Source organism: Oryctolagus cuniculus, chromosome 6 (assembly GCF_964237555.1).
Source record: "Oryctolagus cuniculus chromosome 6, mOryCun1.1, whole genome shotgun sequence".
NCBI lineage: Eukaryota > Metazoa > Chordata > Mammalia > Lagomorpha > Leporidae > Oryctolagus > Oryctolagus cuniculus.
In genome coordinates, this window is record NC_091437.1 from 16,828,920 (window position 1) to 17,405,635 (window position 576,716).

Genomic DNA, 576,716 nt, shown 5'->3' on the forward strand with positions numbered 1-576,716 from the left:
TGATCGGAGGAGAGCAGCGTGCTTGGCGTGTGGGCAGCAGAGCATGGATTAGTGGAAGAGGACTATAAAGGAGGAGAGAGACAACATGCACCAGGAACATCTGAGGGAAACATCTGAGGAACCCCTGAGAGCCGGCCGGCGGTGTGCCGCTCCTCTGCGGAAGCGGGGAAAGCGGCGGGGGGGGGGGGGGGGGGGGGGGGGGCCCTCCCGGGGGGGCCCGCCCCTCCACGGAGGTGGAGGGGCCGGCAGCTAACCCAGAAAGAGCGGGCAGAAAGAACAGCGCAGGGTCTAGTGTTGTTCCTCTGCGAATGGGGGAGAGACAGTGGGGTCTGCTGTCGGACAGTGCAAGGGAACAAAGGAAAAGTGAAATTATGTCCCTGTGATTTGTGATCAGGGCTTGCGGAGTTCCCAGCCATGCTCTCTGGGACGGCTTCAGCGGGGAGGTTCTTGGATTGGTTCTCGTTAAGCTGTGAGAGCAGGCGCAGTGTGTTTCTAGCTGCTGCACCAGCATAGAGTAGACTCTCAGAAATAAGGGTATGAAGAGTAAACGATGAGTGAGTGATTACATCTGACAGCTGAAGATTTATTTTCTTATTTAAGTCATCAACATCTTCACTGCTGATCCCTCAGTGAGCTGTTCCTCCAGAATGGCCAGGTTAAGAGAAACCTGACAGTTAATTTCCAGTTCCCCTTTGATTAATGGTATTTGTGTGTTTATGGAATACTGGAGGGTGTTTTTTCTTGAAGTGAGTATAATTTGCCAAGAAGACTTGAACATATCATTTATCAGTAGAAGCAGCTAATACATTTAGCGTGAAGGATCTTCTAATGTTATATTTTTCCCATTAATAGATATTATGATGAAAGCCTAAAGCATTCCTACATAAGGGTGTAGGAGGAAATTGTTTTAAAGATTATTTTGGAAATAGCTTTATTGGTTTTTAATATTATAAAATGTGAATATGCTCTCGGTAAAACAAAACTGAAAAATCCAGAAGCGTGTGAAGAAGAAAATAAAGATCCTTCTCTATCCCACAACTCAGAGGTCATCAGTGCCACATTCTACTGGAAATCCTTTCACACGTTCCCCTCTGCAGTCACGGGCAGCAACACACAGCACACAAACACAGGCAGTTCCACGTGAATGATACTATGCAGTTTTTACAGTTTGCCCTTTTCATTTAAAAAATCTGATAGGGAGGTAGGTTCCGCCTAGCCATGAGAGCAGCCGTTAAGACACCTGTATCCCACATCAGAGTACCTGGGTTTGCTTCCTCACTCCAGCTCCTGCCTCCAGCTCCCCAGTAATGCGGACACCCCTACGAGGTGTGGTGATGGCTCAAGGAACTGGGCTTCTGCCACCCATGTGGAAGACCTGGATTGAGTTAGATGCTCCCTGCTTTAGCTGTGTTCCATTCCTGACTGCTCTGGGCATTTAGGAAGTGAACCAGTAGATGGAAGCACTCTCTCTCACTCATTCTCTGTCTCTTTCTCTATCCTGATCTGATTCCTTTACTATGATCCAGGATGTCTGATCCTGTACTCCATGGTACTCCATATCTCTGGAGTTTCCAGTATGCAGAACTGTGACTTTAGCATCTATCCAGCAGCATAGAGATTAAGTATTCATTTTGAAGTCTCTTATAATGAATATCACATTCTGGATAGCAGTTTGGTGATTTTAGTGCAGCCAAAGGGAAATTTGGTCTCATGTTTGTTTACTTTTGACAAAGAAAGGTGATAAAAGTTCTCATAGATGACCTAAAAGTTTTTTAGTCTGGCAGATGGTTCTTGGACAAGAATGAATTATTAAATTTACTTAGCATCTTCTGTAATGAGATTTTGTTTGCCTTATCATTTGTCTGATGTATTAGTGTCTTATTTTAGTTAAAGGACTTCTATGTTCCCAGTCAACATTTTACTCTTCAAATAGCACAGGAAATATGGACTCACCTCCGTGGTGTTTTTTTTTTTAATTAAAGTTTTATTTCTTATTCATTTGAAAGGAAGGAGGGAGCAGAGAGAATGAGAGGTCTTTCATCTGCTTGCTCACTCCCCAGATGCTCACAACAGCCAGGCTGGGGCAGGCAGAAGCCAGCAGCCCCAAACTCAGTCGCCAGCTCCCTCATGGTAGCAGAGATCCAGGGACTTGAGCCATCACCCGCTGCCTCCCAGTGTGACCTTAGCAGGAAGCTGAACAGAAAGCAGAGCTGGGGCTCAACCCCACGCACTCCAATACAGGATGTGGGCGTCTTAACCCTGTGCTAAATCCCTGCCTCCGTCTGTTTAGACTTCATCAAATAAACTGGAAATTGTATAACAATTTATTTGGACATAGTTGTATTTATATATAGTTGGGCATCTTTTTATATGTCCAGACTTATCTAAAGTCTGTTAAAAATATAAAATGTCTTACTTCTGAACCTTGGTATGCATAATTCCTCCAGGCAATGATTTTTTTTAAGATTTATTTATGAAAAGGCAGAGTTACAGACAGGCAGAGGCAGAGAGAGAAAGAGAAGTCTTCCATCCACTGGTTCACTCTCCAAATGGCTGCAACAGCTGGAGCTGGGCCAGTCTGAAGCCAGGAGCCTGGAGCTTCTTCTGGGTCTCCCATGCGGGTGCAGGGGCCCAAGCACTTAGGCCTTCTTCTACTGCTTTCCCAGACCATAGCAGAGAGCTGGACTGGAAGTGGAGCAGCTGGGACTCGAACCGGCGCCCATATGGGATGCCGGCACTGCAGGTGAAGGCTTTATCACATACGTGCCACAATGCTGGCCCCAGGCAATGATTCTTGAGGGGAGTCCTGGACACTGTAGAAAGGTGCTTTCATTCTGTCTTTAGGGGGTTGGAGCTTACTTCTATTTCCTCCCTTAGAGTCACAATAATTGTCTGTTAGCAATTCTGTGTTAATGTGGGTGAATGCATGTAAAGACTTAAATCGCTTTTCTAGCGAAAGGAATTTACCTGTGAGATCTCATTTGACCCGCTGCTTGCGAGGCAGGGTTGGAGATCCAGAGGCTGTCATTTATGGAGAAAAGACAAAGCCCCCCTTTCCTTCCCACACTCCCTCTGCCTCCTGCACCCTTGACCTCTGTCTCGGCCGTGTTAGGTAACACCTGAGAGACCGCTTTGGCGAGGTGATGGCAGTGTTTTCTTCTACTCATTCAGATGTCTATCCTTCTGGGAGTTAGAGGTAAAGTGGGAGAACAGCTTGCTGCAATTACATTCATGCATTCATCAAGTGCAAGGCGTCGTGTTTTCACAGAATGATGAACTCAGCAATGAAAAACCAGGTTCGTGGTTTTATCCACTAAGTATTTGCTTCTCATACAACGGAGATTGACAGCAGAATTTGAAAGGTGAGAGTTAGCTGGAGAGTAGATGAGTGATGAGGAGGTGAGTGTAGAGGACGCTCACTGGTCACTTCATTTGCAATTGTGTCGTGGTCAAGCCTCTTTTGATTGACAGTGGTACATTCCGCCTGAGCCATAACAGAGTAGCTGCTTCTCCGCCTGTCAAATGTCAGATTCTTCTTCCTGCTATAGGCTTTTACCACCTCACTGTGATTAGTTACAAAGAGGTCAGAAATCCACACTAAAGGCCGAGCATCCCCTGCCTCTGCAAATCCAAAGTAGAACTCCTGATAGTGGCACTGAGGAGCCGAGAGATGAGTTTACCTTCAGACTAAACGGATCAGCCTGCTTCCGCAAGTATAGACTGGAAAATTCTCAGTGCAGCCTTCGGCAGGCTCCACCTCTCGGTGAGCTGTGCACTAACCTGTTTTGAACAAAGCCAGTGCTGAGTCTCAGAGCCCTGAAACAGCAGGGTGATAACTTCACACAAGCGATTCATAATTACGCATGGACAACTGAGCACCTTGCTTCTGCTTTCTCTATGTGGTGGCTTTCAGAGCGCAGGCCTTGTGGCCTGCAGGAGAGAGAGGCCACCGTTAGGCATCGGAGTGCTTGGAATCCACCCAGCGCTCAGTGCTTTGAACTTCCAGGTCCAGCATTCAGTGTCTTTGAACTTCCGTGTCCTCACTCACAACAGTCTTACCAGGTAGTTCTGAATCCACTGAGATCTAAAAAATGTGAAATATGTTGTTCTGCACATCACACCCCCGGTTTTATTACTGCAAGTGTTTGTAAGTTCCGGAACCTTCCAAATAAACCAACATGCCTGAGGTGTCCAAACAAATACAGTGACAAAAATGTAACTGTGCCATAGGATTCTCATCTTCATTACTTTCTTTAAAGATACATGCAAAGATATGCTGCACAAGGCTTTTTTTTTAAAAAAAATGGAATGTAAGCATTTTAAAAAGACTTTGAAGGTCATTATATAAATTTTTAAAAAATCATTAGAATTCAACTAAAACAATTTTTTCTAAAAATTCATTTTCTTCCGTTCTGCAGCAAAAATATAAATCTGGCTAGTTTTGCTCCATAAATGATAATTTTTTTAATAACACAAGTTTTGAGAGAAACCAACCCTTGAATGTCACCATCCAATTAAGTGCCCATGCCTTGGCAATCATCAGAAAGTGAATCCAAGAAAAACTGAAGTCCAAGATGACACTGCTGCCATTTTTTCTTTAGATGCTGGGGTGGGAAGGAAGGAGAAAGAAAGTCACTTCTCCAGTTTCTGGAGGAATGATTGTGACCTTGAGACTTCGGTGGATGACCTTGAGTCCTCTACCTCATGACCTTCAGTAGCCAGGGTATTATCTGAGCTGTGGGAAATAGATTACAGCACAATGGTAAAGAGTAGGGGTGTTAGTTTCAGAAAGATGTTTAAATCTCAGTCCCTCTAGCCACCAGCTATGGAATCTTGGGAAAACTCTTGAACCCCTGTAAGAAGGAGTAAGAATTCCTGCAATTTTTCACTATATTTATAAAAGTTAAATGAAATAATATCAATAGAATCTTACATCGGGCACTATGTAAGAGCTCAATAAGTGGGAGTTCTGCTTATTATTGTATTGTGCCCTTAAATTATGCATAAGATGGAGATGGGGTAGTATACTGTCAATATAGTCCTAAGGCCCCACTCCATTCAGTCTCACAGTCAACAAACAGCTCTCTCTCGCAGCATCATTTTCTTTTCATTTCTTTTGGAAAGCAGTGCTTTCCTGACAAGCCACATCAAAATTCTTTACATCAAATAATATTTGACAATGAGGGGTGAGTGAGTGTTATGTTAGATGTATTCCTTTAATAATTTTTAAGCATTTACTAACATTTAAAGTTTATGTATAACTTTTAAACTTTATTGAAAATATTCCTTTGAAAAATCTAATGAGAGCTAAGTATCTATTTTCTGTCCCAATGTATAAATCCTTACATATATAACACTTGGTTTATAATTAAAGGGGCACATGGACTTCCCTTAAAATGTTGGAAACTTTTTAATTAAGTGAATAAACATTTGACTTTGCAAATACCCCAATTAATAATTTATGATTCAAATTTACATATAGTGAGTCTTGAGGAAACACCTTAGGTAGACTTTGATGTTTAATACCATCTGAAACATAGTCTGTGCCAGGACGTATGTTAATAAAATTAACTTGATTTATCAGCCAACCATGCATAACAGTTTTGTATACAGTGAACAAACTGTCTCCAGGAGTACCATGAATATTAGTGTCAAGCAGTCACATTGAATTACACAATCTGATCATTTTCCTTTTATGCTTCTCCTGTAACAAATAAACAGCAAAATAATGACTAATTTTTAAAAAACAAATCCTTTAAAATTCTATATATTTTAATCCATTAAATATAAACAATTCAACATCAAAAAGCAAAATGATCATCATTCAGCAGCAAAATAGGCAAAGGCTGTAAACAATAATGAAATCAAAATGTCAATTTCACTCCTACATAATAAATTTTAAAATAGTCACAGATCATTAAAACTATAGTAGTATATAGTTCTTAACAATTTGATAAAGATTTAAAATAAAGTGACAAAACACTATATTTGCGGCAAAATTCATACACACAGGCATTTCTTTTTAATAAGCATCTTTTAAGCATTTCTATAAAATACTTATTTCCACAGCATGGCAAGATCTTATGGGAATAAATGGGCATTTGAATCAAAATGAATCCGTAAGCTAGAAAACACACCACTAAATACTTAGCTTCACTTCTGTACTCAATCTAGTTTTCATGTAATGTAGTGTTTTCATATTTAAAAATAACACATGGTTAGAAGCCATCCCTCCCAGAGAAATCTGATATTTGATAATTCATGACACTTTCTAAATATATACTTAAAGCTCAGTTTCAAGAAAAATCTTGGGGCAGTGTATTTGGCTATTAAACATTTAAAATTTGATTTTGAAAGTTGTTCATGACCCATGGAAATTACTGACATCAAAGAGTTCATGTTGTCAGCCTTGGACAACGCAGTTTGCTTCTGCATTAGTGGCTTTGATCTCCTGTCTCCAAAATTCAACTAACGGAGCCTGGTATTTGCTTCATTTTCCTGAAGATATGAGGTGCTGAGCTTGAAAACCCTACCTCCATGTGAGGTCTATGCTTGTTTGTTTTCATGCCATTAGGTAAATCAAGAGGCAAATCGGAGCAGTCTCTGGTGGTTTTCTTTGGTTGCTCTTTGGTGCATCTGCAGTGTGGAAACTGACAGCGGGATCAGTCAGGAAATTCAATCTCCCCGCAGAGAGGCCAAACACGGAGCTTATTTTGGGAACCCTTCTGTCCTGGGGTTGCAATTGCTCTTGGACTTCTGGAAGCCTCCCTTTATCAAATCATCTGTGGATTAAATGGGCAGCTGATGTCAGCTGCACAGACTATGATTTTCTTTGGACAAAGTTGTATTATTGCTGATATTTTTCTTACAGCAAAGAAGATATTTTATTGTTGCTTATTGCCTGTCTGTGGTAGCAAAGCTTGCAAGGTGATTTCTAGAAGGCTGTGCACAGTCGTTTGGTGAATTACATGCAATTAGTAATATTGCATATTGATAATAATGTGTATGGTGTTTTTAGGGTGTGAACAATATGCTTCATTTTTGAGATTGATTTATTTGTTTGAAAAGCAGAGTGACAGAGAGAGAGAGGGAGAGACAGAGAGAGACTCTTCATTCTCTGGATGACTCCCCAATTGTCCACAGCAGCCAGCCCTGGGCCTGCAACTCCATCCTGACCTCCCACATGGGTGACAAACACCCATTTTCTGCTGCTTTCCCAGGAACATTATCAGGGAGCTGGATGGGAAGTGGAGCAGCCGGGACTCGAACCACTGCTCATCTGGGATGCTGACGTCGCAGGAGGCGCCACCACGGCAGCCCCTGAGCAAGCTTTTAAGAAGGAGGCAGCAAATGTATTTTAGAATTTCTGATCTTTCAGAAACATTTTTTAAGGGTCCTGCATTGTGCGATAGCAGGGAAGGCTGCTCCCTGTGATGTCAGTATTTCATATTGGCGCCAGTTCGAGTCCCATTTACTCCACTTCCACTCCAGCTCCCTGATAGTGGCTCAGGAAAAGTAGTGGAAGATGCTCCAAGTGCTTGGGCCTCTGCTACCCATGTGGGAGACTCTGAGGAAGATCCTGGCTCCTGGCTTTGCTGGCCCAGCCCTGGCCATTTTGGTCACCTGGGGAGTGAACCAGTAGATGGAAGATCTGTCTCTCTCACCCTCTCTTTCTGTAACTGACTTTCAAATAAATAAATAAATCTTTAAATTTTTTTTTTTCATTTTTGTTTAACAGGCAAAGAGACACAGCTCTCCTGTCCACTGGTTCACTCCCGAAATAAACACAACAGTCAGGGCTGGACCAGGCCGAGGCCAGGAGTCCAGAATGTAGTCTGAGCCTCCCAAGTGGGTGACAGGAACCCAGGTACTTAAGCCATCAGTTGCTGCCTCCAGGGGTGTGCATTACCAGGAAGCTGGATCAGGACTGAAACCCAGTACTCTCACATGGGATGCAGGAGTACCAGGGGGCAACTCAACAGCTGTCTCACATGCTCACCCTATATTTGTAATCTTTTTATTTATAGTGTAGTTCACAAAAATTATTTAGTAACTAAAATTTAAAAATTAATTTAAATGTGGTTTTATATTTACAGAAAGGAAATAATGGTATATTAATTATGATTAAAAATTGAGAATGACATTTGGTAGGGTGCTTATGAAAGTCATCTTTCATTCTTTTGCATTACCTTTTTTTTTCCTTTACTTATAATCTTCCTTTACCTATGCAATCTTCGAATTTGCTGTTTATGCAGTTTCTGTTGCTAATGCAAGTCACGATGACCAAAATAATCCTTGGTGAATGATGAATGCCAAGTGTGACACGTTGGGAGTAGGTAGGTAACGCTATCTTGCTACTTGCTAGGACTTCACGCTAACTGAGTTGCTTTTAGATTCAGCAAGCATCTCCCACACCCTCTCATAGAATAATAAAATAATAATCAACATCTTGCAAGGACAAGCAATGACTCACTGGTTGAGATGTGTCAGGTAGCTTCTGAGCATTTTTCGCTGTGTGGTGCAGGCTAGATGTTTCTAATTCACAGCAAGAACTCAGACAAAACTCTTTGCCTTCTCATTGGATCTGTTCAAAAATATTATTTTCTTCTTGCTAACACATTAAACCTCTCCAACATCAAATTTCTTCCCTTTGGCTCAGATTGCAGATAGTAATTCATTTCCTCCTCAAATTAAAACTGCAAACACGGCATTTCTCCATCTTCGTGGCTGTGTAAGATGAACTTATTTTTGAATGATTTCCAAATGCCGCCTATGAGGGAAATCTTGTCGGCGCTGAAATGGGCAGGTTCTGAGAGGGCTCGTTTCTCTTGCTGTGTGGCATTGTCCACGGTGGTCGCTCACTTGACGACTGGTCACAGAGCGGCCAGACGTGCCCTGAGCTTCCTGCAAACAGATGGTGCTGTCTTTTCTACTTGTCATTTATATTTTACTCACATTCACTTCCAGACCTTAGTGTTGTCTTCTGGGTGAGGGATGATGATGAAGACGTGACCTCCAGGTTAAAGATGGGACTTGTCAGCCGTGGTTAGGCTCTGGTGCTCAGAGAACAGAGCTCTTCTGCTGCTCCGTGGCCTGGTATTAGCAGTTTGCTATGGAAACACGTGGACCTTTATCACATCTCTGTTCTCTCTCGCATTGTCCCCAAACAGAGTAACTTCTTTGTTCTGTGTGCTTTAGGAAGGTTTGCAAAAACCTCCCAAATTCCTTGTCATTTTTGCAAGCATCATAGGCATGCACACAAACACACACGAACAACTGTGAACACACACACACACACACACACACACATGCACATGTACCCACCCAGGGCTAAGCAGAGTGTCTGGCAGAAAAGAGGCAATCATTTGAATGAATTCCTGGAAACAAATGAGTGAATAGTCAATCAAATCAACCACATTGTGATATTAAGGAATGCTTCAGTTAATTGTGGAGTGAGAAAGGTGCTTTGTTTTGTTGCTGGCTCTATCAATGTACGGATGAAGACTCGTTATTGTAGGAGATAGATTAATGTGCATAGCTTTTCCAAGTTCACAAACATCAATAGACATAAAAATTTCAAAGTAATTCCTGCAGTGACTGGTAATTTTATGGTATAATGAGATAAGAGCATCAAATATTGTAAATGTGTTACATTGTGAAAATTTAACACTCTGGCCAGCGCAGCAGCTCACTTGGCTAATCTTCCACCTGCGGTGCTGGCACCCCAGGTTCTAGTCCCAGTTGGGGTGCTGGTTCTGTCCCGGTTGCTCCTCTTCCAGGCCAGCTCTCTGCTGTGGCCAGGGAAGGCAGTGGAGGATGGCCCAAGTGCTTGGGCCCTGCAACCGCGTGGGAGACCAGGAGGAAGCACCAGGCTCCTGGCTTTGGATCGGAGCAGCGTGCCGGCCATAGCGGCCATTTGGGGGTGAACCAACAGAAAGCAAGACCTTTCTCTCTCTTTCTCTCTCACTGTCTAGCTCTGCCTGTCAAAAAAAAAAAAAAAAAAAAAAAAAAAGAAAGAAAAAAAAACACACTGCAATTTTACTAACTTCCTAGTCTTCTCTAAGACAGTGTTGCTCAAATTCTATTTCGGATCAAGACTGTAAGAGTTCTCCTCACTGTTCCTTTAACCTTGGTTGCCTTACTGGTGTATGATTCTTCATTAAGAAGGAATGGAATACGGACAGAAGAAATAGCAGCTCTCAGAGTGAATTGATATTATTGAACATTTTCTTAGTTTTGATAATACAAAAATATGTTAAAGCATTTATATGTGCAAGACTTTATAACAATAAGATATGGTCATTATCATCTCTATTACTAAATAATCAAGTAAGTGATATATGTGAATTTTGTACAACTGTATACCCACACTGAATAGAGTTAGAGCCTTCCAGATTTACTTCCCCTTCCCCACTGTGTGGTCACTACAGTTTCAATGGCATTGCTTACCATGGCAATTCTAAGGGTGCATTCTGATGGACTCTCTCTGTGCCGCCATGATAAGCTTAAGAAGGCCAAGCATTTCAGATTAAATCCAACCAACACTTTCTCCGTCATCGCTGTCGGTTACTTCAGATGGTCTAGTTAGAGAAAAGCATTGGACTTTTGTTCTAAGATTGTGGAAGGAACATTCTCTCTCTTTCTCAGGCCATAAACAGAGTCACTTGTATTCCTACTTACTGCAGGCAGCCATTCTGTGCCTATGAGGACAGCCAGGCTTCACTGTTTATGGGTGAACGACGAGAAGGTGAGGTGTTGTGCACTGATACCTGATTAAGCTGGAAACACATTTGGTTTCTGGGTCTTCTGGTCATGTGAGCAAGCGCACTTCCTTATGAGGTAATACTATGGGTTGTGTTTTCTGTTATGTGCACATGAAGATATCCTTCACCGTACATTGTCCATTGAAGCATCTTCTTCCATTTGGCTCTGAGCTGTGAGCAAATTCCAAAAGGAAAAATGGCTTTCCCAAGAAATGGCCTCTTAGGATTTCCCCTGATCACCTTATTTGTTTTTACTTACTCAACACAAGCCTCCTAATGAAAAGCATTAAAGAAATGAAAATCTAATAGTTGGATAAATTATATTTAATTCTACAGCTCATGACTCTATAAGAAATTTAATGGAGATGTGATTAGGGACATGAAGAACAGGGGTTCCACAGACCATGGAGTAGCAAAACAGTAGAAAAGACGTGAAGAGTATTTGCGAATATTTTAACAGCAGACAAAAACTAAAGGAGAAATGTCTCAGTAAGCGTCTCAGTCTAAAAAAAGTGTCTTGGAACTGGGAATGTTTTGAACCACACTTGTGTCTAATACACATTGTAACAGGCACACAGATAATAATAAAAGTTTCCAACTGAATGATCTATTTGCAGAAATGAATTATATAAAAGAAAATACATCAATCACAGGAGAATCATAAATACATACTCACGAGTAGGGTAGTGACATTCTAAGGAAAACAGCAAATACTAGCAGGAGAATGAATGGAGAACGTGCTGTAAGTTCAACAATTATTTTCTGGGTAAAATCAACACTAATATGAAAAATATGAGTGTGAATTAGGCATTTGTTGGCTGGAAGCAACTGAAAATCTTTCTGGCTAAGCAAAAGGGTAGCAGCAGGCAGCATCTGGGGGCTCCTGGAATCAGCAGAAGGCTGGATTGGAAACCAGGACCAAGAAGCAGGACTTGCAACAGGGCACGCGAAGTCCCAACGCAGCTGTTGAAGGGAGGGGACCTGAAGAACTCGGTTTCCGCGGGGTCCATGGGTATTTGATGGGGGACTGGGGGACCACCGAGGAGAGAACGCGCCAGCAAGCTGCCCTTTGGAAGAGTTTCTCTGTGAAGGGTACACAGGAAGACGCAAAGTCCGGTGTGTTTTCTTTCTTTTACATACATATATATATATATAATATTATATATTATAATATATATTATATATGATATTATATGAATTATATAAATATATATTATATATATAATCTCAGCCCTGTAGACTTATTTATTTAGTTATTTTTAAGATTTATTTATTTGAAAGTCAGAGTTACACAGATAGAGAAGGAGAGGCAGAGAGAGAGAGAGAGAGAGGTCCTCCATCCACCAGTTCATTCCCCAGCTGGCTGCAACCGCCAGAGCTGAACCAATCTGAAGCCAGGAGCCAGGAGCCTCCTCCAGGTCTCCCACATGGATGCAGGGGCCCAAGGACCCGGGCCATTCTCCACTGCCCTCCCAGGCCACAGCAGGTGGATTGAAAGTGGAGCAGCCGGAACAAGAACTGGTGCCCAGAATGGAATGCCAGCACTGCAGGCGTCGGCCCCACCCGCCACGCCACAGCTCCGGCCCAAGATGTGTTTTTCAACAGCATGTTTCCATGACGATGGGAACAGGTCCCTGAACACTTTCCTGAAAGTGTCCCGAGGCAGGCCGCTTCTCACCCCTCACATCTCTGCTCTGTCACCGCCTGACCCAGGCCTCTTGCTTTGCTTTCTCTGTGTCCTTTCTCTAAGTGCCTTCTGTACTTGTTTGAATGCCTCCACCACCTTGAATGTGAACTTCCTGTGAGCAGCACCTGTGTCGTGGAATCCTAGCACCCAGAAAAGCTCCTGGCCCACGGCAGGGCCTTCATCAATGTTTGTGGGCTCAGCAGATGACTAGAACTTCAGCTGCTACTTTTATTCCTGTCTCATCTGCTTAAGACTCAGCGTCATAGGATCCAGTTAATGAAGATCCCAATTCAATACTGTGTCATTTGTCTAGACAGGGTCTGTGACCCCTTAAGTTATCGGGGGAGGGGACTAGGGACACAAATTGACTGCCCCCCTCCCCAAGCCACATATGAGGGGAGAGAGGCAGTTCTCACAGGACAATCTAATACTGCCAGGAATTCCAAGTGACAAATACTGGAATAAGGAACAGTAAGGAAGGCACAGGGTTTGTTTCCTGCTGTAAACAAGGCACCAATGGGAGGCTTACTTTCCTGCTCGGCAATCCCATCCCTGCGTTTCCCAAGGAAAGACTGCAGGAGCAAGGGGTTAGACCACACAGAGAAACAGGGCTCCCCAGGAGAGCAGGCTGGAAGCCTGCAGATGATGAGCCCCACTGTGTCCAGCAATCAGCAACCTGGGGCAGAGGTCACAACACAATGACAAGCGAGCTCTCTAATCCTCACTAGAACAGACGAGAAGCCTTGCAGTCAGCTCTGACAGGTGTTCTGCTGGTTTGCTTCTTGGCTGATCTGCGCCTGTTTGCACACTGATGCTGAGCTTTCTCTGTCCCCTGGACCCTTCCCTATGGTCCTTCCCTAACACAAACACACTCACTCATACGCTCAGACTCAAACACGGTCACCCTGTGTTGTCCCTAATGAGAGAACATGGAAAACGTCTCTAGGTCACTCTGTGAAAGGTGGCCATTTTTCCACACAAAATTCTGTCTCGGGAGGAATACTTAGAAGGCACCCCTGTTTGTTTTTACTTATATTTTCCTTTTTAGAAAAGATTTTTAATCCACTCATTATGTGTTTGAAGGGCAGGGTGAGAGAGAGAGAGAGAGAGAGAGAGAGAGAGAGAGAGAGAGATTCTTCCATCCACTAGTTCACTCTCCAAATGCCTGCAATGACAGGGACTGGGCCAGGCCAAAGACAAGAACCAAAAACTCCATCCGGGTCCTCTGCATGGGTGGCAATCATCCAAGTTCTTGAGCCATCACTTATTGTCTCCCAGGCTGCACATTAGCAGAAAGCTGGATTGGACTTGTTCCAAGATACTCTAAGCTAGGATGTGTTGGCTTAGCCGCCACGCTGCGACGCTTGTCCCTATTTATTTTTTCAGAGCTTGGAATCTGTTAATCTGTTCATCTTTAATCTTGTTTATCTGTTAAGCTACAAGAACCTTTTAGAAATCCACAATCTGCTCATTTATCTTTTTTTTTCTCCAGCAGGATTTGATTCCGCTGCAATGATAGCCCAGACAGAATGATCAGTTATGTGAACACAGGGACAATAACATTTTGGTGCGTGCCTAGTGCCATGCCTAGCACACACTGGGCTTTCAACAAATCCCTGAGAACAAATGAGCAAATAAACCAGTGAAAGGGAGCCTGAAAAGATGAGGCCTAAGGGCTCTTTTGCAGGCTGATTGCAAAGACCCTGCTGCAGATTTCTTTCCTGTCTTCTCCTCTCCTCCACCACCCCTTGGTTGCAAAGGGTTATCAGTTTGTCTGGCTCTTTTCTCGTGGTTATGTTCTTCCTTCCACCTTCTCCCTGATCCTGTTGATATTTGCTCATCGAAGTCTCCTAAGGCACCCTAATCACCATTAGCAGCACAGCATGCAAAGTATGTATGCTCCTCCTTGCTATCTGCACCTCCCTGATTGCTGATTCTAAGATGCCTTTTTGACAGGCTATTAGGTAAGTTTTCAAACCCTACATAACAGTCTACAAGAGCCCCAGGGAGATGGCTGTGTTTTTTTTGGTTGAAAATAATGTTAATGGTGATGCCAATAACTACATATATTTCCAGAAGTTTTGTTGTACTGCCTATTTTTCTCCTTTTGACATAGAGGAGAAAGTTGTTATTTTCTTAAAATTCCGTTCTACTTTTAAAAGTAAGGTCATTTGGGTGATTGAGTGATTGGTGGTTTAACTTAATCGTATGAAGATAAACACCGTCAGTTTCATTAGCCTGTGGATAGAATTCCATAGGCCAGCGTGTGCTCAAGAAGCCGGCTCATGCCTTTGCTTCCTCACAAGACCCTTGCCATGCAGTGTTCCTTTAAGGAAGGGTAAGAATGGAAAAGTCACTTTGTTTTTCCAGGACGTTCACAGTCTGCTTTGCACCAACCCTATCTCTCTGCCTTTTTTTTTTTTTTTGATCAACGAGATGTATGATAAGATTAATAACTGTAATAAATAATTAGTGCCCACAGCGCCTCTCCGCAGCCATTATTGAGATGACCTTCCTTTCATAAAATATTACAAACCAGCTTTGATGAAGCCCTGTGCATTTCTTCTAAGATGTACTGAAGTGTAATCTACTCTGTGGGTTTTTGAAATTGCTTGGACTAAGGCAACAGAACAGAATGTTACAGCTGGAAGGGATGACAGGAACAGTTCAAGTGGTTCTTTGCAAAATAGGAGAATGAAAGCCGAGAGGGGTAAAACGACTTTGTGATTCCGTGCAGGCTGCTGGCTGGATGTGAGGCTGAGGGCTCCAACCTTGTCTTTCCACACCTGCTCAGCAGCTAGTCTTGGCTTGTGCAGCCCGTTGCTCATAGCTCCTAATTTCACACACAGGGTTGTGTAGCACAGGACTTTGGGACTTAAAGTCTTATCGGAGAAGCAAATGCTAACTGCAGTGTTTAATTTGGTGGATTCTAACTATTCATTTATTCTAATACCACACTTCTTTGGCCAGTGTGCACCAACCCTGGAAACAAACTCCACACTTGGGAACACTGCTGTCACACCTCTGATGCGTTTTGAGATGCGCTGTTTGATTAGGTGGGGTGAGTCCAGCACCCAGTGATCAGAACCCAGCAGGGATTCTGATCCGTAGACTGCAGAGCTGCCACCTGGACGTCCTGCCAGAGCAGGAAGTGGAACGGACTGAGACTCCCCTGGGTTCGCAAGGGCTTCCAGGGATGCACGCAGCAATGGCTTGGAGAAATTAGCCAGTGACCTCAGAGAAGCCGCAGGAAAGGAGGACTATTTATAGATGGATTGTGACAATGAGCAGAATACCAGCCAATCAACAAGGCATGACATATCACCCGGGCGATCCTGTGTTTGATACTCGGATTAGGCCATGGCCACATAGGGTATTTTCCCTGGGGGTCCCAGGAAAGCGGATGGTTACAAGGAGGGAGAAACCACTGTGTGCATGTAAACCAGTGTATTCCTGGGTGTGTGGCCCTCTCAGACAGCCCAGGGACTATTGCTGTAGCACTGGCTCTGGATGGAAACACAGCCTGACTTGGCACTAAAACCGCTGTCACTATTGCACTTTGCATGGGTTTTTCAGAAATGATGACTCTGTGATGACTCTTCTGCTGTTCTTGGGTCTGAGTCTGGCTTGTAAGGTGACGTGGAGGGTTTGATGTGGCTTTGTAACTAAGATTTTTTTGTGTGGGGGGAGGTTTAACTGTCCCTTCCACAGCCATTGTGGTTACCCAGCAACAAGGGACCGCCGAGCAGCAGCAGGGATTCTAAAACTCTCAGGAATGGAGACACTTGGTGTCTGTCCCGGGCAGCAGATTCTGGCGGGTCCGCATTGAGATGGGAGAATGCTACAGCAAGAGATCTGTGGCCCCAGGGTCTGTAACCCCAGAGAGAAGCAGGTGAGTTCCAGCTCCTCCTGTCCCCAAATAATTCATGGAAATTGTTGGACAAGTAGGCATCACTCAGAACTTCAAAGAAAATCTTTCTTTAAGAAGTGTGGGAAAAAACATCTGAGAGACTTTTCTTTCCTCTCCAGAAGAGCAATCTTTTTCTTTTAAAAAAAAAAAAGATTTATTTTATTTATTTGAAAGACAGAGTTACAGAGAGAGGTAGAGACAGAGAGAGAGAAAGGTCTTCCATCCGCAGGTTCACTCCCCAGATGGCCGCAATGGCTGGAGCTGGTGGATCCGAATCCAGGCCAGGAGCTTCTTCTGGGTCTCCCATGCGGGTGCAGGGGCCCAAGCACTTGGGCCATCTTCCACTGCTTTTCCGGCCCATAGCAGAGAGCTGGATCGGAAGACGAGCAGCTGGGTCTTGAACTGGCACCCATATGGGATGCTGGCGCTTCAGGTCAGGGCATTAACCCACTGCACCACAGCACTGGCCTGTGGCCTGTGATCTTTTTCTTTGAATGCCACTGTCTTCCCTGATCATAGAGGCAAATATGGCACACAGTAGGTGTTGAATAAATATTTGTTGAATGAATAAGGTGTCCCTCACTTGCTCATCTCAAAATGACACACTCATGCAGCCTAACCTTGGGACTAGTTGGCTAGAGGAGGGTGTTTGGTCCATTCTCCTCAGACTCCGGAGGTGAAATGTCTCCTTGGCCACTGTACTGCTGGGATGTAAGAACAGAAAGAAGTGTGTCATTCCTTCTCTCCAAGCTCCCCCCGCACCCCCCCCCCAAAAAAACAAAACCTGAACCAGCTCTGGCTGCGAATTTGGAAGTAGAGTTCTCTGTCACTGCCTGCTGGCACAGCACTCATTTCCCCTGGAAGTGTGGCATTATCGTCCCTATAGGATTTTCTCTTAAGCCTTGAATGGGAAGTGACTGTGCCCCCTCTGTAGAAGGAGCTTAATCCTGGAGGGCAGTGTCTCTTGGGCAAAGCATTCAGGGGCAACCACGCTTCTGCTTTGCTAAGTTAGGAAGTTCTTCGTGAAGTTACTGTATTTCCTTACGTGAATGTGAGAGCCTTGTTTTTATTTGCTTTTAACCTTCAGATGCTGGTCCATGGGCCATGTGATCAATTCACAATTCCCCAGGGTTTTATGGAAAATGTTTTTGTATGCAGAGGAGTCCCTATCTGTGAAAAGATGAACAGCTTTAGGAGGGAGAATTCTCTGTCCGTGAAATCAAAAGAAATTTAGCAAACTCTCATTTTCTTTTAAATTTCCTTAACAAAGCCCTTTAAGGAATAGCATGTAACATGTAGACGACGGGGCAGGTGAACATAGTGCTACCAAATGCGCTGAGTATCACAGCTGCGAAAGCGACAGGCCAGGGTACTCCTCTTAAGGAAGCCGGGGGAGATGGGACTTTGCTGTCTGTCAAGGACCGCTTGTGTCCCTGTGCTCCTGGCGGAAGGAGCTGAGTGCTCTGTGAAGGTGGAGACGGCTCTCGTGGGGAGGATCATGCTGTTCTCGCTGATCTCAGCTGGGGTTCACCTCAGCCCCTTCCCTTCCAAGCAGGGACAAGCTGGTCCCTGTGTCTGCCTGCCCTCTCCCCTCCCCCCTCTTCTTCTCCTGCCTCTAAGACAGACTCTTCCGCAGTTTATGTGAACTCGATGGGAACTCGCTCCTAAGTGTCTAAGCAAGGGAAGGTTAGACTAGCTGGGGACTGTTACTCCAATTCAACGTTAAAAGCATGGAGTAAAAAGTAGAGAAAGCAGGTAGAAAGACATTTAAAGGAGGGAAATCACTACTTCTTAAATAGTTCTGGGAAGTGAGGGGAGGCTACTGTGAGACTTATATGTAATTATCACTCCTGGCCAATAGAAATGTTAAGCAGATTTTCCAGTGTCTCCGTGAACCCTCAAGTAAGAAAATGCTGCAATAAAAACAAGCTTCCTAAATACATTTGTGAATTCGAATTTTCGTTATCTCCAGGCTAATAGGCTTTCCAAGGCTTCCTTTTTTTCCCCTCCTCAATTACTGTGCAACATGACTTCTATTGTGTATGCCGGTTGCTATGGTTACTCTCCGCCATGACTCACGACCTTTTAAATATTATTGTCAGGCAGCCAGAGCGCCCTCATTTTTAAAATCAGTAGTTTTGTCTCAGCCTTATTAAAAGAAAGTGGTTTCAAATAGCTCTTTGTGTGGAGAATGGCGGCCCACCTGAATGAGAGTATTGTACTCATAGTGTTTTGTTTTCACTGGCCTTGTTCAGTGACTGAGTATTAATTCCTTGGTCAGCATGTCATTGGGCAAATAAAATGTGGACAAGGTATAGTCTCTGTCCTCTCTCAGACTGTCGCTGTGAAAGGCAAAACCCCAGTATACCCTGGGACACCGACACATCGTCAGGCTTAAGAGACATCCAAAACCCACCTGTGGCACAGAGAGACAAGAAAGACTTCTGACCAGTGGCATCCAAGGGGTTTTGGGAGAGGCAGCCTTCAGGTGATGGTGTGAAGACAGGGCACGGTTTCCCCAGGCAGAGAAGAGAGCATGAGTGTTGTAGGTAGAGGAGACGACCCCAGAACAAGAGAAACTTCTCTGAACGATTAGCAAGTACGGTTTGTTGAAAACACCGCTTTTGTGAGCCACGCTGGCAGAAGGTAAAATCAGTTAGAAGGTCAGAGGAGCCAGTTTCCTAAGGTCCTTTAAGGCCATTTGTTGGTTGGTCCAGCAACTCCGATGGCCAGGAGCTGGTTTTCCATTTCATGATAAAGAGCTTCTGTCAAGTAAGAAGCACTGAAACGCTGGGTTTTGATTATTCAGGTTTGATGTGAGAAAAGGAATTGCATCTCTGAGAACCCCAGTGTCCCCTTCCACTAAGTGAAAATTTAATTAATTTCATTCAGTAGTCACTGATTACTTTGTGGATATTTTTAAATGGGCTCTAAATCTTTGGAAAAGTGAAAAACATGCACATAAATATGGAAATAAACTTAAATGTTAGGGAGACAGAAAATAGTAAAAAGTTCCTTATCAATTGGTAATAACAGGATGGAATCTGTTACAGCCATGATGTTTGGGAATCACTCATGTAATCATTCATTCATTCAACAAATCTTTATTGAGCAACCTCTTTAAGAAGTTATAGAGAACTAAAATTAGAAAAACATTGCAAGTCTTCAAAGAGCTTAACGTTTGCAGTTGGAAAGATACATAATAAAAACAATAAACAAACATGACTTGGCAGGTTAGCAAGTGGTAAGAGTATGGTGTTGAGATGAGGGATTGGAAGTTTAAATTAGATGCCTTTGATAAGTCTCTCTGCGAAGATGATACTTGAGTAATGACAAGAAGGAAGTCAGAATGACCCGACTGGACCAATGTGGAGAAAGTGCTCCAGGGACCTTGGAATGTCCTGTGTAGGTGTTTCAAAGAGGGAGTGACGACTCATGTCACAACCGTTAAGTGAGACGTGCAGTGCCCAGTGACCCCTGGATGTGGTAATGTGGAGCTCTGTGGTGACTGTGCCAAGTGCAGTGTCAGTGGAGTGGTACCAGGGAGAGCCTGGAGTGGCTTTACCAAAAAAAGAAAGAAAAAAAAAGGAGGAAAGGCGGTGAGAATAGTGTTGCTATAACCTTCATAACAAAATAGGTCAGTGCAATGGAGCAGAAAGTAAAAGGGTGAGGGGCTCGGTGCATTAAGTAGCAACAGGTCCGTAAGGCAGTGGCGATGACCCAGAAGCAATAGAGAGTGATGGAGGGAGGGGAGAGAGAGAGAACAGAATTCCCCAAGCCTGCTGTTTCATAGCAAGATATGCTCCCTCCCTTTCCTTTTTTTTGGTTGAAGTAAGAGATTTTGCAGGTTTTCAGAACAGATTGTACTGTTCAGACTGCTTATTCTCAAGAGAACCTTTAAGGCTATTTTATCTTCCGCGAGTAAAGTTTACATTCCATTATTTTTATTTCCCTTTGAAATGTCCAGAAAGTGACACTTGGAGGAAATACTGTTTAAAATTTATCTTAAATGTTACAGTGTAAGGTCTATTTGGTGTGATGGTGGTGGTGGTGGTGGTGTGTGTGTGTGTGTGTGCACGTGCACACCCCCACGCCTGAAATAATTTTGAAATTCTAAACTCTTTCAGTATCCAGTCGGGAAGTTCAGAGTCAGACACTCGACTGGAACACAAAGGATTGGTAAGAAATGTTGCTTGTGTGAGTCCTTTTTTCTTTAAAACCATTGCAGTTCATGAGAGCTTAATTTATTAATATTAAGGTTTTTCTGGATTTACTTTAGTATTCTTGTTGGACTAATAAAGATTTTCAAAACAAGGAACATTCTCTCCCAGGTAAAAGTCTGGAGTTAGTGTGGTGTGCTGTGGCCTTCGCTATTTTGACATGTAGTAAGTCACCTGCTCTCCGTGGCCCTCCCACAGTGCAGACATGCTGGCTCTTTGGAAGTATTATCTTCTCTGTGAGGGAATCCTAGCGATCAGACACGGCATAGGTCAGGAAGTTCACGCTATTTGGTTTAGTTGGGCTGGTGTTTAAATCATGAGAGCTATGGTCTCTGTATGGCTTGAATATTCCCAAGGAGTCACGTGTTGAAAACTAGACCCCGCTGTGGGGCACTGAGAGGGTGGAAACTTCACGCAGTGCACATGTGAAGAGGCGGGGCTTTGGGGAATATGTTTAGGATGAGACTAAGTCATTAGGTTGGAGACCCCACGAGTAGGACTAGTTGGTTTGGTAGAGGAGGTACAGCGACCACACACGCATGCGCACGCACGCACATACGCATGCGCACGTCCCTTCTCTCTTGCCTGTGGTGTGATGCTCTGGGCTGCTTCCAAGCTCTGCCGCTGCAGCTCCTTGACTGGCACCTGCAGAACCGTGAGCCCAGATGCACTTCTTCACGAAGTAGCTGCCTCAGGGGTTTCATTACCGTCACTTCAAGTCAGCTGACTGCATGCCCACTCTGATCCTGGAGAGCTTCTTACTCAAGGAGCCCTCTCACCCCTGGGAGGCTGGGTCTTTTCTGCATGAGCCCAGCTGGGAACCACCCTCTGTTCCAGGTGAGGTGGTAGGGAAGGGTTGAGCGGACTACTGGGTGCACAGAGGTCTGCAATGCTATTCTCCACTTTTATATGTTAGGGGATTCCTGATAAAGAAAGTAAGCCATGAGTATTTCCTTAAACCCCCTTGATTCAGTTTTAGGACATTTTAGCCTTTACTTAGAGACATTTCTGGAACAATCCTTTCAACTCTAAGGGAGAGGCATAGAAGAAAAATCAAAGGAGCAAGAATCCAAAGACAGGGAATGGGCCCAGCTTTGTCACCTCTGAGCTGTGTGATGACAGTCAAGTCTCTGAAACTCTGAGCCTTAATATTCAGCTGAACAAGGAGGAAGATGAGGGTAACATAGTCTCCAGTACTACATATAAGATAGGGGGATGGAAAATGGTTGGCAAAGTACCCCCAAAAATGTTCAGAAGAAAACTTGTTAGGAACTGATAGCATTTGAATGGGCTTTGCTGTGGGCCTTTAATTTCTCTGTTAATTTCTGGATTTTGCATCTCTGGCTATGAACATCATATTCCCCCTGAGTTGAATATGGGAACCTCACTTCTGCATGATTACTGTTGTTCTAAAAGTGTAGTATAGTTCATTTAATCTGGCCCTGGACAAACTGGACACAGCTCCTAAATCCATAGTGATATTCAGAAAGAGGGTTTGTTGAAGAAACGTAAGGCAAAGGGAAAACCAAATTAGAATAGGATATGATTTTAATTAAAAAATTATTTTCCAACTCCAATGATAATTTACTTATACTGCTTTGCAGGAGGGGGACTAGGAAAAGAAAACCCAATAAAGAACCTTTGTTTTATCCAATGGAGATGTTTGTGATTCTGTTGCCCAAATAAAGAAGGCCCTGCACCAGTAGCTCATAAAAAACCATCTCTCAGTGTTTGCTGGGTTTGGGAAATGGGAGACTCCAGGGCACCTGTCTCTGAGCACTGCTCTTTCCTCCAAGGATGTGAATCAATCAGCACCCTAGAGATAACCCTTTCATTGGCAGCATCCTGCTGAAAAGGACAAGTAGCAATTACCACTGTTAGGATTTCTGCCTGGGGCTCCCAATTAGCTTCCTGCAGCTCAGAATCCATCCCCTTCCAATTAACAGTTGACATGGTTGGAAGCCCTGGAGCTGAAAGGAATTGGTTGAGCTTTAGTTCTTTTTGCTCTTCTAAAAGAATTTATTTAGCTGGAGGAAAGTAGAGTTAGAGACCTGAGGCCATAGGACAGGCACAGCCCCTGCTCCTTCCTTCTCGCCGTGCAGTCCTGTTGAGTAGTGGAACTCACAGAACACAGAACTCAGCAGAACAGACTGCCGTGTGCCACGAGGCAGGAGCCACGTTACAGGTGCATCCGTGGCTTCTCTGAGATAATTGTTCTTAGTCGTGGTTGTCGACGCTGACAAGAAGAATGAAATCTTTTCTATTGCTCTGTTTCTGTCCTTCACTGATTTGCAGTTCTCTCAATATTATGGTAACCTTTTGACTCCCTTGGTAAACTCTGAATTTCTGAAGAAAGGGATGGGCTGTGTTGGTCTCTGTGTCTCTGGGACAAAGTTCCACACATTAGAGAAGCCTCCCAGTTGGTACCCTTTGGAATGAAACCTGGAAGAGCTCCAGGCCCCGTACCAGGTCACTGAGACGAGCCATCTCTGAATCCTTACGGCATCTGGCACTGGCACTGTTAGACTGATCCTTTCTCTACTATTGTTACTGAACTGGAAAATTAAGGCCCTGTTATTCAGGAAGGTTCAGAGAGGTTCACGAGCTTGTAGTTGTAGCATAATTGAAAAGTACAAATTTTCTGCACTAGCTTAGTTAGGAATAGTATTGACTGATCATTCAGGGAGATCCACTTCTCAGGTGCCAGGCTGTACCTGAGTGTCTCAGCCCTATTTAGAATGGTACTGAAACTGTGGTCCCTGCGCTGTTTTAGCATCTTTGCACAGAGACCTAGAGCAAATGAAACATCTCATGAGAACTTGTTTCAGAAATCAACACTTGACTGCAAGGAGGCTTGGCCAGAGTACAGTTAGGATTGTTCCTCCCAGGGAGGTCCTGAGAATCCTGACCCAGGGAGATGAGCGATGTGAAACGCATGGTGTCGTTGGTTATGTGGAGTGGCACATCCAGAGGTGAGAATCGGGGTCTGAAGTCATTAGTGCTGGAATATGCACGTAGCATTTCATTCATTACACACAACCAGTCTTGTTAACAAAACTTCATAAGACATGGAGCTTTCAAGTTGCAATTTAGGGATAACATCAGCACATAATCCTTATTTTAAGTGCCAAAGATACAGAAATGTTTTTTTCGCTATCCAAGTTGTAAGGTCAAATTCATGGCATATGGTATAGGAAGTCAGTTTTATAAAATGACCTTAAGTGGCTAGATTTTTGTGTTTTACAAATTAGAGAAGGTAAGCAGTGTTGGAAGTTGGGTCAAGTGATACAAATTCTCTTAGCGCTTGTTATGAAACTGAATTTGCAGGAAACATGTAGTTCATCACATTCCTACTTTCTTTCAATTTTTAACATTCTAAGATGGGTTTTGGAAGATTTTTTGATGAGCAGGCTTTCAAATCATTAATGAATCAAGGTTGTTAACTTATCACTTGCACTTTAAATGAACACTGCAACTGACTGAAAGAATTCTTATCTCTCCTGAAAATGAGAATATAGCACTGTATTTCCATGCATATTTAAGCAGGAAGAAGGATTGCTGTGGTAAGATGCAGGCTTTTTGTTTTTACTTTCCTAGGCAAGAGATAATTGTCTCGGAACTTTTTGTCATGCCTTCTTTATGTCTTCTCTCTGGGAGAGTTGATGCATTTTGACCTGAGTATACACACGTGGAGCCATCGCCACAATCAAGATAAGGAGCCTGCCCTTAGCTTAAAAGGGTCTCTTGCCTCTTCCATCGCTCCCTCCTCCCACCCCTATCTTCTCATCTGACCCACCTTTCAAGTCTCTGAAGCTTTATACAGACGGAGCCCTGTGGTATGTCTCTCACTTGTATCTCTTTTCAGTGTGTCTGCAGAGTGGTAGCCTGTTGTACCGGTGTGCCCATTCATTGATCCTCTTGCCTGTTGATGGACAGTGAGGCGTTTTTGCACATGGCACTCTTCCAAACAAAGCTGTTGTGACTATTCTTGTACAAGTCCTTGGATGTGTGCTTTTTCTCTTGAATGAATACATGGAACAGGAAAGGTTGAATGATAGAGTAAGCGTCGTTTCAATTTTTTGAAAACTGGTAAGCTGTTTTCTAAAGCAGTGCTATCATTTTCCATTTCTTTCAGCAGACTGTGGACAAATCAGTTCATCTCTGTTCTCTCCAGGCCTGGTAATCCTTTTTTAATGTTAGCCATTCTCATAGGAAGAGTTGTATCTCATTGGGTTTTAATTTGAATTTTTTAATAACTATCAATGTTGAGCATTTTGTCGTTTTTTTTTTTTTCCATCCTTGTGTTTTACTTGGTCAAGTAACTTCCTGTCTTTTGTCACTTTTTAAGCTGGGTTGTTTGTTTCTTACTTTGCACTTGGAAGAGAAGTAATTTTTTTGCATATGTTTTCTAAGGATTTTCTCCAATCTGTGGTTAAGTCTTTCCATCTTCCTAATAACCTTAATAGCAATCTGTTTTCAGCAGCGCAGAAGTTTTTGGAACCTGATAAAAGAAGTCTTTGCCCAAGGTTACAAATACTTTCTGCTAAGTCTTCTTTTAGAAGTTGGTAAGTTCAGGTTTTATATTTAGGTCTAGGATGCATTTTGAGTTCATTTTGGCTGCTGATGAGTCACAGCTGAGCGTCTCCAGGAATTCCCCTCAGCTGACGGTGCTGCCCTGGCCCCAAGATGGCCTCCTCTTCAAAGGACCAGGCTGCATTCATGGACTGGAGGATGCAGTAGGCAGGCCTGCCCTCCTCCCTCTGATTGGGAGTAATTCTGAACAGCTAGGCCAGCTGCAGGCACCCTTAAGCATCGTCCCTTCTTCTGTAGGTACCATGCCAATGGCTCTTCCGCAGCCAGAGCTGCTTGGGAGTCTGCTTCCTGGGATCCTAACCCAATCCAGTCACAAAATGAGAATAGGAGTAACCCAAGGAATGAAGTGTAGTGAAAGGAAATGAACGAGAAAAGCTTAAATAACCTCTGCGTTGGGACCGAAGGTGAGACAGAACATAGGAATGGAAACGGTCACTGTGACTTGTTTTAGGTCAGAGTGTTAATGAGTATCTGCACTTAATACATCATGGTGATAATTAAGCTAAAAATTTGCTGTTCCACAAAAGGACACACATAGTACATAAACAGCATAAGTTGTACCTATTTCCAGGGACACAGGCTAAAGGAGAGTAGTATTATCTGCCCAGATGGTTGAGAGGGAGAGATGAGCTTGGATTGCTAGCCCTGTTCAACCTTTCCTGCCGCTGCTTTCCTGCTGAAGTCTTGCCACAAATGAGGGGCTGATCCGTGTCACATCCTCCTGCTAACTTCCCCGTCCTGCTAGCGTGCAACTCTCTCACTTTAAATCGTGTAGCCTAAATTCTATACAGAAAAAAACGTCCTTTTAGGTCTAACAAGGCACATGAAGGTGGTAGTGATGGTGTCAACGACAGGGTTGAGAAATGTTTTCCCCTCTTGCAGAGGGGCTCTCGGGAACCGCTGAGTGGATGGTTCACATGAATGTGCTTATGGGTCCAGGTAGCAGGGAAAGTGGAGGGGGGGTTATGCACAGCTCTACCCAGCAGTTAAACACAGCACCTGCTCCCACTGTACCGGTCAGAGAAGTGAGATTCCTGCAAACAACCTTAAGGGCTGGGGAGATGAGGTGATGTCATATGCCTGGGAGAAATTTCAGAAATTGGTAGACAGAAAGAGTAATATAAATATTAGATGAAAAAAACAGCCTAAGAAAAGAATTAGGACTGTCAGATTAAAAAACAAAAACAAAAGAAAGCATCAACTGTAGAAGGTCTCATTGGAAAAATTTCCATTTGGGAGCAGAAGCCATAAAATTATCTTAGGTGACAATGAGGTTCGCCAAAGGTCTGGACAGTGTTCTTTAAAAAGAAATGAACCTTTACCAGTAACTGGGTAAGATGGACGCCTTCATTTTTAACTTCTGTTATGGAGTTTCATGTATAAGAAACCAAAGGTGCTGTCTGCATGCAAATGGGTATTTTTAAATGTCAAAAAGCAAGGAAATGGAGAAAGCATATGGCACTCCAGTAGATTGTTTGCAGATAGTGTGCTTTTACAGATCCCCCCAAGGGCGGCTTTGCAATGGAAGCTTTGGCATGTGCAGATGGGTCTCCAGGTGCCCGTGGCGCTCCTTCCTCCGTATGATTGCTTCAAATGGCAAAAAGTTCCAAACACCTGGCATGACTTGGGGGTGGGGGGAGCAGGCCAATTGGTGCTGCGAAGTGCTGACAGGTGTTTGCTGCGAGGGTGGAAACCTTCGGAACGTGGTGTGCGCATCAGGGAGTTGGGAGATGTAAAACGGGGGCAGATGTTAGATATACAAACACGAGGGTTCACGGGCTTCAGAGTATTTCCACAGTTGGTTCCCTCCCTCAGTGTGGACACACCCTCCTAGATACAGATTTAGAAAGGTGCTCCTTGGAGATGAACGGTGACTCTTTGTAGTGTGGATAAAAATCAAGTCTCCTGTGCACTTGGCTTATCTTTGGAGATTTGCATGCGGAGAGCAAGGAAAGGCTGTGCGCATGCGCATGTGCTTTGGGGGTTGTTGACTCATTCTGCCTTGGAGGGGACGTTTCATGGGGTGGGAGCTGAAGAAAATACACATCGCATGCACATTTCCCGGAGAGCGGGTAGCGTCCCACGGGCCGCGATAGTGGCCCAGCCTGGCTTGTCTCAAAGCGGAGGCCCTCCGGCTGCTTGGTGAGAGGCTGGGAGACAGTGGGCTTGGCCTGGGGCGAGTGGTGCTTGCATGCTGGCTCTATGGGCTGCAGCGGCTTCGGCTGGCCTCAGCATCGTCGGGCACCTTGGGTCTGATCAGGTTAATTTATTTTATAATTGGGTTAAATTAAAGCTTCTTGCTGGGGATCATTGCCTCGGGCCTCTGTGCCAATAGCCGTGTTTGTCTTAGGTCAGGTGTGAGAGTCGGTTACTTCAAACTATGGATGATAATAATTGCCATCAATGTCTTGGGTTATCAACTCAGAGAGGTTTGCAAAAATGGAGGGCTGTTCCAAGTTTCGGTGAGAATTCGTTTTTTATTTTTTCAACAAGTTGTTTCTCCTTGAAACAAAATCATGAACATACAAGATAATGTAATCTCTGAAAACTGTACCTCATGAGAAACTGAGCATTTAGCACCGTGTTAGCCTAGTTAAGATGCACTTAAATTCAAAAACAGTAATGGGAAAATATTTGTAGCACCTATGACAATGTAACACCCTTGACACATGAAGATCTTATGCAAATGTAAGAAATGACCAGCAGTTAAACAGAAAATGGGTGAAAGACACAAGCTAGGGCTGGCACCGCAGCTCACTAGGCTAATCCTCTGCCTTGCGGCGCTGGCACACCGGGTTCTAGTCCCGGTCGGGGCGCCAGATTCTGTCCTGGTTGCCCCTCTTCCAGGCCAGCTCTCTGCTGTGGCCAGGGAGTGCAGTGGAGGATAGCCCAAGTGCTTGGGCCCTGCACCCCATGGGAGACCAGGAGAAGCACCTGGCTCCTGCCATCAGATCAGCGCAGTGCGCCAGCCGCAGCGGCCATTGGAGGATGAACCAACTGCAAAGGAAGACCTTTCTCTCTGTCTCTCTCTCTCACTGTCCACTCTGCCTGTCAAAAAAAAAAAAAAAAAAAAAAAAAAAAAAAAAAGGTGTACGGAAACTAGTTGGTTGGGCATGTCCCTTTGGATATGTAATCTTAAATTTATAACAAGACTATAGTCTTTCAAATACAGCAACCATTACAATAGATAAATATATTTAATATATCAAATATATAAAAATCTCCTGGTGGTAGGATTCTGCATAATTTTGGTTTGGGCTTTTAAACCTTTTTGATTGTATGCACGTCACAAAAATGCATATAAAAATCTGGCGTAAAGCACACATGTTCTTTCTTGTGTTTCCAGCGAGTATCTCTGCTACCTTTGCCATCTGTCATCACACTGTGAGCTCCTGAAAGGTGGGGAGTTCTGTTCTTCTTACCCTCCCGCGTTAAGCTCTGGATCTTACATGTTAAAGACATTCACTACACAAGAACAGTTTTCATGTGTTTGATCCTGAATAACTGGCCACGTTGTGTTTTTCAGTTAGAGAAGAAAGCTCACTGGAATCATACCCTTAATGTAAAGGAAAATTAAATTATAAGATGTTTTTAAATTACATGTGGCTTGGAAACATTCTTTGGAAAGGATTAAGTCCTGTTTTGCTTGCCTCGCATGCCTAAGGAGAATGTAATAAATTCTAGAACAGCCTGCTTTCCCTGGGGGCTATTACCAGTGGAATCTTACTTAAAATAGAAATATCATGGCCATGGTAACTGTATTCTGAATCTTGTTAATCTTTCTCTTTCTAAATGCAATAGCATTTGGTGTCTCAAAATGTGTTCTTCCATTCTTTGCTGATAATCATGTTACTGGAAATCTAGAAAGTCTCCCATAATGACTTTCTTTGTGACAGCTCGTCACGTTGGGCTGAGATCCCAGTGGTTCAAATGCTCAGAACTGCTTTGGGGATTAAAAAAAATAGTCAAGTACCCAGAAAGTAGCTTTCAAATAACTTCAGTTTCTATCCTTGAGGCAGGGTTGAGGATGACAATTCAGAAAAATTCAATCAATATTTGCCACCTGAATCAAATAAAACCTTATAACTTATTTCTAAAATCAGCTTTCAAATAACTCATCAATGAATAAAGATACAGTAAAAACAAAAACTCGTGTGAAATTTTAACAAAATTTAAATACAATAAGTCAAATACTGTATAAAGTAAAAATTTTTGATGTGCACATCACTAGAGAGGGAGGATTTTGTTACACATCCTGTAGCTAAACACCAAAGCCCAACTTCTTGACACAGAGTCTGTCCTGTAGGCAAATACTCTATTTCCTTTTTAAAAAAATTGCTTTGAGCATGAGAGAGCCAGAGTTACCATTCATTGGTCCACTTTGCAAATCCCTGTAATGGCTGGAGCGGAAGTGGAGGTCAGGAACCGAATCCAGGTTTCCCATGTGGGTGGCAGGGACACGGTTACTTGAGTCATCCCTGTTGCCTCCAGAGGTTTGCTTAACCAGGAAGCTGGAGCCAGACACCGAACCAGCCCTGCAGTATTTGCCACAGGAGCCCCGGCCAGAGAGTTAAGTGCTGGCAGAATGTCCACCCTGACCTGCCCATTCCCTTTTCTCCTTAGCGATTGTTGCCCGCTCACTGATGGATGAGTTTGAGGACACTGTTCTAAGTCTTAAGAAATCATGATCTGAAGATTGATGGTCTCTGTATGTGACTTTAAATGATAGTCACCTTAAAATGTTTTACAATAAATGGAAATTACTTTAACATATTTTATTTAAGGTAGTACATCCAAAACAGTGCTAACAAGATGTTTTCAGACTAAGCACATTGCAAGTCCCCAGGATTCACAGGCACAGTGGCTGTCGTGTTGGACAGTGGTCTGGGGCGCTGGGAGCTTCATGTTCCTCTTCCAATTTGTCTGAGAAGCAGGAGAGGTCCTCTCCGTCAGTGTTACTCTCTTTGGGAATTAGGAGTTAAAACAAGAAAGCAGACACATTCTCAGTCATGCTCAATGAAAGCCAAAAACAGACTTCAGAAATGTTGCACCTCTCTTACTCTTTCCTGAAAGATGGTGCACTATATTGAGCAACACATTAAGGAACTAAAAGATGACCATTAACTTCGCTATTATAATTTTCATCAAAGGGATTCCACTGTATGGGTGTTTTTAAGTCTTTTTAAAATAACACTTGGACATAATTGGCCGGCGCCGCGGCTCACTAGGCTAATCCTCCGCCTAGCGGCGCCGGCACACCGGGTTCTAGTCCCGGTTGCCCCTCTTCCAGGCCAGCTCTCTGCTGCGGCCAGGAAGTGCAGTGGAGGATGGCCCAGGTACTTGGGCCCTGCACCCCATGGGAGACCAGGAGAAGCACCTGGCTCCTGGCTCCTGCCATCGGATCAGCGCGGTGCGCCGGCCGCAGCGCGCCGGTCGCGGCGGCCATTGGAGGGTAAACCAACGGCAAAGGAAGACCTTTCTCTCTGTCTCTCTCTCTCACTGTCCACTCTGCCTGTCAAAAAAAAAAAAACAAAAAACACTTGGACATAATTGAGTAACAATAGAAAATCATTCCTAGAGTGACAAAATAGCAAATGTTTCAAATATAGAAAAAATGAGATGATTGAGATTTCAGTATATGTATTAGATACTAAAAGTATCCAATAGACTTGTATAATAATTGCAAGATAGAATTTACTTTATTCTAATTTTTAAAAATAATTATTTTGGGGCCAGCGCTGTGGCATAGCTGCTAAAGCCACCACCTACAGTGCCAGCATCCCATATGGGAGCCAGTTCAAGTCCTCGCTGCTGCACTTCCTATCCAGCTCCCTGCTAATGTGCCTGGGAAAGCAGCAGAAGATAGTCCAAGTCCCTGGGACCGTGCACCCACATGGGAGACCCAGAGGTGGTTTCTGGCTCCTGGATTCAGATCACCTCAGCTCCAGCCATTGTGGCTATTTGGGGAATGAACCAGAAATGGAAGACCTTTGTCTGTCTCCCGCTCACTCTCCCCCTCTGCCTCTGCCTCTCTGTAACCCTGCCTTTAAAAAAAACTTTTAATAAATGTCTTATCTTTGTTCTTTATAAGACCACTAATAAAAAACTGAAAGTCATAAATACCAACTTCTACAAATGCTAAAAATTTTTTTAAAAAACATGTAATGGGGCCCAAAAGACTTTCATGTTATATACAGGGTTAAATCTCATTGATCCAAAAAAAAAAAAAAAAAAAAAGGTGGGAGAAAATTTGAAAGCCACTGAGTTTAAAATCTCCCTTCTCTTCCCACGAGCTTCAGTCGTCTTGTCTAGTTTTCTAGGCAAGAAGACTTTGTAAGTTTTCTCGTAAATTCCTTTAAAATTTTTTCTTTAGCTGTGGTTCATACTCCTTGCTCCTCTTCAATGTCGGGAACCCCAAGGTCCATGCAGAGAAGAAACAGGGCAGATTCGAAAGCCCTTTGGTTGGCAGGGGGCGCGCTCCCCAGCTGCACTGCTGAGTGTTGGCTTTGGCGTTGTGCGTTATGATTGCCCATTTCCCACAGTGAGTAGCCAGGCAAGGTGCAGTGGCATGCTGCAAAGAACACAGGTGCAGAATGAGATCAACTCCAGACTTCCTCCTCGGCTGTGAGTGTCCTGAAGCCGCACCCTAGAAACATAGACCCAGAACTTAACAACATAGTTCTGTTTTATGTTTTTACTCACTGCTGTGGACCCAGCATGGTGCCAGGCATTTTCTTGAATTACCACAGTAAATCATCAGAGCAGTCCTGGAGTTATCATCTCCAATTTTATAGACGAGCAGAGGGAGGCTCAGAATAATGAAGTCACTTACTTAAAGTCACAGGAAGAGTGAATAATTACTGCTACGAGAGGGACCTCGCAGTGGTCAGATTCATGTTTGAAATCAGCAGAGCCCATTCTAGCTGATATTAGGAGGGAACAAGAATTCTGAAAGGCTGTAAGCTATTTCTGAGGGTATGAGGGTCAGCGGATCCGGCTTCGAGACTCCCCCTCTCTACCCTGCAGGCTTTGGGGACCAGCCTGTTGCCTGCCGCAGGACAGAGACACAGCATCCCTTGTCACTTCAGTTGAGTAGGAGACTGTCCTGCCAAGGCTTCTGTCACTTCAGCTTCTGGAAACACAATGACCCTGTGCACCTGCTGAGAGTCCGTTCTGGTGGGCACCTTTTCCCTAGCACGCTTGTCTGCATTGAAATCAGAGGCTGCCGTGTCCAACTTGGGAAGCCTAAGTAACTTGTCCACTCCTTACCTGTGAAGGATGCTTAGAAGGGAGTTCCTGGCCCCTGGGGAACTGGAGAATGTGAAATTCTCCCAATAGGGAAGACCCTAAGCAGGCGGAATGGCAAGGTAGCCAACCACACCTAGGTCGAGATGCTTTTGGCATGATGGTATCGATTCACAGATGAGAAAACTGGTGCTCAATGAGTAGCTTCTATTGGGTATGCTGTGTCTTCTCTCTGCTACTCTGGACCCGGCCAGACTGGCAGACCTTAAAAGAAGTGGAAATTCACTGAAGAAAGTGAGCCTCTCTCCTGTCCTCAGCTTGCCTTATCGTTTTGGAATGTGCTATGGAAATTGTCGCTGGGCTTTTATCTGATACAAAAGGATGCATAACACATTGCCCCTTCAGATCTTGTAAGGAGTGAGGCTGTGCAAATGCCAGGCAGGGAGGAAAAAAGAGCTTTCTCATAGAACATCAAGTTCAACTAAGGATCCTCTTGCTAAGTTTGGGAGTACGTACCATCACTGGACTCTGCATGTGGTTCTTATCACGGCAGTTAAGTTTCTGGGATTTTCTTAAACTTATTTAGAATCTCAAACTCATTGGTAAGAAAAAAAACTCCTTCCACTCTGAATACTCTGAATCATAGAACAGTTGCTGGTGAATATACACAGGGCACCAGTGATGGATTCGACAAGACCAGCTTTGAAAAGCTGCCTAGGCTATGGCAATAAAATTTCATCACCTCATTCATAAGCTGACTTGAAGATCTTGTGTCCTACAGCTGTGTGTTTCCATTGGAATTCATGGGAGGATGAAAACATGGTTGGTCAGTGTGTCAAAGAACTCAATCTGAGCTTATCTATGAAGTGTCAGAAAACAAGTAACTTGGTCACAAAAGGACTTAACTATTTAAAGCACTAACTTTACAAATGGGGAAAGCATTTGTGGTATGTTATGCCCCACTTAATGGAAAATTTTATTTAAACAGCTTTTTTGAAAGTTTTTAAATAAAATCATTGCTTCAGTAAGAATATGCTAGGTTTTTGCCTTTTTACAGTTTTCATTATTTACAATCTTTTTTTTTACTTTATTCACAAAACAGTTCTTATTTTTTATTTTTTAATTTTATTTATTTATTTATTTTTTTTGACAGGCAGAGTGGATAGTGAGAGAGAGAGACAGAGAGAAAGGTCTTCCTTTGCCGTTGGTTCACCCTCCAATGGCCGCTGCGGCCGGCGCACCGCGCTGATCCGATGGCAGGAGCCAGGAGCTAGGTGCTTTTCCTGGTCTCCCATGGGGTGCAGGGCCCAAGCACCTGGGCCATCCTCCACTGCACTCCCTGGCCACAGCAGAGGGCTGGCCTGGAAGAGGGGCCACCGGGACAGAATCCGGCGCCCCGACCGGGACTAGAACCCGGTGTGCAGGCGCCTCTAGGCGGAGGATTAGCCTAGTGAGCCGTGGCGCCGGCCAGCTTTATTCACAAAACAGTTCTAAGTATGTAAGGAATAGTTGAATTGGGGCCAGTGTTGTGGGATAAGGGGTAAAGACCACATCCCATATGAGCACTGGTTCAAGTCCGTGCTGCTCCACTTCTGACCCAGCTTCCCACTATGCCCCAGAAAAGCAGTGAAAGATGGCCCAGACAACTGGCCTACTGCTACCCATGAGGGAGACCAAGATGGAGCTCCAGGCTCCTGGCTTCTGCCTGGTCCAGCCCTGGCTTTTACAGCCTTTTAGGGAGTGAACCAGTGAACCCTCTCCCTTCCCCACTCCTTCCCCCCTCCCTTCCCCCTCTTCCTTCCCCTCCCCCTCTTCTTTCCCACTCCTTTTCCCTCTCCTTCCTCCTCCTTCCCTCTCCCTCCCCATCATTCTTTGTATCTCTCTCCTCCTCTGTCACTAAATCTTTGTAAAAGAAAAGTTGATTGGAGTTTTAATAGACTAATTCCTTTATTTCACAATTTATTTATTACATGTGTGTTTTAAGTTACTTCAAATTGTTAAAATCTTGCGTTGTGGTAGAAATGATGTCAAAACCATTTGAACCATGTGAAGTATTTTGAAATGCAAGTATGTTCACAGTGTTATTTTTGAAAAATAACAAAATATTCTCAATAATGCCATTCCCTTCCTTTGTCTATTTTATCATGAGTAAAATATATTCTCATTATAGGACTCTGGACTTAATGGTCCCCAGGACAAGTGAACTCCAGTGCCTGTGTTGCTTCAGTACTGAAACCGGGCTGCCTTCGGAAGACGGCCTGCTCTAATGTCCAGAAAAAAAAGGAACTCTTGGTTTCCTTTTAACTTGGGGAATTTTCCCAGTAGGAAAAGAGTCTGCATTTATTCCTCTGTACAATTCATACAGAGGCAGCAAGAACACCCTGATATGCCCATTCATTAACATGTTGCGTTTGATTTTAGAATAAAAAGTACAAGTGATTGGAAGAAAATATTCTCTCTAAAAAATTGAATTCTTAATTTGGGCTGTAGGAATGGCATGAAGAAGGGTGTTTGCCTTTCTGAAAGTATATGCAAAATTAAGCAGGTATATGCTCATTGTATGTGTGTACAAATACGTGTATATACATTTTTTCTGATAATTCAAACTTCATCAGATAGTCAAAAGAATTTATGATTAACAGAAATCATAATAGCTGAGGCCTGCCTCATGGAATAAATTCAGTAGCATACTTGGGGTCTTCAAAAAGTTTATAGTAAATGCATATTATGAAAACCCTATGCTCAAGTTTCAATCTGTTTTTGGACCCAAGCAAATCTTAGTTCTGTTTTTCCCTAAACTTTGCAAAGCACCCTTAGAGGGACTATACTGAACTCAAATTCTGGTGTCCTCTAAGCTAGAGCCTGTTTGACTTTTAGCTTTAATACCAGCCATGGAAGATAGATCCTGTTTACCAGGCCCCCTTTCTCTTCCAGTGCTACTACTGGTACAAGGCCTACACTTGTACGAGTGTGAAAGAGCTACACAGCATAGTTACTTCAGATAGAACTGGAGTGTCTGAAAAGAGGATAGGGAGGCCTCTTAACACCTTCTGGCATCTTCCAGAATTCTCCTCAAAGGGAAAAGAACAAGACCCCAGTTCCCAGAACAGTATATTATGAGTGAGCATGAAAGTGTTACATTAACCACCAAACTTTGGACATTATTTTGATTTTTTTTTAAACAGCAAATTGAATTCCAGGTTTTTTGCAGTGGAGTGCGACTCTAAGCTGAGAGTTGTGGTGAGGAGATTAATCATCCCTGTCTTGTTACCACTAATTTCCCCACTGCTTGGCATAAATACCTGGCCAATAGCCCTCCATAAATATTTTTTGAACTCCTACGAATTGAATTGCTTTGAACTGAATTGAAATGAGAGTTGGCAAGTTAAGAGTTTGGGGCAAGCTATTATTTTAAGTTATTTATGAAGCTATCAAATGCCACACGGTCGTTTCTCTTCAACTTCCATGCCAACAATCTTTTTATAAATTAAAGTCTGAGTCAACAATCCCTTTCTGAGGCCTTTTTCTTTTTTCTTTTATTCTATCAGTCAGTGCTATAGAAATGGAAAAGTAGTTAAATTTTCACAGGATGAAAAGTTGACCTTTAGAGGGTTTTTTTTTTCTTTGAGAAAAATAGGATCCTGGAAACTTTCTAAGGCAGAAAATGTGACATTACAGAAAAGTCCATTCCAGGGGAATTCAGGGATCATGTTTTTGGAAAGGACACCTGATAAAATAGTTCAGAAGTTAACAGAGATCCCTTAAATAGGAGGTCTGCACACTTCCGTATTTCCTAAGAATTTTTGTCCTTGAAAGAGAGTGCGTTCTCTTAGGACTGCCAACTTTCCTATTTTTTTTTTTTAAGAAATGACACTGAAATACAGGAGTTTCCAAAGACCACCACCATCATTTGTTAAAGGAACATCCTCTTGACACACCAGCAAGGAATACGATCCTAATCTCGGAGCAATTGACAGCCCTCTGAATGGAATAAATCTTGGCTTCATAAAATATTCAGCGTCCTCTTTTACATTTTGCTTTGTCCTCCCGTTCCTGATGGTGGAAATGTTATCATAAAGCAACAGTGAGCCTCCGGCTGATGTGGGGAGCAGGAAGACAGTAAAGCCTTTGGCTGGACTTCCCTTGTTGCCAGTCCCCATCAGCTCAACACCCTTGCCCTTCTTTGCTCTTTGTGGGAGAACTGGTCTACCTGGACCCTGTGGCTTGTGGTGGGCTCAGCCCTGGGGGAAAGACAGGACAGCAGAGGGTGAGGAGAGAGAAGGTGAGGCTTCTTACTCGACTGATCTGCTGTGCCCCCCTGCCCCAGGGAGGGCCTGGCAGCGTGTGCATGTCTGTACTCTGCTTTCTTCCTAGATGTATCCTCACATACTCTCCTAACCCGTCCCTATACCTCTTCCGTGAAGACAAGGCAAAGAGCTCTGCCACCTGTTCAGAGCTGATGCCCTTGAACTTGAGCTCCCCCTTGGTCCTCAGTCATGGCACTGATATGTCCACATGTGTCCAGCTAGGGCCTAGTCAACACTTGATTCGGTTACACATGGAAGTGCTGAGGCCCATCCCAGCGAAGCAGCTGGCCCAAAGTAGCCTTGCCTTGAAGAATCCCGTCCAATACAAAGCATGGGGTCCCGGTCACAAGCAGAGTGCCCATTAATCAGTGCTTGCCGCACCCTCCATAGCCAGCCCCTGCCCAGGCCTGACGATGGGCTCCTTCTGCAACCTGGTGTTGTATTCTATTTGCATTTTACCTTCAGCTTTCTTACTGGGTGATGACTGAGGCATCCCTGAACACAGAGGAATGCTGTTTTCACTGGAAAGGATGGGAACTGGGGGAATGGAATTGTTAGACTTCCTCTAAAGCAGAAATAGCCTAAGAAACTATTGGCAAAAGCCAAGCACAGAAGAACGTGAGAGTGATGAGGTTTCTGCTGTGCAATGAAATTCTGGCCAGGAATGAGGAGGAAGAGGGATGATAAGGCTGGGGTGCAAGGTGGAGGTGGAGGTGGTGTGGGTGGTGGACAGGGAAAGAAGATGGCTCACTGGGGAGGGCAGGTTTGGGGGATGAGGATGCACGGGGCCGTGGTGGGTGCCTGGCGAGCAGCAGGAGAACGCGGCAGTAGCGGAGGGAAGAGATACCAAGCAGGAAGCTCCCCGTGAGAAAATGTGTCCGAGGTGCGTTTCTTCTGGTGGGAAGTTGCTGCCCCACCTAGCAGGGTCCCAGTTGTCCCAGACGTTTCAGTCTCTGCCTCGGAGCTGTGTGCAAATGCACGTCTGCGAAGCCGGAATTTGTGATGACCATACAGCGATTTAGCAGGTTTGGCTTTTGACTAAATGCACGTGCATACATTGAGTACATGGACTTTTTTAAAAAGTGCGTACTTGATGATTTTCTCACTGCTCTTGATCTCTTGTTTAAATAGTGACCCTGCGGTTAAGTTCTTCCACTAGGATTTTAAAGGAAGCTACCCAGTTTGAATAACAGGTTTTTCTCCTGAGAGGCTTTGGGATAATGGAATTCTGAACCTATGTCAAGTACTTCATCTGTAGAAGGAGTCACTGGTTCAACCCCGTACGTCTTGACAGCAGCCCCACATCATTCAGCCTCCTTGCCCTTGGCTGCACAAGCTGTCCCTGATCTTAGCGAGCAGAGCTGTGCTGGGGCTCTGATCGCTGTTGGCGTCCCAGGCCTGTTGAGGGGGAAGCATCACTCAAAGGAGTCACTGTTGCAGCCTCTGAGCGAGAATGACGACTCCTGCTGGTGCCACCACCCCCAGGACTGCTGAGCCTTCCGTCAGTCAACAGTCAGTCAATGGGCACCTCCTTAATTCTGAGTAAAGTCTTGACGGGCCTCTGTACACAGGGGCCAGAGCTGGAGGAGGGGGTCAGAGACAGAAGACAGAACCGGTCCTTAGGCTGGAGGGACTTCAAATGGCTGAGAAGGACGTGCCAAGCTCATTTGTGGACAGAGAAAGAAAGGTTTAAAAGCAAGGACAGATTCTCAAATGAGAAACTTGTGTAATCGAAATGCAGTCTACTCTTGGACTTGCGAATCTCTGTAAGATCTGTTCAGTTAGTAAATGATCAACCTCAATACATAGAACAGTCAAGTGCCTTGAACTGTAATCAAAGAGCTTGCTGAATTGTTAATATTCACTATTATTTTAGTTGAATCATCTTGGCTGTCTTAGCTGTACATACTGAGATTATTGGCTTGACATTTAGGAAGAAAATTTTAAGATGGAGTACAAATTCAACATGTTCTTTAGACCACACAGCTCAATCCTCCATGTTAATCTGTGGTATTTGTAGCATTTTGATGTCATGTAACAGACTGATTAATAATATAATTCACCTGTCCTTTAGCTTAATCAGTGAGTATTTGTTTTCATTATTAACACAAATTGCACGTGTCCACGTATGCCTGGAAGTAGAATGAGATGAACGGAGAAGATGCTGTCTTTGGGCTGTCTGCCGTGACACCTGGCATACCTGGGACAGTTGCTGGCTACACCTGTTTAAGACTCTTTGGAAGCACCCCCCCCCCTTCGGAACCTCTAACCTCATGTAGTTACCTGTTTCTGAACTTGTTCCTGCCTTCTGATTCCTCTGCTCAGTTAGTGGAATTGTTCCCAGTGACACGTGCTTGCCTATGTATAAGCTATTTCCTGCCAAGGGGCTGGGGAGGCAGAGAAGGCCAGGTCACAGGCTGGGGACCTGTGGCTTGCAGCTGGGCTACGGAAGACACACTTTGCTTTTTCTACAGGTTACTCCGGTCACCCACTGTTCTACAACTCATGGATTTACGGGTACTGAACGTCCTGCGTTATTTAAAACAGTCTTCTGTCAGGCCTGTTTCGTTTGGCTTTGACTTAATGCTTCTGTCTTCCTGGAAGTGATTGTCCTTGGCCAGGGATGATTTGGGCGTTTGCAGAAATTGGCCTGGAGAAATGGGTCGGCTGATCTACTGGGTTTGCTCATGAAAATTGTTTTTTAAAAATTTGATTTAAGTTACACAGGTTTCATGTATCTTCTATACACAGATTTAGGAACACAGTAATACTCCCACCCTACCTTTCCTCCTGCCCATGCTCCAACCTTCTTGAGGTTACCTATGAGATGGGAAGATTGTCTCAAGAAATAGCAATGTAGACCAAATTTACCAATCTTTTTGGGAAATATTTCAGGCTTTTGATAATTGCGCCTTTCTGCCTAAACTGTTTTAAAGTATGTATCTACATCCAAGTGTAAATACTCAAGAATTTTGTTTTGAGGCTTGCTGCTGGAAGATATTTGGACCCACTCCTGACATTCTGGAGTCACCCTGCGATGTTTAGGGTCCTTGGTTCATGTCCTTCTTCATAGCAGTTTAGCACTGGAACAGGTTCATCCCTTAAAGGAAAACTTTTGAGGGGGATTAGGCAGCCACGAGTGGCCAAGCTTGACTTCGGAGCCAGGCTGGTTGTGTGCTGTAGCGACATATCTTAGCTCTTCATCCCATGCAGTTCCATGTATATCAGGGGCCAGTGGCAGGGGCTCTGTTTGCAGCACTGTATATAAAAGTATAAATGATCATGGAACCAAATGAAGGCTTTTTAAAAAAATGTCGGGTTCCGTTTGCCACCAGATGGCTCTATTGTATCATCAGGAAATGCGTGCTTGTGTAAAAGTGGTGGTCTCAGAAACCAAAGGGAAAAAGCAAAGTGGCAGGCATTTTAGATCCATAGGAATGCAGGGGTTAATTAGAAGCAGCCAAGGCAGCAGGTGCACTCCCAGGAAAACAGGACACACCCAGGGAGACTATAGAAAGTTCAGGATCCTGGCAACTGGGCAGTTTTCCTCTTGCAGTTCTCACATTGCTCTGTGATTATAAACCATCCCAGTGGCCAAAGAGTGAGTAGTTAGAATGTGCTCCAGTCTCAGTAGGGCCTGTAACTGATATTTCCACACGACTTTTGCAAACTCTTCAGCTTTAGCTGAGCAAGAGGAACTGTAGGATAGTTTTTGAGAGGCAAAGTCTACATGAGTCTTGGTAGAAGTCATGGTAGCCAGACTCTGCGGGAAGAAGGATCTGGTTCTGAAACACCCGGTGTCTTTGCTCTGATGACCTTTGTGTTAAGAGTGTGAAGATAAGAGGAAAAATGGACGTCTCTTGAGTGCCGGTGACCCTGTTGCTCTTGATAGGCAAAGGTTACAAATGCAGAGATTTAGGTGACAGCCTCATTAGGAATGTGACGTTTCGATTCTACCCTCTTGAATTGAGTAGAAAAGATGCACATTAATCAAATTCCACTGACAACAATTTTAATCTGAATTTCTGAAGCTATTTCGCTGTCATGTAATTTTCATTCTTCTCCCAGACGCTAACCTGTTAAGTAAAACTCTTCAGTGATGGCATTTTGTTTTATTGCTGTTTTTAAAAAGGGGAGGGCAGATTTGTGTGAGTTTATTAAGCCTATCCTGAGTCCATAAAATTGTTTTAGATGCTCTCAGGAAACTCTGCATGTCAAAAAGTAATAGTTGATTATTGTTTTAAAGCAAGAGTCCCTGGACCCTGGACAGACGGCATTTGCTTTGGCCCAACTTGAGTCCTTGGAGATTTGCCTAAAGGAAGCAGAAGAAAAGGCTAAAGTTTTATCCAAACAGGTAATACCTGTCATGGGAACTGGAAATAGATATTCCTCCATGTGCAGCGTTGGCAAGGGTAAATCTAAACGTGTGTTCTAACCTATGTCACTGTTGATGTGTGTGTGTGCGCGCACACACACACACACACAACACATTTCATTCATTTTACATGCAGCAGTACTTTAATCTGTATGGAACTTTTCAGTCTTCCAACCTTTTTTTATGTTTACATTTGATTTGAGTTTCATTGGATGCAGGTCCTGAGTTAGGCGAGGCCTCTTTCAGCGGTTTTCCCGAATAAGTGAAGTCTATTTATATGGTCAGTGGAAGAGCCAAAAGATAAAATTAAGCCTTTTAATGTCCCACAGCACTGAATGTTTTGATTTATCTGAGGAAAGTTTACTTTGAAGAGAGTTCGTCAAATATTGACTTCACTATGGGGCTTTGGAAGCTCGCGGAGGCAGAGCAGACCATCGGTGGAGCCCAGGCTGTACCAAGGTCTGCACACCTTCCAGCTCTGTGTATGGCAGGTCCCTCATTTCAGACAGTGGCTTGGCTGTTAGCAAAGCTCAAACCATAAGACTGCTCTTTGCTGCCAATGCACAGTGCAGCTATTTGTTGGGGTTACCTTACCCCCTGTAAACAGGGTCCTGATGCAGAGAGCCGGGACCCCCATGGCAAGGGGGTGCCAGTGCTTACTCTTAGTGACAGTCAGTGGAGAAAAAAATGACAGAAGGGACCCTAAGAAAATGAAAACATACTTTTAAAGTATTTAGAAGCAATTTTGAGTTTTAAAAATACTGCAGGTAGTATTGTTTTACAGTATCATTATACCAGAATTTTATTAGAATATTTGAAGAAACAAAGGGAAAGAGGTATTTGTGCTATTGATAAGGACTCCAAGGGCCCATGGAAAAGATTGGAAGCGGGATACACAGTGTAACCCACCAGGAGCCCTCAGGCACTGCCTCTGCCGAACATATTGACTATGTTGCACAGTGGCTGAGCACTCTGCAAACTCTCTATGCACAATAACCTATATGGATGTCCATTCCCTGATTAGCCTTACATACAGGCCAATTAAACTTCTTCCTTTAGCAACACATAAAAACCCCTTTTGGGTTCTCTCCCGGTTACCAGGAACTCTCTCTTTCTCTTGATAAAGTTCACTGGGCTCTTTCTTCCTTGTCTGCCTACCTCATTCTTTGTGGTCATGAGACAACCCAGCAGGAATAAAAAAGACCTGTAACACTAAGAACTGCAACACAGAAATCTGTGACATTTCAGAAATTGTGGTGGGAAGAAACATCTCTTGGGAATGAGACATAAATCCAAGTGATGAGAGCTGCAGACACCGGCTACATTATGAGAAAAGGAAGTATAGTTAACATGCAGTGCACTGATACACACACACGAAAGGCCTCTATTTTTTTTAATGTATTTTTCGGCTTAACAAAAATGTACGCCTCTTACATTGGGATGTGTTCACTGTTGACTGACAAGATGCGATTAACACAAGGGTTCACTAAGGAACCTTCGTCAATTAAGGGTGATATGTTGTCATTTGGGAAATTCGCCATCTCAGATTCATCCCATAGTCCTGGCTTGTCAACTGTTTTTGTCCTCCAAATAAAACTAAGGCTCACCTTGTGACAAGATTATGAATAATAGAAATCTCTTTGGTGAACACGAGTTGTCATTCAAAGCAAAAGGCTAACCATTTCAGATCCTCTAACCCAGGGAGAGAGCACCTCTGATGGCCTTTGGTTGCACTGAGATCAATGTTTATTTTGTTATTGAGTGAGTTTAATTGATTGTTCATTTAAACCAGGGAGATTCAGGTCATTCCTGAAAGTACCCATGCTTCTGTTCCTTATGAGATATTTTTATCCCATACAAATTAGCCACTCCCATTTAAGAGCCTTAGCTGCATGATCCCTTTATGTAACACGAAACAATTCAATGCATTTATTTTTTCAGAGTTGAGCTGATTAAATATAGAAAACGGAAACTTGCTCCTGCTCAGCTTCTCTGTAACTGGCATAAGTGAGATGCTGGTTTGGTGATTAGGGGCACAAATACTTACAGAGGACTTCAGAAAGTCGGTGAAAAATTGGAATTGAAAAATGATGGGACTTTGCCGTGAACTTTGGAAGCCCCTAAGTGTAAGACAGAGTTCTGGTTTTCTGGTTCACAGAAAATAGACTGGATGCCAGAGGTGGGTGGTGACAATGGGTGTTCTTATGGCTCACAGATGAACTAAATTGCTTGACAACGTTACATTGCAGGGTCGAGGGTGTGTTTGGTCTTCTAGTTCCTGACGTTGCCAAATTTACCTGTTGGTCATGGTTTGGGGAAAAAGAGGTTGTTAGTTAAGTTGAAGATTTTGTTAGGGTTGGCTGTCTCTACTGTTACATCTTAAACAGATAAAACACTGAGACTGTTTTCAAAGGACTTAATCTTGGGGTCTTTTATTTGTCCACTTAGTTTTAGTGTAGTCTTATCCTTGAAAAGATAAAACTATAAGAACAGCGTTCGTGTCCTTTGTTGCACAATGTCAATCAATGTTTTAAAAAAATGGGAGGAGAGAAGGCTAGGGAAGGGGAGCAAGTGACCTTTCCAAAGAAAGTTCTTGAGAGTATTTCAACACGAAACACCTGTCTCCAACAATCAGCCATTCGTCCACTGGGTGCCACTGTCTCCCTTATCAGGCTGTGCCAACGAGCAGCTGCAGACAGATTGTTCCATGAGTGCTCTGTGTGTTTGAGTATTTTTGCCACTGTCCACGTTAAGACTTCTTTTAAATGTCATCCATTTAGGATTTGGCACAGAGATGTTGAGAATATTAGTTGGCTTTCCTGGTAACCCAAGTTCTGTATGAGGGCACCTCAAAATGTTGTGAAAATGGAATTAAAAATGTTTATTTTGCAATCCATGCAAAGCTTTTTCAGCATATGCATTTTTCATGAACTTCTGGAAAACTATTGCTATTTTAAAATTTTTGAGCCCAAATTGAAGTCCCTTGCTATGTTAGTCCTACTGTTGAGCCCTGGGCTGGCCTAGTGAGCTAGAGAGGGGTGGACAGAAGAAACGTCAAGGACAAAAGCTTGTGCTGGACAAAGGAGTGAAAATGAGAGTTTCGTCCATCAGAGGATTCTGCCTTTGAGAAAAGGATAAATCTCACTGCTAACTGAATTCGTACCTCCTGGCTTTGCCTCTTGGAGAAGAACACAGAATTAACTCAGAATGGAAATGTCAGTGCTTGGGACTGTGGTCTCCACCAAGCATCTGTTGGCTCTGGGCCTCAGTTTATTCATATCGGATATTTTTAGTGTCTCCTCCAGCAAGGCCTCCCTTGGTGCACTATGAAAAACTTAAAACCACCTAGAAACAGAGAGGAAATAAGTAGCTGATTATTGTGGTTCCTCCCACTGGTGAGGTCACACCATAAACAGAACTTTGCTGGGCTCCACTCTAGCTGACGATTATTCCTTATTTCTCTGCAGTCATGTCACTGTTGTCAAAATAAAAGAAATAGGAGATCAGGATAATTTATGATTAAGAGTTATCATCTGTGCTAGTCAGGGATGTGAGAAGTAACTGCTGCAAGGCAGCTAGCAAGAGTGGGAAACAGTCATTAGACTCGAGCTTTTATCTTGGCCGTTAATGCTAACTCTGGACTTCACCCAGTTTCACCAAGAAAATACCTGGTTATATTTCCTGTACGTTAGACTATTTGGGAGGAAAGCCACATGTCTAGAAATTGTAGGGAAAGAAAAGAGGGTTTAAGAATGGGAAAGAAAAGGCTAGGAATGTGAGAGGCAAAAGAGTACATGAGTTTCTGAAGAATTCAAGAAAAGCTGTGATTGCCTGTGAACTGGCTTCTATCCCCAGTGCATTCAGGGGGACCAAGAGACAGGCTCTGATACGCTGGTTTCTATGACCACAGAGGCAAATAGATCTGACAGCTTTTGTGCTGACACTGGTTCTAACAAGAAGCCAAGAAAACCCACAGTTTGACCACAAAGCATGGATCCACACACGTCCCAAAGCAGAGTTGCTGGGGCAACACTCGCGCTGGCAGCAGTGGGCCCAGCCCTGGTCTCACCCATTTGTCAGGGGCTGCTAGGGTCCAGCTGCAGGCTGACCAGTCCAGCTTCGTGACCTTGGGCAGTTCACTTCATCTTCCAGCCACAGCTGTCTTTTTAGGAGGGAGTATCATGCTGATTTTGCAGGTGTTTGAAGATTAAGTCAGAGAGATGGTCACCCTCTTAGCCCATGCTGTGGTCTGAATGTTTGAGTCATCCCTAAGCCTAACCCCCAAGGGGATGGTGGTAAGAGACGTGTCCTTGAGAGGTGATTAAGTCACCAAAGAGTGGAGCCCTTAGGTATGACATCAGAGTCCTTCTAAGTGGTAACTTCAAAAAATTAGCAGAAAATAGAATTAACAGATGTTTATTGTGCAAAAAAATATTTCACATCTATGTATATGAGGGGTTTCCAAAAGGTTCATGGAAACTATGTCATGAAAATACTACACAGGGGTTTCAAGCATTCTTTGCAGCAAAATAACATCTAATTACATTTTTCAGTGAGTGTTTTATTTAGGTGCCTAATACCAGAGGCCAAGGGACCTGGCTTACCCCTTTGGCCATGTAGGGTAAAACAGGAAGGTGCCGTATATGAACCAAGAAATGGATCTCACCAGACACTAAGTCTGTTGATGCATCTATATTGGATTTCCTACCTCTGGAACTGTAAGAAATGTAATTCTACTTTTGTATGCTACCCAGTTTCATGGCATTTTGTTCTAACAGCTCAATTTGAATAGGAAGTACTGTAAGTTCCCTAAAAAGGTTCACTTCATCTCCACTCCTACACGGGGTCATAGCAGAACTATGTGATTCTCTTCAAGACTTGAGCCATGTAAGTTAATCACAGCCCCAACCAACAACAGAAGTCTGCCTGTCACACATATGGAGGCTTGCAACATGTTGATGGGAGATGTGTGTTATCTTGAGCTTCATCTTCATGTGAACTTCCTTAAATATAGTGTATATATGCATATATATGTGAAATTTGTTTGCTCACTGATGTCTCGCAAAATGTTTGAAGGATGGCTCTAATCACAGCACAGCAGTTTTTCTTCAGGGCACACATTCTCTGGTCTTTGAACCAGGAAAGGACCCTGCTCTTGTCCTGTGCCCTCATGCAAGCTCCCTTGTTCTACCTTGGCTGGCTTCTTAGCACCCAGCTTTGTCTACTTGTCTTTCTCAGCTCTTCATTGATACAGGGACTTGAGTGCTCTGACCCTGTTTTCCTTTCTGTTTCATCTGTTAGAGTTTCTGTCTGTGTCTGTTCATTCTCGGATTTTGCCCAAAGTGGGAACACAATGGGCAGCCTGGGTATCTGGTCATTTCAGGGTTTTCTTTGACAGAAGACAGGGTTTGGAGGTCATTTCCCCACCACAGAGGTGGATCCAGGAACAACTATGCAGTTAGAATTACTTCGAGATGCCACCTGTGTAGTGTATACAGCAGAATACCAGTTACTTGCTAAGCAGGCAAAAACACTAACTGGAGAAGAGATTTCATGATTTGATGCCAGGTTTGGGAGGTGGGAAGCTGGGTGAAGCTGGACACAGGTATCCCAGGACAGGTGTGGTAGCTCTTCAATCCTTGGAGGCCTGAATTTGGCCTCTTTCTGGCTTCTGTCCTTAAGGTCCCAGATGCTCCTGCACCTGCAGCCATGTTACTTACCTTTTAGCCACTGAGAGGGAAGAAGGACACGTGCAAGGCTGGGCAGCTGTTAGCTGAGCAGCCCTTTTAAGAAAGTTTCTAGAAAGTCCCATCAATGAATTCTATATCACTGACCACTTCTATCTGCATAAGGGCTGAGAAATTCAGATCTTTTAGCTGGGCACATCGCCACTCCCTAGGAGTATAGGAATTCTCTCATTAGGAAAAGTGCATATGTGTTTGATTGTCAAACAGTAGTCTCTGACTCTGTCATCTAACCCGTTGACCTTACTGATGCACCATAGCACTTTGTTCTGGTGATGCTGTGCTCTTTCGTATGTGAGTATTTGTTTTCCCAACACCATTTGTTGAAGACAAAGTTCATTTACCGCTGAATGATCTTGACACCCTTGAAAAAAATCAGTTGGCCATAGCTGTATCAGCTTACCCCTGGATTTGCAAAGTGTACTCCACTGGTCTACAGCTATGTTACTTTGAGCAGATACCACTGGTTGGAAGCCCCAGTTCTGGCTTGTACCTGGTTAGGTATTTATGTTCTTTGTGACCTCATATACAAAGAGTCAAACACAAGATGTTTATTTGAGTATCTCAAACTGAAATGGCATTTTCTTCATTGGTTTTCTCAGTTCTCCAAATTTTTTACATAATGAAAATTCCCTAGAAAGACCCATTAGCAACTTGATGCCCTTCTTAACATAGAAAAGCTGTAGGAAGTGTGGCAAAAACAACAACAAATATTGTTCTAAGCAATTTGTGCTCAGCAAGTCTCAAGTTAGTAGAAAATAACAGTGTTGGATACACCTACTTCCTGCTGAAGTCATGTGGTAAGATTCATGTGGAGTATAAAAGGTAGGGACCAAGTATCTGTGATCAAGAATGGGGCCAGCATTGTGGTGAAGCAGGTTCAGCTACCACCTGTTAGGCTGGCATCCCATGTGAGAGTCAGCTGAATCCTGGCTGCTCCACTTCCCATCCAGTCCCCTGCTGTTGTACCTGGGAAAGCAGCAGAAGATGGCCCAAGTGTTTGGCCCTGGCATTCATTGTGGGAGACCCAGATGGCATTGCAGGCTCCTAGTTTCAGCTTGGCCCTGCACTGGCTGTTAAGGAAATTTAGGGAATGAACCAGTGGATAGAAGACTCCCCGTGTGTGTGTGTGTGTGTGTGTGCATGTGTGCACGCACTTCTCCATATAACTCTTCCAAATAAATAGATTTTAAAAGAAAAGAGAATGTGTAGGTTGCCCGAAAGAGCATGCAAGATGGGAATCCCTTCTAACTGGCTCCCCGCATATTACTTCCTGCAGACACAATTTTTATTATTCCAAGACCCAAGGTTTGCCAGACTGTTCAAAGTCAAGGCCAAGGCCAAGTTTCGAGTTCATTTTGTTTGGGGGCAGCACTCATTCTTTGATGGAACAAAGTGTTGCTCTATTCCAAGCGTTGCTCTCAGAAATGGGGATACAGCAATAAGCAAGGTTAGCAGACATTCTAGTGCACGGACACAGACAAAAAACTGAGCATTGAAAGCACATAGCACCTTGGAGGGCAGCTTTAGATGGCATTAAGTACTGTACTGTGCTGGGTGTGTCTTTAGGACTACACTGGGCTTTAACTTCCATCGGAAAGTATGGTTCCTGAGAGTGACTAGCGGGCTTTTGGGCTTGAGAAAACGATGGTTGTAGCTTTGGAGTGTGAGTGTGTGTGTTTATTCATAGTAACAAAAGTAGACTCAAGGCAATCCCCAGAGTTAGTCCAGAGGTTTAAGACTCAGGTTTTCTCTTCAAGGTGACATTTTTAAAGATATGAATTTTCTTTTTAGGACTCATTTGGCCGAAAGACAGGAACAGTGGGCCATCAGCAGTTAGAGCTCAAAAAGCAGTTGGAGGCCGGCGCCGAGGCTCACTAGGCTAATCCTCTGCCTGCGATGCCGGTACCCTGGGTTCTAGTCCCAGTCGGGGCGCCAGATTCTGTCCCGGTTGCTCCTTTTTCCGTCCAGCTCTCTGCTGTGGCTCAGGAGGGCAGTGGAGGATGGCTCAGTTCCTTGGGCCCTGCACCCGCATGGGAGACTGGGAGGAAGCACATAGCTCCTGGCTTCGGATCGGCGCAGCGCACTGGCTGTAGACGCCATTTGGGGGGTGAACCAACAGAAAAGGAAGACCTTTCTCTCTATCTCTCTCACTGTCTAACTCTGCCTGTCAAAAAAAAGGGGGGGGGCAGTTGGTGGGGTTGTAGGAAACAGATCAGAGTACCAAAAAAGGAAGGGTTTTGAAGGTTGACTTTCTTTTGAAAGTTTTATCAGTTTGGCTAATATTTATTCTCAGTTCACAAGGCGTATCTGTACATGGTGTAGTAAGGCTTGGACTAGAAACAAACACAAGCTCAAAAACCTATTATGTTTGACTATAATAACCAACAAATTACTAATCATGATACATCTATGGCCCTAAAGCAAACTCTTAATATTTTCTCCTTGGTACCTCTTCATGTTTGATCTGTGTTTTCTCTAAGTTTAGATATAGAGGAGCATTGACCTTCAACAAATGTTTTGATACTGAAAATGTGTACTTAGCACGTGGTCTGATGCATACTGAGATTGCTCAAAAATGTTCTGCTTCTTTTTCATTGTTTAATTGCAACAGTGGGTCCCTTGATGTCAAGTTTACTTGAAAGAAGTATGTGTCCTTGGTAGGAGTATTCATTTCTGCAAATGCTCTAAAATTATGCTTGATATGCCAAATCTGAAATCATGAGATTTTGTGAATGAGTTTTTGTTTTGTGTTTTGTTTTGAAGTTTAATGTCACAGAGTCACAAGCAGTCTGTTTGACCTGCAATGGATTTCCTTATCACACAAAGCCTGGTAATTAGGAACTTCATTCAACAACTTGGTAAGGCAGGGTTCTGATTGATTTTACAGCAGAAGAGTTCCCTCTTTAATATAAAAAGTCGTAACAACCTCTCTTCTAAGCAGACATTATTAGTCTTCACTGTGTTACTGGCTTACTGGGCATAAACTGGGAGCCTCAGGGAATGTCAGGGAACAACTCCAAGCTGGTGAAGGGATGTGTTGTTCTGAATAGGATCAGGCACAAGGACAAATTGGCTTCTGTTATTGTAGTTGCAGGCGGGATGTGTGGACTGCTGGCCGGTTACACAACTGAAGACTTCCTTTGGCTTGTAAATGTCAAGATCAAACAGAGGTCAGTTTTAAATAGCTGACTGCATGCTAATAAAAGTAATCTTCTTGTCTAAGAAGGAGCAAATCCTCCTCCCTTAGCATTTATTGTTCAGCTGATAAGAGCAGGTGCTATTGGGTGGGCTTATTCTACATTTTCTTCCCAAGATATTTTCTGGGATGGTAAACTTCCTTCTGTTGAACATCTACCAGTAAAATGGTAAGCCACTGTCTTAATCAGTTTTGCGTCTGTATAACACAGCACCTACAGCAGGGTGTTTTACAGAGAGAAAAGTTCATGTAGCTCACAGTTCTGGAGATACAAGTTCATGGTGATGGGATCTGTGTGGCTCTGGTGAAGGCTTCACGGTAGGTGACATCGTGGTGGCAGGAGTGTGTGCAGGAGACGCGAGAGGTAGTGCCAGGGAGGGGTTCGGGGGAGGTACCAGGCAGAATTCTAACAGCCCCTTCTCAGGGGAACCATCCACTCTTAGGAGAACTGACCCCTCCTTCAAGACAGCAAGAGGCCATTTGTGAAGAGGGGGAGACCTCGTGACCTTAATGGCCCCACCACCTCCCCCCACTGCTCTAGGGACCAAGCTTCCAGTCCCTGAGCCTTTGGAGCACAAAGCACAGCCAAGCCTTAGCAGTTAGTGAGCTGCCTCCATTCAGTTCTTCATTTATTCATTCAGCAAACATTTGCTGACCTTATGCTGCGAGCCAGGCATCCCGCTAGGTACTCTTGTGTGTATCCGCCAGTGTATTTCTCTGAACAGTGCAGGGAGATTGTGTCGGCCATCTTGTACATGGGAAAGCCCTTCTGTCACATGTAATTTCTCTGGGTGATGTGGCTTTTGCATGCAGCTGTGCAGAATTGAGTCTTTATTATTATTTTTTTTTGAGTCTTTATTATTGATCCGGATCCTCTGACCTGATGATCTGACCACCTACTGAGCAGCTCCTCCAAGTTTCTCATAGTTAACTCATGCTCTGCTTCCCTGAAATTCAGCCTATCAACTTCCTACAGCAGGTCAGATTGTTCTACCACATTCCCTAGGCTAGTGCCCTCAGCAGAAATGGTGAATTCCATAGCTCGTATCAGAAATGTTCTTAGATTCTTTTCTGCTCCTCACCCTACATGTTCAGTCAGTTGATTGGTTTCATGAATGATGCCCCCACAGCTAATTCCTGAATCGGCCATTTTTTCCATATCCACTGTCGCTGCCCTTATCCAGGCCAGCATCTGTAGCAGTCTCCCCCAATTTTACCTTTGTCGTGGTCCTTGTCGAATGACTCCCTGACACTCCAGCCAGGTAGAGATTCTACGACATCGACCTCAACTCAGATTCCTAAGCTAGTCTCTTTCCCTGTCGAGGTCAAGTCTGTATTTCTTACAGTGCCATTTCTGATCTGACCACTCATTTCTTCAGCTGTATCTTAGAGCACCCTCGGTATACTACTGTTCTACCATTTCCAGTTCCTTGAGTGTACCATATTCTAAGTTCTTTCATCTAAGACAGACTTTCTTCCTTACAGTTCAATTTGAAGTGATGTGCACTTTGTCTTTGTCTGGAATTTCTCTATTCTCATCATTCCCTCTGCTTTCTCACTATCCCGCAAACCCAAGATTGTCTTCTTTGCAGGTCTTCATTTGGATGCCACTTCCTCTACCCTGCCCTTTCTGTCTCCACCACGTTTGGGTTGATGCTGCCCTAGGTGGCCCCACAGTCTCATAGCCATTTATTGTCAAACTCCATGGTCTTTATGTTGTAACACTTTGTGTTGACCCATAGGTGATGGGGTGACATAGGAAGTCCTGAAGGAGGCATATTCTGATTTGCAGTCAAGAGCGAAAGTTTTGAGAGAAAGGAATGAGAAGGACAGATTTGAGGGACCAGATTCGGGCATATCAATATGTATACTGCTGTAAAAATCCGGTTTAGAAACGATAAGGTGTCAAGTGTGAGATAGAGATAAAACAGAGGCAAGAAATATTTGTGAATTGATTGGGTGATTAATTAAATATAAGGACTGAGGAAAAAGCAGGCTGAATTAAAGATTGGTCACATTCTAGGTGATTATGTAATCTGTGGTCACCCCAGCTGTCTGATATTTGAATCATTAGATGTTAGAGTCCATTCATTTCGTATGAGAGGCTCCACGCAGGCCCAGTTGACCAATGAGGCTAGGGACGCTTAAAGATGTCTAATTTGGATGTTCTTATTTAGATCTTTGGAATGTGGAGACTATGATACTCTATCAGACTCTTAAACCCATTTATTATAAATAGGCTTTTTCTTCTACCTAATTTTCAGTCCATGGGGCTTCAGGTAGAAGCTTTGAAATGAGCTTGTGTGTGTGTGTGTGTGTGTGTGTATTTCATGTTTGTTTCTTTTCATCTACTTGAAAGGCAGAGAAAGAGAGATCAATCTCCCATCTGGTGGGGCACTCCCCAAACACCCATAGCAGCTGAGACTGGGCCAGGCCAAAGCTAGAAGCCCAGTACCCCATCTAGATGTCCCGCATGGGTGACAGGGACCCAGGCATTTGAACCATCATCGACTGCCTCTCAGGAAGCAGTAGCAGGAACCTGGATTGGAAGCAGAGGAGTCAGTACTCAAACCAGCACCCTAATAAGGGATGTGGAAGTCACAAGGGGTGGCTGAACCTGCTGTACCACAGTGACTGTCCCAAGCATGCAGTTTGTGGGTGAAGGTCTCACTAGTCTCTGAAACAAAGTAGTATTGACATTTGGAGTTACACAAATGCAACTCTGTTGAGCTTATGGAACAGAAGTGTAGTGGCAGGCAGGAGCCTAGCAGAGGCTCCCCAGGTGGGGCCCATGGGGTAGGTCTTATGGTGCAGCTCACACCTCATACCAGAGTGCCAGGGATCCAGTCCCATCCCCACGCATATCCTGTGAGGCAACAGATAAGGGCCCAAGTACTTGGGTTGCTGCCACCCTGTGGGAGTCTCAGCCCCAGTTGTTCAGGCATTTGAGGAACAAATGACCAGATGGTAGGTTTCTCTCTACCTCTCTGTTGCTCTGCCTTTTAAAAATAGTTCATGGAAAAATAGAATTAAAAGAAAAGTTCATTTTTTAAAAATGGGCTTCATGGGGCTGGCATTGTGGCGTAGTGGGTAAAGCTGCTGCCTGCAGCACCAGCAACTCTTTTGGGAGCCGGTTTTCGGTCTCGGTAGCTCGGCTTCTGTTCCACATCCCCGCTAATCCCCTGCAAAAGGCAGCAGTGGGTGACCCACGCTCTTGATCCCCTGCACCCGTAAGGGAGAGCTGAATGAAGCTCCTGACTTTGGTCTGGCTGAGCTCTGTCTGTTGCGGCAATTTCAGGAGTGAACTAGCCGATGGAAGATTGCTCTCTCTCTCTCTGCTGGCTCAGTTTCTTAATACTTGTAACAACTGGTGCTGGACCAGGCCAAAATCAGGAACCAGAAACCCAATTACTTCCCAAGTGGGTGGCAGGAACCCAATGACTTGAGCCATTACCCAGTACCTCCCAGGATGCACACTGGGAGGAAGCTGAAGTTGGAAGCAGAGCTGCAACTGGAACCCAGGCAGGATGTCCGAAGCCCTATCTTAATCGCTGTGCCAAGTGCCCACCCCAGACCTCAAAAATGTTTACCACTGTGTTTCTGATCCAGTGGGACCATTTAAAATCGTAGCATATCAGACAGAAAGAGACCTTTACATAAAGGTGGGAGGGAGGGGAAGGTGCAGGCTGCTCTCTGGTTTTGCCTGAGATCACTGTCAGCGTCTCTGTTCCAAAGACGAAGCCAAGGCCAGATCTCTGCTGTAGCCTGGGGAGCACCAGAGAGGCACCTACTGAGAGTGACGGATCACACAGGGTGTAAAGTGCAGATGCCTGCAGAAACTAGAGAGAATATGCAATGGGTGGTTAGGGGACCAGCAGCTAATTCTTCCTCTCTAGGGAATGGGTTAGACAAGAAGAATTCGTATGTGGCACACTAAGGTAGCGATCGTGATCTGGTCTGGATTTTTCGGTCAGGTGCCAGGAGCCCCGTGATTTCCACACTGTCCTTGTCCCACCCCATCTACACCTTGCTTCCAGGTCTCGTCCTTGCACCTGTGCTTAAGTCCCATGTCACACCAATCCAGAATCCAGCCTGTGAGTTCTTGCCGAAGCTCGGAAGTAGAGGCCAGCATTGAGATTTCCACTGTTAACTATGGGAGCTGTTGGGTCACTCCCTTAGCTTCGTGAGTTACTCTCTACGCAGGAACTGTAGGTCAAGGAAGAGATTCTGGAAGCCGATAGCATCTATAACGAAGCTTTCTTGGGTCTTGGTTACATGCTCTGCTGGTAGCACTAAGGGCGATGTCACCCTGAGGCTTGGAGTGCGTGTGTTCTGCCCCCAGTCCCTTCCGTGTCTCTCAGTGCTTCGTTTCCATCTCATGTGTTTTCTGTTTTCTTTGGAAGCCACACACGCTCTAAAGTAGCTGTCAGTTAAAGGTTGTGTTCTGGTGGGAACGATCACTTCCTGCTTTAAAATTCATCTGGGAACAGTGGCCTTCTTCATTCAAACAAAGTAGGGGACTGTGTATTTCTTAACCTCTGGGGACTTTTCCTAATGTTGCCTGGTTTGTGCAAACTATCAAAGAGAATAACAGGGAGTTTGGAGAATATGCAACCCTGAGAGAAACTCAAAGACAGCAGAAGTGATTTTCCCCAAGCTGGAGGCTGGAGGATCCACCGTGTGCATCCCGCCAGCAGAGGAAGCCTGTGTGCTGCATAGGGCAGAGCTCTGAGAAAGAGCCAAAGCAGAGCAGAGCAGAGCTGTCCCCTGGGATGGGCCCCAGGCTCTTGTAGCACAGCTGTGCTGTGCGGTGAGCTCACCTGCCAGGACCCATGCCTGGGGACAAGGGTTTCTGAGCCGTATCCAGGCTGGGACCAGAGAGGCTCCCCTGTGCCCCGGGGACATACGAGGCTCCCAGATGGGTGAACAATCCCGGAGGTTGTTGAGTAGAGTCGTCAGACATGATTGTTTACCCATAGGTGGAAGCTTTGTGTTGAAAAATAGGATTTACAGAAAATAAAAAATGTGTATAACACTCGTGAGTTTGTGGATTGAGACTTGTCTCTATTATAGCTAGCAACAACAATAGCTCTGTTGCTATTTATTACTTTTTGTTCAATATTGTGTTGGTTTTAATTTCTCAGATTCTGGTATTATTGCTCTTTTACTATGATATCCAAGCATTGACCTTTACATCCAAGTCAGTGATTTATTGCCTCATTGTTTTGCCATGTTTGTTCATTTCTCTCTTGAGATAGATTGACTAAATGATTGATTGATTAATTTGAGAGGCATAAAGAGAGGTGGCCAGAGAGTACCCATCTGCTGGTTCACTTACCAAATGCCCACAACAGCCAGGGCAGGGCTAGGACAGGCCAAAGTTTGGAGCTGGAAACTCAGATTACCCCTGTGAGTATGAGAGACCCAACTTCGTGATCCATCAAGGCTGCCGCCTAAGGTCTGTGTTAGCAGGAGGCTGGAATCAGAAGGCAAAGCTGAGAATCAAGTCCAGGCACTCCACCAAGGGATGCAGATGTTCTAATCGGAATCTAACAGCTAGGCCCAAGTCGTTGCCCTCTCTGCTCTTCTTAGCTATTTGCAAGGCCTAGGAAACTTTTTTGGGGGAAATTAAAAGAATCTTGGGAATCCAGATGTCTGGAATCCTAGCTTTAGATTTCAGTAATTGATTGACCTTTTTGTAAATATTTCTGCCTTTTACTTAGAACTTAAGTGTGTCTTCATTATTCAAAGCTTTGTCTGCAAACAATTTGGGGTGTTATGGGTTGAATTTTGTGCCCTAAAAATGCATGTGTTGAAATTCTAACTCCTGGTACCTGGGACATGAGTTTATTTGAAGATGGAATTGTAATTGCTTATGAAAAGTAATTGCTCAGATGAGGCCATACAAGACTAGCGAGGGCTCTACTACGGTCTGGCTGGTGTTCTTATGAAAAGTAGAAATTGGGTAACAGGTACTCTCCATGTTCACATGAAGGCAGAGACCAGGGGCTACTTCCACAAGCCTAGGAACACCAAAGATTGCAGCAACAACACAAGCTAGGGGACAAAGAATGGATGCCTCCGAGGGAACCATGCCTGCTCATCCCTGGATTGTGGCTCCCGCAACTGCAGCACAATACATCTCTGTTCGTATCACCTGGTTAGTGGCACTGTGTGTCAGTGCCAGCAGACTGAAAAGGACTAACTATGCTGCTAAATTATGGGTCCTTGGAGGTCTATTTTAAGATGTACATGAATCTAGAAATGGCTGCAAATAACCTGTTGATGGCAGAAATATTAATGAATGCACAAGTCTGGTTTGTGTAGGATGAGTGGAAGAGGAGGAATTGGTTGGTTGTTTTAGTTGTAAAATTGAAATGAGACCAAATCAGTTGCATGAACTAAATGGATCTTCAGACATTAGGGTTCCTACCCATCCCACAGGTAGGAGCCATCATTTTAAAAGTGTTTGCCTCCATAATTTATTGCTGAGATTTGCATAATTTGTAACATGAACACAAGGCAGCTTGCAAAGCCTTACAAGAGGAGCCTTTGTTTTTACATGAAGTCCTTCTTTTCTCTATAGCATGAACTCTGTAAGGTTTGGCAAGATTTGCTTTTGAGTGATGGTGGAAATTTATCCTGCCATCCTCATTGCTGTTGTGTGTATGTGGGTTGTGGAGGACAACATTACTTAGGGTGATTTTCATAACTGAACTTAGCAGTGGATTTGGGCACACGGTGAGAGGAAAAACAAACTAAAAATTTTTGTGGCTTTGCGACAGGGGGTGATGTCTGGGGTAGGAGCAGATTATGAGGAATTCATTGTGATTATGTTAATTCTGAGATGCATAGGATACACTCATGTGACAACAATAAGTAGGTTGCTGTAATTGCCTATTTGAGGGTACCTCAAAAAGTTCATGCAAAGTGGAATTAAAAGCTAAGTTTACTGTGTTGCAAAAAAATGTGAAATCCACACTTACAAAGCGTCTTCAGAGAGTTGCTGAAAAAATGTATATTATGAAAAAACTATGCATGAAGTTCAAAGATGTGGCACCAAAATACATTTATTTTTTATTTCATTTTCCATGACCTTTTAAGTTTTCCTCCTGTGAGTTTTTTAACTTTTATTTAGTAGATGGATTTTTCCCCCCATAACTTCCCTCCCACCCGCAACCCTCCCATCTCCTGCTCCCTCTCCCATTCCATTCACATCAAGATTCATTTTCAATTATCTTTATATACAGAAAATCAATTTAGTAGGTATTAAGTAAAGATTTCATCAGTTTGCCCCCACACAGAACACAAAGTGCAAAATACTGTTTGAGCACTAGTCATAGCATTAATTCACATTGAACTACACCTTAAGGACAGAGATCCTACATGAGGAGTAAGTGCACAGTGACTCCTATTGTTTACTTAACAAATTGACACTCTTGTTTAAGGCGTCAGCAATCTCCCCAGGCTCTAGTCATGAGTTGCCAAGGCCATGGAAGCCCCCCTGAGCTCTTCGACTTTGATCTTATTTCGACAAGGCCATAGTCAAAGTGGAAGTTCTCTCCTCCCTTCAGAGAAAGGTACCTCCTTATTTCATGGCCTGTTCTTTCTACTGGGATCTCACTTGCAGAGATCTTTGATTTAGGTTTTGTTGTTGTTGTTGTTTTGCCAGAGTGTCTTGGCTTTCCTTGCCTAAAATACTCTCATGGGCTCTTCAGCCAGATCCGAATGCCTTAAGGGCTGATTCTGAGGCCAGAGTCCTCCTGTGAGTTTTAAGCTGAGTGGTTGCACTGAAACAAATTGAGAGTCATTGAGAGTACCCAGTTAGATAACTGAGACAAAGAATGTAGATAAGAAAGAGAGGAGGGCCCAGGGCTCATCCCTCAGATGTCAATGTATAGAAGAGGAAAATGCAGTGAAGGAAAGTGAGAATCAGAATGAAATCCAGAGAATTGTGTCCTAGAAGCCAAAAAAGGCATGCCTCAAAAGGCATGGGGTGATCCCAGGTGGACTCTCTTACTGAGAAGTTGAATGAGATGACCAGAAAATTGGGTGCTATGTTTGGCCAGAAAAGGATCAAAGACAAGCTTGACAGTATCAGTCTCAGTACTATGGAGGCAAAAGCTGGACTGAAAAAGAGTTTGGGGGCTGATGTCCTGGATGGGCGCCAGCAGTCTTGGCTGCTCCACTTCCAGTCCAGCTCCCTACTGGTGTTCCTGGGAAAGCTGTAGAAGATGGTCCAAGTGCCTGGGCCCTTGAGCCCGTATGAGAGACCTAGATCCAGCTGTGGGTTCCTGGCTTCGACCTGGCCTGGATATAGCCATTGCAATCATTTTGGAGAATGAATGGAAGATCTCTGCCCCCACCCCATAACTCTGCCTTTGAACTAAATAAAATAAATCTTAGCAAAAGATACTGGAAGAGGAATATAATTTAGGGCTGTATGTTCTCAGCTATTGGGAAATATTTTTCCAAGAGTGCAGGGGTTGGGGAGCCAATGATGGTAACATGGGATTTTTCTAAAAATTAAGGATCCAAGGGAACCTGTATTTACCAGTTAAATGAACCAATTAACTATCTTTTTAATGTAAGCCAATTTGCCAACCAATACATGAAAAAATGCTCAGTATCATTAGCCATCAGGGAAATTGAAATCCAAACCATGATGAGATACCACCTCATTACAGTTAGAATGGTTATGATCTAAGAACCAAAAGCAACAAATGCTGTCTAGAATGTGGAAAATGGGAAATTCTTATGAACTATGCCACTATGGAAATAGCAAAGCCACTACAGGAAACAGTATGGAGAATCAGGAAACTAGAAATAGAACTGCGACAGGATGCAGCCATCTCGCCACTACTTACATATCCAAGAGATACGAAGCTGATATATCAGAGACATCTGTACCACCATGTTTATTTCAGCACTATTCACAATAGCCAAGAAATAGAATCAACTGTGCAATCTACCAACAGATAGGTAATAAAAGGGTGAGATTATGGTGTGTGTGTGTGTATCTGTAAACATATCTCTACACACATATTTATAAAGTTGACTATTATTCAACCATAAAAAAGAATGAAATACATTGCAGCCAAATGTATACAAGTGGAGGGCATTCAGTACAACAAGCCAGGCACCATAAGACAAACTCCACATGTTCTTCCTCTTCTATGGAAGCTTGAAAAAAACCTCCGTCTGAACATAGAGCAGTAATTACTAGAAGCTGGGTAAGCACACAGGTAGAGGTTGAATAATGGGTGCCAAATCAGAGTTAGAAGGAAAATTCCTGAGTGGCACTACGATTTGTCATCTATTATGTATTTTCTGAGCAAACAGGAGAGAGGTGTTGCAAGGCTCCAGTCAAAAAATAATGGCAGACTCTGGCCTCAGAATCAGTCCTTAAGGCATTCGGATCCGGCTAAAAAGCCCATGAGAGTATTTCAGGCATGGAAAGCCAAGACACTCTGGGAAAAAAAAAAAAAAAAAAAAAACTAAATGAAAGATCTCTGCAAGTGAGATGCCAGTGGAAAGAACGGGCCATCAAAGAAGGAGGTACCTTTCTCTGAAGGGAGGAGAGAACTTCCACTTTGACTATGACTTTGTCTAAATATAATCAGAGTTGTTGAACTCAAAAGGCCTTCATAGCCTTGGCACCTCATGACAAGAGCCTAGGGTGATTACTGACGCCATAAACAAGAGTGTCAATTTGTTAAGTCAACAACAGGAGTCACTGTGCACTTACTCCCCATGTAGGATCTCTGTCCTTAATGTGCTGTACACTGTGATTTCATGCTATAACTAGTACTCAAACAGTATTTTTCACTCTGTGTTTCTGTGTGGTTGCAAACTGTTGAAAGCTTTACTTAATATATACTAAATTGATCTTCTGTATATAAAGAGAATTGAAAATGAATCTTGATGTGAATGGAAGGGGAGAGGGAGTGGGAGATGGGAGGGTTGCAGGTAGGAGGGAAGTTATGGGGGGGAAAAGCCATTGTAATCCACAAGCTGTACTTTTTTATTTAAAGAATATAAATTTCCAGTTAAAAAAAAATGGCAGAGAGGAAATCATTAATTAACTTGATTTTATCAGTGTGCATTATATAGAGGTATTGGATTACACACTGTATTCTTGTATGCATATGATTACTGTGAATAAAAATTTAAGTATGATAAATAGAAAAATATTTGGAAAAATAGGCAAATCAGATTGAATTTCTTTTTTTTTTTTTTTTTTTTTTTTGACAGGCAGAGTGGACAGTGAGAGAGAGACAGAGAGAAAGGTCTTCCTTTTGCCGTTGGTTCACCCTCCAATGGCCGCCACGGCTGGCGCAATGCGGCCGGCGCACCGCGCTGATCCGATGGCAGGAGCCAGGTACTTATCCTGGTCTCCCATGGGGTGCAGGGCCCAAGCACTTGGGCCATCCTCCCCTGCCTTCCTGGGCCACAGCAGAGAGCTGGCCTGGAAGAGGGGCAACAGGGACAGAATCCGGCACCCCGACCGGGACTAGAACCCGGTGTGCCGGCGCCGCAAGGCGGAGGATTAGCCTAGTGAGCCGCGGCGCCAGCCCCAAGATTGAATTTCTATAACACAGCTGACACAGTCCTGATGCAGAAATCGGTGACGGTCCTGAAACTGGAACTGGGTGCAGTCCACGCCTGGGGATTCCCTGTAGTTCTTTTCTTGGCTGTGCATGTGGAAGAAAAGGACAAAAAGCTTCCCAGGGGTCAGAAACAGACGCCAGTAGTTTGGCCACATCCACCCTCGGCACTGCTAACAGCGGGGCCAATCTTTCTCCGATTATTAGGAAGTGGTGTTGTAGCAACTGGTGACAATGTAAGATCTGTCCCCTTTACCCCCGAGGGTCCTGTTTTCCCTGCATAGTCAGCGTGTATTTAGGATCTGACTGGAGGGAGCGTGGTGTGTGTAATTTAGAAAACTGAGCAAGGGACATGGCTTGGTGCAGCAACATGAAATGACTTCAGTTTGTTTTGGGAAGAGACTAAGTGAGGTTTTAAGTATCGTAGCCTTGATGTGTTATATCATACAGGAGCATTTGGGCACAGGGGTGTAATTGTGCTGAACACCACAGGGTGGGCTGTAATTGGCCTCTGTTTTCACATCTGTCTTGCCTGGAGGACTCCTGCTTTCTGATTCCAGGCCTGTAACATCTCTCCGACTGTGAATCACACTATTCCTGGCTAAAGGGAATGACCTTTGAGGGTGTGACCTAGGTGAGGTCAACTCTGATACCCTATTTTGCTGGCTGTAAAGACTGAATCAGGAGAGGCCATAGAGACTAAGATGTACTGAGTAGGGTCCACTTTCAAATGTGACTGGGCGATCAATTGCCTTAGTATTGAAATCATGAAACTTGAAGTCCATAGGTGACATTTTCAGCACTGTGTGAAGACAGCTTGTCTGCATTAGGAATTAAGGAGGCCGACACAAAGGAGCAACAGTAAGGTACAGAGATAGAACACTCTGACTGCTGAGTTTGTGAACCGTAGGTGTTGAGTGAAACAGTTCCTGCTTCTGACTCCTCAGTTATATAGGCAGTGCTTTTTTGTGGGCATTTCAGTAAAAAGTACTAAGACTATGAGAGAGTGACAACAGTACGGCTAGGCAATTATTGAAGTTTGGGAAAAGAAGCAAAGAAGTGGGAAGATGAAGGGAGGAAAGGCAAGGGAGGGCTGGACAGACATCTTTCATCATGGTGATTATGATGGCATGATTGTATGCCAACTAAAATCTTCCCAAAAGGGTAAGAACACAGAAATGGATTGAGTGGAAGGGTGCAGAAGTGTCGGGAGCAGGGGCTTTGGGACAGGCAGAGCTGAAGGTACTGCAAAACCTGCATAAAGAGTTGGCCTTTGATAGTCCCATTAGCATCTCCAGTTGTTCAGTACAGATGTTTGTCTTAAAAGTAACAGAGGCCCAATTAAAGTAATACAGTTGTGCTCACACAAACACTACAGAGATGGCTGACTCAGTGACTCAAAATGGTCACCAAGGACACAGGTGCCACCTGTTGTCAGCTCTATCATCCTCAACGGGTTGTCTGGTTTTTAGATACTTGTTAGACACCTGCAGCAATTGCAAGCAATCTATGTGGTGAGAAACATATCTCAATAAAAGAGATGGGCTTCTCTTTGATAATTTTTTAAAACCCCAGTGAACGCTTGTCTTCCAGCTCCCGGAGACCCCACCATGTTATGTGCTCATACCTAAGATAACCTCTTGTACCTGAGAGTGACACCCACATGGCCAACTCCTGTCCAACAAGACCTTTAAGCTCCTTTGAGCGCATGACTGCTTGCTACTGTAAGCTGAGTGGCAGCCAGGCCTGCAAGTGATAAATGGGGGAACAATTGTCGGGATATGGATTAGCAGTATCAGCTGGCAGTAAGGGTTATCTATTGGCTGGTGGGAAGGTGAGAAAAGACCATCTGGCAGCTTCTATGTTTTCAGTGAATTATCAGTGAGATGTGCTGTGGGGCAAGGGATGGTGGGGTTTGGGGGCGGGGGCAGAAATCTGAAGAGAGGGTTAGTATGAAATCGTATTTGAGGACAAAGTTGAGGGAAATTACTACCGCAGAGTGTAAAAGGCCAATTTACTTTCTAGGAGAAACACATACTAGTGTTTTGATTCCAGGCAGTGTTGACCCCTGTGAGACTCGTGTTCATTAATGTGAAGGGAAACCAGTCAGTCCTAACAGTGCATCCAGTCAAGCCAATTACGTGATTTCTTCTCTCTCCCCCATAACAATCAGAGTGCAAAGTGAACAGTTCTCTGGACCTGAGACTTAATTTGTTTTTCTTTTTTAATGGGGGTAAAATTCACAGAATGTATTACTTGCCATTTTTTAAAGTAGACACAGGGGCTGGTGCTGTGGTGTAGCAGGGAAAGCTATCGCCTGCAGTACAGGCATCCCATATGGGCGCTGCTTTGAGTCCCGGCTGCTCTACTTCTGATCTAGCACCCTGCTGTGGCCTGGGAGGGCAGTGGAGGCTGGCCCAGGTCCTTGGGCCCCTGAACCCACATGGGGGACCCGCAGGGAGCTCCTGCCTTTGGATCAGCCTGGCTCCGGCCATTCTGGCCATTTGGGAAGTGAACCAGTAGATGAAAGACCTTTCTCTCTTTTTCTGCCTCTGCCTCTCCCTCTTTGTAGCTCTGCTTTTAAAATAAATGGATGCATCTTAAAAAAAAAAGGAAAAGCATATACTGTCTTTTTAGAATTGTACATAGTCACCAAATAAACAAATGATAAACATACAGAAATATGTTTAAATACAGGGTCTTAAAAACACCTTCATTCAATTCTCCAAACTTTAAACATAATAATTTAGATGGTAGAAATGCAAGCTACAACCTACAAAGTGGTAGGAATATTAGACGGAATCTATAATGATCAAGAATATTTTTACCATTCATAATAGATTCTGAGATCTCATTTGTGGTAATAATTTTAATTACCTGTAGAATCGGAAGTAAGAATATAATTGAATGGTATACCTGAATTGCACAGTAATATATTAATTTTTAAATGCTTCTAAAATGTTCGATAAACCCTAAATTATTAAAGTGTATCCCAATCTCTATTATTAAGCAAAGAAAGCCTTCTAAATGGGACAGAGTGTTATTTTTTTATTTATGTAAATGAACAAATAAAAATCTCAGCTTTCTTTGCTTCTTGCCATTTGCTTTTTTTTTTTTTTTTTGACAGGCAGAGTGGACAGTGAGAGAGAGAGACAGAGAGAAAGGTCTTCCTTTGCCGTTGGTTCACCCTCCAATGGCCGCCGCGGCCAGCGCGCTGCGGCCGGCGCACCGCACTGATCCGATGGCAGGAGCCAGGAGCCAGGTGCTTTTCCTGGTCTCCCATGGGGTGCAGAGCCCAAGCACCTGGGCCATCCTCCACTGCACTCCCTGGCCACAGCAGAGGGCTGGGCTGGAAGAGGGGCAACCGGGACAGAATCCGGCGCCCCGACCGGGACTAGAACCCGGTGTGCCGGCGCCGCTAGGCGGAGGATTAGCCTAGTGAGCCGCGGCGCCGGCCCTTCTTGCCATTTGCTTTACTTTTACGTCTCCTGTCAAGAGTTTATGCCCAAATGCCGAAGGGAATTCTGGGAGGCAGGCAAGCCCCCAGTAGAAGTACCTGATGATGTACTTTTAATTTTCATGTATCTTTGAATTCTCTTGGCCAGGCTGTGATCTCCTCAAGGGTCCTTAATGTGTTTCCTTCCTCCGTGGAACTTCCTCACGAATGCCAGTTCTCAGTGGCTTTTCTCTTTGTCTGCATAATAAACTTGCCACCCACTTACATTGCTCTGCCCATGTGGCTAATTCCATTTCAAGTGCTGTCCTCCCAGTTGGAACCGAAAAGCCCTGTGAAAATGAAAACAGGGATTTTCCTTCTTTGTAAAAAGGTCTGGTCAAAGCTGAGGTCCAGTCAACACGTGCTAAGGAATGACTGAGATCATGCAGGCTAAGAACTGGGTGCAGTTGTCTGCCTAAGAGAACCTGTCCACCATCCCGCTGTCAAGGTGCTATAGGCCCACTTGCAGCTGGACTGGCGTTTGTGGAGAATGGGCCATTGTTCATTTCTACTCAACGCTGTGAGACCGACTTCAGCTGCACGTGAACAGGGTGGTGCCTGCCTCCCCGGTGTTGTGGCATTCCCTAGCATCCATTTATCCATATCCTTCCAGGACTTCCTCGGGGAAACACACACCAAATTCGCCTACCTCTTAAACACAGCAAAAAGTTAAAAAGAAAAGTGAGTGTTAGATAAGCACAGTAGTCAGCATTTGGAGCCTTTCAAAGTAAAACCAGAAATCCAGGCCCTCTCGTTTCAACCACAGCAGAGGCAAAAGTGACTTTGTGCTCCTCCTAAGACAGGTCCCTCTGTCAGCTTTTACTGTGAACACCAAAAAGATGGGCAGAGAGCCAGAGGGGGTTCACGCGCCACCGTGCGGGCGCCGTCTTTGGCCTTGGAGGAGCTTTCTCGCGGTTTGTCTCCAGGGCCTTGGTCATGAACTCGGTCTCTGTAGATGAAGGTACCCCTGAGAATGCTGATTGATCCTTGTACATCCATGCTTGTTGAGCAGATTGAGTTGAATCGAGCTGGATTCTGATCGTTTACGTCCAAGTCACCACCACTATTAGGGGAAGACGGGTTGTCTGCTAACATTTTTAGTGAATTGCTTCGGTTCTCATTTTCCCAGTGAGCCATCTGGGCTCCTGCTATGTGCAGTCCACAAATACGACTTGGAGTCCTTCAGTGAAGATCAGTGCTTAGAGCAGAAGTCTAGAAACCACAGAGGTGCTGCCTCACCTCTTTAATCCTCCACAGGACATCCCCGTTGTATTATCATCTGTGTATCCGCTGTGCATTTCTTTACAACTACCTACATTCACTTTCCTGAAACAGTCAACACACTCTTGTCGTTCACCTGTGTCTGATGTAGCACCGGGGCAGGGTTAGCCATAAAGGCCGCGTGAAGTTCCCGAGAAAGATGAGTGAAGAGGGAAACCCCCTCGTCCTCTCATCTGCTACGAACAAGAGGTTTCTTCCCCAGAGACAGGGAGCCTGGGACTTTGCCTCCTTTGGAGGATGGTCACTGAAATTCCCTTGGCCAGGAAACAAGGAATCAAAGTTAGAGGAAATTAGGAGAAGAGGCATAAAGCCCGGTTTTGACTGTAGACGGAATTCCTCGGGGCTTCCTGAACGGTGAACCCCTCTTCTGCAGGTTCTGAAGCCGCCAGCACGACAGCGGAGTGAGTTCGGGACAGCAGCTAACGTTTTACAGCGCAGCCGCACAGCAGAATCTTCCATGCGGTGCTTGACTCTCAGACGTTGAGTTCTCATTTTAGTATCATTTCTTTCTCCTCTTTCCTTTTGGATATCAGGCGTGTTTGGAGGGCCGTTTCCAAAAGGCTGGGGGCTAGCCCTGTTGGTAGATAAACACTTGCAGCATTGTGCAATGGGACCTCAAGGTGCAAGGTGAGTGCTTGCCACTGCATGTCCGCAGGAGGAAGAGACAAAAGTCCTTTATCCCGCCTTTGTGAGGTGGTGATACACAGGAGGATTAAGACTCGCAGTTCAAACAGTTAACACACGGCGAAGAATCTCAGCAAAGGTGCTCCTGGCCAATTTGCTTGTATCTTACAGGATTTGGCAGAATTCTCTGTCCCTCCTTGTTGGGGAATTCATGATCTAACTTGGATATAGCAAAGTAACACAGTACAGAGCTATTACGTGTACCATGATCATAAAGTCAGTGACTTTGCAGTTGAGACAAAAACATAGGTCTTCTGGCTCCAAGTTGAGATCGCATAGCCTTGGGTCGGACCTGAGCTAACCTTGTCTGAGTCAAAAGGATGTTCAATCAGAAATTCTCTACAGAAAGGAAAGAGATGAGGTTGGTGTCTCTATAACAATGGAGCAAAATGGCAGCCAGAGAAAGGTCCCAGGTCTTGGAAGAAAATAAATTCCTCCTGAGAAGTCAGCAGGTGGAGAAAAATTGCTGGGTTTCCCACAGTAAAGGAACGACGTCCCATGCTTCATCCTAGGCAGCCTCAGAGCCAGGAACCCAGAACTGGGGGCAGACCAATATACCCAAGTGTAACCTCTTTTTGGCTGTGGGAACTTTGGGAATTTAGTTGACCACTAATAGCATCTAGTTCCTGAATGTTTAAAGGGTGATAACAAAAAATATCAGTAAAACAACTTACAGGATTTTGAACAGAATAATTGTGTGTGTTTGTGTGTGTGTGTGTGTTAAGACTTGTTCATTCATTTGAAAGGCAGAGGGACACAGAGAAAGAGATACACAGAGGGAGAGGGAGGGAGGAAGGGAGGGAGGAAGAGAGAGAGAAAAAGAGAGAGAGAGGATCTTCCATCTGCTGGCTCACTCCTTCTCAAATGGCCAAAATAGCCAGGACTGGATCGGGGGAAGCGGGGATCCAGGAAGATCACTTTGGTCTCCCCTGTGGGTGGCAGCAGCTCCAATGCTTACACTGTCTCCTGCTGTCTTCCCAGTTGCCTTAACAGGGGTGTGGATCAGAAGTAGAGCCGTGGGGACTGAAACCGTTGCTCCAGTGTGGGACACAGGCCTGCCAGCAGTGGTTTAACCTGCTGTGCAGGAGCACCCACCCCAGCGAGAGTGTTTTCAGCAGAGGACTAAGTAAGGTGACTTTTACAGGTAGCCTCCTGCAGCATGTCTCATATGGTGTCATCACCAACCCAATGTTAGTGACTGCCATTTCCATGGACTTTTCTCACTTGTGGTCTAGATCATGGAGTTTTATGATCAGGTGTAGTATCCATGTGATACCCCTAGCAGCAAGTAATAGAACATGCCTCAAAAGTAAGGAAACTTCGAGACTGGTTGATAGAGCGCTCTGGGAGACAGCAGGGGATGGTTCAGGTGCTTGGATCCCTGCCACCCATAGCGGGGACCCAGATGAAGTTCCCAGCTTCTGGCTTTGGCCTGGCCCAGGCCTGACTGTTGTGGGCATTTGGAGGTGAATCAGCAGATGGAGGATTCCGCCCCCCCCTCCCCTCAGTGCACCCCACTGTCATTCCACCTTTCAAATAAATAAATTTTAAGAAATAATTTTTAAAAAGTACGTCTATAATGTCATCAAGAGCCCAAGTTTTGGGGTCAGTGTTGTGGCCTAACATTTGAAGCTGCCATCTGCAGTGCCGACATCCCATAAGGCCAGTTCAAATCCGGGCTGCTCTACTTTCCAATCTAGCTCCCTGCTAATGTGCCTGGGAGAACACTGGAAGATGTTACATATCCTTGGGTCCCTGCACCCAAGTAGGAAACCTGGATAAATCTCCTGGCTTTGCCCTGGCCTACCCCTGGCAGTTGGGGAGTGAACCAGCAGATGGGTGTCGCTCCCCGTCTTCGTGGAGGAACGACACAGGACCCTGCGCTGTTCTTTTGTCTGCTCGGCCCTCCCCGGTTTGCTGCTGGTTCTTCCCGGGTTGGCTACCGACCCTTCCACCTCTGTGGAAGGGCGGTTCCCCCTAGCCACTTTCCCCACTTCCGTGGGGGAGCGGCACACCGCCAGCCGGCTCTCTCGGGGGCTGCACAGGTGTTCCTTCAGATGTTCCCCTTAGATGTTCCTGGTGCATGTTCTCTCTCTCCTCCTTTATAGTCCTCCTCCGCCAATTCCAACTCGGCCGCCCACACGCCGAGTACGCTGCTCTCCTCCAATCAGGAGCAGGATCAGCTCCTGGAGGTCATCACTCAAGTTGGCAAGAGGCAGCTGCGTAGAAGCTGTTTTCTCCTCTCCCAGCGCCATATTGTGGGAGAGCAGATGCATAGAATAAGTCTTAATTCCAGTAACTCAGTCCAGTCCGGGTTGCTCCCCACAATGGGAGATGTCTCTCCCTCTCTGACTTTCAAACAAATAAATTTTTTTTTTGACAGGCAGAGTTAGACAGTGAAAGAGACAGATAAAGGTCTTCCTTCTGTTGGTTCACCCCCCAAATGGCCCCTATGGCCGGTGCTGTGCTGACCCGAAGCCAGGAGCCAGGTGCATCCTCCTGGTTTCCCACGCAAGTGCAGGGGCCCAAGCACTTGGGCCATCCCCCACTGCCCTCCTGGGCCACAGCGGGGAGCTGGACTGGAAGAGGAGCAACTGGGACTAGAAGTAGCGCCCATTTGGGTGCCGGCGCCGCAGGTGGAGGATTAGTCAAGTGAGCCACGGCGCCGGCCCCCAAACAAATAAATCTTAAAAAAAAAGCCAAAGTTTTTCCAGTTGACTACTCTTCCTTTGTGGAACCCCTATATGTCTAGTGTTCCTGATGTATGGTACCTACAGTAGAATTCACATTTGGTAGGTAAAGAGAAATGTTTCTCCATATTATGAAAATTCTTCCTGTACAGCACAGGCAACCCAGACAAGCTCACCTCTCCTTATACAACAACTGTTGCTGGAGAGAAGCTGGGTTCTGGTAGATTTGGGCCTTGTTCCAGCAGCACTGAAGTTGGGATTGTCAAGATCATCAGAGCCCACTTCTGGGGCTGAGCTCAGTCTTAGGTATGGAGCGTCAAAGCCGGTATCCCCTACTGGAAGTGAGTTCTGATGCTCATATCTGTATCCTTGGCCAAATTCTGCAGCCTTGTTGAAAGTCAATCTTGTTATCTGCAACATGGGGGTGAAATAGCATGAACTCCTTCCTGTGCTTGGCAGACAATTGAGATACTGACATAAATTTGAAAGCAAAAGGCTCTGCAGAGTGTCTGGTATATGGTGAGTGCCCCCAAAATGTTAATTATTACTGATAGGATTATTTGTTTCATGTTAGAACTTTTTATATTATCTGCTTTCTGGCTAAAGTGGAAGTTTTCTGAGGCTATGGACAACACTGTGTTCATTTTTTTATCTTTAATTCTTGCATATAATCAATAGCCAGCTTATTTCTTTAACAAATAAGTAAATGAAAATCTGTTGAGTGATTGAAGGAAGGACAGAAACAGTGGGAGGTAATTTAAAAGAAAGTCAAATGATGTCTGGGTAGATTACAGGTCAGATAGGGTATGTGGAAAAAAAAGGGGTCTGGTTGAGAGAGAAGAGATTTAAGGAAAAATATCTCAGATACAGAGAAACACTTTTTCTGACATATAGAAATTTGCAGTAGCTGACCAAACCAAGTGCCATTTGAGGTCAGGGTCTGTAGCTCACAGAGCTATGATGTCTCAGATACTTTGCTTTATAATCTAATAAATAAAAAAAAATAGATACACCCAGGTGAATGCTTACTATGGTCTAGAGGAGGTAGATTTCTTCTTTCATTATTGTAATAATAAAAGCTGCTGCGTGCTGGGTGTGTTCCAGGCATTGTGCTAGGTGTTTCTGCCATACAGACTCACATGATCCTCACAACCTACCTGGGATACTATTCTCTTCATCCACATCACCATTTGTGGACCAGACCACCAAGCCCAGAGAAGCCAAGCAAGTTGCTGAAATCACACACAAAGTTAATAGAAAAACATGTGCACTCTGATACACAGCACCTGACGGCTTAGGCAGGTGGCTCCCTGCTACCCACATGGGAGACCCAAACGGAGTTCCAGGTTCATGTCTTTGAGCTGACCCGACCCTGGCTGTTAAAGGTACTAGGGGAGAAAACCAGCGGATGAAAGGGCTTGGTCTCTCTCTCTCTCTTTCTCTCTTTCTCTCTTTCTCTCTCTCTCTCTCTCTCTCTCGCACACACACACACACACACACACACACACTCTCTGTTTCTCTCCCTATGTCTCTTTGCCTTTAAAATAAATACGTTTTTAAAAAGTTAATATAAAAACTGAAAATTTTTCCCGCCGTTGGACTGCGCTGTATCTGTAACACAGTAGAAAGGTGCTCAGAGCAGCCAGACCGCATTCCCAGTCCACTGTGCACCCGGGACTGAACCGTGCTGACAGTCACGAGAAGCATCATAGGTCTCTGAGGTCACCGATAAGCAGAAGGCATGGCCCGCAGCTCACGGCATGTATGTGCCCTCTGGCCCTCGCTGGTGCTTTCATCATTCCCAGCATCTAACATAATGGCTGTAGGGAGTGCCAACTGGGCAAGCATTTGCTAACTGAACTGTTGTGCGGCTGGATAGATGCATGGGTGGATGGACACCAGTTATGTGATGTGCTCACCTTATTTTCATAGCAGACCTAGCTCTTCATACCTCCCCATTTAATACATCATCAGTATCTCCATATACCCTGCTGCTTCTTTGATGAACACACAGGGGACTGGGAACTCCCATTCTTTCTAAAAGCTGTAGCCCCCAAGAATTAAGTTTTAGGAACTCGTGTGTGAAGCACAGGACAGATTTCCGATCCAGCTGTACAAATAAAGTGAAATCTTGAACAGTGAAGAAGTCTGATAGGACCTGTGCTGGGGATTTCTCTGCCCATTGTCATGATGTGGTCTCACTTTTGCCCAGAAAGATCTTCATTATTAAAAATAAAAACAAATCAGTACTCTCTGCTGCTTTTTCTGTATTCATCACTTGTCATCTAAGAGAAATGTATCAGAAGCTAATTTCATATTTAATAGACAATGGTGAAAGACCATTCATTTATAAGTTGATCTCTTCAAGGGAGTGGTGCTTACCCTTACCAGAAAATATCTTTAGCTTGCAGTCTCGGAAGGAACAAAATTGAAACTGCTTGAACGAGTTTCCTGGCTGGAGAAAAAACTAGAGGCTTTGGACCATAAGGAAACCAGTGGGGAGCCATATGAAAAAATAGTTCATTTGAAAGACCAGGTATGTTGGAGACAAAAATTTTGTCTTTATTTTAAATGTTACTTCATTTTACACAAACTGACAATTTCCCAAAGCCATTTTGGCTGGATTGAAAGTTCATCTTTATGTTCACAATGTTAAGTAATACTTACGTTTGCTGAAAATAACTGTATTTGTATATGAATATTGACATAGATACAAAAATGAACTCTGTTAGCAGTAGTTTTAAAGCTTGCTGTGTATCCTTTTGAATAATACGAGTAGAACCTCCTGTTCATTTTGTAAATGGCATAGACTGCAAATGTTTCTCAGTTGTCAGGGTTGAGTCATAGCAAGGAATGATTTTATTCTGTGTCGTAAAACAAGTAGATCATAAAATTTGGCATCTGCTTTTAATCAATTGCTTTGTAAGAGATAAGTAATCTGTGAATCTCTGGACATTTGGGTGTGAATTGTTGTATAATGGATCCTCAAAAAATTCATGGAAATGGAAATTGAAGGATATGTTTACTAGGATTTGCCTCATATAACTTCATCTGTTGTTCAAACTGCAAGCATTGTGACTGCCTCAGAAATACACTCCTAGGTTTTTCCAAGGCAGTGCATAGATATGTCGTGCTAGCATTCATGCAGTCCACCAAGCTGGCATATTTTCATGTCCTTGTCCTGAACATGTTTGTGTGATTTGTCCCTGGGCTCTCCAGTGCCAGGAAGTTGGAGTGGGAACAGGAGGGGTGGCCTCTGGGATGCTGATTTGCAGAACATCTGAGATGAGGATGTCCTTGGCACAACTTGAGAGCTGGGACACATGTGTACCTGGAATCTTTTGCTTTGTCAGAGGGAGAGACGTACATTAAACTTTTCTGCTTTGCAGTGCATTGAGAAATTGCAGGCTGAGGTCACAGCATCCCAGGAACTGCTTGCAGCCCATGTAAGTGTTGTTCGTCTTTTCTAACCCTTACTTCATGGCCTTGTTACACTGGAACTGGGCCCTAAGTCATGCGCGTGGTTTGTTCACCTTAAACCAAATCACAAGACTACAAGTCAGTCATTGTATTGCCTCTACAGAGTCGCTTTGCATAAGTAAAATCCCAATTTTTGGTTATGATAAAATTTACAAAATGAGCTTTTGTATATAATCACATGATCTAATGTGGCTCTATCACAGTAGGAGAATTGGTAACACAGGTGGAAAGAAAAGGAAGCTAGGCTGGTGTAGTCAACAGATGGAGGTGGAGAGTTGTGACAATTGCTGACACGGGGTGCGGGTGGAAAGCTGTGCACATTAAAATCTCAGGTACATGAGAAAAGTTTCTTAAAGCAAAAAGCCCAGGGATTCCTGTCTTCCTGTGTGTGTGGGGGGGGGGGGGCTGACACTTTGTCTATCCCCAGGATCCAAGGTTCGGGTGCTGCTGATGCTGCCAGTCTTTGGGCAGCACTGTTTTATATATTCATTCTAACCCTGTTGGAATTTTTAGGCAAATGACTTTATAAATCAGAGTGTGTAATTTTGTTTGCTTTTGCAAGTTCTCCCCATGAATTCCTGGGGCAAATGGCATTTATACTTAAGCCTGTGTTTGCTCAAAAGATAACTGAGGCACATGTCCTGTCACAATACCCTGCACACTCATACTTATAGACCTGCCTCCCTGCACCTGCTGAGATTCAGAACAACCCTGATGTCGTAAAGCACTTTCCCTGGTCTCTGGTGTCCTCTGGTTAGTCACCTCCTCCATCCTGGCTGCTCCAGGATCACTTGTCTAGGGATGTCGGCCAGGCATGGTAAATGGCCGGTCCCAACAACACCAGGCTCCTGGGACAGATCAGAGACCCAGGGGCTGCCATCCTGCCCACCTGCAGAATAGAATGCAGTTTATTAAGTCCCTTCGGGGTTTGAAGTGAGCTCACCTGGAGAAAACCTTGGTAACTGTCCTATTTTTTGGTGCTGGAGAAAAGCAAAGCTGACCTGCCCTGGCAGTTCGCAGAGCTTTTAAATCAAAATTCAGAATCTTTTTTAGCCTTGAATAGCATTTGACCCAAACTGAAAATGACTGCCTTTGTGGAGCTGTGACAAATTCAAGGAGAAGTGAGTCCCATTAGCCCAGCATTATGTTGCAGATGCCTGACCCTATTGTTGTCCAAGGATGTCACACTCTTAACAGATTCCCACCGACAGCCCGGAAATCCTTAAAGAGAGCAGATGTGGTCACTAAAGTTCTGATATTGGCTTCACGAGAAAAAAGTTATCATTGTTGTAGGGAACTTCCTGAGGAGTCCTCTTCCACTGCCTGGTTTTTGGGGATCCTATTCCGTGCGGCTCCTATCCCCCACTTGTTTCTGCTGGGATTGCCCCCTCACATTACAGTATGAGTGAGATTTTTCACAGGGAACCGTCCACCACTCATGGTTCTATACAGCAGTGTGTTCATCAAGGTTATGCTTTAACTCATCGAGAACATTCTAAACGAAAACAGTTTTCTGGGACCGGCATTGTGGCATAGCAGGTAGAGTCCCCGCCTACAGTGCTGGCATCCTATATGAGCCAGTTCGAGTCCCAGCTGCTCCACTTCCAATCCAGCTCCCTGCTAATGCGCCTGAGAAAGCACCTGAAGATGGCCCGAGTGCTTTGGTTCCTGCACCCACATGGGAAATCTGAATGAAACTCCTGACTCCTGGCTGGCTTTGGCCTGACCCAGCCCTGGCCCTTGTGGACATTTGGAGAGTGAACTAGCAGATGGAAGATCTCTCCCTGTCTCTCCTTCTCTTTCTTTCTTTCTTTTTTTGACAGGCAGAGTGGACAGTGAGACAGACAGAGAGAAAGGTCTTCCTTTGCCATTGGTTCACCCTCCAATGGCCACCCGGCTGGCGCGCTGCGGCTGGCGCACCGCGCTGATCCGATGGCAGGAACCAGGTGCTTCTCCTGGTCTCCCATGGGGTGCAGGGCCCAAGCACTTGGGCCATCCTCCACTGCACTCCCGGGCCACAGCAGAGAGCTGGCCTGGAAGAGGGGCAACTGGGACAGAATCCGGCGCCCCGACTGGGACTAGAACCCCGTGTGCCGGCACCGCAAGGCGGAGGATTAGCCTAGTGAGCCACGGCGCAGGCCTCTCCTTCTCTTTCTAACTCTGCCTTTCAAATAAATAAATACATCTTTAAAACAAACAAACAAACAAACAAAAAACAGCTTCAACAGCAGTGTTCATTGAGAGAGGACTCTATGACCTCTATGTGGAAGCTGCTTCAGGTACTGTCTATTTTGAATCTCAATCCAAGCCAATAAAAGGTGGCCATTATTTTTCAGATAAGAAAACTGCATCTTACAAAGGGTAAATCACTCATCACACTCTGAAACCCACGCTTTTGCTATCACAACTTGCTGCCTCTCCAAATTAGATTCTCCATCCACCTGCCATCTGAGGTATCAAGTGGTGTTTGTGCAGCCTCTGTCTCCAGCCCCCTCTCCTCTTTGTGTTCTCTCCTAGTGATCCATCAGTTCATAACGCTTCAGTTTTCACTTCCATGCAAATAAACAACTGCTTTCACCCCCTACCAAGTTCCTTTTATCTTAATCATCCTCTAATTATAGCCCTGTAATGTTTTCGTGGGCATCTCTGAAAGCATTGTTCTTGGAGAAGGCATTCCATAGGATGCTAAAAGATACTCGGAGAAAAAAAAAAAAAAAAGGAGATAGGGGTTGGAAGAAAATGGAGTTAAACATCACCTATTCCCTTCTCCTAATTCCTCTGTTTGAATTCCCTGATCATGCTGAGCAATACCATATGCCGTTTTTTATTCTCCATTCAGACTTCAAAGCAGTGGGAAAACCCTACCTCCTTTGGTCTCCATCCTGCATTTACTTAGTTGTCAGGCCCTCAGTATGTTTCTACAAATCATCTCAGCTCTGAGTCTTGTGTCCTGTTTTACTGCCATTTCCCTATATTTTTTAATCATCTTATGTTTTATTGGTTGTGGCTGGCACCGCATCCCTACCACAAGGGATGTCAGAGTCTCCCAGCAGTTCCACTGCCCATCAGGGAGTAGCCCACCTGTTCTGAACCCATGAATCCCTGTGTGCAGAGAAGAAGAGGGACAAAATCCACATGTAAAGATGTGGAGTGGGTATAGGAAACCAGACAGCATGGAAGGATAGCACCCATAGGGAGAATGTGACCCAATGGAGTAGCAGAGAAGAGAAAGAGCACCAAGGGGGTGGCAATGGAACATTCTAGATGTGGTGTGAGTTTTCGGAAATGGGAGACTGAAGGATTTCCAAGGGGTCTGTGGATGCTGATGCTCAGGAAGTGACTGTTAATAGAGTTCCCGGCAGCCTGTAAGGTACCTGATCGCCCTTGGCATTGGAGAGACAAGTCTAAAGTTCAGAATCTTAGTCTGGACTGTGCCTCCTGAAGTGTAACTAACACCTGTAGGACCTGACCAGGAGGAATCTCCTTGTTTCCCTGCCTCCGTCCAATGTGAGTCCCTACCCCTCTGGCCCTCTGCTCTCTCACCCCCTCTCCCTGCCTCACGCTGAGCCCCTGGGGAAATAGGGCCCCCTGGTGCTTTATGCCTCCAGGAGCCTTTGATGCCCTGTGACTTTGCGCACAGCGTCCTCTTGGTCTGGGACGTCTTTCCCTGTCCTCATCTTCTAGTGGCTCGTCCCCTCCTGGCAGGACTCGGGTCGGGGGTCAACTTCTCCCGCTGTCCTCAGATAACTTTCTCTGGATTCCCAAGGCCTCCTATACGGACATCAATTTGAGCTGTTAAAGGAAACACTTTAAACAACCTAAATTTAACAGAGTTTATTTGAGCAAAGAACAATACGTGAATCAGACAGCACTCAGAACAAGAAGTCCAGAGAGCTCTACCCAGCCACGTGAACAGTGAGCTTTTATAAGGCCAAACACGGAAGCCAAGTAGAGAAATCACCTGACCGGCTACAGCTCAGCATTTGCCTTTTCTAGGTGTGGAGGAATGAGACATGTGACTTGTTTGAGCATGGTCTGATCAGTTGGCTCCCAGTGATTGGCTGAAACCCCAAAGTTTATTACAAAAAGTAGACTCCTAAGAGGGTTTTGGTTGTCTACATACCAAGTTAAGTTGTAGTTTGATGCATAGGAGCTCAAAGGACAGACAGGCTCAGGCCAATAGCCATTTGCTTCTTTAGTATAGCACAGGTCAATATACTACACTGTGTTAACATTACTTGTTTATACATCTGTCTGCCATTAGACTCTAAAGTCACTGAGAAATAGGCCAGGCAGGTGTCTCTGTTTTCAGTACACCAGTGGCAGGGCTGTGTTTACTGGAACCACTCACTGGCAGCTATGACATTCATATGTTTGCTCATTCATTTGTCCATTTATTCAAGGTATCAACTGAACACCTGCTATGTCAAGAACTGTGTGTGAAGAAGGCCAACTCCCAGATCTGGAGCTCAGCTAGTGCAGTAGAATAAAGGCCACAAGAGACACCCAAGACCTCCACACTAGAGGGAGGGGCCCCCCTGTCTGGGGAGCGGGAGAGGCTTGTCACATTGGGTAGGCTGGCGGTAGAAGCTCGCAATGAATGGGTTCTAGAGAGGGAAGGCCCAGCCTGCAATGGAATGGATGCTTGCATTTGGAGGCCTCCTCAGTGAATTTAACTTCCTGTACTGAGTACCCCCAAGTGTGCCATGCAGCTGCGCCCTAGGAGCTTTGCTCATGGTCTTTCAACCTGGAATGCCTGTCCCTGCCGTGGAGTTCGCTGCTTTGTCCCCATTCTTCATCAAGACGGTTTCTTCCAAGCATGGGCATCTCGTAGTTAAGATGTCTGTTAGGACACCTCCATTGCTTACTGGAGTTCTTGGTTTGAAACGGCACTGCACCAGCTTCCTGCCAATGCAGATCCTGTGAACGGAGGGCTGAAGTAGCTGAGTTTCTGACACCCACCTAGGAGATTTTGATGGAGTTACCTGCTCCCAGCCTTGGCCTTACCAGTCCTTGTTGCTGTGAGCATTTGGAGAGCAAACCAATGGATGGGAACTCTCTGTCTCCGACTCACAAGTAAAGATTTTTTTTAAGATTTTTTAAAAGATTTTTTTTAAAGATTTGCTTGTTGATTTGAAAGTGTCAGTTATACAGAGAGAAGGAGAGGCAGAGAGAGAGAGAGGTCTTCCATTCGCTGGTTCAGTCCCCAGTTGGCCACAGCTGCACTGATCTGAAGCCAGAAGCTTCTTCTAGGTTTCCCACATGGGTGTAGGGGTCCAAGGACTTGGGCCATCTTCTACTGCTTTCTCAGGTCATATCAGAGAGCTGGATCAGAAGTGGAGCAGCTGGGACTCAAACCAACACCCATATGGGGTGGCGACACTGCAGGTGGCGGCTTTACCTGCTATGCCACAGTGCCGGCCCCCATACATTTTTTTTAAAGTTGCTCCTTCTAGGAAGTTCTCCCTGACCATCCACTCATGAATAACCTCTCCTTCCTTGGTGTTTCCACAGCACTTCTCTTTAGCTTTTTCTAATCACTTGTGACACTGTGTCCCACCGCAGAATGACGGGACACGACTGTTCTCTAAAACAGAGGTGCTGCAAAACAGGGGCCACATCTATTTATCTGAAAGTCTCCCAGAGTCTGGCTCAGTGCCTTGTAAGGTTTCATTGAAATGAGTTGTTAAAATGGCCAGGTTAAAGCCAAGTTATTTGACACCTACAGGAGTATACTTTCTGTGTCTGGGAAAATTATTCTGTGGAAAGGATTGGATTCATACAGATGCCAGTAGCATAATGCATTACTTTAAGGATGATACTGTTCAAAGTGTAACATTGAGCAGACACAATATAGTGATCTTTTAGGGTAGAATAGCAGAAAGAAGGCACACACTTGTGGGAAACCCTTCTGTTAGTGAAGAGAAATACCTAAAGGAAGCATGGTCTAAACATGAAGATTAACAAGCTGGTGTCTTGACTTGCTTTTGTTAAAATTCCACTCATCCAGAACACAATAGTTGAATCATATTGTGTAATTAAATTGATAGCTATAAAATGGAGAGAAGACACAAGCCCTGACATTTCAGAGTTACCATTTGCTGATACTTTGATGATTAAAATCTCACCCTTTGAGCTTGACTGTGCGGAGTCCCAGCTTATTCTTTGAGAAAGTGGAAAGCATTGCTCCTTGAGCCACCTCCTGGGCTGAACTGCCCTGGGGGTTCTTGTCACCCCTTTTCAGAAGATCACTAATCCACTTAGAAGCCTACATGGGATAAAACAAACATTTGGAGAGAATGTTTATAATCACTTAAAGATAGTCGCTCCTGTTAAGATAATTAGAGTTAGGACTTGGTATTCTTAAAGAAAAGCTCCTTTTAAAATTAATCTCTCCGAATGTTTTAATCCATTTCTTGCCTTGTTTTGGTGCTTGCAAGTATAAATGCTCAGCGCTGTCTGCCCACTCTGTTCTTGTTGCGCTGATTTTTTGCGATGCACCAGAGCTCTTTCTCTTCCCCTTGTATTCCAATGGACACCCCAGCTCTTGGTGTCCAGCTACCCAGGGGACCTGACCAGCTTCAAGAGTACAATAGCATTCAGTGGATTATCTGCAAAATGAAAAGCTGGGTAGGCCCTCATGGGTTATGTGTTTCTCTGTGCTACTGTGCTCTGGTGCATAACAAAGCGAAATCCAAGTGTCCAGATGGAGTGCTTCCCATGCATTGCTAAGGAGGCTTCTGGGCCTTTGGGCCCAGAACTCCATTGTCACAGTTCCTCAGGAAACACGTAGACCTGGTAGCTTAGGGAGAGGAACACAGGACACAGGAGGAACTGCTGCTGATAGCCATCACAGAGTTCACCTGGACACCTTGTTCTTGCTTTCCTTCTCTATGGAAGCTATGAACTATCATTTTAATTCTTAAATTGAGGATTTTCAAGAGTCCTGATTTAGATCAAAAGCAACTCCCACCGCCTCAACCAGAATTCTATGCCCTCTGCTGTCTGTTCTGTTCTCACTCAGTTCGAGGACAGGAGCTATTCTGTGCAGAGTAATCCATCCATTGATGCACCTTGGACAGTTATACCCAGGTATCTGTTTCAGTGTGCCTATCTCATTGTGTGAGTTTGGAGGGTCTAAAATTCAAAGTCTCCTATCAGCTATAGGGGGCGGGTGTGAGCCCTAAGCCAGCAGGAGTCTTTTCGGCCTATGCTTATTAATTTAAGTAAAGCAGACAAGAAGAGTTAGAGCTGATACATTTTCCCATGATAGCCAGTGTCATGGCCAAGAAGTTTATGCTGCTGGCAGTAAAACTGCTTTAGCTCTGTTTCTGAATTGGGCACCTGTTGATATCATGAGCCACTTAATATATCCCTCCAGGATGTTCCCTTTTTCTTAAAGCTGATCAGAATCAGATTCAGTTGTTTATAACTTAAAACCTGTAATTCTTAGGTTATCCTAGTGGATCTTAAAATGTGACCTCAGGCTGAAAGCATTAGCATCCCCTGGGGCTTGTTTGAAATATGGATTTTTTAAAAAAAATTTTAGCTTATACAAGGTGAACAAACTTTATGTGTCTCATATATACAGATTCAGGAGGATGGTGATAATTCCCACCCATGCCCCCACCCTCCTGCTTTTTTTAATTTAATTTTTACAATGATATACTTACAGTTCATTTTATAATTGTAAGCTTAATGCTCCACTAAGTAAAGAATTTAACAAATGGTAAGAAGAAAAAGAGCTACTCAACAGCAGAAACAAGGGCTGTAAACAATAATCAAATCTCAAAATGTAAAAAGAAAATCTCAAAGTGTCAATTTCACTCATATACATTACATTTTTTCTACTCTATTAGTTATCACAGATCAAGGAAAACATATTTGTCTTTTGGGGACTGGCTTGTTTCAGTAAGTATAATGCTTTCTAGTTGCATCCATTTTGTTGTGAAAGAGAAGATTTCATTCTTTCTTAGGGCTTAGTAGTATTCCACAGAGTATATAAACCATGTTTTCTTTATCCAGTCATCTGTTGATGGAAATCTGGGTTGATTCCATATCTTAGCTATTGTGAATTGAGCTGCAATAAACACAAGGTTCATATAACTCTTTCATATGCTTGTTTGATTTGAGTAAATTCCTATGAGCGGGATGGCTGGGATATATGGCAGATCTATTTTCAGGTTTTGAGATATCTCTGTACTGTCTTCCACAATAGCTGTGCTAGTTTATATTCCCCTCAACAGATTAGGGTAACTTTTTCCTCTCATCCTCAACAGAATTTGTTGCTGTTTGATTTCTGTGTGAAGAGCTATTCTAACTGGGGTGAGAGCAAACCTCCTTGTGGTTTTTATTTGCATTTCCATGATGGCTAGTGATCCTGAACATTTTTTCATGTGTCTGTTGGCCATTTGAATTTCTTCTTTTGAAAAATGCTTGTTCAAGCCCATTTCTTAACTGATTGTTTTATTGTTGTTGATTTTCCTGAGCTCTTTATAGATTCTGGATATTAACCCTGTATAAGTTGCAGTGTTTGCAAATATTTTCTCCCTTTCTGTCAGTTGCCTCTTCACTTTGTTGAGTATTTCCTTTGCAGTGCAGAAGCTTCTTAGCTTGATGTAATCCCATTTGTCTACTTTTGCTTTGCTTGAATATGCTTCTGCAGAATATTCTGCTTGAATATTGCTTTTCCAAGAAATCTTTACCTATGCCAATGTCTTATAAAAGTTCCCCAATGTTCTCCTCTAGTAATTGGATGGCATCAGGTCATAGATTTAGATCTTTGATCCATTTTGAATTGATTTTTTGTGTAAGATGTAAGGTAGGGATCTTGTTTCATACTTGTACACATGGAGATCAAATTTTCCCAGCACCATTTGTTGAAGAGAGTGTGCCTTCTCCAGGGATTGATTTTTTGCTCCTTTGTCAAAGATTAGTTGGCTGTAGATGTGTGGATTGATTTCTGAGATTTCTGTTCTGTTCCACTGATGAACATGCCTCTTTCTGTACCAGTATCAGGCTATTTTGATTATAATCTCCCTATAGTATGTCTTGAAAGGTGGTATCATGGTGCCTCCAGCTTTGTTTTTGTTGAAAATTGCTTCAGCTTTTCAGAGTCTCTTGTGTTTCCATAGGATTTTTAGCACCATTTTTTCTAGTTCTGAGAAGAATGTCATTTGTATTTTGGTTGGGATTGTGCTTAATCTGTAAATTGCTCTTTACAGTATGAATATTTTGATGATATTAATTCCTCCAATCCATGGACATGAAATATTTTTCCATTTTTCTATGTCTTCTTTTATTTCTTTTTTTAAGGTTTTGTAATTTTTATTGTAGAGATCTTTTGCCTCCATTGTTAAATTTATTTCAAGTTATTTAAATTTTTGTAGCTATTTTAAATGCATCTGTATTCTCAAGCCATAGCATAGTCTGTATATACAAAGGTTTTTTTTTGTGTGTGTGTGTGTGTGTGTGTCGATTTTATATCCTGCTACTCACCAAACTCTTCTTTGAGTTCCAATAGTCTCTTAGTGGAATCTTTCATTTCCCCTATTTATAGACTAACATCATCTGCAGACAGGGATAATTTGAATTCTTCCTTGGCAGTTTGCATCCCTTTGATTTCTTTTTCTTTCCTAATGGGTCTGGTTAAAACTTCCAGGACTATATTAAATAGCAGTGGTGAAAGGGGGCATCCTTGTCTGCTTCCAGATCTTAGTGGGAATGCTTCCAATTTTTCCCCATTCAATATGGTGCTGGCTGTGGATTTGTCATATATTGTCTTGATTGTGTTGAAGACTGTTCTTTCTATACCCAATTTGCTTAAGGTTCTTATCATGAAAGAATGTTCTGTTTTAGGAGGAGAGAATTTTCACTTTGCTTATCACCCTGTCTAAATACTAATGGAGTTTATGGACTCAAAAGGCTTCCACAAACTTGGCAGCTCGTGTCAAAAGCCTCAGGTGATCTCTGACATCATAAATGAGTATCAGTTGTTAAATCAACAACAGGAGTCACTGTGCACTTATTCCCCATGTAGGACCTCTGTCCTTAATGAGTTGTACTTTGAGAATTAACTGTAAAAATTGTTTTCAAACAGTACTTCATACTGCGTGTGTGTGTGTGTGTGTGTGGGTACAAATTGTGGAAATCTTTACTTAGTATAGAGTTGGTCTTCTGTATATAAAGTTAATTAAAATGAATCTTAATGAGGAATGGGATGGGAGAGGGAATAGGAGATGGGACAGGAGGGAGGGTTGGAGGACAGGTATGCGGGGAAGAACCACTATATTCCTAAAGCTGTACCTATGAAATTTTTTATTCATTAAATAAAAACTGTTAAAAGAATATTGTATTTTATTAAATTCTTTCTCTGCATCTATTGAGTTGATGATTTTTATTCATCCTTTTGTCAATGTGATGTGTCACATTGATTGATTTGTGACTATTGAACTATCCCTACCTACCAGGGATAAATCCCACTTGGTCTGGGTGAATGATCTTTCTGATGTATTGGATTAGATTAGCTAGAATTTTGTTGCAGATTCTTGTACCTATGTTCATCAGAGATATTGGCCTATCGTGCTCTTTCTCTGTTGTATCTTTTTCTGGTTTAAGAATTAAGGTAATGCTGACCTCATAGAAGGAGTTTGGGAGAACACCCTCCTTTTCAATTGAAACGTGGATTTTGAGGCTTCATTCTATTCCTCCTGAATGGGAAACTCTGTGTGTCAGTTCACAGCTTTGATCCTGGAGCCTCAGTTGACCAGAGTAATGTCCCTCACCAGTACTCTGCCACTGGGTAGCACTCTGAGACCTGGTTCTTAGCACACCGCTGGGATCCTGGCACACAGAGGCACATGGTGCACATTTGTTCAATTGATCAGCCAGTCAGGAATGCTCTTCCTGGGCTTCTTGTCTCAATCCCACACTTCTATACTATCTAGAAAAATCACCCCTTTCCTGAAGCTTGTCATGATGGTGTCTACTGTACCACAGCAGTGATTAATAACACCTGAGGGTCACATTATAGTAGACAGCTCCATAAATGCTCCCACCTACCTCATGCCATTAATTTTTCACAGAATACTCTGCAGCGTTTCCCATCCTCTATCAAAAGAGGAAAGTGAGTCAAAGACACCAGGGGTCCTGCTCCCTGCAAATTGCTCATAGACAGAAAAACAAAAACCAATGTGTGTGTTCTGATACTTGGGCCCCTGTTGCTTCCCCTTGGCTTTATTTCCAGTTCAGAATTTTTGCTGCACATACTCCTTATACAAGTTTACCTATGCCAGCTATGATGATATATTTTTACAATCCTTTACCTTTTTCTGTATTCTTTAGGCCCAATTGCAAAATTAGTATGCAGACTTTGTCAGTAGGACCCACTAGGATTCTACTTGAGCCAATGAACAGTGGGAGATTCCTTTCCTGAAGGTCACTCTTAGAGCCAGATAGATTAATATGAATGGAAAATTCTTCAATGCTGATTTATGAACAGCTGGTCCTGGCCACATGCAGGAATTCTAGGAAGTATTTTTGTTGTGTATGTTGATTAGATTTTAGTTAACCCTTCACTGCGTTCCTCCCTTCCTGGTTGGAATATTTGGTCTGGATGATTGTTTAGTCCCTCTGTTTAACCCTTTGTGTGTTACTCTATAGCATACAGCATGCTTGATCCGGAGAGATTAAATTGGAGGCCAGGAGCTGGCATTGTGGCATAGCAAGTAAAGCAGCCACCTGCTATGGTGATGGCATCCCATACGGCTACTGATTTGAGTCCTAGCTCCTCCACTTCCCATCTAGCTCCCAACTAATGAGCCTGGGAAAGCAGCATAGGATGACTCAAGTGTTTGGGCACATGCACCTATGTGGGAGACCCAGATGAGACTTCTGGCTCCTGGCTACAACTTGGTTCATTCCCAGTTTTGGGGCACATTTGGGGCATGAACCAACAGATGGAAAATCTCTCTCTCTCTCTCCCTTTCTCTCTCTCTGAAGCTCTGCTTTTCAAATGAATAAATCTTTTTCTTAAAAAGATTTATTTTATTTATTTGAAAGACAGAGGTAGAGGTCTTCCATTCCAATGGTTCATTCCCCAAATGACCACAACGACCAGAGCTGAGCTGATTCGAAACCAAAAGCTTCTTCTTGGTCCTCCACGTGAGTGCAGGGGCCCAAGTACTTAGGCCTCCTCTACTCTGCCACAGCAGAGAGTTAGATTGGAAGAGGAGCAGCCAGGACTTGAACTGGCACCCATATGGGATGTCTGTGCTGCAGGCTACTGCTTTCACCTGCTGTGCCACAGCGCCAGCTCCATGAATAACTCTTAAAGAAGAAGGAGGAGGAGGCTGCAGCTAAGGCACAATGAATCGCCCTGGGGGCCATTATTCTTAGTTTTTGGATCTACTCCTCAGGGTGAATGTAAAGTATGACTTAGGTCAGTTACATCTTGCAAGCCTGGCTTCTGCCTGATGCCAGAGGGCTCATCATCCGTTTTCTAAACAGGTCAAAATCCTGTGTCCTTGTTTTCTATGGTGATGAATAAGTTGAATTTGAAGAGGCACCCAGTGTCAGTTCCTGCCACCCCAGCTGCCAGATATATGTCTGGTCATTGTTCAGCTACCTCATGACATACAGAATGAATCCTTTTACTCTTTCAAAACACTTGAATTTTTTTTTTTTTTTTTTGAGAGGCACAGAGGAGAGAGGTATGGAGGGAAAGAGAGAGAGAGACTGATTGGCCTACCTATATTGTATGCTCTGGTTCATTCCCCCAAATGCCCATTGTAACTAGGTCTGGGCTAGACTGCAGCTAGGGGCCCCAGGTACTTGAGCCATCACCCGCTGCCTTCCCAGAATGCATTAGCAGGAAGCTGGATCAGAAGCAAAGACAGGCCTCAGACTTAGAACTCTGACATGGGATGCAAGCATCCCAAGCAGCAGTTCAACTCAGTGCACCACAGCATTCATCCCACGCTTTGGTAAGTACTTCTCAACCAACAATGTATTTCTTCAAATATATAAGTTTCCTACTTGATAAGCTTAGACTTAAAAACCAACACTTCCCAGGAATGGACAGATTTGAGAGCCCCTGCTAGTCAAGTACAGATCAGTGATAGAATCTCGGCTACTTGTTGATCATCAGATGAGAAATGATTCCCTTTCTCTCTGAGCTGTGTTAATCTAGACAAACCCCACTCCTTAGTGTTCACACAAAATTGATGTTTATTATTATCACAATAATGCAGCAGAAATCATATTTTTATTATTTGTTTCATTTCTTTCCTCTGGTGAATACCTTTTTAAGCCTTTCACGGAATTCTCTGTCATTTAGTTATCACTTTCTTTATGTTCATCCCCTGTTAGATCATAAACTTCTTGGGAATAGAGCTAGGGTATAGTTCACTGTGTCTCCCAAGTAGTAGACTCTGGCTAAGTATTTGTAGAAGTCATCAGTCCATCAGCTCATGAGTCAATGGATAAACGGATGAATGACTGTGAACAGCCTTTGCATTCAAGAGGTCTCATTTTCAGGTCTACATTCTCCAAACAGCATGTCCGTTCTAGCCCCAACTCAGCTGCCCATTCCCACTAAAGAGTTCTACCCTTGATTCCATTCCAAGGGTGGGGAAGAAGTCAATATTTTGGTTCAATACTTTGCTTTAAAAAGCATGGATGAGAGGAGGCATGTAACGGGGACTATCTAAGCTATCGTCCAGTTGTTTTCTTTCAGATGGATGACCTAAGGCCCTTCAGAGTTAATTCAGTGAGATAAGCCGAAAGCTGCATTCCTGGGCTGTCAGGTGCCCTAGGACTGCTTTGATGGAATGGCACAGTAGATTGAGTTCAATGATGGTAATCACAGCATGGAGGGCTTGACAAAGAACTCTCCTATGAAGCTTACTGTCTTCGCCTTCACATTGTTATTGAGGATATTTATTATTAGATAATGTGCCTTTGTACCCTCACGATGCAATATTTCTATTTACTGCTGGCTTCATTTTATTCCGTGGATGTCATTTTTAAATTTTTCAAGAATGACTAGAGCCCGGTTGGTGCTTTACCTCCAACAGGAGATTACATTATGTCAGGGTAGGAATGGTAAACACCAGCATTCTCTCTTGCCTGCCTTATTTCACTGCTCTTAAATACCCTCTTCCATGTCTTTCATGTCTTCTCACTTACTATAATCACTTTCAATAGTGCTTCTAAGTCCTTTCTGAAATGGACAGTGCCAAACTAAATTAATAAAGCATGAGAGAAATAATCATTTTGCATCCACTTTGGATCCATTTTAAATGGTGCTGAGTGCGGATGACAGATTCAGCTAACTGCCAAATGCCCAGCCCTGGAAGAAACCATCTTAATGAAGAATGGGAGGGACAATGTGGCAGACTCCATGGAAGGGACAGGTTTTCCAGGTTGCAAGAAACCATGAGCAAAGCTCCTAGAGATCCTAGGTGCATGGCACACTTGGAGATTCCAGATGTCTGCTATACAGATAAGGTAGGAAAAGGGGCCAGGCTTAGTCCATATGTGGCCCTGAGCAGTTCTCCCGAGCTGGTTCCAGGCATGACAGATCCAGCTGTGTAATGGTCTCACTTACAACTCTGAGACTGCATATTGGCCACAGCATCGTCACCTGACACTCCCTCCCTCCCTTCCATTGCAAGATGATACCCGATGACGGTGCTCAGTGGAGGAACTGAAATTCACTGAGGAATCCTCCAAACTCAGGCATCCATTCCCCTGCAGGACAGGCCTGCCCTCTCTAGCATCCATTCATTGTTGCGCTGTGAGCCTCTGGTGCCAGCCCACCACGCGTGACAAGCCTCTCCTGCTCCCCGGGCAGAAGGAGCCCTTCTAGCATGGAGGCCAGGGGTGTCTCTGTGGTCTTTGTTGTATTCCACTAGCTGAGCTCCCCAAAACCTGGGGGTTGGCCGTCTCCACACCTGGTACTTAACACAGCAGATACTCAGTAGAAGATACCTCACTGAATGAATAGACAAGTATGTGGGTGAATGCTTAAATGCCGTAGCTGCTTTCACTCTGAATTTTCAAAATCAAGCCAAACAACAACAAATATTTTAACATGTCTCTCTGGTTTGTAGCAAGTTATCCATAATAATAATAATAAAATGTGTATAACTTTAGTCTGTTTTGAAAAAGGTAGGGACAAGAATCAAATAAAAATCTGTATCTTGGGTCCAGCATTCTGGTGTAGCAGGTGAAGTGGCCAACTGCAATGTTATCATTCCATATGGGTGCCAGTTCAAGTCCCGGCTGTGCCACTTCTGACCCAGCTCCCTGCTAGTGCACCTGGGAAAGCAGTGGAAGATGGTCCAAGTCCTTGGGCCCTTGCACCCATGCAGGAGACTTGGACAGAGTTCCAGGCTCCCCGGGTTTGGCCTGGCCCAGCCCCAGTAGTTGGGGCTGCATAGAGAGTGAGCCAAGGAATTTAAGTTCTCTCTCTCTTCCCCTCTCTTTGTAACTCTACCTTTCAAATAAATCTAAAAAGGAAAAAGAAAAATTTTGTGTCTTCATTGGATGCATTCTCAGACTTTGTGAATATTAAACTCTTGTTGCTTTTTTATATTCTTTCATACTGTTATTAAATATTATACTGTTATTAAATATTAACTGTAACACTTGATTTAACTGTATCCATATATTTGCATCCTAATTTCACAAAGGATTTGAGATAGCTTATGAAAAATACTTGTATAAAAGTAAATAAATAACCATAATTAAGACCATATATATTGAAATAAAATAGCAATATCAGGAAAAATTTAAAATGCCTGTGAAAGCATAACTTCTCATACATAGTTGAATCAGAAATTCAGCTTTGTTCTATCAGTTGAAGGCAAAACAAGCAAAATGATTAGAAAAATAATTTGTACTACATAGGAGGGAGGGATGATGCTATTTATTTTTTAATGAGCTCAGTCTGAAAGAGATTTTATGTTGGATTTCTTACAGGGAATACTGACAGACACAACAAGATAAATGGGGAGACCATCAACATCAGAGTAGCCAATGTAGTCAGAGGTGTTTTGCAACTGTTCTTATAATTTCCATCAAAAAAGTCGAGGACAGGGCATGTAAATAGTTAATCTCCTGTCATTATAATTGATAGTCTAGCTGGTGCTGCATATTTGTTTAATCCCAGCTATTTATGATAATCCAGTGAGCAAATTCAACGGTGCTCAAAGGCAAGTAAGTAATGTGCAAGAGGGATGGCGGCCAGAACCAGTCACGTGGTCTGGAGGGCGCCTGCATTGCATAAGGAGCAGGAGAAAGCCCTGGGTAGCCAGGTCATCGCAGTTTTCAGATGAAAATGCGGAATTCTTGTGTGTGAAATCTCTTATGAATTTTGGCAACTAATCGCATAAAAAGTGATGCTTGTGTGGCGGGTGAGGCGTTTGTGTAAGCAGCCCCCGGGGAAGCCTCGCCCTGGGTTTAAATTCAGGCTGCTGTCGTCTTCCATCTGCTCTGCAGCGTGAGAGTGTCCTTCCAAAGGTGTGATTGTCCAGTAGGGGGCGTCTGTCCCGGTGGCGCCTGTTTCAGCCGGTTAGGTAGCTGTTGTGACAAACGGGTCTCAGCAGCTTCACGCAAGAGGAGTTGATTCCTTGCTCGCTGGAGGAACATTCTGAGGGTGTTCTCGTTGGCAGGCAGACTCTGGTCTTTCACTGCTGGTCAGTGTCTCGCAGTGGTCCAGATGGGCGGATCCTCTGCCGTCTCCCACATGCAGGAGCCACAGCCGTTCGGGGGTCATCTCACTTCCACTTGGCTCGAAGGGAAGTCGTCCCTGAGTTTGTGCTTTGGAAGGTTCTAACGGGCTATGCCTCTGAGCGGCGCATCTCGCGTCTGCTCGCTTACCACTGGTTAGACCTGAGTTGTGAGGCGCATTAATCACAAGGAATGCTGGGTAGGGTAGAGTAGCTGAGCACCCAGGAAAGAGAGAAGTATGAAGTGTGATGAGCAGCTGAGAGATTCTGCCACGTGAGTGTTTGACATTCTAACTCTAGCATGAAAGACATTAGAACCTGGATTATCATTGTTGCTAATATAAAATCAGGTGAAACTGGAGATTAAAATGTACGCCGTAAATGCCAGATAATCAAAAGCTGAAAGAGAACATGCAATGCATCTGTGTGTCTTACTATATGATATTTAAGGGGCAAATCTATCACGTTCTCCTTCTCCTTCGCGAAATTCTGATCTCACTCAGTCCGCATTTGTCATTGTTAAAAAAAATCTGTCTCAGTTATTTGGTAGGAAGTGTTACCCTTTCTCCTCCCTAGAGTTTGCATTGGTACCATCCAAAAGTTGGGAGCGCCTAGCTTCTAGATAGTTGAGCTGTCATTATCTCGGCCCCAAGCCCGTGGGCCCATTCCAAACTTGTCTGGCTTCTCTGTTCAATGCTAAGCTTTCTCGGAGAATCTGGGAGAGCTCCTGGTCTGTATGCGCACAGCACTCAGTGTTCAGCCTCCCTAGGCACACCCACCTATTAAAGGTCTCCTTACCCAATGACCTGGGTGCAAGTGCTATTTTAGGAACCCCTATACTTAATTATCTCTGATTTGGATGAGCCAGCTTCCTCCTCCTGGGTTGGGCTATTTCCTATTCCTTTTCAAATTCATGCTCTTCTTGGGGCATTTCAAGGTTTTTCATTAATGAACCCAAACAAAAATGTTCCAGATGTTCAAAACTGTACCAGCAGATATTCATTTTCTGTCCTTGTATGTGATTTGGGAGCTGGGAATGGTGTTGGCATTGGCATTGGGTCATTTTATGTTCTTGAATGCACTAATATTTTTAATTCAGACTTACTTGAAAGTTTAAAAGATTTTTTTTTTTTTTTGACAGGCAGAGTGGACAGTGAGAGAGAGAGAGACAGAGAGAAAGGTCTTCCTTTTGCCGTTGGTTCACCCTCCAATGGCCGCCGTGGCTGGCGCGCTGCGGCCGGTGCACCGTGCTGATCTGATGGCAGGAGCCAGGTGCTTCTCCTGGTCTCCCATGGGGTGCAGGGCCCAAGCACTTGGGCCATCCTCCACTGCCTTCCCGGGCCACAGCAGAGAGCTGGCCTGGAAGAGGGGCAACCGGGACAGAATCCGGTGCCCCGACCGGGACTAGAACCCGGTGTGCCGGCGCCGCTAGGCGGAGGATTAGCCTAGTGAGCCACAGCACCGGCTCAAAAGATTTTTAAAACAAGTTTATACATAGTGATGATGAAATAGAAAGGCTTAGACAGAAATACTTAGGTAGAAATGTTTGCTTAAATAGTTGAGTCATAATATATTTTGTTGCTAAATATCATGAAGTGCTGGGATTAATAAATAAAATAAGATCTAGGCTGTTAGTGTTGGCTATTAGCTCTGGAATTGACTTTAACTATTCATTTACATGTTGGATACCTTCTAATCCCCAATAATCAATCTATCATCATTAGCAGATATACTAAGTGATAACATCTACAACAGGAAATGTGGTTATTCACACCAGTTGTGGTAGGTGTAATGGAGCCATTGGCAAGGTCTGAAGAGAAGAAAACAGAGACATAATAGATTCCTGGCCCTCCTCCTCGTCCCCTTTTCCTCCTTCTGCATTTCTTAGATCCACTGGCTGAGGCCCGGTGAGTTAGGCTGACAGGGGCACGCATTGTGGCTCAGGGGGTTAACACGGCACCTATGAAGCCGGCATCCCATACTGGAGTGCCAGTTTGAGGAGGCCCAGATACACTGATTCTGATCCAGCTTATTGCTAATAGACTGGGAAATCAATGGACGACGGCCCAAGTGCTTGCCCCACTGCACCCACAGAGGACTGGAGGAAAGTCCTGGCTTCCAGCTGGTCTATCCCTGCCCATTATGGCCATTTGGGGAGTGAACCAGCCAATAGAAGATCTCATGTGTGAGTGTGTGTGTGTGTGTGTGTCCCATTCACTCTTTAACTCTGTCTTTGAAATAAATTATTAAAGTTTTTTTTTTTTTAAAAGAAAGGGACTTAGTTTCTGGATGGCAAATTGTGTAAAGGTGGACACAGGTGGCCCTTTCTACCTGTGGGGTCATTTTCCATGAATTCAATCACCTGAGGAATAAAAATATTTGGAAAAAAATTATCTGTACTGAACAGGTCCACACTTTTTTATTGTCATTATTTCCAGTGTAAGAACTATTTACGTAACCCCTACATTGTGTTAGGTATCATCAGTAATCTAGAGATGAGTTCAATTGCACAAGAGGAGGGATATAGGCAGATACTGTGCCATTTTATGTAAGGACTTGAACATCCACACATTTTGGTGTCAAAGAGGAGAGTCCTGGACACAGTCCTCCCATGGATACTGGGAGGCAACTGAATCTCATTTGCAGAAGCAGGTTGCACTTTATTGAGTCGAACTCTTCATTACTTCACTGACTTCAGAATAACGATGTGCCCCGTTGAGCCCAAGGAATCATCCCTTCTCTGTGTGCCCGAGAAGAGTATAGGAGGCCGTTTGTGTCTGCCAGAGGACGAGGACGTGCAGAGGCATCAGCGTAGCGTTTCTGCTCACCTGCACTGCAGCACGAACACAGCGACTGCGTGCGGCGATGTCAGTGCCACGGGGAACGGGAAACTACTGCCGAGGAGGTTTTGCAACTGGGAAAGGTCATCTCTGCTGTTCAGAGGGGATTCTAGCTCACTCTGTCCCTCCAGCTTTACCTTGCTGACTGTCTCAGCCCCTGGAGAATGTCGTCCTACCTGTTGCTCTCCACTTCTTGCTTGACCCCATAAACAAATGTCCCAAGTGAGAGTTTTATGATGCATATTCTCTGGGCTTACTGTTCAGTGACTGCAGCTGACTTTGCCAAAGATTCTCTGGCATCCGTTGTCAGACTTGCATTTCTGGAGACACGTGTGTCCCCCGTAAGTGGGAGCCGGCGCAGGGTGGAGGAAGATCTGCCCGTACCTGCCGTCACCGAAGTCTTTCTTAAGTTGCCGTCTCCTTCCAGGTTTCAGTGCCCAAGAAACCACTTAAATTGTCCATATTTTATTTTTCTGTCCCTCTTCTGCCCTGGCCTTTCCAATCTCTGATCTTCTGTCAGGAATTCCTCCAGAATAAAGGTACCTGCGGTCACACTGAAAGAGAAAACTCAGGATGGTCAGGAGTTCACTTATAACCAGCCAGTGTTAATACACTTTCCTGGAAGTCATAGAGTGTCAGTTCCCTTTCTTCCCAAATAAAAAAAGGAAGTTGTTTGTAACATTAGATGTTTGAGTAACTACTGTGCAGATGTTCATTGGTTAGAGGATTTCAAGGGTTACTGATTCTGTTTTGCCCAGTCTCTGCTCTTTAAGTGCCATTTACTGGGGGCTGACACAGGCCCCACCGGGAAGCTGCAGGGAGGGAGCAGGGTCAGGAGAGTTCCCTTGAGCCTTTATAAATGAAGAGACTGGCTTAGCCTCGGAATCTGTAACAATAATCCAAGACCCTATAAATAAATGACTTAGACAGGCTTGTTTAAACAGGTGTGATTTCTCTGGGGGATAACCAGGTCAGAGAGCTGACACATGATTTAGGTCTGAGTCATTTCAAAAATTATAAAAAGCTAAAATAAGAATTCCCCACCTTTTAGACTTTTTTTTTTTTTTTAATTCAAAATGTGTGGCAACACTGGGCAGTAGAAACTGAAAAGGACTTGACCTTCTCATGGAAGGAAACAAGGTAAAAAAAAATCCTAAGAAGGGGCAAAGAATGGAAAAGCCAAAGAAGTTGTTATTAATTGTTCCTTCTGCAGCTGTTTCTGCTCATCCCAACACACTGGTCTCTTATCCTCAGGTGTAATGGGTATGGGGGCTTTGGCTGTACGTTGTCTGTCTTCATGGAAGAAACAGTTAAGAGGCAGGATGAGAGGAGGAGTGGCAAGAGGCCTGTTGGATTGGCTTGGGGAGCAGGCAGGGCACGGGGTGGGAGTAGAAACGGGAACAATGGGAACAGTCAGATTGGAGTTCAATGGAGGGAATAGGCGGAAGCGAGAATAGGAGACTCTGTTCTGCTTTGTGGACTTGCTAATGAGGATCCAGCTAGCTGTTTACATTCAGCTTCAAAAACAAGTTATGTCCACTTTGAACCCTTGGGAATGTTTCCCCCAGAACACCGAGCGCCCGTCCCCAGAGATGGCGCTCAGGAGGTAACCTAAGTCATTACAGAGTCGTGCTGCAGTAACCCCTCCCGGGCTGCGGTGTACAGGGAGTCGCTGCTGGAGAGGAGAGTCGCTGGGTGGAAATCCGGTAGGCGGATTTCACACTGGCCAGCCGGCAAGATCCTGTTCAGCTTAGCGTGCTAGCTCAGTGTTTAGTTGGAAAAAGATGCCAACATCTCGAAGGGTTGATCAATAGCTTCTTCAAAACCCTATTACCTGGAAAATTTAACTTGCCTGTCAGACATAGATCATAGGGTCAGAATTTAGACTTCAGAACGACTTTCCCACAAATGGATCTCTTGCTGCTCAGTGTCAATCTGACAGCTCCAGGAATTCGTGCCAAGGAAACCCCGAGTCACCTGGCCCCCACTGCTCTTCCTTTTGTGGTGTGTGTTCCAGCGTTGTCTGAAATGCTGTTGAGGGTAGACTGTGATTTTCAAAATCTTCTTTAAGCACAGCAAATTTGTTTCCTTAAGATATTTTAATTCTGATTAGTTTCCATGAATACGTGTTTGCTTGTTTTATTTTTATTTTCAAGACCATATGTTCCATGGGGAAATTTCTAGCCACAAAATAAGATTCTCTGTACCCCACGTGAGTAAATATTATGACAGCAGGATCTCTCTCTTTTAGCAGTGACCACATGTAGCCTCAGAAATGCACAGGAATAAGTTTCCAGGCTGGTGTTTGTAACTCAGTGTGAAACTGTAGGTTCATTGGTGAATTCTCTGATCTGCATGATGTATGTGCAGACTGTGTGCATTGGGAGCTGTTAAATACTTAGCTTTAATATAGTTTAGAAAAGGTTGGTTGATGTTTGTGCCATTCCCTGTGGACTGCCGCAAATCACAACAAGCTAAGCCAAAGGTGAAATGGCTGCACTTCAGTGCGTGTTAGTACGACCTGCAAAGTCTCCTTAAAATACAGCTAGAAGAATTGTGCTCTGACTCAGCAATTTGGTGCAGACGGTGGAAACATGTCCACACAAAAACTGGTACAAAAAATGTCCACAGCAGTGCTGCTTACAACAACCAAAAACTGGTAACAACACAGATGTCCATCAGCTGATAAATGGATACACAAACTGTATCCAAGGAACAGAACATGGTGTAGCCATAAAAAGAAACTCTGGTTCATGCCACAGCATGGAAGGATGTTTAAACTATGTTAAGCTGGCGCTGTGGCTCACTAGGCTAATCCTCCGTCTGCAGCGCCGGCACACCGGGTTCTAGTCCTGATTGAGGCACCAGATTCTGTCCCGGTTGCTCCTCTTCCAGGCCAGCTCTCTGCTGTGGCCTGGGAGTGCAGTGGAGGATGGCCCAAGTGCTTGGGCCCTGCATCCGCATGGGAGACCAGGAAAAGAACCAGGCTCCTGGCTTCGGATCAGCGTGGTACGCTGGCCTCAGCAGCCACTGAGGGGTGAACCAATGGAAAAAGGAAGACCTTTCTCTGTCTCTCTCACTATCCACTCTGCCTGTCAAAAAACAAACAAACAAACAAAAAAAAAACAACAAAACCTATGTTAAGTGAAGAAAGTGAAATTGTTTGATTTGAGTGATATAAAATATCAAGAATCAGTAAATTTGTAGGCATTTAAGATAGACCACTGGTTGTCATGACTGGCAGGGTGGGATGAGTGGGAATGATGGCCAGTGGGTGTGGAGTTCCTTTTGTGTTGATGAGAACGTTCTTGAACTAAATGGTAGTGTCTACTTTATAAGGGTGAGGATTGTATCTCAGTTTTAAAGAGGGAAAAAAATGCAAATAGGTTCCTGAATTTCCTGCTTCAGAAAATCCATATGTACATCTAGGATGGGTTCTGGACACGTGTATTTTTATTTGAATGCACCTGGTTTGTGAACCACACCTTGGGAAATTTTGCAACTGGTTATTACATGTATGAATCTCTTCATGTTTTATAACTTTGTAGTATTCTTACAAATCCAAACTACTCTTTAAAATCCTTCATCTTGCTTTAGAAAACATCCATAAAATAATGCAGAATACAATTAGAAGACTCCTCAAAACGTGATATATGGAAAATAGCATAATGGCATTCTCTTAAATTATTACTGTGAAATCACTGGACCTGACTTCTCATCAATATGATTTTTATATTTTCATTCTTAACCAGCTTCCAATCTGAAATGAACTGCTTCCTCTACATGTCACTTGACAAGAGCCAAAAATACTCTAATATGAATTACAGTCCTTCATTTAGCAAGAACTTGCTATCAGACCGACTTCTGTATTGGGTTGATAAACTAAAGACCATGCCACATCCTTCTAAGGCTTTGCAATCTGGAGCAATGGTTTTCAATGTTGACTACGCACTGAACTCAACTGGGAAACTTTACAACGAATACTGAATCCAGGGTTCTACCCACAGATCTTGATTTCATTGATTCAGAGTGCACATGGAACTTCAGGACTTAAAAACATCCTCAGATTCTTCTAACGAACAACCGGATTTGGAGCCAGTGCTGTAAGAAGAAATGAGCCCCTACATGGGTCACATAGCACATTATGCCAAGTGTTACAGTGGCGGTAGTCGAAGATTACTGTGGGGGCTCAGAGGAGCCTCACTTAACCCAGGCTGGAGGTGGAGAATGCTCAGGAAACGATGCCTGAGCTGAGTGTTACGTGATGAGGAGCAGTTGGCCAAGAGAAGTAGAGAGACAGCTGGAGTGATGGGAGTGATCCAGGCGGGGGAAGTATCCTGCTATTCCGAGCAGTGTGTGTACTACTGCGTCCAGCTCGGGATGTGCACCATCCCTTTGTCCAGTGCAAGGATGGGTGAGAAAGCCTGACTGCTAGAGCGAAGGCTGTTGTAGAAAAGTGTAACAGACGTGTGATAAATTTCATAGCTGCCTACAGCCAATGCTTGTTTCCTCAGAAACCAATCTGAGCTGTCTGCTAGGACTTTGAGATCATGGTATCGTCTTGCTTCCTGTCGTTTGAGGAAAGGTAACCATCTCTTGCTTTATGGACCTGCAGTGAAAGGCGTAAAACCAGCAGTGCTGGATTTTTCCACAGAGCTTATGAGCTGTTGAAATAGATCCTAGAGTTTGTTATTTGTTTTGCCGAATGGTCCAAGTCTGTCTGCTCCTATCAGTCTCGGAGCTGCCTTTCTGGAAGTGTCTGAGTCCCTGGTTCCAGGTCAACATCCGCTGTTGTCCTTAAATTAAGCAACCATTGAAAGCAGAAAAGGCATGGACTAAGCAGCTACTAGGAAGCCAGCTAATGGCCAAGAGCAAGAACTGCCTGTTCCTTTCTTAACCCTGAACAAACTTGGGAGGTTGGATACTCACCACCTAATTGTGTCAACAACCACTGCTTTAGGTTCATGGCTATCCATTTGCTATCTTAAAGTCAGGTTGCCACACAAATACAGGTGGTTCTCAGGGCAAACAACTCAGCTATTATTTCCATAGGAATATCTGAGGTTGTAGAGAGGTTATTTGACTTGGTGGACCCAGTGTTTTGATACTTCTCTTTTTTATTAAGGGCAGTCACCTCTGTCATGTGACTTTAAAGGTCTTAAATGAAGGAATCTTACACGTTGGCAAACATTTAAAACTACAGTAAAAGTTAGCATAGGAGCCAGGCCTTCTGATGGTTGTTTCTTTTTAGATGTCTTCCTGGCTAACATGTACACAATAGTCCCCCAGTATCCTGTTGCACCTTCTCATGGTTTCTGCTACACATGATCAACCATAGGTTGAAAAATATAGAATGGAAAATTTCAGAAGGGAGCAGTGGGTGAGCTTTGAACTGGATGCTATTCCGAGCAGTGTGTGTACCATTGCGCCCAGCTCAGGATGTGTACCATCCCTTTGTCCAGTGCACACATGTTTTACACATGACCCACGTGTTAGTCACTTAGCAGCCATCTCAGTTATCAGATCGACTGAAAAGAAGGGTGATTACAGTATAAGATATTTTGAGAGAGAGACCACATTTGCAAAACTTCACTTTCAGTGTACTCTTACCATTTTATTTTATTATTTGTTGTTAATCTCTTACTGTGCCTGCGAACTAAGCTTTATTATAGGCACGCATATATAGAGAACACAGACTATGCAGATAAATGCTATCTGAGGGGTCTTGGGATATACCCTCGAGGGACTCCTGTTGCATCAGGGGCTTCTTTCACAGAGAAGTTTTCTCTTTCTTATTTCCCTACTGTGGTCCCCTAAAACAGTTTACAGGGAGGCTCAACAGCTGTTGTGAGGTTAGAAAAATCACTGGGGTCATCCTTGGAAGAGACAGAGGACGTCTGGGCTCCTGCTGCTCAACACAAGTGAATAGTCCATTGTCTTAAGGAACTTGGACTTGGACGAACAGCCTTGGTCTGAGTTTTCTGGAATAGTTTTGCCCTTGCTAGTTCTCCCTAAGTATGTTGTAGATTTATCTTGGCAGTATTTTATATTCAGTCTTAGCATTTTATCTTCATATTCTCCTGAATTTGGTTAATTTTAAGTGTATCTGTCTTGAGCAGATAATGCTGTGAATTCTGTGTGTAGTGCTGAATGAATATCATTTCTCTAAGCTTTTCACGTGCATCTACAATATTTCATTCATATCACATTTCTAAATAAGTTACCCTTTAAAACCAGTTTTTTCAACGTTTGCCCTGTAATCCCAAAGGGTAATCAAAGAGTATTTGGCCAAAAGGCCAAAAACATAAAGGCATATGGATTTTAAAATTTCTTCTTCCTTCTCATTTTTTGGCCCTATGTCAACAACATGCACTTTCTGTAGCCTGTAACATAAAAAAATACACATATAAGAGGTTTCTTCAAGTTCATCAAAAACATGAGAAACTATGAATGGAAGTTGTTTTTATCAAAATAAGCTTATATTTTAACATTTTTAAGTCCCTCATTTACATATCATCATTTTTGCCTGGGATTTTTGTTTGTTTTTAGAACAATATGGTCATCTGTGTGTATCACTTTACAGATATGTGAATCACCTGTTACTCAGATTAGTATGTCATAAAGACATTTATAACTTAGTATTTTTAAATGAGACACTCTTAAACTGGTGAAATTTATGCCACTGATTATTTTCATCTGAATATATTTTTCAAATAAAAATGTCACTACTCGGAGACATCACTTCTCATGACCTCTCGTCCCCATCTGGCTCACATCTTTGCAAGCATCGTTTTCCCACAACATCCACACGAGGCGGATGCACACCCACACAAGCACACACGGGGGGCTGAGGCAGGCAAAGAGCGCGCAGTGAAGCTGAGCCCTGACCAAGGACCAGGGCTGAAGTGGCAAATCTTTTTTTTTTTTTTTTTTTTTTTTTTTTTTGACAGGCAGAGTGGACAGTGAGAGAGAGAGAGAGAGAAAAGTCTTCCTTTGCCGTTGGTTCACCCTCCAGTGGCCGCCGCAGCCAGCACACCGCACTGACCCGATGGCAGGAGCCAGGTACTTTTCCTGGTCTCCCATGGGGTGCAGGGCCCAAGCACTTGGGCCATCCTCCACTGCCTTCCCGGGCCACAGCAGAGAGCTGGCCTGGAAGAGGGGCAACTGGGACAGAATCCGGCGCCCCGACCGGGACTAGAACCCGGTGTGCCAGCGCCGCAAGGCGGAGGATTAGCCTAGTGAGCCACGGTGCCGGCTTGCAGTGGCAAATCTTTAACAACTGGCTGGGGGAAGCCTTTATTCACCATTTGCCTGTATCTGTGGTGAGTTATAGCAACAAACAAAATCCCTGAGCTTGTGGAGCTCATTTTTTTGGTAGAGAAAAAGAGAAAATCAGCCAAGCAGCTGGTAAAATGTGTCAGATGATGACAAAAGCTAAAAGGAAATTTGCATGTATATGAAAGGGGGTAGGGGTACTAGGAGGAGGCTGGGGGCTGTCTTCTGTAGAGTGATCAGAGAGGCCTCAGTGGTAAACTGATGGCACAGCAGAGGTGTGCAGGGAGCTGAGGCATGTCAGCAGGACACAGGACACAGGCAGGATTTCAGGGTGTACTTCTCTGCTGGTGGCTTCAGAGTTAGACCGCGTCTGTGTTGCAGACTGGATACCCTCCCATGATGTCTGGCTTTAAGGCAAGATTTCCAGGGAGAGAAGGAACCAGGGCCCCTGTAGCACTCAAATCTAGCATGATGCCAGATTGCCATCTAAGCAGGATGACTGTACGTGTCAGCTCTGCATTGTAAATGGGCAATGCAGGCAAACATGCCGTCTCCTACAGGTGTGTCCCGTGGTGTCCTTGGTTTGTGTGCTTGCTGACAGCACGGATCATCTTGCTGGGCAGGTGCCTTTCTCACACTCTGTGTGGAGGAAGGTCTGTCTTTTTAAGCCTGTGGTTACACCTGATGTTGACAGAGCCCAGGGCTGTTGCCTCTCTCCTCTACCATCTGCCTAGGCCTTTGGTCAGAGTACCTCAGCTGTTGCTTGCTGAGTGCCAGGTTGACCATTTGCCCTTGAGATATCCTGGAAGTCTGTGTTAGGCCGCATGGGGCATCCCATTTTAATATGCCCCTTAACACTTTCTCCTCTCTCTCTTTCTCTCAGGATTTATTGATTTATTTGAAAGAGTTAAAGAGAGAGGGAGAGAGAGCTATCTTCCTTCTGTTGGTTCACTCCCCAGATGGCCACAACAGCCAGGGCTGAGCCAAAGAAAAACCAGGATCCAGGAGCTTCATCCAGGTCTCCCACAAGGGTAGCAGGAGTCCAAGCACTTGGGCCATCTTCTGTTCCTTTTCCCAGACTGCTAGCAGCCAGCTGGATCAGAAGTGGAGCAGCTGAGACACAGACCCATGCCCAGAGGGGATTCCAGTGTTGCAGGCTGCGGCTTCACCTGCTACGCCACCGCACCTGTCCCATCTTCTTTATTGACTTTTTTTTACCGGTTAAATTTCCCATACTAAAGATAATTGAATTGGTCAGCCAACTACCTTTTCGCCACCATGTAAGTTTTACTTGGCTGGCCTTCCCCTGTGCTAGCCAACACAAATGTATTCTCAAGACTTGTGGGGGTCTCTGCCTTCCTTCCAAAGAGCCACTGAGGACTTGTGGAACTGCTCTCACGGGGAGGAACAGTCCCCAAGGCTTCATTTCTCTGTGATCTCTGGGGTCACCCTGAGAGTCCTTTTTCCATGTTCCAAACAAGTCATAGGATCTCCCCCAAGGCCTCTCTACAGCCATATTTCAATGGTTTCATTAAAATTGGTGAAAGGCTTTCTATTTCAACTGGGCCCACACAAAAGAATCATTATTGATTCGACTGTTAGTTGCCAACCGATCAGTTTTCTCTTTGCTGATAGAAATCATAGGCATTTCCAGCATGCCCCGTCCTTATGCCACCCAGCACAAGAGGCCAACCAGCTTACCCATCCACTGTGGGTTCCCTTCCACCCAACAGCAAAGACCTGATCATGAAGAACACTCAGGAAAGTAATGAGGAAAAAGTGATGGGAGACCAAGGACTTCAACTGCCGCCCCTCACCCTCTCAGAAACAGAAGTAACAGCTAAGAGTCTGTCTTCAAGGACAGGTTCAAGGTTGAGAGACATGTTTCACTTAAGAAAAAGAAAATAGGCTTTGTGGTTTTTCTTGAAACATTAGCAATAATATCAACAACTTCTTTCCCAACCACAAGAAAGGGATGAGAAAGGCTAGGGAAAGTAATAGGACCTTTCGCTGGGATTGAGAAAGGTGCCGGAATTGCTCAATGTCCCGTGAAATCCCTGGGACTGCAGCGGGTTTGGGTGTGCCAGCTGGAAGATGTGTTATTTATGAAAGCAACAAGCAACGTTCAGTACGGAAGCAGGACCTGTGGAAAAAACGTGGAAAATTTTTATTTCGAAACTCCCATTCTTAATGGTTTCCTTGGTGGAGGTACATTAAGAAATGAAACAGGTTTTGTTTGTTTCCAAAGCTCTCCAAATCTTTCACTTAATGGAGCTCTTTCTGAGCCCTTTCACTTAGAGTTCCACAGACCCAAGGACAAAGATACAGCTGTGCAGACTTTGGCTGTTGTCTGATTTAGACATGGCCTTGTAGATCGAGATGAAACCAGAGTCTCTGCTTAAAAATTCATTGTGGGGGCCTGCACTGTGGCTCACTTGGCTAATCCTCCACCTGTGGCACCAGCACCGGGATTCTAGTCCCAGTTGGGGCACCAGGTACTAGTCCTAGTTGCTCCTCTTCCAGTCCAGCTCTCTGCCGTGGCCCAGGAGGGCAGCAGAGCATGGCCCAAGTGCTTGGGTCCCTGTACCCACATGGGAGACCAGGAGGAAGCACCTGGCTCCTGGCTCCTGGCTTCTGGCTCCTGGCTCCTGAACTGTAGCGGCCATTAAGGGAGTGAACCAACCAACGGAAGGAAGACCTTTCTCTCTGTCTCTCTCTCTCTCTCTCTCTCACTGTCTAACTTTGCCTGTCAAAAAAAAATATATCCATTGTGGGTCATGGAGCTGTGTTCTAAGGAGCGTAGGGTCACCGCCTCACACCTCCACCTTCTTTCCTCCTGCCCGACAAACGAATGCGGCTCATGAGTCAGGGTCACTCTGTCTGCAGAGAATGTTCTGGAAGTCACAGAGCTCCTTATGAAGTGGCCAGGTTTCACCACCTGTGCTCAGATATATGAGGCTGTGTTGCTGCCATATCTTTGAACCCAACAGGCTTGTTTCCAGAAAAACAATGAAAGTTTTCATTAAAAGATTTTGATACGAGAGAGGACAAGTTTGGTGTCCAAGCACATGAGCTGATCTTTGAGATAACCCGGAGCCTTTGACAGGAACACCACAATGCAGCTGTCAGGCTCTTAGGCTAGGTTTTGTTACTCTGAGAGAACTAGAAATTAAGGTGTCTTCATTAGGGTACCTTACTCGTGTGCTTGAGGAGCCTTGTGGACGACTGACTAAAAATGATAGCCACCCAAAAAGGAATTGAGAGCAACATCTTCTTAAGTTTTTAATCTATTAAAATCTACTTCCAATTTACAATAAACATAAAAAGAAGTCACCAACAACAGCCTTGGAGTAATAGTTCAGATTCATAAACCTAAAGGTCATAAATCTTTTTTTTAAAGATTTATTTATTTATTTGAAAGTCCAAGTTACACAGAGAGAAGGAGAGGCAGATTGAGAGAGAGAGCGCACACACTTTCATCTGATGGTTCACTCCCCAATTGGCCGCAACAGCCGGAACTGCGCCGATCTGAAGGCAGGAGCCAGGAGCTTCTTCCAGGACTGCTGTGCAGGTGCTGGGGCACAAGGACTTGGGCCATCTTCTACCGCTTTCCCAGGCCACAGCAGAGAACTGGATCAGAAGAGGAGCTGCCAGGACTGGAACCGGTGCCCATATTGGATGTTGGCGCTTTAGGCCAGGGTATTAACCTGCTGCACCACAGCGTCGGCCCTTAGGTCATAAATCTTAGTAGAATTGTCTTTCCCAGAATGGCAAGAGTGTGATATTTATGGTGTGGGTGTTGCAGTACAACAGGTTAACTCTCTGTTCTGCATCCCATACTGGAGTGCCTGGATCTGAGTCCCTTTTCCACTTCGGATCGAGCTTCCTGCTGACGTGCACCATTGGAGGCAGGAGATGATGGCTCAACTGTTTGGCCCCTGCTAACCAGCTGGGAGACACAGATGAAATGGCTGGCTCCTGCCTTTGGCCTGACCCAGCCCTGGTATGAAAGCTCAATGTCTGTTTCTTGCCCCCTCTTCCCCAACCATGGCACCTTTCAAATGAATAACCATTTTAAAAAAGAGTAAAATCTTTGAAATAAAATGTGTAGCTTAAACTCTGAGCAGCAACATCTAGAATAATCTCATGTGTCATAAATGCTGTTGCTCAGGGGGCATCAGGAACCTCAGGGGGCATCGAGCTCCAAGTCCACACAGACTGGGACCTCTCTCCAGCATTGTGGGTCCTTGTAGGACGACCAGCCACACTCCATCAGGATCGTCTCCACTGCCAAGTGGCTCATAGCTGTTTGCACACAGCACAAGAAGCTCCATCTGTCCTCTGGGTGTGATGCTGGGGTGGCCCAGGAAATACCCCACACTGCACATGCTTCTGGACGGACCTCCTCAAGAGACTCCAACAGATCATGGTTGGATCCCCCAAAAGCGTACAGTCTTCCTTCCATTTAGGGGATGTATGTTTCCATGTGCATTCACTTTTAAGGACTAAGCAATACTCTTGAAATAGAGCGAGCTGTTATGGATTATCAGTATTTGAGGCTTATAGAACTAGACCAAGCACGTTACCAGAATGTAATTAAGGAGATGTCGTCTAAGCAGTCAGTGTAATGCTGCGGTTGCAATGCTGAAAACCACTCCCATGAAAGGAAGCGATCCGGATGCTTTGCTTTCAGGACTACTGCTGTCTTCTGAGCTGGTTTTCGGCTTTGAGGCTTTGCCTTCCTTGTTGCTTTGTAATTATAAATGACTCTTAGATTAGCTTTACCATTTTCGCTTTATTAAAGATTATCTGGCTGTGTGTTAAAGGTTATTAGGTTGGGGATTATTTGGGTATTTGGCTAAGAAATATTGACATCAATTGTTTTTTGGGCGCTCTTGGCTTTCAAAGAAATAGTAGGTGAGATGTGTGCATTTTTAAGCTTAAATGGGAATCATTCACATCAATAGTGCCCAAGAAGAGGAGTGCACCCTCATGCCACCATGCCCTCTGCTACCAAGTGTCTAATAACAGGAACCCTCCTAGGCAAGGTGTGCTAACTGGATTTGTGAAGGTTAAGTAAATGGTACCATCACTGTTAATCTGAACATGAAATTAATATATTTGGTTTTGGCTTTACAGCACTGCATGAATATGAGCTGTAAGCTGTTTATTTTTTTTTTTTCTTTGTCACCACTGGGTTCTTTTTTAATTGACAAGGAGAAATAAATCAGGTAAATAGATTAAAACCTTGCACTTCTCTCTGTCTACTGTCACTAAGTAGGCTGCAATTAAAAAAAGAAGTGGATGAACCACAGGTGTGAAGCACAGTGTGGTCCTCCACGCGTGGGTCAGAGGGGTGCACACACCAGCCTTTCCCATGAGATGCAGTTGTTAAAGAAACCATGTTAGCAACCAGGGTAACCAGTGAGTGATGGAGTTCACATCTGCTTTTTGGCTGTCTTACCGCAGCCTGTACGATTTCTGAACCACAGATAAAATGGGTTGACCATTTGTCTTACATGAGTTTTGCAAGATTTTAGTAAGGATTTGACATTACCTAACTGTGAACTGTATGTTTTCTACAGACGCCTGTTTCTTGTTCTTCTGAGGTTTAAACTCAGTCACTGTGCTCCATGCTATGGTTGGACCTGTAGGTACCTTGAGCCAACTTTTATAATGACCTTGGATTTTATCATAGAAAAGAATGAAGGCAGTCTCTCCAGTTTCTCTGCCTCCAGTGTTCTGACAACACCTTGGTGAGACCTTTAATAATTTTCTAAAAAAAGACCATGTTTTGCTCAGTGCACTTTCCTACAAATAATTTTAATCAAGTATCAAAACACTTATGTTCATTTTTAAAGAAAGACATTTTAACATGGAAATGCTGAATAAGTTATGATGGGAATAGTGGGATGAATTACATCACCACGACCAGGTCTTTTCAAGGCCTGGGCTCCAGAATGTGGGCCAGTAGTTTGAGAGTAACATACAGGGAACTTGAAAGAATTTGTGAAAACAGGGACTTAAAAGGATGAGTCTGTTTTGGTCCAAAAACAATTTTCAAATCCATGCATAGCTTTTGCATAACACATATTTTCCATATATCGTAAGACAAAATTTTTTCCACCATCAAAATAAACTCATCCTTTTAACTCTATTTTTTTTTTTTTTTTTTTTTTTTTGTAGAATCCTTGTGCATCAAAACCCAGGCAGGCTTCACAAAGTAGTGAACATCTCCAGTGTGCAGGGCCTTTTGTCCTTGGTTTCTTTGAGGAAGAGAGGAAGGAGTGCAGGTTTCTCTGCAGGCACCCAACACCCATTAGTTCTGCCAGACATTGGCTCCTAGTGGCAAACTTCAAAGGGCAGTTTGTAGCGCTTTCTTCTGTGCACCTGCTTGTCTTGGGCCCCCACAGATGGTCCATTGTGTCCTCTGGGAATAAAGTCTGAAAGGAAAAGAACTGGACTCTATTTAGCAAACTTGCTTATTTTTATCATCCTGATGGTGAATGATTATCTTAAAGACTCGGAGATGTCTGGCATTTTAAAGACCTTTTGATTTAGATTGGCATGGGTTAGTGTTTCAAATAGGAAACTTTCTGTTCTTAAATATTTAATCAGTGTAAAAGAATTAGGCGTGGCCTGCAGAAGAGCTGCTGTGTTGCCATTGTCACTAACACGGGCACATCTCCTCCACCCAGGCACAGCTGTGCATGAGTTGGCCTGAAACACTGGACCGACATATAAATGTCAAAACAATAAAAGAACTCGTGCCTCCAACTGGAACTTGCTGTCCACTAGTGACTTCCGGCTCCTTTGGAGCAGTCCAAGCAGTTCCGGGACTGAACAGCGAGGGTGCCAGGTGAAAGCTTTGACCGGAGTTGGCAGTTTCTCATCCATTTATTTCCTAAGAATTCGCAGGCCCGGCTCATCCATTTTTCAGTCTCCACCCAGTTGCATCCTCTGCTTTCTAAAGATGTAACCTAGGGAAAAGGCTGGACTTCGCTTGAGTAATCAGAAAGCACTGGGAAGAACACACGGCACTGGAGAGGAGCAGCGAGTCATGCCACTTACTTATTGGCGGTGCTGTTAAGTCAAGCAGTGGCCTTGGGGGTCAACATTTTGGTCCATTTGGACATCTGTACCACTTAACTTTCCTTCCCTGTCCTCATCCCTCCTTTGAGAGTTGCATGAGGGATTTGATAAAGGTTAACCTTGGATAGCTCCTGACATTTTGAAGCAGATTTGAGGCATGTTTCACTACTAAAGCATTCTACTAGGACAACAGGGATCCATCAGGTATAGTGTGAGCTTTACAGACTAATGCCTTTTGTACCTGTTCACTTACTAACTATTTGGCAGTCATTACTAAGCGGTAGGCTCTTTCCACATACAGTGCTGGACAAGCCTAAAGTTCCCTCTGGCTTCTGCCACTTGCAGAGGAGTGGAGGGCACAGTGTAGCTAACGGGCATGCTCAGTGCAGAGCGCAAAGTACTAACACAGGGGAAAGACAAGGCCCCGAGAAAGCACCTGGGATTATCCCCTGATCAAGGCAGGGAGCCGAAGAGGAGGCTTCTAGGAATCTGACCTGAAAGTTGAAATATGCAGGGCACGTAGGACGCTGGGTGACAGGGAGTAGCACAGGGGTATCACGTTCAGTCCCTCAGTTACAGGAGCAGAAAGATGTAGAGAAACGAGGATGAAGAGGTGGGCATTGCCAAGAGCAGCTTCTCACTGTGGAATGGTTTTAGGTGTGTGTCATTAAAACTGTGCCTTAGCCGTGTTGGACTGGGGGGCATGTGGAGAGTAGGCTGGAGAAGATGGACTGAGGGTACTTGCAGGAGAGAGGCAGGGGGCTTCCCTTGGTCAGAGGCCACAGGTCTATTTCCATGACTGGGGCACAGATGGGACCAGGGAAAGAGTGAGGATGTGCAGGGGGAGATGGGGAACCCGGGATGCTGCAAGAGCTTGAGCAAAGCAGTAGAGGGTGGTGCCACCCAGTGAGACCCGGGAACCCCTGTGCAGTACGTTGGGAGCAAGAGGACTTTGATTTTGAACTCAGTGCCTTGGGTTGGCCTGTGGAGCATCTAAAGTGCGCATGTTCAAAAGTAAATAAAAAATGCAGATCTGGAGTTGGTGTTGTGGTGCCGTGGGTTAGGGTGCTGCTAAGGACACCCATATCCCATATCAGAGTGAGGAGTCCTAGCCAACTCCCACTTCCAATCCAGCTTCCTGCTGATGCACCGGGGAGGCAGCAGATAGTGACCAAGTACTCGGCCCCTGCCACCCATGTGGGAGACCTGGATGGAGCTGCTGGCTGCTGGCTTTGGCTTGCCCTAGCCTTGGCTGTTGCAGGCATTTGGGGAAGTGAACCAACAGATGGAAAACCTGTATCTCCCTCCTTCAACCCCATAACTCTTTCAAAAAAAAAAAAAAAAAAAGTTTAAAAACCTGAAGCATAAAAATGAGAATAGTGTTAGAAACAGTTTGAAATGTTAACTTTAAATAGTGACTTTTAACTAGTGACTTTTAAATAGTGACTAATAGCTATTTAACTATTAGTAAACAAGTAGAACATTTAGGTCCTCTTTCATATTTTTCCCTGCAGTTGTTTTGTGGTAGTTAACTTTGCAAGCATCTTTTGGAATCTGCAAAGAAGAAAACAGATAATCTCCCACCTTTGTCTCCCAAGTGTCTGTGACAGCACTGTAATTTGTTTGCTTATTTTTAACTTAATTGCTAGAAACCAAAGAGAAAAAATAATTGCTATAGGCAAAGCTAGATGAACACCTACACCATAAATAAATTTTTAAATCACTAAAAAATCAAGTAGTTCTATTTTCATATAATATTTGCAATATAAATTAGAACAATGTTTTACTGGGATTATATATTTCAGAGTTTTGTCTTTTTTACAAATTATTTATGTGAAAATTAGAGAGGCACGGATGCAGAGATCTCTTAGCTGCCGATTCACTCCCCAAGTGCCTGTAACAGCTGGGTCTGGCCCAAACTGAAACCAGAGGGCAGGAACTCTGTCCCAGTCTCCCGCGTGGGAGGCAGGGACCTGACTACTTGAGCTCGCCCTGCTGCCTTCCAGGGTGCACAGTAGCAGGCAGCTGGAATAGGGAGCAAACCTAGGCATTGTCATATGGGACAGGAGTGTCCCAAGAGGCATCTTAACTGGAGCACTAAACACCTCTCCTTATATTTCAGGGTCTTACAGGTTGCTTTTTGGCTTCCTGATTTCCAGAACCATTGCTGTCATGTCTTTGTGATGTGTGTGGAGGCGTTAAACATGGCTCACGGACCCGGGCAGCAGACTGGCCAGCCAGGGCCTCCACGCTGTTTCCAAAGCACAGCGTGGACAGACTGTGATTGACAAGTGAGAAAGCACCCTGGTGGCTTGGCCAGAGTTGTGGGGAAAAAAATACACTATTTTTTGATAAATTAGCAATTTTCCGGAAAATGTGCATTATGAAATAGTATGAAAAATGTGAACTCACGTTTCCTTTATTCATTCCAGATTTATGTCTACCTCTTAACACTGTTTTAAGCACAGTTGGCATTGTTGGGTCATAGTGCATTTTATAAAGCCAAGGAAGAAAAACAAGATACAGAAAAGTCTTTCGTAGTCTTAGGAAAACCCAAGATACCATTAGTGTGCTGGGGAGGTTGGTCCTGATGAATTTCAGTCAAGAGTTTAGTGGATGCGTTTTTGCCCTGAGCACAAAGGTCAGGAAGGAAGGGGAACTCTGGCAGTGGTTTGCATTTATTCCTGCGGAGATCAGATCAAAGAACAGGCGTGATTACCCTGTGTGTTCATCTGCTAGGGCCGTCAGGACAAAGCGTCGCAGACTGCGTGCCTTCAACACAGAGGTTTATTCCTCACACTAGCAGGTGCTGAAAGCCCCAGATCCAGGGTGTGGAAGCAGCTTGGGTTCTGCAGAAGCCTTGCCCCGTGGCTTGTGGACTCTCACTGTGTCCTCACATGACCTTCGTGCTCCATACGTGCAGGCTGGGGTCTAGATTTCCTCTTTTTTTAAAATAAGAATGCCATTCAAATCAGATTAGGACTCACTTCAGAGGCCTCATTTTAACTTGATCAGCTCTTCGACTCCTGATGTCCAAATGCAGTGTCACTCTGAGATACTGGGGCTTAGGCTGTCAGCATCTAAAGGAGGTGAGGGCCTTCCAGCCCGCACCACTCTGCTGGCCTCACATCAGCACACAGGCGAATCCGAACAACTCTACGGGTTTTGAATATGAAAGGAAGTGGAACCCTTTCCTCCTACCTCTGTGACCTTATCATCTGCAATTGAATGAGGGGAAAAAACTGTGCTCCTTTAGGGAAGAGCACAAATTTAAACTGACCTGAGACAGATTGTTGAACAATAGCTTAAGGATATATTTCGGCAACCTGTGGAAATCATAATTGAGCACCTGCTAATGCATTGTTTTCTGCAAACTCACCTAGCAAGCTTGTCAAGGAGACATCACCTCCAGCGCTGGTGAGCTGTTCATACTTCATCCTGAGGGCTGCCACTTCTGAATCTGTGCAAGGTGTAGCTCCTGTGTTTTGTAAATAAGCACTCTGGGCTTTCTAGATCCAATGGATAGTTTAGAGATAAGCCCTAAAAATAAAATATCCCCCAAACCAATTATTTCTTTTATTCTAAAGTTTTTGAACTTCATATGTTGTCAAAAATTGTTTTAAAAGTGTGTAGGATTGTAGAGCTGATTGTAATTTTTAAAATTAAAATTAAATCTGTAATTATGAACAGAAAAAGATATTCTTATCATCTTCAAAATAATGGATATGTGTGTCTGTGTATCTCCCATGAATGAATTAGCAACCCACGTTGCATTATGATGTGAGCTTTTTCACATGTTTCGCCCCAGCAAAATTCAACACCAGCATTATGTTTCTCTCCAGGTAGTTGTCATTAGAATACAATTAGATAATAGCAATAAGGGGTTGGTTTATGGAGCTTTTAATCACCGATTATGACATGCTTATGTTTAAGAGTCTTGAATGTGGAAAAAATACGTAACAGTGATCCATCATGGTAGAATTGCAGTCGTTACAGCCAAGGAGTGAAAGCCACGTCTTTGGCATCCTTCCTCTGTGCAAAACACTTGTCAAGCTTCACAGTGCCTATTTCTCCGTAAATCTGATTTCACTGCAGACAGCTGAACCAGTCAAAGAGGAGTTGTCTAATCGGCGGACAGGCTTTAGAGCAAAGAAGCAGTGTGTGAGCAACAGGAGGTGTTGAACCCAGGAAATCCCCCAAGCTGACGTCAAAATGTTGGGTGATACGGAACAATCTTGTTTGCCCCTTTAAAATACCTTAAACACTTGGGCCAGACGGAAACCAAGACAGACGGCTTCTCAGATTGGAAAAATGAAGAGTAGCTCAAAGTGAGAACACTGAGTTCGAGATTATGCCAAGAGGTGCATGGGTGATCCGGAACAAGAGCCTCACTAACGTGCTGGTGGCTTTGGTCCACGTGGGAAGGGCAACCTGCACGTGAGACCCTGGGCGCACAGAGCTGCATGTGAGCTTTGGGCACAAGGCTTCCTGCACATTCAGAAATGAAACGGACACAAGAAATTCCTGGGCTAAGCTGGGACCCTTTTACCTATCAGGGCTTGGTGTTGAAATACAGTCCAACAGAAGGAGTTGAACACTGAGCCTGCTGTGTTCCACGTTACAGGGTCTGAATTCTTGTGGTGCCGCAGTGATCACATCCCCAGGCTGAGAAATTAACATAAAACGTTGCCAAAGACCAGCGTGTAGGATAAAAGGGTTTTCACAGTTCTACAAGACAACCGTCTCAATCTATTGAAAAATGTCAAGGTTGTGAAGGAAAAGAAAGGTTGGATCTGCTCTAGATGAAAGGAAACCAAAGAAACAAGGAAATGCCATGTGCAAACCTTGAAATGATGTTGGATTCAAAAAAAAAAGGCAAGGGGCTATTTTCAGAGCCATTGAAGAAATTAGCAAAAGTGCTGGCTGCAGGATATATTCTTGCGTCAGTGTGAGTTTGTGGGTGTTGATGGCATTGTGGCTTTGCGGAAGGTTGGTCTTCGTAGGAGATGTTTGCTGCAGGGTTTAGAGGTAGTGTGCTGTTGTGTCTACAGCGTGCCTGAGACAGGGAAAGCTAAAGTGCCATTGCCGAATCTGAGTGAGGGGACAAGGGTGCTTGCTCTACTATTGAATTTTATCAAAATAAAAAACTGGGTATAGATTGAAACAAGATGGCGTTATCATTTTACTTAATCTGAACATGAAACATGGGCATTGGAGATAGATTTGAGTTAAAGAATTCTAATGTCCTTCTGATGTTGGAAATAGGGTATAAAGAGGCTGATCATTTTTTTTTTTTTAAGATTTAAGTATTTAGTTGAAAGGCACAGTGACACAGAGAGGGAGACGCACAGAGATCATCTGTCCACTGCTTCAGTCTACAAATGATTTCAGCAGCTAGGGATGCACCAGGCCAAAGCCAGGAGCTTGGAACTCCATCTGGATTTTCCATGTGGGTGCCAGGCCCAAGCCCTTGTGCCATCGGCTGCCGCTCTCCCAGGCACATTAGCAGGGAGCTGGGTTGGAAGCAGAGCAGCTGGGACTGGCACCAGTCTCTTGTTGGATGCCAGCATCACTGGCAGTGTCTTAACTCACCGCACCACAATGCCAGCCCCCAAGATGCTGATTAATGTTAGACTTTATTCAAGTGAGCGTGAAAAAATAGAAAAGTTTACATAAAAATGTAGAAGCTAGAGTATGTAACTTCCTAAGTAGTAAAGAGAGGGAAAAAATAAACTGGATTAATCCTGCATAAGGACTAAAAGGAGCACAAGAAAAATAGATGCAAAGCTTGGGGCTTAGATGTGGACACAATAGCTCACCTTTCAAACAATCCCATTCAACAAAGCCTAAGAGAAAGTTATTCTGCAGAATGACAGAATTTGAGGGAAAGTTGTGTAAGTGTGGTCATACTAAGAGGCGTGGCCTTCTTCCTAATAGTTGATCTTCAGTTATACTTTGCGTAAATCTCATTCAGGAAACAGCATGGAGGAAACTCAAGGGTTAAATCCTCACGGCCTCTTCTTTCTTCCTCCTTTCACAATCCTGCCTTGTTCTCTTTCACCAATGAACTGACAGCAAATAATTAGCTAATTAATTCGTCCTGGCATATAATTCATACCTCTTCTCTAGCACTAATTCATTGTCCTATTAGCTGATTCTGGGCTCGTCCTGATTTGAATTTCTTTGTTTCTATGGTCTTGGCTTATATTGTATTATAACCATAAAATAACAAACTTCTCAAGGGCCAGACATTGCCGCCTTATATTACGTCACACTGTACACATAGCAGGTGCTTCATACTGCTGAAACAATTGTTTGGTAGGAGGGTGGTTTTTCCTTTACCAAAGCAAAGCTGTGTGACTGCAACTCTTCAGAAGGCGTCAATGCTTGAAACCAGCACTTTTTTGCAGATGATCTGTCTTTTGTGCTCATAGCATTAATAAACCAATCAATTAAAAAAGCCAATTTTTTAGCTGTGCAAGGTCAGATCCCTGCTGTCCGCAATAAAAAATGTTAAATTAAGCAGCATAAAAACAATTAAGTTGAATTGCCTGTCTCTCAGGGGATTTCTCAATTTCCAACCAGGACAGATAATTCAAAAATTGCCTTTCCATCAAACACCACAAACTGTACCTCGTTTTTATTGTGCATCCACAATTAAGGGACAGTGAATTAGAGTTCAAGTCAAGAAAATGAAAAGCATAATATTGAAGGGTAAAAGCAACATGCCACTTTGATATAAGGATGGTTTTGGACGGAAAGCCATTGAGAAAGAGTACATCCAACAAAACTGCCCAAAGGCACAGTTTCAATGTGTGAAGGTGTCTTCTCCTCTTGCCAGGGACAGAAATTAGCCACAGAGTTGACTCCAGACCCCTATCAGCCAGAAGATGGCTCCAAGGGCACTTACATGGAGAACTTTGCAACCCAGTGTGTATCTTCTATTAGCTGCCCCATAAACTGCTGTTCCTCTGTGTTTCACTGGGATTGGTCCCAGAACCGTCTGTGGATACTAAAATCCAAAGATGGTGGTAGAAAGTGATGCAGTTTGCATATAACCTAAACATCTCTTCTTGATAACTTTAAATCATTTCTAGATTACTTATAATGCCTAATATAATGTAGATGCTATGTAAAGAGTTGTTATGCTTTACTGTTTCAGGAATAATGACAGCAGAAGGAGATCTACATGAGTTAGCTACAGATACAATTCTTTTTCTAACTATTTTTGGTCTTCAGTTGAAACTGGGTGTGAAACCCACAGATGCTGAGGGCTATCTTTATTGGCCCTTGCACGATTTGACTCCTATAAACTCTTGGTCGCTGCCCTAAAAAATTTATCATTGTTTGGTTAAGAAACTGTATGCGCTCAAGTCCTAACCATCTGTTTGAGGCACGCATCACTGAGGATTCCCATGTATGTGGCACACATGTTAGTAAGCTTCTGTTTTTCTCTTGTCAGTCTGCCTTCTGTCAGTCTAATTGCAGGGGCCTGGCCAAAGAACCTAAGACGGGGTGAGGGAAAAAAAATTTCCTCCCCTACATTAACAAAAGACCAGAACTTCATTGGTGGGGTGCTTACACAAACTTCACCAAGCATACTAGCGTAGTTTATACTAGAGCAGGTTGTAACCACAGCATCTTTGCAGGAAAAGATTTCAAATTGAAAAACAACACAAATCTTCATGAGGTTTTTTTTTTTTAAGAGAACAACTATTAAGTGCAAACAAGTAGTCTCTTGGGTAGGCTGTAGCGGTGCCATCCCCGAGGGTTGGCTGCTATTTGCTTAACTCTCCCACGGAGGGTGCAACAGCTGTGAGTGCTTTGAACCTGTAAAAACCTTGTCATCTAATGAGTGAAGAGAAAGGGATTGTGCAATAATATAAAGGACTCAAATGCGGTATGAAGTGTGTCAGGAGGATCAAGGGGCCTAACGGTATTTTTCTTGCACAAAGCAGAGAAAAGCAGGTTTTAAGTTACGGGTAAGCTCTCTAGAAGTTAAAACTATGAAGTTTCAAAAAAGGTTCTTTCTTGTTAGCCAGAATCTGCCAGCTGTCCCAGAAAGCATCTGCAAATGGAAACCAAAATGATAGTCGTGCCTTCACATCCTACTTCAATCCAAGAGCGGGATAGAAGAGTAACGGGAGCTTAGTTCTCTCTGTGTGGTCCTGTGCTATGGGTTAAGTATGCAGGTGTGCCGAGGGATTCTCTCATACGTGGTATGTTTACTGCAACTGAAGTGTTAAGGGGGAAACTGGTCTGGCTTACACCTCAGGAAATAGTCCATATGGTTTCACTGTCAGCACAGCTCCTGCGAAGTTCCCCAAATTCACTCTGGTATTTCCTTCTTTGGAGTCTGTTCTCAGCATGTTTCTTCTATGCAATCTTTAGGGCTCGATTCTTCACTAACTTTCAGTCAAGTCTCCCCTGAGACCAAACGCAATTTTCTCTTCCTTTGAACGCTGGATCTGTCTTGCGACTCTCCTCGAGCGATGCCTCGGATTGTGGTGCTTCCGGAGAAATCTCTTCTGTCTTATCATCACATAAGTGCTTTGTGTACGGAGGTTATGCTTTAGCTATGCACGGATGACACCCTAGAAAATGGCACTAGTGAGCCCTGTGGGGGAAGAACTTGGCTTCTGTCCTCTGAGGGTTTGATTGTTGAGTCAATGAAATGTACTGGAAGCAGGCAGATTAACAGGAGGAAGGGCATGGAAATGTCCTACATGCACGAGGGTGTAACAAAAGAAAAGTACATACTGCAAAACAGCGGGATGGAGAAGCTCGTGCATCCCCTTCGTGGGGGCGAGAGGAAGGGAAGGTGCATTGTGGCCGAGAGTAAATGATTAGGGGAAGTGAGTGGGGCCTCCCATCTGGACGTGGTCTCAGCCTGCAGGCTCCTGTGCGTGGTCGGAGTTAGTCTCGCCAGGTCGATGAGAGGGAAGGCATCCTGGACAGATGCACTCCTTCTGCAGGATCAGGCTGGAGGCAGCCCGAGAAAGCCTGCGCCATGGCGCACCTGGTTCCTGCTGTACCCGCTGTCCACAGTAATCACACGGACGTGTCACAGCTCGGGGTGTGTCTCCCAAACTCCTTCAGCCTCAAAGCAAATATTCATTAGTCCATACTGAGTAGAACATTTCTGAAATGTGAATTCTTTGGTTAGAGTTCTACAAATACGTAGTGCATATCCAGCCTTTGTCCCCATGTAGGTGGGTCTCCCTCGTCGCTCCTCTGTCTCGGCTCCCTGACCCCCACTGTACCCTGAAATCTGCCTCACAGAAAGCCAGAAGCCTGGTCCTGATTACTGTGGCAGTTCCTACAGCACCTGGTATGGTGCCACCCCCACAGCCAGCCAGTAACACGTGCTGGCGAGGACAGGACCGTTAGGGATAAAGCAGTGATTCTGTTCCACATGGAAAAGGTTAATGGTGACTTAGAGAGTTCTAGATTGTCCGACAGAAAAATGAAAGTTGTTACTAAATACTTGTACTTGACAATCCTGAGTCTTGGTCTTCAAGAGACATTAACTTTCAAACACATCTTTTTTGTTTTTAAACAGGAAATACTCTTTTATTATTTATGCCAGCATAGGGCCCAGGTGGAATTTCTTAACCAAAAGCCTGAGCCCATAACAAAAAGGCGGTATCTCCTTTTATTAAAATTTTTCCCCAGAAACCTATTATTTACAGTAAACTTAATGCTTTTCATAAATATAACTTTAGGAACATAGTGATTCTTCCTACCATACCTGCCTTCCCACCACACCCTCACCATTCTTCTTCCTCTCTCCTATTCCCATTCTTATTTTTTTACTAAGTTATATATTCAATTAACTTTTACACAGAAGGTTAACAGAGTTAACCTAATACTAAGTTCAATGAATAGTATGAAAAAGCAAAACCTGTTCCTCAGCAGTTTTGAGTTCTCTTTGGTTTCTTCTATGACCCACTGCTCATTCAGAAGCATGTTCTTCAGTCTCCATGCTTGCATGTGCTCTAGAGATTCCTGAGTTAATTTCCAGCTTCATTCCATTGTTGTCAGAGAGGATGTGTGGTATGATTTCAATTTCTTTGAATTTGGTGAGACTTGCTTTATGGCCTAGCCTGTGGTCTATTCTAGATAAGTTCCACGCACTGGTGAGATGAATGTGTATTCTGCAACGGCAGGATGAAAAGTTCTGTAGCCATCTGTTAGTTCCATTTGGTCTATAATGTCGATTAACTGTTTGCTTGCTGATTTTCTGTCTGGTTGATCTGTGCATTGCTGAAAATTGGGTATTGAAGACCCCCTTTACTATTGTATGGGAATCTATGTCTCCCTTTAGATCTATTAACATTTCTTTGAAATAGCCAGGTGCCTTGTAGTTAGGTTGGTATACATTTATTATAGTCACATCTTCCTGTTGAATTGATCCCCTAATCATTGCATACTGCCTTTCTTGGTCTCTTTTAACCATTTTTGTGTTGGAGTTGGAGTCTATTTTGTGTGATATTAGAGTGACTATGCCAGCTCTTTTTTGATTTCTGTTAGTATGGAATATATTTTTCCATCCTTTCACTTTCAGTCTGCATGTATCTTTGGTGATGATATGTGTTTCTTGTAGGCAGCAAACAGATGGGTGTTGTTTTTTAATCCATTCAGCCAGTCTGTATCTTTCAACTGGAGAGTTAAGGCCAAGGTGACTATTGATAAGTAACAACTTAGCCCTGCCATTTTTCCATAAATATTCCTATTTTATATTGTGAATTTCCTTTGTACTTTTACTGGGAGATTTTCCACCTTCCCCTTTCTTCCTAGTGATAACCATGTTTCTGTGTTTCTGTGTGTAGCACATCCTTAAGCAACTTCTGTAAGGTTGGATGAGTAGTGGTAAATTCCTTCAATTTCTGTTTGTTATGGAAGGTCTTTATTTCACCTTCATCCATAAATGAGAGGTTTGCAGGTTACAGTATTCTGGGTGGACAGTTCTGTTCTCTTAAGGCTTGGAATATAGCTCACCATTCTCTGCTAGCCTATAGGATTTCTGATGAGAAGTCCACTGTGAATCTAATTGGAGATCCTCTGAAAGTAATCTGATAATTCTCTCATGCACATTTTAGAATCTTCTCTTTATGTTTTACTGTGGGGAGTTTGAGTACAATCTGTCATGGTGAGGATCTTTTGTACTTGAATGTTCCTTTCTTCTTCCAAATTAGGGAAGTCAAACACATATTAAACACAACAATAGCAAACATAATTGTACTCAGGAAATAAAACCCACAATTTACTGTAGTTATTTTCCAAAGGCAGAATATGTACAAAATATTTGGGCTGTCAGGAATGCAAAGTCTTCCCATGCACTCTCCTTTTCGATGCAGTGTGAAGTTTTTCACTTATTTATTTGAGAGGCAGAGAGAAACAGAGACAGAGCTCCCATCAGCTGGTTGACTCCCAAAGTGTCCCCCGCAGCCAGAATGGGCCAAGGCAAAGCCAGGAGATGAAAAACCAGTCTGGGTCTCCTAGGGAGGCAGAGACCCAATCACTTCAGCCACCCCTGCTACCTCCCAGAATCTGCATTAGCAAGAGGCTGGAATCAGGAGCTGGAGCAAGGAATTGAACCCATGTACTCTGATATGGACAGCAGATATCTTAACTGCTAGGCCCTTTTTGAAGACTGACTGCTGCTACGATGATTCGTTGTTGATTTCTCTTCCCCTTGTCAGTGCTGAAAAGACGTAAAAAGAGAGAGTGGGATCAAGAGCTCTGGAATCATTTGCGTTGCATTTCCTGGTCACTGACTTCCATACCCTCTGTCTCTGTGTGTCCTATGCTCTATGACCCAGAACTATGGAAGCAGCCCCCAGCAGGTAGCCTCTTCATGGAGCAGTGTCCCTGTTGCTAAGGTGACTCAACCTCAAACGCACTGACAGCCTGGACCTTTTCTAGCAAGGATAAAATCCCCTCCAAACAGTGGACAGTGTCAACTAGCAGCTCCCCGGGAACCTCTTTGTCTTTGGGTAACTGGTTCCTGCCTGGACCCTTGATGTTTCCAAGGCTTCCAGCTTTATAGCTCTTCTCTGTGGGAGCCACATACTCTTAAATGTTACTGAGAAGCTGAGGAGAGCCTGGTAATGTAAAACGAAATAAATAGCTCCTAGAATCTCAAGGCTGCCCGTCACATGCACTGACAGTAGAAACTTGGAAACAATCTAAGTGCTACATCATAGTACAGTTCCACATGTGGAAGTTAGACCATTGTGTGAAAACATGTCATAACACAGGGCATGCTTTCACAGAACACGCAGTAACACAGAGAAATGCAAAAATGTGAACACAGATACACAAAACTACATCACTAGTAAGCTTCCAAGGCCACAAATGGGAGCTGGCATCGTAGTTCTGCCTGTTAAGCCACCATTTGTGACACTGGCATCCTGTGTGTACTGGTTCAAGTCCCTGCTGTTCCACTTCCAAATTGGGTTCCTGCTAATGCACCTGGCAAGGCAACAGGTGATGGTGTGAGTAGGTGGGCCCCTGCCACCCATGTGGGAGACCCTTGTGGAGTTCCAACTCCTGACTTCCTCCTGGCCCAGCCCCAACTGGTACACCATTTGGGAGGTAAATCAAAAGATGGAAGATAATGCTTTCTCTGTCACTCTGTCATTCAAACAAATATTCAAGAAAAGGTTATAAATATGTCTGAATGTACATGGAGAAAAAACACCAAGAAGAAAATACACCAAAATGTTGGCAATAATAATATCTCAGTAGGTTTCAATGTGGTTTATGTTTCTTCCTTAAGTTTTATTTTTGAAATACTCAGAATGAATGTATGTATGTAAATTTTAAATCAAAAATGAAAGTAATCTTCAGGTTTTTTGAAACAATACACTTGAATATGATCATGAACAGGAAATTATGGAGAGAAGAGACATGGCGAGGATTACCATGCCAAGTGTCAGAATGGGGACAAGAACTCAGGTTCTGAAATGGCATGCATGGCCTCCTGACCTTTGGTCGACTCCCATGAGTCCCTGTTTCCTTATCTATTGAATGGGAATACTATATTTCATCCAATGAAGATTCTATGGGTTGTAAGATTCATACACCATCATGTTATCTAAAAGTAAGATTTCTTAAAATGTTGCCAATCCTCCCTTTTTAGAGATGTGAAAACATGTCACCAAATTAGTGAAATCTGCCATCATTGTATCTACTTCATAAGGTTTTGTGAGGATTAAATACATTCATTCATATCAAATTCTTAAAAGAATATAAGGAAGTCTACCAAAAGTGCATGGAAAATAAGTCTCTTGAAAAACTAGGCATAGCAAAAATGTTTCACACCAATATAAACTGATCTTTTAATCCCATCTTCCACGGACTTCTTTGAAGTACCTAATAAACACATCATAATAATATGTAATAAATGCTTTAGAAACATAAGCCATTATTACCAGCTAACTCAGATGTCCAAGAAAAACTCTGAGAGTGAAGGTAGAGATTTCAACTGAAGAAGTCAATATGGCATGCAGAGTGATGAAGGACAAAGGGTGAGCCTGGCTAAGCCCTAGGGCAGAGTGGCTCTTGCTGTAAAGACCTGAAGCTGGGCAGCCCTCCTCTTGCTGGCTGAGATCTAAGTAGAAAACAAGTAGAAAACACAGACATTATTTTAGAAAGCACCATCACATTGAATCTTTGTGCTTGAAAGTCTCAAATGACTGGGAAAGAAGTTCAATATATAGGATTGAGATAGAAAAAAAGGAAGGGGAAAGAGTTTGAGGTTGAGCGGCTTAAGCCTTAAAGTCATTCAGATCATCTCATTTGTCCATAATATCTATTGAACTACCACACAACAGAGAGCTCTTCAGTTGCATGGGTGAACTGCAAACGGAGCTGCAACGAAAAAAGAACAGCTGCAGCCTCTTCTCTTTCACACGTTCCAGACAAGGGAATGAATACAGACAAACACTTATGAATAGGGGCAATCTACATGCCTATGATGATGTGTGTAAATAGCAGTAGAATATACTACAGATAAATAGAAATACAGAGGCATGCTACAAAATGGCTCTCAAAATTACTGCACATTTCCTGAGCCACAATAAGGTTCTGGGAAATGAATGCTATTCTTCAAGCACATTTTTTCAAAAGATCTCTATTACGACCAAATGTAGTCACAGTTATCATCCCTCAATAGCAAGAAAAATGAAAGGTGAAGGAGACTGAATTGTTAAAAGCATTGGAAAGCAAAGTGTTTCATCGTATTGGTCACTTAAGGGATAAATCTATTATGTTTTTGTTTGCCCAGGTATTAACTGCCTCCCAAATATTTGCCATGTGCATTCTTAAGTTAGATGAATGCAAGAGCCCTGGCAAAGGCTACAGCTAGGAAGTGAGGTAAAGAATGTTGACCAAGTGGGAGAAATCAGGCAGAATGAGTCAACCAGAACCCTGACCATTGAACCTTTGCAGGTTTGAATAGAACGAATTTTGCATGGAAATAAGATCTGACCTGGAAACAGTCCAAAAAAGTGAAATAGTTGCTGGTGCCAGGAGCCACATCAGATCCGATGAAGGGCAGAAGACGCAGTTGGCTGGAACATTTCTTAGTTTGTATGTGCTCTTAGCAGGCAGATCGGTTTGAAAGTGCAGAGCAGCATCCACCTATGGGGTCCAAAGCAAAGTTCAAGCTTATGGTGGCTGTTGTGGCTCAAGAGAACAGCACACTTCCTTTTGGAGTCTGTTCCATCCAGGAAGTGTAGGGCCTTCTGGGTTTCTCTGCCAAGTTCCAGCACAGGACGGTTTCTTTTTCTTGGGAGGAAAGATTGATCAAAGCACATCAGATGGGTCAAGGGAAATGACTGCTATTTAACACTGTGCCTGCATGTTATTCTGCAAATTAAAGGTTTGTTTTTAAAAGGAGCCTTTGTGCTTACTGAGTTGTTGGGGTTCTGCTGCAGGAATCACTCGGGCTTTCATACAGTGGTAGAGTTTCTCAAATGCTAGGACCTTGTTCCTCCTCATGCCCCTGGTGGAGGAAGACACTGTTGGCCACACTGAATCCTTATTAACAGCCTCACCCTGGAGGGCACCATCTTGAATGAAGGCAGTTGTTCACCTTGCCCGAGGATGACTCCTACTTTCAGCGATCAATAAAGCCTTGTAGTAGGTCACTGCCCGCAGTGTGTGATCAGAAAGCATGGCCTTGGTGTGAGCTGTTTTAACCACTAAACCAGAGGGCACGACTCTCCTTTCTACAGGCTGTGTAAATAAGCGCAGTGAAGCCAGGGCACGCAATCAACTGAGCCAGTGAGATGGTGACTGTTGACTGTCGCTTGGTGCCATTGACAGGAAAGGGAGTGAAGGAGGTCACGGTGACCTGGAGAAGGAAGACTCTGCTTTAAAGGGGCAGCCACACTCAGCACCCCACTCATTCTTGTCTGGAGCACGTTGTGGGGTTGGCAGCTCCTCGGATTTGTCCAGCAAGTCAGCTTCACGGGCATGGGACCAGTGTGTGGCACAGGGCCTGCACTCAGGAGTGGAAAGCCCCACACTCACTTCAACGTTCTGTTGCCACAGTCTCACAGTCTCAGTCCTTTGTGAATGAGGGGTGTCTGGGCTTCTTATTTCACTCCGGAACCCCAGAGGACAGTACTCACCCTATTTTTAAGAGCAGCTGTACATACATTCACCATGTTCTAGCAAATATTCCTGTTCTTCAGCCTTGGCAATGAATTTCAATTTTTAAACCTAGTCAGTGCTACACATCCAATACTACCCAAAGACTGCAGGTTTGTGTGTGGGCGATTTTTTCTTTCCCCCTTTTCTCATGCCTCCAGCTTGAATAACACTCTGTGTGATGTAAGAAGAAGAAAAAATAGTGCACACAAATATATAATCATACCTAGTATGATGACTTTAATCTCTTGTTACCAGCACGGTAGAAAGGTGTGTGATCCTATGTTACCAGACATAGTTTGGATCATGTATTTCTATGGACTTTAATTTGTATTGTATTGGACCCATTGCTATAAAAAAAAGTGAAGTAAAAAACATTCTTTTTTCAAGAGATGTACAGTATTTATTTCTTTGTTTATGCATCCTTATTTCTTATTTCTTTATCTTTCTCCTTGCTCTGTTTTGTGGCAACCTACGTGCTCAGGGCATGCTGATGAAGCATTGGTAATTGATTAAGTGCTCTCAGAGGTCATGGAGCAGGCCATGAATGTATTTCTAATAACAAAAGGTGGTACCTGAAGCTACCCTCTCTCATTTCAACCCTCTCTGCCTCATGTTCAACATGGATTAAACTTTTTAATGGGCAGTTAGATTTGAAGACGGTTGGGTTGAAAGACATTGTGATGGGAGAGCACGGGTGTTTTGGGGAATCCACTTGGCAGAGATTATAAAGTAAAATGCCACAGATGAATAACTTGTGCTTTGGATAGAGCAGATCGCTAGTTCCCAGGTGATTAAGGGTTTGATGTAATTTAATCAATTTTCCTTTGGAATGGTCGCACAGACCTTGTGAGGGTGTCTGCTCCTGTCCAGCCGCTCTGAGTGAGCCCATGGATCTTGCATGTGCGGTGCTAGGCTGGATCTCCCCCAGGCAGAGACAAAGGCTAGGGAGGAAGGGCTGCATGGCGGATGAGTGTGATGTTTTGGGGGCGCGGCAGGATGCGGATGGTGTGGTTGCTCTTTGTGCATTCATGGTGGCAGCCTGCTGGGCTGCCCAGCCAACACAGCCCTGCCTTTGCTCTTTTGTTGTTTTGTACCATGCGGTGCCAGTGATATCTTGGCAGGCGATCCTGTCAGCAGGTGCCCCTAAAATACCAAGCAGCCCTGAAAAGACAGGAGGAGGAAATAATATTTTGGGCCACCTACGGCTTTGTGCCACCATTTCACAGGACATTGACTTTTGTTATTTGTTTATTATTTTTTTAAACCAAAGAGCGCCACCCTTCTCTTTCTGGTTCTTTGAAGACAGCAAGATCCCAGTGCTCTTCTCTGTTCTTACAAAGGGTTGAATATGGAAGAATAAAAACCCCTGAGATAATAACAGGGAGCTGGACTGACTTGAAAAGGCCACGCTTGGAATAGAATAAGTGAATACCACCATCCAAGCAAAGCAGGAAAGTGAAGTTTTCATTTTGAGAAATGGCAGCTGTCACCCAAAGAAACTGCAATGTGTGGGGCTCTGGGTATATCTGGTGGGTTATTCCTCCAGAATGCATGGTGTTCATATACAGACCATAAGGAAGATTGCCTTCTGGACCCAACACAGTAAGCACACCCAAGTTGTTGTTTACCTGGCCTGCAAACCCTTCCCTATGTTACCCGGGTTTCATCATTGTTGCATTAGGGAAAAACACTGTCATCCAAAATGAGTATGCACTGCAGGCTGATCTGTGAGAATCAAGAATTGCTGGGGGAAATATCTGGCCTAGTAGTTAACGTATCGCTTAAGATGCTTGCCCTCCACACTGGAGTGTGTAGCTTCAACTCCTGGCTCCAGCTCAAGATTCTAGCTTCCTACTGCTGTAGACCAGCAGTGATAGCCAAGGTGATTAGATTCCTTTCACCCCTGGGGGACACCTGGACTGAGTGTCTAGCTCCCAGCTTTGGCCCCAGTTTGGCCTCAACCATTGCAGGCATTTGGGGGAGAGAATAAGCAGATAGGAGCTAGAGTGCTTGTTCCCTCCCTGTCTCTATCATTGTGCCTTTCAAATAAAATGCATAAAATAAAATAAGGAGGGAGGGATGGTAACACAGCAGGGAGCTGTGGCCTTCCAGGGAGCTCCTGCCTCAGTTGTTGACTGGGTCTGCTTTCCCCACGTGCAGGTGGCAAGGTGCATGGGAAAGGGGAATTAGCTACTGCAGCGGTGTAGACAGTAGTGAGGGCTTGACCTGGCCATGGTGCCCAATGAGAGTAAGCTTTAGGACAGGCTCCATGGGATTGCAGGCCACCGGAGGTCTCCAGTGAGACCAAGTGTCATTAAGAGACAAGGCCAAGGGGCAAACCTAATTGCTCAGTGGGTTTGGGACACCTGCACCCTGTATCAGTGTGCCTGGTTCAAGTTCTGGCTACTCTGTACTTCTGATCCAGCATCGTGCTAATACACCCTGGAAGCAGAAGATGATGACCCAAGTGCCTGGTTCCCTGCCACCCACATGGGAGACCTGGGTGGAGTTCCTGGCTCCTGGCTTTAGCCTGGCCAAGTGTTGGTTGCTGTGGGCCTTTGGGTGCATGGAAGATCTCTGTCTCTCTGTCTCTTTCTCCCTGTGCCCTCCTCCCTTTCCCTCCCTTTACCCCTCACTACCTCTCCCCGCCACCTCTCCTCCCTCCGCTCTCTTTTCCTTTCCCTGTCACTCTGCCTGTTGGATAAACAGAAGAAGCAAGGCTGAGGGGCTTTTTTCCTATAGAACGTGGCAGCACCCATGTTGTCCCAGAGGAACAAGGGTCGAGGGAGGTGGGTTAATGGAGGGAAAAGGTGGGTGGTGTTGAGACGAGACGGAAGTGACCGGACAAGGAAACTCTGCTGGATACACTGGACTGAGCGTGGGGGTATGACCTTTGAGATCATTTGTGCAACCCCTTTAGTTAACAAATAAGGAAACAGACTCCGAAAGCACCCAGTTTTTCTGAAAAGTCTATCGTCATGTTTCCTAGCTTCCCATGTGAACTTTGTGGTAAATGAGGATTTTACAGATGATCCACACATTGGCTTCAAGTGAATCACAGGAGGAACCGTCTTCCAAAAAAAAAAAAAAAAAAAAGTGACGCCATTATACATTGACTCTAACACAGAAAAATCATGCTGAGTGCAGACAGACATGTGCATGCTACATGTATGAACTCTTCAAAGGGTTCTCATGTACCTCACTGTACCCAGGGAGTAAAATGTCTTTCTAGTGCATCATAAATTTGAAATGAATTTATGTACAGGAGAATGTAATCACTTTTTGTTTCCTATAGTATCCTCAGAACCCAGAACAGGGCCTGCATAAGTAGACATTCAACATTGTGATAGTATTTATTGGGTAAATGAATACATAAAACAAGGCTGAATCTTCCCCTTCACCTCTTTGAGCACCTTCAAGTTACAGTCAGACTAATTGTGCACCCTGTACACTCCTTTGTCCATCTGCTGTTTTATTCTCGAGGTGGCCCCAAGGGCCAGGGCTGAGCCAGGAGGCAGGAGCTTCCTCCAGGTCTCCCATGTGAGTACAGGGGCCCAAGTACCTGGGCCATCCTCCGCTGCTTTCCCAGGTGCATTAGCAGAGAGCTGAATTGGAAGTGGCACAGCTGAGACTCGAACTGGTGCCCATATGGGATGCTGGCTCTGCAGGCAGCAGTTTTACATGGTGCACCTGGCGCTGCCCCGTGTTGCTGCATTGAGAGGGAAGTCTGAATGCATACACCCAGCAGTGGTCACACAGTTCTTTCTGGAGTGGGTCTGTTTGTTTCTGACTCCTATGTACTTCTGGCCACTGCTTTTTCCCAAGAGAAATTGGACTCATACGGGAGTAGGCCCATACTGGGAATAGATAGGGCCTTTGGCAAACAGATCCCTCCATTGTGATTATGGGTCATGAATTTGTGTTTTCTGGACGATGTGGTTTGTGCCCCTGGGAAGAAAAAGCCAGCTGGGGTTTGCAGTGGACGATTTCTCCGCAGCCAGGGAATTTGGAGCTGTTGGTTGGGGCACGCTTTCAGGCCGTGTGCATGGGTATGTGCATGCGTGGGTACATATGTGCCCGGCCTCTCTGAGAAATCGTGGAGGAGGCGGTTGGCAGATGGAGCGTGTTCCGTTGGCAGGGTGCTTATCAGTGCTAGCGCCAGAGAGTGGCTTGGAATGTTGAATTCCCTCTCCCCCAGGCCACCCCCAAAACAAAGGAGTGATAACTTCATCAAAACAGTGCGCTTCCTGCACAAACACAGCCCTGGACCCGTGCCCTGCCGCTCCCTCCTGTCTGGATCACATGGGCTCCGAATGTTGTGGTCCAGGAATTCTGGAGCCATCACAGATGGTCATGAAGAGGTGAGGTCGACATCTCTAACATCACCGGAGGATCAAATCTCCAGTAATAGTGAGAAGGGACTGAGGGAGGCCTGACCTTATTCACTGTTTGCTTTTTTGTTAAACTCTCATTTTTTTCTAGGAACAAACCTTACATCTCCTATAATTGGCTTTTTCTGTCATAACTCTACTGTCAAAGAGTACATTTCTTCTTTTCCATCTTGGACAGATTTTCTTTTTCTCTATGTCTGACAAATAGACTGTTGATTGGCTACTGTTACTTTTGCTGCTTCTGAGCACTGACCTGGTTCCTTCCTATGGTTACCATCTATGAAGCATTCCCATGTCCTCCTAGAACAGATCCTGTAATAAACCCTTAACATGGTCACAGGGTCACAGTCTGAGAGTCATAAAACCACCTCCTAACAGATGGAGTACAGAGAAGCTCAACCATTGCCTAACTGGAGCGTGAACGCTGAGCGCCCTCCCTCCCCGGGTCTGCTTCCATTTCTGTGCTTACCTGGTCTTGGTTTCCATTGAGCTCACATCCCTTGGCTGGCCAGTTGCTGGCCTGCCTTCTTCGAGCTGCCATCCTTTCTTCCTGGGAAGCCTGAGTTGTTTTCCTTCCTGAAGCCAGTCTGCACAGCAGTTAAACCCCTAGCCTTGTGGTGGTCAAAACCCAGAACCCCCTGCCTGAGTTTTGCGACTCCTTTGGCCAACCTTCTGGGCTTTAGTTTCTTTGGCTGCAAAACAAGGGTGCTAAGAAGAGTCTGGCACACGGAATTCTCTCTTCTTTATGAGTTCTTGTCCATGAGTTAATATGGTACATGTGACATGCTTACAGCAGTAGCTGACATGCAGAGAGTACTGATAAATAAAAACAGACAATTCATTCTGGAAAGAAAGGGTAGTACTCAATGTTTAAATTTGTATAACTCCAGTTGGGTGAATTTTACATGGAAGTTACAACAGATTATAGCAACAGTGCTCTACCTACTCTGAGATAAATGTCTCTCTCTTCCCATGAATGTGGTTAAAATTCATTATGCATGGACCTGCATTGTGGTATAGCAGATAAGGCCACCACCTGTGATGCCAGCATCCCATATGGCCCCAGTTCAAGTCACAGCTGCTCCACTTCCAATCCAGCTTCCCAGTAATATGCATGGGAAGGGAGCAGAAAATATCCCAAATGCTTGGGCCCTTGCATCCATGTGAGAGTCCCGGATGCAATTTCTCACTCCTGGTTTTGGTCTGGCCCAGCCCTGGCCACTGCAGCCATTTGTGGGGTGGACCATCAGATGGAGCATCTCTGTCTCTTCCTGTCTCTATATAACTCTGCCTTTTGAATAAACAACATCTTTTTTTAAAAAAATCAGTTATTCATAGACTGCCTTCTTCTGTCCAGTCCCATAGCCAGGAATTCCATCTGAAATCTCACCTCCATGGCATGCCCAGTTTCAACTCACAACTCACAGGGGCTGGCAGCTGACTACCTGTGGGCGTGCATTCTGGTCCAGAGCAGCTTCAGGAATTCAAGTGAATCTACAGGGTAACCTCAGGAATCGCAGAATCCCGGAAGGACTGGCCTTCTTGCCACACAGGGGTGATTTCATTGGCCAAGAACGAAAGTTTCTCTACTGCCTACAAGTACCTAAAAACCATCATTAGAGACTCATCCTCTTGCCTTTATGCTCTTACAGCTTGTAAAAACCAAAATGCTGTCAAAAAGTGTAATTTGTATGTGACTTGGATAAGAGACCCCCTAAGACCCATGAAGAGATGGGGGAGAGAGCAAAGGACAAAGGAACAGATAGAAATACTCAATTTCTCAACCACACCTTTCCCTAAAGCCCAGCCTGTTTCCTAGTTTTAATCAGGATTTACAGCTCTTGATTTCCTAGCCCAAGAAAAATTCTTGGTGAAGAAGAATCTGGACTGAGAAAATCCAGGTGAGACATTTTCAGTCTTGCGTGAAGATAAGATCTCTTGGATTTTTTCATAGTTGTCAGCCTTTTGTACTTGTTCAGCTCTGAACCCGGAGAATAACAAAAGAGAGGGGCCGTCCACCTTTTCAGATCATATCTGCCAATTGACTATAAAGCAATGGTTCATGGTGGCTGTCAAATAAAGGCCTTGTGGATTGTAGCTTTTGGGATCAGTGCCGCTGCCTGCATCTGCCACTTCTCAGGGAGACCATCACAAGGGCACCCAACTGAGGGGCAAATGAGGACCCAAATCCAGCTCCGTCTGCTCACCTTGACTTAGGAAAGGATCCTTCTAGATAAAAAAAAAAAAATAAATAGAAGAGAGAGGCTTTAATAAACAAACTCTCAAAGGGTCAACAGAGTGCATTTACTTCAATGACATGTCTTTCGCTAATGTCCACAAAGGTGCTCCATAGAATGGAGCAGTGAGCTTGGTGGACATTGGTAGCTTCTCAGAATTCCGAAGCCTCCAGGTACAATGAGGAAATTGTCCATTATATTGGTCTTGAAGGGAAACAGAACTCGGCTTATATGCCAAGCAGTCCAGAGAACTTTCCAGCCTCCCTAAATCCAGGGTGAAAGAAGGTGACCAGTGATAGGCACATGCCGAGGACTAGGACTTGAAAGTTTGAGGCAGAGCAGTGAATTCTAGTTTCCAAAACAGTAAAGGCATAGCAGGAGCTGTAGAATTATTTGTCAGGGCAGGCACTGTGGCAAAGTAGATTAAGCCTCCACCTACAGTGCTGGTGTCCCATATGGGAGCCGTTTCTAATCCCTAGCTGCTCCACTTCTGAACCAGCTCTCTGCTATGGTCTGGGAAAGCAGTAGAAGGTGGCCCAAGGTACACCCATGTGGGAGACTCAGAAGAAGCTCCTGGCTTTGGATTGGCCCAGCTCCAGCCTTGTAGCCATTTGTGGAGTGAACCAGCAGATTGAAGACCTCCCTCTCATTGTCTAACTCTACCTCTAAATAAATAAAGTCATAAAAAAATAAAGAATGATTTGTCCCTGGTGCTGTGAAGGCTTTGTATTCTGAGCTGTCAAGAGTCTAGGCTAGGTGTGCCAGTGGTTTGGTGATTGTCCAGGCTGCCACAGGCCTCTGTTTGAGCCATATTCTTCAAGTTTTTGAGCAGTAGATTCCCTTTTGTCTCTGTAATTTACAACCAAGAACCCAGAGCAAAGATGTGGAAATTAGCAAATAGCACCAGTCATCTTCTCTCACCTCCCATACAGGTAGATCTACTTCTTGACCAACATTCACCAAACTTTGGATCATTTGTCTTTGGTTCTTGGAATATCAACTGTTCATTTCTTTCTTGTGTATTTAAACTCTCCCTTTCAATGAAACTCTTCCTGTTAACCTTTGTACTTGACTAAGTAGCTTCAAGTTAAGTAGAATGATATTCCTTGAGCCCATGTATGAGACTAACTATTGTTGTGTCTCAGGGCTTCCCAGATGGTGCACCAGAGTACTCTGTGTTCTAGGCACATTATGATAGAACAAGGCTTGTAAATATTTACAGTAACCAAAAAACTAAACCGATTTTACAGCCATTCGAAACGTAACAGTTGAAATCACATTTCAACAATAGTTTTATGGTTCCCTCTCTAAATCCTGGAGTCAGTCAACATTATTTTATGTTTGCAACATTTTGCAAGGCGCCCAACTGCAGAGCGTAAATGCTAGCACCCCTAGTGTGTGCCTCCCTCTCTTGACTTTTCCCTTCAATTATCCCCATCAGTCTGATTTAGTCCTGGTTAATTTATCATTGTTGTGCAGATGTAGAAAAAATGATCTTTGCTTTTACACTTCATTTACTCATGTTTTTGCAAGTTTGTCTTTAAGTATAAAAAGTAGGTTCATTATCACCTTATTTTCATCACAATAGACAGGAGGGATGTAGGCGTAGCTTTTGTAGGAGGCACTTGTCCAGCCTTGGGGAGGAGAGACATCCCATGGGGGAAGGATCAGCTATGAAAGCGAAGACCCAGTCTTACCTACAGGAGTCACGGTAGTCTTCAGAGCCACCAGCTTCTACAGCCTTCATTTCAGGGTCCCACATTGTCCCACTAAGAGCCCAGATCTGCCTCAGATGGGCTGTCGCTTGTCACTGAAGCTCAGAAACCCTAACGATGAAGTTCTGAGTCTGTTACTCACTGTGGCTATTCGACCACTGCAGGAGAAGGAGGCTTTGTAAGCTGCTGAGGATGGCTTCTGGCTCTTACTCTTAGTCTTTGACTGATTCTTAGCTTCTCCATAGGCTTAATCATAGCAGGCCAACTCTATCATCTTGTAGGAGCTTTTATTCATATACCTTCCAAATGTCTGGGTCTTTGCACCAGGCTGGGGGAGTGTCCCCACTGGAATAATCTCTGAGTTACCATCAATGGAAGTTTCGTCAACTGGGCTACCATCTAAATGCAGGAAGTATCGATGACCAAGTACTTTTCAGAGTGAGTTCCTCTTTATCTGGTAAAAAGGTTTTCCTGGTGGCTGACATTTGTGGTGCGGTGGGTTAAGCTGCCACTTGCAATACCAGCATCCCATATGGGTACCAGTTCAAGTCCTGGCTGCTCTACTTCTGATCCAGCTTCCTTCCCATGGCATGGATGGCCTGGGAAAAGTACCAGAATATGTGGACCTGCCACCCACATGAGAGATTGTCTGGAAGCTTCTGGTTTCGGCCTGGCACAGACCTGTCTATTGCAGTCATTTAGGGAGTGAACTAGCAGATAGAATCTCTCTCATGCTCACTCTCTCCCCCTCCCTTCCTTCTTGCCCTATGTAACTCCGCCTTTCAAGTAAATAAGTAAATCTTTAAAAAAAAAAAAAAAAAAGAGAGAGAGAGAGAGAAGGGCTTCCCTTATTGGCAGTGTTATGAAAGATGTCAAAAACTTACCTTTCTCAAATACCTACTCCTTTCTTGAGCCACTCTTGAAAAGCTTTCTGTACTACCTGTCTCCATTGCTGAACTCTCAGCCACGTTTGCCTAAATTTCATAATTTTAGTAGAACATTCATTTCCAGTGTCAATAATCACAGCACCAAAAGCATCTGGAGTGAGAATTCTCCTTCCCAACCCTTGTCCTCAGCCTCGCAGTCCCTCCCCAGAGGGAACCATCCTCAGTATGTGGTGTGTCAGCTCCTGTTCCAGAGATGCGTCAGCCTGTGTGTACGTGTACGCACTGCTCACCTTTCAGCGCACTCTTTGTCTTTTTTGTTATTTTAAAAAGATTCGTTCCTTAGAGAAGCATGGAGGAGAGCACAAAGAGAGAATGAGCATGCTTCCATCCAGTGGTGACTCCCCAAATGCCTGCAACTGCAGGATCGGGTTCTGGCCCAAGTTGGGAGCCAGAAACTCCATGCCTGTCTTTCCTGTGTGGGTAGCAGGGACCCATTTACTTGAGCCATCACTGCTGTCTCCCAAAAGCCCACCCTTTCTGTGGTTTCATTACCAGCACCCCCAAAGACACTATGACCTCCCTGTCATGAAATGCTGTATTTTAGACTTCACTACTTTTGATTTCTCAGTGGCCTGCAGTGCTACTGATCAAAACCTTCTTCTAGAAACATTGTCTTTCTTTGAGCTCCATGTTGTTACACTCTCCTAGTTCCCCCTCCTGCTCACTCGCATCCACCCATCTATTCTCTCTCTCTCAGCAAGCTCATCCTCCTAGAACCTGCTTGAGTGCCCCAAAGCTCAGTGTATTGCCTTTCTCCTTTGTCACTCTGTGCCATCTCCACTGGCAGTCTCCTCAGTAAATATCATCATTTACCACTCTTTGTACATTACTTCCTTTTTTTTTTTTTTTTTTTTTTTTTTTTTTTTTTTACTGTTTTAGTTTATTTTCTTCTACTTGCAAGGCAGGCGGACAAAGAATTTGACAGAAATCTTCCATCAACTGGCTCATTCCCAAATGCCTGCAATAGCTAGGCCAAGTTGAAGCTAAGAGCCAGGAGCTATCCAGATTTCCCATGCAAGTGGCAGGTACCTAAGTATTTGAGGCACAGTGCACTGCCTTCCCAGGTACATGAGTGGCAATCTGGATTAGAAGTAGTGTGGGTGTGGGTGCTCACTCGGACTTACCCCTAACAGTAGAGCTAGAAATGTGCCATGGGACTCCAAATCTCATTAAGTGGGCACGTGCCAATGCCATCTTACTAGTTAAAGTGATCAGTTTAAGTTCATAAGTGATCATAAAGATAGTAATAAGTGTCAAAGGGATCACACAAATAAGACCAGTGTCCGCTAATAATAACTGATAGAATTAAAAAGGAGAGAACGGCCCAACATGGGAAGCGGGATACATAGCAGACTCATAGAATGACAAATGCCCTCACCAACATTCTGGCCTCTGAATCAGCCCTTAAGGCATTCGGATCCAGCTAAAAGCCCATGAGAGTTTCTCAGGCATGGAAAGCCAAGACACTGTGGCAAAAAAAAAAAAAAAAAAAAAAAACAACCAAATGAAAGATCTCTGTGAGTGAGATCCCAGTGGAAAGAACGAGCCATATAAGGAGGTACCTTTCTCTGAAAGGAGGAGAGAACTTCCATTTTGATTATGGCCTTGTCCAAATAAGGTCGGAGTTTGTGAACTCAAGAGGCTTCCATAGCCTTGGCAGCTCATGACAAGAGCCTCTGGTGATTACTGATGTCATGAATAAGAGTGTCAGTTGTTAAATCAACAACAGGAGTCACTGTGCACTTATTCCCCATGTAGGAACTCTGTCCTTAATGTGTTGAACTATGTGAATTAACAGTAAAACTAGTATTCAAACAGTACTCTATCCTTTGTGTTTCTGTGTGGGTGCAAACTGTTGAAATCTTTACTTAGTATATACTAAGTTGATCTTCTGCATATACAATTAAAAATGAATCTTAATGAAGAATGAGATGGGAGAGGGAATAGGAGATGGGATGGTTTGTGGGTGAGAGGGTAGTTATGGGGCGGGGGGAGACCGCTATAATCCAAAAGTTGTACTTTTGAAATTTATATTTATTAAATAAAAGTTTTCTTTAAAAAAAAAAAAAGTAGTGTGGGGGCTGGCGTTGTGGTATAGCAGGTTAAACCACCACCTGTGATGCCAGCATACTAAATGAGCACCAGTTTAAGACCCAGCTGCTCTACTTGTGATCCAACTCCTTGTTAATGTACCCTAGAAAGCCTAGAAAGCCCTCTCTCCCCCTGTAATTGCAATTTTTTTTAAAAAAAAGATTTATTTTATTTGAAATATGGAGTTATATATATGGAGAGAGAGGAGAGAAGAGAGATGTTCCATTCACCAGTTCACTCTCTAAATGGATACAATGGCCAAAGCTGAGCTGATCCAAAGCCAAGAGCCAGGAGCTTATTCTAATCTCCCACGTGGGTGTAGGGGTCCAAGGATTTGGGCCATCTTCTACTGCTTCCCCACACACATTAGCAGGGAGCTGGATCAGTAGTAGAGCAGCTGGAACTTGAACCGGTGCCCATATTGCCGGCCCCACTTACCCCATTCTTACTACACTTGCCCAAGACACCACTGAATCCTGGTGATGTTATCTCCTGGAAATCTCTAGAATCCAACCTGTTCTCACAGCATTAACCTGGGACCACCATAAAATGCCCAGATTATTGAATTTTTGCCTACCTGGTATCTTGGTCTACCTGAATCCATTCTGCCTACTTGAATCTATTTCCTTCCCTGAAACTTAAGGTGTCGAGGGTTTTCAAAGACTTAGAAACCAGGTAATGTACATGGCCATGTATGGGGAGAGGTGTATGTCGTGGCGTTGGCTCACAAGACAGTGGAAACTGGCAAGTTTCAAGTCTATAGCTCTCTAGGCATGGCTGACAAACTGGAATTTCCAGTAAGAGCTGGGAATCTGCAGGATGCAGCCCTGGGCTGCAGACTCAGACAGGGCCACTTCCCTGCAGGGCGGAGGCAGAACTGCTCGGGCTTTGGGAAACTGCACTCTTTGCTCTATGGTCTTCACGTGCTCGGAGCCCACCCACCTGGTGGAGGGGGATGTACTTGATTTCAAGTGAGCTGACTGTGAATGCTAATCATACGCACAAACACCTTCACATCCACATCTGGACTAGTGTTTGATGTGACAGCTGGGCACCGTAGCCTGGCCAAGCTGACGCACAAGGTTATCATCATGCAGGGTGACCACTGGAAGTCTCTGGTTCCTTACACGTGTGGGGATAATTACAGTTTCTATCTCATGAGGCTGTTGTGTGTGTAAAGAGTTCATATATATAGAACACCCAGGCCAGTGCCGTGGCTCACTAGGCTAATCCTCCGCCTGCGGCGCCGGCACACCGGGTTCTAGGCCCGGTTGGGGCGCCGGATTCTGTCCCGGTTGCTCCTCTTCCAGGCCAGCTCTCTGCTGTGGCCCGGGAGTGCAGTGGAGGATGGCCCAAGTGCTTGGGCCCGCACCCACATGGGAGACCGGGAGGAAGCTCCTGGCTTCGAATCAGTGTAGCGGCCATTTTGGGGGTGAACCAACGGAAGGAAGACCTTTCTCTCTGTCTCTCTCTCTCACTAACTCTGCCTGTCAAAAAAAAAAAAAAAAAAAAGGAAAAACACCCAGAGCACTGCCTAACAAATCACATGTGCTGGAGACATATTAATTATTATAATTATTAATAGTGAAGCAAAAATCTGATCATATCAGCCATCTGCATAAATCATCTCCTACTCGGTCACCCACCAGGTCCCTGTCTGCCTCCACAACCTCTCATTCTTTCTACCGGTGGCCACTGGATTTCCTCCAGACCCTCTTGCTCATGACAAGGCCTCTAAACATGCACTTCACTTCCCTCTACCGGGGTGTTCTTCTCTCGCTGCTTTGCCCAGTTAATCCCTTTCATCCTCCGGTTTCCTTCAGCTGTGAAAGTCTTTTCTCACTTCCTTAGTGGGGTGACTTCTCGTCTGATATGCTCTCAGAATGCCATGTATGCATTGTAGTCGTCACAGTTGGCCGCTGACTGTGGGTGAGTGTAATTGTATTAGGTCTGCTTCCATAACTGGACTTTAAATGCCACGAAGGAAGGGACAGTGATTGTCTTGCTTATTGCAGTATTTCCTGGATTGCTAAGTAATCTACAATAAACAAATAAATGCTTCAAGGGCTGGCATTGTGGCACAGCAGGTTAAGCCACCAGTTGCAAGACTGGCATCCTATTTTGAGCAGCTTCCTGCTCGTGTACCTGGGAAGGCAGTGGAGAATCGTCCAAGTGCACGATGGCCCCTTGCCATCCATGTGGGAGACCAGAAAGGAGTTCCTGGCTGCTGGCCACAGCCTGGCAAGAACCAAGCTATTGTGGCCATTTAGGGAGTGAACCAGCACATGGAAGATTACACACACACTCTCTCTCTCTTTCATGCTGCCTTTTAAACAAATAAACTAATTTTTTAAAAACCCACACAGATAAATACTTCCCATGTCTCTGCATGAGGGGTTTGCCCACTGGTGCTAACTGTTTATTAAGGATGTGGAGTGCAAGAAAGACTCATTCACTCTGTGAACTCAGAGCAGTCACTATTTGGTTAAAAAAAAAAAAAACAAAAAACAAAAAACAGGAGAAAAAAAGACATCCATTCTGCAATTTCCAGTGGTCCTCAGGTTCCCCTTCCTACTCCATAACAATGTTCGTCCGTAATTTTTAATCTTTTTATTTCTGTGGCTTCTCATGATTTCCCCAAGGTCATTTACCAATTTACTATGCTTCTTGTCATTTCCCTATCTTCTATAGTTTTCCATGTTTTATTTTTTAAAGATTGTTTATTTATTTGAAAGGCATGGTTACAGAGAAGGAGAGGTAGAGGCAGAGAGTGTGCGCATGCAAGAGAGAGAGAGAGAGAGAGAGAGAAAGATCTTCCATCCCCTGGTTCACTCCCCAAATGGCTAAAATGACCAGAGCTGGACCAGGCCAAAGCCAAGAGCCAGGAGCTTCTTCTGGGTTTCCCTTATGGGTACAGGGGCCTAAGAACTTGGGCCATCCTCCACTGCTTTCCCAAGCACAGTAGCAGGGAACTATATTGGAAGTGGAGCAGCCGGGATTTGAACTAGCACCCATATGGAATGTTGGCACTGCAGACAGTGGCTTTACCCACTATGCCACAGCGCCAGCCCCTACATATGTATTTTTAATTACTATAGTTTCGATTCTCAAATTTTTACTTGGCTCTTTTTCATACCTGTTGTTATTCCCCCATGATGCCTGTATATATAAATATTAAAAACTTTCTTTTTCATTGTTCCTGGGTATGGGTTTTTCTTTTTCTGTACACCAAATTCCTTTTTTTCATGGCAAGTGGATAAATCTCTGATCTGTAATTTCAGTCTGTGAGCTTAGCACCTGCCGAAGTTATTTTCCGTGAGAACTCTCAGCAGTTAGTTCCAGTTTGCCTTTCCTGGGACCCTTCGTATTTCAGTGTTTCCACATCAGTTTTTATGTATTTTGCAGTCATGGTTTCTGCACCACAAGGTACATGAGGACCAGAAACACACACCACACATGCCATTGTCTTGGGATTCACGTTCCTCCAGGATGTCACCTTTGTCACCCATCTTCTGCATTCTTGTAATACCTCTGAGTTAATTGGATGTTGTTTTTAGTGACTATTTCCTCAACTGAAAAGCTTCTTCCTGGCTGAAGGTTGCAAACAGAATATATACAGCCCCGCTTCTATTCTTTACCATGTACAAGACCTCCAAGGTTTGACTTCGATTCCTAGCTTCTCGTTACAACTTGCCCCCTAACTAAGTTCTAGGTCTGGTCATAATACAGCATAGGCTGCTACACTCCCAGCCCATTCAAAGTCACTTGTTTTGAGTTCCCCTTGCATTTTTATTACCTAGACATTTCACTTTGTGCTTTGGAGATTATATGCATGTTTTTAGACCTGTATTTCTTCTGTATGACTGTGGGGCTATTGTATAAAGGCAGTTTCCCCCACATCACTCCAGTCTGTCACCTTGACCAATAGGACTTGTTAAACAAATGCATGAGGAATTATTACACTCACAAGTCTGGAAATTATTCATGAAAGTTGAAGACTCACTGCATTATGGAGTCCACTCCTTCCCTTTGATCGTGTCCCTGTTCGCCCACCACCCCACACACTCAGCCACAGTGACTCCACTTCAATTTTCCTTCCCAAATATTCCTGTGCTTCCACTTTCTAATTCACTTGGACCAGCGAAATCCTTTCATGAGCGAAATCTCTGCATTTAGACCTTCTCTCTTAAGATTCTACCCTACTCGTAGAATATATAGTGATTGAGCTATAGATGTGTCTGTCTAGGCCTAAAATTCCTCTGTTCTCTACCAGATAAAAACCCAAACTACTTAGAGCTATACAAACGATCATCCATGGACCAGCCTTTATCACTCTTGCTTTTTCTTTGTAAGATTTATTTATTTATTTGAATGGAAGATTTACAGAGAGAAAGGGAAAGACAGAGACAAAGGGAGAAATACCTTCTATTCGCTGGTTCCCTCACCGAATGGCTGCAGTGGCTGGGGCTTGGCCAGGCTGAAACCTTAAGCGAGGAGCTTCTTCCAAGTCTCCAGCACGGGTGACAGGAGTCCAAGCACTGGGGCCAGATTGTGCTGCTTTCCCAAGGACATTAGCAGGAAGCCGGATGAGAAGTGGCGCAGCGGGAACTTGAACCAGTGCTCTCATGGGATGCTGCCCTCACAGGTGATGGCTTAACTTCTGTGCCACAATGCTGGCCTTTCTCCTGATATTTTTCTCTCTTCTTTGTGTCTCATTTAATGTCTTACCTGAAAAACACTGTTGATCAACCTCAATGTTTTGCATACTGACTTCCCCCTTGTATTCATCTCTCCCTAACCTGTCTGGTTGAGTGTTGTTTCACCACTCGGCTCAGGCAGTAGCTCTCCTGGAAAACCTTCCTGGGACCCCAGGCAGGGTGAAGGCCTCCCCTCTGCATTCCCAGAACACCCTGCACATACCCTTTCTTTTAATATTATATTGGCAATATATCATTTATCAGCCCCCTCATAAAACACGAGCCCACACAGGAAAGAGTTTCGTTTTTATCTTTGCTTTATTTACTCACCATCTGGCTTAGAGCTTGGCACATATCTTCAGTTAGTATTTATATCTTCAATTAGTATTTGTTGAACTAAATTATTAAGAATCTCAGAAGAATCACCCTTGCTCATGAGCTCTGGTCTCTCTCAAAATTTTGTCTGCTTTGGAAAGTTAACCAGGTGAGAAAAACACACAAGCAAATCCTTCAGTAGATGATATGCTTGGAAAAATGGACCCGACACAAACATGTAGCTCTTGTGAAACACCTGTAGGACATTCTCGGGTTAAACACCACTTCCAGGAGGATTTTCCTGCTCTAATTTACAGCCCTGTGTCCATTGACAACATTACAGAAGGTAACGTAAAAGTCCCATCACAAAACTGTGAGTGCTATCGAGCAAAGTAATAGAAAAGCATCTAGACACAATATTTTTTCTCTCCATAAAAATATGAGGATACTTAAAAATGTGCAAATATGGAATCAAAAGATAGTGTGCTTTGGTACAAAAAATCTTGAAATATATGCATGGTTTGTTCATAATACACATAGTTCCTTTGAACTTGTTGAGACCCTGCATATGCATGGATTTCAAAATTTTTCTGCAACAAACCAAATTCATCTTTTAATTCCATTTTCCAGAAACTTTGGAGTTCCCTCATATGTACAGTGTGATGCCAGATACAGATAGAAAATATAAACAGAAACAATACAAATGCTCAAACACTTCTAGTTACTATACTTCCCTTCTTTTCTAAACTCCTTCTTTTCACATTTTGAATAACAGAGCACTTCCAAATACTGTAAGATTTCTTCCCCCCCGTGATGGATAAAAATTAGACTAGCCAGCTAAAGTCTTTGAGATATTTATGCCACAATTTTTTTTCCTTTCTGGAGTGTGTGCATGTTTGTGTCTGTGTATAAGCATACATAGGGTTAGCTGCAGAATTAAAGCAATTTAGAAGCATAAGTGACCTTTAAAAAAAAAAAACGTGGGTGATTATTAAAGCAAAAAAAAAAAAAGAGATGGTTTTAAAGCTTTCTTAAAAAGACGGAATTTGTCTTAAAAGTATTCTTTCCTAGAACAGGTCTTCAAGAAGGAGGTACCTTTCTCTGAAGGGAGGAGAGAACTTCCACTTTGACTATGACCTTGTCTAAATAAGATAAGAGTCGGAGAACTCAAAAGGCTTCCATAGCCTTGGAAACTCATGACTGGAGCATAGGGAGATTACTGATGCCATAAACAGGAGTGTCAATTTGTAAAGTCAACAACAGGAGTCACTGTGCACTTACTCCTCATGTAGGATCTCTGTCCTTAATGTGCTGTACATTGAGATTTAATGCTATAACAAATACTCAAACAGTATTTTTCACTTTGTGTTTCTATGTGGGTGCAAACTGTTGAAATATTTACTTAATGTATACTAAACTGATCTTCTGTATATATAGAAAATTGAAAATGAATCTTGATATGAATGGAAGGGGAGAGAGAGCGGGAAAGGGGAGGGCTGCGGGTGGGAGGGATGTCATGGGGGGGGGAGCCAATGTAGTCCATAAGCTGTACTTTGGAAATCTATATTCATTAAATAAAAGTTAAAAAAAAAAAAAGTATTCTTGGCCGGTGCCGCGGCTCACTAGGCTAATCCTCCACCTTGCGGCGCCGGCACCCTGGGTTCTAGTCCCGGTCGGGGCGCTGGATTCTGTCCCGGTTGCCCCTCTTCCAGGCCAGCTCTCTGCTGTGGCCAGGGAGTGCAGTGGAGGATGGCCCAGGTGCTTGGGCCCTGCACCCCATGGGAGACCAGGATAAGTACCTGGCTCCTGCCATCGGATCAGCGCAGTGCGCCGGCCGCAGCGCGCTGGCCGCAGCGGCCGTTGGAGGGTGAACCAACGGCAAAAGGAAGACCTTTCTCTCTGTCTCTCTCTCTCTCACTGTCCACTCTGCCTGTCAAAAAAAAATTTAAAAAAAAAAGACAAAAAAAGTATTCTTTCCTTTGTCCTGGTTCCCCGTCTCCTGATGAACATAAAGCAATGAATCAGCCCAGGTCAGAGAGAACATCAAGGCACCTGCCTCAGATTACTCTTCTATTGATGGAATTAGCAAAGGGCTTAGAACGTGCCTGTTAGATTTCTTTGAAACTTAAGGAAGTCATTGCAGTAACTTTGAGCCTTGCAGTGACTGTAAAAACAGGTATGGCGATTTCCCTTCACTCTTTTGACCTGCACGGAGTTTCAAGCAAGTTGTGTTTGCAAAATAAAAATGAGACGGACTGGGGCGCTTCCACCAACTCAGAGAGGGACAGAGTGCCAGCTCGCTGTGGTTTGGTGCTTTGATTGCTGTCCCTTCCTGTTCACTCTGAGAGGAAGCTGATATGCTCATCAAATTTCTTAATAGCACTGCTATGTTTATGGTTCTCCAAATGTGAGATTTCTTTGATTTGAATCATCTTTCTGTCTGTAAAGCCAGATTGACCATCTGCCAAAAAATGGCAGGGATGTTACAGAGACCACGGCCTCACCAAAACCTTCCCCATCTTCAGCTTCCTGGAGCTGCAGGTGTCCCTGGTGCCCTAACAAGCTCTCAGTGCTTGCCAGGTGCATTCCTGCCTACAAGGGCATCCTCAAGCCCACCAGGCCGACGAGACAGCTTTTACAGCCCTGAGTCGGTGCACCTCCAACACTCATGACTTTTACAGATGTGCACATCAGAAGCAACCCTACAACTTAAAAAACACATGAAAGTCCCATGCCAAATTCACCAGAATTCTTGTTCAGATTGACAGGAAGCTTGAGCAAATGCATTTTTTCAGAAAATGTTTTTTAAATATTTTATCATCTCTTTGCATTTATTACAATTCACTTCAACAACCACAGAATCCTTTTCTTCCAATGCCACAAACCATGTTATAAATGAAAGCTGGTACTGATGCTTATCAAAATATTCAATACAATTGATGTTTTATATAAAACCACTTTATATATGTTAACTTGTTCCCAAAAAAACATTTCTTTTTTTGGTCTGGCTTAAAAAAATTTGATATAAATATTTACAGCATTTTTTTCTGTTAGATGGATATTCTTATAAACCAAAAAAAAAAAAAAGGGAATTTTATGGACCAACCACATAAAACATAAGAGAGTGTGAAAGGCTCCTAGTCATGCTATTTTTGTTGTTGTTGTTGTTGTTGTTGTTAATACAGTACTGAAAATGCCCTTCAAACCTTGCCATACTAAACATTCTGTTCACATTTAAACTCTTTCTCTCCAAGTAGTCTGTTCATCAATAGGAAACAGAAAGGAATGGCCGCTCTGCCTTGGGTCTTCTTTCAGACTGGAGGGTGGGAAATACTTTGCAGAGAGGAGTTATAACCGGAAGAGTCCGTCTTTGGCCAGAGCAGTGAGGTGACATTTTGATGCAAAACTTTTGCTTGGTCATAAGTCTTTATAATTAGTATTTTCTGGAGTTGGGATGGAATTTTAAAAGATCTGAGAAACAATGATAAGGGGAGGAAAAAAAAAAGGCCAGAATATGATTTTTTTAATGACATAAAAAATAGTTATTTAAGTATTTGTTACTACAGCTATTCCATAGATCCAAGAAAATAACATAACAATAACAACAGAAGTCTGCTGACAGTGCTGACTTACCACAGCAGCTTTCAATCATGACTGTTATCACCAAGGTCACTGGACCAGATAAATACCCCTGTTCTCTGGAACACACGCCTCAGGTTACAGAAAAGAAGGTGAGACTGCCACAAAGACTGAGCAGCTGGCTCTGTTCTCGGATGGGAACGATGCTCTGTGATGAATGTCACGCGCTGAAGGCAAAAGTGTAACTGAGGCTTCATTTACACAGTTACAACGCTTTGCTTGTTTGAACAGTTTGTGGGACCATGTTGTTTTAAAACAGTATACTACATATTTCCTGAAATCCAGAATACTGGTGATACTACCTAAGTCTCAAATAGGGAGAAACTGTCAATTAAGACTATGGAAGAAGGCACACTACCTTTGGTCCTGTTTTGTTTTTCTCTCTCTATAAAACCCCCAAAACTAGGGTTTGAGTAATTTGCTATTTTTTAAATCATTTAGAACTAGCTGTTAGAATTTGCTCTGAAAAAAGACTGCAAATAGTCTTGTAGACAACAACACAACTCTTTCAAAAGACAGCTGAGTTATCGTTTAAAATTGTGCAATCTGAATTGTTATTTTCTTCACAATAGAATATTTTAACTCTGGCAGTTTTATTCCTGTTAACAATAGATCAAGACATAGGAAAGGCTAAGAAGAATGCTTTACACTTAGTCATGTTCTCTTTTTGCTTTGAAAAATAGCAGTGCACATTAGGTCTTCTAAGAGATAGGCTGATAATTTGTCTAGGGGAGGGAAAGGAACCACATTTTTTTAGTTTGTCTTTTTCTTCCTTCTTTTGCTCAAAAATATTTAATGGGAACAAGAAGAAACTGAATCTATAAATGCTGCAAGCAAATGAATTTTATTTATTTATTTTTTAACAGGCAGAGTGGACAGTGAGAGAGAGAGACAGAGAGAAAGGTCTTCCTTTGCCGTTGGTTCACCCTCCAATGGCCGCCACAGCTGGCGCACCACGCTGATCCCATGGCAGGAGCCAGGTACTTCTCCTGTTCTCCCATGGGGTGCAGGGCCCAAGCATCTGGGCCATCCTCCACTGCACTCCCGGGCCATAGCAGAGAGCTGGCCTGGAAGAGGGGCAACCGGGACAGAATCTGGAACCCCGACCGGGACTAGAACCCAGTGTGCTGGCGCCGGTAGGTGGAGGATTAGCCTATTGAGCTGCAGCACCGGCTTGCAAATGCATTTTTAAAATGGCCCTCAGGGGCTGGCACTGTGGTGCAGCCGGTTAAAACCCTGGCCTGCAGTCCCAGCATCCCATATGGACGCTGATTTGAGTCCAAGCTGCTCCACTTCTGATCCAACTCCCTACTAATGCACCTGGGAAAGCAGCAGGGGATGACCCAAGTGCTTGGGCCCCTGCACCCCTGTGGGAGACCCGGAAAAAGCTCCTTGTTCCTTGTTTTGGATTAGCTCAATTCTAGTCATTGCAGCCATTTGGGGAGTGAACCAGCAGATGGAAGACCCCACCCCTCTCTCTCAGACTCTCACTCTCTGTCTCTAATTCTTTCAAGTACACAAAATAAATGTTAAAAGCCCTCAGGTGGTTCTGATGTGCAAATGTCAAATATAGAGCACTCTTGAAACTGGATAAAGGAAAGATACTGCTGAATGAGCTTGTCAGACAATAATTTTCTCCTGCACTTTTTTCAAAGTACCACTGAGTTTTCTTTCAAAATGTACCTTGGGCTAATGCCTTGAGTGATTTTGCTTGATGACCCTAGCTTGACCTTGTCAGAGGGACTTTGCATCTCCAAATAAAATAGTTGTAAGTTATAGTGACAGTATTAGAGATTTTTTCCTTTATAAAAAAAAGGAAGTAACTCCTAAATCAGACACAGAAGGAAAACCTAGTATAGAAGTGTCTGCAGAGCGGTGGCGGGGGTTGGGGGGGTAACCGACACTGCGGCTCAGTAGGTTAATCCTCCGCCTGCAGCACCAGCATCCCATATGGGCACCAGTTCAAGTCCCAGCTGCTCCTCTTCCAATCCAGCTCTCTGCTATGACCTGGGAAGGCAGTAGAAGATGGCCCGAGTGCTTGGGCCCCTGTACCCACCTGGGAGACCCAGAAGAAGTTCCTGGCTCCTGGCTTCGGATTGACCCAGTTCTGGCCATTGCGGCCATTTGGGGAGTGAACCAGAGATCTGTCTCTCCCTCTTGATGTCTGTAACTCTACCTCTCAAATAAATAAATAAAATCTTTAAAAGAGGGAGAGAGAAATGTATCCTGGGAATTGCCTTACTAGAATCACGTAATAACATCTGAGATGGCTTCTAAATATCTCCCAACTTTAGACAACATATGACTTGATTGACAACAAAAACAAATAAATATTGTAGGGAAATGAGAGTGACTTTATACATTAATAGATGAAAAGTTCGAATTTATCTAGAAAGAATTTTATTAACACCTAATAATCTTGCATGTTTAAGGAGCACATATATACAAGGCAAGTATTATAATTATTATACTACCATGATCACTATTTCAGGAAATATCTTTGACACAATAGCCTACAGGTAGAAGCAACTGTCTGTCTATGAATGAATGGATAAACAAAATGCGGTATACACGTGCCATGGAGTATTCATCAGCCTTAAAAAGGAAAGACCTGCTGACATGTGCTGCAACATGAAGTGACCTGAAGGAGCTTATGCTAAATGCCATAGGCTGATTACAGAAACACACATGTTGTGTGATTCCACTTAGGTGAGGGAAGCAGAGTAACTCAAATTCGTAGAAGCAGAAAGTAGAATTGTAGTTCTCAGGAGCTGCATGGAGAAAGGAGCAGGAACTTGTTTAATGGGTGTAGAGACTCCATTTTACAAGAGGAAAAAATTCCAGAAATCGGTCCCACAACAACATGCCTAAACTTAACACTATTGATATGTATACTTAGAAATGCGTTTTTCCTGGTTTAAGATCTATTTATTTATTTGAAAGAGTTACGTATATAAAGAGAGATCCTCCATCTGCTGTTTCACTGCGCGAACAGCCACAACAACTGGGGTTGGGCCAGGCTGAAGCCAGCAGCCTGGAACTCCCTCCAGGTCTCCCACGTGGATGGCAGAGGCCCAAGCTCTTGGCCCATGTTCCTCTGCTTTTCCAGCTGCATTAGCAGACAGCTGGGTTGGAAGTGGAGCAGCTGGACTCACACTGGTGCCCATGCAAGATGCTGGCATGCAGGCTGCGGCTTAACCCACTGGTCTGGAACGTCGGCCCCTATATTATACATTTTTCACAATTAGAAAGACAAATGTCACCTAGTTGAAAAGTTAAGTGTGCTTTTTTGCACTTGAGAGTATTTGACATTCTCAGTTTAGGTGGTGCCCTATAGAATTTCATTAGAATAAGTAGAAGTCAGTTTTGACTTGGACATATGATATTTGAGCAGAATTAGGGAGCATATTATTTATCTATTCAGTCTGTTTGACAAAAAAGTCGTTATTTGTTGTACATCTCCTAAGCTTTAGTTTCACAGGAGCTTGGCTGGCCTTGGGTCAGGCTCGCTGGGTCGGGGGGGATCAGGTTCAGCCTGGCATATCCAAAGGATGCTTCGCTGAGCCTCTGCCATTTCTACATCAGAGCGGTCTCCTGTCACTCCAGGGTTGCTCCCACTCTTAGGAGGACCTGAGTGTTTCAGTTCAAACTGGAACTGATCAAATATGGCTCCTGCAGGCTTTCAGTGTCAGAACCAAAATAGCAACTGGCCACTTGCCTGCTTTGGGAAATGTATGTATGTAACTTAGATGATTATCCCTAAATCTTAACAATCTCAGATTCTGAGAGGTGACAACACAAGTCACTCATAAGAGAAAGGCAAGTGGCTTTCAGCCAAGTGCACATGTCTCCTCCCTGCCTTTTATCCTTGCACATCTCAGAGATGAGGGTGTGTTATTGGGAACAGGCTTAGAGGTCTACTACACAGCAATGTGAGATCCAATTAAAGCTCTCTGTATGGGATATCACATGCAAATGCTAGCTTTTCAGTGCAAGACTCAAATGGGATTAGGGCACCTTGCTAGCCAGTGAATAAGGGAGACAGACAGACCCCTGTGGAGTCCTCCAGAACAAGGGACATTCTGTATTTGATGATGTGTTTTGTATCAAGGGCGTTTGTTTAGACTTGCTAAAATATGCAGTCTGAAACTTGCTAATATCTCTGTTGCAGAAGTCCACATCACCACCACACCTTGCCTTCCCTCTGGGATTCTTCACTTGCTTCTCACAATTCTAATGCTGCTTTTATTGGGTCATGCCTTTTACAACCCGACCTCGCACGCCTATAACCCAATTCACATAAAATGTCAGATTCTGCGATTAAACTCTTGTCCAAAGGATCATTAAAAGTAACTATATAGGGGCCAGTGATGAGGCGCAGCGGGTTAACACCGTGGCCTGCAGTGCCGGCATCCCATATGGGCGCTGATTCGAGACCTGGATGCCCCATTGCCAATTCAGCTCTCTGCTATGGCCTGGGAAAGCAGTAGAAGATGGCCAAGTCCTTGAGCTCCTGCACCCATGTGGGAGACCTGAAAGAAGCTCCTGGCTTTGGACTGGGGCAGCTCTGGCTGTTGCAGTCAACTGGGAAGTGAACCATCAGATGGAAGAATTTCTCTCTCTCTCTTTCTCTGTTGCTCTGACTTTTAAATAAATACATACATCTTTTTAAAAAAGTAACTATATAGATTCCAAAATTCTTTTCTCCCAGGCTAGGAAATGTGACTTCATGACATGAGCAAGAGAATGTCTAAATAGTGGACAACCGTAAGACTTAGAAAACAAAGTACCTTAAGTCACAGCTGGAATGCTAAGTTTGAGGAATGTGACTGGATTTGGGTGGCAAATACTGCGTCAGTTTCAGATCCTTCCTTCCAGGTTTCATGGATCAGGACTGACCCTGCTAGTTAACAAGTCTCCAGGTGTGAAAAATCACTAGTATTTCTCCCATCACTTTCAAAGACTTGGGGTGTAAGTGGTCCCTGGGGTCCAAAAGAGGCCCTGCAGGAAGCTGCAGGGAGAGTTTAAGCTAACGATCATTAGATCATAAAGTTTTAGCTAAGAGCAACAAGGGATGATTTTGGTTCAGAACTGCAGAAGTGGTTGTCTTGTCATCAAATAGTCACAAGAATTCAGTGTCTTCTATCATACATTCATCGTCAGTATACCTTCATGAAATATCACCAATATAAACAGAATTGGAAGAGAGTATGAAATATTTTGAAATGAGACCCACAAGGTCTTGTATCTCATGGGCAAATGAACTCCCAAGTGGTTGAGTTTGGGTCATTGGCTTAGAGCTATATGGTTGTGAGGACCCTGGGTTCGTAGCTGATTTGAAAATCAACTCCTTTCTTTGCTTTGTGCCTTTAGCCCCCCAAGGAAATAGACTTTTCTAAGAAAGGGGTAGGGGAGCATTTTGATTGGCACTACTGTCCCTTTTGAGTCTTTTTTAAAAAGATTTATTTTATTTATTTGAAAGAGTTACAGAGAGAGGCAGAGAGAGAAAGAGGTATTCGATCTGCTGATTCACTCCCCAAGTGGCCGCAACAGCTGGAACTGAGCCAATCCAAAGCCAAAAGCCAGGAGCTTCTTCTGGGTCTCCCACATGGGGTGCAGGGCCCCGAGTTCTTGGGCCATCCTCCTCTGTTTTCCTAGGCACATTAACAGGGAGCCAGATGGGAAGTGGGGCAGATGGGACTAGAACTGGAGCCCATATGGAATGCCAGTGCTACAGGCTGGGGCTTTAACCTGCTGTGTCACAGCACTGGCTCCCTGAGTCTTTTTTACCATTCGGTATCCCCTGGCTGTGGTGGGTGCATGAAGTGAGAAAAGGAACCTGAGACGAGGATAAGCAGGAATGGAAAATGCACAGGGCAATGATAACAGCGGAGGTTGGGATTGGGGGGGAGGGGTGTTTGATGTCAGCAGGTGTGGGTGTGCATCATTGGTTCTCTGGCCCTGCAGTGCTAAGTGGCTGTGACTGCCTCAAGGAAGAAAATTTGTGTTTCATCAGCTTGTTCTGATAACTTGCATTGATATTACCCAGTGAGTCTGATGCTCCATTTCAATAGAAAAGCCCACAAGGAGAAACCACACCTTGAGCTAGGAGCCAAGTTTGAAACTTCAATTTCTGATCCTTTCTCCATATGCATTCTAATGTCCTTCATCAAAATAACTGTCTGTTGCAGTGAATCCAATGGGGAATTTTTTATTATGAGAAATTTTGAGATGCTTGTCCACCATGAAACTAATTTTCGTTCCCAATATATGCTAGATTAAAGCAATTGACCAACTAAAGAAGTGATAGATCATTCATTTGACTGCTGCTACATGTTAGTCAACTTTACACATATTACTTCTCTATGAAGCCGTGTGGTTGGATGGCTCACTGCCAAAAAGCAGTTACTGGGGCCATCACTGTGGCACACCTGGTGGAGCTGCTGGAGACACCTGCATTCCATTTTGGAGTGCTGGTTTGAGGTTCAGCTGCTTTGCTTCCAAACCAGCTCCCGGGGAATGCACCTGATAAGGCAGCAGATGACAGCGTAAGTACTTGAGTGCCCACATGGAGTTCCTGGCTCCTAGCTTAAGCCTGACCCAGCCCTGGCTATTGTAGTCATTTTGAGAGTGAAACAGCAGATGAAAGATCTGTCTCTCCCTCCTTCTCTGTTGTTCTGCCATCCAGATAAATAATAAATATTTTCAAAAATCATTTACTGTCTCAAAAAGTCCCACATATGAAGAATGAAGATTAAAAGATAATAATATTGATATCAATATTAACTAACATCATGCTACAAAGCTATTTTTAACACACGTACATACACTCTTACTATTAACAAATACATTTTATATGAGATCAGGTACATTTCACTTTATGTCTTTTCATTTTTGTTTTTTAAAAATTTTATTTAATTTTATTTATTTGAAAGACCGAGAGATCAAGAGAGAGATGGGTGGAGAGAAATTCTTGGTTCACTGGTTTACTCTTCACATGCCCACAACAGGCAGGATAGGCCAGACTGAAAGCCTAGAGCCTGGATTCAATCCAGGTGTCCCATGTGGGTTACAGCAATCTGAGGGCTTGAGCTAGCACCTGCTGCTTCCAATGGTGCCCATTAGCAAGAAGCTGGGTCAGAGACAGAGCCAGGACTCAAACCCAGACACTCCAACCTAGGATGTGGGTATCCTCACTTGTAACAAGACTGCTAGGTTAAATGCCAATGCCTATTTCACCTTTTTCTTCTTTATTTGAGAGGCAGAGTTACAGAGAGGCAGAGGCAGAGGCAGAGGCAGAGGCAGAGGCAGAGAGAGAGGTCCCACATCCACTGGTTCACTCCCCAGAGGGCTGCAACAGCTGGAGCTGCGCCGATCCAAAGCCAGGAGCCAGGAGCTTCCTCCGGGTCTCCCACACAGGTGCAGGGTCCTAAGGACTTGGGCCATCTTTTACTCCTTTCCCAGGCCATAGCAGAGAGCTGGATCAGAAGTGGAGCAGCCGGGACTCAAACCTGCGCCCATATGGGATGCCCATATTGTAGGCAGCAGCTTTACCTGCTATGCCAAGGCTCCGGCCCCACCTATTTCACTTTAAACCTAGACATCTCAAGTGCGAAATTGTTTCAACTCCACAATGAGAAAGAAAGCAGCAGTTTTTTGAATATTACATTCGTGGGAAAATAATACATAACATGGCAAACTTCCTACTTCACTTTCTCTAATTCTCTAGTGGAGTGCACAAAGCTCTTTCACGCTGGATGAGTGTCTCTTCTCCTCTTAACATGTTCCTTGTCTCTCCTGCACTTTCTTCCTCTTAGAATCCCAGAGCCTGTGCTGCCTGCTGTTTCACTTTTTGGGGGCAGAGTAAGATTTCTGATGGAGAAGAATATATATTGGGACATTAATTTAATTAGACTATCTTTAACCGCAAAGAAAACCCTGAGGTGATTTAAGCACCTTGGTGCACTAGGAACTCAATTTTCCAGGCCTTGAACACATGCCTTTCTTTGCTTTATGGTTCGAGACAAGTCACAGATGGTCGGTGGCTGCTGATTTCTTTCCAGAGGCAGCCTCCAGTCAAGTTCAAAGGGAGAGCTAGGCACAGAGAGAATACAAGGAACTTCCCAATTAGAAAGTCGCTGCTGAGAAAGGCTCTTCGTTCTTCGTGTAATGATGGTAGAGGACTTCGTTGGGCTTTGCCAGCAGACCTGGGAATCCTGCTTTGCTGCTGCTGTATCCTTCCCGCCCTGGTTTCTGTTCCCTCTCGCCCACGGCAGTTCTGACGGCTGTTTGCCAAGGATGCCAACACCTTCAGAGGTGTGCCTGAGAAACTGGAATTGCTTCATAGACAGCTTGGGCCGGCCGGGTCCTCTGTCCCCAGGGAGAGTTGGCCTAGAACATAGCTTCCTAGCAGGCCCTGTTAGATGTGACAAGGCGCTGCTCGCTCTGTTCTCAGGGTGTGATCCAGAAGTAGCTGCAGCTTCAGCCTTGGCTTTGCACAGGCCCTCCCTGAGCCGTCCATCTTGTCCTCTGCTATTGCACTTTATTTTGCATTATAGTGTCTTTCCTTTTCAAACATTCTGATTGTCAGCCTGATGCATGTTTACCGGATGAGAGAGATGAGGCAACACTAAGCAAAGATCACACTAATAAAATCGCCTTATCGCAGACGTGATTGGTTTTAGACATTAGAATGCAACCTAAGTCTATGAAGCCATTCTGCTAGTAGATTTTGATCCAGGTTATTTCTTCTAAGTTAGCAAGACCTCAGTTGCCAAGATGCTTGTTCGTATGAAATGGCCTGCGTTTTATACATAGGCAAATGGAGGTTCTTGTACTTCAGGGGAAATACCCCAACATTGGACAACTCTATTGTAAGAAAGTTCTGCTTGGTCATTGGAATTCACCCCAAGTATAAAGTTATCTCTTTATCTTGCATTAATTTGTAATTTCTCTTAGCCAAATACTTAATACAGGTATCCTAGAAATCAGGCTATCTGCTGGCAGACTCCACTCTGACTGAACTAATCATTTATCCCACAGAAGGAAAGAACTTGGCTCCAACTATAGACAAATTCTTCTCCAGTAGTGAGTTAGATTGTTTGTTTAATTACTAAGGTTTTGTTTTCATTTCATTAGAAGTTTTAAACCTTTTGGGTTTGGGAGCAATTACAATGCATTTTTTCAGCATTTTGTAACATACAACAAGGCGAGCTGGTGCTCAGATGGGAGAGCTACCGTGGAGGAGTGAGGAGGGCCCGAGCAGATGTCCAGATACTGGCTCTCTGGGCCACATGGGGCTCCCAGTGATGCTGCGAGGCCAGGCTCCTGGTCTGAGGCTACTGAGGCCTGAGGGTCTGAATTATCTGGTTCCCTGTGGCCTCATCATGTGAAATAAGACCTAGTTATGTGTTACATTTCTGATTGTTTTCCATTCAGGGATTTTTGTAAGAAAGGTTTGCGTATTTGTTGCTTCGGATGACTCAATAAAACGGCCACACAGTCGCCGGAATCAGTGCAGGAGCCTCTCAGAAGAGACGAGGGGAGAGACCAGCACACAGTGCGGCTCCCACTCAGCTGGGGTCATGGAGACGTCCCTTGATTCCCAGGTGCCCTTCTGTGCATACCTCACCATCACACTTCAGAGTAACCTTTCACAACTGACGCTGTTACACTGCCTTTCTAGGTTACCTTTAAGTGACTTTAAAAATTAACGATGTTATCAGTTATAAAGCTTCATGTTGCCAATGAAAAGGAAAATCAGCTCTGAAGTCAAAAGGCCCTGGTTCAAGTCCATTGAGCTGCTTGTGCTCTGTATGACGAGGGTTAAGTCCACTTGAACACCTCGGCAGCTCAGCATCCTCATTGCTGTAGAGAGACAGTCGTGGGAATGGCAATGATGGCTGGTTGATGAGCAGTGACTGCTGGGCGGGCAGGTTAGGCTGTGAAGCCAGCTGTGCTGAGCAGAGTAAACTCAGCCTCCTGTGGCCAGGGAAGGCACGAGCACATGTCTGACATCCTTGGCCTTTGAAAGATTTTCCTGAGGCTATTATAAATGTAAAACAAAATAACAGATGTGAAATTGATTTTTAAGCAAAATACTATGCAAATGCTTCTGTCACTTTTTTAAAAAATATTTATTTATTTGATAGAGTTACACACAGAGAGAAGCAGAGGCAGAGAGAAAGAGGTCTTCCATTCGCTGGTTCACTCCCTGGTTGGCTGCAATGGCTGGAGCTGTGCTGATCTGAAGCCAGGAGCCTGAAGCTTCTTCTGGGTCTCCCATGCAGGTGCAGGAACCTAAGCGCTAGGGCCATCTTGCACTGCTTTCCCAGGCCATAGCAGAGAGCTGGATCAGAAAGGAGCAGACGGGACTAGACCCAGCACCCATATGGGATGCCAGCACTGCAGGCAGAGGATTAACCTACTGCACCACAGCACCGGCCCCAAGATTGATTTACTTTTATTGGAAAGGCAGAGTAACAGACAGATCGAGATCTTCCACCTGCTGGTTCACTCTTCACATGGCCACCATGGCAGGGGTTGCGCCAGGCTGAAGCCAGCAGCCAGGAACTCCATCTGGTTCTCCCCAGTGGGTGGCAGGGTCCCAAGTACTCTGGCCATCTTCTGCTATTTTCCCAGGTGCATTAGAAGGAAGCTGGATGAGAGCAGAGCAGATGGAACTCGAATCAGTGCTCTGATATGGGGTGCTAGTGTCATAAGTGACAACTTACACCACCGCACCACAGTGCCAGCCCCTACTTCCATTTTTATTACTTTCATTATTCATGCTGGGTTTTTAGAAGAGAAATGGAAAGAGGGAGCTACATGAACCCCATATATTCAAACCAAATTTTCTTGCCTTTTGTTAGCAAGCATTTGATCAGTGGCCCCTGAGACAAAACCCCATCTTTGTCATATGTGCTCTCTAAGTGACAAGAGTGGGATGGATAGGGTGGATTTTACATAAAGCAGAAGGTCTGTGCCCTGGCAGACCCAAGACAGAGCTACCCAGGGTAGGATGTGGTGGGGCACCAGTGCTTCTCACATCATCCTGTGTGGGAGCCGCCTACTGCACCTCGGCCTGGGGCCAGTTCTGGCAAGAGGTTGGATCAAGGCAATTTGCATGTCTGTTTTCAGAACATTAAGTTTTGTCTACCCGTACAAAGAGACAAGCTGATCTATGCGATCATGCAGAAAACTTAATTTTAAAAAAAAGAAGAAAGAAAAAGAACACAGCAACTTCACATTCCATTAAGTACAAATTTGATTTGCAGTAAAATGTGACGTCATCTTTCATAAAGACACTTGCTTGTTTGAGTGTGATGGGTTGGAGCTTTTCCTTTTGTGCTTTAAGGGACAGTGACAAAAACAGATGCAGCTAGCATATTGTAAACCTAGAGCTGGATACTGTCATCTATCTAGGACATCAGTAGAGACCACAATAGCTGTAGAAAGTGGGCTCTAAGGCTTGGGGAGACCATGCGCCTGGCCAGTGAGTGACAAAGCCCAGCCTCATAAACCGAGGCCCCGAGTCAAAGTGTGTGGAAATACCAGAAATTTTAAACAGTGCTGGCACCTCTCTGTTGAAATTCTTCTATAAATAGTTCCCTGGTTATTTCCAATGCTCATTGACTTGTTATAATGCAAGCCATTCAACAATATGATACAGAGAGATATTTCCTTTTCAAAACATTGCACAAATTCATGATTTCCTCTCCCTTTTCACCCTGTAGGAGAAGTAGGAAATAAGCAAAGTAATAGGCATTTACCTCCAAGCTGCAAAGCCTTCCCAGCCTTCCAGTGATCACCAAGGAGAGTTACTAGTTACCATGGAGACCATAATAGACTCCATGAGACTCAAGTACAACACTTGGGTTGCCTGGCAAGTGAATGCCAAAAAAGCAAAGGAAAATATTATCATTGCTGAAATCATTTGATGTCTATGACTAATAAAAAACATGTTGGCAAATTGAATTTTTCAGAATGCCCCAAGGGCTTGGTTAAAGCTATGAATTAATAGCATACAGAAGTTCTGTCTGGAGAAAACAAAACAAAAAGGGGGGAGGTAAGGATGTTAAACTATTATAGAATGTATCTGGGTAACCAAAAGTTTCCAACAGAAACCTTAGGCAACTAATCTAGGTCCTTTCCTCAGTTTTCAATTTCAATCTAATTTCCCCCTCCTATTTCCTTTGTAGCTAGAGAATGATTGGTACATTTTAAATCACGTGGTGCCTCACAGGTCATCTTGGCTATCTTGTCCAACTTCTCACAAATACGGGGATGCTCTTTAACATGTCCTTGAATGCCTCTGGAGGCTAAGATGGCTGAGGCATCCATTCAAGCATGTGCTGTGTCCCAGGGGGCTCGAGGATGCCAGTGGAGGAAAGAGCTGGGACAGAGCCAGAGTTCCAGCTACCTCCTGACCCAGGTCCCCAAGGCGACTACGGGCTGCCTGGTGGCTCCCACAGCGGGAGCTCTTTGCCAAGACACGTCCCATGTTGTTATGGATGGAGCGCTCATTGTTGGAGGTTACGTTGTCAGATTTTGTGCCAAAATCTGCCTCTTTGTGTTTTCTCCCCATTGTTCTCCATGATGTCTTGGGAATAACACTGTCTCCATTTCCTCTCCTGTTGAATAGCCCCATAGCTCTCAGGACTGTCCTGCTCACTCTCTTCTCCAAAACAAATATCCTCCATTTCTTTCTCAGATCATATGGTAAATACACAATCATACTGTAACAACAAGAAGCCGTAGAACACATCATCACTGTGGGAAAGAGACAAAAAAGGTGTTCTGGAAATTAGAATTTTTTTTTGAAGAGCTAAATTTGTTTTTAACCATAAAACTGAGATTTTTAACTGACACTGTGGAACTCTGTGTCTGCACTGGGTCCCTACATTCTAACAATCAAGTTACCCCATCAAAATGGAAACGCAGCTGTTTAAGTTTTTTTCTTCATGACAGGCACCACACCAGTCCTAGTGACTTCCCATCAATGCTCACCGAATTACACTTATTGTTTTTGTTCACTGTCAGTACTTAATTTAAGGACATTTTCTAGAAAAAGTACTTGTCTGCTTATGAATAGTTGTGATATGATCTGAGCATTTAAAATGCCATAAAACAAGAATTATAGGATGGAGCCAGCATTGTGACATAGGAGGTTCAGCTGCCACCTGGGACACCTGCATCCCATCTCAGAGTGCTCATTTGTGTCTGTGCTACCCTGCTTCCAGTCATTTCCTGCTAATGCATCTTGGGAGTTAGTGGATGATGGTTTGGCTGCTTGGTCCCCTGACACCAAGGAGAACAGCTGGGTGGAGTTCCAGCTTCCTGGCTCAGGCCAGACTGTTACAGGCATCTGGGGAGAAATCGGCAGATGGAAGATACCTCTGATCTCTCTCTCTTTCTCTGCCTTTCAAGTAGATAAAAATAAACTAGTAAATGTATTTTTAGAAAAGGAATTAGAGGATGATCAACATAAGAGAACAAAACCTTAGATCTTTCTGTTCCCAGTATCTTATAATGAAAATTTCCACACACATGGAAAAGAGGAAATAATTTATAGTGAATACCCATATATTCAACAGCTAGATTTTATAATTAGCATTCTTGCCACTTTGAGTTTATGACATATTTTTTCATGCCTCCATCAGAACACCCCTCTTACTTTTGTATGTATTTCAGCGTCACCTGCTCTTTGCAGTAAACCTAATGCTTAATACCTCACCATGCTTATCATTATGAGTTCACTTTTGATCCTTATAATTCACACTCCATTCTGAACCTTTCTTGCCATACTTTCCTTTTTTTTTTTTTTTTTTTTTTGACAGGCAGAGTTAGAGAGAGAGAGAGAGAGAGAGAGAGAGAAAGGTCTTCCTTTTTTCCATTGGTTCACCCCCCAAATGGCTGCTATGACTGGCGCGCTGCGCCGATCTGAAGCCAGGAGCCAGGTGCTTCCTCCTGGTCTCCCATGGGGTGCAGGGCCCAAGCACTTGGGCCATCCTCCACTGCCTTCCTGGGCCACAGCAGAGAGCTGGACTGGAAGTGAAGCAACTGGGACAGAATCCGGCGCCCCAACCGGGACTAGAACCCGGGGTACCAGCGCCGCAGGCAGAGGATTAGCCAAGTGAGCCGCAGCGTCAGCCCCATACTTTCCTTCTGCCTCCCTTCTCAATTTTCATTTCTGTGTCCTTCCTTCCACTTACTGTCTTCAAAGCTCGGGAAAGTATAAAAATCTGAGCATGGAAGAGTCTTGAAGAAGCGTCAGGAAAGGTCACAGACGACCACTGCTGGCCTGCCCGGTGCTTTGCTGCAGGTCTGGAATGGATCACATAATCACGGTCTGATTCAAACCGTTTCACAATTCCCTGCAATAAACACAGCTATCAAACAGACATAGTTCTTGAGCGGTTGAGACCCTCTCTGCACTAATTTACAAGGGAGACTGGATTAGGAAGGATTTTGGCGAATGGAGACTCAGAGAAGGGAACTCACTGGAAGGCATTAGTGGCCTGGAGGCAGAGACCTTGTCAGTCTTGGTGACACTCAGGGCCGTTAAGCACCTGACACACCAGTGCGTGGAGGGAGTTCAGGAATACTACCTGCTAAGACCCGCACCTGTGTTTTGGCTCAGGACAGACCTCCTCGGCTTGAGCTGGGTGGATCCTCGCGAATTCTACTCCACCAACTCCCTTTAAAGAAGTTCCATTCTCCTTTGCAAAATTGCAAAACAAGTGCCTGCTAACAAGTTCCCTGCAGTGAAATCCTTATCTCGGTGCTTTGGGCCCAGGAGAGGGAGACAGCCCGTCTTTAAAAATAGGAGGTCTGGTCTATTACTCTGAAAGCAGAGGGTGATTCCTTGCTGCCCCACCATGATAACCTTTCAGACGCCACAAACCATGCCTTTCCCTATCTCCTGATGTCGGGTGGATAAGCAGAGTTAGCCATTCACTTCCTGGATGTCCTGATCAGCAGCCCAGGGAGCCTGGGCAAGGTGTGTGCGGCAGTGGAAAAGCCCAAGCGCAACAGGAAAGTTCTCCCAAGAGGCGGTTCCTCCAAAGTTGCAGAGAACTCCTGTGTTTGCCCAAATTCATGTTGAAATCCATAAAAGGAGCTTTCTGGAAGTCTCGAGATGAATCCTTTGAGGATGTAATAATCTTCCAAGGTAGTTTGCCAGAGGGTTAGACCCGGGCAGTCAGATTAGTAATAGCTCAGCATTCCTGGGCTTCACCGCTTGGAAACCACGGCTCGTCTTAACCCCTTTCCGAGACGGATCTCAGAGTGAGTATCGGGCCACATCCGCATTGCTGGCAACATCACACACTTCAGAGTTCACTGGGGTGCAAGGAACACGGAACTATTGGAGGGAAAATGACCCAGAATCGAGGCTCTGACTAGGTCACAAGTCTCCGTACAACCTGGAGAAAGCCCTCATGTCTTTGGGCGTTAGTCCCTAAGTGCTCAGTGCTAACTGGCAACCAGACTTTTTCTCCAACAGGCAAGCGTTGCTCAGGGTTCAGATCCACGTGCAAGCCCTCGCAGGGGTACAAGATGCTGTGCTTTAGAAGGTGGGCTTCCATGGTCGAGGGCTCAGACAGCAATGCGTGTAGATAAGCAAGGAGCGCCATCTCTGCGCGCTGCAAACCACTGTTTATTCCGGTGTCATTCATTCCTTCTGCTCTGCCGGTGTGTCTGTCTCCTCTGACGGAAACACTTATTTACTTGCTTATTTATTTATTTATAGAAACTGGAGCACAAAAAGAAAGTGGAAAAGCTGCAAACCGATTTGGCAATCGCTAAACAAGAGGCCGCCATCACGGCGCTGGAGCTCTCGGAGGAGATAAAGATGCTGCGTGAGGGAAAGCCCGCCCCCAGAGGTCAGTGCCGTCACGTGACGCGCCGCTGCGCACGGCCCGCGGTCCCGCCTCAGGGCTGGGGTTTGATTGGCGTCAAAGACCGGAAGCCCCAGTACGCGAGGGCCCGGCCGGACAGCCATGCGTCTGTGGGCAGAGAAAGCGCGCGAACCGCTGCGTCCCGGCTGGATTCGATTTCACAGTGAGATAGGCTGAGGGGGAACGGGTGGTTGGCTCTGGGGAAGCTTCTGACGCGGAAGGGCTGCGTTGAAATAGGTCTGGGAAGTGTCGTTGGAGCAGGCGGGTGGCAGTGGGGGCAGACCAGGGCCTGCGAACAAGGCCGGTGGCCCTCAGGCCTGGGGCTGTGGACTGGGTGGAGGAGCTGGCCTACAAGCACAGACCGGTTGCCACAGACAGGCGACAGGCACAGGGAGGGGACAGATTGTTGTTCCGCCGATGGGCTAATGAAAGCCAGACAGGGGAGGCTGGTGGGGCTGCAATCTGGGTAACTCAGAGAAATGTTCATAGCACGTTGGCTGTGGTTAACAGCTGGCCTTTTGTTAAGCGTTGCATGTATACGAGGATTTCTCCTGGAATGACCGCTGAGGTAAGTGCCCTGTTTACAGACTCTGCAACAGTAAGTAGAAACTTAGAGACGCTGGTTGTCTGGCCCTTGAGCCAGAAGTGCGGTCCCCACCTGGGCAGCGAACCCCTGGAGCAGCAAGTTGGCCCCCACCAAGGAACTTGCCCGGCTCCAGTAGACCAAGGGCCTTCCCTCTCGGCTGTGTCGCAACGGCACGGAACTCCGTTTCTGCCCGGTGCAGGAAGGAATGTCTGCCTTTGATGTGTGTCACTCTGGGAGCCGGGAACATGCCACTGCTCCTACGCTGGCTTCCTTTGTTACTCATAAGAAATTCTGGGAAAAGAGGCGCAATGTGGAAACTCATGGCGGGGGGGCGGGGGAGGAGGGTGCAGGCAGCGTGATGGCTGCGGAAGAGATACACTCCCAGCACTCTGACTGCGTGGTGACGCCCTTAATAGCAAGTTAGCTTTCGTTTTCCAACTGGAATGGCACTTTCCTGGGGTTCAAGTGGCATGCGACACCTGTCACCTGGGCCGTGTGCTGAAGGCCAGCCTTTTACACTTTCACGGAAATAACGTAAAGACAATTGATAAGTCTGTTTTCATCGCCTTGAAACCTAAAGAGTAAAATCCACAAGAGAATATTATGCATGTAGTCATTTTTTCTAGTGATGGTCACAGAACACATTGGAGATAGGCCTTCAGTTCACTTGAGAGAAGTTTGCAACTTCTGCATTGCCTCTCCAAAACCTGGTACACCAAATGTTATTGGAAGATATCTAATTCTTGTTACTTTTGTTTTTGATACAATTACTATCATTCATTGTCTAACAACAGCTTTATCTCTTGGATATTTGGTCAAAATGTAAATAATACTGGGATATCAGGGCACTACTGGTTAATGGGAAGGGGAGATACATTAAATCCTAATTTTCCTTCTTTGCCCATTTTTTTCTGCTGTATTTCTGCTTAAACAAAACATGACTAGTATAGGGGGAAAAACCCTGATGCTCTTATGATACAAATTTTAAAATTTTTTAAAAAGCAGTTATTCTAAAGTCCATCATGAATCAAAACAGTGAATGTCTTGAGACAATGTCCACTGCTTTGGACACTGTTGTATTGCACGTGGGAGTGCCTGGAATCGAGTCCCCCTTCCACTTCTGATCCAGCTTCCTGCTGGTGCACACCCTGGGAGGCAGCAGATGGCTCAAGTACTTGGATCCTGGCCATCTATGTGGGAGACCTAGACAGAGGTTCTGAGTGTTGGCTTCACTCTGGCCTAGCACCAGCCATGGGAAGTATTTGGGAAATGAACCTGCAAAGGAAGATTTCTTTTTTTCTGTCATTCTGCATTTCAAATAAAAATAAATAATCTTATTTTTCCAATTTTTTTATTTTTGTAAGGTGCACAAATTTTGTATATACAGATTTAGGAGCATAGTGATACTTCCCACACCACCATCTCTCCTACCCACACTTCCACCCTCTCTCCTCCATCCTTTCTTGTTCTTTAATTTTTACAAAGACATACTTTGTTTATTTTATAATCATAAGCTTAACGCTGCACTAATTAAAGAATTCAACAAATAGTAGGAAGGAAAAAAAACTATTCCTCAACAGTAGAGACAAGAGCTATAAATGATCATCAAATCTCAAAAAATCAATTTTGCTCATATATGTTACTTTTTTTGGTACTCTTATTCGTTACCACAGATCAGGGAAAACATATTTGTCTTTTTGAGACTGGCTTATTACACTAAGTATAATGGTTTCCAGTTATATCCATTTTGTTGTGAAAACAGGATTTCATTCATTCTTACAGTTAAGTAGTATTCCATAGTGCATATACACCACATTTTCGTTATCCATTCATCTGTTGGTGAACTCCGTATGTTTGCTAATATAAATTGAGCTGCAGTGAGCATGGGGGTACAGATGACTCATCTGCTGATTTCATTTTGTTTGGGTAAACTCCCAGGAGTAAGATGGCTGGGTCACATGGTAGATTTATTTTCCGATTTCTGAGGAATCTCCATGCTGTCTTCCCCAGTGGCTGTACTTGTTCACATTCTCACCAACAGTGGGTGAGGTGATACCTCTGAATTCACTTCAAAATAAAGCCTGAAAAACAAAGTCCAGTAACTTCAACACACCATGACCCGTCTCTAACCACAAAACAATCAGGGATAACCCACCCCCACGTACATATTTCTGACTTAAACACCATCCTTCCCCTAGTTACCTTGTGTCCTTGTTTACAAATGCCAGATGCCTGAGCCATAAGACTTTAAGGAGAAAATATGATTTATTAGCATCTGTAAACAAACCAGAGACTCACAGGCATGCCATTAGCCTTACATTCCGATGGACGCAGAGTCTAGATACCATCAGGACACTCTGTGTCACTTACCTCTGCTGCTTTCTGCATTGAGACTTCATTCTCTGAGGCTGGATGTCAGCAAAGACTGGAAACATGACCCTCAGCATCTGTGGGCTGCTCTTATAATTGGCCCTCCAAAGAAGCAAGCAAGAAATTTTTTTTTACCAACTCTCATTAGAAATAGTACAAGGAAGAACTCTGTGCTGGGTTTGATTGGTCCACCCCTGGATATGAACTACAGTTTTAGTGGCCAGGGTGGGAAATTTTGATGGAGTGAGCTTTGGTCACACACCTGCCACTGAATGGCAGGGTGAGGGGAAATGGGTGGGGTAGGAAAATGTTCTGACTGGCAAAGAATCATTTCCTTAAAGGAAGGGATAGCCCATTACTGGAAAGAAGGAGTGATGGACAAGAACCAACACCCCGAAAACACTCTCAGCTACTGGTCAGAATCAAATATAATGTAATATTTAATGAGTCATGCATCCCAGGGGCATTTGCACTAAAAAAATAGCTTCTGGGGCCAGCAATGTGGTACATCTTTCAGGGATCTCTATACTGTCTTCCACAATGACTGTACCAGTTATATTCCCACAACAGTATATTAGGATTCCTTTTTCCCCACATCCTCACCGTCATTTATTGTTTTTTGATTTCTATATGAGAGCCATTCTAACTGGGGTGAGGTGAGACCTCATTGTGGTTTTGATTTGCATTTCCCTGATGGCTAGTGAACCTGAGCTAGTGAGCCCATGTGGGCGCTTGTTCAAGTCCCAGATGCTCCACTTCTATTGCAGCTTCCTGCTAATGTGCCTGGGAAAGCAGCAGAAGGTGGACCAAGTCCTTGGGCCTCTGCACCCACATGGGAGACCCAGAAGAATCTCGTGTCTTTGGCCTGGCCCAGACATGGTCATTGCAGCCATTTGGGAAGTGAACCACAACATGGAAGACCTCTCTTTCTCTACAACTCTGCCTTTCAACTAAATAAAATAAATATTTAAAAAAAAAAAAAAAAGATTCTTCCCAATGAACAAAAGAGCTTCATGATCCAAGAAATTAATTTCCACTGGTGTAATTTTCAGACCCCGTAATTGATGGAGAGTGAACCAGTTTAGGAACCTGCCTCCTACCTTTATCAAGTGATCTGGCTGCACACTCTGATGGTCTGTTTTAGGACAGTTCACTTGACAAGGAGGAGGAAAGTGTTGGTTCTGAGTTACATGCTGTGTTACATGGAATAATGTTTTTTGTTTTTTGGGTTTTTTTGACAGAGTTAGTGAGAGAGAGATACAGAGAGAAAGGTCTTCCTTCAGTTGGTTCACCCCCCAAATGGCCACTATGGCCGATGCATTGCGGCCCGCGCTCTGCGCTGATGTGAAGCCAGGAGCCAGGTGCTTCCTCCTGGTCTCCCATGCGGGTGCAGGGCCCAAGTACTTGGGCCATCCTCACTGCCTTCCCGGGCTACAGCAGAGAGCTGGACTGGAAGAGGAGCAACCGGGACAGAATCCGGTGCCCCAACTGGGACTAGAACCTGGGGTGCCGGCGCTGCAGGCAGAGGATTAGCCAAGTGAGCCTCTGCGCCGGGCAACATGGAATAATATAAAGCTCCTCTGTTATAATCTGATTATTTCAATTCCCACAAACAGATTATTTAAATATTTCCAAATAAATTTGTTCTTCATATCCAAATGTGCAGCTTTTCCTTATTTGGTTCATTTTCAAGCCATCTATAGATTGCTGTGAAAGTCTTTTGATCAGAGGAATGTTCCAGAATGTTTTCAAGTGTGTTTGTATTCAAAGTGATGAGAACCACTAAACTTTTCCTCCTCTTCCTCCTTTTTTATTTATATTTTTTTGCATAAGCACAGAAAACTATTTTATTGACTGTATACTTCAATTTAGTTCTCCAAGGAAATAAATGATTTAAGTCAATGAAGAGTTGAGCTAAAGAGAAAAACATCTTTCTTATAAAACTGGCTCAGCAGGAAACCTCTTTGTTGATTTTTCTGTGTGCAAACAGTTGTGACCCGAAGCAGATTCCTTCCGTCATGTCTGCAGCCTGTACCTGAGGCGCTTACATCTTTGGTTACCAGCAGAACCCTGGGAAATGGTGGTTGAACTTCTTCAAAGGCTGAGCTCATCTTTTGGTAAACCTCCACATGCAGGAACCTAAGGTTACCCTTCAAAACAGCCTTTGTTTCCTTTGGTTTAGGAGGACCAAGTTACTTTGCAAAAGGTCTTCTATGCAGAGTCCTGTTGTTGCCATGTGGTGGTCATTTGATACAATGAAAGCTCTTATTGTTAACCAAAATGCAGATTTCCAGCCAGCATACTTAAGGGAAGGCCCTGTTTGGGACTTCTTTTCTTTCTATTTCTTCTGATGCTTTTCTTTTAATACAGACAGTTGTGAAATAAAGCACGCAGCCACCACATGCATGTTTTCACTGCCACAGGGGAAGTCATTCAGTCCATGAATCCTCTCCTGATTCTGCTTCAGAGGACATCCTTGCCAGGTAGAGCTGATAGATTCCAGGACAGCTGTATCCAGGACTCCAGTCAGAATACAGCCAGCTAGGTTGCAGAGGAAGCTTGTAATGGAGTTGATATTGCAGGGATTTTTTTTCCGTGACACAAACTGTGTCTAAACTTATCTCATTAATGTTAAGTCTTAGATTCTTGCCGTCCTGACTTCTGGAGAAATCTCTTTGCTAACATCTCCGAGCTGATCCTGACCAATATTTTTATGGATATCTTAACAGGATGTCCACCTTCAGCACTGAGTCCAAATCTTCTGTCCCATGTACTGGTGTTGTTACCTCGTGTCATGCAAACTGCTGTAGGCTCAAAGCTCCTATTGCAACTGGGTGTTGAGGAACCAGGGATGTGAAGGCAGTGAAATGTCCTGGAATTAGATCTGGCAGTAGTTGTGCAACATTGTTAATATGGTGAAACCACGGAATTGCCTGTTAAACATGATTAACATGATGAATTCTGGTCGTGTGACTTTTATCTCAAACAGTTATTAAAATTATTAAAATTATTAAAACAGATACAGTAGGCAGTGGCTTTACGAGCTCCTGTGAACTGATTTCTTAATAGCCTCACATGCAATTCCTGTCACCTGTTCATTTGAACACATATTTATCTACCTGTCTATCTGGAATTTTCTAAGATAGTAACAAGGCCAGCTCTGGGATCTCAGTGTTTCAACTGCTGAGACTCTTCCAAAACAGTTTTAGGAGATGTTAAACATTTTACAGAAAATGTGTGTTATGAAAAAACTGTGCCTGGATTTCAAAGGTTTTTGTGCCAAAATAAACTTAATTTTTTTTTTCATTTTCCATGGACTAATTGAAGTTCCTTTGGATGTATCTTTTTAACCTCTAGGGCCCATTGCCTGTCAGATTATCTCTTCTTTTGCACCCTAAAGAGCTCCTAAAATAGAACCACTGCATCTCCAGAGCTGAATTCTTCTCACTGATTTTGTGTAATCTTTGAGAATCAGTGTTTGAACAGGGGTCCTGCGAAACTTACAGATTTATTACATATGTGATCCCAAGAGGTGCTGCTGCTTCCAGCTGGAGGCTGTGACCTCATTTGTATATACAAATCTGGGATGATTGTTTCTGCAAAAGGACATTTCAGAGAGTCTCTGGTCCTAAAAGCATTGATGTAAAAGCTAAAGCATTGATCAGGGCTTTGTTGGCTGCTAGTTAGAGAAACCAAAATGTGACTGGTTTCAGCAGAAAAGAAATTTGCGTTCCTGAGGCTGATCAAGAGGCTGAGCCGCAGGGCCTCTGGACTGCTCATTGGACCCTTCTTTGCTAGTGGTCTCATCTGGGCTACTGCAGCCAGACATGGAAAAAGGGTCCCCTCACTGCCATGGCTTACCAGACTACTGAGACCAGCTCCTGCTTTGCCTGCACGGAGCCACTCCTTTCTTCTTCCTGTAGTATAAGCATGACTTTTCCTTAGGTGTGGACCCCTCTCTTATTCTCCTAGATCCTTTAGGATCATCCACTAAGCCTCTCTTGCCCCTTGGCCCAGGGAAGGGCTGGCGTTAGCAGAGCCAATGACATTTACTCTTTTCCAAGGACATTAGCCTTGGTGGAATTGATTTGGGGAAGACAGAGGAAGATTTCAGCAGATTCATCCTGGAGATTGATGCCTGGCCCTTGTGGAAAATGTCTGTTAGCTTTGGTTATCTGTATCCCTGAGGCTGCTTTCCTGAGATCTGGTTGTTAAAATTTTCCTTCTATACTGAGAGAGAGAGAATCTCTCTGTAATTTTTTTTTCTTAAGATAGTCCATGTTGGCTGGTAGTACTTGCAACCCGAGAGCCTCAAGTCATACCCAAGTCTTGGGAACAGAGTCTCTTTCTCACAGTCTAATCAGAAATCTCGGAGAATGAATTTAATAGGCTCTACTTAGATCACATTCTTAGCACTTGGCCCAATTGCACTGGCCAAGGCAGTGGTGTGTTACCAAGGACCATACCTGTGTCATGTGCTGTAGGTCAGGGGCCAGGGAGTTTCCAGATAAAAAGTGGGAACGCTTTCTGGACAGAAAATACACTTTCATTGTCCCATTTAATGTAATTTAGTTAAGTCTTACACATTTGGAGAACAGAGCCATCCACTGTTTTATCTGATCAGGAAAGCACAGAATTGCTTGTTTTTCTGTCCTTACCATTTTCAGACTGCATGTTTCGGCCCCTCCTTGGTGAGAGACCTGGAAATATCTTTATTTTCTAGTTAACAAAGAGTAAGAAGATCCATCCTGAAATTTTTGGTTGGGGTCCAGTATGTTCTAGCTGCACCAGCTGTGGGAATTTAATGAGTCAAGGTCCCCTCCTTCCTTTGTTTATAAGACTAATTTTGGAATTATACCATTATCAGGAAATGGTGTTCTCTTCCTTCTGTCCATCCCTTAGGAATGGTTTTTTAAAAAGTCTCCTGGCTTCTGAATCCGGAGAGATTGTAAAAGGGCAAGCATTAGCTAAATGTCAGACAAGGCACATGGGAATTGGAGCTTGATCCGTTTCAGAGGGCTCCTGTTTAGTCGTGGAGACTGCTGTGATCACCAGAAGAGTGTGTGCTGTTTGGAGTGTTGTTCAACAACCCAGACCACAGTCAAGGACAATGACGTTTCCTTCCAGGAAATTTGCAGAGCAGTCTTGGGCACTCCTTTGTCAAATAGCAGATGGACATTCTGTTTGTCAACATCAGCTGACTTGGAGATTCTGAGGGTGCAAATTCTTATGCACCAGCTGTCAACCCTGGTGTGGCTGTCCCTGGTATAAACTTCATATGACAAAGTAGAAAAAGTGAAAGACGTTCTCTCTTGCAGCTCCCCACAAACCTATCTGTACACGAAATTACTTGACTGTGCTTCTAATTTTCTCAATTGAATATAGCCACAATTTGATATATAATTAAGAAGAAATAAAGAGGAGAAGTAATAAGAACAGCGTGGCCCCTGAGTTGCTTAGTTGCAGTTTGATCTGTAAGAAGTATGTTATTAAACTCACACTGGCTCATTAAGCAGGGCCTGCAAGCCTGAAAATGTCACCCATCTTCTGCAGGTGCTTCCTTTCATCCCACAAACTGGGGCTGAGAATGTTTCCCCTGTTTTCAGCAAGACCTGGAACTCCTGCCATGACAAACTATCATCTCCATCTGGAGCGTCTGCTCCACTAAGATGGTCTGGACATGTTCCAGAGACCACTGTCTTCCGTGGCTATTCCTGGTGCATAAGCAGGGGGCCTATTCTAGAGAGTTCCACATGGCAAACAAAGGAGGGGAGGAATTTTCAGCCACAGACGACACTTTGATTACTATAAACTGATTGATTACAACTCACAAAGGTGAATGAGGCCAAGGAAATGAAACAGTGCAAGACAGATGGCAGAAAGACACATGGATACAGCACAAATGGAAGAAAACAAGAACTCTTATGAGATTGCAAAGGCAGAGCAGCTACTTATAAGATGGGTCAGCAGGCTAAAACTAACTAACTTAGTTCTGTCGAATACCTCTATTGCCTTAACTCTTTAGAAGGTCCTAAATTTATAAGGGAGTAGAATAGCAGAATTGTCATCTCACTGAGCTGTCTGTAATAGGATTCTGAACCAAGTAAACGTCTTATCCTCTGTTAACTCACAAGACTTCAACCTGTCCTACTAAAGATCTTCCAGTCCCTCTATCCCAGCTAACCAGAGAAGCACTTCTGATGGCTCTTTAGAGTACATGGATCTTTTAAAATCTGGACACATGACAAAACCCTGTTCTTATTCCTGGTTGCTAAGTGTATCTCTGACAGTAGGGACTTCTTTTCAATATGATTTTATTTTTGTAGGATATGTCACAATCAGAAACACTCATTTTCACTTTAAATGATGTATAACATGAACTAATTCAAATCATTTTACTTAAAGCTCCAGTTAACTTTTTAAAAATATTAAAATGAGAATCCTTTCAAAATACAGTTTTCTAAACCAAGTCTTAATGTATTATATATCTGTATAGTTATTATATCATTAGAGCTAAATTAGGATAGCACCTAACATATAAGTTCTGACATATAAACTTGTATAAAAATTTTTTTAAATTAAGATCATGCTCCAGAATTCTAGATATATTATAACTATACTTATCATTAAAACAGGATTGCATAAAAAATGGAAATGTTGCATTTATGTAATGGATCTCTTTCATGAACTTCTAAGACCCTGCTAATATCTTGGGGTCTTAGAAGCCAAGGTCAGACGGCTGTAATTAACTCTAAAAACCAAAAGAATGTCAAGGCATTGAGGAAAATGCAGAGCTGACTATGCTGGAAGTGAGCCAGTACTTACCTTTTATTAATTGCATTCAAAGAAGAAAACATATTAACGCTAGGTCTTGTGACATATGCCTACCTTGACGCTCTAGACAACATTTTCAGATGCCAGTGGCTGATCTTTTCATTATCATAGCTAAAACTTCTCCATGTAAGTCCCAAGAGTCAATGATTGAGAAATGATGGCCTTCTTTGAGGTTGCTTTTGACCTAAAGCCAAGGGAAGTAATTTGTTCAGCAGAAGCTGTGGGTTCTAAACAAAAATAGATATGTGGAAGTATTGGCAAACAAAATTAAGTACTTAATTTTTTGTCAATAAAGCAATATCAAGATACAATATTAGTATAAAATCCTAAAGACATGGAAACTGGTTCCAGGATTTTATTTTTTCTTCCCCTGTGGGGACATGCTGATAAATGCTCTTATATATATTGTATTTAAAGACTGGTCCTTTGAAAACATTCCTGAAGAAAACTGATCCATCTACCAATCTGTATTATCTCAAATACCTCAGCTTTCCCTTTAGTTAATTTAGTCTAAGGTGCTGAATAAATATTTTAACCTATATTTTTGAAGATGTATTCATGTGTTTGTTTGAAAGGCAGAGTGACAAAGAGGAGAGACAGAGAGATCTTCCATCCACTTGTTTAGCTTTTAAATGACTGGGTTTGCGTGTGTATTTCTTTCGGTGAGATTTTTGGTATTATTTCTAGCTTTATTGCATGTGTACATTGTAGCAAGCACTATATGATGAGGTAAAGTGGGAAAAAAATCTTGATAAACTTCCAATCAAGGGAGGAGAAGAAGTAAAGTTAATACTAACAAAATAAAAATGCACATCTAATGAGTAAAGTCTGAACCTTGCTGAAGTGTGTTAGCCATTGCCTCAGCCTTATACAGCTACTGGCAGTTCCCTCCCAAGTGATCGCTCTGCTCAGCCCCTGAAGGCTTCATCCAGGTATTTTCTCTTTCTGGGTTTCCTCTTACCCTACCCCGAGCCTTCTTCGTGGTAGCCTTTTGCGACTCCTCCTTCACCAATTCTACCTTCCCACCCTTATCCTGACCTTGCCTTGAGTTACACCCATAAACCTGTTCAGCTGACACTCACAACTTCTACTGAAAGTATATCTTTACTTACCATTCTTTGCCCATAGGCTGTAGGTTTCTTGGGGAGAACAAGAGATGATGTTTTAATTTTCTTTGTATCCACAGCCAGGCACAGTACCTGTTGTAAGATGGTCATGAAGTGTTGAATCGATGTATAGTGAATAAAACTTGATGGGGGCCGGTGCCACGGCTCACTAGGCGAATCCTCCACCTTGCGGCACCGGCACACTAGGTTCTAGTCCCAGTCAGGGCGCCAGGTTCTGTCCCAGTTGCCCCTCTTCCAGGCCAGCTCTCTGCTGTGGCCAGGGAAGGCAGTGGAGGATGGTCCAAGTACTTGGGCCCTGCGCCCCATGGGAGACCAAGATAAGTACCTGGCTCCTGCCATCAGATCAGCGCAGTGCGCCGGCCGCAGCGCACCGGCCGCAGCGGCCATTGGAGGGTGAACCAACAGCAAAGGAAGACCTTTCTGTCTCTCTATCTCACTGTCCACTCTGCCTGTCAAAAAATAAAAAAAATAAAAAATAAATAAAAAAAAACTTGATAGGATTCTATCTTGGTGTATAGTACTTTATATATTATTGTCAAGACAGAATTAACTTATGAAATTAAAAAAAAAAATGAAAGCCACTTACCTGACAGATTTACCAGGGAACAAATTATACTTTGAGATTTCCAGTGATGTCCAAGACATAACTAACACAGCTGCTGGCTCCCAGGATTAAGGGGATTTTCAGATCTCAGGATTAATTTGAAAAGCTACTGATTTTTCTGCACAGTGTACTCGTAGACTGATTTTGACCTGTCTCCAACTGTAGCTTTTAATGGCTTTTCACTTTACTGTTTAAACTCATATTGGTGGCACACACGTATGTTTAGAGGGCTCAAAATGTAGAGCTCCACGTTGAAATCAGAGCTCTGTCACTAGGCTGGTCCGTCCTGTAAAACTGAACTAAGTGTTCGTTCCAAAGCCCTTCCTTTTCTGTCCTTTAGGCTGACTAGCCCCTGACCTTCTTAGCACTCTGGGCCAGCACTTGACCTTGGTGTCATTAGTGCCTGTGCACTTTGCCACTGTAACCCTGTCCGTAATAGCTACCACGTTTTGGATTCTTCCTGACCTGTGACCCTGGCCCTGGTCAACATTTTATGATTGTTTCTTAAATTGAATATTCCAGATTACTTTTCTGGTTCTTATTGAATTCCTTAAGTAATCAGCATGTCCCTCTCTTGGTACATGTTTTCTTCTAGCTGGTTTGGGTAACATCCTACCCAACTCCAGCCCAGCCATTATTGTTCCCACCTGTATAGCCTCATGGACCCAGCAAGTTGGTTTGGTTCCCACAGATGCTATGATTTCTTAGGACTTTAATGTTCAATGGCCTGGCTTAAGTACACTGTTGTTTCTTTCCATCAACTATGGAGAACATCTGGCCAGCAAACTGTATTTGATCTGGCCCTGTTGAGGCAACCACAGGTAGGACTCAAAATTCAATAAATCTATAGCAGGCAAATTTTTAAGTTAATAATTTTGTATAGCCCATAAATTATTTTATGAATATCCAATTGGCCCTTGCAGGAAGAAGTTTCCCATCTATCTTCACTGTCTAATACCTGATCCTTCCCCAGTGATTGTTTTTTCTTTTTAACACTCAATGCTTTTCATTAAAGACAAGCTACTTACACAGCAAGAAAGTTTTGATAATGTCACTTTCACAGTCAGGAAATCCTGCAGTGGTTTCCCATTGTCTAGGAAACAAAGTTTGTATGTATTAGCCTGACATTCAAGGCCCTCCATGAACTGGCCTCAACATTTCTGTTTCTCAAAACTTCCTTGCACATACTCATCTTTGCTCTTTCCATCACTTGCCTGACAAAATAACCGGTCAGAGACCAGTGCTGTGGCGTAGAGGGTAGAGTAGCCGGCAGCAGCACCAACATCCTATATGGGCATCTGTTCAAGGCCTGGCTGCTCCACTTCCAACCTAGCTCCCTGCGAATGGCCTGGGAAAGCACCAGAGGATGATGCAAGTGTTTGGGCCCCTGCCACCCGTGTAGAAGTGCTTGGGCTCCAGCCACTCTAGAAGTTCCTGGCTTTGGTGTGGCTCAGTCCCTGTCATTGCAGCTATTTGGGAAGTAAACCAGCAGGTGGAGGATTTCTCTCTCTGTCTCTCTCACTCTATAACTCTGCCTAATACATAAATCTTTTTTTAAAAAAAATGCATACATTAAAAGCCCCTGTGTGTGTTCTCCACTCCAACCTGAGTGGCTTCACTTTGTTTGCATGGTTATAGACCTCAGAGTGACATTCAACTTTTCCCAGCAAATTAGCTCTGACTTTCCCCCTGCAGGTTGCTTCCTTACTCTCCTACTGGGTGCCTTCATGTGTCTCCTGTGACATCCGTTGCCACCACCCCACATACATACACCAGGGGAGTGATCCTGCCTATGACTGACGGAGAGCACACAAGTCATCAGTGCAGAACACAGTCATCTGTCCAGTGCCAAGTCTGTGTGCTCCTGATTGTGCCTTGCTGCAGTGGAGAAGGTCTCTCCCATTAGAGCTCCAGACTTGTCCAGGTATTGTGGTTTACTTACCTTATTTCAAATTTGCATCACACACTGCATTTGCATAGAAGCATACTGACATCACACATCTCTGCAAAACTTTACCGTTATCTCAGTTCTTTGTCCCACCCTTTCCTCAGAATACAGTAAACATTTGCCAACACATTCTTTTCCCTTCCTTACATCACTTCCAATTGCATTTAATCAACTTAAGTCTGGTTCTTCCCACCCAGCTGAGATGATGGTACTCAGTTGCAAGTGCCCAATTCAGGGTCCCCAGCAATCTTCCTGATGTCAAATACAGTGGAAATACTTCTGCATTAATGCTGGAACATGGATTTATACAATGCGGATAACATATCTCTCTTCTTGACATTTTTGTTGGTGTATATCAAACCCTACAGTTCTGGCTTATCTTCCTCTGTATTAATTGTTCCTTCTTTGTCTAACTTGGAGCATCCTACTGTACAGAACCTAGAAAGAGCTTTAGGACTGAGTTCTTCAGTATCTCCAGTTTTTCCTGGATTGTATGATTCATTTTCATGGCTTTTGATGTCACCCGCATTCTACTAAATTTGTATCTCCAATCCATCTTCCTCTCTCTCATAAGTAAAGTTTATATTTTTGTTTGTTTATCTAACTATCCTACCCATCCTTGCTTCATACGTGGTCTTCCAATTTTTTTTCTCACCTCAAGCAATGGTGTTACCACCTGCTCTGTTATGCAAGCTAAATAAATTGGTAAAAAGTGAAACTACAAATTGAGATTAATGCAATTAAGAAAATAATTAAAAGTCTATGATATAAAGTAATACATTAGAGTGGAGAGCACATCGATGAGATAGGACACTAAAAACATTTTTTAAATGGAGATGATATCTCAACAGAAACATCAGTCATAAGAAGGAGTTAAGCCTATAGAGGCAGGGGAAGAGCATCCTGCAACAGGAAATGGCATGAAGGAAACGTTCAGGGGAACAGTTCTGTGTATGTCAATATTAGTTTCATATCTAATGGTCCCGGAGCAAAGAAAATAAAGGGGAAAGTAGCAAGGGATGAGGGCTTAAAGATAAGCAGAGAACAGATCAAATGTAAGTATTTCAATAGTCCAGGTGAGAGGTAGTGGTAGTTTGTGCTAGAGAGGTAGAACCAGAAAGAATATAATAATTTTTTTAATTTTAAAAATCATTTTATTAGGGTAAAATATATATATATATTTTTTTTTTTTTTTGACAGGCAGAGTGGACAGTGAGAGAGACAGAGAGAAGGGTCTTCCTTTTGCCATTGGTTCACCCTCCAGTGGCCGCCACGGCTGGCTCGCTGCGGCTGGCGCACCGCGCTGATCCGAAGGCAGGAGCCAGGTGCTTCTCCTGGTCTCCCATGGGCTGCAGGGCCCAAGCACTTGGGCCATCCTCCACTGCCTTCCCTGACCACAACAGAGAGCTGGCCTGGAAGAGGGGCAACCAGGACAGAATTCGGCGCCCCGACAGGGACTAGAAGCCGGTGTGCTGGCGCCGCAAGGCGGAGGATTAGCCTAGTGAGCCGCGGCGCCGGCCAGGGTAAAATATATTTCATTTTAACCGTTTGTAGGTATATAGTTCAGTGGCCTTAAACACATTCACAGTGTTGTATATTGATTAGAGATTTAATCATTTCCAACGAAAATGCAGTGACCTTAAGCAATAGCTTCCTTCCAGCCCTTGGTAACCTCTGTCTCTGGGAATTTAGTTACTCCAGGAACTTCACATAAGTAGAATCTCATGATCTTTGTCCTTCTCCATCTGGCTTCTCTCACTAAAGCAAAATGTTTTACAGATCCACTCATGTCGCGGCATGTACTAAAATTTAATTCCTTTTATGGCTGAAAATATTCCATCTCCCAACCATTTTTTGTTGATGGCCAAGTGTATTTAATTTTTATTTTATAAGTAGAACTTGTAAGACTTGCTGATGGATTAAATGCAGGAATGAAGGAGATAAAGATAACCAGGATGGTTCCCAGGTTTCTAACTTGTGAAAGTAAGTGGCAGGAGGTTGATTTAATGAAATGAAGAAGCCTGGGGAAGGCTGTCCCTTAATCCCCATCAAACAAGTTTATCAGGGGGAAGAGAATTATTGAAGGATGTGGCCCTGAATTACTCACATGAGGAATTCAAGATAACCATGTTGAGAGGTATGAAGGCACTTCAAAAAGTTTGTGGAAACTGATATAACCTATTTTGATGCAAGACCTCATATACCTGGGTTTCAAAATGTTTTATGCCAAAGTAAGATCATCTTTTAATTCTACTTGCCATTAACTGTTTGAAGGACACTCATGAATGTGGGAAAGGGGTTCATCAAGAAGAAAATGCAAAGTGGATGTACCAAATGATAAGTCTGAGAGAGGAATGCTTTATTCCTTTTGCCCCTAATTCTCTATGTCTTTGTCTGATCTTCATGTCCCAAGTAAAATGGCAGCTCTTTCCAAATCTCTTCAGGTACTTCTGAATGCTCTCTTAATGGCATTTATCATCTTTTGGCTTATCCAACAGTTTTTGTCGATTTTTCCTGTGTTGGACTATAAGCTCTTAGAAGTCACATATCTGTATCTTTGCACAGTCCCCAGGACAGTTGCCCTGCATAGAGAAGGCTGTCAACTAATGGTGGGTTTTCAGCAGAGTTTTGTTATCAGGAATGGACAGCAAAAAAATAATGTGTTCATTTCCAAGCCTAAAACAAGCCAAGAAGCTATGAAGAATGCTGATTACAATAATTATTATTTGAAGATTTTAAATTTAAATTCTTGAAACAATTAACTTGTACAATGATCTGATGCCATTTCATTTTTGAAGCGGTTGAGAAAACCGCCAGATTAGAAACTGAACATCTTGGAAACGTCTCAAAAGAAAAGGTAGGTAATCCTGAGATAATTAAGGAGCTGTTTGTTGTGTTGCTTTGTTACCATGTAGTTCTGATTACATCAGAAAGATTAATTTCTGGGTGAAACTGGCAGAACAGAAAAATACAGATGAAGTCATTTCTAAATTTATATAGAAATTTGTTTAGTATCTAAAATGCTGATGTTTGTCAAGGTGTAGCTTAGATAGCCAAATGCCTTTAAATAATGTACCTAAACTCAACATGCACTCTCATTACAATGAGAGCTTGCAAGTATGCTTGTAGATTACATATATGTAGGTGATATGGAAAGAAGTTTATATTGGATCTTTACTAACTCTAATAGGTCACTTGACAACTGGCAGTGTGTCCTCTAACATCATCTTCCTTTTGTTGTTCAGTTTGATAGAGATTGGTATTGTTTTATGTAATATTCTTTTGTAAAAAGCAAAGCAGAGAGAGAGAGAGAAGGAGAGATGGAAAGAGATCTTCCATCCAGTGGTTCACTCCCCAAATGGCTGCAATGGCCAGGACTGTGCTAACCCAAAGCCACGAGCCAGGAGCATCATCCAGGTTTCCCACAAGGGTGACAGGAGCCCAAGCACTTGAGCCATGTTTCACTGCTTTCCCAGGCCATTAGCAGGGAGCTGGGTAGGAAGTGGAGCAGCTAGGACTTGAACCGGTGCTCACATGGGATGCCAGCTTCACAAAAGGCAAGTTAACCTGCTGTCCCACAGTATGGGCCCCTTATATAATGTCCTAATAAGAGCTTAGACAATTATGGATTTAAATAACTGTTCAGAAATCTGTATTATAGTTGATCAAATGTGCAAATAAGGATTTTTATTAAAAAAAAAAAGCAAGTCTGGTTAACTAAAAACCCATGGCTCAGGGTTAGAAAGAGAAACAGTATAGAGTAGGTTTATGTGAAAATTAAAGAACAGGGAAAATAATGCTCTCCATTGTTTTGAGTGACAAAGAATTGGCAGGAATCCAAACACCACAGGAGACAAGATTAATATTAAGTATATCTGTCAGCATCCTGTTTGAAAATCTCAGCCAGGATCAGAGGTATCTGAAAACATCCATAGGGGGTTTTGCCTAATAATGAGTCATACTTTCTGTACTGGAAAGCCCTGAGATATCAATATAGGATGTTAGAAAACTTCAGGAAGAACTCAGTGGTCTTCTTGCCTAACTTCCATGTACTACAGGTGAGAAAACTAGGGCCTAAAAAGCCTCTCTCTACTGTCCTGCAAGGAAGGCACTAGGAAGTAATGAATAGGATATGGGCTTGGGAACTTGACTGAATTAGATTCAGATCCCAGCTCGGTCAGACAAGCCCTTACCAATCTCTCAGCTATTTCCTCAGTATATGTAATACGGAGATCAAAATAGCTGTTTTGCAGGGTGGTTGTGAGATCGGGAGCTGTGTACATAGAACACTGGGCACACGGTGAACAAATAAACAAATGCTAGGTCATATCACCCCAAGTCATGGCATAAATGGCAGAACAAGGATACCCACTTCAATCCAGGTGTGTTTTCTCTACACCCCTAGAAATTCCCAGCCACTAATTCCTTCAAAAGGCGGGCATGGGGAAGGATTGTTACATTCTTCTATTAATACTTTGACTTTTTATAATCTGTAAAGATCAAATGAGTCACTAGTGTATAAAATGCCAAATGGAACTTAGTAATTTTTCCAGAACATCAACATAACAAAGGATAGTTCAGTGCCAGGGGCAGAAATCTATTAACTTGGAGGAAAAACTTAAAAACACAGCTGAAGGAATCTTTCTGAATGTAATTTTGAATCTCCAGTATGTGTAGAGGATGGGGCACCAATGCTGCATACATTATGAATACCAAACTAGGTTTTGGAAATTATTCAATGGCCTGCTTCTTTAAAATTCAGTAAGATTGCATTCGATTTACCTAGTATTGAAGACAGAAGTATCCAGACTTTCAGAGATTGAATGCATTATAGCAGAGAGGTAAAGGATAGCTTAAGCCTTTATGGTTTGCAAAAGAGTGAATAAAGCTTAAGTGTTTTTTTGTCCTAAATAATCATCCCCATTGTGTGTGACTTGGAAATACTGGCCCTGCCACTTGCAGGATCAACTTCATGAGTCACAGGCAATCTGACTGCTCAGATCTTTGAGTCCTGGCTAATCTCATTCACTTGTACAGACCCAGTCATTAGCCATGACATGTTAAATGAGGATGCACTGCTCAAGTTTCTACAACCAGGTAACTGCTCTACCAAATACCTTTTCAGGAGGATGCCTTAGAAAATGAATATGAATTTAAATCTGTAAAGAAGGAGTGCCTTATCACTAGTTTCTGCTAGTTACTACTTGGGTTGTTCCCAGGTGCCTACAGCCATCACTATGGCTATATAAATCTGTGTAGCTGAGAAAGGAAAGACATATATAAGATTTTAGAATGCGGAAGGATCTTAACAAGGCTACAGATTAGCCTACATACCAAATCCAGCCAACCAAAAGTGTTTTGTTACTTAAAAGTATTGGCCTAAGCTATATGTTAGGTATTTTGCAATAGTTTCAACCACTTAACAATGAAGAGATTTCACATTTCAAGCAGGATTTACAGCTTTTCTTTAAAGTTGGACAATTTTGCAATCCTAAGCTTAAGCTCTTGACTGGCAATCTTTGGCTAGCAATGAGCTCTTGATGCAGTGAGTTCTTTCTTGTCACCCCATGTCCGGTTGCTCCCAGTGGAGGGCAGTTGTGTACAACAAGTTTGTCTTCACAACATCCGGTTTTATGGAAGGCAAAAAAAGCAAAGCACACTGAGATCAATAGACACCAGAACTGAGGTCTCCAGTCACCTATAACTTTTCCCTTTTGAGAAAGTCTTTTAAAAAAAATAAGATATTTATTTATCTAAAAGGCAGAGTTACAGAGGTCGGGGGGGGGGGGCGGGAGGAAGTGAGAAACAGAGAAGGAGAGAATGTTCCTTCCACTGGTTCACTCCCCAAATGGCTGCAGTGGCTGGAGCTGGGATGACCTGAAGCCAGGGGCCAGGAGCTTCTTTGGATCTCCCATGTGAGTGTAGGGATCCAAGGACTTGGACCATCTTCTGCTACTTTTCCAGGTGCTATGAGCAGGGAGCTGGCTCCAAGAAAATCTTTGTATTTGTTAGTTGGTTCCTAAGACATGGATAAGCACAGAAATACAATTTCTTGCAACATTTGTAAGAAATGTAATACTTAGGTAAAAAAAAAAAAAAGCCATGTCAGACAAAATATTCCTGTCACTTGCTACCTAGCTTGATGTTATGTTACAAACATATTCTTGTACTGATTGTTGTTAGATACTTGATTGGTTTTATAGGATTTTTAAGAAAATCCGTTGCTGTTACTTAGACATCAAATGCCAACATACCTAGGAGCCACTTGGATTAGTGAAATATGAGTCCCTAGGTGCTTTGTAAAGAGGTTTTGATGTGTACATTGGTGTTGAGATGCAGGGATTTGCATTTTTAACGAGTATTAGGGGTGATTCACACACTTACTCATCAGAGTAAAAGGCCACTTTCCTCTCTTCAGTTCTGATCTTTGGTTTCTGACCTTAATCACGACACCATTTCCCTTCATTTAGAGAATGGAACTTTCCTGCTTGTGATATTTTCCTTCTTTCTTCTATGTTGCCTGTTTTGTAGTTGATTAAGGAAAAACCCAAAGGAGATCAGTACAGTAGGAAAGTACAGTAGGAAGGATTGATTCCCAAAAAGTAGTTGCTCAATCTGAATGTTTTCCATGGTGATCAGAATGCTCGCGTGTAGCGGTCCCTACTGACTCGACGAACGTGGCTTCTCCTTCGCAAGAACACTGTCTTTAGATTGAAAAATATGTCCTCTAGGACCCACATTGACCAGAAATTTCTATAGCTTGAGTTTGGAACTGTGGGTCACTTGCTTTGGGTTTCCTCCCTAAAATGTGTGTTCTTAAAAGATTTTGATACTTCATCTTCCCTACAATTTACTGTAAGCAAACAGGCAAAATAAGTCCTGTCACATAGTTCTGCACTTGACCATTATCTGTGTTCACCTGATTGGATTATTTCTCATCTTCTATCTTATGTCAGAACCCATTTTAGAATAAATTTAAAGAGAAGAATTCTATATGCAATTCAGAAAAACTAAACAATAAACATACAAAGGAAACTTATTTTCTTGTAAGAAAGTGATTGCCAAAAAGACACATGCTCTGTAGCCACAATGAACCCAAACTGAAGTTCTACCAGAGTCCCACAGTAGAGAGGATAAAGAAAGAAAAAGTTCATCAAAGCAGTGAGTTGTGTTCCCAGTGGGAGAGTTCTGATGTTACAGCTAAGGCTCTCAGGTTATCTGTAAATGCTCAGGATCGTGCAATTCTGGATGTGACAGCTGCATATGTAACTGGGCCACTTTGTAAGAAGGGTAAGGCCTTAGAGGATTTTTAAACTTTTTCAATGGAAAAGACAAATCATCTTATAGATGCTTATAGAGTGACACAGTTCCTGAAAAGAGCATATTTAAGATTTTCTTTGTTCTATTTCCTTCTAGGAATTAATCTTTAGAGAGTTTTATCAAATTTTTCCCCTCAAAATTTTGCTTCAGAATGAGTGTCCTACTTTATAAATGAGAAGGTGAAACTGTTTAAGAACTTTTCAACTTCTAATGTATTTTACTTCGGAAGCAACTTTTAGAGTCCTACAGCATAGGTTAACGTGCTGCAAAAGTAATTAATGAACGTGATTCCCCCTAGTAACTAAGACTGTCTGGTATGAAATGAAAAGTTGAAAGTACTGGGTAGTCTGTGACACAGGGATGGCTTAAAAGAGGTCATTTCAGCTTTATGATTATCATAAGAATTTTGAGACTGGCGTGCTTAATAATACCATGCTAGGGTCTGTTTTAATGGCCTGAAAGAGATGCTAATAGGGTCCAAGTATTAGTTAATAGAGTTATTTTCATGACTTGATACAGCGTTCCCTGTGTGATAGAAAGCTTGTTTGGAGGTGCAGTAATTAAACAAGAGGGGAGGGGGCCTGCAATTGTGCCCTACTTTGAACAGCATACGTAGTCCCATTTTTGCACAAACATAGCACGGCAGATCAGAAACTGTTTGATTCCTTGAACTATTGGAATATGGAAGCCATAGCCCTTGGGGAGCCCACTCCCCACTCTGCACAGCACACTCCATCCTCAGCTTTGTCCGGGAGACATGGGATGGGGCCAAGGAGGGAGACGAGAAAGCAGAGGTCACTCCCACAGAAATGGCTGCTGGGCAAACCCGATGCAACTTGGTGCTTATCATGGCAGAGTTGCGTCCATCACCCTGGTGGCTTGGAGGCACATGGGCATTTCTAGTGCTTTCTCAACAGAGCCTGTTCTGCATTCCAAGGTGGTAGTAACAGCTAAAAAAATGGATTTCTAGAGCCAAGTAGTTGTAGAGGAAGAAAATAAAAGTTTTATGAATGGGGAATGAGTCATAGACACGTGTTGAGATTTAGTTCCAAATGTTATACAGGAAGCTACTAATTTTATACTCCAAAGTAAAATTTAGGAATTGTCTTTATTTGTCTGGTTTATGTTTTCTTCAAGGGGCGAGGTGAGGAGACTTCTCTCCAAGAAAGCAAAAGAAAGGCTTCAACATGGAAGTGAAAAGAAGACCTAAAAGCAACCATTATAGACAGGCATTTGCCTGAGAGGGAGATGTTCAAGAAAAGCAGCTGTAAGGGTTAGGCTACGATTCAAAGGGAAGATTCCAAAGGGAAGCAGAGTCCCTGCTCCCATCTGTGGGCCACACTGCCCATCGGCGCAGACCGTGCATGCACTGTTTGCAGGAGAGGAAGTATTTCGAGAAAGAGCATCTGGGACAGCAGGGGGCTGGCTGAGTCATAAAGTGCAATGTCAGCAACCCAGAGGGCCGCCTCCTGGGTTTAAAGAGCAGAAAGCACAGCCATTGCCAACCACTAATGGAAAAAGTTGTCATGTGCCCTCCCTTCCCCCCAAAAAAAGAGAAGAAGAATCAGTGAAAAGACACCTAGCAGAGAACCTGCTGATTCAAAGCTCTTTCCTGGGCTTGTGGCAACTTAGATCAGCTTCAGGCTTGATCTTGAACTTGTAGGACCAGGCTCATAATTTGTAGTGTTGTCAAAATCGAAACATCCTGTATGCTTATCTTCAGATGCTTCTCCAAATACCCTGGTTGTGTGGATGTCCCATAGAAATAACAAGGGCAGAACAAGGGGACACAGGCTATGGAATCCTGGGGGTAGGGGGAGGACCCACAGGTCTTCTTCATGGCTTCTTCCAAGCTTATATTTCCGTTGGTACCTTCTTCCCAGAGAAAAAGGCCCAACCATTTCCAAAATCACTTGTGTTCATAGGTGTTTAGCCTCACATGCAGATTTAGCCATCTGTTGTCAGAGACATTTTAATGTTTACTTTGAAATGTTAGTAGAGAGAAGAAAAACTAGTATCCAAATCCCAGCTCTATTAATTTTGATATTTGCATTTTTGGCTATGCCCAGGTTTCCTACTTGCTCTAAAAGTGGAAGAGCATTGTAGGCATTGTAGGAGTTTGTTGAAAATAATATCTGGAAACTCCTAGCACCACAAATTGGCCTTCCTTTTCCTGACAAGACCTGTTCCTCGCAAAGATGCTGCAACTGTAAGGCCAGGCTGCAAATTGCAACTCATCATAAGGTCACATGCACAGGCTGAGTGAACTTGTATTTGTTCTCATAGTTGGAAGAGGCAGTAAGGCCAGTGCACACTCAAGGTGGGGGATTAGATCCACCGATGGTGGGGTGTGGCAAGTTGACCTTTTGGAAGTACACCAGGGATGGGACACAAGGCTGGAGCCTTCTTTGGATGATAAGGTTTGCCGCTCATGACTTGCTGCATGACACAGTTTTGAAGGTCAACAGCTTAATAGTTTGTTCATGTTTTCTATACAGTGGGCCTAATGCATAGGATTGTGTATGCAGAAAGATAAGAAAAGAGAAAAGTATTTTAAGTTCTGTAAGATATTATCACAAACATACCTATAATTAGGAAAAATTGACAATGTTTCTGAGCCATGATCTCAGACAGAATTGCCTGGCTTTCCAGCAAATTCTTCTTTTCAGTTAGATTTTCTTAAAGATTGTTTTTTGTTAAAGCCATACCATATAAAAGTTGGCATTGCTATGTGTCTCAAATCTTACAAAATAATGCCTCTTCTGGAAAAGGATTGATATGAGAGAAACAACTTCTGGGTTAAGAATACAGCTTTTTCCTCCTGGAAGTCATACAATTTGGTTTTTAATGTTTAAGTCTGTGTATATTTTAATGTTTAAGTCTGTATGTATTATTTTGTATCCAGAAACAAAAGATTCCAGGTAGTGGGGCATTACTTAAATTATAATCAATTTTATTCCATGTAATACAATTGACTTCCAACTTAGGATAAATTTTAAAAAGATGAATTCCTTGTTTTCGTGCAGTTTGTGTGATGACACTCATCCCATGTAGTTTCACTGAGGTTTTCCTCAAGAAATTAAACTGTTTTTGTTAAATTATTCCTAAAGAATGATTGTTAATGATCTACATTTATTTTGGGAAGATTTAGATCCAAGGTGAAAATGCTCAAGAAGTTATTGCCAAACTTAGCTCTCATTTGCAATTTTATTAAAAATTAAAAAGATATATATCAAACATATAGACACATTCATTGCAAAACTATATTTGAGTTTCTACTAAGTTTGACTAATCCAGAAGAGGAAATGAAAACCAACATTCTGAAAAGAAATAGAGAAAAGTGAAGTCAGTAGTTTTGATATGAAAAGTAGGTATGTTTCATAATAAAATCAGAAGCAATTAAGTAATTCCTGAAGGACTGAGAGAAGATTGCCCCTGTGCTGGCATCAGAGAAGAAAGCCTGGAGGAAGCCCGTGGCATCTGAGAATCTTCCTTCAAGCTCCCAGTCCATCAAGGCTGCTACACTCTTGATCTGCCCCATTCCGGGTGCATCTCAAACCTCGGCACCCTGCAGCCATTGCAACCGTTACAGTCCTGTCTTGGTCCCTTACTGACATGCCATAGCCCAGCCCTTCTGGGCTTCCAACTTCAGCACTAGATTATTTTCTGTTTTGCATCATTTGCTAATTGTCCTGTTTGTGAGTGTTGTCTAACCAACGCCTGAGTACTTGAAGTAACTGGTCTACCTCCAGGACTAGTGAGTCAAGACAGGAAGCAGAAATCAGTAACTTCATTTTCTTAAGGTAGAAACATGCCTAGTGCAATAAATCAACAACAGGATTCTCAGGGTAGTCGAGATTAAGTCTGAATTTTTGCAAGGTCTGTGCTTTGTGAGAGTGCTTGAAACATGTTCCTGCACCAAGGCCAGCATGTTAAGCAGGCAGTAGTAACCAGGCGCCATCCCCAGCCTTCATCGGGCCACAAAGAAACAAAATCATTTTTCCCTTAGCTCTTGCCCAGGGCCCTGGAGGCCAGCGGGTAGGCCATAGACTGATAACAGTCAGGAATAGTTTCTGCAAGGTGATCCAGGACCTGACAGCTGACTCCTGCGATAGGTGTATGCTGGCCACCAGTGACAACCTGAAAGAGTTCATTCTCTGTTAAAGCCAGCATTTCTCAGCCCATGAACCTGACTGAGATCATCAGCGACAGTATTACCTTACAAGAGAGATACACATGTCAAATCCTGGACTTAGCCTGGAATAGCAGAATTGATACGTCTAGAGTGAATGAGTCCCCGTGGGTCACATGGTTTAGAAGCCTTCCACAGATTCCTGTGCACTACTGAAGTGTAAAATCCAGTGTTTTAGATCACCTGGGGCATTCAATGTTGGATTCCATCTTAACAAGCCTTTTAAAAGGTAGTTATGTGCATGAAATTAGACAAAGGAGTTTGCATGGAGTTCATCAAATTTCACATATGAATAGATTTCACTTCAGCAATTCAAACTGCTGGTGTCTTTGGAAACTCAAACTGTGGCTACACAGGCCTGCTTTCCTGCATGGTGAGAAGCAGCCAGATGATAGTGGCAGCATCATTGAGTCGGGGCATGGGCAGGCCCACTGACTGTGTCTCTCTTTAGGGCCTCACTCATCACGTTAACTGACATTTGTGTTTTCAACCCGAGTTGAGAGCTTTCTGGGCTCTGTGGTGAATGGAACCAGCAACCTCTTAAAAATCAGACTTGGTGGCCGGCGCCGCGGCTCACTAGGCTAATCCTCCGCCTTGCGGCACCAGCACACCGGGTTCTAGTCCCGGTCGGGGCACCGGATTCTGTCCCGGTTGCCCCTCTTCCAGGCCAGCTCTCTGCTGTGGCCAGGGAGTGCAGTGGAGGGGGCCCTGCACCCCATGGGAGACCAGGAGAAGTACCTGGCTCCTGCCATCAGATCAGCGCAGTGCACCGGCTGCAGCACGCTGGTCGCGGCGGCCATTGGAGGGTGAACCAATGGCAAAGGAAGACCTGTCTCTCTGTCTCTCTCTCTCACTGTCCACTCTGCCTGTCAAAAAAAAAAAAAAAAAAAAAAAAAAAATCAGACTTGGTACCACTTTTCTGGAAACCTCTTCTACTTGATTAGCTCAGGGCAGAACAAAATGCAAGTTAGAAAGACAGCCTCTTAATATGACAGACACCTACCTTAAGGCTCGCAGGAGTTGGGGTTAACTTCTGGCCCTCCTGAGGACACCAAAGACTGTCAACAGGTGTCCCAGCAGTGGTCCCAGAGACTTATCCTTGTTTGTGGTTGGAACAAAGGGACTAAGAGAAAATGTCTTTATGTCACTTATCCGCAGCCATGAGGGAATCTAAGAGGGACACCCAGCAGGGCAGTTTCTCAGGACCTTGTTGACCCTTAGAAACGGAAGTCAGGAGAAAAAAAATGTATGCGTAATCAAAGAATATCTGAACAGATGTCCTTACAAATAATCTGATTATCTTACCAAAGAATGATATTTAGCAAATATTTCATTAATGTTAATACTAATGTTAATATTAACCAAATTTTTTAATAAGACAAAAATTATCCATAATCCTATCCTACCAAAATGCTGATTTTTCCATGTTAGTGTTCTCTCCCTCTTAAATATATGTTTACATGTACATGTTTTTATAATCAAAATATCACATTTTTTGTATTGTGCTATTTTAGCAACACTTTAAATTGAAGTTGTGCATAGCAGAGTAATTGTGGAGATATGTAAGCCTTTTTTTTAATAATAGCCAAACAATCTAGAGAGAACTTTAGAGCAGGAAGCTACAGAACAGTTTTCTTCATTCTTGGATCTGGGTACTGACATTCATAACATGTGTGTTAAAAATGCCAACAACTTCCTGCCCTCCTTCAAACAGTTTATTAAGTGCTCCCCAATTTATTTTCATTAACGTTCCTTACTTGGTCATCACCCCCAGTTTTCACATAACTCCTCTCCGTAGGTATTCATGGAACATATATCATACTTGGCAGTGGCAGGCAAGTGACGTAGCTGGTGCTGGGCTGGTCTTCAGCAGAGCCTTCAGCCCCTTGCATAACTACAGGTGAAGTAAATGCCCACAGGACTGATGCCTACCAGAGCTGTAGAGAATTTTCTCATTTTATGTTGAATTACAGAGGGAATAACCTACTGAGCAATGCTATTTTATAAATGGTGTCATCAGTTATTCTCAACAGTTTTTGAATCCCCCTTATGATCCAGCCATGGCTTTTGATCCATAAGATGGGTCAAAAGTCTTACTCACCTGGAGTGTTCTGAGGCATGTGTTTAATTTTATTATGTCTGTCAGTCAAGACTCATATGGCTGCAAGCATCAGGAATCCAAATTCAGTGTGCTGAAATGAAAGAGAATATATAGGCTTCTGTCATGAAAAATGTTGGGCATGGCCATATCAGATGCTTAGATGCTATCCTTGGCTGTTGGGAATCTGTCTATATGTTCCAACCCTATTTTTCTGCACAGTGCTTTCATTCTTGGACACGTTCTTCGATTGCTGTAGAGATGGGCTCCTGTCACTTCACACTTGCTTGTACATGGTTAGCCACCAGAGTGGGACAAGCAATCCTCATTTAGAACGATCCTGCCTAAGTCCTTCAGTTCACTTTCTTGGGGGTATTTTTTGAGTGAATCGTTATGGATGGATGATAAGCATGCTTGATTCATGGTGGGCACCACTGAAGGCTCAAATAGGTCAACTTTACCCAAGTCAGAGAGCCTGAGAGCTTATAAGGGGAGATGACCAGACAACAAAAATATAAACAAAAAACAGCCAACTGTTACAAATACAAATTGCAAAAACTTGATCACGAATCAGAACTTAAGCGACCAAATTTGAACCAACAGTTTTTGAAAAGAAATAAAATCAAAGGAGAAAAGGAAGCTTTTACTGAAAACTATTCGTCTAAGGTGGATCCCAGGTATTAATTAATTTAAAAGAAAATGAATGTCATGAGGACAAAAAGGGGCCATTATAAGTGGAATAATGACACTATACCACCACCAAAGATATCCTTGTCCTAAACCTTGCAGCCTGTGACTGTGTTGTCTTACATGGCAAAAGGGACCTCAGAGATGTGGTTAATATTAAAGACCTTGAGATGGAGTGATTATCCTGGAATACCCACATAGACTCATGGCAGTCTCCAGAGTCCTTGGATGCCAAAAACTTTGCCTGGCTGTGGTCAGAGGGAGATGTAATTATGAAGAAGGATCAGAGTGATGCAATGTCATTGGCTTTGAGGACAGACACAGGGAGTCACAGGCCAAGCAATGTGAACAACCTCAGGAAAAGAGAAAAGATAAGAGAAGAATCCTCCTAAAGTTTCCAGAAGGAATACAGCCCTGCCAACACCTTGATGTTAGCCTCATGAGTCCTGGGTTGGTCTTCTGACCTGCAGAACTATAGATGGGGAATAGTTTATAAAAGCAGCCGTAGAAAAGGGATATAGCGGCTGTTCTGGCACCTTCCTACATCCCAGGCTTAAATTCTCAGGATATTCAGTTGAGACCACTTGGAAGTGCTCAGAGTAAAGAGCTTCATTGTGGCAGAGAAATTAAATGCTCCCAGAAGACACACATGCCACCCGTCCTTTCCTGGGTGGAAAAGTGCAGTTGCATGGGGCCATGTGACTTTCTCTGGCCAGTGGATTGTGAGTGTCAGTAACAGAGCATGCCCAGGCTGAGAGACAGAAAAGCCTCCATGCAGCCCTCTTGCTCTTTCTTTCCTTGCCAGGGCAAATGAGAGAACTCATGTTGGGGTGGTCGATGCCACAGGGTGCCAACATCCTGGCTCCAGGAGACTCTGCTGAAAAGCAGCTTCCTGGAGAGCTGCTGAAAGTGCCTCAGATGTTGTTATCTGTGAAAAATAAGTTCTGTTGCTGCATGGCACTGAAGCTTTCAGGTTTACTTGTTTCTGTAGACTAACTCAGTCTCTCCAATCGATCCCTTTACTTGGCATAAGGCAGTCTCAGGAGACTGAGAATACAGCTTCTTAAATATAAAACAGCAACTGATTTTTACTTCTCTCACTCTGGAGATTTATTTATTTAATCGAAAGTCAACACTACAGACAGAGAGCGGGTGAGACAGAGAGAGATATCTGTTTGCTGGTGCATTCCCTGGATGGCCACAACAGCCAGGAATTAGCCAGGCAGAAGCCAGAAGCTTCATGTAGGTCTCCCACATGGGTCCCGGGGGCCCAAACACTTGTGCCATGTTCCAGGGCTTTCCCAGGTCTCATGTGAGTAGAGAGTTGCATCAGAAGTGGAGCAGCTGGGACTCGAATGGGTGCCCATATATGATGCCTGCATCACAGGTGGCAGCTTTACCTGTTATGTCACAAAGCTGGCCCATTTCTCTCTCACTCTTACTAACCCACAAAATTGCACACAATTGTAGGTCTTTAATTTTGTGCAATAGAAAGACATAATTTTATATGTCATTGGAAAAATCTTGAATATTTTATGGGACCATTCTTGGTGTGTACATCATGTAATGCATTTTCAATTAGAAAACAAAAGGAAGTTTTGCATTTTATTAACTAAGAAGCATTAGTTTTGTTTTTCTGGCATTGAGTGGAAATGCTGTTGCAGATCCTGGGCCTTCACGTGAAGTGCACATTGGATGTGATGGCAATTTGAAAGTTGCTGTTTTTGTTAAAATAAAAATATATTACATTTAAGACACTTGCCAAGGGGTCGGGGCTGTGGCACAGCAGGTGAACGCCCTGGCCTGAAGCGCTGGCATCCCATATGGGTGCTGATTTGAGACCTGGCTGCTCCACTTCCAATCCAGTGGCCTGGGAAAGCAGTGGAAGATGGCCCAGGTCCTTGGGCCCCTGCACCCTCATGGGAGACCCAGAAGAAACTCCTGGATCTAGGCTTCAGATCAGCATAACTCCAGCTGTTATGGCCAATTGGGAAGTGAACCATCAGATGGAAGACCTCTCTCTCTCTCTCTCTCTGCCTCTCCTTTCTCTGTGTAACTCTGACTTTCAAATAAATAAATGAATCTTTTAAAAAAAATGCATTTGCCAAAATACTAGTAAGCTTCATCAAAATAGCCATCAAAAGGTGTAATTGGCAAGGAAAAATTAACTAAATCTGTGTTCCCTTCCCAAGAGAACTGAAATGCAACCAAAAAAGGAAACCAAAAATATAGTGTATGTGAAATAGAATGATGGCTTTTTCCTTTTAATCATTCAGGATAATAGCAGCTCAAGAAGACCATGAAGTACCCACTTCCATCACTTTACTTGGTGGAAGAGAGAACTGAGGACCCCACAACTCAGCTGTTGGTGCCACACAGTCAGTAGAAAGCGGGAGGTGATAACTCAGACAGAAAGCAGGCTAGATTTACATGACCAAAAACCCACATCTTAGGGCCAGTGCTGTGGCGCAGTAGGTTAATCCTCCACCTACAGCGCTGACATCCCATTTGGGCGCCAGTTCGAGTCCCCACTGCTCTACTTCTGATCTAGCTCTCTGCTATGGCTGGGAAAGCAGTGGAAGATGGCTTGGGCCCCTACACCCACGTAGGAGACCCAGAAGAAGCTCCTGGTTCCTGGCTTCGGATCAGCCCAGCTCTGGCCTTGTGGCCATGTGGGAAGCGAACCAGCGGTTGGAAGACCTTTTTCTCTTTCATTCTTACTGTCTGTAAACTCTGCCTCTCAAATAAATAAATAAATCTTTAAAAAAAGATCTGTGCCCTTAACCTTAAAAAAAAAAAAAAAAACCACATCTTTTTTCAAACTTTATTATGGTGTCAGAAGACACCTAACAGACAACATTTTAGCCATTTTCCAGTGTACAACTCAGTGATACCAAGTACATTCACAGTGTTTTGCAACTATCATCACCACTGTTCCTCTCCAGGACATTTCTCTCATTCCGAACTGGAACCCTGAGCCCATCACACAGTAACTCCTCTGTCTCTACCTGCAGATAGCCACCATTCTGCTTTCTTTTATTTTTTTAAAAATATTTATTTACTTGAAAGTTACAGAGAGAAGGAGAGGCAGAGAGAGAGAGAGGTCCTCCGTGTGCTGGTTCACTCTCCAATTGGCCACAATGGCTGGAGCTATGCCGATCCAAAGCCAGGAGCCAGGAGCATCTTCCAGGTCTCCCGTGCAGTTGTAGAGGCCCAAGGACTTGTACCATCATTCACTGCTTTCTCAGGCAGTAGCAGAGAGATAGATCAGAAGTGGAGCAGCTGGGACTCGAACTGGCACCCATATGGGTTGCCAGCCTTTCCAAGCACATTATCAGGGAGCTGAATAAAAAATGGAACAGCCGGGACTCAAAACTGCTCATATGGAATGCCAGCATCACTGGCAATGGCTTGACCCCCTGTGCTACAACACCACCACCAGTAACTCTTTTCAGTGTCTACTGTGTTTGAATGTGGACATGTCTGGCTGGCCACTTACAAGTGGGGTCATAACAATAAATGAAGTCCAAGTAACCCAAAAGTTAGCAATCATATCAGTCCTTTTGAAATAGAAGCAATTCATTTATATGGGAGATTTTTTTAATTTGCCTCTATTAAAACAAAATGTTTCATCTAATTTGAAACTTCTACTTGGATTATAAACTCACCTCAAGTAATTTACATTGAAAGAATATTTTGCAAATTATAATATTTTACCTGTGACAATTCAGTATTAATATAAATTACAGTATTTTTAAATATAACAAAATTTTTCAATTTTTTTCTTTTGTGTTTAAAATTTATTTATTTATTTGAAAGCGTTACACAGAGAGAGGAGAGGTAGAGAAAAAGATAGGTCTTTCATCTGCTGGTTCACTCCCCCAGTGGCCACAATGGCAACAGCTGGAGCTGTGCCAATCAGAAGCCAGGAGCCAAGAGCTTCTCCCAGGTCTCCCATGTGGGTGCAGGGGCCCAAGGACTTGGGCCATCTTCTACTGCTTTCCCAGCTATAGCAGAGAGCTGGATCGGAAGTGGAGCAGCCTGGACTCAAACTGGGCCCCATATGGGATGCCAGCACTGTGGTTGGCAGCTTTACCCGCTACTCCATAGCTCCAATCCACAATTATTTTTTCTTGAAAGACTACTATTGATATTAAAGTGTGACATTTATTTCAGATTTTTACTTTAAAATGACATAATCAGCTACTTCAAGTAAATAAGGATTTCACCAAGTTTTATTTCAAGAGGTTTTAAATTTTCATCAGATATACTAGCAACAGCTTAAATTGGTAGAAGCAATTTGACTCACACAAGATTTAATATTTATCAAAAAATTAAGCTACCAGAAAAACTTTGGTATGCTGGTGACTCTTCTCTAAAAGGGAATCCTACAAGAATTCTTAGCCCTTCTGTTATCATATTCATAGAATAGGAATTGAAAATCCCAATATTTGTTATGGTAATCTGTAGCCTTCTGCCAACCTAGACACCATAAGAGTGTGTGTAAACTGCCAGTAGTGTAGTCCAGTTGTACTGAACAAGCTGTGTATTTGTGAAAGAATGTAGATTATTGTCTCCTTGGGGCAGGTGATTTCTCAGAACATAGCTGCAATTCAGAGTGGTGAAAACCAAGATTTTTGTCACATGTAAAGAAGCCATGCCACTTGCTGTCCCATCTCACACATACACAGACTATACACATCTCACAGCATTTTGGCTCTGAGACAAATAATTTTGTGGTTCTTGTAGTTAACTTACAAGAGAAAACAAGGCAAGATTTTATGTGTCAAGAGAGTGTGGGCCAAATATGAAGGCTGCAACTTGGAACACTGATTCTAGTTGCTCTGAAAATGTTCTGCTGAACAAAGAGGTTAAAAAAAATAAAAGGAAGAACTTACAGGGCAGTACAAAGTTGTTTGCAAAAATTGTCAATGATTAACTGAAAGAACTTGACATTGTTCATACATTTTTTCTTCAAAAATCTCAGGAACATTATGACAGAGGGGGTGAGGGTCGCATTACAGGTTGGTGACAAATTTGGGTGTATTTTCTAACCTAACCTTCTGACAGTTGATCTGGAATTATCAGCAGAAGTTACAGAATGATTTTTTTCTTTTGTGCCTGCTTGTAGTGTCAGTAAGTCTTGGGAAAGAATACAAAGCTAGTTGTAGTTACTGTCAACCTTAATTTGGTCACCCTGTCTGGGCATGGCTAAGGTTTCACACCCCTTGCTTCCCCAGGCGGGGTGCTTCTGAGACACCTGTCATTCTTGCCTTTAAGGTAGAGGAGAGGAAATGGCCCTTTTCTTTCCATATTTTCCCCTTTTGGTGGAAATGTTTTCCGTGGAAAGCATTGATGACTGACTGAGGAAGTATTGATCCATTGGCACTAGAAAGGCTCATTCTCAGAATGCTTGTTCATAAGTGATTTCGTCTTGATGCCAGATTACTGGGAAGACTCATTTCCGGGTCAGTCTGCCTTGCAGGGTGGCGGGATGGGACAGACTAACAATTAGCCTTTGACAGACAGAGGGTCAAATTGAGGCAGCATGGCTATCCAGCGCGTGGTGCCTGTCCTCAGCCGATTCACCCACTGTGGCATTTTGGATCAGTTCTAAGCCATGAGCCAAGAGGAAAGCGAGAGAGAGAGGAGAGTGAGAAAGAGCCACGTGTTCAGGAACGGGTCCTTTTAAAACTTGGCCAGAGGGCAGGCAGGGAAGTAGGAGCAGCAAATCCCATTAGGATGGGGGTGGAGCCTGACATAGGTGGTTGGGCCATTTGGCTACCTGGCTTCCAGCAATGGTGGTGGGGGCTAGGGCCTAGGATGGTGTCAGAGTGTAGAATACGCCATAGATAAGACTGTGCCATTTTTCTAACAGGAGGTAGGATCTTGTTTTAGTTTTGTTTTTGTTCCAGGTTCTTGTCTTTTACTTAAGAGAAGCACTCTAAGTTCAGGCACAAGTGATCAGGTTTACTTAAAAGATGAGAAAGCAAACACACACATGCATGTGCGTAAGTGAGGAGTGGAGTGGGTCCCATGGAGAAAAGGAAAAAAGGGATGAGGGAGGGGAAGTAGAATGGCATCACAGCACCTCCTTTTGTCTTGGTCTCCAACACAGGAGGGGCAAGCATCTCTCTTTATGAGGAATTGTAGTCACCTGGGGGTTTCTGACACCTCCATAAAATTCCACTGGAGATTAATACACATTTTCATGGCGACTTTTCCTCAGGTTCCAGGTGAAACACAGCATCCTGGAAAGGGAGTATTCTGATGGACATGTAGCTTAGAACTACGTGGGAGCTTGTGGTCTGTGACCTGTCCAGCTCAGCTAGCTACCTTCTGTATCAGTTCTATACCACATTGCAGTAGGATTATGGTTGAATTCAGCATGGATACATAGTAAGCCAGTGAGAGTTATGTTGGTGTTGGCATTTGCTTTCTGACAGAACCTGCTTTTCCCCCGACACAACAGCTGTTATTAAGCCTAAGTGTAGCTACCATAGGCCAGGTCTCAGTTACCTCTGGATTCCAGGTAGACTGGAGGCCAAGGCAATCACCTGGTCTCAACTGACACTGCTGTACCAAGATTGGTTTCCATTGAATATTAACACCTGCAAGGCCCATCTGTCATCTGTTTGGAGAATATAAGCTATGTTTAGTATGATCCCTATCCCTACTATTTACACTATGGTGACTACTGTGTGTTGCTTCATTTTAGAAACTAGGGTAGTCATCGTGCAACATTGTAGGTCTCAAGTGCTTCTAGAAAATTTCCATAAATTGAGGGGTCCAGAAGATTCCCACAAATGTTCCTATTATACTTCTGCTGTCAAGATTGAGAGTTTTTGCTGCATAGCACTTTGGCCTCCATCTGCATTAATATGGTCGGTAGTCCTTGTTAAGTTGGGGTAGAATCCCTTTCCCAAGGTTGGGCTCTAGCAGTGCTTAACATTGTTCATTGAAGTTGCTTAGCCCATGTTATTGGGACTTCATTGCTTTCCCATCCAGCTTCCCATCCTTTCCCTTCATTCAGAAAGAAAGTAACTTCCAGTCAGCTCATCCTGCCTAATAAATCTCCTTCTTCAGAATGTCTTTCCTCATTGTAAGCAGTTTTGACTTTGTCCCCAGATACCTAACTCCATGACTGTACCTCCTTTGCATTGGGGCCAATACTCTTTGATCCATGCAAATGTTTTTTTTTTTTTTTCAAGGGAAAGAGTTTATTGGGGAAAACCCAGCAGGCTGGAGGGGAGGGATGAAGAAGGATAAGAGGGAGAAAGAGATTATAAGAGAGAGAGAGACAGAGGAGAGGAGCTAGTAAGGAGAGAAGATAGAGCAGAGAGAAGAACCAAGAGAGAGGAGCCAAGAGAGCCACGTGTTCAGGAACAGGTAGGTCCCTTTAAAACTTTGCCCGAGGGCGGGCAGGGAAGCAGGAGCAGCGAATCCCATTAGGATGGGGGTGGAGCTTAATCCATGCAAATGTTAAGTGGGTAATGATCACTCCCCTGTGTAATTTAGTTTGTTATACACACCATAAGGTTTTCCACATCCTTTCTGCTCTGAGATTAGAACTATTTTTTTTATAGAAACTCTGGTCTGTCACATATTTCCCAATATCTTATTACCAGAAATGCATTGTTTATTATTTTTATGGCCATCCCTCCACAAAAACATGGTTGACAGGTAGGTGAGCAGAGCATGCGTGACACACTGTTCATGCTGTTGCTGTGTGTTATCTGTTACAACCAGGGATCCTTGTATTTTGTTTTTGAGATTCATGGTTTTGCAGTTATCAATCTTTTGGGAATTGAATACCATGTTATTAAGGATGGTACCCTTAATTAACCGCTGGGAATTTTTCCCTATATGATATCCTTTATGAAAGAGGTATCTTGGAAAATAAGAGTCAAAATATATTGTTATATTTCTATTGTTCCACTTGGTAATAACCATTTGATCTGATTCACTGAGATATCAAATAATCAAAATGAACAACATATCTCCTACAGAGATGTCATTTAAATTGACAAGTAACCATTTAATCTTGTCTGGTCCTAAAATCAAGGGTGGTTTTTGGAAAACAGATAATTTTCCCTAGTAGGCTATGTAGCTTGATTTTACCCAATAGCATGACTAAATACAGATGGGTTTTCCTGGTGGTAAAATAAACATCTATGCTGCTTTTCATAGGCAATCTAAAATCTGACTACAATATGATCAATGTTGGTAATGTTGTTAGTAGCAGTACAGCTTCATAAGGCCCAATAATGAAGATTTTTTATAGGCCCATTCCAAAGTCTTGGAAGAGAAGGAGCCCACACAGATGTCACCTACTTCTTCTTATTTTTAGGAGGCAGAGCTAATTTATAAATCGGTTTTCATTGAAGGTTGCCAGTGAATGTAGATATTCGCTGCAGATAAGGTATATTTTAATTTTATTTTCTTTTATTTATTTGAGGAACAGAGAGACAGAGAGATCCCGCCTGCTGGTACTTTTTGCAAAGGCCCACAACAGTCTCCAAACAGGGCCAAAGCCAGGAGCCAGGAATTCAGTCCAGGTCTCCTACATGGGTGACAGGAACTCAGTCACTGAACCCATCGCTGCTGCTTCCCACAGTCTGCACTGGCAGGAAGCTGGAGTCTAGACCAGAGCTGGATGTCAGTCCCAGGCACTCTAGTATGGAATGTGGACATCTTTTTTCTGTTTTTAAAGAAAAATTTATTTATTTGAAGAAAAGAGTGATAGAGAGGGAAAGACAGAGATCTTCCATCCACTGGTTCACTCCCCAGATGGCTGTGACGGCAGAGTTCTGGGTCTCCTTCATGGATGGCAGAGGTCCAAGTAATAGGGCCATTGTATGCTGTTTTGTCTGATTCACTAGCAGGGAGCTGGATCAGGAGCAGAGCGGCCAGGACTCACAGAGCAGCAAAGCAATATGAAATGCAGTGTCACAGGCGGTGGCTTAACCCACTGTGCCACAACCGTGGATGTGAGATCATAACTGTTGGCTGAACATCCACCCCTGTGGCTTTCTTCAGTGAGGAACATGAATCTATGAATCAGAGCCTTTGAGCTTAGATGCCCAGGGATCAGTTAGCAATGGCTGACATGGGCCCTTTCAGTGAGTTTGAGAAGAATCCTTCACAGTGAACAAAATCCCCATGTTGGAGGCCCTGGTCTTTTTTTTTTTTTAATATCAAAATATATTTTATTCTGGACCTCTTTCAGATCTGATTCAAATTACAGTTGTCAAAGCAATACAATGCAAAGGGAAACTGCAACAACATCAACAAAAAATGTGCCTAGAAAGGATAATAGGGTCATTGGGAACAAATCATTGTGATGTGGAACCAAAATACATTGTAAGTGTAATTAACATGGTCCAGGACAGCATAGAACATCTATATCAGTCTTCCTTACACAATAATCATGAAAACTGAACAATAAAGTTCTTTAACATGTACAAAAACTGTCATGGGCTGGTTTACACTTTTACAACAGTTTTAAAGTTAACTGGATAACTAAAGAAATGATGCAGACATTTTAATCCAGTGCTATAGGTAGGCTCACAGAATTAGACCCAAGGGATTTGTAAAAATCAAAATGAAAACATTATAGCTACAATGTCGAAGTCAGGAAAGAAGAAAATTACTTCTGTATTCAAGGATTTCAGAGCTACAAAATGCAGTCTGTGTGGGTTTTTTTTGTTTGTTTGTTTGTTTTGTAATGAGATGGATAAGTACATCAGACTAGATACAACATGCAGAATGTTTTCTTCAACTTATCCAGAAATTCCAAAGAAAACATCATGAAACAGCTTACTAGAAAAAAAAATGCCCTAGTTATTCACCCTGCTTCAACACTGTCAACGTAAAGGCAGAAATAAAGGATGCTATCAATACCTCAGAACTACTGATATAAGACATCAAATTTCTAAATCAGTGTATTAAAAAAGTGAACACTTCCTCTTTTTCTTTCTTTCTCTCTTCTACATTTAACTAGAATCATGTTAAAAAAAAAAAGTTGATATTAAATGTGACACTTCAGAGCTACTACTGGAAGGAGTAATTCATAACTTCCCTGCCCTCCTTCCAATCCTGCTGACTCAGGAGAAGGGGGAGGCTTTGGAAACAACAACAACAAAAATAAAACAACCAGGGTCTCTTATAGATTTGCTGCTATTCCCCGAAACGTTGGCATTTGCTGCCATGCCACAATGTTGGTCCACTGAGATCGGACTTTGCAGAAACTGTCAACAGATATCCGCAATATGCAAGTACCATCCTTAGCATGTGAGAATAAACATAGGTTCGGTAGAAATGTACAATGTGCTTCAGAAAATGAAAGAGTAAATAGCACTGCATTTGAGATTTTTCTACTTATCTTGTAAAACTTGCCATTTTTGCTCATGTTAAGTATGGTCATTTGTGATTCCTTTAAATAGCAAAAATGCACAGTCTTCTTTAGGCCTCTGTTCAGTAATAGTTTACGTTACTCTTAACAAAATCATTCTACATTAACAGATAGCTTCTTAAAAATAGTACTCTCATTAAATCTAATTTGACAGAAACAAGTTTAAGGAAAAAAGGAGTGCTTTATAAGTTAAGTGAAAAAGTACAAATCTTTGGAGGCCCTGGTCTTTAATGTCTTTGTCTTCTGGGTGCTCCCAGCAAAAGGAACCCTTGATCAATTCAGAAATTGTCACAAGTTTGCTAAGACCCCAGCTACAATGGAGAGCATCCAACTCGAGATCTGACTCATAGTTTCCCTCCTTCAGTCTCTTAGGTCTCCCAGATACGACTTCAAAAGGAGAAGGCTGATGCTCTCCAAGTGAGGTGGCCTGTGGTGTGAGCCTCACTGCTGGGAGAGCCTTTGGCCAGGGAATGGTAAAAGATTCTGTGAGTTTTGCTAATTGAGCCTTTATTCTACTTGCGCCTTCCGCTAATCCAGGGAACTGTGCTGATCAGCACAGTGGTGATGCTGAGAAATTAACCGAACGTTACAAATGCATTCAATTATTTGACGAGTGAATGTGTTCCCTTGTCACTAGGAAGGCCAGAGGGAATTCCCCAGAAAGGCGTGATCTGTTCTAACAAGATTTTTCCTACCAGTTCGGCCGTGGAAATGCTTCAAGCCAATGAGAGCACTTGCAGTACCAGTACATCCTCATCCTTAAGGTGGAGGCATTTGGACAACATCTTATCACCATGTCTCAGAAGATCCTGAGTTCTGAGTCCTGTGACCCCTGGAAGCAGTTTCCCAGGGTCATGTTTAGGAAAGATGATAGAGTGGAGCACACCTTTGCAGCAACCACAGGAGATAGCTTCCAGTGATGTTACTTTCTCCAAGCCAGTGAGTTGCAATGCATTAATTCATGCACATAGAGTATAAAAATATAACCTGAGTCCTACAGTAAGGGTCAGGCTACTATTTGGTGCATACCATAAGCTTTTTTCAGGGGAGACTATATTATCAGTTATCCAGAGGTGCAATTCTTTCTGAGGAGCATTTTTCTGTGTTTCTTTGGTTAGGGTCTTGAAATTGGGTGTGTACTTGTAAAGATACTTCAGGATGTTTGGGCTGGAATGTGAGTTGTTTTTTGGGCCACATTTTTAACTGCAGCATCTGAGAAATGGTTGCCCTGTTCTCTGGAGAGCCTCATTTTGAATGTCCAGGTATTCTATTAATAGCTAAAGATTTAGGTTTTTTGAATGATCAGTGGGTGGTCTGAGACCTGCTTGGTCATTTTTTTTTTAAGATTTATTTATTTATTTATTTATTTATTTGAAATACAGAGTTACAGAGAGGCAGAGGCAGAAAGAAATATTGGGGGATGGGGGTCCTCCATCTGCTGGTTCACTCCCCAAATGGCTGGTACAGCTGGAGCTGGGCTGATCCAAAGCCAGGAGCCAGGAGCTTCTTCCAGGCCTCCCATGTGGGTACAGGGGCCCAAGAACGTGGGCCATCTTCCACTGCTTTCCCAGGCCATAGCGGAGAGCTGGACTGGAAGTGGAGCAGCCAGGACTCCAACCAGTGTCCATATGGGATTGCTGGCACTGCATGTAGCAGCTTTACCTCCTGCGCAGTGGCACTGGCCCTTGGCCATTCTTAATTGTCCAGAACAATTTAGGAAACTGCATTGTTTGCAGAGCACCTCAAAATTATGAGCTACAGCATGTAACTAGTATCTTTATAAACATTGGCAGTGTTATTTTTTCAAAATTGACAGGCCTTGGTGAAAGCAATCAGTTCTAATGCTGAGCTGATTTTGCATCTGAGAGAGGATTGTCTGTAATAAATCAGTGAGAGACACCTGCAGAGCCGACCTGGTATTTCCCAGGACCATCCTGTGAGTAGAAGCCTAATAACTGGAGTCACATCAGCATTGCTGTAGGTGTCCCCTAAGTCTTGTCTGCTATAAGAAGTTGGTCAGTCGGTGTCATTGGTCATGTGGTGTCTCATCCGAGGGCAGTGGCCATGGAGTGGTGGAGTTAAAACTGTTAAGAGATGGTATTAGGTGAAGACAGAAGAAGGACTCCATACAAGGCCAGTCTCCTGATGAATAATGCTGAGTGTGTTGAGAATTTAAGTGCTTCCACACAATGAGGACCGCTAGTCGTGAGGGGAGAGCCCATTATGATTTCCTTAAGAAGCAAAGCCCTGTCCGAGTTTGCTCTCACACGACGGGGAGCTCTCTCACCACTGCCTGTAATGGTTGGCAGCTGTGCACTTATGGTCTGTTTGGATAGCCATGCTTTTCCTTAGGGCTTGCAGGATATTTCCTTTATCTCATGCACAAACAGACAAAAGCTAAGTTATAATCAGGGTGTCCCCTAGCTGGAGGATTGACAGTATTCTCCGATAAGCCTCGTACAGACTACAGTCCTTGTGGTAGGGTATGACCGGTTGACCTTTAAAAGTTATGTCTAAGAGCTCACAAAAGATACATCATTCTTCAGTTCTTCTTTAAAGATAAGAGGGGGGAAGGAAGGAAGAAAAAAAAGTTAAATTACCTTCCAGATGCACTAACTTTGAACAGCCCTTTTCTGGACTGTTGAGGAACAGGTTTTCTCTTTCCTCCTTTTTCTTTTTCTCTCTCATACAAAGTGCTAAACTCTTTACCTAGAATAGATTTAATCCTCTGTATATAATGTTAAATGAGAGTAGATCATGGTACAAAACAAGACAGAAAACAGGAGAGGAAAGGAGAAGCATGGGGAGAGGAGAGTGGGTGAAGGGCAGATATATAGCGGGAAAAATGACTATGTTCCTAATGTTGGATTTATGAAATACATGCAAATAAATTTTTAAAAGCACTAAAAAATAAAATAATAAATAAATAAAAAGGCATATAGAGGTGGACCTACTAAGGGGAAATTTAGGTATCCAGTTAGGGAAGAATCCTGCTAACCCTACAACTCCTATAACTGTTTCTTTGTTGAGGGTTTAAGGAAAGATAAGATGCTAGTGACGCTACCTTGGTTTGTTAATAATCCTCCTTTAGAAATTAGATACCCTCAGTAAGTGCCTCCTACTTCTGTACCCTTTTCTTGGAAGTGGCATCAGGAGTGTGATGGAATTGGGACCGCCGGCCAGGGTTGTTTTATTTTAGTGATATTATAATGACCTAAAGGCCATCACAGGGGTACAGCCTCAGCCATAGTAGGTATTTCCAGCTAGTGCTGGCTCTAAGTTGGCAACATTGTGGGACTTAACTTTGCTAAATGGAAAAGGGGGCAGGGGTGGGGTGGCGCTTGGTGATGCAAAGAAAGGGGGTTTTGATAGTGCAGACTGGGTTGTCACGCAGGCCAGGCCAGATGACCTGCCACAGGTCAGCCGGAGTTGTCAAACCCCTTGCTAGCTCTTCCTACCCACCCCTATCAGAAGGGCAAATGTCCCTCACTTTTGAATGGAAGAAGTTATTCTCACAAATGTGTTTTAGCTAGCAGGTGTTGTTCACAAATGAGAAGACAAGCTCACGTAGACAGAAACCAAAGGCAACTACAAACTGTGAACTTAAAGTACGCTATTGAGCACCAATGTAAATGTCCGTAACCACTGATAACACCTTGCTTACAGGTGTGAGCCAAACGTGGGCCGTGAGGCAGAGGTGATGAAGGCAGAAATCTTTGCCTGATCCTCTTGTCTTCAAGAGACCAAGACAAAAGCTCTTGCTCGGGGAGGGTTTGGAGAAGAGGGGCAAAAGCCCAAATAGAAATCTAGACCTCAGCCGGGAGAGGTGGGAGGTCCCAAGTGGGGGAAGCTCAGCCAGGAGAGGTGGGAGGTCCCGAGTTGGGGAAGACTCCAGAGTTGATGGAACACAGTGAGCTCTTTGCTGGCACTCAGCACCAAGGCTAGAAGCTCTGTGTGGTCATAAATCTGGTCTTCATCTTCAGAAATGTCAGGCAGTTTATTTAGCCCAAATATCAACAGGCTTCAAACAGTCCTGGAAAATATGTAGCATGAAAAACCACATGGCTTCAAAATTCTTTTTTTTTTTTTTTTTTTTTTTTTTGACAGGCAGAGTGGACAGTGAGAGAGAGACAGAGAGAAAGGTCTTTTCCGTTGGTTCACCCCCAATGGCTGCTGTGGCCAGCACGCTGTGGCTGGTGCACTGCGCTGATCCAAAGCCAGGAGCCAGGTACTTATCCTGGTCTCCCATGCGGGTGCAGGGCCCAAGCACTTGGGCCATCCTCCACTGCACTCCCGGGCCACAGCAGAGAGCTGGACTGGAAGAGGAGCAACTGGGACAGAATCCGGGGCCGGACCAGACTACAACCTGGTCTGCCGGCGCCACAGGTGGAGGATTAGCCTATTGAGCCATGGCGCCGGCCTTCTTGCACCAAAATAAACTTACCTTTGAATTCCATGCTCCCACAAAGATTTTTTTTTTAATTAAAAAAAAATTTTTTTTGACAGGCAGAGTGGACAGAGAGAGAGAGAGAAAGGTCTTCCTTTTCCATTGGTTCACCCAATGGCTGCTGTGGCACCAGCCTTTTATTAACTTTTTTGAGACAGAGAAAGAGAGAAAAGGAGAGGAATCTTCCATCCACTGATTCACTCCTCAAATGCCTACAGCAGCTGGGGATGGCCCAGGCCAAAGCTGGGAGTTCTGGGTCAGAAGCAGAGGAGCTGGGACTGGAACCAGGCCCTCGGATAGGAGATTTGGATGTCCTAGGCAGTGTTTTGCCCACTGTATCAAATGCCTACCCCAACAGACTTTTAAGTAGCCTGATTTGAGGCCTGCAACCCAAGGGCACAGACCCAAGATGTCCCATAGATGTGCTTTGCTGAGCCAGGAGACAAAGGGAAGCTCTACAGGGAGAAGAGAAAATGAAGAGGTTACAGAGGGTACAAAGTGACTCACCAGAAGTCTTTATTGGTTAACTAAAATAGCTTGAGCCAGGGTGAGGGTCACTTTATAGACTGGCCACAAGAGTTAAGTATTTTGTAACCGTTCTTGGCCAAGGTTGGGAGGGATCAGCAGAAGTTACAGAACAGGCAGTTGCAGATGGATCCCATCATGTTCACCTCCTCTCAGGGTGTCTAAGTCTTGGGAAAGAACATGAAGCTCGTTTGTGCTACCATTAGCCCTCGCTTGGTAAACACTGTCAGGACAGGCAGACCTCCCTGAGGTCTGGACATCTGGGGATGCCTCTTGTCCTTGCCACTGTGGGAGAAAAGTAGTTCCTTTTTTCTTGTCCCTTTCCCGGATGAATGAGGATTGGAAGGGGGAAACACTTTAAACATACTCAGAGTCTAAATCTAGTCTTTTTCCCTCATTAGGCAGTTTTGTAGTTCTTTGATTCAGTACACATCAGGACCTCCAATAACAACTACATTTTTGTAGACAAAGCTTTCAGGGCTTTGTTTTGTTTTGTTTTTAAATGAAGGACTAAATGAAATGAAATGACATGAAAAGATATTAAGTCTTAATTTTAACAGACTTATGGAAGGAAGATAAAAATGGCTTCCCGCTAACCTTCCAGTTTTGGGCTCAACTGCAAGTTAACAAAAGAAAATCTGTTTTAAATTTTAATAATGTATATACTCCCAGGAGCTCCATACAATATGAGACTCCAAGAAGGGCCAGCTGATTGACACGTAGCATCCTGAGCCACAGAAAGAAAGAGAGCTTATGGTTTTGGTGGGGGTGAGGGTGAGTGACATGAGTGCTAGGAGAGTTAGGGTAGTTAGGGGAGGCACAAATATTGCCTTTTTAAAAAAATTATTATTTATTTGAAAGAGAGAGAGAAAGAAAGATAGCTTCCACCCACTGCTTACACCCTAAATGGCCACAGTGGCCATGGCTGGGCCAGGCTGAAGCCAGGAGTTTCTTCCAGGTCTCCCATGTGGGTACAGGGACCCAAGCATTTGAGCCATATTCCAGTGCTCTCCCAGGCACATTAGCAGGGAGCTGGATCTGAAATGGACTCGAACCGGTGCTTATATGGGATGCCAACTCTGCAGGCAGAGGCTTAACCTTCTATGCCACAGTGCTAGCCCCATACAGGTTGTCTAGTTACACAGATTAAAGTCTCCCAGGTAATAAAAAATGTCTTGGAGCCACCCTCTTCCTGATATAATCTAACTAGTATCGATTGCTTTTATGGATGTAAATTTCTTGCACAAAAGGACAGACGTTCAGGTCTACTTCCCTATCTGCAGTGTCCTAGAATAACCAGCTTAAAATATGAATGCCAAAGAAGCATATTTTTGGGCAGTGTTTTCTCATCTCCAACAGTCATATTTTGGGGTGGTATGTCCTGAGCCCCAACCAGCATAAAGGAATATTATACTTAAAATAACATTGCAAGTCATTCTTATCTCACTTCTGCAAAGTGGACTGAAAACTCCAGATGAATTAAATCAGAAATAAAGAAGTTTTAGCATCACTTCTTCCCGGCAAAATGTGATCCTGTTAGTGCTGTCACACACTGAAGGAAAAGTTTGAATTATTCTATTGGTTTCCCATTGCAGTGTCTGTAGTGACAGAAAAAATGGTATTTTGAAATATCCCCTGGTACAGTTCCTAGTTGTAGTGATTTAGTTTTAGTTTTAGCTTTGTTCCTTCCTCCAGGTTCCTTTGGCCATTAAGTCTGGGGCTCATTCCTCTGGGTAGAGGGAAGCAGAAACTGTCGGACACAGAAATTAATTACTTAACTGTGCACTCAAATTGAGATTGTTAAGCCCCAAATAAAATAGCAGTTTGGAAAATCAAATTTTAAGAAAAAAAAATAGATTGTTCTTAGAATCTCAAAAATCTTATTTCCGTAGGTTAGCGTTCACAAAACTTGTAGTATTTCACTACTTATGGCATACAAAAATAGAAATTATTACTGTTCAACCTATACTCTGAAACCTTGGCCTGGAGGGTTAGCCGGAGACTATAGCATGGAGAAGGAATGGAGGTCACGTGATGTTGGTAAAGACCCTTCTTCCTGTTCTGATGCCGCGAGGAGGAGCCCAAGGGAGGAGAGAGAAGAAAGACACAGGGTGAAACCTTAGAGACAAAGCAGTGTGGGTGGTAGGATTGGCCCAGTTAGGTTTGGGGTTAGCTCACTGTTTTAACACCCTGACAAGTCTTCAAGGAGCTTCAGAGTGTGCCGTGCTGGGCGGCCTGACTCAGATACCTCAGTGTTTCTGATTCTCTCTGCTCACCCAAGCCATCGGGATATCCAGAAGGTACTGGGGCCCAACCAGAGGAGGCAGCACTGAGAGTGAGAGAAAATGGGCAATGTCAGAAATTAAGTAAATGGAGCAGGTGTTGAACTCAGCAGCCAGGACAGTGTATTAGAGTACCAGGGTTGGATTCCTGTCTCTGGTTCCTGACTGCAGCTTCCTGCTAATATCCTAGGAGACAGCAGTGATGGCTCAAGCACTCGGGTCCCTGCCACCCATGTGTGAGACCTAGATTGAGTTCCCAGCCCCTGGCTTTGGCTGGTCCAGTCAGTTGTTACAGGTGTTACGGTAGTGGGAGTACTCAGCCTCTCACTCTCCTTCCCTGTCAAATAAATAACAATTTGAAAAAAGGGAAGGGAAAGGGAAAGAAAGGGATGGAATTGGCGTCCACTTCTAGGATAACAGCTAGAAATCAGGTGAAATAGGCCACACTCAGCGGTCAGCAGCCACAAGAGAACCCTGGGACAGGAGTGACCGCAGCAGGGCTACCTGAGTGGCGGCACCTTCTGGTCAAACTGCAGCAGGATGGTCCCTGAACGTCTCAATTACCAGACCATGGAGCAGGATGCAGAAAACTGCACAAGACCAGAAGTCACAGAACTAAATCTGGCAGGGGATTGAAGAGTGATGATCTTAGAGGACACAGTTAGCCTGAAAGAGAAAATTGGAGCTCTCGTGTTTTCTTGTGATTAGGAGAAAAAAAAAAATTTTGAAGAGCACCACATTAGATTTGAGTGAACACATCTTGCATATAAGTTGCATTTGGGAAGGAAGTGAACTTTTTCCATTTTAACCTGATTGCCCCTTTCACATTTGCTAATTTGTATTCTGTTGTATCCTTACTTTACAAGTGGCCCCAATCTGAACAGCTACAAAAGCTGTCAAGTTAAACAACTTGTCTGTAGCTCTATTGCTGGTTAATGAAATTAGAAGCAGCACCCATTTGTTCTGACAACTGCTCCAGAGCACTTGTAATAAGAAAGTTGATTTTTTTTTTAAGTTTTAGCTATTAAGGGCTAAGACAGTGATCACTGAAGCTTATTAAATCTGTGATACCTGGTTCTTTCTGTTTCTTTCTATCTTCCACAATAGAGAACTGGAAGAGTCCCAGACTTGATAGAAGAGGAGTTGATGTTTGTTTGCTTCCTAAGGAATTTCATTTGATCTATATGCTGGCTTTTTATCAGCTCCCCTATGAAAAAGGATCAATACAAGGATCACATTTCTGTATTTTTAAAATGTGCTCATTTTAATTTGGCAGCTTTCACACTGTCTCTGGGTCGGCCAAGACAAGCATCTGTGTGACAAAGATTTCACTAGGGTAAAGCACAGCAGAGGAGCTTCTACAGGGAGACACAAGCAGCCAGAGTGTGTTGCAAAGAAAAGCTGATGGTTCTGAGCCTCCAGGGCCTCCAAGTGGTCCTAGATTTGCATCTTGTACCCAAAGCTGGAGTCCAGGCCATTTCTGTCTTCTTGATAAATCCACACCTTTTGGGGTAGCATATGGTGGAATCCTCTCTTTATCTAACCTTTAAACTGGGCCACTATTTAATGAATCCATAGAAGCTTCTGGCATCCCTCCTACAGAGAAAAATGCAAAAGCTCTCCACACAAGAATGGGTGGCAGCTCTTCATAATGCTTCTTTAAATTAATTTCGAAGATCCCACGGCCAGCTGAAACCAGTGCCCTGCCTTTCTCAGATTTGTTGGGTAATGTGTCCCTCTTCTCTAGCCAGTGGTGGGGACAGAGTGATGGCACATACAAGAGACCGTCCAGCCATGCTTGGGAATGGTCGGATGTGTAACAGAGACATTCAGACAACAACAAACCCCCAGTGGTGAACAAGTGCTTGTTATGCACCCAGCTGCCTGTGGTACAATTCCCCAAACATTCCCATTCTGCGCCCCCCACCCCCTCCGACTGCAGCAAGCGTGGAGGTCACATTTCCCATGCAGGCACCCTAAGGAGGGAGCTAATGCAGCAGTTGGTAGACGGCTGAGGCTCCAGATCACAGCGTTTCACATGACCCCATACAGGCTAACAGCGGTGTTCCGCCAGAGCCCGACCCATGGGGAATAGGCCTTTGAGGTTGTTTAAAAGGGGCAGGCTATGAGAGAGAGGCACATTTCCTTTCTTGGAGCCTAATTTAGCTGGCTGCAAAATGAAGATAGGCAGAATATGAGTTTCCTGTGGCTTCGCGCATTGTGTAATTTTATTAGACATAAATAAACGTGCTCCAAATCACTTCTCTGAATCAACTGAGATACTGAGATACTTACCTTAGAGTAAAATGTGCCTTTCAAGCTACCTCCATAGAGTGCATCATCCAGTAAGAAGTAGCCCCCAAAGGCCCCCTCGCAATCAGTCCAGTTGATCCTACAGTAGCAATTGCTTTCTGTAAACCCAGAGAGCGTACATTGAGTCCCACAATCTCAGTATACATCAGCAGACAACTGTGGGACACCCATCGTGAGCCACGGGACAGTGTGAGCCTGGGGATCCGGATTTGTGACTCCAGGTCACCTACTGTCTCTCCCCAGGGGTTTACCAGACAGCAGAAGCGACAGAGATGTACCACTTACCTGGATTATAAATGGGTGTCATCTACACCCTGTCCTATAGAGCGCTGCCCGTAAGCATCACCTGCTGTATTCCTCTCAGCCCCTAGTGTTTTCCTCCTACCTCTCACAAAACGTTCTTTTCTTCGGGAACCAGTGTGAAGCGAGGGGCCGCTGCTAACTTGAGACAGTGCATTCAGGCTCTTCTCCCAGTCGCCTCCCTTGAAAGCATGACGTCGTGTCTGCTGCTTCCGGGGTGCTGTGAATGCCGTGGCGGTTTTCCTCTTATCTCCATGAGAATAGGTTCTTGCTGTGCACTGCGCTTTAATTCTTCTTAAGTGTGGTGTTCACGGGCTATACCAAGGGGATTTGGAGCTTAAAGTTGTCTAGGAAGTGAGGGATTTCTGCAAATGTAGAAATCACATGAAACATGGGGCTCTGTGGTTGACAGGAGGCTTCTTAAGGGACTGGGCCCCTGATCTTGAGTGGATTCCTTTGGAAGCTAAGAGGGCATCGGTTGGAGCTGAATGTCCAAGATACCCAGGATTGCTTGGGGAAGAGGAATCTTCACTCTCTGTTTTAAGCAACTGGAAATCTGTGCTACAGAGTTTCTTCTGCTGCTCCGTTCTCAATCAGCTTCTCCATGGCACCATGTCATTAGCATGGCGGCCTCTTAAACTGAACTCTGCAGCTGTGTTCCCCCTGTAGCCCCAGTATACATCTGGTCCCATCCTCAGAAGTGGAACCATCCAGATGCTCTTCCACGCTGTATTACTAGCTGGAGGGGCCCAGTTAGCCACAGCGGGACTGTTCTGTTTTGTGTATGAACTTTCTGGATACAGCACAATGCGAGGATAAGACTAGTGGTTTGGGGATCAAAAGATATGAATTTGGATCCCAGCTGGTGTAAGTGTTGAGCTGTGACCAGGGGTAATGCAAAAGCAGAAATGATGTCTATTTTACAGACCCAGACTCTAAAGCCGGGGAAACTCTGGGACACATGCTTGAATCAATGGCTCTGGGGGGCATTCAAATGCAGAGGCTTCTAGACCATACTGCCTTAACAATGGGGCCTCCCTGCCCCGTGGGGGGGGTTTCACTGCTGCACTTGCTGGGAGTAACATCTGTTATAAACCTCCATGGGCCGCTTTACTGCTAGCCAACCCAGTAACTGAGTAATTCCACATCGTGAGGCTTCCCTGACCAAGAAAGAGAACATCCTGGGGCCCTGGAAAAGAGATTTTCAGATTCATTTCTACGAAGACTGCTGTTTTCTGTTACAAACGGAAGTGAGAGCAGATTCTTAAACCCAGCTGCAGCCACTGCAGTTAAATCGCAGTGGAGATGGTCCACATGGAGACTTTTTGAAACACACATGCAAAGACTTCAGATTCCCCAGGAGATAAAGAGGAAGGAACCTTGGAGGAATTTTCTCTGAGACCTCTCAGAATGGGGCTTCAGATTGGGATCTGCTGCCTACTTCCTGAGATAAAAGCAGCCAAACCGCCTGGAGATGGAGCAGTTCTTGCAAAGTTCACACATAACAGGATGTGTGCTGTGGGGCAGAATGGAGTTAATATACGTGGCAACATCTGAACTTGTTGATGCCTTGACTTTTTCTGGGTGGAAATAGATGGAAAAGCCATCAAGGACACAGTTGAGGTGATATGTACAACATCACACAGTAGGAGTTTGTTTTGATCTGTACTGTGTAGGCTATGGATAGAGATGGGGGCGGGGGTGAGGAGTAAAGAAAAAAATAATTGGGGGGAGGGTAGAGTGGTTGTAACTCAATAAATTTCCCCAAACTAAAATAACTGCTCCTTGGAAATTATAAGCAGATCAGTAGGAAGGAAGATTGATGGAGTGATAGTGAATGTCATGGAGGAGAGCGGTTCACATTGTTTCAGATCTGGAGTGCTGATTGGTTCAGGATGTTTATAATTGGAGAAACTCACATGCTTACTTAATAAACCTTGCCTTGCAGAGTCACAGATGGAAAGGTCTTCTCAACCGTTTTTCCTCATTGGTAGAGGTCTACAGTGTCTTAACTGAAACTTGGGCACCAAATATTTCAGAACGTGTAATTTTTCAGATCCAACAGGTAGCCCAGATAGGGTCTGAGGAAATATTCCATCCTCAAATATATTAATATTCATACTCAGTGGGCTGTATAAATACCACAAATAGCCCCCTAACTGGTTCAGATCAGGTTTTGTTCCCAAATAAATTCAGCTCAGGTCAGGTCAGATTTTGCCACCAGATGAGCTATGAAAAACTTTAATTTTCCAGAGCTTTTAAGATTTTGTAAATAGAACTATGGAGTGGTAAACTTGTACAAATGGAAACTTGTACTTGACCATGCCACTAAACAGAAACATTAGTTGATTTATCGAAAGATGGGAACTTTGATTCGGGAAATGTGCTTAGGAACAGTACATGGACACATGTAACAGTAGCTACCATCTCTTAAGTAATTACTATGCGTCAGGAACTATTCTAAGATGTCACCATGATTCAACCCAGGCAGGTGTCGTTCCGCAGTAGAAGACACTGTGCTGGTGTGACAATGAGGTTGTTGGCAGAAGTGGGAACTGGGACAGTAATTCTGCCAGGCTCACCTAACAAACGGGTGGAAGGGCCCAAGTCTGAACATGAATTGCTACCTTCCCTGGTACTAATATTATGATTTTGTTTTCTACACAAGGAAAACAGTACTTACACATCATTCTAGTCACTTCCCGGTTGATAATAGGCACCAAGGTGTATTTCATACACGTTAGAATTACTAGGGTACTTCCCCAGTTGCTTTATTATCATAGGGTGTCCTTTTGTACTTTAACACATTTGCAGTTCTTTATTGTGAAACTGAGCCAATTAACAGATTGTTGTCACAATCAAACACAGTGTGAACGAGATAAGAAGAATTGCACATTAATGCTTTTCCTTGAGGATAAGAGCGGTTTTATTCAAAGCCCAATTTATTCATAATGTGCACACTATGAAATGAATGAATAAGATCAAATCTGCAAATCACCCCCACCCCAACATGAACAAGTCCCACTCAGAAGTGCTAGTTCACTTTATTCCATTTTTTTACACTTTCCTGTGTTGATTTGTAAGGACTTTTTATGAAATCAAATTTCCATGCTGGTCTGTTTTTATGTAAAAGTGTGGTGCTCCTGGGGAGGGGGAATGATTGCCAGCATTGCATTGGGTCCAGTGTTCTATTTACAGAACTGTCCTGAACCCTGGTCACGCTTGTGTGTGTGTGTGTGTGTGTAATGTACTATGCACACATAACATGTGACACATATAGATGGGACAGAGTCTGATTCCCCAGCACTTGGGTAATGAAGTTGCTTAGCCAGTTTTACCACTCCAGATGCCTGAGCGCCAGAGTGGCTTCTCTCTCCTGGTTCCCAGGCTTATCTCTGTAATATCTGCAGAGTTCTTTGACTCAACTTAGTAAAAGTGAAGGATCCAGAATGCCTGAAACCAGAGTACAGGACAAACCATCTGCAGTTTTCTAAAGTTGCACTAAGCAGTATATGTCCTGTCTATTGTTGGCTTCGCTGTGACAGCTCTGCGGGGATCATTGTTCTGTCCTGCACCCTGCACGGTCCAGTTCCAGATAGTGGTAGAGTTGCTCTTGTCTTAGAGCTTCTGTCCTCGGAGCAGATTTTCAGTGCCGCTGTGTGCATTCCCTCCAAGTTCTCCCTGAGAGCACAGAGTCTTCCTTACCGGGATCTAGAGCAGTTCTCCTTTCCTGCTCACCACGGCAGTGCAGGGACTTTGGAGAGCCTCCTGCTCTGCCTAAACCTCCTCTGCACAAGTGCTCCCCGACAGCTCACTCCTCTGCTGTGTTGCCTTCCTTGACATCTCCTCCTCCCCCTGTCTTGCTTCTCTCTGTCCTTCTGCGCCTCTCTCTGTTCTTTTTTTTTTTTTTTTTTTTTTTTTTTGACAGGCAGAGTGGACAGTGAGAGAGAGACAGAGAGAGAAAGGTCTTCCTTTTGCCGCTGGTTCACCCTCCAATGGCCGCCGCTGCAGCCGGCGCACCGCGCTGATCCTGGCAGGAGCCAGGAGCCAGGTGCTTTTTCCTGGTCTCCCATGGGGTGCAGGGCCCAAGCACCTGGGCCATCCTCCACTGCACTCCCTGGCCATAGCAGAGAGCTGGCCTGGAAGAGGGGCAACCGGGACAGAATCCGGCGCCCCAACCGGGACTAGAACCTGGTGTGCCGGCGCCGCAAGGTGGAGGATTAGCCTATTGAGCCACGGCGCCGGCCTACCTCTCTCTGTTCTGGGCTGCAGTGGCAGGGTGGACTGTTTAGACAGAGTGCACCTGTCAGGTGGGATGGGACAAGGTAAAGAATTCCCCGCTGGCTGGCAGTCCCTCACCTGTCATTGCTTCCTGTGTCACACTGTTACCAGAGAATGGCAGGGTTCTTGTCTTCGCGCAAGAAAGAATTCAGGCATGAGACAGAGAGTAGTGGGAGGTAAAATAGCAGAGTTTATTAGTGAAGGGACATCCGTAAGAACGGATGGGCACCTCTCCAGACGAAACCTGAGAGTGCCCAGTCACTTGAACTGGGGTGGGCCAAGGTTACGTGGTTGAGTAGAGAGAGTACACCTGACCAGGCCAGGTGGGCAGCTCAGCAGAGAGGCAGAGGGCTGAGCGCGCAGTCTGGTTGAGGCCAGGGGTTTTTTAAGGAGATGGGTCTTGCTTCCCCTCCTCTGCTCCTCTTGGAACAAAGGGCTTTTTGGAAATAGAAAAACTTCTGAGTTTTCCCCTGAAGGTATCAGACAGGAGGAAGGCTAGCTGGAGCCTTCCTGGGTTTAGAGGAAAGGTGAGCAAGACCCCCTGGAGAATGGGGATCTGGAGCAGGGTATTTGAAATGCAGATACAGGGCTGCATCTGGGAGATTGTGGAAGATTTGTCAGGCAGAAGGGGGGGGGGACCCCCCACCTGGCAGGTGGTCAGGTAGAAGGGGGCAGGGCAGGATGTGAATACTGGGCTGCCCCTGAAACATTATCCGCATGACTTTGAGATGCAGATGCATATGCTGGACATAGACGTCTTCTCTTTAGGCCTGTCGCACACACATAAGCTCATATCTGACTTCCTACCTAACAACACCAGCATGCACCCTCCCTGGATGCTCATGGACCACATGGCCTTGTGTTCATACGTGAAAAATGCACATACCTGCACTCCCATGCCATCCCGGCACAGAGATGATCGTTTGAGGCTCTAAAATATCCTGTTTGGGGTCAGACATTTGGCCAGGAAGTGAAGACGCTGGTTAAGAGATTAGTATCCCACATCACACTGCCTGGTTTCAATGTGTGACTTCGGCTCCCTGTTGCAGCTTTCTGCAAATTCACACCCACCTGGCTCAAGTAGGGTTAGGGTCAGGGTTCCCGCCACCCACATGAAAACACCTGGATTGAGTTCCTGGCTTCCTGCTTTGGCCTGTTCTGGCTCAGGCTATTGAAGGCATTTGGGGGTTAAACCAGAAGATTAGAGCTCCCTTTCTCTACCTCTGTCTCAGATAAAATAAAAATAAAATGTCATATTTGCTTTTCGTTCATTTGTTTTACTGGTTGTTAATACAGAAACAGGTTTAGAATTTGATTTATTTCAGCATTAATTAAAATTCTTTGCTGACATTCTTTTAACATTTTTTTAAAGATTTATTTATTTGTTTATTTGAAAGAGTTACACAGAGACAGAAGGAGAGGCAGAGAGAGAGAGAGAGAGAGAGAGAGAGAGGTCTTCCATCCGCTGGTTCACTCCCCAGTTGGCCACAATGGCCGGAGCTGCGCCAATCTGAAGCCAGGAGCCAGGAGCTTCTTCCAGGTCTTTGTGGGTACAGAGGCCCAAGCACTTGGGCCATCTTCTACTGCTTTCCCAGGCCATAGCAGAGAGCTGGATGGGAAGTGGAGCAGCTAAGTCTCGAACCCATGCCCAGCACTGTAGGTGGCGGCTTTACCCATTACATTACAGTGCAGCCCCTTTAAATTTTTGTAAAGATATATTTATTTGAGAGGCTGGTGCTGTGGTGTTGTAGGTTAATCCTTTGCCTGCTGCACTGGCATCCCATATGGGCTCTGGTTTCAAGTCTCAGCTGCTCCTCTTCCAATCCAGCTTTCTGCTATGGCCTGGGAAAGCAGTAGAAGATGGCATAAGCACTTGGGCCCCTGCACCTAAGTAGGAAACATGGAGGAGGCTCTTGGCTTCGGATCAGTCCAGCTCCAGTCATTGTGGCCATTTAGGGAATGAACCAGTGGATGGAAGACCTCTCTCTCTCTCTCTCTCTGCCTCTGCCTCTGCCTCTCTATAGCTCTTTCTAATAAGTAACTAAATACATCTTGTAAAAAGAAAAAAAAAAGATGTATTTATTTGAATGACAGAACTGACAGAGAAAGAGGAAGTAACAGATCAAGAGAGATCTTTCTGCTGGTTTACTCCTCAGATATCCACAAGAGCGAGGATTAGACCAGGACAAAGGCAGGATGCCAGAAACTATATCTGGGTACCCATGTGGATGGCAAGGACCTAAGCACCTGAGCCACTTTCTGCTGCCTTCATAGATGCATTAACAGAAAGCTGGATAGAGACTTAAGTTCATATACAATTGCTTGATTTTCTGTTTTATTAGCAGTGACTCATATTTTTCAGGAAGCTAGAAAAGCTAGAGAGGTATTAATTCAGTTGTTTCTTCCCACTTTTGATTCTTTTGGCCATTTTTTTTTCTCTAATAAAGGCTGACCATTAATTTGGGGGTCATAGTGACATGACTGGCATCCTAAATAAGATGTTCACTACAAATCATAATCATCACCGTGGTGTACAATTTAATTCATTAAGACTCTGACACTTACCAGGTGCTCACTGTTGGACAACATAGAGGCAGTATGGCTGTTAAGCCAGGCATGAGGAACTTAATGTCTACACTTAAGTTCAAGATGCCAAGCATTATGTGGGGCACTAAAACAGTTTAGAATGTATGCTTACAAGTCTGAGGTCCCTAATGCCAGCATGGACTGGAGAAAATTGTTTGACTATATGGATTAATGCTTTTCTATGTAATCAAAGAGGCTGTTAATTTGTCCAAAAGTGTATTTTAGATTATAAAATGATTTTTATATTGTGATATATATGGTAGCCATGCTAATAATGCTGTCATTTCTGGCCTGAAACATCATTGTACCCTAAAAGCTGAATACTGCCAAAAATGGTTCTTCTTACTTAACTAATTTGTAAAAGTCTCTTGAAATGATAAATGTCAAGCCCAATTTGAACCTAAACTACTTGGATTCTGTATTAGTTCTTTAGCCAAAAATAACTAACTGAATTTCTCCAGTATCAACATGTCACAATGAGTAACTTTTTGAGCTTTGACAAGACCTATTAAGTTCACTGAAATCGTATCCTGCTCTGACAAAACTTTGATACCACTGTGGCTTTCACTAGATGTGTCCTATAAATTTGATGTTTATGCTTTGCTTTATTTTTAAAAGATTTATTTATTTGAAAGGCAGAGCAGCAGAGACAGAGGGAGATGTAAAGAGATATCTTCCATCTGCTGGTTCACTTTCCAAATGCCCACAACCTCTGAGGCTGGACCAGAATACAACCAGGAACCAGGAGCTCCCTCTGGGTCTCCCATTTGGGTGACAGGGAACCCAGTACTTAGAACATGATCATCAGCCTCCCCAGGGTATTCGTTAGCAGGAAGCTGGATCAGAAGTGGAGGAGCGGGTCCCTGCTAATATTAGCTCCTGGGCAAACAGAGGAGGACGGCCCAAGTGCTTGGGCCCCTGAACCCATGTTGAAGACTTGGATGTGGTTTCAGGCTCTTGGCTTTGGCCTAGCTCTGCCCTGAGCATTGAGGCTGTTTGGGGAGTGAACCAGTGGATGGAAAATTTCTTTCTCTGTCTTTCCCCTTCTCTGTAACTTTGCTTTTCAAATAAATAAATCTTTAAAAAAAACTTTTAATTAAAATAAAAAGTGGATGAGCTGGGAGTGGAATGGACACTCCAGTATAGAATGCGAGTGTCCCAAGCAGCAGCTTAACCTTCTGTGCCACAACACCCACCTCTGATTTGCTTTAAGTTATCTTATTGACAACAATTATTCAGTTTATTGAAAGTCTTAATAGGAGAACAGCTGCAATATAAAACTTGTAATTATTGGGAGGGGCCCTTATCTATTCAATTATTCCTCATTCACTTGTATTCCTGATTTCATTTCTGTTAGAAAATTTCAGGTAGGACTACTTCAAAGTGTTACAGTATTGAAAACTTAAACAGCAATTACATAGCCCATTCATGGGTTTTGGAGATGAGCTTGATATCTAAATGGGCCACTGAGATGTGAGGGATATTTGTTGAAGAAAGGTGAGCTGCGTGTTTTTCTAAAGAAAATGCTAGTAGAGACTCTCTTTGGTACTAGAGAGAAGAGAATTACCCCTAGAAGACTATGGCAGCCATCTGGCTACTAGAATATAGTAATAGGCTTGGAAAGAAGTAGACTCTGTAAAGAAAGAGCAGAGAGACGAAAGGCTGTGAAATCGTGAGTTACGCTGAAATTGTTCTTGCGTATGTAATGCCTGTGTATTGTACAAGTGCAGTATATCAGCACATAGACATGCTGTAAACTGATCAACCCAGGCAAGCGGCTCTCTGTTCCTTCTTTTCTTTGGAGCCTACCAACTCCTTTCCTCTACTTCTTTGTATAGTGTATAATTCCTGATTGTAAGCTGTAATTGCCCCCACTATATTGTGGAAATCCAGAACTCGTTACTTGTGTCTGACTGTGTCTTAGTACCCATCATACAACCTCCCTCTGTCTCTCCTCCCAACACTTCCCAGCCTCTACTACTCACTATTGTAAGTTCAGATGGACATTTCTGTTTGAGAATCCATAGTATGAGAACATGTGATATTTGTCTTTCTGTATCTAGTTTATTTCACTTCACATAATGGTCTCCAGTTCCATCCACATTGCTCAAATGGCAGGATTGCCTTCTTTTTTGTGGCTGAATGATATTCCGTTGTGTATATCAACTCTTGCCTGAAGTTAGCACTATAGCTGGGCCAGAACACTCTCTTTATTACTTAAGGCAATTAGAGTTGGGCTTTCAGATGGTTTGAACAAAAATAGTGATGACTGATACACTATTACTGGTGTTTGGTACAAAAACACTTTTGCCTGCTGTGGGAGACATTATTAGTCACTTACACAAAAGACCTTCATTGATAACAGAACTCCGACTTTATTCATAATTTAGGTAGAGAATGTGTTGTAGGGTTTTCTCCAAGGGTTTCTTCAGAAATACAACATGACCATGAACAACATAAACATACACAAACACAAAAGTGTGTAAATGTATATATGTGTGTGTGTGTGTGTGTGTGTGTGTGTGTAAGGAGAGGGAGAGATTACCTCTCTGTCTATATGAAGCAAGTTATGTTGCGAGCATCATGGGAAATTTTCTAACTGTCGAAAATGGGAGAAAAGACAGAACTTTGCCTTCGCTCCCAACTTAAAGACAACACTCTGTAAAGAACACAGTCACCTTGCAAATAGGAGGGAGAAACCAGAGAAGCCAAAAGCAGCCAACCTGGCCGCCCTGAGCTGCAGAATGAGCTAACCCCGGAATTCCCCAGTCTTCATCGTATGCGCGGTAATAACCTCCCCATTGTTTAAGTTGCCGACAGTCACATGTCCTCTTATCCGGAGCTGAATCACTGACTTATATATTCTCAAGCAGTGTCGACTCTTTGAGGATAATCCGAAGAGAAACTTCACCCTCCTTGAATGATTAAAGCCAGTCTGAGTCCTAAAAAGAAATAGATCTTTTTACAGCCTCAGGCACACTTCATCATTTTAAGAGGGTTGAAGAATCAAGGTGACCAGTTAATGCATAGTGCTGATTAAATGATTCCTCTGTCTTAAAGAGGAGTCAAAATGGGAAGTTGGCGGAAACCATTCGTGTCCCTAAAGCTTTGTTTACCCAGGTGGTTAGAACCAGGAGATGCTGGGAGGGTCACCCTGGACTACGGCCAGAGCAAATGCCACAGGTCTCAGTGGTAGCCTGCTGCCAATTCCAGAGATTCTTAGCATTTGCTGGATCAAAAATTTAATATAGATGGAAGCAAGAAAGACTGAGACACCTGGCCTGTTGTTTTCCCCTTTTGAAGCTGGGAATATTCCATGAAGGACTGAGAAGTGTGAGGCATGTGACCCCCATGGGCCCTCTGAGAGCCTGGAGCAGCAGGAGATGCTGATGGGAACAAGACACACACAGAATGTGACAACAGAGGTGGGGGGAGGGAGAGGAGGCTGATAAGTTGTGTGCATGTTTCACACTCACTCCTATACACAGGTTGGGATGGTATCTGTCATGATCATTAAACTAAGATGTAAATAGTTAGTCTTAAGGGCCAGCATCATTGCACAGCGGTTTAAGCTGTTGCCTGTGACATTGGTCAACGGCATCCAAATGGGCGCCAGTTCCATCTGGCTCCCTGCCATGGCCTGGAAAAGCAGCACAAGATGGCCCAAGTGCTTGGGCCCCTGCCATTCACATGGGAAACACACATGGAGTTCCAAGTTTCTGACTTTGGCTGGGTCCAGCCCCAGCTGTTGTGGCCATTTGGGGAATGAACCAGCAGATAGAAGATTGTTCTCTCTCTCTCTCTCTCTCTCCCCCTCCCTCCCTTCCTCCCTGTATCCTTCCCTACCTCCCCCCCTCCCTCCCTTCCTCCCTATCTCCCTCTTTTTCTCTCTGGAACTCTGTTTTTGGAATAAATAAAACCTTTTTTAAAAAGAAAGATGTAAATATAGACTCTGCATTGGCAAATTGCTGCTAGTGAAATGACCTAGACTGGGTACTCTATAGGATGCTTATTTTTTCCCCACTACCCCTTTCTCTCTTCTTTGTCTCCTGTCTCACCAGTGTAGAAGAGAGTATAGAAAAAGAAAATGATGATCAAGTTCTTTGACATCTCTAAAAAGTATACACTAATATTCAATACTAGTATATTAAATATATATTATATTAAATATATTTTAGTATATTAAATATGTATAAATATTAGTAATAAATAAAATTAAAAGTATATTCTAATATTATTTTTTATGCAATCCATCCTGAATAAATGCAGTAAAACTTCCTAGGATCAGTTTGCAAGCATTTCCCTGAGTGTTTCTTCATTATTCCAGACAACATTTTTTTTTTTTTTTGACAGAGTTAGACAGTGAGAGAGAGAGACAGAGAGAAAGGTCTTCCTTCCATTGGTTTACCCCCCCAAATGGCCGCTACGGCCAGAGCTACACCAATACGAAGCCAGGAGCCAGGTGCTTCCTCCTGGTCTCCCATTCGGTGGAGGGGCCCAAGCACTTAGGCCATCCTCCACTGCCTTCCCAGGCCACAGGAGAGAGCTGGACTGGAAGAGGAACAACTGGGACTAGAAACCAGTGCCAATATGGGATGCCAGAGCCACAGGTGGAGGATTAACCAAGTGAGCCACGGCCCCAGCCCCTAGACAACATTTTGTACTTCTCTAAAGTACCATAAAGTTGAGTCCAACCTGAAAATAACTTCTTTACAGTGAGCTTTGATAATGTCCTCAAGGAATACAATTTACCTGATTAAGTAGTTAACTAATGGGAAAAATATCTGAGAATTAACATTTGTACTAAATATCAGATTTCTAAAGAAAGAAAGGCTTACTTGATTTCACTCTTCAGGAATTTCTCTACCACATTTGAATTATATTTTGTAGTTTCAAGATGAAATTGCAATGGCAAAAGGAAGACCTTTCTCTCTGTCTCTCTCTCTCACTGTCCACTCTGCCTGTCAAAAAAATAAATAAATACATAAAGAGGAAATTGCATCTTGACATTGCAAAAACATAGAATCAGGCTGGTAGAATCCTTTCCACTGGGAGGAAGCGGCCAAAGAGCCATATTCCAGGGGCTGTGCACCAGAACATCACGAGTCTGTGCTGCCAGCCGACTCACTAGGGACAGTTTCTTGCTCACTATGTTCATTACTGTGAAATTTAAACTAAGAGCAAGCTTTACAAAATAAAAGTGAAAAAGTTGATGAAAACAAAATTAGATGGGATCGCAAGTGGTAGAGGCAAGATGGATCAGCATTGTTTGTTGCTATTGTTACGGTTGAAACGGCAGCCTGGTGGAGAAAATTATTATTGCTGGCCGGCGCCGTGGCTCACTAGGCTAATCCTCCACCTGCAGCGCTGGCACACCGGGTTCCAGTCCCAGTCGGGGTGCTGGATTCTGTCCCGGTTGACCCTCTTCCAGGCCAGCTCTCTGCTTTGGCCCAGGAGTGCAGTGGAGGATGGCCCAAGTCCTTGGGCCCTGCACCCCATGGGAGACCAGGAGAAGCACCTGGCTCCTGCCATCAGATCAGCGCAGTGCGCCGGCTGCAGCGGCCATTGGAGGGTGAACCAACGGTGAAGGAAGACCTTTCTCTCTGTCTCTCTTTCTCACTATCCACTCTGCCTGTCAAAAAAAAAAATATTATTGCCTTGGTTCTTTGTCTCACATGGAAGAATAATTTCAAAGAAGATAGAGATTTCAAATGAACATTTATTAGCATCAAAGACCTCCAGCCAGAGCGGCATGGAGGGGAGCTTCCAAGAAAGGAAAAAACCTGAAGGGCCGCAGGCACTGAGGTTTTTAAGCATAATTTTGAAAAAAAACTTGACAATCAGATTGACATTCACTTACAAGGGGGAGGGGAACCCATCAAAAGTCCTGATCTGCCACCCTTTACCTTGTCAGGCTTGCTCATGATAGAACAAAGGCTATCACAAGGATGGGCTACCTCATTTGTTCTACAGTAAACTGAGACCTCGAGGGCGGAGTCACCACTGCCTTGCTATTCTCATGAGATCGGAAGTTCCCAAGGAGTGGGCTAAGGATAACTTTTGGGGGGAACATTTTCCACCCTCAATTTCCAGGCTGCCCATTAACCCATTTGACTCCTCACATTATGAGCTATTGCTCTCCTGTAGTGAAGGTCCTCCTACTTTGACTTTTTTTTACCTCCTTCAAATCTGCTATTGTTTCTCTTGCCCTTAAACCGTTTTCATAGTTCCTTTCCTAAAACTACCATTCTATTGGTCTTCTGAATTCAACTCTGTCCATTCCGGCAACAAATGTCCGAAGTGAGTGATGTGGCCCTGAAGATCCACCAGTATCATCTGATAAGTGGTTCCCACCTTCTTCTTCCTTTCGGTCTGTGATATTTACATGAAGTAACTACAACTGAGGAGGAAATGCAGGTTTGGGAAAGTTCCTGATCCAGTAGCCCCTATACAGATGGATAACATAATTTTTGAATGCTACTTGTAAGCACATGGAGGTAAAGGAAGTTGTGGGAACATACGGCATGACCTGAAAGACCACCACAAAACATACCAAACACCAGAGTTAAAGGAAAGTTTATTGTCAGGCAGGGGTGGGGGGGAACCCAACAGCTGGAGAGAAAGAGAGCTAGTGAGGAAAAACAGGTCTTACTATAACCTTGCAGAGATAAGGAAGTGGGAGCACTGAATCCTATTAGGGTAGGGATGGAGTTGATGCTTGTGGTTGGACCATCTGGTCACTTGACTTCTAGTAAGCCAGGCTGGACTTAGAGACTGAGACCCAAGCTTACTATAGCAGATGGCGACTGGGCCAGAGCCTAAAATGGCACCCACAGTTTAAGATGGCACCCCAGATATGACTGCACCATTTTTGCTAACACTAACAGAAACAGAGACAGTTGTGGACAAATGCAGAGAAATGTAGACATTTGAATCAATACGGTGGTGTGATAAATTGATAAAAGGGGGGTGATGGAGAATCTGGAGTAACTGCAAGAATTCTGACTTTAGCAAGAAGGTATGTGGTGATGCCATTTTACTCTGCTAGGGAGTATTGGCAGATCAGTTTTGGAGGTTAGATCATGAGTTCATTTTTTGTTGTATCTGAGGTGCATATGACGTCTCTCAGTATCTAGTCCATGGTTGACAGCTTGGAAGGTGTCCGGTGCGTAACAAATCTTCCCAGGCAGATGAATCAGTTAATTCACAATCTTTTATAGGGATTCCGCTCCTGGGCTAGGTTCCCTGGTCCCAGCAGAGCAGGGGCCAGGGAAGTCATGCGTCAGAGGTTGGGAGGGCTCCTTTTGTAGATACAGGGTGTGGGAGTTAAAGGTTGAGGCAGGTCTGATCCTCACTGGTTGACCTTTAGGCACCCGTGGAGACCTTGACAAGGACTTTTCATCCTCGGAAGTGCAAGTAGGGACTCTCCATCCCTGGAAGTATAGCCTTCTCTCCTTGCGAATCCCAAAGCTACCATAGCTCAGATGTAGAATTCTAAGTCTGGATGTCACTCACATCTATCAGTTGCAGCCAAGACCACAGAAGCCAATGGAATCATCAGCAGAGACCAAGAACGAAGTTAAGACCATGCAGTAGTTACGCTTAAGAGAATCCCACGTAATGAGGCCAAGGATTGGCGGGAAAGGTGGAAGAAGACAGTGGCCTGTTACAGAAGTGAAGTTTGTTCTAAGTAGGTACTCTCTCCAAGGACAAAGGTGTTGGGGTCACCTAAGATGAACTTGAAGCAAGTCCTTTGGATTTGGGGCATTGGTAACTCTAAAAGGCCAAATTTCATAGAATATGTAAAAACAACAGCTACTTTGCAGTGTGTTACCATGAGAAAAGTGTGAGGAAAAGGAACAGAGTGTAATGGGGAGAGATTTCCTGTGAGAGACAGAAGGGGGACAGAGCAGTGAATGAAGAGGCTGGAAGTTTTATATCCTTTAAAGATTGTATCGGTTGAGTATTTTCAAAGGCTGATTGCTTGAAGCTAGTGGAAATGTTAGCATTTCCAAGCAAGAAGGAATACTAATAGCTTAGAATTCCAGAGGGAGGGGGAGGGTCTGGGTTCCAGATCTCTCTGGATGCTTGGAAACCTTCACTTCCCCCTCATTGAAATCCAAGTCCGGTATTATCTTGTAATGTTGAAGACCAGATATCTGAAAGAGGTGTCACTCGGCCAAGTTAAGGTGTTTGCTCCTAGCGGTTTTAGGGACAGATCTACTTCTCTGCCTCTGCCATCAGCTTTAGGCCACTCATGTTCCCTGGCTTGTGGCCCTTTTCTCCACCTGCAGAGCTACCAGTGAGGCATCTTCAGAAACTTTCCTTTCACTCTGCACCCCGCCTCCTTCCGGTCACTCTGGTGACTGCAGTGGACCCACCTCGGTAATCCAGAAGCAACCTTCTCGTGTCAGAATTCTTCGCTTAATCATATCCGCATAGGAGGTAGCACACACCCACAGGCTTTGTGGACATTTTCCTGGGCATCTTTGGGGCAGGTGTCGTTATTCCTCCTACCACATCTTCCTACTTTCGAAGAACTCTGACAGTCTTGCTGAGAATTACAGATAGTGTTGTTAGAAGCTTCCTCTCCTGGGAGTTTTATATGAAAGCTAAAAATCTCAGTCACAGATTTTAGCAATGTCATTTGCAAGTAATGGAGGGTTCACTCCTCGGAGGATTTGTGACCATGCTGGTTGGCTGGTTTGAGTAGCAGTTGATCACATCATTTTTAGTATGCAGGGCAAAAATAAATGAGTAACGCAAATAAATTCTGTGTGATTCTTCAGCTACTGTAGTATTTTTGCCATTTTTTATAGATTTCTTTTTTTTTAGGATTTTTTTAAATTTATTTGAAAGGCAGAGTTTCAGAGGCAGAGAAAGAAAAAGGTCTTCCATCTACTGGTTCACTCCCTAAATGGCCATAACTGCTGGAGCTACGTTGATCTGAAGCCAGGAGCCAGGAGCTTCTTCCAGGTCTCCCATGTGGGCGCAGGGGCCAAAGGACCTGGGCCATCCTTTACTGCGTTTCCCAGCAGGGAGCTGGATCAGAAATGGAGCAACCAGGACTTGAACTGGTGCCCACATGGGATGCCAGCACTGCAGGGGGTGATTTGCCTGCTATACCACAGTGCCAACCCCCAGATTTCTTAACTTCAGTGAAGAGGCCCTGACTCTAGACAGAGCACTGTATCTAGAGGGCTAGTGAAGCTAAGTGGTGCTGTCACCCCAGAGCGAAGTAAATGAAAGAAGACCAGCGCTGGGCTGAGGTTCAAGTGAGAGGAAGCACAGTGCACTGTAAGGGATGGTTGTTCACATCACCCAAATCTTACCCACAGAAGTGACAGCATCATGTCGTCAGGAACTTTTGAAGGCAGTAGCAAGTCAGCCAAATCAAAATGACTGACAGCCAGTCTCCATAAACCTCATTTTGCTGCACCATGCAAATAAGCAGAATCCTGATTAACAAAAATGATGAATCCTTTAATTCATCTTTTTCAGGAAAAAAAAAGGCAACAGATTTTCATTGTCATTATCAAAGATTATCCCTGCTGATACTTTTATGAATACGGCATCATTTTATTTCTGGTGTCACACACCACCAGAAATTTTAATGTTTTGGAAATTAATGCAAACATGCCTCCTTCTGTAAGGAGGTGCCCATATAATCCCTGTGCATGGAAAGAGAAACAGGGAGAAGTCTCCTGTTTGCCAAGTTGGTGCACCATGCAAGACCACAGGCGTAAGGTCATCTTGGTTTTTATTCCTCTCATTGACTCTGGGTCCGGACAGATTCCTCTGCAGATACAGAAACAGCCCTTCATTTCTCATCTGCTGTCGTTCACACTTTCACACCCTCTCCTATTCCTCTCCCTGTGTCCAGTTTCCTGACTTCCACAAGGGTCAGCGTTTGTGTTTGGCCTCTGGTGCGTCCTTGCATGCTGTCCTCTTCTCTCTCCAAATGAGCCAGAGTTACAGGAGGGGACTTTGGTCCTGCTGGTAGGAAGAAGTAAGAGTGGCTCCCAGATCCCTTTCTTATGCTTATGTGGGCTTCCTTCTGGCACACCGTGGTACATGCTTGTGTCTCCTCAGTTTGGTTTAAGAGCCCCTTCTGTCAAACTCCCTGAGTAGGGCCTGCATTGTGGCATAACAGGTTATGTAACCTGCCTCCTGTGACACTGTCATCATACAGGGGTGCTGGTTCAAGTCCCAGCTGCTCTGCTTCCAATCCAGCTTCCTGCTAATGCACTGGGAAAGCAGCAGATGGCCCAAGTGCTTGGGCCCCTGCACTCACGTGGAAGACCCAGATGAAGCTCCTAGTTCCTGGGTTGGGACTGGTCCAGCTCTGGCCATTGTAGCCATGTGGGGAGTGAACCAGCACATGGAAGATATTTCTCCCTCTCTCCTTCTTTCTATCTCTCTTTCTCTCGCTGTCTCTACTCTCTGTGTAACCCTGCCTTCCAAATAAATAAATAAATCCTTTAAAAAATACAATCTGGGACCCTAAAATGGGGGAGGAGGTAATTCAAGCTGTGCTGTCCTGCTCTCACTTGCATCAGACACTTTGCCCCACAGATGAGTGGACAGAAGATGGGGGACACAAGCTCTGTGCCCAACAGCAGTGTGTGGCCACAGGGTTTTCCCCTACCTGCCAGCATGAACTCGTGTAGGGAAAGCTCAAGGTTTGATCATGTTTTGCCAGTGAAACCAACCAGTAATAGATAGACTAACAAGAAAAAAAAAATAACAAATTTATTGACATGCACCCTCACAAAGTATGAGACTCAAAGGGCTACACCAATGAGGCTTATACTTATACAGACCTAAACTAAAGGACACAGGTGTAGGTTTCTAAGGGATTGGGGATGAGTAGAGTAGAGTAGTGGGCTAGGATGGTTGGGGCCACACAGTGAGCAAGCGTTGTCTCGTTGCCTAGGTGACATCTCCCAGCTAACGACCACCTGTGAAAACATCTTTCCTTGTCAGAGAGGACCCTGTAAGCATGCACTGGCTGTTGACTCCATAGTGTAGATTTCCTTTATAGGTGCTAACTTCTGGACAGAGGGAAGCCTTTCAGAGTTAATTCTGTCTGCAGTTTTTTGAAATGGCCGTCTCAAAATATACCAAATAATTATATTTCAGGAGGGCATATTTTGGGGTCCTACTCTAGCCCGTGTTAATTCTGTGGCCTCATCTTCAAGACATCATCACTTAGTTGTTTCACAGAAACTACCCACACCCAGCCATTCCTTCCCTTGCTAGCACCAATGTATTTGCATGTCTCTTTGTGACATTCCTGATCAGTCTGATTGGTGTATCATTGTGTCCCAGCAAGGCCAAGAATACAGCCCCAGAGCAGAGCTTCAGTGGGGATTCACTTCCTTCTTGTCTGGCCTCAGTGGTGGCAGCTGTTAAAGCTTTATGGAAGCTGGGAAGCCACTATGCTCACCCCACAGAGTGTGCTCTGTCTTTCCTTCCCTCGGGCTTATCCTCTGGCCCCATCTGCTTCCCCTGGGAGGAGCAGGAGAGTCTTCCGCAGCCCCGCATGTGAGGAAGTGGGCCCAGTCACCTGCTGAAACAGAGACGGAAGCACAAGGGAAGCACCAGCCCCCGATACTCATCGTTTTCTCTGGGTGTCCCAGCGATGATTTAGCTGAGTTAGAACTGGCGAATGTGGCTGGCGTGTGAGCTGATGAAAGGGCGGGCCCAGGGATTCATGCACTCAGCAGCAGCATTTACTTGCAGATCCTTGCCAAGTGGGCCAGCAGAGGCACAGAGAACCAATGTGATCTCTCTCCTCAAGAAGAGGCTTGCCTGGGAGCTTCTGGCCTACCTTTTAGGATTTAGCCAAAAGCTTGGTTCACCAGGCCTCTTACATGGCCCCAGAGACTCCCCTGTAAAATATCGGCTGATTGTTGGAATCACACGGGGAGCTTTGGGAAACTATACACTCTTCTAGACTCAATCGAGCAGAATCTCAGGGTCAGGCTTTGGATTCTCTGCACTGAGAAAGCTTCCCAAGTGCCTGCTTTGGGCAACTGTTTTTATAGCTTACCAGATGTAAATCACAGATCTGGAAGAGGCCTGAGGAACTAACTTTTTAAATTTTTCCATTTTCTATCAAATAAACTCAGAGATGTTGTGTGCAGTATTGTGTAATCACAGCACTTTGTTGTTATCTGTAATGAAAAGCTATGCATGAAGTACAAATATGCCCAGTGAGGAAATGTGATACCCGGCTCCTCCTTTATACTGGGCCTCTCTCAGTGACTTTGTCTCACGTATGCGCTTAACTTTCGTGCATTTATTCACTTGACACGAGTAAATACTACATTCCAAGCTCTGTTTCAGGCAAAAGGACAGAGTAGTAAGTAAAGCCATCAAAAGCACTGCTATCATGGAGCTTCTGTTCAAGTAGGAGAGACACTAGAAATAAGATAAAGCATAGAGTAGCCTGATACAGCTGTGAATGGGGGCCAAAGTGTTGAGCAATGGGAGTTGGGTTGTAATTGCAGGTAGGGTGCCAGGGAAAGCTTCCTGTGCGAAAGCAACTTTAGAGAGTGGAGACCTGAAGAGACTGAGGGAACTCAACTTGTCTACATCAGGAGCATGATGGTCTAAGTAGAAGAAATAGCAAATATCAAAGCCTTGGGGCCCCAATGCCTGCTCTGTTACCTGTGCGGATAGTGGAAATGCAGCACAGTGAATGCTACCTTTACTCTGATGGGAGAAATAAGAGGAATAAAGATGTGTCAAGGAGGCAGGCAGGGCCCAGGCCATGTAGGGCTTGAAGGTTGATGTATACATTTGGAATTTTAGTCAGCCTGACATGAAACACCATTGGAGAACTGTGGCAAGAGTGTTCACACCTAAGTTATATTTTGATGGCATTTCCCATGAAGAGTTGAAACCAGAGTAAAGAAGCAGAAGTAGGGTGATCAGGTATGAAACTATGGTAATACTTTCAATCTCTGTGCGAGTAAGTATGGACATTGGTGTATGTGCCTCAGAGTAAGGTAGGACTGTTCAGTTCCCTGATCTGCTGAGCTCCCACACACCTCTCAGGATGAGAGCATCTACCTGCCATGTAGGTGATGCTCTGGCAGTTACAGGTGAGTGCTTTCTATCCTACATGGTCCCTAAACACTACCCAGCCCTTAAAGTGTCCACATCAGCCAGACCCATCACTCTAGTGCTGGAGATTGGTATGGTGCTGTGGTCTGAATTTTGATGTCACCTCCCCAATCCCCAAAGCTAAATCTAATTCCGAATGTGTTGCTATTAAGAGGCCAAGACTTTAGCAGGGGAGTGGGTCATGAAAGCAGAGTCCTCTTGAATAGAATTTTTGCTCTTAGAACAGGGACTTGAAGAGCAGGTGTTTGTTGGAGCTGTTAAGACAAGACTTTGGGCTGTATGCATCCCATGAATGAGTGCTGGTTTAAGTCCTGGCTACTCTGCTTCTTGCTGATGTATCTGGGTGGCAATGGATGATGGTGCAAGTACAAGGGCTCTTGCCACCCACATGGGCGACCCACATAGTGTTCCTGGCTCCTGGTTTCATCCTAGCCCAGCCATGCCTGTTGCAGCCATTTGAGGAGTGAACTAGCAGATAAAAGATTTCACATTCTCTGTGCCACTCTGCTTTCAAATAAATAAATTAGTTTTTTTTAGTTTATTAATTTGAGAAGTATAAACATACACAAACACATATTGGGGGTGGAATCAATAGAGCTCCCATCTGCTGGTTCCCTCCCCAAACATCTACAATAACTGGTGTTGGGCCAGGACAAAGCTAGGAGACTGGAACTCAACTGAGGTCCCTCATGTGGGTGGCAGAGATCCGATTATATGAGCCATCACCTTCTGCCTCCCAGGGTGTGTATCAGCAGGAAACCAGAATTGCGAAAGGAATTAGTATTCAAACCCAAACACTCTGATTTGCAGAGTGCAGGCATCCCAAGCAGTGTATAATTATTTTTTTAAAGATTTGAAAGGCAGAGTTACAGAGAAAAGGAGAGACAGAGAGAGGCCTTCCATCCACTGGTTCGCTCCCCAGATGGCCACAAAGGCTGGAACTGGGCTGATCTAAAGCCAGGAACCAGGAACTTCTTCCCAATATCTCATGCAAGTGCTGGGACCCAAGCACTTGGGTCATCTTCCACTGCTTTCTCAGGCCGTTAACAGGGAGCTGGATTGGAAGTGGGGCAGCTGGAACTCAAACCAGCATCCATATGGGATGCCAGCACTGCAGGAGGAGGCTTAACCATTGTGTCACAGTACCGGCCTCAGTGTATAATTATTTTTTAGAGAGAGGCTTTAGGGAGCATCTTTTCCTGTGAGGACTCAGCTAGAAGCTGCAGAATAGCCCCTCAGCAGACACTGAAGCTGCTGGCACGTTGATCTTAGATTTCTCAGCTGCCAGAACTGTGAGAAATAAGTTTCTGTTATTTATTAATTAGCTTGTGGTATTTTTTATTGTCACAGCCTGAGCAAATTAATACACACAGGCATCTGCTTGGGCCCTGGTGAACTTTAAGCAGCAGTTGCATCCTGCACAGTCTTCTGCCTCTGGTTGTCCTTAGTGTTTTGTTTCATGGGGTGTTTTGCGGGCTCCCAGATCCCATGCTCTTGAGAGCACTTTCCCACGTCACCAGGGCTGCAGCTAAGTTCTCTTCTAAGGCACCTACAAAACAGACAGATCTTCTTAAACTCCTATGGTTGAGCCTATTGCTGGCTGAATTCCCTCCAGTCTGCTTTTGCACCTCACATTCTTCCTCTAAATCATATCGTATCCTAAGACTTACCATTATAATTTGATGCCAAAAGCTCCTAGTGCATACACACTACACTTTAGGCGCCATCATCCCACATGGGTGCAGGTTCAAGTCCAGCTCTTCCACTTCTGATCTAGCTCCCTGCTAATGTGCCTGGGAAAGCAGCATAGGATGGCCCAGGTCCTTGGGTCCCTGTACCCACATGGGAGACCTGGATGAAGCTCATGGGTCCTGGCTTCAGCCTTGCTCAGTGCTGGACATTGCAGTCATTTAGAGAGTGAACAAATGGATGGAAGATTTTCTCTCTCTCTCTGTAACTCTGACTTTCAAATAAATCAATCTTAAAAAAATTTTTTTTCAAGCCACCAATCTTATTTGACAATCAAATCTGTTCTCGTAATGCTGCTTGCTTTTTTCCAAATCAATGAGCACATGCCAGCGTCAGCCATATTCTAAGTGTTCACGGTGTTAGCAGACAGTTGAAATACCTCTGAAGCCAGTCATTTAGCTCTATAGAGACTGATCTCTGTAGAAATGAAAACATACAAGGAGGGGATAAAGAAAACTTCAGGACATAAAGACGAGTCTGACTTGTTAAGATGTTTGCACCACAGGAATACAAGTAAATGAGTGAACCGTTTATTTCAGAGCATTGCCGTTCTCAACTATTCATTATAAAAATCTAGTGAAGAATAGAAAAATAGGAAGGTGTTTGTTGTTTTGTGTTTTATTCAGGTTGTGTGTGTGGAGGGGAACCATCTATTTATAAAGAATTGCCTGTCTTCCAGCCCAAGGGTGGCAAGAGATGAAACTGGACTCCCTAGGGTTTGCTGACAAATCTGAATGGCATTCCAAGGCGGCAGGGAGTGAGTCAGAGTGGTGGGCATCCGTGCAGAGGAGGAAGCTGACGTAGGCCTTGAGGCCCAGTGGTAATCCTGGGTGGCTGTGCTATGGTGGGGTGTTGAATCATCCCACCGGCAGGAGTTTTTGTTGTTGACTAAATACCTTGGCAGCCTTGGTCATGAGCTTGAAAGGCAGAGAGGGAAAAGAACTTGCATGAGTGTGTACCCAGTAGAGGCTTGCTGAGGTCCTTTAGGGCCCAACTCGGAGCTACCCATCTCCTACCCCACTGCAAAACTGCCTTTTGGAGCCAACACCATGTTTCATTCATTCTCTCTGTGCAAACTCCCAGTCAATCATTAACTACTAGATGAATGAATGATCAAAAATGTAACTGTGGGGTACGCTTAGGATCCGACTGGGCACAAATGTGTTTCCCATTGTTCAATATATTTTAATCAGAAACTAGATCCAATGTTCTCATCATTTCTCTGTTACATACACACTTTTGGGTGTTGGTACCAGTGAAGCGATCTAAATGTGAATACTCCTCTTTAGAAAGAAGTACTTAGACAATCTAAAGAACCCTTCCTGCCATTCACTGGATCACCATTCAGCACTGTATCATTGTTTACAGAAAAAAATTTTTTTTAATTTATTTATTTTACAGGCAGAGTTGCAAAGGGGTAGGGGAGACAGAGAAAGAGAAAGGTCTTCCATTCTCTGGTTCACTCCCCAAATGGCTGCAAGGCCAGGGCTGGGCCAGGCCAAAGCCAGGAGCTTCTTCCAGGTCTCCCACATGGGTGCAGGGGCCCAAGCGCTTGGGGATCTTCTGCTGCTTTCCTAGGCACATTATCACAAAAGTGGATCAAAATTGGAGCAGCCAGGATTGAACTGGCACCCATAGAGGATGCTGGCACTGCAGGCAGCAGCTTTACCTGCTATACCACAATGCTGGCCCCTTACAGAAAACTTGTAACTTCCAGGGCTCATGAAGCAGTATTGTCACATCTAATAGGTCTTCTGAGCTAATGTGAGAGCACACTTTCTTTCTCTGATGAGCAACAAGCAGTCGCTCATTCTCTCCCCAGCAGTGGCTTTCCAGCTGTCAGTTCCCCTGTGACAGCAGGTGGCTACCATGATGGCAGAACACAGATGTTACTGGTAATCAGTTTGGCAGCCAGTCCACAGAGAGCTTGAGGAACACTTATGTCTGAGGACCACACGCTTAGAAAATCATCCTAGAGGTGCTGCAGACATGATTCTTGTGCTGGGTGTCAGGCAAGACCAGCTCACCCCCAAAATGCCTTCCAACTCTGTCTCTAAGCTACTCCACTACAGTGACCTCGGCTGTTATTCCCTGAGTATGGTGCAGTCTGCTAAGAACATGGAGATTTTGAGAACATGGAGAATAGGAAGAGAGAAATGGCTGAGGGCAAAGTGACAGTTTCTTCTTGGGCCTTTGGTCTTCCAAGGCTGACATAGTTAGGTGAGCATGGCCCGAAAACTCCTGTTGTCTCTCCTCTTCCAACATCTTCTGAATCTTCCCAGTATCCACCAGCCTTTTCCTGCCTTGTCTTTGCCATGACCCTCAACCTTCAGTCCCATTCCTGCTTCATATCTATGGTAAATGATGGAAAAGAGAGGGAATGATGAAAAATGGTACGTGTTCATTAAACGTCTGCCGTAAAAGTAGCAAGTGAAGTAGCAAGATCCATGCCTTGACCACGGCTAACCCGGCTGGCTCCTCTCTCTCACAATCAGAGGAACCTTTCTGTGGGTGGGGGTGGAGCCTAAAACTGAGATTACCTGACCAGATGACCAAACCATGCTTCAGGCAGCCATGGCTTTGCTGGGTCCATTGGAGCTGCCAGTGAAAGTCTAGGCAATTGCACAGGTGCTTGACATTTGGGACAAGTAGGGCCATTGGGACCTTAGAGACGAGCATTCCTTCCTGTTGTGCCCAGATGAGGAAAGAGCAGGACCATGATCAGTGGTCCAGAAAACTCACTGGTGTGTTCCACAGTTAATAACAGGGGCACAATTTCCCGCAGGGGCACGATTTCCCGTACAAAAAGGATGTGAGACACTTGGCATTGTCACTTTGTTGAAAAGTTTAAAGCACTTTTGTTTGCGATGTGTTTAGCAATAGAACAGAAATAGTCATGTTATACATGTAAAGGGAACTTTTTTTTTTTTTGACAGGCAGAGTGGACAGTGAGAGAGAGAGACAGAGAGAAAGGTCTTCCTTTTGCCGTTGGTTCACCCTCCAATGGCCGCTGTGGCCGGCGCGCTGATCCGATGGCAGGAGCCAGGAGCCAGGTGCTTTTCCTGGTCTCCCATGGGGTGCAGGGCCCAAGCACCTGGGCCATCCTCCACTGCACTCCCTGGCCACAGCAGAGAGCTGGCCTGGAAGAGGGGCAACGGGGACAGAATCCAGCGCCCCGACCGGGACTAGAACCCGGTGTGCCGGCGCCACTAGGCGGAGGATTAGCCTAGTGAGCCGCGGCGCCGGCGTAAAGGGAACATTTAATAGTAAAATATAGTGAATGAGAAATTTCCTTACTGCTGTACATTGTTTAGCTTGTCTCTTCCATGAAATGCTACAGTGGGAGTCTCCTTGTTTAAAAAAGAAAAACATAATTATTTATTTTTTTAAAAGGAAGAGTGACAGAGAGAGAGACAGAGACAGAGAGATAGAGGTCTTCGATATGCTGGTTCTCTCCCCAAATGTCTGCAACAGCTGGGGATTGGGCTAACTGAAGCCAGGAGCCAGGAACTCCATGTGGGTCCTTTACATGAGTAGCAGAGGCCCAAAGCACTTGGGCCATCCTCTGTTGCCTCCCAGGGGAATTAGAAGACAGCTGGGTTGGCCGGCGCCGCGGCTCACTAGGCTAATCCTCCGCCTAGCGGCGCCGGCAAGCCAGGTTCTAGTCCCGGTTGGGGCACCGGATTCTGTCCCGGTTGCACCTCTTCCAGGCCAGCCCTCTGCTGTGGCCCGGGAGTGCAGTGGAGGATGGCCCAGGTGCTTGGGCCCTGCACCCCATGGGAGACCAGGAAAAGCACCTGGCTCCTGGCTCCTGCCATCGGATCAGCGCGGTGCGCCGGCCGCAGCACGCCGGCCGCGGCGGCCATTGGAGGGTGAACCAACGGCAAAGGAAGACCTTTCTCTCTGTCTCTCTCTCACTGTCCACTCTGCCTGTCAAAAAAAAAAAAAAAAAAGAAGACAGCTGGGTTGGAAGCCAGGAGTAGCCAGGACCCAGAGCAGGCATTCGAATATTGGATGTGATATCGCAGGTGGGTGGCTTTGCCTGCAACACCACAGCATCTGCCCCACCTCTCCCTCTTTCAGCTTCACGTGCTTCCAACTTTTGTCTAGTTGTCCTCTTGCTGTGCCATAGAATCATGCTACCTTCCCATTCCTGCTGTCAAAGCCTGACCCTAAAATGTGGTGGTTTTGGAGATGGAGCCTGTGGGAGGTCATGAGGCCTGGATGAGCTCATAAACATGGGTTCTTCATGATGGCATGGGTGCCCTTGTTAGGATCCTGAGACATCAGAGAGGTCGCTCACTGTCCACCTCATGAGCAGCCAGGGAGAAGCTGACAAGCAGGAAGGGCATTCTCACCATCCCAGCACCTTGGTCTGGTGCTCCCAGCCACCACAGCAGCAGAGACGAATAAATGTCGATTGTTTAGGCCAGAGGCCCGTGGCATTTTATGATAGTAGCTCAATTGAAAAATATAGCCTACCTTTCCTCTCACATTCTTCCTGTCTTCTCCCTCTAATGCTTTCTTCCACGCAGAAGCTACCTTGGTTGGTTTTCCCCATTATCATTACAATCACATAAACAAAGTATTCTACCTATAGTGCATTCTTGAAATAACAAAAACCAGACAACTGTTGACCAGTTTGCCCTCTGGAGTGGCACCAAACCTCTCTCTTGCTGTACTAATCTGTTGAAGAAAGCTTCTCCTGAAAGGAGAGGAAAAAGCGAGAAGACAAAAGACAGAAGGAAGGAAGAGGTCAGAGAGAAAGAAGGCAGCACCTGATGCTCCACCTCCATCCCTGACCCTCACCGAGCACAGCCGTCTCTCCTGCCTGCCCTTCCTCTCCCAGCATCATCGCCTCCCATTGTGCTGCCACTTTGACTTGCTGTGCTTTAACCCTTGAAAATGCATGTTCTCAATCCATATCCTTAAATATTACTATAATTTCTAATGTTTGGAAGAGAAATTGTCCCATGGAGTCTTAAAATTTGACGAATTACCAGTAATAGTTGCTGGGGGCAGAGAAAAGGTTCCTTTCTATCCCTTTTGCGACACTAGGCGCATCCTCCCTGCCTTGCACCTGAGTGCACAAGCTTTGCCTCAGGGTCCCTTGGCAAGCTGCCAGGTGCCAGTGACTTTCCTTAGCTAACAGATGGATGATGGTTCATCTGCACGGGCTGTCACAGCCTGCCTGCTTCATCTGTAGCAGAGAGGTGGTACCTAGCAATAGCAAATACATTTGTTTATTTAAATGATTATTTCTTTATTTTAATATACTTGGAAGGCAGAACAACAGAGAGAGAGAGACAGAAGCAGAAATCTTCCATCTATTGGCTCACTGTCCAGATGCCCACAGCAGCCAGTCTCTGACATGGATAGCAGGGACCCAAACACTTTAGCCATCGTCTGCTATCTCCCAGGATGCAGTAGCAGAAAGCTGGATCAGAAGCTGAGCAACAAGGACTTGAACTGGTGACCTAGTAAGAGATGTGGGCATCCCAATTAGGGGCTTGACCCACTGCACCACAATACCTACCAGTTGTGCTTTTATTTAAAATTGGAGGCTCATAATAGTATATGTCATGGGTACAGTGGTAGGTCTTGTTTTCATGACAGGTTGAAGAAATGCTGGATCTTCCATGATAGCATTCATTCATGTGTTGCCTCCAGTAGTCCTAAAAATGATCCATGAGCTGTTGACATGCCTTATTGCTTACACCTAAATGTGCCTTCTCTATACTCAGAAACATTCGAGATTAGAGTGATGATGGCGGTGGTCATGCTGAGCTCTATCTTGAAGGTAGAGTTCACTTCCATGAGTTAATTATTTTGTGGGCAGCTGAAATTTGTCCATATAATCAAGAAGTATTTGTGATTTTTATCTAGAGATGCTGAAAAGGTTTCAGACCTTAAAGAAAAGAATCTCTTTGAAAAATATCCAGCTAACAGAATTTTCCAGAATCATCTCAAATTGTATTCCTGCCACTTCTAAAGCTGATTTAGGTTAAGAAACTAGCCTTGGAGTAGGCATCAGGCACAGTGATTAAAATGCCTTCATCCAGAGGCCAGTGTTGTGGCACAGCAGGTTAAGACACTGGCATCCTATTTTGGAGTGTGCATTTCCTGGCTTTTCCACTTCTGATCAAGCTGCCTGCTTCCTGGGAAAGCAGTGGGAGATGGCTCAAGTGCTAGGCCCCTGCCACCCATGTGGGAGACCTGGCTGGAGTCCCTGGCCCATGGCTTCACATGGACCAAATCTGGCAGTTGCAGCCATTGGGGCAGTGAACCAGCAGACAGAAGATTGATTGATCAGTGAATCTTTCTCTCTCTTTGTGTGTGTGTTTGTGTGTGTGTATCTCTCCCTCTCGCTCTCTCAATCTACCTTTCAAATAAATAGATCTTTTTTTAAAAAATGCCCTCATCCACTATTGGAGTGGCTGGATTCAAGTCTCCAGCTCTGCTTTCAATTCTAGCTTCTACTGATGTATACTCTCAGAGGCAGGAGGTGATGGCTCCAATAACTGGGTCCCTGCCACCCATGTCGGGGACCCAGATTGAGTTTTGGCCTTTGGGTTTCGTCCTGGCCTACCCCCAGCTATTGAGGGCGTTTGAAAAGTGAACAGATAGTATATCTCTGTCTTTCTGCCTTTAAATAAATTTTTTAAAACAATAATAAATAAAATTTTAAAAAAGAGGGAAATGAACTCACCTTTTTTCATTATTAGTTTACCCATAAATGGAATTGGCAGCCTTTTCTTTTTTTTTTTTTTTCCCAGCCAAACTGAAATTTGAATTGAGTGTGTTTTTGCTTGATGGTAGCTCCTGTGAAAGATCCCGTGGGACAAGGATCATGTGACACGGATGGCTGCTGTTTGTGGGTTGGATTTTCAAGGATCGCTCATTCCCAGGGTTCACTGGAAGTTACGTGCACACAAAACGGAGTTGGCGAGGGCTGATTCTCTCCTCTCCTGAGAGGCCTCCAAGTCCTTCTTCATGAGCACCCAGCCACTCTCTTCCCTTCCCTGGCCCAGGTTCCACGCTCAGTGAATCTAATGAGATGACTCCACGCTAGGGCTGTCTCAGATGAAGCATTTCATCTTGCCTCTCTTTGAGTTCTAAGAAACCCAATCTGAAGCTGCTCAGACTTTCCTTTTCTTGTTTGCTCTAGAAGACCGCTCTCTGGAAGAGGTCTCTGGGGGTCTCCCCGCTGTGGAAGAAGGTGACAGAAAAGTGACCCTCATCATGGAGTTGTCATGCCTGATTTCCCTTCACACGGACAGGATCAGTCAGCTGGAGGACATCCTGGAGGAAAAAGACAGGAAAATTCAGCAGCTGGAGGCGGAGCGGGAGCCCCCTGCCTCTGGAGACTTCCAGGACCCCCCAGAATGTTAGAAGAAACCTCAGTATTCTTTTGTGGTGGCATCACTATTGTGATCTCTAATAAGAATATGTGAAGATTCCCAGTAAGAAAACAATAAAGGATTTTTTAAAAACTGTCATTGAGGTAGAATCCAGAACCCAAGTAAGCCTCATTAGCAAACTCAAGTTCATAGGTCTGAATGCATCCTTTAAAGTTGGCACTGGAAGGAACCAAAACAAAGGGAAGCTTTCAGAAGCCAACCATGAATATTGCCCATTTAGCCAGCAGTAGTCACATACCCTACACCGCTGTAGCTTGCAATGCTTTTCTGTGGGGAGCAACCCGGACTAGACTAAGTTACTGGAATTAGGACTTATTCTATGCATCTGCTCTCCCACAATATGGCGCTGAGAAGGGAGTAAGAACTTCTATACAGCTGCCTCCAGTTCAACCAATAAACAGCAGGAGCTGCTCCTGATTGGAGGAGAGCAGCGTACTCGGCGTGTGGGTAGCAGAGTTGGGATTGGCGGAAGAGGACTATAAAGGAGGAGAGAGACAGCATGCACGAGGAACATCTAAGGGGAACACCTGTGCAGCCCCCAAGAGAGCCGGCCGGCGGTGTGCCGCTCCCCCGCGGAAGTGGGGAATGTGGCAGGGGGAACCGCCCTTCCACGGAGGTGGAAGGGTCGGCAGCCAACCCGGGAAGAACCAGCAGCAAACCCGGGAAGGGCCGAGCAGACAAAAGAACAGCGCAGGGTCCTGTGTCGTTCCTCCACGAAGACGGGGAGCGACATAATGGTGCCGTGACTCGGATAGAAAACTTAGGAGGGAAGAAATGGGAAAATACCGGAGAGAGAAACTAGCAAAGAGCCTAGGGAAAAGCCCGACGGAAAAGGTGCCAGAAGAAGCTATCGAAAGCCTAGGCATAGACTTGGATACGGACTGTGGGAAAGAAGTTAGGATTTAATGTGAAAGCAAGAAGAAACTTAGACTCAGATACGGACTGCAGGTTGAAAGTGAAAGTGAAACATATAAGAAACTCAGACTCGGATACGGACTGTGGGGAGAAGCTAGGAGAAATGAGGGAGGAATATTGTTGGAAGAAAACTTAGGGAAACATACCGGGTAGAGAAAAATGTTAGGGAGGATGAAGCCACGAGTGCAGGCCGAGGCGGAAACATAAGCCAGTTTGGAATTCTTTAAGTCAGCCCGGGGGGCAAAAGGCGAAAAGTTAAACCAGAGGCGGAAACGTGGGCCAGGTTGGAATCCGTCAGATTAGCCCGGGGAGCAAAGGACGGGAAGCCAGACCAAAAGGCGCAGACGTGTGAGCTAGGTTGAATTCGCCAGGTTAGCCCGGGGAACTTAGATTGAATACTAGTGGCGGAAACGTGAGCTGGGGCTGTGTGACTCGCGGAAGCCTCCGTGTGCAGAGAGAGCACGGGGCGTGAATAGATAGGGAACGCAGGGCTGGCGCGAGGCCGTGGTGCGGACGCGAAGGGCGTGGAGACCGCGGAGCGCGCAAAGCCAAGCCGCGCAAAGCCGGGAAGCCGTGCAGAGCCGTGAAGCTGCCGTGGGGCGGCGAGGTGCCGAGAAGCAGCCTCGGGGTGGGCGCCAGGAAGCCGCAGGGATAAGAGAAACAGAAGTTTTAGAAGTAAAATGAGAGAAATAGGAATGCTGGCAGATAGAAGTAAAATAGGAGAAATAGGAATGCCCGGAGATAGAGAAATAGAGAAAAATAAGGCCTCCCCACACCACAGCAATGAGAGGGCTTGGATTCGGTCTGCCTGATTAGTAAGGCGATAAGCACCAGCAGGCAGCTCGACCAGAGTATGAGCTGCAGGTCACCAAAGATAGGCACGAATCAACACCAATAAGTCTCCCCACAATACGGCAATGAGAAGGCTTGGATTCGGTTTGCCTGATTGGTAGGGCTTGTAAGCACCTGCAGGCAGTTCTAGCAGAGTAGAGCATGCGCTGCAGGGCACCGAACACAGGCACGCATCAGCACCTAAAAACCTCCTCACAACATGGCGAAGAGAGGACCCGGATTCGGTTTGCCTGATTGATAGGACTTGTAAGCACCTGTGGGCAACTCTAGCAAGCAGAGCAGAGTGTGTGCTGCGGGGCACCAAAGACAGGCGCGTATCAACGCCAAAAATAAAAAGAAAGGGGGATCTGTGGGGAGCAACCCGGACTAGACTAAGTTACTGGAATTAGGACTTATTCTATGCATCTGCTCTCCCACAATATGGCGCTGAGAAGGGAGTAAGAACTTCTATACAGCTGCCTCCAGTTCAACCAATAAACAGCAGGAGCTGCTCCTGATTGGAGGAGAGCAGCGTACTCGGCGTGTGGGTAGCAGAGTTGGGATTGGCGGAAGAGGACTATAAAGGAGGAGAGAGACAGCATGCACGAGGAACATCTAAGGGGAACACCTGTGCAGCCCCCAAGAGAGCCGGCCGGCGGTGTGCCGCTCCCCCGCGGAAGTGGGGAATGTGGCAGGGGGAACCGCCCTTCCACGGAGGTGGAAGGGTCGGCAGCCAACCCGGGAAGAACCAGCAGCAAACCCGGGAAGGGCCGAGCAGACAAAAGAACAGTGCAGGGTCCTGTGTCGTTCCTCCACGAAGACGGGGAGCGACACTTTTAGACATTCCTGGTAACATGGGAGAGGAAAGAGCATAAAGTTGGACAGATATGAAAGAACTTAGCATCATCCTCTTCCCAGGGGTTTGTCCTGCTGCCTGGGATGGATGGCACCAACTCCATCTGTTTGTGCAGCTCTGCTGTGAACAGGCAGCTGTTGTGGAGGGCCATCATCAGACCTGGGAGTGGAATTCCAGAAGCAGAATCGTCGGGCAGCCAAGTAAATAGCCGTGTGGTGCATCGTTTCATGTCCTTGTGGAGTTTATTTCTTTATGGCGTGCATTTTATTAACATTAGCAAGGGTGGAAATGAAATAAAACTGAAGCAATAAAAAAAAAAAAAAAAGGATGAATCAGAGCTTGCAGCCCTTTGGGAAAAGTGTCCTAGGACAGCATCTCCCTGGGAAAAGACACAACACTGGGTTTTCCCTCAGGAGAAGAGCAAGACCAAAACAAAACAGGCTCTTCTGTTATGATTGTACCACAGGGCAGTAAACAGCACAAAATGATGGCAGGAAGAGAGGAGCTCAGGCAAAGGAAAGTGACCCTGTCATTAATGGAATAGTGGGAATCACATATTCCTCTCCCACCCATCCCCCTCAAGTCCACTGTTCCCACTGAGAGGGAGCCTCTGGACACTCACTGTGACCAAGACCTTGGTTCTTCGTTCTCTCTGTCATGATACAGCATGACTTGGGCCAGTAGCTCCAGCTCCTTCATCAGAGCATCGGTAGAGCCCTTCTCAGCCTAATTCAACCCATTGAACAGATGCGCATCCAAACCCTTCTGCCTGCCAGGCATGACAATGGATGTGAGAAATCGCAAACACGAGGATCACAACTTCTGCCTTCCAGGAGGTCACAGACACTTGCAAAGGAAGGCTGACCATACCACCAGGTGCACATGGAAGAGGCAGGGCAAGGGAGCTGGGCCCTCATCTGGGGTGGAACTGAGCCGCTTCCGGGGAGGCGCTCACAGTGACTGAGCAGGGGTCAGTGAGAAGAATGCCTGCTCCTGCCCTCCGGTTCAGGACCCAGCAATGTGCATTTAAACAAAGACTTGTGGTTTCAAGCAGAGTTGTCACACTCTTGCTCTCATGGAAAATCTGGAAAATCCACTGCTCATTGCGGACTGGGGATGAGTCTTCTCCAGCACTTCACTATGACCTTGGTAAGGAACCTCAAAAAGCAAGTTTCCAAATCTGCTTTTTTTATGTAAAAAAAAAGAATCAGTTGAACTTGGACTCACATATATATGTTGGCTTTGCAATATTGATTCTTGACAAAAAAAAAAAAAATCCTACCAGCTGATTGTTTTCATACAGAGCTGAAATTGTCCTCTATTCTTATTTAACCTGTTTCACCTGCAATGGCTGCAGGTGTGTACAGTTGCACTTCAATATCAGAAATGAAACCAACTTAAAATTCGCTGATCTTGAACATGCACATGCCACAGGAAGTAATTTAAAGCACCACTTTTTGGTTTTTTTGGAGGGACTGGGTCTTTATTTCAAAAAGACACTTGGTGTCAAAACAGTTACACTGTTGGTTTCTCTTTCACCCAACTAGCTCCAAAGAGATTACACCCAAGGACAGTACATTTTTTTAAAAGATTTATTTTTTGTTTATTTGAAAGGCAGACTTGTGTAGAGAGAGAGATCTTCCATCCATTGGTTCACTCCCCAAATGGTCACAATGGCTGGAACCTGGAGCTTCTGTCAGGTCTCCCACACGGGTGTAGGGACTCAAGCATTTGGGCCATCCTCTCTTGCTATCCCAGGCTCATTAGTGGGTAGCTGGATCAGAAGTGAAGCAGCCAGGTCTCAAACCAGTGCCCATATGGAATACTGGTGTCACAGGCTGAGGCTTAACCAGCTAAGTCACAATGGCAGCCCCAGGATAGTACATATTAAGCCCATAAACTTTAAGATGTATACATAAAAGATCTCACCAGAACCTCACCAAAGCAGGGACTGGGTGGGGAAACGAACTTGGAAAGACAAGTACGCCTTCAGTGTACTTGTGTAGTGAGCTTTACTGCCAGATGGGCTGGCCAACGTCCCCAAGTCTAGAGAAGCAAAGTTTCAACATAATGGAACATTTCTAAAATTGTGTACATAAGCTTTTCAGGATGTCCCCAGCACTGACTGCTACAAGGCACAATGAGATGGCACTGTTAGAAACAGCAGCTTCAGCAAAGGGTGATGAGAGGACTTTTCTATCGCTAAATCAGTGGTGAAAACATAATTGTCTTTCTTTCAAGGAGGCAGAAACAGGAATGCAATGAAGTAGTCACTTCAACCCAAGGGCATATGATCCATTCTGCAGGCTATTGGAAGGGGCATTGGTGGGGCCAAAAATTGGTCTCAGGGTCCCCCCCCCCCATCTTAACTTGGTCACTTCTGATGAAACAAATTAAAAATTAAAAAAAAAAAAATGTTGTCCCAAGGTACCTTAAAAGCTGTAAAGCTGAACAGCCTGGAGTTTTGTTTGTTTGGGGATAGCTGCTCTTAGAGTCACCTCTCTGGTTAGGCTGATACTTCACGCAGAGCACTGAGGTTCTCCACAGAGGAGTCTTTCCCTGGGCTCTGTCTGACTCCCAGTAAGGCAGGCCCGTCCCTTTTTCTCTTCTCTATGGAGAGGGCACTATGCATTAAGCTGAAAGGTAGCTTCCCAAAGAAAGAAAGGGATCAGAGTGAGTGCTGCTTCAGATCGTGGAATGACTTGGAACATTTTACAAAATGGTCACTCCAACAGCAGGAAATGTCACTCCAACAACAGGAAATGTCTCTCCAACATCACGAAATGTGTACATCACAACTTGAATGTAAAGACACTTGTGCATTGTGCTCCCAGTTCCCCAAAGTGCTTGATCTCTAGTCCTACTGGAAGGTCTTTGCAGAGGCAGAGACAGTTTGGTGGAAAAGACATGGGAAAGGCTTAAGGATGTTTAAGGAGTTCAAGATTTAAGCTCAAGGATGGAGAGGAGTGGCCAAAGGAGAAGGCAGCCTTCCAGGTCATGATCAGCCCTCGGTTTTGAGGTCAACTTCTGCAGCCTGGCTTTAGGAAGAGTCAGGTCATAGGGAGGAAGAGCAGCTGGGTGGGACTTGGGTGCTCTTTGTCTCATCCAGGTCAAGCAGGGTCTAGGCCCAGCTCCTTTGTGCACAGAAGAGCTCCTCTTTGGTGCATTTCAGTTTGTCCTCCAAGTCATCGACTGCCTCTTCCAGTTTGCCTACTGATTTGGCAGCAAATTCAGCGCAGGTCTCTGCCTCTTGAGCTTCTCAGCCTGAAGCTTTTTCTCTTCCTCGTATTTGCCTCCTTTCTGATAGCCCACAGTCCAACCATTACACACAGTTTCCCCAGCAGCTGTCAGGCACTCAGGTTCTGGTGCATCAGTCTCAAATCCTCTCACCCATCTCTCAGCAATGGGGCCCTGCCAGCTCGGCTCATTCCTCTGTGCCTTCCAAGTCTCCTTCAGTGATCACCACAATGTACGGGCCCCCTCTGCACACCTCCCATCTGCCTCTTCTGCAACCTAAAACTCCTCCTTTTCACTGAGGTTGCTTCATGCCTACACAATCTGCTCCATAAACTCTTCTTAGCTCCCCAAATCCCATGACCTCCTTGGTCTTTTCTATTCCCCCTGCCTAACTAAATGTCCCAGTTCCAGTCTTGAAGAGCTGCCCACTGCTTCTGACACTAAAGTGAGGCAGAGGATTGACATGTCTATATTATTTCTGGATGAAATCCTTAAATATTTTTCTTTTAAAAATTTTAATTAAATTTATTTGAAGAGCATGGGGACCAGAGGGGACCATTGAGTCACTTCTCATGCCTTCAAGGGATAGGGCTGGGTCAGGGCAAAGCCAAGAGGCAGAAACTTGATCCAGGTCTCCCATGTGGGTGGGAAAAACCCAACTACTTGAGCTATTGCCTATGGCTGGGATGCGCAGTAGCAAAAAACTGGAATTGGGAGCAGACCTGGGCTCTCCAATATAGGATGCAAGTGTCCCAAATGATGTCCAAAGCATTATGCCAAATGTCTGCCCCTAAATCTTTTCCTTTTGTTTAGACCAAACCATCTTTAGGACTGTCATCTCCACAATTTTGATACGTGATAATGCTAAATCTCTGCTTTTTTACCAAAGGATGCCTTAAACCCTTGGGATAATGAGGGTGACATAGAAAGGAAGGAGAGAGAAAGAAAATCCATTACATTCCAGAGAGGGAGATCAGAGTTCACCAGCCAATGCCCTGGCCAGCCCTCGGCATGAAGTGGAGATACAGTAACAGGCCGAGCAGGAGCTGCTATTAATTATTAATTGCTCCTGTCACCTCGAAATCTGCCCAGACCAGCCACCGAAAAAGAAAGAGTCACGAGTCACAGTGCCCTGCCTTGCCATCTTTGCAAGAAGCTGAGCTTAACTCGGGTCTAGGTTACCTCCCAGTCAGAGGAGAGGAGAGCTTTGGCCCAGAGGTGAATCGTCTCTGGTAGTGACACCTTGAGGCTTATGAGGCTGGAGGAGCAGGCAGCTGTTGGCCTCTGAGGAATCTCTAAGGGGATTGCATTTGCAGCAGAACCTTTATGCTACCATGTGTCCCCAAAGTTCATTTCCAATTTCTTCCATTCCTCTTGGAAACTGAGTAGTAAGCTTCAAATCATGCTAAACATGTGATTCAAACTAAAAGTCACATGATAGCCCACAGTCCAAGCCAAAAGCTGATTTTCCTAGGAGAGGTGGGGTTGTGAAGCCATCTGCCCATCTTTGAAGTATCTGGTAGAAACCATCACACGGCCATTGAAATGCTCCTGAACCTGTTTCCTAATGAAAATTGTCCAAGATATCAGGTAATAGCTGATTCAAAAGTAACAGGAAATCCAGGGAATTAAATGTTTACCAAATAAGTCATTTTCCAGCATTCTAAAAACATTCACAAAAAGAAACAAATGCCTCAATCCTTTTTCATCAGCCATGAACTTTTCTCAGAAAGTCTGAGTTTGTGATATGTCCCACTAATTTAAGTAAATGCTGGACTTAACAATTTAGTTTGATTACTACATTAGTGCCCTTCCATATACTCTCATGGCAAGCTGAGATTATAATGGCAGACTTGAAAAATTAGCTTTAATTTGCTTTAATGCAACAAATAAAGGAGTGTTGATAACTCTTGCAGGCCTAAGTCAAAATAATATTTACTTGGCAATTCTCAAGTATAGAGACTGCAGAGACAAAACTGTTCTAGATTGTATAAGAAAATATTTTTAAAGACTTGGGAAACCGAACACTTGAGATTCAAAAGTCTGACTCTCATAATCGGAAAAAATTAGAACACAAAGAAAAAAGAGGGGGAAAATGAAAATGTAAATGATATAAAAAAACTCTCATAATTTCTCCCTGATCTCGCAACAAAATCTTTCATTAAGATTTCCCAGACATAGGAGAGTTTTTCTGCTAATCGAGGAGAATTGGACAGGAAATAATCTTTTTAAAATAAAAGGACAAGGACATTGGGACAAAGTTCACAGCTAAAGACAGGGCTGGCCACAAAGTTTCCCACACCTAATGAAATTAGGATTTTATGGTAAAACAAAACAAAAACAAAAACCAGTTCTTATTCCCAGCTTCCCAGAGAAATCATTTCCCAAGCCAGACACTTGGGTAGTTTCAACAGTGTGGACCTGTGGCAGGATGACATTTAATTGCCTGACCATTTATATTTATAAGATCTACATTTTATTTGTTGTTTCTTTAATGAATAACCCTTACTGCTCAATTCCAATAATACCTAATATTTTGTTGTCAGATAGAAAAATCATAGGCTATGTCATATAATAACTCTTGAATCTATTTTCCTAAATGTCACAAATAAAATAGTCCTTGAAAAAGTTTGTGGAAAAGTAGAACTAAAAAAATGAGTTTATTTTGGTGCAAAAAGATTTGACAACTATACATATGGGAGGTGTTCAAAAAGTTCATGGACAATGTGTTTTATGAAAAACTACACAGATTTCAAAATCTTTTTGCACCAAAATAAAACGTACGTTTTAGTTCCACTTTCCCATGAACTTTTTTGAAGTATGCTGGTAAGCTTTATCAACAGTTTATGAGTATTATCTGATAATGCCTTTTTCGTTAAAAGAATCATGATCTCACAGGCAATAGATAACAGCAGAATGGTAGGGAAAAAAAAAACAGGCAAGGGCCGGCTCCTTGTAACACGGGATTCATGCAATGATAACAGGAAGTTACAGTTCAAAGAAAAAAGCAAATAGTATAGTCATTGGCCTTGTTATAAAAAGGTGTGCCTTATTGCCTGTCTCCTGTTGAAATGACCTTGGTGTGGTAATGATGAAAGAAACAAGTCAGCTCTAGTAGATGCCCATGGTCTTGTTAGGGACTCGCACCCATTAAGCATCAGCTTTGTATAAAAGAACACAACTAACATTATCACAGCTATTTACAGTGAATAATCACAACACTTTGAAATCAGGTATTTCCTCCGCATGGGGAGGATTTGGACTAGATGACTAATCCCAGACTTGCAACCAGGAAACCCAAGCACCAGACCAACACAGCGATCCTTGCTCACCGCCTCCATTCAGTTAAGACGACAAAGGCATCCACTGTCTGCACTTCCTTTCTCAAGTCAACCTCCATCCGCTTGTAGGAAAAAGTTCTCCACAAGTTCATTCTTTCTCAAACTTGATCTACGGTGAAAGTCAGAAAACCTGTTCAGACTGTTGACCAGCTGACTTGATTTGTTCAGCCAGCACAGTGTTTTGGTTTTCCTTTGTTTGTTGTATCTTACTTGGTTTTGCTTTCGAATGAATGCATTTAAGGATAGGAGTTCCACCCTACAGTTGGTGCTAGGCCCACTGTTTCCTGTTACCTTATAGCTTGGGTAGGCTAGTTGTTTTATCTGCCTGGCCAGGTAGGTGAATGGTGTTGTAACCTCTGCCTGACATACTTTTGCTTGTATACATCATAAACAGTGATGCCACAATTTGTTCTGTGTTCCATGTTGACTGTCCCCCAATATCTCAGTGTCGAGCTTTTCATCTGCCGTCTAAAATATTCATCCACATAGAACTAGATCCTACTGCCTGTCACCTTCATGGGTAATACCTGTTCTCGCATGCATGACAGAGAAAGAACAGGTGACCTGAGCACATCACCCATCAAGGGTGCAGTGCGTCCTCCTAGGTACCGCAGGATGGTTTCTAAATCTTTTTCTTTTAGTGCGCGTGCTGTGCAGAAGGGAATTCAGTGGTTAAATATCATTTTATCCATATCACAAACACAGGTAAGAAGTAAGTGACCATTACCAGGACTGGCATTTTCTGAAGGAAGATTGCCACACATAGACATAGAACTCACTTGACCCCCAAGGCTCTCTTAGAAGTGAGTGGCATCAGTGGGGAAGCAAAGGCCATTAGTTAAGTGACATCTGCAAAGGTAATTGATTCTAGCTCTAACCGCTGTCTTCTCTTCAGATGAAAATGTAAGGGGCAGTAAGGTCTCCTTGATTTAACACATTTAGCAATCATATCTGAAATTTAGAAAGCAAAGTGAAAAATGATCCCTCGTTTCATGCTTACAGCCTGTGAGTTCTGGGTTTCCCATGTACAGGTGGGAAAACTGACTTCTAGATCCTCAGAGTCCAGAGCAGCAGCCAGTGAACCACAGTCCTGGCTGAATCTGGCTGCATGATCGTTAAGCCTAGGATGGTTTTTACATTTTTGAGTGGTTGAACAGTAATAACAACAACAAAAACACAGCAAACAATATTTGTGACACCAGGAATATATGAAACTCATGGTCTGCAAATTAAGTTTCATTGCAGTACAGCCATGCTTGGTCATGAGGTATTGTCTCAGGCTGTTTTCTTGCCACAACGGCAGAGTTGAGTGGTTGGGACAGCCATGTACAGCCAGCAAATCTAGATGAAATATTGGCTGTCTGGTCCTGGAAACCCTTTCTGACCTCCGGTCCAGAGCGATGAAGTGAACTGCCGAGCTGATACAGCTGGTGCGTTTCACAGGGAGGCCTGAGTCTGATGTTCCTCCTGTTTGAGCATTCTTTGTGATCTGAGTAGAAACACTTTTACCCAGATTTATTTTCCGCTTGGCATCATCAGAACAAATGCTACCCAGCTTCAGCTACGAAAGATCAGCTCAAATGTATTTTATTATTATCCTATCAGACAGCACTTTTTTCTATTATTATAGATTTTTCTCTCTACCTCTCTCCCATTTAGGCCCACATTTTAAAAGGGGCTTGCTCTGGAGAAGATGACCAGGAGATTCTTCTCCTCAAGGCTCTTGTTTCTGTGGCCTCAGACCCTTGAAGAACAAGGGCTGAGAATGTGGCTCTGGGAGGAATGTGGAAGACAGGGAGAGACTGCCTCTTCTTCTGGCTGGACACAGAGGGTGTGTTGGGGGGAATCAGTGACAGGAGCCCGTCCTTGATCTCTGACATGGTGTTAGGGATAACAATGGGATCTCAGAGGGACACCAGACAGGTTGGATTCTGAGGCCCAGGAATTCTGCCCTTCCAAGAGTCCCGTACCCATGAAGGGCCGGATGTGGCCAAGCAGCAGCCAATGAGAACCAAGGTGACTGGAAGGACAGGGGACTCAACCTCAACACATGACAGAGGAAGTTCTCAGAACCAAGAATCCTGAGGGTAGAAGAGCAGAGGTGTGGCAGGAGGTGAGCCTCCTTTGGGAGCCGGAATCAGTTGAGACCAGGGGCATGGACGACTCGGACCGTCTGAGGTTGAGCATGCTGCCTCCCTGAGGGAATGGGAATTCAGAGCCAGTATTTGGGGTAATTTGTACAGAACGTAGAAAAGGAATGAATGCCCACTTGATTTGCATATTTAGGTTTGGATGAGCTATGCTGTTGGAAGTCCCCATTGACAATGCAAATCACAAAGACATCACCTCTCCATCTAAAAGTTCTTGCTGAATCTTCTGAGTTCTGATCCTCAAAGAATTTTTGGAAATCCTGCAGATATTCTTATGTTGGTGACCTTGTTCTGCAGCCCACCCTTCTCACCCTCAGGGCGTGGCTGTCCCTTCTCACCCCACTCTTGCTTTCTTGACCTGATGAACTGAGGCCATAGATAGAAAGAGCTCTCTTACCTCGTTTAAGCACAAGCAAATCAGGCTACGGTATCAACAACACTTTATTAAATGCTTGGGAAAAACCAAGAGAGGGTATGAAAAACTCATACACTCATTTCAAGTTACTCACAGGCCTGTTCCCAAGTTCACTTTCTGTTTTTAGCAGATTTCCATGTGGCAGCTCCCAGCTTAGGTGGTACTCATAGCACTTTACTACAGACATCAAATTCCTTCTCCAGAGAGAGGAGCAGGTCTCGGCTTTCCCCAGTCTAAAACTCTTCATTTTGAATCCCAGAATGACTTAGAGTGACAATGTCCCTCTCCTGGAGAACAGTCCACCCCACCCACAGGCTATGATCCAACCTCACAAACTCCAACTGTATGGCCTATAACCTGGGCTATTTATGCTTAACTGATGCTCTCAACAGCACACCAACAATCCCATAATAGTCTGTGTGTTTAGGAGGAAGTGCTCTCAACATACTCTACAGACTGCCAAGTCTCCCAGTCTGTGCCTCTGCATGGTCACTTTACCTTCAAGAGCTAGACACAACCATCATCAAGTGCCCATTTATTGCTAACTTTTCTAACACAAGATAAGACTTCTCCAAAGTGGAGTTACATACTATAACTCTAGAGATCCGGTGGCTGATAACTCAAAGGGAAGTTTTTGTCCTAAGACGGAGTTTCTTTCTCTGACTTCCCTTCCTCTACCATTCCAACACTCTACAGAATAGCACCACTGTGAATCAGAGGAGAAACCTTCTCACCAGGCTGTCATTGTAGGTAAGATTTCCCGTGAACTTTTGTTTTTGTTTTTGTTTTTTTTATTTTTTTGACAGGCAGAGTGGACAGTGAGAGAGAGAGACAGAGAGAAAGGTCTTCCTTTGCTGTTGGTTCACCCTCCAATGGCTGCCATGGCCGGCGCACCGCGCTGATCCGATGGCAGGAGCCAGGTGCTTCTCCTGGTCTCCCATGGGGTGCAGGGCCCAAGCACTTGGGCCATCCTCCCTGCACTCCCTGGCCACAGCAGAGAGCTGGCCTGGAAGAGGGGCAACTGGGACAGAATCCGGCGCCCCGACCGGGACTAGAACCCAGTGTGCCAGCGCCACAAGGCGGAGGATTAGCCTAGTGAGCCGCGGCGCCGGCCACCCATGAACTTTTGAAGACCCCTTGTACGTTCCTGTGTTCCTGCATTCACTCAGCAAATATCTCCTGAGCATTTATTATGAGCTTGGGCATATTAGCTAATCTTCAGTGACATCAGATGTCTAGATTTCACCCATATTCTTATGTAGAATAATAGAGATTTCTATTATTGCTTCAAAAATGCTTACTATTCCTTTTAAGTTTGTAAAAGAGCAGAGTCAAGAAATGGCTGATAAAAAGAAATCAGGAGAGACAGAGAGGTTGTCCACACCACAGTTGCTTTCATAAATGTGTTTGAAATTAGAGGGTTTTTAAAGACCCATCCCTGGTATGGCCCTTCCTGAATGCTGCTTTTTATGGGTGGCGAACCTCAGGGAGCTCAGCCGTGTGCAGCCTGTAGCAGACTGCGGACTCGGGCAGCCAGGGCGAGGTCTGGGGAAGCAGGAGGGCTGTGGCTTCCTGTCCTCTCCACCTGACCTCCAGCCTAGCAAAGATGCCAAGAATGCCAGTTAATCAGCTTATCCCCTGGGAATTACCCAATCCTCCCATTTTGCCATAGAAACTTAGACCCGCTCCCTGAAGTTGTTTGCCAGATTGCTTGTTGGTACAAACGTTAGTGAGTTGAGATCCTGCAGAAAGAAAAGGTTATCTTTTTTTCCCCCTTTCTTGGTGGCATTTCATAATTTTGAAGCACAGCAAAAGACATCAGAATGCCTGTGAGTGAAGAGCTCAGGCTGGGGATGGGGGATGGGGGATAAGGGATGGGGATGGGGATGGCAAGCATCAGGTCACACTGATGGAGCCACAGAACCTAATGAAATTTTAAAATTTAGAGCAGCAGGTGATTTCACACAGCAGTAAAGTTGCCTCTTGGGAAACCCACATTCCATACTGTGAGTGCCTTCTGTAAGTTCGGGACTCCACTTCCTATCCAGCTTCCCCCTAATGCACACTCGTGGAGGCAGCAGATGATTGCTCAAGTACTTAGGTCCCTGCTACCCGCATGGGAGACCAGATGGAGCTCCTAGGTCCTGGCTTTGACCTAGCCCAGTTCCTCACTACTGTGGGTTTTTGGGGACTAAAATACTAGACAGAAGAACAATTACTCTGTCTTTCACATAAAATGAACATGAATAAATGAATAAAGTTTTAAAAATTGAATGGTCCCCTAGAGTGATCTATCATTTGAGATAGCATAGTCCCATTTGCTACTTTTCCAGTCAGAGCTGGAGAACTTAATGCTTTCTAGGACGAAGGAATTAAGTTTAAAAAGAGAGCCTGTGTCTATACTTAACATCCCTTTGTTCAGGAAAGAAACGAATGAAATATCTGCATTACAAACCGAATACTTGAGAAGTCTCTTTCAGAGGATGATCCCTGAGAAGCATCTTTCTCATTGGTACTGAAGCTGACCTTTAATAGAGGAGTCCTTCACCCCCCTTCCTCTGCCCCAAACCACATGCATACACACACACACACACACACACACACACACACAGAAACATCTATTGCTTGGATGAATTCTCTACAGGAGTAAGTCTTTGGATGAGATGACAAGTATTATGCTACTAATTGGAAAATAGAGACAAATTTTTTTCTGTTGATACTATTACAGGTGGCAATTAAAAAAATTTTTTTTGAGAAACTGGGAGACAGATAGACAAAGACAGAGATCTTCCACCCACTGGTTCACTCCCCAAAGGCCCACAACAGCCCCAACTGGGCCAGGCTGATACCAAGAGCCAGGAACTCAATCCAGGTCTCACACAGTGGATGGCAGGGACTCAGCTATTTGAACCATCACCTCCAGCCTACCAACATGCACATTAGCAGGAAGCTGGAATCAGCAGCAGAGCCAGACTGTAACGTAATCACTGTGATATGGAATGTTCGTGTCCTAAGCCATGTCCTAATGGCTATACCAAATGCACACTCCTATCTATATGTTTGACTAAATGACATATTTTTTAGCATGTATTTATTTATTTATTTGAAAGGCAGAGTTACACAGAGAGGCAGAGAGAGAGTCTTCCATCTGATGGTTCACTCCCCAGATGGTTGCAATAGCCGGAGCTGCGCCGATGCTAAGCCAGGAGCCAGGAGCTTCTTCCAGGTCTCCCATGTGGTGCAAGGGCCCAAGGACTTGGGCCATCTTCCACTGCTTTGCCAGGCCATAGCAGAGAGCTGGATTTGAAGTGGAGCAGCTGGGATTCGAATTGGCACCCATATGGGATGCCGGCACTGCAGGCAGTGGCCTTATCCGCTGTGCCACAGCACCAGCCCCTAACTCACAGTTTTTCCAGATGTGTGTTAAGTAGGTTCAGCTGGCTGTGGTGTGTAAATCTGAACAGGGAACTGCCAATCTGATTTCTTTAGCACTCTGTCCAGATAAAGGAAAAGAGGGAATTAATCGTTTTATATTGTTTACAGGCAGCAGGGATAGAGGGCTTGGTTAGAAGACAGGTTCTGTAGGAATTTCCCCAGAGTGAGGCTGATTAGAATCTGTGTTGAAGTGAGCAACGTAGCAAGTGCATCATACCATGTCTTACACATATGACATGCTTGTAGATGCTGCTTCCTGATGTTCTGGTTACCAAAGTCACATTGGAGAAAAGGAAATGTTATGATGGCTTTGTAAAAGAACTAACTAATAACACTGCCTGGAATGTCCACATCCCATATTGGAGCACGTGGGTTCAAGTCCAAGCTCTGCTCCCCATTCCAACTTCTTACTAATATACACTCTGGGAGGCAGCTGCTGATGGTTCAGCTAGTTGGATACCTGCCACCCTGAAAAATATTGAAATAATCTAAATAAAGATAAGAAAAATAAAATAAAAAAGAGAGAACAAACAGAAAATAAGTGATAAAACAGCATAGTTAAATTCCCTTTTAGCATTGGTTACATTAAATGTAAATGGCCTACATATATCGATTAAAACAGTGGCAAATTAGATTAAAACCATGGATTATACTCTGATCTAGAAACCCTCATTTCAATATATTCAGGTTAAAAGGTTTAAAATGTAAAAGATAAATAATGCAAACACTGACTAAAACGAGGCAAGAATGGTTATATTAGTATCAGATAAAGCAGACTCCAAAGCAAAGAGAATGACCAGAATTGGAGAGTGACAAGTAATATGATTTTTTTTAAAGATGACATCACAATGCTGAAAGATCATGCACAGAAAAAGCAGAGCTGCAAAGTATGTGAAATGAAACTAAGTAGACTGAAAGGAATCCACAGTCACAGCTGAAGATGTCAACTGATAGAGCAACGAGACAGAAAATCAGGAAGGAAATAGAACCCCGAAGTGACATTAATCAAAAGGACCTACCCAACACTCAGAGAACTCTCCACATAACATGAAAACAATACAGCTTCTTAAGTCACCTGAAACCTGTGCCAAGACTGTATCCTGTGCTATTAAACAAATACCAACATATTTAAAATACTTGAAAGCGTAGAGAGTCCACTATGAAATAAAACTAGAAATCAGTAACAGAAAGATATAGGAAAATCTCAGATTTACAAGCTAAACAACACTCTTCTGAGTAAAACCATGAGGGAAAAAAAAGAAGTCCCCAGAAAAATTTACAAATACATTGACCTGAGGCCAGCATTGTGATGCATCAGGTTAATCCACTGGCCCACAATGCTTGAATCATATATGGGCACCAGTTTAAGTCCTGCTGCTCCACTTCCAATACCAGCTCCCTGGTAATAAGCCTGGGAAAGCAGCAAAAGATAGACCAAGTCCTTGGGCCCCTGCTCTTTCGTGGGAGACCTGGACAGAGTTCCAGGTTCCTGGCTTCCGCCTATCCCAGCTCTGGCTGTTACGACCATGTAGGGAGTGAACCAGCAAATGTAAGATACTTCTCTCTCTCCCCTCACCCCCCTCCCCGTTCTTTTCCCTCTCTTTCTAGCTCTGCCTTTCAAACAAATATATCTGTAGGGAAAAAAAATACATTGACCTAAATGAAAACAAAAATACAACTATCAAAAGTTTTGCACCAGTGCTGAGAGAGAAATTTATAGCACAAAGTGCATGTACTATAAAAGAAAAGTCTCAAGTCAGTAATTAAGCCTCCATCTGAAAAACCTAGAGAAAGGAGAAAATGAACATGAAGCACCCAGAAGGAATAAAATTAAAATGCAACAGGAATCGGTGACGTTAAAAATAGAGAAACAACAGACAAAGTCAGCTCATTGAAGAACTTTTTAAAAAAGATGTAATTGACATCCCTGCACATACAAGATAAAACCACCATGTGCTATCAGGAACTCACAGGGTATCAGCAGGGACATCAAGGGAAGATAAGAAAAGACTACAAGAACAATTCTGCAAACTTAACTTTGAAAATTTAAGAGAAAGAGTAATTCCTCAAAAAATGTGAACTACCACTACTCAGTCAATAGTAAAATAGATTGTTTGGATAGCCCTACAAATACTAAGGAGTCTAAATGAGTAATTTCAAATCTCAAAAAAAAAAAAAAAAAAATCTCAATGGTGCCCTCACAAAATTCTACCAAATAGTGAAAGAATTAACACCAATTCTATGAAATCTCTTCTGGAATATAGAAGAGGGCTGTATTAGGTGTCTCCAGGTAAACAGAACCAATAAGGAGATAGATAGATATACACATTCAAATATATTGATATGCATGGTCAGTGATGCAGCTTGTGTCCAAAAGTAATCTGTTGTCAGAATTCAGTGGAGACTGGACGAGGGTCTCCCATATTCTGGAGGGTACTCTGTTCTGCTCAATGTCTTCTGATCAACATGCTAATCTCATCTGGAAAATACTTTCACAGAAATATCTAGAACAATATTTGAACAAATATGTGAATACCATGTCCTAGCCAAGTTGACCCAGGAAATTAACCATCACAAGGAGGGAACTCCTTACATTTCTTTTTGTAAAACTATTACCCCAATACCAAAACTAAAGAAAACTAAGCTAATTTACCTCATAAATATAGACTCAAAAATTCTGTCACATAGTAGTATTTAGTGGTAATGAAGAGTATAACATGGCAAAGCAAAGTTTATTCCAGGCATGCAAGACTGTTGAAATACTAAAAATTCAGTCAATTGCTATCTACCACATTAACAGCTAAGGAAGAAAAATCACATGACCTAAATAATTGATGCAAAAAATATTTGCCAGAATTCAATATCTATTCATGAATGAAAACTCTGAGAAATAGTGAAAGAAGAAAATTAATCAGTTCAGTCTGCTATGGCAAATGTATTCTCTTGATGAAAAACATCCACAAAAATGTTAAAAATTGAACCTGTGTTCAATGACAAAAGTCTGAATGTTTTTCCCCTGAGAGTAGAAACAAGGTGAAGTGTCCAGAGTCACCATTCTTATTCAGCAGAGTGCTGGAAGCTGCAGCTTAGTGCAGCAAGGCATGGAAAGAAAACAAGAGGCATACAGACTCGAAAAGAATCATAACTGTCTCTATTTGAAGATTTTCAGAAAATCTCAAGCATCAATAATAACCACAAGAACAACAAAAACTTCCTAGAATAAGTGAGCTCAGCAAGGCCTCAGGATCAAACATAAAATTTGAGTACAAAAATTTATTATGTCTCTGTGTAGTAGCAATGGACACAAAATAAAAACACCAAAGTTAAAAATGAATTACCATTACCATCACTTTTAAAAAAAAATCTATAGCTGTATAGGACTTGTATGCTGAGAATTTCAAAATGATAATAAAAAAAGAACTAGATAAATAGACGTGCCGTGTTTATGGATTAGAAGATTCAACATAGTAAAGATGTCAACTCTCCCAAAACTGAAATGTGGCTTTGACAAAATTCACATCCAACCCCAACAAGAATTGTATATATTTTAAAATATATATGAAAAATACTTTTAAAATTTTATATAAAACCAAAGCAACTAGAACAGTTAGACAACTTGGAAATTATTTGGGTAATGGAGAGGAACTTTCAGAGTTAATTTGAGATACCAAACCGGAGATTCAGGAAACACAAGCCAAATTACACCAAAATAAGTAAACCACTAACCCACACAACACATAGGCATGTCATACTCAAAATCAAAAAGCAGGGACAAACAGAAAACCTTGGGTGAAGCTAGAGAAACAAAACACATTACCTGTGAAGGAACAAGAATATAAATTACAAGTACTTCTTGTCAGAAACCCCACAAATAAGACAGTAGGAGGAAAGCAGGGAATTAAAAAAAAAAAAAAAAAAAAGGCACCAGCAGAGAATTCAATATTAGCACAATCACTCTTCCAAAATAACGGACAAATAAAGAATTTCTCAGAAAAGCTAAGTTAGGCTGGCGCCACGGCTCACTAGGCTAATCCTCCACCTTGCAGCGCTGGCACCCCGGGTTCTAGTCCCGGTCGGGGCGCCGGATTCTGTCCCAGTTGCCCCTCTTCCAGTCCAGCTCTCTGCTGTGGCCCCGGGAGTGCAGGGAGGATGGCCCGGGTCCTTGGGCCCTGCACCCCATGGGAGACCAGGAGAAGCACCTGGCTCCTGGCTTTGGATCAGCGCGGTGCGCCGGCTGCAGCGGCCATTAGGGGGTGAACCAACGGCAAAAGAAGACCTTTCTGTCTCTCTCTGTCTCTCTCTCTCACTGTCCACTCTGCCTGGCAAAAAAAAAAAAAAAAAAAAAAAAAAGGAAAGAAAAGCTAAGTTGGAGATGGAGAACAGATTAGTGGTTACTAGGAGGAATGGTCCGGAAGGCAAGAGGGCAGGGTCATAAAAGGGCAAGGGGAAGTTCCTTGCGGTGATGCCGGTGTTCTGTGCCTTAACAATATCCTGCCTGTGGATGTGTGGATAAGCTATGGTTTTGCAGGCTGTCCCCATAGTGGGAGCTGGGCAGACAGTATACAGGATCTCTCGCTGTATTCTTGCTCACAACTGTATATGAATCAGTAATGATCTCAGCTACAAAGTTTAACAGAAAAAAACTCAGTCTGTTTGGGATTCCTTCTTCCTTATGCTACCCTGTGCTTGGTGCTCAAGTGCTCAGGGAGGCCGTGAGCTGCTGGCGCTCCTGCAGCCGTGGGCAGCAGCTGCCCATGCTGGCTTCCTGCTGCAGGTGTCACTCACCCTATCTGATCCTGGGCAGGGACAGAGTGTGGGGCTTATTCCCATGGTGCTTGGAGAGGCTACAGAGCCTGGCTTCCACATAGCATTCTGGCAGCCTTCGGCTAACATCAGGTGTCCCCAACCCCTCGCCAGTGTTGTAACCCCTCATGCCTGCCAGGGGACCCATGTATGTAGTCCAGTGTCTCTCTTCAGCTTGGGGAACTCACATGCCTTGGCCCACGACTTCAAGTGCACGTGCAAGTGAGGACACTGTCTATGACCCTCTCCTCCTAAATTCACTGTGCTAATGTTTTTTGTCTACACCTGCCACATCAGGCAGGCATGGGTGGGGAAGGGCTCATTTCCCTGAAATTTTCATTCCGCTAGTTCAAACTCTGATTACGAATTTCTCTCTCTTTTCTAGAACACACAACTCAGAAAGGGTTCCGTTTTACCCTCATTCCCCCAGATTTGACCACAGGAGAAACTGATTCTACAGGGATGCCTCTCGATTCTTCTGCCTTCCGCTAAGTTTGGACTTACAAACCAAGACTGTGCTAACTTTGTTACTTAGATTCCATAGCATCTTCCTTTCTAGGGCTTCAGATAAACAAGTAGAGATAAAGCATTTGAGGAGCCTGGGAAGAAGGATGTAGGTAGAGTAGCACATTGCTGGGGGCGGGACAGGGGGGTGGTTACATAGATTCCACAGACATTTCTGTTTTGTGATAGCAGAAGACATGAGCACCCCGAGATGCCCTCTCTCTGGAGCACACAGGGCTCTGGCTGCCAGGCACCAGCCACTGAAGGTGCACACACCTTATCTTTCAGTAATTCTGTCATGGACTTCGAGTCTGAAGACTCTCTTTGGAAATAGTTCTCAAAAAGGAAGGGGTGGGCATCGTGGTGAAGGGGGTTAAGCCTCGCGCCGCAGAGTTGGCATCCCATACTAGAGTGTCTGTCTGAGTCCTGGCTGCTCACTTCTGTTCCAGCTCCCTGCTAATGCATATGGGAAAGTAGCAGATGGTGACTCAAGTACTTGGGCCCCTGCCATCCATGGGGGAGATCCAGATGGAGGCCCTGGCTCCTACCTTCGGCCTGGCACAGCCCCAGCTGTTGCAGCCATTTGGGGAGCAAACCAGTAGATGGAAGGTCCCTTTCTCTCTCTCTGTCTCTCCCTCTCTCTCTGTCATGCTTTCAACTAAATGGAATAAAATATTTTTAAAAAGAAAAGAAAAAGGAAGAAATACATACAAGAAACAAACAAACAAAAAAAAGGGCAGGAGAGGAAATCCTTAAGCAGAGATCCTTAGGGAAATAGACCTCCTGCAACTCCATGTCTTAGCTTTCTCTTTAACAATAAGACTTTCGCTTCCCCTTCCCTGTGCTGTCCTCTGGCTTCCTGATACCTTGCACAGGGCACGGGAGTCTCCGTTTCCGCGTGGACTCTTTGGGATGCCTCCCCATTGTGCCACAAAGGTCCTTTCAGAAACTTGGGCATTGTACTTGTTTTGTACTAACCGGCTGCTTACTAAGTCTCCTCACATCCTGGTGCATGGAGTGCTATAGATAATTAACATGAATTCCCTGTAAAATTCCAAGCCAATGTACCCTCGGTCAAAGATTTCAAGCACAAGAAAATCCTTTGTGTGAACAGGAAACTGGTTTGCGTACTTACTGTTAACTAGACAAACAACTTGTGAGTGAATTGCATTTGTTCTCTTGGCAGCTTGGTTTGTATAAAGAGGCTTAACTGGAAGATTAAAACAAATTCTATCTAAAAATACTGTGCTGTAAAACTGAACACCTGCCCAGAGTTCAAAGGACTGTGGTCCTATTACAGGTTGTATAAGCCTCAAGAAAGTTTTCCATGGAAAAACGGCTCATTGTGACAAACCTGGAGACTTCAGACAAATCCTCCCAGGCCCAAGGTTTCCTGGGCTCTCAAAAGAGAGAACGCGAGACTCATCCGGTTCTGGAAGGAAAGCCAGTTAGCCTGACAGTGGAGAGTGAACTGGAAACTTCTGAAGTCTTGGGGATTAGGGCAACTGGTGATCGCAAAAAGGTAGGGAACAGATGAAGCCGCTTTGGGAATCCAAGACAGAAGCTGATGTAAGACTTTGCTAATTCTGGCATTGAGAGTTAAGGAAAAAATGCAGCTCCCTAGTCTATTGGGTGATTTTCCTTCTGTCTCACAAGAGCACAGGCTGAGAGCAGCAGAAGTAGACAGGAAACCCAGCAGAAGTCTCAGAGCAGCAACAGGCTGTGCAGGCTTCTGCCCAGGCTGAACCACAATGAGCAACTACCCACACACACGAGCCGATGAATCTAACCCAGGTGTGCAGTGGGTGTAGCAGGAGGAGGCCTATTCACCTAGGTGTTAAGAAAATGATGGCTGTTTTTATTACTACCTGCAATTTTCAAATTAATGACCTAATGCTGCACACAGTGAATAGACCACCTCTTAGAGGAGACTTGGATTTATTTTTCTAACCCAAAGCAGGAAATGCTCTTGCAGCTCTGTCTGTCTGCAGAAGCTGCTCTGGGCTCTGGGCCAAGCATTGCTCACCAGGCCCCAGATCTTTTTTGATCTCATCCGATGCTTTTGCTTATGCTCTCCCTTCTTTCCTCACTGCTTTTGTTTCCTGTGCCACCTGCCTGTTAGGTCATCAAGGTGGCCAGCGTTCATTGGCTGCTTGCTTAAAGCTGGAATAGATCCACATGGGCAGATGGGAAAAAAAAATCAGTGGTTGCCTTTCTTTGCTGTTGAGACACAGGGGTACCTAAAACCCCGTGAAACTCAGTGAGACCAGACGGTGCGTTCCTGGGGCCTGGGGTGACTGTTTCTCGTTGTTGAAACAGATGGCTGGGAGAACCTGAGCTGTCCAGCCTCCTCCCTGTGTGAGGAGCCAACAGGTGGGTCACTAGGAGCTCCAGGCCAGGGAGCGCCCCCTCCCCACAAAGGCAGTGCTCAGATTACCCAGTGGCAGCCTTTCACTTCCTGTCCTTGCTGAACAGGGTGCCCACTCTCCCGGTACATGAGACCCTGAAAGCCCTGCGTCTTCATTATTTACTTTCCAGAGAAATGTTCTTTATCAAAGCTCCAGTGTCCAGGGCACTGAGCAGCTTCCCTGGAGTTTTAGCACAAGTTTCAAACCAGCTAAACTCAGAAACACACTCATTATCTAGTCTGTCTTTCAAGCTTGCCTTTTCTTCAGATACCTGTCGTGCATTCTGGGTAACTCACCCATTGATAATTTTGCAACGCCAGCTAAAATACCTTTCAATTAAACCTGCTGGGGTTTAGCTCAGGCAGGGGGAAGCATGACCACTGCATGGCATGCCACTTGTTGGAGTTGGCTTGGCATGTGCTGTCAAAGACACTGCACATGTTGGCCACTCTCCTTTTCTGCTACTTCAGCAGACAACAGAGCTCCTAGGTTCAGGTAACTCTCGCTGCCCTGCCTGGTGGTTCTTGCCACCTCTCTGAGCCTTGCTTGCTGGCTGAGCAACAGGCCGAGCGCAGTCTTCTGTCGTCTTCCTTTCTGGATTTTCCCTCGGAGTCAGAGGCCATTTCCACCTAGACTTAAACAAAGACAAAGCATGGCCACGTAACTCCTAAAGAATTGGAGGCTTTTCTTGACCCTCCCTGGCTAAGATTTCCTTTTCCTGCAGTAGCTGCTGAAATTAGGGATTCACTGACTTCAGCTCTTGTTCTTGATTCATTTCTCTTCTTCCTGTGACGCCCACGACACTTGTCAAAGACAAAGAGACAAGTAGCTAACGAGTGGTAGAAAGACCAAATAAATGTTTGCTGTATGAATGAGTGACTCCTACTTAATGGAGACTTGGGAGAATATAACTTTTTGAGAACTGAGATGGACAGGGCTGGACCCACAGATGTTTTAACTAACAAAACACTTGGCCGCACCACGTAGCCCACCACAACGAGCAGCTGAGATTCTTGAAAAGGTTTCGTATGTTGAGCAGGAATACTCCTTGGCCGTTTGGTTTCCCTGTCAATACTCTCCTTTGATGAACCCAGAGAGGCTCATTGTCCAAATGGAAGGAAGGCCAAGTTGTCTTGTCTGTGACACTTACCAGGTGTTTCCTGAATGCCATGTGTCAAAGACTATTTTTACACGGGTCCAGAAATCTTTTGTTGCTAGAGCAAAGAGTGTAGATAAAAATCCCAGATATAAAGTGATTTAGAAGACACTCAAAGGTAAGCCTTGATAGTAACAGTAGCTATCTCATGTGGTCTGGGTGGGCATTAAAAGATGTGTATTCAGCACAGAGCCATGTGAGGACCCAGCAAATGTTAACCGCTGCTATTTTTAGGAACAGGGTAAAATAGCAGATGGTATAAATAAGACAAAAATGTATAACTAGACTTACAAATGTGTATTAATGGCGAGCATGTTTGAGTGTCCTATTCACTAGAAGCCACCTGTCTTGGTAGAAATCCCTAGAAATAGGGCCTGAGCCAGGGAATGGGTGCCCATGATTCATGAGGGAGGTGCATCAGGAAAAGCCTGAAAGGGAGGGAGAGGAGGAAGAAAGGGGAGAGGTGAAGGCAGAATAAGCCCTGGTCTCAACTCTGCACGATTCACCTCTATCCACAGGGAGATTTCTGCAGCTTCCCTCATCTCCCAGAGTCATTGCCCCTTGACCTAAGAGTACTGGCCTTTGGTAACCCTGTGTCCATCAACTCCTTGCTGTGGGCTGAACCTTCTACCCCCAACATGGGCTATAGCACAAGACCATTCCCCTCTACTAGAAGCCATTCTGCAGAAAAGTGGAGATGTGCTAACCAGCTTAGATTGCCATAACAAAATACCATAAATAGGGCAGCTTAGTCAACAGAAAATTATTTGCTCATAATTCCAGGGACTGAAAGTCTGAGTTCCACTTTCTAGCTTTTGCATGGCCACCTTCCTGCTGTCCTCACATGGAAGAGGAAGAAAAAAAGTTGTTCTTTCTCTCTCTCACACTCTTTGCAGGGTCACCATCCTGTTAGGTTAGTGCCCCACCTCTGTTGACCTCATTTAATCTGCATTGCCCCCTAAAAATTCTGTACCCCGATATCGTCACACTAGGGGTTAGACTTTCTTTTTTTTTTTTTTACAGGCAGAGTGGACAGTGAGAGAGAGAGACAGAGAGAAAGGTCTTCCTTTGCCGTTGGTTCACCCTCCAATGGCCACCGCGGCCGGCACACTGCAGCCGGCGCACCACGCTGATCCGAAGGCAGGAGCCAGGTACTTATCCTGGTCTCCCATGGGGTGCAGGGCCCAAGCACTTGGGCCATCCTCCACTGTACTCCCGGGGCCATAGCAGAAAGCTGGCCTGGAAGAGGGGCACCCGGGACAGAATTTGGTGTGCCGGCGCCGCTAGGCGGAGGATTAGCCTATTGAGCCACGGCGCCAGCTGGGGTTAGACTTTCAACATATGCATTTGGGCCAGGCAATATGTGGATTCCATAGCTGGAGCCATCTGTGACCCTTGAGCAGCCAATACTCACAGCCATGAGGCATAGATACAAAGGCCGGATGTGGCAGATTGTTTGCCAAAATGATTCCAATTTTTCCCTGTCTGTACACACCACCCTTTCCCTATGATTTTGCAACTCCTTCTCTGCCCCTTGTATCTGAACCGGCTTTACAACTTAATTTGACTAACATAATGCAGCAGGTGTGACCTTGCAGGGCCAGCGGGGTGGCGTTAGCAGGTGGAGCCACCGCCTGCAGTGCCGGCATCCCATATGGGTGCTGGTTTGAGACCTGGCTGCTCCACTTCCAATCCAGCTTCTGCTATGGCCTGGAAAAGCAGTAGAAAACAGCCCAAGTCCTTGGGCCCCTGTACCCACGTGGGAGACCCAGAAGAAGCTCCTGCCTCCTGGCTTCAGATCAGTGCAGCTCCGGCCATTGTGGCCATCTGGGGAATGAACCAGTGGATGGATGATCTCTCTCTCTCTCTCTCTCACTCCCTCTGCCTTTCAAATACATAGATAAATATTTTTAAAAAAAAAAAAGAAGAAGAAGAAGAAGAAGAAAGAAGAAGAAGAAGTGAACTTGTGCCAGCTGTAATCCTCAAGCTCAGGAGGCTCAACAAGCTTCCACTGGCTCTCTTGGAACTCTGAGCCACCTCAGAAGTAAGCCTGTCTGGCCTGATGCATGAAGACATACTGCTGCAGCCAGTAGCCAGCCAGCAAGCCAACCACCACACATAGGATAAGAGCAGCGAGCCCCCAGCCACTCCTCCAGCTGAAATATGGACCATGAGTAATCTTAGCTCAGATCAGCCAAGCTTAGTGACCAGTGGGACCAACCAGCTGATTGGTAGACTTGGGAGCAATAATAAAAGGTGCCTGTGTTAAGCGGGCAAAGGAGTATGTGTTAAAAAGAATGGGTACTGGTATACCCAATAAAAGAAACTTGGAACAAAATATGGAGTTGCATCTGAAAGCAGTAATTCCTGCCATGATCCCTGGCATTGTTTTTCCTAGGGGAGCTTCTTGAAGGAGTAATCAGTTTGGTGACTTGTTAAAATCAAACAAAAACTCAATCTGTCAGCATCAGATCCATTCTTCTCAGCAAATTTTGTGTCAGTTCTCATCCCTGGTTAGCCTCATACATACATATCTAGGTTTAAAATCAGCTTTGATCTAAGGACACTGGTCTCATCTTAGCCATATATGAAATTCACATGAGGCACACAAGTAAAGCATTGCACTCAAAGAATTTCCAGGTCTGAGGCCTGGCTCCTCTCTCTTTTTTGTTTGTACAATTTGGACAATAACTGTTTTGAATCAATTTCCTCATGAGCCAGATGAGGACACTGTTCTACACTACCAAGAAAATTGCTCAAATGCTTTATCAGTGTGAAAATCTAAGTAAAGCAAAGAATGTTACACAAACACGGGTGAATTTGAGGAGTCCTTATCTGGATAATCTCCTTGGAAACGTGGGGATAAAAAGATAACCAGGAGTGCTTGAGATCTAGATGCCCTGAGACTTCCTGAGATAACCACAAAGCCAAGTGGATTTTTGAGAAACCTTTTCCAAGATGCAGCCTTTGTGATTAGGTTCAAAAGAGGTCAGATAGGAGTAGGCCCCAGGTCCTCACCCCGAGGCAGAAGATTGCTAATTTGTGCCACAGCTCTGATTGACAGGGAGACAACTCTCTGAGCATGGGTCAGGAAGCTGCTGACCCGATTTGAGATACTTGTTTGAAGTTCTTCAACAGAACCAACAGTAAAAAGCCATATATTGCTTTTATTATATGATGGTTATATGTTAAAGTTCTAAACAGAGTGGACTTTCCAGGTCACACTGGAATACAAAGGTGGAAGAAGGAAAATCCTATGCAAAGCACAGAAAACCACATATAATATAAAAAATAAATAAACCTCAGCAGAGAGGTAACTTTGAAAGCGATGCCCCCAAATGATTTTCTAGAGGGGACACAGTAATTCAGACCACACTGTGAGTGAAAGCCAAGAGGGCTGAGGAAGCCACAGTCTCTTGCAGAAGAAGTAAGTCAGACAGAGCATGTGTCCCCAGCTGTGCCAGTAAAGCAACAGTGGGAATTAGGGGAAAGAGCTAGGTGAAGACAGTGGTTGATGCAACCAACTGGAGGGTATCCAAATATTTACGTCAGAGTCCTCCCAGAGCCCGATGTCTGGGAGGAGATAGATACTGCTAGGAGTTAGACTCCAGGTGGGTCTCCAGATCCAAGCTGTGAGGACAGCTCTCCATAGTGGAAGTCGGGACAGAGAGTGTTCTAGAACAGCTGAGTCTGGAGAAGCAGAGCAGTGCCACAGACAACCTACGGCTGCCATGGGAGCTGGGCACTTCTGGCCCATCGGGTCTTACACATGTTTCTCCATCTGAACTGCTGACTCCAGGGCTCCTGTTGCCCAAACCTGTGTTACTTGAGCAGCTAGGATGACAACCAGAATGTTCAAGTATTCAGGGAAACCAGCCACAAATTTTCCAAATAATAATAATAACAACAAAGTTCTAAACCAACAAGTAGAAGAGTTAACCTCTGGGGGAATGATGGAGCCACAGCAAATGAAAGAAAATGACAAAGGCCGGCGCCGCAGCTCAATAGGCTAATCCTCCACCTTGCGGCGCCGGCACACCAGGTTCTAGTCCCGGTCGGGGCACCGGATTCTGTCCCGGTTGCCCCTCTTCCAGGCCAGCTCTCTGCTGTGGCCAGGGAGTGCAGTGGAGGATGGCCCAAGTGCTTGGGCCCTGCACCCCATGGGAGACCAGGAGAAGCACCTGGCTCCTGCCATCGGATCAGCGCGGTATGCTAGCCGCAGCGCGCCAGCAACAGCGGCCATTGGAGGGTGAACCAACGGCAAAGGAAGACCTTTCTCTCTGTCTCTCTCTCTCACTGTCCACTCTGCCTGTCAAAAGAAAGGAAGGAAGGAAGGGAGTGTGGGGAGCAATCCGGACTGGACTGAGTTACTGGAATTAAGACTTATTCTATGCATCTGCTCTCCCACAATATGGCGCTGGGAGAGAAGTAAACAGCTTCCGCACAGCTGCCTCCAGTTCAACCAATGAACTGTAGGACTTGCTCCTGATTGGAGGAGAGCAGCGTACTCGGCGTGTGGGCAGCCGAGTTGGGATTGGCAGAGGAGGACTATAAAGGAGGAGAGAGACGGCATGCACCGAAAACATCTAAGGGGAACATCTATCTGAAGGAACACCTGTGCAGCCCCCGAGAGAACCGGCCGGCGGTGTGCCGCTCCCCTGCGGAAGTGGGGAATGTGGCCAGGGGGAACTGCCCTTCCACGGAGGTGGAAGGGATAGTAGCCAACCCGGGAAGAACCAGCAGCAAACCCGGGGAGGGCCGAGCAGACGAAAGAATAGCGCAGGGTCCTGTGTCGTTCCTCCACGAAGAGGGGGAGCGACAGGGAGGAAGGGAGGAAGGGAGGAAGGAAGAAAGAAAACGACAAAAGAATATAAGCACAGGAAAAGAAATAAAACTGCAAAATGAGCATGGTTTCCTCAGAGTGCTGTGAAGGGAGACGGTGTTCAAACTGCAGTGAAAAAGGAATGGGGAGCAAGCACTCCAAAGCAAAACCATGACCATCGTCTGTTGTCAACTCAGCTGGCAAAACGCGCGTCACCAAAGAGACACAGAGCTGGAAGACAGAGCCCAGGAAGACAAGAGGGAAACGTGGATAAAAGGAACACAAGGAAGAGGTGCAGAAGAAGAATCACTGATTTAGTAGGAGTTCCAAGAGGCAGAAGAAAGGGCAAGGTAGGGAGAAGTCATCACCACAACAGTAGAGTAGATCATCCTGCTCAGATCTGCAGATGCAAAGCCCCCAAGGAAAATCCCAAATGAAGCCCACCAGGCTTCCTTTCCAAGAGACTTCAGAACCCAAACAAGAAAGAGATTATGCTAAAACACTTCACAGAGGGTGTGCCCATAGGAAGCAGAACTTCTTATTGGCAGACATGGTTGCTAGGAAACAAAGGAACAATATTGTCACCAGAGGAAAGCTATTCTGAATGTAGACTTCTACAAATGTACCTTGCCAAACTCTCCCTAAAAAACTCAGCATTACTTATCTCTGGGAGAGTGTGTACTCACATCATTACTGAGAAAATGTGCTGTTTCAGAAATCTTTCCAGAAGCACATGAAACTATGACAATGAATACTCACGGATGTCACGTATAGACAGAACAGTACACTTAACAGTAAGAGAATACACATTCCCCTTAAGCTCCACAGAATAGCCCCAAAATTCAGCAACGGGGTGCCCATAAATCATGGCAAGAAAGATGGCGCATGAGCTGTCAGAGACCCAGACAGGCAGTTTTCAGATTTGGATGAGATACATAAAGTTGGGCTTAATCTGCTACCAAGGTTACTTATTGGGGTTCAAGAATAGGTGTCCTCTTTGGTGTCAATTCAAACTGATTTGCTGTGTTAGGTTGAAGACATGTTCAGAAGGGCTGGGAGGCTGGGTCAGGGCTGGGTTATAATGGGTACCAGGGGTGCAAGCAAAAGTATGGCAGGAACACCATAGATTGATAGGAGCTCTTTGCAGGAAGAGTTGGAGTCATCCTTTAGGATGAGCCCTCAGACAGCAACTAGTTTAGAAAGAAAATAGCAATTAAAAGGAATCCAGGGTTGGCCGGTGCCACGGCTCACTAGACTAATCCTCCGCCTGTGGCGCTGGAACCCTGGGTTCTAGTCCCGGTTGGGGTGCTGGATTCTGTCCCAGTTGCCCCTCTTCCAGTCCAGCTCTCTGCTGTGGCCCAGGAAGGCAGTGAAGGATGGCCCAAGTGCTTGGGCCCTGCACCGGCATGGGAGACCAGGAGGAAGCCTGGCTCCTGGCTTCGGATCAGCGCAGCATGCAGGCCGTAGCAGCCATTTGGGAGGGTGAACCAACTGAAGGAAAACCTTTCTCTCTGTCTCTCTTTCACTAACTCTGCCTGTCAAAAAGATAAATAAAATAATAATAATAATAATAATAAAAGGAATCCAGGGGCAGTGCTGTGGTGCAGCGGGTTAAAGCTCTGGCCTGGAAGTGCCTGCATCCCGTATGGGTGCCAGTTCTAGTCCCAGCTGCTCCTCTTCTGATCCAGTTCTCTGCTATGGTCTGGGAAAGCAGTAGAAGATGGCCCAAGTCCTTGGGCCCCCTGCACCCACATGGGAGACCCAAAAGAAGCTCCTGCCTCCTGGGTTCTGATCGGTGTAGCTCCGGCCGTTGCGGCCAATTGGGGAGTGAACCAATGGGTGGGAGACCTCTCTCTCTCTGTGTAACTCAGACTTTCAAATAAATAAATAAATAAATAAATATATTTTTTAAAAAAGGAACCCAGTGAATCACCAATATTTAAGAAAATTGATATTTTTAAATAACTTTGTTTTTATTTTTTTCTATGAAATTTATATTTATTTATAATAACTTTGTTTTTAAAGATCTATTTATTTATTAAATATTTATTGATTTACATGAAAAGTAGAGTTACAAGGAAGCAGAGGCAAAGAGAGAGAAAAAGATCTTCCGTCCACTGGTTCACCCTTCAACGGCTGCAATGACTGGAGCTGGGCTATTCCAAAGCCAGGAGCCAGGAGCTTCTTCTGGGTCTCCCATTTAGGTGCAGGGACCCAAGGAGTTGAGCTATCTTCTGCTGCTTTCCCAGGGCATAGCAGGGAGCTTGATCAGAAGTGGAGCAGCCAGGAATTGAACCAGTGCCCATATGGGATGCCGGCACTGCTGGTAGTGGCTTTACCAGCTAAGCCAAAGTACTTCCCCCAAGAAAGTCGATCTTAACATAAGTTTAGCAAGTTTTGGCACCTTGAATGTTTAAGCATTTCACCCTTATCACCAGAAGTCACAAAGAGTTGCCCAGATTATACCTATAAAGTAATGAAGTGATTTGAAAGTTGAGTAAATCAACTGGCTTCATTGCTTTATAGCTATACCCACAAGAATTTGAGCTGGAAGAATTGTTAGTAACAAGTGCTTGTGTTTATCAACCCAATTTTCATGTTCATTGCCCTCTGACTTAAATACAAGCCTCATATATTTCATATCCAATAACTATGGCCCTAAACTAATTTAGAAAACAAATGTTCTCTTTGGCTACTCTCAATATACTTCATTGATTTCTTTCCTCATCCAATAAAGATAGAAATAGTCTTCTATCCTTATTAAATTTAAATTAGGTTTAAAAAATGTATGTACTGATGCCGAGTTCTTAAGGGATAAGATAGCCTCAACAGAAATGAGGGTGAAAACTTTCATAGACATCTAGTATATAAAATTAAACTGGCCATTATTGTGGAATCTTAATATGTGACTCATGCATGAAGAAATGTTTGGTGGCATTATGGTGCTATAGAAGAGGCCTCAGCCTGGACGTCGTCCTGCATTGTAGTCTGCAGTGTGCAATAACTAGTGTGCGATGTTGCATTGGCTCATTGGTTACTGGTTGCATCCCCATTTCCCTGGGGCTTTCCCAGAGTTAGCACTGAGAACTCTGCATTACAGGAGACCATTCAGCCCAGGGCACACCAGGATAGCTTGTTGGTCACCATATTGGTTGTTATCTCTGAACCTAAATTCCCCATTTGTCTAATGAGATGACTGAATTAGATGATCTATAAAATCTCAGTCAACTCTAAAGCTCCAGAGACAGAAAAATTATGTATGCAAAAGGATAGTTGGTTGTATAGTACAATTTTTCCTTCGGTGAAAGACCAGCTATTCTAATACTCTGCCTCTGTTACATAGCATGGTGTTTTAAAGCCCCAGGATTCAATACCATCAGGTTACACAAGTGAGTCCCACCCTCAGTAACATACAGGACCAGCTGAACATTTTTTCAGCAACCCAAAGCTGGGAGAAAGTAGGAGATGCAGAGATGGGGGCCCTGTTGGCCTGGAAGGGTGCCCTATTTTGAGACTCAGTGGCTTCTACTTTGCAGTTGTGCCCATCCTGGCCTGGCCAACATCAGATCCCTTTGCTTTCATTCAGTGGCTGTCAACAACAAAGGTCATGAATAGGGATCAGCCTCTAGTGAGAATGAAAGCAGGGCTTTGTGAAACCATGAATACAACACGCAGTGACCTGGTTTGTATAGGGCTGGTCAAAATAAAAGGGAGGCTTTCTCTAGCTGAGACCAACAGGTTGCTTATCTCTGCGACTACCAGTATTGAGTCACTGGGAAAGACAGCAGGGCCGTGTTCCTCTTGGACCACTCGTCCTGTGAACAGCCACCTGCCCACAGCCCTGCTCAGAGACACAGGCAGTGCTCAGTGGGGCCACCAGGCATTTCACAGCTCCAGAAGAAACCTGGCCTGTCCTCTGCCAAAGACTTTGTCAAACCTGGATGTGTTTTCTAGGGGCAGGTATTTAACGCAGCAGTTAAGTTGCCACTTAAGATATCTGCATCCCGAATCAGAGTAACACTTTGATACCTGGCGCAACTCCTGACTCCACCTTTCTGCTTAGTGCAAACTCTGGGGAGCAGCACATCATGGCTCAGATGGTTGGGTTCCTGAATTGAGTTCCTGGCTTCTGGTTTCAGAGCAGCTCAGCTCCACTCATTATGGGAATTTTGGGAGTGAACCAGCACATGGGAGCTTGCTCTCTCTTCCTCTTTCCCCCTCTCTCTCCCTCCCCCCACCCCTGCTTTGATTCTGTCTTTTTGCTTCCCAAATAAATAAATGATTAAAAATATCAGGGAACAAATTTTTTGTATAGGAAAATAATAAACGGAAACTAAAATGGGGCATGAGGAAGCCATGACTCATGCAGCCAGCCAAATACCTGGCAGTTGAGTCACATGTTCTAACCTAAACATCTCCAACAGTAAAACAAAGGCTACAGTGTCTTCTGCAAGCACTGAACTGTGGATAAAATACTGTGAACAGGGAGATGGGTTCAAAGATGCCTGTTTTTCCAGGAAGAGAAGGACATAATTTAATAATTAACATTAGTAAATTGATGTTTTAATACATGGATGGTGGAAGCTGAACAATCATTCACCCCCAGAGAGCCAAATAGAACATGGGTTTAAACTTACCATGTTCTCCTGTTTGAACATAGCTTCCCGCATCCCACACAGCAAATTCCTTAGACTGCTGATATTCAAAACCCTCACTGTTTCTGAGCTTAACTTGTTCAGTGACCACTGTCTTCTCACCGTTGATGGCCAAGGGTGCAGGAGCCTTCTACCGCTTTGTCTTACAAACGATGCTTTCCACCAACAACGGCTTTCCTACTCTGCCTTCCTCTTAGACTCCTCTTTTTCTCCCATTTCCATCCCTTCACAAAATCTTTCCTGAGTTCCCTACTGCTAGTGACGTCTCCTGCTTCTGAGTTTGGACAATGTGTTGTCAAGGGCCTCCATTGGGCACTTAATAAAACCCACTCTGTAGCTGTTTTTTCAAGCACATGTGTCTTACCTCTCCATTAGCCTTGAGGGCAGTGACTTGCACCTTGCACTTCCCTCACTGTTACTGAATAGTAGTATAATATTATTGAAATTGAATAGTACAGTTTACTGAGTCCTGGATTCGGTCACAAGAGCATGCTCTTTCCTGGAAATTAGACAGCTTTCTCATTGGTCTGAAACAATTTAAAGAAAGAAAGCTGGAGGGATAATGACAGACTCCAGGGGATAATAATAGAAGATAGATAATAATAGACACCAGAAAGAGTCTAAAATGCTAAAATTAGATGTCATTTGCAAGTCACTTGTCCTAGGTCAAACAGAAATTAGGATGGAAGATGTGGCAATGACCACGGGTGGGGGAGTGGAAAGATTTAGTCAAGTGATAACTCAGGTTGTGGCTATTATATCAAACACTGCTTCAGAGGTATTGCTAATGTTTTGAAACGAACTGACAAAGTCAACTTGGATTAAAGGATAATCGGATTGAGGAGTTTACTGAAAACAAGCTGAAGCTAGAATAAGTTCAATTTCCTCCTTTCACTTTTAGTCTTACTAAATTCACCTTCACAGGAGATTTTGTTTTGGCAGAATAATTGACTGTGTTTTCTGCAAAATTGAGAGAAAATTAAAATCTGCAAGCAGATAATAACATTTGCTCAGTGACTGCTTGGTCAGTGTTAGTTAACACATGAAGACGTGAGGAATATAAGGGAAACCAGAGTTTTGCATATTTTTGTAATAGCTCTTTATGCGGTATATTGTTCAGCCACAGCCCCATCAAAATCCTTTGCTTTTTTTCTTTTTCTCCCTCTATTTTTAGTAACTCATTTTCTACAAGATAATATGTAGACCTGTGCCATGAAGCAAAAATATTTTTAACATGCAAGCTCAGTAGCAACAAATGTAAAACAGAGCTTCTCCCTGAGAAAGTATTTTTCAGAAGGACAAGAACTAGAAGACGAGCAGAAAGGACTTATTTTTAAGGAGGTACACTTGGTTGAGTTTTTGTAAAATGACTGGACCTTATATGAGTATGTAATCTGAGGTTCAAAGAACTCTAGAACAGTTTCTCTAGTATGGTTCCAGATGGATTTGTTGAGGGGCCAGTGCTGTGGTGTAGCCACAGCTACATCTGGCCTGCAGCACCAACATCCCGTAAGGTTGCCGGTTCAAGTCCCTGCTGCTCCACTTCTGATCCAGCTCCTTGCTAATGTGCCTGGTAAAGCAGCAGAAGATGCCCAAGTCTTTGAGCACCTGTACCCACATGGGTGTTCCAGAAGAAGCTCCTGGCTCCTGGCTTCAGCATGGCCCAGCCCTGATTGTTATGGCCATTTGGGAAGTGAACTACTGGATGGGAGATCTCTCTCTCTCTCTCCTTCTATCTCCCTGTAACTCTGCCTTTCAGATAAATAAATATCTTTTTTAAAGATTTATTTATTTATCTGAAAGGCAGAGTTATAGAGAGAGGTAGAAACAGAGAGAGAGAGAGAGGTCTTCCATCCGCTGGTTCACTCCCCAGATGGCTGCAATGGCTGGAGCTGCGCCGATCCGAAGCCAGGAGCCAGGAGCTTCTTCTGGGTCTCCCACATGGGTGCAGGGGCTCAAGGACTTGGGCCATCTTCTACTGCTTTCCCAGGCCATAGCAGAGAGCTGGATCAGAAGAGGAGCAGCCGGGACTAAAACTGGCACCCTTATGGGATGCCGGCACTTCAGACCAGGGCTTTAACCCACTGCACCATAGCACTGGCCCCCTAAATATCTTTTTTTAAAAAAAAATGGATTTTTGATCCTTCTCCTGAAAAGTAGAATCTCTAAAACCTTGGACCAAAGACTAGGTCAGCACTACCCACACAAATAAATTCCAATGAAAAAAGAAAATAGGGTTTCAAGTCACATGGCTGTTGATAATCAGATAATTCTAACATCATTGAACACATTTGCCCTCAAGAACTTTGTATCATCACTTTTCTGACATTGAACAACCTCCTCCTTGGTATACACTTAGGGTTTTATCATGTCAGTGGTGGTTTTTCCAACATCTGAGATTCCTTACCAGGTCCCATTATTTCATCTACATTCTCAGTGTCCAACTCTGCACTAATCCCTCCTTCCTCCTCCTCTGATAGAGAACTGTTGCAGATGGTCTGGGCAGTGAACCAATGGGTCATCTTATAAATCATTGCCCTTGATTTCTTTTAAAAAATATTTTTCATCTACTTGAAAGGCAATAGTGAAAGAAAAGGGGGGTGAGGGGGAACGCTTCCACCTACTAGTTCACTCCCAGAATATAGCCAGGGCTGGGCCAGGCTGAAGTTGAGGGGCCTGGAGCACTGTCTTGTCTCCCGTGTGTGTGGCAGTGGCCCATGTGCTGAAGCCATCATCCATTGCTTTTCAGGCATGTTATTAGGAAGCTGGATTGAGAGCAGAGTAGCCAGGGCTGGAACTGGCAACCTCCATATGGGATCTGGGCTTCCCAGGCAGCAGACTAATGCGATATACTCCAATGCCCACCCCATTGCCTTCATTTCTGATCTGCACTTCTTTCCCTCATCTCTTGAAGACTTTGCAGTGTAACCATGATCCTCAGCTCCCAGCCCAACCTGTGCTTTTCTTAGTCTACAGTGACTTCTGTACTTTTCCCAGATCAAAACCATTTGAGAAGATATCCTACAGATTTCCTTTTCTCTTCCAATGTATTTCTGGATTTTCATCCCTCTCTTCCCTGTCTATCTCAAGTGCAGTACAAACATCTTTCCTATGTGAATGCTTCCTCTTGCCTCCTCAATTTATGCCCTCTCCCCTCTTCATCAGCTTGGCTCCACCAATCGTTCTCTTCTCCTTGGTCTTTGCTACAGTTGTATGGATGTCTTCCCATTCTCATTTTTAGAAATGGTTTTTCAACTCTTGTTGGAAAACATTTTTAATTTTATCCCCTGATTTCTTTATATCCCCTGGCTTTTATTCCATTTAATTAACAAAAGAATCCCATATTTATTTCCTCAGGGAAGAGATGTTACAATAGTTTAAAAAAATCAAATTCTTGTCTTTTCTATTTCAAAATTCTAAACTAATTAGGGATGAATCATGGAAATAAATAAGATACAACAATAGATTTGGGAGAACACGTGAGAAAAAGCCACAGATTTTGAGAAAATACTGGCATAAGTGTTTCTCACTTAGGACTTATAGGCATCATGTACAAAGTATTCATAAAAATCAACAATAAAAGATAAATTTATTTTAAAAGGCAATGTCTTCATCAAACACTATACAGAAGAACAAAGATGGGTATGAACAGCCAATAAAAGCATCAAAAGATGCTCAAAATCATTAGTCACCAAGTAAATATAAATTAAAACTACAGTGGGGCAGCATGTTATACCCACTGAGAATGAGTAAAATAAAAATCTGATGTAAAAACCATTGATGAGGGGCCAGTGCTGTGGCATAGCGGGTAAAGCCGCCGCCTGTAGTGCCGCCATCCCTTATGGGCGCTGGTTCGAGACCTGGCTGCTCCACTGTTGATCCAGCTCTCTGCTATGGTCTGGGAAAGCAGTAGAAGATGGCCAAAGTCCTTGGGCCCCTGCACCCACATGGGAGACCCAGAAGTTGCTCCTGGCTCCTGGCTTCTGGCTTCTGATCGGTGCAGCTCTGGCTCTTGTGGCCATTTGAGGAGTGAACCAGCGGATGGAAGACCTTTCTCTCTCTCTGTCTCTCTCTGTCTCTCTCTGTCTCTCTCTGTCTCTCTCTGCCTCTGCCTCTGCCTCTGCCTCTGCCTCTGCCTCTGCCTCTGCCTCTGCCTTTGCCTCTCTTCTCTCTGTGTAACTGACTTTCAAGTAAAATAAATAAATCTTTAAAAAAACAGGTTTATTTAAAAAAAAAACATTGATGAGGATGTGGAACAAGTAGAATTCTCTCATAATGCTGATGGGAATATAAAAGGGTACAACTACTTTGAACAGTTTTTGCCAGTTTCCTATAGTTAACCATAAACCTATCCTATGACCCAGAAACCCATTCAGGTTCTTCACTCAAGAAAAATGGAGGCAGGGGGAAGTCCACAAAAAGACTGGTATAAAGAACTTTATTATAGTAGCTAGAAGCTGAAACAATTCAAATGTCCATTAATAATGGTGGCATATGTATGCAATGGAGCGCAAATCGGGATTAGGAAGTAGCAAAGTATTGATATACTCAATAGTACAAGGGAGTCTCAATATCAGTATTTCCAGAAAAAAAAAAAAAAAAAAACAGAAACCAAGAAGTCGGCATGTCTGATTCTACCTATATGAAATCCAAACCTAATCTGTGGTGACAATAATTGGAAAATTGGTGATCTTAGGATTGGGGAAGGAAGGGAATTGAGGGGAGAAGGGAAAGTTCCAGGTGATGGGAATGTTCTTCATTTCGATTGAGGTGTGGATGGCATAACTGTGCATTTGTCAAGACTCACTGAAGTGAGAACGTAACAAGTACTCATTCTCTTGTATGAAAAGTATGCCTCTGTAAAAAAAAAAAAGTGGTAAAATCTAACTCACAAGTAGGAAAAAATGAAAATGTGTGAGTATAAATATAAATATATATGTATAAATGAGGGGTCTTCAAAAATTTCATGCATGTTATGAAAAACTATGCAGGAATTCCAAAAAGCTTTTGCACCAAGATCAACTTTTTTTTTTTTTTTTGACAGGCAGAGTGGACAGTGAGAGAGAGAGACAGAGAGAAAGGTCTTCCTCTGCCGTTGGTTCACCCTCTGATGGCCGCTGCGGCCGGCGCACCGCACTGATTCGATGGCAGGAGCCAGGTGCTTCTCCTGGTCTCCCATGAGGTGCAGGGCCCTCTCATATTCCTCAAAGATTGCATCTGGTTGGTTTGTTTATTTATTTATTTAGATGTATCTATTTATTTGTAGTAGTATTAGAGAAATAGAGGGAGAAGGCAACAGAGAGAGATCTTCCATTCTTGTAGAATATCTTATATCCAGGGGCAAGTGCTGTGGTATAGCAGGTTAACCTGCCGCCTGCAGTGCCTGCATCCTATATGGGCACTTTTTCAAGTCCTGGCTGCTCTACTTCCAATCCAGCTCCCTGCTAATGATCCTGGGAAAGCAGCAGAAGATGACCCAAGTGCTTGGGCCTCTGCCACCCATGTGCAAGACCTGGAAGAAGCTCCAGGCTCCCGGCTTCCATCTGCTGCAGCCCCAGATGTTGTGGCCATCTGGGGAGTGAACCAGTGGATAGAAGATCTCTCTTTCTCTCTGTAACCCTACCTTTCAAATAAAAAAAAAAAAAAAAAAACTAAATCTTTTTTTAAAATCGTATACAATGATTCTTACCCTGTAGGTAATTTACAAAGCTTGATGAATTGTTAATTTCAGGGTGTAGTCTCACTAGCCCATCTGTTTCGGCCTTCAAAGTAGGAGCCAAGATATTTGAGGGTACAGCATTGCTCTGTTTGAAAGGGTCAATATCCAAGTCAAATAATTCAGTTTTTTGTTTGTTTGTTTGTTTTGTAGTCATGAGAAGCTGGTAAGAAACAAGGTCCTTGAAGAAATAAGTAGATATGAAGCTCCAGGATGACCAGGCCCCATCAGTCTGGTCACTGTGTTTCTAACACTTGGCATCTAGTACAATGCCTTGTGGGCATTCAGAAGTGTTTTGTGGAATAAATGAATAAGCAGGATGGGTAGAAGAGAAAAGTCCACAGGGGAAAGGATAGTATCCCCAAAGATAGTAACTGGATCAATAAAATAATTGATGTCAGACTTATCATTTTGTTTTATAGACTATACTGTGTATTTGCCAGCAGTGTCACTACCCAAATATAGATGGACAAGGGTGCTACACAGCAGGAGAATGCCGTGTGCTTTGGTTAAACTATGGTTAAATAATTCAAAGTTAATTTTGGGCACCAGGGATTGTGCTAGGAGGGGCCTTAGAATTCTTAGGAAGTTTGATGATCAGATGATGAAAGCAGCAGAGTTGAGATTTTGTCACCTATGATATTCAGAGAAAACGTGTTGGATCACCCGTAGATTAATTATTCCTCCATCCATGGTCTTGCGTCACTACAGTGAACTACCAGTCACAGGCTACTCACGAAGACAAAGAAGTTTATTGAGCTCACAGTTTTGGAGCCTGAGCATCCCAGTGGCATAGCACAGGCACTGGTAAAGACCCTGAAAGACCTCCCACAAGGCCCCACCTCTTAAAGGCTCTGCCACCTCCCAGTCCCACCACCTTGGTGCCAGCCTTCTAACACAAGGACCTTTGTGGGACACTCAAACAATCACCAAGTCACAAAAGTTACTCTAGTACTAACAGAAGGCAAACTTGCTTTGTTTCACTTGGAATCTACCAAGCTCGGTTGCACACTTTCATTTTGCTACCCCACATCTATCTCAAATTACCCCAAAGGGCATTGATTGCTATGTTTAAGAAGTTTTCAGGGAACATTATTTTAAATTAATTCTAAAATTAAAATATCTTGCATTTAATACTTGGGCTAGTAAGGCAGTATCACTAAAACTAACCAAGCTCAGTCAGTCTTGCAAGAATGCAGTAGAAAGAAAAAAAAAAGACAGAAGCAGACTGCAAGAGAATGGAAATTAAAATAGCAGGAATGGGGAGGGGTATAAATAAAGACAAGAATAAAAGATGACAGGCAGAAGGAAGACATGTGAAGTAGCCATGGGAATGAGACACAAACATACCGAGCTCCCTCCTGGCTTGGCTGCGTCGTGTCGCCCTGCGGGAGGCAGAAGGAGAGAAAACAAATGGAACTTCATAGTTGCTTTATCTGCACTCTCATTCCTAAGTCTGGCTTTACTGCCCCCTTGTTTAGGGCAGAGATGAAAGGCCGTCTTGTCGACGTGCGAATCTCCAAGACGTTGTCCAGAACTGAAGTCATGGTGCTAAGCCTTTGGCTGACCGGTGATTGAGGCAAGAGAAGGATGGGAGAGAGTTGTTCCCGGTCTAGGGGACTTGGCTTCGGTTCTGCCTGAGGGTCCTGCTTGGAGTGTGACAGGCTGTCCTGAACGTGGACTTCAGTATACGCTCTGAGCTCAGAGCCACGCACGTTAGCAACGCTGGCAGCTCCTGAGCTTCTTGCTCTCAGGGCTCCTGTCTGCTTTTTCTTTCTTTTAAAATTGAAGTTTATTAAAAAAAAAAAAAAAAAAGTCTCCTCTTACAGGGCCCAGCAGGGGCAGCACAGGTGAACCCAACAAGAGGCTGCCTACTGCTTCAGTCTTAGCTTCTTTTCCCCTCACAGCTCTCTCTGTTCCTCTCAGTTCCACAAAGCATGCAGGGCAGCATTCAAGGAGCAGGTTCACACAATCCACTCCTTTCTTTTCTCTGAGGGTTATTTTCAGACAGGTATTTTTAGTTCCACATGCACTTTTTTTTTTCAGTGCAGGTTTCCCTAACATTTGAATCCTTGGTAACATTTGATTCTCATCCCTCCCTCTCTTCCTAACAATTCTGAAGAGGCTGCCTTCCTTAACCTCAGAACAGCTACATGCTGCCTGCAGCATTTCCTAAGCTATTTAATTAGGCCCGGCTCCAGCATCTACAACCCCTCCATCAGTCTGGCCCTTTTTCCACATCTACCAATGCCAGAATTATATCAGAGTATTTAACACACGTGCTAAAATATCTGCAAAAGATCATTCTACCTGCAGGGCAACGGGCAGGACAAATGGAGCACATTTTCGTCCTCTGTGCCCTAGGGCCAATGTCCTTGTTCAGGCTTTTCGCTTCCACGCTGTGCTGAAAAGGAAGGTAGCAGAGAAGTTTGTGTCCTATGCAAAAATGGGTGACGGAGCTTCAGATTCAATGGGGGAAGAAAAAGGCGAGCTAGGACTGAATCCCTACTGTGGGAAGACACCAGTGCCAGATGTTTTGTCTACATTGTTTCCATTGAGTTAAGATGGAATTGTGTCTGTTTTATAGATGATGGAACTGAAACATGGAGAAGCCAAGTGCTGAGTGGTTGAGTGTTCTATCAGATTCCAGTACACTGGGAGGCTTCCTCTGTTGTTGACCCAATTGTCCATATGCCCATGTCCTGCTTTGGCCCTTACGTTCACAAAAACTCAGAAAACGAGAGGGTAACCATATCTTTTTTTCCCAGTGGAGCAAAGTGGCAGTACATTCCCAGCACGTGGATGATTTGTGTACTGGGGCTGCAGGTCAGACAGCAGTCTGGGGCCCAGTTGGCTGTGTGATTGGTGGTTGTTTGTGTTTCCATTTGTTTCTGCATGCGCACATTCATTCTGCAGGATTTACTGCACACCTACTATGTGCCAAACATCCTTCTAGACACATAGCAGGAAGCAAAACAAGATAGGCCATTACACTCAGGAAATGGAAAATGTTATGCTTCTGCTGTCTTCCTGTGTGAAGTAGAAACAAGAGGTCTCCTTCATGGGCTTGTACTAAGGATTTTAAAAGTTCGTATATATGGTACTAACCACAGGGTGTATATCAGGCACAGGGTAAGCACTCAATAATATTTCTTATTGTTGTTATTTGTCAATGCAAATTGTTATCGCTGGCACGGATTGAGCTAAAATCAACATTGTTGACAATAGCAGGACTTTGGGGATAGAGAAACTGAGTTGGGGGCGGAGAACCACTGTCCCCTGGAGGCTCATGGGTGGAAAGTAATTTCCTGTCACATTTGGCTGGGCCTGAGGGCTCCAATGGGAGCCACTTGGCTATCGCTCATTGAAACACTAATGGAAATGTCAGGCTGACTTGAGAGTTTACTTTTCCTGCCCATTTCAGTGTGTAAAGTGGTCCTGAGGTTTCCTTTTGCCCAGTGCAGACAATTATGGCCTCTTACAGAAAGCAAATTGCAGGTGTTACAGTAGTTATTATTATTATTATTTTTTTGACAGGCAGAGTGGACAGTGAGAGAGACAGAAAGAGAGAAAGGTCTCCCTTTGCCGTTGGTTCACCCTCCAATGGCCACCGCGGCCGGCGCACCGCACTGATCCGATGGCGGGAGCCAGGTACTTCTCCTGGTCTCCCATGGGGTGCAGGGCCCAAGTACTTGGGCCATCCTCCACTGCACTCCCTGGCCACAGAAGAGAGCTGGCCTGGAAGAGGGGCAACTGGGACAGAATCTGGCGCCCCGACCGGGACTAGAACCCAGTGTGCCGGTGCCGCAAGGCGGAGGATTAGCCTACTGAGCTGTGGCGCCGGCCTACAGTAGTTATTTTAAATAAGTCAAGCATAAAAGTATTTCTAAATTTCTTTGCACATCAGAAAAAAAGAATAGATTTATTTATTTGAACATCAGAGTTGCAGAGAGAGAGGGAGACTTTCCATCAGTTGGTTCACCCCCCAAATGGCTGCAACAACCAAGGCTATGCCAGACTGAAGCCAGGGGCTAGGAACTTCATCTGGGTCTCCCATGTGATTGCAGGGGTTCAACCACTTGGGCCATCTTTTGCTGCTTTCCCAGGCATTTGTCAGGAGCTGGATAGGAAGTGGAGCAGCTGGAACACAAACCAGCACCCATATAGGATGCCATCATTGTTAAGTGGCAGCTTAAATAACACATCGACCCCACTTCAGAAAGTTTTTGTTCCCCCTTTTTTTCTCAGGAAGCTGGAGCTGCATTGAATCTGCCCTATATGCTTTAGGTATTAACATGGGTGCATAGAATAGCAATTTGTTATGTTAATGGCCTCACAGCCATTCGAAGGATTTTCTATATTCCCCAAGTCATTATGCCAAGACAGACAGCAGCAGCACATTATAGGAATAAGCCCAGGTTTCCAATAATTGATATGCTTAAGTTACGAGAGAAGAGCGGGAAGACTGACTAGAAATGAGCCATGGGGGCCAGCGCCATGGCTTACATTGCTAACCCTCCGCCTGTGGCACCGGCATCCCATATGGGTGCCGGGTTCTAGTCCTGATTGCTCCTCTTCCAGTCCAGCTTTCTTCTGTGGCCCGGGAAGGCAGTGGAGGATGGCCCAAGTGCTTGGGCCCTGCACCCACATGGAAGACCAGGAAGAAGCACCTGGCTCCTGGCTTCGGATCGGCGCAGCACCGGCCGTAGCAGCTATTTGGGGAGTGAACCAACGGAAGGAAGACCTTTCTCTCCTCTCCTCTCTCTCTCTCTCTCTCTCTCACTGTCTATAACTCTACCTGTCAAATAAATAAAAAAAAAAGAAAGAAACAAATGAGCCATGGCTACAGAGAATTTGATCATTGCCTGAATGCAGGGATAAAGTTGTCTCCAAGCCCTGGTCCCAATCTCTCCCTTTGATCGTAGAGCTTGAAATTTTGAAACTTATAAGTTTGGTTGGTTCATTTCTCTCTTTCTTTTTTTAAAGATTGACTTATTGATTGTTGGATTGATTTGAAAAGTAGAGTATGAAAAGGGAGCGGGAGAGAAAAGAAGCAAGATTTTCCAGCTGCTGGTTCATTCCCCAAATGGCCACAACATCTGGAGCTGGAGTTGGGACTAGATTATACCAAAGCCAGGATCCCAAAACTCCATCCAGGTCTCTTACATGGATGGCTTCCGCTGCTTCCCCAGGTACATTAACAGGAAGCAGGATTGGAAATGGAGCAAGCAGGACTGGAACCAGCACTCCGGTATGGGATCTAGAGTCACAAGTGGCAGCTTAACCCGCTGTACCACAACGTCAGCTTATGTGAGTTCATTCCTCAGAATCTCTTGATGTTCCTAATGCTTTTTTTTAAGTTTTTAATTTTAAACTTATTCTTTGGAATTCAAAAAAGGAAAAAGAAACACAAATCCTTTCATTTAGCCTGTGCCTACATGAAATTGTATTTATTTGTATTGTTGAACAGTTGATCTGTCTTCAGAGCAGGGCCAGCAGGCTACTCTGCTAGTTGTGATTTGGACACAGGTTTCGGTCTGGCTTACCTTCCTGTACACATGGTGTAGTCACAGAGGGGAGTGGAATCTAAGTGAGGACAGTGAGAAAGGCCAGAATGGAATGCTCCAGGAGACAATTTCCACCAATAAATCCAGTAACTTAACCGGTACCTGAACAGTGACAGGAGGTCTCCATGCCCAGAAATCCACTTTAGCGTCACACAAAATAATGCATCAGTCCCCTATCTCCTCAAGGTTAGACCAGGAGCGCCAGAGGTTTCTCTGACACTAGACTAGTCACTACCATGAGGTGGAGAGTGTTGGGCTGAGGTCTCCCTCAATAAAGAGGCTCTGGGGGATCATTTTAACCAGTGATGCATTGTTTTTGATTGTCAAGTGCAGGATGAGTTCCTTGGCTGGAAATCAATGTTATACCAATTTGGAACCTATTAGTGTCTGAACAACATGGGGTCATCATGGGAGTCAACTGGCCAAGCCACCCAAGCCAAGTCCCATGAACACTAACTGCCTGTCCCTTGTCTCTAAATCTGGATGCTGGATGGGCTGTCCCTTTGCAAAGAAAATGAAAAGTGCAGTCACTGTATTTTTCTGTAGGTATGTGTGGTGGCACTATCTAGCCATCTTTGCCAATATTCCCAACGAAAATTCTCAATACAGCCTTCACAAAGTATGAAAGGAAAGGGGAAATATTAGATACGAACTCCTTGGCAGTAGCTTTAGTTTCAGCCGCGACTCAGCCCATAGACGGAAGCTGCCAATACTCAGGAGAAATGAAACACAAAGAACTGTTATTTACTCAAGAAGAGTACACTCCTATGTTTGCCCGAGATGAAAAATAAAGAAATGATTTTTCATTCCGAGAAGAAAGGCATCACAGATGTTACAGGGTGACCTTTAGAATCAGTGTCACCGAGGGCAGCTACCAGCCGGAGGCAAAGGTAGGCCCCGGTTCTACGTCCCCAGCTAAACTTGTCCAAAGTCAGTGCTGAGAAAAGAGTAGTTCCCAGCTTGGAGGACAGGCCACTCAGCTCCGGAGCCTTACTCCAGCTGTTCCACATCCAAGAGGCTCTGTGGTTCCACAGACTTGGGTTTGAGATCTGACCCAGTGATCTTGAATAGGTCACTGAGCTTCTCCCCCAAACTTCATCACTTAATGGGAGAGACTCTTGTGTGCAGGCGGCCCAATATCCCAAATCAGCATTCAGAATCTGGTTATGCCTGGGACCAGCAGGTATGGTGGATCCCCAGTTGATTTCATGAGTCTGTGGGGTTTTGTTTGCTTGTTTGTTTGCATATGATTAAGAAGTAGTAAGTGATGAAGTTGAGCAGGAAGGCAGATAGTGAGAGAGAAAGAAAATAGGACTAAACTTGTGCAGAAAAATTGTGTCTAATCTCCAGGATGGGGAGCCAGAGGCTGAAGGGACTTGCACGCGACATTTTCTGCAGGCTGAGACCCACACATAACCATGTGTAAAAATACACCGAAAGTTCCAGAAATACCTGAAGGAGATTGGGAAAGGAGAAAAAGGATGATAGGATATTCACAGAAACGAGGACCAGATCGAGAGAAATCGCTAAAAATGTTGGCATGACTCTGTTGCCCCGAGCTGGAAGCGAATCTCACCTCTGCTGCTTACCTGAGCCTCAGATGGCTTAGGAAGAACGCGGTTACTGCAGTTAACTGCATGCGTGAAGATTTGAGCCAAGGCCTTGCCAGAAAGCAGCTGTGCTTTCCAGAAGCTCCTATTGACATAAAATTCTTAAAGGGGAAAGAAAAACAAAACAGACACACAGAGGACTGGTCAGCTGTTTTAGATCCAGCAGAATTAATCAAATCTAAGAGAGGGTGAGCAGGATTGAGTTTGAGAACATCGTAGGGCACAAGCCAGGAAACTCAAATTTTTTACACCTTCTGTGCCAATAAAGTCTTTTCTCAGACTGACACAACCAGAGAGTGGGAATTCCGAGAGTGAGATCGCCCTTTTCAGCACTCTTCTAAAGGTCAGAGTTTCTATCGATCTTTGATTTGCTGGGGTTGATGGGAGTTGGTGAGCTTGGCTTGATCTTTGAGGGCCCTGGTACTTCATGCTGGCGACGGAAGCCCTGGTGGCTTGTCTCAGAGTGACACAGTCAGCAGCTCTCTGCACAAGTGGCTCCCATGATTATTTGTAATGTAGCGACATAGTGACTAGGAAGAAAAACCTCCACAAGGGTGGAGCACGTCTGAGATTTCTGGATTTCCTCAGTTCTGCTTGCAGGCACACAAATCTCGCCTTTCTGAGAAGAAACCGCAGGCATCTAGCAGGTGCACACTTGTCTTCTGGTTCCGGAGATGGACAGCGTGTGTTGCCCGAAGCCAGGACCACTGCTCCTGCGGTCAGTGGAAGTCACGAAGCCTGCTTGATTTGAGTGCACGCTCGCGACTGACTCACAAGCTGCTCTTTGTGCACGTTTGCAGCTCTTCCCAGACAGCACCTTCCCTGGGTTCTCACCTACTCCCTGTGCTGGGGAAGGTCAAATACCACCATTCTCCCTTCTAGATAAGGAGCCCTGGGCTGTGAAAGCTCAGCTGATAGGAGCAAGGTCCTCAGGCTACTCTCTGGCAGAGGTGTGGGGCTCTTCTCCCAGGTGTCCTGTTTGCTTTTGCTGTGTAACAACCCCAACCTTGGTGCTTGTGGATTCAGAACAGCAGGAACCTGTACAGGTGGGGATGAGCTGACTGTCAAAATGAAAAAGTGTCTGAGATAAGGATTCAAAATGCTTACAAAATAAATCAGCAAATGGGAAGAGCTTTCCTACATACCCACAGTAATAGGTAAGAAAACAACATGAAAAAAATATATAAAAATATAAAATAATTTGGGAAAATTTTCAGAATTTCAAAAAATATAAAATATATGAAATAACTTGGGAAAATGTTTCAAAATTGGGCAAGACCTATATGAAGATAACATGAAATGTTTTGAAGGATATTTTTAAAATAAAATCAATGGAGAGATATTTTCTTTCTTAACCGTATCTTTTCTGACAAAATGCCATACATCATATTCCAGAACAATATTATCTCTGTTCTATGGGGCCAGCGCTGTGGCACAGAAGGTTAACGCCCTGGCCTGAAGCACCGGCATCCCATGTGGGCACTGGTTCGAGACCTGGCTGCTCTGCTTCCGATCCAGCTCTCTGCTGTGGCCTGGGAAAGCAGTAGACAATGGCCTAAGAACTGGGGCCCCTGCACCCAACGTGGGAGACCCAGAAGAAGCTCCTGGCTCCTGGCTTTGGATCGGCACAGCTCCAGCCGTTGCGGACAACTGGGGAGTGAACCATTAGATAGAAGACCTCTCTCTTTCTCTCTCTCTCTCTCTCTGCCTCTGCCTCTCCTCTCTCTGTGTAACTCTGACTTTCAAATAAATAAATAAATAAATCTTTAAAAAAATATTATCTCTGTTCTAAATGTAACTCAATTCTGAGAAAAGTGCAGCATAAAGGTATGTGGATTTGATACTATTAATGTCAAGTTTATTCCATATGCAAAAAAGTCATATCATCAGTAAGAATATACATATTAGACTAGGCATAACCTTATTTAAATAAACAATAAAATGTGAAGCATATCAGATATTAAAATGTTATAAAATTCCTATGATTTAAATAAATGAACACCTAATAGTCAATTGGATAACCATAGGCCTGTGATCATCCCAGGTTATACGTCTTGTCTCAGGACAATTGATCTTCCTCTACTCTCAAAAGTGGCCTTGTATGGATGATAAGTTATATGACCATCCTACAATTAGCCATATATAACAGAAAGTGGAATTAAAACAAAAATTTATTTTGGTACAAAAAAATTTTGAAATCCATGCATTCAAGGTGTCTTCAAGAAGTTCATGGAAATACATGGTATAAAAAAATGTACATGGATTTAAACATTTTTGCACCCAAATAAACTTACATTTTAATTCCATTTTGCCACAGCTTTTGGAAGTGTCCTCACATATTTCTCTCTACTCCCTTCCCAAACCCTACTTAAATGTCAGTAAATTCATTTTAAAAATATTAGTCAAAGGTCTGAGAGAAGAGATGGAAGATAGATGAATGAATGGATGAATATACAGATAGGTAGATAGATGTCTATATATATATGTATATATATGTATGTGTGTGTATATAAATATATATATATATATACACACACATATATAGAGAGAGGTGAATTGATCATTCAACCAACAACCAACCAAGAAAAAGATGTGTGTACTACAGTGAGAATTAAAATCGAATGTGATGGTCAAGGATGACCTTGCCTATTTTTGAAAAAAACTCTTAGATGAAAACATTAAAGCTAAATTGGGATTTGAAAGGCAAGAAGATCAAACTACGAAAAGGGCTGGAAGAGATACTTTGTATTCATGGATACTAACTGGTGCACGGGCTGTAAGCTAGAACTAAACTAAGCTATTTGAGAAACCTAAATGCTCACACAGCTACAGCATCAAACACATCTAAGAATGGTCTGAGGGGCTGGCGCTGTGGCGCAGTGGGTTAACGCCCTGGCCTGAAGCACCACCATCCTATATGGGCACCTGTTCTAGTCCCGGCTGCTCCTCTGCCAATCCGGCTTTCTGCTATGGCCTGGGATAGCAGTGGAGGATGGCCCAAGTCCTTGGGCCCCCGCACACACGTGGGAGACCTGGAAGAAGCTCCTGGCTCCTGGCTTCAAATCGGTGCAGCTCTGGCCATCGCAGCCATCTGGGGAGTGAACCAGCGGATGGAAGACCTCTCTCTCTTTCTTTCTCTAACTCAAACTTTCAAATAAATAAATAAATCTTTCAAAAAAAAAAAAAAAAAAAAAAGGTCTGAAAGGCCAGACCATTTAGGGCTTTGAAAGCTACAGTAAAAAGTTTAGATTTCCTTCTAAATGTAATGCAAATCAGTTCAATAATGTTGAGCAGAAGAATGATGTCTGATAAACATGTTTAAATGAGGGAGATGTGGGTAATGAGTTGTGGCAAGAGCAGAAGCCAGCTTATTAGTTGAGAGGATAACTGGCAAGAGGAGATAGTATCTTCAGCAAGAATGATAGAAAGAAAGGGGGAAAGAAGTGCTCAGATTCAGGAGGAGCCATTGATAGGGCATCTAGTAGCCATAAGGGGAAGACGGACAGAAGTGGCCGTATGGAAATGCAAATGTATTTAATGAATCATGAACAAAATTAAAAGTTAGATGATAAAGGAAAATTATATGTGACATATATGACAAAGTATTGAAATGTATTTTGCATATATTAAAAAGATTAGTATCTAAAATCTATAAGCTATAAATCAATAAGATAAAGGCAAACAACCCAATAGAAAATATATATTGTAGAAACAGATCATTTACAGAAAAAAAAAACACAAATGAAAATAGTATGTGCAAAAAGATTCACCACTTGACAGTATATAAACAGTTATAAAATAACTTTATTCTTTCTTTGGAGAAGTTTTTAAAAATAAAATGTACATAAAATGAGAGAGGTGTGAGTATTTGGTGTAATGGTTAGGTCACTTTTTGGGATGCCCAAATCCCATATCAGAGTACCTGGTTTAAGTCCAAGCTCTTTTGCTTTCACTCCAGCTTTCTGCTAATATGCACCATGAGCGGCAGCAGGCTCTAGCTCAAGTACTTGGGTTCCTGCCACTTATTTTCAGGACCAGAGTAAGTTCTGGGTTCCTGGGGTTGGCCTGGCCCATTGCTGGCTGTTCTGGGCATTTGGGAGAATGAACCAACAGGTAGATACTCACTCTCTATCTCTCTGTGTCTTTTTGCCTTTCAAATAAAATGAGGATAAATAGATCTAATGGAAGAGAAAAATATGAGTTTATTCTGTATTAGTTTAGAGAATGAGTGTAAATTGAGTGAATTTAGAAATTAGAGGAAGTAGGAGCACAGCTGTCAAATTTTCTAATTGATAGAATCTTCATATTTGTGCTGGAGAGAGATTTTCAAATGTGTACCTGCAGGCATATACAAGAATATTGATTGCAAGTTCATTTTGAAGGCAAAAAAACAGAAAGAGTGAGTATGAAAGAACCATCTGTTTGCCCATTTTTAGTGACATTCATGCCATGAAAATGTGGGAATTTTTAAGAGTGTTATAGATATGTATGTACTTAATTGGAATCATCTCTGATTTTTTAGGAAGAAAAATATTAAGTAACAAAACAGCATGAAGGGTTTGATTTTATGTATATGGGCAGAATTAAACTATATGTAAATATGTAGAATAACATACGGAAAATATAGGACAAAAATTTTTAAAATGTATTTAAGAAGCAATACCCATTACCAACAATACCCACAACAGCTAGGGCTGGACGGCTGGACGAGGGCAGGAGCCAGGAGTTGAGAATGCATTTCTGGTCTCCCACATGGTGGCAGGGCCACAGCCACCTGTCCCAGGACCTGCTGCCTTCTTGTGTGCCTATTAGTAGGAAGCTGGAGTCAGGAGTCAGAGGCAGGAATCAAACCTGACCACTCTGATGTGGGACATAGGCATCAGACATCTTACCTAGCATCTTAACAACTCGACTGAATGCCCTCCACTGTATGGTGAAATTTTAACAGTGGTTCAGCAGTGAGGTTGGCAGTTGGTGCGGAAGGCAGAGGGAGGAAGAAGAGCTTTTAGTTTTTACGCTATACACAGCCACATTGTTTAAATGTTTCACTGCATGTATTTATGTATAACTTGAGCAGTTCTCTTAAAATATATGTTCATTTTTTAAAACCTAAATACTTGGAATCTTGGCAGTCATCAGTACCTGGAAAGAACCACATCGAGACTCAGAAAGCACTTTAGTGCTAAACAGTTGGGAAATTCTTGAGGAAACTTAAGTCTCCTCTTTACTGAACAAGGCTTCACAGGAGTCCAGTGCACCTGGAGTCTGGGCAAGTGGTCTTGAAAGGCAGAGTTGCAGACACAGGGGCAAAAGCAGAGAGCGGGATCTTCCACCCACTGGTTCACTCCCCAAATGGCCACAACAGCCAAGGGCTGGGCCAGGCCAAAGCCAAGAGCCAGGAACTCCATCCAGGTCTCCCACGTGGGTGCCAAGGTCCAAGCATTTGAGCCATGTTCTGTGCCTTTCCAGGTGCATTCACAGGAAAAAGGGTCAGAAGTGGAGTAGCCGGGGTTAGAAGCAGGTACCCATAAAGGATGCCGGCATCACAGGTGGTAGCTTAACCAGCTGCACCACAGCACTGGCCCCATGTGGCACTAAAGGATGCAAAGGACGAGCTCCAGGAAGGGAAACAAGGCCGAGGCTTGCATGTTTGACCTCTCTGTGTCTCGTTTTCCAAACCCCTCATCCTCAAAATGAAGTCTTGGCCAAAGCAGTGTTTCCAACTGTTTTTTTTTTTTTTTTTTTTTTTTTCCTGGAGGGGGCAGGTTGGGGCTGGAGGGAGAACAGGAAACGTTTGTATTCTCCAAATGAAATCTTATGAAAATCTTGCTATTTTTAAATAGTAAAAGTACTTTTCTTAAGTCAAAGGAGGTGAAGGGCTAGAGCCCTGGCCACCCCAGAGGGCCCCAAGGCCATGGAGAACACTCCCTAAAAATTTAAAAATTTTCCAGTCTAGATCCTTTCCGAAGCCTTTTCTTTGAAAGTTCAGAATTCGTGTTTACACTTGTCACCTGGGAACATCAGCCAAGCCAGAGCCCCAGTGAGTGCCGAGGAAAGCAAAGTTAGAATTCGGCTGCGAGATACCGGGAAGGGAGAGAAAAAGAAGCATTTATGACACCGTCAGTGTGTGTTTGGCATTGTGTAAGCCACTCTGCTACACTCTAACACCACGGTTTAATCCACACAGCCTCCCTGTGCAGCCCTACCCAGATGAGGAAACCAGGAGAGAAGGAGCTTGTCCCAGGCCACCGCGCTTAGCAAGGCCTGAGCTGGAATGGCACCATTTGCCTAGCTGGAAAGGTGGTGCTAGGTAGACCTGAAGAATGGTTTCCAACTGGGGGGGGGGGGGAGAGTCCTAGAGTGGAACTGCTGGGGGACGCAGGGCATGGAGGAGGACACCACGGGCTGGGGGGCAGGCAGACATCCAACACCAGCTCCTCACACTTGCAAGCTTTGGGACTGTGTCTTCTAACAGTCTATTTGGGGAACTAAGTGTATGAGAAACAAACTGAGGGAAACATAAGGTAGCATTGAATTAGCTCTTCAAGTACGTAGTATAGTCTGGAAATGGAGTTTTGAGGTTTTTTTTTTTTTCCTGTGATAAATTTACACTCTTCTTCCAGCCTCTCCAGGTACCTGGCAGAGCTAGGGTTGTGGTCCATGATGTATTGTCTAGCACATGTGAGCATGATATGCTCATAGATATGCACACTGTGACTTGCGTGTAACAGCTGCCTATTGCACCATCGATTGACTTAATTTGCCTGTCTTAATAGGCAGGGCTTTTCTGCATGCAACACATCCTGCTCAGGAGTTGTCCCTACTTGTAACTTACCATTGCAATTGTTATTTACTTGTTTTTCTAAGTAGCCAATTCATAGAACAGCCAGACAACAGCTGAGTCATCTTGGAAGAGAGCCCCCAAGTCTCCTCTGCACAGCAGACTTTACAAAAAGATCACCCTTAGTGGTGTACAAAATGAATGACCTCCACTGTTTACTAATGTTCCCAAGAGTTATTATTATGGACGAAAAGACTTTAATGCTCTCTTGAATCCAATTATGCCAGGTGAATGAAGTGCTGGCCACGAATTACTCTGAACAAGCCTGGGGCACAACATAAGCCTCCAGGTCCTGCCAAATGTAACTGAAAGTGTGCTGTCTTCAGAGCTCGAAGACCAGGCGAGACTTTGACTGAACATAGCCACAACCAGCGATGCTGACGCTAAGCCAGGATGCTCATTTTTCTGAGTCATCACATTCTTCAGTTTTGATGAGAATAAACTATTGGCATATCCCCAATCTAAACCATTCAAGTGTGGTTTAATTTAAAATAATAGCAAAGAAATTCACCAGTGCCGTTTCTGTGACATCAAACATAATTCTAATTTTCAGAGCATTGCTATAAGGATCACTAGCAGTGTCACAGGAGGAACAGCAGATGTAGACACTGAGATGGCTTCCTATCCAAGACGGCAGCAAGGAACCATGCCTGTTCATATGTGCATCCCCCACGGTTCGTGTAACCTTGCCCATAGCTGAGTTCAATATGTGTGGATCTTGAAGAAGACTTAGTTATGGTTCTGTGTGTGGATAACATAATTAATATGTGTTATTAATATCCACTTTTGTTTGAAGACCAATTTTGATTTTTCTTTTGAGGACTTGTAAGTTAGTAGAGTCTTGTGCATTACAGAGGCCTTGCCATAGATTTAATTTCTACTTTTTTTTCCTGTCTACTGAAAGACATTTAGAATGACCCATCATAGCTTGCCTTGTTTATGAGTGGAGTCCTGGTACAGTGATTACTAGTGCCCTTTCAAAAGTGTATTTTTAGAAAACAGATTAAACACACTAAGTCATCATCTATAAAAGCAGCATAAAATCGCCTTCATATCCCTGAGGAAAAGGCTCCTCCTCCAACGAAAGAGTAGATGTGGGCACCTTGGAATCACTCTGGAACCGTTCAAGGAGTTACAGGCCTTTGAGTTCCCAGAGGTGTCCTCCCTGAGAAGAGAAGGAGAGCCCCTTTTTTCAGTAGTAGGGTAATCAAACTGAGCCAAGTGAGATAAAGGAGATTGGTTCCTGGTATCTAAGAGGATGCATACCAGCAAACCTGGGTCCTGCTAATTGAGCTGAGAAAAGACAGGACAATTAGGGTCAAGGTAGTGGTCTTAGGCTCCTTCTAAGGACCTGCTTGGCCAAGGCAGGGTCTAGGTAGGTTCTGGATGGGTCTAGAGGCACAGAGCCATCACAGCATGACAGACACCCGCTGGCTTGAGAGCAGCCTGCAACAGCGACATCGTGGAACAGCTGGAGGAATGGGAGCTGGTCAGACTGGGTTTCTGTTCTTGTGTGGTTATGAAAACCAGGCTCCCGGCTCTCTCCTTCTCCCTTGTCTTTGAACTGTGTGAATTGCTGTGTTCTTAGAAACCTGGAAGAAACAAAAAGACAAATGGAGCCCAGAGGATTGTTTGAAAAAAAGGAAAGAATCATGGCTTTAATCAACTACCAAGTTGTGAGGAATTCATCCAAGATACGCAAAAAGAATACAACTTAAATGCAAATGAGCCATTCTAGATGAGATTTGGGGAAGGTTGTTTGAACAGACAGAAGGTCTACACCTGGAGTTTTTAGTGATTTGTTTGTTTTGGTTTTTCTTCCTATGAATGACCCGTGTTGGTGACAACATGAAAATGGAGGAGAGGAGGGGATATGACAGCCCCTACATCTGGGGTAGTGTCCACAGACCTTGTTTCGGCCCTCTGAAAGCACACCTGGAGATATTTAGGAGCCAGAGTGGTTTGTAGCCAGTCAGGCACATGAACTACTTGGCCTCCAGTGAGGCAAGAGCTAAGAGCTTCTGTTTCTAAGCAACCTTACCTTGAGTTAGCTCTGGGGCTTGATAAAGACAAGCAAGCAGCTCTTCTTTGTCAATAGAGAAGTCTAGGGTCATGAAAAACATAGAAGTTTCAGAACAACACTATGACTTCTAGAACTTCAAGTTCCTTTGAGAGCCCTCTGAAAGTGAGATTCCTCTACATGTAGAGTCAATGTCAAAATGGCTGCTTGAAAACCAAACAGTGCCAGTGGGAATAAGTGGCTTCCTTTTCCACCACTTGTCATGCAAAGAGATCTATTTTGACATGCCATGAGACTCACTAAAGAATGGATATAAAGTAAGAGCACTAGAGAATTTATGGAAATTATGGAAAATATGTTTGTAAAAAAAGATGATAAGAACAAGGAGAGAAATGCAAAGTAAAATTAAATAGGAATGCAAGGATGATGAAAAAAAGCTTAAAAGGTACCCCAGACAAGGCACATACTCTGAGGTTACTGCTGTTAAACTACAGATTTAGGGATAAAGCTTCAAAATTAAAGGGTGGCCAACAGATGAGAAAATGTCTACACTGGAAGAAAACAGTGAATGAAAATCTAAGAATAAGAGCCTAAATGTAGAGTTAAGTTTCCTTTAGGTGCAAGGCCAGAATGTATATGGACTAGTGTTTACATGCATAGTTATGTCGCACGTGAGGTGGCACATTGAGCCACCCATGCAAGCTGTCATGGACAACTCAACAGCTCCACAAGATGACAGTTAGGAATTTCCACTGCGTATGGACTGAGCCAACCCCTCACGTCCATGCAAAGTAAATTCACTTCTCTGTGCAGAGTTGGGTCTTCAAGCAGAAAGCCACTTAGAGAATCTCATGCCTCCTCCCGTTGAGAAGGGCTTGTTGCTACACTAGTGAAATGCTTCCATTGTTTACGGCTGGGTGGTGGGGGTTATTTTTAAGCCCTGGTTTCCCTGATAACTATGGAACACAGGTTTGGGTTCTAATTTCTCTGGGATTTGGTCAGTGGTTTCCCAGTTTGGAAGCAGAAGTAGATTCCTTGCAAAACTGTGTTTTCGAGTCCTGTTCACTGCTTCAAGTTCTGATTTTGGGAATCGAAAACATTCAGTGAAAACATGAGGCTTGACCTAATTAGCGAATTAGACCCCCTTTAAAAATTGTTTTGAGTACTACTTCACATAGAATGAATCACTTCATTAGTAGACAAGCAAAACAGCTTGTAGAATTTCACTTACTCGCCACTAGCTACCCACAATCCTATGAATTGATGGGGTGGTTAAATATAGTTGCGAAACTTATTTGCAAGAACTAAGCAAACTCAGACACATAAAGGACATGTTTAGCATCCGGTCAGGTATGAAATAGTAACCCTTGTGTTATAGAACAGAAGACAAAAAGAAGAATTGTGGACTAATCCAAGTACACAGGACGTGCTGTCATATCAATTTAAAATCAAACACAAGGATCTGGCAATCTGAATCAGGAACGAAAACAAGGAAAAGCTTCCCTCAGCCAGTACCCAAGAAGAGTGCCAGCTCCAGGGGGTGCGTGTCTAGGGAATTTACTAGGGCCTCGTTGTTGCAGGGATCTTGATTTCTGTTCCCCACTTTGCTAAGGCTTCCCTCTGTGGTGTGAGTAGACACATTGATTGAATGGATACTGTGAGGTGAGGTGTACACCAACCAGGTTCCTTGCATGTGATATTCGATGCCTTTGTTGCCTATAAACTAAAAATGGTAAGGACAGTTGCTAATCTCAGTTTAGCAAAATTTATGGAAAGAATTTTCTTTAAAGATTTATTTATTTATTTATTTGAAAGAGTTAAGAGGAAGAGGGAGGGACACACACACACACACACACACAGATTGAGAGAGAGATCTTCCATCTGATGGTTCAATCCCCCAATGGCCATGATGGTTGGGGCTGCACTAGGCCAAAGCCTGGAGCCTGGAACTCTGTCAGGATCTCCCACATGGGTGCAGGGACCCAAGTACTTGAGTCATCGTCTGCTGCTTTCCCATGTGACTTAGCAGGGAGCTGGATCAGAAGTGGAGCAGCCAGGTCTTCAACTGGCACCTGTATGGGATGCTGACATCACAGCTGGCATCTTAACCCACTGTGCCACAACGCCGGTCCTAGAATTTTGACAATAAGACAAAAAGAGCCAGTTCTAACTCACATTCTATTATTTCTAAAATATGTATGCAAGAGAAAGTTAGATCCTTGGTTTTCTTGTTTTAAAAATCTGCCCCCTGTGTGGTCAACTACAAGCACTTAGAAAAATTTAAGGGATGATACATATTGAGCTAGTTGCTGTGTGAGTGCCATATTGAGCTCTTAAATCCCAGCAGGGCAGATGGCCAAGAAAGTTTTGTCATAGAAAGGGATAGTTGGTGACTCTCCTGCCCTCTTTGCTTGGCTGCCTGCAGAGTTTCACTGAACACTAAGTATAGGAAAAAAGCCTTAGAACCAGGAAGTATGCTGTAGGTCACAGAAAGTGTTTTGGAGATTTACAGAAGCATGGGCTCAACCTTCCTTATCTGCAAGCAAATTCATTTCAGGGCTAGCATCTCTACGCACATGGGTAGACCACACAAGCTTACCAGAGGCCATGAATTGCCACCTGCTCGGAGGAAGCTGATCCTTTACCTTCCGTGTGCCACTTTCTCATTCCTCCCAGAGCAGACAACACGCCCAACCAGAGCCCCAGAGATTAGCATGTGACTTCACCTCGGCCAATCGTAACTCCCCACACCTCCCCCAGAAGGTGATAAGAACACAGGCCACACCAGGCCTGTCAGATCATACGGTCAGGGAGCTGTTTGACTGTGAGTGTGGCACTGCTGCTGGCCACATCCTTACCGTGTTGTCAATCTGGAAAAATAAGCCATCACTCTGCTTCCCTAGCGCAGAGGAGAGGGGAGAAGCCTGATGCATTCGTCATTCTAGTCTTCTAGTGGCTCCCCAGGGTGTTTTTTTGTTTGTTTGTTTTACCTCTTCTTTCCCTTCTAATATGTCCTGCAAAAACTCCTTTGGATTGGTTTTTGTCACCAAGACAATGACTGATCATTGCAAAGGGCAGAAGCACTTACGTTATCTTCACCCTGGCATCAGCCTTAAGGTGACCTTCAAGTCACAGTTAAGGAATCAGAGGCATAAACAGGTTATTAATTTCGGTACTGCAACCAACTAAGTTTCTACTTTGAATCACTCGTATAACCCTTCCAAGGCTGGGGGTCATCTATAAGATAAAAATCTATAAAATAAGAAGTGCAAAGTGCTGTAATTCTTGGAGCTAGCATGAAAACTTACTTTCAACTTAACAAAGAGCAAAGCAGGGAGAGATTTAGATGAAGAGTTTATTCAAACTGTTTCTTTTTAATAATAGCAGTGACTTTAATTGTTAGCATTACTACCAATCAAACCCTGTTCTAAGTGCATTCTGCATGTTAACTCACTTGATCTTCATTTAGGCTCTGTGAGCTAGATACTTTGGGGCTGGTGATGTGGCATAGTAGGTTAAGCCTCCATATATGGCACTGGCATCCCATTTGGGTGCTGGTTCAAGTCCTGCTGCTCCACTTTAGATCCAAATCCCTGCTAATGTCCTGAGAAAGCAATGGAAGATGGCCCAAGTGTTTGGGCCCCTGCACCCATGTGGGAGACCCAAAAGAAGCTTCTGGCTCCTGGCTTCCGATAGGCCCAACTCCAGCCATTGCAGCCATCTGGGTTGTGAACCATCAGATGGAAGACTTCTCTCTCTGTAACTCTGCCTCTCAAATAAATAAATCTTTAACAAAAAGAGATAGGTATTTTATTAGACTCATTTTTGACGTTGAAGAAGCCAATGCACAGAGAAGTCTAGCTGACATTCCCAATGCTGCACATTGGTCTATTGGAAATAGGAACCCAGCTTCTGAGATTGGTGTCCACAGTCACTACTCTTACAAGCTGTTGCTACCTATCTGCTATTCAGTGCACTTTCTACCTGGCACGAAGCAGAAATTCAACAAGTGCTTATTAAATGTTAGGCGATGAAAATAAAGCAGCCTTTGGGCAGGAATTTCTGTCAAGCAAGTGAGAGGTTCCTCAGAGTCATGGTGCAGTCTTGGAGAAACCCATGCAGGGAACAAGACGTCCTCTGTCAGGATGTTTCTCGGTCTCCTTCGTGGACTCACACCCTTTTTGGTCACACTCTGGCTGCAGTTCTTAAAGCATTTTCTTTAAGGCTTAAGTAGATTTTGTTAAAGGTGGGACAGTCTTCATATAATTTCCTTGGAAACTGGATTGTAGTAGACTGGCTTTTGACAAATCATAGGAAATAAATGGTTTGAAATAAAGAACAGAAAGGTAGAAGGACATGGTACCCAAACAATCTGATTTGTTTTCTTTACCATTTGTTAAATGAGGACACTGTCTCCTCTCTCTCCTCAGGGACCTTTATGAAGCAGTGCTGTGAACTACAACTTTCTCTGCACACTTTAAGTTGGCAGAAACAGCTCTGTAACTGGGATCTGTCGTTTGCACATTGTCTTATGATCAGATTCTTTGCAGAGGATGTATTAAGTAAACTGGAATTTAGACCAGAGTAAAATCTTGAAAAGTAGCCTTACTATCCCTTTACGCAAGAATCAGATTTTCCTACCTGAACCCTATTGTAAAGAATTATGTCGCTGGAGTCAAACGTAGTGGTTTCATGAAACCGCTCCCTCACCGGAGTGCTGAGATCAAGTTTATTAATCCGTACCAACACAGCTTATCTAAGCAATGGAAAAGACCATTGCAATTATTACCTGCCCTGTGGTTAGAGAAAAACAGCTGCAGTTTAGCAATTTGTACTGTTGTTGTCCAGTGGCTTCAAGGATCTGAGGGACAAAAACAGCTTAAAGATTAATCCAACCCAAATCATGACAATTGCCAGGGTTTGGAAAATTTGGACTACGAGGACTATCAATAGCTCTCATGTGATCAGAACAATAGCTATGGAAAAACACCATTAGATCACTGCACCTACCGATCCCCCTGCCGGTTCTAGACAAGCAATTAGAGCTCTCTGAGCTCCAGAGTTGCTTCTCTGTGTGCAGTGAGGAAGCTTTAACTCCTTGTGGTGTGGCCGGGTCAGCTGGAATGACTGATGCTGGAGCACCGAGCATCCTGCGTGCCAGCATCAAACAGACCGAGGAGCCCCCGCATCATCAGACAAGCTGAGCCCTGGCACAGGGGCCGATGGTGTGCTCAGCTGTGGGTCAAACACAGGACGTTCGAGAGTGTTTATTTTGCAGGTCGTTGCACCTTGTGGAAAGCAGCCACAACAGTGACACCTTGCCAAGCCCCAAGACAATCAAAATGCTCCTTTCAGGCGATAGTCGGCTGCATTCAACCCACAGAGCAGCCCTGCTGGTCTGAGCCCAGGCGGCTCTTGAGTCGTACCAGGACACAGGTGCATGTGCCCGCTTGTCAGATGACTGTGGAGTTATTTGCGTAAGCTGGGAGACTCTCAGTGGAAATACAGCTCTCCGCCTCCCCCACTCTGCCCCCGGCTATAGGAGAGTTTGAAGGAGCCCCAACAGTGCAAATAATCCTAGTGTCGAGAGGTTGTCCACCCAGAAAATGACGGTTCAGAGTGACCGAAAAGATTTACTCTCAGACCTGCCCAGGCAGCAAATGAGTAAAAGCCAAGTTGCAGGGGTGACTCCTTGGTGCTGCTCCTCACAACGTGGCCAGAGAATACTGGAAATAAATGTCTGATTTCAGGTCCCAAATCGGCTGGGCTTGCTAGCAGCCTGCATTCGATTTCAAATCTTGTAGAAGAAACCCATGGGAGAGATCTTGGGATTTTGTTTTGCACTTGAAGACAGCTTGCCTCTTTTAGATCATTGTTCATGTTTCCACAGCCCAACATAGTCTATAGACTTATGAGGGTTGGGGACACACTGTTTTGGAGCAGTGTCACTGGCTTTACAGTCAACAACAAGATGGTCATCACATGTTTGAATAGTCCCCTCCCGTTATTGTCCCAAAGTTGACTGGTGGTGTTGCTACTGGGGTTAGGTTATGAAAGGCTGTGACTTTCATTTAGGCTTTGGTCTCTTTGTCTCTCTCTCTCTGTCTCTCTCTGTCTCTCTCTCTCTCTCTCCCTCTCACACACACACACACACACACACTTGCTCTCCTATCACTCTGGGGAAAGCAGTGTGCCACATTTGAGCAGTTGTACAGGCAGCTTCACTGCCGGGAGCCAGAAGGGAGCTGAGGCCCGCCACCAGCCATAGCAGGAGAGGCAAGCACAGTCTTTAACCCCTGTCAAGCCTTGACAAGACTCCAACCATGGCCAATAGCTTCCCAGCACCCTCATGAGGAACCCTGACTGGGACCACTCAGTTAAGCCAATCATGGATTCCAGATTAAATGGCTGTGTTTGAGGATTACACTGTTACTCAACAACAGACATAAAAAGTTGGTGCAGTGTCGCTCCCCCTCTTCGTGGAGGAACGACACTGAACCCTGCCTAGGCTTCATATCCGAGTCACGGCACCATTGTGTCGCTCCCCCTCTTCGTGGGGGAACGACACTGAACCCTGCGCTGTTCTGTCGTCTGCTCGGCCCTCCCCGGGTTTGTTGCTGGTTCTTCCCGGGTTGGCTACTGTCCCTTCCACCTCCGTGGAAGGGCAGTTCCCCCTGGCCGCATTCCCCACTTCCGCAGGGGAACGGCACACCGCCGGCCGGCTTTCTCGGGGGCTGCACGGGTTCCCTTAGATGTTCCCCATAGATGTTCCCCGGTGCATGCCGTCTCTCTCCTCCTTTATAGTCCTCCTCCGCCAATCCTAACTCAGCTGCCCACACGCCGAGTACGCTGCTCTCCAATCAAGAGCAAGTCCTACAGTTTATTAGTTGAACTGGAGGCAGCTGTGCGGAAGCTGTTTACTTCTCTCCCAGCGCCATATTGTGGGAGAGCAGATGCATAGAATAAGTCTTAATTCGAGTAACTTAGTCTAGTCCGGATTGCTCCCCACAGATCCCCCTTTCTTTTTATTTTTTGGCGTTGATACGCGCCTGTCTTCGGTGTCCCGCAGCACACACTCTGCTCTACTTGCTAGAGTTGCCACAGGCTCTTACAAGTCCTATCAGGCAAACCGAATCCGGGTCCTCTCTTCGCCATGTTGTGAGGAGGTTTTTAGGCGCTGATGCATGCCTGTGTTCGGTGCCCTGCAGCGCATGCTCTGCTCTGCCCGCAGGGGCTTACAAGCTCTATCAGGCAAACCGAATCCAAGCCTTCTCATTGCCTTATTGTGGGGGAGACTTATTAGTGTTGGTTTATGCCTATCTTCGGTGACCTGCAGCTCATACTCTGGTCGAGCTGCTTGCTGGCGCTTACCGCCTTAAATCAGGCAGACCGAATCCAAGCTTAATATTGTTGTATTGTGGGGAAGCCTTACTGATGTTAATTCGTGCCTGTCTTCGGTGACCTGCGGCGCATAAGCTGCTAGCTGCCAGCAGGTGCTCATCGCCTCACTTGATTAGGCAGACCGAATCCAAGCTCTCACATTGCAGTGTTGTAGGGAGGCCTTTTTATTTCTCTATTTCTCTATCTCCGGGCATTCCTATTTCTCCCATTTTACTTCTATCTTCCAGCATTCCTATTTTTCTCACTTTACTTCTAAACTTCTATTTCTCTTATCCCTGCGGCTTTCCGGCACCTCGCCCCGCCGGCGGGTTCCCGGCTCTGCGCCGCTTCAGCCCGCGCGCCTCTCTCATCTGCGCAGCTTCCCGGCTTTGCGCGGCTAGGCTTCGCGCGCTCCGCGGTCTCCACGCTTAACCCTTTCGCGTCTGAACCACGGCCTACGCCAGCCCCGTTCCCTATCTATTCACGCCCCGTGCTCTCTCTGCACGCGGCGGCTTCCGCGAGTAACACAGCGTAGCTTACGTGTCCGCCACTAGCATTCAATCTAAGTTCCCCGGGCTAGCCTGGCGAATTCAACCCAGCGTACGTCTCCGCCCCACGGTTTGGCTTCCCGTCCTTTGCTCCCCGGGCTAATCAGACGGATCCCAACCTGGCTCACGTTTCAGCTTCTGGTTTCAACTTTTCGCCCCCTATTCCCGGGCTAACTTGAGAACCCCAAAGTGGCTTTCGTGTCCGCCTTGGCCTGCCCCCCGCGGCTTCAATTTCCCTAACATTTTTCTCTACCCGGTATGTTTCCCCAAACTTTCCTCCAACGATATTCCTCCCTCATTTCTCCTGGCTTCTCCCCACAGTCCGCGTCCGAGTCTGTTTGTTCTAGCTTTCACTTTCGCTTTCGACCTTAGAGATTTCTCCCAGCTTCCCCCCGTAGTCCGTATCCGAATCTATGCCTAGGCTTTCAATAGCTTCTTCCGGCACCTTTATCGTCCGGCTTTTCCCTAGGCTGTTTGCTAGTCTCTCTCTCCGATATTTCCCCATTTCTTCCCGTTTCTTCCCTCCTAAGTTTCATATCCGTCCTAAGTTTCCTATCCGAGTCAGGTTTCCTATCCGAGCTAGGTTTCCTATCCGAGTCAGGTTTCCTATCCGAGCTAGGTTTCCTATCCGAGTCACGGCACCATTATGTCGCTCCCCCTCTTCGTGGAGGAACGACACTGAACCCTGCCTAGGCTTCATATCCGAGTCACGGCACCATTGTGTCGCTCCCCCTCTTCGTGGGGGAACGACACTGAACCCTGCGCTGTTCTGTCGTCTGCTCGGCCCTCCCCGGGTTTGTTGCTGGTTCTTCCCGGGTTGGCTACTGTCCCTTCCACCTCCGTGGAAGGGCAGTTCCCCCTGGCCGCATTCCCCACTTCCGCAGGGGAACGGCACACCGCCGGCCGGCTTTCTCGGGGGCTGCACGGGTTCCCTTAGATGTTCCCCATAGATGTTCCCCGGTGCATGCCGTCTCTCTCCTCCTTTATAGTCCTCCTCCGCCAATCCTAACTCGGCTGCCCACACGCCGAGTATGCTGCTCTCCAATCAAGAGCAAGTCCTACAGTTTATTAGTTGAACTGGAGGCAGCTGTGCGGAAGCTGTTTACTTCTCTCCCAGCGCCATATTGTGGGAGAGCAGATGCATAGAATAAGTCTTAATTCGAGTAACTTAGTCTAGTCCGGATTGCTCCCCACAGTGCAGGGCTGGCGCCGAGGCTCACTAGGCTAATCCTCCGCCTGCAGCGCTGGCACACCAGGTTCTAGTCCCGGTCGGGGCGCCGGATTCTGTCCCGGTTGCCCCTCTTCCAGGCCAGCTCTCTGCTGTGGCCCAGGAGTGCAGTGGAGGATGGCCCAAGTGCTTGGGCCCTGCACCCCATGGGAGACCAGGAGAAGCACCTGGCTCCTGCCTTCGGATCAGCCCAATGCGCCGGCCGCGGCGACAGTTGGAGGGTGAACCAACAGCAAAGGAAGACCTTTCTCTCTTTCTGTCTCTCTCACTGTCCACTCTGCCTGTCAAAAAAAAAAAAAAAAAAAGTTGGTGCAGAGTCTGATTTGGTTGGTAATTTTTCTCAATGTCTATACATATTTCTGCCCAGCTAACCCTGAACCACAAGCATCGTCCTTGCCTCTTGGGGAAGATGGTGTCTCCTCTTCTAGCTTGATAACTTCTAATGTCAGTTGGTTTTGTTTGTTTTATTTTTGAAGATTTATTTATTTATTTGAAAGGCAGAGTTAGAGAGAGGCCAAAGCAGAGAGAGAGAGCAAGAGAGAGAGAGAGTGATCTTGCATATGCTGTTTCACTCCCCAAATGGCCACAATAGTCAGAGCAGTGCTGATTTGAAGCCAGGAGCCAGGAGCTTTTTCCAGGTCTCCCATGTGGGATCAGGGGCCTAAGCACTTGGGCCATCTATTGCCTTCCCAGGTGCATTAGCAGGGAGCTGGGTTGAAAGTGGAGCAGCTGGGACTCGAACCAGTACCTGTATGGGATGCTGTACTGCAGACAGCAGCTTTACCAGCTATGCCACAGCACTGGCCCAGAAAATAGCATTGTCTTTTTGACCTCTTCCACCAGCAACGTGGTCTCTGAACACCTGTCTCAGCTCTTGGTGATGGAGACCCAGCCTTTGTTAGCCTTTTCAACAGAACTGAAAGACATTCTTACCATTGACAACCACCTGTAACAATTCCTGGTAGTCATTTAGCCCATAATCCAGACAACTGCATGACTCTATGGTCCTGGTTATAAGACCATGGGCATGTTGAGTAGAGGTAGGAGCTTGCTTCCACCCCTCTAAAGGCAGCTAACAGAGTTCCTCATGCCCTAGAGTTCTAAGAACACACATTTTACCAGATAGCGATTCCAATGTAATGTTTTGTGCCCCATATCCCACAAGACCATAGAGATCAGTAAGACGCAACCAATGCACTTAAATAGAAATTGAGACAATAAATATTATCTAAACTGTATACATGATCATATCTCCTAGGTTACTGAAGCCAGAAAATAATTATGTTTTCAAAACAGTTTTAACAAAATATCATTTCCTGGGGTGGCCAGTTTGCTTAGAGAATAAGGTGGCACTTGGGGACTTTGCCCCATATTATAATAATTGGGTTGGAGTCTCAACTCCATTTCCAGTTCTAGCTCACTGCTAATGCACCCTGGGAGGCAGCAAGTGATGGCTCAGGTGGTTTAGTCCCTGTGACCCATGTGGGAGACCCAGATTGAGTTCCTGGCTCCCAACCTCAGTTTGGCCCAGTCTCAGCTATTGTAGGTATTTGAGGAGTGAGCCAAAACATGTGATCTCTCTGTCTCTCCTTCTCTTTCTCTGCATCTAAGGCAAGTACAACATATGTTAACAGATTACTTAATTATTTCTTAAAGCATCATTTCCTGATTCCCCCCAGTCAGCTTGAGTTCCTCCCCAGAACTGTCTGCTCTGTTGTGTCCCTACCTGGTCTTCTTGGTGACCACTGGTGGTGCTCCCTAAGCCCACCCCAGTTGCAGGGTGACATTTCCTCCTGTGCAGGAAATTTCCTACTACAGCCTGGGTAGTCCCTGGGCAGACAGTGCTGCACTCTGAGCCACACCCATTGGGAGCGGCTAGTACCCCTTCTGGCAAAGCGACTGGAATAGTCAGAATATTGGGGATTTATCTGGGGGACAGCCACAAGGTCACTCATTTTTCTCTGGCAGGGTCAGCTCTTTCTTTCCATGAATGGAATTGTGCTCTGAGGATCCATGAATGCAGCAGGCTCATCACCTCCTCTGCAAATCTTTCAGATTCATGTACCTGAATTTTGCACATGAACCTAAATAGTGGGTTAACTAATAATAATTTTGCACATGAACCTAATAGTAGGGTTAGGCTTAAGATAAGAACTTTATTTAACAATACCCTACAAAAACTAGTGTGGGAGACAGATAAACCCATTTACTTTCAGAATAACAACTATTGATCAAAAATCATCTAAAATGCTAGAAAACTTAAATTAGAAAAGTTTACAGACCAAATTTTTAATTCGTTCTTTCACCCCATGGGAATTTCTCCATGAAAACCTGGTTCCTGCCTTCAGCATTTGCACTTGTTTTTAGTCAGAGCCAGAGGGGTTTATCATCTTATGTAATAAGTTATCTTTTAGAAAACCTTTGAGGAGCCAGCATTGTGGTAAAATGGATTAAGCCACCATCTGCAGTGCCGGCATCCCTACTGCACTGGTTCCAGGCCCAGCTGCTCCACTTCAGATCCAGCTCCATGCTAGTGTGCCTGGAAAAGCCGCAGAAGATGGCCCAAGTCTCTGGGCCCCTGCGCCCATGTAGGAGACCTGGAAGAAGCTCACTCACTCACTCTCTCCCCGGCCCCCCACTGTGTGTGTGTGTGTGTGTGTGTGTGTATAACTCTGCCTTTCAAATAAATTTTAAAAATCTTTTAAAAAGAAAATATTTGAATTACAACATGATGACAAGTTCAGTCCATTGGAAAGAAGAAAACCTTTGGTTTAGGGGAACTGAATTTTTTAGTGACCAAACATGAAACTATTTAATTGGTGCTATGTTCAGCTATTATTTTTAAAACAAAAGATAGTTTCTTTTTGTGGTTTAGGGAGAAAAGGGGGGTTTTATCTAAGAAGTTAAGACTGCAAACTCAAGTAGTGTAAACAGCCTTTTCTTTATTTCACCATATTTATTCATTGCTTGGTATACTCTGTTTCTTCCCTAAAGGTGACATTTTGTAAGACTAAGTTGGTTTTTTTTTTTTTAAGAATTTATTTATATATTTGAAAGGCAGTGTGACAGGTAGAGAAAGAGATCAGCTAGTTCATTCACCTGCATCAGTCAGAGCTGGGCCAGACCAAAAGCCAGGATCCTGAAGCTCCATCCAGTTCTCTCACCTGGGTTGCAGGAATCTAAGTTCCTGGGCCATCATCTGCTGTCTCCCAGTCACAATAGCAGGGGCTGGCGCCGCGGCTCACTTGGCTAATCCTCCGCCTGTGGTGCTGGCACCCCGGGTTCTAGACCTGGTTGGGGCGCCAGATTCTGTCCTGGTTGCTCCTCTTCCAGTCCAGCTCTCTGCCGTGGCCCGGGAGGGCAGTGGAGGATGACCCAAGTGCTTGGGCCCTGCACCTGCATGGGAGACCAGGAGGAAGCACCTGGCTTCAGATCAGCGTAGCGTGCCGGCCATAGCAGCCATTTGGGGGTGAACCAACTGAAGGAAGACCTTTCTCTCTCTCTCTCTCTCACTGTCCAACCCTGCCTGTCAAAAAAAAAAAAAAAAGGCAGGAAACTGGCTGAGAGGTGAAATAGCTGGGACTCAAAGCAGCATTCCAATATGGGATGCTAGCATTCCCAGCAACAGCTTAACCTGCTATGCACAAATTTGTTTTCTATAAATTCTGAATTAAGTACACTGGAAGCTAAGGCAAATTCTTTAAGACAGCTGGTTAAAGTGCATGACCTAGAGTGTTGCAAATAAAATTGTGGAAATCGATCCAAAATAGAGGTGAACTGTCTTGGGCTTACAATGTGAGGCAGGTTGATGACATGACCAACTCCTTGTTTTCTTTTAGATTTTATTTATTTACTCAAGAAGTAGAGTTACAGAGAGACAGAGAAGTCTTCCATCCACTGTTTCACACCCCAAACAGCCACACTGGCTAGAGCTGGGCCAATCTGAAGCCAGGAACCAGGAGCTTCTTCCAGGTCTCCCTTGTGGGTGCAGGGGCCCAAGGACCTGGGCCATCTTCTGTTGCTTTCCCAGGCCACAGCAGAGAGCTGGATTGGAAGTGGAGCAGCCAGGACTCGCACCTATATGGGATACCAGCACTACAGGTGGAGGTTTTAGTCCCCTACAGCACAGCACCGGCCCCTCAACTCCTTGTTGTTTTTTTGTTTGTTTGTTTTTTGTTTGTTTGTTTTGACAGGTGAGTTATAGACAGTGAGAGACAGAGAGAAAGGTCTTCCTTCCGTTGGTTCACCCCCCAAATGGCAGCTATGGCCGGCTCTGCGCCAATCCGCTGATCCGAAGCCAGGAGCCAGGTGCTTCCTCCCAGTCTCCCAGGTGGGTGCAGGGCCCAAGCACTTGGGCCATCCTCCACTGCACTTCCGGGCCACAGCAGAGAGCTGGCCTGGAAGAGAGGCAACTGGGACAGAATCCGGCCCCCCAATCAGGTCTAGAACCCGGTGTGCCGATGCCGCAGGCGGAAGATTAGCCAAGTGACCCACGGTGCCGGCCTCCTTGTTTTCTTTACCAATGATTTATAATAGAATCACATGTAATCTATATGTTGTACTGACCTGAATCTTGGGGCCAGCACTGTGGTGTAGCAGGTAAAAGCGCTACCTGCAATGCCAGCATCCCATATGGGTGCATATTCAAGTCCTGGCTGCTCCACTTCCAATCCAGCTCCCTACTAATGCACACGGGAAACAGTGAAAGAGAGAGGGAGAGGGAGAGAAATGTTCCATCTGTTGGTTCATTCCCTAAAAAGCCTCAATAGCCTGGTCAGGGCCAAGTCAAAGCCAGGAGCCTGAAACTCCATCCTGGTCTCGCAAATGGATGTGGAAGCCCCAGTCACTGGGACCATGTTTGGTCGCTTTCCCAGTTGCATTGACAGAAAGCTGGATGGGAATCAGAGCAGCCAGGCCTTGAGCTGGCGCTCTAATATGGGATGCTGGCATGCAGGTGGCAGCTTAACCCACTGTGCCACACTGCCGGCCCCAGAATTTATTTTAGATGGTGAAATAATAAATATGTCCAGAAGTATAGAAAAAAAATGGAAATAATAAATCTAGCTAATTTCAGGGTGGGGGAAGGGTAATTATTTTTTTCTTTATGCTTTCCATCACTACAGGATGTTCTATAAAGAACGTCTTTCGCGGTAAGGGATAGAAGGAAGAGGAAGCTACCATCCTCACATGCGTCTGTCCCATCCCTCTGGTAAACACTGTGCTAACCAGCTTGGTCCCATCTCTGCTGATTCAGGTGCTGGAAGTCTGTGTCACAGCTGTCTTGATGCCTAGCCGAGGGGCTAGCAGTGGCCATGCAGCCTGTTCTCTTGGTCTTGTACCTGACAGCACCACAACTAACCAGTGGTGAGTGTCCTTTTGCTTGAAGGGAAAGTGACAGTCACCTTTAGGATGCAGTCAGCCAGGTACGGCTTTTAGCCTGACTCCTTTGCGGGAGAGAGGGTCGAAATGTCAGAATGGAGCGCCATAAGAAAAAAGCAGTATTTAGAGGTGGCAAATGTTTTCTCTAGAATGCAGAGTTTGGGGAGACTTCTCAGAACGTTTCACGTTTCGTCTTATACCCTATGAACTCTGGGTTCAGAATTCAGCCCCGTGGTTCAGTTTTATTTCTGTGCATCTAAATGGAAAGGGGAAAATTGGGGGCATTGACTGTGTAGAAAGAGGGGGGAAAATCTATACGTGCAGCCGTGTTCTGTATGAGTGTAAACAATAGGATGAAAGCAGAGAAGGCAGAGGATTATTTCAGTGATCCTCATACATGAAGGAAGGCCAGTTTGTAATTAAGTGATTGATACAAGAGCCAGTGGTAATAGAAACGTGTTTTCCAAACACCTCTGCTACGAATTGCTGCAGTGAAAAGCTTCTCCCTACATTTTGCCTTTGCCTTTTGATTGGGTGGTGATGGTATAAATTGCCCAGTAAGGGCAGAATTCAGCGTGTTATTTCATGTAAGCCATTTGGTAACTACGACAAGTAAGCACGCAGGAAACCCCTTTTAATTACAAGTTGGGAGAGCTTCTATCACCCAGCTGCTTGCTCTCTGGTTAACCTTTGACCTGTTGGCTCGTTCTGAAAGCTCCCATTTGTCCCAGCTGTGCTTTGCCAGCTGCCAGACTCTGCAGTGGCTCTCCTCAGGGCTCCTGCAACTTGAGGCTCCCACACAGGGATGTTCTGTCCAGTCTCTCCTGCTGTGCACCAAGGGCCGGGGCAGTAATTGCTACCTGGATCCACCTGGTTGTGGTTAGCAACCATCCTGTATTCTACCCCCTGTATCCCGTGATTCCTTAACAGGGACTTGAAGCAAATCCATGTGTTCAGGCGTACGTTCAAGTCTGGAAGTATTCCCTTTTGGCATTCTTTCTGATTTTTCTCATCAGACAAAGGCGATTCACTTAGTGGTGTGTAGCTAAGAATACTATCAGGATACTTCAAGCATTTCCTGGAAAATGGCATTGAATGGAACAGTTTATTTTGGTGCAAAATAATTTTGAAATCCCTACACAGCTCTTTCATAATCCCTGGGCTTCGAAAAGATCCCTTCTATGCCTGCTGTGGTCTTCTCTGTGTCTGTTTTCATCAGCCTGGTTTACAAGGTAGCTTGTAATCTTCCCTGCCTTCCTATATGTTCATGCCCTACCTTAGTGTGTGTCACAGCTGCAACTTGGCGTTGCTAAATTACAGTGCGTCTTCAGCATCTTCGATGGTACCTGCCCAAAATTCAATCTGCAAACACACGTAATGAGTGGTATTTATAGCTGTATAAAGGTGGAACAACAATATGCCCCACAGTTGCTGTGCAGTAGATCCTGAAGCATACAAAAACGCTCATTGCCCCAGGTCTCTGTGAAATTCTTACTTCTACATTGACTCCCATGTCTGGTGCCCTGGCTTTTGATGGGGTGAGAATGAATGACTTCCAGGCTAACTGCTCCCCTGAATTAGAAATGGGATCCTGGTGTACAGGAGTTGGATCCCCCTGTCTAGTGTTTTCTGCAGCTGCTGGAGGCCTGCTGCTTAACTATTCCATGACCACACTTATGGGGGCTGTCTCTGTTAGGTCTAAAAGAAATCATGATGTTTTTATTTTTCCCCATGGGTTTTAGGAGTATGAACAGTGACAGAGAGCATACTGGGAAATTTTAGGTCCCTCTTAGAAAAATTCTATCTTGTCTGAAAATTGTCTTACCAAAGTTTATCAGGGTAAGACATTGCACATTGGAGAGAAATGTCTATATGGTCTTTGTGGACTTCAAAAATATCAGTACTTCTTGTTTTTATAAGAGCTGATTTGGAGTGGGCATTGGGATGGTAGTTGGGCTGTCACTTGGGATGCCTGTATCCCATCTCTGAGTGACTGGGTTCGGGTCCTGTCTGCTTCTGATTCCAGTTTCCTGCTAATGCATGCCTCAGGAAGCAGCAGGTGAGTGCTCCAAATACCTGGCTCTCTGCCATTTATATGGGAGACCTGGATTGGGTTCAGGCCCTCACTGTTGTGGGCATCCGGGGGAGTGACCCAGTGGAGAGATCTTGATTCTTTCTCTCCCTCTCCCTTTCAAATGGAATGCAAATTTAAAAAGGAAGAGCGGAAAAAAAGAGCTGATTGGAAGCGAGATCATGCCTTGGGGTTCCGGGTTGGAGACATTACAACCCACCTGTCTTCCTTCACCTTCAGCACCAACTCTCCCAGCGCGGTCCTTCTCCAACCGCCTGTCCCAGTGAGTATTCCTCCTCTCTTCAAAACACCCAGACCCGAATCTGGGCAGTCGCCTTTGAGTCCCACACACATTATCACAAAGAAAAATCCTCTGCTTTTTGAACCATAAAGATAGGACACATTCAATTTTTAAAATATCCCAAAATAATATATGTATATTATTTTTAACTATTACTGTTGGAGAGGCAGAAGAACAGACAGAGGAAGAAAAACAGAAAGTTCCAGTTTACTGGTTAATTCCCGCAAGTGCTCATGAGAACTGAGACTGAGCCAGGTTAAAGTTCAATCCAGATAACCCACATGAGTGGCAGGAGCCTAATTACTGGAATTGTCAGCGCTGCCTCCCAAGGCACACATTAGGAGGCAAATGGATTGGGGAGCAGAACCTGGCACTCTGATACAGGATTCAGGCATCCCAAATAGAATTCAACCACTGGGCCAAACAGACACCTCAGAAATTACATATTTACCCATAAAACCACAAAACCACATGTGTTTCTGTGTTTTGGTTAAAGTCATTTTACGTCAGTATGGTAACACGTATTGTCTCAGGATCGCTAAAACATTCCTCTGGCTTTATGACATCAGAAGAATTCCCAAAACACAAATGTAGATCAGGCACAACCTAGATCATGTAGGTCGTGTGGCAGACCTTAGATCTGGGCATAGTGACAGGGACCTCATACTGAAAGCAGTCAAATATTTTTAAAGATCTCTTCACTTGCTCAAGTTCGGCACTTGTCTAACACAACCAGGACAATGCTTTGATTTTTGAACCCTCCATGATCATGAATTTACAATCTAGATTCATGTCATAATGGGAAAATGATTACTTCAGTTGCAGCTTGTTTATCTCAGTTAAATAAACTCAGCATTTTAAATTGTTTCATGGCAGTTGGTGGGAAGACAAAATCACCATAGCAGCCTGGCTACAGAATAGCTCTTACCTCCATACCCTCTACTTCCATTCATGCCTCACAAAAGGGCTCTGGCAATCAAGACGCACTACCTCCAACTGGTATTCATGGCAATTAGAGAGAAGGCTCTGGATGCCATGAGTTTACATCCTGACTCTGTCCTTGTCACATGACTTCAACAAGTCTTTACCCTCTCTGAAATGTCATGTTCTCACTGGGAAACGTTACTGTTGTAAAGTCCCCTTCAGTTGCTCGCTTCTCCAATATGCTTGTTCTCATTTTGAGGATGGATGTTCTCTTCTCCTAGTTAATCTCTCTAGAGCAGTCATTCTCCAAAGGACACCTTGGGCAAAGCACTGTTGGAATCACCTGGAAGCTTGTTAAAAATACTGTTGTGGGGGCTCTGTCTACTGAAGCAGAAATATCAAGTGTGAAGACTAGCAATCTGTGTTTTAACAAGCCCTCATGTAATCCTGATGCACATTAAACTTCAGGAATCAATATCCATTTCAGTGCTATGACCTAAAATTATTCCTTATCCTTTGCAGGGTCCCTGATATCTTCCCCCACTAAAATTTCCAGGATACTTTGGGCCATCCCTGAGCATTTGTCTTTTGCCTTAACAACAGGTGCATGCTTGCTTTCTCCCCACCACCCTTACCCTTGCCACACTGTTGACATTTTGCAAGAAGAAACTTTGCTTCCTTTACTAATCTTCAAAGGGCAGCGGAGCTTAACAAAGTTTCTTTCAAATATTTGTTTGCCTAGATTTAAATCTGTAGTACTCAAGGTATTAGAGACTGAAGAACTAGAAATAGACAAGTTTCTTTGTAGTCATGACTAAAAACTTCCATTGTGGAAAATGTAGCAGCAGCATAGATTGAATGATTCAAGGTCATAATTGGAAGCAGAGTTTCAAGCTAAAGTTCCATCCGTAACAGTCATCTCTTCATACTCCGATCCTGCTGCATGAGCCCTTTGTTAAACACGCTTTTCTGAATGCACAATGATGGATGGAGAATGGAATATCAGAATGAGTATGCAAGGCTGATGGTTCTGTGGAAGTACTTTCTATCTTACCTGTGCACAAAAGGTATATACAATGTTATTTATGTTTCCCATTTTGTTTAAGTCGCTTTGAACTTAGAAATGAAGCCAAGCTGGGCCCAGTAAAATCAAATCTAGTGGAAATATCTCAGAGTCTGTTCCTTCCAAGTGTGTGGAGTTCATCATATACAAGGGGGGTGGGGTAGGGATGCTGTCTTACAAAACATGATTGCTTATTAGTACCGATAATTTTTAAAAAGAAGGACTAGGGCTACCCAAACTTTTCCAAATCATGTGCACCTCTGATTATCCACTAGGATATACATTAATGAGCATTGATTGCATGCTGGGTATCATGCAGCTGACTGTTGGGCAGTGGTTGAGCACAGCCTTGTTTTCAAGTGGTTTATAAGCTAGTGTGAATTTCCAGTGACGGGAAAGAAACCCATCATGGTTGGATTTCTTTTGATCTAGTGGTTTGGCTATTTTGCTTGCTTTGCTTGCTGGCAGCCTTAACTTCTCCACGACTTTAATATGCTGATATGCAGAATGAACTCAGAGATAACCAAAGGCCATTATATCAGCCAGTTCTAACCATGCCTATCAGAAGAGTGTTGACTTGTTCTTTCCTTTGCCAGGTATTCAGGTGCTCGCCCTAACAGACGTCAGCTATCGGCTTATGAAAGGAAATACAACTAGAGGTGAGTTCTGACTCCCCTGGCTTTTCAACTTTTTCACAATCCTAGTATCCACTTATTTTCTTCACTGATTATGTGGGGGAAAAAAGCTATGTTAATGACACAATGCTAAAGACAGATTAAACAGATAATACCCAAAGGATACACCTTCTGCTATATATTTTTTAAATTTCATAATTCAGAGGCCTTCAGCTTTGAAGAGCACTTCTAGAAAGATCTAGAAAGAGAACTCTTGGAGAAATCCTAAGAGACACCTAAAATGCTTTAGGAGCACTCTTCTTATTGTGGCTATACTCGTGGAACAAGATGACGAAAGATGCTTTAGTGTTACCTGCACATGTAGCACAGAATGAATAATCTACACACAAAATTCTGCTTACATGCTAGAAACAGTTGATCAAAAGAATCCACACTTGCATGATGGGCAGACTCAGTTTTGTTTTGTTTTGCTTTGTTTTAATAAAGGAAGATGGCCATAAACTAAAAAGGAGAGTTTTCTTTTGGAAAACGCACTAAAGAGAATGTGAATGCCATTGCAGAGATCAGAGAGGAAATACAGATCATAGAAGCAAGCAGGCACGATTCTTGAAAAGGTGATGTTCAATAAAGTGAATTGAGACTGACACAGAAGGACAAATATTGTAGGATTCCATTTGTAGGAAGTACCTGGAATTGTAGAGGTTAGCAGGGATTAGTGGAAGGAGAAGAATGGGAAGTGACTGTCTAATGAGTACAGCTTCTGATTGGGAAGACAAAACAGTTCTGAGAAGAGACAGTGGTGATGGTGGCCCACACTGCAAGCGTCCTTGAAGCCGCTCAACTGGGCACTTTCAGAAACCTGGTAGGGTGTGCTTCGCGGTATGTACACATCACTACAATAAAATGCATCTAAAATGAAAGCAAGCAAGAAGGAGGGGACCCCTCTGACAGAAAGTGACTGCTGCTAATATATCGTGAGTCCATGGAAGAGGAAAAAAAAGGAATTTTCATGAGCATGAAAAAGACGAAATATGCTGGATTTTCAATGACAAGAAGTTTATCCTATGTGCACAGAGGAGAAGAGCAGTAAAGATCAAGAACAGAATGTCAGCTCGCCCTGAGTGCTGATGCTTCTGCACAGGGAGGGGCCGTGGGTAGGACAATATCCTGTCCATTGCCAGTGCTGCTATGACAATTACTGTGCCCTGTGGGCCTCCCTTCTTACCTGTGAAGAGGAGAAGCCAGGGAAGGGCAGCCTGGTGCTGATGAGCAGCTGGCTGGCGAGATCTTCCTCGCAAAGTTCAGAGCTAGAACCCAAGGGGTAAAATTGTATTTGAAGCCTGATTGTTTTAAATGAGGTTGAAATTAGAAAATCTGACCCTATGAAGCCATGCCCAACACTGTGATTATGATTTGATGATCATTAGAAACATGTTTTAAATTTATTTGGAAAGCAGAGAGACAGACAGGGAGAGAGTTCCCATCCACAAATTCACTCCCTAAATACGGGAGCCAGGACCTGGGAAGCTGGGCTCTGGGAACTCGATCCATGTTTCCTGTGTGGGTGCAGGGACACAAGTGCCTGAGCCGTCACTGCTGCCTCCCAGGATGTGCTTTAGCAGAATCGGGAGGGAGGCAGGACCCCAACCCAGGCACCCTGACCTGGGATGCAGGTGTCCCAGGTGGGATCTCAACCACTGTGACAAATGCCTGCCCCCAGAAACACGGCAGACCCTCAGCGGGTGGCCGTAGCCTAAGTGATGAGTGCGTGCACTCCAGGATCACTGGGAAGAGCCACTGTGCTTAGTAGACGACTACTACAGATGCCTGCGCTGGGTAGAGGGAAGCAGCATTTCTCCAAGGCGGTGCCCACGCCCACAGCAACAGCATCTTCCCCAGACAGTGAGTGCACCTTGCCCTAGGTGCACCAAGTCAGAAGCTCCGGGAGTGAGGGCCGGCATGCCTGCGCTTTTAGATTCTCCAGGTGACTCTGCTGCCTGCCGAGGGTGGAGAGCGCGGCCTGCAGGTGTTAACAATGCGGCACTGGCCCGAGAACGCCCGCTGGCCCGAGAACGCGCCGCTGGCCCGAGACGCACAGGCAGCCCTGTTGCTGGAGGCGGTAGCTCTGGAAGGTAGGAACTGTGCTCAAACCCGCAGCCCGGGGTTTCCTTCTCCTTTTCCAGCCCTGGGCTCTGTACTTGACTCGGGGGAACCCCTTGCCTGTTGCTTGTGTCAGTAAACCCGAGCTTTACCGGAATCTGGCCAAGGAATCTGCTCCGCAGACTGTGTGAAAGCACCTGCTGCTCCCCGAGGCCCCTCCCTGCCCGTTCATTGCGTTTCTCCTAATGGGCAGTGTGGGCACTGTTATTGTTTATTCTCTAGATTTCTTCAGCCCTTTCAGAATCCATGTGCATGTATTAACCCTTCCAAGAAGACTTTTCAAGTTGAGCCTCGTGCCGCTGATACTACTGTCCACCTATGGTTGCAACAGAGTGAGTCTGTGGGAGACTGAAGGGTCTCCTTACATGTCTTGACTGTTTTGTGTTTGTTCTTCTTCCTGGCATGGAATACCTGGGACCTGGACAGTAGGCAAACCCTCTGTCCATACCTCAGTGAAGGTTATGGAACTGTGATATGCAACAGTGATATTTTTCCTTCAAATGTATTTCTTTTCTGTAATCCATGTGCTTGTATTCCTTTCATAACTCCACAAAATGTAATGAATGTTAGTATTTTTCCATATGCCAAGAGCGTTACCACTTTTCCCTAAGGGTCTAACTCCATTTTACATCCTTGAACCCACGGCCAGCCCCTCAGGCCTGCCGCTTGCCATTCTAAGTACATAGCCAGCATTCAGAAGTTGCAAGGTCCAGCGCTTTGCTTGTGCTGGGCTAACTTCCCAAATTGTCTTGTGCCCCACCTCCCAACCCATGGTCTTGTCCCATCTCTGGAGCTATCTATCACTTCCCAACCTGACACTGGTATCATCTCTTCAGTACTAACTTCTAGCTAAAATTCGCAGTGGTCCCCAGAGGCCCCAGGTAATAACTGCACAGGACCCAGAAAGCAACCCATCAAGGTGGTGTCTCCAGCAGTCCACAGGGAGCTGGGCCAGTGAAATCATCCTCAGAATCCCACCGTTTGAAAGCAGTTTAAAAAAGAAAGAAAGAAAAAAAGAAAGAAAAGCAGTTAAATAGAGGTTTTCCATATAATTGAAGTGATAGTCTCTCCAAAAATGAAACCACACATAACTCGTTCTTCGGCATGCCTACTAATACCTACATTTTGAATGTAACCTGCTGTGCTTTAAGTATGTCCCCTCAGAGCGTCCCATGTTGAAATGTAATGCCACCCATGAGGTATTCAGATAGTGGAAATTTATCCTGCCTCTGCTATTTGGGGGGAGGAGCTTTGAGAGGTGGTTAGGGTTACCAAAGGTCATCAGGGTGAAACCCCATGATTGAGTTCTGGTTGCTTCCTAATATACACGTGTATTTCTGTCTGTTTGCATGTGATGCCCGGTGCCACCAGGAGACTGCCACAAAGAGATCTGTCACCAAACGCAGTGCTTCCACCTCGGACCCTCAGAACCGTGAGCCACAACAAGCGCTCTGGTCTTTATTAGGCTACGCAGTCTCTCTGTTGTAGTAATGCAGAACAGAATAAGACACATAGCAACTGCCTATCCAGTGATCAATGAGTAGGATGTTTGTTTCTATTGAGAAATAGGGTGCACAATGCTCTGTGTAGAGCTTTATTAAGGCTCAAAGGACTGTTGAACCAATGAAATTTTGGAAATCAGAAAACATAATTTCGAAAACTTTCACAGAAGGGGACATACTTTTTTCATAAGTCATGAAAACATGTACAAGTCTCAAAGTCAGGATTTTAAGGAAATTAGGGAACCTGAATAAAGAGGGTTAGCTGAGAAGCCAAAAGGACATTTTAATACATTTTGCTCTTTTCCTAGTATATTTTTGACCTTTTCAAAACCTGTGTGTGTGGAAGAACTGGAAGTTTGATGTGCAATTGGGATATTTTCCTGTCCCCGTTACCGAGGGTGGAGCCAATACTCTAGCTCACTGAAAGTACCAAAGTTTTTGTGAAGCTCCATCGGATAAAAGCAGAAATAAAAATGACAACAAGAACAACCAGGCAATGCTAGGTTAACTGCGAACAACCCAATCCCTGGGCATCACACAGTCCAATTTTATTCACATTGTCACAGAGTCCCATAGAGCGCAAAGGTTTTCTGAGAAAGCCTCCTTTGAGGTGACTCGGGGGTTCGTGTTCTTTGCCTGTCGTAGCTACGTCATCAGCAGGATTGCTGCTGCAGAGGTAGATGGGGATGCAGGAAAGACACCGGTTGTTCGCTGTCGCAGCCCAGCAATGCCATTTTCCCCTCATGTTTTGTTGGACGGAGCTGGTCCCATGACTCCACCCTCCCCCAGGGTAGGCTGGGAAGTGGAGAAGAGCACAGAATTACTTGGTGATTCTTCAGAGCCTTTCCTATCAGCAGTGAGGATGCTCAGCCATGCCGTCTTTGTTCCCAGTGCCGTGCTAATTAATTTGTATGTCTTATCGCTAATCCTCAAAACAACCTTTCAAGATACGTGTTATTGCTTTTACTTTATAAATGAGTAAACCAAGGCTCATAAAAATTAATGAATTTATACACATTATCTCTGATTTTCACAGAAACCTGTAAAGCTATCAATTATTAACTGCAGTTTACATAAACAGACTAATTGGCCAGAAGTCAAATGGCAAAAGTGCGATGTTAGCCCTGGAAAGAGCCCATCTTCTTGCTCCTCCACAAGCCGTGTACCAAATGCATCTTAGGGTTTAGGGATACCACAAACCAAAGGAGACTTGGGGAGGCTCTGTTGCCTCCAGGCGTGTTCACAGCTGGGCCATGCATAGAAGAGTATTCTCAAAGATAGAAAGACCAGGCACTGTGTCAGAGTTAGGTTTTCCATAAAGCTGAAAGAGCTCATCTTGAATTCGCAGGCATCCTGCGCATTGTATTTCTGTAAAATATGTGGAAAATGAGATCTTTTTAACAGTAACTAGTTAAGACCCCGTCTCTCTTGACTCTGTGTGCTGTCACTTAGCCTTTTGTGCTGTCGGGTTGAGCTATCTACAGGTGAGTTTAAGATCCAGCTAAGGGGAAATGGAATAGGGTACATGTTGAGTTTGGCTTTAATGAGATATGTTCATGTGGTTCACAGTCACTTCCCTGTTTTAAAAAGTTATTGCTAGGGGTGGGCGTTTGGCACAGAGGTTTACATGTTGCTTGCAATACCCACATCCCAAACCACAGTGCCTGGGTTTGAGTCCTGGCCCTACTCCCAATCCCAGCTTCCTGCTAATGTGATGGCTCAAGTAGTTGGGTCTGTGCCACCCACACAGATCTGGATGGAGTTCCTGGCTCCCAGCTTCAGCCTAGCCCATCCCTGGCTGTTGTGGGCATTTAGAGAGTGAACACGCGGATGGAAGATTCTCATTCTCTCTCTCTCCTCCCTCTCCCTCCCCTCTGTCTGTCTCTCACCTCAAATACATAAAATGAATTCATAAAGCATTAAACGTAATGCTACTGCTGGCCTCTCCAGTGTACAGCATGGCTTCAGGAGCATCTCTGATGCCCACTGTGCTGACCCCACTTGACAGCACAGCACACATGTGTAGAGTTAGAGGGCGTATTGTGACATGAACACATCCCACGGTACCCAGCAACAGATGTGCGTGGGTGACAGTCACAGCAGAGTCAGAAGTGAGTATAGGAAAGCCACCCAGTCATCAGGCATGGAAAATTGGGAGTGGAAAATGCATTCTCTGTAAATGTGCAAAGTAGAAATTCAGAAATATCGCTAACAGTGAACATATGCACTGAGAAACCCATTGTGATTTTTTTCTTTTGATAGTACTTCTAGAAAGAGCATGTATTTCAATGTTTGTGTTTGAAGGAATACTACAGAGTAACTACACGAGCTCATATGTGAATCAAACTTTAAGAGACTTCCAGACTTTGACAACAATCTATGATTTTTTTTTTGACAGGTAGAGTTAGAGAGAGAGACAGAGAGACAGAGAAAAGGGTCTTTCTTTTCCTGTTGGTTTATCCCCCTAAGTGGCCGCTAAGGCCGGCGCGTTGCGGCCAGCATGCAGCGCTGATCCAAAGCCAGGAGCCAGGTGCTTCCTCCTGGTCTCCCATGCGGGTGCAGGGCCCAAGCACTTGGGCCATCCTCCACTGCCTTCCCGGGACACAGCAGAGAGCTGGACTGGAAGAGGAGCAACCAGGACAGAATCTGGCGCCCCAACCGGGTCTAGAACCTGGGGTGCCAGCGCCGCAGGTGGAGGATTAGCCAAGTGAGCCATGGCACCGGCCAACAATCTATAATTTTAAATGACCAATAATGTGGAAATAAACATCGGTAAACTTTCAACAATAAAAACCACATTTCAGTCAACCATGCTAATGAAAAGATTGATTTTTTCTATTTGCTCTATAGAAAATGACAGTTAAGTGTCGCTCCCCGTCTCCGTGGAGGAACGACACAGGACCCTGCGCTGTTCTTTTGTCTGCTCGGCCCTCCCTGGGTTTGCTGCTGGTTCTTCCCGGGTTGGCTACCGTCCCTCCCACCTCCGTGGAAGGGCGGTTCCCCCTAGCCACTTTCCCCACTTCCGCGGGGGAGCGGCACACCGCCGGCCGGCTCTCTCGGGGGCTGCACAGGTGTTCCTTCAGATGTTCCTCTTAGATGTTCCTGGTGCATGTTGTCTCTCTCCTCCTTTATAGTCCTCTTCCACCAATCCCAACTCTGCTACCCACACGCCGAGTACGCTGCTCTCCTCCAATCAGGAGCAGCTCCTGCAGCTTGTTGGTTGAACTGGAGGCAGCTGAGTAGAAGCTGTTTCCTCCTCTCCCAGCGCCATATTGTGGGAGAGCAGATGCATAGAATAAGTCTTAATTCTAGTAACTTAGTCTAGTCTGAGTTGCTCCCCACAGTTAAGTTCACACTGTTGATATATAAAGGGGTAATCAAAGAACATATACCCAAAATACTGGGGAGAGGACAGCTTAGCTTCAGGAATTTAAATTGGGGTATTTGTCATCTCTTTTAAATGTGTGTGTATGATTTCTTTTTCTAAAAATAAGAAGCCTTCAAAAAGTTTATGGAAAATGCGTACTATGGGGAAAAAAAGTGTATGTGTTTCTAAAATTCTTTTACCCCATATGAGCATATGTTTTAGTGCCATTTTCCCACAAAGTCTTTGAAATGCCCTTCTGTATATCTTCCCCACACCTAGTCTGTGTTCTTTGTCTTCAAGGGTCTTTGCTCCTGATTCTGAAGTTCAGGCCCCCCAAAGCAGGATCGGCCCTAGCCCTGGGCATGCATTGGCGGGTGACACGCCCATCTTCCTGATGGGCAGAACTTCCATTGGGTAGCACTGAAAGCCAGGAAGAAAACAAAGCAGAGAAGGATCTAAAAGCAAATAATGTGGCTGGTTCACACACTGGCCATTTCAAAGTAAACAAGTTTTTGATGTTTTCAGTTATTCATTGTAAGAGATAAGTATGTAATCTGCAACACTTCCCTGCCAAAGTTAAGGAACAGAGACTTATATCTCCACGCAGATTGCAGTTATCAATCGTGGCTATTATTCAACTTTAAAGGACGCCCTATGGTTCAGTTCAGCCATGGAATAAAGGTCCTTGGGTAAAAGCAGCCGTTATGAAACTGAGACAGGCCTCCTTCTGATCCACTCCACAGAAAGTGAGACAGTCTCAGCTCTCCCGGGAGAATTAGAATTTCTGCCTGGCACAAAGTGAACTCGCCCTCTTGTTAGTGGATAGAGGATACCTTTAATTACTGGGATTCAAAAAGAAATTGGAGCGTGCCCGGGGGTGGGGGTGGGAACCCACAATGCTAATGATTTGAGGTTTAATAAATAATACTAATACTGTATGTTTAAAAAATGCCTGATGGATTTCTGTTTCTAAAAAGGTAGCCATAACAGTGAACATTTCCAAAAGTTCTGCTTGAGCGGCAGCCACGGTGCTCCTCGTGTTGAATGTTGTTTAATAGCACGAGGTGGAAAAAGAGACTCAGAGGAGAGGCTGTTCTTATCATTGTCTATCACACTATCTCGAAACATGTTACAGGGTTTAACTCAGTCACCCTTAAAGTCTAGATAACTCTGAAATAGTAGCACTGCCCTTTAGCTGGACACCTTGCGGCCTAGAAATAGGAACAGATTTTTTGAAGGTGGGCAAGAGCAGTTGTAACCTGAGCACAAATTCTGAGACTAATCCATTCCTGAAGGTGTCTTTCTGAAATATATTATTCTGTGTCTTCTTAAGAATGCACCAAGGGCCTGTTCCCAATAAAGCAATATAGTTCCAGGCACAACTTAATTGTCAGTATGAGAGTCTTGTCCAGTAGTTGTAAATAGGTTGCAAACTCAGACAGTTTTGAAGAATTTGATTCATAGAGGAAATGCAGCATCCCAACTCCATGAAGATTATGCTAATGGTAGAAAATCTTTCTCATGTAAAAATAGTCCCTTTCTCACTGTGCAGCTCCACCAGATTCTGCTTCATTCAAAATCTGCAGCAGTCCCCAGATCTAGAACTAGATGGTAAAGTGCCAGGACGTATGTATTTGTCGTCTGGAAGGCGTGTTAGAGATCATCCCGTTCACCTTCAGCTTCCTGGTCCTGCAGATCTCGAAGGTTCCCAAGACTCGTCTGACACAGTCATGTAGTTAGAGACAGAGTTAGGACCACAAGCCAGATCTCTCTGTTCTCATCCACATGGCCATTCTGTATCACACTGCCTCTTCCCCAACCTCAGACCACCCCTACAGAATAATAGAAGAAAAAACAAATCTTACAATGCATTATCACATTACAATATAGTACAAAGTTGTATGAGTAGAATTGTCAAGAGCTTACATTTAAAAGAAAAAAAAAAAAGATGAACAAGATAAAACTAATAGTCCCAAGAGACAGAGTTGGGACTGCTGTTTGGCTATTAAAGTTAATTGTGCTAATAGCAAAGAGGTGAAAAAGACACATCAACACAAAGAGGAAAACTTTCGTGCTAGGCTAGCACTGACTCTTGTCAGCCATAAGCTAGATGCACAGGAAAGGACATGAAAAGCTTTGAATTACAGCTGTCCCACCCCCTGCTGTTTCCACCCAAACCCAACTGTTTTTCCACCAGGATCCGACACATGTGCAGTGACACATGGAAACAGGGTGAGCTCATGAGCCCTCGGGAATAGAGGCCAGTATTCCCAGCACAGCACCCTGAAAGCGCTTGGACACACCCAGCCCCCACCCCAGGGATGGCAAATGGGGATGAGGACCTGGTGATGGAAAAACCCACTTCAAAGCAGAAAGGGAAGGCTAAAAACAAACTCAGACACCTGGCTGCCATGTATTAAAAATGTCAGAAGACAAAAAGCACCAGCTCCCAAACCAGTCTGGTTGGCAAGTGTCCTTATTCAATCAGATCCTAGCAAGAAACCGTTTTGGGAATATGGAAGACAGCATTACCAAAAGCTGGCGATCAGTGAAGACTGTGCAAATGCAAGGGAGTAGATTGCCGTGCTAACGTTGCAGCCGAAGAAAACCTCCTCTCCGAAGACAGGGCATGGCAGAGCTGACTTTGTGCGCTGGAGGGAAGCCGTCTCTTCTTGTTCCATGTTTATCTGTTTCTGCCATTGCAGTATTAACATTTGAAATTGAATCTCTCACTGATCATTCCTGTGTGAACCACATTATGGTAAAGGCAGGCTCCGTAGATGACCTTCAGTGAGGCGGTTGCTGCGTTGCTCCCTGTAATTGGGTTCGCTGATAGATCCTCCTTCTCCTAGGTAGTAAGGTCTGGTTTGAATTAAAGTCTGTGGTGAGCTCAGAGCTCTGCTGATGGCCAGAGACTCTTTTTTGGAGTTGGTAGTATACTTACACATTTGATAAGGATTTATTGAACCTAGTGGCTAGTACGGTGTTAAGTATGGAAATAAAATATGACCGAGTTTCAAGGGCTCTTTCTGCCAGTACAATGGGGCATGATATTTAACCCCTCTCAGCCTGTTTCTTCTTAAATTTATTGCAAGAACTGAATGGGAAAATATATGTAAAATAGTAATTGATGGCGCTGAAATCACTGTGCCTTTGAGTAATTCAATTTGAACATATAGACAGGTACATAAGTGGTGTATGTGCTACAACAGAGAGATAGGCAAATACAGAGAAAGGGTAGCTAATTTGATCTGAAAAGGACTGGAGCCAGTCCTCAATGACGTGTTGGAGACAGAAAGTGACTTAAAAGAATTGGGGGCAGGGACAGACGTTCAGAAAAGCCAGGGGTGAGCTCACTAGGTGCCCTGGGGTCGGGGGCAGAAATCCCTTTCAGTAGCAGCACAAGTCGCCCCGTCCAGCCTGCAGTGCTCCTGTCCGAGGGCTGCTCCGGTGCAGGGCATTCCAGCATCACTCTCTCACACTGCCTGGGGCCATGGCGTTTCTTCCCCCTTGGACCCAAAAGGGGTCATCTGAGGGGCCAGATGCTCGTGAGGCAGCCCTTGGGGGAAGGATAGGGGGAAATCAGCACTTAAGTCATAGAGGAAGCATGGGGGAGCACTTTGAGATAAATTAGAGTAAAAAAAATAACATAGTTAGGTGACAGAATAACTCAGGGTACTTAGGACATGGTATGCATCCTACTAGTTTTCTGCTAGTACAGAACTACTGATAACAAACTAGTCACCAAAATGTTGGAGGAGATGTTTCTTCTGACAGGTAAGGGTAGTGCTGAATAGTGACAAGGCAATGGTGACAAGGCAGTAATGAAGCGATGAGCTAGTGTAGGGGACTGCACCAGTGCCCCTTCCCTTTCTCCCCCATTCCAGAAAGGCACGAATCAGTCGTGGCATGCGCTCCCATTGAGCCTGGGAACAGCTTCAAAACCTTTGACCTTGCTGTCATCCCGGAGCTGGTGCCTCTACAGAGAACGTGTTAGAAGCACAGTGAACAGCCTGATAGTGTGCCCACTGAGAGACCAGGGTTGCAGTCTGATTGGTGTGATTAAATAAAAAGGTCCACTTGATTGTGGCTATTTACTGTGAAATGAGACTGACACACTGGGTTGGCTGCTGTGGGGTGAATTAGTGAACGTTTATGCTCACTCTCTTGTATACAGAAGCTGGAAAGCTAGAAATGACATCTCCTGGCCCCTTTAAATTCAGGATGTGAGAATTGGGATCACAATGACTAGAATAGGGAGAAAGTCAGGTTCTGGGCACGTGTTCCTGGCAAGATCTGTGTCACGGACAGCATTGTTCTGTGGTCAGCGGCACTGACTGTGGCCTCCTGATCCAGGGACTTCCTGCTCGGATGGAGGGAGGCATGAGCAGCTCACCCCATGCCCAGTCCTGTAATAGGTCTGGGGGGTGTGGTCATTCCTAGAGGCTCAACATAGAGCCTCTTCCTTCTGCTCCCTCCCACATAGAAATGTCGAAAACCTCCTAATAGCTGAGTGCCTTTCAGCTTAAACAGACTAGACTCTGTTGTATGCAGCTGAACCCTGACATAAGATTAAGGCATGAAAAAAAAACAAACTTACCTTTAGTCATATTTGCAGATAGAAAAATTTGGCAGAAATAGCATGAATATTTTAATCAAATCTCATATTCTGGTAGCTTCAGCTTTTAGCTCTATGAAAATGAATTAAAAGCCTGTATTTCTAATTGCAAATTCTGGTCTTTCTGTCCTACTTGATCTCAAATTCTTTTTGCTAGACAAAGTGCAAAGAGATCTTCCATCTACTTGTTCACTCCCCAAAATGCCCATAAGAGCTTGGGCTGGGCCAGGTAGAAGCCAGGAGCCTGGAATTCCATTTAGGTCTCCTACATAGGTGGCAAGGACCCAGGTACTTGGGCCATCATCGGCTGTTTTCCCAGGTACATTAGCAGGAAGCTGGATCAGAATCAGAGGAGCCAGGACCTGAATGAGCGCTCTGATGTAGAATGCGTACTTCCGAAGTGGCAGCTCCACTCGCCACGCCTCAACGCCTGTTCCAGTCATTTTGTTTCTCACCTGCTTTTTGTTATCTTTGTCGCATGGTCTCGAAATTTTAGCATAATCTCACTTCCCCCTTACCAAGACTGGATGTTTCTTCCTTTGAATAGTCTGTATTTCCCATGGCTACTTTCTTTTCTTTTTTTAAATTACCTGGAGTCTCACTACTCTAAATAAATGTTATTTGTTAGTGTCTTTTTTTTTCTTAAAACATTTATTTATTTATCTGCAAGGCAGAGTCACAGAGTAACAGAGGGAGAGAGAAAGAGAGAGGTCTTCCACGTGCTGGTTCACTCCCCAGATGGCCACAACAGCCAGAGCTGGGCCAATTCCAAATCAGGAGCTTCTTCCAGGTCTCACACATGGGTGCTGGGGCCCAAGGACTTGGACCATGCTCTGCTGCTTTGCCAGATGCATCAGCAAGGAGGGAGATCAGAAGTGGAGCAGCTGAGACACAAACCAGTGCACAGTGCCCTGCAGGCAGCAGCTTTGCATACTGTATCACAGCGCTGGCCTCTTTATTTTATTTTATTAAGATTTATATATTTACTTGAAAGGCAAAGTTACAAAGAGAGGAACAGAGAGACAGAAAGATCTCCCATCAGCTGGTTCACTCCTCAAATGGCCACAACAGCTAGAGCTGGGCCATTATGAAGCCAGGAGCCAAGAACTTCTCCTGGATCTCCCATGTGGCTGCAGGGGCCCAAGCATTTGGGCCATCTGCTGCTGCTTTCCCAGGCACATTAGCAGGGAGCTGGATTGGAAGTGGAGCAGCGAGGACTCAATCTGCCCATATGGGATGCCCTTATTTGTGATGCTGGCCGGCCCCTCCAAAGCGACTTCCATCAATCTCGTTCATGGCTTTTTAGTTCATGCTTACTCAGTGGTAAATGTCCCATGGTTTGGTTTTCCTGTTTGCAGTATCTTTTCACCTCTTAGCCCTTATCTTTACTCTCGCAGTGGCCACCAAATTAGTACTCCTAAATTTCTTTCTCATTTTGACACTTCCCATTCAAACACTCTGAGACTTCTAGCTGCTTGAATATAAAATTCAAGACAACTTAGCTTGGCACTCAAGGCTTGCACAACCCAACTGCCAAGTGTTTATCAAAGATTGCTTCCTGCTACTTCCCTGCACGAACCCACAAACACTACAGCCAGCTCCAGGCCAACCAGCCTCTGCCTGTCATGATCTGATTAACCCACTGTTCTGAGACCCTTGTCTTTTATACCATTTTGCCTTCCTGCGGTACCCTCCCCTTCCTCCCTGCATTCCACATTCAAAGAACAAATCAAAATCCTTTCTCCATGACAAGGGGGAAGGGGAGGGCAGATGCCTGGAGCTATCCGAATGGTAGATAGAAGGGAATATAGATTAGGAAAGTAACATTTCAGGTGATGGTGATTGTTTTAGCCGACTAATGATAAGATGTAAGTTTTATTTAGATTCTGGGAAAGTGGTAACCTCTTGTAAGTTTCATGGTTCTCCAGGTAGCAAGCACTATTCAAAAGGACTGCAGTCATAAAATCATCCATAATCACCCAATTACTTATTTTGGGGCCCGTGCTGTGGTGTAGAAGGTTAGACCCGCTGCCTATAGTGCTGGCATCCCATAAGGCACGGGTTCGAGTTCTGGCTTCTCCACTTCCAATCCAGCTCCCTGCTAATGTGCCCAGAAAAGCCGTGGAAGATGGCTCAAGTACTTAGGCCCATGCAGCCATGTGGGAGACCCGGAAGAAGCTTCTGGCTCCTAGTTTCAGCCTGGCCTTGCTCTGGCCAAGCGGCCATTTGAGTAGTGAACCAGTGGATGGAAGACTTCTCTCTCTTCCTCTCTCTCTCTTCCTCTCTCTCTCTTCCTCTCTCTCTCTTTCTCTCTCTCTCTTTCATTCTCTCTGCAACTCTGTCTTTCAAAGAAACAAAGTAAATCTTTTTTAAAAAAGATAAAAGAATTGATTTGTTTCTGTGGAATTGATAGTAAGGGCAGCCAGGAGCTTGGTTAACCTTAGCCAAGGGAAACACCAAGGAAGATGGCTGAATCTGTCCATCATCGTGTGTCTCCTCTGAGCCAGTTTTAGGATCTGCATCAAGCATGCATTATTCATTGTGTCTGCCTCACCAGATGGCCTCATTTTACCCGTGAGATGATAGAACAGTTTCCTTTCCCTTCATCCTCTCTCCTGTTCCGCAGTGTGCTCACACCAGCGGGTGAAAGGATTCCCTCCCGGGGGATTCCTCCCTCCCTCTCTGCCCTGGCCTGGCGCTGCACTTCCCCGTCAGCTGCGTGAGTGATGCATGTGCAGTCACACTTGCCAATGATGGCCTTGACCTCACTGTGTCTCACTGCGTTCCTGTGCATGAGTGTTGATGGCTGCAAGTGTTAGTTCCCCTGGCAGTTTTCACCGATCGGAACATGAGAAGCTCCCCCAGTCTTCCATACATGTCCGCCAGCTTCTCCACAGGGCTCATTCTGGGTGTTTCTCCTCATCCTCTTTTTATAACCCCCCTCCCTCATTTTCCATTCATAGAACTCCAGGCCAGGCAAATATGAGCATGTCTGCACTTCAAAAATCTCTGCACTGAAAGAAACTTGTCTCTTAATTTCACGTCCCACAGACTTTTCAGAGGGCCAGCATGTATTCTTTTCCACTTGAATAAGATGTGCCCCACCTAGCTGTGGCCGAAACTCCATCTCCCTGTTCATTGCAGCCATGATTTAGAGAATTCCCGTTCTCGAATCTCATCTGGGATGCGAGTCTTTACCTTTCAAATCTCTATCACTCGTCCATAGTCACCGAAGTTAACTGGAAAAACAATGACAGTTTTCCTATGCCTCCAATCTGTCAGTTGTATTCCCTAAAACATTGTTGCTGAAATATACTTCTAAATTCATTCCTTTTTGCAACAAACGGGCTCAACAGGCCTTTCTGTCTCCACTGTGGTTCTAAGGCAAGACAAGTGATGGGTCACATCAGCTCTGCATGGAACCACATACAGGAATCAGAGCTTCCATTTTTTACTCAGAAGAACATTTGTGCCATGTTTTTTGTTTTTTGTTTTTTTTTATTTGAAAGGCAGAGTGACCGAGACAGATGATCCGTGTGCTGAATGACTTCCCAAATGGCTGCAACATCTGGGGCTACAGCAGGCCAAAGCCAGGAGCCAGGAACTCTAAGTCTCCCACATGGTGGCAGAGACCATCATCCTCTGCTGCCCAGCTACATTACTGGGGAGCTGCATCAGAAGCAGAGTGACCAGAATACCATGTACTATTTATTTATGTAAGAGGCAGAAAGAGAGTGTGCTTCCATCTGCTTGTTTGCTTTCCAAAGGCCCACACAGCCAGGACTGGGACAGGTCCCAAGCCAAGAGACAGGAATGCAGCTCAGGTCTCCCATGTGGGTGGCAGGAACCCAGTGACTTGAGTCAGCACCGCTGCCTCCCAGAGTCTGCCTTAGCAGGAAGCTGGAGTCAGAAGCCAGGGGCAGAAAGCAGACCCAGCTACTTGAGATGGGATGTGAGCATCTTAGCCACTCCACCAAACACCTCCTTCTCTCCCGACACTCAAAGCTGTCTGTGCTGAATCACAGCCTTTCCCAAGCCAGTGTTGCGCTGTCTCTCCTCCACGTCACTTCCTTCCATGCTTGTTTCTCGCAAGCCAGACATGCATTCCTCTTGGAGCTTTCATTCGTATTCTCAGGAGTGTGCGGGTTCCTGGTGCTTGGGAGAGTCTAGACTGCACCTGCCTCTTGGTAGAAAGTGCTCTCGCTTGCTGAGTTTACGTCTCTAGCATCAACTGCCATCTCCTTTCCTAGGGTCACAGCCTGCCGCTTTCTGCCCTCCTCACTCATCCTTCAGTTCTCCTCCACTCTGTGGGACTCCTCATTTGCTCAGTGTTCTGCTTTTTCTCCCGTTCCCCAATTCCCTTCACACACTGCTCACGCTCTGGTGCCTTGAGCTCCCCCGGGACTGGTTGTTCCTTCTGGCAAGAAGATAAACAGAGAACACTGTCTGACTTAGGACTGGAGTCTGCAGTGGAAGCGGCATCCATCGTGTCCTGGGCCCCCTCCGTAACTGGCCTGGTTGACAATCTGGTGGTCCAACTAGACTCTGTGCCCCAGAAGTTTCCCCCTGTGCTTCCTCTGCCTGCTGTTGGGGTCTGCGGCCATGCTGACGGCTCAGGAGCAGATGCCTCAAGGCTCTTTGTAAACCTAAGACACTCCTTCTTCATCCCTGAATAAAGGTTTGGATTTCACCGCTCATCAGTCCCGGCCAGGTACTTCTGGTACATGAACTCGTGGGTGCTGTGTGCTTCTTTTATGGGTCCTCTCAGTTATCTGTGCAGTGGTCTGCTTCACATCTCAGTATGTAGCACTGGCATCAACACCTTCCAGTTCCCGACACGTTACCTGGAGTGTGGCTGACAGGCAGTAGGCTTCACGGCAGTGTGTGGGGAGCGAACCTTTCAACTCAGAGCAAACGAGGATGACAATGCACTTGTAGGCCTGTGCTCGGAATGCAGACGGGGTGCCAGGCTGCAGGCACCGCTCAGAGCAACCGCAGGAGCTGCCCTTGGACTACACAGTCACTGCAGAGGATCATAAACATCCTTGATCACGCCAGAACCTCCTGGGCAACGGGGCCACGGGGGACTGCTCGGTGGAAAAGGCCGCCCTGCTTCTCTAATAACCCACACATGAGGCAGGGCAATTAGGCCCTGGTCCAGCCCCCCGGTGTGTTTTGGGTCACCTACAACAGGAGTGTTTTTCTCCTGTGGCCCAGGGCACCCCCACACTGCGCTACCTCTGTGCTTCCCCCTTCTCCAGGAATAATCAAGGTTCTCCTCTCCTGCCCCAGACTGTAACACGGTAAATCAGTGATGGTTTCCCTGCGATGCTTTGTGACTTGGTACAAACCTCTTCGCTGTTTGTGCTGAGGTCACTGACATCAGAAATCCAGTAAGTTAGGAAGTACCTAGGAGTTAGGGAAACTGAATTGTGGTTCTGACACTACTGCTCCCTGGCTTCCATCTTGGGCTGTTTCTTCAGATGTTAAATCAGGGAGCCATCTGGATGCTGGGTGGCGTGGTGGGCTAAGCTTCCACTTGCGGCGCCAGTCTCCCATGTGAGCACTGGTTCGTGTCCCGGCTGCTCCTCTTCCGATCGAACTCTCTGCTTGTGGCTTGAGAAAGCAGAGGTAGATGGCCAAAGTGCCTGGGCCTGTGCAACCTCATGGGAGACCCAGAGGAGGCTCCTGGCTTCGTGTTGGCCCAGCTCTGGCTGTTGCAGCCATTTGGGGAGTGGGCCAGTGATGGAGGACTTTTTCTGTGTTTATTCCTCTCTCTGTAACTCCACCTTTCAAATAAATAGGTATATTTAAAAAATCAGGAAGCCATCTGTCACAGGTTTGCTTTGGCTTGGGTTGAATTTTACCTAGGATGGACTCTCTAGGACAGTTTTCCAAACTAGAGTTATGACCTTTTAGTTGATCACCAGATCAATATTTGTGACATACTAGTAGTATTCCATATGCTTTTGTTGTGATTACACGTGATGGGTGTGTTTAGAAGTTAGAATGTTTGTAACATTCTGCCCTACAAATATAGACAGACAGTGTGTGACACTTCAAAGGATTCATGAAATCAAAAGGCACCTTTATTTTAGTGCCAAAAAAATTTAGAAATCTTTGCATATGAGGTATCTTCAAAAAGTTCATGAGAAAATGAGTATTGTGAAAAACCCATGCATGGGTTTCTAAATTTTTTTTGCACCAAAGTAAACTTCTTTTAATTCCATCTTCCATGAAACTCTTGCAGTACTGTTTTTGATTAGTGTTTATGTGAAACTGGGGATAGGAATGAGGAGGAGCTGTACATGGGCTAAGATTTCTGTGTAAGGGGGTAGAAGTATTGCAGAATCAGATTGTGGTGGTGGTGGTAAAACTGTAAATATACTAACATTCATGGACTTGTACAAGAGAAATAGGTAAATGTTATGTGTAAACGTGTCTCACTGAAGCTATTTACAAATTTTTTTAAAAAGCTGCTGTAAAGGATGGTCCAATATTATATCAGAATTGTTTCTGGGGATATTAAATATAGCTTTTGTCAGGTTTTCAAAGGGATCCAATACCATAAATTTTTTTTTTTGACAGGCAAAGTGGACAGTGAGAGAGAGAGACAGAGAGAAAGGTCTACCTTTGCCGTTGGTTCACCCTCCAATGGCCGCCGCGGCTGGCTCACCGCGCTGATCCGAAGGCAGGAGCCAGGTGCTTCCTCCTGGTCTCCCATGCGGGTGCAGGGCCCAAGGACTTGGGCCATAGCAGAGAGCTGGCCTGGAAGAGGGGCAACCAGGACAGAATCTGGCGCCCTGACCGGGACTAGAACCCAGGGTGCCAGCGCCACAGGCGGAGGATTAGCCTATTGAACCGCAGCGTTGGCCAATACCGTAAAATTTTAAGAACCACTTAATGAGTCAATTTCTTTTTAGCACTGTAATTCTACAGTTCTACAATCTGAAAGTTTATTGTCTCAAAATTACCATAATAAAGTATTGCTTCCACAGCCTTGCAAGAGTCTGTTTATCCAATAATATAAGTGGACTAGATACTAGGTGTTCATTTATTTTAAAATTTGATGTATTATTGATAGTGTTATCAATATTTGCTTGGCTGGGATATTTCTTGTTAGGCTTGCCCGCACTTGGCCTGCGTGCACAGGGTTTTTAGTCATGGCCACATCTGCAGTTCATTTGCCAATGGCGTGCTGTAATGACACGTGTAGCTCCTGTAATTTTCTCATCTTGGAGATCACTGATTGCAAAGCTGGTAGAGCTCACAGATGCTCCATGGTCCTATCACTAGTACACCAGCCTTCTAGCAAGAGCTAGAAAGTGGGCCCCAGAAGGGATGCTCTATATCTCATGTAAACAGGAAGACTGGGAATTTTTAGGCCAAGTGCAATATGGCGTCAGGAAGAGACATTTCTGGGTAAGTGGGATGTTAACACAAGGAGTTGTGTTGATTTCCAGTGTGTGGGCAATGTGCTATCTGCCAACTACACTTAAGGTTATGTGTTCCTAGATGCCAAGAAACATGTCTAGAGCTTATTTTACAATGCTAAGCAGAAGGTTGTACATACACCAAAAGCATTTAACGTTTGTTAAATTGCGGTGTGATTTTACTCTGCAGAAAAGAACTGCATAGAATCTAAGTGTCCATCAGGGAGGCTGGATTAAATAAACGGATACTTTCAAACTATCGTAGTAGTAGGCATGTTTACATGTGCCATTATAAAGAATTCTCAGTATGCTAGTAAGTGAAAAGACAAGGTATAGAGCACCTCCGGTTAAGTAAAATGAATGGAGTGGTCTTACCACATGGAGTATGCAGCCCTCCTTTCTGAGGGTACAGATCTGTTTGTGCTGGATGCCTTGGGGAGGAGGAGTGACTGTTACAGGAGGAAAGAGTAGTGAGGGAGGATGATGCTTTTTTTACTGTAGCAGTTTTCTCTCCTCTTTTGCTATTTTCACGTATAATTCTATTAATTTATCATTTGAAATCTTTTAAAAATTGTATTACAGAAAACACTTTGGTATCACTTGCATGTACGTTATCCCATCTAACGTAAGGAACAACCCACCTGAGGCAGGAAGAAGCTGAGGCTCGGAAAGTGCAAGTGACCTGATGGAAGGTCACACAGCGAGACAGTAAATCATAGCACACCTGATTCTAGGCCCAAATCCTCAGGGTCCGGGTTCACTGATGCTTTTCTCACAGCTCCACACACTAAGCTCGTGTCGAGGTAAAACTGGTACACAGTGCACTTTCACTCTGTGCTCAAGCAGCTTGCTTTTGCTAGAGATCTCAGGTCAAGCTTAAATATACTGTGTGTTGGGGCCATGGTCACGTAGCGGGTAAAACCATCACCGGAGATGCCAGCATCCCGTATTGGCACTGGTTCGAATCCTAGCGGCTCCACTTCATATGTACCTCCCTGCTAATGTGCCTGGGAAAGCAGTGCAAATTGGCCCAAGTACTTGGGCCCCTGCACCCACATGGGAAACCTGGAAGAAACTCCTGGCTTCAAATCAGCCCAGCTCCAGCCATTGTAGCCATGTATAGAGTGAACCAATGGATAAGAGATCTCTTTCTCTCCTCTTCTCTTTCTGTGTTTCTGTCTTTCAAGTCAGCTGTATGTTTCTGACATGCAGTGATAGATAATATACTCCAACAATGCTTTTCTATATATATAAAACAGCAACAAAAACCCAACAACCCCATGGTTGATAGCACATCACAGTAGTTAAAAGCCTGTCTCTGAAATCGGTTAAATCTGGGCTCGAGTCCTACTTCCCTAAGTTAATAACTGTACCATCTTGGGAAATACTCTTCATCCCTGTTTGTATAATGAGGGAAATAGGACTCATCTTACTGGTGTTCTGTGGTGATAGTTTGAGATGTCACAATAAAGTGCCTGAGATAATAGTGGGCTCGATGTAAGTGCCAAATTCAAGCCCTCCTCTTGGCCTCAGCTCTCCGTAAATCTTCCAAGACACACCCAGTTCTTCCCCAAGCTCTATCTGACTTACCTTTCAGCCTCAACACCCATCATCTGCATTAATTAATCTCATTGTCCAACGTACATCAAGGAGTTCACAGGGAAAATACAGAACGTACATCCTTGGTATATAACATCTTGTGTCTTACCATTTTTGTAGGAGGCTAAAAAATTTCCCCTGAGTTCTAAAACTCTGATTTCCAGTCTCAAAGACTTAATCCAGTTTTTGTTGAAACAAGGGAAGCCTCCTTGTGCCATATTAGAATTCGCACCAAAAACTATCCAATATCCATGTACGTTAATTATAGCGGCAATTGCTGATGGCTATTCCAGAAATGTCTTCCAGGCTCAAGTGCTGTTTTTAGGTGATGGTTCTAAGGATCATCAGACACCTGTCCCATTCAGCAGCTGGAATATTTCAGCATCATCATGCTTTTAAAATAGCAGAAAAGCAACCACAAAGACATTTTAAACCAGAGGGGTTAGAATTGAAGACCATGATGCCATGATGCCAACTCTCAATGCAATCTTTCTTTCTTTTTTTTTTTTTTTTTTGACAGGCAGAGTGGACAGTAAGAGAGAGACAGAGAGAAAGGTCTTCCTTTGCCGTTGGTTCACCCCACAATGGCCGCTGCGGGAGTGCACTAAGATCTGAGATACTACAGCCTGTGGCTCCAAACAAAGTCAAATGGAGAAAAACATAGATTTGGCTGAAGGTTAAAAAGAATTGAAATACCTTAACCACCTCTCTGTCTTGCACCAGAAGACATTTCTTCTATACTCCCTACTCCTGAATCCAAGTCAGAATGAATGTAGGCTCCCTAAAAGCTCCACTGGGATGGGGAAGGGGAATTTTGAGAAACTTTACAGTGCCAGTGGATCTTTGGAGCTGGAGGGAGGCTTCAGAGATTTTCCTGTCTTGTCCATTTGTTTTACAGAGCAGGAGAGTGAGGCTCAGAAAGTTAAAGTGACATTCTCATGCAGCCCAGGGTGTTGAAGAAGGAATACAAAGCATAAGTGTTTCCAAGCAGACTTTGCAACTCGTCCTATTTCGGTGGATGTGGGTTAGGAATAGGCATGTGACCAGGTAGCAGTCAGATAGACATAAAGGATTTTAATCCCCAGCAAAAAGAGAACCAATGCTTAGAACATCAACAGCCATACCACAACCTTGCTGTGGCTGTGACACACCTCAGAATGGAAACTGACTCCATGGAAATGTATGTTCAGAAATACGTTCTCCAGTTTGTACGTTACCTTTTCATTTGTTGGTGAAATGTTTGCTTTGCTCTGCGGAAGCTTTTTGGCTTGATGCGGTTCTACTTGTTCATAGTTACTTTTGTCGCCTTTGCTTTCGGTAATTTAATAAAAAAAAAACCATTACCACGAGCAGCATCAAAGAGTTTTCCTTTGTGTTTTCTTGGAGTTTTATGGTTCCAGGTGTTAGGCTGAGATCTTTAATCTGTCTTGCGTTGATTTGTGTGTTTGGTGGAAGCTAAAGCTCCGTTTCCTTCTCGTGCATGTGGAGTAGCCAGGATCTGGATAATGGTTAGAACTCTGGAAATGAAAAGCAGAGGGGGAGAGTGGGGAGGGAGGCGGCAGTCAAATTCACGTGCAGACACAGGAGACATTCTTCCGCCGGCTTGTAGAGAGCCCCGCACTCAACCCTGCTCCCTAAACTTCCCTGTGATGCTGCTCAAGTCTCCTTTGAAACAATGAAGGCTTTTGTGTCACTTTTGTGTCACTTTTGTGATGCTGATTTAACAAATTACCGCAAACCTAGTGGCTGAAGAAGGCACCAATGTATTATCCTGTGGTTCGCAGGTTACAAGCCACATATGGCTTCCATAGAGCTAAAATCAGGGGTTTGGCAGTACTGAGTACCTTTGTGGAGGCTCAAGGGAAGAATCCACTTCCTTGCCTTTTCCAGCTTCTAGAGACCTGCACTCCTTGGTTCGTGGCTTCCTCCTCCATCTTCAAAGTCAGTACTGGTAGGGATAGGCATCGTGGCACAGCAGATAAAGCCACTGCCTGCAAAGCTCGTAATCCGTATGAGTGCCAGTTCGAGTCCCAGTTGCTCCACTCCCTATTCGGCTCCCTGCTAATGTACCTAGGAAAGCAGTGGAAGAGGCCCAAGTCCTTGGGCCCTGCCACCCACTTGGGAGATGGGAATGGAAGTTCTGCTCTTGGCTTTAGACTGGCCCAGCCTTGGCATCATGGCCATTTGGGGAGTGAACCAGTGGATGGAAGATCTTTGTTTCCCTCTCTGTAACTCTACCTTTCAAATAAATAAATAAATCTTAAAAAAAAAAAAAAAAACTAAGTAAGTACTGGTAGATCTTTTAAAAAGCACAGGTAGAGTTTTTTAAATTTATTTTTATTTATTTAAAAGGCAAAGTTAGGAAGAGAGAGACAGACTTATCTTTTTTTATCTACTGGCCAGGAGATTTTTTTAAAAAGGTTTATTTATTTATTTATTTGAAAGTCAGAGTTACACAGAGAAAGAAGGAGAGGCAGAAAGAGAGAGAGGTCTTCCATCTGCTAGTTCACTCCCCAACTGGCTGCAATGGCCGGAGCTGCACCGATTTGAAGCCAGGAGCCAGGAGCTTCTTCCAGGTCTCCCACATAGGTGCAGGGACCCAAGGATTTGGTTCATCCTCTACTGCCTTCCCAGGCCGTAGCAGAGAGTTGGACCAGGAAGTGGAGCAGCCGCTACTCAAACTGGCACACATATGGAATGCCAGCACTGCAGGCGGCAGCTTTACCCACTATGCCACAGTGCTGGCCCCAAACAGGAGATTTCTGTTTCTGCCTTTCTTTCTCTCTGCTTCTGAAAAAAAGCTAATTACTTTTAAAATGAGTTAATAAAAATGTAAATTTTTAAATTCAAAGTTTAGTAATTTTAAAAAAAATTTATGTGAAAAGCAGAACAAGAGAGAGAGAGAGAGAGAATGAGAGCACTTTTATTTGCTGGCTCACTCCCCAAATTGCTGCCACAGTCAGGGCTGCACCAGGCCAGAGGCAAGGATTCCATCCGGGTCTCCCATGCAAGTAGCAGGGGCCCAGGCGTCTGAGCCATCGTCTGCTGTTACATTAACAGCTATGTTAACAGGAAGCTGCTTTGGTAGTACAGTAGCTGGGACTGCAGTTGGCACTCTGCTATGTATGCTGGCCTTGTGGGTAGCAGTTTAACTCACTGTACCAGAGCACTGGCCTCATGCTGAATAGTTTTAAATTAAAACATTTTAAATATATTCCAGGCATGGAGTACAGAACATCAGTGGAAGGAGATTGATGTTTGGGGGTAAGGTTATTATCGCATTTCTTAGTGGTGTGTGTCCACTAGCGGTATGTTGAAGAAATCTGCACTTCATTGTTGAATTAGTCACAGTAGCCAAATATGACAAGAACTGAAGTACCCACTGACTGATGAATGGATAAAGAAATTATGGTCTATACCCACAATGGAATATTACTCAGCTTTGCAAAAAGGGGTTCCTGACATTTGTGAAACCATGGATGAACCTAGAAGTTACCACATCACTATGTGCATAGATACCAAGAAAAGTATATCATGGCATTATGTCACACACTTTAAACATATGCAATTAAAAAAAAAGCAAAAGATGTGGCATCCGTACCTTTATGCATTAGACTCTCCTGTATGACTTTGATGATATGAATGCTGTTTCTGAGTAATAAGATAAAAAGATGGGGGTGTGTCTCTCATAGCATTTAAACTCTAGAATAGAATTCAAAGTGTTGTTACTTCCTGGGGAGACTTGTGCTCAGCTAAATACGTAACAGGAATTCAGCAGCTTTCATGGGTGTGAACTGAATAGTTAGTGTCCTTCAATATGTGGACAATGAAAAAAAAGTTTCACTTTGTTATGTTATGAAGAAATCAACAGGATTGAATCCAAAAAAAAAAATTACAAAAAAATCAGCCAAACGAGGAGCTGGTTTTTTGAAAAAATAAACAAAATTGACACCCCATTGGCCCAACTACCTAAAAAAAGCAGAGAAAAGACCCAAATCAATAAAATCAGAGATGAAAAAGGAAATGTAACAACAGACACCACAGAAATAAAAAGAATCATCAGAAATTACTACATGGACTTGTATGCCAGCAAACAGGGAAACCTATCAGAAATGGAGAGATTCCTGGACACATGCAACCTGCCTAAATTGAACCAGGAAGACATCGAAAACCTAAACACACCCATAACTGAGACAGAAATTGAAACAGTAATAAAGGCCCTCCCAACAAAGAAAAGCCCAGGACCAGATGGATTCACTGCTGAATTCTACCAGACATTTAAAGAAGAACTAACTCCAATTCTTCTCAAACTATTCAGAACAATCGAAGAAGAGGGAATCCTCCCAAATTCTTTCTATGAAGCCAGCATCACCTTAATTCCTAAGCCGGAAAGAGATGCAGCACTGAAAGAGAATTACAGACCAATATCCCTGATGAACATAGATGCAAAAATCCTCAATAAAATTCTCGCCAATAGATGCAACAACACATCAGAAAGATCATCCACCCAGACCAAGTGGGATTTATCCCTGGTATGCAGGGATGGTTTAATGTGCGCAAGACAATCAATGTGATACACCACATTAACAGACTGCAGAAGAAAAACCATATGGTTATCTCAATAGATGCCGAGAAAGCATTTGATAAAATACAACACCCGTTCATGATGAAAACTCTAAGCAAACTGGGTTTGGAAGGAACATTCCTCAATACAATCAAAGCAATCTATGAAAAACGCACAGCCAACATCCTATTGAATGGGGAAAAGTTGGAAGCATTTCCACTGAGATCTGGTACCAGACAGGGATGTCCACTCTCACCACTGCTATTCAATATAGTTCTGGAGGTTCTAGCCAGAGCTATTAGGCAAGAAAAAGAAATTAAAGGGATACAAATTGGGAAGGAAGAACTCAAACTATCCCTCTTTGCAGATGACATGATTCTTTATTTAGGGGACCCAAAGAACTCTACCAAGAGACTATTGGAACTCATAGAAGAGTTTGGCAAAGTAGCAGGGTATAAAATCAATGCACAAAAATCAACAGCCTTTGTATACACAGACAATGCCATGGCTGAGGAAGAACTTCTAAGATCAATCCCATTCACAATAGCTACAAAAACAATCAAATACCTTGGAATAAACTTAACCAAGGACGTTAAAGATCTCTACAATGAAAATTACAAAACCTTAAAAAAAGAAATAGAAGAGGATACCACGAAATGGAAAAATCTTCCATGCTCATGGATTGGAAGAATCAATATCATCAAAATGTCCATTCTCCCAAAAGCAATTTATAGATTCAATGCAATACCAATCAAGATACTGAAGACCTTCTTCTCAGATCTGGAAAAAATGGTGCTGAAATTCATATGGAGGCACAAGAGACCTCGAATAGCTAAAGCAATCTTGTACAACAAAAACAAAGCCGGAGGCATCACAATACCAGATTTCAGGACATACTACAGGGCAGTTGTAATCAAAACAGCATGGTACTGGTACAGAAACAGATGGATAGACCAATGGAACAGAATTGAAACACCAGAAATCAACCCAAACATCTACAGCCAACTTATATTTGATCAAGGATCTAAAACTAATTCCTGGAGCAAGGACAGTCTATTCAATAAATGGTGCTGGGAAAATTGGATTTCCACGTGCAGAAGCATGAAGCAAGACCCCTACCTTACACCTTACACAAAAATCCACTCAACATGGATTAAAGACCTAAATCTACGACCTGACACCATCAAGTTATTAGAGAACATTGGAGAAACCCTTCAAGATATTGGCACAGGCAAAGAATTTCTGGAAAAGACCCGGGAGGCACAGGCAGTCAAAGCCAAAATCAACTATTGGGATTGCATCAAATTGAGAAGTTTCTGTACTGCAAAAGAAACAGTCAGGAGAGTGAAGAGACAACCGACAGAATGGGAAAAAATATTTGCAAACTATGCAACAGATAAAGGGTTAATAACCAGAATCTACAAAGAGATCAAGAAACTCCACAAAAACAAAACCAACAACCCACTTAAGAGATGGGCCAAGGACCTCAATAGACATTTTTCAAAAGAGGAAATCCAAATGGCCAACAGGCACATGAAAAAATGTTCAAGGTCCCTAGCAATCAGGGAAATGCAAATCAAAACCACAATGAGGTTTCACCTCACCCCGGTTAGAATGGCTCACATGCAGAAATCTACCAACAACAGATGCTGGCGAGGATGTGGGGAAAAAGGGACACTAACCCACTGTTGGTGGGAATGCAAACTGGTCAAGCCACTATGGAAGTCAGTCTGGAGATTCCTCAGAAACCTGAAGATAACCCTACCGTTCGACCCAGCCATCCCACTCCTTGGAATTTACCCAAAGGAATTTAAATTGGCAAACAAAAAAGAGGTCTGCACCCTAATGTTTATTGCAGCTCAATTCACAATAGCTAAGACCTGGAACCAACCTAAATGCCCATCAACGGTAGACTGGATAAAGAAATTATGGGATATGTACTCTTTAGAATACTATACCGCAGTAAGAAACAACAAAATCCAGTCATTTGCAACAAAATGGAGGAATCTGGAACACATCATGCTGAGTGAAATAAGCCAGTCCCAAAGGGACAAATACCATATGTTCTCCCTGATCAGTGACAACTGACTGAACACCAAAAAGGAAACCTGTTGAAGTGAAATGGACACTATGGGAAACGGTGACTTGATCAGCATAGCCCTGACTGTTAATGAACAACTTAATACATTATCCCTCTTAGTAGTTTTTTTTTTTTATCTGTTCTACTTAATATGACTGGTTTAATTCTGTAATTATCACACAGTTATTCTTAAGTGTTGAAAATTAACTGAAATGTGAATCCTGTTAAACATAAGAGTGGGAATAAGAGAGGGAAGAGATGTATAATTTGGGACATGCTCAAGCTGACTTGCCCCAAATGGTAGAGTTAGAAACATACCAGGGGATTCCAATTCAATCCCATCAAGGTGGCATGTACCAATGCCATCTCACTAGTCCAAGTGATCAATTTCAGTTCACAATTGATCATAATGAAAGGACTAAGAGTCAAAGGGAGCACATAAGCATGTCTAGTACCTGCTAACACTAACTGATAGAATAAATAAAGGGGAGAGTGATCCAACATGGGAAGCGAGATACTCAGCAGACTCATAGAATGGCAGATGTCCTAAATAGCACTCTGGCCTCAGAATCAGCCCTAAAGGCATTCGGAGCTGGCTGAAAAGCCCATGAGAGTATTTCAGGCATGGAAAGCCAAGACACTCTGGCAAAAGATCTCTGTGAGTGAGATCCCAGTGGAAAGAACAGGTCATCAAAGAAGGAAGTACCTTTCTCTGAAGGGAGGAGAGAACCTCCACTTTGACTATGACCTTGTCTAAACAAGATAAGAGTCGGAGAACTCAGAGGGCTTCCATATCCGTGGAAACTCATGACTGGAGCATAGGGAGATTACTGATGCCACAGATAGGAGTGTCAATTTGTAAACTCAACAACAGGAGTCACCGTGCACTTACTCCTCATGTAGGATCTCTGTCCTTAATGAGCTGTGCATTGAGATTTAATGCTATAACGAGTACTCAAACAATATATTTCACTTTGTGTTTCTATGGGGGTGCAAACTGTTGAAATCTTTACTTAATGCATACTAAACTGATCCTCTGTAAATAAAAAAAAAAAAAGAAATTATCAATTCCCAACTTGACCCTCACTGGGATTAAACATGACAATAGGTCTGATCTGATTTCATCATCATTTAAAAAAAATCATCTATTATTTTTCACTTTATGTTTCTGTGTGGGAGCAAACTGTTGAAATCCTTACTTAATGTATACTAAGCTGATCTTCTGTATATTAAGATAATCGAAAATGAATCTTGATGTGAATGGAAGGGGAGAGGGAGTGGGAAAGGGGAGGGTTGTGGGTGGGAGGGACGGTATGTGGGGGAAGCCATTGTAATCCATAAATCGTACTTTGGAAATTTATATTCATTAAATAAAAGTTAAAAAAGAAAATATTAATGTTGAATGCTTTATTGTAGAGCTTACTTGTTACTAAAGACCTTACAGGTAAACTAATACAAGGCTACTAATTTATTATATAAATGCCTTTTAACTGATTCTTCTGGTGACATAAAAAGGAATTGATTTAAGAAAATGAAGGGAGAATTGCTAATTGGATGACAGCAGTTTGAATAATTCAACAGAAGCAAGGAATTTTAGTACCAGCCCACTGACGTATTTAGAAAGCTGGAAGAATCTTCTCTGCTGTCTGTAACATTTCTCAGGTTCAGCTGGAGAAAATCCATCCAACAACAGAATGAGCATTTAGTACCTCCAGCTTAGATAATGAATTGGTTAGAGAACTTGCTGACAGGTTATTAAATAACTTGCATTCACGAGCAGAATACAGCAGGGCTCTGGCAAAAGTCTACGTGACTTAAATGCAGTATAGTTGTTAACAAAGGGTGATCAAGTCATTTAAAAGCAAGTCTAGAAACTGGCTGGTTAATGCTGCAACTTTCGTCCACATTTTCTGTTCTCTTTTTTCGGGGTAGAGTGAGCTTCATTTTTAAGAAAAGTCCTAAAATTTGAGCTTTCTTCTACTTCTTCTCTAAAAGTAAGTGAATAAATCATGACAGTGTCTCCAACTGTGAAAGTCCCACACAAAATATATTTACCAATGGAGAGAATGTAGTTTGCAAATACATCTGGGATTACGGCTAATTCCCATACAGCTAATCAGTGTGAGTGCAGGCACATTTTTGAGCGATGTTTTGTCTACATATTTGGATTTTCCACTTATCTAACTTTCCCTTCTTGTCTGTATTTCACAGCATGACCAAGATTTCTAGTATGTTCTAGAGTATTCATCATGCTCAGTTTATCATGTCAAGCTAAGCTTAACTCAGAATGCCCTTGATCTTAGCCTTCTGTAGCCTATGGCTACCCACAGGCTTCCTGTTCCTTCTGTCCCTATCAGTCAGCCCAAGCGAGGCAGCTGTGATCCTACATTGTAGTGACTTTGCCACAGAAAGGAGAAGACAGATGTTGTGTCGTCAGTCTGAATTGCTTGCCTTTGCATACAGATCAGGTGATCCTTGAATTTCCCTTCATTCTCTCTTTATCTGTATTCATTCAGCAGCTGATGAGACTGTACTGTGTCTTCTGAGTAACATTGCATTTTCTTTGCTGAATCGCGAAATCAATATAATTCTCAGCTGAGAATTAAAGAAATGATAAAAATTCAGAGGCCAACTCAATGAAGTCTAAGCTGGCTGCATGCATGATTCTGATTTAGGCCAGCTTTTAGCCAACTGTTGTCATATAGAGGTCAGGGAGGAATCCACTTGAGCTGCTGCTCTGACATGGGTGAATTCTTGGAAAATGTGAAGTTGATGTTCATGATGTAAACTGATAACCATGCTGACTACACAGCAACAACACCAACACCTACCAGGGACAAAGGATGAACACTTTGCAGCTAAAAACCAACAAAGAAAGCTGATCAGGCTGCCAGGATTTTGTATTCTGTCTAGATGTCCTAGGACCCGGTCAGCAGCTGCTGGAGAAGGATCAGGGTGGGTTGCTCAGTAACCCCGTGGTGCAGAGGCAGCGTAGGGGGTGGTGTGCGAGAAGAGAATTGAGTAGTGGCAGCAGGAGGAGGAGTAGGGGTGAGAAGATAAGCGAAGCCTCTGAACAAGAAAATGACGAATGTCCAGACTTCAAGTTGTCAGATCCAGTTCAGAGTTTCTAGTAATCTGAATATAGACTTTTATAATACCAAATTTTTTCTCCCAAAGTTTAAGTATGAGTAAATTCAGAGGATATGCTAGTATTGTTTGCAAAAAGAAAAAAATAGTAATGAATGTGCTTATTTAGTCCATGTATAGTTTTGGGTTGTAGTTGCTGATTTGCTATTTAAGTTCTCATCGAGTATAAAGTAATCATACTCAATTCAAACACTTGTTTCAGAGACATGATATGGAGAGTTACTGTTCTTTTAAACATTAATGAAGATCAAATTCCTACTAAAATTGAACTGTAACTGATACCAATTCCAAGGTTTACAGTTTGTGAAACAAAAACCAGGGTAGGTATGTGAGCTGAGTGTATCAAATAAATTTTTTTAAATATTTAAAATTTAAAAATATTTAAAATTTTAAAAATATTTATTTGATAGACAGGGAGAAAGAGAGCTTCCATCTGCTGACTCATTGTAGCAAATGCCTGCAACAGCTAGGGGGGGCTGAACCAGACTGGAGCATGGAGCCAAACACTCTGTGGGTCTCCCAGGTAGGTAGTAGTTACGCAGCCACTTAGCAATTACCTGCCGTCTCCCAGGACGTGACTTAGCAGGAACCCGGATCCAAGAGCAGAGCTGGGATCCAAGCATAGGCACTTCAAAGTGGGATTGAGGCCTCTCAGCTGGTGTCTCGGTCACTAAGCTGAATGCACATGCCAATTAATATCTTTAAAGTTGGCTTAAATTATAACGTTGGCATAATGTAATTTAAGGGAAACCGTCCCAGAGATCTTTTATTCTGATCCTCCTTGTGGTATAGGTGAGACAGTGGTGTGTATTAACACTGGCACACCCAAGATCACACTGCAAATTAAGGTCAAAGGCAGAAATCGAACCCAGGTCTTCTAATTCCTCTATTGTCCTTTCCATTGCATCACAATTTACTAGTTAGATAATTTTTAAGAGTAAATATTGTAATGCTAAGATATTAGAAGAAATAAATGTTCTTGTTATGATTTCACATTTTATTTTGATCAGTGTTCTTTCTGAGTGGAACATAATCAAAATGAGAAGAGAGAAAAGAGTCAGAAACATATACTGCCATAGGTATAAATTGTAAATTTTAGGAGAAAACTCTGGGATGCAGTAGCCCGGATATAATGTATTTAAAGAAATAAGATTGTTCTAGACTTTTGTTTTTTCAAGCAGTAATAAAAAAAATTACAATCAGTTTTGCTGTTTACTATAGGAGAAATAGGAGAGCAGAAAATCACCAGTTGCCTCATTTTCTTTTTTAGTGAAAAGAGATGGCCAGTATTCAAGACTTGGGTTGACCACCATGAAGAAGTACATATTATTTTACAGTTGTCCCTTTTCTCGTTTCCAAGACAGTTAAGAATTGCTTGGGCATGTTTGTCCTAAGGCCCAGATGATGAGTGATGGCAGTGACATTTGTCCTGTTGCTTTCAGACTTGATGAAAAGCACTAGTCAATCAGTGTGTGCTGTGATTGATAGCCTTCTAAGTTTGCTCAAGAAAATTATAAGTGCAGTCAATGGTACCTGTTCCTCTAAACAGTGTTTATGCTCTACAATGAAGAATCTTATTCCTACATATGACCTGTAGAATGGCTTGATGCTTTAATATGATTAGATATATGCATAATTGACTGTCTCAAGTTCACATAACAAAAATGAAAATGTATGCCAATAAGTTTTTAGCTTCCCTAAGAATTACATATATATGAGCACAAATACATTTTTTTCAGATAATGCTCATTAGAGAAACATAAACATTCTCTTTCATAGAGAAGTGCTTCTATACTTTTAAATAGATACAATATTTAAGGGACTCATAGAAATCTATATCAGAAAGAGAATTGGAGAAACCAGAATAAAAAATGCAGCTATATATGCAAATGTAGCCCAAATTAAGATCTTTACTTGAATTTTTTTCACGTCTTGTCTTCATTATCTTTAAATTCTTATTTACATTTTTCCTTATAGCCCAAATCTCTCTTGCATTATTTGGCTGCAATTCTCACTTTTCACCTGCAACAAAGACACAACCATTGGGTGGCATCTATAACATGTGATGACTTCCAAAAGACAACCAGCCATCAATTTACAACAAGCAAGTATCTTATATTTTAAAGGATGAGTTTGTTTCAATTGCACTGGAGTGTAGCACAGAAGGCCAGCACTGACTGTCACTGATTATAGACCCAGGTACAGGCTCTTCCTGCTCAAGACCCTTTGTTTTGACTGTACCTAATGACAAAGAATTCACTTTATATCTGCTTCTCCTACTGCTTTACTGAGTGAGATGCAGGTGGGTGGTTAGATAGACGGGGAACCCGTGACTCATTTCTCTCCCATGAACATCCAGAAGTGATCATCTGTAGCATCCCATTGTGCAGAACTGAAACACTGGGCCTCTCCCAGCTGCAAGGCAGGCTGAGAAACCGAGTCTTGATTAGGGGTAGCCCTGAACCACATGAACACCAGGGATTTTATTAACATAAACTAGGTGGAAAATAGATTTGGGGAAATGGCTAGCACTTTTGGCCACACTGCACTCCACACATTTTAATATTGTAGTCGGAATCAAATCAGCCGTAATTGGGTGACTTGGGCTTGTATCTGCACATGTACTAGCACAATTCATAGTTTCCAAATCACTGAATTGCACTTCATGCTAAGAAAGAATAAATTAGTCAAGGACAGTATAAAAGAAAAAAGTGAAATCTCTGAACAGTATGTTGCCTAGAGTTTGTAACTAGATGTGTTCATAATATAGTATTTTATCTTACTTTCACATCAGCTGGGTAATGTGCCAACATTGCAGTAAGGTTGAGGAAGGTACACTTCACACATATGGCATGAAAACTCGATCCTCACTTTTATGAACCGTGAAAGGATCTCATAGTATGTTTTAGAAGTGAAGAAAGCGTGACATAAATAGATTTCACTCTAAGAAAATGTCTTCCTTCAATCATGTTATTTATTAAAAGCTTGGTTCTGATCTTTGTGAAGTGACTCGTTGCAGGTTCTCAAAATACTATGAAGTGTCCCGTTAGAGAGACAGGCTTCAGTCACGTGCTTAGCTTTGTTGAGGAATTCTAAACTTGGCCAGCTCATGATCAGGCCAGAACATTTCAAGGTGCTTCACAAAAGATGTACAGTTGCTTATCAATTGTAATACAATCTGTGGTCCTGAGATAAGGATTGAAAACAGAAGGAAACAAGTGAGTCACTACAACTATAGGCTTCTATTTTTGTTAAGATTATAAGGGAATTGTCTGCCTTCAATTCTGGCTACTTCCTATGTGACTATGCACAAAGAATGTAGGTGTGGTCAATAAAGCAGAAGAAGCTATTTTAATACTTTTTCATAACATCTTGCGTGTACTTTTAAACCAGGTCTATTCCATACAACTTGATCTTAAAAAAAAATTACATGGCATTAATTGTAAAAGGCAGTTCTTCCTATTTTCTGAAATAAGTTCCTGATTTGGTATCCCACTATTGCCCGTTCTAAATGATTTTCTTTTCCTTTTCTGGCTGGGGCTGGTCGGCATGCAATGACTTAACCTTTCAAGGTTTCTGGGCTTTATGTAGGGGTTGGGAAAGAATTAAATAAGCCTAAATTTTTTGTCCTCAGATTACCCTGTTTCTCTGACTTCTGACAATAGCCTCAGGCAGTCTCTCCCCAGTCCCTATCCTCCTCCTGTTGGTAGTTTCATTTTACCACCATGGATGTCCTGGCCTTCTAGCCTGTGTGTTCTTTAAGTCTGTCTGCTGTGAGTCAACACAAAACCCTGAAGGGATTCCTTGAAAAGATGACTTACGTAAGGATAAACACGCATCTGGGACTTCCACTGAGGATGTCCCATGATTCATTTAATTTAATTGCAACCTAGTGGTCTGGTCCTGGTCTATCCTTCTGAAACTATAACTAAATAGCGCAGACCGGGTCTTTTATGAGGGAAAGAAGTTAATTTTGCTCATGGATCTGGAGGCTTGGAAGTCCAACAGCTTAGTGGCAGCTTCCAGTGACAGTTTTTGTGCTCCATCAGAAGATGGTGGAAAACAGAGGGGCAAGTGGGTCTCACATAGGAGAGGCGAGAGGAAGAGGGCTGGGCCTGCTGGACAGCAACCCATGCCCATGGAGCCAACCCACTGCTCTAAGTGCACCCGCTTAGCCACCTAACCACCTCAAAGCCCCAGCTCTCAACACTGCCACATGGCAATCAATTTCCAATTTGAGTTTCACAGGGACCGAGCCATGTTCCAGCCATAGCGTGTCCCTCACAGCACCTGTGCGTGAATCTGATGAGGATGGTTAACAAGATACTCCACAGCGCTCTACTGCTCAGTTTTATACTCTGTGTTCAGCACTTCTTTTTAAATGGTGGGAAACGTTTCAGTAACTTTTTTTTTTTTTGAGCATTTACTATGTAGGAACCCTGTTATATGCATATATACCTTATGTATCTGTTACTTCAGTCTTCATGTCTCTCAATAAAGTAGGAATAATTTTCTTCCCAATTTTACTACTAAGTAACTGGACCACAAGGAGGTCAAGAATTTGCCAGCGGGAGGTGGTTGTACCATTGTAGGTTAAGCTGGTTCGAGTCCCAGCTGCTGTACTTGGGATCCCACTTCCTGCTAATGCAGCTGGGAGAGCACTGGGAGATGGCCCAAGTACTTGGGTCCCTGCTAATGCAGCTGGGAGAGCACTGGGAGATGGCCCAAGTACTTGGGTCCCTGCTAATGCAGCTGGGAGAGCATTGGGAGATGGCCCAAGTACTTGGGTCCCTGTCCCCATGTGGCAGATCTGGGTGGAATTCCTGGTTCCTGGATTCTGTCTGGCCCAGTCCCAGCTATTGTGGGCATTTGGGCATTGAACTACAGGATGGGAGTGCTCTCTTTCTCTCTCTCTACCCCTGCTCACTTCAAGTAAATAAAAAACTATTTTTAAAAACTGTAAAAAAATAAAAATAAAAATAAAAAACAGGCCACACAGCCAGGATGTGGCAGATAGAAAGATGGTAGTTTTATTCTAGAAACCTGCTCTTTCTCATTCACTAACCCATCATGGCCTCTTGCTTGAGGAGCTCAGCCATGGCTGCCAAAAGTTTTCCTTAAAAAACTGAAGACATGTTGAAGCACTCGTCAGTTTCGAAGCTCTGTTGGAGTAGCATTGTGTTGATACTCCTGTCCTCGGGGCTGCTCTCTGCTCTGCTCTGGCCACATGACTGTTGTGGGAACAGCAATCTGACCCCATCTTCCAGACCGCTGTTTATTGATCTCTAAGTGGGCACTTGACTCAACGAAGAGTCCCTGGATATACAGAGGAGTCGGAGGCTCCAGTTTTTGCCTGGCTGTGTCCTTGAACAATGAAATGTAAACTTGTAGTAGTGGCCATTGTCTCCCACATGGGTGAGGAAAGAGAAAAAGTGGGTCTGAAAGCAGAAGAGGAGCAAAGCAAACCTTCACAAAGAAGCAGAGACATTTTCCTGGGTTAGTGTAGCAGACAGGTGCGGTAACTGGCCCTGGTTTGCCACTCCCTTACTGTTTGTGGCTTCACTCATGTTAAGTCTTCGAAGCCCTTCCCATTAAGAAGTAGAGCTTAGTGTTCCCTCACCTAAATCCAGGCTGGCAGAAGTGACAGGGTGCCACAGAAAGCTCTGTACATTGATGCTTTTCCCCCTGGACTCGTCTGCTCCCTAAGACCATACTTGTTGTATGGTCTTGTTGAACAGAGAAGAAACACAGCCACGGTGCCCCAGCCAAATCCACCCTAACAAGGCAGCCCCTAACTGACCCGTCAGCTGATGCAAACAAGAAGCCAAGGTGAGATCTTCCAGGACCAAGCCAGATAATCACAACTTCCCAGCCAATGTGTAGACTTGTGAAAAATAGTCAATGGTGGCTATTATCAGTGTAGTTAGGTAGTGCTAGCTGACTAGTACAGTAACCTACAGCATTCTACCCGCAGTCCTGAGGCCTGGTACATGTCAGCACTGGGGTTCCAGGACCCATGCTAGAGTGTGACTATACATTCTCCATTTGTCTTAAGCTTCTTCATTTGGGTCTCTGTTATATATGGCTACAAGAACGGTGGCTGACTTGTTTCTCAGCGTCTGGGACTAGCAAAGAGAGCATCTTCCTATGATGAAGTGGGTCAAGGATACCAAGCAGGGAAGAGGAAAGGAGTGTTCGATCCGGATCTGTGTGGGAAAAGCAACAAAAGGAACTCAGTTGAGTGTTTCCAGTGGCGGAAATTTAGTCCCAGGGATCTGTTAGAAAAGAAATGGAAAAGAGAAAGCAGGAGGAGGACGAAAAGCGCGGAGGGTGATACCCAGAAAACAAACTCCTGCTGCTCCCGCACTGGGTTCCTGAGCCTGGACCACCATCGTGCTCATGGAGACCCTGTGGTGTCTGCTTCTGGATATGCTGATAGATGAAATTTTGGCAACCGGGTTACTATAGCAAATGTCATCATTGCTGCCCACTGCCAGACACTAGAAACCATGGTGAATCCCTTGTCCCCACCTTCTGCCTTCCAGTAGCCCACCAGGGACCGCTGGTGTTCCTAGCCAGGAGCTGCTGGCAAGGGGCTCTGGTAGCTATAGCCAGCAGACTTCCAGCCCTCGGGAGTATTGTACAGGGATGAACAGGGGCAGGACGAAAAGCAAACAAGCAATTTTGGATAAGAGAAAGTAGCAATGAACTTCAAGAGAAGTGACTTGGAGGGATGGTAAAGGATCCTCATAGACAGCACAAAACACAATGGAACACAGCTCTTCCTATAGGAAGCCTGCAGGATTGGCCCAGGACTGGACAATGGGCACTGGTGTCACTAGAGGACCACAGAGCCCGCTCCTAGGTGTGTGAGCCTTGTGGTGTCCCTGGGACTTCAACACAGCCCGAGAGCAGCAGAAGGGACATCTGACAACATGCTGAGTTTTTCCTTAGCTGGGTAAAAGGAAACGCAAAGATGATTACATTTTATTTGGAGAAAAACAGTGTGCAGTATAATATATGAGAGCCAGAGTATTCAAAGCAAGTTCCGCACTCTGCAGAACAATGGTGTTGCAAATTGCCCAGCACTCCGGATGTCTCAGGATGGAAAAAGAGCCCAGTGGGCTCAGTGGGGTGCCCATGGGTTGCACAGATGTTACCCAGCCAGGTGCCCTGATGTCTGGATTCGTCTTCCTACTGGCCCACATTTCAGAACAGAACATTAGAAATAGAAGAGGGGCCAGAACTGTGGCATAGCAGGCAAGCTGCCGCCTGCAGTGCTGACATTTCATATGGGCGCTGGTTCAAGTCCCAGCTGCTCAACTTCCGATCCAGCTCTCTGAAACCTGGATGGAGAAGGCAGAAGGCTACAGAACTATCGAAGGAGGGAGCTTATTTTTATTGTTTGTTTGTTCTGCAGTTACTGGATCGATTTTCAAAGCAGATTGCTTATTTGATCTGAAAATCCAGACTGAGCCATTTAGTGATGTCAGTATTGACCAGATTCCCTCATCTGAATAAAAGGTGTTGGACATGATAAATTCCCAAATCTCGAGTATTTCACCACCAGGAGGAGGCTGCCCCGATGCATTAGCTAGGTGTTCTTGCCATGTGACAGTGAGACAGTGTTAGGTTTTTTCCACTTGGTTTCAGTTCCTGGTCCTCAAAGTGTCACCTGGTGAGTGGGGCTTGTCTATGGGCTTGCTGCTGAGCCAGGGCGACCTGAGCTCTGGAAAGCCTTAAAGAGCTGTTTTTTGCAAGTCAGGCATGCAGCAGTGTGACTTTGAGACCCCTGAGCTCCGAGGCAGCCTTCGAAGCACGATGAGGTGGGAGATACCATCCAGGGAGATGAGGGCTCCATCAGCAAGGGTCACAGTGAGGTTCCTGGGTACATGTACAGTTGGAACAGATGGATTATGAAGCAATTAGAAATAACTTGGCCATTAGGTTTCTTTGGTTTTGGGTGTTTTTTTTTTTTTTTAGTTTTTAAAAATTTTATTTGAAAGGCAGAGTTACAGAGAGGCAGAGAGAGAGGTCGTCCATCCGCTGGTTCACTCCCCAAATGGCTACAATGGCTGGAATTGGGTTGATCCGCAGCCAGGAGCCAGGAGCTGCTTCCAGGTCTCTCATGTGGGTGCAGAGGTCCAATAACTTGGGCCATCTGCTGCTGCTTTCCCAGGCCATTAGCAGAGAGCTGGATTGGAAGTGGAGCAGCTGGGGCTCGAACCAGCAACCATATGGGTTTCCAGCAGTGCAGGTGGTGGCTTAACCTACTACATCAAAGCACCAGGTCCAAAGGCATTAAATATTAATACAAGCCCAAGTGGTGGGTTTTTTTGTTTTGTTTTGTTTTGTTTTGTTGTTTTGAAAGGAAGAGCAAGAAAGGGAGAATCAGAGATCGATTCTCCATTGGTTCACTCCACAAATGGGCACAATAGCCAAGTCTGGGCCAGGCAGAAACCAAGATCCAGGAACTCCATCCCAGTGTCTCCCGTGGGTGGCAGGGGCCCAAGTACTTGAGCCATCGCCTGCTGCCTTTCCAGGTGCGTCAGCAGGAAGCTGGATGAGAAACAGAGTAGCAGGGACTTGAACCAGGGCTCTCACATGAGACGCCGCATCACAGCCAGCCTAACCTGCTGCGCCACAATGCCAGCCCTTCATAGGTTTTTTTTCTTTCACCTTTGTGTATCCTCTAATGTTTTTGAGGAGGACATGTACTAGTTATAAGTTTTGTAAGTAATTCAAAATTATCCCAAAGGAGATAAATAAAAAAAGAAAGAAGTAGCAATCAGGCTTCTAGCTATGGCAAATATAGAACGAAGTATGCGGGCGTTTTTTCTGATCTGAAAATGACGTAATGACCAGTGCCGTTCTCACCCTTAGTGATGCCCTCCCACGTGACAGAGAGCTGCTCTGTGTGACAGCAGAACGTGGCAGAGATCGAGACGGAGATGCTGTTTCTTCCAAGGCTAAATCCTGACAGACAGTACAGCTTCTGCCCCAGGCCCGCCATCTCTCTTGGACAATTGGCGGTGAGCAGAGGGAGCCGTCCCGTCTTGGCACCCTGTGGAGAGGCTCCTGCAGTGAGAGATGAGGCCCTGTGTAGAGAGAGCTGAGCAGCAGGTTCCACAGCTGGGTGGCTGCAGGCCCAGCTGTGACAGGTTAACTGCGACAGGTTTCATGAGAAACCCTGATCCAGAGCCCCCCAGTTAAGCCACTGCTGGAATCCTGAACCTCAGAAACCATGTGTAATAATAAAGGGTTATTGTTCCAATCTGCTAATTTGTGGGGTAATTTGTTACTCAGCACGATATAAGTAATAGAGTAAGAATTAGAGAACTGACGGAGATAAAGAGATCAGGGTTGCGTGTAACATTACAGGCATTTGTAGAAAACAGAACTGATGAAATTCTGGAAGACCTGGGTTACTTTGGACCATCCACCCTATAGACTCCTACTCCAAACCTTTTCAACTTGATTGACTGGAAGGCTTACTATCCTGTGGACATGTATTTCTAGTTGCGTAATGGAGGTCCACAGAATATATAGCTTTACTTTCAGAGAGTAAACATCTTTCTCTGTAAATGTCCGAGGCTGGTGTTGTAGCTCAGTGGGATGAGCTGCAGTGTGCAGCGCTGGCATCCCATATGGTTGCTGGTTCGTATATTGACTGCTCCACTTCTGATCCAGCTCCCTGCTAATGGCATGGGAAAAGCAGCAGAAGATGGGCCCCTCTACCCACATGGAAGATGTGGATGGAGGTTCTGCCTCCTGGCTTCAGCCTGGCCCAGTCCCTGCTGTTGCAGCCATTTGGAGAGTGAACCAGCAAATGGAAGATCTCTCTGTTTGTCTGTTTCTCTCTCTCTTTTTTCTGTAACTCTGCCTTTTAATAAATAAATACATATTTTTAAAAGTTAATGCCCTGTTCTTAACTACCAGAAGAGTTTTTCTTAAAATAACCATAAAATTCATTATATGAGAAACATGATTTTACATAAAAGTCTAGATGACAACAGTTGACAAATTTTAAAACCTCTTTCCACTGTAGAATTTTGACATCGTTACTATGATTTTGACAGCAGATAATTTTCCAGGTGAGTCAAGCTAAAGTGTTTTTGGAAAATGACATTTTCTTTGTAGATCCACAGCTTGAAAACATGAGAGGGAGCTACAGTTCACTGACCAGTAAATAAACTTAGTATGCGAAAAAACGCTCTTATTAAAGAAAGAACCACAAAATAATTTCTTTTCTTTTGTTAGTTTGATGGTGCCAATTTGCTAAAACAAACATTTCCAAACAAAAATAAATATGGTGGGGCCAGTGTTGTGGCACAACACCTAGAATGCTGGCATCCCTTACTAGAGTAACAGTCCAAGTCCTGGCTGCTCTGGTTTTGATGTAGGTCCCTGCCAGTGCACCTAAGAAGCACTGGGAGATGGACCAAGTGCTTGGGACCCTGCCACCCATGTGGGAGACCTGGGTTGAGTTCCTAGCTCCTGGCTTCAGCCTGGTCCGGTCTGGCTGTTTGTGGCCATCTGGGGAGTGAACCAGCGAATGGAAGACCTCTCTCTCTCTGCCTCTGCCTCTCTGTAACTCTGCCTTTCAAATAAAATAAATATCATCATTTATTTATTTTATTTGAAAGGCAGAGTTACAGAGAGAGGGAGAGAGAGAGAGATCTTCTGTAGCTGGTTCACTTCCCACGTGGTTGCAATGGCCAGAGCTGGGCTGATCTGAAGCCAGAAGCCAGGAGCTTCTTCCAGGTCTCCCACTCATGTGCAGGGGCCCAAGCACTTGAGCTGTCTTCTACTGCTTTCCCAGGCTCATTAGCAGGGAGCCGGGTAAGAAGTGGAGCAGCCAAGACTGGAACCAGCATCCATATTGGATGCTAGCACTGCAGGCAGCAGCTTCACCCACTACACCACAGTGTATGCCCTAATCCTAGAAATTTTTAAGAGTATGTGATGGAGAAATGAGAAAGGGTGGGAGCTGGTTTTGTTTTTCTCAGGATAGCTGGATGTGAGGCATAAATTTCAGTTCTGTCTGTGGTCCTGTTTTCACTCATGTATGTGAAGCAGAAGATGACTGCTGGGTGAAGGGAGGGAATAGTCCAGAAACACAGAGCAAGGAGAGCACACCCCATCTTTCCAGATACTCCTGTGTTCCTTTTTGCCTAACCCGTATGGAATTTCTTTGTCTTGAAAATAGGAGTTCTAATACCAAAATAATACAGTGATACATTCTAGAGGGTTAACTAAGGAAGTTGAGAAATATATAACTATACAGCTAGTAGTCACATCACTGGAATCGCTCTAAATGATCAACAGCATAAGATTAGTACATCCATTGTGTGCTCAATCTAAGTCTTGTTTTAGGGGAATTTGAGAATAGGATTATATGTGTGTGATGTATGCTAAAGAAAATAGAAAGTTTGGAGAAGATTATATAATACTCCCTTTTTGTGTTTAATTACTGGTAAATCAGCATATAAAAGATTATGACATCGTATTTTAAAATGTCACAGATGGCTTTCCATGATGGGGCTGCAAAAATTTTTCGTTTCCTCATTTTTTTAAACAATCTCTTAACCAAAAAAAGGAGGTTGCATTCTTTGTGCAAAAGAACAAATAAAGTTTAACACTACAATGACAATTAATATGTGGGATGTTCATTGACACACAGGTTGAGTAAAAACAAAAAAACTGTAACACATGAAAGTGTAAAAGAGAACTCAGCAGTAGCTTAACGTCAATTGAAACCAGATAATATGATGAGCAGGAGAATGTGAAACAGGACCTCCTGCAAATGAATTATTGTGTGATTGCTGTGGTTATCTTGTGTGGATAAACAACAGGCTTATAATAAGCAATTGAACAAAATGTGCTTTGTAAGGCTCGCTCACTCTGGACAGCTAGTCACTGTCTGAAACCTCACTCGTGCAGTAACTGTTTAATCCAAAGTGAAAGTTCAACAGGTAAGGATGATGTATGCTGAAATCTAAGCATAGTATTGGAAGCTGTCATTTACTTACACTTGAAGCAGATGAAGGAAGAGGACTAAAAAGAAAATATTCAATGGAAAAGTAGAAAATGATCAGATGATATATTGCAAAGCTTTTGGAGACACAGATTATCTAAACTGTGATTCATTCAAACATAAAGAATTCAAAGTCAAGCTCTCTAAACACCTGCCTGGCATCTTACCCTTCTAACTTGTTTTATGCTAAACAGCTTCAATCACAAGATGGAGTTGGCAGTGTTTCAGAAATGCTTTTCAACAGCACAAAAACCTTTTTTTGGAAACAGGATTAGCTTACCACAAATATGGGTATGTAAAAGTAGGCACAGAGTTATGCAATATTTATTCAAGTGGAATTCTTCCAATATTTTCTGGAAGAGAGGTACTTTTCAATAATGCCCTTCTATGGATCAGCATCTTAGAGAAGGTACTTAGGAGTGTTCAGCTTTTTTATTTTTATTTTTTTGGATGACTGTTCTTAAGTGTAAAAAAAAAGGGAAAGTCACATAGATATCAGCTTTTCTGTGTAATCAATTTCAATTAATTTCATTTTAATAAACTTTATTTAAGGATTTATTTATGTAGCAGTTTCTTCCACTAGTTTTTGTTTTTTTCTGTTTTTTAAAACCTGAAAACCAATTACTGTGTTGGATGGCCAAGCTTCTTCTGCTTCACTTCTAGCAAGCTTCTTAAAGGGCAGGAAAGAACTGGCCTGTACAGTAGTCTGTGCATTAACCCATCTCCAGTGTCACCTGCCTGTCTTCACTGCCCATTGGGTTTCTATCGTGAACCATTTTATAGCGAACTTGGACCTGATGGTGGAATTTTACTACATGTCTGTCACTCACCTGTGATTACACATAGCCCTGAAATCTTTTTTCCTGTGTGCTCAATAGCTCTCCTTTGGTTTTTCCTTTTGACTCCTGAAATCTGACAAGTATCTGAAATTTGGTCTATAGCTCATTGGTCCTTTCTGCTTAAAGTTGTCCTGTAGAGAACTCGTTCACCCTCTGGCCTGAGATTTCAGCTCTTGTTTGATTCCTGTGTCTTAGTCCCACTTGCTTAGCGGGTGTTATCCTTGCATTATGGCCTCACTGGAATGGAACCCATCATCTGGCGTTCTCAGCTGACTGTTGCCTTTCTTCATGGGTTGGTTGCTAAATATTGTCAGTTCTTTCAGAGCCTTTCCTGCAAATCTGTCTCTTCATTTCATTTGGCAATTGCTGTTAGTAAGCTGTAGCGTCATCATCGTATTGATTTCTCTGCACCTTTGACACTGGGACTCCTAAAGAGTTCAGACAGACGTCCATATTGGTAATTTACTTGGGTAATGACCCCATCCTGCATGACTGAGAGGCTGAGGGAATGAGCTCAAAGAGGCCTTATTGCCTGGGTTACCACCACAGGTAACTGAGGCTGGCTCTCTAGGGATCTTACAATGAACCTTGTGACGTGCAGCTCAGGAAACATACCTGAAAGATGAAAAGAGGAAATATTCCTTAGAAGTGCACATCCCCCTTGGGTTAAGATAACCCTCCTGGCGGTAACTCCCTGTGCTTCCTGGCTCTCTCTGCGTGAGTCTGTGCAGTTCTCTTCACCCAGCCGTGACCTAAGTTTTGCAGGAAATCACAGGTAGCGTTTAGGGCTTAGGTGACCCTGTCCATTGGAATCTACAAGATGCTTGCTTATAGCTCTAGCAGTGTGCAGGTGCACTTGGCTCAAGGAGGATTTGAGTGGCTGTAAGAAAGTGTGTGAGTTGCCTCATTACTAAATTTGCTATGTGTCTCCTCAGCTGGACTCTTATTGTCTCTGTGCCATGTATACATTAAGTAGAATCAAGTTGCTGACTGAATCATTCAGCCAATATTTCACACTCAGTTTTCTACTTTTCTCTTTCTTGATCCACATTGAAAATGAACTGGTAGACTTTATAGAATTTGAGCCATCTGTTTACCTCTCTGGAATTTGAGTAACAAGTACCAGCAGTCCTCTTTGGTTCTGCCCCCTGTATGGATGTCAAAGCACTCCCCACCTACCATTGATCAGGCTAATATTATGGATTATTTTCTCATGATGGTACTGTGTTCCTTTGATATAGTTTTCTTTTTAAGGTTTATTTGTTTTATTTGAAAGGCAGAGACAGAGAGAGAGGTCTTCCATCTGATGGTTCACTCCCCAAATGGCCACAACTCCTGGAGCTGCACAGTTGCTGGGCCATCTTCCATTGCTTCTCCAGGCCATAGCAGAGAGCTGGATAGGAAGTGGAGCAGTCAGGACTTGAACCAGCATCCATATGGGATGCCAGCACTGCAGGCAGTGGCCTTACCTGCTACACCACAGTACCGGCCCTAATGTAGTTTTCCTTCAGACCACAGAACATCAGTGTAGAAATCTGACCAGTTTAGCCACACAGTCACTGGCTAAAGAGAGTAGACTACCTAAGATTGGAGGACTGGACTCATTAGCCCTCACAGCCCAGCCAACTGAGATAAACTTACAGAAGTGTTTTGAAACCTTCTACCCTGGATCATGATCAAATTGTCCTAGTAACTTAAGGTTACTTTTCATTGCATTTACTTATCTTTACATCCTGAAGCTTAGAGAGACATTTCTTGCATTTTCCTCTCCAATGTAGCCCATCAAAATGACTTGGAAGACTTTAGTAATTTGTGTTAAGTGCAAGTTAGATGTTGACATTTGAGATACATTTATATCCTACATGCAAACACAATCTATTTTTAGAATGCTCTAAAATTGAGAAGGGGAAAACAAAATCACTTACTTTATCCTTGGGTACAGTATAACATGCACAGAATTTATCAGGCTCTTGAGTTACTCCTCAGAGGTTTTCAGCTGTTAAAGTTAGCAGAGAACCTCCCCTAGATATAAATTTGAGGAATTGTTTTGACCTGAAATAAAATATCCTTACTGTTTTTTAAAGCACTAGTAAAAAATAAAATTTGAAAAATGTACTCATTTATTTAAAAAACTGAAGCAGAATCTGTATTCAGGTGGACTCCACGTTTCCCAGGCTTGGGGACTGTAGCTTATTCTTCATGGGATCTGTTGGAAGAGTTGACACATAGTATATGCTAATAGAAGTGTTTGGGTTGGAGGAGTTGGGGGTTGTTGTTGAGTATCCTTAAAAACCCAAACAACACAAAATACGTTGCTTACCAGCTGGAGCTCCGTTCTCCACGGTGCCTACTGTAAACTGAGACATCTAGAATACGTGGCCCTAGGGACTCCTTCTGTTCAGAAGAAGGTTCACCATTCTTAAGTAGACTTTCTCTGTTTTCACAGGCTGATAGTACTAGAAATGGAAGTTGGCCACACAGGCATGATAAGTCCATCCTTCCCTGGTCATTGAAAATCGGGTACATGGTGTAAATTAGATTCCTGGCGATGGTGATGGGTCAAATTGTCTACAGTCGTTTGTTTCACACAGACAAGGACAAAATGACAACAGTTAAGCATAAACATCTTCATTGGCTTTACTTTCAGCTTAGGACCGGGCAGCATTTTATTACTTAAAATAGGAGTGTTCTGATGGGCCTAGCAAAGGGGTTTTGGTTTAAAGACCCAGGGTGACTAAAGAAAACAAACAAATGAACAAACAGAACCAAAAGCACATTGGTCATTTCAAAGTCACTCTCCCTGTATGGTGAGACAATAGGAAAATAGCTGATTGATTAACACCAGTTTAGTTCATGTTCCTTTTTTTGTGTATGAATTAAGACAAAGGGAACTTCATTATCACGCCAATTGAGACTGGCTTGTTTGGGAAATTTGGTTGTTATCTCTCTAAGCCTGATTTCTCAGAAGGTCGGATTAACAGTGCACTTGCAGCTCTGTGCAACTCAGCACAGGAGACTCGTTTTGACTTTCACTTTGCTCTGTTGGGACCCAGTGCAGGAGCTTAGTCCAGAACCGTGGCCTCCTCTAAGTTTAATTTAACCATGTCAGCCAGGGGAGTAAGGCAGAAATATATATCCTGTCAGTGACTCATTTTCTCTAATGATGAAAGGTGACCACACTGATAAAATTCGCATTTTGATGTCCTGCCAGAAGGCTCAAGTAATTTGCAAGCGAAATCAACAAAAAAGAGTGAGAACAAAGCCCATTGTTTTTCTTTTATTTGGGAATTACATAGTATTTTCCTATAGAAAAAAAAAGTTTTCCAGCAGTTACTTGTATACTGAATATGAACAATTAATCTATCTTCATGTGGAAGTTTTCTCTTTTATTTACAGTTAGAGAAGAAATTCTAATATGTATCTCTGGGGGAGAGTATCTTTCCTCTCTCTCACATCTTTGTGCCCTCAGAACCTAAAACAAAAATGTCCAGTTCGCTTCAGAATGTGAAGATGGCTCCCCTTGTGTGTAAAACTAAGCTCTTTTTGCCCTAAAACACATCAAACCACCTCTTAGGCTGCCATTAATTTTTCACTGTGGCTTTAATAAGCGGTCAAGCTTGTTAAGAAAGAAGAGAGCAGATCTTTGGAGTTGAGAGATGGAGAGATAGGACGTATGGGGTGGGAATGGGTGGTGATATTGGATAATGAAGCAGGAAGTCACGGAAGTGGATTTGGGAGCTGAAGTGAGTGCCCTGCTGTTCCCTGATGCCCGTGATAACAGAATTCAGCCTTGGTTCTGGGCCCTGACGTGACACTAGTTTGGCTGAGCTCCGGCCTTGGTCTTGGTCCTTATTCTGCTCCAATGCCCTGAGAGAAGTAAGAGTCCTGCCTAGCCTTTGCCAGGCTCTCTTACACTGCAGTCACCTCTCCCAGGAACAAGGACTGGCAGGAGCCGGCCATGGAGATACCACTTCCGGTCAGTGTTCCGAGGCCAGCCTAGAGCCCAAAAGATCTTTCCATATCAAACCCCCTGTTCAAGATGATGAATCATCACTAAGGATTCAGGTCTTCTCCTGACTTGTCTGTCTTGTTAATACCTCTTTGTCCTGGTGGGTGCTGAGTAGACCAGTTGTTTCAGTAAGAGGGCAGCGTTTTCAGACTACTCATCCTGAGTTAGTGTGGAGGGAGTAAGGTGCCATGGGATAAATGGTCAGTTATGCAATATGGGAAACTAAGAATACCCGTCAGGCTCTTGGAGAGCCCATCATGCAGCGAAATACGTGCTGATGAGCTTCAGTGGTTTTCATCTATTGCAAACAGAGGCTCCTCCGTTTTAAAGCATGTATCTCCAACCTTGACTTTGAGGCTACTTTTTCAAAATCAGCCTGAACATTAATGAAGTATGGAGTTAGAGTTATCATGTATATTTGAATTATACACTTAACCACTGGGATAATTTAGGCTAATTGGCTCCATAGCCCCTCAATTATCTTGGTAGTTTAGAAAAATTAGTGCTTCCCATCCTGAATTACCCAAGTAATTATGATTGTGGAACTGAGCAGTTGTCATTTCATTCTGAATCATGTTCTGATACGGTTTGGCACATGTTGAAATGACTTCTTAGGATTCACCTGCTGTCCAAAGAGTTTGAGAAAGCTTAAGTGAGCGGTCTTCTAGTTCTCCTAGTTGGGAATAGCTGCCAATAAACTAGAATCAAACCTTATCTTCACAAAGATAGTCAAAAACTAATCTCTATTTGGACATGCATAGTCACAAAAATTATAATTTTTCTAGTGTAAAAAAACAAAGAAGGATATAACTTATTTTAAAATAATTTGATGATTTATGTTATTGAAAATATTAAAATTATTTATAGCAATCATACTTCCCAAGGCTACCGAACTAGTTCTTTCTTACGCATTTCGGATATTTGGATGTTGAATTTATGCTTGTTCAAGTTTGGTATAGAACATTAAGAGTTTTTCAAGTTTGGAATTCACTATGCCTGGTGGTTCCAATAGTTATAAATTTATGAGCCTTCGGGAAATAACATTAAATAGTCTTCCTTGGGCAACTTTGTCTCTGAATTCCAAATGGAATGATGCTTCCTTAGCTAATGACCAACTCAAGTGTTTTGTAAGTACATTTTCATAAGCAAGATATAGTATATGTTCTTAGCAACTTGGAAATAATTAAATCAATATATTTGTACCAAGTATTTAATATCATAATATTGAATACAGTACTGATTGACAAATTCTACAGCTATTATTTATTTAAAGTGGAGAATTAATAAATGTGTTTATACTGTATTATATTTATATAGAGAATGTATTGGATTTTTTTTAAATCATAGAGTAATGGTTTTCCCAAGCAAAGTAAACTGAAGTTTATCTGGTAAATTTAGGTAGCAGAAGTTAACATAGGCAGTTGATATCTTTTAAGGAGAAGATGCAAACCTCCTGCAAGCAATATATCCTAACATCCAAATTCTCTCAGTTGATTTGTTTTACCATAGTAAAGCACCATAAATTTAGTGGCTAACAAATGACAGCAGTTTATAGGTTGCATTTCAGGAGGCTGGCGGTCTGAGATCAAGGTGCCAGCATGGTTGGGTGCTTGTGAGAGCCCTCTTCCATGTTACAGAAGCCGATTTACCATCCAGTCCTCATAATGAAGTTAGCCCACCTAGCTCTCTGGTCTCAAAAGGGCATCTGTCCCATTCATGAGGGCTCCTCTTTCCCAAATCCCCACTTTCAAATACTATCCCATTGAGATTAGGGTTTCAACATATAAATTTGGCGAAAAGAAAGTAGGGGGATGTAAACTTTTTGTCTGCTGCACAAATCTTCTGACCTACCCTAAATTTATTAAGATTTTGATCGCACCAGCTACAGAGACTTCATATAAAAATCCATGATATTATCAAGCAGCAAAGAACATGTCCATAGATAAAATGCATTTCTCCCACCAATCCACAGAGGTCCTTTAAATGCTAAGCATTTATAAACAAATGATGATGTGAGAAGGTTGCAAATGCAAATATACCCATCTTCTATTTCTTCTGAGATGGGTGAGAAGTCAAATGAGGTGATGAGGATACAGGTTTTAAAAGACAGCCCCGAGTGGCATCTGGCACATCTGGGGCAGGCAAGAGGAAGTTAGGAAAGCTAGGAGATCTATTCCAAGGGCCGATGTTAGACCTGAAAATCATAGTTTCCTTCTGCTGCTGGTATCAGTCAAAAAGACCGATTTTCAAATAGCAATAATAAAAGCAAATATTTTTATTTTCTTTTCTCTGAAAGGCAGAAAGAGACAGAGAAATCTCCTATCCACTGGTTCATCCCCCAAATGCCAGAAATAGTCAGAGCTGGGCCAGGCAGAAAGCTGGAGGCGGGCGCTCAATCCAGGTCTCCCATGTGGGACTCAGGGACCCAACTTGAGTCATCACCACGTGCCGCCTCCCAGGGCAGGCGGCTGGAATCAGGAGCGTGACTCAAGCCCAGGCGCTGCCGTATGAGGCGTGGGTCTCCTGAGCGGTGTGTTAACTGCTGCACATGCCAGCCCGTCCAAGCAAGTGTTTGTGAGGGCTTTGCCAAGAGCTGTGTTGGGTTACTTCAGTTATTCTCCCAGTAACCCGTAGGGACCAGCTCGGATCCTCAGAGCTGCCATGAGGATTATTTCTAATTAAAGACATTTGAAGTTCAACCGATGCAGAAGAGAGAGTCATTTTCAGAATCCCCCTCTGAATATCTGGTGTTTACCAGGAGGGACATTATTCGGGTGACTGCAAGTTTTGCCCAAATTCATTTGGTAAAAGCAAAGATAAATGAAGCATTGAATTTGCATTCCCTTTCTTCACAGACCAGTTCCTAAGGTTGATATGTATAATTCATTGGAAAAAATTCCTTACGTACAATTGAAAACCTGACTCAGGGTGAAAGAATCCAGCATGCTTAAGGCTTGCGATTTGTCACATATCGGTAACAAGGAAGCTAAGCAGACAACACACAAGACATAGACCAGAGACCAGTGTCTCTCGACCTCCAGACAGGCTCTGACTTTGCACAGCTGAGCAACCGGCCCAGGAGAGCTGTTACCAGCAGCCAGCCAGGGTGCTGGAGTTCAGAGGAAGATGGTAAAGAGAAGTGGAGTGGAAATGCAAAGCTAAAACGTCCCTGGGATAACAAGCAGAGAGCGCTGCAGGAGTCCCCCAGCAGGGCTGAGCGCACTGGAACGGTCAGGTACAGAGTACCACTGCCTTCCGTTAAAACAAGCGGGAGGAGCAGACAGATTGCCCAGTGGTGTTTTTAAGCCAAAACCAAGATACAGAATAATACATTTAACATGATACTATTTTTTGTTTGCTTGTTTTTAAAAATCCACAAAATGGCATATACTTCCCAAGGGTGCGTATGAATGTGTATCTCTATATGCATACAAAAAAAAAGCATATCAGGGAAATAACCAAAGGCCACAGAAGCGAGACTTCGAGGTTACTGACTCGGGTTCACCACGACATCGGAATCAGATATCACTGCTTGTGTTTGGCAGAGACCAAGAGCAGGAGGATCATGGCAACAAGACACTGTAGAGTGGGGAAAAAGAGGAGGGTTCCAGGTATGCTATGGTCGAAGCTGTTGGAATGGGAAGCTCAAAGTGGGCTAACTAGTAGCAGGGAAGCTGCTGCTGCTGCTTTTTTTTTTTTTTTTAAGGATTTGTTTATTTATTTGAAAGTCAGAGTTAGAGAGAGAGAGAGAGAGAGAGAGATCGATCTTCCATCTGCTGGTTCACTCTCCAGTTGGCCGCAATGGCCAGAGCTGTGCTGATCCGAAGCCAGGAGCCAGGAACCAGGAGCTTCTTCCGGGTCTCCCACAAGGGTGCAGGGGCCCAAGGACTTGGCAATCTTGCACTGCTTTCCCAGGCCATAGCAGAGAACTGGATCGGAAGTGGAGCAGCCAGGACTCAAGCTGGCACCCACATAGGATGCTGGCACTGCAGGCAGCGGCTTTCCCAGCTATGCCACAGCACCGGCCATTGCAGCCATCTGGAGAGTGAACCATCAGATGGAAGACCTCTCTCTCTCTCTCTCACTCTCTCCCTCTCCCTGTGCCTCTCCTCTCTTTGTGTAACTCTGACTTTCAAATAAATAAATAAATCTTTATAAAAAAAAAAAAAAAGAAATTTGGGCCAGCGCTGCGGCTCAATAAGCTAATAATCCACCTGCAGCGCCAGCATACCGGGTTCTAGTCCCGGTTGGGGCGCCGGATTCTGTTCTGGTTACCCCTCTTCCAGGCCAGCTCTCTGCTGTGGCCAGGGAGTGCAGTGGAGGATGGCCCAGGTCCTCGGGCCCTGCACCCACATGGGAGACCAGGAGAAGCACCTGGCTTCCGGCTTCGTATCAGTGTGGTGCGCAGGCCACAGCACGCCGGCCGCAGAGGCCATTGAGGGGTGAACCAACAGAAAAAGGAAGACCTTTCTCTCTGTCTCTCTCATTGTCCATTCTGCCTGTCAAAAAAAAGAAAAAGGAAAAAAGAAATTTGTATCCCTTAAATAAAAAGTTTCTTTGGAGGGAAAAAAAAAAGTAAAGCTTTGGGGCTGGCTCTGTGGCATAGTGGGAAAAGCCTCTGCCTGCAGTGCCAGCATCCCATGTGGGCACCGGTTCAAGTCCCAGCTGCTCCACTTCTGATCCAGCTCTTTGCTGTGGCCTGGGAAAGCAGTAGAAGATGGCCCAAGTCCTTGGGCCCCTGTACCCATGTGGGACATCTGGAAGAAGCTTTGGATGGGTGCAACTCCAGCCGTTGCAGCCAATTGGAGAGTGAACCAGTGGATGGAAGACCTCTCTCTCTCTGCCTCTGCCTCTCTGTAACTCTGCCTTTCAAATAACAAATAAATCTTAAAAAAAGTAAAGCTTCTACAAGTTTTAAGTATAATGTATACCATAGGCTCTTTGTGACTGATGTTTTATAATATAAAATAAGTACCATCTATTTCTAGTTAATAGCACTTTAATCATAAATGGATTGTCAAATATTTGTCAAACATTGTTGCATCTATTGAGATTATTACACAATTTGTTTTCCTTTATCCTGTCAATGAGTTATGCTGAATATGTTTATAATATTAACTCAGTCTTTATGTATATTATTATAATTTTATGCTGTCAATATTCATTTATATTTGTTCCCTGTGTTTACTACTTTCATTGGTTTTCTCTTTTCTGTATGTTAGACCTTACATCAGAGATTATTTTACATCTATCTAAAGAACTCCCTGTAGTATTTGCTTTAGCTGCTTTCTATAAAAATGTTCAAGAAAAGTTAGTCGAGAACACAGCTAGTCAATGCCTCTGCTTATACGACAGGCAGAAAACAACACTCATAAAGCATTGCCTGCTAGTACTCTAAATTTGTATGTTCGACTGCTACTTGCAGCAGATCATGACAGCTCTATGATTCTAAAAGTTTATCTGAGCCCAGAAGAATTCTCTTAAAGAGAAGAGGAAATAATATATAGCCATATAACCATTTCTAAATGCAGTTTAAAATCTTAACATTTAAAATGCTATTATTCATCCATTTTGAATATTTTTATAATCAGAAGGACTTATTTATGGTAGGGTCTAGGTAAATGGAAGCTTTTCTTATCTCATGTACAAAAAAGTGAAAATGTACCCAGTACCCCAAATTGAGGAAAATATCTGCAATACATAATAAACAAAAAGGTTAAGAGTTTTATAAATCACTTAGGAAAAAATACTGCAATATAATGGAAATATAGGCAAAGGAAAATAATAGGCAGTTTTCAGAAAAAAAAAAACAACAAAAACAAGTGGAATCATGCTCAATGTCATTCATAGATAATTTAAAATATACAAACAAAACAATTATTTTCAATGCCAAGAGCAGTAGAATCAAAGCATTCTGATAATACATGATGTTGACAAATAGCATTTGATAGCAATATAATTAGAAACAACTTTTTTTTTTTTTTTTTTTTTGACAGGCAGAGTGAGAGAGAGTGACAGAGAGAAAGGTCTTCCTTCCGTTGGGTCACCCCCCAAATGGCAGCTACGGCCGGCGCTGCGGCCATCCGCCAATCCGAAGCCAGGAGCCAGGTGCTTCTCCTGGTCTCCCATGCGAGGGTATGGCCCAAGGACTTGGGCCATCCTCCACTGCCTTCCCTGGCCACAGCAGAGAGCTGGCCTGGAAAAGGAGCAACTGGGACAAAATCCGGCGCCCCAACCGGGACTAGAACCTGGGGTGCCAGTGCCGCAGGCAGAAGATTAGCCAAGTGAGCCGCAGTGCCGGCCGGAAACAACTTTTTAAAATGTTTCTATTTTCTAAGCCATAACTCTATACCTAGGAACTTTAATTTATTTAGTTTACAGAAATTTATTAAAATTCAATGATGTTTAGTCTTCTACCCAGTGACCAGCCGTGGTGCTTGCCTTCAGAATTTACCCAAAAAATAAACTCTCAACATCACAAAGTATATGTTCCAATGTATTTATTGATCTGTTATTGGTACTAAAAAATCCTGAAAATTATCTAAATAGCCATCAATTGGTCTTCCTGATTAAATAGCTATATCCAGTCAACAGTATTCAACATTCAAAAGATAGAATTATGCATAATGTTAAAGCAACAAAAACACCCTGTGTCATCATGACCCATTCATGTTTATGTACAAGTTATATATTATTTTCAGGAAGCAAGAGGCACTTACTGAGGCAGTTATGTAAAGCAGAACATCAGGGAGATGAATTGCTAGGAACTTTGTTTTTCATTTTATATCTTTATGCCTGTTTTACATATTTATTTTACTATGTATATTTATAATATTTCCACATAAAATATTTTTAAATATTTTTTGGATGGTTAAAAAAAATTTTTTAACCGAGTTCTAGTCCCGGTCGGGGCGCCGGATTCTGTCCCGGTTGCCTCTCTTCCAGGCCAGCTCTCTGCTATGGTCAGGGAGTGCAGTGGAGGATGGCCCAAGTCCTTGGGCCCTGCACCCCATGGGAGACCAGGAGAAGCACCTGGCTCCTGGCTTCGGATCAGCGCGGTGCGCCGGCCACAGCGCGCTGGCCACGGCGGCCATTGGAGGGTGAACCAACGGCAAAGGAAGACCTTTCTCTCTCTCTCTCTCACTGTCTACTCTGCCTGTCAAAATAAAAATAAAAATAGCTCTTTTTGTAATGCTGCCAAAAAACATTTTGGAGAAATGTAACCACATGAATAGTTGCCCACAAGCCACAATCATTCTCTGATACATATGGAATAGAATTTACCTTAGCCACATTGAATTTCAATACAATGACTAGAAAAGAATGGAATTCCATTTTTTCTTTCTAGATGTTACTTTAAAATTCATTTTATAATAAAATCCAATACTATAGTATAAATAGTTTGTTTTCCTTTCGGCACATCACTGAAGACATGGCAAAGAACCTTTAAAATAATACCATGCTTGATAAAAATCCCTTGGGCAGACAGTGTGTTATTATCTATTGAAGGTGAAGGGAATTTCAGAGAGCTTATGGAAAAATAAAATTAAAAAATAAATTTATATTGGTACAGAAAGATTCTGAATTCTATGCATGGTTTCCTCATAATACACATTTTCCCTTCAAGTGTCCTCCTCCATACACTAAGAACTATAAATACCCTGCTAAATATGTGTCTTAGAGAAACTTAGAGATGCATCATCCTGACACTTGCACAGAAATGTTCCCAGCATCAGCACCTGCAACGCAAAACCAAAGGCTAACATGGAAACCACCAAAATATTTCTTAACAGGAAAGTAGTTTTATTAATTCTATTATACCCATCCACAGTAGAACTACAATGTGAAAGTAATTACATAAACATATGCTGAAAGGAAGACAAAAAAGAAACATGCAGTGTGAACCCATTTATATCATGGTTAGGGATGCATTTTCAGAAAGTAAACCCAAGGAAATGCAGATCAGCGGTCTGGGAGTAGGGAGAATGGCATGATCTGGAAGGAGCTTTGAGTACCCGGCAGTGTCATGTTTCAGGCCTTGATGGTGAGTTAGAATTTTCTTCAAAATCTGCACATGTGTTCTAAACACTTCTCTCTATACATGTTATTTATCATAATTTATCATAAAGTGAAGTACCCTATGCCACTGTGCATTAAATCAGCAGTTCACAGTAACCAGTATTTTACAGTTTCAAGGGGTATCTTATGTTAGTTTCCAAAGAGTCATCCCTACGCTTGTGGAATGAATTCTAAGGTTTGGGCATTTATAATCCAAAAATAAAGTGTAGAGAGGCTGAGCAAGGAGGAGCTGTGCTCAACTGCCACAGTAAAATCGGAGCAGAGAACAGATTTCATATTTAGATTAGAAGATGGAACTTCTAATCCCTTCTTCATTCTTAGATCTCTATTCTTCACTCATAACTTAGATATAGCCCATTCTTTTTTTTAAAGAATATTATACTTCATGATCAGTTTATTTACTAAATTGCCAATGTTCTTCAACAATCATACTAATATGACTTTTCTGTTATTGTTAGTCTTATTCACCTAGCCTGCACTCAAACAGTCTTAGAGATGAAAAAGTAGAAGAAACATGTTAAAATCCTTAAAATCAGATTGCATCTACAAACCATGAGTCTGTTAAAAACTAATTAAAAATTTTAAAAAAGAATAAACCAATGCAAAAAAAAAAATTTTGTAACTATCCAAAAAAAATTCTTAAAATCAGGCACTTAAAAAAAATTTTGAGGTGAGCATTTGGGTTCACAGTTAAGACCGGTTAAGGCATCGGTGTCCCATATCTGAGTGCCCGAGGTTCAATTCCTGGCTCTGGCTTCTAATTCTTATTTCCAGGAAATGCAGACCATGGAAGGCAGCAGGTAATGACTCAAGTGACTGGTTCTCTGCCATTCACTTGGGAAACCTGGATTGGGTTCCCAGCTCCCTGCCTAAGCCAAATCCAATCCTGTCCCTTACAGATATTTGGAGAGTAAACTAGCAGGCGAGAGTACATGCTCTTTTTCGCTTCCTCTCTCATAATAAATGTAAAAAAGAAAAAAACTTCTCATCTCGAAGTCCACCTCCAAACATACGGCTGTGATGGTAGAGCAGGGAGAAGTTCAGAACTGTCTTGGTATACACACACACAGAGAGACCCCACAAACCATTTTGTAAGGGGAAAATCTCTTTAAAGTGTTAACCTGTGTTAATTTTTGCGTAGCATTTGTAGGCACACTTTCAGTTACATGCTCAACATAATTACCGTTTCAATGCTGGTATTAAAATTGTTTTATGACCCTTTAAAACAGGTTTCTAGCTACAGGCAGGACGCAGCATTATGGAGCCTTCCATGGCGGGCCATGTGATTGCCCAGTAAAACACTGTATTTCTCCATCTGCTGTGAGTGGCTGAGCGCCTGCATTTTAGGCAATACAACAAAGTGTGCACATGCATGCATACTTGTGTGTGTGTGTGTGTGTGTGTGTGTGAGAGAGAGAGAGAGAGAGAGAGAGAGAGAGAAGGAAGCTAACTGGTTCAAACATAAAAATATTTTATGACTATAAAATATAAATGTTTATCCACAGCCGGCACTTGGCCTAGTGGTTAGGATACCTGCATCCCGTATCAGGCTGCCCGGCTTCAGGTCCTTGCTCCAACTTCCTGCTAATATGTACCCTGAGAGGCAGTGATGATGGCTTAAGTGACTCAGTTCCTGCAGCCTGTATGGGAGTCCTGGATTGACTGAGTTCCTGGCTCCTGACTTTTCCCTGGTCCAGCCCAAGCAAGCCCCGGTGGGTATCTGGGGAGTGAACCAGCAGTTAGGAGCTCTCTTTAACTGTATCTGTCTCTGCCTCTTTGAGAAAGAAATGTCTGTCTTAAGCACTGGAAATTGAGGATTATGTAACAGCACATTTTAAAGTAAAAGTCTGGATAATCAGTTAAATTATTTGTAGGAAATGGTCAAATCATTTAAGTATAACAAAGCAAAAATAACGGTTAGAATTAGGGGATAAAAGTAAAATCTTAAAAATGTACATTTTAATTTATACATATAAATGATGTCGTAATAGTAAATGTCTCCCTAAGTAATGTATCAAAGGAAACAATTGCAAAGAAAAGACTGAGATATTTCACAGCAATGTTTTAAAATTTTTTCCTCACAGAAAGTTACATTTTCTGAATAACTGAATGTCACTTTTATGATGAAAACACTGCAATGCACCTGAGAAGTGGGGAGAAACCAATTCAGTGTATGGTTTATAACCACAATTCACGTTGGTAAGACGCTGAAAAACGGCAAAGAGCATTGTGTTGATTCTTGGTTGTGAGCTGCAGAAACTAACTCCGAGTTAAATTCAAAGAGGGAGTTCACTCCCCAAATGATTGCAGTAGTCAGGCCTGTAACAAGACAAAGCCAAGCCAGAAACAAGGAGCTTTATCCAGCTCCCCTATGTGGATGGCAGAGGCCCAAATACTTGGGCCATCTTCTGCTGCTTTCCCAGGCCATTAGCAGAGAGCTGGATCAGAAGTGGAGCAGCTGGGACTTGAACTAGCACCCACAAGGGATGCCGGAGCTGCAGGGAGAGGCTTAGCCCACTGTGCCATAGCACTGGCAATGGTGACTGCATTACCCTATCCAAAGTGCACAATTGTAAGGCAAGCCAGGCTGGGACCTTTGATCATAGGCTCACAGTTTGGCTGGGGCACCAGAGTTCTCTCACACGGTGACCTTCTCAGACTGTATGCAGAGAGGTCAGTCCCCACTCCACCAGATACAACAACAAAACTTAAATGTTATCACCAAAGTAAAACAGAAAGGAAGCTGGACTTCCAGAATGTAGCAAATGTTTACTATAGAAGTCCATAGTCAATTCAGAAATAAAGATACATCAATGATTAATAAAATTCTTAAACTGTGCTCTCACTAGCAGTGGTGTAAAAATTAAACTATTTTTTGCTAATCAGATTGACAAAGATTAAGATGGCTCTTACTCAGAACTTGCAAGTGGTGGTAGAAGACAAACCCTCAAACTGAAGAAGCTGACAGAACTTTCCCAAGGATCATTGGCAACACATGCCAAAGTTTTAGACAAATGCAGAACCAGCAATTTCACTTCTAGGAATTTATGCTAAATAAGAATTAATTGAGGAACAGATACATGTGCAGAGACAGTCAATGCAGCATTGCTTGCTGTTATTTATAAGCAAAGGAAATAGGAATAGACATTAGGCATAGAGGTTGGGATGCTGTTTAGGAAGGCTGCATCACTTAGCAGAGTGCTGCACTTTGGATTCCAGCTTCCTGCTACTGCACGCCCAGAAAGGCAGCAGGTGATGGCTCAGGTACTCGGTCCCTGCCATCCACGTACTACGTCGTAAACCTAGATTTGGGTTTCTGGTTCCTTAATTTGGCCTGGCTCAGCCCCAGCTGTTACGGGCATTTGGGGAGTGAACTAGCAAATGGGAGATCTCTGTCTCTCAAATGAATATAATTAGCTAATTAATAAAAAAATAAACTAAATGTTCAAAAATAGGTGACAGATTCAGTAAATTATGTTAAATTAATATGATGCAATATTATAAAGCCTTTTGGAAAGCACACAGCTGCAACATATTTACTTTTTAAAAAAATTTATTTGAGAGGTAGAGTTACAGAGAAGGAAAGACAAAGAGAAAAGCCCTCCAAATGCTGGTTCACTCCCCAGGTGGCTGCAATGGCCAGAGCTGGGCCAATGCAAAGCCAGGAGCCAAAGCTTCTTTCGGGTCTCCCACATGGGTACAGGGGCCCAAGCATTTGGGCAGTCTTTCCCCTGCCTTCCCAGGCTACAGCAGAGAACTGGATCAGCTGGGACGGTAGTGCCTAAATGGGATGCTGGCAGTGCGGACAGAAGCTTAGCCTACTATGCCCCAGCACTGGCCCCCATATTCACTTCTATATACTGCAAAATGTTTATATTATTGGTTCAGTTTTCAGAATTACAAAATATAAAAAAATCATTTTGTAGGGGCCGGTGCTGTGGTGTAGCAGGTAAAGCCGCCACCAGCAGTGCCAGCATCTCATGTGGGCGCTAGTTCGAGACCTGGCTGCTCCATTTCCGATACAGCTCTCTGCTGTGGCTAGGAAAGCAGTGGAAGATGGCCCAAGTCCTTGGGCTTGGGCACCCACATGGGAGACCCAGAGGAAGCTCCTGGCTTCAGACTGGCGCAGCTCCAGCCATTGCAGCCAATTGGGGAGTGAAATAGCAGATGCAAGACCTCTTTGTCTCTGCCTCTACTCTCTCTGTGTAACTGTGACTTTCAAATAAATAAATAAATTTTAAATCATTTTGTAAAGTTACATATCATTTTGGGATGAGGATATTATCAATTCCATGGGCTTTTTTTTCCCTAGGACTTCTGTATTAAACATGTATTTCCATGATAATTTGAAAAGTAATATAAATAATGAGTATCTACAGAATTGGGATGTTATTAAATCCTTGATATATATTTTGTAATTTTGTGCCTTTTTGGTTTTTTAAAGATTTATTTATTTATTTACGAGAGAGAGGTATCTTCCATCCGTTATTTCACTCCCAAAATCACTGAAACAGCAGGCACATTAGCAGAGAGCTTGATTGGAAGTGGAGCAGCTGGGACTCGAACCAGCACCCATCTGGGACGCCAACACTGCAGGTGGAGGCTTAACCTTTATGCCACCACAATATGGTTCCAATTTTGTGTCTTTAGATATTGGTTGCAAGAGAGGTGGGCATTTGGTTCAGAACTCTTCAGTACCAGAAACATTTCTGACTAATCAGAGGAGCTGATTCTCAGGGCAGGTGCTAAGTCAGCAGGTAGCCTGGTTTTAAGTGCAAACAATTACTTGAACTGTAAAGACCTGTCTTTACCTTTATAACCATTACTTTGTTTGTTTAAACTGGAATATTGAACCTAATCGTTTTGGCCCACACTGAAAGGAAGGTTAAATTACTTGGAAAGGACCCCAAATTAATAAAAATGATTACATACTTAGAAATTGGGTTCCATAAAGACAAGCAAGGGGAAATCATTTGGAGAATAAAACTGAAAATAACCTCACATTTTATGGGCTACCATAACCTCTGAAAAATATAAGAAGCAAAACATTTGGATTGTTACAGAAATAATTTATTTTTATTTATTTATTTTGACAAGCAGAGTTAGACAGTGAGAGAGACAGAGAGAAAGGTCTTCCTTCTGTTGGTTCACCCCCAAAACGGCTGCCACGGCCGGCGCACTGCGCCGATCCGAAGCCAGGAGCCAGGTGCTTCCTCCTGGTCTCCCATGCAGGTGCAGGGCCCAAACACTTGGGCCATCCTCCACTGCCTTCCCAGGCCACAGCAGAGAGCTGGTCTGGAAAAGGAGCAACCGGGACAGAATCCGGTGCCCAGACCGGGACTAGAACCCGGGGTGCCAGCACCGAAGGCGGAGGATTAGCCAAGTGAGCCGTGGCGCCGGCCTGTTATAGGAATAATTTAGTCATTAGACTGAATATTATTTTGTTTTTCAGATTTATTTATTTGAAAAGCAGAGTGAGAGCAACAGCGAGCAAGAGAGAATATTTTCATCTGCTTGTTCACTACAACCAACCCTAAATGGCCACAACAGCCAGGGTTGGCCCAGGCTGAAGCCTGGTCTCCCATGTGAGTGCCAGAGACCAAGTACTTAGGCCATCATCCTCTGCCTTCCCAGCTGCACTAGCAGGGAGTTGAATCAGAAGCAGAGTGGCTGGGACTCGAACCAGTGCTCCAATATGGGACGCCGGTGTCATAAGCAGCAGCTTTAGCCCCTGAACCACAACACCAGCCCCTGTTCTGTTCTGAAATAAGTATTTCAGTAATTATTAATGTCCGGTGCTGTGTCTGGAAGCACTTACAAGCATTTGAATGTGTTGTTAAGGAAAATAAAATCCTTTTCCTGAAAACCAAAACAAGAATCTTTCAAAATAAGGACTTACTGCATTACCATTTAAGATTCTCTCCCTATTTAAGGTTTTTAAGGATTTCAGGCATCTTAGAAAAATTATGAAAACACATCTCAGTTATACTTATGTCTTTTTAAAAGTGAAAAAGTGGATTACTCATTTAGGCAGATACTAGAGGACAGCAATTAGAAGTTTTTCATATACAGGTATGCAATTTCGTTAGGAAACCGGTACATTGCTTGACTGTAAATTGTGTGTGGGAGCAGCTGAAGTGATAATGAAGGGTGTGTGCGTGTGTGTTTTCTAAGTGTGTTTGTGTTTAGATTTTTTTTTAATAGCATGGTGCAATACAGTGAATGTAGACAAAATGTCCATTAGCATTTTGGTGCTCATTAGTTTTAAAGGGTCCAGTGGAATAAAAAAAATGGATGTAAGGTGCTAAGAATGGTGCTTTGTCTGGACTGGTCCAACTCCCACACAAGTGGCAGCAAAACAATACCAACAACTGCTTTAGAAAGCTGAACCAGAAAAATAAATCACATGTTACTGACAAAACATACTTAAATATTTTTGAAAATCAAAACAAAAATTAAAATAGACTAAACAGCACACAATCACATACACAAAAAGATACAAGTTAAAAGGGTTGGCTTAGTACTGCTTTTAAAAATAAATACGGGTTTTAGAAGTCTTAGATGGGGGCTGGCCTTGTAGTGTAGAGGGTAAAGTCGCTGCCTGCAATGCTGCATTCCATAGGGACACCTGTTCGAGTCCTGACTGCTCCACTTCTGATCCAGCTACCTGCTAATGTGCCCAGCGAAGCAGCAGCAGATGGCCCAAGTGCTTGGGTCCCTGCAGCAATGTGGAAGACCCAGACAAAGCTCAAAGCCTTCTGGCTTCAGCCTGGCCCAGCCCTGGCCACTGAGTCCATCTGGAGAGTGAACCAATGGAAGAAAGATCTCTCTATGTCTGTGCCTCTCTCTCTGTAACTGTGCCTTTCAAATATAAAAAATACATCTTAGAAAAAAAAGTCTTCATGTTTACATACATTAGGCCCTGTTCTAAGCACCTTACAACTAGCAGTCCATGTAAAATCCATCTAACTATGAAGCAACTAACGCTGTGACTCCCCATTCATCAGACGAGAAAACTGAGGCATAGGGGTCACACAGAGGTCACAGCTGTGAAGCTGCGTCTCTAATCCAGGCACTTTGGTGCTGGTAGCTATGGCTGTGTTTGCACTTTTTTTTTTTTTTTTAAGATTTATTTATTTTACCTGAAGGTCAGAGTTACACAGAGAGAAGGAGAGGCAGAGAGAGAGACAGGTCTTCCATCCCCTGGTTCATTCCCCAATTGACCACAACAGTTGGAGCTTCACTGATCCGAAGTCAGGAGCCAGGAGCTTCTTCCAGGTCTCCCACCCGGGTGCAGGAGCCCAAGCACTTGGACCATCCTCCACTGCTTTCCCAGGCCACAGCAGAGAGCTGGATCAGAAGTAGAACAGCCAGGACTCAAACTGGCACCCGTATGGGATGCCAGCACTGCAGGCAGCAACTTCACCCACTACGCCACAGCGCCGGCCCCTGTGTTTGCAACTTCTAAGCTATCGTGTAGAAGTATTTACTTCATATATTGATATTTGATAATGATTTTGAACTTTGACAATCACAGCCTGTACAGCTAGAAGTATACCAGTAAATCAGTGCAGAAGGAAAGTAACTTGCTGACAGCGAATTTGAGCTGGAAGAGGTTTCCTTGACTTGCTTTATGACAAATGCTTGTGTAGGAGGAAGTAGGGAATAAGGAAAGAGACTGTTTATTTCAAATCCACTTGTTATAAACTTACTATCTGCATAAGCAAAACATGAAATATAAAATTTATTCTTAAAATGTGGGCTGTTCTTTGAAATATATTTTACAAACATGATTTTAAATATCTAGAGAAAAAGCACAGTAAGGTTTTGACTAATGTTTAATTTTGTATCTGACTTAAAATCTCTACACTATTTTTAATTAAAGAGGAATGCAACTGGGAATTAGGTAAGAAAACAAAATTATGACATTTACGGCATAAACAAGCATCTCTAGGGTAACATTTTTCTTTTTTCCATGATGGGATAATCACTTTCTTTCTCAAGGGTAATACCGCGGACTTAATCTGTATGCTGCCTGCCAGCTAGTAAAGTAACAAAACCACAACCAGGTAGCACTGGAGCACAGCCCGTTCCACTGAGCCTGGCTGTGACAAACTGATTTTACCGTGGTCCACGGTTTGGTTCCACACATGTTCGAACACTGCAGATATGAGGAGCTGTGGACCTAACCTAGTGTATGTCTCCTTTTAGGATACTTCAGTGTTTGAGAAATGAGAGATTTGGAACAACAACCTAAATCCCTTGGAGCCCTATGACATTTTAAGTACATTCAATGGATAGTATTCTGTCCATTGATACGCAGGTTGTTAGAGGCTGCCCTGCAGGCCAGAGGAAGAAATGAGCAAAATAAGCCGAATGTGCCTGCTTTGATAACAGGGACACTGAGTGGGTGCCTCCTACACGGACATCTGGCAAATGGACCACAGGATGTTAACAGTGAACTCAACAGGAGACCTCTCCTACGGTTTCTGCAAGGTGCAGAAATGTATTTTGATTCCCTCTTCCATTTCTTTCTTTTGTGGTGAATCAGTACTAATAAAGTCAGTCCTTGTATTTATGGTTTAACGTTCTTCTTTCTCTCCTTCTTGGCCCTGTTCAACACTGCCAACCCTACTTGAAATTGCCTTTGTCTGGTTCTCTTCCTGCCTCTTAGGCCACTCCTTCCACCTTTGTAGGCCTCTTATCTAGTTCTTACACGTTGCAATGACTTTATTGCACTTATCATCTGTAAAATGGGGTTACTCCTATGATTTTTTTTCCCTGTGGCCTTGTGAGAATTAAGATTATGAATGTGAAGACTATCCATGGAGTACTGTCTATAAATGTTAGCTAATATTACTATTATCTCATGAATTTATTAGTGAACTGGTTCCGTGCCTTGCCTTGCAGTCTTCCTCTTCTCCAGTCTTCTCTCCACAACCTAACTAGAACTTTAATAAATCACATCAGATCATGTGATCCTGTCTCCCAGGAAACCCATCAGTAGTTTTCGAGTGCTTTCAGAATAAAGACAAACGCATCTCATAGCACTCTTGCTCCTTAATCCCTGTGCCTTAGCCACACTAACTTCAGGCTTCTTGCATGGTCCTTGTTCACTCCCCTAGGGCTTTTGCCCACGATATTTCCTTCGAAACCCCCTGCAAGTTTCGGTTTAAATTGTCCCTCTGGCCACTGCCAGGAAGTCACTTCCTTCCCAAGTCTGCCCTGTCAGTTCTGCAGTCTCATTGTACCATATTCCTCTCCCCTAGAACTTCTCGGTTTGCAACTGCACATTTATACGGTGACTACTATTTATAATTGCTATAGCTTCCTTTGTGTTTCCTCCACGTGACATCTCAGACTGAACTTTTGTTATTCACCCCACCAGTCTTCTTGTTGCTCAAGCTCAAAGCCTTGGATTTGGACACTGCACATGCAACAGCAAATTCTATTGCCTCTCAAGAATTTAACCAGCTACCTGCATTTCCACAGTTACCCACATCATCACTTTCTGGAATGTCACAATACCTCTCAACACATCTTGCTCCTTTCTCTGCCCCCAGCACTGATGCTCTTGCCTACTTACAAGACAACTACCCTGATCCTTTAAATAGTCATGTGTCACTTAAGGATAGGGGTACATCCTGAGAAATGCGTGGTGAGGCAATTTTGTTGTTATGTAAACATCATCAAGTGTGCTTACACAAACTCAGACGGCATAGCCTGTTGCTCCTAGGTTACAGATCAGCACAGCCAGTGGCTGTATTGAGCATGGTAGGCAATTGTAACTAAGGATTTGTGCATCTAAGTGCAGAAAGGCACAGTAAAAACAATAGGTAACAAGGCTTTTTCAGTCCCATTATCATCTGATGGGACCGCTGTCATGTATATGGTCCAGTGCGGAGCGAAATGTCATTATGCAGCGCATGTGTCACCCCTCTACCGAGACTCTCCACCACTGACCACATGCTATGGGCTGAATCATGTAGGTTCCAAATTATACGTTCAGGTTCTACCTGGGCCCCCACGCAGCTGAACTGGAGGCAGCCGTTTTAAGGGGATCTTAAGGCTAACAGAGGTGGCAAGGGTGGAGCCCTGATGCACAGAAGTGACGTCCTCTGAAGAACAGGAAGAGCCAGGGGAGGCCCGTGTCCACCTTGTGAGGACACACTGAGTCAGCCGCTGCTAACCAGAAAAGGGCCTCCTCACCTCCGGGGCTGGAGCATCCGGAATTGAGCTGGTGGTATCAGGTTAAGGCAGCCTGAGCCCACTCACACACGGCTCCACTAGCACTGAAGCCCAGAGCTGACTCAGAGCTGTCACATCCCTCATCCCCTAACTTTCCGGCCTCATCGCTCATCTGGTCAGCAGCTCCAGCCAGCCTGGCCCACGGGCCGTTCACACAGCCTCTGCTGCTGCCCTGCCTGGAAGGTTTTCTCCTAAGTTCCTGTCACTCACTCCTGCACCCAGATGTCCCCTTTCACTGCAGACATCCGATGGGAACTTTGGCCACCCCCACCTCACCCACTACATCCTTTCCCCTTCCTTGGCGAGCTGTTCCTGCAGCCAGGCAGTCCGCCTTTCACCTACTCGTCCTGTCTGTCCTCTCACTAGTGCGCTCCAGGAGAAGCCATGGCCTGTTCTGTTCACGCTCCATTCCCAGGACACAGGGAGCTCACGGTAGGCGCTCGTGTGCTCAGTTACATGGCCATGGACCCAGATGAGCTCTGCAGCTGAAAGGGAGCACGAAGGCCAGTCACTAATGCGGGCTCCCTACCAGAAAGCTGCGCTTCTGTTCCTGGTCTCTTCTGGTTTTCTGTTACTCCTGGAGCTCTAGGAGCCCTGGGTACCTGGTGCAAGCGCCGTTCCTTCCTCTGTTAGGGACCATAACAGAGGAAAGGTTGTCAATGAGATGCAGGTTAATCACAATGCACTGGCTGGCACCGGGGCTCACTAGGCTAATCCTCCGCCTTGCGGCGCCGGCACACCGGGTTCTAGTCCCGGTCGGGGCGCCGGATTCTGTCCCGGTTGCTCCTCTTCCAGGCCAGCTCTCTGCTGTGGCCAGGGAGTGCAGTGGAGGATGGCCCAAGTGCTTGGGCCCTGCACCCCATGGGAGACCAGGAGAAGCACCTGGCTCCTGCCATCGGATCAGCGCGGTGCAGCCATTGGAGGGTGAACCAACGGCAAAGGAAGACCTTTCTGTCCACTCTGCCTGTCAAAAACAAAAAAAACAAAAAAACAAAAAACAACCTACACACCACAATGCACTGAGGGCTGCGTGGCTGCAGCATGTACAGTGTTTTCAAATGGCTCTGTATATTCTGATGCTCTTCCATCCCCTTCAAGGGCTCAGCAAGGGATGGTGTTGATCCGCATAAATATTTAAAATGCAGAAATACACTATGTAATTACAAAAGAGAGAACCAGAGGAAGCCATTGTCTTCATTGGGTAGAATACTGATTTGCTGCTAAGAAAGTTAAAGCAACTCGGCTCCTCTGCTGTTTCTGTTAAAAATGGGAATTCCTCACAAGCCAGACCAGCCAGTGACTTCCCGGGAAGAGCCCACATTACTTGTTGCCCGTCACTGTGTTCTGGAGGGCTGAGCTCTTGCGAACGCCTTCCCTTTAACACCGGCTCGAGACCGTTTCACAGCTAAGCTCCCTTCTCACCTTCAAAACCACAGCCTTTAAAACGGAGGCGCCACGGGCAGTGTGGACACACCCACCGCCTCGCCGCGGAATTCATCGCTGCTTATGCAAATCTCGCCCGGCCCGGCGGGGCTGAGCCTCCCACCAGACCTGGGCCCCGAGTAGGCGCCAGGGCCGCCGCGGGCCTCGCCGGCGGCCGCCCCCGGCCCGCGGGCCCCACCAGAAGGCCCGCAGCATCGCCCGCAGGAAGCAGGGCCGCTGGCCGCGTCAGCCGGGCCTCGGGTACCACGCGCCCTGAGGCGCGGGGAGGGAGGGGGAGTCGCAGCCCCGTCGCCCTGCCGCATCTCGCGAGATCTCGCCGGCTCGGCCCAAGCACTGCGAGTTCGCAACTAAAAAAAAAAAAAAAAGCGAGGTGGCGAAAGCCCCCGAAGCCGCCGCCGCCGCGGTGGCAGCTGCCGCGAGAGCATCAGCCGCCACCGGCGCGCGCCGAGGCAGGGCCCGCGCGGCGTCCGCGGCCTGCGCGGCCGGCCCCTGACGCGCGGCCCCGGGCGGAGCTGGGGGCGGCGGCCGGGGGCCCGCTCCTCTGGGCTGCGGCGCGCGGCTGGCGAGGGTGGCGGCCGGGCGGGAGGAGAGCGACGGAAGAGGCGGCGGCATAGAGGGCTTCCCTTCGCGACGGGCGGTGAGGCGACGCGCGGCCGCGCCTGCTCCCGGCCGGCCGTGACCCCCGCGGTCGCGTGGGGCCGCGCGGCGGGACCCCGGGAGGGCCGGGGCGCCCGGGGAGCGCTCGGCGCGCGCCACTGCGGGACCGCGGGTGGGCGGGCTGAGGGGCGGAGGAGCCGCCGGCCCCGCCCCCCGCGTGCTGCAGCCGGAGCCGCTACCGCCGCGGCCCCGCCGAGCCTTTAAACAGCGGGGCCCGCCCCGCGCCCGCCGCACTCGCGCTGACTCGGCTGCCGGCGGCGTTCGTGCCGGCCCGGGCGAGCGACGGCGAGAGCGGGCGGCGAGGAGGGCGACCGCCTCACCTGGCCTTGCAGTCGCCGCCGGCGCAGGCCAGGGGCGTGGAGGGCGCGCAGCCCGCGACGTCCGCCAGACTCTCCAGGTCCGCCGGGGGTCGGGCGGCGATGGAGTCGGGGCCCGCGGGGCCCTCCTCCGGCGCCCCGAGGCCGGCCCGGGTCGGGGAGGCGCTGCCAGCCGCCAGCGGCGTGGACCTGCCCGGCACGGCGGTGCCCTCGGTGCCGGAGGATGCTGCGGTGGCGAGCCGGGGCGGCGGCGGGGTCCGCGGCGAGGGCGCCGCGGCGGCCGGGGACGGGCTAGGGAGACCCCTGGGGCCCACCCCGAGCCAGAGCCGCTTCCAGGTGGACTTGGTTTCCGAGAACGCCGGGCGCGCCGCGGCGGCCGCTGAAGCTGGGGCCGGGGGCAAGGAGACCCCCGCGGACGGCAAGGCCAGCGGCGAGAGCGGGCAGGCCAAGGGCAGCGAGGAAGCCAAGGGCCGCTTCCGCGTGAACTTCGTGGACCCTGCCGCCTCCTCGTCGGCGGACGACAGCCTGTCGGATGCGGCGGGCGTCGGAGGCGACGGGCCCAACGTGAGCTTCCAGAACGGCGGGGACACGGTGCTGAGCGAGGGCAGCAGCCTGCACTCGGGCGGCGGCAGCAGCGGGCACCACCAGCACTACTACTATGACACCCACACCAACACCTACTACCTGCGCACCTTCGGCCACAACACCATGGACGCCGTGCCCAGGATCGACCACTACCGGCACACGGCCGCGCAGCTGGGCGAGAAGCTGCTGCGGCCCAGCCTGGCCGAGCTCCACGACGAGCTGGAAAAGGTGAGCGCGCCCAGCCCGAGCCAGCCCGAGCCCCGGTGCGCGCCGAGCCGCCTGCCCTCCCGGGGGAGGTGGCGGGAAAGGACGCGCACGACTCGCTGGCATCTCTGGATTCAGCTGTCAAGGGTGGAATTGCAGAGGAATGTAACTTAATCTCTTGAAAGTTGGCAGCAGCGTGGGCCGGTTACGTGATCCTGGAGAGGCCGCGTGTAACCGCCTTCCCCGTCCAGTTGTGTATGGCTCCCCCACGCTTGGCCGCTGCCGCCTCTCTGAATGACAGCCGTAGCTGTGGGCCGGAGGAGGGAGCGCGCCCTGGGGAGGTGGAGGTGGGGATCTCCCCCGGGAGAGGGCGGGGAGCACCCGGCGTCTGCTGTCCTTTGCAAAGACTGCAGGTGGCTGGGGTGCACCCTGAGGGATCCCCGGAGTAGGAGCCACGGTGATGGAAGGAAACTCTTACTGGGGCGCCTTTGTGGGCTATGGATGATTGTAGAAGCCCAAGGCTTGAAATCTTGAATATGCAGAGGATCTCGAATCTTAAGTCTTGGAACCTGCTATTCATGAAAACGACTGGAATCCAGTTTTTGTCATGTAAACCTTTTGGGAGTGGGGGAATTGGTTTTTCTATGAAGGGTGTCTCTCTCCAAAGACCTGGGATCTTTTCATAAGCAAAGATTTTGTGAACAGAAAACTCTAGCTGACTTATGGCTGTGTTAAGATTTTTATTTGTTCAGGGTTCAAAATCATTGTTTTGAGATAGCACTTGATGCTTTGGACATGTGAGTAATATTTAACTTCTTTATGAGTTGGGGTTCCTTGAAGTCTGCCTTTGCAAGTGTGTAACAGCGACATCAATGGGATTTTGTGAGGGCAGAGTTGGTATCCCGTAGGTTGAAGTGATCCTTGTGTGGGGCAGTTTAAATCTCATAAATTGTGAGATAGCCTTTGGATATCAGTTCATGCGGCCGTTCCTACGAGACTGTACTTGTTGCAGTGTTTGATAATGAAACAGTCACACACTTTGAAATAATTACTGAGGTCACAGGCCTGACCGCTTATTGATTGTTTAACGCCTGACATCATTTAGCTTTCCATAGTACTACTCCTGTCTTTCCATTGTGGGAATTTGTAATATCAGAAGCAAAACGGTTTCTCACACACTGCTGTTGTTGATAGTGCTGTAGTTGGTTTGACATCGATTCTCTCCTTTCTCAGTCTCTGTAGACTGAAGTGGATAACGGATCGGGTCATTTGCCTCTTCTCAGAGTGTTTTCACTATTGAAAGTGTGGTACAGATACATTGCACGTTGTTCTCCACGGCCAGGTAGTTTAGCAGGAATCTGTGGTTACCCCGAAGATTTAGAAAGACTTTCACCTGGAGGCTGTAATGCGCCTGGAACCTACCTAGATGCTTCCTAGGGACATGTTTTGTTTCTGTTTTAATTCAAATCTCAGTAACAAAGCCCTACAGGTTCTCAAAGCTGTAGGTTTTGTTTTTGGTGTGCCTGTTCTTGGCATTTTTGGTAGTGTCCAGAAAACAGCACTTGTGTGGCAGTTGAAGGAGTGGGCCTGAGCCGCCTCAGCTCCCTGGGAAGGTTAGAAAGAAGTGCGGTGACAGCACAGGGCCAGGTAGCGCATGCAACGCCTTGGCAAGTGTAATGGTTTTCTGCTCTTACATCGGCCCTTCAGATAGTGCAGCATTAAGGTCTAGGATTGCATTGTTACATTATCTTAATTCCTACATTATTAGATGAATGTAGTACATAAGATACTCACTGAGAGGTTTATTTATTCAACACACAGCGCAGTGACTGCTTTGTAGGATTGTTTCTTCACTGCCACTTAGCAGTGTTTATAAGGTGCAGCAGTAACCGAGAACTGAGGATGTTTTTGCTGAGATTTTCAGCAGGTGGATTGAAGAAGGGTCTGACGCTCAGAACAGATGTGGCTCTGCGCACTGGTGCAGGAGAGGGACGGCGGCCTGAGGATGCGCCATCACCCCGAGTTCCTCACCCTGGCTGGACTGGCTTCCCGCTCCCTGAAACCAGCCTGAAGGCGTTAGCACTCAGTGGGGTACGGTATGCAGGATGCCCATCACATTGACTGCTGGCGTTTTATTGATGGTCAGAGGCGCGAGTTTGGCTACTGAATGCTTAGTATCTACCCTGAGTTTAACTATGTGGGAATGTAGGAAAGAACAGAAGTAAAAGAAGAAGAAGAAACTTGTTATTATTGTCTGCCTTACACTGGGATTCTTGTCATTGTCTGCCACATTGACTTGTTAAAAGGATTTTGCCTAAATGCCTAACTGTAGAGGAATAGTTGAAACTCCATGTTGCATCTTGCTGTGTTACACCAGGACTCACGACCTCTCCATTTTCAAATATCTGTTGGGGACTGGGCTTTCCAGTGTGCTGGCCACATGGATGTGGCCCTGTGGGATGAGGCACTGATGAGCATAACAGGTGCCTCCTTTGCCTGGACACGTTAGCCACATAGTTGGACAAATAACGGAGTTACAGACTTTTTCTTTTTTTAAGATTGGCTTTATTTGCTTGAAAGGCAGAGTGACACAGATCTTCAGCTGCTGGTTCACTCCCCAAGGTAGTGGCTCTAGTGAGGGTCTAGTTGGAACCAGCTGTAATTGGGTTTGGGGAGAAGTTCGTTTGCCATTAGTTTGATACGGAAGCTGAGGCCTGAAGGAGGCCTTGATGATATGGCGGAGAGACTCCAGGCCAAGGAACCGTGAGGTGACCAAGAGGGGGGTGTTCCAAGGCCCTGCGGCGGTCAGACTACCTTGGTGTAAGTGTAGCAGGATGGTGTGGAGGGGTTTGGTGTGAGGGCGTGATGGACCCATTTTTTCACATCTCCGGCTGCTGGGTGGTGACTGGAAACAGGAGGTGGAAGCTTTCCTGAGGTCTGGGTTGGAGATCATGGAGCTGGTAGGAGAATGGATCTGGTGGGGCTTTATGAGACGTGGCAGTGAGAGACGCAGGCTCCCTGTTTGGATATACGGCCCCACAGTTGGCGAGGTGGGCATGGGTGGAGGAGGAGCAGACTTGAGGGGAGCAGGCAGCGAGGATGAAGAATAGTGTTGAATAGCCCGAATGGGTCTTGTTCCAAGAGTCACTGGGTGGAGGCAAACACACGGACGGTGGTTTAAAGTCATGCGCAGAGTGGGTAAATGAGATCCAAGGACGCCATCTGGGCTTGGGCCTAGAGAACGTCTACAGGTGTGGTGGAGACTCCGGAGCCACCAGGAGGGATGTAGCGACAGCTGCTAGGCCCGTGAGAAGTAGCGGAGAGCAGTGTTGGAGAAGCTGAGGCAAGAGGTTTAAAGAGCCGATGCCAGGAATTGATTAAAAATAAATTGCTGCAGAAAAATCAAACCACAGTGGTCATTTCTACCCTTATAGGGAGAGAGAAAAAACAAGGTAACAAGGCGGTAAATATTTGGTGGGCAGGTTTACCATGTGTCCTGGAAAACCCATCGTCCACAGTGCAGAAGCAGAGTGATGAGGGACCCAGGGTGACTCCTGCCTAGTGAAGCAGGCTTCTTTGGTTCTTTGTTTGTTTGTTTGTGGTAAGATAGCATTGCCTTTGTGCCTTTCCTTAGTCCAAGGATTGGGAGATTCTGTAGACAGCCTCTGCCTCTGCTTTTCTGTGTATGAAGACAGGAAATGTGAAGGGAGCAACTTCTGTGTCTTACCAGGCTGATTGAGTGTTCGATTTAATTCCTTAGAAAGAAGCTGTGTTGATATTTTATTCAAGATAAAATGGTCTCAAGGAAACGATGACATTGCTTAGTAACTGTCCTCATTGAAAGGAGCAGAGCTGGGGCCGGTGCTGTGGCACAGTGGGTAAAGCTGCCCCTCTGGTGCCTGCACCCCCTATGGGCACCTCTTCATTTCCCGGCTGCTCCACTTCCGGTCCAGCTCTCTGCTATGGCCTGGGAAGGCAGTGGAGCATGGCCCAAGTCCTTGGGTCCCTGCACCCGCATGGGAGACCCGGAGGAAGCTCCTGGCTCCTGGCTCCGGATTGGTGTAGCTCCGGCCGTTGTGGCCATCTGGGGAGTGAACCAGCAGATGGAAGACCTCTCTCTCTCTGCCTCTCCTTCTCTCCCTATGTAATGCTGACTTTCAAATAAATAAATAAACCTTAAAAAAAAAAATAAGGAGCAGAACTGCACTTCATAGCCTGGTTTTTCTGACTTTGGTGCCCAGGTACAGCGGTTATAGGGAATCACTCTTACCTCTCCTTCCTGCCTGTGCGTCAGACCTGCTCTGAGGTGGCCGGAAGGTTGAGGGGAGACTCTGGGGTCTGCCATCTTTAGCTTTCCACTTGGACCCCCAGAGGACCGAATGAGACAAAACCAGCAGGAGTGAGGAGCAGGAATACTTTGTGGCGATGTGATACAATTACTGCTTCCTACCCCTGCCTCCTGACTGGGCTCTGAGCCTGTGTCTCAGACATGTCCATGCAGAGGATAGTTAGTTCATGGAACGGGTCAGGGTGGACGCTTGCTTTACTTCAGGACTTGAAGTAAAACACTAAGCAACGTGGTACCTCCTCTGACAGTGAGCTGCTCCTCAGAGTGCACTGTGTTGATAACCAGACGAGGTCCACAGGCTGCTGACAACATGGTATAGTTGGAAGCGGTGAGGGTTAACAGTGGGAACAGGGGTGGGAAAACGTCTTGGGAGGTGTGGAGAGCCGAGTGGTTTCCAGAACTGGACAAACGGGAGACCCCGATGCCAGCTCTGCCTCGAGAGTCTCCTGACGCTGGGCACTGGACTGACTGGCAGCAGCGCTGTGTGCGTTCCCGAGTTCTCACCAGCTGACCACCTGGCTAGAAAGACATTTGAAGATTCAAAATGTGGCAGAAAAGAACATTGGATACTGTTCAATTTTCAATCCTATGAGACTGGAATTTAATGGACCAAAGTGGAACTTACAGGTTTTCATGTGTTGAGTATCTTTGCTTTTAATTATATGGTGTGTATATGTGTTTGAGAAGTCTATAGTATAAATCAAATTGGTTCTGTGATGAAGTGAAATGAATACAAATTCAGTGATTCTACAGGTACACGTATTGTGAATCCACACTAGGCCTGTTCTGAGTGCTGGGGATGTAGCAATGGACAGTGCACGGGGCTTTCGTTCTCTTGGAAAACAGTTAGCAAGTAGGTTGGGTGTAGCTACCGTGAAGCAGAGCGTGGGGGCTGCCTGGCGGGGGCTGTGGTGGTGAGAAGGCTTCTCTGGTGAGTGACTGTAGGAGAGAGAGGGAGGGATCGCCCCGTGCAGAAAGGAGGGAGAGCACTTCAGGCGCCTGGACCCTGAGGTGGGAACGTGCCTGCGGTGCAATGCTGGCCTCACAAGACACAGTGATGGGAGAGGACGTCACAGGGTAGTGAGGAGCAGATAGCGTAAACCCTGTAGGTCATCAGAAAGATGCAAGACTTTACTCTGGAGTAAAATAGGCATTGGGAGGTTTAGACACAGATGATATGATCCATTTTGTTTTTTAAAATTGCACTCTGATTGTCATACAGTAAATATTCTAGAAGGGGGGCCAAGCGTGGAAGCCAGTAGACTGGCTGGAAGCCTGCTGCTCTAGTTGAGTTTTAAGGTGATGGCTGATAATTGACAGGTGATGGGATGCCAGATGTGTTTGTTTCAAAGGTGGGGTTGTTGGGATTTGCTGGTGGTTGGATGAGAGATACATGGAAAGAGTAATGCCCTTGTTTACCCTGTTAGAATAGAGTTGATGTTTGTGGAGAGGGGGAAGACTGGGGAAGAGCAAGCTTGGGAGGTGCACTTAAGATTGGGTTTCTTTCTTTAGTTTAACAGGGCAGACACATAGAAAATTACAGTGACTGGTTTATTCCACAGTTGAACTTAAGAAAACAGCTTTCATACCATAAAGATGTTGCTTTTGGTCCTTCAAGTAAAACTAAAGACCAGTCGTTTTTCAAGTAGAGGGTGTAAGAGGGTTGGGTTGGGAACTGATGGGTAGACTTCATAGAGTGAAAACAGGCTGAGGGCGCAGAGAGAGAGAACTACTGAAAATAATAAAGTTCAAAACGTCACTGGTTTCCCACGTAAAACATGAATCTGTCTTCTACCAGTGGGTTTTTCAATGCTTTTTTTACTAGAACCTCTGTAGTACTGGTTAAAGCTATTAGAAAAAATTTAAAAGTTGAAGGAGAACTTGAATTTCTGCCAAGAATGGAGAAATCTGAAAAGCAAAGATAGCTTAGTGATGGCTGACCCTCTGCAGAAGCTAATTGTGGCAGGTATACTCATCGCATCCTTGACCTCAGGCATTTTTCTGCTTTAAATTTTTCACTGTGCTTTTCTTGAACGTTCACAAATTAGATATTTGTCTAAGCTGGGGATTCTAGGAATGTCTGGGATGATTCTTTTTGTTAGGTTGGTTTACATTAGTTCCTCAAACAATTTTTAGATTTTTAAATTTTTTAAAAAGATTTATGTATTTGAGAGGCAGAATTACAGAGAGAGAGGTAAAGAAACACATGCAGAGATCTGCTGTCCACTGGCTTTCTCTCCAGATGGCCTCTGTGAACTTGGAACCCTGTCCACATCTTCCACCTGGGTAGCAGGGGCTTATACCATCTCCTGCTTTCCCAAGTGCCTTAACAGGGAGCAGTGAGGATTCTAACTGGTATTCATTCATATGGTGTACATGCATTGCAGGCAGTAGCTTAACCTACTGCACAACACCAGCCCCAGTTTTTTTTTTTTTTTTAAAGGATTTGTGTATTTATTTGAAAGGCACAGTTGTACAGGGTAGGGAGAGGCAGAGAGGGAGAAAGATCTTCGTTCCACTGGGTCACTCCCCGAATGTCTGCAGTGGCTGTGCCTGGGCCAGGCTGAAACCAGGAGCCTGAAACTCCATCTGGGTCTCCTACCTGGTGGCTGGAGCCCAAGCACTGGGGCTATTTCCTGCTGCTTTCGCAGGTGTATTAGCAGGGAGGTAGATCAGAAGCACCGGGAAGCTAGGCTTCAATTGGCACTCCAGTTTGGGATGTGGTTGTCCAAGCAGCAGCCGGACCCACTGCACAACACCTGCCCCACATTTTTAGTTTGTAACAGTTTGGTATGTGAGTCATTTATGGTTGTGTTTTGTTTTTGTTTTTTGGAGGTCAGTGATTGGTAGGGCAAGTCAGGTAGGAGAAGACTTAAAGGATCCGAGGTGCCTCTGGCCATCTGAGAACCAGGGAAGAGGAAGCAGAGAGGAAGGGGAATGATTGAAACAAATTTCGTTTAGGTGTGGTAATTGAAGGTCTGAACTAGGGCTTACTGTGCCTTGGCCAGAAGTAGGAAACTCTGGGGCGTGACAGGCCAAAGGCTCCAGTCCCACATTCAGACTAGCACTTTTTGTAGTTACAACTTTTTGTCACCTAAAGTCTTTATAAACACTGTCCAAAAGAAATATAATCTGAACCATAAATGTTTAAAATTTTCTAGGTGCCACCTTTGTAAAAAGTCAGGAAGCAACACGTGACATAATTTTAATGATACGTTTTGATATTGTAGTAGAAACATTCTTTGAGTCTTCTAATACTGTAACTGCTAGTTATGTGTGGATGATGCATTTAGGTTAAAATTGAGTTCTTCGTTTCTTGAGGCAAACTTTAAGTGCTGTCTATCCACCTGTGGCTAATGGCAGAGTGGACAGTGAAGATAAAGAAGCTTCCCGTTACCACTGAGACCGGTGAGATGCTGCTGCCAAGGGAAGTGGTGGTTCAAGGACTCCGCTGTCCTTCATTTCTTCATTGCTTCCATGGCCCATGGTGTCACACTAGGTTAAAATCATTGCACAGTTAAATTTTCTTCTGATTTTGCATCCACAAATAAAAATTTCTTACACATTAGGTCTTCAGTGAAGTGTTTGATTCCTTGGAATTTGTCCATCATTTTTCTTGTTTGCATTTTTTAATGGCAATTCCAGTACTTTTTTTTTTTTTTTTTTTTTAAAGCAGTAAGCATTCTAGCCACGTTTAATGAACAGAGTACAGCTGACAGACCAGGCAGGCAACTCGAGACAGAATGAGTAATTGCATTTTTAATTGGAAAGTAGAGAAAGTGTCTTCCATCTGCGGGATCGCTCCCAGATGCCTGCGGTAAGCAGGGCTGGGCCAGGCCCACGGCGGTATCTCTGAAGCCAGTCCTTGTCTCTACTTTCTTCTGGACCAGTGGTCCAGAATTTCAGCGGGTTGATTTTTTTTTTTTTTTTAAACAGGCAGGTTGTGTTTTATTCAACCTCTTGCTATATTTTAAGAAGCTTTTCTGGTGATTCCTAGAGAGCCAGGTTTGAGAATGCATGTCCTGGACTTTGGTTGTTCCTGCGATGGTAGTGTATAGTTTCCTTGGAGACTCTTGATTTTCATCTTTGAAATACCCCAGTATAAAGCACAAATTACCAAAGAGCTGCTTTTAACTCTTAGATGGTGGTATATAAAGCTGAATTAAGTTGCCAGCTATTAAACATGTGCTGCGTTTTGGAGGACATCTGTAGTGTGGGTGTAGCAACCTTGCAACCCTTGGGGTTTTCAGATACACAAACCAGGTTAGCATCTGTGAAAGACACTGGGGCGGGGTGGGGGGGTAGCAAAGACCTCAGGTGCTAATTCCTGAGTATTTTCTAGGGCTAGCCATTAGCTATTAAGGAAGCTGAAGCATTAGGAAAAGCACGCATGTTGCTCATTAAGGGCTCTATCTAAGTCTTGTAGTAAAGTCAGGCACACAAGTGTTGTCTGACAGTTTGAATCCTGGTGTTCATCTGGAATAGTTAGGCCAGGTAGTACCACAGTTTTATAGCACCTGATGGTTCCAGGTGTAAAGAGTTAGGCTCTGCTGTCTCAGAAATTAAGCTTTATAGTAACATCATCTCATAGGAAGAATTTTTGTTTGGAAATGTCTGCACTTTTTTTTTGACAGGCAGAGTGGACAGTGAGAGAGAGAGACAGAGAGAAAGGTCTTCCTTTTCCATTGGTTCACCCCCTAATGGCCGCTGCGGCTGGTGCGCTGCAGCCGGTGCACTGCACTGATCTGAAGCCAGGAGCCAGGTGCTTCTCCTGGTCTCCCATGCAGGTGCAGGGCCCAAGGACTTGGGCCATCCTCCACTGCACTCCCTGGCCACAGCAGAGAGCTGGCCTGGAAGAGGGGCAACCGGGAAAGAATCTGGCTCCCCGACAGGGACCAGAACCCAGTGTGCCGGCGCCGCAGGTGGAGGATTAGCCTAGTGAGCTGCGGCGCTGGCCCTGCACTTTATTTTATCATCAGTTTGAATCCTAGTTTACAATGAAATTGTCACAGAGTTGAAAACTCAAGTATTTGCAATGATGTGTTTCTTTGTTTTTAAGATTGGTTTTTTTGAAAGTCTAGAGTTAAAGAAGAAACAGATCTTCCATCTGCTAGTTCATTTCCTATGTGGCCACAACAGCCAAGGCTGGGCTGGCTAAAGCCAGGAGCCAGGAACTTCTTGTAGGTCCCCCACATGAATGCAAGGGCCCAAGCATTTGGGTCCTTCTCTGCTGCTTTACCAGGCGCATTAGCAGGAAACGGGGTCAGAGGTGGAGTATCCCGGACATGAACATGAGCCCTTATGAGATGCCAGCATCGAAGGTGGCGACTTACACACTACACTACAACTCCTACCCCAGAGATGTATTTTATAAGGGAGGTGTTTTCTGGCAAAGCTCATCAGGAAATAGGCTCAATACTGATTTATATCTGGAGTTCTAGAAGTAACATCTGGCTTTTAGGCTTGGAGAAAATATTAGACTGTCTAACATGCTTCAGTTGCAGTTATTTAACAGATTTGCCTAACAGAAGCAAAGCTAAGATCCAGCAATTAAGCAAAACAGCAACAAAAAGTCTCTCAAGTAAAAGGGCTTTGCTGCACATGTATGTGGGTATTATTGTATACATAGCATATGTTTCGTACATTATTCTTAGATATGTGCCCGACTGATTTCCAGAAAATAGAAATGAATGCTGATGCTGGCAGGAGTGGATCCTGACAGAGGGCATCTTGTAGAGACAGAGATAAGAAAATCAGGAAAAGCAGAAGCAAAAGTTCTCAAAAATACCATCTATACTAGCATCTTAGTTACATACAAGATTTCTCTAACATAATGCTGCCATAAAATAACCACAGTGTTTTAAATCTTAGTTCAGAAAAGACCCAGTGAACTATATTTTGGAAAATGTGACTCTCAGGTCGTCCTAGACTATCATATCTTAAGAAACTGAGGATTAACCCTAGTCAGAAGATTTAACAATCATATACACACCCAACAGAGAACACTCAGATATATAAAGCCAATATTGTTAGATCTAAGCGGAGAAGAGATAGACTGCAGTGTGATAACAGCAGTGGGGAATGTGAATACCCCGCCGTCATCAGTGGGCAGATCATCCAGAAAGTCAGCAAACATGGAGGTGAACTGTACGGTTGAGCAAATGGACGTAACATTTAGAGAACATTTCACCCCACAACTACAGAGTACGCACACTTCTCATCAGCTCACGGGACATTTTCTAGGATAGATCATATTTTAGGCCACAGCTATATGTTAAGCCATAAATCAAGTCATAGTAAATTTAAAAAGGATTAAACCTTTTCAAAACCAACACTTGAAAAATGTGTTTCAAGATTTTCATTGTACTTTAACTGTACAATGTTCTTACTTTCTTATGAAAAGAGACTAATATAGAAATTTTGGAATATAGAGCAAGTAAGTTAGAATACCTCAACCCTTAATGACATTTTTTGCACTTTTAGGTGTGTATTTTAAACAACTTTGTATCCTTTTCCTGCCTACCATTAAATAATTAAATATTAGTGCATAAGTACTCAGTTCCCTATTCATTCTTCTTCTTCTTCTTCTTCTTCTTTTTTTTTTTTTTTTTTTTTTTTTTACAGGCAGAGTGGACAGTGAGAGAGAGAGAGAAAGGTCTTCCTTTGCCGTTGGTTCACCCTCCAATGGCCGCTGCGGCCGGCGTACCGCGCTGATCCGATGGCAGGAGCCAGGTGCTTCCTCCTGGTATCCCATGGGGTGCAGGGCCCAAGCACTTGGGCCATCCTCCACTGCACTCCCTGGCCACAGCAGAGAGCTGGCCTGGAAGAGGGGCAACCGGGACAGAATCCGGCGCCCTGAGCGGGACTAGAATCTGGTGTGCCTGCGCCGCTAGGTGGAGGATTAGCTTATTGAGCCGAGGTGCTGGCCCCTATTCATTCTTGTGGTAAATGATACGCTGTTTCTTCTTCGTAGGTAATTTAGTCCATTTACATTTATCGTGTCTCAAATGTAATTAAACTGTCATCTGGAGCTGGGAGCCAGGAGCCAGGGGCTTCCTCCGGGTCTCCTACGTGGGTGCAGGGGCCCAAGGACTTGGCCCATCTTCTGCTGTTTTCCCAGGCCATAGCAGAGAGCTGGATTGGAAGTGAAGCAGCTGGTACTTGAGCTGGCGCCTATATGGGATGGTCCCGCTGCTGGCGTCAGCTTTCTTGCTACGCCACAGTGCCGGCCCCTTCGTTTTTTTTTTTTTTTCCCACCTGTTTTCCCTCTGGTCCTCCTTTCCTGTCATTTTTTTGTGCTGATCAAATTTTTTAGTATTCCATTTTAATTCTACTGATTTTCCTATTTTTCAGTTACAGCACTTTGCATATTTTTAGTGGTTGGTGTACTTAGAATATTGAATTTCTTTAGCTAAAGTAGTGCTGCTATTTGTCGCTCCCCGTCTTCATGGGGGAACGACACAGGACCCTGCGCTGTTCTTACGTCTGCTCGGCCCTCCCCGGGTTTGCTGCTGGTTCTTCCCGGGTTGGCTACTATCCCTTCCACCTCCGTGGAAGGGCAGTTCCCCCTGGCCACATTCCCCACTTCCGCAGGGGAGCGGCACACCGCCGGCCGGCTCTTCTCGGGGGCTGCACTGGTGTTTCCCTTAGATAGATGTTCCTCTTAGATGTTCCTGGTGCATGCCGTCTCTCTCCTCCTTCATAGTCCTCCTCTGCCAATCCCAACTCGGCTGCCACACGCCGAGCACGCTGCTCTCCTCCAATCAGGAGCAAGTCCCACAGTCTATTGGCTGAACTGGAGGCAGCTGTGTAGAAGCCTCTTTCTTCTCTCCCAGCGCCATATTGTGGGAGAGCAGATGCATAGAATAAGTCCTAATTCCAGCAACAATATAGTCCGAGTTGCTCCCCACAGTGGGAGAGCAGATGCATAGAATAAGTCTTAATTCCAGTAACAGTATAGTCCGAGTTGCTCCCCACACTATTGTTGTGTTAATAAACCACACAACACATTCTTTCACTTGTTGCTTTTAGTAGACAAATGACTGAAAAGCAAAAAGAAAAGAAAATGTGTATGATTTTAAAATAGTTAACTCACATTTACCTTTTTTAAAGATTTATTTATCTATTTAAAGGTCATGGTTACAGAGAGAGAAAGGGAACGGTAGTCTGCTGTCGCTCCCCCTCTTCGCGGAGGAGCAACACTGGACCCTGCGCTGTTCTTTCTGTCTGCTCGACCCTCCCCGGGTTTGCTGCTGGTTCTTCCCGGGTTGGCTACTATCCCTTCCACCTCTGTGGAAGGGCAGTTCCCCCTGGCCACATTCCCCACTTCCGCAGGGGAGCGGCACACCGCACAGGTGTTCCTTCAGCTAGATGTTCCCCTTAGATGTTCCCGGTGCATGCCGTCTCTCTCCTCCTTTATAGTCCTCCTCCGCCAATCCCAACTCGGCTGCCCACACGCCGAGTACGCCGCTCTCCAATCAGGAGCAAGTCCTACAGTTAATTGGTTGAACTGGAGGCAGCTGTGCGGAAGCTGTTTACTTCTCTCCCAGCGCCATGTTGTGGGAGAGCAGATGCATAGAATAAGTCTTAATTCCAGTAACTTAGTCCAGTCCGGATTGCTCCCCACAGTCTGCCTACTAGTTCACTCCCCAAATGGCTGCTTCAGCTGGGGCTAGGCCAAGCTGAAGCTAGGAGCTGGGAGCTTCATCCAGGTCTCCCACATGGGTGGGGCCATCTTCCACTGCTTTCCCTGGTATATTAGCGGGGAGTAGCGGGGACTTGAACTGGTGCCCATAGGAGATGCTGGCCCTGAAGGCCATGACTTAACCTTCTGTGCCACAGCACCAGCCCCATTTCTGTTCTTTACATTTTTTATGGATTTGTGTTTCCATCTGATCCAGCTTCTTTATCTTGTGTACTTCAAGTTCTGTTTTTGTTTATCTCAACATGTCTGTATTTCACTTGAGCCTTTTTTTTTTTTTTTTTTTTTTTTTTTTAAGATGCATGTATTTATTTGAAAGGCAGGGTTAGAGGGGAGAGGCCAAGAGAGAAAGATCTTCCATTAGCTGATTCCTTCTCCAAATGGTTTCAGTGGCCGGGGCTGGTCCAGGTCAATGCCTGGAGTTTCATCGTGGTCTCCCGCATGGGTGCAGAGGCCCAAGCACTCAGAGCATTCTCAGTGCACTCTCGGGTGCACTGACAGGGAGCTGGATGTGAGGGATGGCAGCAGGGACTCCAGCCAGCACCCATGTGTGATGCCAGTGCTGCAAGTGGCAGCCCCTTCACGTAAGCTTTGAAAGGAAGTTTTGCTTTGGTATAGACTCCTTCACTGCTGGGTTTCCTTCTTCCAGAGTATGAGTTTGTCTTTACAGTATCTTGATCTTCATTTTTTCTGATAAGGAGTCAACCCAGAGATACACGATGTGTTTGTTCTCTGAGTGTTTTAATATTTTCTTAGTCCCTCTGGCTTTGAGTGATGTGACCATGGCTGGGGTACTTGTGTGCAGCCTTGTTGGGTTTGTTGTTTCTTGGTTTGTAAGGTAGTGCTTTTCACAGCTTCCTTCTGCTGTTTGCAGTCTGCTGGTTAAGTCCATATAGAATTTTCCTTTTCAGTTATCATGATTTTCTTTTAAAATTAAAAATTTCTAGTTTTTAAATACAACTTCTGTTTCCCTATTGATTTTCCCTCCCTGTTACTCAATGATTTCATAATGACCTTTGATTTTTTTAACAAACTGCTCACAGCTATTCTGAAGGGCTTGTCTCCTAAATCCAACAGCTGGTCCCTCCGGCAATTAATTTCTAATGCTTGCTTTTTTCTTCATGAACATGAGTTTTCTTGTTTATTCACATTTACTATTTTTTTAGTTGGAAATTGGATGTAGATGTATGACAATGACTTTGAGTGAGGAAATGGGCATTTGATTTTGCAATGAAGCCACCATTTAGGATGCTTGCATTCCCTGTCTGAGTGCCTGGCTTTGGTTTGTGGCATGGACTTGGGATTCTAGGTTCCTAGGAGTATGCTTCTTGGGAGGCAGCAGGCGACAAGTGATTGGGTCTCTGTGACCCATGGGAGAGACCCAGATTGAGTTACCAGCTCCCAGCTTTGGCCTGGCCCCATCCTGGCTGTTGCTGGTATTTGGGGAGTAAACTCTATTGGGTGTGAGGGAGTTCTCTTTGTCTCTCTCTCACCTTAAATTAAAGAAATTCTTTAGAGGATTTTTGTTTTTCATGCTAAAAGGCATTTAGTTTAAGGCTGAGAAGGATTATTGGTTTTTGTTCTAAAAGGCACTCACTGTAAGGCTCAGCCTGCAAACTTTTCCTCTCATGCATTTTTTTTTTTTTTTTTTTTTTTGACAGGCAGAGTTAGAGACAGAGAGAAAGGTCTTCCTTCCATTGGTTGACCCCCAAAATGGCCACCACAGAGAAGCCAGGAGCCAGGTGCTTCCTCCTGGTCTCCCATGCGGGTGCAGGGCCCAAGCGCTTGGGCCATCCTCCACTGCCTTCCTGGGCCACAGCAGAGAGCTGGACTGGAAGAGGAGCAACCGGGACTAGAACCCAGTGCCCATATGGGATGCCGGTGCTGCAGGTGGAAGATTAACCAAGTGAGCCACGGCGCCGGCCTTTCTCATGCATTTTTAAACATTTTTTTTTTATTTATTTGAGAGAGAGAGAGAGAGACAGAAATCTTCATCTACAGGTTACTACCCCAAATGCCTTCAAAAGCCAGGGTTGGGCCAGGCTGAAGCTAAGAGCCTGAAACTTGACATGTTGAATACTTCACATGGGTGGCAGGAATCAAAGTACTTGTGCCTCCTTGGTGTGCATTTGCAGGAAGCTGGGTTGGCAGTGGAGTGACCAGGACTGGAACCAGGCTGTCTTATGGGGTGCAGGTGCCCAGAGCGACATCTGACCCTCCCCTTACTTACTACCTGGTGTCATCTCTGTTTTTTTTTTTTTTTTTTTTTTTGGACAGGCAGAGTGGACAGTGAGAGAGAGAGAAAGGTCTTCCTTTTGCCTTTGGTTCACTCTCCAATGGCCGCCGCGACCGGCGCACTGTGCTGATCCGATGGCAGGAGCCAGGTGCTTCTCCTGGTCTCCCATGGGGTGCAGGGCCCGAGCACTTGGGCCATCCTCCACTGCACTCCCGGGCCACAGCAGAGAGCTGGCCTGGCCTGGAAGAGGAGCAACCGGGACAGAATCTGGCACCCCAACCGGGACTAGAATCCGGGGTGCCTGCGCCACAAGGCAGAGGATTAGCCTAGTGAGCTGCTGCACCGGCCTCTTTTTTTTTTTTTTAGGGCTTCCGGCTCCTCCTCTGTTTGTAATTTGTGGCCATCTGAGATTAGGGGGGTTGCCTTTCTGTCTTTCCACCTTTTCAAAAGATGCTGTGAGAGTCCTATTTCTGGTGTTTCAGACAAGTGAGGCTGTGAGCTGTGAAGCCACACGCAGTTGGGGGAGGTGCTCAGTGAAAAAGCAGCAGAGTTGGGGATTTCCCTGGGTACAGCCATTTACACACTGAGAGTATTTCCTTTCTTTTTGCTTTTCCCTTTGCCCTGTGTTTCCCCCCATGCACATAGAGTTGATCTGTCAGTCAGGGATTGAAATCTTGGCCATTCCCTTGAACAGTTGTGTGATCCTGAGAAACAGCACTTAGTACCACTGACCCTGAGTTTCTTTCAATGGAAGATAAAAAGATGGTGTCCATAGTGAGAAATACCACGCATTCAGTGAGAAATACATGAAATATCCAGTGTAGGTGCAGTTTTTGTTAAACATTTTGGTTTTCCGTGTATGTTGCTTCTCTAATGTGTTAACAATGTATGGTGCTGCTAGTCTTCTATTTTTCTATGGCCTTTATAACTTGGTTCTTTTGGTTAAATAAAAAAATTTTAAATGTAGGTCACACAGGTATGGTAATAATTGATACTGGAAATCCAGTGTACATTTTTATTGAAATTATGTTTTCATTTTAGCCAGTTTTTGTGGAGTTGGAAGCAATGTATAAGTTACGATCTTAGTGCATTCTGTTGTAACTCAGTCTTGGTTAGTAAAGAACATGATGCGCTAGGTAGAGACTGAATTCTTCAGCTGCCATCAGCGTTTCTGACTTGGTTCATTGTAAAGTCACATGGTCACACCGTCCACTTTTATCTGTGGTACTTGAGTTTTGAGCTTTGCATTAATGCCACTGGATATTAATAGAGCATTGTTAACCAGAGCAGATTGGATTCCTGTAAAACAATACATTGTTTTGAAAGAGCAGTCTGTATGGGGAGCATTACACTGAATACACCAATCACCGACAGCACGGATAGGAAATGCTGGTAGCTTGGGGATGATATAATTGGCTAGTACTTGATAAAAAAAATTGTAGAGTAAACTCAGCGAATTTCGCATCTAAATTTGCCTATGTATGCACATGTTTTTAGTTATTAAATCAGCTTTGTTTCATGATATCTTAATCCTTTGGCTTACTTTAGTATTAAGCGGATGTGGTTAAACTGAGAAATTTTGATCTTTGTATTACAATTTTAGTTTTTTTTAGGATATGAACAGCATTTGTTGGTGAACTTCAACATTTTTAATGTAGTCATTGGATTTAAGTCAACTATAAGGTGGTTGTAAGTCGAGTAAAAAGTTTATGTATATTGACAGTGCCTCAGAATTAAGCTCTGCCCTCAAGATCATTAACTGTGACTTAATTTGCTTAAATACTGCTAGACCAGAAGTTCTACTGTTCTCGGAGCGTGCAACCTAATAGTTAGACTGAGGTGGTCCATGAGGAAGGAAGGAATTTAATATCTGTTAAGTAAAATTTTAGTGCTGTATAAGTTGAAAAATATTTCTAGTAGTTTGATCGTTGGTCTTTGAAGCCAAGTTGTTTGCACTTGTCCCTGTGGGTCTGCTGCTGTTGTGGGAGATAAAGCCTCACTGTCCTGCGGAGCGGTGACGTCATACTCGTGTATGTAGGGTCAGTGCTTTTTTATTGTTTTCCAAAAGTAATTTTAAACTCTGCTACAGCCGGCGCCGTGGCTCAATAGGCTAATCCTCCACCTTGCGGCGCCGGCACACCGGGTTCTAGTCCCGGTTGGGGCGCCGGATTCTGTCCCGGTTGCCCCTCTTCCAGGCCAGCTCTCTGCTGTGGCCAGGGAGTGCAGTGGAGGATGGCCCAGGTGCTTGGGCCCTGCACCCCATGGGAGACCAGGAAAAGCACCTGGCTCCTGGCTCCTGCCAGGATCAGCGCGGTGCGCCGGCTGCAGCGGCGGCCATTGGAGGGTGAACCAACGGCAAAAGGAAGACCTTTCTCTCTCTCTCTCTCTCTCTCACTGTCCACTCTGCCTGTCAAAAAAAATAAAAAAAAAAAAAAAAAAATTAAAAAAAAAAAAATTTAAACTCTGCTAATGCTGAATTACAGGACGTTAAGTGGTGGAGTCGCAGTTAATAAGTTAATAGTTTCTCAGTCTTTTTTTTTTTTTTTGTCAGGCAGAGTTAGACAGTGAGAGAGAGAGAGAAAGGTCTTCGTTCCATTGGTTCACCCCCCAAATGGCCACCAAGGCCGGTGCTTCCTCCCGATCTCCCATGTGGGTGCAAGGACCCAAGGACTTGGGCCATCCTCCACTGCCCTCCCTGGCCACAGCAGAGAGCTGGACTGAAAGAGGAGCAACCAGGACTAGTAGCTGGCTCCCCAATTGGGACTAGAACCTGAGGTGCCGGCGCCACAGGGGGAGGATTAGGCAAGTGAGCCGTAGTGCCAGCTGTTTCTCAGTTTTTAAGTATTCAGAATCCATTTTTAAACTCATGAATAGTTGGGGTAATTGCTTGTTTATAATAATAGCGAAAAAATTTTTAAAAGGTTTGTTTATTTGAAAATCTGAGTTACAGAGAAGGAGAGGCAGAGGCTGAGAGAGAGAGAGAGAGAGAGAGAGATTTTCTACCCACTGGGTCACTCTCCAAATGGCCTCAACAGCCAAGGTTGGGCCAGCTTCCCAGGTCTCCCACATGGGTGGTGGGCCCAGGGACCTGGGCTGTCTTCTGCTGCCTTCCCAGGAGCATGAGCAGGGAGCTGGATGAAAAGTGGAGCAATCCGGCCGGCGCCGTGGCTCACTAGGCTAATCATCCGCCTGCAGCTCTGGCACACCGGGTTCTAGTCCCGGTCGGGGCACTGGATTCTGTCCCGGTTGCCCCTCTTCCAGTCCAGCACCTGGCTCCTGCCATCGGATCGGCACGGTGCGCCGTCTGCAGTGCACCAGCTGTGGCGGCCATTGGAGGGTGAACCAACGGCAAAGGAAGGCCTTTCTCTCTCTCTCTCCCTCTCTCACTGTCCACTCTGCCTGTGGAAAAAAAAAAGTAGAGCAATCTGAACTTGAAACAGCACCTTGCACACGGTGGCTTTACCCCCTATGCCATAGTGCATAGGGGGTTAAAATTTATTGAACATTTACACTGTTAATGCCAGGCACTAAGTGTTTTGAGGGCATTATTTGGAAAACAGACTGCACGTGACAGCTCAGAGTTTATGTGCTATATATTACTGTCTCTAATAAAAAAGACAAGTCTCCACTGTTTTAAGTGTCCCATTTTCATGCAGATTGAAGACACAAAAGTGAGTGCATAGATTATGAAAAACCAAGTATTGTGCATAAAAGCAGATAGTTACAGAGTGTGATTTATGCTATAAAGGAAACCAAAGGGATACTGCTAAACACCTTGGTTGAGTGGACTTTGGATGGGAAGCGGGAGCCCACATTTAAGACTTAAAGGAGTATGCTGCAGACAGAAGAGCCAGCCAGAAGCCCCTCAGGAGAGAATACGTTAAAATGTTCTAACCAAACAATAGTAAAACCAGTTAAATATTTTAGAACTCTCAGTGATTTTAACTTAAAAAGGTTAAGAGTTTGGGGGGTATCAGAAATGCCCAGGAAAATTAATTAGAATTGGAAAGAAATCTGTGGTTGGAAGAATCAGAAAAATGTTTACCTTTTTTTTCTTTTTTTTTCTTTTTTCTGTTTTAAAGATTTATTTATGTATTTGAAAGGCAGAGGCAGCCTGAGAGAGAAGTCTTCCATCTGCTGGTTTACTCCCCAAATGGCTAGGGCTTGGGGCAGGCAGTCTGAGGCCAGGAGCCTGTAGCTTCTTCCAGGTCTCCCACGTGGGTGCAGGCACCCGAGCACTTGGGCCATCTTTTGCTGTTTTCCCAGGCCGTAGCAGAGAGCTGGATTGAAAGTGGAGCAGTGGGGACCCAAACGGAAACTCCTATGGGAGGTTGGCACTGCAGGCGACGGCTTTACCTGCTGCGTCACAGCGCTGGCCCCTAAGCTGTCCTGTAATCATGTTACATTTTACTGTGTTTGATAACAAAACACCAGTGACAAATCAAAAGAATTCTATGTGGATAATTTTACTGTAAGCCTCCCTGAAAAGGCGAGGGTAGAACAGGTGCCCCTGGGTGTCCACAAGTTGCAGTGGGCAAGTGTGTGAGCGAAGAAAGGCCCTAGTGTGACCTAGAACATTGATGAAAAAGAGATAGTGGCTTAAGCAGCCAGCGGGTATTTTTAATCAGAAAAAGGAAATCATAGATGACAAACTGATTGGCCTAGTTTAGCTACCCTCTCCACCATAAAGATCTCCAAATAAGCTTCCACTGGTAAATAATGATGCGCTTAAGTCTAGTACACAGTTTCATTCTAAAGCATTTGACCTGCCTTCCCAGATGGATTGTGTCTGGACACCATGGCAGTTTTTTCTCCCAGTGGATGGTATGGTGTGGGTGTCTTTAACAGAGGGTTTCATGGACACTGTACCAAGAGATAAAAGTAACAGAGGCAGGGAGGGAAGTAGAATAAGAAGAGGAAGGAAGGAAAGAAGAAAGAAAATAAGACAGAAAATCAGTGTCCCGGTGCCATCCAGAACTGCTGTACTTTCTTGGAAGACCGTAGCAAGCTTTGGTGTCTGCAGGTTTGGAAATAAAGGAATGAGAGAAAGATGAAGCACAGTGAAGAGCAGAAAGAGCTGGTGAAGCCAAAAGTTTAAGCAAGACAGCATCCAGAGATGATACTAATTAGGGGTGTCCCCTTGCCCAACGTAGGTACCTAATATGTAGTTTACCTTGACTCTCTACTCTATACAGTTCTTTCATTTAGAAGATTGTGTAATCTACCAATTGAGTAGCATCATGGTTTGGGACAAGTTAACCTCTGATTTCACTGGGATAGGAACACCTGCCACTTGAAGATGCGCCAGTCAGGAAAACTGGACTTGTAGCCAAGTGTAAACATGTGCTTGATCCACGGCAGGCTTTCAGTAAGTGTCCATTGTTAAAGCACGCTGCCAGATTATGAGGTATGAGGGTCTCACATACTGAGAAATCTTGGTTACTCCCTCTTCATGGTGTTAGGCATAACTGTTTGTTTTTGCTTACAACTTTGAACAAAGCACTCTGGTGTAAATTACAATAAATAAGAATTGGGTTGGATTTTGTGCCAGGGTCCATTCCACCCGCAAATATGCAAAAATATGCAAGTTAATTACCAAACCTCAAACCTGTTCTTAAACCAGAGTTGAGCTTTTTAAACTGTTAAATCCCAAGTTTTCAGTTCTGTGACTATTTGGAACACATAATGTTTGTTTCCAGGTTACCATAAGTGATGTTAAAGGCTTTATATGTGTCTATATATAGAATGATAGAACTTAATGGGAGGAGTGAAAAAAAATCTTTTCCCCAGTACATTTTTCAAGTGTTTATGTAGTTAACAGGAAATGATAAAGGGAAATCTCATAACTGGATGAAAATAAAGTGCACGTAACTGGGGAGTCGGCCTATGACTCTGTTAAGAGGGCTTTTCCCTCTAGACTTTTGTTTAGCACAGATGTTAATTTGGGATGGAATTTAAAATTTGACTCATGGATGAAGTGGTTGGGTTTTGTGTGTGTGATCTCCCATATTGTTGGACTTGTGCATTCTTGGGTGGCTTATAGTAACCAGAATGTTTTATCATTAGACCATCTGGATTGCCAAAATAATTATACTCTGGGTAGCCTGAGCAATGGTAGATGGGTTTGTTATGTGTTCCACCTTAGCTGCTATCCTGTGCATGTCTTCTACATAAGCCATTGTTGGGTATGTAAAAACTTGATAGTTTTTCCTTTTTGCATTATTTCCTGTTGACGTCTGTTTTTGTCTGCCATTTTAGGTTGTTTAGTAAGATTTTGGTTTACCACGAAAAATGTGGGAGACCTAGATGAAGGTCCTGGCTTCCCATCCCCAGCCATTGTGGCCATTTGAGGAGTGAACCAGTAGATGGAAGATCTGTCCCTTTATCTGTGTAACTGCCTTCTAAATAAATATATCAACCTTAAGAAAGGGTGCACTACTTCTGTGACCAAAATTTTATTTCATCAAATGATGGAAGACTTTTTCAGTATGACCTTTTTAGTTGTCATTTGGCAGTGAGTGAATTAGTGTTTGACCCATTTTGTGACATCAGGAAAACAGTTAGCAGGTAGATGCTTGCCACTGCGTAGAATTATCTCACTGAAAAACTCTTCCACTTTATATCCAAACTTTCTTCCTTTATTCTTCAGTAAATGATCATCTTTTTTTTTTTTTTTTTTTTTTTTTTGTAAATGAATATCTTAAATGATCTTCAGAGCAGCTCTATAAATTAGCGTATTGCTTTAAGAAGCATTTTTCAGTTCCAGGGATGATAGCTAAAGCAAATTTCCATCCTCTAATTAGACCTCTACATTGAAGCATCCACTCTCAAAGAGCCCACAAAACAAGATCAAGATGAATGTATGTTTCAAAGCCTCAGTGGGGATGGGAAAGGGGAGGATCCCTTAGCTATGGGAGGGGCCCTGGAGTGCCTGCAGGCACTGCCTTTGCTCCCCTTGTGCTGTGAAGGCCCGGAGCTTGTCACAGGGCAGCAGCTGGGCCCTGCGTGCCTCTGCAGTCCAAGGAAGCTGTGCCCTTGTTCCCATAGTGTCAACTGGAGGTGTATACCTGTGTTTGTGGGAGATTGGCTGGGCATTGAAAAGTCAGACCACATAGGAGTATTGCTCACTGATTTTTTTTTTTTTTGGACAGGCAGAGTGGACAGTGAGAGAGAGAGACAGAGAGAAAGGTCTTCCTTTGCCGTTGGTTCACCCTCCAATGGCTGCCGCGGCCGGCGCGCTGCGGCCGGCGCACCGCGCTGATCCGATGGCAGGAGCCAGGAGCCAGGTGCTTTTCCTGGTCTCCCATGGGGTGCAGGGCCCAAGCACCTGGGCCATCCTCCACTGCACTCCCTGGCCACAGCAGAGAGCTGGCCTGGAAGAGGGGCAACCGGGACAGAATCCGGCGCCCCAACCGGGACTAGAACCCGGTGTGCCGGCGCCGCAGGCGGAGGATTAGCCTAGTGAGCCGCGGCGCCGGCCCTGATTTTTTTGTTTTTAAAGATTTATTTTATTTATTTGAAAGAGTTACAGAGAGAGGTAGGTCTTCTGTCCACTGCTTCACTCCCCAGATGGCCGTAACAGCCAGAGCTAAGCTGATCCGAAGCCAGGAGCCAGGAGCCTCCGTGTCTCCCACGTGGGTGCATGGGCCCAAGGACTTGGGCCATCTTCTACTACTTTACCAGGGCATAGCAGAGAGCTGGACCGGAAGTGGAGCAGCCAGGACTTGAACTGGTGCCCGTGTGGGATGCCGGCACTGCTACACCAGGATGCTAGCCCCAAAGTATTTACTTTAATAAAGACCACTTCATGCATCAGAAAATGTGCCCTGGGGCTGGCACTGTGGTGTAGCCAGTTAGGCCACTGGTTGTGACACCATGGTCTTGTATTGGAGTGCAGTTTGAGTCCTGAATAGTCCTCTTCCCATCCAGTTCCCTCCTGATGTGCCTGGGAGGCGGCAGGTGATGGCCCAGGTACTTGGGCCCTTGACACCCTTTTGGGAGACCCAGACTACACTTTGTCCCACCATTGTGGCCTCTTAAAGAGTGCATCACCAAATGGAAGCTCAATCTCTCTCTCTAACACCATCTTTCAAATAAATTTTTACATAAAAATGTCCCAGTTTATGGTACAACTGTGTTGCTTTTCATCTGTAGTCTCAACTGAAAAATAACAATTCTAAGAGGATTAGAAAATTTCCTAGCATATGCTTAATAAAAATTGGTTAGTGAATATTCAAAGAAATACCTTTCCTAGGTATTACATCATTGGAGATTTTGTGGCCTTAGGGCCTGGGCTGTTGAAGAGAACTAGTGATAACATTTTAATGTAGTAAATAGTTAAAGTACTCAGAAACAAACGCATTGGTGGGAGTGGACATTGATAAAGATACAAACAGAAGACAGTGCTGTAGTCTCAGAGCCAGTTCAAAAGCAGCATTAAGGTTTTTAATTAGAATGCTTTTTTTTTTCTTTTATTTGAAAGAGTTACAGAAAGAGGTAGAGACAGAGAGGTCTTGCATCTGCTGGTTCACTCCCCAGATGGCTGCAACGGCTGGAACTGTGCTGATCAGGAGCCAAGAGCTTCTTCTAGGTCTCCCACGTGGGTGCAGGGGCCCAAGGACTTGGGCTAACTTCTACTGCTTTCCCAGGTGACAGCAGAGAGCTGGATCTGAAGAGGAGCAGCTGGACTAGAACCGGCGCTTCAGGCCAGGGTCCTAACCTGCTGTGCCACAGCGCTGGCCCCTAGAATGTTTTAAAAATGTGGGTATTTTTTTTTTAAGGCGTGACTTTTGTCCGTTATATTATAAAACTAGTTTCATCATACATTCTCTTAAAACATTGAAGGAAGTTCTGGTATTCAGGAAGCAACAATTGCTTCACATTACAAGGATTTTTTTTCAAACTGGAATTGTCATCATTAAACCAAGTCAGTGTGTTGTTTATAATGCTTTCTCTTAGATGTAAGATTAATTGAATCAAAGAAGTTGATTTTTGATTATTGGAAACTGACAAATATTTTCTAAGTTTCTAAGATGTTCGTCAAGGAATAAATCTAATATATTTACATTCCGAAGCATTAAAAAATTCTCACCTTTCTGGTTAAATGTACTTCTTTATAACTTAAAAAAAAAAAGTTCACTGAAACCTTCAGGCATTGAAAACTAGCTCCAAAAACAGAAATACTATTTCATTCTCCTTTTCATTGAGAGAAGTCACTGTTTATAGCACACTGACTACTCCTTTTTCTTTTTTTTTTTTTTTTTGACAGGCAGAGTGGATAGTGAGAGAGAGAGACGCAGAGAGAAAGGTCTTCCTTTGCCGTTGGTTCACCCTCCAATGGCCGCCGCTGCAGCCGGCGCACCGTGCTGATCCTGGCAGGAGCCAGGAGCCAGGTGCTTTTCCTGGTCTCCCATGGGGTGCAGGGCCCAAGCACCTGGGCCATCCTCCACTGCACTCCCTGGCCATAGCAGAGAGCTGGCCTGGAAGAGGGGCAACCGGGACAGAATCCGGCGCCCCAACCGGGACTAGAACCCGGTGTGCCGGCGCCGCAAGGTGGAGGATTAGCCTATTGAGCCACGGCGCCGGCTTTCCTTTTTCTCTTTTGGTGAGGACTACAATAATAAACATACTGAAACATCCCATGGTGACATCAATATTTACATACCAGGCTGAGACTGGGGGGGAGTGTCATCTGGAAGTGAACCTGAGCCATCAGTCATGACTTGCCACATACAGGTGGTGTTTAAAGGTATAGGGCTCATGAGTTAACCACAGGACGAAAAAATAGCAGCTGCAGAAGAGATGGGTGCAGGACTTCGGAGGGATCCTTAGCCCCATTGAAGGGAGGGAGAAGAGGCTGACAGAGTGGGGTCAGCAGTACCTTGCTGGGTTCTGAAACAGGTCCCTTAACATTTGTCAACTTAGAAGTCATTTGTTGTCTCAAAACTGTTTTGGTGTCGAGGTGGGGGCAAAGTCAGGGTGGCTGGCATTTAAGAATGTGCTGCACTGTGCTCTCAGTAGCTTTGGCTGGGGGCAAGCCCCAGTAGAAGTTGACTGTGGTTAAAGGAGAAAGAGTCGCACACAGAGGGCACATTCTTTACTGCTCCTGGAGAAATAATGACAGCCAGGCCGCAGTCCCTTCCAGTTTGCTGTTTCCTGTGACAGCTGGGCTGGGAGACCGTTGTTTTCTCATGCACCTTTCTCTTTGCATAGCTCTGCCCTCCAGCTCCTTCCCCCTGGCCCTTCTCCTACGTTCCAGTCATGAGTTTTTAGCTGCCTGATTGAAGTCTTCAGTTGTCTTGCAGCTCCTCAAAATCAGTGTCCTGAACTTTATTTACTTATCTGAAAGGCAGAATGACACAAAGAAAAGGAAATCTTTGTTCTGCTGGTTCAAATGACCACATAGCCAGGGGGCTGGTCCAGGCTAACGCCAGGAGCTTGGAACCCCATCCTCCCTGTCACATGAGTGAGAGGGACCCAAGCATTTGGACCATTAACTGCTGCCTCCTTGGGCACATTAGCAGGGAGCTGGATTGGACGCCGAGAGGCTGGTATTGAACCAGTGCTCCTGTGTGGGATGCTGGTATTCCAGGCAGCAGCTTAGCCTGCTGAGCCACAGTGCCAGCTATAACAGATTCTCCAGTCACTTTGGGTCCGGCTGACTTCTGTCCTCTCTCTCTGTCTTCCACTTCTCATTCTCAGTTCCTGCTTGGGAGACTCAAAATCTCCATGCTGGTTTTTGAAAAATTATTTCCCCAAATAATACTAAATTAACATGATCTGCCTCATTGAATGTCATTATTTGTAAAATCATTTGTTAGTTTTTGTGTTTTACAACCCATTACTGTGAAAAATACCATAAATGAAACCACAAACCCCTCCTTTCTGTGAAACTGGAAGGTAGAGTGAAGATTTTTGTTTGCTTGCCTTATGTCTACATAATTTGTAGTTCCTAATTGCATACTTGAAGTTTTCCTTGATTATAAGGTTTTCCTATCATTTTCTGTGGATTAACTACACCTGACCATTTCCTCATTTCTTGGAAGGCAATGCCTTTAAAGAAAAAGAAATGTGTGTGTTCTGCTTTGGGTTTCTGATACTTGAGGAAATTAATACAGGTATGAACCCAATTTCATTATACTTAAGTCTGTTAATTGAAGTATGAGTAACACACACTTGATTTTGATGTTTGTGTTTTAGAGATTTGTGACTAAAATGCGTTTTAGGAGTTAAAATGCTTTTTGGGAGCTTCCAGATGACGGGAAGATAAATACTTCGTTGTATTTGGATTCATCTTTATTTTAAAATGCTACTTCATGTACACTGGACAATCTGAACTTTATTTTTTGAACGTTGCTCATGATGTAGTGGAAGCTGGCATCATAGATGGCTAGATCTTCAGCCTTGAGGTGGAATTTGGATAAACACCCACAGGCAAAATTTTAGGATGCCTGCATACATTTGTGTGGCTAACAAGACACCCACAGTGATATTTAGCCTTGTAAAAAAAAATAGATTATTACGTATGCCATCTTTAGTTTTCTTTTAATAGAGCTGGAAATAGAGGTGCCTTTGAATATGTTACAGACGTTGTATTTCAAGTAATACTTTAAGATTATATAGTATTTTAAGCCAGCGCCGCGGCTCAATAGGCTAATCCTCCACCTTGCAGCGCCGGCACCCCGGGTTCTAGTCCTGGTCAGGGCGGCGGATTCTGTCCCGGTTGCCCCTCTTCCAGGCCAGCTCTCTGCTGTGGCCTGGGAGGGCAGCGGAGGATGGCACAAGTCCTTGGGCCCTGAACCCGCCTCCTGGCGGCCATTGGAGGGTGAACCAACGGCAAAGGAAGACCTTTCTCTCTGTCTCTCTCTCTCTCACCGTCTACTCTGCCTGTCCAAAAAAAAAAAGACTATGTAGTATTTTAAAGCCTTATTTTATAACATAACTTTGTATCCTTGAGTGAAAAATTGAGAAACTTATGACTATAAAGTCAACTGAGATAGGCTTTTCTGTTCTGGTTTTAATTGATTAATCGAAAAGTTGGGTTGTCGATCCCTGGGAGGACTGATTTCTCCTTAGTTTGCACTGTCACTGACTTTCCGCTGGCTGACATACCCTGGGCAGTGGAATGGCAGCCCAGCAGGCGCTTTTGTGATTGAGCTACCCAGGCCCCTAGCCGTTTGTCTTTCCTTTGTTTTAGACTTAACAAGTTAAATGGCCAATGATTTCCTTGTTAAAGGAAGGAGGAGGATAATGATAGGCAAGCTTATGCAGGCATGGAGTCTCAGTCTTATACAAAACAGAGATGAGGTGGTGGGCGGGGTGACACAGTGGGTTAAGCTGCCCCCTGAAACTGCCCCACCCCATATCAGCGTGCTGGTTCAACTCCTCACTCCACTTCAAGTCCAGCTTCCTGCCAATGCATCCTGGGAGGCAACAGGTCATTACCATAGTATTTGGGGCCCTGTCACCCAAGTGAGAGACCTGGATGGAATTCTTTTGTTCTCTTTAAAAGAGCAAGTTATGTGGTATTATATTATATACCAAAGATGTTTGAAAAAGGTTAGCAGAAGGGCTGGCGCTGTGGTGTGGAGGCGTAAAGCCGTTGCCTGCAGTGCCGGCATCCCATATGGGTACTGGTTCAAGTCCCAGCTACTCCTCTTCCCATCCAGCTCCCTGCTATTGCATCTGAGAAAGCAGTGGAAGATATCTCAAGTCCTTGGACCCCTGCATCCCTGTGGGAGACTTGGAAGAAGCTCCTGGCTTCTGGCTTCTGGCTTCAGATGTGCTCAGCTCTAGCCCTTGCGGCCATCTGGGGAGTGAACCAGTGGATCAGAGACCTCTTTCTCTCTCTATCTGCCTATGTCTCTCTGTAACTCTGCCTTTCAAATAAAGTATTTTTTTTTAAATGAAGGTCAGCTGATTAGAATACTTCAAAAGTTTTTATGGGGGGTGTTTCTGTATACCATAAACCTCAGTGTCTCTCTCTTATAGTACAGTAATCTTTGGTAGGTAATAGTTAATGATACTTTGTGTTTCAAGGAAATTAGTATAATTTATCTTAGAGTCTGTTTTTTTTTTTTTTTTAAGATTTTATTTACTTATTTGAGAGTTAGAGTTACAGAAAGTGGGAGGGAGAGACAGAAAGGTATTCTGTCCGTTGGCTCACCCCCAAAATGGCCACAACGGCTGGAGCTGTGCCAATCTGAAGCCAGGAGCCAGGAGCTTCCTCCAGGTCTCCCATGTGGGTGCAGGGGCCCAAGGACTTGGGCCATCTTCTACTGCTTTCCCAGGCCACAGCAGAGAGCTCCATGGGAAGAGGAGCAGCCGGGACTAGAACCTGGCACCCATATGGGATGCTGGTGCCGCAGGTGGATGATTAACATACTGTACCACGGTGCCGGCCCCAGTTTTAAACAAGTTTTTTAAAAACTTGTTGACCACTGTCAGAGTGTTAACTTATCATGAGGGTTGGTGGTTTTTTTTTTTTTTTGTCTTTTTAAAATTTATTTATTTATTTATTTATTCAGTAGATTGATCTTACCTGCTAACTCCCTTTCTGAAAGCCCACAGCATCCACGGCTGGGCCAGCGGGAACCTCAGAACTCAGTCTGGGTCTCCCAACCTGAGTGTGGGGAGCCGACTGCTCTAGCCATCTCCTCGTCTCCCAGGGTGCACTTCACCAGGAAGCAGGAATGCGGAGCAGAGCCAGGGATCGACCACAAGTGCTCTGACAAGGGATGCGAGTATCTTGAGCAGTGGCTTAACCGCTATACCAAGCCACTACCCATAAAGTTCATATTCAGTTTTTTAGTGACTTAGAGTGATAGGTTTTCTGTTTGTTTCGCATAGTTGAGGTTATAGCTATATCTGTTAATGAAAACTAAGGATTAGTTTAAAATTGGATGGTTATTCTCTTGGTTCTTCTGTTGTTTGAAAAATCAGTAGTTAAGCTGATTATGGACTCCGATCCAGCGCTGTGGCACATTGGGTTATGGTGCCGCCTTTGACCCCCGCATCCAGTATGGGCACTGGTTTGAGTGCCAGCTGCTCCACTTCCCATGCAGCTGCCTGCTAATTCATCTAGGAAAGCAGCAGAAAATGGGTCAAATACTTGGGCCCCTGCCCACCTACATGGGAGAGCAGGATGAAGTTCCTGGCTTTGTCCTGGTTCAGCCCTGGCTATTGAGGCCATTGAGGGAGTGAACCAGTAGATGGACAATCTCTCTGTTCTTTCTCTCTCTCTCTTTTACTCTGCCTTTTAAATAAATAAATAAATAAGTAATTTTAAAAAATATGGAATCATTAAGAACTGATTTAGTCTGATTGCAGTTTCCTAAAGTGTAGTTGTGTTGATTTAAATGGAATTGAATGAGTATACTTGGCTAACATAGATGTTGATCAAAGAGAAAAAAGAGAAATTTGAATTATTACTTGTTATTCTGTGTAGTAATATGGAAGTTGCTACAGCTTATTTCACTAGAGGGTATAAAACACTGAAAACAGTTTTAAAAATTGTTGGCTTTTCTGCATTTAATGCAGGAATATTTGAAGTGCACCTGTTTGCTGCTGTTGATTACAGGTAGAGGAAGAATGGTGGGAACAGTATTAGAGGTGGAACTGTGGATCAGGGGCATCCTCTGTCTCCCGAGCCATGCACTTGTTCCCTTCATGACCTGTTTGAGGCTCTGTTTCTGGCTTGGAAATGTGTCATATGTTTTGGGTTCATGTTGAGACAGACCAAAAATTGAGAACCAGTGAGAAAGAAAGGGAGAGCAGAGAGAACAAAAAATTAAGAATGGTAGAATCAGCCGGTGCTGTAGCTCAGTAGGCTAATCCTCCATCTGTGGCGCTGGTACCCCGGGTTCTGTCCCAGTTGCTCCTCTTCCAGTCCAGCTCTCTACTGTGACCCGGGAAGGCAGTGGAGGATGGCCCAAGTGCTTGGGCCCTGCACCCCATGGGAGACCAGGAGAAGCACCTGGCTCCTGGCTTCAGATGGGCGCAGCACGCTGGCCATAGCAGCCATTTGGGGGTTGAACCAACGGAAGGAAGACCTTTCTCTCTGTCTCTTTCTCTCTCACTGTCTAACTCTGCCTGTCCAAAAAAAAAAAAAAAAAAGAATCAAGGAAACAAGGAAATGTGTTGTCATCCAGGTTCATTTCTGAATCTGATAAAAATTGCAAAACAAGCAGAAAGCATAGCGAGTGATTGAAGGTATCAGGGTGGGAGGATGAAGGAATCTTAGGACCTCTGGGAACCCTGCTCTCTGGACTCCAAAGGGAAACTGCACTGGTGATGAGCGATGTGACTACTTGGAGAGACAGGTTGAGGGAATGGCCCTCATGAACAAGCATAGTTAGCAAACAGCATTCACTGTTCTCCAGACCCCACCAAAGTCTAAGTAAAACTGGAAGCTTTTAAAATAGGTTTATTTTTACAGTAAGATTTAAATTTAAAGACCTTTCAGTAATTAAGGTTTCCTTCCAGATAATTGCTTTGTAAACTGTTGATTCTTGTAAATCTGTAATATGTCATCCTTGTTTATGCTCTAAAGATTGATTTTATTTAAAAGGCAAAGTTAAAGAGGGAGGGAGAGTGATTTTTGAGGTCTAGTGTCTGCTGATTCACTCCCCAAATGCCTGCAACACTTGGGGATGGACCAAGCCAAAACCAAGAGCCAGGATCTCCAGCTTGGTCTCCCATGTGTGTGTCAGGCACCCAAGCCCTGGGGCCATCACCCATGGTCTCCCAGGTGCGTTGGAAGGAAGCTGGATCAGAAGCATGGAGTAGCTGAGACGGCGATGAAGTACTGCTGTATGGAAAGTGTGTCTCAAGCAGCAGCCTGAGCTCTTGCAGCAAGTTGCCTGCTGCTGTGTTTCCTTAAGTATGATTAAGTGCATTCGGGTAGTGTGTTTTCAATCAGTAATTTCAAATCTTAAAGAATTCTGAAGCATAACTCACATTTCTTTTTTTAACCAGGAACCTTTTGAAGATGGCTTTGCAAATGGGGAAGAAAGTACTCCCACCAGGGATGCTGTGGTCACATATGCTGCAGAAAGTAAAGGAGTTGTGAAGTTTGGCTGGATCAAGGGTGTACTGGTATGAATAGATAGATTGACTTTTAGAGCTACAGCATTTCTGTTGACATAAAATATTCCTACTGCTCTCATGAGCTCCAAGGACGAGTGTTGTGTTTTTTTCTCTATTTTAACTCTCTTAACTGAGTACTTTGGGAGACCAAATCAGACACTTAGCATCTCTCATCTTTTCAGATACTACGATCAGCATCAGAGATATAGTTAAGACTTAAACCCACTTATCTTTGATTATCAGTAAATTGTGTTATCGCTGGTAAATCTCACATATTGTCACATGGCAGAAACTCACTGTGAAGCTTTCAAACTGATGGGAGCATCAGAATCAAGAGTCCTGAACCAAGGAGTAGAGCTGAAATGAGGCTGCTGCTTTCTTGCCAGACACATTGTCTTTTGAAAAGAGAGTTAATAGGCAACAGAATAGAGGAGAAATCCTTTTCCTAGGTGTTCACTGCAGTAGACAGCTTTAGGTGATGAAGGTTCAGATTGACTTCTGTGTGTCTGTTTCGGTAGGCATGAAGGATCAGACTAGACTGACTTCATGTTGAGACGTTGGAAACACACAATATTTTTTCCATTACATTGTAATTTTTCCATTACAGAAATATCTGTAATGGAAATTAGGGGAGAAATCAGGGAAAAATCTAAGTTTTAGTAGCACTTTCATTGTCCTAACCAACAGAGTGAATGTGAAACTCCAAGTGTAATGCATATTAGATTTTAGTGTTGTTCTATGTTTGCCTAATAAATAAAGGTGAAAATAAATTGGGAAAATTGCTTCACAATGTAAATTTTTAAAAAATAATGCATGAACAGTTGTCATTTTGTATTATATAATACTTAAATCTGAAGAAATCATAAAATAAAGATGTTTTAAAAGAAAAGGAAAAATTAAACTGGCAATAAAGGTGAATAGGAAGTCCATGTACAAGGGCTAGAGGCTTTGTTCTTGTACCTTTCTTGTTCAGTTTCTTCTGCTTCTGATAATTGTGACGAGCACTGTGATTTGCAGGCACATTTTATATGTCACATACTTCTATTAAGTATAAGCTCTCATGAAGCTCTTTTAAGCTGTGAAGAAGGAAAAGGGTGGGAGGAAGAGTTAGATTTGAAGACTGCATCTTCTGTAGTTCAAATGCATGCAATCTTCTAGCTGGTGTAGTGTTAACTGCTGTTACTTTGTTTTATTCATTTCCGCATCTGTCACTTGGCCTTTTCTCTCCTAGGTACGTTGTATGTTAAACATTTGGGGTGTTATGCTCTTCATTAGATTGTCATGGATCGTGGGTCAAGCGGGAATAGGTAAGTAAAGTTACATGCTGCTTGATTTCAGAACAGTGAGCAGAGTAATTGTGTGCATGTGTGAGTGCCCAGCCTCATCAAGCTGATAAAAGTGAAGCATTATCTCTTTTCTTTTCCCCAAAGGTCTGTCAGTCGTTGTGATAATTATGGCCACTGTTGTGACAACTATCACGGGATTGTCTACTTCAGCAATAGCTACTAATGGATTTGTAAGAGGAGGTAAATTCAGTCTTTTCACATCATCATCAGATTACTGTCACTAAATAGAAAATTAAATCTTTTAATTTTTTATATTAATAAAAGCAACATGTCAGGGTCGTATAGTGAAGAGGGTTCCTACTTAGTATTTCCTGTTATATTTGAATGTAAAAGTTTATGTTGACTCATATACATTCCCATATGCTTTAAAATATTTAGGTGTGTTCAGCGTGTCTGGAAGCAAGAATGAAGCTTCTAGCAGGGCTGTTGTCCTCTGGGCAGCCGTGTTTCCAGCGAGTCACAAACATGGCCTGAGATTTGGTCAGCATAGGTTACAGGTCTGACCAACCTCGCTCCCCGCTTCGTCTTTGAGCATCTTCACTTGAAGAGCTTGTTCACTTTTCTGTTTCATCTGCAGCAGGAATATGGATAGTGCTTTTCGCTTATCACCTCAGTCTTGTATTTCTGAGATACCAGAGACGCTAGCCTTGGAACCTGGCAGCTTGAGTAGATGAGGACTATACTGAGCACGTGTTGCTTCTTCTGATATTTTACATGTATGTTAGTCTGGCTTGAGCTATATTGGGGTCTAAGATGTAGATTTATCCAACAGTTAGCCAGATATTGCTGAGAAATTATGTGTGGCTTCTTGTCTTCCACTACTGAGGAATGGAAGTTGCAGGAGAAATGGCTTGGGTGTCACATATTTGCAGGGATCAGCAAGTCATAAGGAATTTGTTTATCTCCAAACTGTGGAATCTCAGTAGTGAATGTCAAGGGGAATGGGGCACAAGCCTTTGGTAACATGAACTCTGAGTTGTTCTCCATTTGAATCAAAATTTCAGAAAATAGATTAGCCTGAAATGTGGCCAAAACAACACTTCATTTTCCTGTGTATTGAGATTGAGAGATTACAAAAATATAGCCACAAATACATCTACTTCAGATTGTGTCCAGTCTTGTATCTTGGATAGCAGGGAAAGTATAACATGGAACTCAAAAGCTACGTCTTTTTTTTTTTTCCCCCAAGATTTATTTTTATTTGAGAGGCAGAGTTATAGACAGGGAGAGAGAAAAAGAAAGAGGTCTTCTATCCGCTGGTTCACTCTCCAAATGGCCACAGTGGCCAGAACAAGGCTGATCTGAAGCCAGGAGCCGATAGCTCCTTCCTGGTCTCTCATGTAGACGCAGAGGCCCAAATACTAGGACCATCTTTCACTGCTTTCCCATGCCATTAGCAGGGAGCTGGATCAGAAGTGGAGCAGCCAGGCTCCATCCAGTGCCCGTATGGGATGCCAGTTGCACAGGCAGAGGCTTAAACTACTGTGCTACAGCTAAGCTGTGTCTTAACAAATTAGCATGTATAGCAGTTTTGCTGGACTTCCATCAAAATGCTAGTTCTCAAAGGAAGAACCTAGAGGGGGAAAAATGCACTGGATCATACCAGTTGGATTTCTGTTATCATGAGGTGTTTGTGCAAATGGGAAAGTAAATGCTGAAATAATGTAATTTATAGAAGACCAAGGAGAAAGTCATTAAAGAAGTGGTGGTATACTGCAGAACTCTGCGTAGAGGGCCTTCACTTTTCACTTGTTGGTGACTTTGTATACCTAACCGGTGTTACAGATTATACATAAACCTCATCAGTGTTTCCTGGAGATTGCTTTCAGGGCATATAAACCTTTTCTGTGTCGCCTCATAGACCCCAGCGAGATTAATTTTCATTTCATGAAAACCTGATATTGTCCACAGGAAAGAAAGTAGACACAGGTCTAAAACAGTATCCGGTATTTAGTGTTCTAAACTGAAAGTCCTGCCTATGTAGAGTCGTACACGTACTGTGAAAGGACGTATTTCTTAACTCTGTTAACGTGACCTGTGATGAGGGATCATCCCAGTAGCAACAAGCAGGGGACCTGGGAGAAATGATTGGAGCCAGATCTGGGCAGGAAATGTGCAAAAATAAGTTCATAAAGGTTACTAGTTTCATATAAAAAGAACCCAGGAGCCAGCTTCGAGAAACATGCTGGTCAAAGTTTGGATAATTCAAATTGCACTGATTATGACAACAACTGATTTAGATGGAAACATAATACCTGATAAAATCCCTGAATTCACAGTGAAGCATCACAAAAAGCGTCACCTTTGAAGAACACCGGGAAACCATTTTACTGTGAAAATTGATTAGTAGAGGTGATGACTTCATTCTCAGACCAGATTTCCTGAACAGAATGTTCTTTTCTGAATTCAGGATAACCCACAGATTGATAAAAGGAAATTTGTTTAAAGTTTCTGATTCACTCCCCAGATGGCTGCAATGGCCAGCACTGGGCAGGCCAGAGTTAGGATCCAGGAGCTTCCAGGTCTCTGATTTGGGTGGCAGATCCCTAACACTTGGACCGTTAGCCAGTGATTTGCCCAGGCCATTAGCAGGGAGCTGGAGTGGAGGTGGAGCAACCTGGATATGAACGGATTCCCATATGGGATGCCAGTATCTCAGGCAGTGGCTTTCAGTGCTGCGCCACAACAGCCCCAGTGTTACTGATTTTAATATTGGTGTTAATAGTAGGTTTCAGAGGTAGACATATTAACCTAGAAAAGTTGTAGTGACACACTGGGTTTGTAGCAGTGACAATAACATAGATGCAGTTCACATTCAGGTAGTCATAGTAGCTACTGTTTTTGTGATGTAACTGCTAAGGGTGATGCCCAGTTTATTCTGTTGCTGGTAAAATATTCATTCATTCATTGCTTCATTCATTGCTTCATTCATCCCCCCACTCGTGTACTGGTTTACTCCCCAGATGCCTGCAGTAGCTGGGAGTGGGACCAAAGCCAGGAACCAAGACTCAGTGCAGGTATCCTACACAGGTGGCAGGAACCCAGCTACTTGAGCCATCCTTGCCACCTCCCAGGGACTATGTTCGCAGGAACTTAGAAACCAGGGCAGAGCTGGGCCTCTGACCTGGCACTCTGACACGGCATGTGAGCGTCTAAGCTACTAGACTAACTGCCTGCCCAGATACCACGGTTTTGACATGGTTGTTGTTAGTCACACTTAGCATTTCTGTGGATAATGAGAGCAAGAATGAAGCTTTTGTACCTTTCTTTAGATACTGTATTATTTGCAGATTTTGCTAGTTGAATCTATAAGTAGAATTCATCTCTTTTTTTTTCTAATCTCTGAAATAACTAAAGACCTCCTCATTTTTGTATGAAGGTAAAGCCAAAACATTGGAAGTGGAGAAAAATTGATATATGCTACAGATTTTAACCAAAAAGTGCTTTTTGTATTGTTAAAACTGTGTTACCATTGATTGTTAAAAACAGTAAGGTGATCAATTTAAGAGCTAAAATTCATTTCATATTATCTTGAAGTCTAACTTACATGAATATTTTTTGCTATTTCATTTTGATGAGGATATGGTTTTTTAAATGCTAGTTGTTGGAGCAGGCATTTAGCCTAGTAGTTAAGTTGCCCGTGTTTCACATCAAAGTGCCTGGGTTGGATTGCCCCCTTGGATATCCTGGGAAGCAGTGTCCTACTGTGGGCCTCTGGGGAATGGACCAGCTGATGAGAGCTCTGTGTCTCTGCCTCTCAAATACATAAGTTTTTTTTTTTCGTGTGTGTGTAGTTAAAAAAATTGCCAAATGGATTGCCAGAGTGGCTGTACTATTTTGTATTCCCTTCAACAACATACATGTGACTCTAGATTTTCCACACTCTTGGCAAAGTTTGTTATCTGTTACATGTTGTAGCCATTCCTGTGGATGCTTAATGGGTCCTTACTGCGTTGTGATCATGATTAATGATAATAGGCACATTTTTGTGTGTCTTGGCCTCATGTGTATTTTAAGATGTATGCTTGTGTTTTCATCTGATTAGTAAGAATCTTTTCTATAATATAGTTAAAAGATGTGTGTTTGACATGCATCATGTGTATTTTTTCTCCATTTGTGCCTTCCTTTAGTATTTTCTTACTGTTTGCTCTGAAGAACAGAGGAAATATTATTACTCACTGTTGAAATCTTCATCTTTCCACTTTTTTGTTGAGTTTGTGAGGAGCCATGAAAAAGTTTGCAGAAAATGTACATTATGAAAAACTGTAGATTTCAGTTTTTGGGGAATTAAACTAATTTTTTTTTTTTTAAAGTTCATTTGAAAGGCAGAATTACAGAGCTGCAGGCTGAGGGTTCATTCCCCAATGGCCCCACCAGCCAGGGCTGGGCCAGGCCAAATCTGGGAGCTTCTTCCAGGTCTTCCACCTCGGTGCAGGGGCCCAGGGACTTAGGCCATCTTCTGCTGCTTTCCCAGGCACATTAAAACAGGGAGTAGGATCCAAATGGAGCAGCCAGATCTCCAGTCGGTACCCATGTGGGATGCCAGCATTGCAAGCAGTGGCTTAACCTGCTGTACCAGAGCTCTGGGCCCGTTGAGGGTTTTGCAGGATCTTCACATGTGGAAATAAAATAGACTTCTGTTATTTGAAGTTGTATTCTGTGACTTCGCTAAACAGAAATAATCTTGTAATGTGTCAATAGAAATAGTGTTTACTTTTTATTTCAAGTCTCCAGGACTTTTTCCCTATTTCTCTTGTCTGTTGAAGTAGCAAAGACCTACAGAACGATGGTGACCGGAAGTGAGGGGAGCAAATATCCTTGCCTTGATCCCCATCTTAGAGGGAGCAAATTGAGTGTATCATTGTCAACTGTGAGGTTTCAGAGATGCCATTTATCATATTGGGAAGTTGTGTTTTAAAGTTGCTGAAAATATTTACCATGGATGGATGTTGAATTTTGTCAGCTTGCTTTGTATCCTTTGAATTAAATGTTTTTTCTTGCTCTTTCTGTTATCACAATTTACATGTTTTTTGACTTGAAAACAATATAACATTTGTGGGGTAAATCTTCCTGGTGAGTGATATTTTCCTCTGCTGAATTTGGCATGCTTATCTTCTGTTGAGTCTGTCGTCATAAGGAATATTGGTTGAAAGTTCCTTTTCCGCTATGAATGCTGTCAGCCTTTGCTTTCAGTCTTGCGTTCATCTTTACAGTTCCCTCGTGGTGTTTGGGGCGGGAGGAGGTGTTACACATTTAATTTCTTCAGTAACTAGTCATACTTCTGCCACGTTTGTTTTCGAGGAATTTCTCAGTTTTATGTCAGTTAAACAATGACTGCAGTACAGTTATTTAGTATATTGCCTTCTGGTAGGGTTTGTAGTGATGCATCCTGCTTTCATCCCTGATTGAATTAGTTTGCCTTTGTTCTTTTTCTTGATTAGTCTAGTTCACTCTATTAGTTTTATTAACATTTGTCTCAGTTCTTCTATTTTTGCTGCTTTAGATTTTATTTTCTATTTATTATTGTAGAAACTTAGATCATTGATCTCATTTCTTTTTAATTATTTAAAACTATAAATTTTGATATAATTCCTGCTTTTGGCTTATTAATTTGATGTTACATTTTTGCTGTCAGTTCCATGTCTCATTTCCTTTATTATTTATTTGTTCTTTAGCCAATGAGTTACTTGAAAGCTGGTTCTATAATTGACCAACATTTAGGGATCCTTCCACATCTAATGTACTAGTTAATCAGTAATACTCACCATCTCATGTTAGTTCCTTGAAATCTATGGAGATTTATTTTATGATGATAGCAAGATTATAATCATAGGCTCTTGGTTAACTTAGTCAAGGTTTGGTTGATTTGGGATCTGGTAAGAAGTACAGGGCATATGTCCCTAAATCAAGACATAATAATGGGATCCGATATAATAGTGTCATTCTTTAGTGGTTCTCACATGGGACTCATTTTTCATTCTCTATTACTCTGAATAGTGAGAATTTTTGTTTACTTGAGCAATAAATTTTTTTGAAAGGAGGTCACTAAATTGTTTTCAGTTGGTGTGTTTTAATTGAACATAAATCTGAATTATGTTCTTCAGCATTTTCAGTGGTAGCAAAGACTTGACTTTAAAGTTTTGTCATGCACGTTATACTGCATAAGCACTGTGACAAGTTGGAGACCAGAGTTTAATAAAGTACGCCATTCTGTACTTGCCTTGATCAAGGTAGTTAACTCTCTATAAGCCTTGGTTTTCTTTTATGTAAAATGAAGCATACAAGAATTATGTAAGTTGTATATAATGTTTAACAAAACAAAAATTTCAAGATAAATAATTATTCTGTGCTGACTAGTAATAATACAGCTGCTATTCAGAGTAGTAGGTTTTTTTTTAAGATTTTATTTATTTGAGAGAGAGAGTTACTGAGAGAAAGGTCTTCCATCCACTGGTTCACTCCCCAGTTGGCTGCAACGGCCGGAGCTGAGCTGATCCAAAGCCAGGAGCCAGGAGCTTCTGCCTGGTCTTCCACACAGGTGCAGGGGCCCAAGCATCTGGTCCATCCTCCACCACTTTCCCAGGCCACAGCAGAGAGCTGGATTGGAAGAGGAGAAGCCGGGACTTGAACTGGTGCCCATAATGGGATTCAGCGCCAGAGGTGGAGGTTTAGCTCACGATGCCACAGTGCTGCCCCAGTATTAGGTCTTTAATACCTCATTTTGATAAAAAACAAAAAGAGGGAAAAATCTGCTATTAAAATCTGCTATTAAAAGGTTGCCTTTAGGAAGCTAGAAAGATGTGGGAAGAATAGGGTAGACTACTGCAGCCGGTAGCATTTGAAAAAGTAAGGGAAGATGAGCACAGGCCAGCATCTGACTGTCGGAAAAATAAAATTCAAATCTTTTTAAAAGCAAAATGGGAGTTTTTAAGTTTTAGGTTTTTCAATTTTTGGAAGATTTTCAGAGTTATAAAATGTCAGAGTTGACATTTCAGAACATGAAAACTTGAAAACCATATAATGAATCCTTTTGTTTTAGAAAGTCCTTGTTTGTATGTTAGCTTAAAATGTTGGGACATAACTTTCTCAAGTATAAAATCAAGATAAAGCATACTTTTCTTAATTTGCTGTTACTGATATTCAGAATAAATGCTATAATTTCTTAATTTTGAGATATATGTTAAAATAGGCCATGCTCGTTGTAGTCTTCCAGGTGTTGCCCTTGTGATTTATTGTAATGTGATTTAATATCTTCAGAATTTACTGTTTACTTGGCTCACAGCATTGTTATTTAAATTGTTGGAGTCTTCAGTGTTCAAAAATGAGAAATTTTCAAAATGCTCATGGAAAAACACTGTGAAAACATATGCATGGATTTCAACATGTTTTGGTACCAAAATAAATACTTAATTTCAATTTTTATGTGAATTTTCTGAAGTATGCTCAAACTTCTGGGAAAGTTTTAATTAATTTTCATGTAACAAAAAAGTTAGAATACTAATGTTAATGGTTATGTGTTTTTTTTTTGTTTGTTTGTTTGTTTGTTTGAAAGAGTTACACAGAGAGAGGACAGGCAGAGAGAGAGGTCTTCCATCCGCTGGTTCATTCCCTAAATGGCCACAATGGCCGGAGCTGCACCGATGTGGAGCCAGGAGCTTATTCCAGATCTCCCACGTGGGTGCAGGGGCCCAAGGCCTTGGGCTATCTTCTACTGCTATCTCAGGCCATAGCAGAGAGCTGGATCGGAAGTGGCATAGCCGGGTCTTGAGGCCAGGGTGTTAACCCACTGGCCACAGCGCTGGCCCACTTTGTATTTTTGTTAATATCCCCCAAGAAAATGAAAATTCATTGGTAAAATGAGTAACTGGGACAGCTGTTTCCAAAATGATGATTGTCTGTTTGGTACTGTTTCTGTGTTGTCAAACTATGGAATTGATTTGTTGTGTTTGTGTTCCTTACACTGTGCAAACAGTAGAGACAGAGATCAGCCGTTTAATGGCATTTCATTATATGGTCTAAGGAATTAAGGCCATCATATAAAAATGCATACAATTTTATTTATCATCAATATTATTAAAAAAAACTTAAATTTGATTATAGATGAGGAGCCTTATTTAGATCAGTGTTTTAGAGGAGCTTCTCAAGACTTGGGCAGCGTTCAGCTGACTCCAGATAATAAAGTTAGCTGGTTTGTATGTTGGGCGTTCTAGGTTTTCAGGTTTGGGGCATTCCATGATAGCTCCTGTAGTGGCGTTTATTCTGCCATGTAGGCAGAGTTTACTAGAATATAAAGGATTCCTTTTTGGAATGCCATTATTGGCTGTTCTCTGCAGTTTTTCATGACTTTGCTATTTTTACCACGGCATTCCTGTTACCAGCAAAGTGGCATACTTCAAGTAACTGAAATAGTATCAACTGTCATTTTAAAGAGTTACCTTAAGATTAAATACATTACTCAGAAAACCACTGGGAAATGATACTGTATATCTGTGTATAAGGAAGGATCTTTTGCCCACTTTAACCTAAACTTAAAAGAGGAAGTAGGGATTTAAATAGGCTGACTGGGTATTTAATATGTGGAGAAATCCCTGGATATTCAGTACTGTGAAGGAAGTAAATTATGAAGAATTTCTTTCAGTAGTTTCTTGGTGAGAACATGTTCACTTACTTGTGTGATAATTTAACTGCTGTTCTTAGTAGAGGTTCTGATTTTTGAACTTTTGTGGAATTAAAGACATTGTATTTGACATTTTGAATGCTAACTTCAGTGCTTTGTCATTTTTTCTCCTGCAGGAGGCGCATATTATTTAATATCCAGAAGTCTAGGACCAGAGTTTGGTGGTGCGATTGGCCTGATCTTTGCTTTTGCCAACGCTGTTGCAGTTGCTATGTATGTGGTGGGATTTGCAGAAACTGTGGTGGAGTTGCTCAAGGTAACGCATCTGTCTTCAGTCCTTTGTTTGCCACATCCTCATCGAGGGCCTCTGTGCCTCTCATCATGTTGCATAGGCAGGCAGTGGTGTGCTCACGGAGAAGCACACCCCTCAAGAAGCTTAGTGTGGAATTTGCATAAAGGAATTGTGGAATGTCTGCAGCACATAGTTGCAGGAGGCCTTGGCGGCACAAAAGCTGGGGGAGGGTATGTGTGTGGCATTGAACTACTCTGCAGGAATGGAGATGCCAGGGATGGGAGTTTAGACATTAGTAGGTACACAGGTAAGGTAACAGAAGGGTAGAGAAGAAAAGCCTGGAAAATGTAGAGCATCGACAAGAAAATGAAGTATTTTGAAACGTTTGAAATACAAATGGCAAGATACGCAAGACTGGAGGGAAGACAAAGGGCCAAGTTGGGGCTGTGTGTCTTGTCTGCCATCCACTTTGGATCTCAGGTTGATTGGAGTTGAGGCCATGACAGCTGATCACCAATAGCAAATAGATCGGAGGGATCAGAACTGGAGGGGACGACCATTAAAGAGGTGGTAGCTATTCTGGGAGTGGAGATGGTGGCTGATATCAAGAGATAGGTTTGAGCTTGTGAAGTTGTGAAGATGCTGAATATGTGCACTTGATGATGAAGGGAGCGTGGGAAGTTGGAGAAAGATTTAGAGTGTGCCCTGATTCCGACTGGAGGATTCAGGAGGAAGGTAAAGCTGTCTTTATGAGAATGCTGGTTTGAAGAACCATACAGAGCTGATGGGAAGGCAGTGATAACACTGCTGTGGAGTTGGGAAGAGAACTGGTTTTGTACTCAATGTGGTGTGTGTAATTAAAGAAGTGAAATAGGACTCCCGTGGTTGTGTTGTGTTAACCTCATTTGCCTGGAATTCAAGCTTATATTTTCTCACTTATGTTTGACTCCTATGAGCAGATTTTTTTTGAAAAAGCATTCATGCTTTTTTAAAAGAAGCAATTTCATGGGATTATTACATTCTTCCGTAATTTGTTGAGTTGTACTGTGAAACAGTCATCTAAGTTGTCAAAAAAACTTACTATTTTAATATTTTGTGCCTCGCATCATTTGAGATAATTCAGTGTTGCTGTTTACTAGATTGATGGGCATATTACAATATTTAAATAATTTTTATCCAATCGAGAACATTAAAGAAAGTCATTGTTACTATATTACAACTAATTTGCATGTGGAATGGAAATAGTGTGTAGTTTTTGACAATAGCATTAAGGGGAGTTCACCTCTTCCTCATGCAACATGCAAAGCCGTCAAAAGCATGAGTTTCTATTACATTGAACAGAGTTTATATTTCTGCTGTGTAACTTTTAAAAACATCCTAACTGGTAGTACTGTTTAGTCATAGTGCACTTGTTAAACTTCTAGTAGCAGTTTTGTTTTTTTTTTTTTTTGAGTCTGTGTCAGTCACAGTAGTATCAATAACATACATTAGATATCAGTAATGTTTAAGTTTATTTATTTAAAAGCAAAATCATAGAGCAAGAGAAGGAAAGAGAAAGAGAAAGGTCTTCCATCTGCTGGTTTTCATGCCCTGAATGGCCACAAAGACTGGGGGTGGGCCAGGCCGAAGCCAGGGGGCCGGAGCTGGTTCTAGGTCTCCCACGTGGGTGGCAGGGGCCCAAGGAGTTGGACTGTCCTCTGCTGCTTCCCCGCACACATGAGCCGAGAGCTGGATTGGAAGTGGAGCAGATGGGACTCAAACCAGTGCCCGAACGGGATGCCACTGTGGCAGGCCGTGTCTTAACTTGCTGTATCAACGTTGGCCCCCTAGATAGGGATAATTTAATTATACGTTAGATATCATTAGATACTGAATTTCCCCTTAGTAGCAAATAGTGATTCCTTTGTGCTAAGTTTCCTATTCATTTATTAACTAAGCATTTATTCTAATCTTTTGCATGTCTGGCATATGTGTGTCTAAAATATTTCAAAACAAATGTAAGGATTTATATAAAGTAATATTGCTCATTATATTTGTAACTCTCTTTTTTAGGAACATTCCATACTTATGATAGATGAAATCAATGATATCCGAATTATTGGAGCCATTACAGTGGTGATTCTTCTAGGTATCTCAGTAGCTGGAATGGAGTGGGAATCAAAAGTAAGTCATGATAGTAATCACGCAGTATGGGGAATTTAGGAGCTTATGTTTTGGGAACACTGTGCAGTGTGCTGATATTTTCCAATTCTAGTGGTACCTCAGTGGGTGTTTTCACAGAGCTGTATGTCTAAGATTATAAGGTGGAGTATATTTAAAGTTTTAAGTCTAGAATCAATCTTGTTTTGCATTTTGTAGAAATGCTGAGGTCTATATTATTATGTAGTTTAAAAGAAATGTTTTGCTTCCTAATTTATTTGGAAGTTAATTTTAAAGGAGACATGAGGCGATAACTGAAAGCTAATGCGTATGTGAGGTTGGAGGAACTGCTTTTCTTTGCAGTTGACATCCCAGAAGGCACAAATCCCGTGTCGTTCTTCCTGGGAAGCAGTTGGTGAAGTCACGTGTTAGATAGGCAGAGCATCCAAGAGTGTGTCTGAGAGTTTGCCTGGGTTGCAGCACAGCTGGACTTTGCGTAGTGTTGGGTGTTCATATTTGTACTGTTTATCACACCTGCCAAACCGAAAGTTAGGGAAGTTTGAGAGAATACTTTTCTCAGTGTGTTGAAGGTAAAGTTGTATACAGTTAAATCTTGTATTTTTAACAACCTGACTTTACTGAAATGAATTGAATTTCATTCTCTCTGGGACATGATTAACATATTAGTTGTTCTTGCTCCCACAGATGACACAGATTATCCTGAACATTCGGTTTTCTGGGAGGGTACGAGCAGAGAAGGGGGGAAGATAGTTCTCATCCTTTCCTTAATCCCATTGCTACTTGAATTTTTCCTCCCTCCATCTCATCACTTTCCTTCTCTTTTTCTCTTCCTTAAGTAGTCATCTATTCACCATTCTGTTTGCACTTGGTATAAAAGTTGTGTTTCTGTCAAATAAGTTCTCTGTGTCAAGATGTAGGGGTAGACATTATGCTTGGGGACACCTCCATCCTGTATCAGAGCACCGGGGTCCCAGTCCCAGCTCTGCTTCCTGTGCCAGCATTCCTGCTAATGCACACTCGGGAATCAGCTTGTACTTGGGTCCCTACCTCCCACCTGGGAGACCAAGCCAAGCTGTGGGCCCTTGGCTGGGACATAACCCAACCTTGGCTTGTGTGGGCATTTGGGGAATGGACCGGGGAAGGGAGATCTCTGTTGGTCTGTCTCAGTCTCTTTCTGTTTTACACTCTCTCTCTCTTTCAAATAAAGATTTTTTTTTTAATCCGTAACAATAAACAAACAAAAAGACTGCATTGGTAAGCTGGAGGAGAGAGGAAAGAATGGTGCAGGATGCAAAGGCAGCAGTGCCCTGGAATGCGTGGTGCTGCATGGTTTACAGGAGGGCCTGCGATCTGTACCTCATTCCAAGTATAGATGGTGATGCTCCGGCTGCTGCTGCTTTCCCCCAGTATATTGTACATTCTAAGATAGTTCTTTAAAGAACTTTGTTCATTTAACGAAGGTTGATTGAGCACTTCCTTTGTACTTGGCACTGTTTGAAACACTGGCGAAAGAGACAAATCTTTTTCCTTGTGGGAGTTAGTGGAATCAAATCAAAGGATAACACAAGATATTTGACTTTGATTTTCAATGTTTAAATTGCAGGCTCAGATTGTTCTTTTGGTGATTCTACTTCTTGCTATTGCTGATTTCGTCATAGGAACATTCATCTCCCTGGAAAGCAAGAAACCCAAAGGTTTCTTTGGCTATCAATGTAAGTAAAAAGGGCAGAATGTTTTGAGAATGCACATACGACAGCTTTCGGTTACTAAATAGATGCAGTACGGATTAGATGTCTTCCAGTATAATTGAGTTTGGTCTGATGATTCACACTTATTTGCAACTCGATTCAATTTTGCCCACATGTATACTAGACAGCTGGCATAAAATTCACTTTTACTTACAGGTTGGAGTTTTCATTATTAACTGCAAAAGGTGACTGAATGTACGAAATCAGTGCTACTAAAGAAAGTATCTAGGAATTGATGATTGGATTTGTAGCTTGTCCTAATGTGACAGTCAGGTGTTAACAATACGACATAGACTGAGAAATGTACAGACATCATAGAATGTGCTGCCACAAATTAAGAGGGTCGTGGTGTCACTGAACAGTCTACTCTTACATGATGTGTTGAGGAATATGTGCTCCATGGTTGACTGAAACGTTATGTGGCAGATGAGTATGTTTAAGCAAAACACTTGCAAATGCCTCAGATTGTGGAACCACCTACAGATGTTAGTTTCTTGGTGTAATTGCAATTCAGGTTTTTCTGTAACCAACTAACTGCGAATTTTCCATAGTTTTTGTCCTCTGTAACCCTTTTCATTTTGCATACAATTTTTACTAGGGACATTTACTTGTAGCTTTTTAGTTCCTGAAGTTGGTCTCTCTCCCATCTGACTGAACAGCTGGGGCTATTTCTCTGCTAGGTGAAATTTGGAAGTTGGAAGGAGAGCTGCAGTAGCATCACACAGGCTGGGTGCGTAGATGCCTAAGCCTGCCTGTTCTCAGTGAGCTTATCCCTCCTGTTCAGGCCGAGGAAGAAAAGGCCTGCTTCTCTCCCGAGATGACTCATCCAGAGCTCCTCACAGAGATCTGTGCAGAGATACAGAATGTAAATCAGTGCACTTTACTAGAAAAGAAAATCTGCAGAACCAAACTGTGCAGGCTAGAAGCTCAGTTGGTTTACATTGTGTTGTTGGCCTCCAGGCTAGAGTGTGCAGTCCTTGGATCGGAGGTGTGCTGTGAGCGTTGGTTGGGCCTGTACCCAACACTGCCTTAGCCCGCTGTGCAGTGTTCTGACACCCCCCAGCCTAACCAAGGACGCCTGCTTGTAACTTGTGCCCCCTGATGGTTGTGCTTTCTGTTCTGGTTGCTGGTATACGTGCCTTCTTCTCAACTGGGCTTTAAATTCCTGACCCCAGACTGGGGGAGGGGGAATCTGCTCGGCATGCCAGAAACAAGTGCTAATAACATCAGGTAGAGAGAAAAGTGTCCTCTGGGACTGTACTTGTGACATTTCTTCTAATTACAAAGCATTTTCTCACCTTAATTTTTTAAATTGTACATTTTTATTTTGTCATTTTTATTGTTAAAAGTGTTAAAAATTATAGATTGGTCACATCTAAAAATGTCCTTAGTAATACAGTGTTTTCTACTTATGAGTTTAGTTGATTTTAAAATACCTGCAAATTCCTGCTAATTCAGATTTTTCATGTCCTCCTTTTCCCCACACCCCTGACAACTTACACAAGTATTACATAGTTATGTGGTATGGTAATAGTTAAATTGCGTGCAGGTAGCTCTCACTGCAGTGAGTACACCTCCATGTACTTTGGAAGGCGCCTGTTTTTAGAGGGTTGACACTGCTTGGTCCTCGTGGGTGATAAGATGGCATCAGCAGTAAGCAGGATGTGTAGGTGACTGCCTCCCAATAACACTCCTTTTCCCCTCTTTGCTGATTTCAGGAGTATTTTTCTCGCTCCAAAGACTGGTTCTCGATGTTATTTCTTTGACTTTCTCAAAGCTGTTTTGTCTTTGGGTAATCAGCCTCTTTCTCTGCTTCAAAACTTTTGCCTGTGTTATTAAAAGCTTGCTCTAGTGATCCCCACCCTTGAAAATGGCATCTTTTGTCTTTTATTCCCCTCCAGTTAGCACCTCCCTTTCTCATTACTGCTCATAGAGACAAACTTAATTGAATCTTCACCTCTTACTTACTCCTTGTTATTTCAAAAAACGTTAAACCTACAGAAAAATTGTAAAACCATACAGTAAATCCTTTTAACCTTCACCTAACTTCACCATTTTTACTGATTATATCTGTGTCACTTTTGGGAAAAGTTGCAGAAACCAAGACTTCTTACCTCTGAGCACTTCAGTTTTCACAGCTCTTCTAAGGAAAAGAGCAATTCAGAAAATTGAACTTTGGCACAATAACTGACACCTAACATAGGGTCCATATGTGGATTTTCCTAATTGTCCCTATAAAGATCCTTAGGGCAACTTTTGTTTTTCCTGTTCCAGGATCCTGTCCAAAATCGTGTGTTTTATTCATTTGTAATATCTCTTCAATTTCCTGTGTGTGTGTGTGTGTGATTCATTACATGATCTTCAGTCGTCTTTAATCTGAAACCAATCCTTCAAGCATATTTGCCTTTTTTTTTTTTTTTTTTTTTTAATCTGTTTGAAAGGGTGAATGAGTGAGTGAGACCGAGACAGGGAGAGAGATCAAGATCAATACCGGTCTTCATTCCACTGGTTCATTCCCTAAGTGGCTAAAATATCCGAGACTGGCTGAAGCAGGACCTAGTAACTCCATTCAAGTCTCCCCTGAGGCACTCATATCCGCCGCTTCCCAGGCTCCTTAGCAGCGAGGTGCATTGGAAGAGTAGCCAGAACTGAACCAGCGTGCCTAAGGGGTGCGGGTGTCCCAAGTGGCAGCTTACCCTGCTGCACCATCACACCCGTGCAGCCATTTGTGTTTTTGAAGGTGTCTCTACTTGGTTTTCCTGATTTGTTTCCATAGATTGAGGTTACTCCTTAACTCCTCTTACCTGGCTCTGTCTGTTAAGGTCACAGTCACATGGCACGAGGCATGTGTGCAGTTTTTTGTCCTCTGCCTCAACAGCATTCCTGTTTATTGTTTCCCTGTTTCTTCAAGCCCTTCTCTTGTTTTATTTGCTGTGTGATGCATTTGTTGTAACTCGGGTCACTGTGTCTGTTACCCCTAATACCCCTCGCTCTTTCTTGTCCTTTAAATACAGTCCTGGCCTTCCAGCCATATTCTTGTTTTGGGTGGCATCTATTCTCATGGCTTGAAAAGCCGCCGAGAGACCAGTGTGCTTCAAGCCTTGCTCTCTCATAGTCTGCAGCTGCTGCTTTGATGCCTCCCCTGCCTACTGCATCCCTGGGCTCTCTGGGCCTGCCTGCCTGCCTCTCGACTTCTGGGCCTTCTCTAGTGAGTGGGTCCTCCAGTCTCTGGGTTGCACAGCTTCAGTTGTCTCATGAGGGTATCCCTGCTTCACATGTTGACCTCTTGGGTCCATTATCCACACAGCATTTTATTTACACATATATATTTATTATGAATTATTTTATTTATTTGAAAGTGTTAGAGTGGTGGTGGTGGTGGGGTCTTCCAACCACTGGTTCTTTCCCCAAATGGCTGCAGTAGCCAGAGCTGAGCCGATCCAAAGCCAGGGGCTCGGAGTTTCTTCCGGGTCTACCACGTGGGCACAAGGCCCAAGGATTTGGGTCATCCTCTGAAGGTTTCCCAGGCACGTTAGCAGGAAGCTGGATTGGAAGTGGAGCAGCTGGGTCTCAAACCGGCATCCATATGGGATACCAGTGCTGCAGCCAGGGCATTAACCCACTGGGCCACAGCACTGGCCCTGTCCACACAGCATGCATCACATCATGTCATGTGCATATGTCTGAACCTGCGTTGGTTTTCATCCTATTTAGAATGAAATTTAAACGAGGAAGGTTTTGCCTATCTGACCTCTCCAATCTCATTTCCTTCTCCCCTTTTCCTGTCTTGAATCTTGCTCTTGCCATGCTCCTTTCCCTCCTCATCCTGAGCATACTGACTCTGCTCAGTAAAGAGCTTAAGTGTTACCTCTTTAGTTTTATCTCTCTATCCTTCCAAAACCCAATTGAGTTAGATTATCCCACTCAGTCTCTGTCACAGCCCCCGTTTCCATTACTGCTGGAACCACAGCTGGTTTTGTGTCTTCTTGTTGAGACTCCACGTTCCATGCAGGCAGGATCCCTGCCTTGCTTGTTGTAATTCTGTCTCTAGACACTTTGGATACCTAATAGCTCTGATGTGGAACTGGCACGTGATCCATACACGGATATTGAGAAGACAGGAGTGTGCTGCTGTAATGTCAGGGCCTGTCTCTGAATAATTGAAGACACTAGGAAGTGGAAGTTTTCCTTTTTGTTGAGTTAAGCACCTTTACTTAGGGAAACTTGGCTAAAATCATCTGGTAGCTTCATGAGGAGCCTCAGATACTAGCTAGCTGACCACTAGGAAATAGAGAAATCTATGTAAGGAATAATGGATGAAAAAAAGATTCCAGATTACCCAGAGTTCCTCGTTTTTTCTTCCTCCTTTCTAGTTCTTTGTTCTCTAAGATTGAAGGTGTTACCCTTACTTGGACTGGTGATAATCAAGTCAAAAATGCTCAAAGCACCATGAGCAAAGACAGAAAAGTGGGCAGGACCCATGTCATCATGTTGGCTGTAAACCCCTCCCCATACAAGGAGAGAGGAGTTTGAAAACTCCAGTTAGGAAATGGATGAGAAACTGAAGAAAACTTGGGGGTCATATATCCCTATTACTCTAGGCCTGAGGTTTTGGGGTCTAAGCTGTTATCCTTCAGTTGACAGAACTATTTTGTTTTTTGCAGCTGAAATATTTAATGAGAACTTCGGGCCTGATTTTCGAGATGAAGAGACTTTCTTTTCTGTGTTTGCCATCTTTTTTCCTGCTGCCACTGGTATTCTGGCAGGAGCCAACATCTCAGGTGATCTTGCGGTAAGTGTTGTGGAGAACGGTGCTGGTGACGAATTAAGAAGTGGTACACATGCACTCGTTTTTACAGATAGCCTTAAAAACCTCTTCTTGTCTTCTAGGATCCCCAGTCAGCCATTCCCAAAGGAACACTCTTAGCCATTTTAATTACTACGGTGGTTTACATAGGAATTGCAGTGTCTGTAGGTAAATAGCCTTACATTTCTTTATATGTTTCAGAGATTTCATAATTTACATATTTATGTTCATGATTTTTTTAACTTTTAAATTCGGAAATATTTCAATAAAAAGACGAGTGGCCTATTGTAATTAAAAACAGATTTAAAAGAAAGAAAACTAGTGGTGACTTTCATAGGAGTCATCTAAACCTCCAAATGCTTTATTGTATTTTCTCCAGAAGTTTTGTTGTGTAGTAAATCAGAAAATTAAGTCTGTCTCTTAACTTTCACTGAGATGTATTTATAGAAAACATTCATGTTTATAAGGAAGTGAATGTTACTCTGCAAATTTATTTTCTTATAGTGATTTTATCTTCATGTAGTAAAATTATTATCGAGACCATTAAGCAGTGCCCATGCTTTTGAGAAAATTTTGTTATGATAGTATGAAAACACTGGCTTTGAAGAATCACAAAATAAGTTGAATAAAATCTTACTGTGATTTTACTGAATTGAATGAAAGTGATTTTAATATTGTTTTGTTACATTCATGGACTGACAGCACTTTAGAACCTGAACGTTTTTAAGTGATCCAACCAGTCTTCAGAGCTGAGAAAATGGAAGCTCAGCAGTTTTGCTACCAGAGACCGTGGCATATAATTTCTTGTTTTCATGGCAGAGAGAGGGTTACATTTTCTTTTTTTTATTTTTTTTTATTTTTTAAAGGTGTACAGATTTCATAAGTACAGCTGTAAGAATAGTTATGTTACATTTTCTTTAAAGTCCTTTAAGGCTCTTTACAGTGTATGATCTTTAACTTAATGAAATACTCTAGTCCAGTAAAACTCTGTTGGTGAATTTCATTTCTATTAATTGACATAGTTTGCCTACAGTGATACTTTATTTTACTTCCAATCTGTATACTTTACTTAAAGCATGTGGTTTTGAAATGTTTTGAAAAATCAAGGATGATGGTTAAATTTTTAAGATTGGTTTATTTATTTGAAAGGCAGAGTTGCACTGAGAGAGGGGGAGGTAGGGAGAAAGAGATCTTTCATCCCCTGTTTCACTCCCCAAATGGCTGGGCCAGGCCAGAACTGAGAGCTTAGAACTCCATCTAGGTCTCCCATGCCAGTGGCCAGGGACCAAGCACTTGGGCCATCCTCCTGCTTTTCCAAGGCACATTAGCAGGCAGTTGGATCAGAAGTGGAGCAGCTGGGATGCTGGCATTGCAGGTGATGGCCCAGCCTGCTGTGCCACAATGCCAGCTCCTATAGTTAAGTTCCTTAATCATAATATAAAGTATATTTTATCTTAATAACAATCTAAAGAATAACAAAAGTATGAAGTCAGACTCTAAAATATGAGATTTACATTATATTTGAATAATAAAAGTTCATTTTTGCCATATATTTATGTATTTGAGGGAAGTACTGACAGATCTGTTTTCAGACTAAGAGGCTGGAAATTTTCTTAACAACAGGTAGAAAGGCTAATAATCAGTAATATGATAGACTAAATTGACATTTAGATGGAATTTGCATTTCATTTGTCTCTATAATATATACATACATCTCTGGAGTTCACTTTGGGAAAAGTAGCAAAATAGGTGTCTTAAAAATTACTGTCATGTGTATATACATATACATAAGTTAGCTAAAGAAAATTTAGTTAAATATTTAAAGAATGATATAACTGTTTCTTTTACAACTTAGAAAATGATTGGTATCACAGATAAGTAATTTGTTTTTGCTTTGTTTTTAAATATTTATTTATTTATTTGAGTGGCAGAGTTAGAGAGAGAGAGAGAGAGAGAGAAAGACAAAGAAAAGCAGAGAAATCTGCCATCCATTGGTTCACTCCCCAAATGTCCACAAAAGCCAGAGCTGGACTGATCCTAAGCTAGGAGCTTCTTATGGGTCTCCCAAGAGGGTACAGGGGCCCAAGTACTTGGGTCATCCTCCACTGCTTTCACAGGTGCACAGGCAGGGAGCTGGATGGGAGCTGGAGCTGCTGGGACTTGAACCGATGCCCATATGGGATACTTTAACCAGCTGTGCCACAGCGCCAGCCCCCGTTTTCTGTTTATTCCAGCACTCTAAATATGCTGGCTCTTCTGCTCACTTCTTTCCATCTGCACTGAGTTAATGCAGTAGGAGAACCCACTGTCCCTGACACTCAGAAGATAGGCCAATAGGACAGTAAAGACGGCCTGTACCCCTGCAGCTGTGAAACCTTGTCCCGCACCATAGCTGCAGAGCTAGAGCATCAGAACAGGAAGCACACGAGAGAGGCTGCTTCAGGGCTGGAGGGAGTTGCAGGACTGCACACTGTCCCCCCTCCCAGTGCTCTCAGAGGACTGAACCTGTCCCCCCTCCCAGTGCTCTCAGAGGACTGCACACTGTCCCCCCCCCCCAGTGCTCTCAGAGGACTGCACCTGTCCCCCCTCTCAGTGCTCTCAGAGGACTGCACTGTCCCCCCCACCCCAGTGCTCTCAGAGGACTGCACTGTCCCCCCTCCCAGTGCTCTCAGAGGACTGCACTGTGCCCCCTCCCAGTGCTCTCAGAGGACTGCACTGTCCCCCCCACCCCAGTGCTCTCAGAGGACTGCACTGTCCCCCCTCCCAGTGCTCTCAGAGGACTGCACTGTGCCCCCTCCCAGTGCTCTCAGAGGACTGTACTGTCCCCCCCACCCCAGTGCTCTCAGAGGACTGCACCTGTCCCCCCTCTCAGTGCTCTCAGAGGACTGCACTGTCCCTCCTCCCAGTGCTCTCAGAGGACTGCACCTGCCCCCCCTCCCAGTGCTCTCAGAGGACTGTACTGTGCCCCCTCCCAGTGCTCTCAGAGGACTGCACCTGCCCCCCCTCCCAGTGCTCTCAGAGGACTGCACTGTGCCCCCTCCCAGTGCTCTCAGAGGACTGCACCTGCCCCCCCTCCCAGTGCTCTCAGAGGACTGCACTGTGCCCCCTCCCAGTGCTCTCAGAGGGAGCTTTAGGGAAACTTGGTGCTGCGACACTGCTCTGAAACATAGATGAAGAAACTGCAGACTAAAGAACTGTGCAGTTTATTAAATGTTAGTATTTAGATGTAGTATTATAAAATTCTAAAAATTCTCGTTCAGTTGTTGCTGTAATATGCGATGAAATCATGTTATTAAAGTGTTGCAGTCTGAGGAATGGTTTTTACTATTGTACGTGATATGTTACTACAAATAATGAAATGCTTGTTGTACTATGGGAGCCTTCATCCTTACAGAAAGGTAGAGAGCATTTTCTGATGAGCCCATTATAGCTATCACTCAGTGTCAAAATTTTGCACGCGTTGTTAGTTCATGGTTAATCTTGTTTGTTCTATACCCTGTTGCTGTGCCCCCTGGATTATTTGTAAGCAAATCTCAAAGACTATATATTTGCTAATGTTCTAGTAGTTGTTTTGGAGACATAGGTTCAAATAGGAACCTATGTACATTGGTAATTAGTACATTGATAATTAAATTTTCCTTCACAGAACCCCCTTCTCAAGTGTGATTTGACCCATTTGAAGTGTCAAGTATTTGGTCTATAGGCAAACATTTCTCCTTGTTTGGAAGTCTTTTAGCACAGTGGGGTATTTTTTGAAGACTCATTTATTTATTTGAATGTCAGAGTTAGAGGAAGAGAAAGAGATTCTATCCACTGGCTCACTCCCCAAATGGCTGCAGTAGTTGGGGCAGGCCTGGAAGAGGCTGGGAGCTTGGAGCTTTTTTGCATCTCACACGTGGGTGCAGGGGCCATTCTCTGCTGCTTTCTCAAGCACAGTAGCAGGGAGCTGGATCAGAAGTGGAGCAGCTGCATCTCAAACCAGCACCCATATGTGATGCTGACATTGTTTTTGTATGTGTTTAAGGACGTCTTGACCAGCTGGCTCAAGAAACAGTGGTGCTAATACACCATTTTCCACAATAGTACTTATGAGGTTTCTAAATGTATTTCTGTAAATATTTTTATGAAAGGTTCAGTTTCAGTTTTTAAATATTGGGGACCAGTGTATTTTCTGCATTCATGTCACAGTAAATTCCCATGCAGTGTGTGTTCCTAGGCATGAGTAGGTAATCAGTCATTACTTGAATCTCCTTATGAGTTTATGTAATCCTAAGATGAATATACATGTTAGCTTTATTCTTCTCACTGTCACTTGTGCTCCAGGTTCATGTGTTGTTCGGGATGCCACTGGGAACATTAATGACACCATTGTAACAGAGCTAACAAACTGTACCTCTGCAGCCTGCAAATTAAACTTTGACTTTTCATCTTGTGAAGTCAGTCCTTGCTCCTATGGCCTAATGAACAACTTCCAGGTGAGCGTCACATGCATGTCCCCTGTACTCCTGTAGAGCTCTCTACTATCAGATAGGACCAAAAGAAAGCCATATCTTAGAGAAGGGAAGACTGTTCTGTTCCTTTTTAATTAATTAACTTATTTGTACGTCAGAGTTACACAGAGAAGGAGAGGCAGAGAGGGAGAGAGAGATCTTTGATCCACTGGTTCACTCCGCAATTGGCCACAATGGCCGGAACAGCGCCGATCCGAAGCCAGGAGCCAGGAGCCTCCTCTGGGTCTCCCACATGGGTGCAGGGGCCCAACAGCTTGGGCCATCTTCTACTGCCTTTCCAGGCCATTGGAGAGAACTGGATCAGAAGTGGCGCAGCTAGGACTTGAAACGGCGCCCACATGGGATGCTTTAGCCACAGCGCCGGCCCCAAGAATATTCCTGGTATACTCAGAAATCCGGGTAACTCATCAGGCAAACTGGTGAAGACAGAAGGGTAAATTAGAGGTCCTTGAAGAGCACAGGGCTCCCAGGGTCTCAGTTGGATAACAGCATGTAAGATGTACTGAGAGTGTGCGTGTGGGTATGATGCGAGTATCCAGCTTCATTAGAAGAGGTCTCTCACCCGGCTGTTTGTGGATTCTATGCTGTCCACTTTTCGGACTGGCACCACATGTGCTTGATGAATGTAGTTGTGTCTGAGTCCTCAGATCAAGTTGTGTAAAGAATCTCACTTTGTCCTTTTCCAAAATCGTTTTAGCTATTTGAGTCACTTCGCTTTTCATAAAGAATTTCAGAATAATCTTTTTGTGTATCGACAAAAAGTCTTACTGAGATTTTTATTGGAACTGCATTAAATTTGTGTAGCAATTTAGAGAGAATTGATGTGTTTGCTATGGCTCTCTTTATTTACGTTTGATTTCTTTTGTCAACATTGTGTAGTTTTCAGCATTTCTTTAAATATTTTGTTAATTATACCAGTGTTTTCTGTTTTTATTTTAAGCAGTTTAAATCTGTAGTAACTGAAATAAGTTCAGTTTTCTATTGAGTGAATTTAGCAATTCTCCATAATTGCTTTGTATATAAATGTCCTATAGAAAAGACGTGATCAGTACTAGTAGTGTTGTTACTCAATTAGATGTGGCCGAAGTAAAGTCGTACTGTACCAGACGACTGTTTAACAATAGAATTTAATTCTAAATGATGCTTAAAAGTTAGCTTTAAAAATTGATGAGCTATGTAAAAATTAATATTACTTCCCCAGTATTTGGAGACTATCGATTTTTCTGCTGTTAATAGTGTTATTAAAGTACTGCAGTTGAAATGAAAGGTACGGGTTTTTAGAAACTGACACGAGAATGCATAAGGAAGTTAATTTGAGAGTAAGTCCTAGGATGATACTCTGGGAAACTTCACAGAAAATGTGAGTCTGCTGATGGCAAATGAAAAATAAAACGTTTGCTCCCTAATTTTTTTCCATTTTATATAAACATAAAAAAACCATACTTGAGAGTCACATTTATTCAGAAGCTGGCATGTGTTATGCAGAATGTGTGAATTCTAGAATAAATTTTTTCAACCCAAAATTTTTTTTTTTTTTTTTTGGAATGACTTCACTGTTTTTGTTTCCTGTAGTGTAGTTTGAAGCAGTTGAGCACACTTTTCAGTAGTTAAAAGTGTCAGGCCCAGTTATGTAATGGGAGTATGTGTTGTGTAGTCACAAGACCAGGCAGAATGGTCAGAATGAAAGACAGTATTCATGTCCAGCTAGTGATTCAGGCCCGTTCTGATATAGATACTGTGTGAAAGGCACAGATGTTGGTTTCTGCCCAGTAACTGAAGATGCCAGTCAGGTTTCCAGTCAGGTTTAATGTTGCCTTAAAATAGAAAAGTGTATCCTCTTTATAAAATCTAATATGGACTTATTCTAGCAAAGAGGAATGTGACATAAATAAAGATACTTCTCTCATTTTAAGTGAATGATTTTGAACATGCCTGTAAAACAATACAAAAAGGGAAATTCTATAAAAATATAAATCACATCATGCAGAAAATGAAGAATGGTGGATCGAATATAACTAGTCTGAGTGTGTAAGTGAAGTCTGCATAAAGTGTATAAAAAAGGCTATACTTTATTATGCTGTTTTATGTAGAGTTAACTTTTTGTGTTAGTAAAATGATTTGGTCTATCCTGTTTATCTAAAATTTTTAATTTGTATGTAGCCTTTTGTTGATTGTATTTTCTGTTCCTCTGAAACCTTTGACTTATCATTACGTGATAAAATACGAGATGCTTTGTCCTGTCACAGTCAAACCCTTCACACACAAGGCCCTTCTACCTTCTTTGCAGACTGGATTCTGGTCATTGTGTTGTTGGTGCCTGTGTGTATCCATGCATGCTTACCTGGTTCTCTTCCTTCATTTAGTGCATTGTGGCCAGGGATTGAACCCATAGCTGTGGTGTTAAGTATGAAATCACGGTCAAGTGTGTGGTAGTCTTATACGACCTAACAGTGGATTCCCTTATGTCCTTGGGCTCAGTTGGCCTGTTTTTAGTCAATGTAAATGAAAGGTGAATGTCCAGTACCAAAGTGATGAATCTGGGTGGTGGTCACAAACCCCTGCTGACAGTTGCAAAATGGGTGGATAAAGCTGATGGGACGTGAATCCATGCTCCAGTGCAATTGTGTGTTTTGAAGAATTCAGGTACAGAAGGAACTCTGTAAGGAGTTCCTGTGCACCTGTCCTCCAGTTACATTTACTATTTATTTTTTGCCCCTTTTATCTATGTATATCTGTATATATGTTGCAGATATCCTCTTTCATACCTCATTCATAGACACTACACCTTGACAGTCATCTTGAAGTGTTTAAGAAATTCTGTAAAAGCTCAGTACAGTTACTCCACTTAAATTCAACACCAGTGAAATACTGTTACCTTAGTACATATTCTGCATCTGCATTTGCCTATTAGTCTTGGTAATTGGCCTCCTTTGCTGGATCCCGGATGCCGTCTAGGACCACACATGGCAGCAGGGTAAATTCCCAGTCATTGTTAGTCTTCATGGCACTGACAGTTTGAAGTGTCTAGTCAAGTAGTTTTGCATAGTGCCCATTGGATCGGTGGTTATTTTCTCATGATGTAAGCGAGCAGTCCTTTTGTGTTGGTTAAAGAAACAGATGCCATAGAGGAGTTTTTGAACGTGTTTGAAAAGACAGCTACACATTGCTGAGCTTCATCAGGTGTCAGTGCATAACTAAATTTATTGATGACTCCCCATCCCCCAGGATATTTACAGGCAGATTGTAGACTGCACATCCTAATCTCATCTAGCTCTAAAGGATAAGGTCTTTTTTGTAAAACACAACCAGCAGGGCTTTGGAAGTACACTGTGCCACATAAGAAATATTCCTGCCAAAAACTTGTGCCTAGGCCTGATGAACCGTCTAGACGCAACTGCCAGTTAACTAGAAATAGAGCACTGGAGAGGGGCAGGTTAACCCACTGCTGGTTTACTGGAAATAGAAGGGGAGCAGATTAAACAACACAGTGCAGATGCAGTCTGCAAACTCCAGAGTGGGGAGTCTCTACAGGAGAAATGGCGTAAAAATAGTAAGATGAGAAGGAAGTGTTGAGTCAGTACATTGAAGATGACGGAAGAGACACATCCACCAGGTACAGCAAATGCTCTTCTGTGGGATCTGATTTGCATAGACTGCTTTTGGGAGGATCAAGTAAGAGATGGTTGGGATGCTGACTAGATTTGTGGCACTATGAAGGAATTGAGTTTTTAATTTGTCGCAGTGGCATTGCTGCTCACAGTTTGCACCGATTCCTATCTGTTGAAGACATATCCTGAAGCAGTTACACATGAAATGGGACCTGAGGTTTGCTTCAGAGGAGTGCTGGGATGGACCCGCAGTTGATTATCGGCGCTGGGTACCTTCTTTGCCAATGTGTGTGTTGGAAATTTCACAAAAAGAAAAGATTTTTTTTTTTAATATAAGGGCTAGTGGTAGATCTGGTTCAGGAATTTGTAGTGAATATGACGTTAATACTGTTTGTTATCGAGTCATTCTGAGCATTCATTTTCTTCGTTAGAGTAACCAAGATGTTACGTTGTTAAGACTGACTTGTCATTTTTCTCGCTTCCTATTTAAGGTAATGAGCATGGTGTCGGGGTTTGCACCGTTGATTTCTGCAGGCATCTTTTCAGCCACTCTTTCTTCGGCACTAGCCTCTCTTGTGAGTGCTCCCAAGATATTTCAGGTCAGTATTTTCAAATTACAGGCTTTATAGGGGGATCAGATGATGGTTTTTCAGTTGGAGAGTTACTGGTTCTAGTTACTTACATGTGTCAGCCACATAGTATGTGTATGACATTCACATGCACATACATCAAGATTGGTAGAAAGTGTATGTTAATATGAATGTGTCGATTTTTATAAATGATCCTTTACCTATTGTCACAGTGTAATCTTTGAGCTGTTTTTAGAAGTGACGATAGGTATTTGCTTTTTCGACATGCTCAGCATAAATCTTGAAGGTGTTTGACCAAGGATTAGAAGTGTGATGTAACACTACTAATCAGAAGTAATAAAGTATCTTGTCCCAGTCAACGTGATGCAAACCTAAATGTTTATTTTACCACCACTTGATTGCTTGTGTGTTACACATTGTAACTACTTAAGGGTGTAATGATTTCTTTTTAAAAGACTTATTTATTATTTGAAAAAAAAGTTAGAGGCAGAAAGAGAGAGAGAGAGGTCTTCCATCTGCTGGTTCACTCCCCAAATGGTCAAAATGGCCAGAGTTGGGCCTGTCTGAAACCAGGAGCCCGATGCTTCTCCCGGGTCTCCCACGTGAGTCTGGGGGCCCGAGAATTTGGGTCATCTTCTGCTGCTTTCCCAGGACATAGCAGAGATGTCAATCAGAAGTGGAGCAGCTAGGACTTGAACCAGGGCCAATATGGGATGTCGGCACTGCAGGCCGCTGCTTTAACTGCTACACCACAGCGCCGTCCCTGGCTGGCATGATTAATAGGATGGACTTTATTCCCTTTTGATGAGCATTCAATAAATAGCTGACAGGTTTATTATGCAGCCTTCTTTATGTTGTGGTTAAAACCAGTGAGTACAGTGAAGGTGTAGAATATATCACAGTATTCAACAATGTTTTAGGAAAAGTGTTTAATTGGGATTTGGTCTTCCTTTTTTTAGGCTTTATTTATTTAGATTGACACTGTGGTGTAGTGGGATAAGCTTGCTGCCTGCAAGCGGGCAGCCCATCTGAGTGCCAGTTCAGTTCCTGGTTGCTCCACCTTCAACGAAGCTCCCTGCTAATGAGCCTGATAAGACAGTGGAAGATAACCCTAATGCTTGGGCCCCTGCCACACACATGGGAATGCAGAAGAAGCTCCTGGCTTCTGGCTCCTAGCTCGGGTTTGGCCCAGTTCCGGTTGTTGTGGCCATTTGGCCAATGAACAAGTGCATGGAAGATTGATGTCTGTTTCTCCATCTCTCTTGAATTCTGCCTCTCAGATAATTTTTTTTTTTAAAGAGCTTTATTTATTTGAAAGGCAAAGGTATAGAGAGAAAGGGAGAGAGAGAGAGATCTTCCATCCACTGATTCACTCCCCAAATGGCCACAATGAAATGAGTAGCTTCGTCTGGGTTTCCCACATGGGTGCAGGGGCCCGAGTATCTGGGCCATCTTTCGCTGCTTTCCGAGGCACAGTAGCAGCGAAGTGGATTGGAAGTGAGCCTCTCCTCTGGAACGTGAATTGGTGCCCAGTGAGGATGTTGGTGTTGTCAGCAGAGGTTTACCTCGCCATGCCAGAACATCAGCCTAGGGTTCGTTTTTCTAAAATAAGTCACACATGTGACTTAAGCATCGAAGATTTATTTGTGAGCTTGTTTCTTTGATTTCCTTATTCATAAGGTGAAGAATCCCTACATAGAGGTGGAATAAGGTGGGTAAAACTTCAGTATTGTAAACCAGCAGCCGTTTTGCTATTTGAAATGTTTGGCTCCCCTTTCTGGTATGTAAGGGAGGCAGTGTGAGACAGGAGAGAAAGAAGAGCAAGAATTAGAAACTTGGTTTTATTCCTGGTTAATTTAATTACTATAAGAAGATCTGGTTTGTATGTTTGAAGTGTTTTATCTTCATCTTTGCTTTGTTCATTAGGCTCTATGTAAGGACAACATCTACCCAGCTTTCCAGATGTTTGCAAAAGGTTATGGGAAAAATAATGAACCTCTTCGTGGCTACATCTTAACATTCTTAATTGCACTTGGATTCATCTTAATCGGTTAGTTGTAGGAATAGTGTTAATGTCGATTTTGGTGTATATGTAGTATTAGCTCTAAACATTGAATTATTACTTAATTAGCATACTGTTTCTTTGCTCAGTATACTCTTTCTAATCATAGGAAAGAATGTTGGTAAAGTAATTAATTTGTATTTACTAACATTATTATTATTGCTAAGTCTCTATTAGGGCTAGAGACTCATCCTAGTTTCTGGTTTCTAAAACAAATTTGGTGAGGGATGCTCCTCTAGTTTTTGCCTCTGATTACAACCGAGATAGTGGGTTTCCATTGCTGAAGAAGACATTGAACTTTGAAGTTCAAAAAGAGTTACCATGTAAAGTATGATGATACCACCAGGCACTGTGAGGCCGTGTGGAGACAGTCAGGAAACACTGGTGTGTGGGTATTGGTGTAGCTACTTTTGGAGGACAAGTTGATAGTGTCTAGTCATTCTTTCGAGATGTACATTTTAGGGAAGCAGTGCACTTGTGCCCAGCGGACCATAGAACAATTTTTGTATCACTATTGATTATAGTGAAAAAAGGAAGCAACCTAAATCAACCAAAAATGAAACACAGTGCAATGTGTAGGAGTTTAAAAATGGTATTTATCAAATTGAAGGATGATATAGGGCAATATTCTTTATGCCACTGATGGGCTACATAGCTATGACAAATCTATATCAGAAAGACTACCCAGGTTTTGACTAGTGAAGTATAAATGGAACTTAATTTGTGTACATAAAGGTTAGTTTTCTGAAAAAAAGGGTGATTTGTATGGCGAAACGTAGATGTTAATGTGGGTGCTGGATATGAGAATGTTCATTGTGCTATAATCCAAAAGTTTGTAATGTTTTATAGTTACAAGAAGTTTAAAAATGTTTAATATCACTAAATATACATCATGTTTCTTTTACAGCTGAGCTGAATGTTATTGCTCCAATCATCTCTAATTTCTTCCTTGCATCATATGCATTGATCAATTTTTCAGTATTCCATGCATCCCTTGCAAAATCTCCAGGTGATTTTACATTCTTTAAAAAGTTGTGTTAATGTATTCATTTCTGTGGTTTTAGAGAAACTAACACTTGCATATGTCTTAAAAGATAGGTTTTATGCAGTTAGCTCAGTCTTTGTAGTTTAATTAAGTCTTCAACATTCTCTGTCATGAATTAAGTTCACTGGTAATACTGTTGCTTGTCTTCAAAGCGTTTGAAATATCCTGTGTCTGATTCTAACACTGAAAGGATGATTTATTCTTATAAACTTTTTTTTACTGCTTAGTTGATTTCTCTTTCAGTTCTAAGAATGTTGTTATGATACAGTTAACCTTTCCAAAAAATATTTCAGCACAGAGAGTTCTGTGGACTGTGACAAGTATCTGGCTCCTGTCGGAAATGAGGGAAGGAGCTGGAGGAACCAAAGCTCGTTCCTCTGAGGATCTCACTATCTCAGGACAGGAAAGATGGTGGATGGGAGCTTTGGACACAAACATTTGAGTTTCACTTTTTACTTTGAAAATACTCATTTTGTTGAAATGAGTTATACAAATATGTTTGTGGAGCCGCCTATCAATGCATATTGAAAAACATGGCTCTGAGCATTTTTTAGAGTAGGTCTAATTCATAAATGCTTTACTAACTGGGAAGATGGGTGCTTCTACAGTCAGCTCCGTTTCTCTGCTAACCGGGTAAATTCTTAATGATTTTCTTCAGTCACTTTAAAATATTAGGTATATTCACAGAAATGTGAGTATGCTTTATGCTAAAAACGAGAAAATAAAGTCTCATTATTTAGGGCTCAGTGTGTTTTCTACCTTGTCTAGTTTTACCATTACCGAGGGTAGACTCATGATGTAGTTTTGGTAAGCATTTGTTGAATACAGAGCCAGAAAGGAACAGTAATGTAGAAGCAAATAGATGGGTCTTCTCCATAGTCCTCAGGAACCACGCAGTTCAGGTGTGATCATTCAGTCTTGGACTTTCCCAGTAGACGTTAGCCTTACCCTTTGTGCTTGAACCCCTGTCAGTGTGACAGCCATGAAGAAGGTTACTCTGTACATACTCGACGTGCTGTTGCATCACACAGAGGAGGCATATGCGTGTCTTCTGTTGTTTCAGGATGGCGCCCAGCCTTCAAATACTACAACATGTGGATATCCCTTCTCGGGGCAGTGCTCTGTTGCATAGTGATGTTTGTCATTAACTGGTGGGCTGCACTGCTGACCTATGTGATCGTTCTTGGACTGTATATTTATGTTACCTACAAAAAACCAGGTTAGTAGCCTTTCCAATCTAGTTTCAAGCTAAAAACCGTTGAACTTGTTGTTTTTCCTATTGAAGCATCATCTTTTGGATGTTGAGGTACTTGGTGTAAAAGCTGAAATACTTCATTTCCAAGTATATAGAGGGTTCTGTTGTGATTCAGATGCATGCAATTCTCGTGAAGAAGTTGCTTCATGTTCCTATGCAGTTCTTATTCTTCACAGTAGACTAGACCAATCCTGTTTGCAGAAAAACAGTGAATTCATACATACGCGGTACATTTTAACATTATTCTTTAACAGGATTCATATTTGTAGTATCATAGTATTTGTTCAGCCAATAAGCATATGCATTTAGCTACAGTGGTCTTAGAACTGCCAATATGTACCATGGAAGTCGCAAAATAATGGAAGACATAGTATCTTTCCCACTAGATGACAGTGCAGGGGCCGGTGCTGTGGCATAGTGGGTAAAGCCTCTGCCTGTGGTGCCAGCATCCCATATGGGCACTGGTTCCAGTCCCAGCTGCTCCACTTTCAGTCTAGCTCTCTGCTATGGCCTGGGAAAGCAGTAGAAGATGGCCTAAGTCCTTGGGCCCCTGCACCCATGTGGGTGACCTGGAAGAAGCTCCTGGCTTCAGATTGGCACAACTCAGGCTGTTGTGGTCATCTGGGGAGTGAACCAGCAGATGGAAGACCTCTCCCTCTCTCTCCCCACCCCCCACTCCATCTCTCTCTCTCTCTCTCTCTCTGCCTATGCCTATGCCTATGCCTATGCCTATGCCTATGCTGTTGCCTCTCTGTAACTCTGCCTTTCAAATAAATAAATCAATCTTAAAAAAAAAATGACTGTGTAGCAGGGAAAGGAGAACAAACATGTTTTAATGAGGAAATAATTCACGATTACTTAGTATGTGTCATTGATAATAACTTAGTATATCTCCACATAAAAGGATTTGGGCCACTATCCTGTATTGTGACTGTAACGCAGAAGAATGATCTTACAAGAAAGGTTTAAAAAATTTGGACCCAGTACAATATATGAGGAAGAAATTACAAGGGTAGTTTAGCAGTACATGAAAGTGGTGAGGAAGCATTTTCTACTGCAGGTTGTGAAATGATGAGGTTTCTGTTGGAGCACTGCCTGTAGAATGAAATCGACAGCAGCTCCCGTTGTAAGCGTTTCAGAAGCAGTCATCTCTCTAATGTACCTGTCAGATGTGTAAATTGAAATGTGTCTCAGGTCTTCATGTGATGGTCCAGTTGCTTACTGAATAGTAAAAATTTCCTGTCCTGGTAACCTGAAGTTAAGTACTATACATGATCCTTCTTGATATTGGAGAACTGCCTCTTTCTCTTTGGACCCTTGGCTAATAATAATTGAGATGTTTTGTCTGTGAAAGACTCTCAGTTGAATGCACAGTATGTCTGCAGCCCTATCATCCCAGTCCTAAATTTTACATTTTCTTCAGATGCGATTTTAGTTCAGATTGTGACGGCCCCCTCCCCCTTATATTTAGTTACTTGAAAGAGACAGTGACAGAGAGACGGAAAGAGAATGAGATGTTGCATCTGCTGGTTTACTTTCCAAATGGTTAGTACCGCTGGGGCTGGGCTGGGCTGGGCCAGAGGCAAGAGCCTGGACCTCTCCTCAGGTCTCCCTTGTGTGTGCCAGGACACCTCACTGGGGCCATCTTCTGCTGCTGCTCTCACAGTCCGAACGTGCTGCTTGTACTTGAAGTATTGGAAGCCTCAGGGTGAGAAGTCCATTTTGCAGTTGACTTCTCAAGTGAGAAAGGAGTCCGGTTCTCTCTGTGTGACACTGGTGGTCGATGGCTTGTTACTGTTGGTTGTTACGCTGTGCCCCTGGTCTTCCCACAGATGTGAACTGGGGCTCCTCCACACAAGCCCTGACGTACCTGAACGCGCTGCAGCACTCCATACGCCTCTCTGGAGTGGAGGACCACGTGAAAAACTTCAGGTGCGTGGTGAGGGAGCACAGCAGCATTTCCTGTGCCCTGGACTCCCCGGTCTTAACATTTTCATGCACTGATTTGTTCATAAAAAGTTCTCTAGAACTAGAGAATAGTGTTGCTTTAGTTTTGGTTAGGCGTGAGCAATTTAATTATTCACAAACAAAACTAAAGGAAGAGGGAAGTTGTCATCTACCTTGGAAAATGTTATAAAAGTTTTCCGAGTCCCTCATCTGAGATGTGTTATCGTTAACTGTCATAAAGGTTAAGTTTTTTTCCCCCTCTATGACCTTTAAAGTTAGTAATTATGATGTAGCTACTAAGTACAAAATTCGTAAATAGCTTTTGACATGCTGTATTCTGTAATTCTAGTAAAACACTAAATATCTTCATGGCAGTTGGTTTTTTCCTCATCACTGACTAACTGGAGATAATTGATTTATTACCGTAAAAAGCATTGAGTACTGTTTGCCTCAGTAAACAGCTTTGTTAGCTTTATAATAGCTTACCGATCATCAACATAAAAACCATTCCGTAAGGTAACAAATTTCCAGTAATTAATGAGATTGATCTACTGAAGCACCATCGATCGTGTGTGCTTCTCTAAGTCGAGGAATGATATTTGCTGATGCAAGTTCTTAGAAAGTCTGGGCAGTGTGAAGTCGGCCTGTCCTTCCTCAGGAACGGGTCACGGGCAGTGGTCCTCAGGTTGCCTGAACGCAGCCTGGCTGAGCTGGTGACTTCAGTCAGTGCTGAGCGCTCACATCTCACTGGCGTCGCGAGTGAGCTCAGCAGTGTGTTCTGTGGTGGTCGCTAAACCAGAAGGGCCGTGTTGTTTTGTCAGAGACCCTGAGGTGTGGATAAGTGCTGGAAGAGACTTGCTGTCCCACCTCTCTCAGGAAGACACAACTTGTGTGACTCTTTAGTCCCCCCGCCCCGCCCCCGCCTTGTTTTTTGGGACGAAAAGTTCTCCGAGATGTCAAATCCTCAGCTTTGAGGTAGGGAGAAGTGGGGGAAAGAAAAGGGAATGGGAACCTGGAAGGAAAACTTTTTTTTTTTTTTTTTTTTTGACAGGCAGAGTGGACAGTGAGAGAGAGAAACAGAGAGAAAGGTCTTCCTTTGCCGTTGGTTCACCCTCCAATGGCTGCCGCGGCCGGCGCGCTGCGGCCGGCGCACCGCGCTGATCCGATGGCAGGAGCCAGGAGCCAGGTGCTTTTCCTGGTCTCCCATGGGGTGCAGGGCCCAAGCACCTGGGCCATCCTCCACTGCACTCCCTGGCCACAGCAGAGAGCTGGCCTGGAAGAGGGGCAACCGGGACAGAATCCGGCGCCCCAACCGGGACTAGAACCCGGTGTGCCGGCGCCGCTAGGCGGAGGATTAGCCTAGTGAGCCGCGGCGCCGGCCTGGAAGGAAAACTTTTAACCTCAGCATATTTTAGGTTAGATGGTGCTAAGTAAGATTGAAAATGGAAACCATTTTTCTTTCTAAGGAGTTGAATCCCAGCACTGAGGGAAGACCAGGACTCACAGTTAATGGACCTTCAATAGAAACTCATTATTAATGGGTACATTGAAAAGATAGTGACAAAGCCGATGTCCATTTGGCCTGTTCATTTTGATAGGAATCATCCCAGAGCACAGTTGAAAGGAAAAGCTGCCCTGCCAGGTGTATCCTGAATATGAGTGGTTGCTTCTCTCTCCACCCCTTCTCTTAGACCACCAGTGGTTACTCTGTGGGTGTGTGGGTGCTTTATCTCTTAGCATCGTGCTGGTATTGCTGTACATTCTGATATTGAATTTCAGGCATTATTACCGATGTCTTTCATTTACCTGTGTCCACCATGCACATGCACCTTCCCCTCACTCCATCCTCATCGCAGTTTTGATTAGATCCTGTTTGGTATTTGTTTTTGTGGCTTTTTGCACATGGCACACGGCTGCTTTGCTACACAGCCTTTTGTTTTCTCTGTAGCTAATAGCTGTCTCTTTCCTTCTGTTTAGCTGTTCATTACTGTCTCAGCCTTGGTTTCCTTCACTGAGTAGTTTCTTCCTTCTTTCTCGGTGTTGGCTGCTTCTTTCATTTGGGTTTTTGGGTTTGGCCCTGTCTGATGAGGTGCCTGTAACCCTTGGTGAGGGACTTGTCAGATGGAGTCTTCAAAGTAGTTTAATGTGGCATTACTGGCTCTTTAGAGAATTTAATTTTCAAAGGCTTTCTTTTTGATCTGGTTAAGTTTCCAGGAAAAGAATCTCTTAGTCTGCTTGGAGTTGAAGTCCACGCTACCATAGCTCTGAGCCAGCAGGGCCGGAGCCGGAGCTCGCGGGGTTCAGTATCGAATGCCCTTCTGCCTGCCTCTTTCCAAGCAGCTTACTGCTGTGCTGAGCCTTGCTCCTCCAACAAAGAAGCCCCAGCTTACAGGCTGGGGAGGGGCAGGGTAGTTGCCCATCGTAGTGATGGAAACAACTTGGGTCCGCCTAGTTGCTTCTTACACAAACTTTATAGCCATGTGCGTTTTTTTAGTTTCTTCAGTGCACTGTCTCTGACAATTCCAGGGGTACCCACTACCACTGAGTCTTGGGGCATTTTTAGGTATAAAAGCATTATTGTCTAATAGTTTCACAGCTTTCTTAGGGTTATTTAGGATTTAACCTTATCTTGGTTTGTGTAAATCCTATATTGTTCTCTGCTTGCTTTCTAGGTTTCAGTATTTTGATATTGTGTCCTTTCTTGTTCTCCATACTTTGGTGCCTTTGAAAAAATCTGATTATAGCATGGCAGGTGGGCAGAGCTGCTGCAGCTGCTCACTTGGGATCCTTAAATTGCTTGTCTCTTGTCGGCCTGCCATTCTTTAGGAGGTATTTTAGTCCATGTAATCAGGTATCACCACATCCATGGTCCAGTGTACAGTTACTGGTAAGAAAGGATAGAGGAGGGGCACTTTGCTTCTTAAAGGGCATGACCTGAAAATAGGGACACATTATGGGCTGTAGGTTAGGTGGCCCTGGGCCAAGTTCAGCTCCTGGAAAGGCACAAGACGCGCTGGAGCTCAGGGACACACACACAGCTCAGCAGTCAGGGCTGCCCAGTGGGATTTCAAGTCTGCCTGCCTCAAGGCAGCTGTCCCAGACTCGTTCTCTTCCAGCTTTGTAAAATTCTAGGTATAAAGTCTTCAGCTGTCATGTCTATTTTAGGAAGTACCCTAGTAGTTAATAAATTAACTTAATAAATTAAGCCAAAGATTTTGGTTTGCTATTTGCTTTCTGTGAAAGTTTGTTTTGATGATGTAAATCCTTAAAGAATTTTCTGCTAATGTGTGTTTGGACTTATGAAATGGATCCCTGAACACATATTCATCAAACATGGTTGATTTCTGTTTCTAGTAAGCGAAAACAAAGAATTACGAGTAGGTGAAATTCATGTCCCGGCAAAGGCAGTTGAACTCAGCTTTGCCTTTCCCCCTCCTTAACTAGAATTAAAACTTTATTTAGTTTAAATACAAATCCTTTCTTCACTGTAGCTGATTGTATTCATGTGACAGTAGTCATCAAAGTGAAGATCAGAGCAGATAGCACTAAGTAGACTTAATCATGGTGTGATGGAGCTGAGAAGGGAAGTGGCCTGTTCTGTCCCTGAGGACAAGGCTGTGCTCTCAGGTAGGTATGCGAGCTTTGTAACAGAATAGAACATCTGCTGCTTTTAGAAGATGAAGACTTCCTAGACATTTTTAAAACAGCATAGTGATTTCTTTATAGAGTACCCATATTGTCATCTCTTCAGAGCACTTTTCTGTGTTTGTTCCAAGAAAGTTTTGCTTTTCCTTTCTCGTGTGCCATCAAGGCATGGTTCAGAGTCCTCCTTTATGAGTACCCTGCGGGGTTGTCGTAATGGTAAATGCACAGTGGAGGTCCTTGTGTGATGCTTTGTTCTTTGAGAAGGAACTTAAAATCCTGTCTTCATTGCCAAAAACACAAACTTGTCTAATATTACTTAATCTTTTCCATCTTAAATTAGGCCACAGTGTCTTGTGATGACAGGTTCTCCAAATTCACGCCCGGCTCTGCTTCATCTTGTTCATGATTTCACCAAAAACGTTGGTTTGATGATCTGTGGCCATGTACATATGGTGAGTATGACTCTTGAATTCTGTGGTAACAGCTTTCTTTCTGTACATAGCATAAAATGTGTGAGGCTTTTGAGATTGGAAATAATAAATAATAAAACAGATATAGAATCTATTGGACTTTTGAAGGTTGCTTCCTTCAAAATATTGTTGCTAGCAGACAGTCTCAGAATAGCGTTTTAAAATAGATTCTGAGATTTTGAACTTGGATCATTCCTTCTCTTGCATCATGAGTAGATGATACCTGTAGAGAGCAGTTTGGCCAAGAAAGTTGGCTTGTTGATCAGTGTGGAGTCGGAGCACGTGTGGTATGTTGTTTCCCTTCCTGATGCATTCCTTAGATACCAGCAAAGATTCTGGAGTGTTGATTGACCAGAGAAAAGAAGTCATGGGGCAGATAGGCCCAAATCATGGTAATTATCTAAAGTGGAAAGTGTTATCTCAGTTTTAAAAAAAAATTGTTTTCAGTTTTTATTGCATGTTGTGAAGCACAGTGCAGTATTTCAATATGTGGATATAGCAAGGTTAAGAAATTAATTTAAAAATGGGTGAATGTTCACCCAAAAGTTGTTTTATTGGGGAGGGGTCATTTTTGGCTGTTGAGAACAGTCACTGGATTTACCTGTTAGGCATAGAAATTGGAATATTTGTCAGAATAGCTTTTCTCGCAAGCTTTGTTCATCTATTTTTGATGGTGGAAATATGTGTGTGTGCTCCATATCTCAGACCTGGCTGCAGTTTCTCTTTTACTTGTGTGGTAGTAAAGTGAAATCCGTGTGTGTGTGTGTGTGTGTGTTTATACCTCTTTGTGTAGACTGAGAGAAAGATCCATTGAGACATTGACCATACTTTTTCCTTGCAGAGTTCTTAAGTTGGTGTCCTGAGCATAAGAAATTACAAATGAGGCATTTCCCTTCTAGGAATAGTAAACTGTACGTTTTCTGTTACTCTCATGTAGGATGTGTATTCTTAAATCAGTTTTTGGATGTTTGCAAAATGTGTTACTTGGAAGGATCAAACTAGAATTGGAAGTTAAAGTTCATTTCCTTTCTTGGATTATTTCAATCTTTAAAAGAAATGACCAGAAAATATTAATATTGTATAGGTCATTTTGATTTCTTAGTGTGATCCATAAGGTTGATAATTGATAGACATTTGGGACAGAAAAACAACCTTAAGGGACTTCATGTAGAAAAATGAAGGCTCTCATTTTGCTCTGTGTAATCTGTTTTCAGTAGTGTCTTTCTTCTCTCATCGAGGATTGAAACTTTTCAGGTACTTTTTAAGTGTGCGTTGCTGCTTCTCTCCACCCCTTGTGCCTTAGTTGTTCTGTGAACTGCACTGTTTCGTTATCTTAAATTGAGGGAAGGAAAGAATTCAATAACTTGCTATTACGAGATTTTGTTCTATGCCAACATTTAGACATATTCAAGCCAGTGTGAAGTAGATTACCTCTCAATTGAAGAGATTTCTTTTTTTATTTAAAGGGCCCTCGAAGACAAGCCATGAAAGAAATGTCCATTGATCAAGCTAAGTATCAGCGATGGCTTATTAAAAACAAAATGAAGGCTTTTTATGCTCCAGTTCATGCAGATGACTTGAGAGAAGGGGCACAGTATTTGATGCAGGTAAATGGGTTATTTCACCTTTCATATGCCTTCGTTTGTTTAATCCTCGGGTTTTGGTGTTTGTTTTTGCCTCTGGGTTATATATTTTCTTTATTTTAATTTCAATCAATTTTCAACAGATTCGATATGATTTGTTGTAAATACAAATCCAAGAACATAATGATATTCCCTTCCTCCTTCCCTCCCCCTTTTTTTAGATTTTGAGATAACATATTCCAAACCCGCATCGCAGTAAAAAGGCTTAACACTTCACCCAACAATGAGTTCACCAAACCAAAAGATCCTGGTTTAAGTGGGAATATAGACAATGGCCATAGATAGTAATTTAATTCATTTTTCATATTAATCCAAATTGTCTGTCTTTATTAAAATAGACTATTAGGGCTGGTGTTTCGGCTTAGCATGTAAAGCCACCTATTGCCATGCCAGCATCTCATGGGTGCTGGTTTGTGTCCTGGCTGTTCCAGTGGAATCCAGCTCCCTGCTAATGGCCTGGGAAAAGCAGCAGAGGATGGTCCAAGCATTTGGGATCCTGCACCCATGTGGTAGATCAGGATGAAGCTCCAGGATTTAGCCTGAATCAGTCCTGGCTGTTGCTGCCTTCTGGGTTGGGTACTAGCAGATGGAAGATCTGTGTCTCTTCCTCTCTGTAACGCTTCGAATAAATAGATACATCTTTAAAGTAGACTACAAATATTTATATAATTTAGAACCAAAGGGGCAATAGAAATTTTGTGCAGTTAGCTGAATAACTACAGCAAATAGCTCATTTGCAAGTTACAGTAGCCTGTTCTGTAAAACCATGTCAGTCAGTTCACTCCCTGTTGTTGGCTTTTGTATTTTAGGGACTAGCAGTGCTTATTTAATTCTCAAGTAATTGTAGTTCCTTATAGTGTTCCTCACTATTGATTTGCTGGTACTAGATTTAGACTTGTCTTTCAGATTTATAGCACAGTAGCTATAATGGGGGATTTGCAGTCAGTCCTAGTTTTAAATTATAGTACTACCACTTCTTTTTTAGGAGTTTCACACTGAATAAGTTACTTAACGTCTCTGAACCTTAGTTCCTTTAGTCCTGGAGATTGTAGGGAAAAATAAATGGATTGAGACCATGCTTACTATCAGGAGCCCCTTCAAAAGAGCTGAGCCACAGGCTTTCTGTGATAATCATGGAGCCACTTTGATGAAGGAAAGGAGGAAGGGCCAGAGTCCTGTCTTTTGGGCCCTTTCTGTTGTGAGTTTCATAGATCTTGATAACCACAGAGTCTGAGAGCTATGCCGACTTTAGGACTAGTAGAAGAAAGCTAAGTGGCAGAAATAAAAACAGCAGCATATACCACCAGACTGCCGCAGCTTGTTCACAGACACAGTGTTAGGAGTGGTGCGCAGCAGGCAGAGAGCTTTCAGCTGCTGGGGTAATGCAGCCTGGACAGCCGCTCCGCTGCAGCCTGCAGGGCGGAAGGAAGGAGTATTCTAGGGGACTGCGTTCTGAGGTGCAGACCTTAACAAAATGCTTGCACATGTGAAGACAGCATACGAAGCCTCACAGCAGAATTATTGGTCCTAGTGAAAAAGACTTCTCCCAGCCATCAGCTGGAGTACTGGAAATCATCCGGTAGAATTCTGTGCAGTGGATGAGCGGAAGCTTACATAACAATACAGAGAAACCTCAGAAATGGTGCTAAGGAAAACTGAAGTTAATATATGAGCGGTAACTTCTTAAAAAATAAATGTTAAAATTTTATATGTATGTATCCCTGAATAATATATAGTAGAAATGCAGCGAGGGCATGAGGATGCATGGAGCATGCATGTTTGCTGCTGTTTTTTCTAGGTGGATGATAAGTGCATGACTATTTGTTATTTTATTCTTTATTCCTATTGTACATGAAATATTTAAACATCTCAGTTAGAATCCTAGCCTTGGTCACAATGTTTCTGGCAAGTCATTCTTGGTTGTCCTTATATAGTTCATAGGGATTTTTTTTTAAAAAAGATTTATATATTTGAAAGGCAGAGTTACACAGAGAAAGAAGGAGAGGCAGAGAGAGCGAGAGAGAGAGAGGTCTTCCATCTGCTGGTTCACTCCCCATTTGGCTGCAATGGCTAGAGCTGTGCAGATCCGAAGCCAGGAGTCAGGAGCCAGGAGCCTCCTCTGGGCCACCCATGCAGGTGCAAGGACCCAAGGACTTTGGCCATCCTCTGCTGCCTTTCCAGGCCACAGCAGAGTGCTGGATCAGAAATGGAGCATCCTGGATACGAACCGGTGCCCGCAAGGGATGCTGGCACTGCAGGCAGCGGCTTTACCCGTTACATCACAGCGCTGGCTGCAATAGGGATATTTGGTAAACCTCATTAAATATGGGGTACATTTTGTCAAGGAATTGAAGGAAAATCGTAGAGCAGCGGTTCTTACACTTCAGCATGCATGAGAAACACCTGGTAACTTGTGAGTACACAGATTGCTTGGCCCCATCCTGGAGACAGTCACTGGTGTAGGCTGAGGCCTTAGAATCTGCGTATCCAACAAGGTTTCCAGTGATGATGCTCTTGGGTCAGGCCAAGAACTGGTGCCCTACAAGGTTTACATAGCATGCATGGCAATGCCTAGACATTGTTTAGTTGTCTATATATATTTTTTAAGGATTTATTCATTTATTTGAAAGACAGTTACAGAGAAGCAGAGACAGGAAAAGAGAGAGAAGTGTTCCATGTCGCTCCCCCACTTGCGGAGGAACGACACCGGATGCTGTTTTCTTTCCCCGGTGCTTCCCAGATTTGCTGCCGCTCCCCCGCCTCCACGGAGGAGCGGCACCAACGAGGTCTCCGATGGACTCTCTCGGGGGGGCTGGCCCCGCATGTTGTCTCTCTCCCCCTTTTATAGTCCTCTCCCACCAATCCGTGCTCTGCTGCCCGCGTGCTGAGCACGCGCTTTCCTCCAATCAGAGGTTGGATCAGGAATCAGCTAATTGACGAAGCAGCTGTGTAAGATTTGTTTACTCCCTCTCAGTACCATATGGTGGGAGATAGATGCATAGAGTTAGTTTCAGTCCACAGTCTCAGTACTTATTTGTCTCCTGGGCACCCCACCATGTTGCAGGAGACGGACCCTGCTCCCCACAGTTCCATCCACTGGTTCACTCCCCAGATGGCCGCAACAGCAGGAGCTGAGCCAATCCGAATCCAGGAACCTGAGGCTTCACTGGGATCTCTCACACGGGTGCAGGGGCCCAAGCACTTGGGCCATCTTCTACTCCTTTCCCAGGCCATAGCAGAGAGCTGGATCAGAAGTGGAGCAGCTGGGACTCAAACTGCCACCCTTATGGGATTCCAGCACTGCAGGTGGTGGCTTTATCCGCTATGCCACAGCGCTGGCTCCTGTTTTTTGTCAAAATATATTTTTCTACATTAGTTTCTGCAGTGACTTAATTTACAGTTCTAGAGTTAGTGTTTTCAAATAGTTTATCAGCGTCTTGTCCAAAGAGCCTAGACAGTAGCACTAGTAACTGTATTTTTGTATATTTGGAATTTTCTTTGTCTTTTTCTTGTTTTTATCCATTTTCACCCTTATGTTGATAGCTAGGATCCAGGCACTTAATCCAGGCCTGTCGTGTAGATGTCAGGAATGCAACCACGTGAGCCATTACCACAGTCTCCGAGGGTCTGCAGCAGCAGGAAGCTGGAATTGGAAACTGGAGCTAGGAATCAAACTTGTCTGGGACACGAGCGCCCCAGCCTGTGTCTCAGCCACTGGGCTGCTTAGACACCCTGTGAATCTTATGTTTTTAAAATAAATGTTTGCCTGGATAAAACACTTTGAAAATTAGTGGAAACTTGGCAGGTATTTTTTTGGCTGCCCAACTATCCCATGTGTTTAGGACAGTGGTACATGGTCATCAACCAATAAATATTTGAGAATAAATTCAATCTTCTGGAAGTGAATTAAGTATAGCACTTAGAAAACCATGTGTGTGACCTCATGCCACACAGAAGTAACTCAGAGGGCTCAGTGACATCCATATAGGCACAAAACTCATAGAAGAAGAGAACCGAGAAGTCTTTATGATCTTGGACACGGCAGTGGAGTCTTAGGTATGATACCAGAAACAAGAACAGCAGTAGATACATTGGACGTCATCGAAATTAAGAACTTGTGTTCACCGAAGAACATTATCAACAGAGTAAAAAACAATCTACAGAGTTCGAGAATTCTTACAGATCATGTTGTGGGGAAGAGCTTCATGTCCCGAATATTTGGAGCTCCTGAAACGGGACCCAGAAGACCAGTAACCCAGCTTAAAAATGGGCAAAGGATATAAACATTTTTCCTAAACAAATAATAGCCATTAAGTACATGAAAAGATATTCACTCTTCTTAGTCATTAAGGATATACAAATCAAAACCACAGTGAGATACCACTTGACACTACTGGGATAGCTATATATATAATATATATATATATATATATTTTTTTTTAAGATTTATTTATTTGAAAGGCAGAGTTACACAGAGAAAGAAGGAGAGGCAGAGAGAGAACGAGAGAGAGAGGTCTTCCATCTGCTGGTTCACTCCACATATGGCTGCAATGGCCGGAGCTGTACTGATCAGGAGCTTCTTTGGGGTCTCCCACATGGGTGCAGGGGCCCAGGGATTTGGGCCATCTACTGCTTTCCCAGACCATAGCAGAGAGCTTGATCAAAAGTGGAGCAGCCGGGACTCGAGCCAGCGCCCACGTGGGATGCCGGCACTGCAGCCTGCTGCTTTACCCTCTAGACCACGGCACCAGCCCCCAGGGATAGCTATAATTTAAAAATGGGAATTAACAAGTATTGCCAAGACTTGGAGAAATGAGCATTGGCGGGTTGCTGGTGGTAGTGAATAGCGTAGCGGCTTTGCACAGTTTTAACAGCTCTTCAGAAGGGTACTGTGTATATACCCACAGTAGCCAAAATACAGAAATAACCTGTGTGCAACAGCAGACAAGTGGATGAACAAAACGTGGTTTGTGTAATATCTCTAAGCCATGAAAACAAGTGAAGGGCAGCTATATGTGGAATAACTTTGAAGATACTCAACTTAAGTGGAATAAGCTAGACACCGATGTACAAATGCTGCGAATCCACTCAGTGAAATAGGCAGACCAGCCACAAGCAGAGACAGAGGTGGACAAGATCTTGCAGGGGACTGGAGGGAAGAAGGAATGGTTGCAGTATTTCTGGGGTAATGAAAAGATTAAGGAAATAGTGATTGATTGTACAACATTCTGAGTGTAGTTAATATCTCTGAATTGTGCCCTTAAAATGGTTGAAATTGGGGCTGGTGCTGTGGCACAGCAGGATAAGGCCCTGTCCTGAAGCGCCAGGATCCCGTATGGGCACTGGTTTGAGTCCTGGCTGCTCCACTTCTGATTCAGCTCTCTGCTATGGCCTGGGAGAGCATTAGAAGATGGCCCAAGTCCTTGAGCCCCTGCACCCACGTGGGAGACCCGGAAGAAGCTCCTGGCTCCTGGCTTCGGACTGGCGCAGCTCCGACCATTGTGGCCATCTAGGGAGTGAACCAGCGGATAGAAGACCTCTCTCTTTATCTAGCTCTCTCTGTAACTCTGTCTTTCAAATAAATAAAATGAATCTTAAAAAAGAAAAGAAATGGTTGAAATGACAATCCTTAAATTTTTACCTTGGTGTTTAAAAAAAGTAAAACAAAACCATTATGTAGGGACACAGAGTAGGAAACAGAATGTCCCAGTGTGCTTTAGTCTTAGAAAAGAGGGGATTCGTTGGGCTTTGAGGCGCACTTCCTGGCGTGGTTGCACGACTAGCTACTTGATGGAACAATCGGTGAAGGAAATGTGGAAGATTTCAGCAGAAACTTAATGACTGGTGGAAAAAAATGCAGATTGTAGTGTTGATGTGATTCCAGATTGCAGCCATTTGGACATTTGCTTCTAGTTTTTAATGGTGGATATCAAATTACATAAATATATACACATTTTTCAGGTTTATGTTAGGAAATTTCTTAGTAAAAGTATGAAAATTTGGTGTGTTATGAAAGTACAAAAGTGTGGGTCTAGAATCTTTCAAGCTTCATTTTTAACTTAATTGCAAGTGATAAGTAAATATTACTTGCATATGAGATACTCAGATTTTTTTGCCGATAAGGGTGTATAGTGTTGATACACTGTCTTTAGAGGATTTGTTGAATGGATTTACTTGTAAAGTTGTGTTTATCCTCTCCTTTAGGCTGCCGGTCTTGGTCGTATGAAACCAAACACACTTGTGCTTGGATTTAAGAAGGATTGGTTGCAAGCAGATATGAGGGATGTGGATATGTATATAAACTTATTTCAGTAAGTACATTTTTAAATCAGTACTTGAGGAAAAGTTCATTTTGAAAGCTGATGGCCACTTTACTGCTGTGTCTTCTAAGCAGTCATGTCAGATGTCTGATTCACTTTTCTGGATCTATACATGGAAACACATACACAGGTGTTTTACATATATACGAATGTGTGCGTGTTCTGGCTTCCTATGTAACTCCGTAAGCTCTTCCCCACCCCTACAATGGTAAACTGGGTTCCCAGCAAGTAGCGTCTTAGGCTGAGGAGCTGTTTTCCCTGATGACAGCGTTAGAGGGTTAGGTTCTGTGCTTCTTCAACACATTTCAGTTAGTTGTTTGGTTGACCTATTAGATCGTTTACATTTCTGTATTCATGTGTACTTACAGGTTCTGCTTTTCCACTCGCTGGCACTGTTGAGTTCTAACTTTCCTGTTTTCTATTCAGTAGTATTAACAGTGATTTTTTTTACCATGCAACCTAGTTTAATTTTGCATTGCTTAAACTTCCTTATGGGTTGTCTGGTGGGGTTGTCATCTTCTGTTACTTTTTCTTTCTGGTTTTTATCGTGTGTGTGGAGTTTTGCCTGTTTCATGGAACCAACCAGGAATGGTTTTTGGAACTAAGGTACTTAATACAAACAGTAAAACTCCTGCCAGATTTGGTTTGAAACTTCTCATATACTTCCTTTTGCTGGTAATGAGGATTTGCTTAGCAGATCTACTCATCTTGTTCACAGTGAGCATAAGCATTCACTTACTATGCCAGCCTTGATTGGAGAGTCATCTTTTTATCATTTTATACTCATTGATGGGGTATAAAGTATACAACTTTATATTTAGCAGAGTTTCCATAAGGTCAAGTTGAAGTCTACTTTGCAGTATGAATTTTTATCTGATTACACTTAACATAGAAAAGTTCATCCCTTACTGGAAGTCCTTTATATCATCAGATACAACCACATAGTTATTTGCATGTTTCATGTGATTTTTTTAAAGAATTTATTTATGTATTTGAGAGGTAGAGTTACAGACAGTGAGAAGGAGAGACAGAAAGGTCTTGCTTCTGTTGGTTCACCCCCAAAATGGCCACAGTGGCCGGAACTGCACCAATCCGAAGCCGCGAGTTTCTTCCTGGTCTCCCTCACGGGTACAGGGGCCCATGGACTTGGGCCATCTCCTACTGCTTTCCTAGGCCATAGCAGAAAGCTGGATAGGAAGAGGAGCAGCTGGGACTGGAACCGGCGCCTAAATAGGATGCTGGCACCACAGGCAGAGGATTAACTTACTGCACCATGGCACCGGCCCCTAAAATAAATCTTTAAAAAAAAAAAAGGTCTTCTAACCACTGGTTCACTCTCCAAATGGCTGCAACGGCTGGAGCTGAGCCCATCCGAACCCAGGAGCAAGAGCTTCATCCTGGTGTCTGACATGGGCGCAGGGGCCCAAGGACCGGGGCCATCCTCTATTGCTTTGCCAGACCATAGAGGGAGCTGGATGGGAAGTGGAACAGCTGGGGCTCTAGTCGGTGCCCATATGGGATGCCAACACTGCAGGTGGTGGCTTTCCATGCTATGCCACAGCACCAGCCCCTAAAGTTTTGTTTTCATAGCTACCTTTGAAAAGTGTTGGAGGAAGTACTAGATAGCATACACTACTTTTTAAAAAGTCTCCTTATATTTCTTAGTAAATACAGTATGTGAAAAAAAGGTCAGATCGAGACTTGGGAGGTGGAGTAATTATCTTAAAAGATTTAAGAAGTTACATTATTTAAAAAAAAAAAAATCTTCCCTCCACCTGACTCTGTTGGCTCTGAAAGTGAGATGTTCCTGCAAGTATTAAACAGGTAACAATTAAAAGGCTGATGCTGCAATTGAAGGTGATGGCAGTTGTAACTATGAAGCAAACATTTATGAAAGGAGACAGTCTATATCTTAAAATAATTTTGACAAAACTGGCATATAAAGTACTTCAAAGAATTTCCATGTATTTCCAGATACATTCCCATCCTAATTTTTAGAAGCCCACATTTTATGCTTTTCATACATACATTCAAAAAAGAACACAAAACCTTAAAATCTTTAAGACCACTCCAAAACCAGGTAATGTTTATAAACTGCTATGGTCACAGATTTTTGTTTTAGAACTGTTTTTTCTCAAATCTACTGAAAGACTTCTGATTTGGAGGATTTTAGCATGTTCAAGAGTGATATTAGATTTAATCTTGATTACTGAGTTGTTTATTTGTTCATTTGAGAAGAGAGAGAAATCTTCCATTTGCTGACTTAGTCCCAAATGTTTTGCTTCAAGTACTTCTCTGGCTTAAAGGTAAAATATGAGTTGTTTTCCCATGATTTTATTTTGTGGGACAAAAACACTATTACTGCTTTAAACACCTGCTGCAGGTAGCACGTCAGTACTGGAACAGTGGGCTCGCCAGTGGTTTTCCAGGGTGTTAGGGAAGGAGGCAAAGGTGTGGAATTTGAAACTCATCCATAGCTCACTGAGTAACTGTTTTTAAGATTTACTGTATTCGCCGGCACCATGGCTCACTAGGCTAATCCTCTGCCTTGCGGCGCCAGCACACCGGGTTCTAGTCCCGGTAGGGGTGCCAGATTCTGTTCCGGTTGCCCCTCTTCCAGGCCAGCTCTCTGCTGTGGCCAGGGAGTGCAGTGGAGGATGGCCCAAGTGCTTGGGCCCTGCACCCCATGGGAGACCAGGAGAAGTACCTGGCTCTTGCCTTCGGATAGGCGTGGTGTGCCTGCCGCAGCACGCCGGCCATTGGAAGATGAACCAACGGCAAAGGAAGACCTTTCTCTCTGTCTGTCTCTCTCACTGTCCACTCTGCCTGTCAACAAAAAAAAAAAAAAAAAAAAAAAAAGATTTACTGTATTCATTTTAAAGATGTATTTATTTCTTTGAAAAGCAGAATTATATATAGAGAGAGGTCTTCAATCCACTGGTTCACTCCAAAAATGGCCGTAATGGCCAGAGCTGGGCCGATCTGAAGCCAGGAACTTCCTCTGGGTCTCCCACGCAGGTGTAGAGGCCCAAGGACTTACGATGTCTTCTACTGCTTCCCAGGCCATAGCAGAGAGCTGAATCGGAAGTAGAGCAACTGGGATTGAAACCGGCACCCGTATGGGATGACGACACTGCAGGCGGCCGCTTTACCCACCATGCCACAGCCCTGGCCCCAAAGATTGATTTATTTATATGAAAGAGTTAGATAGAGAGCACGGGGGAGACAGGGATCTTCCAGCTGCTGGTTCATTCTCCAAATGGCCCCAACGGCTGAAGCTGGGCCAATCTGAAACCGTGAGCTTCTTCAAGGTCTCCCATGTTTGTGCAGGGGCCCAATCACTTGAGTCATCTTCTGCTGCATTCCTAGGTGCATTAGCTGGGAGCTGGATGGGAAGTGGAACACCCGGGACTCAAACTGGCACCCGATGCTGGCGCTGAGGGGACGGCTTTACCCTTTACCCCACAGCACTGGCCCCATCATGGAGCCATCTTAACAGCATATTCAGGGGCCTGCGCAGTGGCCTAGTGGGTAAAGCCGCCACCTGCAGTGCCGACATCCCATACTGGCTCCTGGCTTCGGATCAGCACAGCTCTGGCTGTTCCAGCCAGTTGGGTAGTGAGCCCACAGATGAAAGATCTCTCTCTCTCTCTCTGCCTCCTTCTCTTTCTGTGTAACTCTGAGTTTAAAATAAATAAATAAAATCTTTTTTTTAAAAAAAAGCATATTCAAAAATTAGACATTTAATGGTGAAAGTGATTTTAGAGTTCTGTTACCGTTGCTTTCATTGTATAGAGGAGAAATATAGAAATGTTTGCAATTTTTTTTTCCTATTACAGTGATGCCTTTGACATACAATATGGAGTTGTGGTTATCCGCCTAAAGGAAGGTCTTGATATATCTCATCTTCAAGGTCAAGGTAAGTCTTGGTTGACATAAATAATTTTTTTCGAAAATATAAATTTGTTAGAAATTCTCAATCTTCACTAATTTACTATTCAATTTTTGTTGTCATTTACCTTATTCATATAATGGCCATGTATTTTCTGTGCACTGGACTTCTATATGGCATTTTAAGATCAGAGTTGTTCAGCTCCATCAAAGTTTATGTTTCTCTCTGTTCCAACTTGGGTGTTGATTACTGATTATTAATGGAGGAAAAAAAATCAGTGTATACCAGTCAGCTAAGAAAAGCAGGCATTATAATTGTTCATTGATGAAATTCGTAAAAACAGATAAAAATAGTCTGAGGAAAAGTTTTCTACTAAACCATTACACATTTTTATGTTTATTCAACTCCTGGTTTGTGGAGAGTCAAGTTAATAATTAAAACACTAAGACTGTTTCCCTTGAGTTAAGGAAAGTACCTTAAGTCATTTTAAACAAACTTTTTCATTTAAAAATACTTAATAGATTCCTAAGAATTGTGAAAAGTAGTACAGAGGGATTCTATGTACTCATCACCAGGTTTCCCCCTTTGGGGACCACAACAATGGCCAAGAATAATTTGTAGATTTTACTCAGATTTCCAGGTTTTTACATAGGTATGTGTGTCATTTATCACATGCTCATTTGTGTAACTCTCACTGCAAAGATTTTTCCTGTTGCCTCAAACTGATAGACCTCAGCATATTATTTTTATCCCCCTTCATCAGCATGTCATCCAGTCTTGTCAAGAGTGTTAGAGAATTAGTAGTACATGGAGTAGAAGCTGTAAAGCTGACCGCTTTTATAAAAACTGGAAATTTCCATGCCCCACAACAATGTCCTTATAGTTTACAAAAGATTATAAGCCTAAGAAAATGGGTAACTAGTATTTTCTCTCGATCAATTAATTAACCAGATCATCAAAATTAGCTAAGCCAAAATAGCTAAGAGACCTGTCATGTGCTTTTGTCATCTGATGTATTTATACTATTTTAATATCCCCACCCTCTTCCCCTTTAAAGGTAGCCTTCAGTTTGGAAACACTTTGAGAGTCTATCCATATAACAGAACTGTCTTTCTGAAAAACTTTTTTTTTTTTTTAACCCTGGAGTAGGCCTGGGAAAACGGTTATTGAGGGGTCCAGAGTACCGCACTCAGACTTCTAACCTTTTACCCATTACTGACACTGTTCCCTTCTACTCCGCTCTCTCCTGGTTCTGGCTTCCTAATCATGGGTCAGAGTTGGTAGCACTGTCTGTCTCACGCGTGTAGGGACATTTCTACATTTGGATTTATGATGTGGGTACAGAGGTGATTCACTTTTGTATCGTTCTGTTAATCTGCCGAATTCTACTATCCGTGACTCACTGGTTACTGATTGCCCAGCATCTAAATCTGTGTGAAGACTTGTGTTTCAAATTACGACAGTTGTTTACCTAAGAAATCGTTTAAATTAAACATAGTATTTCTTAATAAATATTGCTTTAAAAATACCAGTTATTAACCCATAATACCCTCTTTAACAGCTAAAATATGATTTAGATACTATTTTACATACTTTCATGTCTACAGAAGAATTACTGTCATCACAAGAGAAATCTCCTGGTGGCAAGGATGTGGTCCTAAGTATGGAGTACAGTAAAAAGTCAGAATTGGATCCTTCCAAGCCATCTGGTGAAAAAAGTATTAAAGGTAATTTTCATTCAAACAGAACATTTTACTAATGATGATGTTTTAATTTTGTGAGAAAGGGTTTTATTCACTAATTTGTGTTGTAAAGTAACCTGTTCTCAAACTTGGCACTGTGTGTTTCTGGTTTATCAGATAGAAATAATGGCTTTCAAAAATGGCTACAAAATGACTTGCTGTTTAAGACATTAAAATAGATCACAGCACAAAAACCACGCCAAATGATTCGCCACATGGTCTTAGTTGTTTAACTGAAGCATAGGTTATATCTGAACTTCCAAGAAAAAATCATGGTAATTTTAGAAGAGCACATCTCATGAGAATTTCAGATAAGTTCATCCACAACTCTTAGGTCATGTTTATGAGAATGACTTCCAAATCTTACTCTCCCACCCTCACTCTCCTCCTCTGTTTAGTCTGGTATCTCCATCTGTCCTATTCCCAGCTGATACGTACCGACGATGCAATCTGCACTGTAAATCAGTCATCCAACCACATCATCCCTGTTTCCTGAAATTGATAATCTTGGGTAAATCGTGTCTCTGTGCAGTTTATCCCTTCTCAGTTATTTAACAACGTCACTGTTGCTTTTTGTTTCTTTGCTTTTTCTGTTCCCTGACTGCTTAGAATAGAATAATAGTTCAAGGTTCAGTTGACATGGATTGGCCTTTCAGTTATTTGAGACTTAGGATTTTTTTCCTGTTTTGCCTTCAAACTGTAAAGCGACTCTGATGGCTGTTCTGAGGTTCCTCCATTTGTTGTAGTTGATGGTGTGCGTTCTTTGATTTCTGACTCCATTTTTGTTTTTGGTCATTTTGTGCCTCAACAGATCTTTTCTGTGCAGTCTGTTAGGTCAAGCTGTGATGGGAGGGGAAGGAGCATTGTCCATCAGCCTGCTGCTCGGTGCCCCACACTGCAGGTGTTACGTGTACTGTGGCTCACTGACGTTTGTGTTTTTGTAGAATAGGAAACTAGGTCAGTACATTTCCATTCAGCATTTCATTGTCAGAATATCAAGGTCTTTAAGTTAGAGACAGTCATTATAAAGTGTCGAGATTCCTTTCGCATTTCGGAGTCCTTTTAAAGAAATATGGAAGGTTCCTCATGTATTTTGAAAAAGATGCTACTAAATACCTACTTGGTAGGAGCAGTAACCTAAAACATGATAAAATATAATACCCAAAAGTGAGTTCTTTTTCATTGGAGGTATAACTAGCATTCATAACTCTTGAAACTAGCATTCAAGAGTTCATTGCCTTTATGTTGTTTAATGAATTATTCTCAAAATAAGCAGAAATGGTATTGAAAACTTGATAGAATGTGGAAAGTCTTGAGTTAGACCTCTGCAGTTCCTGTCTAGTTTGAGTATTGCTGATTAAAGCATACAGTGTGCAAGGGGACACTCCTCTGTCCCTAGAGAACGTACTGTGTGCCAGCTGCTCAGCCCAGGGCCCTGATGGGTACAGTGTAACAGCCTTAGAGGTAGGGGCTGTGAACCTTCTTCCAGGGAGAAAAGTGAGGCATTAGCGGATGACCAGCTCGTGCTCACACAGCTGGTGAAAGGGGAGGCGGCAGTGTTGGAATCTGGGAAGTTGAGCTCAAGAGCGCACTGCAGTGTGCTCTGTCCGTCCTGTTTCAAGTCTGGGGTTTGCATGCCTTACACAAGCAAATATTACAGGCTTATCAGGAAACACAGGGAGGTGAGGCGCACTGCCAGCCTCAGGAAAATGTTTATAGATACTTAAATGTGAAAGAATGGATATGTGGATACATGCATGCAGAAGTGTGTGGACCTCTTAGAAAAAAGGTACTCCTGTGTCCCGGCATTTTTAAAAAGCAGGAGACTTCTGTCGCTCATCTGTTAGAAGTTCAAGTGAGCATTTTGACAAATCCCAAGTACCTACTATTTCTAAAATTCCTTTTCAGTCCTTTTCCTAGTGAGGCAGGAACATGTTTAGAATGTACAGGTTGTCTGCAGCAGCGGTTTTCAGTAGCGTATTTCTACTCTACAATCTGCAGTTTCATACCTACAATCAGATGTGAAGGGGCATTAAAGTTTCCAAAATTTCTTTATTTGATAATGAAGAATAAAATGGGGGGGTCTAAGTTTTAATCAGTCACCATGTAGGGTTGATTATAAAATACATTTGCTTCTTAAAGTGTTGAACACTCAGTGTAGAAAATACTAATCTTCAGTCTTGATTATTTTTTATGGACTGTTGCCTCATACTGTTTTGTTTATAAATGTACTTTATTTACATTTTCATTACTTTAGTAATATAAAAGCAATTAACTTATATTTTGTGTTTCTTAAACATAATCTAGATGAGGAAGAGGATGGCAAGACTCCAACTCAACCACTGTTGAAAAAAGGCAGGCATTTTTCATCATTTTATTTTGATCTCTTTTTTCATACTGTTAATTCTTTAACCCCAACCTTATTATTTTGTATTCTTTCAACCTTAATTTCTAATACCATGGTGAGGTGATGTTACAGTTACCTTTTAAATGCAGATGAAAAAAATGACCATTAGCCCAAGTAAAGAATTCTTGTAAATCCTGACAGTATTGAGTTTTTCACAAAGACGAACTGCATGGTTTAGAAGGTAAGGCAGGGCACTGCACTAGGCTCATTTCCAGTGTCACTTGCATCCTTTACCAGCAGTTATACCCAGCCGAGTCCTCAGTTTTGATACTAATGTATTTTTTCATTTCAAAAATTGCACTATTCCTCACAGTCGTGCTGCGTTTGGGAGATACAAAGTCATGTCAACGTACATGAATTTTATGAGAAGGAGATAGAGGTGAGAGTTTCGGAGCAGTGTGGTTTGGTAGCCATATTTCATCGTGCAAAACCATTTGTCATGTGTGCATACATCGTGGCAGCATGAGAAGTGAATGGCACACCTTCTGCAGAAGGGACATTGCCCCTTGTGGATCTCTGTGTAAAAATTCCGACGAAGGAGTTCCATGATAATTCTCTGCTTGTGCACATTGATGCTGACTGTTTTGCCCCTGAAAGTACAAATGGGAACGCGCTTGTATTGTCCTTGTAAGCCTGCAGCAGACGGGTGCCCTTCCCTGCAGTCCGCCATCTTTCCGTGGTTCAGAGAAAGATGCGGTAGTGACAGCTTTAGAATGGAACTTCACGCATCGAGGGGACAAAACGTAGGGAACGAGGAGGGACTTTCCCCATAGACTGTGGTTTCACTGTGACAGCTGTGAGACTGTGTCGGTATGTCTTCACTGCCCATCTGTCAAATTACTGTAACCAACTTTTGTTTTAAACGGATTTTTGAGTTGCAAATCGAGAAATCAGTACAGAAGAAATATTTTCACAGAATACATACACTTCATTTGTGCAGGAAGCCGAAAACGTTTTAGGAAAACAGTCAAAAGTGTAGTGCTCAGTAATGATTTTTTGGTTGGTATTTAGGATTCTTTTACATTCAATCAGAATGCTTCAAAATATTAGAAAATAGGCAAGGTAATTCAGATGTGTTTATTAGGTATTTGTATGTAGCCATTTTTAAAGTATATTTACATTACAGAGTCCTAAAGGTTTATGGTGAATGCCATATTTACCTGTCGACATGCTATGTGCATTTGAGAATACAAAGGTTAGGAAGCTGTCAGAATCAGTACAGGGATTTTAACACCTCATCTCCTTTCTGTTCTGCCGAATCCTTCAGATTCCAAAGGCCCCGTTGTGCCTCTCAACGTTGCTGACCAGAAGCTGCTTGAAGCTAGTACGCAGTTTCAGAAAAAACAAGGCAAGAACACTATTGACGTCTGGTGGCTTTTTGATGACGGAGGTAAGGCTGTTCATGTATGCCAGTAATTTTACGCTTGCTGAAGTTGTGAGAACAGCCCCGAGAGCTGGCTTGCACCCTCTGTCCCCAGAAATCCATTCAGCTTTGCCGCATTCTCGGAACCAAAAGGGTTAATTGCAAAGTCAGCCGTAACATGCAGTTGTCCTGCTGCTTCTGCCTTCTTCAGTGGGGAAGTTCTCCACCTCCTTCGTGAGGCCAATGACCTTGATGAGTAGCACTCAGCCGGGAGTGCTGCTTGCCGCTTCTTCGGCATTTCAGGTTCCATATTTTGGGCAGGACAGCCGTGGCACTGGTTCCGCCTCACCAGGTGTGGCAGGTGGTGGTGTCCTGTCAGGTGGGAACTGATGACCTTCGAGGATGGTGTTTTTTGTCGGGTTTATCCGGCTGACTTGGAAACTGGACATAATGCCTTTCCAACCCCTCCTTTCCTGCTTTCGTACTTTGCCTCTTACTTTGAGGAAGAGCTCTCTTGTTGTGAAGCTGCCTCAAAGTTTGTGGAAAAATGGAATGAACGGTTGATCTCGGTATGAAACATTTTGAAATTCATGTACACTTTTTTCATCTACATTTTCCATGAACTTTTGGAAGATGCTTCCTGCTTTCTGTGTGCGCTCACTGATTCCTACCAGTGAGTATTCCCTGTTCCCCTTTCTATAGTGCTTTCTCCATGTCCCCACAGCACCAGGTATTCTTCCATCTCACTGCCTTTCTCATGCTTCCTAATGGCATCTTGACTGAATTACCAAAGGAGGACATAAAGAATTGTATTCTCAATTAAGTGGACGTAATAAGCCTGTTTCTAGAGACTAAATTGAATCATAAATTCTTGATGGGGAAGTTGGTGGCTAGTGAATGATTTGTTGTGTTTTTGCAATCCAGGTTTGACCTTACTGATACCTTACCTTCTGACTACCAAGAAAAAGTGGAAAGACTGTAAGATCAGAGTATTCATTGGTGGGAAAATAAACAGAATAGACCATGACCGGAGAGCGTAAGTTGATTTACAACTGAAAGTCATTAACATAGTAGCACTTCATTATCACAGCATAGATTAGTCCCTAGAGAAAATGTCATTTTTGTTGCTCTGTTGCATACAGACTCACTGAGCCCTCCGTCTCCCTGATCGAGTCTGTATGTTTAAGTTGTAGGCACTTCACATGCTGGCGTTCTAGGTCCTCGTTAAGCGTAGAGGGGAAGTACACAGTAGCACATTCATAAGCAGGGCACACTTGGTCGACACGGGGATGCCACCCTGCTCTGCTCGCGGTTCTTGTCTCGGTGCTTCCTTCCCGCCTGTGTCGTCATGACTTCTCCACGTGCACTGTGCACAGAGCCCTGCATGTCTGGTGGGGAACGCAGAGGTTCCACCATGAGATTCCCGGCTCCACAGCACCTGTCACAGCTTCTCTGTGACCTCCTTTATGGGGCAGGCGTGAAACATGCCCTGTTCTCAGTGTGCACTTCTGCACTTGCCCTGCACGTGCTAGGATTTTTGGGTTTTACTCCTCTGCCGATGTATTTTTAAGATTTTGTGTATTTGAACGGCCAAGGTAAAAAGAGAAAGGGAGATTCTCTCCCAGATGCCTGCAATGGCCAGGCTGAAGCCAGGAGCCTGGACCTCCAACTACGTCTCCCACGCGGATGGCAGGGGTCCAAGTACTTGAGGGCCCTTCTGCTGCTTTTGCAAGTGCACTGGAGGGGGGGGTGGTTGGAGGACAACTGGGGGTTGTACATGGTGCAGGCATCACAGGTGGCAGCTTTTCTGATCGCCCCTCACTTGCCTCGCCCCGTTTCTGTTCAGTCCTCTGTTCTCCTTAAACCCCGCTGAGTTCTCTGTAAAAGCCTCGCTGGTTGTACTTCCCCCGTTGCCCTGCTTCTTAACTTTTTTTTTCCTGAAGCACTGTGTACTTGACACCACTCAACACATTTTGGCTTGTATTGAATTTGAGTTCTGTGGGTCCTTGTGACCTTGCGTAGTAGGTACTCACATTCATTTCAAGTAATGAAGCAGGCAGGACGTTTGAGCTGTGGAGTAGTTAGTTAAAGCTGTAGCTCCTCTGTTTTCTAGTACCTCCTATCTTGTTTGGATCATGGCTCCTCTGGTGTTCCCTGTTCCCTGAGAAGTCGGGCTTCCCGTCCCGCTTGGCCATGCCTTTCCCAGTCCCCTGCTGCCCTCCCTGCCAAGTGCTGTTAACTTCTGCCAGCAGCAGTGTTAGGCCCTCAGAGAGCATTCTTTGATCGAAAACCTGTTCAAAAATAAGACAGGTGTCTGGCTTAGCAGTTAGGATGTCCATGTCCCCAGCGGGGTGGCTGAGTTTTTATCCCGCCTCTGGCTCTGGGGTCCAGCTTCGTGCTAAGTCATAGGCTGAGAGGCAGCAGTGATGGTTCAAGGGATCAAGGTATTAGTTTCCCACACTGGAGACCGGCCCAGCCACCGTTGTAGTGGGCAATCGGGGAATAAACCATGAACCAGCAGTGAACCAGCAGATGGAAGCTCTCTCTCCCTGATGGACTATCTCTCTAACACATTAAGCAGTCATATTGAATGTTTGAAATGAAATTAATCTTAAAAAAAACAAAGTCAAAAACAGATCTTCCATCTGCTCCTGCAGGTCCCAAATGGCCTCAGCGGTCAGGTTTGGGCCAGACAGAAGCTGGGAGTTTCTTTCAGTCTCCCAAGTGGGTGCAGGGGCCGAAGCATTTGGGCCATCTTCTGCAGCTTTCCCAGGCCGTTAGCAGGGAGCCGGATCCGAAGTGGAGCAGCCGGGACATAAACGGGTGCCCATATAGAATGCTGGTGTCACAGGGAGCTGCTTTACTGCTATGCCAGCCTCCCCCAATGAGTAGGTCTTGGAAAAAAAATTTAACAATAGGAAATTTTGAATTGTACTTTGTAATTTCAAGTGGAGATTATTTAACCCGTGATCGGCTTTTCCTGTAACACACGGTTTCAGCCCTGTATAGAAGAAAAACACTCACGTGCGTGCTTCGTGTAGCTCAGGCGCATTCGTCTTCGTTCTAGGATGGCTACTTTGCTGAGCAAGTTCCGCATTGACTTCTCCGATATCATGGTCCTAGGAGACATCAATACCAAACCAAAGAAAGAAAAGTAAGTTGTTTGATAACCTGAACAGATGTCTGGTCCTTTTGCGTAAGGCCTGCTCCGCTACATCAGCTTGAGCTGATTGCCTGGGCTTGTGTTTTCACTGCTGAGTTACACGTGAAGTCACGGTTACGTGTTATTTGTGTCTGGCAGCGCTGGACATTTATTGGGTACCATGTGATATCTCTCTGCATCTATGTGTACTGTATGTGCAAACAGTGTAAACGTTTCCCTCCTGTAACGTTTCACTTCTTATCGTTACTATATTGAAGTCCTTTGTTCTAGGTTTTTTTTAATGTAGTATGTTATCTATAATCACCCTACTTTGCAATAGGTTACCAGGACTTACTGCCTTATTTCACTCTTTAACTTATTTAACTCTTAACTTCGTGGCCACTACTCACCTTTTTCTTCTCTGTCCCTACACTGTACTCCCCAGAAACTCAGTTGCTTTTTTGAGCTAGCATGGAGAGTTCACATGCTTGTGGCAGAGAGTACACTCTAAAGCATTTTCACAGAGACCAGTGGCCACTTGATCTATAACGTCTGAAAATGACCAAGGCCATGGAGATGCGAGCTAGTTCTTTTCTGATTTCCACACACACTTGCCACCATTACACTTGTCCTTTCCAGTCGGCTGTTTCGTTTTATTGCTGAAATACAACAATCTAAGAATTTGCCTACAGCATTCTCCTCAGTGCAGAGTCTTAGAATATCCTACCTGGACACAGTAAGTAGAAGGTATGACAGTGATGTGCACATTTATTTTATTATTAACTGTCATGCAGTTCTATAAGTGCATCTTTTAAGGTTGTAATTGGGAGAGATTGTGAATCCAGACTACACCAAAGCTGTCTACTAGATTTCATGTTCTTCACACGCCTAGTTGCTTGGAATGCCATTCCTGTTGTCTTAGAAGAGTCTCGGAATCTAGAAACTCAGTCTGCATCATCTTAAACTTCTAGTGTCTGCCTTTCTTTGACTTCAGAATGTTTGGGTGTATTTTCTTAGATTATTTTTATTCACTGGCATGTGAACTGGAAACACTCTTGGGTATTTTGAGCAAAATAGTTTAATACCATTTATCTAGGGTGAGCAGTATGAGCCCGGGAGGAGGGAGACCAGCTTTAGCAGTTACACCTGCAATTTTATTCATGTTGGTCATGCTAAATTTCTGATCAGTTTGAGTGACTAAATTGGTATTTTCTCAGTTGCCAAAGTTAGATCTTCCTGTCTCCCTGTTGCTGATTCCTATTTGTTCTTCTAAGTATTGTAGCTTTTGATGAGATGATTGAGCCATACAGACTTCATGAAGATGATAAAGAACAAGATATTGCAGATAAGATGAAAGAAGATGAACCCTGGCGAATCACAGATAATGAGCTTGAACTTTATAAGACTAAGGTATTCTTTCTTTCTCATCTACTTTGTTGTCTTAGTCTTCATTGTGATTGAAAAAAAAATACTTTAGAAGTATCAAAAAGTGCCGTTTGCTGTGAGATAAGCCAGGTCTATTCCTTCCTGTGTGGATGGATAGGGATGAGCATTGTGTGAATGACCCAGAGTGACTTTGCCCTGTTCGTTTCAGACATACCGGCAGATCCGGTTGAATGAGCTATTAAAGGAACACTCGAGCACAGCTAACATCATTGTCATGTGAGTACCGTGTCCAGGAGGACTCCCTGGGCTGGGCAGGTGGTACCGTGGACTTTGGATTTCTATCCCCTGTACATATCACGTGTACTGATGGAGAGGAGAGGCAGAGAGACAAGAGAGTCCGGAGCTGCACCAATCTGAAGCCAGGAGCCCAGAGCTTCCTCCAGGTCTCCCACGCGGGTGCAGGGGCCCAAGTGCTTGGGCCATCTTCTACTGCTTTCCCAGGTCACAGCAGAGAGCTGGATCGGAAGAGGAGCAGCCGGGATTCGAACTGGTGCCCATATGGGATGCCAGTGCTTCAAGCCAGGGTGTTAACCTGCTGCTCCACAGCGCCGGCTCCAGAAAGAAACTTTTGAATATAAGGTTTTAGCCTAAACCCTACGGAGAACACATTTCAGGCATTTCTTCATTTCATCCTTCTAACTGTTCTGAAATCCAGTGGTTTTTAGATCACCACAGCATAACTATAGTCTCTGGGCCAGCACTGGGGCATTGCAACAAAAGCTGTGGCCTGCAGCACCGGCATCCCATGTGGGCTCCAGTTCAAGTCCTCGCTGTTCCCCCTTCCAATCCAGCTCCCTGCTGTGGCCTGGGAAAGCAGCGGAGGATGGCCTAGGTGCTGGGGCCCCTGCACCCACCTGGGAGACCTGCAAAAAGCTCCTGGCTGCTGACTTCAGATCAGCCCAGCTCTGGTCGTTCTGGCCATTTTGGGGAGTAAACCAGCAAACAGAAGCTTGCTCTCACTCTGCCTTTCAAATAACCAAATCTTTAAAAAAAAAAAAAAAGAAAAAGAAAAAAAAAAGATTAGTTTAACAGGTTTTGCTGCTGACGATAAAATAGTTGTGATGGTAGACACCAAAATGTAAAACCTCAGAAACCTCCCTTTACAGTCCACCATCTGTAAGTGGAGAGTCTTCATCTCGGGTTTGTTTCCGTTAGCTGTACATACAGCTACTGTTTGTGAATTCCTTCCTTTCTGAAAAAGGCAAACTTGGAGATGTAGTGTTAGATACTAGACCTGTTACAACTAAGTTTTTATTTGCTTTTGTTGAAACTGGAGAATATATAGGACTTACTGTTCTGTACACAGCGTGTAATGAATAGTTAACGTTACTCTGACTTTGTTACATTTATGCATCACTCCGTTTGCCTTTTCTTTCCATACCAGGAGTCTCCCAGTTGCACGCAAAGGTGCTGTGTCCAGCGCTCTCTACATGGCCTGGTTGGAAGCCCTGTCTAAGGACCTGCCACCCATCCTCCTCGTCCGTGGCAATCATCAGAGTGTCCTCACCTTCTACTCCTAACTGTTCCATACAGCGGACAGCCTGCACCGTGGTCCTGGCGCGCCCAGTGAAGTGACATGTTAACATCACAGTGGCCAGCTGTGACTTTTCTTTCCCTGTTTCATTACTTTGAAAGCACACAGGAATGTGGCTCCATCAACGAGTGGATGGAGACTTCAGGTCTGGTCACTTCCATATGTCAATCTGAATGAATGGTGATTCTTCTTGGGCTCAAGTTCACGAGAGTAAAGTTTTCCTTTGCTACTTGAATAGCAATAAAGTGTGTTATTTTTGGATTGATGAAAGGAGTACAAAAAGCCTTTAGCCTTGAGGTGCCTTCTGAAATTAACCAAATTTCATCCACATATGCTCTTTTATAAATTTATAGAATGTCAAACTTTGCCTTCCACTATTTTATTTCTAGTCTCTGCCATCGTCATGGGACACTGCTTCCAATCTTCATTGCCCAGTTATTGTTGAGTACTGTATGTTTTCTAATACTTTTGTAAAAGTATCTGTTAGATAGTCAAGGTGAGAATTAGGGCAGGTCATGAAAAATGGGGGAAGAGTAACCAAAAAGTTGACCCCAGGGTTAAAGCGGTTTGCCTAAGTAAATACAGAGTTAGGAGAAAAGGCCCCCAATCCTTTAAATCCCTGATTGGCTGTTAGTTCTATCTTGGACTTCTTGAACCCTTGGAGAAGGTGGAAGAGGAGTCTAGTCCTGCATACGACGCTGAGAAATCCTAGGTCAGAGCTGGAACACAGAGCCTCCAGCGCGTGTGTGATATGATTGAGGAGACACCTGTCCTTGGAATTCCACTCAAATCTGAGGGACTTTTCTTAAGAAATGCTAACATTTTTCTGGAGGAAATTGAGACAAAGCAGTGACATTTAATGAACACTACGAATTTCACTATACTGTACCATCCTTTTTACATCATTAAAATGATGTTTCACCAAATGGTTAAAAGGACCACTGGTTTCTTAGTGAAATGTTTTTAGGCTTAATTCATTCATTCGTCAAGTACGCTTAGTCTTAATATACTCAGGTTTGAACAGATTATTCTGAACATTAAAATCTAATCCATTCTGAATACTTCAAAACTCTTGTGTTAAGAAAAACTGCCAGTTTGTGCTTTTGATATGTCTGTTTTGACATCATTGTCTACTAGTACACTTTGGACAGTGCATCTGTACTGCTACTAGAAGCTTTATATACAGTTATTAATGTGAACTTTTTTGTTTTTATCCAAGGAAGGATTTCCTAAAAAACATTTCAAGGGATTCATGTCTATACTTCAGACTGTGTATGTGTCGCTCTGTGTGCACACACAGTGGCGTATGTGTATATACAATGAAATGTCTCTTGCCGGTAAGCAAGATTCATTTCACTGTGTCACTGGTTTGGAAACAAACTAAAACAGACTGACGAGAGGCCGTGGGGGCCAAGGAGATCATGTGCAGGGCATTCTCTCACTTCACACGGGTACCCAGTCAGAAAAGAGAAACTGAATTGAGAGGATGCTTGACTTGGGTCCTGGGTAACAGTGTTTCGGTCTTGGAGAATTGTGTGGGTTTTCATGAATCTTGACAGCAACTTTATTTTCCAGGCTGCGGTATTTTTGCCACATATATCAGAGGTCTGATAATCTGACTTCAGAATATTAAGAAAACCAAGTAAGCCGGCGCCGTGGCTCAATAGGCTAATCCTCCACCTTGCGGCGCCGGCACACCGGGTTCTAGTCCCGGTTGGGGCGCCGGATTCTGTCCCGGTTGCCCCTCTTCCAGGCCAGCTCTCTGCTATGGCCAGGGAGTGCAGTGGAGGATGGCCCAGGTGCTTGGGCCCTGCACCCCATGGGAGACCAGGAAAAGCACCTGGCTCCTGGCTCCTGCCAGGATCAGCGCGGTGCGCCGGCTGCAGCGGCGGCCATTGGAGGGTGAACCAGCGGCAAAGGAAGACCTTTCTCTCTCTGTCTCTCTCTCTCACTGTCCACTCTGCCTGTCAAAAAAAAAAAAAAAAAAAAAAAAGAAAACCAAGTAATCCTAAAAATCTTTGCTACATTACGGCTCACAGCGTTGTCCTTTGATTGCATATTTGCAGTGTTCTGGGTAGGACGGCAGACATGTCACATGTCACATTACTCGGTGAGCAGTGCCGTGTGTGAATCTCACAGCGGCGCTGGGGCATGGACCGAGTGCTGCTATTTGAAATGTGCATAGGTACACTTCTTTCTTTTTCTGTTTCTAAGATTTTTCCCATTCAGGAAAGCATTGTCACCTGTACTGTAGGAACCAAATGTCGTGCATCATACATGTCTGTATAAAGTACATGAAATATATCTAAATATGCATAATGTGGGGAGGGTGACACTGTCTGTGAAATAATGTGAGAGGCGTTCACTTACAAAACAAGCCTTTCTGAGCACCGGTCGCCACATCAGAGAATTTCAGCATTGTGTGGCGCTCTGCGAAATTCCAGTGATCCTTTCAGAAGCTCGCAAGTGTGAAGCTATTCTATTTCGTTGTATTTATGCTGAATTTTGATTATTTTAATGCCTTTTTTAGTCATAATCATTGGTGAGAACTTGGAAATAATTAGGCAGTGGCACTGGCGGTTCGTTATCCCTACAGGTCTAAGAATTCCGTGGCTTTAGAGAGAATGGTGGCATTAAGCTGATTAACAGTTAATTCAATCAGATATTTATTTGTTACATTATTTCGTTTGTATTTTAGGTTTCCTTTTACATTCTTTTTATATGCTTTCTGACTTTTTTTAAGACTATGGAAATAACTTAAAGATGTGCGCTCCGGTGGATGGTTACCTATTAAGTGTGAAATGGACTATTTTGATAATACTGTACCATAACTGTCACAAGTGCTTTTCTAATGTTTTAACCTGGAGCATTGCAGTTGCTGCTTTGTACAGAGCTTACTGCAATAAAGGAAGTGGATTCATTAAAGTTAGTTCATGGCTGACTCTTCATTGCGTCTGCTTCATCAGTCTACATCAACTTTCTGATTTTACCCCATGGAAGGGACTGACTTCATTAGTGTCTCACCTTTTTTTTTTTCTCTTTGTTGCTCTTTCAAATTAAACAAATGTGTAAAGAGGGGAGGGAGGCAGTGGGGATCCTCCATCTACTGGTTGATTCCTCAGATGACTGGGACAGCCAGGGCTGGGCGGGGCCAAAGCAAGATCGGTCGCAGGGACTCGGGCACTTGAGCCGCCATTCACTACTTCCCAGGCACCTTAGCAGGGAGCGGGATTGGAGGAATGGCTGGGCTCGAACCCCAGCATGCAGGAAGTGCCAGCCTTGCGGGTGGCAACTTAACCTGCTGCGCCACCCTGCCAGCCCCAGCGTGTGGCATCTCCCCGCATACTCAGAGTTCTGCTGAAGACTGAGGGAACGGTTTCACAGAACTCGAAGCTTCTGGAACAACCACCACGGACACTGACCCTTACAAGGTACAACTCACTAGGATTTCCGACCACATGATTTCACTTTCTAGTTCTGCTTTGTCTTTAGGGCTCAATTTCTCTTTTATGAATGAGGAAACCAGAAGTTTAACAGGGATTCATAGTCCTCTGTCTCTTCCTAAGGCTTTTGGTGATGCTGATGAACAGATTTCCAGACCATTTTCAGGTTTGCATCTGAACCCTGCGTGGCTGTGTCAGCCGGGCAGGCCAGCCAGCAGGCTCCCTCTACGCTGGAGAAAGCAGTTCAGGGACTCGGCCAACCGCTTGTGCTTAAACCAAGGAAGGCCGTTACCGTGCAGCCCAGGTCTTTGATCTCCCGGAATTTCTCGGTTACTACACTAACAGGGGCCCGATCCTTCAGTTGGGTGGCTGGATTTCCAAACTGCTCACCCCTGGGTGCTCAGGAAGCATGTGCTCGCGCCGTGCAAACCCCATGCAGAGTCGGGATCGAGTGCAGGCTGCCCGGTGCAGATGTCCACTGTGAGGTGCGCACCTGTTGCTTCGCAAGCTGCTGTTCAGGCAGATGACGCTCTGGGAACCTGAAAGCGCAGAGGCAAACGTGGACGGGGCGTTTCCTCATGGCAAACCATCCAACACCTCTCAGCAGGAATGTGAACGTGTGTGTGTGTGTGAGCGAGCGAGTGCGCACGCGCAAAACACCATTTACTGCAACCAGGAAGCCTGCCAAGGCAGTCAGCAGAGGGGCGCCAGGAGAGGAATGCCGGGTTGGGCAGATCTTCCCAGTGCAATTCTGGGGAAGGGAATAACAGCTCACGCGCAGAGAACAGGGAGAAAGCCAGCAGAGGGCAGGACTGCAGTGCTGCGGGATTGGCCATTTGGTCCTGCTGTTCCCAGGATAACACCCGGCACTCGAGGGACAGGGCTGGCGTGCGCACTGGGGCTGGCTGAAGACACCTGTTGGGGAGAAGCACGCCTTTTGTCTGCTCAGGCCATTTTTGAGGCAGCAGATTGTGTTGCTCAGTCATCAGGATCAAAAGGTAAGAAATGCACCGCGTGCTTTCTGCGCACCAAGAGGGTCGGAGGAAATAGACGGCAGTGCAATGCTTAATGCGTGAAGAGGCTGCAGGCCTCAGAACTCGGCAGAAAATACTACTTCCTAAATCGCCAGGTTTTTTTTCTCCCCATGGTTAAACACTAATACCTAAGGAACCGAATCCTCACCGCCCTTTATAGAATCCGCGGGCACCTCACGGGCTACTCAACAGTAGCAGTAAGAACCTAGGCCCATTTGACGCCCTTGACAGGTCCACAGCTGAGTTGTGTTAGCCAAGTAAGCGTGGGACACTATTTTAGGGAAGATGGGCCTGCCTGTCCCTCTGTTACCTATCTTTCCCAGACCATAGCAGAGAGCTGGATCGGAAGTGGAGCAGCCGGGACTCGAACCAGCGCTCATGGGATGCCAGTGCTTCAGGCGGCGGCTTTACCTGCTACACCACAATTCCGGCCCCCCTACCCAGCACTTTGATAAGGCATTCAGGTAATTTTTTTTAAGGCTTTTCTATCACTAAGATAATCCTTTGCTTGCTTTCCACACACCTGTGAGCTGAGCATTGTTGGTATAAATTTCATGCTTCAGTTTTTTTTCCAGAAAATTGATGGCAAGGAATCGCCAGGTGTATTACGCCTTGAACAGTGGTCCTCCAAAGTTACCGTGCGTCAGAAGCAGCTGCAGGACTTGAAGCCTCTCCTGGCGCCTCATCGTCTCTGCCCTCCACACATGCTACATCTCAGCATAACCTGCTGGGGTTGTCCTTGGTTTCATGACATCTATGCATGTCCAACTCCCCTAATGTCAACTGTGAATTAAATACTTCCACCAAATTCCTCAAGGTTTTCCTTTTGTAGCAGCTACGTCTTTGTCCGCGCAGGAATGGAACCCAAAGCAGACTTCCAAAGACAAAAGTCCAGAAAGGCACTGAGGTCGGGGGCTCCAGTGCGCGCAGGGACTCAGACGGTGTCGTCGGGGCTGTGTCCCCCGGCCCTTTTCTCTGGTCTCTAGGCTTCCCCTGATCTTACTAGACTCTGGCCACACACTGTTTGTCTGGCTTTTGAAAAAGCCACAGCAGGTCCCAGGAGGTAGTGACAGCTGCAGGAAAGAGCAGGCTCCTGAGGGGCTCCTCTTGGGAAGCAGGACACACACACACCCCCTCCCCACTCTGGTTAGCAGTCAGGGGATTCTCCATAAAAAAGATTTCGCTGAGAAGACAAAGAGCCACAGGAGTTGGGGCCGGTCACCCCCGGGAGTGTCATCATAACGCTGTCCCACCGTCATCTCAACCCAGAAGCAGACGTTAGGAGCATGTCGTCAGCGAACCCATGACACTCTGTGCTCAAGTCCAAGTGCTGCTGCACATGATGCAGCCATCTACAGACTGGCCAAGCTGTAGTCTTCCCCCTAGATACCTTATGACTCCTGTTCACTGAGCGCCTTTTGTGGGCCAGACACTTGGTGTGTTTCATCCCACTGAGTGCTCACAGCCGTACCTCCTGTAATCTTACCCAGATGCGCGCAACAGAGCTCTTAGTGCAAAGTTGGGTCTAGGTTTGAGGTGTGAAACTAAATCCCAGCTCTTTTTTTTTTTTTTTTTTTTTTTTTTTTTAACAGGCAGAGTGGACAGTGAGAGAGAGAGACAGAGAGAAAGGTCTTCCTTTGCCGTTGGTTCACCCTCCAATGGCTGCCGCGGCCAGCGCGCTGCGGCCGGCGCACCGCGCTGATCCAATGGCAGGAGCCAGGTACTTATCCTAGTCTCCCATGGGGTGCAGGGCCCAAGCACTTGGGCCATCCTCCACTGCACTCCCTGGCCACAGCAGAGAGCTGGCCTGGAAGAGGGGCAACCGGGACAGAATCCGGTGCCCCGACCGGGACTAGAACCCAGTGTGCCAGCACCGCAAGGTGGAGGATTAGCCTAGTGAGCCGCGGCGCCAGCCTAAACCCCAGCTCTTAACCATCAGCCAGACTCCTCCCGGCTTTCCTGTAATTCTGGAAGGAACACAGAACAGGACAAGAGGAAGCTGCACCCTAAGTGAGCTCACGGCCACCGCTGCCTCCCCGGGGTTAAGAAACTACACATTCCTGCTTCTCAGCGAGTCTAGCACAGTGCCTTTTTTTTTTTTTTTTTCCTCCCATCATTTCTGAAGTCAGGTTCCAGCTGATGTAGTCGGCATACTATCAGGAGCTTGTTCTTAAAACACCACGTGCAGTCAATGCTGGCATCCCATTCTTGTGGTGGAATGAGAAGGCCATGCCAAGATGGCCGCTGGCAACAGAAACTGCTTGGCAACAGGCTGTGATTGGTTAGGGCATAGACTGCCCCTTGACCGGATTGGCTGCCTTGGCTATATAAGCTGCTGTAGCAACTGAAATAAGAGAGTCTGCAGGATGCTTGCCTCAGGCCCGCTTTCACAGACTCCGGGGTCTGTGTGGTGACTCTGCGCCTCTTGCGCCCACCCTGCTCCTCCTCCCAGAAACAAATCCACAGCAACACATACTGATGCACCTGACGCCCCGGCATGGCGAGCCCCAGGTTCTCCCACACTCAGTTTTTTGCTCTAGACTCAGTTTGCTTCTCAGCCTGGATTCCAGCCTCCACCCACCCACACACCCTCAGCCAGACGCACCTGATTCAAGCCAACCTGGGCGTGGCTGCTCCCAGGAGGGGGAGCTGAGGACACCCCTAGTTTTCAGGCTCCTTCCTGGCCCCAGCCCTGCGTCGTCAGTATCGAGTCCTGACTCACTTGGGTCAGGACTGAGAGGTGCAGCTTTGCGACACTGAGCGGCCTGGGATCTCCTCGGGGGTGCCGGCTAGCTGCAGGAGCAGGCTCTGAGCAGAATCACTTGCCTAGCTGCACGTGCAGCCTTACGAGGAGCGTGCTGAGGACGCGGAACCAGAGGGAGACAGAGTCAGACACCATCTCCACATAGACACGGACTGTTCCCATGCAAGAAGCTATGCTCACAAGAGCTAAGAAGCCAGGCAAACTGTTTTAATCTAGTACAATAATAAGAAAAAAGCTGAGGCTGGCAGGAAGGAAACAGGTGCCACAACACCCCTGCGTCACCTCCGAGCAGGGCAGCTCCGCATCTCCTGCCTGGGGAAGGGAGTCCAGGCCTTAGATTTGGTGCCTGGCCCCAGGTCTGTCACTGTTGATCCAGTGGGAATAGTGTCCCCAGACCTCTGCCCTTAGACCAGTACCTGCAGACAGCACCTGAGCCCTCCTAGCCAAGGGCCAATGGACTGCAGCCCCCAACTGGCCCACAATCTCCCGCGCACAGATGAAAAACCCAGCTACTGGAGCCAGGAGCAGGGCTGGGTATTGGAGCTCGGGGCTAAGCCTGCCCTGTCAGCCCTAGCAGTATTTCCAGAATGCCTCCTCCCTTCACTCTGAACAGCACCCCAGCAGAGGATTTGGGGCAGACCTGGGATGGGGCTCCATCCGAGCTTCTAGGCTGACCTCGACTTAGAGCACCATCTAGTGTTGAAATAGCAGAAGTGTCCACAGGCTCAGAAAATAAAATCAGATGGCTTAGACTATCTGGAAGGCAGATGCAAACACAGCCCGTACTCAAGACTGAAAATAAATCCTAGTCTCTCAATGTGCAGATGATGTCATACATCACTTCCAAGAAACTAAGACCTCCTAATGAGCAAATTAAGATGTCAGAAAACAAACAGCAACTGACAGATGCAAACTATCGGATGCAGGATTTAAAAATAAGTGTGGGAGACCAGGAGAAGCACCTGGCTCCTGCCATCAGATCAGCGCCGTGCGCCGGCTGCAGCGCGCCGGCCACGGTGGCCGTTGGAGGGTGAACCAACGGCAAAAGGAAGACCTTTCTCTCTGACTCTCTCTCACTGTCCACTCTGCCTGTCAAAATAAATAAATAAGTGTGGGGACCGGCGCTGTAGTATAGCAGGTAAAGCTGCCACCTGAAGTGCCGGCATCCCATATGGACGCCGGTTTGAGTCTGAGCTGCTCCACTTCCAATCCAGCTCTCTGCTGTGGCCTGGGAAAGCAGAATATGGCCCCAGTCCTTGGGCCCCTGCAACTGCATGGGAGACCCCGAAGAAGCTCCTGGCTCCTGGCTTTGGATCAGTGCAGCTCTGGCCAGTGTGGTCATCTGGGGAGTGAACCAGTGGATGGAAGACTTACAGAAACACAACGCTCATTTCAAAATCCAATAGCCAGATCTCCCCACCCATACAGGCTGAGCACACTTTTCCCAAATCTGATGGACTTTCCCCCCTGGGCTGCAATTCTCAGCAGCTCACCCCTCTCGCTGTTACAGGCCACGCCCAGACCATGGCAGCCAAACGCAGCCTGTCGCTGGCCCAGTGCAGCCATCACTGCCCTTCAGGAAGACTGAGTGGGGTTCAGTCTCACGTAGAGGCAGCCGGTGGGCATGATGGTGTCGGTACCGGACAGGAGCTGCCCTCCACATTTCAGGTGCAAGGCGTCAGGGGTCTGAAGCAACTGAGTAGCAGGAAGAGCAAGAGAGTTTGGATTCAGAAAATAAATGGACAAGGAAGTGCACACGGTAAGACATGGAGCGGACGGGAAGAGGGATGGGATGAAGTGACACCAACATCAAGGTTTCCCGCTTGGACCAAGAGTATACACAAAGTGACAACGCGGCAAGAGGAGCAGCTTGGGGGAGAGGTTCAAGTGCAGTGGGGAGCAGCACAGGAGGAGTTCAGGCTGGGGCTCAAAGCTGAGAGATGAGTTCAGGCTGGGGCTCAAAGCTGAGAGACGGGGTGATGATTAGCTACAGAGGCACTGAAATAACTTACTAACAGCATCAGGGAACCAGAACATTCTTCGAGGATAGGGTTTATACCATGGTTAGTTCACTCCAAGGTTGCCTATTTAGTTTTGTTGTTTTGTTTCACTTTGTCAGCCTTTATAATTGTCCCTAAATGTTAATTCCTTCCTATTAAATTTTTTGGGCAATTAACTAGAACATGATTTTATATACCTAATTCAAGAGTAATTCAAAACACTCAGATAAAAATGGAACTTAAATATAAGTTTACTTTGGTGCAAAAAATCTGCAATCTACGCCTAAGTGGGGTCTTCATGAAAGCTTTTCCCGGGGGAGGGGGCATCACATGGTGCAGTTGTTAGGTTCACGTCCTGTATTCGAGTCCTGGTCCCAGCTCCACTCCTGATAGTAACTTCCTGTTAATGTGCACCCTGGGAGGCAGCAGGTGATGGCTTTAGTGTGTGGGCCCCTACCTCCCACAGGGGAGTCCTGGATGGAGTTCCTAGCTCCTGGCTTTGACCTGGTCCAGCCTTGGCTGTTGTGGGTGTCTGAGGATAGGAGATCTCTGTCACTCTTTGTAAGCCTTTCAAATGAATAAAATGAGAAAATAACCAAAAGGTACAGTGAAATAAAAAGTGCATATTATAAAACGGATACATGGATTGCAGACGTGTTGCATTAAAATCAACTGATCTTGGGGCCGGCGCTGTGGCGAAGTGGGTAAAGCCACCACCTGCAGTGCCAGCATCCCATATAGGCGCCGGTTCTAGTCCCGGCTGCTCCACTTCCCATCCAGCTCTCTGCTAAGGCCTGTGAGGGCAGTGGGGGATGGCCCAAGTCCTTGGGCCCCTGTACCCATGTGGGAGACCTGGAAGAAGCTCCTGGCTTTGGATCAGTGCAGCTCCAGCCGTTGCAGCCAACTGGGGAGTGAACCAGTGGATGGAAAACCTTTCTCCCTCCCTCCCTCCCTCCCTCCCTCTCCTCTCTCTGTGTAACTCTTTCAAATAAACAAATAAATCTTTTAAAAAAATCAACTGATCTTTCATTGCATTTTCCATCCAGTCTGCGAAGTACCCTTGCATATACCTTTTCTGTTGCTGCTACGTATCTCTGCATTTCTTTGTCAGATCTCTTTCTGTTCCCTGGAAGACACCTTTGGGATTTACACTGTCCCTTCTCTTCATTTCCACAGGTGTCCCGGCTCCTTCTCCCCCTTCCATCACACACGTCCTGTCTTTTCCCCTCACCATCTCAGAAGAGAACACCATCAGGAATCCATGGCTTCCAAAGGCTCTCTGCAGATAGCTGTCTGTAGACAGAGGTAAAACCACGCTCCTCTCTCCAACAGGCAGAATCCTTCCCCAACAGCAAAGCAGCTCTTTGCTTCCAAAATGATGACGCAGACATTCACTGCTTAGCCCAAAGCTGCAGGTGAGGCTCAGGCTGTCTAGAGCGGCCACCTTCTGTTGGCTGGACTTGTCGCACTGGAACCGTTCACAAAGAGGAGGAGGAGGAGACACGTGGCCAGCTCAGTTCACTGCACGGAGTCTTGTTTCCCGCCAGCTACAACAGGCTGTGCTTTCCCTGGGGAGCTTACGGGGGCACAGAGGAGCTGGAAGGCCCACCAGGGAGGTGGTGCCATGGGTGCCCCTCCCACAGCTGCACCCGGTGACCGCAGGCACCTGCGTTCTCAGAGGAGGACACCCTGGGGCTGTGCAGTTTCATTCAGGGGAGATGGGTGATGCGGCTGGCACAGAGGCGGCGTCAATTGCTCTCAGCGCTGCGCCCCTACTGTCGCCTCAAGCAGAAGTACCAGAACACAGCACCGGGGCAGGCACTGAGCCAGCAGCTCAGCTGCCCGTTGGCACCCCCATGTCCTGTCTCACGGCACCAGGGTTTCAGTCTTGAGTCTGCCCTTGGTTCTGGCTTTTCCTAATGCACACTCTGGGAGGCAGCAGGTGATGGGTCAAGAAAATGGGTCCCTGCCACCCACGAGGGAGACCTGGATCAGACTCCTGGCTTCCGGCTTCAGCCTGGCCTGGCTCTTGAGAAGCAAACCAGCAGAGGGAACGTCTGCTCACTCTTATTCTCACTGTCCCTCTTGCTCGCTCTCTTCTACCTTTCAATAAAATGAATGTAATTGTATGACTAAGAGAGCACCTGTCAAAGCAGGCTCAGGGTAGGACTTGGCCTTCTTATTGACTGCATCCATTACCTTATCCTATTGATGTTCTTCTCCTAAACCTTCACTCACCCCATTTCTCTCCACCCCTATAGTTATGACATTGGTTCAGGCTCCCAACATTGAGACTGACTGTGCCAGGCCTGTGCCACAAAGAATAAGACAGCGGAAGGGTGTACATAGCTAAGGGAGGCGAAGGGTCCCCACACAGCCTAGAGCTTGGCCCTTGCTGATTCTCAGAGTGCTCCTGGGCCCTCCCTCCCGAGGTCTCTGCCTCCGCCTGCAGCCCCTCTGGTCATGGCAGGTGCAACCAGGGGAAATTTGCAACTTGTGTTTCTGTGCTGTGCCTCTTCACACTGTGGGCGTTTCAGCAAACACAGGCAAGACCACTTAAGGCAAATCCAAAGCATCACTCTGCCAGCCTCTAGCTGAGATTACACACTGATTGGCCCACTTCATTCCTATTTCTCGCTCACACTATTGCAGCAGGTTTCTCATTCAGCTCTGGGCCTCTTACACTTTTCAGATTCTTCTCCACACAGAAGCCAAGGTCAAGCTTTTATCATGAAACTCAAAACAAACCACCACCACCACCACCTAGACATAGGCACAGCATATGACCCAGCAACCCCATTGCTGGCTTGAAGGTCAAAGAAAGTGAAATCAGTCCACCCAAGTGATACTTGTATTCTCACGTTCAGTGTAGCACCATGCACAAAAGCCAAGATGCAGAGTCACCCTACGCGTCTGTCAGTGGATCGATGCCCATGGAAAATGGGGTCCACACGTGCCATGGGACGTCACACAGCTGCAAAGAAGAGAACCCTGGCCTTTGCAGAGGGCATGGAGCTGGAGATGATGACATGCAGTGAAGACAGGCAGACACAGATGATTCCAAGTTCTTTCTTACTGGTAGAAGTCAACCACAAAGGTGATCTCAACGTAAACTAGTGATTGCAAGAGACTGGGAAGGGTGACAGAAGGGGAGATAAACAGAAGGTGCATAGGGGATCCCAAAACCCAGTGAGATACAAGTAACAGCACCTAGTGTGCTAGCCCCAGCACAGTGGAGTGGTTATGGTTCCCGACAACACACAACATGCTGTGTGAAGAACTGGGAGGGGGCCAGCAACCTAAGCCAGCAAGACAAGGGAATGGAAGTGCCTACTGCCTGATTTGAACAGCTTATGCTGTGCAGGTATACTGGAAACTGCAGAGTACCCTATAAAAACATTCAATAGATACCCTACAACAAGTATTATAGGTTAACAGTTTTTAATTTTAGAAATAAATCAATCAACATCGAAGCCATCATGGTGGCTCAGTGGGATAAGCAGCATAAACAGCTTCCTGCAATGTTGGCATCCTATAAAGGCACCAGTGTGAATCCCAGCTGCTCCACTCAAAATCTAGCTCCATGGAAAAATGGTAACAGTGACCCAAGTGTTTAGGCCCCTGTACCCACGTGGGACCCCCAGATGGATTTCTTGGCTTTGGCCTGGCCCAGCCCTGGGTGTTGCACTAAATTTGGAAATTGAACTAGTGGAAGGAAGACCTCACTTTCTGTGTCTCTTTAACTGTTTTTAAAATAAATATATAAATATTTTAAAAATTAGTAAAAATAAACTCAGGACAAACACAGAAGACAGTAATTACTGGGCATTGAGTCTAAATTATTTAAGAGCAGACTAGAAAGTTAGGCCACTACATAGACTTCCCAAGAGAGCCCATGTTAAAATACTTTGACTAAGATTTGGGATGACTTTAGTTAAAAACTAGAAGTGTAGCATAATAAACACAAATTTAGATCACAATAAAAATCAATGTTTACCAATTAACACCCTACAAAAGTCAAATGAGCACCTGCCCCCAATGCCTCAGCTTGTCAAGTGCTTGTCTTTGCCCCATCCTTTCACACGTATTCTATGAAACGGAAAACCCAGTGCAACTTACTCATGGCTTTCTCCAGCCAAATCCCACCTTGTGACCCAGCTAAGAATCTACTTTCCCTGTGCAACTTCTCACACCGCTGCCCAGCTCCCTGCAGAACCCTCCCATTCTGTTGAGCCAGCGACTGTTTCTTAGCGTTGCTGTTTCTATTATCTACTTATCTGAGAGTGAAAGGCAAAGGAAAATTTTCTAATCGCTACTTCAGTCCCCAAATAGCCACAACAGCCAGACATAGAACAGACTGAAGCCAGGGGCCGGGGGCTCCATCCAGGTTTCCCTTCTGGGTCGCAGGGCCATCATCCGCTTCATCCACAGCTTTCTCAGGTGCATGAGCACAGGGTGCAGCTCCATCAGAAACGGAACAGCTGGGACTCACACTGGCTCTGGGGGGTGGGATGGCCTCACGGAGCTGGTCTTGGATTTCCCATAGTGACTGACGGTGTCACTTTTGTATCTCCACTGGCTTATCTTAGTTGTGAGCGGTATGTTTACTTAATTGCAGATTTTCAAAGGACGGAATGAAACCTTCAGTTTTATCAAGGGGAAAGTTGCTGATGGCAGGAGAGGAGAAGGGGGCTAGCGGCGTGGAGCCTCATCAGGACTGATTTCTGACGGGTGACCAGGCGCGGTGCTCTGCGTGGAACCACACACCGCTAACTCCCGCACCTCCTAGGATGCCCCAAGTGCTTGAGGCCTCATTCACAGTGGCCACTATTTCAATCCCTTTTGTTTTCATTGTGTGCCTTTGATCAAGATCATTTGCCCAGTCATTTAATAAACTGCTTACTCATCCAAAGACAGCGCTAGTTCTTTTGTCTCTAATACTCAGCACAACACCTGGCAGATGGTAGGTTCTCAGTATTTATGAATCATGGGGGTTGGCATCGTGGCGCAATGGGCTAAGCTGCCACCTGCAATACTGGCATCCCCATATGGGAGTGCTAGTTCAAGTCCCAGCTGCTCCACTTTCCTGCTAATGTGTCTGGAAAAGCAGCCCAAGTGCTTAGGACCCTGCCACCGGTGTGGGAGACGTGGCTCTAGTTCTGGGCTCCTGGCTTCAACCTGGACTGGCCCCAACTGCTGCGGCCATTTAGGGAGTGAACCAGTGGATGGAAGATCTCTCTCTCCCGCTGGCCCCATCACTCTTTCAAATAAGTAAAAATGGATCTTAAAAAACTGTATGAAACAAATGAATAGAATCAACTCACTAACAGGAGCCGATTTTCCGCTTTGGATGTCGACAGACTCCATGAACTCTGGGGCACTGGGGAGGTCTCGGTTTCACTCACCCCGGGGCTCGTTCAGGTTAGGTTAGGAAGCACACGGGGTGAAGCATGACCTTGGGCCTCTGGCTGCATCCTTTGGTTTGCAGCTCCTCATCCGCTCACAGACTATTTGACCCTTTCCATTTAAGAGAGACCGTTAATTCAACTTCCAAGGTCTATTGAACTGCCACATCCAACCATTGCGCCAGGTGCCAGGGACATAAAAAGGACTAAGATGCTGTCCCCAGCCTTGGAGAAGTCATCGTCTCCTGCTTTAGATAAACTGCTACAAGCAATGCCAAGATCCGAGTGCTGCAAAGATGACTTTAAAAAAAATGTTCTACACAAACACTTGTTGGAAGCAAAGGTCGGAACTCTGGGCCATGATGGGCTTTGTGGGTTACACGTAGGCCTCTAGAATTCAAGTTCGCTTTTCTATCCCCAACACCCACCAGCCGGGGTGTTGTAAAGAAATGCAGAAGTTCTGGGTCATCGACGCGAAGGGGCTCACAGGAGCAGCTGGACGTGCTACGTCCACGCATCCTCGCACTCAAGCCCCGACGAACTCCCGTAAAACAGTTGCCATTATCATCTAGGGTTTCGCACAGGAGCAATCAGGGCTTCCCGAGGTTGGCACAGGAGCCTGCCGAGGATCCTTGGCACTACTGTAGAGAAGCCCAAGTGTGGCTGCGGCCAAGGGAGGCGAGACCGGAAGCCCTGAGCCCGGGAAAGCAGCAGGGGAAGGGGGCGAGGGGCCAGGCTCGAAGAGGGGCTCCCGCTGAGCTCACACTGAAGACAGCTGCACCGGGATGCTGACTGAGGAAGCTGAACCTCAGCAAGTGGTCTGAGCCCTGAGCCCACTCCCAGCCCAGGCGGCCAGGGGTAGAGAGCTGGAGTGAAGGCAATGCTGGGGTGGGGAGGGTAGGAGGGGGCGGAGGGCTGGGTGACCCTGGTGGCAGAAGTAGGGGAGAAGGTGGAGAGAGACCTAGTTAACAGGGGAGGGGACCTGGGCTGGGCTGCAGGGCCATGGGCCTCCTCCTTGAAGGCATCTTTGAGAACAAACACACTGTGTGACAGAGCCATCGCTGGAATGGAGTGAGCGCAGCCTGGGTCCCTGGGGGTGGGGGGCAGCCCTGCTGGGTTTGCTTAAGTCCAGGAGGAAGGGAGCCAGTGTTTAGCTAGGTGTCTAAGTGTTTGCCTAAGGAGTGAGTCACTGGCCTGCTATCTTAACTGCCCCTAAGAGCTTCTTGGTCACCTTTGTTCTCTGAGGCTTAGGGAACAATCTGTCCCCCAGGTGTCCACACAAATCCCTGTTTATTGTGAAAACGTGCAGCTTTTCAAGAGATCCTATTTTGGAGCAGGTGACTCTGGGGTTGACAAGTCCCAAGGTCCTGAAGACTGTGTGGGGGGAGGGTTTCTGCAAGGCTGGCAGGTCCCTCCCACCCCAGGTTTCCACCAGCAGAGGGTTCCCGACCCCTTGGGCCCACCTTCCTCCACCCCCTCTCTCCCCTGCCCCCAGTGTCCCCTTCTCTACAGCCTCAGATCCCAGTGACTTCTTCCCCTTCCGTCCACTCTCTGGCATCTGTGTTTCCGTTTGCGAGGGTGGCGTATACACAATAGTTTCTATGTCTAAAACACACACCCACCCCCTTATTTTGATTGCACTTTTATCAACTGCCACCTGCAGAGTGCAAACAGGCTTGCTTGCTGGCCATCACCTCACCGGGGGCAGGGAATGAGGCCCCAGGGCAGGTGTCAGCTCTCTGGGTGGGCAGGTGTCAGGTGCCTGCACTTTCACTTCTCCATGCCAGGGCTCCCCCTTGTGGCGCATGTGAGTATTGCAGTCTGTATCTCGAACGCTGTTTTCTTCCTGGTTCTGCCTTTCAAATAAAGTTAAAAACAAACACAACTGTTCTGTGCAGAAGGCAGGCAGCAGGGGCCAATCTCTCGCCATCACATCAGGGAGGCTCTGGGTTTTTTCCTAGCATGTTTTTGTTTTCCTCAAAGTCACAAATCTTTCCCTCTCATCTCAGGCAAACCTGGACTCACGGAGGAATTTAGGGAAGAGCAAGCTCCCTACAGCCCTGGAAGCTCGGCCTAGAAGACCTCCAGGGTGCCCTGAGGCTACTCTTTCCAGCCAGGTCAGAGGAAGGAGGGGAGCACTTGGAGGTGGGGGACACCCTGGGGTGCCAACATCCCACAACCTGCCAAGTCCCAGCTTACGTGGGAATGGTCACCTCACCTCACAGAAGGGGAAACCCAGGTTCTCGGAGGCCCAAGATCTCACTGGATGCAGCCTCCATTACAGTGAGGCCTGGCTGACTCCCAGTCCCCTGAGGCCCCGTGGAAGGTGCTGGGGTGGTGGGGAGGGGGTGTCCCTTGCTCTGACTCCTCATCTCCCTGCAGATCCCAAGCTCCAGGGAAAGCAGCCACGTTTCAAGGCCAGGAACTTCACGTGTGCACAGCACTTCTGAGTTCTGCATTTTCTCGTCGCGTCTGGATGACAGCCCTCTAGGATTACTTTTTGCACAATTTACTCGTGCAATAAAATGAGGCTGAGGGCATGAAGTCCCATGCTTACAATTGTGACAGCCAGCAAATGAGTCTCGCCCAGGCCTACTGCTGTGAAATCCATTCTGATTCTCATATCCAGTTGTCTCACATGGGGCTGGCACTGTGGCAACGTGGGTTCAGCCACGGCCTGGTTCCAATTCCGGTTGCTCCACTCCTGGTGAAGCTCCCAGCTAATGCACCTGTGGAAGCAGCAAGACCCAAGTGTTCGGACTGCTGCCACCCACGTGGGAAACCAGGATCGGATTCCAGGGTCTTGGCTTCAGCATGGACCAACCCTGGACATTTTGGCCATTTGGGGAGTGAGCCAGTAGACGGAAGATCTCTGTCTCTCCCTCTCTTTCTCTGCAATGCTGTCTTTTGAATAAACCAATCTCCAATTTAAAAACTTGTCTTACATCTACTTTTATAGGCCAACTTTTAAACATTTGTCAAGTGACGGGATCAGATAATTCCAAAGTTCACTTCTGAGAGCTTTATTGTTTTTGAGAGCTTTTGCTTCCATGTCTACTGCATCTTCTTTTTTGTTTTTAAAGATTTATTTATTTACTTGAAAGGCAGTGTTACAGAGGGAGAGACAGAGATCCTCCATCCACTGGTTCATTTCCCAAATGGCTGCAACAGCCAGAGCTGGGCCGATCAGAAGTCAGGAGCCAGAAGCTTCTTCCGGGTCTCCCACGCGGGTCGAGGGACCAAGCGCTTGGGCCACCTTCTACTGCTTTCCCAGGCCATTAGCGGGGAGCTGGATCGGAAGTGGAGCAGCCGGGACTTGAGCCAACATCCGGATGGGCTGCCAGCAGTGCAGATGGCAGTTTTACCTGCTACGCCATGGCGCCGGCCCCCTCCTCTGTCTCCTGATGCTCTGGTGCCGTGGCGGGGAGGGCAGAGTCAGCAGCTCAGAGGGAGTAGGAACAGTGCTGATGACGCAGGCTCGTCCCCGGCCCACTCACACCTGGGACGCAGGTTCTCCGAGGTGGGGAGAGAGGGACCTGCTCTTTGCACCCACCCCCACCCCCTTCTCTCCCTGAGGCTCCTATTTCGTCTGGAGAGGAGGCTCTTTCTTTCTCGTTAGAGTGGCCTTTGGGAGGTGGGTTGTATGACTCTGGTCTGGTTATTCCATGTGGTCGGTTGCAAAACAAGCTCATGGTCAAAACTGGGCCAGTGGAAGACCGCTGCAGGCCTTGTTGGCCCTTGTGGGACAAAAACATGCTTCCACTTCCAATCGGATTTTCTAAGACAGTTATTAGGGCCTGGAGGTTTGTGCCACCCCCATGCCCAACTTCCTGTGACAAAGCCCTAACTCCCAAAGTGACCCTCTTTGGAGATGGGGCTTTTACAGAAGTAATTAAGGCTCAATGAGATCCTAAGGATGAGGCTCAGATCCCACACAATCAGTGGCCAAGAAGACAAGACAGGGGCTGGCACTGTGGTACAGTGGGTAAAGCCACTGCCTGGGATGCTGGCATTCAATATACGTGATGGTTCACGTTCCCGGAAGCTCCACTTCCAATACCACTCCTTGCTAATGCACCTGGGAAAACAGAAAACAGCTCAAGTGCGTGGACCCTTGCCAGCCATGTGGAACACCCAGTTCCAGGCTCCTGGCTTTAGCATGGCCCAGTCCAGACCATTATGACCATTTGGAGAGTGAGCCAGCAGGTTGAAGATCTCTGTCTCTCCCCCTCTCTGTAACTCTTTTCAAATAAAGAAGAAGACAATGACAACACAGACAGGAGGTCTCCTTCTTCCTGTGCCCTCACTGAGGAAAGTCCATGTGAGGACACAGGGAGGAGCTGGTCACCAAGAGGCCAGGAAGAGGCCACTCTAGGAGCCAGGCCCTGCCAGCACCTTGACCTTGGACGTTGTCGCCTCTGTAACAGTGGAAAACGTGTTTCTTTGGTTTAAGCTGCTCAGCCTATAGTATCGTGAACACCAGTGAATGAATGCAGTGGTCAGAGGAATGGCCAGGAGCTCTTGCTCATCATCTTTGCCACCAAGTGAGCCAGCACGGGCAGGGACGGTGACCCTGGACCCTGCACTGTCCGTTTTGTAAGCCAGCCTATTTTAACTGGCTTTTTTTTTTTTTTAATTTTTTTTTTGACAGCAGAGTGGACAGTGAGAGAGAGAGACAGAGAGAAAGGTCTTCCTTTGCCGTTGGTTCACCCTCCAATGGCCGCCATGGCCGGCGCACCGTGCTGATCCGAAGCCAGGAGCCAGGTGCTTCTCCTGGTCTCCCATGGGGTGCAGGGCCCAAGCACTTGGGCCATCCTCCACTGCCTTCCTGGGCCACAGCAGAGAGCTGGCCTGGAAGAGGGGCAACCGGGACAGAATCCGGCGCCCCAACTGGGACTAGAACCTGGTGTGCCGGCGCCGCAAGGCGGAGAATTAGCCTAGTGAGCCGCGGCACCAGCCTTAACTGGCTGTCTTGAGATAGGATGCATGTACCATACAATGTATCTGTTCAAATCATATAACTGCATGGATTTTCATACATTCACATATACATGCAACCATCACTGGGGTCAGTTTTTGGATACTTAAAGAAACCCTGTGCCTCTTAGCTATCTCTCCACTATTTCCACAGTCCCTGGCTCTAACCACCACAATCAACTCCCTATGATATAAATTTGCCTATTTGGATATTCCATGTAAAGCAGTCATATGATAACTATGTCCAGTTGTTTCACAAACTTTCAAACTGTTTTCCAAAGGGCTGTGCCATTCTGCATTCGTACCAGCAGTGTGTGAGCACTTTGGATTTTTCCCATCCTTTCCAACACTTCTTATTTTCTGATTTTTATTCAAGCCACCCTTAGTAGGTGTGATGGTTTGTCACTGGGGTTTGGATTTGCATGATGAATAATCTCAAGCATCTTTTCATGTGCTTATGAGTTACTGTGTATCTTCCTGGCAGATCTTCCTATTCAGATTTTCGCTCATTTTTATGTTGAATTAGCTTTTTATTATTGAGTTCTAAGAGTGTTTTATATCTTCTAGATATAAGTCCCTTATCAGATAGCTGGTTTACAAGTATTTGCCCCATTCTGTGTGTTCTCTTTTCACTTGAGGCACAAAGGTTTTAATTCGTGAACTAAGCTTAACTCTATTTTCTCTTACTGCTTATACTTCTGGTGTCACATCTAAGGTTTTGAAGATTTACCCACATGTTTTATTTTATAACTTATAGTTTTAGCTTTTCCATTCAGGTCTTTGATTCATTTGGAATTCTTCTTTGTATCTAGTTTGATGTTAGAGTACAGCTTCACTCTTTTGTATATGGCTATCTGGTCATCCCAGCACCAACTGCAGAAAATGCTATCTGTTGATTCCCCACTGAACATTTTTGGCACTGCAGTTGAAAGTGAAAATGAGTTCACAATAAACACATGGGTTTATTTTTGGACTCTCAATTCTGTTCCATTCATCCATGTGTCTGTCCTTGTGACAGTACCACACACTCTTGATTACTGTTGCTTTGTAGCAAGTTTTGAAATCACCAAGGCTGGTGCTGCGGCTCACTAGGCTAATCCTCCGCCTGTGGCACCTGCACACCGGGTTCTAGTCCCGGTTGCCCCTCTTCCAATCCAGCTCTCTGCTGTGGCTAGGGAAGGCAGTGGAGGATGGCCCAAGTGCTTGGGCCCTGCACCCCATGGGAGACCAGGAGAAGCACCTGGCTCCTGCCTTCGGATCAGTGCGATTCACCAGCTGCAGCGCACCGGCCGTGGCAGCCATTGGAGGGTGAACCAACAGCAAAGGAAGACCTTTCTCTCTGTCTCACTGTCCACTCTGCCTGTCAAAAAAAAAAAAAAAAAAAAAAAATCACCAAGTGTGAGTGCTTGTTCTTTGGCAAGATGTTTGGATATTTCTAGTGCCTGGCAATGCCAGATTAATTTTGGGATAATCTTGTTCATTTTCACAAAGAAGTCAACTAGGATTCTAATAGTGACTATTGAATCTGGACATCAATTTCAGAAATTGTCCTATCTCAACCACGAACACAGGTTATCTTTTTAGTTATTTAAAACTTCTTTGCTTCAACAAGTTGTTATGACATTCAGAGTCTAAGTTTAGTGCTGTTCTATTAAATTCATTCTTAACCATTTTGTTCTTTTTGATACCACCGTGACTGGAACTGTTTTCTTAATTTCATTTTCGGATATTTCATTACAAGTGTGTAGAAATATAATTAACCTTCTTTCAAAACACCTTAAAACTGCTTGAGTATTATCTTTGGTACTGGAAGTTTAAGAATGCTAATCAACACTAGCACATGCCATAGCTGTCTTCCTCAAAGGTTGGGACTTAAAAATACACCTGACAATGTTTACAAAGCACTTTCCCATGATCTTATCTGACACCCAATCATTTGGGAGGCCTTCCAAGTGGGTCTTTTCCTATGTCTTTTTAGAATTGAGGACACTGGGGCTCAAGAACCTAACAACTAACCCAGGCTTTAACTCAGCAATTCCTGATCAGTTGTGCCTTCAAGAAAATGCCAGGCAGGGCAACACTGCCCCAAATAACCACACAGAAGCGGGTCTCAGACACCAAGTCACGACTCCGAGATCAACGGAGGGATTGAATGTGAGGGCCCACCCTCAGGAAAAATGAATACTTCTCAACTGGAGAATTTCTTTAAGTCTTCATTCCAAAGAATATGGAAAATGAAGCCTCATTCACCTCATTCACAAAAGAAGTATTTGTGGTTGATGATTTATACCATCTTAGGAACTCCGTATTCTGCAAGACTAACAGCCAGGGAGTCCAATTTGGCACTGCCTTTCTTCATAAACATAATTATAATGAAAGTTGAGTCAACGGAAATTCAGTACGGCGTGTGCTGTACTTGGCATATTTCTAAACATGGGCGTTTAGGCTAGGGAGGGAGGTCCATTAGCTGGCTTTACTGTTAAAAATTTCTTTATAATTACTCTCTGCTGTAGGCCATCCCTTTTTTTCATCTGAAAGCTGTTTCAGCCACGTCTTCACACTTCAGTGGGGCTATGACAAGCATTACTGCATGCATTAATAGTGTCTGCGTACAGGCAGAATGGTGACAGAATTCTCCATCTTTCTGATTAAAGCAAATTCAAACAGCCCGGCCCGCTCCACTTCAAAGTGGAAAACGCATTTTCTTTTCGTGGTTATTCACAAGCCTCTGGTGAGCAGTGACGGGCAGCAGGCAGGCAGTGCCGATAGCGCTGTTTCTTAGCTGTCACATCTGTGAAGGTCTCCTGACTGCAACACTAGCCTTCTTGGGGTTCGCCATACAGAGATGTGACAGCGATGCAGGGAGAAGGCCGTACACAATTTTTTTTTTTTTTTTTTTTGACAGGCAGAGTGGACAGTGAGAGAGAGAGACAGAGAGAAAGGTCTTCCTTTGCCGTTGGTTCACCCTCCAATGGCCACCGCGGCCGGCGCGCTGCGGCCGGCGCACCGCGCTGATCCGATGGCAGGAGCCAGGAGCCAGGTGCTTTTCCTGGTCTCCCATGGGGTGCAGGGCCCAAGCACCTGGGCCATCCTCCACTGCACTCCCTGGCCACAGCAGAGAGCTGGCCTGGAAGAGGGACAACAGGGACAGAATCCGGCGCCCCGACCAGGACTAGAACCCGGTGTGCTGGCGCCGCAAGGTGGAGGATTAGCCTAGTGAGCCGCGGCGCCGGCCCGTACACAATTTCTAACAAGTTGTGGACAGGAGGGATAAAGAAGTCCTTCAGTCCTTTCACGGGAGACCTCCCCTGTTGGAGTTAACATTTACGCCGGCGCCGCAGCTCACTAGGCTAATACTGCGCCTGCGGTGCCGGCACCTCGGGTTCTAGTCCCGGTCAGGGCGCTGGTTCTGTCACAGTTGCTCCTCTTCCAGTCCAGCTCTCTGCTGTGGCCTGGGAGGGCAGTAGAGGATGGCCCAGGTCCTTGGGCCCTGCACCTGCATGGGAGACCAGGAGAAGCACCTGGCTCCTGGCTTCGGATCGGTTGCAGTGCGCCAGTCATAGCGGCCATTGGAGGGTGAACCAACGGAAGGAAGACCTTTCTCTCTGTCTCTCTCTCTCACTGTCTAACTCTGCCTGTCAAAAAAAAAAAAAAACAAAAACAAAACAAAACACTTAAAAACGATCCACGTGTATCTGGGAACTGGAAATCATGTTTATGATGATGATAATAATCTTGCATATGAACATTTAAAAGAAATTCTGTTGCATGAATCAGAAACAAGTGCGTACTCTCAGTCCTATCAACCATCTCCGAGGACAGCAACAAGGAAATAGATGCTACACCATCTCCAGGGTACAGGCCCATGGTCCATGTGGCAATGCCCAGCGTTCCTAGCAGAAAGACGACGTAGGTTAGAGCCATGCTCATCCAAATGCTGGCAGATACGGTGCTTCCTTCTTGCAGCCGCTGGCCTTTGTCCCTGGACTGGAGTGCTGGCTCTGCTGCTCTCCTCCGACAGCGCTGTGGAGGAAAACCCTACCGCTGAGTGGGGGCCCAGAGGCCAGAACGACCTGATCCTCACTTGTCACCAGTGCTCCCTTCACCCGTGCCAGGAGGGGACAGCCACCTCACCACAGCAAGTTGCCTGGTCTCATTGCACACTCCCCCTCCTCTTTCTGTCTTCTGTTCTATGGGGCTGAGGCAAGAACCTGAAGCAGCCATCTCTATTTGACATAGGTAATCCCCGCTCCCTCCCGCCACATACCCTCCAGCGCACACTCCTCAGCTCCCCATTGCCTTAGGACGGTCCCTGGCGCAAAACTGATTCTCTGCTCGTTTCTGTAAACGGAACTGATCCTGCAGTCCAGCTCACCGCATTCAAGGAACCACGGTGCTTCTCCACGGACACGCCCACGACACTGATACTGCTTTTCAAGATGAACACAGTTTCTCGCCTGCTCCAGCTGAAGCCCTGAGTGCTACCTAGTGGTTTCTTTGGCAGCTGGGGAATGTTCAATGCAAGCAGGAATGACTATTTCCTTGAGAAACCAGCCGACGCCGAGTCAACAGAAACATGCTGTAAATTTTTAAATGACACTTTATAAGCCGGTGCCGCGGCGCACTAGGCTAATCCTCCGCCTTGCGGCGCCGGCACACCGGGTTCTAGTCCCGGTCGGGGCGCTGGATTCTGTCCCGGTTGCCCCTCTTCCAGGCCAGCTCTCTGCTGTGGCCAGGGAGTGCAGTGGAGGATGGCCCAGGTGCTTGGGCCCTGCACCCCATGGGAGACCAGGAGAAGCACCTGGCAGAAACTTGCACTGTAATGGGTAGGGTTCGTCTCACCACATACCACTGGCAGCCTGAAGCAGGCCTGGCATGTACTACAAAGACATCCTGGAGCCTAATGACTGGAATCCTCACACGTGGCCCAGTCTGGTGCCATTCTGGGCAGCCAAAGGGTACTTTTATCACCCCTGCTACAACCTTGCGCAGACAGGACAGAACTGCAGGACTGTGTCATGGCATTCAGCGCCAGGCTGGCAAAGCTCATCCCGGGACAGTTTCTAACAGCCCCACGCCTACGCCAGCACCTGCAGACCGAGGCTCAGGGGGTATCAGGTGGAGACCTGCACCCCGGGGGACACACTTGGCATTTACTACAACCAGCCTCACAAGGGCATGCACGCACACACAGCCTGATGACTGGGGACCCCAGGTGTGACCCACTGAACGCCTGCCTGCGTAGATGAGGGGCTGCCTTTATCACCCCTAAAACTTTGGGGAAGCAACAAGGAATCACATGACTGTGCTGGAACTTATTACCAGCTGATAAAACCCAGTATCGTGGAGCTCCTACTAGGCCCTGTCTCCAGGCCAGCATCTGAGATGGAATCTCCAACAGCCCCAGGGCCAAGTCGAGTTCCGGGGCCATGATATATGAATCTTACATGCTAGCCAGCATGAACAGCTGGGAGGCATGGCCTCAGGCTCCAAGTCCACCTCAGTGGCAGACGGACCACAGCAGGATGGGCTTCTGTCTTCCCCGAGGGCCACCAGCTCTCAGTGGGCTGTGGGCTCTGGGTGGGATCCAGCATTGTGGCACTGGTGACCACATGACTGGGCATCTGGACCTACTTCAGGCCTGGGAAGAGGGTAACAGGAACGGACCACTGCTTTTCAGATACTCCCCTAGTGCATTCTGAACAAGGTATCAACTGTGGATTCAGGAGACAGCTGAGCTTAGGGTCTATTTTAGAAATGAAATATTGAAAACACACCAATGGCGGACCTCAATTTCAGGTGCCATCTAGTGATTAAACAGCAGAAGTGTCCAAAGGCTTGAAGAAGACAATGAATCCAGATTAATACAACTAATCATGCAATGTGCATTTGATGTCATACACCAACAAGCCTTATGGCTTGGGAGCCACGGGCTCACCAAATGAACAAAACAAGGTGCCAGCAATAAATCATCTGAGAAATGAAATTTTTAACTGCTTCAACATTTCAAAATAACTATTTTAAAGAAACTCAGTTAACTTTAAGAGAACATAGAGAGAAATTATTTAGTACTCCAACAGAGACTTAACAGAGATTGAAGTAAATTTCAAAAAAAATCAAACAAAAATTCTTCAACTGAAAGATTCATGAAACAAAATTTAAAATGCAACAGAACACATCAATGAGAGAAAAGATCAATCAGAACAAAGCATCACAGAGCTCAAAGACAGGCTATTTGAAAATGTTCAGGTAGAATCAAGAGGAGTTAAAAAGGCTTATGGTAACTTTGAGACAGCAACAAAAGACAAAGTATTTGAGTTACTGAAGTTCAAGATTGACTTGAGAAGGTCAAAGGGGCAGAAAGTAGATTCTGAGAGATAATAGCAGGAGACTTCCCAAACCTAGAGACGCTACAACTGCCCCGCATACTGGAAAGATGCTGCGAAGTCCAGTTCCCCCTCAGATCCCACCAGGACGTTATAAACAAGCTCTCCAGAGACAAAGATAGGAAAGGCTTTTCAGAGTGGCAAAGAAAACCAACAAGTAACACACACAGAGTTCATCCCAATTCATCTCCCTGCAAACATCTCAGGAGAAACCTTACAGGCCAGGAAAAAAAGAGCATTGAAAGAAAAAAAAATGCCAGTCAAGAATACCACACCCTCTGAACTATCCTTGAGATACTGGGGAGAGATAAGGACATCTCCTGTCAGACAAAAACTCAGAGAATGTATTACCACCAGACCTGCCTCACAGGAAGTGCTAAACAAAGTTCTTTAAACTGAAAAGCAGTAAATGCTACCAAGTAGGAAGAAAATGTGGAAAGGTAGAGAACTCACTTGTAAGAATAACTGTACAAATTCATAGTGCTGTAATGTCATAAACATGCTGCACCAACTAGTCATATTTACCTTGAGGAATTGAAAGCGAAAACAGAAGTAATAACTACCTTCAAATAGCAAGGGATGGCAAAATTAGCAAGAAACAAAATGGACCATCAAAAATTAACCATGTAGGAAGAGTTTAAGTGCATAACTCTTCATAATTATTTCTTCTTTATTTTTGTTTCTTTCCCAATTTTTATGATTGATATTCACTTGCTATAACTTCAAAATATCTTGTGAAAGCCAATATAGTATTCAATACCCCTCATGGTAACCACAAGCAAAACTCTGCAATAGACTTATCAATAATCTACAGTAGATTTACCAAAATAAAGAATCAAAAGAAACTAGTACAGAAAAATCTTAGCTAAGAGGAAGATTTTAAGAGCAGAAAAATAAAAAAGGAAACTGCAGTGAAACTAGGAAACAAGTATCAAATCGACAGCAGTAGACCTACCCATCAATCAGTACCTTAAATGTAAATGGAGTAAGTTCTTCCATTCAAAGAGTGGATAAAGGAAGCAAGCAGAAAAACAAGACACAACTAGATGCTGCTTCCAAGAATCTCTCCTTACCTTTAAGAAAACAAAGAGACCAAAACCCAAAGGATGGAGGAAGACATTCGATGTTAATGGAACTCAACAGGAGTAGCCATACTCTACCAGATAAAACAAATTTTAAATCAAAAACAGCAAAAAGGGACAATGAATGTCATTATATAATAACAAAAGGTACAAAAAAGCAAGATGAAACTATTATACACACCATGTTGGAGCTTATAATATATAAACCAAATATTTATAGGACTAAAGGGAGAGATAGATACCAATACATTAATAGTTGGAGACATTAAGAGTACAATTTCAGAAGTGGACCAATCACATAGACATAAACTCAACAAAGAAACAGCAGTTACATGGCACTTGATACCAGCTGGATCTACCATACATATGCAGAGCATTCCGCATTCTTCTCAGCAGCACAAGGAGCGCTCTCCAACATAGATCATACCACAGGTCATACGACAAGCCACGAGAATTTTCAGACAACTGAAATCCTATCAAGTATCTGTTCTGTCCACAATGCAATAAAACTAGCAACCAGTCCCAAGAAATTCCTTTGAAACTACATGAATGCATGGAAACTTAAAACCTTATCTGGTAGGGCCAGCACTGTGCCATAGCAGGCAAAGCTGGCATCCAATAGGGCGCCAGTTTGAGTCCTGGCCGTTCCACTTGCGTTCCAGCTCTCTGCTGTGGCCTGGGAAGATGGCCCAAGTCCTTGGGCCCCTGCACCCATGTGGGAGACCCAGAAGAAGTTCTTGGCTCCTGGCTTTGGATTGGCACAGCTCTGGATATTGAAGTCATTTGTGGAGTGAATCAGCGGATGCAAGATATCCCTCTCTGTCTGTCTGTCTCTCTCCCCTCCCTCCCCCACTGCCTCTCTATAACACTGCCTTTCAAATAAATGATTAATTTTGCTGAGAAACTACTTTATCCCTGAAAAACTAGTGGATCAAGGAAGAAATTAACAAACAAATTTAAAAAATTCTTAAAATAACTGAAAACAGAAAACTATACTGAACTATGGAAAACAGCTAAAGCAGTTCTAACAGGTAAGATTATAGCAATCAAGGCCTACATAAAAAAAGCAACAATATCTCAAATATACAGCTTATCAGTATGCCTCAAGTAATCAGAAAAACAAAACCTTAAATTAGAAGAAATAAAACTGTAGGTACAATAAAACAGATGAATGAACAAATGAAAAGGGGGAACTTTCAACTGACATTACATAAACACAAAGCGTTTTCAAAGATCAGTATTACCAAGCATTTAACACCATTTGATAACCTAGACGAAACTGACCGGTTCCTAGACACATACATACATATCAAAATTGAATTCGGAAGAAAAAATACCCATACATACCAATCATAAGTGGTTAGACTGAATTAGTAAAAACTCTCCCAAAAAAGACAATCCCAGGACCACATGGCTCCACTGATAATTCCACCAAATATTTAAAGAACAAACCAAAATTTTGTTAAATTATTATAAAAATCTTAGAGGAGAGCCGGCGCCGTGGCTCAATAGGCTAATCCTCCACCTTGCGGCGCCGGCACACCGGGTTCTAGTCCCGGTTGGGGCGCCGGATTCTGTCCCGGTTGCCCCTCTTCCAGGCCAGCTCTCTGCTATGGCCAGGGAGTGCAGTGGAGGATGGCCCAGGTGCTTGGGCCCTGCACCCCATGGGAGACCAGGAAAAGCACCTGGCTCCTGGCTCCTGCCAGGATCAGCGCGGTGCGCCGGCTGCAGCGGCGGCCATTGGAGGGTGAACCAGCGGCAAAAGGAAGACCTTTCTCTCTCTGTCTCTCTCTCACTGTCCACTCTGCCTGTCAAAAAAAAAAAAAAAAAAAAAAAAAAAAAAAAAAAAATCTTAGAGGAGGGAATTTTTCCAAATGCATTCTATGAGGCCAGTATTATCTTGACAGCCAAAGCTAGACCCAATGCCAAAAAAAAGCTATAGGCCAAATCCTTGATGAATGTAGATGCAGAACTCCTCAAGAAATTACTAAGAAATTATATCCAAGACCACATTAAAAATATTATTTACCACAATGAAGTGGTATTCATCCTAGGCATAGAAGGATGGCTCCCATCCACAAATCAATAACTATGACACCAACATCAACAAGACGAAGAGGATACGAACATCTCAGTAGATGTAGAAAATGTATTTGATAAAATCAGCATCACTCATGATGACAACTCCAAACAAATTAGGTGTAGGAGTATACCTCAGTATAACAAAGGGCATTTATAACAAATCAACAGCTAACACCATATTAAAAGGGGAAAGGCTGAAGGTGCTCAAAGTTCTGGATCAAGATAAATAACCTCACTTTCACCACTTTAATCAAACATAGTACCACAATGCCTAGTTAGAGCAATCAGGCTAGAAAAATAAATATCACCCAAACTGGGAAAAATAAAGTCAAACTGTGACTGTCTGCAGATGCTGTGATCTTCTATAGAGAAAATTTCAAAGTCTCCATCACAAACTTATTAGACCTAATAAAGTTGTAGCATATCAAGCCAATGAACAAAAATCAGTACCAATTTTATATACCAATAGAAAATTGTCAGAAAAAAAATTAGAAAACAATTTGATTTCCATAGTTACAAAAATACCTAGGAATAAATAGATCTCTACAATGAAAACTATAAAACTTTGATGAAAGAAATTGAAGAAGACACAAAGAAATGGAAAGACATTTCACGTTCATGGATGGGAAGAATCAGTATTAAGATACCTACACGATACAAAGCAATGTACAAAGTCAATACAATCCCTAACAAATACCAATGATATTTTTCACAGAACTAGAAAAATCCTTATAGTTCCAGGGAACTACAAAAGACACCAAAAATTCAAAGCAATCTTGAGCAAAAAGAACAAAGCAGGAGGCATTGTACTTCCTGAATTTAAACACACCACAAATCAGGGAAAGTAGACTATATAAGAACACATAACCCAAATACATAAGGAACTCAAACAACTCAATAGCAAAATCCAAAATAATCTAATTAAAAAATGGACAATAAATCTTTTCAAAGACATACAAAAGGCAAACAGCATGTGAAAGATGCTAAATATCTGAGTCATTAGGGACATGCAAGTCAAAACCACAGTAAGACCTAACTTCATTTCAGTGAGATTGGCTGTTAGAAATAATTAAACAAACATTTTAAGTGTTGATGAGAATGTGGAATAAAGAGAACTCTTCCGCACTGTTGGTAGAAATGCAAATCACAGCAACCACTGTAGAAAACAGGATAGTGTGTTCTTAAAAAAATGAAAAACTAAAAACAGAACTGTCATGTAATCCATCAATCCCACTACAGGATACATATCCAAGGAAAATGAAATCAGTCTGTTGCAAACACATCCACTCTCCCATGTTTAGTGTAGAACTACCCGTAATAACCAAGAAATGGAAACTACCTAAATATTCATCTACTAATGGATGAAGAAAATGTGGTACACATACCCAGCAGAATATCATTCAGCCAAGAAAAAGATGAAATCTTATTTTCAGCAAAGCAGATGGAACTGGAGGTCATCATGTTAAGTGACATAAGCCAGACACAGAAAAACAAACACCACTGGACCTCATACGTCAAGTCTAAAAACCAGTGCTCTCATAGAAGTTATAGGTAGAAGAGTGGTTGCCACAGGCTGGGGAAAGGAGAAGGGGGTGGAAAGAGTTGATTAATGATTACTAAATTATAGTTGATAGGAGTATGGGGTTCTGGGGTTCTGTTGCACTGTAGAGTGACTATAGATAGTTAATGTACTGTGTCTTTCTCCTTTGAAAGAAACTTGTAAGATAGGATTTTGTATGTTTTCACCATCTAGACATGTTAAATGTTAGAGGAGATAGACATATTACCCTATCAGATGATATACAATGCTTACCTATCTCCAAAGATCACACACTACCCCTTACATATGTATAATTTTTATATGCTTATTAAAACATTTAAAAATTAATTAAAATTTTTTTATTTATTTGACAGATAGACAGTGAGAAAGAGAGACAGAGAGAAAGGTCTCCCTTTCATTGGTTTACTCCCCAAATGGCCGCTATGGCCGGAGTTACACTGATCCGAAGCCAGAAGCCAGGTACTTCTTCTTGGTCTTGCCTGCGGGTGCAGGTGCCCAAACACTTGGGCCATCCTCCACTGCCTTTCTGGGCCACAGTAGAGAGCTGGACTGGAAGAGGAGTCACTGGGACTAGAACCTGGTGCCCATATGGGATGCCGGTGCCGCAGGCAGAGGATTAACCAAGTGAGCCATGGCACCGGCCCCTAACAATTAAAATGGAACAAAGTTGAGAAAATAACCCCAACTTCTTGATTTAATCACAAATGCTTAAAATTTTTGAAATTGGATAGAAAAGACTTAGTAGAGCTAAAGAGATGATCAGTAAACTGGAAGGTAGGTCAAAAACGGTTCAGAGTGTAGAACATAGAAATGAAGACACAGAAAGCATAAAACAGAAAATATGTGGTGCAGAGAGTAGAGTGAGAAAGTCAATTATGTTTGTTAGGAGTTTTGGAAAAAAAAATAAAAAGAATAGCGTAAGACAAAAGTCCTGGTTGAAACTAGAGCACAGATTCTAGACATGCAAAAATGAAACTCAGGATAAAAAAAATAAATTCACTCCCCTATATGTCACAGTGAAAAATGAAAACCAGTGAAAAATGAAAAATTAAAAAGATTTAAGAAGTTCTGTGAAAAAAAATTACTTGAAAAGGACTGAGAGATTGACAGCCAACTTTTCAACAATAGCAATAAAAGTCTGAAGATAATGGAATGTAGTTAACGTGTAAAGAGAAAAAAGTGCTCACCTAGACTTCTGTATACAAACGTCTACAAAGGAAATGAATGAACTAATGAAAAACCAAGTTCTCCACCAGCAGTCCTCACATGAGAACATTCTAAAGATTGTGCTACAGAAATAAAGTGAATGCTGGAAAAATGACTCAGATAAAAGAAAGAAGAGAAAATAGCACATGGATAAATCTTAGTGCTGACTCTAGAAAGCAGTAACATCTTACAATGTTTTTAAGAAAAAAGTAATGTAGAGTTTTAACAAGCAACTAAAAAGGAAATCTGGACAACTTCCAAATTAGAACAAAGTAAACACATTTTTAAAATGTGAAAAACAAACATCTCCCAAGTCAAGACTGAAGACAGAATAAAGCAAAATACTAGGAAAACAAGAAAATGGAACACTGAAATTTCATTAAACAGATAGGAATCATGACTTCCAGTTCAGAGAAAAAAAGAACACTCACTAGGAGAGACAAACAGCTCAGTCAAGTTATTGCACAGCAGCCTTTTGAAATCATGAGGATAATCAAGAACTAAAGGCAAAGATGCAGGAGAGTGTATCTGGTCAAGTCCCAAAGACTTGCTTACCATCACCATACAACATGAACATGGGTTCAGCTCTGTGCATAGCAGGTAAATCCACCTGCTGCCTGTAGCACTGGCATCCCAGATGGGCATGGTTCAAGTTTCAGCTGCTCCTTCCAACCCAGCTCCCTGCTAATGCGTCTGGGAAAGCAGTCAAGGATGACCCACATCCTTGGGTCCCTGTAGCTGCATGTTGTACCTGGAAGAAGCTCCTGGCTCCTGGCTTCACAGCAGCCCAGTTCTGGCCATTGCAGCCATTAGGGGAGTCAACCAGAAGATGGGAGATCTCTGTCTCTTCCTTTCTCTCTGTAACTCTGCCTTTTGAATAAATATATTTTTTTGTAAAAATAGAAAGGAGATCCTGCCATTTGTGGTAATGTGGATTCAACCTCAGGGCATTGCACTGAATAAGGTAAGTCAGACCAATACTGTATGATCTCACTTGCATGTGGACTGTAAGATAAGTCCCACTCACAGACATGGAGTAGAACTGTGAGCTCATGGGTAGGAGAAATGGATAGTGACCAAAGCAATCAAACTTGCAGTTGTACAATGAATGGACTCTAGGCATCTCATGTGTAGTATGGCGACCACAGTCAACAATTCATTGTACACTTGACGTCTGCTAAGAGAGATATTTAGTGTTTTTCATATACACATCCACAGTGATAAGTAGCTGAAAGGTATCTTAACTTGATTGAGGTAGTCATTTTTCTTAAGATTTACTTTTATTTGAAGGAGGAGGTTAGATGGAGTCGGGGAGAGGAGATGAGGGGGAGAGGAAAGGATGAGAGGGAGAGGGGGCAAGGATCTTCCAGCTGCCGGCTCACTCTTCAGATGGCTACAACAGTCATGGCTGGGCTAGGTCAAAGCCTGGAGTCCAGAGCTTCTTCCAGGTCTCTGATGTGGACACAGGGTCTAAGCACTTGGGTCATCTCCTGCTGTTTCCTCGGGTGCGTTAGCAGGGAGCTGGATGGGAAGTGGAGTAGCTGGCACTCCAACAGGCACCCATTTGGGATGCTGGTATCTCATGTGGCAGCTGTACCTGTTACTCCACAACACATACCTCTAGGCAATCACTTTATAATATATACATATAGGGGCCAGCATTGTGGCACAGTGGGTAAAGCTATGGCCTGCAATGCTGGCATCCCATGTGGGCGCTGGTTCAGGTTCTAGCTGCTCCACTTCCAATTCAGCTCTCTGCTATGGCCTGGGAAAGCAGTAGAAGATGGCCCAAATCCTTGGGCCCCTGCATCTGCATGGGAGACCCAGAAGAAGCTCCTGGCTCCTGGCTTCAGATCGGCACAGCTCCGGCCGTTGTGGCCAACTGGGAAGTGAACCAGCAGATGGAAGACCTCTCTCTCTCTCTCTCTCTCTGTGCAACTCCGACTTTCAAATAAATAAATAAATCTTTAAAAAATATGTACATATATCAAACCATTAGGCTACAGCTTCAACTTATATAATTTTATTGATCATACCTTAATAAAGTAAAAAACCAAATTGCCTCCCATGAAAATGATTAAAAATGTACATGCCTTTAATAGCCTAGGGTCAAGTATATGAAGTGAAAATTCAAGCTTTGGTTTTGTGTTCAGGTGCTGCCAGTGCAGGCCCTGGGAAGCAGGTGATGGCTCCAGTCCTGGGTTGCTACCAGCCACTTGAAAGACCCAGACTGGTCTCGGACCTGCCCCAACCCTGGCCATTGTGGGCACTTGCGGGAAGAGAATCAGTGGATGGGAACTCTGTCTGCCTGCCTCTCAAATAGGTAATAACCTGGGAAAGAAACTGTGACAGACCTAGCAGGAGCAGCAGAGCTGGCCCCCACACAGAGGCCGACTTTAACAGCCTCCTCTGGGATTGGAAAGAGGAGCGGGACACTACAAGAACACACGGACAGGCGATACTGCTGTTTTTCATTTCTAATTGCCTCTGCCGTTTTAACATGCCATTACAGTTGAACCCCGAGGTGCCGGGGGCGGGAAAGGGCGTCCCAGAACCTCACGGCCACCAGGGAGAGGGAGCCTGCCCCACCTGGCATCCAGGACGCGGGTCTGGGGGCCGCAGCGTGCTCAGAGCCCAGCGCCCAAGCGTACTCAAGCCCCTGCCCCCGCCTGTGCAGCCTGCGGGTGGAGACCCCAGGCCGCACACAGCCTGCCGCTCCTCAGGTCGTTTCCTAGTCTAAAGGGAGGGAGAAAGCTGAGCTCCGATTCCCGCAGCACAGCCTCTGGGAGCAGAAATTTGTCTCTGGGTAGCCGGAGGCCACACCCCATCTCTGGTGGGGGCTTCCACCCAGGGTTGTCAAACCCAGACCCTGTGAAACAGGGGCTTCTTCCAGAAGCTCAAAAACTGAATTATTCCTTGTATCGGGTAAAAAAAAAAAAAAAAAGAAAAAAAGAAAAAAAAAGCCACTTTCTCCTAGGTGACTGCGACCTGGCACCAGTAGATGGCGCCGTCGCCCGTGTCTTTGGGGCAGCAGCGGGTAGAAGCTGGCTCTATGAACCAAGCACCTTTGAAACTCAAGGTTAGACAAGCCACGACGCAAAGGATTTCCCTCGAGCATCCTTGGGCTTTTTGTTCCTTGCTGCATTCTTTACAGTTGAGTCTGTACGGACAGAGTTGTGGGGAAAGACTTTTTGCTAACCCCAGGCCATTTGCTCTGAGTTCCTAACCTACCTCATCAAGGAACTAGCAGCATCGAACGACCAGCTTTGAAAAAACTACTCCAGGTAGTTGAAAGAAATGATAACACAGTTGAGAGACTTTGGCAAGAACAGATTTCAGGAACTGATGATAAGAGCAGTGACAATGGTGTCAAAGGCACATCCACCATTTATGGAGTCCTTAACGCCAGGCAGATACTGCCAAGTGTTTTCCGTGCCTGCTATTATTACATTCTTAGACGCAAACCAGGGAGCACCACTCCCGTTTCACAGCTGAGATCATTGACTTTCGGAAAGTTTAGCCATTTTTTCCTGAGGTTCCGTTGTCAGTCACTGGATCGTCCAGAATTCCGGTAAGAAAGTCCAGAATGACTTTTCATAGACTCCACTAAACCACAAAAGACTCTGTCCCTTTCTTAAAGCTAATCAAAATAAAGACAAGTTCACTGTTTGCAGAATGAAACGTCAGAACCCAAATCCGAAATATGTACATTTCCGAAGTTGCAAAGAGGGAAGCCTTCTGGGGTCAGTGGACATTATTTTGAGCCTCTTATATTGGGGTAGGGGCCTTTGTCTTTCAATTCAACTTGTGTCTATCTAGCGGGATTAAAGTTGTGGTCAAGGTCAGACAGATAAAAGACACTTACCCTGGAGATGGAATGTGCCTATTAGCTGCTTGCTACGAATGCTTCAACTGTGGTTATTACCTACCTATATGCCACCATCTCGGGTTCTGCTTGGCAGTACAGAGCAGCCATGTTAACCCTCGCCAGCCAGCGGCCAGCTCAGCGTATGTGTGGAAAATATCATCAGGAACTGTGTAGCCATGGGCAATATTCTATCAATTCCTGTGGCTGCCACGTGACATTAGAATATCCAATCAAATGTATGCATGTAACCATGCAAGAGACAAAGAGGCTAAAGCCATATATAAGGAAATACCCCTCTTTGTTCCGGACTCAGGCTTTCGAATAAGAAATCCCACCTAGGCCTTACACAGACATAAATCATAAAAGATTACTTCTGTTTAAAAGGACTTGGTGCCTTGTCTCTGTATGCAAATGCTGCTACAATATCCTACCTAACACAACCAGACCGAACACGTGTGCATATTTGTGTGTGCATCATTTTAAAATACGGCATGTAGACTGCACAGATCTTTCTGCTGTTGTAACGACGGAAGCTTAAATACACGAGAACTTTGTGGCACGAAACTATTTTCCGCAAACTTCCATGTCATCCATTAATCAAAGCTCTTTTAAAGTCATCCTGCCCTGCTGACAGCAGGCAGTAACCGTTGACCGTGGCCCGAGCTCTCTGTCCTGAGCTTACACTGAGGCATAGCAACCAGCTTCCCGTCTGCTGAGAGGGAGAAGGGTACAGAGGCGGCTTCACAGCCAGGGCGAGGGCACACCCCAGGGCCAGCCAGAGCAGAGCTCCTGGGAACCAACACAGGCCTCCCGAACTGGGCTGTCCTGGTGAAGACAGCTCAGGCCGCCCCGACGATCCACTCCCGAAGTTAGCTGCACTCCAGATAAGCAAAATAAACTAAGTATATTTGCTTTCAGGCTCTCGATGAGGGGAACTTAGCTTTGTTCCAATGGAGAGGCACAAAGAAATCTACCAGTCTGGTTCCCAGCTGAGGCTTCTTCGACCTTCCACTCTTGAGTCCAGGTCAACAAGACATGTCCAATCTCCTGCCATTATTTCAGGACGAGCTCTGTGTTTTTGGGTAACAGGGAAGACCACCTCAGTGAACAAAACCCCAAACCTGACACAGGAGCTGAGTTCCGGCCTGCCCCTCACTCCCAGTGCTGACAAGGCCTGGGACAAGAGTGACACATGGAGCCCATGAACCACGTTTTCTCATTTTTGAGTTACCAAGCAAAATTATCACATAAAGTACTTTCTCCCCTCCTGTTACAAGTGTTCCTGGGCCTGGAGCAATGTGGATTCTCAGAGCCCTCAACGTTCTTTCCCAGGGGCCTCGCGGGCCTGTGTGTGGACACCTCGGTCCCCTGTGCCCCTCACAAACAGCTGCCCCTTAACGTCCACCCCGTGGGCCTCGGGGTCTCACTGCAGCACTGTGATCGCCTCTGCAGGCAGCGCCTGGGGAGCCCTGGAAGCTGGCTGCGGGGCCAATGGGTGAGGAACTTGGGAGTCATGTGTGAGATGGGGGTGGGGTAGGGCTCCGGGCCCGTGTGTTCCACTGGCTCAGCAGCGTGCAGGGCGTGCAGCGGGGACAGCAGAGGACAGCCAGGGCCCTCTGTGCACGGCACGGTGCTCCTGGTCACTTATCTGCAAAGGCTCACCTCACCGTAGAAAAGGAGGTCACCAGAGGCAAAGACAGCGCCTGGCCCAGGCTCAGAACAGCAGAGCCGAACCGAGCGGGCCAGAGCCGGCTGTGGGCCCAGCGCTTGGGAAATGAGGAAAGCCCAGGTGTTTACAAACACTGCCCCTGCAGCGAAGACCCGGGATCCCAGGCCAGGAGCAGGTGCTTGGTCCAACTTGTGGGTGACAGAGACATCAGAGGCAGCAGTGGGAGAGGATCCCCCCTGGGAAACCTGGTCCCAGTGCTCCAGCTGGCCCCCAGGCGACTGTGGCCCCTCACTGAGGAGTCGGCCCCTTTCTCCTACCCTGTTTTACTTCTACCCCCAAGTGTGGCTCACGGGCAACCTCCGTGTCCCGGACTCCGGCCTGTGGCAGTTCACTTGCAAAGCGACCTCGAGACTGCAGCTCTGGTCTACCTCTTTCCCTCCCTGGGCTCAGCACCCCCGTCCCAGAGATGGCCGTCGCTGGGCACATCAAACCCACCTCGGCCCGGGTGACTGCCCCCCTAACTCGCAGCCCCACGGCTTCACCCAGGCTGGCTGCACACGACAGCTGAGGCCTGTCCACACCCGAGACCGCTGTCGTGAAGACCAGCGGTTGACGGATTTTCTCCAGTGGACAAAGCCCACCCTGGCCGCTTTTCAAGCTCAGTGCAAGGAAAACCAGACAAAGACAGGGCTGAGCAGCGGGACAGCCGCACGGGGGCGCACTGCCCGGTGGCGCTCTGCTTTGTTCTGCTCCCTGGAGCGAGAGGTGTGGAGCAGACCGATTGCCAGTCCTTTATGGGTGTTCACTGCGGAGACACGGATTCGTGTCCTTGGCCACAGAGTCGCCTGCCCCAGGCAGACAGCACTGTGCCTGGAGGCCGCTGTCGCCTCTCCCCCGTGCAGGCTCGGACTGCTCCGTTTTCCTAACCCCCTTGGAGGGAGCCATCTCCTCCCCACCCCTTTCCTCAGAGGAGCCAGCTGTGTGCCAGACCTCAGGAGGTCATTTGCAAAACCCACATCTCAGGAAAAACACAGGCCCGGGGTGACCACAGCGCTGAGGGCAGCGGGCCAGGCCTTGCCAGGAGCCGCAATGTTGATGCTGGCAGGGTTTCCGCCCCGCTGAGGACGGGGCATGGAGGTGCACCCTCCCCCTGCTCCCGCTCCCCTGCTGAGCGGCAAGGCCTGGGGTTCTGAGCCTCCCAGTGGGAGTCCAGCAGCTTGCCTCAGGCCAGGGCTTTGTGGCCTGGGCCGGCTGCCACCCGAGGCAGCTCAAATGCGCTTAGATGAGCTTGTGCCCAAGAACCCCCAGCTAGATGATTTAGGGCCGGATGCAATGAGCCCGTGGGCCAGTCTGCTCTTCATCGAAAGTGGCACAGCGCACGCAGGTCACACCTAGAGCGTGTGTCACATAAAGCTAACATAGCAGGGGACGGGTGAGGTAATACGCGAGGCCCCCACCCCGCAGCGCTGCCACGTCCCTGCCAGGTGGGCTGACCTCAGACCATGACGTGGTCCCTTGGGTCGGGGCGGCGCCGTGAAGGCTGACTGTGGAGCCCCAAGCTTTGGGTTGATGCGCTGCAGGAGACTGGGGCCATTGGCCACGCCCAGTCCCACCCTCCCGCGCCCCAGCGAGCTACAAGGGGGCCCTGGCTTGGTTTGGGGGAGGGGAGCTGTGAATGAGAGAAAGGATAAGGACCTCAGAGCTGAATGCTCATGGGGTGGGAAGTGAAGGGGCAGGGACCCTGAACTTGCCCTGTCCTTGTTTTATCTTCCGAGCCGCACTTGGTGACCCTGGGACTTGTTTGCAGAGGGCAGCGTTGGGAAGAAGCTCCTTGTCCAGAGCGCACTCTGTGAGGCCAGTACTTAGCAGGCCCAGCCTCGTCTCCCAAGGAGCTCTAGGAGGGCACCCACAGTTTCTGGTGAGCCGTTGATGAGGGCACAGAAGTATCAGGAAGGGGCCGGCACTGTGGCCGAGTGGGCTAAGCCTCCGCCTGCGGCACTCTGGCATCCCATATGGGTGCCAGCTCGAGTCCCGGCTGCTCCTCTTCTGATCCAGCTCTCTGCTAACAGCCTGGGAAAGCAGCGCAAGATGGCCCAAGTGCCTGGGACCCTGCTCCCAAGTGGGAGATCTGGACGAAGCTCTTGGCTTCGGATGGGCCCAGCTCCAGCCATTGCGGCCATTTCAGGAGTGAACCAACAGATGGTTCAGTTTGTTTCTCCCTTTCTCTCTCTGTAGCTTTACCTTTCAAATAAATACATAAAATCTTAAAAAAAAAATAGCATCAGAAAGATGGTCCACCACCCCTGAGGCCACGAGCAGCAGCTAGGAAGGACACCGATGAGCCTGCGTGGACCTGACCAGTGGAGGCCAGCAGGCTCTGCACACATGGGGACACGCGGTGGCTGCCAAGGGTGATGACAGCAGGATGGCAGGTATTGGTGGCCATCAGCCAGGTCAGCTCAGGGAACAGAGGACCCCTCTCTGTTATGCATGGCACAACCATGGGCACCTGCCCCGATGCTTCTCCATCTCAGACTCAGGGTGCTGGTGCAGGGGTTCTTTGGGTCCCTTTGTATCTGACCCAACTTGAGCTTGAAACTTAAAAGATAACCCTCATGAAAGAGGTCATTCATGGAAGCACAGAAGGATGTTACAAGATAGAAATTAAGTTCGGTTTTGTATTGAATCAACACTGTTCTTTAACTAACTTACTTATTTAGAATGGCAGAGGCAGACAGAGATGGAGAGACAGAAACAGATCTTCCACCTGCTGGTTCACTCCCCAGATGGCCACAATGGCTAGCAGTGGGCCAAGCTGAAGCCAGGAGCTTCGACCCAGTCTCCAACACAGGTGGCGGGGTCCAAGCACTTGGGCCATCTTCCACTGCTTTTCCAGGCCATAGCAGGGAGCTGGATCAGAAGTGGAACAGCGGGGACACAAATTGGCACCTGCATGGGATGCTGGCATCGTAGGCCCAACTCTGCACCACAGGCCCGGCCCCCCTCTAACTGTCTTTACACCTGGTTCCTTGAATTAACCGTAACATCTTCCTGGTTCCATCATGAACTGCTGGGTGGCAAACAACATTTGGCACACGTCCAGCCTGCAACATTTTGTCCACTTTAGGAGTTTCTGAAGACATACGAGCATCCTGATGGTGCCCCTCCCAGCCCAGCCCTTCACTCGGCACACAGAAGTCAGTCAGTCACCAGCTTGGATCTCTCTAGCTCCTCTTACTACAATGGGTGTGAGCGCACTTGTCGCCCTGTCCTTGGTGGAACTCCTGAGAGTTGCCTCCAGTGATGTTTCACGTCAGCGCGATGACCACTGTTTTACCCACGAAGACGGCAAGGTTCGGACAAGTAAGGAGTCCTGGCCAAGGCCACAGAGTTCCCACGCTTGGCTCTCCCTGTCTCCACGTTTAGCCTTTGATCCATCCCTCACCACCCACCCGCCCCAGAATTCTTTTTCTAAGTGACAACCTGACCATTTCCCTCCCTGACCTACGACCTCCACAGCCCTCCCCTCCTCAAATCCAGCACTCTCCCCGTCTAGAACACGCAAACTCCTCATCTGCCTTTTCCCGTCTCCCCGTTGGGTGTGAGCATCCCGAGAGCTTGCTCCCTGCGTGTCAGCTGCGTCCTCCGTGGCCAGCCGAGGGTCCATCGCGAACGGGACTCCGCAAGGCAGGAACAGCACATGGGACGGCAGAGCGACACCAAGAGGAATGCGATCATCATTTCCCTGCCCATCTCCCTCGAGGGCTTCACTGCTGAGCACGGACAGACAGGGTGAGCCGACGCCCACCATAAACGTTCAGGTTTATGAGACCCTAGGACGGCTGGCGTGGCCCACGCGGCATTTTTATATTCCGATGGAAAAGATGTGCCAGATGCGGGCCTTGCCTCGCTGGGCCGTAAAGTCCAGTTGGGAAGGGACCATGTGTGTGTTCTCCCCACTCCTTCGCCCAGGGTGGGCTCCCCGTGTCTATGAAATGACAGGGGATTGCCAGAGGGCGAGGCTGCTTTGTTACTCTTGGCACTGGAGCTGACCATGGCCATGTTAATAACCAAATTCCCTTTTTGAACAAAGCCCCCTTTTCATCCTCATGATGATGTAATGTGGCTTTGAAGTCTTGTTTTATGGGCGGGAAGAACAAACACACTTGTAAGGTTATTAAGTCCCAATACTGTGTTTTACCTGCGTGCGTCTTTCAATTGTATTTCTGTAAAGAAGATCAGTTCTTGGAGTGGGCAGAAAAAAAAAAAAAGTTCTCCCTGTGCTATCCAAGAAGGAAAAGGAGGCAAGGGAACAGCAGCCAGCGACTTGGGTCGTGTGGACTCCTCCGGGGATCAGCCCGCTCGTGAAACCACGCGCCACACCCCTCATTCAGGTCAACTGCCCGTCACCAGAAGGGCTCCATCAGTCTCCCAGGCAGGACAATGTCAGCAAGTCCAGTGACAGCCTCAGTCACCAGCCCTCGCACTGGGGTCAAGGCCAAGGCCAGAAAATCCCTGGGCTCAAGGCTCTGGTCCCCATGAGAGGCTCCCTGGCATCCTGACAACACTTTATTTTTGGTTATTACAAAAAAATCTACCAGTCTTTATTGACTTTGGCATCTCCAGCTGGTTTGTCACAGATCCATCTGAGTCTCTCAGGATCCCCAGGGCTCTGAAGCAAGGCCAGCCATGAGCTGAGGCAGCCACAGCCCGGGAGTAGTTGCCATGTGCGGTTAACCGGGCCGCCCCTCGGCTTCCAGCCCCTAGTCGCCTTCTCGGAGACTGCTAACAGCTTTGACGGACCCCAGGGCCTAACTGCACAGACTGGAATGCATTTGCAAAGTCACGGAGAGAAGCCTGTTGGCTTTTTAATGCAACGCAGACAAGGCTGCCAATGGGGAGATTTAAGAGGAGCGGGCACAAAGGTCCCACCAGCAGAAACAAAAAGATGCTACGTGCCCCTCTCCCAGAACCAGCTCGAGTGGGCAGCCCTCCATCGTTGGACACCCTCCGAAGAAAGCTGGGGGCACAGACAGACTCGCCCTGGGGTCCTGTTTTGGCCTGGTGCAGCTGCAGTGGCTAGGATGGGTGAGTGAGGGCACTGGCCCTGGGTGTCCTTGCAGGCAGGAGGGAAGGCCCTGTTCTTTCCCACGTGCGAACTGTGCTCCAAGAGGCAGGCAGAGGGCAGCGTGTGTGCCCACTGGCCTGGGCACACATGGCCACGGTCATGGAATGCACAGAGCCACGTGTGCTGGGAGTTTTCACCGCGACAGAAGCCTCCCCAGACGTGCTTGTGTCTTCTCAAGATGTCTTCTGTCAACCCCAGGGCTCCTCTGAGAACAAGCTGTGTCCCCCAACCACTGCCCCTTGCAAAACTGGACCTGTCTCATCTACTTTGTCCTTTCTCCCACACTTTGAATTTCACAGCCTGAGATCTGGGGGTTGACAGACGCTCAAAGCTGTAAGCTTTTGAGATGAGGCACAGCAGGCAAAAACCCAGTGAGATCAGAAACCAAACTCAGCTCAATTTAGAAGGGGCCCCGAGGACAGTCTGGACACAGGCTTTCTCTCTGCGTATGAGGAGCCTGCAGAACACTCATGGAAATCGATGTAGAAGTTTATTCTGGTCTCCAACATTTTGATGGGGCCAGAGTCCTGGCACAGCGGGTAAAGCCGCCTCCTACAACATTGGCATCTCCTAAGGGCAACAGTTTGTGTCCTGGCAACTCCACTTGCAAACCAGCTTCCTGCTAAAGGTCTGGGCAAGCAGAAGATGGCTCAAGTGTGTGGGCCCCTGCCACCCACATGGAGACCCAGATGATGCTCCCGATTCCCAGCCTGGGCCATGGTGGCCATCTGGGGAGTAAACCATTGGACAGAAGGTCTCCGTCTCTCCTGCTCTCTGTGCAACTCTTTCAAATAAAACATTTTTTAAAAACCTGTGCAAATAATCTTCAAAAAGTTCATAGTAAGATTATAACATGAAAAAGACATGCATGGATTTCCATTATTTTATTCCAAAAGAAACATTTTTGTTCCTTTTTTTCTTTAACATGAACCTTATGAAGCACCTTTGAGGAAAATGAAATAAAACGGCATTATCAAACATTTTCTCAAGTAGTAGTAGAACCAGAAAAAGAACGTGTGTGAGAGGCAGAGGGTGGTACAGTACACCCACATACATACTTCCAGAATGATCCATCCTAATCCTTAGCAATGACACACTTGGTGGACTCTGACCTCATGATACACACCTACCCCCAGCCTGGCTGTGCTGATGGACAAACACAGCTACACCCACAGTGTTGGCTCCTGGGATGCTGCTGACACACTTGGAAGCTGTTGGCTGGCTTAGGCAATGGTTCGGTTCCCGGGAAGCAGTCACTGGCTCTGAACGCAGCAGGCTGGGTCCCCCCTCAGACCTCCCAGGCAGTGCCCATCCTTGCTCTGGAGCCCTGCTGTCCTCTGACCTGCTCGGATTCTACCCATTTCAGCAGAGGGCCTCATGTGGCATCATCTTTGGGGCGGAATTCTCCTCCATACACAGACAGTATAGGCAAAGACATGACACATCCAGTCCCTTAATACCAGCTACCTGGACTCTCCAAAGACAGCATGTGTAAAAATCCACGAACAATTTATCAGAGCTAATAAAGCCAACCCAGGGACAATTAACGTATGCAGAACCCCACGGTGCTGACATTTAATCATTCTTCATTTGCACCAAAAATTAACATTTGCTGCTTTCCAAACTATGCTATTGGCTGACCCTGCTGGGTGGGCCATTTCCATGTCAGCAACCCCTTTCCCAGGTTCTCTGGACAAAGTCCAAACATGAGACGCCATCGCCATTACCAACTCTCTCTGCTGAAGCATCTGTTGTAGGTGGCTTTGTTCCAACCCCACCTAATAGATGAATTAGGTTTTCCCAGGAACACATTGTAGTCCTATGCTTTCTGGAACTTTCCTGACTTCCTGGGGGCCCAGTTCACAAGCACAGCCTGCTCAGTGCTCAAAGGTGACTAATGCTACCCCAAACGGGTGTCTCCATCTTGCACGGTGGTCTCCTTGGTCTGCCCTGAGTGCACAGTCCCACACACCATGGAGAATGTGATGTGCAGACGGGGAGGGCAGCATCTCACACGCAGGGCCAGCTTGTGGGCGCTGTTAGACCATGCGAGAAACGTGAGAAATGCTTGCAAACGCCAACTCCAGAAGCCTCCGAGGTGAAGGGTAGTTTCTGGCCGGGACCCCACCGTACATACTTGGTGCGCTCTCCCGAGTTTGCGACAGTGCTTCCCTGAGTAGATGACTAGCCACAACATTTTTCTAAAACGTGCTGTTCAAAGCCCATCATCCTCAGGCAAGGTTTCCCCTCCCCTTTTGTTCCCAGCTGCGCATGTTTTCTGACTTCAGTACAGACGCATACACTCCAGACTCTTTGCCGGCTGCCTTCATCCCACTCCACCCGACCTTGTCGGCCAGTTTTGGTGTGCAGGGACTTTGGCTTCTTACTGCCTGTGCCTTTTTTTCTTCATCAAAAATTTCAGGAAGAAAGAGAACTCCTATTTCTGTACAGTTACCCAAAGTGAACTTTTCAGGACAGAAGTCCGTACCCACCCTGACCAGGGCAGAGTCGCTGGCTCCCACGACTCACCCTTGGCTTTCCTTTGACACACCTGAGTGTGTCCCCAGGGAATTCTCTTTCTGGGGGCCTTCGGGAGGGCAGGTCTGGTGTGAGCATAAGAGGGAGTGGACATTTCTGGTTGGCGGGCTCCAGGGCTGTCTGGCACCCACCTGATGAGTACGGTGGGGAAAAGCAGCAGTCAGATCACCGTGTCGATTCCCTGAACGAACCACTCGAGACAGTTGGCGCTCACACCAAAACCATCTGCTCCAGATCTAGCCTCGACCGTCCCAGACTGGGGGCGGGGGCAGACGGTCCACCCGGGGGCCTGAGTGGGCGAGCAGAGTACAGCAAGGCCAGTAGTGAGTGTCCAGGGTGTCCAGTGGACACAGGCCCAGTGCCATCCCACTTCATGTTACCCCTGCAGCAATCTGGAGGAGTTAATGGATAAGGCTCCTTATGTGGCCACTGCAGTGCGGTCACTGGCCAAGGTCACGGCCATGGTCCAGCTGGGAGCTGACCTCACACCCTTGATGTGCAGCTCCCAAGACCCCGTCTTCACACCATCGTCCTGGATGTAAAATCAGGAAGGCCTGTTCAAGTCCAGGGGTAGTCTCCTTACTCAGTGAGAAAGGCCATTTGAGGGCTGGATTTTTCTAGAATGCCCAGAACTTGCCAACCTGAAACCTACATACTCCCATTGAACTCTTCCCCAAATTTAAGTAAACCATTGCACAAAAAGTTTTGACACTTAGAAAATGAGGAAGAAATACCCTCCCCACCTCGGAGAACACAGAATCAACGCCATCTTTCTCTGTTGACCAGGCAGGACTATTTTTCGGCCAATGAGGAGCTCTATTTTCTGTGAGTCTTAACAGCAACCATTTTTAAAAAAGATTTATTTATCTGAGAGGCAGAGTTACAGACAAATAGAGAGGGAGAGACAGAGAGACCCTCCATCTGGTGGTTCACTCCCCAAAAGACCTCAGCAGCCAAGGTTCAAGCCAGGAGCCATGAGTTCCTTCTGAGTCTCCCATATGGGCACAGGAGCCCCACGCACTTGTGCATTTTCCGCTGCTTTCCCAGGCACATTAGGAGGGAGCAGGATCGGAAGTGGAGCAGCCAGGATTCGAACCAGCATCCACAGGGCATGTTGGTGCTGCAGGCGGCTGATTCTACCTGCTACACAGCTGCTGCCCATTACAGTGACTTTTGGAACTGGTAAGGAGTTAGCATCTCTGGGTGTCAGTTTAATGGGGCAAGGGTCATCGACAGCACCCTGAAGCCAGTGGGGGCGCTGTGCAGGTGTTCAGCTCCTTTGTTTAAGGGCTGCATGCACCAGATCTGGTCTCTGCCCAGACCGGCACAGAAGGGCCTCCCCGGCCCTCCCCCAGAGCGCCTTGGGCTGCTTCCCCCCACCCTGCAGTCCCACAGCCTGGACGGGCCTCCCGCACACACGATTCCTACCCCGCTACGCACATCCTCCCCCTGTCCAAACCGCCTCCTGTGAAAATCTTGTTGCAACACCAAACCGGAAACTTTCAAAGGAAGGGCAGCACCACAGCAGAAAACAGCATGGCCATCTGCTCCTCGTTATTTCTTATCTGCTCCTCATTCTTCATCTGGACAGGTGCACTTTTATTTTAGACTCCGCTGCTCAGGCTCCTGGGCTCTTGCTGTGGTTTCCATACATTTCCACCCCCCTGCTCTGAGGTGTGCTTTTAACAGGGGTGGGGGTGGGGAGAGGGGTTGTTTGGGTTACTAGCCTGACCCCTGAGCTTCAGAGCGGGCAGCACCCTGGGAGTGATGCATTTTCAAGCAGAGCTTCAGCGAGTCCTTTGTTCCCCTCCTGGGCAAAGCCTCTGACCATCTTTGGTTTTGGAACCCTCTTGGAGCAGCTCCGATTGTGACGACCAGAACCAGAATGAATTTCTCATCACCTGTTTTGGAAGAAGTAGTTTTCTGGGTGGGGGCTGGTCAGAGGAGGGGTCCATTTTTGCTGCCGGTTTAAGACCAGGATCAAAGGGAAAGAAGAAGGGATTCTGACCAGCACGCGGCTCACTAGGCTAATCCTCCGCCTGCGGTGCTGGCACACCGGGTTCTAGTCCCGGTCGGGGCACTTGTTCTGTCCCAGTTGCTCCTCTTCCAGTCCAGCTCTCTGCTGTGGCCCGGGAAGGCAGTGGAGGATGGCCCAAGTGCTTGGGCCCTGCACCCCATGGGAGACCAGGAGAAGCACCTGGCTCCTGCCTTCGGATCAGCGCAGCGCGCCGGCCGTAGCAGCCATTTTGGGGGTGAACCAACGGAAGGAAGACCTTTCTATCTCTTACTCTGCCTGTCTGAAAAAAAGAAGGAGAAGGAGAAGGAGAAGAAGAAGAAGGAGACGGGATTCTGGAGCATCAGGCGTCAGGCATTTCCCACTGCTGAATTATTAAGTTGCCTTCTCGAGAGCGTGCTTTCTGCCTAAGTTACTAGCATTATCTCCTCTACGTTATTCTGCACTCTGATCTTTTTACCTCCTTTTTTTCTTCTTTGTGAAAACAAGACCTCGTGGTGGTGATGTTTTACTGGCCCAGTGCTTGTATGTATTCACAGGGTGTGGGCAGCCAGGCGGGGAGGGGCACTTTTCCAGGGCAGAGACGGATTCAGAGGGTGAAGTGGTCTCTGGTCAGTTCTACCTTTAGACAAGACTGTTTCGGCGTGATCAAGCCATAGATTTCCAAGTAGGAATCAGCAATGCAGGTGGCAACTGGGGGAAAATACTCTTGCTGCCCATTTATCAGATGGTTTTGCTGCCAAACCAAACTGTGCCCCAATGCAGCAGCTTCGTGAGGGGCAAGCACCTTTGAAGGGGAGCCCCAGCAATGTGATGCAAAGAGCGACTGGCGCGTTCACCTTGGAAGAAAGGCATGGTGGGCAGAGCCACGCATTCCAGTCTCCTCCTTCCCCTCTGGGGAGCTCTGACCAGGGCAGCCAACAAGGCACGCACCCAAAGGCTCTGGTGCTTTCAAGATGTCGCGGACTCCATGGCAGCAGGGTCTGTTCCAACGTCCAAGTCTGTCCTCCCGGAGAAGGGCAGAATGGCTGTCACCACCTGGGGAGCGCTTGAGGCTAAGGCCAGCCTTTGGTCCTTGCATTTGCTTTTACATCCCATAAGGACAGTGTGTGTGTGGGAGCTCTGCCTCAGGTGAGCCCAGAGCCTCTTCTTTCCCCCACCCCTGTTTTAGACCCCCCTGACTTGGTCACGTGAAGAGCGTCAGCAATGGCAGTGGAGGAGCAAGGGCAGACGAATGATCACACTGTGCACCAGGAAGCACACAGACTGTGCACTGCGCCTGGCCCAGCATCTGCACAACCAAGCTTCTGTGACAACTGCCTGCCAAGGCCGAGCTCCCAGGGCCCCAAGTGCCTCGCGCTAGGCCCACCGCTCAAAACCAAACTGGATCAAGTCTCACACCTCCCATCAGCACCACCTCCTGACCCAGAAATTCAAAATTCCCCGAGTTCACCAGCCAACTCATGTCAGACCACAGTATTCCACCCATGGCTCCCCAAAATTCGTGTCCTTCTCACCCATGACATACGAGACCCCCCTCCCCACTAGCTCCAAGGCCTCACCTGAGACTCAAAGCGAATTCCTGTAGCTATGAGCCTATACACAATAAGCTACATGTTCCAAAGATACAAAGCTGGAACAAACGCAGCGTACGTGTTTTCATTTCATGATGGGGAGGCAAGGAAATAAACAAGATTAATTGGACCAAAGACAGACTGCAACCCAGCAGAGCAAACCTGAATCCTCAAGCCTGCTGTCCAGGATGTGATGGGGACAGCCTCACTCCTACGGCTTTGCTGGCCACAGGTGGGAATCTTGTCTCGGCAGCCCCATGAGGCCCTGCCCCATGAAGGACCTCCACCTGCATGCACTCTGCCTGACCACCGAGCACTTGGGCCATCCGCCACTGCACTCCCTGGCCACAGCAGAGAGCTGGCCTGGAAGAGGGGCAACCGGGACAGAATCCAGCGCCCCGACCGGGACTAGAACCCGGTGTGCTGGCGCCGCAAGGCGGAGGATTAGCCTAGTGAGCCACGGTGCCAGCCAGGTGTGGTTTTCAAATAAGTGGTCACCAGGAAAGGCTTCTGGCCAGCAGCTCTCGATGTGCAAGCGTTCCTGGGGCAGCATAGGCACAGTGCCACGGCGGAAGTCTACCTGGTGTATTCCAGGAACAGCAGGCAGGTCAGCGATGTCATCAAGGGACTGAGTGAGGGGAGGAGCAGTATGGGAAAATTTGGCAAGTTAGGGGCGGGGGTTGATCGGGAAGGACCTTGTGCGTCACTGTGAAAACTTCAGTTATCAGTCGGTGACGAGGGAAGATGCTACCAGGTTTGGAGCACAGTTGAGAATTGTCCAGACTGACATTTTTAAAAAAGATTTATTTATTTGAAAGTCAGAGTTACACAAAGAGAGGAGAGGCAGAGAGAGAGAGAGAGAGAGAGAGAGAGAGAGAGGTCTTCCATCTGCTGGTTCACTCCTCAAATGACTGCAACGGCCTGAGCTGCGCCGATCCAAAGCCAGGAGCTTCTTCCAGGTCTCCCACATGGGTGAAAGGGCCCGGGGACCTGGGCCATCTTCCACTGCTTTCTCAGACCACAGCAGAGAGCTGGATTGGAAGTGGAGCAGCCAGGACTTGAACTGGCACCCATAGGGAATGCCGGCACTGCGGATGACTGCTTTACTTGCTATGCCACAGCACCAGCCTGCAGCCTTCCATTTTTAATGGCTCTCTTTGGCCACTGTAAGGGGAAATGCTGGGGAGGGGAAAAGTGAAAGGAGGAGAGTGCTATGGGGGTACTGTAATAGCTCCAGTAGGGAGGCACAGCTGCTGTAGCCAAGGCGTTTGCAGCAGAGGGGCGACAAGGAGTCACGTGCTCACACAGAATGAAGGCAGTGCCTTCAGAATTGGATTCTGTGTGTGAGGACAGGGAGTCAGATCTACTTGCATTTTGGACTAAATGGCCTGAGAGTCTAGGACTCTGAAGGTTCCATTTGCAACCTGTGTGCAATGGGACTTAGCAGCAGGTTTTTCAATATTTGAGAGTTAGGCATAGCAGAAGCCCATAAAAATTGTTTGGGCGCCAGGATTTGTAAAGAAGTTTACGCGTCTGGGCTACAGGGTTTAGCTTAATAAGTAAATAAATCACATTCAGCTGGTTTTCTCCAGGAATTACGTGGCTTTCACCTGGACACTTTGAGTCAATGACTAGATGTCCTTTTTTGTGTGTTAGCTGTTGAAAAGGTAATGCTGTATTTAGTCATACCTACATAAAAAATCCCGCTCAAACTTACTGTCTTAAACAGCATGTATTTTAGTAGCTGAAGGTGTTGGGGCAGGCATGTGCTGCATTGGTAAGACACGGTTTGAGATGCCCACATTCCATGTCTGGAGCGCCCATATTTGAGTCCTAGCTGTGCTTCTGATTTCAGCTTCCCATGAATGTGCACATTGGGAAGAAGGAGATGTTGGCCCAAGTGGCTGTGTCCCTGCCACTACTGTAGGAAACCCAGATGGAGTTCTGGGCTTGCTTCAATCTGAACCAGCCCTGGCTGTTGCAGGCATTTTGGAAGTGGGTCAGCAAATGAAAAAAATCTCTTTCAAATAAATAAAAATGAAATACATAAATAATTAAAAAGTTAAATTTTTAGTGGGCCAGCAATTTGTGCTGGGCTCAGCAGGTGGGTTTTCTTGCCCTGTTTACTTATCCACATACCGTCATCTAGTGGCTCAGCTGGTGCACATAGCAGCCTATGTCCAGGCGCATCACCTAGGAAGTGGGGTCTGAGTGGGATTAAACAGAGACTGCAAGATGTCTTGAGGTCTACCCTGGGATGGGGTACACTGTCACACTCAGCACATTCCATCAGTCAACGCAAAGTCACAGGAGCTACCAAGCACTTGTGGCCTTTTTAATCTACCACATACCAAATTTGTGGTTTGCAGAAAATAAAGAGTAATTGATTGTATAGATTTTATGTTAGCATCACTCTTGGCTTCTTTCTTTATCCTTGTGTTTACACTTTATTTCACACACACACACACACACACACCCCTACTTCTTAGTTATTGTCTCCCTTGTCTTTCTACACATCACAGAACTATCTTCACCTACTGCTATTTATTGCACCATAATTTCCCACTGAATTCTTTCTGCTGATATTTCAGATGCCTTGTTGTGAAGAACTTTGCCCTTAGCTTTGTGTGAATTTGTGTAGTAGCTCCCAGCTTCATGTGAACTCAAAGTAGTTAGCAGATACTTGAAGGGCTCATATTTCCCACCTGGGATTGGTAGGCCTCTCTCCAGAGGCTCCCTCCCTCTCCATTCCATGAGAAATGTTAAGAGTGAGAAACCACAGGACCGACTCCAAGGATACCGTGGGAGTGCTTGATTCTGGTTTCATCGCTGTGAATTGATGGACTTTGAAACTCACACAATGGAGAGAAATGAAAACTATAGAACCAGGGGATTTAGGAGGAAACTTAATCTCGGCTTGTGGTTTGCTTGTTCTTCCAAGTAGCCGGAGACTGAAATAGATCCCACTGTAAAAACGAACCCTGATGTCCTCACCAGCTGAAACATGATCTGTCATGATCTGGTTTCTCTGAGAGTTTCCTGCGATCTCTCCTGATGTCTAACTCCGGAGCCAAGTTCCAGGAGAGCCACTCTATCATTGAGGATGAGCTGCCAGTTACTCCCAGGGCATGGCAGCTGCTGAGAGGAGCACTTATGGGGTCGGTGTTTGGCTTAGTTTGGGTACCACCTAAGATGCCCGTATCTCACAGCCAAGTACGTGGACTGAAGTCTTATCTCTGCTCCCCATTCCAGTTTCTTGCAAATGTAGTTGGGCCTCTGCCACCCACATAGGGGGTCTAGATTGGGTTCTCTGCTCCAGTTCTGGTTGGTGTGGGCTTTTGGGGAGGGAGCCAGCAGATAGGAGATGCGCTGGTCTTTCATCTCTCTCTCTCCCTCTTTCTTCCTCTGTCTTATACACTATGTCGTGGATTCAACTAAAATAAATAAACAATTAAGGGAGAGGTCTTCCTGTAAATAGCAAGAGGAAACATAGATTTATTTTACAAAATCTACCTTGTTTAAAATGGCAGGACACAGAGCAGAGCAGAGCAGGTCAAATCCTAGGCACACCAAGGGATGCTGGAAGCTGGGGAAAAGCTGCTTCCCACGCCTCCCCCGGATCAGTGGAATGGACCTTTGGAACAGTTCACAGAATCCTGCAGACGGAGGAAGGGCTGTCTCCCTGAGCTTAGCATGTGTGCAGACTGAAAGTGCGCACAGTTTGAGGGAGACAGGCAGTGGCCTTACTCCAGGCATTAAGAGTGGACAGCGAGAAGTGGCCACCTGCTCACATGTAGTGCAGGGAGCACTTGCAGGTGGCGATGTGGTGTATGTGAGAGGAGAGGGGTTTCGACGACTCAGTTAACTTTTAGGGGGAAGAGCAATGATGGGGATTTAGGAGCTCTCCATTCTTCCGTCCTGAGCGCGCCACACAGCTAGTAATGCTGCTCACCGGGCACAGAGTACTTATATGTAGCTGTGAGAATGGTGCTATCTTCATTTAAGGACAGCTATATCAAAGAAAAAAAGGCAAAAAATCAAAACAGTAACTGGATTTCTCTGCATAACTTGGACTGTAGAAGCTGACTCCCAACATCTAACTTTAAAAACTTCACACGTATATGGGTTGGGTATTTGGCCATCACTCCGGATACCAGCATCCCATATCAGAGCGCCTTGTTCACGTCCCAGCTCCTCTGCTTCTCACCCAGTTTCCTGCTGATGCACACCTTGGGAGGCAGCAGGTGGTGTTTCTACCAACCATGTAAGAGACCACACTGAGCTCTGAGCTCCTGGCTTTCTTTGGCCTGGTCTGGCTCTTGCTGTAATGGGCATTTGTGGAGTGAATCTCTGGCTGGAATCTCTCTCTCTCTGTCTTTCAAATAAAATGAAAATAATAAATTTCTACTTAAAAATTGAAAACATAGAAATTTAAAAAAATTTTACAGCGAACATCTTTATACCCACTATATGTCTTCTCCTTAACATTTACCATACTTATCTTAACATATCTATCAATCTGCACCCACCCCATGCACTCATCAAAACATTATTTAGAAAAGCAAAACAAAAAAACTTCATTGCAAGGATACAGGATAGTTTATAGTTACCAGAAAAAGATGGAGACGGGCTTGGAAAATATTCAGGACAAAAGGGAGGTTAGGAAATGAGAATCTGGGGCCAGATGATGTCCCAAACAAGACTGTGTCAGGATATCCCCTGCATCAGGGTGTTGCCGGGGTTGTGTAAGGGCCACCACTGCTGTGGGAACTGGTTCTTGCGGCCACCACCAGACTGGGTTCCCCACTTTCTGATGGGTACAGCTGATGGGCTGAGCTATGATCTGTGTGAACATCAAGCCTTGTCAGTAGGTGGTGACACTCACTGCCTCCCACTCAGACACATGTGATGGCAAATTACCCAGGAAAAATACTCAGAGGCGGTGCAGTCAAAATCACCCTACAAGTGTTCTCTAAAAAGCAGGGGAAGAAGGGTAGATGGATGAGTGAGTGGCTGGATTGATGGATACATGGGTAGAGGGATAGTTGGGTGAGTGGCTGGACAGATGGGTGAGTGGATGGATTGATGGGTAGATGAATGGATGGATGGATACATGGGTAGATGGATGAAACTGAGACTTATTAGAGACTTTGTGACTGGTCCAAATCTACACAGCTGAGGCAGCCGAGCTCTGTTACTTCCAAGCCCCATGAAGATGCAACTCAGACCCATAATTTTTGGCTCTTCTATCTTGTGTAGCCTTTGGAGACCCTGGCTGTGTTCAGGTCTATTACATGAAGTGGTGGCTTTACAACATGCCTGAAATTTCTGTGATATTCTGTTAAAAGACGTAGTATATGTCCTCTTCCCTTGAACTTCAGTAGAACTTTATGACAGCCATGATGAACAGACGCAGCACAGGTGGTACTGCATGACTCCAAGGTTGGCTTAGAGAAGGCCCTGGGGCATCATTTTGATGCTCTTCAAACAACATTGTAGACTTCAGCACACTTCCTTCTAAACGTTTCATTTCTTTAAATGTAAAGCTTACAGACAGTGAAATGCCTAAATATTTTTAAAGATGTATCTATCCATTTGAAAGTTAGAGTTACACAGAGAGAGGGAGAGAGAGAGATCTTCCATTCGCTGATTCACTCCCCAGATGGCCACTAGGGCTGGGGTTGGACCAGGATGAAGCCAGGAGCCAGGAGTTTCATCCGGGTCTCTCATGTGGGTGGCAGGGTCCCAAAGTCTTGGTCCATTAGCAGGGAGCTTGTTCAGCAGTGGAGCACCTGGGACACAAACCGGTACCCAAGAGGGATCCTGGCACTGCAGGCAGTGGGTTTCCCCACTATGTCACAGTGCCAGCTCATTTGTCTATTTTTATTCATGAAGCGTTTGCCCACATTTTTTTATTAAAAAGTGCATTGCCTTTGAGGTGTAGGAGCCCTGTGTTTTTCCTGGACACCAGACTCTGTCAGATACACGCCTTGTGACTGTTTCCTCCTGGGTGGTGGTGTGTCTATTCATTTTCCTAATGATAAGCTTTGATGAACAGAGATTATAAGTTTTGGCAAAGTCTAATTTATTAATTTTTCTTTTATGATTGCATGTCACTGATTTGATGCTATTGGGCTCACTTGGGGAATTCAGAGTAACTTCCCATCTCAAGAGCCTTGGCTTTCATCACACCTGCAAATTCCGCTTTGCACGTAGAGTTTCACCTTCACAGGATCTGGGGACTGTGGTGTAGACACTGGGGGAGAGGCTTGTCTGTGGCAGCAGAGTACCTATTGTTTGCCTATCATCATTTATACTTTCCAGGTCTTTTATAATGAATATTTTTATTTTTATACTCAGAAATTGACAATACATTTTTTTAAATCAGAGATTCTCAGATATGGTACAAACAGGTCATCCTGAAAATATTCTTTCCATAAAACATACTTGTATTACTAAGCTCTAGTCATGAAATAACTGTTTGTTGTTGACTTGACATATAGGAACATTAATCTCAATTACTGTTATTTGGCTTACTTGTATACTTGTTTATAACAAGTCTATGCAATTTAACATGATGTATTTGAACATTAATCTTAACTATGGTTATTTGGTTTGTATACTTGCTTATATTGTAACAAATGTATATATAGTAAACATTATATACTTATATTATAACAAGCATATATAGTAAACATTATACACTTGCTTATATTAGAACAAGCATATAGTATAACATTATATACCTGCTTTTATTATAACAAGTATATTTAGTATATCATTATACACTATTAATGTATAAAAATCTCAAGATTACAATGCTTAGATTTGACCAAGTTCACATTGCAGAATGTTGCTTTATATGTTTTGTTTATTTACTTATTTATTTATTTTTAAGATTTATTTATTTATTTGGAAAGAGAGAGATCTTCCATCTGTTGGTTCACTCCCCAAATGGCTGTAATGGTCAGAGCTAGGCTAGGCTGAACCGAAGCCAGGAGCCAAGAGCATATTCCAGGTCTCCCATGCAGGTGCAGGGGCCCAAGGATTTGGGCCATCTTCTACTGCTTTCCCAGACCATAGCAGTGAGTGGAGCAGCTGGGTCTCGAACCAGTGCCCATATGGGATGCCAGCACTGCAGGCGGTGGCTTTACCCCCTACGCCACAGCGTGGCCCCAGCTTTGTGTGTTAATTTTATGAAGTTCCTTATTTTATGGGTGCTTACACCATAACTTCATCATGGATCAAATACAGTTTAGGAAAGACACATTATCATGAAATGGCTTTGAATTCTTACAAATCACTTTGTTAGATCTGTTTTTTATTTTAGAGAAAGTATATTTACCACAGAATTAGTAGTTATTCCTATAGTATTACATCAAAGTTCCATCCATGTCTCACTTTATCTTTTAAATAAGCTTAACAATCACTTGTGTTTTAAAAATTATTTATGTATTTATTTAAAAGGCGGGAGGGAGAGGGGGATGGGTGGGGGAGAGAGAGAGAGACAGAGAAGAGAGAGAGAGAGAGAGAAGAGAGAGGGAGAGAGAGAGAGAGAGAGACAGAGAGAGAGAGAGAAAGAGAGATTTGCTATTTACTTGTTCACTCCCCAAATATCCACCACAGTGGAGCTGGGTTGGACCAAATCCAGGAATCAAGAACTTAATCCAGGTTTCCCCCAGGTGTGCACTGGCAGGAAGCTGGAATCAGAGCAGAGGCAGGACTGGAATCAGGCACTCAGAGATGAGATGCGTGTGTCCCAGCTGCTGTCTCGACAATTGTACCAAACGCCTGCCCTGTCCCTTAAGGATCATTAACCATATAGTGAGTGGGTTTTTTTTTCTTTTGTGAAGATCTTGAATGTACATCTGTTGAGTGAATGGAAATAATAAAGTCTTACTGGTATCTCAATGAGCACCTGTAGCTCAGGAAGAATGCACAGCACTGCTTTTCGTGAAAAGTACTGCTTCTCAAACAAGTTAGTGCTGGGGAGACGGTCTGTGTGCAAATCTGTTAAATGACTTCACAAGTGCAGAACACACACAGGTCAAAGATGTGTGCAAGGAATTGAAATAAAATCCATTTATAAAATATGTGTGTGGAAAAATATTTTAATATCTTAGTTTAGGCATACTATTTTTATTTTCATTTCATTTATTTGACAGGTATAGGTACAGAGAGAGAGAGGGAAAGACAGAGAGAGAGGTCTTCCATCTGCTGGTTCACTCCCCAAATGGCGGCGGCTGGAGCTGGGCTGATCCAAAGTCAGGAGACAGGAGCTTCCTCCAGGTCTCCCACGTGGGTGCAGGGGTCCAAGGACTTGGCCATCTTCTACTGCTCTCCCAGGCCATAGCAGAGATCTGGATCGGAAGAGGAGCAGCCAGGACTAGAACCGGTGCCCATATGGGATGCCAGTGCCGCAGGCGGAGGATTAACCTATTGCGCCACAGCGCCGGCTCCTAGACATACTATTTTTAAGTAGATGTGCAGCTACATTGATAAGTGAAAGCAAAAGGACTTTATTTGACAGTTTGTAAGATGTATAAATTCCATTTGGCCGCATATTCCACTCTTCCATCTCTCTTTGAATAGTGTCCATTGGGAAAGTAGGGCTCATCTTATATTTGGGGTTGTCTCATGTTCAGGCATATGCAAGGGTTCTTCAAGGAGTTCATGGAAAACGGAATGCAAAGATAAATTTTATTGCAAAACAGTTTGAAATCATGCATACTGTTTTAATAACATGCATTTCCATGAATGCTCCATGGACATACCTCTTGTATTGTTTTTAAAAATTTTTTTATTTTAATATTTAATTACTTTTTAACAGACTCAAAGTGGTACAATTCTAAGAACATCATGACGTTCCCTCCCTCCCTCCCTCCCTCCCTTTTCTTTTTCCTATCCTCCTTCCTTCTCCCTTTCTCTCTTTTTCCTAGTTTTTGAGATAACACATTTTAAATTTACATTACAGTAAAAAGGCTTTTTAAAAAATTATTCATTTATTTTAAAATCAGAATTACAGAATGAGTAAGAGAGAGAGAGAGAGAGAGAGAACTTCCATCCACTGATTCACTCCCCAAGTGGCTGCAACAGCTGGAGCTGGGCTGATCAGAAACCAGGAGCCAGGAGCTTCTTCCAGGTCTTCCACATAGATGCAGTAGCCCAAGCACTTGGACCATCTTCTGCTGCTTTCCCAAGCACATTAGCAGGGACCTGGATCAGAAATGGAGCAATTAGGTCTTGAATTGGTGCCCACATGGGATGCTGGCACCATAGGTAGCAGCTTTACCCGCCACGACACAGCATTGGCCCCCATTAAAAAGGCTTAATACTTCACTGAAGAGTAAGTTTAACAAGTAAAAAACAATAAGACCCTAGTTTAGTTGGAGTATAGATAATGGCTATAAATAATAGTTGAATGGAAAAAGGACCATTTCATCCATATACATTTTAAAATAATTACAGATCATTTCAAACTATAGCTGTGTAACATCCTTAATCATCAGTTCTACAAAACTATATTTCTAGCAATATTGATGACACACAGGCCTTTTTTTTTTTTTTTTTAATTTGAGCTCCCACATAGGAGGGAGAACATGTGGTATTTGTCTTTCTGGGTCCGGCTTAGTTCACTCAACATGATGTCCTCCAGTTACATCCATTTTGCTGCAAATGGTAGAATTTCATTCTTCCTTATAGCTGATTAGTATTCCATTGTACATACACACCTGTGGGGAGCAACTCGGACTAGACTCAGTTACTGGAATTAAGACTTATTCTATGCGTCTGCTCTCCCACAATATGGCGCTGGGAGAGGAGGAAACAGCTTCTACACAGCTGCCTCCAGTTCAACCAATAAACAGCAGGACCTGCTCCTGATTGGAGGAGAGCAGCGTACTCGGTGTGTGGGTAGCAGAGTTGGGATTGGTGGAAGAGGACTATAAAGGAGGAGACAACATGCACCAGGAACATCTATCTGAAGGAACACCTGAGGAACATCTGAGCAGCCCCCAAGAGAGCCGGCCGGCGGTGTGCCGCTTCCCTGCGGAAGTGGGGAAAGTGGCAGGGGGCCCGCCCCTCCACGGAGGTGGAGGGACGGTAGCCAACCCGGGAAGAACCAGCAGCAAACCCGGGGAGGGCCGAGCAGACAGAAGAACAGCGCAGGGTCCTGTGTCGTTCCTCCGCGAAGAGGGGGAGCGACACACACCATGTTTTCTTTATCCATACATCTGATGGTGGATACCTTGGTTGATTCCAAGTGTTGGCTATTGTGAACTGTGCTGCTGTAAACATGGTGGTGCAGGTACCTCTGATGCATCGTGTTCAAGTCTTTTGGGTATATACTCAGTAATTGGATTGCTGGATCATATGCCAAGTCTATTTCTAGTTTTTAAAGAGATTGCCACACTGTTTTCCATAGGGGCTGCACTAATTACCTTCCTATCAACAATGTCTAAGGGCTCCCCTTTTCCCAGTCTTGCCAGTATTTGTTACTGTGTTTTGGATTCTAGCTATTTGGACAAGGGCGAGATGATATCTCATTGTGATTTTGATTTGCATTTCCCTGATGGCTACTGATGTTGAGCATTTTTTCATAAATTTATTGGCCATTCGTATTTGTTTTTTTGACAACTGTCTATTGAAGTCCTTTGCCCATTGCTCAGCAGGGTTGGTTGTTTTTTATTGTTGAGCATTTAAGTTGTTGATATATTTGGGATATTTTTCCTCTGTTATCCTACGAGTTGGGATTTGTTTGAGATGAATTGGGGTTGCAAACACAACTGTTCACCCTGGCTTTCTCTGATCTCAGTTTTGTCTCATAGTGAGTGGGCCATGTCTTCCTGTACGCTCTGTGGGCCCAGCTGTACAGAAACACCTTGGAGGGGCCCTCACATGTCACCAGCTATCCCTCCATCAGCCCTTGGAAGAGACTTGAAGGAAATAGGGGAAGAGGATGTTTATGGTCCACGGACAAGACCCATCCCGTGAAACAGAATCACTTTTATTGTCAACAACAAAGAGGAACTTGTATAAATGTCGAGGGACATGTTTGATCTCTTTCGTCGAATTTGTTGTTGCTGTAAAACAACACGAGGGCAAAGTTAGGGACATAAAGTAGATAAAGACAAATTTAAAACAGACACTAGAACGCATTCTTGTTTCCTACTTTGAGAACCATTTGAGTGTAGCCTCCAAGAAGACAGAGTGCACGTGGACCCCGCCAGGCTCCCAGGGAAAGAGTTAATGACAGAACTGGCCCTGGAAGAAGCTGGCTGTTGGAGATGTGAATTGGTTTTGTTAGGCCAAATGCATTTATCCTCTCAAAAATAGCCTGTGTCATTATTTTTTCTGCACACAACTTGACGTGCGTGGACTCAATCAGTCTGTGGAACAGATTCGTGGAATATTGGAGGAAAAGCAGAGGATGACAGCATGGGAAGAAACCTAATTCATTCAAGGTGCTGACACAAGGCATTTGATTTCTCTCTTCTACTTACTCAGGCTCTCTTGACCTTTCTTGGGGATGTCGGCCCCAGGGTAGTCATGAACTTGAACAGCCAGAGGAACACTGATTTGACTCAGCCTACTGCCTTGGTCCTTGGAGAAATGCAAAGAACCAGCTCTTGGACAGAGCCGACTCTAACTTTTGCCAGCACATGCTCCAGTAACAATGAGACTGGGCTGGGGATTACCTCTCCTGGGACTGAGCCCAGCACAGCTGGCCCAACTCCATCCCACCCAACCCAGAGACATCGAGGACGCCAGAAATAACAGATGACAGGGGCAAAACTCGTTTGAACTGTGGACCCTGGCTAACTAAGTCTTTTCATGGTATTGGGGGTTGGGGAGAACACAGGAGATGGGGACTGGGGCAAACTCAGGATTCCTTTTTCTTGACTTCAGTAAAGCAGCTGTTGGTCCCTGGGTTGCCTCTACATTTTGGGCTGTGTACTTGGAATATTTCATCTTTCTTTCTCTCTCTCTCTCTCTCTCTTTTTTGACAGGCAGAGTGGACAGTGAGAGACAGAGAGAAAGGCCTTCCTTTGCCGTTGGTTCACCCTCCAATGGCCGCCATGGCCGGCGTGCTGTGGCCGGTGCACTGCGCTGATTCGAAGCCAGGAGCCAGGTGCTTCTCCTGGTCTCCCATGGGGTGCAGGGCCCAAGCACCTGGGCCATCCTCCACTGCCTTCCCGGGCCACAGCAGAGGGCTGGCCTGGAAGAGGGGCAACCAGGACAGAATCCGGCGCCCCGACCAGGACTAGAACCTGGTGTGCCGGTGCCGCAGGTGGAGGATTAGCCTATTGAGCCGTGGCGCCAGCCTATTTCATATTTCTAATCCTCAGGTAGGGCGGATGCTGCTTAGAGATCTTAGGGTGTAAGTGACAACTTATTCTGACAATAGAAGGGATTGATTGCAAGCATGTGGGAAAGTTCAGAGTGTTCTGGGAAAACTGGAGATCCTTGCTTAGCGGGAGGACGGCATGGTCAGCTTCTGGGATGGAGGTGTCGGGACCCCACTCGCTGGGTAACTGTGGTGTTGCACAGATGCGTGTGAGAGCTGCTACCTGCTCCCGCGCTCTTCTGCTCAGAATTAAAATTCCAGGGAGGGAGAATCCATCTCGGGTGAGCAGAACCCCTTGATGTCTTAGTGTGACTTACATAGTGGTGGGTGCTGATCACCTAAAGCGAAATACATGTGTTGTTCAGAAGTGCAAAGCACAGTCGTGCTCCCAGACAGAGCCTTAGAAAGCTTGCCCTAGCCTTATTCTGCAATGGAGCAGCAGTGAGGCACAAGCCAGTGTTGTGTCTGTCTCAGAGGCTACGCTTGGCCACGCGAGATAATTTACAGGCAAAGAAAGCTCAAGTACGCTGCTCTATCACTGCTTGCAAACGAGAGAGGAAAGAGTTGAGACTGGAAGCTGAGGAGCAGACGTGGATGGGAAAGGAGACCGTTTGATTTGTGAGCGAAAAACTCTCAGGGTCATTTTCTCAAGTGCTCTCCTGCCAAGGCACCCGCAGTCCCCATCAGCTGGCTTTGCTCAGACTTCTCTCCTGCCTCGCTGAGCTGCTCCCGTTTTCAGCTTTTCTGTTTCTACGCAGGAACTCCTCAGGCCTCGGATGCGGTTCTCTTTTCTGTGTCAGCTTTCGACCTCAAACGATGACCCCCTCCTTGGGTCTGAATTACAAGTTCAAGTCCAGGTGGCTCAGCCTGGCCTCCAGGGGTCCTTCTACCTGGGCCCTACCCTACCTTAGAGTCTGGCCTTTTGTTCCTCTTGGTGCCATCATTCAAGGCCATTGGCTTATCCCTTCTTCCAACACAACTCCCAACATTCGCTCACACTAGTTCACCTTCCAGAACATTCCTTCTTACTCTGTGCCATAGGCAAATCTCCCTTGTTTTTGCACAGTTCCTTGTATAGCTAGAAGAGCTTCTATGGGACTCATCATTTTGCTCACCACTGTTTCCCAAGAGTTGGGCTCTTATTTATTTGAGATAATTTCTATGGCCCCTAAGCACATACTATTTTATAACTGTGATTATCTCACCCCCTGAATTTCCTGGAAATTTTTGGAAGGAGAATCTTTTGGAGTCTGGGTAACAGGTTTGCAGCAAGTATTTGTTCAGTCATCTTGTTCCAAAACTACGATCTGTGGAACACCACACTTGGAAGAGGATGGCTGTGCCTCTTCCTGCTCATGTGTTGTCTCAGCCCAGGTCCACATGGCGGAGCCTTGCTGGGGTGGATCCAGACTGCAGTGAGCCTGACCCTCTTTTTCTGCTCTCCCTGGTTGAGACCTGTGGGGCTTCCTGGGAAGGTACAGAGCAGAACGTGGACCATGGAAGTCCTTCTGAAAAAAGGGAGACACCTCCAGGGGGATCCCCAGAAATTGGTTCCGCGGGTTGCCAGTAAACTCACTACCATGAAACTGCCCGCTGCTTGGATGGGGTCCAGCAGCTCCCTGTGCTGGTCTGGTCTTGACTCCGTGGGGGAGCCCGGGTCTTCTCCATCCTTGCATTCGTCCACAGAGCACCTTCCGGCCTCAGCTCTGTGAATGGAGCTGGCAGGACTAAGTCACAGGTTCTCCCCATGTTGAATTTCCATAACCAGGAGCCTCAGACGCCTGCCTTAGGCCCGGGAGACACAGGCACACAGGACTGAGGCCCCACATCCAGCCCAGAAGTAGCAGGTCTCCTCAGTGCAGGGAAGCCCAGGACAGGAAGAGGGGCGCAAGAGGGTGGGCCTGGGCAGACCAGGCAGCTGAAGAAGGCCAAGAAGCTGCTGCTGACACATTTGAAGGGATTGACCATTCATGCCTTCTACTGCTGTCTCATTAATGGAACTCACACATGAAGCGGTTGTCTGGGGAAGGCTCTTAAAGTTAACTTTCCTTAGAGCTTGCTCTCAAAGTCATGTAAAGCTTTTTCCTGTTTGCCTTTGGAAAATGTCTACACTACATCCTGACATTGAAGCTGCAGCCCTAACGGGGGTGGCTCGTGTGAGCTGTAGGTTCTTGGCCCCTGGGAAAGGAAAGCCAACTTAATCTGGTAATATCTTTCCTAGGCTTGCAGGAAATGGGAGGGAAAAAAAAGACAATTAAGCGACACAAGCAACTAGTGTGCTTTCCTTTAGTATTCTCAGTAAAACAAATGTGTATGTGTTTGCAAAGTTTCGAGGGTCTGGTTTAAATAAAACAGTTAACCCCGAGAAAGCCGGGAGTCCAGTGTGTATTGAGAGAACTACAGGGCTTGGGTGGGGCGTGCTCTGTAGCAGCCAGGATCTTGGCATTTCAGCACATACACCAATCTCTGGTTTATAGGCGGGTGGGAGCAGTTACGCAGAGGGTGGGGTAGACAAAACAAAAAGGAGTACTTGAATCGTGCTTGGAAAAAATTTTTTTGGATTCAGCAGGAGCCAAAACCATGGGAACTGGCCTATATTCGTAGGGTTTAAGAGCGATCCAAATAGGCTTTCCATGGAGTGCAAGTATGAATAGCACCAGACGGCAACCAGACACCAGGGCTCTGGTCTCACCTCCCCAGAAACTGGCACAGCACTGAACAGCGTCACCACACTGGACCTCAGTCCTCCTCCACCCCCGGCAAGGACGAGTAGTTCTAGCTCTGACGTTCCCTGATACCAAAGTCTCCTTAAAGGGCTTGTCTGAGGTCCATGGTCCCCCTTGAGGTGGGTTTCCTGGGGGGGTCAGCAGAAGTGAGGGCTCTGGTTGGGTTGATGGCCTGGGCTTGCAGGGCTCCAGCTCCAGACGTGGCAAGTGTGGAGCGGCATGGAGACTGGACACGCTGGTGACCGCAGCAGGACTTCTGACTGCCTGAGGCACAGGTGCACACAAGGTCATCCTGGATGCATGTCCTGTTTCCTCTGCCTAGACATCTCTCGCCAGGGTGGGGGTCATGGTGCAGCAGGTGAAGCCTCTGCCTGCGGTGCCACATCCCACATGGGCGCTGGTTCATGTTCTGGCTGCTCTAGTTACGATCCAGCTCCCTGCTACTGGCCTGGGAAAAGCATCAGATGATGGCCCAAGTGTTTGGGCCACTGCTACCCATGTGGGAGACCTGGAGGGAGCTCCTGGCTTCCGTCTGACACAGCCCTGTACGTCGGGGGGAGAACCAGTGGATAGATCTCTTTCTCTTTGCCTCTCTCTCTGATTTTCAAATAATCAAACCTAAAAAAAAGATGCTGTTGTGTTTGTGACTCTGCAATTAAGAAAAGCCTGTGGTTTCAGGAGGGCACCTGTGTGCTGGCTCTCCTCGCTGTGGTGATGGTGACAGCTGGAAGAGGGACAGCAGTGGTCAACGACTGCAGGCTGTCTGCGGGGCCCTAGGCTCCCGGTGCCGCCTGCGTTCTGCTGTGCAGTCCTCTCACTGGTGCTGCAAGGAAGCAGCATCCGAGACAGCAAGGCCTAGAAAGGTTATGCAACCTCCAGGCCCAAAGAGATGGACTGGAATTCAGGTCTGTGGGATTCGAGTCTCTAACCACAAGGGGACACTGCCTCTAGTGCAACTGCTGAATTCGGTGCGCTGCACGTGTCAGTGTAGGACCTCCCTGCTCTGTGCGCTGAAGGATTTGCAAGGAGAGTTAAAAAGCCAGGGGCATAAACTTCTTAGCAAGCAGCAGGGAAACTATCACTTTGTATTCATTCCGGAAAGTGAGCGCGTTAAAAAAACAACCACCACCACCACCACCACCCAGTTAGGTATCAAATGGGAGGATGAGATTGCAAACATGGCTGCCACCTTTCCTGTGGGTAGCAAACAATCTACCTGTTCCTTTACATGTAAAGGTTCCTAAAATTTTTCCTCTAAACACACACACGTTATATCCCCCTTTCCTAGTGGATTTCTCCTTGTCCTTAACCAGCTTCCAGTAATTCCCTCAGTGTCCCAAAGATGTGTGATTTCAACATTTTCCAACACCCTTGGAGCACGGCACAAAGCGGCTGTTTGAATAAATGATGCATTTCCCCTGGTGGATTATTACAGATTACAGTACAAAGGAAACTTAAGTGGTATGAAGAGGGGGAATGGAATTTATTGTCTTTTGAAGAAAAGGAGTTAAAGATTTTCAGTCTATTCTTAAGGAAAATGATTTTCTGAATGGTTAAATCGAACCATATGAAACTGTCAATCTGTAAGTTAAATGTGGCTGAATAGCGGCAATTCGCGTACTACAATTTAATAGAGGTGTGTGAATCACTTTACCTCCCTAAGGTTTCTGGGACTCAGGAAGATGGGTTTTGTAATTTCTCGTTACATTTCCCACCCTCCACTCCAAGCATTTACGCTGTGAACCAAGAAGGAAATGAATGCAAACTCAAACCCTAGAGTACTTAGAAGGAAAGGTGTCCATGAATGATGTCTGATATTCCTAGACGGTGAAAATGGTTAACGTTTGAATTTGTTGCCATTCTTGTACGCTACTCTGCATTATTTTGTCACTAAGGTGCACAAGTAGCCAACTCCTACCTACCACGAGTAAGCAGGGAAATCAAAAGGGACTACACAACGCAATTCACAAAAGCTCCAGATCTAAATAAAAATGAGAAGATATGTCGCAGCTGAAGGCCAACTTGCTGCCAAGTCCCTGGTACATGCAGCCACTGGATCTGGTTTTTACGTCTGGGATTCTGTGCCACGTCGCTTCTGCCAGGTTTTCTGTGATTTCAGCCCAGGTAATTTCTGAGACAAATGTGAAATTAACGGGAACATCAAAATGGCTCAGATATTTCCATCAGCAGCTATCAGAGACAAATAAATGGACCACGGATGTAGTCAAGGTTCACCATAAGACAACCTGGAAGATGCACCCAGAGCTGCCTGGGGCTTCTTGGAGGAAGGAACACCTCAATGTGGCCATTTCCTTCTCGAACATTGTTTTAATGTGACACTGCCCATGGTCCTTCATCTTCTGCACAAAGCTCCAACAGGGTGGATTCCCAGACTTCTGCAAGAGCAGGTTAAAGCTAATTGAGTAGTATGATTGCTCAACGTTCACAGCTAGAGTCAGACTTGGTTTCAGGTAATTTCCTATTACAATGCTCGTGCTGTAGGGCTAATCGGTACCAGATGAAACTGAATACGCATGTTAAGTTTTAGAGGATGCCCCAGGCACATACTTTTATTCCACGCAGCTAATTTCTGATTGGCAAAGAAAAGCATTAAAGATCAGTCATATTTTTGTTTTCTTATTCCTTGGATGAAAAATTTAAGCACATAAATTTCTTAAACCATGTACTGAATTAATGTCTCAGACCCATGGAAACTTTTCTGAGCTCGTTTCAACTGAGTATCAAAGGAAACTCACATGGGCTCACTTGTTGAATCTGCCCACTGCTGCCCTGAGTGAAAACATAGTCGCAAGACGTGAATTTTGGATTCTTTGGTGAAGATGTCATTGGCCTTGGGTATGCCAGCTATTACGCTTGCTCAAAAACACAGGTTCAGGACAATTTCTACCTTTAAGGCAGGCATACTCCCTCCAGGTCTGCCACAGGGCTGCAGGGCCACACTTCCTCCTAGGGGTTACAGTAGGACGGCATTCAGCGTGTCCCTGCGGGTCAAGTGGATAGAGTCTTCGCGGTGCCCAGGAAGCAGAAGGGGCCAGCGAAGCCCCTGGGTCAGGTGTTGCGTTAGGAGGCACTTGAAATTGCAGCCATCAGCTCAGCACTCCCGCGCACTCCGACAATGTTCCTTTATTCGCCCGTGCACACGCCTGGTTCTGTCTGGAGCTGTAACACAGTTCCCTGCGAGCAAATCCCAGCCTCTCCCAGACAGGGAGGAGGTGGGCGGGGAGCAGTTTCATGAAACTCTCAGCCAGCGGACTACCCCAAAATAAGCTTTATTGCAAGAAAAGTGTCATATTTGATACAAAGACCTACAAAAACAGACAAAACCAAAAACTGTAAGTTTTTCCTCATAAACACTTGATTACAAATTTACACTGTTTTCCTTTTTTTTTTTTTCAGTTATTAAAGGAAACCAAAAAACCCCCAAATGCTGGATATAACTGGCTAATCTTTGGTTGGCACAGGTGTGAGAGAACGGCCGAGCGTCGGCGTGCGCTTCGGCCACTTCACAAGCGCGGCTTGGTCGCTGGTCCCGGGGACGGGGTCTTGGGTTGAGAACACAGAGACACACTCTTGTTAGCACCACCTGGTACAATCTCGTTTTAAATGACTAAGGCAAACTAAACATCAATTCATTGTACAAACATCTCTCATACACAATAGGCTATGATAAAACGAGGCTTATGGTGTATAACTACAGTATTAATGAAAATTCTAAAAAAAAAAAACCTTAAAAACAACAACAACAACAACAACATATATTCCTTGGCTGCACTGCATGATTCGCTTGCACGTACATATGGCAATCTTGAAACAGCGTGAACATCATAAATGCACCATGAATCTAGACAGCACCAAACACTACAGAACGCCCGGCTCCTGGTCAGAGGAGTGGCGGTTCTTCAGCTGCCTGCGGTCCCACAAGTACGCGGCGCACTGGGTAGGAATGAGGTGTCGTGGGTAGCACGTGGGCTTCCTTGAGGTCACCGGAAGGAAATACAGTACAGTTTGGCCTGCAACGCTCACGGTCTCCCTAGCAGTCAGGGTATTTTGCTACAGCGATGCCTTCACCTTGGCTCGCCTGGCCTGGCGGCCCTGGGCCTGTGCCATGTGCACAGCTTCGCCTGGCTTCGCAGTCACCAGTCGCACGCCGGGCAGAGCCCCACAGGAAACATCATCTCTGCCGGCTATGGAATTTTTTTTTCTTTTTTTTGTAAAAAAGCACCTCTAGGAAGAAATAGCTCAAATTTATAAATCTAAAGAAAAACAAGTGAGTTTCCCTTTTTTGTTTACATAGCTTGTTCATTTCTCCATATATTACTGCATTAAAAATAAATAAACATCTATATTTTTTTAATTAGCGACTATAGCAAAATACCCAAAGTGTTACAGACTGCTAACAGGAAAAAAAAAAGCTCACATTATTTATTTATTTATTTTTTTGTGCATTTAGTGCCATATGCTGCTCTCTTGGACATTTAGCTTTTTTTTTAATTTTTAAAAAATATATTTTAAAATGAAGTTATATATATATATTTAAAAAAAATACAGTAACCACGGTTTGCCTTGGTACTCAAATCTTTGGCCACACCGGAGTCTACGCGATCCCCTCCCCGCGAGGGTCAGCGCTCCGCAGTCTGCGACACGGCAGGGAGGACGCAAGCGAGCGGAGACCCCGGCCCCAGTCCGGTCTCCTCAGCCGCAGTCGCCCCGGCGCGCATGCGCACGCGCACGCGCACGGCTCAGTCCTCAGTCGAGCTGGATCCGCAGGCGCATGCGCAGAGCCGCGCCCAGCTCCCCCAGGAGGTAGTCGTCCTCGTTGCTCCGCGCCAGCTTGCGGAGCTCCGCCTTCTTGTAGACGGGCACGCTGGCGATCTCCAGCGTGTAGGTGCCGGGCGCCAGCCGCCCGCGCGCCGGGTGCAGGTAGCTGAGGCCGTTCCTGCGGTGGATGCGGAAGGCGCCCGCCGCGTTGCCCTGGGCGATGACGTAGCGCACGTGGTCGTTGAGGGGCTCGATGGCCGGCAGGAGCTCCAGGAGGTGCTCCTTGGCGCCCAGGCCGGACGCGTTGAGCTTCATGTGCACGGGGCTGTCCATGGCCACGCTGTCCAGGCTGACGGGCGGGTCCTGCAGGGAGACACGAAGAGCGCGGGCAGTGCGCGCCCAGGCGGCGCAGGCGTCCCGAGCTCGGGGGCAGGCTTGTCAGTTTAGGAATCGTGTAAGAAAATCGTATTTTATTGATCTGGTGGCGTCGCAATGAGCAGAGCTGCCGCTGTGTCCAACAGCGGGGTCTAGACCCCCGGCAGGGGCATCGCGCCCCCCAGGCCCGGGGCTGGGCGTCCCTGAGGGGCGAGCGGGCTTGCGCCGGCTCCAGGTGAGGGCCGTGCGCCGGGCCCTGTGCAGGAGGGGGCCATGTTTCCAAGCCCACGTGGCCCAGCCGGTCAGCTGCTGAGGACATCTCTCAGTCAGAGCTGACCGAGGACTGGGGTCCGTAACGGCCGCCCACAGACAGACGCCGCCGGGCACTGTCCTGTCAGACTGCACTGCAGGCCTCTTCTCGTCCCCTTCACGGGCCAAGAAGTCCAAGCCAAGGAGGCTGGGTGCCCCGCTCTCGTACAGGGAGTGGGTGGGAAGGCCAGGGACCGCACTGGGAGCCAGGCAGGTGGTGCCAGGCCAGTCGGCTCCCCACTTTCTTAGAAACACCAGTAATGTCCGGCCGGCGCTGTGGCACAGCGGGTTAAAGCCCCAGCCTGCAGTGTTGGCATCCCATATGGGTGCTGGTTCTAGTCCCGGCTGCTCCACTTCCGATCCAGCTCTCTGCTATGGCCCAAGTCCTTGGGCCCCTGCACCCACATGGGAGACCGAGAGGAAGCTCCTGGCTTCGGATCAGCGCGGCTCTGACCGTTGGGGTCATTTGGGGAATGAACCAGCGGAATGGAAGACCTCTCTCTCTCTGGCGCTACCTCTCTGTAACTCTGTCTTTCAAATAAATAGAATAATTCTTAAAAAAAAAAAAAAAACAGTAATGCGAGGATAAGATTTTTGTGACAATAACTGTAATAAATAACTTGCAGAATGCAGAGACCTAGCTGGCTTATCTACTGAAAACTAAGATCTATGATGTGTGTGTACAAAACAAAGACATGGATATCTTTTGAAATAGTTTTGTTTATGTTAATCATTTCAAAACAATTATTTCCTAGATGAACATCTTACACCCTTCTTGTGCAAATCAAAACCTAAAACTAAAGGAAGTGATCTGAAGTCGTGAATTTTTTTTTAGTAACTATATAAATGGTTTTGTATGTTGACAGGAAATGATATGATCCAATAGAATAAGGTGCGAGTTAACAGCTCACAGAAAAGCAGGTAAGTGGTTCTTAAACATATAGACATGGCCTCAGGCTTCAAGTCGTGAGCCTGTAAGTCCTTCCCCTCAGGCTTTGTGTGTTTGGGCTAATAATTCATTTACCTGTCCTGACCACATTTGGTTCATTGTTCATCCATTAAATTCCAGGCCAGGCTGGCCTGCACTGTAATGGCATGAAGGGCACCGTCTAGGGGACCGCGCGTGGGGAGCAGAGCGAGATTTACTCACAGCTGTCGCTTCCGGCTCCTGGACGCTTCTCTTCCGCCGGCCGTCTTTCTTGGGGTAGCCGTTGATCTTGCACTCGTAGCATGCTTCCGGGGACAGCGCGTTTTCCTCGTCCACCTCCGTATCCAGTGACAGGTACTGCCCTTTGTTAAACCCCATTCCTGAGACACAGTGGCTGTTTACAAGGGCAGAGTACTGTTAGACTTTCTCACGGATACTGACCACCACTTTCCAGTGGCAAAGCAAAGACTTTTCAACGTAAACTCTTGAGATCATCACCATAAAATCTACTACTTTTCCCCTAACAACTGATACGTGAGATTCTCCCTTAACTCTGCAAGATCAGTCTCTGAGGGGGAACCCGAGGTTTCCCACATTTCCAGTCCTCACTGGAACGGAGTGTGTGGGTAACTCTGCTGAGGAGGAGGCCAGAGGGAATGCCGAGGGAAGTTTTGTTGCTTTGGGAACCTGAAGCCTCTGTTTGCTTCTGGCAGGGAAGCTTCCTGCTTTAGCAATGAGATTTTGGAAGCCATATTTTGGTGAGTGAAAGGTCAACCCAGTGGCTCTGTCCAGTCCTTGTCTAGACCGAGGCGTTTCTCTTCAGCACTATGATACACAATGCTGGACCGACTGTCCATGCTCCTCAGCATCGGCCTCACTACCCTGCACCCCGACTGCCCCCTCCACTTCCCATCCTTTGTGGTACTGCGCTTTACTGCCTTGATGGAAGGGTGCATGGGGCCAGTGCCGAGCGAGGCTGCACCAACACTGGCACGCTCCTGTGTCTGTGTAATCTGAAAACCCAGTGAGCAAGTGAGGAAGACAAATTCCTTCCACAGGGACTGAGGGGCCGGCACCTGCGAAGTTTGTACAAGAATATAAGGTGAGACCACTTCTGCCTCCACCTCACAGCCCAGGCATCTGTGGCAACATGGGAGCTGCATTTTAAGCATCTGCTGGTCTCTGGCCTTGGGTCAGACTGAATCATTCAGGCTGCTTTGAAAGGCAATGGTTTACGCTTGTATACAAGTCCAGTCTCAGGCTCACTGCAAAAGTGGTAGCTATGCCATGACAGTCTGTGCCTGCCTGGTGCTTACTCTTGTCTCCAAAGAGCCTGGATCAACACGGTTGCCAGGTGGCCTGGATTCTGAATGGGAGTAACAGCTGCCCTGTGCAACGACGCTTTCCTGTTCGTGGAGGTTGGTGGGTTGTCTTACCCCTGGCCCACTCTGTAGTATCCAGGCGGGCAGCCACAGAGGTAGCCTCCTTCTGTGTTGGAGCAGCCGTAATTGCATGGGTTCTTGGAGGATGAACACTCATTCACATCATGGCAGGCACTGGAGAACTGGTCGAAAGAGAAGCCGGAGGGGCAGGTGCACTTGTAACTTCCCAGAGTGTTGTAGCAGGATGCAGAGCCGCAAGCACTGGGATTGGAGCACTCGTTCTCATCTGTCAAAGCAATGCCAGAGGCACTTAGACTGCAAAGGGGCCACAGCCTGAAACACAGCTGCAGGGGCTGAGTACCTGTGACTGCATGAGGGAGATAACCCTAGGACCCTAGCACTTCCTTTTTTAATTAAAGAAAAGTTTTCATTTCTTTTTTTATTTGAAAAGCATACAGACAGAGAAAAACATACCTGTCTGCTGGTTCACTCCCCAAATGCCCACAACAGCCAGGGCTATGCCAGGCTGAAGTCAGGAGACTCCCACATGGGTGGCAGAAAACCAGGCACTCAAGACATCACCTGCTACCTCCCAGAATGCTGGATCGGATGTGAGCAGGGGGACCCAAATAGGTCCTCCACCCAACAGGGGACATATGTGTCTCAAGTGGTATCCTAACCCCTGAGCTAAATGCCCAACCTGGTGTCAATTTTTTTCTTTTACTCTGATGGTTGATTTACAAAATCTGAAACAGAAAATCTCACTAAATTGTGGCTTTAAAAACAACCTTGCTTTGCCCTTTGATTTGGACTATGTTTCTGAATAGGTAGTCAGCCCTTAGGGACAAATACGCACACTTTGCTTTTTCTGTTCTTAATAGAAGGTCCCTTCAAAAGCCAGTATCAAGCAAATCCAGAGAGAGAGAGAGGGAGGGAGGGAGGGAGGGAGGGAGAGAGGGAGGGAGGGAGATGGCGGGGGGGGGGGAGGGAGGGAGGGAGGGAGGGAGGGAGATGGCAAGGGGAGGGAGGCATGGGAAACGACTGCTGTTGGGTCTGGGACTTCTTTTTGGGGTACTGAGAATATTCTGGAATTAACACTGTTGATGCTGGAACACCTATGTGAGAATACACTAAAAGCCACTTAACTGTGTACTGTATGGTATGTGAATTATATCACAATTTAAAAGGCCTGTATCTCTGTTTGTACCCATTCCTCCAGTAGTTCCCAGAATCTTCATTGTAGAGGCCAAGAAAGCATATAAAAATTTAAACACTTTACATGTAAACACCAGAAATAAAAGCCACAAACTAAGATCAAGTGCACTAACAGCCGAAGAGTGAAAGGCTCAATGAGGATGCCACACTTCCACGGCTGGACGTGGGATGACGATGGGTTCTTGTTCCAGATGCTCTTATCATTTTTACCAATGCAAAGCCTGCTTGTGCTTTTAGCTTTGAAGACCGCTATTCACTCTGAACTGCTGGCTGACACAGAGCATGTGGCTTGATTGCTGTGGCCTTGAGTACAATCCAGACTTCACCCTGGGCATGGCTCATGCCGGCTCTGGAGGATTCCTTCCGTCTCCTGACGCCATCTGGAGTGCAGAGAGTCTGTTCCCTTCGAACAGGACAGCCCATGTGGGGAAACAGATCACGTGCGGTGGGTACGCACAGGAGCACTATGGCAGGGGGGAGGGAAGCACAGATCTGCAGTAGCTGAGGGAGATGATGGGAGATGCAGATGGTGTCTCAGGGAAGAGGCAGCCCAGACAGGAAACTGAACAACATTAAGGATGGGACAGAGGTTACGGAAAGGGGAGATGCTATTAGGTTTGCTTTGGTATCATGGTTATGCTGTCAGAATTAAATGGGACAGCTGCGTACAGGATTCACAATTGCTGAATAGAGAATATACTGGGATAATCTAATATGTGAACATTCTTAGCCTTGATTACACAGGGCCGAAAGTATATAAGTAAACTCCCAGTTACCTGGCTACACATGACATAAATGGAACTGCTCTTTAGTCTGTATACACAGACAACTTCAAGTTCTGCTACAAAGGCCCCTCTGCTTTCAACATCACATCTCACATTCAGATGCGTATTCCTCTTCCAGCAGGGGACCCAAATTACATTATAATTTAATAAAATGATCCTGCCTCGAATACAGTATTAGACATCGTGCTAGATAGAAAAATTAGCAGCAAATAAATGACCTGAATAAACTGCATTTGAACATACCATTTAACAAGACTATTTTAAGACTTAGTATTTTTGGAATTACCACAGTCTCCATATTTATATGCTTTGGAATCACCATAATGTACTTCATATTTGTTTGCTATAAGTGTGTATCAGGGTTAAAATTTTGTAGAATTACACATGTTCCTGCTTGAGAGACACTTTTAACTGACTCAAGTCTCACTAAGCTATGCTAGAGTTACTTCAGAAAGGCTATAGAAGGAGGAGGAATTCAGTCTGGTGGTTAAGGTGCCTGCGATTCCAAATCAGAGTACTTGGGGTCTGACACCCAGTCTGGCTCCTGGCTCCAGCTTCCTGCTGATGCAGACCCTGGGAGGCAGTGAGGATGGTTCAAGTTAACTGGGTTTCTGCCACCCATGCAGAAGACCTGGATTGAGTTTCCTACTCCTGGCTTCAGCCTGGCTCATATCTGACCATTGTGGCCATTTTGGGAAATGAATCAGAAGATGGTAGCCACTTCTTTCTTTCTCTGGTTCTAATAAATGGAAAAAAAAAGGCAACAGGAGTAGCGGGAAGTTACTGGTCGTAAACAACAGATGCTTTCTATACTAAGACATAATTTTCTTCACATGCAACTGTTAATGAGATGTGCACAAGTGCAGTTTTGGATAGTTTTTTTTTCTAAAGATTCATTTTATTTATTTGCAAGAGTTAGAGAGAGAGGTAGAGATGGAGAGAGAGGTCTTCCATCTACTGATTCACTCCCCAGATGGCTGCAACGGGTGGACGTGCACTGATCCGAGGCCAGGAGCCAGGAGCTTCCTCTAGGTCTCCCATGCGGGTGCAGAGGCCCAAGGACTTGAACCATTTTCTACTGCTTTCCCAGGTCATAGAAGAGAGCTGGATTGGAAGAGGAGCAGCCGGGACTAGAACTGGTGCCCCTATGGGATGCTGGCACTGCAGGCAGAGGCTTTACCTGCCACACCACAGTGCCAGCCCCTTGAATAGCTTTGATACCTGCAGACAGCCATCGATACACTGGAATGCTGTAAACTCTCTATGGTCACTGGCTGGAAATTTCTTAAAGTAAATTTGAACGGAAACCTTTGAGTTTCATTCTTTGAAAGAACTTTTGGCTTTCTTCCATTGGTGGTAGTGTTAATACACACTGTTGGCTTACAATTTTATCTGCACACAGTATCTGATGCCCTGCCGGTTCTGACAGTTACCCTAGAATCATCTTCCTGAAATACTTGTGTATACCCCCCGCCACCATCACCCATATAAATGACTGAAGATATTCATACCAGTAGTGACAGATAAGACTGCTGTGGCCTTTCGATTTCCATTTTGCCATACTTCTGGCTCTTTGGCTAACTCGTTGCTTGCATTACATTCTGATGGCTCTTCCCTTCTATTTTTGCCAAATATTTGAGTTAAAATTCCAGCTGTGTCATGTGGATTCAGGGCAGGAAGGTCAGCAGTTTTCTTACGACAACAGCTGGACTCCTCAACTGTACAGAAGAATCTAGAGGTCCCTGCTCAGTCTACCCAGGACCTGCTGCTTGGAGGCACCCTCTTTAGAAGAGCACTGCTGGTCTGGATTTCTGCTCAGGTGTTCAGAGCTTTGCACTCACCTTTGAAGCCACTTCCCCCTCTACCTTCATGATCTCTCCCCATCAGGAAGCACCCAGGCTTCTGGGGGGCTCCAGTGTGAGCTGCACTCCTCAGGGAGTCTGCCCTGCCTAGGTGCCCATGACAAGATGGTATCCAGGGGCCCAGGGTGATGGTAAGTCAGGGCTCTGCAGCCAGGCGCTCAAGAGAAACTGTGCAGTGACGTCTCTGCTGCAGGTTTACAGGCAGAGACCACTGGAAACACAAAACCTTGAGAACGAGCTGATCCTGCCTGCGTGTCCCCATTTCCACTTCGTCTTTAAAAACAACAATTCTATTTAAACAGAAAGGATGTTTTTGCCTTAAGTTCCACAGAATCAACAAAGTTGTTCGTGAAAAAAAGTGGTGTGCCTGATATATATATATTTTTTTAATTTGACAGGAAGAGTTAGACAGTGAGAGAGAGAGAGAGAGAGACAGAGAAAGGTCTTCCTTCCATTGGTTCACCCCCCAAATGGCCGCTACAGCTGGCGTGCTGCACCGATCCGAAGCCAGGAGCCAGGTGCTTCCTCCTGGTCTCCCATGCGGGTTCAGGAGCCCAAGCACCTGGGCCATCCTCCACTGCCCTCCTGGGCATCAGTAGAGAGCTGGACTGGAAGAGGAGCGGCCGGGACTAGAACCCGGCTCCCATATGGGATGCTGGCGCCGCAGGCAGAGGATTAACCAAGTGAGCCACAGCGCCGGCCCCAAGCCTGATATTTTGTGAATGCTGCCATATAATCCGATTGTTTCTATACTGTTTTAACAGCTATCTAAAAACACACTGACCTCTGTATTCTAAGGAGAGTCCCTACTTGCCTTGTTTTATGAATCAATAAATCAGGCCATATGGAGTTTTGCAACTCTTTTTTTCTATAAACAGGAAAAGAAGGGAATGATATTTATCAACCTATTTTGACTAAAATTAAAACAATGATTAAATTTTTGAAACTACTTTGAGGGTGTAACTGATGGCTCCAACTGTCTTAGAACTCAGTCTTCGGGGCCGGCACCGCGGCTCACTAGGCTAATCCTCCACCTGTGTATTTGGGGTGACCTGGCAGAAGGCCTCGGTGTAGTTACCACGTTCCCAGAACGAGTTTTCCCTCCTCCAAAGTCTCGCTCGACTTTCTTCTCGACCCACCACGGCCGTTAGAGATTTCCTTTGAGAAGGCCATGGAGGACAAGGTCAGAGTGACTAGTGGATCACCGCAGTCCCAGCTGTGAGTGATGTGCGGAGGGATCTATGTGGCTGCAGGGGACCAGGAAGCAGCGCGCCCTCTCCCCGTGGGCATGCAGCTCCGCTTCCCCTCGGCAACGCCAGACTCCGAGGTCAAAAGGTGCAGAGTGACGTGTCCGTGAAGTGCATTCACGTATGACAAGGAAATGTGGCATGGGCTGAGCAGGTCAGCTGGCTGGTCAACTAGAGAGAAATGTTCTCCTGGATCTACCATCCCTTAAAAGGAGACTCTCCACGATAACTATCAGTGTAAGGAATGGAGCATGAGTGTGATGTCTTTTATTTTATAAACACTTTTGTCTGGAGTTGCCCGCGCCATCTGCTCTAAGTAGGTGCTTGTTCTACCTTAAATGAACCTCCCATTGTGCATGCAGCCGATGTGGCAGGGGCACAGCGGGCCATCCTCCCGAAGCTGATGTGGATGCCTGCAGAACTCCAAACCTAAGGATATCAAGTTACTAATAAAAAGCAGCTGACCCTGGCAAACAAAGATGATTCCTGATACCATCTTCATAGAGTTAAAATTATAGGTAGTAAAAATGTAAAATGGTGAAAGCCTTAGTTGAGTTCTTATCCTTTTTTTTAAGATTTATTTTAAAGGCAGAGAGGAGAGAGGGAGAGAGCGAGGAGAGGGAGGAGAGGAAGAAAGGGGAATTGGGGGAGAGAGGGAGAGAGAGAGAATCTTCCAATCCTGGTTCACTCCACATGAGGCAGCAATAGCTGTGTCTGGGCCAGGACAAACCCAGGAGCCTAGAACTCCATCCTGTTCCCCAGTGTGAATGGCAGAAGCCCAAGTACTTGAGCCATCCTCTGCTCCTTTTGCAGGCTCCTTAGCAGAGAACTAGACAGAGACTGAGGAACCAGGACTTGAACCAGTGCTCGTCTGGGATGCATCGGCCCCATGTTCTCACCTTAGCAGCATTTCAAATGTGCAGGTCTTCAAGCATTCACGAGTATAGACAGAATGAAACTGAATCCTCACATAGGAATGCTAGGCACTGGTTTCTAAGTCCCAGGATTCTCACTGAATGGCTGACACTTGCAGAGGGGAAGGCAGGTGCCGCGCATGGTACTCACCCACACACTGGTTCCACTGGTAGTGCTGGATGTATCCTTGAGGGCAGCCGCACCTGTAGCCTCCCAGGATGTTCTGGCAGCCATGCTGGCACCTGTGGTTTCCATCACACTCGTCCACATCTGCAAGAACAACGCCAGCAGCATCTTCACGTCCTGTCTCCTGCACGCCCCATGGATGATGACAAGCGCCACCCGGGCTAACTTGTGTCAGAAGAACAAGCAAGGCCAGGCACACACGGACGCCACAATGTCCTTGTCCAAGGCACATGGCTATTAGTCAGCAGTGTGCAAAGAGCGGTTCTGAGATAAGAAACCACCTCATTCTTCTGCTCTGCGCCAGACCACGGCACGCCAATGCTCTGAGTAACATCGTAATTTCAGCAAATCAACCATAGCAACCACAAATGTCGTGCATTTTGGACTGATTAACTGCATATGGTACAATTTATGCTGTTAAAAATATGTATGCATTCATACTTGTATTACATATTCCGGTAGATTAAAAAATGATTCACATGTAGTCCTCATCGTGGGGATCATACAAGCACTTACAGAGATACCTAAAAAGTATAATTGTTTTGGAAGCGAAAATTTTTATTGCCATTCATGATTAATTAGATGCAAATTCCTTTAAGTATGTGAGTATGCTATTTTTAGATGAGATGTGGTATTATGATACATATGGAATAATTTCTTTGCTCATATATGCAAACTCTTTTGGAATGACAACTGAGGCTTTGAAATGTACCCATAAAGAGTAAAATAAAATTGGCACGTCTGATGTGTGTGTAACAAATTTACATGGATAATTAATAAATGGTATCTTATGTGGATGGTCACGAACTGCACTCACGTGGCAAGCAGCTGTAGGTTCAGAATATTCTCATTGTCAAAAAGATTTCAAGTATAAAATATCAAAATGGAAATTTTTTAAAATAAAAAGTCACTTGGCTGAAAATGAGATATTTATGAAAGTCCTTTGATTCTTAGAAACATCACCTTAGATTTTTGAATATATTTCAAGAATTCAAAATTACATATTTCTGAGAAGAATTTCAAAACAATCGCTAGGGGCAGGTGTGTGGCCTAGCAGCTGAGCCGCTGGTTGGGATGCCCGTATTTCATACCACAGTACCCGGGTCGAGTCCCAGCTCTGTTCCCCTCTCCTGCCACTGCAAACCCGAAGTGGCAGCAGGTGATGGTTCAAGTAATCCGGTTCCTGTCAGCACCCTGGGAGATGAAGTTGAGTTCTGCCTCTCAGCTTCAGGATGCAGCTCAGCCCAGGGCCGTTTCAGGCAACTGGGAGTAAACCAGTGGATGGGAACTCTCTTCATCTATCTCTCTTGATGACTTTCTGCCTCTCAAATACAATATAAAAATAAAATGACTAAAATCAATAAAAATATACACTGCACGACCACAGAAAAATGTAGACAGGATGTACACTGTTTTGTGATGTTGGACGCCGAGTATTTTATGAGGGATACCAACCTTAGTACATTTGTCTTGTACAGTAGCACTTGCACTGTGCGTACTGATGACCTATATGGCATTTAAAATCTTTTTTTAAAATTTATTTATATAAAGTGAACATATTTCATGTATTTCATTTATATACTATTAAGGGGGCCGGCACTGTGGCACAGTGGGTTAAAGCCCTGGCCTGAAGTGCCGGCATCCCATATGGGTGCTGGATCTAGTCCTGGCTGCTCCTCTTCTGATCCAGCTCTCTGCTATGGCCTGGGAGAGCAGTAGAAGATGGCCCAAGTCCTTGGGCCTCTGCACCCTGGTGGGAGACCCAGAAGCATCTCCTGGCTCCTGGCTTCAGATTGGTTGCAGCTCTGGCCATTGTGGCCATTTGGGGAGTGAACCAACAGATGGAAGACCTCTCTGTCTCTACCTCTCTCTGTAACTCTTTCAAATAAATAAATCTTAAAAATTAGAACATATAAAGATACTTACACCACCCTACTTTCCCTTCCTCCCAGTGTCCATCGTCCTTCCTCTCTTATTTCTCTTTTATCGTTTGCAATAGCATATTTTAAATTTACTTTACATTCACAAGTTTAATCCTCCAGTACATAAAGGATTCAACGAGTAGTAAGTAAAAAACCACTGTTCCTCAAGGGCTTAGACAGGCACAGTAGATGTCAGCTGCACTTTCTACTCTTCTTTAGTACTCTCTGTGTTAGTTACCATAAATCAGAAAACATAAGCTGTTTGTCCTTTGGGGCCTGGCTTATCTCACTAAGCATAATGGTCTCCAGTTGCACACACTTTCTTGTGAAACACAGGATTCTGTTCTTTTCTGTGGCTGAGTGGTAGTCCATCATGTACATACACCGCATTTTCTTTAGTTCATGCACATCCGAGTTGACCGCCCCACATGCCAGTTTACTGACTGCAGGAAGATTCTTATCTTGCTCTTGGTGAAATGTGCCCTTCGACTTTACAGGAAATACTTGCAGCAGGGCAGAGTGTACAGGAGAAGCCTATGGCACAAAAGTGACTGGGGCAGCAGTCTCAGCCCATGGGTCACAGAAATGGCCCTTGGTGTCCCTAAAGAGTGCACTGTGCTTCTCCAGTTCTCTGCAGTGGTAGCTTCTCTTTTGACACAACATTGGCACATTCAACAAAAGCCCAATTATTGTTTTTGTCTAGCATGCTCACACTACTATAAACCACATTAGGCAGAGATTTTTTTTTCCATTCATTTATTTCTCAGCTCAAACATGAGTCTGGTTATTTTAAAAAAAGCTACTTTGGTTCTCTGAAAAATCAATTTGTCATCGTGGTATTTGTGTTTCATCGCCTTTAAGTCTTCCCCTGCTCTCGAGGGGCCGGCACTGTGGTGAAGTGGGTAAAGCCGCTGCCTGCAGTGCCTGCATCCCATATGGGCACTGGTTCGAGTCCCAGCTGCCCCACTTCTGATCCAGCTCTCTGCTATGGCCTGGGAAAGCAGTAGAGGATGGCCCAAGTCCAAGTGGGAGACCTGGAAGAAACTCCTGGCTCCTGGCTGTGGATTGGCAGAGCTCTGGCCGTTGTGGCCAACGGGGAGTGAAACCAGTGCATGGAAGGTCTCTCTCTTTCTCTCGCTCTCTGCCTCTCCTTCTCTGTCTGTGTAACTCTGCCTTTCAAATAAATAAATCTTTTAAAAAAAGTTTTCCTCTGCTTTCGAAATGATATGTGGAGATTTATGAATAAAAACCAATTGCTAGGCATTATTTTGTCAACCACTCTTCCTTTTTTTTTTTTTTTTTTTACTATTTTAAAATGATTTGAACTTCTCACTTGGTGGCTGGAAAGTTAAAAAATAAAAGCCTAGTTCACTGTTACTAGATGACAGTTTTCCGAGCAGACTCACCTTCACAGTTGAGTCCAGTGGCATCGAGAGAGAACCCTCTCTGGCACTCACAGCTGAAACTTCCAGGGGTGTTCTGACAGATGCCCTTGGCCCCGCACAGTGACGGCTGAGACCCACACTCGTTGTTGTCTGCCAAAGCACCGAGAGGGAAGGGTCAAGCTTTCCAATCACTACAACACTTAGCTTTTACTCCGTGAAGGAGTAAGTCACATAAGAAAGCCCAAGTTTCATGATGTGAAACCAGAATTTTAGGGAAGAGTATGTCACAATTCATGACAATACTAAAAGCAAAAGTGGTCAGAAGAAGATTAATTTCCTAGAAGTTAGAAATTATTTATAGGGGGGGCAGTGCTGTGACGCAGTGGGTTAAAGCCCTGGCAAGCACCACTGGCATCCCATATGGGTGCTGGTTTGAGTCCCAGCTGCTCCACTTCCAATCCAGCTCCCTGCTAATGCACTTGGCAAAGCAGTAGAAGATGGCTCAAGTCTTTGGGCCCCTGCACCCACGTGGGAGACCCGGAAGAAGCTCCTGGCTCTTGGCTTCAGACTGGCACAGTTCTGGCCATTGTGGCCATTTGGTGAGTGAAACAGTGGATGGAAGACCTCTATCTCTCTCTGTCTCTACCTCTCTCTGTAACTCTTTCAAACAAATAAAATAAATCTTAAAAAGAAGAAAAAAAGAAATTATGTATAGGGGCTGGTGCTGTGGTGTAGTAGGCTAAGCCTCTACCTGTGGTGCCAGCATCCCATAAGGGCACTGGCTGCTTGCTCCTCTTCTGACTGAGCTCTCTGCTGCAGCCTGGGAAAGCAGTGGAAGATGGTCCAAGTCCTTGGGCCCCTGCAACCCCGTGGGAGACCCAGAAGATGCTCCTGGCTCCGGATCAGCCCAGCTCTGGCTGTTTTGGCCATTTGCAGAGTGAACCAGTGCATGGAGAAGCTTTCTCTCTGTCTCTCCCTCTCTATGTCTGTAACTCCATCTCTCGCAATAAATAAATAAATAAATAAATAAATAAATAAAATGAATCATAAAAAATTACATCTACCTTCGGGTGACTGAGGCATGGTTTTAGGTTAATGCAGACTCAAAGCTGCTTGTGTGCCTTTATGCATCTCAGGGAGCCTCTCACTCTATTTCACCCGAGCGCCAGAGCTGCGCTTAGAATGCAGTCTAAAGACACTGCTTGAAAAGTGCCAAATGCGCAAAGAGGGAGACGGTTCTTGGGCAAAACACTGTGCCACCAGCAACTTCTTCAGAGCACCAAGTCGCAAGCTGTTGTTTCTAAATGTAGGGACAGACACACTATTCTAGCTGTTGTCTCAAACACAATGTGACTCATCTCCCAAGAGCTGTCCTTCCGCCTTACCAATACAAGCCGTGTGGTGCTGTGTGAAGCCAGGCGGACATTTACAGGTGAAGCCTCCCAGGGTGTTGACGCAGAGGAACTGGCAGTTGTGTTGCTTGGTCTGACATTCATCAAGGTCTGCAAGGACAGAGAAGCCACTGCAAGTGGGAGCCGAGTTACGTGGCGCCGCGTCCCTGCTCAGGAAGCCACAGGAGGCGTGCGTGCCCCAGCGGCACAGCGAGGACCACAGCTCTGCCGGGATCACTGTGGGATCTGCTGGCGTGTGGCAGAGGTTTTTTTTGCATATTTAAGTGGCACAGACACTATGGCTGCTAATGATACGATGGCTACGGCGATACACAACATGTTTTCTCAAAATGAGAAATGGAATGACAAAATTTGGTAGCTTCTATGAATTATTCTCAAACTTCATATCCACAGCCTGTAATCACTGTACTTAACACAGTTCAGTACATGGCTGGTCATTTATTCCTATTAAAGGAAGGATTAAATAAAAATAAAACAGAATCTGGAAATTGGTGAAGAAGATCCTAACACAAACAGCAAATGAGACCTAAATGAAACCAACATCATTAGCAAAGGAATTAAAAATACATCATCTATAACCCTAGTCATGAACAGTAGTATTATCTGGACTCTCCAAACAGAATCAAATTTTAATTCGGTTAGAATGAACTTGGGAAAATACATTCAAGATAAATTTGCCACATAGCCTGCAGACAGGACTAGTTCACTATTTTACAGCTTAAACAATACTTTGGTTGCACTCAAACAATGCACAAAGTTAATTCAACCCACGGCTGCCCCTCAAGCAAGTCTAAGATAACAGCTGTGCTTCCTGTTATTTTATGTTGTGAAATGTCTTAAGAATAAAACCACACTTTATGACAAATAATCTATATAGGTTTTCTCAGTCCATTAATTTCATATTGACCAAGTTTCCTATAAAATCAAATTTTATATAATGAATACAGCACTAAAACTATCTCAATGTGTGTGACTTTATACACAATTACTTTCAATTCTAAGCAAAAAATGTAAATTTAGTCATTCACTTTTCTGCAGCAGACAGGTCATAAAGATGACTTACAGAAATGAAATCTTAGGCAACAAAAACAAAAATCTGAATTCCTGATTTGTTTCTCTCTCCTCTTCTTGCTTGGTTTTGCTTTCTTCTAATCTTTAAGAAGAGAACTCTGGTAACGTGGGTTCAGTTTCTCTCTGCCTCATACCAGGGGTCCCTCAGGGCAGGTGTTTAGAGTAATGTAATGGCCACTGGAAGGACGCATCCTGGTGATGGCGAAGCAGCAGGCAGAGTCCCCGGTTACCGAGGGCAGACAGACCGAGGTCACGAGGGCCGGGGCCCTGCCTCACCTCTGCACGTCTTGCCGTCCTCCTGCAGAACGTAGCCCCGCGGGCAGGAACACTGGTAGCTGCCCTCCGTGTTCTTGCAGATGAAGTTGCACGGCTTTGGGGACTGGGAGCATTCATCGAGGTCTGTGTGAAGGAGACGGGAGATTAACTTCCTGCTTAAAGGAAACAAGTGGCCTCTTCCCACCTCCATTCTTCTCGCCTCCCCTCTGCAACGTAAAAGGGAGCAGAAGCAGAGGCAGAGGAGGCACAGCACCAGTTTCTCTAAAGCAATACAACCGGTTTACTTTGCACGTCCACCTAGGGGTCTTGGACGAGAAATGTCACCATCCGGGTCCTAAAGGGATCCACCAGGTTTTTTAGAGTGATGCACAGGCCGGCACCGCGGCTCACTAGGCTAATCCTCCACCTTGCGGCGCCGGCACACCGGGTTCTAGTCCTGGTCAGGGCGCCGGATTCTGTCTCGGTTGTCCCTCTTCCAGGCCAGCTCTCTGCTGTGGCCAGGGAGTGCAGTGGAGGATGGCCCAAGTGCTTGGGCCCTGCACCACATGGGAGACCAGGAAAAGCACCTGGCTCCTGCCTTCCGATCGGCGCAGTGCGCCGGCCGCAGTGCGCCGGCCGTTGGGGGGGTGAACCAACGGCAAAGGAAGACCTTTCTCTCTGTCTCTCTCTCTCACTGTCCACTATGCCTGTCAAAAAAAAAAAAAAAAAAAAAGATAGAGTGATGCACTCTGGTTTACAGCTTGAGAATCATAAGGAATGTTTCTCTTTTTCTGACACATGGGTAAGGCAGGATTTCTCCAGCTGATAATCCCCTAAGCAGCATGTGTAGTCACGGAGCACACTGGCCATCTTCCACTTGTACTCCAGAGCCAGTCCTCACCCTGCCTGCGAGCCCAGGGGGCCAACCTCCAGAGACTCCACCACTGGGCCCTCGTGCCCTCTGTCCTCTGCTCCCTGGCCCTCACTGCCTCCACTCCCTCCCTGAGAGGGGCTCAGGCTGGCTGGGCCACTGCTCATGGGTCAATGCTCTCCTCAAGACAGCACTCTGAGCTTCTAGGTGCCAGCCACTTCTTCCTCTTTGCTTCTGGACCAGGGGGTGGCACAGCCCCAGTGCCCAGCATTGTCCTCACCGGAACAAGCCACCTGCTTCCTGGTAAGACCCTGACAGCCCACCGTCCCTGCCTCCTGCACAGAACTGAGAGAGCTGAAAGCTCAACGTTAGCAGTCTCTTTTTCTAAGGCTCACGTCCTTGTGTTTCTACCATGTGAGTCGGATGCTCACAAAGTCAGTTTGGTTTGCTTTTTCTTAACCTTTTTATGCCAGATGTGCTTGTTATTGGAACAGGTCACTTAAGGGAACAGCAGGTGAGCTGATGCAACATGAAAGAGAGATTTTTTTTTCTTTAATGAACACTAAGCTGAGTACTCTGGGCAGAGTCAATAAAGGCGAAGCTGTCCCCTGCCCCCTCCCCTCCTCTACCCCTCCGGCCCCTGCAACTGCCATGGAGTGGTGTCAGTGAGACAACACAAAGCCAGGGAGATAAAGCTGAGAAACACAAAGATTCAGCACTGAGACCATGTGGTCCCCGGCAATGTGGGACACTGCTTCGCTGGTCTACGTCATGCAGAAAGACGGGGATGAGGAGCAAGCACCTGTCTCTACGCACAAACTCACAGTAGCAGCCCCGCTCCTTCCTCACAGGGACTGCATGCAGCTGTGCACATGCAGTTTAAATTACAACACAAGATGCTGGAAGTCTATTTCTGTGATTTTTATATGTCCCTGACTGGAGAGACTCTTTTTGCTGAACCAAGAGGGGAGGCACTGTGTGACTGGCCACCACACGGTGGAGAGGAGTTGCATCACCTTCCCAAGATGAACATCCCCAAGCTCTGTAACCGAGTGAACCGCAGGGAGCGCCCGGGCCTACTGGTGCCTGGCCTCACCTACGCAGGAGGTTCCGCTAATGTCTGTGGTGTAGCCAGCCTTGCAGAAGCATCGGAAGGAGCCCATGGTGTTGATGCACTGGCCGTTGGTGCAGAGGTTTGGCATCACCTTGCATTCATCAATATCTGTGGGCCAGAAACAAAACAAACCAAACCCAAATAAACAAAAGTTCACATATACGCAGGGTGAACCTGGATAGAAATGGCGACAAACAAATGGACTGAGATGATTAACCACCAGCAGCAGACATTCACGTGGCGCTAGGGCACACTTCACCACTCAGCGGAGTGGCAACACGGACAGGGAAGCCGCAGTGAGATGATGGGGCGGAGAGACAGGTAAAGGAAATCCACCCAGGTAGGTAGGACTACTCCTTTTGCAATTTGCGTCTGAATTATTTCCATGGGATCTAGAATGCTACCTTGTATGAAGTGCAACTAGCTTGGAATTCCCCACAGAGTTGGCCTCAAATTCACCTTCTCATTTTACCCTTAAGAAGCTCTTTTTTTAGCAAAATTATCACACATGGTGTGGTATCAGTGGAGGAAATGTCAATTTTCAGAATGCTGGTATATGAATGGATTGTACGAGAAAACGGAAACCACGATACAGTGCGGGGACTTGCTAGTCTGTGAACGTGCTGCAAGCAGAATGACGTTTCTGCACACACTCAGAATCCGCAGTGTGTATTTACACAAGGCAAGCAGTCTCAGGTTCCACATGCAGCCTCTGGGGTCAGACACACAGGTCCCACCCCTGCGCCCACCCCGTGAACAGGGTGTGATCTTGGAAACTTGACCTCTTGTTACCTTAGCCTGGACATTCAATCTCCTCATCTGTGAAAATGGGGTCAATAAATTCTGTCTTTTAAGTGTGAAATGAAGATTAAATGCTTTAGAATGTCTAAAACATCAGCAGAAAACTCTGTACTCTCCCTCCATACTGTAAACATACATACACAGATCTACACATCTACATGTATGTAAGCACACACACAATGCAGCACTGTAGCTATTACTACTCCTGCATCATCTTCCCCCTACTTTTCCTCCACACTGACCCGAGAGAGTGAAATCCCGACAGGTAATAAGCGTGGGTTGCCTGCACTCCTTACCTCTCCCATCAGTGGTGTACCCTGGACCGTGAGGACAGATCTTTTTGTACTGGGCAGTCGCGGGGAGCGGGCAGAGCTCGCACTGGTGGCCCCAGCCTCGCCCGCCGTCGCAGCAGCATTCCGACTTGGTGACCAGGTTGCGGCTGCTGGACGCCATCTGGCACATGGTCTGCAGCACCTCGGCGAAGCACAGGCCCTGCCGGTTGTCTGAAACGGCCAAGGGAAAAGAAGCCACGTCACGGAGCCCACACTGCCTTAGCTTGGTTTTCAAACCAAGCAGGGCAATCGCTGCTTTCTTCGTAGGAAGTAATGCTTTGAAAAGACAAGAGCTCTTTCGCAGGAACAGTCAGGCTGTGAAGACGGCTTTGTGGGCAGTGAGGTTCCCAGAGAGCACCTTCACTGTGGGCAGAGGTATTACATTTGACAAGAAGTGACCCTGTGCGTTAGCTGTACATTTTCTCCAAATGACCATACCCGGAGAGTGCAAATGAAAGGAAAATAGAGTTAAATTATTTTCTTCTACACACGAAAATGAGTACCAGGTTTTATTTTTGAAAGCAAATTCTAAACTATGTTATGAGCTTGGTACTTATTCAGTCTAACTTCTGTTTTCTGCATCTAAAAGACTGTTTAAATATTTGGGCTGAGTAGATTTTTTTTTACTATAAATATGAGGGTTTCTCTATAAACAGGCAAAAAAAATTCTTTAACATAAGCCATCCTAATGAAACTGCTAATAATATGAACTGAAAACCACATTTTCTATGTAGGCTATCCTTTCCATTTCCTAAAAAGACTGTTAATAATGATCTAGATTGAAAGCAACCACATTATTTTCTTAATTAAAAACTTTGGAGGGGGCTGGCACTGTAGCACAGCGGGTTAAAGCCCTGGCCTGAAGCGCCAGCATTCCATATGGGCACCAGTTCAATACCCGGCTTCTCCACTTCCAATCCAGCTCTCTACTATGGCCTGGGAAACCAGTAGAAGATGGCCCAGGTCCTTGGGCCCCTGCACCTGCATGGGAGGCCTGGAAGAAGCTCCTGGCTCCTGGCTTCAGATGGGTGCAGCTCCGGCCGTTGTAGCCATCTGGGGAGTGAATCAGCGGATGGAAGACCTCTCTCTCTGTCTCTACCTCTCTTTGTAACTCTTTCAAATAAATAAAATGTGCAATTTCAGACATGTTCAAGCTGACTTACCTCAAACGGTAGAGTTAGAAACATACCAGGGGATTCCAATTCAATCCCATCAAGGTGGCATGTACCAATGCCATCTCACTAGTCCCAGTGATCAATTTCTGTTCACAGTTGATCATAATGATAGGACTAAGAACCAAAGGGATCACATAAACAAGAATAGTGTCTGCAAATACTAGCTGATAGAATAAAAAAGGGAGAGAACGATCCAACATGGGAAGTGAGATACACAGCAGACCCATAGAATGGCAGATGTCCTAAATAGCACTCTGGCCTCAGAATCAGCCCTAAAGGCATTCCAATCTGGCTGAAAAGCCCATGAGAGTATTTCAGGCATGGAAAGCCAAGACACTCTGGGAAAAAAAAAAACCTAAATGAAAGATCTCTGTGAGTGAGATCCCAGTGGAAAGAACGGGTCATCAAAGAAGGAGGTACCTTTCTCTGAAGGGAGGAGAGAACTTCCACTTTGACCATGGCCTTGTCTAAATATGATCAGAGTCGGTGAACTCAGGGGGCTTCCATAGCCTTGGCAGCTCATGACAAGAGCCTAGGGTGATTACTGAGGCCATAAACAAGAGTGTCAATTTGTTAAGTCAACAGGAGTCACTGTGCACTTACTCCTCATGTAGGATCTCTGTTCTTAGTGTGCTGTACATTGAGATTTAATGCTATAACTAGTACTCAAACAGTATTTTTAACTTTATGTTTCTGTGTGGGAGCAAACTGTTGAAATCTTTACTTAATGTATGCTAAACTGATCTTCTGTATATAAAGAGAATTGAAAATGAATCTTGATGTGAATGGAAGGGGAGAGGGAGTGGGAAAGGGGAGGGTTGTAGGTGGGAGGGATGTTACGGGGGGAAGCCATTGTAATCCATAAGCTGTACTTTGGAAATTTATATTCATTAAATAAAAGTTAAAAAAAAATAAAAAAAAAAACAAAAAAAATTTTTTGGAGGATTTGAAGCATTTATATTATTCTGAGAAAAATGTGATATAGTCGACTAATGCTCTTGTTATGTCAAACCAAGTGACGGGTCAAATAGTTCAGTGCTCTTATTTCTCTTGGTTTGCCTTAAAATCTATCACATCATACTTTTAAAACCTGCCACAATTAATTCCCATGGTTCACAATGCATGAGCTCCAGCATTACACAATACATTCCACAAGAAAAGATTTTGTAAAACATTTTCTGTATCACAGTATAACAATGAACCTGTATTGCATTTTCAAAGTGTGGCATTTACATAGCATTAACATCAGTCAGGCTTACCTCACATCACAAATATTTTCTTTTGACATTAGATCATCCTTTGATGTAAGTTTCACTCAAGTCACATTTTCCATAGAGCTTAATGAATCTTACTCTTGGAAAGACTTTTAAGGTTGTTATTGACATTACGCACAGATATGCACACAACACACACATGGACAGATGGGTCATTTTCAGAGATGTGCACCTCTAGGAAGAGGCATGTGGCTTATGCAGATGCGGAGCTCTGTTTAGCAGACAAGAATCGACGTGGAGCACTTCTGTGATGATATCGTAAAACAATGCTTTATTTACCAAGTAAAATATACCCAGACATCAACTTACCAAGGCATTCAGTGCCCGAGGAGCTTGACTGGAATCCTTCATTACACTCGCACCTGTAACTTCCGATGATATTAATGCAACGTCCGTTTTCACAGATTCCTGGCTTGGTCCTGCATTCATTCTCATCTTCATAAAAACAATGAACATAGGTCAATGAGCAGACTATACAATTATAATTTATAAACTATCTTCTAGTATTCGACATCTTATTAAAAGTCTCTTCATCAAAATATTGGCCGGCGCCGCGGCTCAATAGGCTAATCCTCCGCTTAGCGGCGCCGGCACACCGGGTTCTAGTCCCGGTCGGGGCGCCGGATTCTGTCCCGGTTGCCCCTCTTCCAGGCCAGCCCTCTGCTGTGGCCAGGGAGTGCAGTGGAGGATGGCCCAGGTGCTTGGGCCCTGCACCCCATGGGAGACCAGGAAAAGCACCTGGCTCCTGGCTCCTGCCATCGGATCAGCGCGGTGCGCCGGCCGCAGCGCGCCGGCCGCGGCGGCCATTGGAGGGTGAACCAACGGCAAAGGAAGACCTTTCTCTCTGTCTCTCTCTCTCACTGTCCACTCTGCCTGTCAAAAAAAAAAAAAAAAGTCTCTTCATCAAAATATTAATAATTGGGGCTGGCGCTGTGGCACAGTGGATAAAGGTACTGCCTGCAGTGCTGGCATCCCATATGGGTGGTGGTTCAAGGCTCAGCTGCTCCACTTCCGATCCAGCTCTCTGCTATGGCTTGGGAAAGCAGTAGAAGATGGCCCAAGTCCTTGGGCCCCTGTACCCATGTGGGAGACCTGCAAGAAGCTCCTGGCTCCTGGCTTCAGATCAGTGCAGCTCTGGCTGTTGTGGCCACCTGAGTAGTGAAGCAGTAGATGAAAGACCTCTCTCTCTCTCTCTGTCTACCTCTTCTTCTCTCTCTGTGTAACTCTGACTTTCAAATAAATAAATAAACCTTTAAAAATATTAATAACATGAGATTAAAGATAGTCATTTGTGAATATTAATTGATTTTTTAGTGTTATCTGACTTTCCCAGGTCTGTCCTTTCCTAGGGTAGGTTTTATTCCTCTCCTTTCCGGGGCCAGAGAAGGTATTTAGTACAAAGCTGGGAAATTGGCCTACTGAACAAAAAGACTTGGCTCAAGACACTGCCCAGAGAGAGCAAGAGGACGTCAGTTCAGGTGACGGGAGAGAAAGGCTGCGGGCAAGGCAGGTGGTACGCCTAAGAACCCGCAATGAGTAAGGTGAATGCCACCCAGGCAGGGACAAAATCCCGGGGTCTGGGAGGGCAGTGAGCAGGAGAGAGAGTTTAGGTAGTACTGCTCTTTTGGCTGATGATAAACAAAACTCTAAGAATCAAACTTTTATTACAATTTTTTTTGTGTATCATCCTTTTTTGTATATCAATTTTGCTTGACTGTTTTTGAATCCACGTTAGCTGCATAAGAGTTCATGACGGCTCTATGTTTTCCGTAATCTGCTCCTTCTATCTGTACAATTTTCAATGCCTAAGCCTTCAGTTTACTGACACTTGTTTTCAATGTGCTTTCTTTTTATTATGTTTACTGTGAATATTTTATCCCAGTCCTTTATTTTCAACCTATCTCATGTTTTGATTTAGGATGGATTTCTAAACAATTTCTGAAAACACATCTATCTTCACCAGCCGTGCTGATCTAGTGAAGTCTGTCAGGGTTACTGACATGTGTGGATCCTTATTTGCCATTTTATGTTGTTTTTTTATTTATTTTTTTAAGATCTATTTATTTATTTGAAAGTCAGAGTTACACAGAGAGAGGAGAGGCGGGGGGGGGGGTCTTCCATCTGCTGGTTCACTCCCCAATTAGCTGCAACAGCTGGAGCTGCGCCAATCCAAAGCCAGGAGCCAGGAGCTTCTTCCAGTACTCCCACTTGAGTGCAGGTGCCCAAGGACTTGGGCCATCTTCCACTGCTTTCACAGGCCACAGCAGAGAGCTGGATCAGAAGTGGAGCAGCCGGGTCTCAAACCGGCGCCCATATGGGATGCCACTGCTTCAGGCCAGGGTGTTAACCTGCTGTGCCACAGCACTGGCGCCCATTTTATGTTGTTTTATATTTACTGTGCTGCTGCTCCCTTCTCTCAACATTTGTTAGATCAGCCTAGCCTCCTGGGCACTGCCCTTAGTCCCAGCTTACATCTGGAAGTTGCTGGGTACCCTTCTTCAGCCTCCTACAGATTTTTGACCACTCTGCATCCGTATTAGAGTACGTTAGCTTTCATTTTCCTGCTTCATCTCTCTGTGATCTCCCTTCTAGTGTTCATACCCAGTCCCATGGTTCGTATTACAAAGTACTTATTAGCCAGCACGTGTCTCTGGCTCATAAATACTCCAGTCCACTTGAAGCTGCCACGTGGAAAGCTCAGATCACACATGCAAGGTCCAACTTAGCAAGGTCCAAACAGGACTGTTGTTCTTCTATGCCCCCTTCACCCCCCTGAAATCTGCTTTTTCCAGTCTTTTCCATGTCAGGCAGTGGTGGCATCACTCAACCAGTCATTCAGGTAAGAGCCATCCAGCCACCCTTCATGTCCCTCTTCCTTCAGCCACCATGTGCAACCGATCCACCAACGACTCTGCCTGTTAGCTTCAGTGTCTACTCTCACTTCCCACACCCGCGTGGCCCCAACCTGAGTCTCCCTCTTCTTATACGGATGTTTAAAGAACACACCTGTAACTCTTAGCCTCCTTCAAATGTGTTATCTGTAAGGCAGCCAGAGATGGCAACAAATGTAAATTCAACAACAACAACAATTAACACAGAACTGAAATTTCATTACGTGCCAAGAGCTGTTCCAAGAAGGTCACACGCACCCTCTAATTCTCCTAACAGCCCTGCCTGTTTTTAGGTGAGGAATTCTAGGTACAGGGAGGTGAAGCCAACCCACGCAAGGTCACAGAGCTTGTAGACAAGAAACGCCATTTGTCATACTCATAGCCCACCACCTGGGCCAACACCCTAGATCACTCAGCCGCGATGCTCTCACAATAAAACCATACTCTTCACCGTGGCCTGCGATGCCCCTGTCCACCTTCTGGCTTTTCTTGGCGCAGTTCTCCTGCACAATATCCAGCTACAAGGCCTTCATTCCTGCCTTAGCGGGTGTTTGCTCTTGCCCATATCTTTATGTTTCATTTCTGGGTCCCAGTTCAAGTGTCCCCTCGGCAGAAAAGCCTTCCTTGAGACTGCAGAACTCCCCTTTAATCCATGAATCTGTCTTGAAAACGACTTGCCGCTGTTCGATACTCTCATGTTTGTTTGCTCTTTGATGTAATGTCTGTGTCTTCCTGAGCAGAATCTAAACCAGCTGAGTGAGGGATTCGTCCTCCTGCTTTATTACTGTGTCTCAGCACCACAAACACAGCAGGCATTCAGTACATATCATCAAATAAGAAAATAACTGTTCTGCAGAAGGGTTTCAAAGGATCCAAACTTCAATGCTGCCTGCAAACATTTCTTCCACAAGTTATCAAATACACTGAATTTTTCTGATTTGCTCAGCTTTCTTCTCTTTCTGAGATGCAAACACACACACACACACACACACACACACACACACACACAGAGTTTGAGATTGAGAGCAAGCGAGCTCTCACCTGCTGGCTCACTCTCCAAATGTCCACAATGCAGGGGACTGGGTCAGGAACTCAATCCTGTTCTCCTTGTGGGTGGCAGGGATCCAATCACTTGTGCTATCACCTGCTGCCTTCCATGATCTCCACTAGCAGAAAGCCTGATCGAGAACAGGAGCTAGGACTTTGCCCCGGGCACTCAGACATGGGACGCAGGCATCTTAACTGCCTGGGCAACTGCCCACCCCACCTGCCTCTGCTCAGGGCCTTCATTCATGCACAAACTGGACTTGCTTCTGCCTCTGAGGTCTTCTCACTGATCACGTCTACTCCACGTGTCTGACCCTTTTCAGTCTTCTCTACGTTTTATTATGTCTTCAGAGACTCTAATTTCCATGGCATTCCTTTCCTGAGCTCTGCTCACTTCTGTACGTTGTCATGCCTTCTCTTTATCAGCCATCTCTTCTACTGAGCTTTTATTAACGTCTCTTACGGATTAATATGAAAACTATCCTACATTGTTTTGTTTCCTGAGGTGCTCGACAACTGTTCCCATTTTCACCCCAGGATGAGTGCATGAGTTGCACACGTTGGACTCGTTTTCTCCAGTGCAGCTCCTCCCAAAAAACAGTGCAGCCGGTCTCAGGTGCTGAACTGGGCATCGTCTGGTTCCAGTCTGCATTTCTTGTGAGTCTTCTCTCACTGAGTCTGTCACGCTGTCTGCCCCTGGGGCATTACACTCGGGGCTTTCAGGTAGTGTAGGAGGTTCAGGTGGCTCCGAGTGAAGTTCTGCCAAGTCTCAGCTTCTGAATGTGGCTTCCTCCCGTCTTCATCCTGCCTTACCTCTAGCAGCTTCCCTGCCTGGGAGAGCAGCTCATCAGTCATTAAACAGCGGAGCCCTGTCCTCTCTTCCTTTTCCTCTTGACACCACAGTGCAGTTAGGAGTAAGTTTCCAAGAAACAGTCCACACTGGTTTTATTCACCTGTATCCTTAATCTTCTAATCAAAGACTGTTGGCTGAACTTTGTAAAATTGGGACAGTCAGCCAAAATTTCAAGAACATGCCACTGAACATCTGCTGCGGTTCTGTCTGCCACTTTAGGTTATTAGAAAGACACTTTTCAAAGTCTGCAGCTGCGATCACAATGGAACAGTACTCTCCTCCCTCTGCCATACTTTTCAAATCTTCAAGGACTGGGAGTAAGACTAAAAAAAAGTATCCATCATCTTTTCTTTTTTTTTTTAAATTTATTTGACAGGTAGAGTTATAGACAGTGAGAGAGTGAGACAGAGAGAAAGGTTTTCCTTCCATTGGTTCACCCCCCAAATAGCTGCCACGGCTGGCGCTGCACCAATCCAAAGCCAGGAGCCAGGTGCCTCCTCCTGGTCTCCCACGCGGGTGCAGGGCACAAGAACCTGGGCCATCCTCCACTGCCCTCCCGGGCCACAGCAGAGAGCTGGACTAGAAGAGGAGCAGCTGGGACTAGAATCGGCGCCCATATGGGATGCTGGCGCTGCAGGCAGAGGGTTAACCAAGTGAGCCATGGCGCCGGCCCCTATCCATCATCTTTAAAATGAAACTGTCCTTTTCCCAAATCACATTTAAAACTGTTAATGGATCCCAGAAAGTATCCTGTTTTGACATTTCCATTAAGATTTAATACTGTAGGCTTATTAGATTGTTCCATTCATTTATTTGCTTAAGAAATACTAGGGCATAATGTATTACACAGTCAAGTTCCCATCTCTCCGATGAAGCTTATAATTTTTTTCAAAGGTTTCAGATTTGCTCCATAACTTTTAATTCTCTAGCCTGTAATATTTTTATTTTCTATCACAATTGACTTTTTTAATTTTATGGGGTTTCAATTCAAGTACTCAGCATTTTTGAGTATTTTTTGTGTGGCTTTATCTTTCACACTGACTTCTGTGAACACTTTTTGTTTATCATAATATTTGGCTATTTTTTTAAACAAACTAATTGTAAAAAAAAATATTGCCTGCTTAAAATGAAACTTCTCTACAAACAGTTTTCTGATGGTCAAAAAAAGTTGTGCAAAGTTTCAGCACCAACACGGTGCAAAGAAAAGCCTGCAGGGTCAGAAACGCTTCAGAACTTGTGTCTTCTAACAACGAAAAACTCCGAGTGTACCCGCAGCCTGGGTCTCTTCACTGAGAATCAAGTGCACAGGATCACGGACGATTAGAGCGGGACAGACACTCCCTTCCCCAACCCTCCTCCCCCAAATCACCGTGCACCAAGAGGAAACTGAGGCACAGAGAATCAAATCACCGCAAGTCATCCAGCTCCTGGCCAGCGGGCTCCTCCTCCCCCAAATCACCGTGCGCCATGAGGAAACTGAGGCACAGAGAATGAAATCACAAGTCATCCGGCTCCCGGCCAGCGGGCTCCGGGCTGGAAGCCCGGGTTCTTCACGCCATCACAGCGCCTTCCCTTCTTCCCCAGAAACAGTGAACATTCCTGTATTTCTTGTCCTGCGGCAGTTTTTTTTTTTTTTTTTTTTGTACACAGCGTTGTTGAGGTCTAACAGGCATGCCACCAAGTTCGCACGCTTTTACTGTACAATGCCACTGCTTTTAGTGCACCGTGGTGCTGTGCGAGCAGCGCCATGATCCGGCTTTAGAACATCTCCGTCTCCGAAAGGGACGCCCTTGCTGAGACTTTTCACATGGGCTCCTAACAGCAACCACGTACCGTCACTTCTGAAAATGCTTATTCTTATTTTGGCATCTTTTTTTTTTTTTTGGTCAAAAATAAGACTTTCTTAGTGACCTTCAGAGGTTCTTCTGAAAAAGGAGTGCGTTTTCCCAGGCACTGGAGGTTAGGAAGGGAGCAGGAGGTTCATCACTGATGGCGGGGGAGCGCCATCCCCTAGGAGGAGGACCTTAGGGGAAGAAGTGTGGGAGAGGAACACGGCGGGCCACAGCATGAGACTCCGGCGTGCACTAGCCCACTTCTGCCCTGCATAAAGAAACACACTAAAAAGGCAGCAAGCCAAAGTTGCAGCATCAGCCAGCCCGTCACGGGGGCCTGGAGACCGCCTGCCACTTTAGAAACTGTCCTCTGTGGTGGCAGGACCCAGAAATGAGGCGCCTGCACCGTGCACTCTGCTCAGGTTCTGCTACAGGCGCAGGGCTGTCAGAGGCCGCGTTTTCTATATACAGGATGCAAGTTGATGAAAACCAGGGAGGAGTTTTCAGGCAGATACAAGTGCCTCTGCATTACATAGAAACGACTGAACCAGTTTGCAGCCTGAGAAGGAAGGGAGCTGGTTGCGGTGTAGTCCTGCCCCCACTGAAGGCAGGGAGGGCTGGGAGCAGACGCCACGCCCAGGCACTCACCAACACAGCCCTCGCCGTCGGGCCTGCGCGCCATCCCAGGCGGGCAGATGCACATGAAGGTGCCGATCAGGTTCTTGCACATCATGCCCCGCGACTCGCAGTCGTGTAGCCCTTCCGCACACTCATCCAGATCTGCAAGGGTTTGTCACAGGAAGAGAACAGAGACAGACATTCCTCCAGGGCAGGCTACAGTGCGGTACTCTTGCTTCTCACTTCTGGTGTTCCGGCTCCTAACACTGCGACCGAGACAGGAGGAGCCCCGGTCGTTTTCAACTGAGCGGTAGGGCCGTTTGGGCGCTGGTGCCCACGGCAGGAAGTTCAGGGAAGGGCAACCTTCGCTTTAATTAGGGAGCCCAGAAGTGTGACGGTACTGAGCTCCACAACCCATCTCGAGGTGGTCACACAACTCATCAGGGGCATGTCATTTATCACTAGCATGCTGTCGTGTGTATCTCTATAAGGCTAGCCGGGAACTATCAAGCCAGTACAGTGTACCCCAGTGTGACAAAGTGCCACACTGCCTCCCCTGCCTGTGGCCTTACCTTTGCACATCTTCTGGTCCTCCCTGAGGGCGTAGCCAATCGGGCAGGTGCATTCATAGGACCCAAAGGTGTTCATGCAACGGAAAGCACAGAGCAGTGGGTTCTGGGCACATTCATTGATGTCTGGCCAAAGAAACGGACAGGCATGTGCTCAGCTTGGGGTTCTAATTATTTCTTTAAATAAACACCAATGCATTTACTCAGCAGTCATACTGAAAGCAAAACAATAACAGCACTTCCTGCCTCCTTTCTAGAGTCTGGCACCTAGCAAATTCATTCTCCAACAAATTACAGCTATCAACTTTGCAACATACAAAAACTACCAAGCAATTTTAGTGGTGAGTTGAAACTCAGAGAGGAGGACAACCCTGCAATTACTCCACTGACGACCTCAGTCCTGGCAGTGGCAGGACCTGGCGGCTCAGTCCAGGAGAACAAGGAGACGGAGAGAGACCTGTGACAACAAGTCTGCTGCAAAGAAGAGGGCCTGGACAAGAGAAACACTACACACGTCTATTTTGTCACACACTCATCCCAAGCTGCTGACTGTACAATGCACTTGGGGGCGGGGCCAAGTCCAGGGAGCCAGCCCTTAGGTTGAAGGAACAGACCTGAAATCGGAGCCACTGCCCCCAGGGGCCTGGCAGCCTGCTATTGTGTCTATGTCTGCTAAGACAAAAGCACCGCCATAATTGATTCCAGGATGTCATCATTCACACTATCCAGGGTACAAACCCCAAATTAACCAGCCTGCTGCACAGCCAGGAAAATGTGACCCCATCTCAAGAGAGATCAACAGATCAACTCAACAGATGCCCACCCTGAGATGGCCCAGATGCCGAGTGATCAGACGAGGGCTCTCAGGCAGCGATTCCAAGTGTGCTCGCTGGCATACAGAGAAATACCCAGGGAAGAATATAATGACCAGTGGAAAATCAGAACAATATAAACAAAGACTGGCACGTTGGAAAAACCCTTCACGTATCAACAAATAATACTGAAAGCTGAGGACCACTTGCCTTCACAGTTCATCATGGGTCCTGGCTCAAAGCCTTCATTGCAATTGCATTCAAAACTCCCAATAACGTTGGTGCAGGTACCATTTCCGCACGGATTGCCAATTGAACACTCGTCAGTGTCTGAAGAAGAAAAAGAGAGAGCCAGAAAGTGGGAGGACGTTACAGTGCAACTGGAGCTTGCCCAGGAAGACCCACATCCTCACACTCTGGGGATTCTGTGTGCACGCGGCCCTTGCACGCAGGTGGTGTGAGCTGGCTGACCTGTACGTGGTGCAGAGAACCCTGAAGGGTCAGCGGGCCGCGCTCTGACCCACGGATAGCAATGGTTATCCTCAAGATCACAAATGCAGAAGAACAGGCATGAGAAGTCAGGAAGGCAACTGTGTCTGTCTCCGAATGGGAGAGTTCTGGGTGATCTGAAGGCCCCAGTCACACCAGGGTCTGCACACTTGTTTGAAAACAGAGGTTTAGCAACTCCGTCATCACACAAACCAGCTGGGACTAGGACATGAAGGACGGGTGACACAGGTGTCACTGGCTACTTACTCTACCGCCTCTGTAAATCCCACCACCGGCCAGGGTACTGAGGGGACTTCTGCTCCGAATGAGAAACAAAATACAACCGTAAGACTGTTCATCGTGGAGCTGACACTCACCCACACAACGCACTCCGGTGTAATCGAGGTTGTAGCCCATGGGACATTCACAGCGAAAAGATCCGTCGGTGTTGATACACTGACCATTCGAACAGATGCCTGGGCTCTCAAGACACTCGTTGACATCTGAAACACAGAACTGCCCATGAACGTCTCCGTAGAAAAAGACAGGCAAGACTGTATGCATCTATTCGACACGTGCTTAAAATTAGTGGAACATGTAAATAATTATTGTCAGAGAAACATGAAACGTAATTACTATGTTGTGATACTGTATTGTGATGTATAATTCATGATATACAAATATAAGACACCATGTAATAGTAAAATTAGTGTGCTCTTATAAAATAAATGTAAAACCTCTGTTTATATAAAATGAGAACAAAGGAATAAAACACATCAAAGCATACCTTCACGTGTGTCATGAAGGCTAGGGACAGTTCCATGGCCATATGGACACAAATCCTGGAATGCCACTATGGAGAAAAACACACATTCCCCGTCACTGAAGACTCTCAAGGATCAGGGAACTTAAGGACTCATGAAATTGTACTTAATTATTTTTCTTCTGCAAAGCCATCCTTAGCAGGAATCTTTTAGCTTCATGATATATTGAAAAGCAACACTGAACATTATTCAGAAAGGACCACCTGAGCTTGTCCTTCCACGGGGCCACCTACTGCAGGCTCCTAGTTCCTTTGCTCGTTTCACGAAGAGCAGCCAGACAGCCTGTCCTGCCCACCGCACAGCACACAGCAGCCACCCCAATGGAGACACTCAGCCAGATGGAGCCAGCTGGGAACTGCCCTCCAGTTCACTGGTGCTGTTGAGATGCCTGGGAGGCTGCTAGTAGCCACAGTGCTAAGTCACTGAGCAAGCCACAGCCTGTGACACAAATAGGACACCCACGTGGGAACCATGTGGCACCCACACAGCCATCTGGAATACAATCTCCATGGTGTCTCCTGCCCTAGCCCGCTCACATCCATTCTTTTGAAAGCAAGTAAAACTTTGTAGGAAAACAAATTGAAGTGAAGGGTAGCTCTACCTGTGCCTACACATGTTGTACTCAAAGGTATTCAAAAGAGGTCCCTCGGCCAAACCATCAAAACGTACACAAAGGGGATAATCTCACCCTCTAAATATTCACAAACTACTCGGTCAAAGTGGCCACTGTTCTGTTCTAACCTGCCAGCCACTCTTACCTTCGTCGTCTTTGGGACACAGCTCACAGGGGTCCCCCCAGCCCTCTCCTGGCATCTTGCTGCAGCAGCATTTTGCTTTTGTGGTGTTGAACGCTTTGGGCACAGAACATTTTCCGTTCTCGAAATTCGTGAAACAGAAGCTCTGGCGAGTATCTAAGCGGGAAAGCAAACATCAGAGGTCCTTAGTGGTCACAGATGCACAGGAGAATCTGCGTGGGACTCCGCTTCTCACTGAACAGTGTGCACGGGCAGACCACACAGTGCAGAGGAGACCAGCCGTGAAAAGGCAGGTCTGGAAGTCCTCAACGCAGATTGCATTTGGCAATTTCAATTGACCTGTCTCTAACAGTTTACTCAATTATTCAGAGTGTTTAAAATATTTTTATAATGTACTTAGGAAATCTGAGGAGTCATGCTCAACGTAAAAATGATTTCCACACAGAATCCTTCTTTTTTTTCACTATTTCTTTATAACCTATCAAAAACAGTCCAGGCAAACCCCAGTATATTAAATTACATCTGAAGAAACTCATAGACCCACACATATAGAAAAACTAGGCCAGTAACAAATGAGAATGGCGAATCATGATGACAATCTTTCAGTATGCAGTTTTAAGAACACATACAAACAGTGACCATGACTATCCACTGCACATACTTTGGAGACCTGTATTTTCAATGTACAGGTGGTGCCGTTACCACAGGCATGTACTTTGTCATGGCAAACACTGGCAGGAACTTTTGCCTCTAGTGTGAAGTTTCTAAGGTTAAGCTATGACCACAGAGTCCTCCAAAGCTTACCAAAGCATCTCCGTCCATTATCAGACAACACGAAACCAGGGGGGCAGATGCACTGGAAGCCCCCTGGAGTATTGGTGCAGGATCCAAAAAGGCAAATGTTGGGATCTTCATCACATTCATTTATATCTGCAGAACAGTGGGAAGATCTATTGCTTTAATCAAATCAGTACACTTCTCAGCAATACAATGTCCACAAGGTAATTCACAATCTGCTAGCCAGTGGATTATTTAATATGAAGTAAGAAATCGTACACAGTTAACTTATTCTTTAAAAGTAGGCCACTGTTGCTTCAAAAGTTGAAGATTGCATTCAATTTCACCCAACCTTGTTGCGCAGTCCCACATCTACCTTCAGTTCCCTGGCCTTAACCTCTAGGGGTATGTGGACGAGGGGGACGGGGTTTCACAAAGTGCATGGAGAATGTGTGTTATGAAAAAGCAGGCATAGGCTTCACAATGCGGTTGCATTAGACTCAATCTACTGTTTAACTCCATCTGTCAAAACCTTCTGAAGTGCCTCCTATGTCCTGCTGCCCGATGTAAGGAAGTCCATGTCTCATATGTGCGTCTCAGTGCTTATGCAGTCCCTCCCCACTGCCAATCTCAGTAACTCAAAGGGGGATTCTGCAGTCACCCTTACTTCTCACCTGGGCCTTCTGAGCCCCATGTGCAAGCAGCTTTGGCTGGCCAATTCAATTGCTGACCTTCCCAACACACCACCACTTGCTGCTTGGATCACCATCAGGCTCTTAGCTGACCTCTGCATTTCCCTTCTCTTCTCTCACATGGCCCCTGGCACGGCCTTTCTAACTCAGAGCCGATGGTTTGTCAAAGTCTGCCCGAGGTTCTGGTCAGGACCTTAAGATGAACAACGATGCCTCACCAGTGATTTTTTTGGCTGCTTTCCAGGAGACTGCTTATTTAATGGGTTATTTTAACTAAATCAATAAAATATTACTCCATGTCAGTCACACCAGCACGTCAGCTCAATGACACCATGTTCTGTTTGCCTAGTTGGCAAGTGCACCCTCAGCTCCTGACATGGTGATGCCTGGCACACAGTAAGTTCTCTGTTTGCTTTTGCAGATTTATTATCAAAGAGTTATATCATACCCCTACTAAGAAACAGCCAAACAACCCCACAATGCCGCCACACTGCAGGACCACGTTTCACCTTTTAAGCCAGTTGTTCCAAGCCCCTTATCATGCTCATGCTGCCTATATTTTCAAAACAGGCTCTTCTAATCTGTTTCCTTCTTCAATGAGTAAATTCCTTTCCAACACTGAAGAGTGACCTGGGTGTTACCAATCCTCTGTGATAAGGTGGCCTCCTTGACTGGCCACCCTCTCGCCTTGACAGTGATCATCCACCTTCCACTGTGCTCCCCTACCCTGCACATACCGGCTGTATGGTGATTGTCACATTGTATTATAAGGTTGTCTTTGCAAAACAGGTGGGCTTATAAAATACGTCTCTTCTGTTAGGCACTAAGTTACCTGTGGGCAAAGATGGTATGTTGTATTTCTAGTACCTAGACAGGCAGTAGAGGTTTACTGCAATGACCAATGAATGTAGGAATGGACTGTGTGTGTGTGTGAGTCTATGGTCATGCTACGAAGAATTCTGTCTCAGAAAAACTGGTACAAGTGACACCAATCTGAAGCAAATATTCTTACAATGAAGTAAAAATCATTATTTCAGAAATGTGAAACAGTGGCACCGCTAACAGTGGACCAGGAGAAGATTTTTTGACATCTAAGGCAATGCAACCAAATCACAGACGCTGGCAGCTACTTTCACGGAGACAGAAGGCAGCCGAACGGACCTGCTGCAGAGAAGCAGCTGTCCGCGTATCTCCATGCTGTGGCTATCAACACTGCTGCTTTTACTGTTCTGTTCATAAACAGGTGTGTCACGGAGACAACGAGGAACTGAGATTACATGTGAAAAGGGAGAAACGAAGAAAGAAACGACCTTCAACTTCTCACGAATCTTCTTACTAAGAGGATCCTAGTCTTACAAACACCAGCCAATCTTACAATGACAAGTCAGACAGAAAGTCAGAACGCCTAGGAACCCCTCTGCTATTGAATTCAGGGGTGGGAAACTTTTTTTTTTTTCTGTCAAAGGCCATTTGGATATTTTTATTATCATCTGTAGGCCATACAAAATTATCAGCCTAAAAATTAGCTTGCTATGGATTCATGAATTTCGAGTCCTGCCTGTGGTTGCCTTGGCAGGGCCTCAACGAATGATCCTGCGGGTCTTATATGGCCTATGGGCCGGATGTTCCCACCTCGAAAGTCTGAAAATAATTACATTCCATGAAGCAGACTGCTTCTTCCGGCTCTCTCTGCATAACTGCCTTGAGTGTGCTCAGTGGACTGTGGACCTTGATGCAGAATCTTGCCAAGGGCCGTAGAATTAAAAAGAAACAAAACTGGATGACCCACAGGCAAAAGGAAAAATTCCTCAGCCAGCTTTTCACTAGGCCACCGGTGCTTCTGAATTTCCACCGGGCGGTAAAACTCTGTCTCGAGGCGAAGAGGTCGGCCGTCACCGTGTGCGCCAGGCGAGTGGGGGGCCCCCTGGGGTGTGGTTTGGGGCTCTGGTGAGCTGGAGGGGTGGCAGCAGGAGTCACAGTTTCTGCTGGCCATGAGACGCTCCCAAGGAAGGGGAACGCCTGCGAGGCACTGCTGGGATTCTCTGCTTCCATGTCGAGGGCCCTTGGCACCTGTGAGGGCTGTGTTAAGGTCGGGTGCCAAAGATGACAAGTTTTGTGGACACTCTCTCAATTCAGCAGAAAGTCTCTGTTGACACTTGGAAAAAATATTAGAGCAGTGCTAAAAATTCTCTGACTAGCCTAAGATTTCTGTTAATGAAAAACCCTACATCCTGAGTTTTTTTTACTCCCAGAACCCTGCTGGTGGAATCACTTCTAGGGGTTCCATGAAAGAGAGGCAGCGAGCCATCTGCTTAGCACGGTGCCTTTCTGCTCTGCACCAAGTCTTCAGCGTGCAGCTCGTGCACCTGGGAGCACATGCCAATCTTACCGATGCAGTTCTCGCTTTTCACTTCATACCCGGGGGGACAGATGCACCGGAATGAGCCCTCCAAATTCTGACAGGTGCCAGGAGAACAGGAACCGGGAAGGGCAACACACTCATTGGTATCTTTAGAGAGAAAGATGAGAAGAAATACTTTAAACAGTACGTTAATTGTACCATCGATGAATCTACCTGCTGATATTAACACAAATTCAACTTTGCTCCTCTGATTTGCTGTGTCAGTGTGGGCGAGCATTTCCCAGGATAATCTTTTGACATGTGGGATGCACCCTTGGAAAGTGGTTCATTTTCTTGAATTCCTTCCTTGGCCTATTTTCATCGAGACCTCGATGGCCTCAGGCTCTGGCCCCAGTGAAAACACTGTCTAGGAGACATTCCCAACTGTTGACTTACACCTGACAGCAAAACTTCCCATCACAGCTTATCTTGGCCCCAGGATCCGAGGATCCAAGGAAATGAGAATGAGTTCTGGAGTGCGGGAGACGTCTCCCATCACTGCTTTACGAAAGAGAATGCCACACAGGCCATGCCACACGTCGATACTTACTTACCTATACAATTTTTGCCATCTGGAGTGAGTTCATACCCTTCGTTACATAAACACTTGAAGGAGCCAATTTCATTGAAACACCGTCCATTTCTGCACACTTGACCAAAAAAGGAACTGCACTCATCTACGTCTGTAAGCAAACAGGAGTGAGCTTTTCAGAGGGAGCTGTTAGGTGGACACAGTCTCGAGGGTGGTGAAACGTGTTCACCAACACGCGTGTAAAACGCCCTGCATTACAGCGCCCCACCAACAGGAAGGAAGAGGTACGGGCTGTGAGCACTGCGTACTAGTAAACTCACAAAACCCCTGTGGTTTCTCAGCCAGAAAGCCGCATTTTTGATACTGAAATAACTCATGAATTTTAAACTGAGTAAAAGTTGCAGGTGCAGGGTGAAGCTTTCCTACGCTTCCAATTGAAAAACACTAATTTTCCTGCAGACAAAAGGATAAATGGGATTCAACTTGGCTGCCTCACTTGCTGACACTGTATCTGGAGATAAGATGGCT

General features: G+C 44.8%; 4 protein-coding genes, 3 long non-coding RNA genes and 1 other non-coding gene across 26 annotated transcripts in view; 3 read left to right on the forward strand and 5 right to left on the reverse strand.

Annotated features, from left to right (window-relative positions):
* The first annotated feature begins 14,851 nt into the window (after positions 1 to 14,851).
* CCDC192 (coiled-coil domain containing 192) lies at positions 14,852 to 313,474 on the forward strand. 8 transcript variants are annotated; one of them, XM_051843380.2, is made up of 10 exons: positions 15,806 to 16,342; positions 20,488 to 20,539; positions 40,972 to 41,079; positions 71,206 to 71,337; positions 72,191 to 72,247; positions 157,671 to 157,803; positions 309,809 to 309,871; positions 311,823 to 311,979; positions 312,230 to 312,339; positions 313,379 to 313,474. In XM_051843380.2, the coding sequence occupies exons 1-10, from the start codon at positions 16,281 to 16,283 to the stop codon at positions 313,441 to 313,443; spliced, it is 939 nt and encodes a 312-aa protein (XP_051699340.2). In that variant the 5' UTR covers positions 15,806 to 16,280; the 3' UTR covers positions 313,444 to 313,474. The 8 variants fall into 8 exon arrangements, with proteins under 8 accessions (XP_051699346.2, XP_051699341.1, XP_051699343.2 ...); XM_051843381.2 differs by lacking the exon at positions 72,191 to 72,247 and having other exon boundaries at positions 15,787 to 16,342; XM_051843383.2 differs by lacking the exon at positions 20,488 to 20,539 and having other exon boundaries at positions 15,795 to 16,342.
* LOC138850133 (uncharacterized) lies at positions 159,739 to 170,178 on the reverse strand. Of its 5 annotated transcripts, XR_011389688.1 has the most exons (6): positions 169,322 to 169,412; positions 169,061 to 169,184; positions 168,721 to 168,807; positions 167,663 to 167,792; positions 160,775 to 160,876; positions 159,739 to 160,485 (listed from the first exon to the last, which is right to left on the reverse strand). It is a non-coding gene; the product is annotated as an uncharacterized lncRNA (long non-coding RNA). The 5 variants fall into 5 exon arrangements; XR_011389689.1 differs by having other exon boundaries at positions 167,663 to 167,835; positions 168,721 to 169,184; positions 169,322 to 170,178; XR_011389687.1 differs by lacking the exon at positions 169,061 to 169,184 and having other exon boundaries at positions 169,322 to 169,388.
* On the reverse strand, positions 226,896 to 244,557 carry LOC127490499 (uncharacterized). Of its 2 annotated transcripts, none has more exons than XR_011389692.1 (3): positions 244,208 to 244,557; positions 234,325 to 234,917; positions 226,896 to 227,415 (listed from the first exon to the last, which is right to left on the reverse strand). It is a non-coding gene; the product is annotated as an uncharacterized lncRNA (long non-coding RNA). The 2 variants fall into 2 exon arrangements; XR_011389693.1 differs by lacking the exon at positions 226,896 to 227,415 and adding an exon at positions 228,218 to 229,967.
* LOC138850134 (uncharacterized) lies at positions 273,791 to 289,906 on the forward strand. The gene is made up of 2 exons (XR_011389694.1): positions 273,791 to 279,590; positions 282,853 to 289,906. It is a non-coding gene; the product is annotated as an uncharacterized lncRNA (long non-coding RNA).
* Positions 313,475 to 317,691: 4,217 nt separating the features above from the next.
* On the reverse strand, positions 317,692 to 377,730 carry LOC138850132 (ribosomal large subunit pseudouridine synthase B). 5 transcript variants are annotated; one of them, XR_011389686.1, is made up of 3 exons: positions 376,952 to 377,730; positions 376,059 to 376,155; positions 317,692 to 332,043 (listed from the first exon to the last, which is right to left on the reverse strand). XR_011389686.1 is itself a non-coding variant. In XM_070076073.1 (2 exons), exon 1 carries the CDS (start codon positions 377,272 to 377,274, stop codon positions 376,969 to 376,971), a length of 306 nt encoding a protein of 101 aa, XP_069932174.1. In that variant the 5' UTR covers positions 377,275 to 377,730; the 3' UTR covers positions 317,692 to 332,043; positions 376,952 to 376,968. The 5 variants fall into 5 exon arrangements, 2 of the variants coding, with proteins under 2 accessions (XP_069932174.1, XP_069932173.1); XR_011389685.1 differs by having other exon boundaries at positions 317,692 to 318,708; positions 319,409 to 332,043; positions 376,059 to 377,730; XR_011389684.1 differs by having other exon boundaries at positions 376,059 to 377,730.
* LOC127490881 (small nucleolar RNA U13) lies at positions 343,106 to 343,209 on the reverse strand. Its single transcript, XR_007919270.1, has one exon. It is a non-coding gene; the product is annotated as a small nucleolar RNA U13 (small nucleolar RNA).
* Positions 377,731 to 377,865: 135 nt separating the features above from the next.
* On the forward strand, positions 377,866 to 474,627 carry SLC12A2 (solute carrier family 12 member 2). 3 transcript variants are annotated; one of them, XR_011389683.1, is made up of 28 exons: positions 377,866 to 378,759; positions 409,996 to 410,115; positions 411,338 to 411,413; positions 411,537 to 411,632; positions 420,246 to 420,385; positions 422,414 to 422,524; positions 424,125 to 424,233; positions 428,934 to 429,061; positions 429,160 to 429,244; positions 433,400 to 433,551; positions 437,687 to 437,794; positions 439,712 to 439,835; positions 440,755 to 440,856; positions 441,956 to 442,111; positions 443,980 to 444,079; positions 448,080 to 448,191; positions 449,676 to 449,816; positions 456,057 to 456,163; positions 460,012 to 460,091; positions 461,672 to 461,791; positions 464,114 to 464,161; positions 465,481 to 465,603; positions 466,501 to 466,612; positions 468,644 to 468,730; positions 469,993 to 470,128; positions 470,313 to 470,380; positions 471,549 to 473,340; positions 473,702 to 474,627. XR_011389683.1 is itself a non-coding variant. In XM_002710086.5 (27 exons), the coding sequence occupies exons 1-27, from the start codon at positions 378,049 to 378,051 to the stop codon at positions 471,682 to 471,684; spliced, it is 3,588 nt and encodes a 1,195-aa protein (XP_002710132.5). In that variant the 5' UTR covers positions 377,866 to 378,048; the 3' UTR covers positions 471,685 to 474,627. The 3 variants fall into 3 exon arrangements, 2 of the variants coding, with proteins under 2 accessions (XP_002710132.5, XP_069932172.1); XM_002710086.5 differs by having other exon boundaries at positions 471,549 to 474,627; XM_070076071.1 differs by lacking the exon at positions 464,114 to 464,161 and having other exon boundaries at positions 471,549 to 474,627.
* Positions 474,628 to 538,775: 64,148 nt separating this feature from the next.
* Positions 538,776 to 576,716, reverse strand: part of FBN2 (fibrillin 2) — a 240,425-nt gene continuing 202,484 nt past the window's right edge. The window contains exons 47-65 of the mRNA XM_002710087.5: positions 576,211 to 576,339; positions 575,645 to 575,764; positions 572,591 to 572,716; positions 571,790 to 571,942; positions 570,995 to 571,060; positions 570,585 to 570,710; positions 569,929 to 570,048; positions 568,910 to 569,032; positions 568,368 to 568,499; positions 561,406 to 561,531; positions 558,612 to 558,818; positions 557,497 to 557,622; positions 555,551 to 555,673; positions 554,177 to 554,293; positions 552,813 to 552,941; positions 549,449 to 549,568; positions 543,329 to 543,560; positions 542,115 to 542,286; positions 538,776 to 540,643 (exon numbers count right to left, since the gene is read on the reverse strand). Of these exons, the coding sequence (XP_002710133.2) occupies positions 540,269 to 540,643; positions 542,115 to 542,286; positions 543,329 to 543,560; positions 549,449 to 549,568; positions 552,813 to 552,941; positions 554,177 to 554,293; positions 555,551 to 555,673; positions 557,497 to 557,622; positions 558,612 to 558,818; positions 561,406 to 561,531; positions 568,368 to 568,499; positions 568,910 to 569,032; positions 569,929 to 570,048; positions 570,585 to 570,710; positions 570,995 to 571,060; positions 571,790 to 571,942; positions 572,591 to 572,716; positions 575,645 to 575,764; positions 576,211 to 576,339 (2,822 nt within the window). The 3' untranslated portion in view covers positions 538,776 to 540,268. The remainder of the gene's footprint in view (positions 540,644 to 542,114; positions 542,287 to 543,328; positions 543,561 to 549,448; positions 549,569 to 552,812; positions 552,942 to 554,176; positions 554,294 to 555,550; positions 555,674 to 557,496; positions 557,623 to 558,611; positions 558,819 to 561,405; positions 561,532 to 568,367; positions 568,500 to 568,909; positions 569,033 to 569,928; positions 570,049 to 570,584; positions 570,711 to 570,994; positions 571,061 to 571,789; positions 571,943 to 572,590; positions 572,717 to 575,644; positions 575,765 to 576,210; positions 576,340 to 576,716) is intronic.

Excerpts from the sequence above, each read along its gene's own strand:
- CCDC192 (XM_051843380.2), top strand. The coding sequence starts at position 16,281 with ATGGGAGAATGCTACAGCAAGAGATCTGTGGCCCCAGGGTCTGTAACC. Across the intron at positions 41,080-71,205 it reads CTAAAGTTTTATCCAAACAG|CTTGCAGTCTCGGAAGGAAC; the intron begins GTAATACCTGTC and ends AAATATCTTTAG. Across the intron at positions 311,980-312,229 it reads GGAGGCGGTAGCTCTGGAAG|ATTTCTTCAGCCCTTTCAGA; the intron begins GTAGGAACTGTG and ends TTTATTCTCTAG.
- LOC138850132 (XM_070076073.1), bottom strand. The coding sequence starts at position 377,274 with ATGCGGCAGGGCGACGGGGCTGCGACTCCCCCTCCCTCCCCGCGCCTC.
- SLC12A2 (XM_002710086.5), top strand. The coding sequence starts at position 378,049 with ATGGAGTCGGGGCCCGCGGGGCCCTCCTCCGGCGCCCCGAGGCCGGCC. Across the intron at positions 437,795-439,711 it reads GTGCTCCCAAGATATTTCAG|GCTCTATGTAAGGACAACAT; the intron begins GTCAGTATTTTC and ends TTTGTTCATTAG. Across the intron at positions 449,817-456,056 it reads GGGCACAGTATTTGATGCAG|GCTGCCGGTCTTGGTCGTAT; the intron begins GTAAATGGGTTA and ends CCTCTCCTTTAG.